Source organism: Marmota monax, unplaced genomic scaffold (genome assembly GCF_021218885.2).
Source record: "Marmota monax isolate L192 unplaced genomic scaffold, Marmota_monax_Labrador192_F-V1.1 WCK01_AAM20220418_F8-fsc00005, whole genome shotgun sequence".
Taxonomy (NCBI): domain Eukaryota; kingdom Metazoa; phylum Chordata; class Mammalia; order Rodentia; family Sciuridae; genus Marmota; species Marmota monax.
The window spans coordinates 11,746,301-12,221,814 of NW_026692254.1; the positions used below are offsets into that span (position 1 = coordinate 11,746,301).

The 475,514-nt window shown below is 39.3% G+C and overlaps 2 protein-coding genes, 1 long non-coding RNA gene and 2 pseudogenes across 5 annotated transcripts; 4 read left to right on the plus strand and 1 right to left on the minus strand.

The window, feature by feature from the left end:
- The first annotated feature begins 6,425 nt into the window (after positions 1–6,425).
- LOC124089107 (protein TFG-like) lies at positions 6,426–7,608 on the plus strand (annotated as a pseudogene).
- Positions 7,609–71,312: 63,704 nt separating this feature from the next.
- Otud7a (OTU deubiquitinase 7A) lies at positions 71,313–415,674 on the plus strand. 3 transcript variants are annotated; one of them, XM_058576628.1, is made up of 15 exons: positions 71,313–71,468; positions 163,420–163,595; positions 258,941–259,066; positions 276,826–276,917; positions 278,863–279,017; positions 325,673–325,855; positions 334,936–335,154; positions 378,058–378,159; positions 381,886–382,013; positions 382,761–382,873; positions 392,618–392,745; positions 394,556–394,705; positions 411,211–411,325; positions 411,496–411,580; positions 413,895–415,674. In XM_058576628.1, exons 5-15 carry the CDS (start codon positions 278,867–278,869, stop codon positions 415,344–415,346), a joined length of 2,826 nt encoding a protein of 941 aa, XP_058432611.1. In that variant the 5' UTR covers positions 71,313–71,468; positions 163,420–163,595; positions 258,941–259,066; positions 276,826–276,917; positions 278,863–278,866; the 3' UTR covers positions 415,347–415,674. The 3 variants fall into 3 exon arrangements, with proteins under 3 accessions (XP_058432611.1, XP_046291499.1, XP_058432613.1); XM_046435543.2 differs by lacking the exon at positions 163,420–163,595; XM_058576630.1 differs by lacking the exon at positions 163,420–163,595 and having other exon boundaries at positions 276,826–276,901.
- LOC124089537 (U6 spliceosomal RNA) lies at positions 228,368–228,467 on the plus strand (annotated as a pseudogene).
- On the plus strand, positions 319,769–321,561 carry LOC124086988 (cyclin-dependent kinase 20-like). Its single transcript, XM_046435558.2, is given in 2 exon segments — positions 319,769–320,057; positions 320,060–321,561. Coding segments are annotated over 2 exon segments (1,038 nt in total). The 5' UTR covers positions 319,769–319,783; the 3' UTR covers positions 320,824–321,561.
- A 23,180-nt stretch (positions 415,675–438,854) lies between the features above and the next one.
- On the minus strand, positions 438,855–441,053 carry LOC131423903 (uncharacterized). The gene is made up of 2 exons (XR_009226044.1): positions 440,915–441,053; positions 438,855–439,256 (listed from the first exon to the last, which is right to left on the minus strand). It is a non-coding gene; the product is annotated as an uncharacterized LOC131423903 (long non-coding RNA).
- Positions 441,054–475,514: the final 34,461 nt, after the last annotated feature.

A 475,514-nucleotide genomic window follows, 5' to 3' on the forward strand; every position in this document is an offset into this window, starting at 1 on the left:
GCTATACGTTACACTGAGAACATTTTTCAGTTAAACTATTCTTGGGATGAACCCTATATTTTCATATTGTGATTTCCCCCACATTACTACATTTAATTAAAATGAAATAGTCTATCTTTTGAAGGTTTTAGCATGAGGGTTTTATTAGCCTCACGACATCAGTTGAATACCTTTGCTTCTCTATGTATTCTATGAAACAATTTGATTAAAATGCTAATCTCTTTATTATTAGAAAGTGTTATAAGCCTTACATGAAACACTGTAAGTCTGATGCCATTTGATGAGTGAATGTAGGTGAGGTTCAGAATTTAATTCCTGTAACTTTAATTGGACTTCACTTTATATATATGCTCTAGAGCATAATGTATTTAATTTAATTTTTTATGACAAACTATATTGTCTCTTCTTTTATAACTTTTCATCTACTACTTGATCTGATGATATGGTCCTTCTAATATGATTTATTGGCACCTTCTTTCTTTTCTTTGATAAGTCTTGCTGATGTCTAGTAAATAACTAGTCCTTTTTAAGAAACTAGTTCTCAGCTTGGTTGACATCTTCACAACTTCTTTGCTTCATATTTCACTAATATCTGTTCGTATTTTATCTGCTTTTCTCTTTTTCATTGAGGTTCTTTTATCTTTTTTCTACACTTTGATTTGAAAAACTAGTTCAATAATGGTCAATCTTTCTTCTTTTCTAATGGATGCACTTGAAGTTTTAAATTTTCCTCTAATTATTATTTTAGCAACATCACTCAGGTATTGATATGTAGTCATTATTTATCATTCACTCATATATATTTCATGATTTCTATTGCTATTCCACAACCCCTTGAATTATTTAGCAGTGTGTGTTTTTCACTTCCAAAGGAATATGGCTTTTTAGCTATATTTTACCATTGATTTTTATCTTTAAATAGTTATTAAAGACTATCTTCTTATGTATATGAAATTGATTATTTGGTATTCTTTGAGATTGGCTTTGAGGTTTGGTACCTTATAACTTTGGGAAAAAATTATATGGTCTCTAATTGAGTGCAGTCATAGATATACTAATTATTGTATTTCACTGCATAATCATTGCAGATTTTATGCTACTTTTTTTTCAAAAAGTGGAATAGAATGATGGGAAGCTTTTTAAAAAATATGTGCTGGTATTACTTAAAATCATTTATTAATAATCTCTCTTTGGTGCAAGATTAGGATACACAAAATATTTGTTAATATAAGTTAACATGGTGGTGGCAATTATGCTATAGTGTGGTAATTCAAGCTTGTTAATTGTATTTTTCAAATGTTATTCACCCTTACTAATTTTTGGTCTGATTCACTTCATCATTACTTAATTTTCTGCAAACTGAAGGGCATATCAAGTTTTGTAGGGATTCTATACATTTTTACTTTAATAATGCTCAATTTGCATGGTTTAAATGAATATTTCAACATCATATCTATGTTTAAAACCCATTTATTTAGTCATATCTGTGACTCAACTATTATGTGTTTTGCATGTTTTAAAATTTGTTTGTTGATATTTTTCTCATTGATTTGAAAGCATTAAAAAAACTAATATGTTTTTCTGTCATATGAAATGCACATATGTTCCACAGTGTGTCATTTCTATTTTAGTTTGGCCATACTGAGCACATAAAGCATAGAATCAACTTGTCAAATTTCACAACATACCAAATTTGCTGAAATTTTAGTTGGGATAATGTTGCAATATTGTTTCCAATCTATGAACATAGTATATCTTTATATTTCTCATATGTAATGGAAAAATAAAGTTATAAAGAAAAAGTAGAAATTAATAGAAAGTAAACATAAAATATGGGAAATTAATTTTTTTAAATACCAATTTTTGATGAAGCTTTGTCAGAGTATTATCTATACTCCCCAGATAATTTTATGAGGCTATCAAAATTCCACCATTTGACCCAGCTATCAGGGTCTCTACCCAAAAGACTTAAAAACAGCATACTACAGGGACACAGCCACATCAATGTTTATAGCATCACAATTCACAATAGCTAAAACGTGGAGCCAACCTAGATGCCCTTCAGTGGATGAATGGATAAAAAAAAATATGGCATATATATACACAATGGAATTTTACTCAGCAATAAAAGAGAATAAAATCATTTGCAGGTAAATGGATGGCGTTGGAGAAGATAATGCTAAATGAAGTTAGCCAATCCCCAAAAAACAAATGTCTAATGTTTTCTCTGATATAAGGAGGCTGACTCATAATGGGGTAGAGAGGGGGAGCATGGGAGGATTAGATGAATTCTAGGGGGCAGGGGGTGGGAGGGAAAGGGAGGGGGCAGGGGATTAGCAAGTATGGTGGAATGTGATGGACATCATTATCCAAAGTACAGGTATGAAGACACAAATTGGTGTGAACATACTTTATATACAACCAGGGATATGAAAAGTTGTGCTGTATATGTGTAATAAGAATTGTAATGCATTCCACTATCATTATTTTTTAAAAAAATCAATAAAAATTCATATATCAAAACCTTTCAAGGTTAAAAATTGATAAGTCCTTGATAAAACTAATTGTAAATAAAATAGCAAAAAAAATCAGAACTAAAAAATTGCCAATTATCACACTTGAAATAGGCTAAGAAACTATGAAGAGCACTACAAACATTTAAATATAGATGAATTCACCTTCCAATAAAAACAATGCAGGCCTGATTTCTTAACCCTGGAAGTTATCAAACAGTTGTGGAAAAATAATACCAACATTTTTTTTCAGTTCTAAGGATTGAACCCAGGGCCTTGTGCATACTAGCCATTTTTTAAAAAAAATTTTATAGTGGTAGATGGACAGTATGCCTTTGTTTTATTTATTTTTTTGTATGCAGGGCTAAGGATTGAATCCAGTTTCTCACACATGCTAGGCAAGTGTTCTGCCACTGAACCACAGTCCCATCCCCCCAATGCCCTTTTTAAATATAATTTTTGAGATGGTGTCTCCCTACAATTGTCCATAGATGGCTGATTCCATTCCTCAGGATTCAAAGTAAGGCAGGACATCATGGCAGAAGAATGTGATAGAGCAAAGTGGCTCAGGATGTTGCATTAGGAAGCAGAGAGAGACTCCCTTTACCATGGACAAATATATACCACAAAGGCACACCCCAGATGATGCACCTCACCCTACCTGCCCACAGTTAATCCCTATCAGTGAATTAATGCACTGCTTAAGTTAAGATTCTCATAATCTAATAATTTCCCCTCTGAACTTTCTTGCATTATCTCACAATGAGCTTTTGGGAGACACTTCATATATAAACCATAACAGACAGAGTATTTTATATATATGTATATATTTAAAAATGTATATATACATATATATATATATATGTGTAAATAAAATTACAAAGAAAATGTAGAAAATTGTATATATAATAAACATATATATTTTATATTACATATAATATATGAATATATATATATATATCCATTCGCTACAAATAATGAGGCTAGCAAAATCCAGATACCAAAACCTTCCAAGGTTAAATTGAAAAAGATGATTCAAAGTCCATTTTCCTTATGTTAAGTAAAATATTCTTTAAAATATGGGAAATTTAGATCAATCAAATTTTTAAAAGTTTTATAAACCAAGTTGGTTTTAGCCCAGGATTGCAGTATTGATCTTATATGAAGAACCAAATAGCTTGGTGTGGTGGCAAACGCCAGTAATTCCAGTGACTTGGGAAGCTGATGCAAGTTCAAGGCCAGCCTCAACAACCTAACAAGACTCTTAGCAACTTAGCAAGACCCTGTCTCAAAATAAAAAGTAAAAATAAAACTACTGGGATGTAGCTCAGTGGTAAAGCACTCTGGGTTCAATACGCAGTGCCAAAACAAACAAACAAAAACTAGGAAGATAGAAAGGAAGTATCAGTAAACTTACTTATCAAAAGGTTGGGACTGTAGCTCAGTAGAGGCCCCGGGTTCAAATCACCAGCACTATAAAAATGACAAACCAAAAAGGAAACTTAATGAAGAAATATTGAAACCTTGCACTTTGATATCAGAAGTAAAGCAAGGATTTTTGCTTATACTAGCATATTTTATCCAGAAAAAAATAGAGTGATTAGAAAGTAACAGCTGCAACTGCCATTACCTGCAGATTATTATGTACATAGAAAATTCAAAAGGATCTAAAGATAAACTCTTACAGGGAATAAATTTATATTTATAATCATACAAATCTTAATTGTATTTTTGTTCACCCACCATAAAGAGTCATAAAATAAAATTTATATTAGCTTTCATATACACAAAAATAGCCAGCTAGATTATAAATAAAAGATAATATGCCTTTTGCAGTATAAAAATAAAATAAAGTACTAGGAGGTGCCTTAACTCAAAAACAGCAACACCTAGGTGAGGAAAACTATTTGGAAAACAAGAATCTTTAGACAGACACAAAATTTGACTTGAACAAATATAAACACATGTCAGGTTGTTAAATAGGAAAGCACAGAATCATAAAGATCTCACTTCACTTCTATGGTATTTTTTCCAATTTAATGTGAGACTATGTGTGGGGGGGTATGAATGAATTGGACAAGGTGATTATAAAGCTTACATTAAGAATATGCAAGGGGGGCTAGTGTTGTGGCTCAGCGGTAGAGCGCTTGCCTAGTATGTTCAATCCTCAGCACCACATAAAAGTAAATAAATAAAATAAAGGTATTGTGTTCAACTACAATTAAAAAATAAATATTAAAAAAATATTCGAGGAAGAATAGACAAGTTTGTCCTTAAAGAGTTGCAACAGACCCACGATGGTGATGGCCTGAGGCCTGGGTTTGACCACTAACTGGCCCCTGACAGGGAAGAGCGCTGGCAGAGACCCCACTTCCTTCCTCAGCTGGGCTTTTGCTTGGCTGTGTGGGACCCTGGTTGCCACCAGAGGGAGATCTTGATGCTATCCTGCCTAGGCTGAGCTGGCCCCACTCTACCACCACCCCCAGGTGCCCTGAGGTCCAAGGCAGCTGCTGCCTTCCCTAGCTCCTCATTCTGCTATTGGTGTCTCTTGATCTGAGGAGTGGGACTGGGACTAGGTCCCTCTCATTTTGTTGAGGTTTGGGTTTAGGAGGCTGAGAAGCTCTCCATTATGGTAAGAGAAAGCAAGGAGCCCTCATGTCCACCTGGACACCAGGACCACACTGGACACTTGAAGAGACCAGCTCTGATTGGCTGCAGAATTAATGCTTCAAGCTCCAGTTCCATCCAGAGGGTTTTGGGAGAGTTTAAGGAGCCTGTTGGTTCTGGTCTCATTACTTGCTTCTCATCCATCCTTGTTTCAATTCCATCTTAACAATTTTATTTGTTGAAGTGTTTGTTCAGTAAGGGGACTGGGGAGGGGGGCTCACTGCTTCCTGCCTACTAGTCACCCTGCTCACACTAATGTTTACAGCACATAGGTTTAGTGTAGCATCCAGGGCCTTGCCACTCCCTAGTGAACTGACAGTATCCATAGGCCTCAGGACCCTTCAGGATTGAAGGCTACATTCTCCCCACCAGCCCCTTTTTTCCCTCCCTCCTGCACTTGCTCACCACCCTGAAACCAACAGTCTGGTTGCTGGTTGGGTTTTCTGAAATAGGAGGTAGAATACTCTTCAGCAGAGGCCCCTTGCAAGAGAGGGGCATTGGGGACACAGTCTCCATGAGACTGGAAAAAGCTGCAATTAACCAAGTTGCCTTTTGCACTCTAGCTGAGCAGGGAGACTAGGTTGAAGGGCAGGAATGCCCCCTCTGGGTTGATCATGTGCTGTTCTCATCTTTGGACCCATTTGGGAAGGGAGTGCAGGAAAGGGCCAGACCAGAGTGCCAGGAGGGCTCAGGCCTGGCCCTTAGTAGTGGCTCAAGTAGTGACCACTACTAAGGGTTGTATTAACCCAAATGATACAAAGCTGGGGGAGCCTGTCTTCACTGGGATGCTCACCTGTGACACCAAGTCCCAACCTAGTCTTAGATTCCAGGCAGTATTCTTCCCCTACGCGGTCCTATGACCAAAGGCCCCTGCCAGATGTGGGCCGAAGCAGGTGTGTGAAAGCAATGGGGCAACCCACAGACTGCAGTGTGCTTATCCAGCTCACCCCCCTTCTCTTAGCTCAAACCCATCACTCGCACAGCCTCGCACAAACCACATTGCCTGGTGGGGCCCAGTGTACTTAAATAAAGTCGTTCCAATACCCATGTCAGAAAAAGGGGGGTGGGGCTAGCCTAGTTGGGTCTGTGCGATTGGCTGGGGCCCACGGCAGTCTGCAAGCTAGGTGCAGTGGCTGCGGAGGGCTTAAGGTGGTGGCCTCTCATCAGCCTGTCAACGGAGTCCGGAGCAAAGGCCTTGTAAGCCGTCTTTCTCTATAGTTATATAAAAATATCCTGGAGTCCACCATGAATGGACAGTTGGACCTAAGAGGGAAGATAATTATCAAAGCTCAACTTGGGGAGGATATGAATTCCCATTCATAATGAAGATATTACTTATGAAGATACGATGAATTAGTGCTAATGATGCATCAAGTTTCAGAGGAAAACTTCTAAGTAATGATGAAGTTACAATAAAGTATAAAGATGAAGATGGAGATCTTATAACAATTTTTGATAGTTCTGACCATTCCTTTGCTATTCAGTGAAGTAGGATACTGAAACTGACATTGTTTGTTAATGGCCAACCAAGACTCCTTGAATCAAGTCAGGTGAAATTTCTCCGTCAAGAACTGATAGAACTTAGGAATAAAGTGAATCTCTTATTGGATAGCTTGGAACAACCTGGAGAACCAGGACCTTCCACCAATATTCCTGAAAATGATACTGTGGATGGTAGGGAAGAAAAGCCTGCTGCTTCTGATTCTTTTGGAAAACAGTCTACTCAGGTTATGGCAGCAAGTATGTCAGCTTTTGATCCTTTGAAAAACTAAGATGAAATCAATAAAAATGTAATGTCAGCGTTTGATTTAACAGATGATCAGGTTTCAGGGCCACCCAGTGCTCCTACAGACGACCGTTCAGGAAGGCCCGACAGCATTGCTTCCTCCTCTTCAGCAGCTCACCCACCAGGAGTTCAGCTACAACAGCCTCCATATACAGGAGCCCAGACACAAGCAGGTCAGATTGAAGGTCAGATGTACCAACAATACCAGCCTCAAGCTGGCTATGGTGCCCAACAGCCTCAAGCTCACCTCAGCCACCTCAGAAGTATGGTATGCAGTATTCAGCTAGCTATAGTCAGCAGACTGGACCCCAACAACCTCAGCAGTTTCAGGGATATGGCCAGCAACCAACTTCCCAGGCACCAGCTCCTATATTTTCTGGTCAGCCTCAGCAACTGGCTGCTCAACCACCACAGCAGTACCAGGTGAGCCATTATCCTACCCAAATGTCTCAGCCTACTAATTATACTGTGGCCCCTGCCTCTCAGCCTGGAATGGCTCCAAACCAACCCAGGGCTTATTAACCAAGACCAAGTTTTACTACACCTTCTGGAAGTACCATGGCCCCTCCTCCAAATGGGCCTGACCCTTATGCATGTAACTTTGGTCAGGGCTATACCCAACCTGGACCTGGGTATCAATAAGGAGGCCAGCTGCACTGATGAATGTAGCTGCTAGCTATTACCTCGTAAAAGGCTCCAATGCTATATTTTAATTTGTATTGAAGTTAATAAATTCAAAAGACATAGCATTTTTTAATATCATTGTTGCTGTTAATTGAAAGTATAATTTGCTAGAACAAAAGACCAAAGTTAAAGTTGTTTTTCTTCCTCCCCTGCTTAAAAGTGTAGCAACTTTCTAGTTATTTTGGAACACTACATTTACATGTGTGTAAAGTGATTGGGTTTCTAGCTTCCCTTGTCCAGAGGATATTAAAATGCTAAGCTGAGATTTAGCCATCTTACTTGACTTTTTACTATTAACAATGATGTACTAAAGTAGAAAAAATGACTAGATATTATGTATAAAATGTAACATCGTTAGGTTAATAAAAGTGATTGAATCAAAAAAAAAGTTGCAACAGAGAAATTAGATGAATAGACTAGTCTGATTTGATAAAGAAATATACTATACATCTCATATTGAAAGAGCATGGTACATTAATAAACAGAGATGACAGACTAGAAAGATAAGAGAGTATTCATTAGGGAAATTGATTGTCACAATTATAAAGAATGAGACGTTATATGATAGGCAGTGTAAGCTGGAGAACTAGGGATGCAGTATGGCTTACTTCAAGGCAAAAAGCCTCAGAACTAGTGAAGACAAAGGTGTAACTCTAAGTTCTAGGTTGAAAGTCAGGAAACTGGGAGGGATTGGGGAACACTGCTCATGCAAATTCTTGAGTCTAAAGGATAGACATCCTGGAATTCTGATATCCAAGGGCATGAGAAGGGTATTCCGGTCCCAGGAGAGTGTATTTATCTGTCCTTTGCCTATTTATTGTATCCAGTTTCTCTGCGCACATTGGGAGAGTTTGGATCTTCCTCATTCAGCATAGAGACTTAAATGTCAATTTCTTCTGGAAGCCTCTTCACAGATATTCCCACAAAACAAAACAAAAGCCTTATCAACTACCCTAATTACCTAAGTTACCATCTATGATTACCTATAAAGAGTCTATCCTTTGTCAACTCCACATCATACACATCTCCTTAAACCATACTTAATTTAGAGATTTCTAAATAGAGCCGATAACTACATCATAGTCCCCCCTAGCATGATATGACTATCCTGTGTACAACTAAAACTGCACTAATCCCCTCCTCATAAAGGAGGTAAAGTCCTTGAGTAATGTTTATACTTCTCTTAATATTCCCTAACTTTAATACTATGATGTAAAATTAACAATACTTAAATACTGATATAAAGTTGTGTATCTTATGTTATCTTATGTTAATTGATAAAATGATGAGAGGAGATTAAAACATATATACATATGCAAATATATGCTTATACAGATCAATTAAGAATTTATTAGGCTTTATATCTATTTCAGCTTTGAAGAAAATCATGATTATCTTGCTGACGTTGCAGATTTACATGAGCAAGACTACTTACATTGTTGCTTTGTTCCTGCTGTCTATAACTGAAATTATACCCACTTTGTCTTTGGTGGTTAAGTGGCCCAATTATTTCCATTGTTTTTAAGTTTTCCATTTGAGTGATAGTGTTTCCCACAGAAGGTCTAGCAACCATGTAGCTCTTCAAGGATGCAAGGGATCCCTTCACAAACCTATTTCTCAAAGAAAGGTCCACCTTCTGGATCCTTCTAGTGTGGATGAGTAGGTTTGAAGTAGCAAATCCACTCTAGCATTCCAATCTATCTGTCTTTGAAGCTCTTCCTCTGTGTTAAACCAAGAAATATTGGAGATCTCTAATTCACTCACAGTGGGTCATGTTTTGATAAATGTTTCATTCAATCAAATAAACAGCCCTTTCTAACTCTCTGAGATACAACATTAAATGCAGAATCTCTGCTTAAATCTCTGCTTAGTGAACTCAGATATATAAATTTGGCCTGGTCCAACTTTATGTTCTTCCACCATTATCCCACATTCTTAACTTCCATTCCCACACCTGTTCCATAGATTTATGCTTGTAAACAAGAATCTAAATTATTGTTCTGGAGTGTAGCAGTCTTCCTCCCCAGTCACACTTTGCATCTCACCTTTAGGGACTTGCTGGGATATGAATCTAGTTATGGGTTTAGAAGCAAAGAAGGTTGTGGGAGCAGAGATATTGAGAAAAATGAGCATTGTCTTGCTTGACAACTGCCTTAGGAGAGGTCATTATAATTTCCTTAGGCAATGTAGGGTTAATCTCTTCAGGCAGAGGTGAAAAGGTGTTATCACTGTGAGAGGAGATGCCATTGCCCCTGGGATTTGGCACTCTACTTCTGTTGGCAACAAAGGACTCATCAAATTTGTGATTTTAACGTGCCTGGCTACAACAGGGTCTTCCCACATGTTCACATCCCAAATTACAGGATACCATCCCTTCCCAATCAATGCCTTCACCTTAATAGTATATACTCTGTGCCTCTGGGAGTTCAACTGGGCTCATAATAAGAAAACGCAAATTAAAGCTCCACTGGAATACCATTTCTCACCTATCAGAACGGTAAATTGCAAAAATCTAAAAATACATCCTGTTGGTGAAGCTGTGAAGAAATTGATACTCCCAGTCTCATAATGAGGGATTATATAACCTCCATTCTTATAGAGGAATATTCGAGAAAATCAGGAGAAATTCTGGATGTTTTTCCCAGGAATCCTATGTCTAGGAATCTATCCCCAAAACACATTGGAATGTATATGAAATAATATATGTACAACGTTATTTATTGTAGCACTATTTATGACAGATAGTAGACCACCTGAATGTCCATCAATAAGGACAAATGACTGTGGACAACTATGATTGTGTAGAAGTTGATGACAAAATCCTGCTGAAAAGATTTATTTCAAGTGACTCAAAACCACAATAAGTTAACTTCACATCCTTCACAAGATACATGTGCACAACTAAAGGAACTTTAAAATAATATTAAAAGGTAGCATAATTTTAGTATTAACAGTATTGTTTTAAAAGAAATTTATGTGACTATATAGTATAATGAAACAAATTATTATCAGAAACCAAAATCTCTCACATAAGTAAGAATTTAAAAATCCTATAGATCTAAATCTGAGTTGAAAATATTAGTAAAAACACCTGCCTTATGTCTCTCATTTTATAGAAGTATATGAATAACATAAAGCTGTGAACACCAGAGCAATGACTGTGCAGTAAAATTAAACATCTTTGCAATACAAATTGTCATTTGCCATCAAAAAAGAAGAACCAGAAACTTTGGATGATTACAGGGCTGGGACAAAAACTGTAAAAACAAACAAACAAAAACAAAAACAGAAATTCTGGGGCTTCTTTATGTTCCAGAAAGCAAGTAAGCTATTAGAGACTAACAGGATTATGCCAAAAGGACTTTGGATGCCAGGCACAGTGGCACATGCCTGTATTGCCAGTGAGGCAGGAGGATCGAAGTTCAAGGCCAGCTTTAGCAATATAGCGAGACCCTAAGCAACTTAATCATACCCTGCCTCAAAATAAAAAATAAAAAACTGGGGTTGTAGCTCAGTGGTAAAGCACCCCTGGGTTCAAGCCTCAGAACAACAACAACAACAAAAAAATATCGGAGCCAACCTGAGGCCTAAGAAGAATAACTGATTCACAGAAAGTAAAACAGCTCTTGATATAACTTTATCTATGTCTATATTCAAGATTTTATTATAACACTTAAGAATTTTAAAATAAAAGCATTTTAACACCCCCACACACACCAGTTACCATTAGAAATTACAAGGGTACCAACACTTTAGTATTAAAACTGACAACAAAATGAATCACACATTTAACTTGCCTTTCTTGTGTGAATTGTTTTTCAGACTAACTATGTAGATGATGAAAGAAAATTCTCCTTCACAGGAAAAAACAGAGAAGAAATGCAACAAACAAACAAACAACAACAACAAAAATTTCATAATTCACTATAAAATAATGGAACTGGGAAATGGTCAATCCTGAAAACACAACAACAACAACAAAAAAGGATTTTAGGTAAAAGATTGGCAGAGGACTTTATAATGGAGGGATCAGCTGAATAATCTCTAAAAGATCAATCTTAGCATTATCAAACATGGGACAACCCTCTGACATGACGTGACAGTACCCATGTGAAGTTCACAGTACCTGTGACATGTTCTTCCCCAAAAAGTTAAGCTAGTTTCTTAGTCCATTTTGTGTTGCTATAAAAATAAAAACACGGAGACTGCTGATTTATAAAGAAAAGAGATTAATTTGGCTCATAATTCTGGCAGCTGGAAGGCCCAAATAGCATGGTGCCAATGTCTGGAGCAAGCCCCCTGACTATGTCACAACATAACAAATAGCATCACATGGCAGAAGAGCATGGGAGGGAGTTCACATAGCAAGAAAGTGAACTAAGAAAGTTAAACTCACTTAATAACAACCCATTCTTACAAGACTTGACCCATTCTTGTGAAACAGCATAAGTTCCTTCATGAGTGTGGCATCCACATGACCAAATTAATTTCCGCTCTCCCCCACCTCTTAAAGTTTCCACCACCTTGACATTGCCACACTGGGATCCACACTTTCAGCAAGTGAAACTTTGGGTGAAAAAAAAAAAAAAAACATCTAAGCCATAGTAGCTGGAATCAAAATCAAGCCTGTTTACAGAAAATTAGGTAAAGGGGAGGAAGAAAGGCAAGGAATGACACAATAAAAATAGAAAAATGGCAGCATTAGATGATACCATAAGGAAACAATCAGCCACTTAAGAATGCAGTGTGTGTGTGTGTGTGTGTGTGTGTGTGTGTTTGTATTTATCTGATGAAGATGGCTTTGCAGAATGGTTGGAAGAGTATGGACTTCCTAATAAATGGTGCTGGGACAGGGAGATACGTATGCAGGGAAATGATATTGTATGTCTAATTCACAGTCCACTGAAAAGTCATCTTCCAGTGGATTATAAACCTAAGGTGAAAAGCAAAGCAATGAAATTTAAAGAGCAAGTATAGGAGATTAATATTATAACCATAAGGTAGTAAAGATTTCTTAAGTGATACCAGATAGTCAGAAATAAGAAAACAAATCTGCAGGGAGTTGAAATTTGTCCTGGGATTATATTCTGGTCCCTGTTGGTCTATAGCAGTGTCTTTCTAACTTTTTATGCATTGATCTAATGTACGTATATACAAATGCACGCACACACACACACACAAAAAAAACACCCACATATGCATGCACATTAATACAAAACAACTTTATCTGTGATGTGTTCAAATGTTTTGTTTTTACAATATATCATTCTGATCTATTTGTTAAAATACTCTTTGTTATCCATTAAAATAAATATGAGCAATTAAAGGAGGTATAACACTCTATTTGAAAAGCATTGACTTGGGCTGGGGCTGGGGCTCAGTGATAGAGCGCTTGCCTGGCATGTGCGAGGCCCTGGGTTTGATCCTCAGCATTACATAAAAATAAATAAATAAAATAAAGGTATTGTGTCCATATACAACTAAAAAAAATTTAAAAAAAGAAAATCATTGACCTAAAACAAGAATTTTAACATGCAACTCCAGAGCAGAAGAATAGAGGCAGCCTGCGTACAAGGCTGAGGGGGAGGCTGGATGGAAACCACCTCGTTGATGTGCACCAGAATGGGTGAAATGTGGCTCTCTCAAGCTCAGCTCAGGAGAGACTACCAAAAAAAGGAATCTCTACAAGTCCTTTCTGCAATAATATGCCCTGAATACAGGCCTAAAAATTCTCACAAATTACTAAATCTCTCAGGGCAAAAACTATTATGAATGCATATCAATAGAAACAATGAACTTCAGAATCAGATTCATGAAGCCTGAGATACTGGAATGATTCTGCAGAATATAAAATACATATTTAATATATGTAAAGACATAAAAGAGGGGTGGAAAGTAGGATAAAGGAAGATGAAACTGTAAAAATAGAGCCCATTTTAAAGTAACAAACGATTTCCTAGAAATGAAAATCTAATAATAGAAATTAGAAACCCTATGGATGACTTAAGCAACAGATTAAGCTCAGATGAAGTAAAAGCCAGAGAATTGGAAAAAATCTATAAATAGTCCAGATTGCAACATAGAGAGACAAAGACATACAAAATAAAAAAGAAATGGAAGAGGAAGAAGTGAAAAAGTCTTAACATATTTCAGAATTTGTTAGATAATCTGCTACCAAAATTACCAAAGGTAATTTTGAAAGTTAGGTATATCTCCAGAAGTTATTTTAACAAAAGAGAAGAAAGAAGTGATGTCCAGGGAAAACGTTTAAATTGAGGTGATAAAATATTAAGATATTCTAAAATATTAGACAATATTTGCAAACCACTAAGAAAGGAGATGATTGATTAGAGCTAAAGAATTCTAAGGTATTTTTGTTGTTCCACAATAGGATAAAGATAATGGTTAATTTTATACTTTGGTCGTTATATATTCATTTTTAAGACTTCTGAAGTATCTGCTTAACAGAAACAGATTCATATGAGGGAAATTTTGCAAGAGGGGAAATCTCAATTAACTTTAAAAATTGCAAGAAAGGAGGTGGGTAGAATAATGGGGAGGAAATAAATACTTCAAAATAATATTGTAGAAGTGAGTCCAATATAGATTGTATCAATCCAAATACAAAGAATCTTCCAGTTTTTAAAAAAGGATTTCAAGACTTGACTAAGAATCAAAATTCCAAAATATGTGTCAGTAGAGGATAAGTAAGAAACACTATATTAATAGTAGACAAATGAAACTAATTTGAAAGGCAGGAGTAGATATAATAATATTATATGTTATAGGGACAGTAATAAAATAGCTTTAGAATATTGAGTACAAAAATTAAGAATGGATGAAAAAGAAGAAAAATCAATCATCAAAGTAAAATATTTTGATATACCTCTGTCTGAAGGTAACAGAGCTTCTGAACAGTAAAACAAAAAAATATGAAACGAATAAAATAGTGATTAAAAATAAACTTCATCTAACCCACACATTAAGAAAGTGCTCCGTCCATCTACTTTTAAACACAGAGCATGTATCAACCTATGAAAGCAGTCTTATGTCAGCTCACAGAATTGTTATAATGAAGAACATTCCTCTTTTCTCAGTCACTTTAGTTAGACAGAAAAATAAATAAGAAGGAAGAGGAGGAGAACATTGTATGTTAGCCAATTTTCCAAAACTGCAACAAAATAACTGAGAATCTCAACTTTTAAGGAGGAAGTTTGATTTTGGCTTATGGTTTTGGGACCTGTAGTAAGACAGAACATCATGGCAGGGAGCACATAACAGAGCAAAACTGTCCACCTCATGGTGGTAAGGAAGCAGAGAGAGAAAGAGAGAGAGGTGGAGAGAGGAGGGTGGAGAGGAGCAGAGGTCCCAATGTGCCTTTCAACAACACACCCCTGATGACTAATTTCCTCCAACCAGGGCTCTCTACTTAAAAGTTTTTAACATCTCCCAATTGTGTCATCAATAGGGGACCAAGCTTCCAACACACAAGCTTTTGGGCGACTTTTAAGATCTAAACCACAGCCCAAAGTAATTTACTTCCTGATGTGAGACATATGGTGCAAACTGTGTCACTGGAGACTGAACAAAGCAACTGTATAAAAAAGTACAGTATATGTAGGAAAACAACATGGCCAGATAATATTGGGGGCCCATGATTCTCACAAAACTTGAAGGAGCAAAGAAAGGGGTGGTGTTGGAAGTGAGCGAAGAGAGTCTATGTAGACAGATGTAATGGATGTAGCTGGTGAAGACACTCGCACAGAAAAGGAAGTGGAAGTAAACTCCACTCCCACCCTTCATTTTGATTCCATTCCAGGACACCTGTGAGACATACTCAAGCAAAAGTCAGAGGATAATGGTGTCTTTGTTGAACTGAGCACACAGTGTGGATGGAAGCATGCAGCAAGCATAGTTCACCTCTTTTGCTTTTAACTCACAACTCACAGTAACCTAGTAATGATGAACATGAACTTCTTTATAGCTAATGAATTCAGAAGAAATGACAGTGTAGAATATTAACATTTTCACACCCCCTAATGGAACAATGAGTGCAGGTGATGGTCATCTTTGGCAGTTAAAACTATTAGTTTACAGAAAAATTTATAATGGATGGATCATTCTGATAAGACCTGATCCACATGTCATTATTAACATTATTAAAAAAGAGACAGACAATAGAGGACTCCTGTGTGTAATAAAAGGTATACCATAATATACATTCTGGCATTCTTGCCCAAAATACTGAAGCTGAATCTAACACAGACTAAATTTAGTCCACAAGGGTAGACTGTACTTAGGAAATACAAGGAACTGAGGGATATGCTAAATACCCAAGGGCTGCAATCAGAGAACTGCATACTATGGAAACTGTATAGGGAAAACAACCCAATTTCATTAGCAAATATATTGCAAGATATGAAAAAGATGGATGAGGAAAACTACTGATGGATTCAAGACAGAGCCACACCATGTTTGTCATGTTGGACCTTTCATGGATCCTAATTGCAACAAACTAACTATAAAATATATTTGAGGCAATTGTGGAAGTTTGAACAGTGACTGGATACTTAGTGATATTAAGGAATTTTATTCCTTTGGGCATATGATTGTACTATGTTTTTTTTCTTGAAAAAGAATCTATATATTTTAGTGATAACTATTGAATATTATGTATAATATCAATGAATTGACTAAAAATAACTCAGAAGTGGGTAGAGAAATGAATCAAACCAATAAAAACCATGCATTGTTGATTTTGAAACTGACTTAGTACATAGGAGTTTGTTATACTACTTTGAACGTCTTATGAATTGTCTATCACATAATCTCATGACCCACAATTGGCATTCAGAAGACATTGGGAGTTGGAGATGTCTACAGTAGAAGAAGGACACAGGCCTCATGTGCTCCAAATTCTGTGCAGGTTACAGGTTTCCAGTTTTTAGTGAGCTTTGACTCTGGAGAGAACATAGAATCCCCAGTGAGAGAATGAGAGTTGACTAGATGGAGCTTGTCTGTAAAATTGAGAGGCCATGGTTGGGAGAAAAAATATGAAAATGCCCATTGAGTCATTAAATCTGGCAACAGGATGGAAGGCAGAGGTGGAAAGTATATAACCTTAACAGGAGCCAAATACAGTCATTTTTTGGTGTCCTCAGGAGTTTGGTTTCCAGGAACCCCCACTACCAAAATTCATGGATGATCCAGTCCCTTATATAAAATGGTATATTATTTGCATAGAGCCTATGCACATCCTCCTATATACTTTAAATCATCTCCAGATTACTCATAATACCTAATACAACATTAATTCTGGGTGGATAAATTGTTGTTATAGTGAATTGTTTAGGGTATAATGACAAGAAAAATGTCTGTTTTCATCATAGGTCTAACTACGTAGTATATAGTATATGACTGAAACTCAGGGGAACAATATTCAAACAATGAGTGCTATTAAGAGACAGGATCCATGAAATGCTGGGGAGCTAACGCAGGGTTTGCCCACATAGTACTTCACTGGCATGGATTTAGCATTGTACCTGGTGTACACCAAATTCAAGTTTTGCCTTTTGAAACTTTCAGGATTACCTACCCCTTAAATATGCAGACGTGGAACCAACAGACATGGAGGATGACTATGTACTATTCATGGGCAAATAAAAGTTATTGGAAAGATGATCCAATGTATATGCTTTATAAAGTCATGTACTCTGGAAACTTTAATAAAGAATATTGTCCTATTTTTAGAACTATTTTGAAGTAGTACAAAAACTAAAGGAAAGAACTCTATCTACATGCATCACTTTGTGTACACCTTAGCAAGAAAATATTGAGTTTCAAAAGCAAGTTACAGGATACTACTTGCATGAAAGTTGTAAATATGCTAAAAAATGCACTATATCAGTGTCTCTCAAATTATTGGTTTTATAATTATTTTATAATTATTTAAGGCCCCAAAAGTTCTATTTCATTTGGATTATATTTATTGATATAAGAAATTAAAATTGAACACAAGAACATAAGTATTAAATCCCTTTGGGTATCAGCATAGTCCATTTTGAAATCTCTGGAAAACTGCACTTTACCTTCAAGAAAAAAATGAGGGTTAAAAAATAAAAATGTATTATTAAAATTGGTTTTGTCTTACTATCATCCCAAAAGGGTTATGGGTCCCCTCCAGGAGGTCCTTGGGTCATTCTTTTTTTTTTTTTTTTTTTTTGAGAGAGAGAGAGAGAGAGAATTTTTTAATATTTATTTTTTAGTTTTTGGCGGACACAACATCTTTGTTTGTATGTGGTGCTGAGGATTGAACCCGGGCCACATGCATGCCAGGCGAGCATGCTACCGCTTGAGCCATATCCCCAGCCCCCTTGGGTCATTCTTTAAAAATCAATGTATCATATAATTTAGATATGTATTTAGATGTAATAAATTTAGTAACATTATAAAAAGAAACATGTCCTGGAAGGAAAATCTGCATAAGGCTGAGATAAACCATGCTACAATAACAAACATCTCACAAACCCTGTAAGCTTACAGCCAAGCTTTACTTCCAACTGTGTTACACATTCATCAGCCACAGCACTACTGCCACATCCTCCTCCTATCTATCTGGAATGCAGACAGATAGAGGCAGACACTGGGATTTTTCCAGGCTCATGGCACATGAAAAAGGGAAAGTGAAGCCACCTCTGGCTTGTAAGAACATGGTCACTTATGCCCACATTTTTCCTGGCCAGAGCAACTTACACAGCCTCACCTGATGTCAGTGAGGTGGGGAAAAAGTAATCCAACCTGAGGAATGGCAGCAAATATATTTTTTCACAAAAAGTTTATCTTACCATATATCAATGTCAAGGTGGTTATTAGTTAATGATATAAAGGGAGATATAATGAGATAATGGTAATTTTTTTAGTAATAGGAATAACAAAGTCATCCCTGGTAGCTGCAGGAGCTTTATTCCAGGAACCTCTCAAATTCATGGATGCAGATCTCTTATATAAAAGGGCATAGTATTTGTATATGATCTAGGCATATCCTGTTATATTTTAACTCATCTTTAGATTACTTACACTAATACAATATAAATGCTGAGTAAATTTTTGCTATAATTGTTTTGTTTAGGGGATAATGAAAATAGTCTCTACGTGTTCTGAACAGATGCAATTATTTTTCAAATATTTTACAGACACACTTCGTTGGACCTGGAGATGTAGAACCCATACAGAGGGCTGATTGCAATAATCATAGTAGTAACAGCAATTGTTATCTAAACAGGTTTCTGAATTAAAGTGAATAAAATAAAGCACAGTAGAAACACAGTTCTCTTTGTGATTGATTTGACCTGACTGCATTCCTCAAAACAGTGTTAAATTAGGCATGATCATGTGGTCATGGACCTAATGGCAAAATGAAGAAGACTGTGTATGACCCAAAATAAAAGACTGTCTTAGACACTACACTTTCTGACTATATGACCTTACGCAAGTTTTTAAATGTATCTTCACCTTTAAATGGGCTTCATTATGGTACTTGCTTTATACAGTTGTTAAAAAGTAAGGTTTATACTCAAATAATCCACATATCTACAGTGCTCAGTGTAGCATCTTACCTAGAAGATGTGCTACACAACCAAAATTGGGAAGTAAGACACACCAGTTAACATTGTGATCTTATTCATGGATTGAGAAATGAGAATTTAGACAATACTTAAATGAAGTTCTAATATTATTTGGTATCATACTCCAGCCTTGAATACCTATAATTTCATGGTGTGAGTTGAAGATAAGAATCTTTTCCAAGAAGCAGCCCTTAGAAAGATAAGTGGGGTTAGTGACAAAATAATGGGGGATATGTGACATATTTTCCCAAACTTATTGAAAACCAAACTAGTACTTCCGAACTCCACTACTATGGGTGGCAGAGAAGTCACTGACTGCTGCTCCTGGTTCAATTGTAGTGGGACTTCTGCTGCTTGTTAGGAAATAAAAGGTTGTGAGAAGCTCTTGCTCACAGTATGATAATGAGGAAAACCTAGTTTATTCCAAAACCATCATTTGTGACACCTATTAGAAAGAAAATGCAAAGAAGTGTGAATGCACTACATTCCAGGTCAGGATGATCCCTTCCGAGTTAATAAGAGACCTGCAGCTGCTTTCATCTCTGGAGCACAGAGTAAAAAAGAAAAACCTTTCCAAAAGCAAGCAAGAATTGGCAGTGAAGCCAAGTAAGCCTGTAAGGATCCAAATCCAGAAAAGCCCCCAAAGCTGATTGATCTACACACCCTGCAAATTCTCTTCTCAGATATTTGATTTCAAGTACAGAGTGGGGCATGAAAGGCTGGGAACAGGATAAAAAGTGAAGAGAGAGAAACAGAGAAAGAGGGACAGAGATCCTTCTGGGCAGACAGCTAAGGGTAAGCAAAACAGAGTTCTCCCCAAGTCCTGGGAAGCTGGAGAATGAGCAAGAAAACTGAGAAATCTGAACCTCAGATCCCCATTTCTATTTAAAGGAGGGATCTTATTGCTACCATAAAATATACAAAAACCATGGTCAAAATGAGCCAGTTAATTCAGGAGACATGAATGTCTTCACAGGATACAGTAAATAATATACAAAAATTAATGCCTAGAGCTAGTAAGTGCAACAATGTTTCAGAACACAATATCAACACAATAATATCAATCATATTTCTCTATAGTAAATATGAATATGTAGAAACCAAAATTAAAAACACAATACCATTTATAATCACTCCAACCAGTTAGTGTTTGTAAGGATTAGTAATGCAAGATCAGCATGGGGAGGGTGGAACTGAGTAATATTTTTTTTAAAAAAGGGGAAAATGATGGAACTGGTTTGATTGAAGAGGTCAATCCATAAATCTACACATAAAAAGCTTAAACTTACAAAAATGAGTAGATATTAAAACTGATGATACTAAATAAGATCTGTGAATTATATCAATATCAATTTCTTGACTGTCATGTCATAGTAGTTTCCTCTTATCCACAAAGAATGCTGTTACAGTTTGGATCTGGAATGTCCTCCTAAAGCCCGTGTGTTGAAGACTTGGCCCCTAGCTTGGTGCCTTTGGTAGAACTTCTAAGAGCCTAGCGGAGGTCTTTAGGTCATTGGGGGTGTGCCCTCAAGGGGGATGTGAGATCTCAGCTACTTCTTCTTCCTCTTTTTTTTCTTCCTCACCATAGGAAACAAAGTAGGGTGGGGGTGGAAGCCACAGGAACCAAAGTTCTGCCAATCACACTGGCAATTCTTATTAGGACCTAAGTCAGAGCTCTGAAAACACAATGATAATTAATGGAATTCTAACCTGTGACTGCACAGAAAGAGGAGATATAGTAATGTAGCACTGATTATATGACAAACAGTGCTGTCCCTAGGGCAGGTCATAAAAGAGAAAGACTAGATCTACTCAGCCCAATTCCAAACCAGAACATTAGAAGGAAGGATGGAGAGATCTTCTCAAGGATTATATCAAAGAGGGAAAATTACACTGTTTGTGTCTTTATTCCAAAGAAGAATGTAAGGCAGGTGTAAGAATAAACTAGTTCATGCTCCTTTCGTTCCTGCAGCACACCCCCTCCCAAACTCACATGAGTGTGCACACACCCACACACACGCACATCAGTCTCTTCAAACTGCTGCATTTACTGGAATTTTTTACACCTCAGGTGGATCTATTTGTTTCCAGTAAACATACTTGGCATCTATTTTTGGATCTCATCAACCTAATGAAAGGATCACAGAATGCTTCACAGCCAATTACCATGTGCAAGATAAATGCATGTATTTATTCATTCTCTATAGTGATGATTAAGAGGGAGTTCATTTCACTATAGTCTTGCAGATGTTTAAAATATAAATGAACTGACTGCAAAGAGAAATACCCAGAGCCTACCTGAGGAAAATGCTATTCTAGATAATGCACTTCTGTTCAAACGTATTAGCATGAAACCACCCTTTTATTCCTTCAGATCTCACTAAGAGGATGAGGTAAAGCAAGTGCCAGATACATACCACTTAAAGAAAGGGACTGGCTCCCCTGTTTGCTTCCAAGAAGCCCAGACCCCTAACCTATTCTCCATCCTGGGTTTTCCTTTTCCCCCTTGTTTTGTTTCCTTAATGCAGTTTCATTAGGCTGAATTTGATACTTGTTTCTCCATAGCAGAAGGAAATCATTCATATGGGAAAGATTTCCCTAAATAAATCTTCTTTTGAAGTTCTCTACCAGGAGAAACTAAACATACATACAGCCTTGGAGTATTAGCATTTTGGGGGTGCAGGGCTTAAGCCTTTCTCAAGACAAGTGATACTGTTAGAACTCCTTGAGGTTTCACAGTTGGCTGTCTTCACAGTGTGTCCCTCTAGAGACCTTTATCTCATCCAGCCCCCAGAAGTTCTGTCTCTAAACTTGCTGTGTCCAAGCCTCACATTGCAGGAGAAAACTCTTGAGAGAAGAAATTGATAGAAAAGCAATTCATTTAGTACTTCACTCAAGTGCAAGACAATGTAGCAAATATATTTCCCAAATTTGGGGGAGGGGGGAAATACTTCTTTTTTGGCCACAGGTAGTGGTGCTTAGGAAAGCTTACCTTCCTTCTCTCCTTTCCCGCAACAGTGTGGTCCATGCATTTTGTAATCAACTCCACCAAGAAGAGAGTACAGGAGGGGATCTGGGACAGGTTGTGAATGTTAACTGGTGAATGCTATTTTTCATCTTTTGTTTTATGACTGCTTTATAAAATATCTATGAGCAAAATAAAATTTTCTTTTTTTGCTACTGGGGATTGAATTCAGGGGCACTTAACCACTGAGGCACATTCCCAGACCTTTTTTGTATTTTTATTTAGAGACAGGGTCTGACTGAATTGCTTAGGGCCTCACTGTTGCTGAGGCTGGCTTTGAACTCCCAATCCTCCTGTCTCAGCCTCCAAGCCAGTGGGATTATAGGCATGTGCCACTGTGCTGGCAAAATAAAATATTTTTGAATACTTAAAAAATTATGTACATGTATTTCCATGTGTGTTTATAGGCAAATATGTATTTACGTATAATATACTAAATAGCATTTATTTAAATTAGTTACTGCTTTTTTATTTAAACACAAAGTAGTAACATTGTAACACTAATTACATTCGACTAAGTAGCACCAATGAAAAGTAGCAGCTGTAGGTAGTGTCTGCAGCAGTTTTTGTTTGGTTAACTAACATGATCTGAATAGCTTACTCTGTTCCCCATCCTTGATAGGAAGTCCATAGGACTGGGCCTGGCATCTTCCATCTTTTACATTGGATCCCTTCTTCCTCTGCACCTCAACCCCACTTCATTCCCAACATTATTGTTTCCAAGCTTATTCAGCAGTTTCCATGTCCATCTATTCTCACACTGATGCTGCCTTTTCCTCCTTGCCTGACATCACTGTCCCTTGTGGTCTATTTACCTGTGACCTGCCAATCCAACAGGTCTCTCCCAGGGCTGCTCATCATCCCATTGCATATCCTGCAAACATTTTATTCAACTGTATAAAAATGCACTTTGGATGTGTAGTCACCCACGTGTTGCTATCATCAGACATCTAGCCCCGTGCCTGGTGCACAAAAGGTGATCTGTGGGTATTTTGTTACCCAACCTATGGATCCAGGGTGAGCCAGTCATGGTCAAACAGCTTCCACTTTCAGATCAGAATTCATCAGCTCTGAAAAATAGAGCCTTTTTTGCTGATCTTTGGGTATCTTCCCAGTTAAACTTTTCTTCAAGCTGACACAAAGTGGCTGCTGGGAAACAGAGATATCTTGTAAACTGTATAAACACTGTGAGCTCAATGTTCTTGTCCTGGCATAGAAACTGCAATTTCAGGACCAAAAGCAGCACAAGAAATGGATTTCCTCAGTGCATGTTCAATGCAGACCTCAATTACATTCATATCATAATTAAATAATGCAATAATGGCAACCTCTTATACATTTTTTTTAGCAATCTCCATTTTAGTAGCCCTTTAAATCTTATATTCTTCCTCTCCATTCTCTGTTGAAAGTTAATATATTTGGTGTCACTGTTGGCAAATAGATTTGGAGCACCTTTTGTTGAAACTTCCTCAGGGAAGAAGACATCCAGGCTTGGAAGCACTTGTCTGTGGTCTGTCAAAGAAATACCAATTCTTGCTGAAATACCCTCTCACTCTATTTTTTTTCCAGCCAATCTCTAGCTTCTGATTTGCACCCCATCCCCTCAAACTACTTTGGGTTACTCCCATCATTGTGCAATAAATATTTCCAGCAATACTTCATAGGAACATACAAATAAAACATAAATGAATTATAATTGTTTTATATGGGTCATGGGCTAGGTGAGATTTTCCCCCAATTTATATCAAGATGTACTTTTTCTTTATAGAAATTTTATGCTACCTGTTAGTCTTACCTGTAGGGATTCCTTTGCAATGAATGGAGCCATGCAGCGAGGGAACCCTGGCATTGTTACAACATTCACATCAGTACTCACTGGATAGGAAAACTATCATTATTGTGTGATGTGCATTTTATAGTTTGCAACCCCATGACACATCCATCACTGTCACCACTCCTCTTCTTTTTTAACTTTTTAGTACTAGGGATTGAACACAGGGGAGCTTAACCACAGAACCACATTCCCAGGCCTCCCCCTTTTTAATTTAATTTTTTTGAGACAGGGTCTTGCTAAGTTTCTAAAAGCCTTACTAAATTGCTGAGGCTGAACTTGCAATAATCCTGCCTCTGCCTCCCAAGCCACTGGGATTACAGGCCTGTGCCACCACGCCTGGCTACCACTGCTCTTTTTCACAAGAAGATAGATAATGTTCTCATTTTACAAACATAGAACAGGGTTCAGAAAGTCTCATAAAAGCTAAGTGTTTTGCTCAGCATCAACTGTATGCTCACCGTTAACTGTGACATTTGGGGACATAGAGTGTTTAAATATCCAAATACATGATTAATGTATATAAATTATATATAATTAATATTGTCATGTATTAGTACAATATGCATATTAGTTTATTTACATTTTCATATAAATTACTATTTCCTTGACAACAATAAAACCAAGTGAGAGGAGATAAAGAGACAATGTCCTCAGCATATGAAGTATAATACACGGGCCCAGTGTGATGTCATTCATATGTTTTCCTTCAATTTAGAGTCAATTTTTTTCTGGTAATGTCTGTATTATTTTCTATATTATTTTGAAATTTTTAAATGAAAATTTTATTATGGGCTGAATTATGCCCCTTCTTCCACTTATATATTAAAATCTTAAGACCTACTAACTCAGGAATGTCACTGTGTTTAGAGATATGGCCTTTAAAGAGGGAATTAAGTTAAAATGAAGTCATTAGGATGAGCTCTAAGCCAACATGATGTGCCCTAATAAAAAGAGGAGATTAAGACATGAGCACACTCAGAAGAAGACCATGTAAGGACACAGGAAAGACAGCCATCTTCAGGCAAAAGAGAGGTTGCCAAAGAAATCTACCCTGTGGACATCTTTAGCTCAGACTTTCTGTCTCCTGAGTTGTGAGACAGTAAGCTTCTGTTGTTTAAGGCATCCAATCTGTAGTCATGGCTGTCCTTGCAAACAAACACAATGACCATATTCAATTTAATGTCCTGTACCTTAGTAAAGCAGAAATTAGACTTCTATTTGGATAATATAGTACTTAGCAATAATTTGATGTTAATGATCATAATGATGATGTTAATCTGATATTAATTTTAGCAGTGGTTTCATCAGGTTCATAGCAGATCCTTTGATTAAATCCATACCAACAAAATGCAAAATAGTGACACAACATTCTGTCAGAAATAAGAAAACAAGCAAGTTCCAGATCTGCTAACAATTTACTTTGGACATTCCCTGGGGAATTTTCTATCCTGATCTTCAGTTCCCTTTGCAGAAAATGAGAGCATATGAGGACTGATGCTGGATATTTTATATCTCTGTTAAGTACTTGAAATGAAAAATGACCTTTGATTTTACTCAATGAAACTAGTCACTATTTTCATCTTAAACCCAAATGGAAAGGTCTTGAAGGCTTACATTCTGGCACTAATCTCCTCTTCCATATTGATCTGCTATTTGAATCTTTTATTGTGTAACCTGCATTATATCTTGTTTCATAAAGAAGAAAAAACTTATTTTAAAGGAAATGGTAGATCTTACAATTTTTTGCACCTCTTCATCTAGCACTGCTCTATGATCATTCTATGGATTTAAATAATACATATGTAATGAGTTACCATAGTTCCCCCTTAGGTACCTGAAACCACAAATAGTACAAAATCTTACATGTTCTGTTTTTTTCCTGTATGTATAAAATTACAAAGAAAAATCTTAATTTATAAATTAATCACAGTAAGATTATAAGAATAAATATTTGCTGCAATGAAATGTACTTAAACTTAAAGATTGTAGTTATTTCTGGAGTATTTCATTTAATATTTTGGGGCCACAGTTGACCTCAGAAAACCAAAAACCATAGAAAACAAAACCATAAATAAGAGGAGCTACTGTAGTAGGATGTGTTGTTAGTGAGCATGTGTGTGTGTGTGCACCTGAGCTTGCATTATAATAGCCTGGATTCTTGTGTGAAAAAAAATTGAGAGGAAACTAACTTGAGTCGAGAAAGGATATTGGTTATTAAATCTGAGAGATCCAGGAGTCAGGGCAGATCCAATTGTGATGGGAAAGCAGGGAGTTGAAACTCCAAACCTCTGTTCTTGTATTCTCATGAAAGAAGATTTAAAGTCAGACACAAAAAGCCAGGTAAGGGAACTTTATTACAGGTATAAGTAAAGTAAAAGCAAAATGAAGCTTAAGCAGAAAGCACTCACTCTCAAGAGAGAGAGGGTCTATCTCTGAGTAGAGAACAACAAAGGAGACAATGCTGTCTCCAAATTTATTACTTTACTGTTTATTAGTGCGGTGTTTACCAGGAGAACTGGGGACCACCTTCTGTACTCTTTGCCAATCAGGTGTTCAACTCTGGAACTCTCATGGTAGCATCCCATTTAGGGGGGCTTCCTCTACAAGTCAATCCTATGTTAATGAGGGCACTGGGGTCAATAGTTGGTCAGAAGTGACCATAGTACACTTGCACTACTATAGGAATCTTCCTTCCCAGACAAGTGGAAACACCTCTAGCCATAATTCCTAGCTTCACATCAACATCAATGGACCCTGTCAAGAGTTAGTCCCATTAATCCTTTTCTTTTGGCGTATTTTCCCATTATCTCCTTTGCTTCTGTTTATTTTCTATAAATTAACTACCACCCTTTGCTTTGTCTATTTTGAAATAGATTAAAGAAGACCCTAAAGTAATTTAAAGAACACTTGCGACCTTGCCTGCATTTCACTGCTCATTGCTAGCTACTATCTAGCACAATGGTGTTGTCAGGATTCCATCTTGTTCTCATCTCCTCTATGTTATCCTTACATTTTGGAAGGTCTCTCATAACTCCATGATGACTTGAGGCAGAGGAGATGGCCAGAGGAACCTAAAACTGGACATTTTCCTTCCTGATAATTCTGGTTCCCAGTGGGAGAAGGACTGATTTTCCTGATGGCTATAGGGAGAGCTGGCAATGATTCTTACTGCCTAATTTTGGTTATGTACCAATCCCTGGACCAGCTACCAAGGTAAGGGAAGCAGCTAATGCTGTGTTGTTGGTTTGTTTGTGTGTGGGGTTTTGTTTGTTTGTTTGATTGTTTTGGTACTGGAAATTGAACCCAGGGGCCCTTATCACTGAGCCACATCTCCAGCCCATTTTTTATGTTTTATTTAGAGACACGGTCTCACTGAGTTGCCCAGGGTCTTGTTAAATTGCTAAGGCTGGCTTTGAACTTCCAATCCTCGTGCCTCAGGATTCAGAGCTGTTGGGATTACAGGCATGCACCACTGCACCTGGCTTAATGCTGTGGTATTTGATGTGGCTTTAAGCATCCTGGCTAAGATGGCTCAAAATAATCAATACTATCCAAGAAGTTTTCACTTGCAATCAGGAGTGCCAATCCCTAAAAAACAAATGCCGAATGTCTTCTCTGACATAAGGCGGGGGGGTGACTCAAAATGGGATAGGGAGGAAGAGCATGAGAAGAAGATAGAATAGACATTATGATTGCTGTATGTATATAGGTGACTCTATGACCAGTGTGATTCTGCAATCTGTACAATTAGAAAAATGAGAAATTATACCCCAATGATTCAAATGTATGAATTGCCAAGATCATTGTAATGCCATATGTAGATAATAAAAAAATACAATTAAAAAAATCATTCTCATCTAAAATGTTGCAAATAGGTGACATATCTTGCCACCTCTCTTCCAAAACTGACATAACTGAATCTCTCTTTGTTATACTTGGTATCCAATTACAAATGAAAGAAAACACTATTTTGAAAGTTTCCTGTTAATAGTTTCCAGTTTTGTTTTCTTCTAGTACAAAAAAAAAATTATCGATAGTTTTAAACAAGAAAAGAAAAATCAAAAATTTTTGAGTACTAAAAATGGCAAATTAGTAAGATTTAGCAGTGTAACTTTCAAGCAAGGATTTCATTTTTTCCAAAGTATATCTTTAAAATTTCTTCATAGGTACTAGCTACCACAGTGTCTGCTGAGAAGCCATGTTCCTACCAGGGTTTCTCCATTTCATAAATTCTGGGAGAATACCTCCTCCCAAGTGACATGCAGAGGGCCAGGGAGCCCCATACTGACCTTCCTGGGCTCCCCAGTCCTCTGAGCTCACTGATCCAGACATTGTGGACCTCTTTGAATAGCTGATTGCATGCTTCATTCTGCCTCTGAGAAGTGCACAGTCTCCCTGGTATAGATGGTAAGGAAAGCTATACCATGTTAGGCAAAGAAATGTTCCAACCCATGTCCCAAAGAAACTCAGTACCTTGAATAGAGAGGTCAAGCCAAGGAAACAGAGAGATGACTTCTATTGAGAGAACAAATGAATGAAAGAAATAATAAATGCTTGAGGAGGTAGATATGATAATTACCCTGATTTAATCATAACACAATGTATACATATATTGAAATATCATATTGTAGCCCATAAATAAATAGAATTCTTATTGGTTAACTAAAAATAAACTTGCAAAAAGATAAGATGCCTAAATCACAATTTAAAAGATAAGAGACTTTAGAGCAGAGATGCAAGACACCTGGCATGAAATTAAATGTTTCCCAGGAAGAAAAAAAAAGAGAGAGAGAGAGAGATAATTTTAAAAATGAACTTTTTGAAAGTGAAAGACTCAATTCTTCAAATCAAAAGGTTTCACAAACAGATAGGATGAATGAAATAAAACAAAACAATTCCCAGATGCATTCTGGTTGAACTCCTGAATCCAAAGAATGAAAAGAAAACCAACCTTGTTGTGAAGAAGAAAGAACAGTTTTCTCAAGAGGAAAACAGAATTGGACAGAAATCTGATGTCTTATCTGCACCATCATGTGTAAAATGACCATGAAAAAAACTATTCAAAGATTATTGAGGGAAGAAATCACTAAGACACAAGATTCCCAGCTTCACAAGCAGAAAAAAAAAATTGCTTAGTGATGAAAGCCTCTTGCACCCTATCAGAGTAAAATATCTGAAAAAGAATTCTAAAGGAAGAAAACTTGAAATAAAATATATGTCTTAAGATAGGGGAAAATAACAAGGAAAAGATAGATGTGGATGTTGGGTGAGATCCCAGCCTCCATCAGCCTATACCCACTCTTGGAAGCTTTCAGGATCGGGCTTTCAAGAAATGTATCATTAGTGGTCCCCCTTCCAAGTCCAAGACCTCAGCACATGGGCAAACAGGAATGTTACACAATGTCAGTGTTTGGATTCAGGTAAACATCCTGAGCTGGAAAATTGGGGACTAGAAGTTCAGCCTCTCTGCCTTTTAGTTGTCTGGGAAATGATACTCACCGAGAAGGAATGGGTGCGGTGGGAACCCCTGTCAGAGGACATTACAAATTCACATGCTATCAGGAATTAAACCAGATTCTGATCAGCTTGAGCCAAATGATGTTGCTTACACACAGCCCTGGCCTCCCAACAGCCCAAGGCCCAGAGGAAAGGGGCCCCAGCTGGGGGCAAGCATCTGCTTTGGGGTTGCTGCAGGGTCAGTCAGATGCTGCCTGCATTTTGTGTGCAGAGAGCCACACCCTGCAGCTGCTCAGAGCAAGGAAAGAACTGTAAGAAGGAAACAGTGTAGCTGTAGCTCCCAAGCACAGGGGTCAGCAGGAGCCACTGGAGAAAGGATGGAGCAGGGATTTTACCAGCTGGGGAAGAAGAGCAACTAAGAAGAGTGCCCTGTGATTGGTGCTCAGGATGCTGCTCCTGTTTGTCCTCTTCCATCATCCTCCTGGCCACAGTCCCTGCTAGGGTTTGAAAGTGCCTCCCTAAATTTTCTGTGATGGAAACTTAATCCCCAAATTCATATGGTAGTTGGAGGTAATGGGCATTTGGGAGGTAATTAGGATTACATATGTCCCGAGGGTGAGGCCCCCATGATGATGTTAGTGCTTTAAAAGAAGAGGAAGAAAGATAGCTGTGTGTTCAGTTATAGCATCAGAAAATGGACCACATCAGTCATATTCTACTCTCAGTGTCTTACCCACATGGTGATGTTGGAGCATCAACATCGTACCCCTCTTGTCCCACCAAAGCCACCCCTTGTGGTCTCAAGCCTTCCCTTGCCTTCCCTATTTTTTTCTCTCTAGACACACCCAACCTATGGCCAGTCAGGATCCCCTTTGGTCCTCCATGCCTGCCACCCACACACCACAAAGCCAGTGCAAGAGGTCTGTGGCCCCTGGCTCCTGCTCTTGGACTACTAGCTCTCTGATCTCCTTTCTGTTGTCTTTCCTTCCCTATTCCCTAGATACATGGACTTCTACAGCTCTGCCACCACTCAACTCAGATAGCCTTGATGTTCATCCATCCCCAGTCCCCACCCCAAAGAGATTGGACATCTGATTCCTAGAATCCCACTGATTTGGATAGTTTTGTTTGTTTGTTTGTTTGGTTTTGTTCTTTGTAGTTCAAGGACAACACTCCTGAACACCAGAATCTTGCTGAGCACCAAGGGAGCCTCCCTGATGATGGTTACTACAGCTTTTCTCCTTGCGAAAGCAGATTTGACAGCCCCAGCGAACTCCCTTCTCTCACTATCCTTTCTGTCCCTGTCCCTGAAACATCCCTCCACCATGGCCAGAATTCAGGATAAGTGCCTCATCCACTAAATCATCTTCTAATCCTAAGGGGCATTGTCCTCCACTTAATCACTTCTGTAGATGAGAGCCCGCACACTGTTGTGTGTACTTCCTCTACCACCTCCTCTACTAGAGAGCTCAATCATTGAAGCACCTTTGTGTGCCCTTCAATGCCAAGAAAAATACCTGGCAAGTACTTTGGACATGAGTAAATATTTACCAAGCTGAGTCATGACCCATTCAATGCAAGCCTAAAAGAGAAACAACATGAGCCAGTGTGGCACTATAGGAGGTGACCCCAACATCCTGGGATATCCCTGTCATCTGAAAAACGCAGCCCCCCCCCCCACTCTATCTGAGGGTAGAACAAAAAAAAGTTTCCAGCCCAACCTGTAGCTCAGTCTCCAATCCCACTGTGATGAGGTCCCTATGGTCCAAACAACACTAGAGTGGGGCTTAGCACTGCCTGCTCATCCCTTTGCATTTTTTCTATCTCTAATTTCTGCAAATGAATTTTACCTCCACAATTAAAAGGTCTTCACCAAGAATAATCATAACTTATATTATCATGTCTGTATACCAAGACATTACAGACTCTAACTCCTGATGATTCAACTTTCTAATTTTCAGCTATAGGATGTTGTGATAGCAAAATGCATTGAATAGAAACCATATTTTGAATTTTGGATTCTGACCTTTTCCCTGGCTAGTATTGCAGTCCAGTTCTCTCTTGTGGTGCTGGGCAGCAGCAAGGTACATCTCCTCGTCAGCCATGAGGCCATGAGGGAAGACAGCTCACACTCCACAGGGCAGTGTATTGCTAACCTATGCTGTTCTGTAGATCAGGTATCTTATATGCATTTTTGACTTGAGATGTTTTCAACTTCTGATGAATACTTTGGATAATCCATTATAAGTCAAGGAGCTGTAATACTCAGTGACTCAGAACCTGATCAAGGGATGTCTGATGTTGTCTGTTTGCCACAGAGGCAGTCTGCTCATAAGGAAACTGAGGCATGGAGAGGCTAAATAACCTCAAAGTCACAGAGCTAGCAGGTGACTGAGCCAGTAGCAAGGCTCTCATCTACTCCTACATGTTCACTGCCCGGGTGATTAGCCAAGTTCTGGGTTCAGAGCTGCCACAGCAAACACAAGGCATCAGGAGGCTCCTTCCTGGCTCTTTGGAACATTCCCAACTTCCCCTGAAAAGGAGGGCTTAGGTGGAGTTCATAAATCTAATGTGCTCTTCACCATATGTAGAGAATTTTGTCCTCCCAGTTAGTGACCATCTAGGGAAAAATCTGAAATTCTGCTTATTGTGCTTGTTGAATTAAGTGTACCAAGAGGATGACTGAACAAAGATGAGAGCTGAGAGAGAGAAATTTCTTTTCCAGCTACTTGAAATCCTTATTGGAAAATGTGTGCAGACTATAGAGAGGTCCATGGAAAAACTAAGCATCTTCTGTGGTTTGAATGTGTTTGGCCTCTCCAAAATTTATATGTTGTAAATTTAATTTCTAATGCAACAGTGTTGGGAAGTGGAACCTAATGAAAGGATTAGTGCTGCTGTTAAAAAGGTTTTTGAGAGTAGTTTTTCATTCTTCTGCTCTTGTATTATGTAAGGACTTGCACTTCTTTTTCTCTTGCCCTTCAGCCTTCTGCCATGTGAGGACATGGTAAAAAGGCCCAGACCCAATGATAGTGCCTTGATATTGAACTACCCAGACTCCAGAACTATGAAAGAATAAATATACTATTTAGTCACAGGGATTCTATTATAGCAGCACAAAACAGAATAGGACAACTTCCTTCTAACAGTGGCTGCCTTGGATATGGACCCCCAGCTATATCCAGCCTCAATATGATGCAGCAATAGCTGACAGCCCCACTACAGCCCCACAGGAGCCCATGAGCTAGGGCTCCCAGCTAAGCCTCACCCAGATCCTGTCCCAGAGAAACTGAGATAATAAATGTAAATCATTCTATGCTTCTCAATTTTGGAGGGGGGTCATTGGTTACAACAAAGCAAATAATGATGATAAAATTATTTATTTGCATGTATTATCTACTATGTTAAGTTTTAGATTCCTTAAAATGATGATTCACATATATTATGTTGCATCTAGCATAGTGTCTAAAGTCTGATAGGTCCTCCAGAAATGTTCATTGCATACATGAATAAATAAATGAATTTCTGATAAACTTTAGAGCTGATTTTATTCATTGAACATTTATTAAGGACCTAATAGAAGTCAGGAATTGAGCCAGGCTCTGGGGACATGTGTGAGTTGGAGCTTCCTGAGGCCAGCTCTGAGATGAGGTTATGAACGTGCTCAGAGGATGGGGAGGCTGCGTTTTCACCCACTAACTCCCCTTCAGCTTTTCTGGTTGAGGGCTGCTTCTAGGTCCTCACATTCTGCCATTGCTGGCCTGTCCTGAGTGTGGGTCCAAATGCAGTTCCAACATCAGAACAGCAGTGCTCAGGCCAAGAGCCTCAGGTGTGTTCGTTCAGCCAGTAGCTTTGGCATAGGTGGGGACCACAGCATTTGCTGTGGGATGAGGCATAAAACCAATGCCCAACTCTTAAGGAAGTCAGAGTGCCATCGAAAAGGAATTACAATTATCATAAAAGTTTAAAGAAGAAGAACAAAGTAAGTTGTTAGACTCGATGATACTCTTACTGCCTACTGGACTGAGGAAGGTGAGAAGATTGGAATGGGTGCTTCAGAGTGACTGCTAAGAACACAACATGGAAGGACCAAGGCATACCAAAGCACAGAGGGTGCATGCACATGGCGTGTCAGGAAATGGGAAGTACCCACTTGTAACCACAGTCTCAGTCACATAGGAGATACAGGAGCCAGGGATAGATGGAAGCCTATAACTGGTACCTCTTTGGCTTTACAAGTATTTCCTAGTGGCAGAAGTGCTGCCTCTGATGGGAAATGTGAACCCTCTGTGAAAATTAGTTCACATTCTTGACACTCTCAACACTTCCAGCATTCCCAACACTCCCAATATCCCACACCCCCGTAACTCAGATGTTCCCAGCATCCCCACACTCCTAACACTCCTGACATTCCCAACACTCAACATTCCCAATGTTTCTAATGCTCCTAGCCCTCCCAAGAAGAAGCATGAGCCAGATGAGATTTTGGCCTCTAGAGTCAAATAACCTTCCCCAGCTGTGATAAGGGAGGATTGCAGTCTTTACTGTTTGCTTTGTGGCTGCTGAGCAACTGAAACCCTTTCCTACATTTGCAACTGTTACAGAGGAAACGGTTACTCTCTCCCTCCCCATATGAATTTACATGTTGATACTCTCATCCTTAATGTGATGGTCTTAGAAGGTGAGGCCTTTGGGCTGTAATCATGCATAATTGTTGTCATGAGAATATAGGGTATCCATGAGAGGATGTGTGATGTGTCCTTAAAAGACAAGATACCAGAAATATTTCTCTTATTCTCTCTCTGACATGCAAGAACACCTCAAGAAGATGACCATTTACAACCCAGAAGTGGGCCCTGATCCGAAGCCTGCCATGCTTACACCCTAATTTTAGACTCCCAACCTCCAAAACTTGGAGAAATAAATGCCCGCTTTTTAAGCAAACCAATCTATGGTACTCTGTTATGGCAGCCTGAGCAGAATGAGATAGACACTCTACCAGAGGTTAATTTTGGAGAGGCAAGGAATTTCATTTCAATGGCAGAAGCCAAGAGGGTTCAGACATCCCTGTTCTTACACGCAGATCCAAGCCACAGATAGTGACCCGGGCTATGTCAGTAGGGTGTGAGTTTGTATAAAATTTTAAGGTATCAGGGCAATGAAAATGACAGTGATCCCTGAGGATCTGAAGCATCACCATGCCCCACTGTGTGAAATCAGGAAACAAATGAGGCCTGATGCAGGCCTGCCCACAGGAGACATTGCAGGAGTAATGTGAAATACTCCTGGTACACCTCTGTCATTTAATTCATGTACTTACTGCATTTTCATTATTTGCTAGTGATATGTGGGCTTTCCAGAGAGATTCCTTCTTACATAAGGGTAGGTAGCTTTGATCTAACCCAGTTCTTATCTGAAAAGTTGGTTCGTCTCTGCTGACGTCCATGTGCAAAAGGTAACATCCCAGCATTCCTTCTGCTAGGGAGAGAGGAACTTTCTCTTTCCCATCCCCACTCATTTAAGGCTCCACATTAAGTGGGGTGAATTGTCATCACCTTCTTTCTACAGTTGAAATCATTTCTTACTTGGGGTTTTATAGGTGGAGCAGAAGAAAATCACTGTCAACATTATTATTGTGATTTGAAAGTCTAATGGATTTTTTACTTTCATTTATGTTTTTGCCATAGAAATAAAAAAACAACAACTTTGGCAATTTTATGTGCCTTTTTTACAGTTTCCATAGCAGTAAAATACCCACTCAATGATTTTTATAATTTTCTAACTACAGGTGGGATTATATCTGTTGACACTTTAAAGCACTGGCAATAAAGTTTATTCCCAATAACATCACTGCTTTTATGTGCTGAAAATTCACTCTTAAGAATAATTTTTAAAAAGTAGTAGGGCATGAATCTCAGTTTGTATGAAATATTCCTTCATGTTTATACAACACAAATTATTTTTAAGATCCCTTCCACTTATGGCAGAAAAGAAATTCCAGGCAATTGAGGTTTCCCTCTATCAACTGCCTCCTCCCATCTTTATCCCAGTTGTGGCTGTTCTGGATGGTTCCTTGGTGCCATATCCTTGGTAATGGGTGGATACAGGCTTTCATTCCCCATCACCTTCTGCCTGTCCTCCCTGTGGATGCAACATCCTGGGTGGCTGTCCATGGGCGGGGTGCTACCAGTCACTTCTCCTTTCTAACTGCAGGGCTCTTCCAGCCCAACAACCTCCCAGATATTTTGAGCTGTTCTTAGAAATCAGGAAGGAGCTCACTGACTGAAACCTGGGCTACAGGAAGCTTCAGGGCACTCAGATGTCTAGTCCTGGCAATGGGGAATTATTTTAGTGTTTCCTGATGGGAGGTAATTCAGTAATACTACTTATGTCCATCAGCCCAAGTGATTGGACAGCAAGTGATGTTTGGGGAAGGTACCTAGATAAGTCCCCTCCACTTGTGGTTCTGCCTGGCTTTTCTGGCCATTCCCATTTGTCTTCCCTACTGGTTTTGCAGCATGGTATAGAGAGCTCTGTGTCCCTCTCTTACTCTCTTAGCTCTCTGTCCTCTCCTTTCTCCTTGGACATTCTTTCACCTTTCTCCCAGTCCAAGAAAATTTCATCCATTTTTCAGGGACAGAAAATTAGACTCAAAATGAATGCATATTGTTTCTCAGGCCCTGACTTAAGAAATTCAAATGTTTTCATCTCACACTATTATTTCAGACTTAAATTTCAAAGTCTAGTGTTGAAATAGTAAAAGTAGATTTTGAATCATTAGTTCTCTTTTTTATTTTATTTTTTATTAGAGCTTTATAGTTACACATAATGAATGGATTCATCTGGATAAACTCACACATGCATGGAGATTGATTTTGGTTCATGATCCCCTGTCCTTTCCCTCTTGTTCTCCCTCTCCTCTCCCATTCTCCTTCTACTCCGCTAGACTTTCTTTTGCTGGTCTATTAGTTTATATTTGATCGGTTCTTTAGGTCATCCTATCCTTTCCTACCATTTTCCTTTATTTTACTCTAGTTTCCACATATGAGAGAAAACATTTGACCTTTGAGTTTCTGAATTTGGCTTATTTCATTTAGTATGATGATTTCATTCTTTTCTACTGCTGAATAGAATACACACATTTGTATGTATATATACACATATATATACACACCACACACACAATTTCTCAAATCATTCATCTATTGGTGGGCATCTGTGTTGATTCCATAATTTTGCTATTATGAATTGTATTGCTATAAACATTGAGGTGGCTTTATCACAGTACTACACCAATTTTAGATCCTTTGGGAAAATACTTTGAGATAGCTGGGTCATATGGTAGTCAAACCATTAACTCTCTCTTTACACTCTACTGGGCATGGTCCATATAACAGGTTCTAAGTCTATACTCTGTTGTGTGTCAGCCATACAACCAGCTCTGGCTGATGCCTCAGTGAGGGTAAAGTTAAGAGACAACCTGAAACACTGTTGCAAATGATCTATTTCTTCTGAGTATGTAAATATTATCCACTGTGATATAAACATTGCAATGCCATTGGTAAAGGGATTTTTGCCTCTGCCAGACACATCAACAACACTAATGGTGAACTGAATTTTGAATTACTGAAAATCATGGGAAAGGTTCCTCTATAGGATAGGTTTCTTGAAAAACTTTCAGAGACGCCTGTAGAATGCTCTCTGGAGGTGCCAGTCCTGGCTGCTTGACGGTGTTGGCAGCTGCCTATAGGGACTCAGTGCAAGGGGTCTGGGGGGTGAGGCTGGAGGAAAATGGAAGGATTTGGAAGAGTTCAGCATGAACTGTTATCAGCAGCCCTCCATAGCTTCAGGTTCTGTACCATACATAACCAGCCACCAGTCTAAATTTTCCTAAAACTTAGTGTGTCTGTACACAGATTTTGTTCTTGTCATCATTACCTAAATAATATACTATCACAGCAATTTACGGAACATTTACATCATGTTAGGTATTATAAGTCATTGAGAGATGATTTAAATTATGCAGGAGGATGTGTTTAGGTTATATGCAAATACTATACCATTTTATATAAGGGACTTGAGCATCTGCAGATTTTGGTATCTGCAAGAGGTCCAGGATCCAGTGGCTCACAGATTAAAAGGGATGACTGTATTCTTCACATGGTCTCCCTACAGAAGCACAATTGAGGGTGAAGGGCATGCCTCCAGTACTCCTTTTCTAGGACACTCCTCACACAGGGTTCCTAGAGACTGGTGTTGATATTGGGAACAGAAGATGGCTGGTCTACCTGCATCCAAGTCTTCTTAACTTCCTTACTCTGCCCACATACACAAAATCTCACAGCCCTCCACCCCCTTCAAATTTAGACTGAACTCAAAATTTTATCTCTTACTTCTTATTCCTTCTGAGTTAAACTGAGCATGTCTAAACTCCCAGGAAGAGTTCCATGCTGGGGTTGCAACTTAACTGAGGAAGATGTAGAGTCCCCTTGCCTCAACTAAATAATGAATTCAGCAGAGGGTGAGGGACATGGTGGGCTCTGTCTTCAAGCTATTCACCAAAGCTCCTTTATGTTCAGGTTGGCTCTGAATGGTGATAATTCCCAAGCTTTTCCTATAGGAGGCCATGAAATTTTCTGGGCATGGATGAGGGTGCTGATGAGCTAGGATAAAGGGCACCTAGGCTCACCAACCAACAATGGATAGAAAATATTTCTTAAATTTGCATCTGTGTTGAAGTCTTGCCCGCATTCTGGTGCAGGCTATGAAATTTGAGCTTCCTCTGCATGGAGAGTGCTGGCTGAGAAATACTGTGAAAAATCACACAACACAGTTCTGTTTAGTTCAGAGATCTGAATGGATGAGACAGTCAAACATCCTCCATGGACACAATGCTAGAATTTGGAAGGGAATGCAGTAACCTCTGACGCTGACATCTTCTTGGCTCCCATAACAAATTCCATAACACAATAGATGACTCACCCAACATAAATGTATTTGCTCACAGTTCTGGAGACTGGAAGCCCAAGATCGAGATCAAGATCATGTCAGCATGATTGGTTTCTCCTGAGTTCTCTTTGGCTTATAGATTGCCACCTTCTCAGTGTGTCCTTGTGGTTTCCTTCTGGGTCTGCCTGTGTCATAATCACCTCTTTTTATTAGGACACCAGTCATATTGGATCAGGTCCCACCCACCCTATAAACCTAATTTTGACTTGATTACTGCTTTTGAGGCAGTAAATCAGAAAACTGAGAGACTATGAGTTTGAAATTCAGTATATGAATGAATGAGCACAATTCAGTTCATGATAAAAACTCACTTCATTGTATCGTGATTTAGAGTAAGACAACATTTCACTGCCTATGAACTCAAAAAATAATAAAGTATGTGAATAGAATGGGTTAGATGTAATTGAGAAAATATTCAAGAAAGATATCAGATACCTCAAAGTAGAGGCCTAACTCTAACCCACCAGCTGCAACAAAGTAAGTCACTTCCCCTCCCTAACCCCCTATGTCTTCATTTGGGAAACAAGGAGAGAAACACATATTCTGCATTCCTGCAAGGATGGTAGTCTGTCAATCGTGTTTGCAAAGTGAGAAAGATGGCTACTCAGAGAAGGATGGCTACAGCTGGGTAGAGTATATGCTTAGCATGAGTGAGGCCCTGGGTTTAATCTTCAGCACCTAAATAAATTCATACATAAATAAATAATAAAATTAAATAAATAAGAAGAAAATTATGGCTGTTTGTGTGAATCATTGACCTTATACTGAATCTCCTTGGGATCCCAAGCCCGAGCGATGACCAAGGCCCCCTTTTCAGAAGCTTTTATCTGGTGTGTTGCTTGCTATACATCATGCAATGGGATCATGCAGCTCTGGATACAACACTTGGCATGACACCTGAACATAAGGCCAGACACAGGGGTTCTAATGCTGCCACCCCTGTGGGTATTTTCTGGGGGGATCCTGCATGAACATCTGATTTCCTATCGAGATACTGAGCTCACGCCCTGCACTTTGCCCATCTATTCCAGCATTCTGATACAAACCTCTTCATGTGTGCTCACCTGAAAAAGTCTCTTTCTATACCTTAAAGCGTGGGGAAAAAAGAATTGTAACTAATAGAAGTATATGAGGGAATTTCTCATGGTTGTAAACTAGAATGTGGTTTTCATGGCTGTACTTTGATATTCTCTTGCCTGGGGGAATGTCCTATGGGGATCTGGAGTCAGGGAAAGGAGGTCAAGTGGCAACAGGTAGAGAGGCAATGTGCTGCACCCATGACCATGGAATTCTTGATTTGGTGCCCACCTGTTGTGTGACAGCATCTCACAGCTCATGAGCTATAGGACCCCAGATCAAGAAGAGGTTAGATGTGGACAGGACCCCAGCAACCATTTTGATCTCTTCCAAAACACTCCCTTTACAAATGAGAATAGAGGCCTAAAGAAGACAAAGTTGCACAATCGATGTCAGTGCCAATGTTAAGGTTTAGGTCTATGATTTCTAGTTCGATAGTCTTTCTACCTTTAAAGTTAATTATAGATACTTTAAAGTTTTTAAATTTTTGCATATAAATATTCAGTCATCCCTTGGTATCCACGAGGAATTGGTTCTAGGAGTACCTAATAATATGGATATGAAAATATTAGAGTTCTAAAGTCTCTTACGTAAAATGATACCGTATTTTCACATAATCGACAACATCCTCCTATTTACTTTGAATCGTTTCTAGATGACTCCTAATACCGAACACAATGTAAACACTATGGAAAGAGTTTCACTGTATTGTGTGGCAATAAGGATGAAAAAGTCCACATTTGTTCAGTACAGATGAAATGTTTTCTTTCAAATATTTTCCATCTGTAGTTAGTTGAATCCATGGAAGCAGAACCTTCATATGGAGGGCTGACAGCTATCCCAGCACCATTTGTTGAAACACTATTTTTTGATATTCTTTTATAGTAGAACTCCAGCCTCTTTCATGGATACGAATGAGAATGAGAATGGAAGAGCAGAGTCAAAAGTTTCCTTTCCCCCCATGAACATCCTAGAGCCTAGGCTGCTGATCTCCTGAATATTTACTATTTAAAAAGTAAAACACTTTTATTTAAAAGACTATTTTGTTGATATTCCCTTACATGCATTTGAACCCATTTCATAACTGGTAGCAAACAGGACTTAGAATATAATTTAACATCCAGTAAGATGTTATTTGACTCACATGACCCTGGGTAGGTCATATAATTTCTTCAGTCTGTTTTCCTCATCTATAAAATTGATCGTCTAGTAGCCACTGAAAAGCTTGTGAAAATAAAGTCACATGAGAAAGTAACCAGCATAGGGTATAGCACATCACAGGGTTCAAAAAATACTTCCCAGTTTTCTCTCTAAATACAACCTCCATAAATTCCACTATCACATGAATCCATATCTGCAAGGAGTTAGGCAAGCTTGCACAGGTAAATGTTAGATCTGTGGGAAAGGTTATGTTCAGTTTTGTTCAGCCCCAATTGGAGTTCGCTGAGAACTCTGGATTTAGGATTCATCCTTCAGCCAGGTGCCATCATGCTCAGGCTCACTGTGGTGTGGGCAAGAAGATCAAGCCTGGCCTGATGGTACCAGGTACTGTGACCATCACTGGGTCCAGTCTGAGGCCTCTCATGACCATTGGAATGATTGTGATATGGTCTGAAGGATGAGATAGACCAGGTCTCCCCTGGTTAATGTTGATTGATCACTCCTCTAACAGTTTTGGAGAAGGTAAACATTCATGGTAGAAAGCTGCAAACTGGCAAGTTAGAGACAAAAACCAAGCTCAAAGAAACTTAATCACTAGATCAAAAATAAGAAGTGTTGGTTTGTACAACTTGAACTTCTGTGAGCACAGCCAGTCTCAGGTATCTGGTGTTATCACTTGGGTTTTGGCTCCTGTCCCTCTCAAATGCCCTGTCCGTGTTATGGCAGTCCCTGCTTCATATACACCTTTATAGCCCTAGGAGAATGTCTTTTTCATATATTTGTCAAAAGTAAATTTGGAATGGACCCTGGTAAATCCCAACCCATGTCTCATGCATGTCCTTGAAACAAGTTCCATAGCTAAGGTGGGAGCTGGTCCTTTACTGGCCAGGAAAACCCAGGACATGAAATCCCTACTGGAGGCAACTGTCTAATCCCTATGTATGGTTCAGCATGGCTTCAACATCAGAAGGCAAGAAGGGTTGATGGCAGATGGAAACAAGACATGTCTACTACAAGGGTCCCGGGAATATGAGGAGAGGAGTCAGCGTCCCTTTACTCTCAACCCTACTCATGTGTTTCTGAGATGTGGAGGCTATAGTTATACCACTCACAGGAGGTCATGAAGGAACTGGGAGAGAAGGGAGCCACCCTTTATTTATTTATTTTTTAATCGATTTTATTTTTTTAAATACATGACAGTGGAATGCATTACAATTCTTACTACACATATAGAGCACAATTTTTCATATCTTTGTATATAAAGTATGTTCACACCAATTCATGTCTTTATACATGTACTTTGTGGGGTTTTTTTTGCATTATAATCCTTATTATACATATATACCACAATTTTTCATATCTCTGTTTGTATATAAAGTATATTGACACCCAATTTGTGTCTTCATACATGTACTTTGGATAATGATGTCCATCACATTCCACCATCCTTGCTAATCCCCTTTCCCTCCCACCCCCCTGCTCTATCTAGAATTCATCTATTCCTCCCATGCTCCCCCTCCCTACGCCACTATGAGTCAGCCTCCTTATATCAGAGAAGACATTCGGCATGTGTTTTTTGGGGATTGGCTAACTTCACTGAGCATTATCTTCTCCAACGCCATCCACTTACCTGCAAATGCCATGATTTTACTCTTTTTTATTGCTGAGTAAAGTTCCATTGTGTATATATGCCACATTTTTTTTTACCTATTCATCTATTGAAGGGCATATAGGTTGGCTCCACAGTTTAGCTATTGTGAATTGTGCTGCTATAAACATTAATGTGGCTGTGTCCCTGTAGTATGCTGTTTTTAAGTCCTCTGAGTATAGATCTAGGAGAGGGATAGCTGGGTCAAATGGTAGTTCCATTTCCAGTTTTCCAAGGAATGTCCATACTGCTTTCCATATTGGCTGCACCAATTTTCAGTCTTCACATTCCTCTTTACCTTCCTCTTGGCTGTCTTACTTACAGCAAAGGTACTGATTAATCTTCAAAACATAAGGTCCCATTTCCCTCATCTTCCAGATGGAGATAATCCTAGTGCCTGTCTCTTGGGGGTTCGGGGATCAAATGAGATCATAGATGTCAAACACAGTGCAAAGCAATCATTCCACAAATGTGTAATGTCATCATTGCTATATCTTTTACTGTCCCTTAGCAAGTCATTTTGTCTTCCAGCTTGCTAAAGATACGCAACACAGTTGGAATTTTAAAGCAATTTGAGTTACAAGAATTTGAAATGAGTAAACATTTTCAATGTGGGAACTAAATTTGAGGCTCCTTGTCCCACTGAGCCAAATAACAGAAAAAGAGAATACTGTACTCAATGGCGTGATTAATCACAACTGCAAAGGAAGCCACACATGGGTCAGGGAGGTCATTATTTCTAGAAAGAAGATAGGCTGACTTCACCTTTCAGCTAAAATGGAGTAACAGGAAATAAATTTGCACTCATGCCTGAGATAATAAAGAAAAAAATACAGACCAAATATATGAAACAATGATTTTTAGGTTCCCAAATATTAGGTCACAATGAATACTCGACCAGTGAAATTCCACATCATGTACAACCACAATAATGGGATCTAATTAGAATAAATTATACTCTATGTATGTACAATGTGTCAAAATAGAATCTACTATCATGTATATCTAAAAAAGAACAAATTTTTAAAAATATGGTAATTGGGTTATTTTTTTACTTTTATTTTTTTGGTGTTCAGTTTTTTGAGTTCTTTGTATATCCTGGAGATTAGTGCTGTATCTGAGGTAGAGGTAGTAAAGGTTTTCTCCCATTCTGTAGGCTCTCGATTCATATAAATAACACAATCAATAAGTGGGCAAAGAAATTGAACAGGCACTTTACAGAAGAAGAAATACAAATGGTCAAAAGATACATAAAAGTTGTTCAACATCTCTAGCAATAGTGAAATAAAATTAAAACTACACTGGAATTCCATCTTGCTCCAGTCAGAATGGCAATTATCAAGAATACAAGGAAAATAAATGTTGGTGAGGATGTGTATAGAAAGGTTCACTCATTGTTGGCGGGACTGCAAATTGGTACAACCACTCTGGAAAGCAGAATAGAGATTTCTCAGAAAACTTAGAATTTAACCACAATTTGATCCAGCTATCCTTCCTTGGCTTATATCCCAAAGACTTAAAATCAATATACTACAGTGAGACAGTTACATCAATGTTTATAGTAGCTCAATTCACAATAGCCAAGCTATGAAAACAACCTAGATGCCCTTCAACAGATGATTGACTAAAGAAAATGTCACACACAAACACACACACACACACACACACAATAGAATATTACTCAGCCATGAAGAAATGAAATGAAATGGCATTTACTGGGAAATGGATACAACTGGAGAATATCATGCTAAGTGAAATAAGCCAGTCCCAAAAAACCAAAGGCTGGATATTTTTTCTGATGCTAACCCATAACAAGGGAGGGTATAGAGTAGAAGTATAGAAAATCACTGAATTAGATAAAAGGGAATGAAGGAAAGGTAGGGAGGATGGGAATAGGAAAGACAGCAGGATCAATCAGGTATCACTTTCCTGTGCTTATATATGAATACACAACCAGTGTAACTTCACATCATGTACAACCACAAGAATGGTATCCTAATTGGAATGGGCTGTGCTCCATGTATGTATAATATGTCAAAATATACCCTATTGTCAGGTATATCTGAAAACAACAAATAAAAGATAAATAAAAATAAAACAGGTAACCAGTGAAGGATTAAAAAAAAAAAAGATAGTGAGTGATACCTGAGACAAAGGGGAGAAACAAGTGAGCTCTAAATCCAGACAGTCTTCATACAAAGGCGGAGAGAAGCAGCACTGAGGGAGAACCCTAAAGAGTCCCTGAATCAGAGAGAGAGACCCCAGGATTCAAGTCAGATGGCGTGCAAAGGACAGAGTACCAGAGAGGAGAGAGCCCTGTAGAGAGATCAATAGCAAGTCTTCTTGAGTGTTCAGCTGTGTGCTGTTGGAGGCCTGCATGTAGATAAATCACTGGGAGGCTGAGTGTGATATTTAATTTTATATATGAATTGAATAGGCCAGGAATGCCCCGGATAAATGTTATTTCTGGGTTTGTCTGGGAGGGCATTTCTGGATGAGTAAGGATTTGAATTGTGGACTCGTGAAGTGGAGAGCCCTTCTCCATGGGGGTGGGCATCATCTAATCCAGTGAGGGCCTCAGTCGAGCAAAGGCAGAGGAGGGAAGAATCCATCTTTCTTCTCACCTTACTGACTGCACCAACATCTCATTTCATCTTTTCCAGCCTTCAAGTGAGAATCACACCATCACCTCCAGTTCTCAGGAGTTTAAACGTGCACTGAAACCTGCCACCAGATTTCCTGGGCCTCGGACTGTGGACGGCAGATGTTGGGACTTCTCAGCTTCCATGATTGCGTGAGCCAGTTGTTCATAATTAATAAATAAGTAAATATGTTCATTAATAATAATATATAGAAAATATTACATATTATATATTAATTACTATATACATTAAGGGATGAATTTAAAGGGATGAATGGATGAATACTCCTATAAAAGAAGGTGAACGAACCAAACTAGTTCCTTTTGCCATATGAGGATAGTATTCATCCCATCCATTCCTGCTGCCTTTTCTGCATAATGAGAACACACTCATCAATGCCTTGACCTGGGACTTTCTAGTCTCTAGAACTATGAGAAATAAACCCCTGTTCCTCATAAGTGGCACTGTCTAGGTTTGTGGCACCTGCACAGACTAAAACAGTAGAATACTAATAGGGCTGTCGCCTCAGAAGTGGGGAATAACTGGTGGTAGACTAAACACCACATCTTGTCTATAAATCTTAAAAGCAGGAAGAAAAAAGAACCAAACTCTTTCCATGTAACTTAATGACAAACAACACCCAAGAATACTTAGAGCTGGGCTGGGGAATGTAACCTAGGGGTAGTGTGCTCACCTAGCATCCGTGAGACCGTGGGTTCAATCCACAGCACCACACACACACACACAAATATGCATATTTATAGTGATACAAAAAATTCATCATTCAACAAGATAAATTCATAATCTTGTATAATCAATCAAAAATTATCAGGCATGAAAAGGGAGCAAGAAAATATCATCTATAATGAGGAGGGAAGTAACCAATTAAACCAAACTAGAACTGACACAAATGTTGAAGTTATTATACAAACTTATTTTACTTAACATAATACCCAATACTTCTATCCATTTTGCTACAAATCACAGGATTTCATTCTTTTTATGGCTTAATACTATTCCATTGTGTTGTGTTTTTATACCACATTGTCTTTATCCATTCATTTGTTGATAGGCACCAAAGCTGATTATATTTTTTTCCCTATAGGAAATAGTTCCACAATAAATATGGGTGTTCAGGGATCTCTTTGGTAAGCTGATTTCATCTTCTTTGGTTATATACCTAGGAGTGAGATAGCTGGATCATATGGTGGATTTATTTTTTAATTTTTTGAGGGAACTCCATGGTGTTCTCCAAAATGGTTGTACTAATTAAATGAAATAAAGAAGAAACAGAAAGACAAGTAGTGCATGTTGTGTCCTGTATGTGGATGTTTAAAAAGAAAAAACAGCCAAGCATGGTGGCACATACCTGTAATCCCAGCAACCAGTTGTGGCAGGAGGATCACAAGTTCAAAGCCAGCCTGAGCAAATTAGTGAGACCCTGTCTCAAAAATAATAAATAAAAAAAGGGCTGAGGATGTTGCTCAGTGGTTAAGTCTCCTGGGTTCAATCCTCAGTATCAAAAACAAGTAATCAAAATGGTTAACCCAAATGTGGAATGGGGGTTATTAGAAATAGGGAAATGGGGGTGGATAAGGGAGGCTGGATTTGATTAGTGCACATCGTACACATGTATTAAAATATTACACGGAACCCCATGTATATGTATAATTAATATATGCTATTCAAAATTAAAATAAAAAGGATTAGTAAATAACAACATTGAGATTTTTATTACAACATATATTATATATATTCAAAAAGTTAAGTAGAGACATAACCTAAACCAGACTTGATAGATAAAAACTCCAAGTCTGAGATGAAAATACAATACACTGGGTAGAATTAGGATTACATTAAACATTGTATAAAAATAAATTTGTGGACTTGAAGATATAGCAGCAGTATAAACTATCCAAGAAGAAATACATAGGAAAAAAATAGATACAAATGAAAAAAACAAGAGGTGAGCTATGTAACAAAATTGTGTAAGTTGTCTAAATGTGTGTAATTGTTATTAATAAAAGGGGCAGGTAGGAAAACGTCAGAAGAAAATACTCAAAATCTTGGGGCTGGGGCTATGGTTTCATGATAGAGCACTTGACAGGCATGCATGGGTCACTGGGTTCTATCCTCAGCACCACATAAAAATAAAATAAAGGTATTGTGTCCATCTACAACTAAAAGATATATATGTGTGTGTGTGTGTGTGTGTGTATACATCTATATATATATAAACTTTTTTTAAAAAAGAAAATACCCCAAATCTTTGCAAATTTTATGAAAATTTTTAATGCCCAAAATGAAGATCTTTAGCAAACTTAAAGTGTAAGACACTCAAAAAATTTTTCAAGGCACATCGTAATCAAATTTCTCAAAAACCCTAAGAGGAAAAAAAAAACTACCACCACCAACAATAACAAAAAAAAAAAAGCCAAAACCAGTATGTATAATATGTCAAAGTACGTTCTACTGCCATGTATATCTAAAAAGAACAAATAAATTTAAAAAAATGATTATTAAAAAGAGCCAAGGACAGCAAGTTTCTCCAAAAAAAAAAAAAAAAAAAAAAAAGAATCCAGGTAACTTGGAAGACAGTGGGACAGTGAAACATCTTTAGAGCACAGAAAGAAACCCTAGAGCCTTAAACCCAGGGAAACACATATTGCTGTATGTATATACGTGGCCTGTATAACCAATGTGATTCTGCAACCTGTACACTTGGAAAAATGAGAAATTATACCCCATTTGATTCAAATGTATGATATGTCAAGATCATTGTATTGTCATGAGCATCTAATAATACAAAATAAATTAAAAAAAAGACATCTGTGGACATACAAAGCCAAACAATTCATCAGCACGAGACCCATATAACAAGAGAAACTCTGGAAAGTTCATCTGGTAGAGGGAAAATGGAAACATAAATCCACCCAAAGGAATTAAGAGAACCAAAAATAGTAACTGCATTGGCTCTATATAAGGTTTTATAAGGTTATTTCTTAGTATTCAACTTAATGGGCTGCTTAAGCAACAGTTATTACAATGTAGGGTGGAGTTTATAAAATATGTAAAATCATATTGTAACAAGGACACCCAGAACTATAATGTTGCAAGGTCCTCACATTATACTTGAAATGGAGTAACCCTGAAGAAATCACTAAACGATAAAACAAAGCTTTTAAACTAATGATCCAACAAGTATTAATTTGAATAAAAAATAATAATCAGTTTACTTGAAAACAAGCAGGAAATAGGGGAAAGAGGGAGCAACATATGGGAAAAACAAGCAGAAAACAAGCAGCAAGAGAGCCAGCAGCCAGTAATCACAGAAATCTTTGAGCCTAAGCACGCTGTTCCCAAGTCAGGGATTGTCAACTAGGTGTGGTGGTGCACACCTATAATCTCAGTAGCTTGGGAGGCTGAAGCAGGAGGATTGAAAGTCCAAAGTCAGTCTCAGCAATTTAGTGAGACCTTGTCTCAAAATAAAAAATAAAATGTGTTAGGGTTACAGCTCAGTGTTTAAGTGTCCCTGGGTTCAATCCCTGGTACAAATAATAATAATAATAATAATAATAATAATAATAATAATAATAATAAAAAAAATAGTCAGGGATTGTCAGGTTGAGTCAACATTAAAGATATAACTCTATGCTGTCTATAAAAAATAGTATTTTAAATATAAAGATACAAAACACTTAAAAGGGAGCAGAAAATGATATCCCATACTAAAAATCAATCTAAAGAAAGCCCTCGTTACTAAATTAATGTCAGCATAGATAGATGGCAGACTGTAGAATGTTACCATCAACAATAAGGTTGGTTTATAATAATAAAGGAGGACATAAAAATCCTGAAAAATTAACAAAACTACAAAATAATCGAAGCAAACACTAATAGAACATTAATAAGAAATAACCAAATCCACAACTGTAAGCAAACATTTCAATGCACCTCCCCTAATAATTAGCAGAACAGGTAGTTGGAAAGTCAATAAGGATACAGAAGATTTTAAAATGGTCAAACAGCTTCACCTAAGTGACATTTACTGAGGACTGGGAGTGTGGATAAGTGGCATGCTTGCTTGTCATGCTTGAGGTCCAAACACCTCAGTGTGTGTGTGTGTGTGTGTGTGTGTGTGAGTGAAACAGGGCATTGATAATGATAGAAGATAATGCTTAAAACTCCAAAACAAATGTTAATAAACTTAAAAGGATTTTAATCAAACAAAATTTATTCTCTAGCCATAAAGCAATTAAACTAGAAATCAATAACAGAAAGATGTCCAGGACAATCACCAACCATTTGGAAATTAAGCAACACACTTCTAAACAACACTTAGATCAAAGAAAAATTCCAAAGAAAATTTAAAAGCATTATGAACTGAATGAAAACGCATCATGGCAAGTTCACAGGCTTCCACTACAATGAGATTATGAATTTGAGTCAAGTAATGGCCTCAAACTATACTTTAGGAAGTCAAGCTAAAAAATTGTTAAAAGCAAATGAAATGTAAAGACTACAAAAGAAATGAAATGAAATATAGCAGTAGAAATCGATGAAACAGAAAACCATACCATTAGAAAAAGTCTCAATGACATTAAAAAAAATGTTTCTGAGAAGTTCAGTGAAACTGATAAACCTCAGGTCAGGCTAATAAAGAAAAAAGCAAAACCACAAATTATCAGTATAAAAAATGAGGCATATGACATCATTACAGACCCACAAATATAAAATGTAATTATGAATTATTAGAACATTTTATAATAATAAACTTGACAAATTAGATGAAACGAATCATTCTTAAAATTTTTTTATTATTTTATTTTTGGTACCAGGGATTGAAGCCAGGGGCACTCAGCTACTGAGCCGTATCTTCAGATTTTTTATTTTTTATTTTGAGACAGGTTCTCGTTACATTGCTTAGGGCATTGCTGTGTCTCCCCTTAGGAGAAGAGAGACACATCATAAAGACAATATTAGGAAATCAAATATCACTTAGCTGATTTATAGATTCAATGCAATTCTAAAATTCTAGAATGCTTTGAAGAAATGAATTAGTTAACATTAACAAGAAGATACAATGGATCCTTATAAAAACAAACAATAGAAATAATGAAAATTTAGAAAACAAATTTGGAAGATTTACTCTACCTGCTTTCAGAGACTCACAGAGTACAAAGTAATCAGTACAGTGTGATATTGACATGAGACATACAGGTATACAGTATAGAAAACTTAGCTTCTGATACAGTATCAAAGCAATTCAATCTGGAATTCAACAAAAGGTGCTGTAACAATTGGAGAGCCATTTACAACAAAGTAGATATAAACTGCCACTTCAAACCATATATAACAAATTAACTCCAAATAGATCAGGCACCTGAATAACAATCTGAAACTCAAAACCTCTAGAAGAAGACATAGTAGAAAATCCCTGTGACCTTGGTGTAGGTAAAGGTTTCTGAGATGGACAAGAAAAATGCCAAAATATAAACAAACAACAAACATACCAGATTTCACCAAGATAAAATAACAATTGTTCTTCAAAGAAAAGCATTAAGGGAAATTTTAAAAAAATACAATGTGAGAGAAAAAATTTGCAATGAATATATCTGACCACATATTTGCAATCAGAAGGCAGAAAGAGTTCTTATAAAACAATAAAAAGAAAAACTCATACTGAAATGAGGAAAAGATTCGAATAGTAATTCACACAAAGGAAATATAAACAGTCAATAAGCACACAAAAATATTCTCAACAATATTAGTTTTCAGAGAAATGCAAACTAAAAATCACAAAAAGATATCACTCATGCACATTAGAATCATTAATTTAAAAAAATATACCTCACCAGATGTTAGCAAGAATATAAATGAATAGGCATTGTCTTTGAAAAACAATCTAATAGTTTCTTAAAGTCTAAATATACACCTATAATATGAGTCAATGTTCTACTTTTGGTTATCAAAAAGAAATAAAACATATGTCCACACATGACTAAAGTACATAGCAATCACTGGAAACAAGTCTAATGCCCATCAAAAAGCAAATGGATTTTAAAAATCATGGTATATCTATATAATGGAATACTACTTGACTACTTGTGAAATAACACAAATAAAACTCAGAAGAATTATTCTGGATAAAAATGCAAGGTAAAAATATAAATCAATTGATCACATTTACATGAATTTTAGAAAATGCAAACTAACCTACAGTGCCTGAATTAGAGTATAGTTTCCTGGGGACATCAGTGGTGGGAGAATTTTTGGAGCAATGGAAATGTTTGTTATCTTGTTTGTGATGGTTTTATAGGTAAATAAGCAAATCAAAAATGAGAAAATTACTCCCTAAAGTATAGGTACTTTATGTCAATTATTTCTCAGTAAGAAAATACTCATAAAATACAAGGAGCACCCAATGGCCAAAGCTGGAACAATTTGAATAACAAAGTAAATATGCCAGTTTGGGATCATAACCTAAAGTATAAATTAAAAATCCATGCACCCATATACATAAATTATTAAAACGATTAAATACATTTAATTATTGGAAAAGAGGAAATATCCTGTGTGGAAAAATGATTCCAAATGATTTATGTAGATATTCTACTCCCGAGGAGGTGGATCATGAGTATGGGCTGCACATAATAAATTTCTTCCAAAGAGAACTGTGAAAGTGACTTCTTTGGGTAAGAGTGTCTTTGTTGCTGAATTAAGTTACAGTTTTTGAGATAAAACTAAAATCTGGATTACCAGAATGGATCTCTAATTCAATGACCAGTGTCCTTTTAAGAGAAAAATATGGGAAGAGAAAATGCCATGTGAAGACGGAAGTGTAAATTGAAGTGCTACATCAAAGTGTATGACACAGATTTATGAGTTCTAGCGGCTGGAAGTTCAAAATCAAGGTGCCAGCACAGTCAGGTTCTGGTGAAGGGTCTCTTCCTGACTCACAGACAGCCACCTTCAACCTGTGTGTTTTACCTGTATGACCACATGGCCATTCTTTGGTGTGTGCATATGAAAAGAGAGAGAGGGATGGGGAGGAGGAAGTAGGGAAAAATGGGGGGAGGGAGGAAAGAGGAGAGGGAGAGGGTGAGGGAGAGAGAGAGAGAGAGAGAGAGAGATGGATCCAGCTTTCTGAATTCCCTTCTTATAAGAGCAGTGATCCAATCAGACCCAGGGCCCTTATCCTTATAACTTCATTACCTCCTAAGACCTTATCGCCAAATACTATCCTAATGGAGGTTAGGATTCAATATATGAAATTTGGAACACTATAATCATTTAGTTCTACCATCAAGGAATGCCATCAGAATAGAGAGGTATGAGACAGATTCTCCCTCAGAGCCACCAGAAGGAATTAACTCTGCTTACACCTTGATTTTTGACTTTTTGCTTAAGCAACTGTGAAAGCATATATTTTTGTGGCTTTAGGCTGCTCAGTTATGCTATTTGTTATGGTATCCCTAGAAAACTGGTATAATATTCATATAGAGTGTTAGCTAGTTTCAATTTTGTATTTCTTTAATGGTGTTCATTATTGATGCCTTAATTAAATTGTTCCCTACTCTACTTTCTACAATTGAACATATTTCATCAATATTAAATATCCCAAGACTTAACTGGTAGAACTTTAATTTTTAAGGGGGAGGATTTAAAAAATATTAACCCAAATGAACACATTCTGCATTCCACAAATATTTCTTAGGCACTTTTTTACTTTCTAAGCTTCAGAATTGTTGATGGAACTGGAGATATCAGTCAACAAAAACAGACATATTCCAGCTCTCAGGAAATTTACAGGTTGGAGGGCTTGACATACTGTAAACAAATCAAAAGAAGCATGCAATATTTCAGGTGGTTGTCAGTGCTTTACAAAAAGCTAGACCTCTACACAGAATGAAGGTAGGAAGGTTGTGTCACTCCAGGTAGGATGTCCAAAGAACTTGAACAAAAGATTTTAGCAGGGACTTGAAGTCAAAAGGAGCATGACTCATTCAGATAGCTGGGTTGAGAACAGGTACCAGCAAGGGTCAAGGCCCAGATGTAGGAATATGCATAATTAAGTTCAGGAATAGCATGGAAACTAGCAGAAGAAATAATCCCAAGTGAGTGAATTTGCCCTCTCAAAGCTGTCCCCAAGCAATACTGCATCGTAGTGAAATTGGTTGTAGCATTGACAGAGGCAGCAGAAGCCAGGGCATTAATCTGTGATGGGTATTAATACTTTCTCTGACTGGTGTAGTAAATCTCTATTGCTGTTTTTTTTTTTTGGTCTGTTCTTTCTTTCTTTTCCTCCCTCCCTCCCTTCCTTCCTCTGTATTCTTGCAGCATACTACCTGAATGGAGATGAAGCTTTGGGAAGTGTGTGGCAGAGTAGGGATATTCACATTTAATGCCTTTATCCATTGTCTCACTGGAAGACCCAGTAAGTGCAATTAAGAAGACAAATAAATACCACCAATGTTGGAGAGGAAGAAGAAATTTGTTCTTAGTCACCAAGCTTAAGATTACCTACATAGAAAATCCAGTGAAACACTCTCTCACACACAAAAAGCTTTTAGAACTAATTGAGTAAATAAGGTGGTAGGATATAAGGTTAACACATAAAAATCAATCACATTTATAAAACAAAACAGAGAGAAAAAAGTAAATATCATAAAAATACTTAAACAGAAATTCACAAAAGAAAATCTAAGGATGACAAATACACCTGTGAAAAGAGATTCATCACAAGCTATTAGGGAAATACATCTTAAAATCATAATGAGAGCAAAACTTCTGGTTTGTGCTCTAACATGGAAAGAACTTGAAAGTTGTCACAGTTCTCTTTACAATTAAATAAACTGTACAAATGAGAAAACAATGACTTTTCTTGGACTTATTGAGGTTACAGGACAAACTGCCACTTGGAAATGTAAAGGCACAGGTGAATCAAGGGAGACCCGGATAAGACTTGCTGACCTGGAGAATCTGCTGGAGTCATAAAATTGTAGTGACTCTTAAATTGTAATTCTGAAAGATTACTTGGAGCTAGGTGTGAATTAACTGGAGAGGGAGAAGCTCCAGAAAACTCACCAGGTCCTCACAATAAAGCTCCAAGGAAGATTTCCCCCTTGGCTCTGGCGAAGTGGGGAATGAATTCATGTGAAACATACAGAATGCTACAGTTTGAATTTGCTCTCAAAAACTTATGTGTTGAAAACTTAATCCTCCAACTCATAAACAATTTCCTGAAGGTAAGGCCTCCAGGAAATAATTAAGATCAGATGAGATCAGAAGAGTGGAGTCCCTGCTATGGCATTAGAGGTCTTGAAAGAAGAAGCACACTTGATATCTCCCCATGTGATACATTCTGCCATGTCAGATTCAGCAACAAGGCCCTCACCCGATGCTGGTATCTTACTCTTGGACTTCCCAGCTTCCAGAACCATGAGTCAAATAAACTTCTATTATTTATAAATTACCTGTTCTCAGGTATTTTGTTAAAGTAACTGAAAATGTACTAAGTCATAGAACATTCACCATAAAAAAGCATTATTTCCAAGGCGGAAAAGACTTTATCTGAGATTTATCCCAGAATCATGGAAAAGGACATTTCTCTCAATCAAGCTACCCCAGCTTACTTGTTTCTGTCTTATCTAAGTGTAAGAAGAAACAATTGTGAAAGTCACAAGCCCACAAAAAGACAGAGATTTAATTGCAAGGTTATACAACACTCCCTCTTTCCTTTAGTTTACCACCAACAGGTAAGGTATACCAACAGGGTCCCTGTATAACAACAGCTGATTACACCTAAAACAGCAGCACAAAAATGCAGACTGAGGAGGGGTATTTTGAGAGGACCTAATTCAAGTGATGAGACAAAAACAAAAACACTACAGACATTTAATTATACTAGGGAGCTATAGTAACAAAAACAGCATGGTATTGGCACCAAACAGACATGAAGACCAATGAAACAGAATAGAAGACACAGAGACAAACCCACATCAGTACAGTTATCTCATACTAGACAAAGACACCATCAACATACACTGGAGAAAAGATAGCCTCTTCAACAAATAGTACTGGGAAAACTGGAAATCCATATGTAGCAGAATGAAACTGAACCCATACCTCTCACCCTGCATAAAACTCCACTCAGTGTGAATCAAGAACCTAGATTTAGACTAGAGACCCTGTGCCTCCTAGAAGAAAATGTAGTCCCAACTCTGAGGAACCAACTTTCTCAACAAAACAAAAGTGCAAGAAGTAAAATCAAGAATCAATAAATGGGATGGTATCAAACTAAAAAGCCTTCTTCTCAGAAAAGGAAACAATCAAGAATGTGAAGTGAGAGACTACAGAATGGGAGAAAATCTTTGCAACCTGCACCTCAAATAGAGCATTGATCTTCAGGATATATACACAGAACTAAAAAAAAAAAAAAAAAAAGCACCAAAAACAAAACAAAATAAATAACCCAATTAATAAATGAGCAAAATAATTGAACAGACACTTCACAGAAGAAATATGAATGGTCAACAAATATATGAAAAAATGCTCAACAACTCTAGAAATTAGAGAAAAACAAATTAAAACTACACTGAGATTCCATATAACTCCAGTCAGAATGGCAATTATCAAAAATACAAGGAACAACAAATGTGGCGAGAATGTGGGGAAAAAGGTTTACCCATACATTGTTGGTAGGACTATAAATTTGTGCAACCACTCTGGAAAGCAGTGTGGAGATTCCTCGGAAAACTTGGAATGGAACCACCATTTGATCCATTTATTCTACTCCTCAATCTATAGCCAAAGGAGTTAAAATCAGCATACTATGTCGATAAAGCCACATTAATGTTTATAGCAGCTCAATTCACAATTGCTAAGCTATGGAAGCAAACTAAATACCCTTCAACAGATAAATGGATAAAGAAAATGTGGTATGGAGTATACTTAGTCATAAGGAATAAAATTATGGCAATTGCCAGTAAATGGATAGAACTAGAGACTATCATGCTAAGTGAAATAAGCCAGTTCCACAAAACTGAAGGCCAATGTTCTCTCTGATATGTAGATACTAACACACAGTAAGGATGGGAGTATAGAGGTTCATTGGATTAGACAAAGGGGAATGAAGGGAAGGGAGGGGGAATGGGAATAGGAAAGATAGTAGAATGAATAGTGCATAATCTTCCCATATTTATAGATGAATATAGGACCAGTGAAACTCCACATCATATACAGCCTCAAGAATGGGATCCTAATTAGAATAAGTCATATTGTATGTGTGTATAATATGTCAAAACACACTCTACTGTCATGTATATCTAAAGAGAACAAAAAATTTTTTAAAAAACACTACAGAAATGTGAAGCCTCTAGCTACTACAACCACAATAAATCTTACATAAAGGCCAAATCTTAGCAGAGATATTTACTACAATTTCTATTACCCAATACAATGTGCCTGAATTTCAACAAATATTTAGAAACATGATAAAAATGAGAAAAAGTGACATAAATCAAACAAAATTAAGTTCAAATGTGGCAGATATTGAAATTACCAAAGATGGAATTTAAAATAGCTATGAATAGCAGGGTACAGTGGTACATGATTGTAATTACATTGACTAGGAAACTAAGGCAGGTGGTTCACAAGTTCCAGGTCAATTTTGGCAACTTAGCAAGATTCTGTCTCAAAATTATAAAGAATAAAAAGGGCTGGTATGTGTCTCAGTGGTAGAGTACCCCTGGGCTCAATCCCCAGGACCGCAAAAAAAAAAAAAAATTAAATTGAGTAAAATAAAATAAAATTGCTATGATTTATATGTTAAGGGCTCTGTATGTTTCATGTGTCATCTAGGCTGTAGTGCAGGTTATTCAATCAAACACTAATATTAAATTTGCTGTGAACACTTTGTGTATGAGACTAGAACTTACTGGTTTTAAGTAAAGTATATTTTCCTTGATCATATGGGTGGGCCTCCTTTAATCAGGTGCCTTAAGAGCAAAACTGAAGTTTCACTGAGGATGAAGAAATTCTGCATTAAGAGTTTAGCATCAGTGCCTACCTGAGTTTCCACCTGGTAGCCTGTAGATTTCAGACTACCAGCCTCTAAAATGGCATAGGACAATTCTTTGAAATCTCATTCTTTCTTGTTCCCCTACCACTCCCTACACATATACACTCAACAAATAAAATGTGTGTATTTACACATACAGCTTTTTACTTCCCTGGTAAACACTGAGTAATATGGGCCTTATGGGAAAAAAAAGAGGATATCCTGTAAGAAGATGAGTTATGGGCTGGGGTTGTGGCTCAGTAATAGAGTGCTCACCTAGCATGCATGAGGCACTGGATATGATCCTCAGAACCACATAAATGTAAAATAAAGATAATGTGTCCACCTAAAACTAAAAAATAAATATTAAAGAAAAAAAACATGAGTTATGTAACCTGATGGAAATTTTAAGAAAAAATAGAAAATAACTGAAATTAAAAACACTGTAACAGGTATGAAGAATGTGTTTGAATTAAAAACATTGTAACAGGTATGAAGAATGTATCTGATGGTCTCTATGGTAAGTTTGACAAGGCTAAGGAAAAGAATCAGGGGACTGGCAGATAAGACACCGGAAACTTTAAAATTGAAATGCAAAATGAAAATCAAAAGAAAAACTAGTACAGATATCCAATAACTATGGAATAATTTCAGAATTAGTATATCACATATAATTGGAATAATTAGAAAAATGAGAGGATGGAGCAGAATAAATATATGAAGTAATAATATTAAGAACTTTGCTGGAAGAAGGATATGGGTGATGTAGCTTATCTATAGAGGAAAACGGATAAGGAATACAGTTAACTTCTCATCAGAAATCATTCAATCAATAAGAGAATAGAGTAACATATTTAAAGGTTTCAAGATTTTTTCCAGGCAGAATGAATATAATAAAGGTCAGAAATTTGGATTCATATAAAGAATGGAAGCATTGGAGAAGGAATAAATGGAGACAAAATAAGTCTTATCTTTCTTACTCTCAATTGCTCCAAAAGACAACTGTTTGTTTAAAGCAATGATTTTAACAGAGTATTTGGTGATTATACCATATGAATAAGTGAAATGAAAGGCAGCTATGTTGTAAAAAGTGAGAGTGGAAGATTGGAAACAGACTGTTATAAGATACCTGTACTACATGTGAAGCTGAATTTGAAACTGGACATAAATTAGTGAAAAATCTATAGTGTAAGCTCTATAATGACCATTAAAGTATCTTTTAAAAATATAAATGATACTCTAAGAGAGTAGATAAAATGGAATTATATAAAATGCCTAATTAAAATCAAAGAAGGCCAGAAAAGGAACCACTGGAAATCATTACTGACATGGCTAATATAAACCCATCTGTATCAATAAAAATGTTCAATGTGAGTAGTCTAAATACACTATAATTATAAGAAAGAGATTGAAAGAGTGGATACAAAAGATTAGACCCAACTATCTTTTGTTGATAAGAAGCCCTTATAGAGGAGAGATGATGGTGGAGTGGAACTAGATGTGTTAAGGTGCTATTTCCAAATAATTCTCCGGGTCCTTTGAAGGTAAAGACAAAAGATTTTTTCTGACCGGGGCCAAGTGGGCAGAGAACCAAGCAGTTCCACAACCCTCGACCTGGATTGAAGGTAGGAACACACTTATAAGGCCTAAAACCACAAAGGGCAGGGAAAAAGTAAGAAAAGTAATCATAATGTACATTTCATACAAATGGAAAGTTACAAAAAAGAGTCATATTCTCAGAAATTACATTTTCAGAAAAATAATCTTGCGTTAGTTCCATAGAGCAAGGATATTGTGGTCAGGGTGCAAGTAGGTGGGGGTGGAGGTATTAGCCTCTACTTGAGTGAAAAGGGGTCCAATTTTACACAGGGTGAGGTGTCTGAACAAAATGGGGTAAGTCTGGGCTAATTTTCAAATCAGCCCATAATAGGTGGATGTCCTCGTCCATAATTTGTGGCTGAAACCAGTGGGAGCTTGGAAACAGGTGACAGGGCATTCTTAGTCCTGGGCAACAGAGAGGAACGGTACCTGAGATTCACAACTGCAGCCAACAGGAGTTTGGACACAGGCTGCCTCTGGGTTAGCAGAGGTGAGTGGGACTCATGGTTCATAACCTTGAGCAGTGAGAGAACTGGCTGAATATATTTTCCAGTAGCAGGGACAGTGCTCTAGTGATCTTTTGGTCAAGGGGGATGCCCCTGCACTACAAACTGCCTTTGTAGAACCCACATCCACAGGTCCTATACTTGCAGACAGTCAGCTCTATGCCACTCTTAAGAGGCCCTGTGGAGGGAAGCAGGTATGGTGACCTGTGGCAGCCAGAGTGAAAACTGAGAGCCAGGAATCCTCAGCTCCTGCACACAATAGAAACAGCCAACCCACACAGCTCCACACCCTCTGAGCATACAGCCTCAGGCCCCTGAGCTGACAAATGATAACCAGCTGGTAGGAGGTACATAGCAACCCATCTCCATCTTCTAAAGGTCCCCAAATCCTGAAGAATCCAAACCAACACTCAATAAGAGTTTTCTTCACTTTGGCATGGTTTACTATAAATAATTCAGAATGTGTCAACTTTAATCATTCATATAAAATCATTTCATTCTGGTTTGATAGCTGTTATTCTTATATTTGATATTGTATCTTCAACCCATTTGATATTATTTTTTTAATGTTTTAAAGCATTAATGAGAATCATTCTCTATATCTTCATTTCCTAGCTTAGGTTTACACTTACTCTTCTTGCTTCCTTTTTTCCCCCCTCTTATATTACCTGCTACTGTGTCAAATCACCACCCCCATCTTGTTTTCTTTTTAACTTGGTGTGTTATTCTTTTTTATCTTATTTCCTTCTTTCATTTATCTTTTTCTCTCTTGTTTTGTCCAATTTTTCTCTCCTCCCATTCTCAGCCCCTATATAATGTTATAACAATTTTACTATATTTAATAACTAATTTTCAACCTATTCCAGAATCTTACTATATGCTTATACCTGGATTAGAAGAACTATGAAGACCACTATCAACAAGTTCTTCATTTCTCATAACTTTGAAATAGTATAGACTTTGGGTTCTAACCCAGTATAGTATAGACTTTGCTCTGAAGTGATTGTAATATAAGGATTTAGTGTTTTATCTCAAAGTGGTGTTAATGCTGGAAACAGCAAAGGGCGACACATTGAGTGAAAGTATCAATACCTGGATATTTGCATATTCCAGGGCTCTTAAGACAAAGAAGTCCACTAAATAGTCCTTGCACAAAAGAAGAAATGATAATAATCCCAATAGATGAGTACAAACAGTATGAAAACGCAAGGGAACAAACCACTCCAAACGACCCACTACACTTCAACAATTGACCCCCATGGATACCACAGTAAAGAAAGCATTTAGAAAGATGACAGTAAAAATATTCAACAAGCTTAAAATGATGTAAGGAATGAACTTAGAAAGTAAAGGAAGTGAAAGATCATTTCAATAAAAAGAGATACTGAAAATAAACCAAATAGAAATCCTGAAAACAAAAGACTCAATCAATAAAATTTAAAAATTCAGTTGGAAGCAGCACCAAGATATCAGAACACTTTGAAGATGTATTCTCAGGCAGGCCTTGAAGATAAAGTATATAATCTTAAAGATAAAGTCTAAATAAAGAAAAGATTTCAAGAGACTGTAACCAGATATTCAAGAAATCAGGGATAGATGAAGGCTCCTAAATATAAGCTAAAGGAATGAACAATATCTTTAATGAAATATTAGAAAACTTTCCAAAACTTAGAAATGAGATGGAAATACAAATACAAGATGCATATAAAACTCCAAATAAGCAAGATCAGAAAAGATCCTCGCCAAGTCACATTATAATGAAAATGCCTAACATCCAAAATAAGAATAGAATTTTAAAAGCTGCAAGAGAAAAATAGCAGATCACATTTAGAAGTAAGCCAATTTGTATTTAAACTTAGTTTTTTAACCCAGACCCTAAAAGCTAGAAATAATATATACCATGTTCTGAAAAAAAAATGTGTGCCAACAATCCACAGCCTCATCAATGTTTATAGCAGCTCAATTAATAATAGCTAAACTATGAAAACAACCTAGAGGCCCTCCAATAGATGAATAGAAAATATGGATAAAGATTACTACATTCAGCAAAATTATCCTTCAGAATTGAAGATAAAATAAAAGCTTTCCATGATAAGCAGAAACTTTTAGTTTCTTCAATTCATAACCATCCACTAAGCCTCAACTACAAAACATATGCAATGAAACATTTCATGCAGAAAAAATGAAAATTAAAAATGAAAACCAGCATAGGGATGAATTGAGCTAGAACAGTAAGTTAAAGGAGAATCAAGTCTAAAATAGTCAATTAAAGGAGAATCAAGACTGAAATAGAAGCAAATCAAAATGGCTGGAAATAAAAAATCATCTTTCTATTTTAACATTAAAATAAATAGTCTAAACTCTCAAATCAAAGACACAGATTGGCAGAATGACTTAAAAAAACAAAATCAATAAATGGGATGGATTCAAACTAAAAAGCTTCTTCTCAGCAAAGGAAACAATAATAACATGAAGAGAGAGCCTACAGACTAGGAGAAAGCCTTTGCCACATACATCTCAGTTAGAGCACTAATCTCCAGGACATATAAAGAACTCAAAAAACCAAATAAACAAATAACCCAATCAATAAATGGGGTAAGGAACTGAACAGACACTTCACAGAAGAAGAAATACAACTGATCAATAAACATATGAAAAAATGTTCATCATCTCCAGTGATTAGAGAAATACAAATCAAAACTATTCTAATATTTCATCTCACTCCAGTCAGATTGGCAATACATGTAATAATAAATGCGAGGAAAAAGGTACAGTCAGACATTGCTGGTGGGACTGAAAGTTTGTGCAACCACTCTGGAAAGTGGTATGAAATTCCTCAGAAAACTTGGAGTAAAACCACCATTTGACCCAGTTTATCCCACTCCTTGATATGTACCCAAAGGACTTAAAATCAGAATACTATAGTGACACAGCCATATCAATGTTTATAGCAGCTCCATTAATAATAGCTAAACTAAGAAACCAACCTAGAGCCTTTCCATAGACGAATGGATAAAGAAAATATAGTACACACACAATGGAATATTAATCAGCCTTAAAGAAGAATGAAAGTATGGCATTTGCAGGTAAATGGATGGAGCTGAAGCATATCATGCTTAGTGAAATAAACCAAACCTAGAAAACCAAAGGCCAGATGTTTTCTCTGATAAGCAGATGCTGACCCATAATGGAGAATGACGAATAAAGGGACTTTGGATTGTGCAGAGGGAAGTGCAGAGAGGGGAGAGGGAGTGGCAAGTACAGTGGAATGAGATGGACATTATTACCCTACATACATGTATGATTATACTACTGGTGTGACTCTGCACCATGTTCAGGCAGAGGAAGGAGAAGTTGTGCTCCATTTGTGTACAATGTGTCAAGATGCATTCTAATGTCATGTATAACTACTCGGAACAAATTTAAAAATTAAAAAAAATATATGAAAAAACAAGATCCCCTGGGCAAGGTAGTGTATGCTTATAATCCCAGTGACACAGGAGGCTGAAGCAGGATGATTGCAAGTTCAATGCCAGCCTCAGCAATTAGCCCTAAGCAATTATCGAGAAACGTTTACAAAATTAAAAATAACTCAGTGGAAATATGCCCCTGGGTTCATGGGTTCAATGCCCAGAAAAAAAGCAAGACCCAACCACACATTATTTACAAGACACATATCTTACAGGCAAAGACATCCACAGACTAGGGGTGAACGAATGGGAAAAGATATATCAGGCAAACGGAAACTGAGAGAAAGCAGGGGAAGCTATTTTTATATCAGACAAATTAGAATTCAAGCCAAAATTCATCAGAAAAGGCAAGTAAGTTCACTTCATTCTGGTTAAAGGAGTCATCTAAAAACAGGATATAATTACTATAAATATTTATGCCCCTCCCCTCCAAAAATGGTGTCTATGTGCACAAAACAAACCCTTCTCAAGTTAAAGAATCAAACAGACCATAATACAATAGTACTGGGTGATTTAAACACACCTCCCTAACCATTAGATAGGTCAGCCAGACATAAACAAAGTAAAGACACTTCAGGACTAAAAAATGCTATTAATTAAATGGATATATCAGAAAAATATAATATTTTATCTATTGACAACTGAATTCACTTTCTTCTCTGTGGCAGATGGCACATTTTCTAAAATAAATCATATATCAGGGCATAAAGCAAATGCAAAAATTAAAGATAATTCTGTACATGTTATAAGATCATAATGGAATGAAATTTGAAATCAATGGCAAGATAAAAAACAAAAACCAGCGTAACACCTGGAGATTACATAACTCACTCTTGAATGAGTATTAAATCACAAAAGGAATAAGGGAAGAAATAGAAAGATAATAAATAAATAACATAATGTTACCCTTCAAGGCCCTACAAAAAGAAGAATAACCTAATACCAAAATCAGTAGAAGACAAGAAATAATTAAAATCAGAGCAAAAATTAATGGCATTGATAATTTAAAAGCCGATACAAAAGATCAATGAAACAAAGAGTTGGTGCTTTGAAAAGATAAACTATATTGATAACCCATTAGACAAACTAACCAAAAGAAAGAAGGTCCAAATTAACAAAATTAGAGATGAAAAAGGAAATATCACTGTAGACACTACAGAAATCCAGAAGATCATTAGAAACTACTTTGAACATTTATAATACAATAAGCTAGAAAACTTCAAAGATATTGACATATTCTTAGAGATATATGATCTATACACTTTGAACCATGAGGATATAGAAAACTTACACTGACCAATATTAAGTAATGAAATTAAAGCAGTTATTAAAAACCTTCCAACAAAGAAAAGCCTAGAACCAGATGGATTCTCAGCTGAGTTTTACCAGACCTTTAAAGAAGAACTAATGTTAATCCTCCTCAAATTATTTCATGAAATTGAAAAGGAGGAAACAGCCAAATTAATTCTATGAATCCAGTATCACCCTAATACCAAAACCAGACAAAGACACATTGAGAAAAGAAATTTCAGACCAATATTCTTGATGAACATAGATGCAAAATTTTTTAATAAAATATTGGTAAAACACATTAAGAAGACTGTTCACCATGATCAAATTGGCTTCATCCCAGGATGCATGTTAGTTCAACATACGCAAATCGATAAATGTAATTCAACACATAAATAGACTTAAGGACAAGAATCTCATGATTATCTCAATAGATGCAGAAAAAAGCATTTGACAAAATCCAACACTCATTCATGTTTAAAACACTAGAAAAACTAGGGATAGAAGGAACTTTCCTCAACATTGTAAAGGTTACATATAACAAACTCAAGGACAATATCATACTGAATGAAGAAAAAACTGAAAGCATTAATTAATGCAGAATTCATATTGCCAAAATGGCCATACTACCTAAAGCAATATATAGATTTAAACAATATATGTCAAAATACCAATGACAATCTTCACACAACTAGAAAAAACAGTTCTAAAATGTATTTAGATGAATAAGAGACCTGGAACAGACAAAGCAATCCTGAGCAAGAAGAGTAATGCTGAAGGCATCACAATACTGGTCCTCAAATTATACTACAGAGTTTTTGTAACAAAAAGAGAATGGTACTGGCATTAAAACAGACATGAAGACCAATGAAATAGAACAGAACACACACACACAAATTCACATAGATGCAGTTATCTGATACTCAACAAAGGTACCAAATGGTGCTGGGAAAACTGAATATCCATATGTAGAAGAATGAAACTTGATCCCTATCTCTTACCCTATACAAAAGTCAAATTAAAGTAGATCAAAGACCTAGGAATTAGACCAGAAAATCTCAGCTAGAAGAAAATGTAGGCTCAACACTTCAACATATTTACAGAAGGAGGCATCCACTTCTTTAACAATACTCCTAAAGCATAAGAAATAAAACCAAGAATCAGCAAGTGGGATGGCATCAAATTAAAAAGCTCCTGCACAGAAAAGGAAACAATTAAGAAAATGAAGTGAGAGCCTAGAGAAGGGGAGAATATATTTTCCAGCTGCTTCTCAGATAGGGGATTAATATCCAGAATACATAAAGAACTCAAAAATTTAACATCAAGAAAAAAATAACTCAATTAATAAATGGGTAAAAGAACTAAATAGATACTTCCCAAAAGGAGAAATATAAATGGCCAATAAATACATGAAAAAGAGTTCAACATCTCTAGCAATCAGAGATATGTAAATCAAAAGTACATTGAGATTTCATCTCATTACATTGAGAATGGCAATTATTCAGAATACAAATAATAAGAAGCATTGGTGAGGATGTGGGGGAAAATGTACACTCACACATTTTTAGTGGGACTGAAAATTAGTATGCCCACTTTAGGAAATAGTATGGAAATTTCTCAAACACTAGGAATGGAGCCACCATATGACCCAACTATTCCACTCCTTGGTAAATATTCAAAAGATCTAAAATCAGTATACTATTGGGCTGCAGGAACATCAGTGCTTACAGCAGCACAACTCACAACAGCCAAGCTATGGAATGAACCTAGTGTCTGATAAAAGACAAATGGATAAAGAAAATGTAGTATTTATACAAAAGATAAATGGATAAAGAAAATGTAGTATTTATACACAATGGAGTATTATTCAGCCATAAAGAAGAGTGAAATTATAGTATTTGCTGTTAGTAGAAGAAACTGGAAAACATCATACTAAGTGAAATAAACCAGACTCAGAAAGTCAAGAATTGGATGTTTTCTCTCATATGCACAAGCTAGACCAAAATAAGGATAAAAGAATACCATGGGGAATACCATGGAAATAGAAGAGAGGTCAGTAAAGTAGAGGAAGGGGACTTAGGGGGAGTGAGGAGATACAAGAAAAGGGAAGAAGAGTTGAATGAATCTGATCAAACTTTCCTGTGTACATATATAAATATGCCTCGGTGAATTTCATCTTTGTGTATATCCATAGTGCACTAATTTGGAAAACTATAAATAAATAGAAGAAAAATCAGTAGAGGAACAACAAGGGGGAGTTGGGGGGAGGGAAAGGGGCAGTACTGGGGACTAAACTGGAGCAAACTATGTTCCAGGCTTATATAATTATGTCAAAATGAATCACAATACTATGAATATCTATAATGAACTAATAAAAAAGAATATATGCCAAAATGTTGGTAAGTGACCTTTAAAGGGATATTATTCTTTGACACAGAAAAAGAAGCTCATGTTAACATAAAATCTCTGATTGCTGAAAAGTTAAAGTATGAGAAAAGATATACCATGTTAACACAAAAAACAAAAAACAAACAAAACACCTCGTAGCCAAATCTATTTCAAACAAAACAGAATTGAGAGGAAGGTAATCTATCAGGGATAAGAGTGAGGAGTAATAAAGGGCCCATTCTTCAAGACACATTAATCCTAAATGTATATACACCTAATAAGATCTTCAAAACACATAAATCAAAACATTATAAACCTGAATTATAACCCTTAAAGAAGAAATTGACCAATCTACTATCAAAGTTGGATACTTGAACATTTCTCTATCAATAATTAGTATATCAAGTGGCAGAAAATCAGAAAGAATACAGTTCGCCTGAACAACACTAGCAATCAACATTTGTATCTCTAATTATACAATACACAGTCTTCCCAAGCTCACATGGAACATTCACCAACACTGACCACACTGTAGACTATATGCACACTGTATCAAATTAAAGAAAAATAGACATCACAAAGTATGCTCTCAGAGCACAGTGGAATTAATGTAGAAACGAAGAACAGAAAGATAACTAGAAAATCCCAAATTATTGGAAATCAAACAATACATTTCTGAGTAATAATAAGTCAAAGGATAAGCCTCAAAAATAAAATATATTGAACTAAATGAAAATGAAAATATAACTTATCAAAATTTGTGGTATGTAGCGAAAGCTTGAATGGAAACATTAGATTCAAATGTTGAAAAATAATAAAAGACAAAATCAAAAATCTAAGTTTTCACCTAGGATATTACAGGAAAAGGAGCAATTTAAATCTAAAACATGAAAAAGAAATTATTAAAATTACAAAAAATTTACAAACAGGAAAACAATAGAAAAAAATTAAAAGTTTATTCCTTGAAAAGATCATTCAATCTGATAAAAATGTATCCAGGCTAACAAAGAAAGACAGATAGTTTACCAATGTTAGAAATGAAAGTGGAGTTTACCCTATAGATTTTGTATACATTTAAAGAACAATGAAGCATTATTTTGAAAAAGTCTATATTTACACATTTGAATATTTAGTTGAAATTAACAATTGCATGAAAGACACAGCTACCAAAATCACATAAGAACAAACAGATAACTCTATTCCCAACTTAAAATTGAATCAATAGTTAATAACATTCTAAAAAAATCACAAGAGCCAGATGGTTTCATTAACAAATTGTACCAAATATGTAAGGAAGAAATGTTGTCATTTCTTAACAATTTCTTATAGAAAATAGAAATAGAGACCATTTTAATTCATTCTATGATGCCAGCATTATCTAGAAACGAGACAAGAAAAAATTACAAAAAAGGAGAACTACGAGACAAGAAAAAAATTACAAAAAAGGAGAACTATACAACATCTCTCATGACTAAAATAGCCCTTAGAATATTACCAAACTAAATGCAACAATGTATAAACCAGTTATAAATCACAAGTAGAATTTATGTACATAAATCTGATCATGCATTTGGAAAATAATGCAATCCATCACATCAGCAAAGTAAAAATCATATAATCATATCAATAGGTGCAGACAAAAACATGTGACAAAACCCCAAATTCATTAATGATAGAAACTCTCAGCAAAATAGAAACAAAGGAGAACTTCTTCAACTTGATCAAATAAATTACAAAAACCCTAGTGGTAAGAAATTGAATGCTCCCCCTAAAGTCAGGAAGAAGGTGAGACTGTCCTTACACCATTTCTGTTCTACATGATACCAGAAGTTCTAGTTAGTCCAGTAAAAGAAGAAAAAGAAATAAAATGGCCATTGATTGTAAAGGGAAAAAAGAAAACTGTCTCTATTAGAAGACAGCAAATATTATATGCTTTGTGGATAACCCACAAAAGCAATCCTGGAACTGATAAGCAAGTATAGCAAGGTCGTAAGATTCAAGATTAACAAAAAAAAAAAAAAAAAAAAAATCAATTGTGCTTCTACATTCCAGCAATGAAAAATTGAAACTTAAAATAAAGAATACCATTTACAACATTCAAATGCAAAAGTATGTATAGGAGTTATGTAGAAAACTATAAAACATTGCTGGAAAAATCAAGGATGATATAAATGAATGGTGATATATTTCATATTCATGGATAGGAGGACTCAATTGTTTAGATGTCAAATCTTTCAAACTCAATGTACAGATTCTACAGAATGAGAATCCAAATCCCAGAAAGCTATTTTGTAGAAATGTATAAACTCATACTAAAATTTAAGTGAAAAAGCAAAATACTAGAGCAGCCAATGCAATATTGAAGAGGAAGTACGAAGTTGGAAAGCTGTAAGACTTACTATACTATAGTAATCAAGGCACTGTGCTATAATAATCAAAGAATATGTACACTTACATAGAGAGAACTCAGAAATAGACTCCCCAAATATAGTTAACTGATCTTGGTCAAGGAGCAAGGGCAATTAAATAGACAAAGAGTGTTTTTTTTTTTAACTAACAATATTAAACTAACTGAACTTCTACATACCACATACAATAATGAAGAAAGGAGGAGGAGGAGGATAAAGAGAAAAAGAAGAGGAGAAGGAGGAGGAGATAGAAAGAAGGGAGGAGGAGGAGGAGGAGGAGGAGGAGGAGGAGACAGAGACCTTGTACTCTTTACAAAAACTAAGTGAAAATGGATCACAAATGTAAAACTACAGAACTCTAGAAGAAAACAGAACTAATTATATGTAGTCCTACTTTGGGTGATGTTTTTAGATACAAATACCAAAAGTATGATTCATGAAAGAAAAAAATCTTAAGTTAGACTTCATTAAAATTAAAGACTTCTGCTATGCAGAAGACACTTAAAAAATTAAAAGACAAACCTTACCTTGGCAGAAAATATTTCAAAGCACATATCAATACTTCTACATAAAATATATAAAGAACTCTTAAAATTCAACAATAAGAAAACAACAACCCAATTAAAAACAAGCAAAATACATGAACTTCACCCCAAAGATAAACAGATGGCAAATATACAATTGAAAAGATTCTCAACAAATCATAAAGGAAAATAATAATGTTATAGCACAAGTCTATGAGAATGCCATATACAGGATATTATATACATTTTATATACACACACATATGCTTACCCACACAGACAGTACATAACTTATGATTGTTCCACTTATTTTTTTTAATATTTTATTTATAATGGCACAAGGAATATGCATTCGGTAGGAATGGTACTTCGAATTTTGAATTTTTTCTTTGTAGAACTCTTCTCACAGTCCTGGTCCACAGAAGCCTCAGTTATCAAACAAATCACAAATGTAAACACCTGATACTTTGTAGTGCACTGTGGTACTAATCCATAAGGTGCAGTAGGTTAGGTGTATTAAATGCGTTTTGTGCTTATGAAATTTTCAATCTACAATGGGTTTATCTAGGTGTAACCCCGTCGTAAATCTTGGAGCCTCTATTTGTGCTTGTGTGTGTGTGTGCGAGCGAGCATACACATTAGTCCAATTAATTTGAAAACGTTTTTCTGTAAAAAACCCTGCGTGCAAATGTTTATAGAATATCTATTCACACTGGACAAAAACCGAGAACCAACCAAATATCCGTCAGTGGGTGACTAGATTAAATATGCTGCAAACAATCAGATAGTAAAAGAGAAATATTGACACATTCGACCAAATGAATCTCAAAGACATAATGGTGAGTGAAGAGTCCGTTTCCTGCCTGTCACATCTTGCATAATTCCATGAATATGAATTCTCACAAAGAGAAACACATAACCATGGAGAACATATCATAGGTTTCCAAAGCTTAGGGCTTGGGGAACAGTGTGGCTATTAAGGAACAGTACTAGTGTGTTCTTTGGGTGACGTATTCTGATTGTGCTGCTGATTACACCAATCCAAGCAACTGTTTAAAATCATAGGTTTTCAAACCAAAAAAGCCAATTTTTCCAAATTAATTTAGAAAGCCAAATTACTAAACATTATCAAACATAACGTTCAAAGTCAAGGTTAAAACCCTAAACTAGTAAAATAACGTTTCAAGAAATGCAACAGGATTGTATTAATTACCTGCAATATAATATCTTATTTGGAATAAGGGGGCGCAGTTACACCAAAATAGTTGATGAGAGAGCAGGCAGAGAGCAAAGTGCAGAACTTGGCATTAGTCAAGGTAACTAACTTAAGTAGTAGCATGAAAAAGTATTAAGAAGAAAAGAAATGGGAGAAAGGTCAGACAACCGGGTTCGGAGACAAAGGACTCTGCTCAGATTAGATTTGATAGTTTGGACCTGGAGCAGGCGGGGAAGTGGAGCAGAGACAGGATATATGGGAGAAAGTTTGGGATGCTTAGAAAAAGCGAATCAGTCCATAGGAATAGAGGGGTGGAAGCAAAGTCAAGAGGCCGATAGAAAAAGCAAGCTATGCTAGCAGCATTTCGCGCAGTTCAGGCTGTTAGGACGCCTAGAGGGTCAAGCGTGGGACCGTGGGAGCGTGGGCGCGGGTTGAAGGGGCGCTTGAATAATCTGGAGATTCAGAGCCCCTGCGCGTGTCGTGATAGCGAGCACGCGCACTCCAGGCCGGCTCCACGCGGCGGGGGCGGGGTGCGGCACAGCGCGCGCACTTTCGCGCTGGATGGGGGCGGGGCGCGGCTGCGACCGGTGACGTCAGGGGGAGGGCGCGCGCTGGGTGGCTGCGGGCGGAGCCGGGAGGCGGGCGCTGCGAGCGGCCTCGGGCGGAGCGGAGGGGCGCGAGGGGCGGAGCGGAGCGCGGGAGGAGGCGGGGGAGGAGAGGCCCCCGGGACCAGGAGCAGCAGCTGGGGAGGGGGCCGCGGAGCCGGAGCGCGAGCAAAACAGCTGATCTGGTTTTCCTTTAAAGCTAGAGAAAATGGAAGTCGGGTAGAGGCGACTGCGGCGCTGCGGGCTGGCCGAGCGGAGCAGCGCGGCGCGGCAGGTGAGACGGCGCTGGCCGCGGTGCTGCCGGCTGGCGGCGGGGCCGGGCCCGTAGACTAGGCAGGTGCGCTGTCCGCGCGCCGGCGCGGGATCCCTCCTGGGCTCCGCGGTGAGCCAGGTGGGTGCTGAGGCCGGTGGTCGCGGGGCCAGAGTGCGGGACGCTGGGGGCGCGGGCCCCGTGCTGGGTTTGCCAGCGCGTCTGCATTGCGGGCTCTGCTCCGGACCCCGTGGACGCCGTGGCCATCCGCTCCGGCCCGGCGCCGCGCGTGTCTCTCGGGCAGGGCGCGGCGCTCCCACTGGGTCGGGACTGTTCTCTTCTCCTGGCCCTTTCACCTTCTGCACTGGAACGTCCGTGTGGACGCGTCGGGGGTCCTGCGGCGCCGACCGACGCTCGGGCAGGGCCGGGCCAGAACAGCGCGCCAGGCCGTTAGACCGGCACCAGGGCTGTGGTTGCGTGGGCCACAGCTTACTCGCTGTCTTCTAGCTGGACAGCAGTCGAACCATTGATGCAGTTTGTCTGTGAACCCGGAGGCCTTCCCTAGTATCTCCTCACTGGAGGGGAAAAATTGCATCTGCTGTGCTTTAAGTGCTCCTTTAAATTTGGGAGATGTCAGTGATGTCATCATTAACTAAAACTTTCCTTCATTGGACACAACCGTTCAAGTGTACCCTCCTCCTGCCTGGTGCAAGCTATTGCAGCCCTTTGAGGATCTTTGCAATAAAGCAGATTTGCCTCTGTTCTGTTAACTCAAAACCTCACAGTTTTTATTTTTATCTATTGGCTTGAAAATTAATAGATAGATTTAGAATGGCTGAAGGGAAACTTGTTAGATTCCAACAGATCTGGGAATGACTTCCTCCACAGCACACAGATATAGGGGAAAGTCATGTATGACAGGACATGCTTGTGCTTGCCTTTATTTTTGTAAATGAACGTGAGCTGTGAGAGGAACAATTTTAAAAGCTATTCTGTTTAATGAAACAGATTATGTGTCCAGGTAAAGGTGGACATTGGGGCCTAAATTTTTGCAGGCCTTGATTCCTTGGGGAAAATCTGCAGATCTTCTCCATCCCTCCCTATCAGGGTGTGTCTGGAAAAGAGCTGCCCTGGGGCAAAGAGTGCCAGCCTCACTAGGGTCCTCCTAGCAGCTATGTGTTCCTGTGAGCGCCAAGACCTCTTCTACATCCAGAGAGGGTCGAGGGACTGCAGAGACTGGAGATCTGTATGGCACACCAAGTTCTGGGGAAAATTCCTCCCTAAATGTCAGCAATACACCATCATTTTATTGTGGAAGTTCCCAGGGAACAACTCCTATGGGAATAAAAGTAAGCAAGTTCCCAGGACAATCTAAACGTCTACTTAAGACAATTGTATCAAAAGGACATCCAATAAGGGACAAAAGTATTAACATTTTTGTATTTAATAATTAATGGCAGAACCTAATTGGTTAAAACGAGGATGGCTTAAATTATTAGTGTGCTCATATTGGTCTGCAAGGAATTAATACCATATGCCACTCATACACAAAAAAGTTTGAAGCTGATTACAAACATGAAGCTTTTGAACCCTGGCTTGGTGTGGTGGGGGCATTGAAAGCAGTGGTTTACTTTAGGCCCTACGTATTTGGGGTAACAGTGGGGGGGAATTTTTCCTTTCTTGCCAGATGCAGTCTCACCGAAGTCTGGATCCTGAGTAGCAGATGTTCCCTTAGTAATTCCTGAGGCCTTAGCCCTAGTAGAGGAAGAGAGGGGCACCTTCTTCTGAGTGAGCACCTTTGTTTATGCCTGGGTGAGGGTCTTGTAAGCCTTGTAGTAGAATTGGTTCCAAATGAACTGCTTTTCCACAGTTTTTCTCCTGCTGCACATAGTTGCTTTAGAACTTGAGCTCTTAAGACTGCATTTCTTCTGTAATTAAAGTGTCCTCAATTGTGAGAAGAGTGGTTTGTAGGACTCTGAACAGTGAACTCTTAGAAAATTGAGTCTGTGAAACCAGTGTGTCCCATCAATTCATTTTTTCCCACCTGTAAACCTGTGAAAATATTCACCACTGTAGTACTTGTGAAAATATAAATGTGTTTCTACTAAATCTTTAGTCACTTATTTCCTAAAACATTTTAAAAACAATAACTTGAAAGCCTCTTCATCTTACTTTTATGTGTAGGGTATCATGTCTTCCATTTCTAAGAAGCTAAGATTGTCTTGCCTTTTTTTTTTTTTTTTCCCTCCCATTCCTTCTGGATCTTAAGGTCATCTATCATGTCTTAGGCACACAGATTAAAGGCTGAGTCAGCTCCTGCCAGGCCAGCAGGGGGCATGCTAAACATGGTTTGGAGGGTCTTTACCCAGCTGCCTGGGGAGAGGATTGCCAAGTTGATGAGAGGGAGGTTCAGAGGTTCATGTGTGTGTACACATGTGTGCATTTTTGTGTATGTCTGTGTATACTGTACCCTTTCAACTTCCCCATCCCCTCCTGTCTGCTCAAGGGATGGACACTGAAGGGTGGGGCGGGGAGGCACATTCTTGAATGACCAGAGGTTGGGGCATCTGGAATGTGCGCCTACCTCTATCAGACAGGGAGATTGCTTTAATAATAATAGCAATCTCTTGTTCTTGGAGAGTGGCTATTGGTTCTTAGCCCAAGGTATGATAGTTCCCTTTTACACGTTGACCCTGTGAAGAATGTTAGGAGGAGAGAAAAAACTTTGGTTTAAGTAATACAATCAGACTGCGATAATCTGAGTCTGAGGATACAGTATCTTTTCATATTGTGAAGGCAAAAATGTTGTCTTGGAGAGGAGAGAGTTTTCCTTAGGGAACTGCAGGCCTGCATCCTGGTGAGCACACACCCGTGCCAACCAGAGTAATCCATGGAAATACCTCCCCCTTTAATGTTCACCCTTGGATTTTACTCCTAATTGACTTAAACCCTGGACCCTTGAGTTGTGGTACTTCCCAAGGAGCTCTACTCATCCTCCTTGACCTCAAGATTTCTCTGTTGGAAAAAAGCAAATGTTTAATTGATAAACATTTATTCCCCCCCAGAAAATGATAACAGAAGAACAGAGGCAACTGTGCTTTTCATTTGAATGTGCTTAATCTGACTGTAATTGTGTGTTGAGGCTTTTCTTTGCAGGGACTGAGCTCAGAAAGGCCAGCTCCTGCTTGAGGGTCACTTTAGCGAGCTGCTGTGGCCATCTCTCACAGCTTAGATGATTATCTCAGAGTCTGGTTGTATTACTAAGATCAAATACTCGCCTCTCCTCCTGAGGTTCTCCATGGAGCCCACATGTAAAAGGAAACTATCACATCTTGAGAGAAAAGAGGGCCTACTAGAGAACTATTCAGACTAGGCATTTCCTTATGCTTCTTATTCCTTTGAAAGTACCTGAAAAACCAAATTATTGATTTCAAGGGGCAATTGGCAGATACATATTTTTTAGCATTGTGCTGAACCAGCTTTATCACTTTGAATACTATAAATAGCTATGGGGGAAGTGCCACTAGATACAAAAACAGGTGTCACCAAATCCCTTTACTAGCTGTCCATCACTGAGGGTGATCACAGAATATCTTATTCAAAGTAAATCCTGAAGTCCATAGGTATTTAAGTGGAAATAAAACATGGATGTTCATTTTATGATATATTTAATTTGAAAATACCCTTGAACTTTGAAAAGAGAAAATTGCCCATTGGCAGACTGCTGCATCCCCTAGGTAGTTTGTGTGTCAGATCAAGAATAATATGGTCTTAACATGGATGTGACAGAACAGTGCAGAACAGAACTTTTACCACACTTTTGGGATGGAGTTCTTTATCATTCATGGTAACAGGAGCAGTGAGTTAAAAGGAAGTCTTTAAAATGCTGAAATCCAGGGAAGGGCTGGACACTGCCTTTTTACTTGCCTGTGCTATGGAGATATGTTTAGCTGGCTGACTTTCACGCAGAGTATTTGGACTGGCAAGCGTTAAACCTAGGATTGGGAGGTGTGAAGGCATTGCCTGGCCATACTACAGTTTCCTTGTAACAAGGGAAGAGAGTTAGCCCCCCATGTCTCCAAGGTCTTATCTGGTAAAATCCTGTAATTCCCCAAACACCAGTCCTTGATATTACATTTTTTCTGCTATATGCCAAAGACAAATAACATTAATGATTATGCAAGTTTTACATACATCTTTTTTAGTTTAAACAAATAAGTCTAAAGTAAACTCATCTTGTAGGTTTAAAGGATTTTGAGTTTTTCCTCCAAAGGATATATTTTCTGTTTAAGCATAGTTTGTTCTTACCTAGTTTTCCTTACAAATATGATGGAAATTTGATGTCTGAATTAATATACATGAGTGAGATGCTAGACTGAGTTATGAAATATAAAATTAGACCTTTGCAATTTGTTTCCTTGTCTGTTCAGCATTTCTTTCAATTGTATTAGCTTACTGAAGCATTTCATGTGGTGCTGGACCCCACGCCCAGCCCTTTGTGAGATCAGATTCAGTTTCTCAGTCACTGAAACAAGCATTTAGGAGCTTATTTGAGAGGAGGCGGCTGTGTAAACTGGGAACAGACATCTGTCCCTGGTGCTGTCCCTGCCAGTTTGAGCCTTGCTACCTCTGAGAAGACCCTGGTTCTGCTCTACCCAGAGCTGACATAATAATCCCAGAATAATTTGTCCACCTCATTTCTGTGCTTGGGTTTTAGGAATTGCCTACAGCAGACTCTGCTGGTTCTTGCAGCAAGCTCAGGGATGGCCTTGTATGTCTTGTGCAGAAGACACTGTACCATAGCATTGTCCCTGATGTGACATGCCCTTCTCCCCTAGTTTCTCCTACTTCCACCCCAGAAGCTGATGCAATACCTTTTTATTTTGGGGTTTCACGCAGTTAACCATGATTACAATCAGTTTCCCTATGATTCCTTTAATGATTTGAGACCTGAAGATAATATGTATTTTTGTCTTGGTTTGTTTTCTGTTGCTGTAATGAAATATCCAAATCTGGGCAATTTGTGTTTTTAAAAAAGGTTTATTTAGCTTACAGTTTGGGAGGATGAAAGCCCAAAATTGGGTGGATTCACCTGTTCAAGTTCTGTGGAGGGCCTCCATGGATGTATCACGAATATGACAGAAGGGAACAAATAAGTGGGGTAACCTCTCTTTATTAAAAATAACCCCACTCTTTCAAGAACTCACTCACTTCCTGAGATGCACATTAATCTCTTCTGAGGTAATACCCCCAGGGACCTGCTTACCTCTTACTTTGCACAAAGCCCCTCCTCTTAAAGGTTCTACCACTTCAGCACCATTATACTGAGAATGAAGCCTGTAGCATATGAATCCTTGGGGGACACATTTAAGCCAGTTCAAACCATAGCAATGTTATTGAAGTATGGGCAACACTATTGCATGTATAGTTTTTTCATGCCTTAAGAAATATAGTTCAACATCAACAATAAAATACATAGGCGACTTTTTTTTTAAATGTATGAACCCTGATATTTGTTTTACTTGTCTTTTAAGTAATATCATTTAATCTCTTGGAAGAATCATCACTGAACAGTACAAAGAAATGTGACAAGTTGTTAGTGGACTTGGACATGGTCTTAAGCTTAGTGACTTTGAGTGTGGTCCCAGGTGGCCTCAAGGTCAGAATATCTCTCTGGCCTTTGTGCAGGTTCTAGAGTGGAGCAGAAAGAATTTGCATATGCAGGGAATTCTTCAATTCTAAAGATTGATCGGTCATTCCAATAAAAGGAATTGGAGACAGGACAGAATATGTCTGTCCCACACTAGCCAAGTTCTTCTCCTTTGTCAGTTTATGTAGTTGCAGTGTGTACTTGTACCTCAAGACATGTTTGGATGAATTTGCTTTGACATTTTTTTTGTGTGTGTAGTGAAAGGAGGAGCCCTAGGTTAAAAAAAAAAAGACACAGAGAGAGGGTCTTCTATGGCTTAGCTATTCTTGTAGATAATTTAGAGTTGCTAGCTCTGTTAATGCTAAAAAATAGATGGTGAATGCCCTGAGATTCCAGCTGTGTCTCCTACATCTTGGATGCTGTGGGGCATGTGGATAGCAGGCCCCCAAATGGCTTATTGATTGAGATCATTATAGAACATACTTTCCTATCCTTAAAATTGATTCATGATTCGTTCTTTGCATGAAAAACTATGAGGTGTGTGAGAGGAGGAAAGAGAACTGCATTCCAAGAAAGAATGCATTCCTGGCAAGTCCTGCAAGGAGATACCAGGAGGGGAATCATGTTAATGGACAATAGTGATGTGAGATCCTGCCTGTGAGAGTGGTCTTAGCATTTTCCTCTGAGAGTGGTAAGTTGCCAGGCCAAGGTCTGTACCACTGCCCCCAACCTAAGCAAGTTCTTTTGCAGGGCCTGTTTTTATACCCAGAAGAAGTTTAGGGGCTTTGTTACCACATGGAATCTCTCATTATTGGCTTGACTGATGAAGAGCAGAGGTCTCTGTTCCATCTCTGGGATGGCATTGATCCACAAGGAAGGCTGTAGATCTTTTACAAGTGCTGTTGCTCATTAGGTTGAATTGAAGCTCTGTACTGTTTAACTTGACAGAGTGGGTCTGCAGTTAGGGGATGGGCAAATTGATAGGTCAAAGTGATCTCTTGAAAACACTTGTTTTGGAGTTACAGAATGAGTTGTAGTTTGTACCCATCCATATCTCTTGATTATTCCATTTGTAAAGTCTGACTTATATGAGGTGCTGTTTATGACCTTAGCTTTCAGGCCCATTTGGTTCTAAGTGCCCACTTGACTTGGGTTAACAAACCAGGCATAGTCTCTTGGCATGGGCAACCTCTCCAGGGTCATCTACCTGCAAGGTCAGCAGTTTCCTATGCTTGATTCTACCAAAGTTGACACACCATTTATGATCTGTTAGGTAGTCTGTTCATACATGCATTTTTACAAAGGGGGCTTAAGGCTTCAGGTGCTCAGGGGAAGAATGGATACAAGCAAGTCATCTCACAGCTTAGCATGTAGGCTTTATTGGAAAAATATCAGTGTGTTTTTGCATTTACGTTAAATTCCTTCCATGTCCATGAAATACTGAAAGACCTGGTGCTACCTAGAGGAAGACAGAGCTTCCCCTTAGAGGTAGGAAGTTTCCTTCTTCTGGTTAGAGGTTTGAATATATTCTCTAGGTCTCAATTTCACATGTCAAAAATGGAAAAAACAACTGCCTGCCTTCCAATATCTCATTCAATTCCACAATTCTGTACAAAATTAATTTCCTTATTCTCCAAAAATGCTGACTAAGCAAAGGGAAAGAATACCATATTCATTGTTAAAAGAGAACAAGTAGGAAAAACTAGGTGTATCTTAAAAAATATTTGTCTCCATGTCTGGGATTGAGGAGAATACCAAGCATTTGAACGAATATTTATAATTAGTAATGAATAGTGTGGACACTTTCATCCCTCTTGACTGTTAGACCCATGAAGAGAAGTTTGTGTATTAGCCCTTACTGCATCTCTGAGGCACCTTGTTCAGAGAAGCCTCTCTATTCATGTTTGTTAAATGCATTTAATAGGCCTAGGGGAATTAAAATTAGAAATTTAATTATTCTTTCTAGAATTGCTTAGCTCCCATGAGCTCAGAAGCATTATAATTGAGAATATTGCTAATATAAAATTAGAAACATTTAGGATTTTAGCTTCCAGTTCAGTAGCATGTCAAATTTTGTTTATTTGAGTTGTAAAGAGCAAACAAACAAAACCAGATTAGTAATTAACCAGGATGGGAGTTGTTCATTATATTGCAGAGTACACATTCTAAGAAAAGTTATGGTTTCATATTTTCCATTTAACATTTCACAAACATTTGTTGCTGTCTTAGGGAATATTAGCAACATCTGTTTGGACAAGACAAATGGTTTCTCTATAGATTTTTAAAAATAAGATAAATAAGTTGAACTACCTTGAAAATATTAGTTAGAAAAGAGACAATGAAAGGTCACATGAAAGAGTCATATGTGAAACAATTCTTGTGGGGAAGAAGAACATTCATAATGGAACAACACACAGACTTGTTGTAATTGATTGAAATAATTGATTACATTAACTTCTTTGTATGGGTTGAATATCCCTTATCAGAAATGCTTGGGACCAGATATATTTAGATTTTGACTTTTTCTTTCAGATTTTGGAATGTTTGGATGTACCTCATAAGCAATCTTGGGAATGCAAAACAAGTCAAAACACAAAATTCATTCAAGTTTCAGGTACATCTTATCTACACGGCTTACATTATACAATATTTTTAGTGCACCAGTGTTTTGCTGCCACCCACCCATCATGTGAGGTCATGTGTAGGATTTTCCATTTGTACTATCATGTCAGTGATCACATAGTTTCAGATTTTGGAGTAATTTGTGGTTTCAGATTAGAGATTCTCAACCTGCATTAAAAGATAATGTCAAACCCTAAAACTCAGAATCTCCCCATGGGGGAAGAGCCTGCTGCCAGGCCCATCTCCCCTTTGGGTACAGAGCTCAGAGCCAGCTGGCTGGATGGTTGGACATGACAGGAAGTTCATCTCCATAAAACAGAAAGTCGGAAGGCATTGGATGAGATGGTGTTTATTAGGAGAATTGATTCACAAGATTATGGAAGTTGAGAAGTCCCATGACAAGCTCTCTGCAAGCTGGGATCCTGGGATGCAGTTAGCATAGTTCAGTCCAAGTACAAAGACCTCAGCACCAAGGAAGTCAATGGTGTAACTCCCCGTGTGAAGCCAAAGGCCTGAGAATTGTGGGGAGGGAGAGCACTACTGGTGTAATTCCTGAAGTCCAAAGGCTAGAAAGCCTGGAGATTTTTATGTCCAAAGTGAGAGAAGAGGAGTGCATCCAAACACTCCCCTCCCCTCTGCACACACACATTTGCCTTTTCATCTTGTGAGATGCAAGCAGTATCATCTTGCCCTGAATTCCTGGAGACAGTCTATGAACCAACTGGAGAAAGATGTAAGAAAGCACTTCTGGTATATCTGGCTCCCATATCACCAGATGTCCACCAAGAGCCTCAAGCACTGACCTGGACCAAGCCCTGGTGACGCAGGAAAGCTGGGGCATGGCATAGGATTTGGGTATCTTCTGGGGTGGTGGGGAAGCCATACATGAAAACTCCACACGGGCAGAGCACAGAAAGGCAGGAGTGATATCTCCTGCTATGGTGGCCAACAAGGGGTCTCGGGTATACCCTCAAGAGATGGGGAGTCCTTTCAACCCTAGCTTCATTGTCTTCATCTGAACATTAAACTGTACTTTGTAAAGTGTGTAAACTGTACAAGTTCTAGAAACTTGTTTAGCATTGTCCCCATTTTTCCAGATAATTTTCAGAAGTAATAATCAAAATCTGGAGGGAATGTAGGATTTAGCAGAAGTCACTTGGCATGGAGATATTAGTTGACATCTCTCATTGGCTTCAGATGACTTAGAATGGTTCAGGGGCCTGGTGCTAGCTTTATGGGCCAATTCTAGGCAAGCATGAGTCTAATCAGGCCTGAGGGTCAATTCTGTGGAACCCAGTAGGCTTAAACCTACCCCTTCTTCCACTTCTTCTCTTTCTAACCATTTCCCAACAATCCCTAGGTGGGGACCCCTAAGGAGCTCTGTTTCTGATCTTTCTGCTCATCACTTTTAGGGAACAGATCAAAGAATTACTCAAACCTTTGTCCAAGGTGACTTTAATTTTTGCATAGATTATTGATAAATTTAGTTAATATGTGTGTGTGTACAGAGGTCGTTTGAGAAGGTGATTCTGAGCTCCACTTTGCTCTTGGTGTTTTCAATGTAACCATCTCTTTTAGACACAGTTTTTGGAAAACATTCCTTAAGAAATTCTGATATCTACAAAGTTAAAACTAATTCAGAAATGCCAACTACTATGTGTTTTGAAATTGGTAAAAACTTGCTTACGCTTTGAAAGAGAATTAAATTTGCAAGCCAATAATTCCTTTAGTTTCCCATCCATTTCCTCTATTTTGTTACTTATAATTTCTTATATTGCCAAGGTACATAATTTGTCTTGTCTCTTAGGTAACCTTAGTTTCTAGTTACTTGTTCTTAAAGCTGTTTTTATATATATTCTTGGATCATACATTTTATCAGTAGTTCTAGAAGATAGTTTCTTGGGGGTTGCCCCCACAAAATTGTTTTTCAATTGTCTGGAGTTCATTGTAGAGTTCATTTTTAATCCCCTGCTGTTTTGTTCTCTTCTGAAATGGCCCATGACACCCACTTGGAGAATTCTTGCAAGCTTGAAAATATCTCTTGCCTGATTATAAAGTGCTTGAGTCACACTATTTTCTTTAAAACTGTATTGAAATTTTTCTACTGTTTTTTGGCTCTGAATGTTATTGTGGAGAAGTTAAAAGCCACCCTGTTTGCTTTAATAGATGTTGTATGATTCTTTCAGTTTAGAAATCTTACTTCTGGAGACTGTTCGTTCTGTGTCACTTTCTTTTAAACTAAGCTGTACCTTTGCATTTTGTTTCAGAAGTTTTCTTGTATTATATCATTGACCTTTCTTCGGTTAACAATTAAAATATGTTAATTATGTGTACACTGTTGCTTCTGTCATAGTACCTGTCATATTTGCTAAATACTTCATATTTTATATTGTTTTCCATTTTATTCACTTGTATCTTTAGTTGATTGTCTTTTATTCTCTTATTTAATTGCTTCTAATGTGGTTTTCACTCCTTCACCACTTATTTTAACATCCATTTCTCTATTTCTTTCTCAAGTTCTGTTTCTCTTTCTCTTGATTTATATTTACTTTTTTATTTTCCCTGCAGGATTCTTTTTTAGGGAGAGTATGGTAGACAGGATCATAGTGCTTCAAAGATGTCAATATTACTAATCTCTAGAACCTGTGGTTTTATTGCCTTAAGTGACAGAAGAATTAGAATTGAAAAAATAAAGTCAAATATGAAATCAAGGTTGCTAACCAGCTGACTTTAAAATAGGGAGATTTTCCTGGATTATCCTTCTGCATTGGCTCAATGTAATCAGAAGTGTCTTTCATAAACATGGAAAAAGGGAGGCAGAAGAATGATAACCAGAAGGATGGCAACATCAGAAAGACTTGACCGTCATTGTTGAAGGTGGGGACCATAAGCAAAATCATGTGTTTGTCTCCAGAAGCTGGAAAAGTCAAGGAGGAAGGGTTACTCTATGATGGTCAGAATAACATTCTCCAAAGATTTCATGTCCTAATTCCAAGAACCTGAATATGTCATTTTCTGTTGCAAAGCAGGTTTTGCATATATGAGATGGGGAGATAATCCTGAACTCTCTAGGTGGGTCCCAAGTAGTCACAAGAGAGGTGAGAGGGGCAGGGTCAGAGAAGGAGATGTGACAGTGGAGCAGAGGTCATGTGATACAGTTCCTGAAAGGGGACCCTGAGCCAAAGGATGAGGACAGCCTCTGGGGATGTAAAAGACAAGCAGCAGATCTGCCCTGGAGCCCATAGGGGGAACACTGCCCTCCAAAATCTTAATTGTAGCCCAGGGAGACTCATTTTAGAAGAACACATTTCTGAGTTGTTTATGGTCAGGACATTGTTGAAGAATGGGGATGGGGTGATGCCAAGGCAGGATGCACATTTGAATTCCAGTTTGTGGTCTGAAATATACTTTCTCCAAATGAATTGCCACTTCCCAAGGCAGGCCATGTTTCCCAGATTTCAGTGTTTAAGCTGGGTGTTCCTCATGGCAGACTAATGTTTCTGTCTTGCATTTACTGCCTTCCTTTTCTTCTGAACAAGGTCAGGTCCACAGGCTCAGCAGCTGTGCTTCTACATCCACATGATCCATCATGACCAGCTGTGTTAGGGCTGGGGCACATCTCCAGAAGGACTTGTGTGCCCCCAGGCATCAGGAGGTAGGTTTTGGCTTGCTGTGTCTAACCTAACTGCACTGGTTCTGTTACACTCAGTGGTTTGTGGCTTGTGGTTGTGTCTGTCTCCTTGATTCATTGGGGGTGGAATATATTTCTTTCTAGTTCTCTCTTTCCCTTTCCTTTTTCATTGTTTTTAGGGCTTTCAAAGAAAGTGTGGAGGAGTAAACTGTTCACTGGAAACTGGGAAGCTGCTGTCTGGTAGATGATTGTGTGGATGTTGAAGGTTTTTGCTTATAATTTTGGGGGACACTTTGTGCTTTGAGAAAGAGAAGCAGGTCACCATTTTGCTCAGAGGCTGGGAGTTGTTTAGTAACTTTGGGAGTTTTTGTTTTACTTCCAAAGGCTTTTTCACAAAAGCCCTTCTGTTAGATTAGACAAGCTATTGTATTAGTGATTTGGCAGCCCCCAAAGCCACCCTGGCCCCTCCTTGCACAACAGTCTAGCGGGAAGGGAGGCAAACAGGTATCATACTGGACATCTGTCTCATTTCTTCTCTGCCTTTGAGGCTTTATCCTGCCCCCTGTGTGGTCCTGCAGGCTTTAGAATAATGGCCTCCATCTTAGAGATCCATATGACTTTCTGAATGTTAATAAGTAAAACCTTGTGAGAACATTACTGCTTTAATCATCTAATTAGATTGTTAATTTAATATTCATTAATTGCTTTAATTTTTAAGCACCGAGTGCCTAGTACTGATTGCCACATGGTTTACCTCTATTATTTAGTTTAAATTTCACAGCTACCCTGTTAGGCAGGTATCAGTATTAATCACTACTCCACAGAAGAGCCAACTAAGGTTGACAGAGTTTGTCAGTTGCCCATCTCATATAACACAAGCTGTCTTCATAAACATTCCACTTATGCAGAGGATTTAAAAATGAGAAATCCTAAATACCAAGAAATGATATTGGTGGGTATTCTTTCCCAGCCACACTTTAACCTGTTAACCCACACTTTAACCTGTTACCTCTGAGGCACTTGCCAGCCAAGTAAGAGGAAGGGAGAGAACAGCCTCTTTCACCATCTTCTGTAGCTGAGGGAAATCCATTATGCCCTTAAAAAACAACAGCAGCAACAAAAAAACCCTATAATTTATAAATATTTTTTTCCTTTCTCTACCTGTACCCAGTTTGTAGAGTCCAAAGGGGGTTGCTGATCATATGTTTGAGGAATTGGTGGACTGACTGTGGCTTTCAGAAAGCCAGAAGGGCTAAGCCTAATGTCTCTATGAAAGAGGATATCAGCAGAATGCAAGGAATCAGTCCAAATGATCAGCTCCATCACGGTGCTGTTGAGAAAGGGAAGAAAGAGCAGAACACAGCTGGTCTTTGTGAAAAACTCTACTCTATACCTGTACAACCAAGGTGTGTAGGGATCTAGAAAAAAATCTTCTTTGGAAACCTGAGAAAATAAGAGAATGAGGCATTTTTCTGTTGACTTTTCTGGGTTTCCCTAAGTAGGGGGCTTATGTCTAGTGTCAGTGCCATGACGTGGTAGCCATTGGCTCTTCACATTTCCCACTATCTCTTCTCTCTTTCCTTCCCCTCTGAACATAGTCATTTATGGGTCCTTTTAATTTTATCTTCCAATTGTAGTTATTTTCTTTCATTATCCCTTCTTCTAACTTATTATAGTATATTCTTGATATTTTCCTCAGTTATTTCCACTTTATATATATATATATATATATATATATATATATATATATATATATATATATATACCCTCTCTAATAATTCACATCAGATCCACTGTCAAAACCAGCCACTGGATCTTTGATTTCTGAAATTTTATTACTCATTTCTACAAATTCTCTTCATTTCCCATCTTCCTGGTCTTTATAATAGTGTCATACTAGTTACTTAGGGTTTTGGCCCCTTTTAAATATGGTTGAATCAATCAGTTACATAATTATTTTATAGTGTTTCTTTTGAGGGGGGAGTGCTGGGGTTTGAATTCAGGGGCATTCGACCACTGCCACATCCCCAGCCCTATGTTGATTTTATTTTGAGACAGGATCTCATTTGCTTAGCACCTCGCCATTGCTGAGGCTGTCTTTTAACTGGCGATGCTCCTGACTCCACCTCCTGAGCCACTGGGATTACAGGTGTGTGCCACCCTGCCTGGCTTATTTTATAGTCTTTGAGTAACCATTTGTTACCAGAACTTGGTAATGGGGTGAGGGGATGGTGGTGTTGCTTTGTCCCAGTGTTTACCTGGTATGCTGGTCTCTGCTCTAGAAGAATTGCTGCTGCTTGTGCTTTTTCATTTAATTGCTGTCTCATCTTCAGCTTGCCCTCTTATCTGGGCAGTGAGGTTGTATTTGTTTCTGTCAGGCTCCCAAGGGTCTGATTTGCGTATTAACTCCTCCACTTTGCATACACTCCTTTGGGTCACTGAGTGGCTCTCTGAGCTGAGGTCCCTCTGTGGCTGGACCTTTCATCAGTGTGTCTGTCATCCAGCCTACATAGAAATTTGTAGAAAGGCTTTTATGAGTCAGGGATGCAGTGGGTGTGGGCATCAGGATAGGACCAGCCACAAACCAAAGATCCTGTGGGCCTGCTGCTCTGAAGTTGGGAATCGCTTAGGAAGTGAAGGCATGGAATGACTGGGCAGTGACTGGTATGTTTGTGTACCACGACCTGAAAATGCCCAGTGAATGGTTTCTGGTCTTTAAGGGCAGAGCCATAGTTGGAGCTATGTTGATCCCATTGAGAAGCTCTGTCTGCCAGGCAGAGGCATAAGATTTACCAGTCCTTCAAAAACAGTGTTTTGTTTTCTAATAGTCTGTTTGTTTGCTGCTTTATATTGTATTGATGGGATTAAAAATGCAAAGCTCATGATAACTTAGGAGATGACTGCTGAGTCAGGGCAGCAAAAGGAGGGAGGCAATCCTTACAGTGAAGCCTGAAATATTCTGGAGATTGTTATGTGGATGATATCTATTTGAGGTTTCGTCTGCAAGCTCAATTATAGCAAACTTTAAAAAAAGCATAGAACATTTTAGAAGTTCAGAGTTAGTACTCCCACAGGAGATTGATCTGCATACTTCCCTCCTCATAATCATACCACAGCACATGGCTGCCTTGCCCCTCCCTGGATGCCCAACATTGCTTTCTCTTTAAGACCCTTCCTTCTGCCTGTCTCCTGACATCCACCTTCTCAGCTTCCCCCCAGAAAGCCTTTCCCTGTCTGTCCTTGCTCAGTACCTGGTGATGGTGCCATACTTGTAAGCCATGACTTCCCATCGCAGAATACCTGCTCTTGGGACACTCTGCATTTAGGGTCTTAGCTCCTGAAGGGCAGGTTACAGGTCTTCATGTCTTCTTGAGTCTCACCCACCAGACAATCCCTCGTGGTAATGGTGATTTTCATGTTGTGACATTGGATGGGCTTCTTAGATTTCTAAATAAACATACTTTTCTGTGTTCTGCCCTTAAACTTTCATTGCCCCCACAGAGCTTTACACTGTTCCACAATATCCCTTTTATGTATAGATTTTGGAGTCTGAAGTTATTTTATTGCCTCCTTGGAGTTGGGGATGAGTTACCACATCACTAAACCTGGGGTGTGCAAAAATAGCCTCCTTTTCCTGATAACAAAGGATAAAAGTGTCTCAAGTTGTCTTTAGTGGAAGAGAGCAGACATCTTGTTCTCTAATGTGTTATTGCACCCCTTTGTTCATTTCTGTTATATGCAGAGCATCAGGCAAATATGCAGTGGCCCCGCTCTGGGCACTGTTCTCATGTATGTTTGTCTTGGAAGCATATAGCACTAATGGTCTGTATTTGCTTCCGAAGGAGGTTTGAAGTGTCATAAATTTATGTAAAGAATCCTCTGCATTCTGTTCACGCCCTTTAACTACCCTTACGTACTGTACCAGCTTCCTTGTCAGCCTATCTACCATCAGAGTGTCCAGACAATAGCAGGACTTGTGGGGTATTATGCTTCTTTATAACCTGGGGGAAGGCAGAGGGTAGTCTTTCATTGCCCTGTCCAGCAGGAAGTCGCAAATCAGCTCTCATTTTTTTATTGCCTTTATTTCTACATTTAATCTGCTACTAAATTTGGTTGCCCTTGCTTTTTGTTACCCTTTCATTCATTCAACACTGTTGAAACATCTTCTCTATCATAAAAGTAGCAAATGCTCTTTTGAAAAATACTCTTTGGAGAAGAAATAAACAATCACATGTGCAAAGAATGTTTTATCCAATTTGTTTTTTCTCTTCACCTGGCATTATTTCTTGAGCCCTTCCCGTGTTATTAAATATCCTGCTTAAATCAAGGTTTCAGTGGCCACATGGCATTTCACTTAGTGAATGTGCTGTGGTTGGTGAACAGAATATTGATCAAGGACTCATGGGGGCCAGGAGCTGTGGCTTTGCTGTCGACGTGCTCTGGTCAAAGAGATGAATTGTTATTGTGCAGCCTGATAGGTCATCATGAGCCACAGTTCCTGCACATTCCTATTCTGTTGTCACACTTCTCCCTTTATTCCTCTACTTGAGATTTTCAGTATGCCCCCCTCACCTTTGCCCTCTGAACTCTGCAATGCTTGCTTATTCCAGAATTCTTAGATTAGTCCTTGGTAATATATCCCAAATATTTACAATTCCATATCTTTCCTGCATAAGCCTTTACCAAAAAGGGAGACAAAACAAAACAAGACTGACCAGTGGGCCAACTTACACATTGGTGAAAAGAGCTCAACCCACTGGGAAGGAGTCCTGTCGATCATATCCTGAAAGCAGGATTTGTTAGGAATTCAAATCGGGAAATGTAAAAGAGATGAGGCAACTGGAAATAAGATCAGAGTCCTGGAGGGAAGGAGGTGAACAGAGGCTGTAAGGACTAATGTGCAGTAAACAGCAGCAAGGGCGCAGAGTTGTGACGGAGGAGAGCCTGCCCAGGAGAGGGGCAAGTGAAACAGGAGGAATCTGGGATCCCACACTCTGGGGGCTGCAGTTCTGAGAGCTGCCTCTGATCAGACCCCAGTTCTGTGGGTTCACTTGTTTCTGGAGCCCTCAACCCTTCTCTCCCCTTCTTGGAGAGATTCTGGCCCCTAAGGGGTCTACGGAGTCAATGGCTATGCTTATATGTAGATGGGGCCAGGTTAGAACTCAGCCCCGGGAGCATCTATAGTGGGAATGAGAAGGGCAGGGAAGGAGGGGATGTTCCAGAGGCGATAGCAAGAGCCTGGGGAGGAAGAACACTGGATGTTGCAGACTCTCCAGAGAGGTTTATTCTATCTAGGTCTGCCACCAACAGAATGACTAAAGCATGCGAGACAGGGTCTGAATGTGTAGCCATCACTGATGTGATTTTCCCATCCAGAGCTGTCACTCCTGTTTGCAGAGAACACATCAAGCAGTCAGAACCAACATGCACCTGCCTTTACAGAGAATGGGAGCAGGACAGTGGGTGCATGTGAACATTAGGCTGCCCCTGCACTGTAACCAGATGGATTCTGATGTGCATGTGTGTTCACCCCACCTGTTTGAAACCTGAGGCAGAACAAGGACTGAGGAATAGAGATCCCTCTTTCATTTGAGCTACAGGGACAAATTATGTACTGAGTCATGGGGAAAAAGATTTATGACTTCTCATGAAAGTGAGAGGAGGCCTGATGTCTTTCCAGGTGGGGACAGCTGACATGGCAAAGAATCCTACATTTTATCATAGTTGTTTTAAAACAAGTATTAGGATAGGAACAAGAAAGTGGATGAGAAGAAATCAGCCTGTTTCTGAGCTTTCTCAGAACCCACCACAGGCTGTGAAGAGGGAAAGTCCCCATGCAGGAAGCTTTCTGCCTGCTGTGGAACAGTACAGCCCCTCCCTCCCAAATACACACACACACACACACACATACACACACACACACACCACACGGTGTCTCAGCTTTAATTCTCAAGAGATCTCTCAGTGAGAACCATCAGTGACAGCCATGTCTCAGCTCACAGGTGGGGAAACTGAGGCCATGGAATGGTCCCTAAGTCAGTAGGACCCTGAGTGACAGGAAGAAGGGTCAAGCACTGTTTCTAGCAGAGCAGGATGTTTCTTACTCAGTCTCCTTCTGTGGGACCCACCCCTGACTGCCTGGCATCAGGTCTTTTTCTTTATGGAAATTTGGGAATGTTTGCTTTGGTATTTGATGTTTTTACTTAGCAAAATTAACACTACAGGAACTCTCAACGTTGGGGGTGGGGTGGGGTGGGGTGGGCATTTTACTGGCTGTGGCATCAGGAGTTCTGTGAGTTGTGCATGAGGACCCAGGAGACACAGGCAGTTTCCTTTGTATCAGGTTGGCAGGAGGCCAAGGACAAATAGGCATCTCCAATGTCACCAGGAAGCACAGGCTTGTGGAACCAGTTTGTGACTCTGGATTTTCTTTTCTGCTGCATACTGTGCTCCTGTATGGGTACCTAGAATGGGAAGGTCAAAGGGAATAGGTGGTGAAGGAGCCAGGGAAGAAGGGAGCATGACAGGGTGGTCTTCCAGCCACAAGGTCCCAGTACATCATCTGGGGAATGGTAAAAGATATCTCCAAATGATTGGGATGGGGGCATGCTTAATGCTCACTCACCTCTGATTTTCAAATTTACCAGCAGTGAATATGTCCTTGGAACTTTGGGTGAGCTTTGCAGAAAGGATTAATAAAATCTAGTTTGAAAGTTCTGATGATACATATCCCTGTTTCCCTGAAGTCACAGCCCTCCTGGCCTGGCTGGGCAGTCCTCACAGGGGCTATGTGGCTTCGCTGGGAGTGAACATGGCCCTTCAGGATGCTGCAGGCTTTAGAGATTGCTTTGGTGCAGAGCATAGAACCCACCCAGACAGAACAGAGGTGTGCCTCTGGACATTTTACTATTTTGTGACACAGACGGGCCCCACCAGTTCTTGACCTGTTATGTTTGAGTCATAGGCAGAACAGAAAAAAAAGGGGGGTGGGTAGGAACCGACCAAAAACAATAACAGTGACCCAGCCAGAGTTTGTTCATTGTCACCAGGCTCAGTGAGGTCTCTGCCAAGCAAAGGCTCATCTCTAATGTTGTTACAGATGTTTACAGAAAGCATGGTCATTGCATTGCTTCTGGGCCTGAGCCTACGCAGCAGCTAGGATCACATTACATGGGACTCATCTTGCCTTTCATTTCAAAATTGCAAATTTTTAAAGAAAGAGCTAGAAAAATTGTGTAGGTGGGGAAAAAAAAAACCACTGTCAAAATATATTATTTTGTGGTGTTGGGGATAAATAAACCATATTAATTAAAGCTTGATAATAGTTGTTTTTGAGAAAAAAAGTTATAAAAAATTTATGCAATTTCCCTAGATGATGGTTGGTATATTGATTTCTCTGTGTCCAAGGGACTTCTCTAGGTATTTTCCCACCCTGGGTCATAAGGAGAGTGATCCAAAGGGAAATCATTCTGAATTCTTCACATTAGCTTTAAGGACACAGGAAGGGCAGCCAGGCTTGCTCCTCTTTCTCCATGTCTCTGTTGTTGAATGGGGGCTAAGGTCTGCATTGCAGTACAGTGGTGTGAGGTTGGATAGGTTGATGAGGGGAGTAGCACTTTTGGGGGACTCCTATATAGCAGTTTCTCACCCAGTCCCTCATCCCCTGAGCTTCCTGAAACAGACCATCATATGGTGCATGTTGCATTGACATTTAAGGTTTTCAGATCCATCAGCAAATGCAAACCCATCTTTGGGAATTCTGGGCCTAGCAATGAATTTGGGATTTTCTTCTGTTCTACTATTGCTTAAGTCATGAGAGACATGCTTTAAATAGGGAAGCAGCAATGTCACTTACAGGCACTTTCCCAGTCCTAAGTAGGTCAGGTTTTTGTCATAATTTTGAGAAGATCACAGTTGAGTCACAGTAAATTTGGAGAGAGTCACGAATCTCGTCAGAATCTGGAGTGCATTTATGATATTGTTAAATAGCATACCTTAATTACTGGCCCGCACAGTGTCTTCTCTGTCCCTCCTCTAGACCTTGCCACATACACATTTAGTACATAGTACAGTCTCTGCTGAAACCAGCCATCAAAGGGACTTGCCCTCACTCATGCTGTGAAAAGCTGTCCTCTTGCTGGCTTAACTGGTAGGAAAAGAAAAGTCCTAAGAGCAGGGTCTGAGTCACCCCCTCTTGCCAGCCTCTCTCTCAGCCATGGCTACACAGCTTTTATGGAAATATAATCTCATACAGAAAGGTGCATGTCTCAAGTTTGCAATTTGATAAATGTTCACAAACTGAACATGCAGTTCAAGACACAGAACATGTAGTACTTCAGGAGCCCCCACCTTACCCCTTATTAGCACTCCTCCCTTTGTGGTAAGACTTGTTTTACCTGTTTGGGACTTTATATATAAGGGACCAAACAATGTGTATGCTTTTTCTTCTGGCTCCTGTCACTTAACGTTATGCATGTGGGATTAGTGTAGGTCCTTGTGTGTATGCAGTAGTAGCTCATCAGTTCTCAGTGCTGTGCAAATATAAAATACACACTGTTGGTGGACATGTGGGTAGTTTCCACTATGACTGATCATTCTAGACCATGTCTTTTGGTAAACATTTGAATGCTTTTTTGTTGGGTAGATATCTGGAAGAAGAATTTCTGGAACATAGGTATTCACATCTTAAGACAGCTTAAGATGTGCTTTCTCTCTCTCCAAAAACTCACTATTGCCAATAGGTAGAGGCCAGAGTGAGGTTCTTCAGGTAGAGTGAGTAAGGTTATGATGATTATGGAGTATATTTTGGATTACAATTGTGTCAAGCAGGAATCCAAAGTCACTTTAGTAAACAATTATTGATCTTTATATAGGTTCTGCATTTAAATGAGGGCTTTTTATTCCAGTGGCTGTTTATACAGCTTATTTAACTCTTTCTTACTGTGCTCAGTCACTGTTCATCCACCAATGGAGCATGTCCTGCCCCTGACAAGCTGACACAGGTGGGTAATAGGGAACTGATTGTGATGCTGGGCAGAGGCAAAGTGGATCAACTGAATTGTCACTGTCCACTTGTGATGTATGCTCCAGAAGCTTTGTTGTGTACTAAGATATGTTTCTGAACACCTCTCAGAGTCTGAGGACACCCACTGCTCATGAGTCACATTTCCAAGGTAATTCACAGTTTGACCAGGTGTCCGTCTTTCATCAGCATCATTTCTCACACTCTGAGGAAGAAAGAAGCAGGGGCAATATTATCCTCGTGTTCCAGATGACACAGGTGAAGGTCAAGCTAAGTGTTTTCCCCAGGGAATGTGTGTGACTAAGAAAAGGAGGCTGGAGCGCAACCCAAGTCTGCTGACAACAGACCTCATGGGATTCTGCAGGTGACAGCTCTTCTTCTTTGTATCAAGTACATGTGTTAGAGCCGGATATTTTGCAGTGATTATGACAAGGTCTTCAAAAACAGTTTCCTTTAGTACTTGGCTGAGTTTGCTTTTATAACCTCTGTATGGCACAGGTGATAAAATTCTTTAGCAACCAAAGGTGATGTCAGTCAGCTCTATCATCATGAGATAAAGGCCACAATATAGGACTTTGGGCATTCCTTTGCTGTGGTAGTTAAAAGCCATTTTAGAAAATTCTGGTACAGCCTGGACATCCCTAATCTAAACATTCAAAATCTGAAATTCTATGAATTCTGAAACTTTCTGAGCACTGACATTATGCCACAAGTAAAAAATTCTATGCATGATTTCATGTAAAGTGTCACAGTGAAAATGCAGGTGCACTAAAAATGTTATGTAAAATTGCCTTCAGGCTATGTGTATAAGGTGCATATGAAACAGGAGTTAATTTTGTGTTTAGATTTGAGTCCCATCCTCAAGGTATCTCATTGTGCAAATGCAAATATTTCAAAAATCCAAAAAAATCTAGAAATCTAAAACACTGCCAATCCCAAACATTTTGGATAGGGTATTCTCACCCTAAAATGGAATGTTCTAGATCAAGTAATAGGAAACCTAAATCTTCAAGAATGCTTTGGCACTATTGTTTTTCATATTTTCTGTTCAGGTGTGTGTTTTTCTGAAACCTGAGAGTTAGCCTAAAAATTATATTTTCTATGGATACCAATGTCTGCTAAATGAAAAAAAAAATTAAAAACCAGTCTGGGTTCTTGGTATGTTTATCATTAAAATCAGATCAGTAACCTCTAGAAGGTTTAATGCTACCTCTGATGGTTCAAATAGAAAATACCACTATTATTTTTGACAGTGAACTTAAAGTTTTGAGTTTCTTAAGTGAAATATCATAGTAGGTCATTTTTATTTTAAGAAAATTTTAATTTCATGAATAAAATAGTTTAACACAAGTCTGACCAAGTGAAACTGCTAACAAAAGAAAACAATGAAAACCTAAGTTATTTTTAAAGTCAGTAATCCAACTTGCTAACTGTGTCATTTCTCTTTTGCATCTGTGTAAGTGAGCTCTCATCTCCCAGGAAAGTGGTTATAATATTGTTTTAACAATCCCAGCCTGAATGTAAAAATTTGAATACCAACTAAGTCCCAAGCAATTTTTTTTCTTTTTAGGTTTTGTGTGTGTTTGTTTCATGATAATCAATGCATTATTTGTACCTAAGAATCCTGATGTGGGCACACTTCTTAGAGCTTGTCTGAACCCCCTCACTCACAAGTTAGTTTCTCATTCAACTTTTTGATTTGGTGTAACTTGGGTGCCTCTGAATGTGGAACAATAGAACCTCATAGAAAGGAAAACCAAAGCTGTCATGCATGTCCAGGTGCATGTGCTGTGTGGAAGTCAGGGCAGACTTCAGCAGGTGGCATATCTTTGAAAGGATATGTCTGGCTCCATTGTTTGAAAGCCTCAAATTAGGTTATATTCCCTTTAGAGTATGAAATAAAATCACAGTAGGCTTTTATCCTGCTACTTACAGTAGGCCCACACTTTTTTCACCTAATCCAAAGACCCTCAAGTGCTTACCCTGCACAGTGGAGTCCATCTTTCTGGTGAGTGAGTAGAATAAACAGGACAGTTAACAAGCATCCTGCTCCCCAAAATGGCCACTCCTCATGGCTCTGTCACTGCACCAACACCTACCCACTGAGAGAAGGACCACAATACCAAAGCCAGATGGAGGATTCCCTTACCATAGAGTGGTAAAGAGAAGGGCACTCTGAGTCAGAGGGCCCAGGGCTTGCCTTGCCAGCTGCTCTGCTGGTTTTCCTGCCACCCATCCCATGCAGTGCCGTGGAACCAGGGGCTGGGAATGCACCTCACAGTGTCATGAACTCCCACCCAACACAACTATTTGGTTGAGTTGCCCTGAACCATCAGTTCTCTTCTTTTGTTCTTGGATCTCAAAGCATCAGAATCAGATAAGTATTTAGATGGTAGTGGACTATGAAGGGTGACGCTGAAGGTCACTTAGGACTAATGTAGGGGGAGTCCTCCAGATCAGTTAGGAGTAGGTAGGGGTCTTCAGGAGTAGTGGGAGTTTTTAATATCAGTCAGGAGTATTGGGGGAATTTTCAAGATCACTGAGCAATAGTTGGGGGATCCTCAAGATCATTAGAAATATTGGGAAGTCTTTGATATCAGTTAGGAGTAGTGGTTCTATAGGGTTTCAATGAGAGTTGGCAGGTTGGCCTGGTGGGTGTAGTTGGAAAGAGAGGCCTGGCAATGAGTCTTGATCCATGCAGGATTTAGAAGGATTGAATGTGAAGAAATAGATGGGGTTGTGGATGATGTCCCTAGGGGATAGCTGTGCTAATGGGTGATGTGAAGATGACTAAGCTTTGGCTCTCTGCTAAAGGATTTTCCACAGGGCAAAAGTTGTTACTGCTTTTTTTTGTTTTTGTTTTTAAAATTTTGATGAAGTACAATTTATTATTTTTTAGATATATTTTTAATGTCACATTCAAGAACTTTTCATATAACATTAGGTATTAAAGATTTTCTCCTATGATTTCTTCTAAAATTTTATACTTTTGCATTTTACATTAAATCTGTGATTCATTTTGGGATTTTAAAAAATATGTTATATGACGCATTAGTCAAAGTTTGATATTTTTGCCTATACATGCTCAATTGCTTCAGCACTATTTTTTTAAAAAATATTTAGTTATTTCTTTTAGTTGTAGTTGAACACAGTACCTTTATTTTATCTATTCATATGTGGTGTTGAGGATTGAAACAGGGCCTCGCATGTGCTAGGTGAATGCTCTACTGCTGAGCCACAACCCCAGCCCTGCTTCAGCACCATTTTTGAAAAGCTTACACTTCCTGAATTGAATTGCTTTTTAAGCTGTGTCAAGAATAGTTGACTACTATTATAAATGGGATTGTTTCCTAATTTCTTTTTCAAATAGTTGTTGTTAGCATATAGAAATGAAACAAATGTATTGATTTTATAACCTGAAAATTTACTGAATTTTTTGATCAGTTTTAACAATTTCTGGTAGAATCTTTAGGATTTTCCACATTTTGGATCATGTCATCAGCAAATAGAGACATTTTCATTTATTTCTTTTTTTCATGGATTTTTTTTTATTTTCTTTTATGAAAATTTGTCTGTTCAGGACTAAGATAAAATAATTAAAAGTGAATTTAACCAAAGAGGTGAAAGATTATTACACTAAAAACTGTAAAACATTGATGAAAACAACTGAAGAAGACACAAATAAATAGAAAGAAATTCCATGTTTATGAATTGGAATAATCATGTTTTAAAGAACTGCCAAAATGTCTACACTACCCAAAGCAATCTACAGATTCAATGCAATTTCTGTCAAAATTCCAATGTAATTATTCACAGAAATATAAAAAAACCCTAAGATTCATATAGAGTCAATAAAGACTCTAATTATTTGAAGCAGTCAGGAGCAAAAAGAACAAAGCTGGAGGTATTACATTCCCTGATTTCAGAATATCTTTTGAAGCTACTGTGATCAAAACAGCATGGTGACAGCTTAAAAACAGATACATTGACCAGTGAAATGATGTAAATCCCAGAAGTAAATCCAAGTATTTACTGTCAATTTATTTTCTACAAATTACTAAGAACACAAAATGGGAATGATACAGTAATACAGTCTTTTAAATGAATGGTGCTGGATAAAAGGAGTATCCACATGCATAATAATGAAGCTGTACCCTTATCTCGTGTGTGTGTGTGTGTGTGTGTGTGTGTGTGTGTGTGTGTGTGTGTAGGTTCAAAATAGAGTAAAAATTTAGAAATAAGATCTGGAACTGTGAAGGTACTAGAGAAAAAACATAGGGAAAAAGTTCTATGATATTGGGCTGGGCAGTGAATTCTGGATAGAACACTAGAAGCACAGAAAACAAAAGCCAAAATAGAAAATGAACTCTCTGCAAAGCAAAGAAAATGGAGTAATGAGACAATACACAGATTGGGGATTTTAAACCATAATCTGATGAAGGACTAATATCCAAGATATAGAAGACATTCAAACAAGTCAATAGCAAAAAGACAATAACTCAAGAGATGGGTTAAGAATCTGAACAGATATTTCCTAAAAGAAGAGATACAGATGGTCAATGGTCAATAGATACATTAAACGAAATGCAAGTTAAAATCACAATGAGTATTACCTAATACCAGTTAAATTACTATTATTGAAATGATGAATGATACCTAGTTTTGGCAAGAATATGGAGAAAAATAAACCCTTGTACACTGTTAGCATAGCCATTTTGGAAAATAGTGTGTAGTTTCCTCAAAGAATAGAATTACCCTGTGATCAAGAAATCCAACTTTGGGGAACAAAGGAATAGAAGCATAGGATGCTTAAAGATTCATTTAAGCATTATTTATAATAGTTAATATATGGAAACTTCAATCACTTTCATTTTTTAAATTATTTGTTCTTTTTAATTTTTTGTTTTAAGTAGTTATGCATGGCAGTAGAATACATTTATGTACTTTAATATATCATACATAGATGGGATATAGTTTCTCATTTTTCTGAGTGTACATGTTGTATAGTCACATATATACATAATGTAATAATGTCTGGTTCATTCTACTATCCTTCCTATCCCCACACCCTCTCCCCTCCCCTCCCTTCACTTCCCTCTACCTAATCTAAGGTAACTCTGTTCTTATCTAGTGTCCCCCCTTATTGTGAATTAACATCCACATATTAGAGAAAGCATTCAGCTTTGTTTTTGGGGGATTGGCTTATTTCGCTTAGCATGATACTCTCCAACTCCATCCATTTACTGACAAATGCCATAATTCCGTTCTTCTTTAAAAGAGTAATATTCCATTGAAAAAATATACACACACACACACACACACACACACACACACACCATGTTTTCTTTATCCATTCATCTATTGAAGGATACCAAGGTTGTTTCCATAGTTTAGCTATTGTGAATTGAGTTTCTATAAACACTGATGTGGCTGCATTAATGTAGCATGCTGATTTTAAGTCCTTTGGGTATAAACTGAGGAGTGGGATAGCTGAGTCAAATGGTGGTTCCATTCCAGTTTTTCTGAGGAATCTCCATACTGCTTTCGATAGTGGTTATACCAATTTGCAGTTCCACCAGCAAAGTATGCGTGAACTTTTTCTCCACATCCTCGCCAACATTATTGCTGCCTGTATTCTTGATGATTACTGTTATGACTTGAGTAAGATGAAATCTTAGTGTAGTTTTGATTTGCATTTCTCTAACTGCTAGAGATGTTGAACACTTTTTCATATATTTGCTGATATATTTCTTCTGTTTAGTGTCTGTTTAGTTCCTTAGCCCATTTGTTGATTGGGTTATTTGGTTTTTTCTATATTTATTTATTTATTCTAGTTTGTTATATATGACAGCAGAATGCATTTCAATTCATAGTACACATATAGAGCACACTTTTTCATGTCTCTGGTTGTACACAACATAGAGTCACACCATTCATGTCTTCATACGTGTACTTGGGGTAGTGATGTCCATCTCATTCCACTGTCTTTCCTACCAACCCCTGCTCCATTTCTTCTCCTCCCTCCCCTTTGTCCTATTTAAAGTTCCTCCATTCCTTCCATGTTCCTCCTCCCATCCCCATTATGGGTCAGCATGCTCATATCAGAGAAAACATTCAGTATTTGATTTTGGGGGATTGGCTTACTTCACCTAGCATAATATTCTCCAACTCCATTCATTTACCTTCTAATTCCATGATTTTATTCTCTTTTAATGCCGAGTAATATTCCATTGGGTATATATGCCACATTTTCTGTATCCATTCATCTATTGAAGGGTATCTAGGTTGGTTCTGAAATTTAGCTATTGTGAATTGTGCTGCTATAAATATTGATGTGGCTACATTACTACAGTATGCTGATTTTAAGTCCTTTGGGTATGAATCGAGGAGTGGGATATCAAGGTCAAATTCCAAGTTTTCCAAGGAATCTCCATACTGCTTTCCATATTGTTGCACCAATTTGCAGTCCCATCAGCAATGTATGAGTGTGCCTTTCTCTCCACATCCTCGCCAACACTTATTGTTGTTTTTTTATTCTTTTTAAAAATATCTTTATTTATTTTTATGTAATGCTGAGTATTGAACCCAGTGCCTCACATGTGCAAGACGGATGCTCTACCAATGAGCTACAGCCCCAGCCCTTGTAGTTTGTATTCTTAATAGCTGCCATTCTGACTGGAGTGAGATGAAATTTTAGAGTAATTTTGACTTGTATTCGTCTAATTGCTAGAGATGTTGAACATTTTTTCATATATTTGTTGATTGATTGTGTATCATCTTCTGTATCTGTTCAGTTCCTTAGCCCATTTATTGATTGGTTTATTTGGTTTTTTGGTGTTAAGATTTTTTTGAGTTCTTTATATATCCTGGAGATTAGTGCTCTGAAGGGTGTGTGGTAAAGATTTTCTCTCTCTTCATGTTATTGATTGTTTCCTTTGCTGAGAAGAAGCTTTTTAGTTTGAATCCATCCCATTTATTGACTTTGTTTTTTAAGTCATTCTGCCAATCTGTGTCTTTGATTTGAGAGTTTAGACCATTTATTTCAGTGTTAATATGGAAAGATGCTTTTTATTTCTAGCCATTTTGATTTGCTTCTATTTCAGATTCGATTCTCCTTTAATTGACTATTTCAGACTTGATTTTCCTTTAATTGGCTGTTCTAGCACAATTCATCCCTATGCTGGTTTTCATTTTTATTTTTCATTTTTTCTGCATGAAATGTTTCATTGCATATATTTTGTATTTGAGACTTAGTGGTTATGAATTGAAGAAACTAAAAGTTTCTGCTTATCATGTCTGGTATTATGATGCCTCCTGCTTCACTTTTCTTGCTAAGGACTGATTTGTCTATTCTGGGTCTTTTATTTTTCCAAATAAATTTAATCATTGCCTTTTCTATTTCTATAAAGAATGTCATTGGGATTTTAATAGGAATTGCATTAAATCTGTATAATGCTTTTGGTAGTATTAATTCTGTCTGTCCAGGAGCATGAAGATCTTTCCATCTTCTGAGGTTTTCTTCAATTTCTTTCTTTATTGTTCTGTAATTTTCATTGTAGAAGTCTTTCACCTCTTTTGTTAGATTGATTCCCATGTAGTTTACTTTTTTTTTTTTGAGGCTATTGTGAATGGGGTAGTTTTCCTAATTTCTCTTTCAGTGGATTCATCGCTGATGTATAGGAATGCATTTGATTTATGGGTGTTGACTTTATATCCTGCTACTTTGCTGAATTCATTTATTAGTTTTAGAAGTTTTCTGGTGGAATTTTTTGGATCTTCTAGATATAGAATCATGTCATTAGCAAATAGTGATAGTTTGAGTTCTTTACCTATTTGTATTGCTTTAATTTTTTTCTTCTTTCTAATTGCTCTGGCTACAGTTTCAAGGACGATGTTGAATAGAAGTGGTGAAAGAGGACATTCTTGTCTGTTTCCAGGTTTTAGAGGGACTGCTTTCAATTTTTCTCCATTTAGAATGATGTTGGTCTTGGGTTTAGCATATATACTTTTTATGATGTTGAGGTATGTCCCTACTATCCCTAGTTTTTCTAGTATTTTGAACATGAAGGTGTGCTGTATTTTGTCAGATGCTTTTTCTGTATATATTGAGATGATCATAGGATTCTTATTTTTAAGTCTATTTATGTGATGAATTAAGTTTATTGATTTCTATACATTGAACCAACTCTGCATCTATGGGATGAATGCCACATGATCATGGTAAACAATTTTTTTAAATGTTTTTGTATTTTTTGTTCTTTTTAGATGTTCACATTTTTATGTTCTCTATATTTTAGTGAAAGTACCATTTACTCTAATATAAATTATTGTATCTGAAAACCTTAACCTGTACATCTAGTTGAATATGATCTTGCTCCAATTTATGTTCGTATTCTCATTTTACTCTTTTCCCTCTTTACCAACTCCGATGTGACTGTCATGAACTTTTGGTCATGTACAGTCTTCTGTAGTCATGTTTTCAACATATCTATGGAAACAGATCTTTTTTCTTTTTTAAGATTCTTAACATTTTTAGTCAAAATGTTATACAAAGCAATAAAATGGCCTTAGCATTGTAAAGAAAAAGATATGAAGGCAACGTAAGCATTAATCAACAGATGAGTGAATAAAGAAAATATGATTTTATACACACACTGCAATACTATTCAGCCTTAAAAATAAGGAAGCTCTGTCATTTAGGACGACAGTAGACAGAACTGAAAGACATGAAGCTAACTGAGATAAGCAAGGCAGAGAAAGATAAATACTGTAGGATCTCACATATATGGAAAGTGAAAAGTCAATCTCATAGAAACATAATAGAAAAATGGTTGCCAGAGGCTGCAGAAATTGAGAGATGCGGGAAGGGAAGATGTTGATCAAAACATACAAAGTAGTAATTAGATTTGGGGAGTAAATTCTATTGACCTGCACTGCCTGGTGACCATACTGGATTATAAAATATATTTCAAAATTTCTAAAAGAATAGATTTTTATTATTTTCACCATAAAAATTATGAGTTGATGCAGTATAGATATTAGCTTGACTAAATGTTTCTAATGTATACATAGTTCAGAATATCACATCGCATCCCATGCATATATGCAATTATTATATGTCAGTTTAGAAACATCAATTAGGTTTAGTTATATGAATTTATTTCAATTTTTAATGTTTCTATCCCTCTACATATACCATAATGTCTTGATTACTGAAATGATATAGTAAGTGATAGGTGTAATGATTTATCTCTATTTTTCTTTTCCAAAATTGTTTTAGCTATTCCAGGTCCTTTGACTTTTCATAAAATATTTTATTTTAAGTTCATCTATGGTTACAGGGATACCTTGCTTGTATTTGGATAAGAAATTAGAGAAAATTGACATCATTACTTAGTTGAGTCTTCCAACTCACGAACACAATATGTCTTTCCATTTATTTAGATATTCTTTAATTCCTTTCATCATTATTTTGTAGTTTTTAATCTAGAAGTGTGATACATGTTCTTTTCAATTTAAATTTAAGTATATTATTTTATTTTGAATGATTGAAAGTCATATTGTATTGAAAGTGATATTTAATTTCAGTTTCTACACATGCATTTCTAGTATATAGAAATAGTTGATTTTGTATGTTTATGTCATATCTTGTGTCCTGCCTGAATTCACTCAGCTCTAGGAAATTTCGTATAGATTTCTTAGTGTTTTCTATGAAAAATATGTTTTGTATAAATATGGATAGTTTTATTTTCTTCTCTGTCTTTATGCCTTTTATTTCCTTTTTTATACCTTACTGCACTGTCTGAAACTTGTAGTACTGTTGAATCTGAACAGTGAGAGTGGGCATATATTTCTGATTCTTGATCCCAGGGGGAAAGCATCCAATCTTTGGGTATTAATTATGATGGTAGCTGTAGATTTTACATAGATACTGCTAATTATATTTCGGAAAATTCCATTCTATTCTGAGTTTTCTAAGTGTTTTTATCATGAATTGTTGGAATTTGCCAAATGTTTTTTCCTGAGAGAATTGGTATGGGTTGCTTGTTAAATAGATTATATTGCTTGATTTTTTAAAATGTCAGACTAACTTTGTATCCCTGGACTAAAGCACATTTGGTCATGATATATTATTTTTACTATGCATTGCTGGATTCTATATGCTAATATTTTGTGGAGGTTTGCTATGTCTTTTTTCATGAGGAATGTTTATACTTTTTTGTACCATTTTTAACTGGTTTTGATAACATGGTAATACTAACCTAAAAAAGAAAATGATCTAAAATGATCTAAGTTCATGAAAAGCATACAGAGAGAGAGAAAAAAAGAGAAAACTATTTCAGAAGAACTGAAAAGTAATTAAGTTATGTAGCCATTGTGGCTTTGGAGTCCTTCCCTTATCCACAATTTCACATTCTGTGGTTTCAGTTATCTGAGGTCAACTGTAGTTAAAAAATATTAAACGGAAAATTCCAGAAATAAACAATTTGTAAGTCTTAAGTAGCTTTATTTACAGAAGATTGTTATAATCATTCTATTTTATTATTAGTTATTGTTGTTAATTTCTTACAGTGCCTAAATTATTAATTAAACTTGATGTTAGGTATGTATACATAGAAAAACAAATATGTAGGGTTTGGTACTCTCTGTGGCCCTGGGCATCCACACAAGACCTTGGAATGTGTCCTCAGTGGATAAGGCAAGACCTACTTTATTTTAGATTCTTAAATCAGTCTGGAACAGAGATAATAGTGAAAGGATAATGGCTGTACCACAATTTGGTATTATACAGGAGATTTTTAAATGTTAGCACCAAATTTGAAAGAGACTTTAAAAAGTAAAGCATTAGAAAGAACATGTAGAGTTTGTCTCTTCCTCCCATGCTCCCCCTCCCTATCCCATTATGGATCAGTCAGCTTATATCAGAGAAAACATTTAGCATTGCAGAGGGGTGGGAGGGTAAGGGAGGGGGCAGGGGGTTAGCAATGATGGTGGAATGTGATGGACATCACTATCCAAAGTACATGTATGAAGACATGAATTGATGTGAACATACTTTATATACAGAGATATGAAAAACTGTGATCTATATGTGTAATAAGAATTGTAATGCATTCCACTGTCATGTATTTAAAAAACAAAATCAATAAAAGAAAGAAATTTAGAAATGTTAGCACCAAATATCACTTATGGAGTTTGTTTGAGATATGTGTCTTGAATCAGACACAAGTTATAAAACAATTCTGTATTTCATTAAAAAAAAACTTTGTTTTTTCAGTTGTGTGATCACATGGGATCTGCTTTAATATTGACTTGGTTAGCTACACTTACCTGTGTATGTATAAAATATTTAAACCTATGTCCAAAAGTAAGGCAGTTGGTAAAACAAAAAGGGAAATGTAATTTAAAAATTAATGACACAGGGTTTGGGAATGTGGCTCAAGTAGTAACATGCTTGCCTGGCATGCGAGGCACACGGGGTTCGATCCTCAGCACCACATAAAAATAAAGATGTTGTGTCCACCGAAAACTGAAAAATAACATTTAAAAAAATTAATAACACATAATAATTGCATTTCTTGTCAAAAATGACCAGTCCTGGCTGACTTGAGCTTCCTGTATACAGGTGAATATTTAGCAGTATTTTTGCTGAGTTCCACCTTGTTGTGGTGACTAGCAGAGAGGGTTTTAGGAAAGTCAAAGTTGTGTTTCCTTTAGAGTTGCCAGATGTACATAAACGCTGCAGTGGGTTGTCCCAGTAAGTCTAGATTTCAGATGAGTAACAAATGATATTCTAGTATAAGCTTGTCCCCTAAATTGCACGAGGCATACTTACACTAAAACACCCCTTGTTTACCTGAAATTCTAGTTTCACTGGATGTCTGTTATTTTATGTGACACCCCAATGTCCTTCCACATCTTTTTCTGTCTTTGAACCTTGCTTATTTTCATTCAAGATAAAAGCAAAAGAAGTTACAGAAGGTTCACTCTATAGCAATAGTTTTATTTATCAAAGTTACATAGCACTAGAATAAGTTGACTGTCTTTTTCTGGCAGGGGAACATCATGACAGACCTTGGAAATATTATTTTTTTTTGCTACCATGGGTTTCTATGCCAAGGTTGTTATCCCTGGGTGGGGTCACACCCTCCTGGTAATACTTTATGCCCTGCACATCCTTGCTCACTCACACTTTCTATTCACAGTGATCTCACTTCATTTGTCCTGCCAGCATCTAATTATTCAGAAAGATTCTTACTCATCCACACATCCTCCCCTCAGTCCTATTTTGCGTTTACCCTTTTAGGATGCTCCTAAATTAGTGTCCATACAATACAGATAGCAACATTAACATACTTCCTGGGCCAGACATGTGAGTAGGTACAGAGTTTAGGCTGTGCATGCTTTCCTTAAATTGCACACTTTGTGGGATTGTCCTGACATCATGTATAGTGCTTGTATTCAGTGATTGATCTGAAGAACAGATAGTAGAACTTCTCTGTCAACAGATACCACCAGCCAGGCTGGGGAAAACTTTAGCAGTCATGCTGCTGTCTTTCCTTACTGCACCACAAGATTCTAGAGCTCCTCATCCTGTTCCCTTATGCTCCCTTCTTTTCCAGGCAGCTGACAAAGCCCCATTGTGAATTTGAGCCATGTTGCAATGAACGAAATTTTTTTTTTTGTTTAAAATTTGTTTCAACCCAGAGGAAGGTAATGCTGTGGACTCTTGTTTGTGTTTTTGTTTAATTTTAGGGCACCTGGGAATTATAACTCTACCAAAAATAAAGCTAAAGATTGTTATTTCTTTCAGGACCAAATACATTTAATGTGTCATGTGTTATCATCCACATATCAGAGAGATCATTCTGCCTTTGGATTTTGGGGACTGGCTTATTTCTTTTTTATTTATTTATTTATTTATTTATTATTTTTTTTTATTGTTGGTTGTTCAAAACATTACATAGTTCTTGATATATCATCTTTCACACTTTGCTTCAAGTGGGTTATGAACTCCCATTTTTAGCCCATATACAGATTGCAGAATCACATCAATTACACATCCATTGATTTACATATTGCCAAACTAGTGACTGTCCTGTTCTGCTACCTTTCCTATCCTCTACTATCCCCCCTCCCCTCCCCTCCCCTCCCCTCTTCTCTCTCTACCCTCTCTACTGAACTTCATTTCTCCCCCTTGTATTATTTTTCCCTTTCCCCTCATTTCCTCTTGTGTGTTCTTTTGTACAACCCTGAGGGTCTCCTTCCATTTCCATGCAATTTCCCTTTTCTCTCCCTTTCCCTCCCACCTCTCATCTCTGTTTAATGTTAATCTTCTTCTCATGCTCTTCGTCCCTACTCTGTTCTTAGTTACTCTCCTTATATCAAAGAAGACATTTGGCATTTGTTTTTTAGGGATTGGCTAGCTTCACTTAGCATAATCTGCTCTAGTGCCATCCATTTCCCTGCAAATTCTATGATTTTGTCATTTTTTAATGCAGAGTAATACTCCATTGTGTATAAATGCCACATTTTTTTTAATCCATTCGTCTATTGAAGGGCATCTGGGTTGGTTCCACAGTCTTGCTATTGTGAATTGAGCTGCTATGAACATCGATGTAGCAGTGTCCCTGTAGCATGCTCTTTTTAGGTCTTTAGGGAATAGACCGAGAAGGGGAATAGCTGGGTCAAATGGTGGCTCCATTCCCAGCTTTCCAAGAAATCTCCATACTGCTTTCCAGATTGGCTGCACCAATTTGCAGTCCCACCAGCAATATACAAGTGTACCCTTTTCCCCACATCCTCGCCAGCACTTGTTGTTGTTTGACTTCATAATGGCTGCCAATCTTACTGGAGTGAGATGGTATCTTAGGGTGGTTTTGATTTGCATTTCTCTGACCGCTAGAGATGGTGAGCATTTTTTCATGTACTTGTTGATTGATTGTATGTCCTCCTCTGAGAAGTGTCTGTTCAGGTCCTTGGCCCATTTGTTGATTGGGTTGTTTGTTATCTTATTGTCTAATTTTTTGAGTTCTTTGTATACTCTGGATATTAGGGCTGTATCTGAAGTGTGAGGAGTAAAGATTTGTTCCCAGGATGTAGGCTCTCTATTTACCTCTCTTATTGTTTCTTTAGCTGAGAAAAAACTTTTTAGTTTGAGTAAGTCCCATTTGTTGATTCTAGTTATTAACTTTTGTGCTATGGGTGTCCTATTGAGGAATTTGGAGCCCGACCCCACAGTATGTAGATCGTAGCCAACTCCCAACGGCATTTCTTGTAGAAATAGAGAAAGCAATCATGAAGTTCATATGGAAAAATAAAAGACCCAGAATAGCAAAAACAATGCTAAGCAGGAAGTGTGAATCAGGCGGTATAGCGATACCAGACTTCAAACTATACTACAGAGCAATAGTAACAAAAACAGCATGGTACTGGTACCAAAACAGGCGGGTGGACCAATGGTACAGAATAGAGGACACAGAGACCAATCCACAAAACTACAACTATCTTATATTTGATAAAGGGGCTAAAAGCATGCAATGGAGGAAGGATAGCATCTTCAACAAATGGTGCTGGGAAAACTGGAAATCCATATGCAACAAAATGAAACTGAATCCCTTTCTCTCGCCATGCACAAAAGTTAATTCAAAATGGATCAAGGAGCTTGATATCAAATCAGAGACACGCCGTCTGATAGGGACTGGCTTATTTCACTTAGCATGATATTCTCCAGTTCTATCTATTTGCCAGCAAATGCCATAATTTCATTCCTCTTTATGGCTAATATTCCATTGTGTAAATATGCCACCTTTTCTTTATCCATTCATCTGTTGAAGGGCACCTGGATTGGTTCCATAGCTTGGCTATTGTGAATTGAGCTATTATAAACATTGATGTGGCTGCATCACTGTAGTATGTTGATTTTAAGTCCTTTGGATTTATACTAGGAGTGGGATAAGTAGATCAAATAGTGATTCCATTCAAAGTTTTCTGAGGAATTTCCATATTGCTTTCCAAAGTGGTTGCACCAATTTTCATTTCCACCACCAGTGCATGAAGGTAGTTTTTTTTTTTTTTTTACCATTTTCTTTCTAACATTTATTATTCCTTGTATTCTTCTTGATAATAGCTATTCTGACTGGAGTGATACGGAGCCTCAGTGTAGTTTAATTTGCATTTCTCTAATTACTATAGATGTTGAGCATTTTTTCACATATTTGTTGACCATTCGTATTTCTTCTTCTGTGAAGTACTGTTCACTTCCTTTGCCCATTTATTGATTGGGTTATTGTGGTTTTATTTTATTTATTTTTATTTGATTTTAAGTTTTTTGAGTTCTTTGTATATCACAGAGATTAATGCTCTGAGGTGCAAGTTGCAAAGATTTTCTCCCATTCTGTATGCTCTCTCTTCACGTTCTTGATTGTTTCCTTTGCTGTGAAGGAGCTTTTTAGTTTGATAACATCCCATTTTTATTGATTCTTGATTTTACTTCTTGCACTTTAGGAGTCTTGTTAAGGAGGTCAGTTCCTCAGCTGACATTATGAACAGTTGCCTATGTTTTCTTCTAGTAGGCACAGGGTCTTTGGTCTAATGCCTAGGTCCTTGATCCACTTTGAGTTGAGTTTTGTATGGGGCAAGAGATAGGAGTTAAATTTTATTCTGCTATATATGGGTTTCCAGTTTTCCCAGAATCATATGTTGAACAGGCTATCTTTTCTCCAGTGTATGTTTATGGCACCCATTCTTCAGTTTCTACCAATTCCAACTAAATTCACTTTGAATACAGGTTAAAATTTTCTTTGTGATGAGCTATTTTATTCAGTCAAATACCATGGTAAAATATTAGGTAATTGATAATATCTGTGGAATTCTGACAATTTTCAAATCTGTTCTGTTTCTGAAAGTGTTAACAAATTGTAAATACACCATAGTTAAATTGACTTAAATGTGTATTATTGGTTAAATTTCATTAATATATTTGCTAACAATTGGTCTTTTAGTACTTAGAATATTTTCCTACAGTTTTAATCTCTTAATAGGAAGTAAAAAATACTACTTGCTGCAATTCTGTTACCATTTATAGAAATGTTTCTGTAGCCCTTAAAAGTGAATGTAAATTTTTCCAAATGGAAGTGATTTATTTTGTAAATATTCCATTTTTTTACCTCTTATTCTCAAACATAAAGAAAGCTCTTTGGCCTTTAATAACCATCAATTATACACACACTTGTATCAAATGAGTGTTGCCCAAATCTCGTGGACAAACATGAAGGGAAATCACTTTGGTTGGGTACTGTGTGGAGACAGGGTCTTCATTTTTATTACCAGGGCCTTCTCTGACTCATTTTCCAATTGTGAAGCTCAGCCCTATGCTGGGAAATCATATTTGAAAATAATGCCCTCTTTATTTTTCCTTTGGGAAAGGATCATAGAAGTCTTTAATTTAAAACATATCAAGAGTGTCCCCTCTACCCTTTAGATTATCACCCTAAAAAAATCAGAAAATATGTGCTGGTGAGGATGTGGAGACATTAGAACCCTCGCCTCTGTGGTGGAAGTGTGAAGTGTAATCCCTGCTGTGGGAAACAGTCTAATGGTCCTCAGAAAATAAAACACAAAATTACTGTAAGAATTAGCAACACCACTTCTGGCACATACCCCAAAGAATTGAAAGTGGGATTCAAACAGGTATTTGTACAACCATTTCACAGCACCATTTACCATAGCCAAAAAGTGTGAGCAACCCATAGTCTCCCACTATGGATGAATGGATATGCAAAATGTCGTATATACATAAGTGAGATCTTATTCATCTCAAGAAGGAAGGAAATTCTGACACATACCACAATATGGATGAAACTTGAGCATATACACTAAGTGAAATAGGGCAGACCCAAAACAATAAATATTGTCATTCCACTCATGAGGAACCTACAGTAGTCAGTTTCATAGCAGCAGAAAGTAGATGGATGTTGCTGGGGTTGGCAGTTGGGGAGTGAGGAGTTGGTATTTAAAGGGTCCAGTTTCAATTTCAGATATTGGGAAAGAGTTCTGAATATGGATGATGGTGATAGCACAGTGTGAATATACTTAATGTCCCCTAAATGTACTCCTCAAATTTGTTAAGATGGTAAATTTTATGTTATGTGTATTCTACCACAATTTCAGATTCAGGTGTGTGTGTGTGCCTCTTTTGGAAATGGAAACCACTCATTTCTTCTTGTGCCCATATAGATTTTTCTGTGATAGGAGAGACCATATTCACTCTGCAGATTATATGTGACACCCTTGAGCACTTTGGGTTCTCTTTCATGTTAGTGTGTCTTGAACCCTCTGTAGGTTTTTCTCTGGCTCCCCATCACTCGACACTGGTGTAGTCAAGAGTGCCTTAGTAAATGGGGTTTATGCCTGAAGTACCTCTGGTTTAGATCAGAGGTAAGGATGTCTCCCCTGGCACTAGCCTAGATTTTCATTCTCCCAACCCAACTTTTTCTCTCTTCCTTTCTTTCTTAGTGAAAGTGAAATGCACACATTAGATGAGTCTTAACGGATGTAAACCAAATCCTTACTAAGATATAGAATGTTAACATTGCACCAGACAGTTCCCACATGCCCTGCTCAAACCCTTCTCCCAGGCAACTATCTTTCTGATTTCTTTATCATAGATTCCTCTTGTCTCTTCTAGAACTTCTTGGGATGGGGATAGGGCAGGAGGAACTCATCTTCCCAAAGCTTCCTGTTTTCATCACTGGTCCATGTTGTTGCTGTATTGAGGGCCTAGTCCTTTTCATCACTGTCTGTGTTCCATTGTCTCACTGTGCCAGGGACTGTTTAGCCACTCTCTTCTTGTTGGCCCAGTGTGGAGCTCTTATGAATAAGGCTGCTGTGAACGTTCTTATACAGGGCTTTTTGTGGCTGATGTTTTTGTTTCTCTTACATTAGTACCTAGGAGTGGAATTATTGGGTCATAGGACAGTTGACAAAAGATGGCTGGACTGTTCTACATTCCTTCCCACAAGGTCTGAGCGTTTTGGTGGTTCTGTATCCTTGCCAGCATTTGATATGAGCAGTTTTATGTCCTTTAAGGCATTCCAGTGGGTGCATGATAGTCCCTCATAATAATTTTAGTTTACATTTCCTGTTGACCAATAGTGTTGAACATTTTTATTGATCATTCTTATAATCTTCTTTTGTGAACTGCTATCCAACTCTTGTACTCATTTTTTACTAGGTGGTTGTCTTTTGATTGTTGAGCTATGGTTATGTCTTTTGATACAATAAGCAGAATTTTAAAATTTTTATAAAGTCTATTTTTCATTTATGGTTGTTATTTCTGTGTCTCAAGAAACCTTTGTCACCTTAATCCTTGAAGATATTTCTTTATATTTTTTTGAAGTTTAGCTTTTAATCGTAGTTTACAATTCATCTTCAATTACTTTTTGTGTGTTGTATGTGTAAGGATTGAGAATTTCTGTGTGGATATCTAATTTTTTTCAGGCACCATTTGTTGAATAGAAAATCCCATCCCTGATGAATTACAATGGTGTCTTATTAAAAATCAAATGGTCATAATTAAGGATCTATTTCTGGGCTCTTAGTTTCATGCATTGTTTTGTCTATCATTTTGCCAGTACTGCACTAGCTTGATTACTGCACCTCTGTGGTATCATCCCAAACCCTGACTTTGGCATTTCATGGTTTGCTCCATTGCCATAGAGTAGCTAATGCTAATATTGCTTGCTCATACTTACTTCCCGTATGCATAAAACAAGGATGATGTCACTGATGGTTGGTGATGATTAGGTGAATTCTGATGATGATATCGGTTAGTACACGCATAGGACATCTTCAGCAAATGTTTCTGTTCTTATTTGATTGTGGAGATCGACTCACATCTTTGGTGCAGTCACCACATTTCTGTGGTGTAGCTGAAAGGTCAATGTAGGAACAATTGTGTGAAACAATTTTAATGAAGATTTTTTTTCCCCTTGGGCAAAGAAAGAAAAAAACATAATAGCCATATATTTGGCTCCAGTGTTTACCTTTCCATTTTATTTTGCAGTATTCTCTAATCTTTTAAAGGTTTCCTGTGTAAGCCTCAGTGTTCACATACATAAAATGAAGAGAATACCCCTCAAGGTCATTGCCAGGCACAGATGCATTCAGGCATGTGAAAGCACTTTGTAGGATATAAAACATTATAACAGCATAATTTGTTATCTTAACCAGTAGCGATTCAGAAGTTGGGGCAGATTAGTTTTTTTTTCTTTTTTCATTTTTAAATATGATTCATATATGAAATTTCACATCATTGATTTGTTATTGATGGATGGCATATTTAAAATCATTTATTAGAAATGTTTACAGACTTTGTGAACCAGCTCTTGCCTTCTTGGAGGTTTTTATTTTAGCACAAACTGGGGCATGTTCAAACAAGAAATAGCAACTGTGGAATGCAGACATGTAGACTTAAGCAAGCATCATATGGTGGTGTTGAAACTAAGGAGCCAAGCATGGACTCTGCCTGCTTCTTGGGGTATGTTTGGAATACCTCAGATTCCCTTAACACAGAGGAAGGTGAGTGTCCCAGGCAATGGGCAAGGAAAGAGTGTGGAGAAGGAAGATAAGGGTAAGAAGTGGCCACCCCCAGTAAAGACAGGATTGTTGTGATCACTTTGAGGCCCAAGCAGTTACTTTGAGGACTGTTTGAATCCATTGACTGGATTAAGTGTGCCTAGGTCTCAGGTCACAGACAGAGGTGTTTCTCTTCTGTAGTCTGCTTAGATCCTGATTTTGAGCTTCCACTCTATGCAGGCTGCACCATAGTCACTGTGGGTGTTTTGTGTCTCCCTGAGTTGTCTGGAGGTTGGATCTTCAGAATTGAATGGGCGTTGCACCCACAGGGAATGGTCATCTTCAGGCAGGAGGCATTGGTCCACATAGATGAATGCTGTACTGTCCATGCCCCTGTGTACCTGGTACTTTCAAGAGTGTGCACCTGGCAAAGGTTGGAAACATTGAGCATCTTTATAGTAACAGTTCAAGTTCTAGAGTCCTTATATCATGCTATTGGTCTCTGCTGCGGAACTTTCACCCTGCAGTAGGAGGCAGAGCTTGTGGAATCAAGAGTGAAGGTGGTAGAAGAATTCTTTCATGGGCTCAGGGAGTGATTACAGAACAGAACTGGAGTGGACAAGGAAGAGTGTGGGGAATTCCCAGTATAGAAACTGCCCCTTAGTGTGTTGATAATGCCTGGCTAAGATTGAGCTGGAGAATTTGTTAGAGCTGTAAGAAATGCAGCACATTAGCAGGCTCTGTCCCAGGCCTACCACTGTCCTAGGAGGAGAGAGGGGTGTGTTCATGCCTCTGGACTTTATTGAGGGGCTCTCTTGTTGCTATCTCCCAGGGTGCATGTTAGCTATCCATTCCCAGATGTTGATCACTTTGGTGTTCATCTGGTTAATTAATACAATCACTCATTCTCTTGATTTATGAGGCATCTACTATTATTAGGGGCATCAAGAGCAGAAATAAACAAACACTATATCCCTTCAAAGATAGAGCCAGTTCAATGCCACTGGATGTTCAAAGGCATGGCAGTGAGAAAGGTCCAGGTCCTCTTCCATTAATAGTATACATGACCTGGCTTCTGGCTTAGGACCTGGCCACAGTGAAGCCAGAGAGAAAGAGGAATGGGGTGGAGGGGTACAGTAACCTTGGACAGAGGACCTGTGACAATAAATGCTTGGGATTTAACCAGCTTAACCCTTGATGGTTGAAAACTGAAGGAGGAAGATTCCCAGACCAAAAGAAAGTACAGATCAGTAAGGAACTATTTCAGACAAATTTTTCTCAAGGCCATACACTTTCTCATTTTACTCCCCTAGGTTACTCCATGTTATCTGTCAACAAATCCCATCAGGAATGACAAAAGAGTACAAAAGAATTACTGTGCAGCCAGGCATGATATGCACACCTGTAATCTCAGCTAAGGGATTAGGAGGCTAAAAGAGGAGGATTGTAGGTTCTAGGCCAGCCTGGCAACTTAGCAAGACCCTGTCTCAAAATAAAAATTTTAATAAAGGGCTGCAGATGTAATTCTTGCAGAGTGCTTGCCTAGCAGGCACAAGGCCCTGGGTTCAATCCTGACTCCCTGTACTTAACAAAGAGTTATCATGCTGCAGAGTAAGGTAACCATGGAAATAAAGAAAACAAAATACATAATTGAAAGACTGTGAAAGAATGTGGACAGTTCAGAGACCAACTCAGTAATTCAGGAAAGTATTTTCCATATTTTCAAAGAAAATTATGGCAATAGGATCTCTAGAATAAACAAGGAAAAACAAGGCCGAGATGGGGAAAATGTGGAAGAGAAAACAGAAAATGAAATCCTCGTAAAGATCAACTAAGTAGACACAAAATGGGCGACCTCCTTAAAATCAAAACACCATGAACAGGGGAGAGGAAACTACACAAGAGAAGCAAAGTGTCACCATAATTTTAATTCCCAACAAAGAGTTTTAGAAAAGAAGGGAGGGGGAAGTAAGTATATGAAAGAAGGAAACTATGTTAATGTATAGGCCAGACCTGATTTTTGTCATTCAAAAGGAGTGATGACATTTTGAGGTGAGCTTGAAGAGTGAATAATACTGACTTATGTCCTGGTGAATTTCCCCATTTCCATGGGGTTCTTCACCTGCCTTTAAGGTCAGAAAGGTAAAAAGGATTTTGGCAAACAGGATCATCTGGGTTAGTCTCTGCCCAGCAACACTTTGTAAAAGAATACTAAGGAAATGGTTTCTGGTAGATCCTAGAACAATGGAGGGCCCATTCATTTCTTGGCCAAATCCTCTTAAGTATACAGATGAGACAATGAACAGATACAAAGATGCCAGAAGTCAGAGAGCATAGCTGCTGTGAGCCTTTCTGAAAACTTTTAAATGTCAAATCCCAATTAAAATAGAAATAAATAAAAGTATAAAGCTTTGTATAAGATGGGTGGTGATGAACCTTGAATATGTTTAAATATAAGAATAATACAAATGACTGCACCAATTTGCAGAAAGGCAATGTATGAGTGTGCCTTTCTCCCCACATCCTCACCAATACTTATTGTTGTTTGTATTCTTACTAGCTGTCATTCTGACTGAAGTGAGATTAAATCTTAGAGTAGTTTTGGTATGCATTTCTCTAATTGCTAGAGATATTGAACTTTTTAAAAATATATTTGTTGATCAATTGTACATCTTCTTAGAAGTGTCTTTCAGTTCCTTGGCCCATTGATTGATTGGGTTATTTGTTTTTTTGGTGTTAAGATTTTTGAATTATTTATATGTCCTGGAGATTAGTGCTCTGATGTGCATGAGGTAAAAGTTTGCTCTTATTCTGTAGGCTCTCTATTCACCTCACTGATTGTTTCCTTTGCTGAGAAGAGGCTTTTTAGTTTGGATCCATCCCATTTATTGATTCTTGATTTTAATTCTTGTGCTATAGGAGTCTTATTAAGGAGGTTGTGGCCTAATCTGACATGATGGAGATTTGGGCCTACTTTTTCTTCTATTAGGTGCAGAGTCTCTGGTTTAATTCCTAAGTCCTTGATCTACTTTGAGTTGATTTTTGTACATGGTGAGAGATTGGGGCTTCATTTCATTTTGTTGCATATGGATTTCCAGCACTATTTGTTGAAGAGGCTATTGTTTCTCCAATATATGTTTTTTGATGCCTTTGTCTAATATAAGATAACTGTAATTATGTCAGTTTGTTTCTGTCTCCTCTATTCTGTACCATTAGTCTATAAGTCATTTTTGTTACTATTGCTCTGTAGTACAGTTTAAGGTCTGGTATAGTGATGCCACTTGCTTCACTCTTCCTGCTAAGGACTGCTTTAGCTATTCTGGGTCTCTAATTTTTCCAGATGAATTTCATGACTACTTTTTTTTTAAATACAGCACAATTCACAATAGCTAAATTGTAGAGCCAACCTAGATGCCCTTCAGTAGATGAATGGATAAAGAAAATGTGATATATACACAATGGAATATTACTCAGCATTAAAAAAGAATAAAATCATGGCATTTGCAGGTAAATGGATGGAGTTGGAGAATATAATGCTAAGTGAAGTAAAGCCAATCCCCCAAAACCAAATGCCAAATGTTTTCTCTGATATTAGGATGCTAATTCATAATGGGGATGAGGGGAGCATGGGAGGAATAAACGTAATTTAGATAAGGCAAAGGGGAGGGAAGGGAAGGGGAATGAGTGTAGGAAAGATGGTGGAATGAGATGGACATAATTAATCTAAGTACATGTATGAAAACACAAATGGCATGACTCTACTTTGTGTACAACCAGAGACATGAAAAATTGTGCTCTATATGTGTAATATGAATTGAATCACATTCTGCTGTCATTCATAACAAAATAGATTAAATAAAATAAAAAAGAAATCACCAAACTCCCAAATTAACAAGTGAATTACAACTCCAATAGAAATCACATGGAATACAGCCTTTGAATTACCTCTTTAAAAGTTCCCTGTTCTTACTGATGGGCAGAGTCACAGCCTTTGGGACAGGAGTCGCCTGTGTTTCTCCTTTGCTAGCAAAGCAATAAACCTTCTTTTTCCTTTTTCTAAACAAACAAACAAACAAAAAAGGAATAAGATAAATTGGCCATCTCTGTGAATCATTGTGGCAACTCATAGTTTAAATTATGTAAACTTTGCAAATTAGGAAAATTTCTGTCTCAGGGAAGGGAAGAGACACGCAAGTACAGTTGGCCTTCCATATTTGCAAGTTCCAGATCTGTCAATTCAACCAAGTTCACATAAAAAAAATTGCATCTGTAAAATACACATGCACTTTTTTCTTGTCATTATTCCCCAAGCAATACAATATAGCCACTATTAACCTAGCATTTATATTACGCTAGGTATTATAAATCACCTAGAGATGATTTAAAGCATACAGAAGGATATGCATAGATGATATGCAAATATTTTGCCATTTTATATAAGAGACTGGAACATCAATGAATTCTGATGTCTGCAAAGGGTCCCTTCATGGATACCAAAAGATGACTGTATATAATGTTCTCATCTTTCTTAGCCCAACAGTCAATGGTCTCTACATTGAAAATGCTATTTCCAATAATGAAGGCTATACCTTTAATGTTTTTCATGATTTTTTTAACCTTTAGAGCAGTTTTTTAGAGAATTGTCTCTTAAAGAAATGTTTCTATGAAATTTAGCAATACTTTCTGATTTTCTGTTACATCTTTTCTTTCATTATTCTTGTAGGGAAAATTATGACCTACCAAATGCTCAGTGTGCTGTGGTATTGTGAATACCTGGTGAGCTGGCATTCCTGAACAAAGCTTTATGGCAAGGTGATCGGTGTTGCTATGGAAATGAAGCAGGTGAAGTGATGGAGGGTTGTAGATGCTATGAGGCTCAGGAAGCTCTCTCTGAGGTGTTCAGACAAGGCCTGGATGCTGAATTAGATCCAGCATGGCTAAGAAAGCACGTTTTCAGGATCCTGAGCAGAAAGGAGCCTGTTCCACAAAGAGAGAACAAAGGCTTTTTTTTTTTTTTCTTCCAGTGTCCCCATTTTGCTAGTACTATATAGCAGGTAGTCTGCCTGCTGGGTAATGCAGTTTTCTACTATATACTTCATGCCTTGGACTGTATCTTAGAGTTTTTTTTTTTGTTGTTGTTAGATTTTGTTTTATTGTTTTGTTTTTTCCTATCTAACCAGCTTTTAGGACTATCTGGAAAGTACTCAATGAATATGTAAGTATGGATGCATGCATGGATGGATGAATGAATGAATAATTTGAGGGTATAAGGTTAATGACATTGTATTTCTGCCATGAAATACTTTGTATTTTATATTTAACATTTTAAAGTAAAATCAAACACATTTTACAACATGGAATTGAAGTTGCTAAATGATGGCTTGTGACCAAGCAGTTCAATAATCTGGCATTCTCTCATGAACCACCTAAATTGCTCTTATAAAAGATTTATGTTATAAGGTAAATATGCAATCAGAGAAATTAAAATCACAGCCAAGATCTGCATCTGTATTGATCTGAGAAGAAAATAAGTTGAGATATTTCCCATAAGGTTTAGGAGGCAGTGCCCTCCTGGAAGACTTGAGTGGAATGCTTTGGAGATTTTATACTTACCTATTCTGTGATGTGAGAATGTTTACATTGCAAATATGGTGGCTCCTGGAAGCAGGGTAATGAGTCATTGTAGCTCCTTTAAGGTAAATGAATCCCTTTGGTTGGCAAGATGTCTAGGTGGGAGCTTACATTTTGACAATCAAATATATGGATTTTTTATTTTGTATTAGGTGGCTGTGATTTACTGGTTTACATGTGGAATGCTTTTTAAGTCTGTATCCTACAGGATTGGAGCAAAGGTAATGTCTTCCCTAGCAACCTAGCTTAGGAAGACTGGTGGAAGGTCACTCATGGTCCTACCTCAAAAGAGGTGTCCAGGGGAGATGGCCAGGAGTAGGGCTCTTTGTATCCTGTATTCTTTATCTTTGAAACACAAGCCTCAAAGGGACTGCTGAAAGTTGTCAATGTATAACTGGTTCATCCTTTGAATGTTGTTTTTCAATCTCCGGAAACCTGTGACACATCAGCCAATATTTTTGTGTCCCATTGTGTTCTCTGTAGTTTGTACCAGGGAGCAGTAGCTCAGAGTTTTTGAATATGGAAAACTTTTAAGATTGAGGTTGTCGTTGCTGTTGTTCTTTTCCTTTAACCAATTATTTGGATCTGTGGAGATTTTGGAGGCTTCTGTTAGAGTACAAAGCCTTCCCCTCCACCATGAGATCAAGTCTGCACAAAGATATTTCCTGGAAACTTGTACTACTATGTGTTTTTCTGGTGATCTGCCCATGTGACCCCCATGGGCCTACCTGGATTTTAGGTGACATCCTTGCAGACTCTAGGATTACTGAACTCTCTTATATAAGAAGGTCCCCACAACTGACACTTGCAGTATGCTATTTAAAGGAGGTTTTCTGTGAATTCTTTGCAAGTGAAGGGAAGCTTGTCTGGGTTTGTGATGTTCCTTCTCTGCCCTCAGAGAGGTGAGGTTGCCACACTGGGGTATAGGCTGTGGTAGTCCCTTAATGGCACCTGCTTGTGACCAGAGCCTCCATTGTCTCATCTGTAAATGAGGTATACTGGTCAGAATTCTTGTTTTCTTTATTTTTTGCTTCTTTCTGCATTGTGCTGATGAACAGCAGGACCTAGATGGAATAGGGACTCTGGGCCATGGGATCCTGAGGAATCCCCTGAGGTTCAGCTGTATCTCTGGACATACTGGCTTCAGAGAGCAGTTCTCTAGGAAGCCCAGGCCTGTGTCTGTCCCATGTGGCTTTTTTTCTCACTGTGTGATTGTGTCATTTTCTCTCCCTGCTGCTAGCTCCTTCCTCAGTTTCCTCATGCTCATTGGGGCAGATGTCCACCAGCAACTTCCTAGCTGCAGAGAGCTACCACCTTATACAATACCAAAAATAGAGCAACGTCAGAAAAAACATATAGGTACATTGGACCACATCCAAATTAAGAATTTATGTGCTGCAAAAATAATGCCTTAGAAGAAGTGAAAAGACAATCCACAGAATAGGAGGAAATATCTGCAAATTATACCTGATAAGGGGGCTCATATCCAGAATACATAAAGAATTCTTATATCCTAGTAATAAGACAAATAACCCAATTAGAAATAGGGAAAACACTTGAATAGACATTTCGCCAAAAAAGATAAAAACAAGTATTCAGTAAGCACATGAGAAGATGCTCAATATCATCAGTCATTAGGGATATGCAAATCAGAACCACAATGAGACATCACTTCACACCCACTAGGATGTCTAGAATTAAAAAAAATAAAACAAAAAAATAGATGAGTGTTGGTGAGGAGGTGGAGAAATTGGAACTATCATACAATGCTTGTGAGAATATAAAATGGTGAGACTCTGAAAAAGTTTGGCAGTTCCTTAAAAAGCGAAACATAGAATTTACATATGACCTAGCAGTTCCACTCTTACGTACATACTGAAGAGAAATGAAAATCCATGTCCACCCAAAAACTTTTACATAAGTGTTCATAGTATCATTCTTAATAACTGAAAAGTAGAACCAATGTAAGTATCCATCTACTGATGAATGGATAAAAAAATGTAGTATATATTATAGCATATAGTGGCATATTATCTGTAATACAAAGAAATAAAGTACTGAAATGTGCTACAATCTTGTTGGTCCTTAAAAACAAGCTAAGTGGAATTCGCCAGTCACATTGTGTGGTTCTACTTACATGAAATGAAATAGACAAATTTAAAGAGTTAAAAAGTAGGTTAGTGTTTGCCTAGAGCAGGGGTCCTTGGAGGGAATAGTAAGTGACTACTAGAATAGTTCTAGAATTAGATTGTCATGATGGTTGTGCTGCTCTGCAAATATTTTAAAAACCATTGAATTGTACACATTAAATTGGTGAATTTTTTGGTTAAGTGAGTTATATGTTAATGAAGCTGGTTAATAAATAAAAAGAATCCAAGTTCCTGGGGGAATTAACCTGGCCCAGCATGAGTGGTGCCAATCATTGTATCCAGAGTGAAGTTCTGTTGTAAAAGTGTAGCTTCCAGACAGTGTGGAGCTGGGTCCCTAACTAGGTAGGAAGGCAGAGAGCTGAGTAAAACAGCAATAGGTGCATGAAGGTAACAATGGTGCCAACCTTGAAAGGTAGTATTAGGATGAAAATAAAGAAATTCCTGTGAATTACTTAACACAGTACTTGACACACCATACATATTGACTCTAAAGTCCACATCACCATTACTTTACCCTGGCAAAAATCCTAAGGTATAGCATACAAATTAAGGCTCAAAAAATAACCAAGTTTTGAACTCCACCTAAAGGAACCTGAAGAGAAACCCAATAATGAAAAGGTTATTTAACTCCAACTTGTCATTTCAAACTTCGAAGGCAAGGGGTGGGTGGTTGATTGCTTAAGTGGGATACATTTGTTCCTTGTATTTTTAAATCTATAGACTTGGAATCATCTTATATATAGATTCAGTCTCATTTAGTACCCAGGGATAATTTATGTTCACCATTGTATGCTTGCATGAGGATTTAGTGATTCCTACCTATATTTTATTGTCATTAAGTTTCCATTGTTGCTTCTTGTGATATGATATATTAAGTGGTTGCCAACAGAAGCAATAACAAGAATGTTTAAGGATAGAGTGGGACAGCAGTAGGCTTTCTGTAATTAACTTTGGTAAGCTGAAAGTAAGACCTTTATTTAACCTCTTGGGTTCCATCCTCTGCCATGTGAATGATACTACTTCACAGTACTGAGGTAGGGGTAAAAGGGGAATAGGTATTTAAAACTTCTATGTACTGAGGAGACAATCATAGTATCATAAGCACTGTGTTTATGACTTTAATGATCACAATATATGTAGTAAGCAGTATGTAATATATAGTATAAGCATATATTATGTTACTTAATATTTATAAGTACTTATATTTACACATTATATATAAATATGTAAGCAGATTGCTTATATAAAATTAAGTAGATATTGAATTAGGCACATAATTTTTGAGCACTTTAGAAAAAAGTAGTCTATGAAAATGAAGGAAAATAAATTGAAACTCAACGTTTTGTATTCTCCAACAACCACTGTTGGTATTGGCCCTTCCAGGATTTATTTATTTATTGCTCAACAAACATATAGATCAGGCTACTCTTACTCCACTTCCCTCTGAAAATTTACAAAACATCCTTGTGTACTAATAAACATGTACTTAAGCCTTAAAACCATTTTGAAGATAATTTTGTAGTCAACAAAAGATTTACAAAAATAGTGCTTACATACTTCTCTCTGGCATCTAACTTGCAGCCTTCTAGGACCAGCCATACTTCCACAAAAGTGCCTTACTCTTCGTTTTTTGGTTTTATAGTTTTTAGGTCTCATTCCCCACTCCCACCCACCAAACCAATTTGTTCAGCTTAGAAGAATTACTGGGCTTTTAATGCATTTACATTTTTAACCATAGGGTAAAGGTTCTATTTTTCATTAGATTCTTGCCTTTAAATTTTAAGTTTTAGGGCTGGGGATGTAGCTCTGTGGTAGATCACTTGCTTTCCATGGGCCAGGCCCTGGGTCCTATCCCAGCACTGCAAATAAATAAAAGTCTATCCTTTGTTTAATCTCTTACTCCTTGGAGATGAGAAGCTACTTCACTTTCTCTCTTGACAAGTCCCCAAATTTATGGACTGTCCATTCCCTTTCATTCCTGCTTCAAAATCAGCTAGTTCTTTTGTTGACTCATGTCCATCTTGTATTACCTTTCAAAACCCAACTGAAAGTTTTGCCTCTCCTCCCCACCACATATACACCATCCAGGACTGATGTTCTGCCCTCCTCCTCTTCTCATTCATTACAGGATCTTCCCACTAGCTGCTCATGGAAAATGATTTTAAATAAGTCTCTACCCAACCACTGGGACCAGGTATATATTAATAATAATAATAATAATAATAATAATAATAACAACAACAACAACTGATCATCATGATGATCATGATGATTTATGCTTTTGTGATTTATTATTGTTATAGCAATAGACCACTAGCAGACACTCATGTTTGTATCAATCACAATAACCTCTGCTATGCTTTAGTAATAAACAGTGTCAAAAATGTCAGTGGCTTACAAAAGTTTATTTCTTATTCGTATTCCTTATCTATCCTTGGTTAGCAGGGACCATTGAGATGTACCCCAAAGGAGCGTAGAACACTGCTTGTGGCCCAGGAAGAGAGGTGGCCTGGGAAGGTAGGCAGTGACTCTCAAGCTTACACACAGGAATGGCATATCACCTCTGCCTGCTCTTTATCAGCTAAAGCAGGGTTCATGGCTTCATGCCCCAGAGGTAGGGATGCCACTCTTCTCCTGGAAGGAGGAAAGTCAGACACACTCAGAAGCACCAGTGACCCCCCACAGTGCCCTTTTGTTGGAAATTTTAGTATTTTCCACTTTTCTTCTTATTAAAAAACAGACAGTGAATATCTTTTTTCCATAGCTCTTTTTGTCTCTTCTTATTTTCTAAGGACAAATTATAGATTTGGAATTATTGTGTTGAAGGTTTTGACATCAGGTCTCCTCCTAAGGACCGATTTTGGTACCTGTTATACCCTCCTTTTCCATGACACATTGTGTATATGTATGATTACCACACCATAGCTCATAAATGTGTATGATTATCAAATGTCAATTAAAAATCAAGGCTGCTATGAGCCTATGGGGGGCTGTCTTAGTCTGTTCCTGCTGCTATAAAATAATAGTATAGATAATTTATAAATCACAGAAATTTATTTCTCGCTGTCCTGGGGACTGAGAAGTTTGAGATCAAAGCATCACCAGGTTTGGTGGCTGCTCTCTTCTGCATAGATGGCATCTTGTTGTTGTGTCCTCACATGTTTAAAGACATAAAGGGACTAATACTATGTCCCACATGGTAGAAGAGATGAAGAGGAAGACATCTCTATGAAACCTCTTTTATGGGAGCCTGAGTCCCATTCATGAAGGTGAAGCCCTCATGACCTGAAGCCCTCACTTCCAGCAGGGTCCCCTTAATTCCATCCACTTGGGGTGTAACTTCCAGCATACAAAATTTAAAGGGACATGTGTATTTGAACTTCAGCAGTGCCTCTGTATGTATGACATAGAAAGAAGTAAGTTGGCAGCAGTTTGGTGTGAATGAGTAGGTAGTATGCCTCTTTATAGCCCAGGCCAGAGGTGTGATTTGGCAGGTGATGACCAGATTTGGGGTTCTGCTTTCCCCTCAGTTTGATAGGATAGGACAGTACACTATGTTTTTAGCTGTGGGCAGGACATACTAAACACACACACACACACACACACACACATATAAATGATAAATTGCAGGTTGCCTTCTGGAGTCAGTTTATGTTTTTCAAAACAGCTACCATGTCCTGACTTGCAGGACCCAAAGGAGATCAAAAAATACTTGGGTTTTTCAAAGATCAACAATTAGCATTTTAATCTTCTTCAACATTTATCATTTATGTTGGGAACTTTTAAACCCTTCTAGTTCTTTGTAAGATATATAATAAATTGTTTACACTGTAGTCACTACCATTTTGTACTAGAAATGATTCCTCTTATGAAACTGTGTTTTGTTACCTGTTTCCCAACCTCCCTCATCATAGTACATTGTGTATATGTATTTAAATTATCACACTGTAGCCCACAAATGTGTGCATTTATTATGTGTCAATTAAAACTCAGCAAAGACCCACAATAGAGATGCCCATTATATAGGATTCACTCTAATCTGCCAATTGCATTGAATTTCTGGATAGAGTGCAACAAAACGGGAAAAAATGTGAGTGCTATTAATCTCCTGGTGTCTGATTTCTCATTTTCAAAGGGGAGCTTCCTTCCTTAGAATGCAGTTGTTTTATCTGTCCTGACCATGGAACATTTCTCTGCATTTTCAGCCAAATCTTACTTACCAAGGAACTCTGAGTAACGTGGCAGTGAGCCAGGGTGGTATTAATAAATAGAGGAGAAAATGGATGTGAATAACTAGCTTAACATGGTGGACAAAGCTATGGATAACAAGCTAGGAGGTACCTTGAACTCCTTAGGCCTTGAAATCCCACCAAGAAGGGGATTCTGGTGATAGAAACCAGAATGTTCATAGCCTCAGTCTGGAAACAAAATCCATAGCTTTAGTAATTTCTTATGATTTGGGTTCTGAAAATATGATTGTGCAATTTTATTGTCATCTTGAGTAGAATTAATTGAGGGAGGCTCTTTAGGTTATTTGGTTATTAGCTTAAATGTGTGCTATGTAGGTCCCCTCTCTAGTACCCTTCTGCAGAGTGGCCTTCCTGTGGAGCGGGTAGACATCCATATATTTTAAAAACTTAAGGACATTATAAATCTGTATACATAAGTGAAATTCTGTAATCAATTTGTCTTCTAAAGAATTTACTAGGGGCTGGGATGTGGCTCAAGCCGTATCGCGCTCGCCTGGTGTGCGTGCGGCCTGGGTTCGATCCTCAGCACCACATACAAACAAAGATGTTGTGTCCGCCGAAAACTAATAAATAAGTATTAAAAAATTAAAAAAAAAAAGAATTTACTCTGGGAGTCTTTCAAGTACCAAACCTCTCAGTATACATTCAACACATGATTCTAAGTTTTAAGGTAACTTTTCTTGATGTAATAGGATCACTATTGACTACAGTAGTCCTCCCTTATCTTTTGTTTTGTTTTCCATAGTTTCAACAGCAGTCTGAAAATATTAAATGTAAAATTTCAGAAATAAATGATTCATGCATTTTAAATTGCTTGCCATGCCATTCTGAGTAGCATACTGAAATCTGATGCTGTCCCAGCTGGACATGAATCATCCCTTTGTCCAGCTTATCTATGTTGTATACACTGACCACCTGTGAGTCTCTTATGGATATATTGGTTATCTGGTTGACTGTTGAAGTATCACAGGGCTTGTTTTCAAGTAACCCTTATTTCACTTAATAATGGCCTCAAAGTTCAGGAGTAGTGATGCTGGCAAATCAGATATGCCAAAGAGGAGTCAAAAAGTGAAATGAAGAGATGAAAATATAAGATGTTTTGAGGGGGGGAGGGGAAGAGGGGGGGAGGGAGGGGAAGGGGGGTGGGCGGGAGGGGAAGGGAGGGGAGGGGGACAGTATATTCACATAACTTTTTTACATTATTATAATTGTTCTCTTTTATTATTAGTTTTTATTGTTAATTCTTACCGTGTCTTATTTGTAAATTAAGCTCTATTATAGGTATGTGTATATTGGAAAAGTATAGTATATTTGGGGTTTGGTATATCTTTGGTTTCAGATATTCACTGGGGGTCTTGAAACACATTCCACATGGAGAAGGCAGAACTACTGTGGTGCTTTACGTGGCTTTTTTTCTTTCTTCCCATTTCTTAATTTATAAGGAAGGAATAAAATATCTCTTTTGTATCTTCCTAGAGGGACATGCTAGGATTGCAGATCTTCAGCTGAGCCCTCTACACAAGGTTTGATGTTACTTTGGATTAATCTGATGAATAGCATTTCCAAGGCCTGCTGCTCTTCATCTTTGACATGAAGTGGCAAAGTAGCTGGAATATTCCAAGCCTTCCCTGCAGTGGGGCATGGAGCAGACAGAGCCTCTCTTGCTCAGGGGCATCTTCATGGAGGACAGGAGGGACTCCTCACACATCAGTGTCTCAAGCTGGGCACTTGCCACCCCTGATCAGTCACTGCTGCCAGGGCAAGGAGCTCAGTAAAGGGCATAAGCCACCACTTACCATGCTGACTGGAAACATAGGAGGGATCCTTCTCTTAGAAGACCTGTCCTGCTGGCAGAGACAATAAGCTACAGATAAAGTTCCATGTGAGAGAGCATGTCTCATATCTGGGGATGCATTCTGTTCATTATTTTTATAGAATACCTACGTTTGTGTGTCGTGATGCAACTTATAAAATAACCCCCTATGGAACTCAGGGGAGGGAATGCTGTGCCTGGATTTGATGAGATTATAGAGCATGGTGGGAGTGGACCTCATCCTGTTGTCTACAGCCTGCTCCCACCTCCTTATATCCTGGTGCTTTGTTTCTGTAATGAGCCAAACCACATTCCTTCTGATATGAAGAGACCTGGTCTGATGATTTTCTCGAAGTAAGCTCCCACAGAACTTTCTGGCCCCTCTCAGGCATTGGTGAAAGGATGATAATGACTCGGGGGAGGAGGGATGAGAGGCACACTGGATGCCAAGTGAACTTGAACATGAATTCTCCAAATGACCTTGAGTTTGTTTCTCACTGGATAGATGTTTGTTCATCTGTAAGATAGGATGATCATACATCATCTCATTCACCCTTGAGGGATGGCTGTGATGATTAGATGGGAGAACAGATAGGAAGGGTCACCCACATTTGGGACTGAAGAACTGACAGAGGCCCCTGGTTCCTGTAGCAGAGTCATTCTGCCAGAACTGTGATTCATAGCTCTCTGCTCGGGCATATTGTTTTCCCTGCTAAATCAGAAGCTGTAAATAATTGTTCCTTCTGCCACAGCATCACAAATGTCCAAGCAGGTAGTATTTGGAGGGAGGTTCACATATTCCATGGATTTGAACCATTGCAAACATAGATGTGGAGTCTTGGATGGGCTGGGGCAGGAATTAGAGGAAGGGCTGAGGAATTCTGTGTACCTTTGTTAAGGAACACGGAAGAAGTTCTGAGCCAAACTGACTTCCTCCTTTGCAGCTAGCCTGGGATTCACGAGTCAGGGCAGGTGGCACAGAAAATGTGTGTCTATAGGATGCTGATCTTGTGGCTGGGAGTCTACTCCAGCTTTGGCAAAGCAGGGTGTTCATCAAGAGCTGTTATATTCCAGACATTTGGACAATGTGTGCATGTATTCATATCCATAGAAAAATGAACTGCTCAGTAAATGTGGATAGAACTTGAGCATAATTTTTAAAATTCTATTCTCTTAAGTATTAAGGTCCTTCTTCATTTCTCAGGAATGCTGAAGTTAAGGTGTGTTACATGAACTGGGTGCAGCAAGTTTGTCCCCCTAAGGCCCCAATCAATGCCTCTGGCAATGCTCCAGCTTCTGCCTCTGTGGCACCCAGCAGGAATGACTCTGGGGCTTCTTGTGGTGGGGCAGGACCTGGGACTGATTCTGCCTGGAGAATTATGAAGGGGGTGATGTGCACTTCTAGGCTGTAGTGTTAAACTGGTAGCACATGATCCTAGGGCAAGCTCTTGTCCCCTGCATGGTGATGCCACATTTGGGGTATGCCTCATCAACCTGTGGCTTAAAGTGAGAAGTCACAGAGCATAGCCCAACGCTGATCATAATGACTGTTCAGCATGAGGGAGAAAAAAGCTGTTGTGGGTCTGAGCTACTAGGACGTTGGCTGGGCTGGTAGTTAGCCCAGGTGACCTAGGCTACCTAGGATTTATGCTGTCACTGCTTTTTACCCTCCTATATTTCTCTAAAGTTATTAGACGGAGAATTGAAGCATTATGGTTATTTACCAGAATTTACAGTTAAGAAATCTTTCTAAGATTTTAAGGTCTTTTTAAGATTCCTTAACTGGAAATTCTGGAAATTAACCTAAAAGGCATTCTCAGGTAAATCAAGTAAAGCCTCTTGACTTTTGTCCAGATGTCGCCACAATGGCAGGAATTAGACTTAGATTTTCCAGGAGATTCATATTTGCAGAGGCATTTTGAAAACTAGAAAGCTCTATAAAATGGTGAAACTGGAAATATCCCAAGTTACTTTTCATGATTCTAAAATATATTCTATTATAAAATAAAATTAGATTATTTGATCCAAGGAGCTTGGAAACTATCATATACTGTCATTTATTCTAGAAGGTATGTGATGCCCATTCATGTATCAAAGGCTCTAAGAAGGTACCCAACATGGAAACTGGTTACTCAAGTGGAAACTGGTTTGGCCAAAGTATGTCCTTTCTTACTCCTGACCCCTATATACATTTTTTAGACCCAGTGTTTATGGGAAGTCAGTATGTGAAGTGTGGGATTTGCTTAATCATTGTACAGTAGAATAATGCATCTTCAGGTCAAAAAGCTGTAGATGTATCACATGGGAACTCATTATGACATGGTACAAATAATTATAATTACTTCTTTTTCTAGACTTTTTTAAGCAACAATTTGTTGAGCTTCTAATACATGCTGGTAACTGAGCAGAACACTCTTGTTTGGTCATACAGGAAACCACATTGGTGTGGGGAGAGCATGCGTATATTCTACATGTCCCCAGCCTGCTGTGTCACCCTCAGAATGGAATTCTCTTGACATGGGGCTGGGGGATCTTCACTGAGCACATACCACACGTGGTTCTCATGTTTTCTTGTATTTGAAAATCGCTGTAAAGTTGCTTATTTCTACCTCATTTTCTGTTTTGGGTTGGGCTCTGGAAGTAGCTGGTGTGGTCCTGATCTCAAGGATCTGATCATGATGTCCTGAGAGAGCACACATGATGTGTTCGTGTTTATGTTTGGGTGGAGAAGCTTAGTGCCCTTGGAAATGATAGCTAAATTCTTGTATCTTAGATTTGTCATTTGCTTGTTAGAGCCAAGGGGGATGACAACCAAGGATCCCTGTGACCTAAGGCATGTGGCCCAGACTCTCTAAGCATGTTGTATGATTGATGGAACTCACCTGTATACTGCAGTCTTTTGGTCCATATGGTGACATTCAGGAGGGGAGTGCTTTATGTAGCTAATCCAGCTGTCCTACCTCTGAGATGCCTTTCATTTCAGCCATCAGTGAGAAGTCTGGACATAAGCATACACGGGCAGTTCTTCTGGAATTTGTCCAGGCACCAAAGAGTGAGACTGGGTAATTCTCCTGGTCCATGAAATGACTTCAGGGCTTTCATTTCCTTGGGAGTGGCTATTAACCATTACACAGAATTCCTCTCTGGGCTGTTTCTTCCATCATCCAGCAAGGGCAACTGTAAATGAGACAGAGTCATTTAAATTCTGTCCTTTTTGCATTCAAATTACCTCATGGTGGCTGGTAGCTGATGTGGCTGTTTGGAAGGTGTTGCCAAAGGGCACTTGATGCCATGACTGCCTGATTCCTGCAGGTCAGTGTGATGGGCTGGGGGCTTCCAAGGCCATGCTGAGGGCATGGGTGGGCCTCCCAGGGTCAGGGTCAGCTGGAATATTCTGGATTGGATGGGGCTCTGAGTTGGGGAATTGGGGGGAGACAAGGCTCATGTGCATGTGCAAATTGAGGCTTTAGCACTGTGGAAGCTGGGGTCCCTCCTCAGAGGGTCTTTGTTAATTCACTCTGAGAACATTAAGGACCAGCACAGAGGCTTCACTTGAGTCAGCATCTGCTCTGCTCCTAGAAATGCTGGGGAAAACAAGGCCGTAAGGACCCAGCATCCTCCTCTGGCTCTGCTCCTCTCTCAGTTCTTCTCATGAGTGGCCCTGCCCACACAGCCTCTGGCTAGAGTGAAGCTGACCCTCCTAATGGGTAGAATGAGTGAGTAGCTGAGTGAGTGAGTGAGTGAGTGAGTGAATGAATGAATGAATGCTAACTTATTGTGGGGAGTCCTGGGAAGCTGAGAGAAAAGCATGTTGTGTTACCCCAGGGAAATGTGGTATATGTGTGGGCCACCTGTCTGCGGGGAAATGTCCTACTCAGCTTGAAACCCTGGGCAGGCAGCAGCCCTTGATTTCTCTGTGTCCCATAAAAAGTGAGGACCATAAGGCAGTTGTTTTGAGGGTGAGAGGAAATCACCTTTGTAATGTCCTTTAGCCAGTGCCTAGAGCCCCAGGAGTATGGAGGACAGCTCCAGGAGGGTAGCACATTACTCCTGCTGCTTCTGTTTCCCTCCATGCCACACACATGCACAAACAATAACAATATGCAACATGTAAACATACACATGTGTCACACAATGAACAATGCATATACACACTCCATACCACACACATCCCCCACAAACACATACATATCCCATACCTCCACATGTGCCCATATATATATATATATATATATATATATATATATATACACACACACACACACATAAACACAGACACACACATATACACAGACATACCCACACTATAGACACATACCCACAGGCACCCATACCACATATCCACACACTACATCACACACACTCCTCACAGACACTTCACACACACACCCCCCTCACATTACTCAGACATACCCCAAACACACATGGGAGCGTGCATATACACCACACATACACATCATCCACCCCCAACACACACAGGTCAAATCAGTCAAAAGATCCCAGTACTTCATTCTCAAATATCTCTCACTCTGTCTGCTTCTTTGCATTTCTTTCCTGATTGCAGCATTTACTGAACTCTTTCTGTATGAACTTCTCAAAACTGGAGCTACAGATCTTGAATGTCAGCTCTCCAAACCTAAATAAGGAATTGGGGGCGTGTTTCTGCCTTTTATGCTGCAACTTTTGGACAAACTGGCATGCAATTTGGAGACATAGGGAAAAAAAAACTCTAAGAGCTTAATAATAATAATAAGTTAGAATTAAAAACAAACTTTAAGCACATTCATAAACTGATGTCTTGTAGTCACAGACATGGACAGTCACAAACCTATATAAGCCCTCCTCACAGATGCATGTGTTATATATGTGTGAGCATATGCACATGTGCATGTATATGCAGCACTTATGTTTCCCCATGACATTGCATCTTGGGAGAGAGCAGTGAGGAGCTTGGCATTCAGCTGTGGGGAGACCCACTTTGAAGCATAACAAACATGGGCAAATTAGCATCTTTGAGGTTCAATTTCACTTGCAGAGTGGAAATGATATTGTTGACCCTGCTGAGCTTATGTAGGGATTAAATAAGGCAATGTTTATTAAGATACATTCCTAGCATATAGAAACTGACAAATAAAGAAAAATTGAATTAAATTGGCCTGAAGTCTCAAGAGGACTACAAGTAAGAGAAGGGAAGGGATTGGGTAATACATGGGGCCAAAGGCCATCCCCATGCTCTCATTCCCGCGCTGATGGGAAATGGTGTTTAAGGCAGGGCAGCAACAGCACTCCACATACCCTGTTGCCCCAGGGTTCTAGATCATACATTCAGAGCTGGTTCCCCAGAGACACGAATAGGATGACATCAACATATTTCCAGTGAGAAACTCACCTCTCTCTGCTTAACCATTTACATTGGGCTGTAAAGTGCTCTGTAGTCATGTCTGTAATATCTTATTTTGATAAATTTTTTCTCTTTTTAACAATGGTCACTGGTTCCTGTACGAGATCTCAGGACAAGAGACTGAGGCTCTAGTACGGAGGAAGAGGCAGTGGCAAAAGAATGGAACTCTTAGCCTTGGAACTGAGGGCCCTGTAGTCTTTGTGAATGTTTCTTGGCTGAAAAATGACTCATTATGAGTTTCCTGTATGGAAGAACGGGTTTAAGTAAAAACTTTAGTAGGTCTTTTAACCCCAGAAGAATTGAATGCCTGGTTCAATATAATGAACAGACTACATTGAGCTTGACTTATTTTCCAGCAGGTGTAAGAGGTTGGCTAAGATAGCCTTTTTTAAATGTGTTGCTGGTAAAATTGATAGCCATACTGATTTATGAGAAAATCTCTCATTGGTGAAAATGTGCTTCTTTAGACAACTGAAAGGCACATAAATGAGACTCCAGGGAAATGTTTCTGTCCAGAGGTGCACCAATTACTGCAAGATGAGCCACATGTTTTTTTTTTTTTTTTTCCAGATTCAATGAGACCCAGAAAATTGTGTTAACACAAGCAAATATCTTACCCAAACTCTTTAAACTAGAAAATTGTCTTAGTTCTCTGGACTGACTAAACCTTAAGAAGTATAAGAATTGGAAACCAATAAGAGTTTACATAAAGAAACGTACAATTTTGATGCTATATGAGCATGGTAAATTAGTTGGAATGTAATTCCCTAAGCTTGTAGAAAATGTCCAAATCTCTATAAAACTTTTGTGTATACTTCTTTATAGAAATGTTCTTAAGACTTGTTAAAATAATATGACATCATGGGCAATTTTGCAAAACCAGAGAGAGCCTTGGAAACATTTATCTGGCTTTCTCCTCTCTTGCTCAATTGCTGAGAGTGTATTTTCATTGATTTGTTATTTGATTGTGTGTAGATATTTTTTGTTTCTATTGTTGGGTTTTGGAGGAGGGGGCATCTTGAGAAACCTCAAGCTGTTTCTTGGAGACAGAGAAGTGAGTGAGCTCAGGGAGGGGACAGGTAAGGAGGGAACTGGAGTTGGCTCTGAGCTCTCTGCCTTGAGCAGGGGAGTTGGGAACCCAGGCAGCTTCCTGATCTGAGAAGCACCTCCTGCTCCAGTAATTGACTTTACACTTACTCGTTTAGATTTAAGGAAAGACTCACAGAGTGTGATGTCATTGAGTCTTGGATTTTGCCAAATATAAATCTGTTCCTACATGTGCTTCTCTCCAGAGACAGGTGACCTTTTTATAAGTCATATGCCTTCTTTTAGAGGTGACATTATCATGTTTGGTCATCTGCCAATATGGACAGGGGAAGGGGAAGTTAGTGCCCACCTGGAAGAGATGGAAGAGAGAGGGCACACAGGTGTGGAGTACTGGCTGAACAAATGCCAACCCAATACACATTAGGTTCCTTCTGTATACAGGGCCCCGAAATGTAGATGGTGTCCCAAATGCTCAGTAAGTACCAGGGAGTGCTAGAAGAAGCCCAGTCCGTCCTGTGGCAAGCACATTTGTGGGATCCTGCCAGTGTAGGTCATTGCTAAGCTGTTTGTCTGCAAGGTTGCCTGCACCTCCATGGTTTCTTTCAGTTCATTATAAACTAGGTTTAGTATTCCTCTTTCTGTACATGGCAGTCTCTGGGCTGGTAGGGCCTCTGTGGAGCCATCCTGCAACCTTCAAACAGATCCTAGACCCCCTTGGGAAGCTGACTCAGCCTCCTGTTTCCTCCTCAGGGGCCATGTGTATGGGTGGGGGCAAGCAGAACAAGATCAAGCACGGCTCCTGCAGTGTTTTGGTTCCACATGTGCAGCTGGCTGGCTGAATAGCCTCTGCCCACAGCTGCCTTCTGACGCCTGTCTTCTTCCCTGGCCTCTTGACACAGTGGTTGGGACAATTATTATGTTTCATGCCTGTTATTTCATTAGCAATCACTTTTGTGCAAGTTGCAAGCAGTTCTCCTAGAGTTCAACAAAAATGGCTTGTCAGTGCTTAAACTGAAGTGGTCTGTACAAATGGGATTTCGCTTTTTCCCAGGTGAGTTGGGTTGAAACATTTTGTCCTTATTGCATGTCATGGACTCAGCAGCATACCTGGGGGGATATATTGGTGGAGCTCTCACAAAGACAACTCCTATAGATGAGGAAGGTTTCTCAGACATCCTCTGGCATGGCCTCCCTCTCCCCACCTCCACCCCAGCATGGGTGAGGTCTCAGTTTCTAAAATCTTTCCCAGTCCTGAGATGTGTTGTGAGGTAGAAGGGAGTGAGGCAGTGATGCCCAGATCCCTGTCATTGCTACAACCTGAGGTCATGTCCACAGGGTAGAAGAAGAAGAGTGGGTGAGCACAGAGAGGGTTCAGGTAAGGAGGGTGCTGGAGCTGGCTCTCAGCTTCAGGTGTGGGAGATTCTAATTCAGGTAGTCAGGGTGAAGCCCCAGTATTTTCAATAAACCTTAAAAACAGGATTCCTTTCAAAGTTATGGTTTGAAGATTACATCCAAGGAACTTTCCTCAGACATACTTTGGTAGTAACAAGGAAAAAAGGACTACCCCTCACCCTACTCTTCATTAAAATTAAGTTACTGTAACTGACTTCAAGCAAGACTGAAAGTGTTTTATTTCATGCCGCCATTATACTCTACTCCACTGTAGTTTAGGGAGACCATTATTTTCTACTCCACTGTAGTTTAGGGACGCTTCCAACTAACCTGCCAATAAGGGGGTTAAGCTTGTCATCTGGTATCATCCCCTTGATCAGCAACTATGTAGTTGCTGTAGCAACAAATTCTGTAGCAGACAAATTGCTTATTCTCGTGCATGCTTTATTTTTTAATTTAATTTTTAATTGACATGTATTTGTATATTTATGGGCTACAATATGATAATTTGCTACATGTATACAATGTATAATGATAAAATCAGTTAATTAGCATTCCATCTCCTTGAACATTTATCATTTCTATGTTTTGGGAATCTTCAGACTCTTCGGGTTATTTTTGCAAAATATGTCATAAATTGTGGTAGACTGTAGTCACCCTATTGTGCAATAGAACACTAGAACTAGTCCCTACTATCTTATAATATTTATACCCTTATTTATCCTTTATGTGTCTCCACTGACTTTCAACTAATCCTGGCCCCTCCACAATCAATGTGTCATGGGGATCACCTGCCTAAGAGCCTGGCTCCCAGATGGTCATAGTGGAGAGCACTTATATGACTCCCACAGCTGTGGAAACTCCTAAGAACAGGGTGACAGACTTCAGAAAGTCTTTCAAATTATAATTAAAAGGATGTGGCTTTATCAATAGGGTTTGGCAGAATGTATGGGAAAAAAAAAAAAAGGAGTCTTTGCTCCTTATGAAGCTCCTGCTAGCTGGTGGACAAGATGGCTGTTTCTAGAAAAGGGTACTGAACCAGATGTGGTGATGCACACCTGTATCCCAGCTATTCAGGCAGCTGAGGCTGGAGAATTATAAGTTCAAGGCCAGCCTGAGCAATTTAGTGAGACCTTGTCTTAGCCTAAAATCAAAAGGCTGGAGATATAGTTCAGTGGTAGAGCACTGACCCAGCATGCATCATAAGGCCCAGTACAGAATTAAAAAAAAAAAAAAAAGATGCTGGCTTCCTTCAGTGTCCTTAATGAGACATGAGTAGAGGCATCCCTGTCTTCCCAGGCAGTTTGGTCACTGTACAAAGAGAGTGATGTGTTAATGTATTTGCAGGGAAATCTGAGCCATCAGTTTCTTAGGGAAAATAAGTAATAATCCTCAAATGCAGTACATAATTTTTAAGGAATGTTTTGTGAATGGACAAAAATTGAAGGACAATGACATCTTAGCAAATGGTCTTTTATTTTTTCACAATTCCCTTGAAGATTTTGAAATGACAGACTGATATGGAAAGATGTCTTATCCCTGTGTCCAGAGCAGCAGGCAGAATGGAGTAGAGGACACTTCCTGGCTTAGAATAGAAAATGGTAGTTCTAGTCTGCTGTTTGCTGCTGGAAGACTGAGTAACAGAGGCCACTGTGAGTTTGTCTCCTTCTCTAGAATATGATCATTGATTATGTAGACTAGTGGCTTTCAACTGTGTTATTTTCACTTTTCTGAAAATGCTCTGCTTTAGTAAAGTCTTACCTGCAAAGTTAAACAGATCTGTCCATTGATCCTCTTCTCTGTCAGCCAAAAGGTCAGCAGGAAACACATAGAGGGCTGGGAGAGAGCCTCCTGATGGTGTGACTTCTGGGGATCTCTCTCAGCACCAGAACACTGTGGAGCCTGACAAACCCTTGTAGTGTTTGTACCAACTCCCAGTCAAAATGCAGGCCTGAAGAATTGGACCTGAACTAGTTCTTATAGTATTTTTTGTATCAAATAAATGGTAATTGCCTCTTAAAGACTGGGTAAAAAATGAAATAACTATGGCTTTATTTCTTAATTTTTCCATAAAATAAGCCAATCTGTTAAAAATATGTGATATATGAAATATAGCTCAAAGCATACTTAATCCCCACATATCAAATGTGCTACAGAAGGACCGAATTTTAATAATATCAAATTTACTTCTAATGTGAACATCTGCATGACTAAGTATAATGTGAGGTTGAACATTATTATACTTTTCTTTCTTGTGATTTTATGTAAGAGAGCAAAATGAAGAAATGTACACTGATAGTACTCAGAACTTATGTGATGCATATGTGTGTCACTTGTGTATAATGTATAGACACACACACTATGTATCCTCAACCTACACTGTGTGGATGATGACCCTGGGTTATATAATTTATTAGGAATATTGTTTTCATTATCATTTATTGTATTATAAATATATTTATTAACATAAAAACATCACATAAATGTCATAAGTTCAGGATTTAAAACCATCTTGGTTTCTTTTAGCTTTGAGTCAAGGATTGAAAGCAATTCAACAGCAAATCTCATATTTCTTATGCACCCATAGTCACAAACACACAGCAAATTATTCTCAGAAATCTTATCACTCACAAAGTAGATGATTTTTCCTGTAATTTGTTTAATTTTTTAAAATGATGCTTTAAAACATTACCATCACTCCAAAAAATGCAACTTTATGCCTTTTGAGAAAACATCTATGTATCAGTGACTGCATTCCCACTGCTGGCCCTGGATGGCAGTGGCTGAGAGCCAGCCCAGGGACTGTCCTCACATGGCCTCTGAGCCACTCAGTATCCAGAAGGCTGGCTCTGGTAAATTCTGTTTTCCCAGGTAGTCAGAGCTGGGGGCTGCTGGCTATTAGGCAAGGAGACCTTAGTCAGTTCCAGTCCTAGGTGCTTTGGCCCATCCTGTGGGAACAGAACACCTGTCCCTGCTGGGAGCCTCAGGGCTCTGTCCTTGCACCTGGCCTCCCTGCTGCCCAGGAGTGCCAGGGTGACTCAGCTCTGCTCGCTGCCCTGGCCCTGCACCATCCTGCTTTTATTTATTGGTGAATGCTCCAGTGATTGTTCATTAGGAGAACTAATTGCTGTGTGGAGTTTCTGGTGGTATCTGCTTTCCAGAACAAATTGTGGAAACCCAATTCTGTTCTTTTTAAATAACAAGTTTGCTGGGTAATTTTGTGCATTAAGGGTGTGTGTGTGTGTGTGTGTGTGTGTGTGTGTGTGTATATATATATACTTTCTTTGGTTGAAATTATTTCAAACTTAGCTTTATAGAGGCCCTGAGAGTACATCTTGGGGGCCTATGGCAGGTCTGTGGCATGTGCACATGTGGTGGGGTGGGCGGCCAGGGTACTTCAAGTAATTCGTAGGAGAGGTTGATCTGTTTGTAGGTATCATATCTCCTGTCAGCAGAAATCAACAAAAACCTCAGCAACCCATTTGTCAGGGGTCCTAGAATAAGTCAAATCCTCCCCTGGGCCTTATTTTTCTCAACTATGGGCTAGGTGTAGTATTACCTTTCCAGCTTTTCTCAGCTCAGAATTGAGAGAAACTTATGTGACCCAGAGGGACCCATGAATGGGAAGCTGGACTGAGAGCCAGGAGTGGCTTCAGGCAAACAGGGAGGGGGCCTCAGGTCTGCCCTTGGAAGGCCTAGTTTGCCACCAAAAACAACAGGAGATACCTACAAACTATAGTGACTAGCCGTGGAGGCCCAGGGGTGAATTGGCTGCCCTGTCTCTACTGGCTCCATTAGTGAACACATTTCTTGATGGTCTAATTTTCCTGATGATCCTGATGAATCCCAAGCTCCAGCAACACAGTGAGGTTGAGGCCCAGCATCCTTGATCTGCCTGGTCTGTGAGCACATGAGGGTGCTGAGACCATGGACCATCAAACCCTTGGATACAATTTTCAGCCTTTTCTCAGCTGGAACAAGGTACACTTATCTGACCAAGTCTCAGGTAAATTAGTGCAGGGCCAAGATTTCTGTTTGGGAGTAGACCAGCATTGAGCTTCCATGTAAACCTAGTCTAGGCTAACCGTTCTCTGGTTTTGTCCATGGCATTTCCAATCCTTGCCTGCCTTTCTACATCCACATTTGGAGATGCCAAGGCGCAGCTGACCAGAAATGGAGCTTTTTCAGGCAATACCTGTCCATCAGTCTCTCAGTTCAATCTTTCCTGAGGTCTGGAGCTAGGAGAGTGAGATATTCTGATCAACATAAAATATGGGTATCTGTCTACGTTGAGTTTCCATCAGGTTGGATGTGTGAACGACCAGTACCCTAGTGTGTAGAATGGCAATTGTGAGAAGAAAAGACAGAGACAACCTAGGCAATCTCAGAAGACTTTGTGCAGGAAGGGACCATTATTTCACGTGCAGAGGATGACTAGGTACTAATGAGGCAAAAAAAAAAAAAAAAAAGAGAGAGAAAAGAGCAGGAGCAGTCTGTGTAGAAGTTAGATGGCTAGAGTAGAACACATAAGAGAGGCCACATAAGGCTGGGGTTGGGGTAGGCTGCACTGGACATCACTGTGCATCTAGGTTTGGATCTAAACAATGGGAAACATTTATGGTCTTAGGTATGCATTCAAAGAATAGGATTCACTGAGTGTTCTGACATGTCTCCTCCTCTACAGGTCAAAAACTGCATGGCTTTGTCCATGAGTCATGCAGGCCTGTTCCCATCATCCTGGTGGGAGATGATGCTTGACTTAGACTTGTACCAGGACTTATTTCTTCTTCCACCCCCTCTTATGAACCTGTCTTTATACCTTAGATCCCATGAGCAATTCTGCAAGGCTCCTAAGATCTCATCTGATTTGTCTCTGGATTTGAGCCTTTGATATAACTATGAATATACCATGTGTTTCCTTGATGAGTTTCAAGTCCTTGAGGTAGGGATCTGAATTTCCCAAGCTCACTCATCTAAGCATACGGAGGGTGTGTAGTAGGAACAATGAATGGGTTAATGGATGGATGGATGAGTAGACGGATTGGTGAGTGGGTGTGTAATAGATGGGTGGTTGGATGGACAGGTGGGTGATAAATAGATATTCCCATGGGAGGTGGTGGACGTTGGACTTGGATTCAGGTTATTTTTCTATCATTTCTTCTCTGTTTTCCCTTGAGCAAATAACTTCATCACTCTCATTCTCAATTTATTCATCTGTAAAATGTGGTTAAGCATATCTGCCACTGAGTGTTATTTGAAGATGATGTGAGGGAAAGTACTGCAAACATATTGTGAAGTACCAATGTCACAGGAGTATGAACCCATGTTGTTAATGTTCCCAACAGACCCTACAAGTCCTTCCAGGAAGCAAAATCATTCAATCATTCTGCCTCAAGAAAAGAGTGGCCACTTTGGTCTGATACCTGAAGCTCCTATTTGGTAAACTGATTCCAGGAGACTTCTGTATTCATATGCCAGGGTGAGTTTTCAGTGTACACTGAGTGCCTTGTGTTATTAATAATCATCCGGCCACAAATGGGACGTTTGCTCCTGATATCACTGCCAGATCTCTGCCTGAATCACAACCTCGTGCCAGCCTACTCACTCCCTGTGGTTTCTGGTATAATAAACACCCTCCTTGCTTTAGTGAATAAGGTGTGGTTTTTATGATCAGAATATCATCACGGTGCTGTGGTTTGAATTGCATGTGAAGAGAACCTTGTTCCCCTGGTGATCCACCTGTATCTTCAGCCCTCTGACTTCCTCCATCCTATGACCCCTTGGCTGAAGGGAAGCCCCATGTCCTGAGTAAAGCAGCAGCTGGCTGTCCTGGCATTGGAAAAAAACAAGGTGTGAGCCAGAAAGATCTGGATTCCTGCCCTCCTTAGTGAGCTGGGGCTGCTATAACAGAATGCTACAAACTGGGTGGCTTAAACAAAAGACATTCGTCTCAGTTCTGGAGGCTGAGAGTTCAAGGTCAAGGTGTTTATGGATTCAGTATCTGGTGTGGGCCTCTCTTTCTGCCTCATCTTTGCTGCTTCCACCCCTTCCATGCTAGCTTGCTCTCTGTCCAAGGAACTACCCCAGCACCCCAACTCCCCCATCTCAGGGCCTGTGAATTTGTAGACTTGTTGCTCAAGCAGCTCTTTCTCTAGATTATTGTATGGGTGCCTCCTCACCATGTGATCCTCCACATTCTGTCCCTTCCTTGAAGGCCTCTTTATGGTCGCCTGACCTCAGACAGCCCCACCATTGGGCTTGTTGTATCCTGACACATTTACCTAAATGTATGCGACTATGGTCCTAACTATTCTTCCTGTCATGCCACTTCTCAGGGATCTTTATACAAGTGGTGATCTTGAGAGGTGAGATTATCTCTCTCTCCAGATATGGAGATGCCTGCTTTCAGTCCAGATTCCCTAATCACAGAGCTCTTCAGCTATGACAGTAACCCACTTGTGGCCTCCCTCTAGGCATCCCACTGACTCACACTGGTGAGTGAACAGCATGGTGATGCAGTATGTTCTGCTGGGGATGCAGAACCCTATGGCAGATGCCTTGCCATTCCCGTGCTGTCAGGAATCAGAGATCTGCTGGGTCCAGTAAGCTTTGCCATCTATGTTCAGCACTTAACAGGGTTGGAGCAAGTTTGCTTCTGGTCAACCTCAATGAGGTTTTAGTTCTGTACAGTGAGTAGGGGAAAATCAGTTTTCAGGCCCAGTTTCTTCTACCTCTGTCCTTCATACTGCTTAGTATTCTTCAGGATGCTCATTAGTGTTAGAGGCCATTTTGGGTTTTTTATGTGATGTTTTTGTTGTAGGTTTTTTTTTTTTTTTTTTTTTTGTGGCAGGTGCAGGGGATTGAACTCAGAGCTTTGTGTATATTGTTTACACACTCCACCATTGAGGCAGAGCTAATCACATTCTACTCCAGTGATTTCATATGTTTGTTCCTCCATGCCCCAGATTCATGAGCATGGGAATCTGCTCTGACTTGTCCAGGTCACATACTGGGCATCTGGACAGCAGGCATACAGTGGATATCAGTTAGTGCTCAGGAAAGCACTTGTTGAATGAAAAAAAAACAAACAAACTGTGGACAGGACACACAGGTACCAGAGTATCACTTTTACCTCAAAGACCTCGTCTGTAATATGGGGCCACCTCCGTCTCAGAATTGCTAGGAAGATCACATTTGTTATGGACTAATTGTGTTCCTACTAAAATACATATGTTGAAGTTCTCAATCCCTAATGCCCTAGAATGTGACTGTTTGGCCACAGTGCTTTTAAAGAGGTACATTCAGCCCTTCATATTCATGGGTTCCACGTCTTCGGGTTCAACCAATCACAAATCAGAAATATTTTAAAACTTGCATCTGTTGTGAGCATGTAAAGACTTTTTTTCTTGTTGTTATTCCCTAGCCAAGACAGTATAGCAACAATTTAAATAATATTTAAATAGTATTAGGTACTATATTTCATCTAGAGATGATTTAAAGTAAACATGAGGATCTGCGTAGGTTCTAAGCAAATACAATACCATTGTATATGAGAGACATGAGCATCCATGAATTTTGGTATCTACAGCAGGTCTTGGAATTAATCCCTGCAGATACAAAGGGATGTTGTAATAATGTTAAAAGGAGGCCATGGTAGTCCATAATCCTGTTTAAGTGGTGTCCTTATAAAAAGAGAGGCATACTAGGGATACACACACACAAAAGTATGGCCATGTAAAGATGTAGAAAGATGGCATTCGGGGGCTGTGGTTGTAGCTCTGTGGTAGAGCGCTTGCCTAGTATGTGTGAGGCACTGGGTTCGATCCTCAGTACCACATAAAAATAAATAAAGTATAAAAAATATAATAAAACAAACAAACAAACAAATGACGTCATTCATCTGTAAACCCAGGATAGAATCCTCAGGAGAAACCAACACTGCTGACACCTTGATCTTGGACTTTGGTCTGGAGAACTGAGAGAGATCAATGTCTGCTGTTTAGACCACCCAGTCTGGGGCATTTTTTTGTAGTAGCACTAGAAGACTGTATAGCATTTCATAGCAAATGTCCTGGAAGAAATATTATAACACAGGAAGGATCAAAACGTACATGGATTGACTGTTGCTTTGAATAGCACCACAGGAGTAAATCTTTGTTTTTGGAAGGATACTGATTAGGGACATGTCAGAGAGAAAGCAGGTAACTTTCTTTGAAGTATGAGTCATGTGGTTTGTAGGCATGACCCAAGAAATTAAGATATTTGTTGTACAGCCTGCATGGTAGAGGGGCTGGGCACACAGACCAGAAGAACAAGGGAAGATACTGATATCTTGGCTTGTTCAGTATCTGAGTATAACAGTCAGTATGTGAGTATCTGTGCAATTTTAAAAAATATTTTTGTTCTGTGATCTATCAAATGTGCAGGTGTGGAGGTGTGAATACAAAGGACCGATTGTACCTCCTTAAAGGACCTATGGCCAATAGTCACATTGTGGGATACTAGGGATTGAGCACTTCCCTTATCTTGGTAGGGAAGACAAAGAGGCTACAGGGAGAGGGCTGGAGAGCCCAGTGTGAGGTCAAGTGTCAGATACCTGAGCAAGGAAAACTTCCTTTGAGTCCCATGAAATGGAACCAGGATTATCAGATTCAAGTTCTTATAGGTAGCTTTCAAGACTAGCTTTGAAGAAAACCATCCTAGAAGTGCCTTGAGCCTAAGAAAAACAGTGCCAATGCTGTTCAGTCTTCTGTGATGCAGAGGATAGGACCTAACCTAAATGTCCAGGAACAGACTCTCCTTCCAACTGTGCAAACTCAGTCATGTGTCTCTGCCCAGTCATGTGGCCCACCTGGGCTCAGGTCCTCAATTTAAGGAAAGGGGTATGATCTGAGGTGTTCAAATCTGCTTGTCAGTCATGGAGCACTTTCCTCAGATTATCTCTGATGCTAAAGAATGTTGGATGAAAACTTTGATAAGTTGGAGAGTGAGGAGCAGGACATTTTGCTTTCAGGATCTAGCTTAAATATCCTTAATTATAAGTCCTTTGAGCATAAAAATTAATTGAAGGACTGTGAGATATATCAATAAATTGAACATGACTTTACAAATAGATGAACTTATAGATTATGACTTTCTGAAATGGGCCATTTTTGAGAGGAAAAGGGGCAGCATTGAAAACTTACTATCCCAGGAGAACTGAGCTGTGTGGTCAACCCTTGTATAAGGAATATAGCATTTATTTAAATAATGAAATGCCTGCTAAAATAAGTAGTTTGCCATCATATACAATAATAAGGCCATGTATTAGGTAAGTATGGATGATAACATTGCTTTTCTTAATGTTGTTTGATGCTTACTGGATGAGTTTCTGTGTGTGAATCATAGAGGACCCTCAACAACACTCATGGTTCATAAAATCATATGACCCTTTTTGGAGTTTTACATTCTGTGGAGAGAAAGATGCCTGAGTGAAGGTGTGGCCATGAGAAGGGCTCTGTGTCTGACAGGGCCTTCAGACTGGAACAAAACATGAGCAAGGGTGAAAGGCTGGGAGACTCAGGAGTACCGCAGGACTCTGGCCTCGGGGTTGGGAGCACGTTCTTTAATGGGGTGGCAGGGCCACCTTGGAAGTCTGCGGTAATACTAATGAAAACTCAGTGCCAAAATTCATTGATTCTAAGATTCACCTTCTTCCACATTTTATCATCCCTCAATTTATAATGGGTCACACAGTAGCCAAAGTCCAGGATGTGGTCACAACTGGTCAGTACAGCTGTGTGTATGTAAACTTGTCATGGTGTCATAACTTCACCTGTGTTGAGTTTGACTTGTGGGTATAAACATCTTCAGAAGGAATATACTTACACTGCATTCAAGAGAAGAGCCATGAGTGTGCAGAAAGATATAGACACATCCATGGCACTTAGATTTGATATTAATGAAGCAAGTATACATCAGTGAGAAGTGACCATGAATCTGCATTTCTAGTCACAATTAGCAGTTTTATGGAGCCCAAGGAAGGAAGGTCTCTACAAGAAAGCATATTCATGTTCCATTTTATAACAGAAATTAAAAAGATGACTACTCAACCTACCTTAAACAGGAAAATACCACTTGCTCAGCTTGTAGGAGAGGGTTTGAAGAATATCTTAATGGCAACTCAAGCAGCCTCCCCTGATCTATGCTCCATGCTCCTAAAGTCAAAGTACATGTTTGCCAGGGAGATGCAGTCATCCCTGAGGTAGCTTAGAATATTCTAGGAAGTCTTAACCAATTGATTTTGCTTAGATTCTTTTTTCCATGTTTGTGAAAAAATAATGTATAAAAGAAATATCTGTCTATATCTTGGCTCTAGCTCAGTGATAGATCACTTGCCTAGCATGTGAAAGACCCTGAGCCCAATCTCCAATCCCAACAAAAAGAAATTTCCCTAAATATAAGTATGAATATAAATTAGAAGTGGCAGATAAGTGTTAGGTCACAGTTGACTTGATGGCGTACCTTTTTTATTATTGCTCTGCTACTTAATGGCAAGTTTAACAATCATGGCTATTGTGAAGATTAAGTTTATGTATCTACTTACCTAGGCTATAATACCCAGGTATTTGGTCAAAAACATCTGAATGCTAGTGTGAAGATATTTTTCCCATGTTATTGACATTTAAATCAGTGGCTTTTGAGTAAAAGTGATTACCTTCCATTATGAGAGTGGGCCTTAGCCAATCAGGAAGGTTCTAAGAGAGAAAACTAAGGTCCCCCAAGGCAGAAGGAAATTTGTCAGCGTACTGCCTTTCCACTCAAACTGCAAAATCAACTCTTCTTTAGGGATTCAGTCTGCTGATATGCCCTGCAGAATTTGGACTTGCTTTTCCTCATAATTAGGTGAACGTTTTATTTCAAATAAATTTTTTGATGCATAGACAGACAAACTGCTGCTGCTGCTGCTACTACTGCTACTTTTGCTACTCCCTCCTCCTCCTCCTCCTCCTCCTCCTCCTCCTGTTCTTTCTCCTCCTCCTCCTGTTTCTTCCCCTTCTTCCTTCTTCTTCTTCTTCATTTCTTCTTTCTGTTTCTTAGAGGGCCCTCAATCTTATAGAGACTTAGGCTCAGTAAATTTGGTAGTGGTCCCTGCTCTGATCTTGTAGCATCTGGTGCAAGCTTACCATGCTCAACTGAGCCTTCTATGAGCAAGGATGCCACACCATCCTCACAGCCTTATCACGGGGTTTGGGGGAGACAAGACAGTCCAAAGCATTGACTCAGTGACCAGGCTTGGAGAAAGAGGTTGGACACCATGTTTGAAGAAGGGAACATGGTATAAGTGACTGCATTCTTTGCTGTTTGTGCCCTAGAAGGTTAGTCATGAACATGTTCCTTGTTTTACAAAGAGGAAACTGAGGCCCAAAGAGATCCAGCATACTTCATATCACCTAGCTGTACGGTGGCAGCCTGCCCCTCTTGGTTGCTGGGTTCTTAGCCCCTTTGGTAAAGGGAGAGAAAAGCTGGCATTCTGGGAACCTCCAGGTGAGGGGAAGTGGCTTGTGTGTGCCGCTGTACTTAACCTTACACTCCCAGAGTCTGCTCTCCATAGGGAGGTGTTTGGTTGGAGGGGGGCCTTCCCAGTGACACTGGCCACTGTTCTCACCTCTGAGAAATACTGAAGAGATCAGCCAGGCTATACTACTATCCACCCAGCTCTGATTTTCCTATCCTGTCCCCTAGTTATCCCCCAACCCAAGCCCCTAGGGAGGGTGGCAAATCTAACCCCTCTGGTCAGCTCTCTGCTACCTACAGTGGCTGTGACCAATGAGGATATCTGACCTTGGAGTTCTGGGACTGTTTCTGAGCCAACTAAAAGAGTAACCAGCCAGGTGCTCCTTAGTCCATTCAGCTTTCTCCAAGAGGAGGATGTAGTGGAATGAAAATAATCACCTTGTGATTACTCAGTGACTGGGAGAAGCCAGTCACAAAGCAGTCTCCAACGGAACAGGTGCATTTCCCTTGAGGGCCCTAAATGTTCATGAGTTGCTACTGTGTTAACCTTTCATCCTGTGATTAGAAAGAGCAGGCACATCTGAAATTGTCTGGATTCCTTTTAGAACCAGACTGCTTTCTTTAAAGGACAGTTTCATTTTCATTATTAAAAATATAATGAAAATAAGTAGATGTTATTATTCAGAAGATTCATAGCAGCAATAATTTTATCTTTATTTCTATAGCTCTTTAATCAACGTCAGAACAGTGACTACATTCTCTTTATTTCCTTTTAGTACATTGACTTTTAAACACATAAAATCTTGATTAAATTAACTCATGTATGAATTCATGATTTACTATAAACCTCAGGAAGAACAAACAACATTTATTTATTTTCAGGTTAAGATTGGCTCTCTTATTCTGAAATATTTATTCCAGGAAACAGAGGGGCTTTTACCTAAGACCCTGGTGGGAAAAGCATTCCCCAGACACTGGGCCGGGAAGGGGATATTATTAAGATGGCTTGCTGATTCCTATCACTAAAAACGTAAGTTTCACAAAGACAGAATTTTGTTGTTGTTGTTCATTACTCAATCTTCAGTCTCTATAACATGCCAGCCAACAAATATTAGGCATCTAATATACGTTTGTTGAATGAATGTCTCAATTATTCATTTACCAGCTTAACCCCATATTATACAAATGATAGTTGGTACTGAACAAAAACACGAAACAACAATTTTATATTTGAATATTGTCACATTGTTTTCTGATTGATAGAATAGTTGTTTTAAAAAAATCTCTTTAAAGAAATGGCTATTAGTGTAAAAAGAACTTACTTTACTAGATAGGGTGTACCACAAATCTAAAGTAGTTAAAAGTTGTGGTCTTGAGGTTAGTACAAACAAATAGGCCTGCATCTCAGAATAGGAAGATCTGAGACAGACTTTTGTATGGTAGGAGCTTAGTATACATTAAAGTGGAACCACAAATCAATAGGGAAAGTTTATGTAGGGGAAGTTTTTATAGAGAAATTTTTTAAATAAAGAAAAAACGAAAACCAAACTGAACCCAGACTACACACCGCACAGGAAAACTAAAAATAAATATTTAAATGTGAAAGATTAAACTATAAAGTTAATTGAAAAAGGGTTAAGTGTAGGAAGGATATCTTATGTAAAACCTCAAAAGTACAAATTATAGTGCAAAATTATGCATTTGATTATATCAAAATAAGGCTTTCTGATCAAGAAGGTCTACCTATCTTGGAGAGCATCTACAGTCAGATGATAGATGGGAAAAAAATACCTGCAGTATCAAGGAACAATATATAAGGAACTCTTCCAAGTCAATAGGACTCATGAAGAGCCCAAATAGAAAAATGGGCAAAGTATATGATCAGGCATTTTACAAAACATGAAAATTTCAAGGCTGAAAAGCAAAATAAAGATTGCTTACATCATTTTTAATCAAAGAAGTATGCATTAGACAGTACTTAAATAGCCTTTAATAAATGACAGGGGCATGAGGCATTTCCTTCCACTAAGCCTTATTACTAGTAGCTCTAGCCACAGGTGCAAGAGGAATGAAGAAAATAATACCTCCCTGCCCCTTCAAGAACTGTGATTTGTGGATAGCAGAGAATGAGAGGCAAACATCTCTAGGTTCAATTCTTAAAATCTGTGACATATTGTTACTTGATATTATAGATATTTTCCTCCAATCCGTGATCTGACTATTGATAGTCTCCAACATAGCATTCACTGATCAGAAATTCTTAATTTTGAAGGGAGGAAATGCACTATTTCTGCCTTATAACCCATGTTCTTGAAGTAGTAAGAAGAAGGTAAAAATGGATCATAGAGAAGAGGTGAGTAATATGAGCAGAATCCCCTGGGAAACCAGGTTGTGCCAGGAAATGCCCCTCTGGCCTTCCATGCAGGCTAAAGGGAAAGGAGAGGATGTTCCTGCTCACGGTATGGGGCTCTCTGCACCTCTCCTCCACCATTTCCAAAGCCCAGCTGCTCCCATGCCTCCTTTACCTCAAGTTGGGTAATCCAGACCAGCAAGAGCTACCACCAAACCAGAATCAGCTGAGAAGGTGAGACCTGAAAAGCCCTGAGACCCTGATGCTGAGGCACCAGAGCTGGGAAGGACAGGTCCTGACCCTGTCATCAAAAAGGGCATTCCTGTCACTTCAGGGAGATGTGAGTCAGTTTTGTGGTCATTTTCAGTATCCATGTGACTCTGCCATTTTATGTCCTATTCAATACTTGGAATGGTGGTAATCTGCATGACTAAGTGACAGGAGTTCACAGGGGTACTTACAATTCCCAGGGGTGCTGGGACAACCTTTACTACCTTGTATCCCCTCCTCTGCAGCGCCTGGGGATTAAACACAATTGCTCCCTAAGGCTCTCTGTCACTCCCCAGTTACGGAGGTTCCAATGACTGTTTACTGAGCTACACTGGGGTTTAGTCATCATTCTAGGCCCTGAGTCTGAAGAAGTGGACATAGAGATGAGGGCAGTCCTAAGAAGATTGTGGGGAAAAACAGGATAAATATATCAAGAGCAAAGAACATTATCTAGTAATTATAATCTCTATGCAGAGAACTAAAACAGGATGGTGTGATGGAGACTGAGGGTGCTTTAGCCTGAGGAGAAGCAAAGGTCTCAGAGAAAAAGATATTTGAGTGAGAATGGAATGAAGATAGGGAGCCAGAAAGAGGAACAGCAGATGTGAGGTTAGGAAAGTGTATGGCTTAGGCTAAGAACAACAAAAACCTGAGTAGGGGGAATATAAAGGTCCACCAATATTTGTTGGGGGATGGGGTGATTCAAGATGCCATGGAGAGGCAGGACCCCAGCAGGTGAAGAGGTGGAGATCTTGTGAACCTGGCCATGGAATTTGGGTTTGATCTCAAGTGCAATGGAAAGTAATTGTGAGGTTTGAAATTAGAGATGGGGACAACCAACAATAAAAAATTAAAAATAAAATAAAATACAAAAAAAAAAAAAAAGAAATTAGAGATGGGGGAATTGTTTCTGCTTAAAAATAACAACAACAACAACAAAAACAAAAACCCTTGCTACTGTATAGGGGTCAGTTGTTAGCAGACAATGTAGACATACAGATATCAGTAGACATTTTCAGTCACCCAGTTAACTGATGTCATCTAGTGGGTGAAGTGTTGGCAGGGAGATGATGAGAGATGGAGGGTACATGTTCTGGATTTTCTCCAGGTATTGCATATGAGAGCTGAGGAGAAGAGGGGAAGTCTTAGAAACTTGAGAAGCTGGATAGATGCTTGTGCCATTTATTAAGCTGAGAAGGAAGGAAGAGGAGCTATTTGGAGGGAGTGTGGAATAGGAAGTCAAGAGTCCTGGTTGGGCAACATTTGGTTTGAAATTAGTAGGAATGTCAAGCAGGAAATTGAATGTTGAAATCCAGGGTTCTAACAAGATATCAGAGCTGGGGGAAGGACTCTGGTCTTCCTCTGCATCATCCAGCTGCCATTTACAGTACATTAGGAGGGTGTAATTCCAGACAAGAGCAGCCCAGGCTGAGTTCTGCATCCTATGACATTTGTCAGTAGGGTTTGGGGAGCACTGAGCGAGAAAGGAGGAGCTCTTAAAGGAGTGTTTTCAGAGGAGTGAGAGGCCAGCTGGATGGACTGCTCTTGGAGTCTAAGTGATATAAACTTTGTGGCTGACTGCAGAAACCCACATCAGACCAGTCTACACAAAGCTGAATAGAAAGGCATTTAGATACCTGCATTGGCCTGGGACATTTGGCACCTTTACTCATTTGTCACATGTCTGTGTTACAAGTATCTGTTCCATTGACCTTTTCCTATTCTACCAACTAGAAGCAGAAATGTTATCATTTCTTGGACCTTCCTATTCAAAAAAGAGGGAGGTAGCAAGAAACCCAAAACCAAAGTAGAATGACAGAACAGAAAATGTGAAAAATTCCAGAAAAATCATCAACCCACTTCTTATATCTAATGCAATTCAATTTCCCAGGAACCAGGTGATTCACCTAAGTTGACAGGTGGTTAAAAGGTCGGGACTAGAACTCAACACCTCTGCCTCTCCTTCTGTTATTTTTACCATGAACTCCCTGGGAAGGTGTCTCAATTATCAAATTTTCATCCCAGTTCCATAGAGGGGATGGCCCCTCCTTCAGACTCTGGGGCCTGTCATGAGGCAGCATCTGTAGCTACCAAAGCCACTGTTAGTGGACTGAGCTCTGATGGGTTCACAGGGTCTGCAGGATCCAGGAATTGGTTACAATTCTAAGTTGCTGCTGTGACATTGGAGGAAGGCATCTTGCCTGTAGGTGCCAGAACTGAGACCATAGGCCAGTTTCAAGGCCAGAAACTTCTCATCCCATGTCAAACTCTGCCCTCCCCAGCAACCTCAGGCTTCAGGGAGATACTTTTGCTTTATTTTTCAATAACATTATCTATTTTATTTTTTCCTCCCTCCTCTCCTCCTTCTCTCTTCGTTCCTCCATCTCTTCCTTTTATCCTGTATTTCCTGTTTGGTTTATTTCTTCCTTTTTTAAAAATTTAACCTCTTGTTTTTTGAGTGAAGAAACCTGAGCCCCAGCTCATGGCCTCTCCTTTGAGGGCCTCAGTGTTCTTATCTGCAAAATAAAAACTTTGGGATACAGCAGTGGTTCTCAAAAGTGTGGTCCCTAGACTCAAAGCATCAGCGTTACCTGGGATCTTGCCAGAAGTGCATGTTCTTGGGGCCTCCCCAGAGCCCTATTGAATCAGGATCTCTGGAGATGAGCCCAGCCCCCCTGTTTTCCCAGGCCCTCCAGGGATTCTCTTGCCCACTATATGTGAAGGCCATGACACCAGAGGTCTCTGTTCATTATTGTTTGTTCATGCTTCCACCAGTACTGACTTCATAGGGCAACAGTGGCTACATTTCCACATGGCAGAATATTGAAGTCTGGGGATAGATTCAGCTTTGTGGAGTTTAAATTGTATCCTCGCCCTTTATCCCTGTTGTTGAGAATCCTGGGACTTGATGGGCACTGATTATTAAGTCTCTCTGCTCTGGCATCCTGTAGCTATAACTGCATAAGCAGTGACAAAGGAGACTGGTCAAAAGGGCCAGGTTGGTGGGTTAAAATGTAGCAATGTTTTCCATAGTTATACTTTTGCCTTTCTTTAAGATTGTTCATCTCTAATTGCTGATATAGTTGTGACAGGGATGAGAATAATAAGGATCAGTATTTTCTGCCCCTTTTCCCCATTGGTTCTCCCTAGCTACTGGCCTGTGCTGCTCTGTGCTAGAGAATAGTTGTGCCAGTCAGGGTGAGAGACAGATGAATCTCAGAAGTGGGAGAAAATAAGAGGCTCAGATAATTTTTACACTAGCCCCCTCCCCTTATTTGCAGTATTGTTTTCCTCTACTTGAGGTCAACCATGGTCTGAAAATATTAAATGGGGAATTCCATGTTTTGAGACCTCTTTCACATAGCTTTTATTGTAGTACTTCCATAATTGTTCCATTTTTATTATTAGTTATTGTTGATCTCTTGCTGTCCCTAATTTATAAATTAAAATTTCTTACAGGTATGTATGTAGAAGATAAGTCATAGTATTTGGAGAGTTTAGTACTACTGGCAGTTTCAGGCATCTACTGGGGGTCTTAAGAGAGAGGACTGGAGTCCAAGGAGTGTCCTGCTACTAGGGGCAAGCTGACTCAGATTGGGACTTTGAAGAGCTAGATAGCACTCAGGAGGCCACGCAGACTCACCATATCGTGTGGCATGGCTCTCCATTCTAAAAGGTCCTCAGTGAAAGTATAAACTGCAGTTTTTCTTGCAGAGACATGCCTGTTTCTTTTGAATGCATAGGTCCCTGTTGAGGTCAGAATTCAAGCATGAGCAAAGTTCATCTCAGACCAGTTAAAGGATGTTGAGTCTTGATGACACTGGACTATAAATGGAAAGAATCTGACTTTTAGGAAGCAAAATCATGGAGGAAGACAAATGTTTTGCCCTTCTCATTTTAGGCCATTTATGTTGAAATGATCTGCCTTCATTATTTTATTTATTTATTTATTTTGAGGTGCTGGGAATTGAACCCAGTGCTTTCTGTATGCGAGGCAAGCACTCTACCAACTGAGCTATATTCCCAGCCCCTTCATTCTTTTATTTTTAAAATTAGCATGTAGTATTCAAAATATATATGACATTAATGTTTTGGTGAGGATTACTCTCCAGTTTCTAGAAAATTATTATCTCTTTTGGGGAGCAACACAGCAGAGGAAGAAACAGATATTGTCACTGGATTCAGCATGAAGGCACATGTGACTCTATTCTGGCAGTTTCTTCTGGTTTCTCCTCTATCTGAAGAAGGTATGGGCTTGGAGGAGATATTCTCAGTTGTTTCAGTGAATGCTGGTAGACATTCTGTGCATCTGTCACTTAGTGTAATAGAGCGCATCCCTGAAAAGTATCACATCAACTTCTTCAAGACATTAATGATGCCAGAGATCTAACAGGGTGTAAGATTGTGGTAATTGTCTTATAACAATAGCCAGATAGACTGAAGGAAAAGTGGAATCTGGAGTCTGGGTCCTACATTTAGCAGTTCAACAGCCTTGGAAATCACTGTGTATCTTTAAGCCGCAGTCTATGCATGTGAAAAATTAACATTAAAAAGAAACTTACCATGAAGGATGAAGCAATTGAGGTAATATGAGTAAGCTCTTCATAAACTATGAGAGCTCTGCAAACTACAGTGTTTGCTAAGCACAGTGGATAACTTTAGGGCCACTTCAATATCATTCTTCTAGGCTGCCCTTTCCCACCTCCATTCACATTGATGCAGTGTTTGTAAAATCATCTCTGTAGTCCACTTCTCCTCTTGCCCCTATAGTTGATTGGTGAGTCAAGTTGAGTTCATTATAGTCCCCACATGTGACTGAGGGTGATTGGCTCTAGGAGGGGCACCTGAAGGGGGATGCATTCTTTGATGGAAATGTGAACATAGTTCCTCAAGACAGATCTGTCATCGAGTGGCTTAATCTGTACCATAGAACATAGGCTATTGCCTTTGCCAATCAAAGGTTTTGGATGGAAAATAATAAAAGAAATGAGAATCAAGAGAAGACCATGTGAGCAGCTCACAGCATTGTAGACTGTGATTTCTGCCCAATTGCAAAGTCTAGATCTATCCTGATTCTTGGAGCATCTGTCCTGCATTTGCTGAAGCTAACTCATGTGGGTGCCTATGGTTTGTAGCCCAAAGAGTCTTTTGGCGTGATCATACTCCAGGCACATTAGTGCAAAGTCTTATGCATATTTTTCAGTGTCTAAAAGCTTACTTTAATACATTCTTACAAGGAAGGAAAAACAGTATAAATATTAGAGAGAAACAAAATTATTACTCTTTGCAATCAATATGATAATTTACCTGGCAAATTCAAGAGAATCTATTCATTCATCCAGTTATTTGGAAATTAATTATATTCTTGAGTGTTATTCTGGATCTGGCATTGTGAAATGACTTAGAATTATGAAAGTATTCTATAAAGTATCCAATTACAAGATCATTATATAAAAGTAGGCTTTTCATGTTATATAAAGCACTTTTCAAATTCTTCAGTGTTCGTTTGGGCCAACAGGATTTGGGCCATGTCATAGCCCATTTTGCTCTCCTATAACAGAATACCCGAGATGGTAATTTATAATGAACAAAAATTCCTTACCTCACAATTTTGGAGACTGTGAGGTCCACTATCTGGGTGCTAGCATCTTTTGAAAGCCTTCTTGCTGTATTGTAGTGAGGGCAAGAAAGGGTGAGAGACAAGATTAAAGGGGGTCAAACCCCCTCTTTGATAACAAACCCACTCTCATGATAGAAGCATTATTCCATTACTCCATGTTCATGACCTAATTACTTCTCATTAGGCTCCACCTCCCCAAAACTATTTCATGGGGGCTATGTTTCCACTACATGTTTTTTGGGGAACATATTCAAACTATACAGGCCAGTACTGGAGGATGTCCCACATGAGATATATTCCTAAGGTCCTATGATAGTATGAGCTTCCCTATTTCTATTAAGTATCAAACAATATTTAAAATGTTCCCTAAATTCTACTCATTGAAGGGAGTTTCCACTGCTATGACTTCTCTAGGTGTGATATTTTCTGCTGTTTCTAAAAGCCTTCTTGCATTGTTATTAGTCAAAAGTATTCATATTATTTTGAATTTTTAGTGTACTTCAAGACCTGTGTTCAATGTAAAACTTCCCACATTTGTCACATTCAAAGTGTTTGTTAGCAGTGTATGTGCTTTCATGTTGATAAAGTTGTTGATGTTCACTGAAACCTTTCTCACAATAATAACATTCATTGGGTATAAATTCTCTTAGATATTCCAAGACTGCCACCTAGATTATAGAACTTCCATTTTCCTCAGTTATTGGATTTTCCTCCATTTGAAATTCCTAGGAGATTCATTTTTAAAAAATTAGGTAAACACTTTCCCATAGCTATTTAGTTCCTGACTTTGAATTTGGAGAACTTGTCATTTCTCTTAAAGACTCAGGTATTTTCTTGTCTTTTCCTTTAAGAACTCAATTTTTTTTTTTTTGCCTCTCAGTCATCAACATTCCTTTCTTTGCTCCAGTAAGATGATGACTTCTGACTTAAAATACCAGTGTCCAGAATTGAGACTGGACAGTTAGTTCCCCAGCATCACAGACTCATACAGCTTCCAGAAAGCCCTATCATGGCCACATCTCTGAGTAACATGTATCTTTCTATGCCATGGTTTTAGACTTAGGAGATTGGGCCAGTTCCCATGGGTGTCTGAACTGGAGAACCTGAAACATATTCAGAGTAGATGTGGACTTTTAGATGTTAAAAAAAATTCTATCTTCCTTGTGGTTCTTTTATTTTTTGAGAACAAAGCTCATATAAGTAAGATGGAACAGTAAGATGGAATGAGGAATGGGGCTAGAATCTGTCTGTGATATGACTACAAGGTTCCTGGTTAGAGCCCTGGGGAAACTATGATTCTGAGACACAGTTCTGCCTACTCAGAGCTTCAAAGGGAGGCTTACCTAGACCTACCCATCCCAGATCAAATTGACTGCACCTTCTTGCTGAAAATCTCCATACTACAACTCACTGCCTGGCTTCCTTCCTAGGGTCAAGTCTCTGCAACCACCCCATGTGACTATGAGGTGTAATGGCAGAGGAGCACCATGCTCTTGAAGTCATCACATAAACACCACCTATGGCTCCCACTGCACCCATATTCTATCAGATCACACTCAGTCAGTCTCTCCCCGTCCACGTACACATACCCCTCAGCCTGGCTTATAAGAAGAGATTCCAGTAAAAAGATATCCTGACCATACCTCAATATTCTTTGCCTGAAATGCCCAGGAAGATTTGGCAACATCCACTGTGGATGGAGATCTTGCTCTGATAGATAATAACATATAAACAATAAGTTAATATTGACTTAGTGCTTGTTACATATCCAGTCCTATTTCTTGTTCTTAACATGTATCACTTACTCCTATAACGAATCTTATTAGGAGAGTGAAACTCCCATTGTTTTAGATAAAGAAACTGAGGCATAATGTGAGTGTTTCATTTGTCCAAAGTCACATGGCTAATACATGGTTTACATAGGTCAGGCTTATAACTATTTTCCAAACAGGTCCAAGGAACAAGCCTCTTGCCTTGACTAAAATGCAACAGGCATATCAGTCTGGAGTAGATGCCCAAGGTTGCGGGCAGAGTTAAGCAGGACACAAACCTCTTAGGGGCATTGCCTCTGATGTCTTTTAAGGTGGCCAGGATGACCCACATTGCCCTTCCACTACAGTATGGGAAAAGGTCATGAAAGAAGATATGTGAGGTATTCCAGGGGTTGGGTCTAGAAATGGCACACACTTATTTTTTCTTTTCCTCTTTCATTAAAAAAAAAAAAGAGAGATTACTACAAACTTGGGGTGAGGGAAGTCATTTCTAAACAGAAAGGAAGGGGAAAAATTTCAAATGAAAAGATATATAGATTAGAATTTACAAAAATTTTCAAAGTGCCCCATAAGCTTACTAAAAATTTGGAAAGACTCAGCTAAAAAAAGGTGCACATACATACTTATAGGGATTAACTATTTCATACACACGTGATGTCTCTGTGCACTTACCTAAGAGATCAGTGCAGGTGAATGGAGTCTACCTTGTCCAAGCTGAAACTGCCTAATTCCTGCACACCCATCCTGACTCCACCTGCCTCCACTACCTTCTTTATGGAAACACAGAAGAATCATCTACAACTGCTGCTGCCATTTCTTTTCTTCCATGAAGATACCCCCACCCTTTAAAACCCTGATTCTTATGATTAAGTCAGAAAGATTTCAGACATGTCGCTCAGAGTTAACAGGCATAAGTTTACTGAAGGGATAAGAAAAGGGAAGAAATGGGCCTCTCAGAGAGGAGAGAGACAGTGTGTATCTTGGGTACTCCAGTTTTATTGGGGATCCCATAGAAGTTTCCAGAGAATCGGACCCAGGTCCACCTTGTCAATTTTGACTGATAGCAGGATGACATCAGACTTTCAAGTCCCCACTACCATGACAACTTTAGGTTCCTTTGACCCATACTTACTGGTTCTAACTGGATTCTTAATCATAAATTCTTACAGATTTCATGGTTAGGAGGAATTATCTTTATCTCCCTGAGTTTTGGGACCTGGTCTGTGAAAAGGGTCACAAAAGTCTCCCCCTCCAGGGTGACTTGGGTTCTTCTGATTAATATTATTTCAGGCCTGCTTCTCCTGCAGATAACAGGTAGTTTGCTGAGGAATGTGTCATATCCTGTACACTTAGGCCAGGTAGTACTGCAGGTAAATTGCTTCTTGGAAAAGAAAGTATGTGGGGGTCAGCTCAGTGAGCTCATTCTGTAGAATTATTCCCTTAACCTTGTTGTTCCCACCACTTGGATCTGTCTGTCCCCTATCAATATCTGTGTCTACATTCCATCAACATTGGTTGAGATATATTAGTTCAGTTGAAGAATGAGATGCATCTGACTCCACACAGGGATCTAGTTGGAAAAGGACTTTATAAAGTATTTCAACTGCCTTCTTAAAAATGTTTTATTTGTTTTAATTAGTTATACATGGCAGAAGAATACACTTGGATACATCATATATAATGGAGAATAATTTCTCTTTCTTCTGGTTATACATGATGTAGAACCCAACTGGATATATTTTATATATATACATAGAGTGATGTCTAATTAATTCTACTACCCTTCCTATCCCCATACCCCCTGCCTTCATTTCCCTCTACCTAATTGAAAGTAACTCTATTTCTTTTCAAATAATTTGTGGATACTCTTTAATGTTATACCTGAATTTGACAAGTGGTATTTTCTTAAAATTTAGTTGTCTGTGGAATCTGAAATATCAATGAGTTTTCCTGCTGTCTTACATTACAGTCCTAGAACCTTCCTTGTGCTTGCCTACATATGACTAGTAAGATGTTACACTGGTCATTGGTAAAATATTAGTTCACTGAGTTTTGTATTGTCATATTTCATTTTACACTGTCAGAAAATAATATCTTTAATATTACCAATCTTGTCAGAAAGGTCATTAGTACTCCCAGTAGTGCCTTCAAGAATTTTCAGTGGAAAGCTCAAATAAAATACTGTCAGAGTTCCTTTGAAGTGATATACTTACTCCATTCATTTTCAAGAGAATGCATGCCAAACACCTACATCAAATATCCATAGTTTGTCAGTCAGTTGATCATTCTTTCAGGTGACAATGGTGTTCCATAGAAATGCAGCTAATTCAGGATGCCTGACAGACAATCACAAGGATGCTCTGTCTCAAGACCTTCATCACTCTGGCAGACAGCAAAAATACAGTACAGACTGAATATCCATTATCCCATTTGTTTAGGACAAGAAATGTATCAAATTTTGAATTTGTTTTTTTTTTTATTTTAGAATATGTACACATACATAATAAGATATCTTGGGGATGGGACCTAAGTCTAAACATGAAATTCATTTATGTTTCATATACATCTTATATACACACCCTGGAGGTAATTTTATACAGGATCTTTAGTATGCCTGAATTTTGACTGCTATCCTTAACATGAGGTCAGGTGTGGAATTTTCCACTGGTGGCACTCTGTTGGTGTATAAGAAGTTTTGGGTTTTTGGATTAGAGATGCTCAACCTATACTTAGAAAATCAGGAATACTTGCTCCCAAGGTTTGTAGTTAATACAACCGACACTTTTTACTGTTTCCTCAAGGATGTTCATAAGTTAAACTGCTTTCTGTTTTTTAGTTTGAGCTTTTGTAACTCTTGAGTGTCTGGTGGTGAAGAATATGAAGACTACAGGTAGAATTTGACACCACCTTGGTTTCTGTGAAGGCATTGGCACTTATAACTACCATTGTTTTCACGTTAGTGGCAACACAGTGGAAAGGCAAAAAAAAAAAAATCTATTTTAGAATAGTTGTGGAAATAGTCCTGATCTTATGTATGGAATCTATGCTTTAGAATTCTTGCATAGCATTAAAATTTATTTCCTTAAGTGGTGGGGACATCATCCCCTTATACTCCTCTAGGAGCAAGAATTAGTGTTAAGCTTGTGTCTCCTTCTCTGGTTTATGGTAGCTGGGGAATTCTGCCCTTGTGTTCCTCATCTTTAAGCATTATTCTCCCTTGTTTTCCAGAGTGTCATAGCTTTTAAGTTTCTGCCCAGCTCAATAACCATCCCTTTCCCATCTATCTTCCTGGTTCTTAGTATTTCCTTCTCCACCTAATCTTTAAATGTTAGTGTTCTTGAAAGCTCAACCCTGAGAAATATTCCTTTTTAAGTCAGCTCTTGTAGGGTGGGTGGTCTCAATTCCCATAACTTTAAGTCCCAGTTAAAAACTCTGTTCAGGTCCCAGAGTTACCTCTCCAGCTCAGAACTTTCTTCTGGGTCCCAGGTTATTCTGCCAATTGCTGGTGTGACATATCCTCATGACCCAAAGGGAGCTGATTATATCAGCCATGGCTCTCTTCCTGCTCCCCCTTCCTGGAAATACCTTCTTCAATAAAGAGATGTTCAGAGATTGTGGAGTCATGTTTAACATCTTACTTTCTCTTCACGGCCTATGGGTCATGAAGTCATGAGGAGTCATTTCCAAAATTTCCTTTTTTTCTGTCATCACCACCAGTCTACCACTCCCTCCTCCAGACCCTCAAGCCTCCTGCCAGGATATTGTCATCACCTTCCACCTGACCTGCACTGGAAGCCACCCTGGCCCAGTCCCCACATTATTTCTCAGTACACCTAGGTAGGCCCTCCCCGTCCCTGCTCAATACCTTTTGAGCCTCCCACTGCCCTGTAAATTCTAGCATCTACATGTGACCACAGGGCCTTGCCCAGTTTGGCTTGTCCCTGAATTTGTGAACTTACTTTGTGCCTGAGGTCCAAGCACATTGACCTAGTCTAGTGTATTCTGGGATCACACCCAGTCTTTTGCCAGTTCTAGGTTATGCCCATTTTTTGATGTTCCTTTAGTTCTCAGTTCAGCAATAGCCATCCACTTCTTTGATGTTCTTCTACATACACTGCAGATCACTGTATCATAGCACCCCTTAGCACTACTGATGTTTGTGGTTATCACCAACCCTGCCAGACCACAGGATCTGGCAGGGTTGGTGATAACAACTGTTGGTTGTTGTTGGTGATAACAACAACTGTACCAGCAGCCAGAATGGCCCTTCATGGAGTGGGCTTGGTGATAACAACTGTTGGTTGTTGTTGGTGACAACAACAACTGTACCAGCAGCCAGCATGGCCCTTCATAGAGTGGGCTTGGTGATAAGAACTGTTGGTTGTTGTTGGTGATAACAACAACATGTACCAGCAGCCAGCATGGCCCTTCATAGAGTGGGCTCATCCCCTATGTGTGACGCCCAACAGCATTGCTAAAACATACTTTCTGACCTGTAAGAAAACTTCATATCCTGAAGTGTCCAAGGAACTGGGCAAACTTAAAAATAAATGTGACCAAAGATATTCAAATATCTTTAGAAAAGATATGGGCATCTTTAGAAAATACAGTTTTTTACAGGGATATTAAGTAATTTTAACCAACCAAACAAGAGTCTAGATGTATAACCCTATGGTCTAAGAGCCCTTTGTGTTGCTATAACAAATACTTGAGACTGTGTGCTTCATAAGGAAAAGAGATTTATTTATCTCACAGTTCTAGAGGTCCAAGAACATGGTGCTGGCATCTGTTTGGCTTCTGGTGAGGACCTCATGGTGGATGACATAACAATGGTGGGAGCACGTTAGAGAGTGACAAATAGACACATGCAGATGAGATAAAACACCAGGGGTAACCTTGCTTTTTAACAACTGTGCTCACAGTAATTAATCCAATCCCACGAGACTCAATTCACTCCTCAAGACCTAATCCAATCTCAAGAGGTCTAACCTAGTCTCTCAAGAAAGACATTAGAAAGACATTAATACATTTATGAGGAGGAAGTCCCCATGATCTAATGATCTCTTAAAAGTCCCACCATCTCCCAACACCATTACATTGGAAACCAAATTTCAAAATGCATTTTGGTGAAGACAAACCATAGTGCCTACTTTTTAAATTTACCCTGAAAATTACTTTCAGGTATTTCACTATTAGATCTAGAATATTTGTGCCTATAGTCAATGCATTCTTTCTCTGTGGGAAGTTTGCTGATGGTGATGAATTTTTAGATCATGGGAATGCAAGGAATTTAATGGCAGTACCAGCATCCAATGCCAGTCCATTTTTTTTTCTGTAGACATGTGCTTGGCAAATAAGCTTGAGGGAATACTCACAGAAGCTCCTTTGCATTGTTCCCAGTATATGGAAGGCACTTTGAAGAGCTCTTTCTTGATGTTTGACTCTCATAACAAAGACCCCACTTAATAACTTTTAACTCACAATTTCTCCCCACAAGATGTACTTCAGAGAATGACTTTCTGTGGGAAGTTCCTTACTGGTTCCTTTGCTGGGGAAGGTGGGTGCTTCTAGGATAACTGAGAGCTCTGGCTCTGGAGTCTATAGACCTGGTTCGGATCGTCACCCTCACACAAGACCTGAGGGCTCCTGCCACAACCTCCTAAGTACTGGTCAGAAATTGCCTTTAAATAATACTTGATTTAGTTTTCTTTTACCTATACACACACAAACTAGTTTGAATGTTAAGTGCTAATCATGTGCATTAGCTTTCTGTCACTGTGACAAAATACCTGAGATAAAAACTGAAAAGGTGAAACTTTGTTTTTGCTCAGTTTCAGAGGTCAGTCTGTGTTTGGTGGACTGAATTGTTTGGGGATCTGTGGTGAGGTACAACATCATGGTAGGGAATACGTGGTGGAGCAAACCTTCTCATTTTATGGCAGCCAGGAAGCAAAGAAAGAGAGGGGAGGGAGCTGGGGTCCCATTATTCCTTTTCAGGGACACACCCCCAGGGACCTCACTTTCTTCCATTAGGCTTATGGATTCCTCCACCTCCTAGTAGTGCCATAGACTAGGGACAAAGCCTTTAACAGAGAAGCCTTTGGAGGACATTTAAGATTTAAGTCATATGTTTCTAGAGGTGAAGAAAGCAGTGGATATCTTGTGAGGCAAACAAAATCAATGCATGGCTGCTTTATGTTTAAGTGGTTTTATAAACCAAAGGGGTAAATATTTCAGAAAGAGCCTTTTAATTCCAAATGTCATGGCCCATTTGCTTCTGCCACCTTATTCTTTATTCATGCCAGGCATTCTTTTTCCTGTGGAAGGGTAACACACCATCTCTGAGGAGGGACAGATTCCAACCCCCATGCTGCTCTGTTCTGGGCTGGGGTATGGAGGTTTCTTGGGCACCCCAAGGATATTCAAAGCAGGAAGGAGATGAGATTCTGAATCTCAGGTCGAAGTTGGTAAGAATCTTGGAGAGCATGAAATCTAGACTCTTATCTTACTTCTGACAGATCTAGGGTGATCAAGCCCTTTCTCTGCCATGCTGTGGTCTCCTACCATCCACCTTTCCTTTTGAACCTCCAGAATGGCCCAGGAAGAGACTGCTGGTCAGGGCTTGACAGTAACAGCCTGGGCTGATGTTCAGGAAGTCTCACTGGGAGCCCAGAGCTGTGTTTAAAAGGTGTGACAATATATTGAGGTCCTCTTCTAGGCTTTCAAACCCAATCAGAAAACTTATTAGTGTATGGAGGCAAAGGAATAAAGACCTCTTCTTCCAGTTTCTTTACTATATACTGCCTATACAAAGGAATAGTATACTTTTTTTAAACAAGTAGTCCTTCCTTTTCTTCAGGGAACATATCCCAGTACCCCCAGTAGATGCCTGAAACCATGGATAATATCAAACTCTTTATAAATTGTTTTTTCCTATACGTACACACTTATGATGAAGTTTACCTTATAACATTCAGCAAGAGATTAACAACAATAACTAATGATAAAATAAAGATATTCTAATAATATAGTATAAAAGTTACTTGAATGTGGTCTCTCTCTTTCAAAATATGTATTGTACTTTATTTTTTCACTTAAAATATTTTATGGATTCTCTTTCTTTTGTCTGATTTGTTGGCATCCCTACTTTTGAGCTTTGGGGCCATTATTAAGTAAAATAAACATTTCTTAAACAAAAGCACTGTGATATCTTGAAGACTCATCAGATAACTGAGATGATTACTAAGTGCCTAATGGGTAAGTAGTGTATACATTGTGGATACATTGGGCAAAGAAATGGCTCATATCCAAGGAAGTACAGAGGAGGATTTCATCATGTTAATCAAAATAGCACACAATTTAAGACTTATAAATTGTGTCTCTTTCTAAAGTTGTTCATTTAATATTTTCAGACTATGGTTGACTATGGGTAGCTGAAACCACGGATAGCAGAACTGCAGATAATGGGGGAGTACTGTAAGGCAAATGCTATTTATATAAGATGATCTGCTTTATGACACCAGTAAGACAGTTCTAAGAACTTTACTTTTTGAAAAGCAAATATTTCCTGTACAGCCACCAACAAATGTGGATAAAATACATATGTTGCCTGGCTGCCTTGACTAAAAGTTTAAATCAGTGAAATGTACTTTTCAAATTGTATTAGTATTAGTGAGACTCTTCCTGGGTGGAGTTTCATTTCAGAATTCTGGGGACAGTGTTTTGTTTGGGGTAATGTATCACAAAGAAAATGGATCTCAGAGACCCCAGGGCAGGACATGCACCTGACCTTTGTGTGAAGCAATCCTGGATTAAGGAGTATTCTTCAGCCTTGAATGAATTTTGGGAGAATATTACAAAGGGAGAATGGTCTCTTAAAAACGATCCAAATCTTTCTTTGGAAATTAAATGTTTAGATATATTAAAAATTCCTAAAATCACATTTTATTTTCCCCAAGTAGAGTTTATCCTTTCAAGATATATTGTCCCCCCCCCCCAGGTATCTGATTTCCATTTGCAGTGCTGAAATATTGCATGTTTACTCCAAAAATACAAGTCCACATTTGATACACATTTCATTGGTCATGTGTAAATTGTAAAACCAAATGGTGAAGGAGTTATTCTTGATTCTAGGGGTGGGGTTAGGGAGAGAAAGAGCAGAGAAAGAAAGGAACGCCCTGCCCCATGTACGTGTGCATGTGTGCCATTTATACATATATCTTGAACTTATTTGATCTTTCCCTAGTGCCCAAATGGCTAAAGAGAAGTTTTCCTTTGCAGCCAGGAATCCCATTAATCCACGCTAACAATTTGGCCTGGAGAAAAGCACTTGTGGCGTCCGGGTGGGCTATCCAAATACCAGAGCTGCCTCTCGTGAACAGCACCCTGCTCCAGGGCAGTATGTACATTGTGTGTGTGGATCATGGCATTCTTCAACTAGAATATGTTCTTATTAGGTAAGCAAAAGAGTTTTGCCATCCTTCTTTTCAAAATATTATTTGCTCTATGGCAAATTTGATATTTCTGGTCTGTTATGATTTGGGTGGGGTTGTCCTCACCAAAATTCATATTGAAATTTAATTGACATTGTGATGGTGTTGGAAGGTGGGGTGATTGAGTTGTTAAGAGCAATCAATGCTACTCTCATAGAACCGGATTAATTCTTAAGGGAGGGAGGAGAGAGGCAGTTTTTACACCCTTGGTAGTAGATTAGTTATGGAGAGATATGATTGTTAAAGAGCAAGGAGGCCTTCCTCTTTTGTCTCTTCCTAATGTGCCTGGTTGCCCTTCTTCTTTCCACCATGCATTGAAGCAGCACAAAGTCCTCACCAGCACCATAATCTTCAATTTCTCAGCTTGTATAACTGCAAGCCAAATAGATCTCTTTCTTTTATAAATTATATAGTCTCAGGAATTTTGTTATAACAACAGAAAATAGACTATGACATATTCCTTTTATTACTTTGAGGAATCCAGTTAAAATCACACATCCCCATCCTAGAGCATACTTCTCACCAGTTGTCACTTTGTGGTTTCATCTGTGAACATCATTGTTACAAAGCACTTCCTGCTCACACCTTCCTGCAGAGCAGCCTTGCAAAAGAGGGACCCTGAGTTCCTTGGAGGTGGCACTCATAATCAGGCAGTCTCTTCTCATCCCTCTGTTTCTCAATCTCTCCATCTTTTTCTTTCTTTCTCTCCCCTTACACTCCCTTTCTCTACTTTTCCCTGTCTCTCTCTCTACTATATTCTTTGTTTCTTGTGCTGATACTTATTTTCGGCACAATCTCCCTACAGCCCAGGCCTCTTCCCATATATGAGACCCCTAGATCTCCCTGTTCCACTTGTGGCCACAAAAACAAAACAAAACAAAAAAACCTTCCTGTTCTTCCCCATAAGCTTCTCTTGGGGGGGGGGGGTTCTCCATGTATAAAGCCCCCTGGGAGTTCTTCCCTCTCTTTAAGAATTGGATCTGGAGACTGGGGAGGGGTCTTGCATTTCTCATCCCCTCCCACCATTCCATCTATTCACTTCACTTCCTTGGGTTGCCTTCCCCTTCTCTGCTACCACTTTAGGTTAGGATGTTTTGCTCTTAATTCTGCAACCCATCTCCCTAATGGGCTTCTGCCTTCAACTTCTGCACAGAACTTGCAGAGAGTAATCCAGAATTCCTCTGCTTGGTACTTTTAGGCAGAACCCTAACAACTAAATTGAGAAATCAGGGGGTCCCTGAAGTGTGTTTTGGCTATTGTGCAATCCTAGGCTCAGCCAGTTCAAAATTTGGACTTCCCTTGAGAACTTACATTATTCTCTTTCTAGCCACTGCCCCTGCTGCCTTGCCCGTTTCTTCTCTTTCTTCCTTTTTTTTAAAAGACAAATTAACATAGGCACTTTTATTTTTTAATATTATTTAAATATTTTAACTTCACACATTTATTGCTTTTCTAAGTAGGTTAATCTGCATCTCACCAGAGTGACTTTAGTGTCCTGATTCCTATTTGAAATAATATTTCTGAAGGGATCCATGAGCAAGCCATATGCCCTGATTCACAAGCTCATTCATTAGCACTGAGTTAGAAGAATGGTATCTTTCTTCTATGGGGAAATGAAAATCTCATCTTATTGCTTAAAAGATCAGTTTTGAAAGAATATTTTCCTCCTAGACATCTGCATAGTTGATCCTATCATCATCTTCCAGTGCTTGCACAAATGTCTTCTTTTCCATGAGCCTCTTTAATTGTAGTCTGCTTTCCCCACCCTTTCCTATTTGGCAGCCAGATCCTCTATTTAAATTATGTCACTTACGGACTCATAGATTATTGCTTACTTATATTTTATGCCAATTGTTTGTTATTTGCCAGTTATCACTTACTAGAATAGAAACCCCACCAGGGCAGGGAATTTTTTGTGTTCACTAATGTGTGCTGAGCACCTAATACAATCTCTGTTGCATGAACAAATGATTGAATGAATGAATGACTATAGACTAGTGATTTGAAATGAATTTACACTATCAATTTTAAAAGTGTACATGGGTCTATGCATTTGGACATTTTTGTTCTCAAACAAAGGAGGCTTTAAGAAAGCAAATAAGTATGATGATTAGTGTACTCAAACCCATTAGAACTTTGGGATGGCTAATTTTAAGATAGGAAAGGAGTGTGCGTATATGTGTGCATACATGCACACATGAGCATGTGTGGGGCAGAGAGGAGAGCTGTATTTAGGTATGTGTTGTGTCTTTCTTTCCAGTAATATTACCATTTTAAACTCTTGATTTCAATCAAAATTGTCCCACTTAGAAGGCACCTAGGCCAACTTCACCTGATGAAATGTCCTGTTTCCCACAAGGAGATTGACAGTAGCCTCAGATCTCTTGTTATGAAAGAAAAGTGTTAATGACTTTTCCAATTTCAGTACAATGTCTCTTCTCTCCTAAATTAATTTATGAGGCTGACAATCTCCTAGACAACTGGAATCACTTTTGAAACTTAAGATAAAAATGAGCTGAATAATCTTTGGATGCCACATGGAACTGTGGCATCTAGCCACAGCAGCTAGCAGGGCTGAGGATGTGAGGTTTACCCTCAGAAGCTATACCAGTTACTTTTATGTGCCATATATTCTCATGTCCTTTTTGGAAGACATGCACTGGATCTTGAGACTTATTTTGGAGTGGCAGGTTTTGGTCAAAATGTTTCATTGCATGCATATGGCCATTCACTTTTCTTCTGGGCTGGATTGTCCTAGTTCTCTTTTTGTCCCTGGAGGAGGATAGTATTTTTCAAGGTATCAGGATGACTTGGGGATTAAAAAGGTCTATAGCAGTCATGAAGAGCCAGTGAGTACATGAACCAGCTGTTCGTCTTTTGATTTTATAACCAAAGGAAATGAAATCAGCATACCAAAGACATACTGCAAGCCCATGTTTATTGAAGCACTGTTCACAATAGCTAAGATATGGAATCAGCCTAGGTGCCCATAAACAGATGAGTAAATAGAGAAAGCATACATAATGGAATATTATTTGGCCTTAAAGAAGAATGGTTTTTCTTTTTGTTTGCAGCAAAATGAGTGGAACTGGAGGGCATACATTAGGTGAAATAAGCCAGACACAGAAAGACAAGAACCACATAGATGTTCTCTCTTGTCTGTGGAAGTTAAACAAAGTCTACCTGAGTGTAAAATAGTGATAGTGCCAAGAGCATGGCAGAATGGATAAAGGCAGGTTAGATTTGATTAGTACACACTATATGCAAGTTTTGGAAGATTAGACTAAACCCCACCAATTAATATGTACAACTAGTACATATTAAGCAAAAATAAAATGAAATATTTAAATTGGGGGAAAAGCCAGTACAGAGGCTCCTGGATTGAGTCATGTAGGCCAAGGTTAGGGTGACTGCAGGGTTGGCTACAGTGCTGTCCCTGAGAATGGTTGTGACCCAATAAGCAGTGGTTAGCCTGCTTCACCTTCTTTTTGGAGTACCTTGCTCATCGGAACTTGCTATTGACTGGTTTTGTGGCATGACCCAGGAAGCCAGTGAGCTTCCTGTAGACTCCACCACCTATTTTCAACTGCTGTCTTCAGAATTCATTTCCATGGAGCACCCGTCAGAGGGCTTTGGGGAAGAAAGGAAGCCACTCACAGTATTCCTTCATAACATATGGCTGGTGGATGCCCTTGGCTCATCTTCAGATAGCCTGTTTTTGTTGTTGTTGTTGTTGTTAATGCACTGTGCTATTAGTTTTATTTCAATAAGATCAACACAAAGTTTTCTTCTTGACAATTAAACCGTATGGTTAATGATAATCAGTTCTTTTTGTTGTTGATGTTAATAGGTCTGGTCAACAGATTGTGACATGATTCTAAATTGCCTCTGCAGCCTCCCACCACCATATTTCCTGTTTTATGGTACTGTGAATATGTTGTGGGGAGTGAAGAATTAATTTACATGAGTGTCTGTTGATTGATTAGAAACATGTATCAATCAGACAGTATAATTTTATGTTTCATGTGATATAATCCTATCAAAAACTACAACACCCAACTTGCTGTTCTACATTTCAGATAAAAAATTGAAACATAAAGGTTAACAAAGTCACCTAAATTTATACAAATGGTAAATAACGGAGATACCAGGATTGAAGTGATGTGACAAATCAGATATTTGTGTCCTCCCAAAGTTCATATGTTGAATCCTCACCCCTAATATGATAGGACTGGGAGATGGACTCTTTAGGAGGTCAGTTAGTTATGAGAGTGGAGTCCTCATGAATGGGGTTAGTACCCTTATAAAGAAGACCCCAAACACTCCTTTGTATCTTCCACCATATGAGGATTCAGGGAGCCATATTATAAGAGCCATTTGAATTTCATACATGTGTGACAGCCATTCTGATTTAATAGAAACAAGGGAGAAGTCATCAAGTATGAACCTGAAAATTGGCCCTCACCAGATACTGAGTGTTCCAGTGCCTTGATCTTGGATTTCTAGCATCCAAAACTATGAGAAATAAATGTCTATTGTTTAAGCCATCAAATCAATGGTATTTTGTTATAGCAACCAGAATTAGCCAAGACAGCTGAATTGGGCATGGAACATATTGTTTCAGCTGACAATAACTTCTGTAAACAAATGCATCACTCATCTTAGTAGACCATTAAAATATATGTTATATAAACATAAACTCGATATTCAACTTCCTGCATTCTGTAATATTGAGCAGAGTACCTACCTGCCAAATAATTGTTGTGGAATTAAATGTTTGTGGAATTCATATTTATAATTAATATATGTCTATCTATAGATATCTATCTATATAGATACACATATATATAATGTATCCATTTAGATATCTAAAGACATCTCTATATATGTATCTATATAATCTATAATTATATTAGCCAAGTTATAGCAATAGTAATCAATTAAATCACCTAAATATTGAAAATAGCACAGAGAAACACCACTGTTAACATTGGCAATATTGAAACAAGTGTTTATATGGCATCACTGGATATTATATACAGACTTCTTTAATGTATCGCATATTAACAAATAAAAGTGATTGTACATATCAGTAACAGAATTTAACAGTACATCTTAGTGTACTTGGGCTCATAAAGTCATTATAAGACTCATTTGAATTTCTTACATGTGTGACAGCCATTCTGATCTAATAGAAACAAGATTTAATCTGCATATTGGGATTTTAAAAATTCTGTTTAATAATTCTAATGTGTAGCAAATCTTGGGAATCCCCAGTATATGAATTACATGAAGAATCATCTAATTTAGTCTCTGAGTATACCTCAAAACTCATCAAGACTGGATGTAGATCAGTGGTGGATGCTTGTCTAGTAGAGTAGTGTGCATTGGGCCCTGGCTTCAAGCTTCAGTTTCTCTCTTTCTCTGATCAATTTATTGATTTATGATGTATTTACTATGCATATGCATCCATAAACACCAACTATCTGCCGGGTCTTGTGCAGACACTGAGCACATAGGGGTGAGTGAAGAAGGCATAGCACTGCCCTCCCTCCTGAAATTTTGTCTAGTAGGAAAGACTGATAGTACACAGGTAAATAAATCAACACATTAAAATCTTTTTTAAAGATTGTGGAAACTGAAAAGAAGGTCATGAACAAGGTGTTACAGAGACTCACTGTCATTCTAGGCCACAAGTCAGCATGCATGAATAGAACATTGCAGGGCAGGAAAAAGTTTGGCAGATTCTGAGACCAAACAGGAGGCTAAAGTGTCCCACAGGAAAGGCTGATGAGGAGGTTGAAGAGAGGCATCTGGTGCAGGATCTTCTAAGCCTCGCCAGTGACTTGAACCTGGAATATTATGAAGCTATTGGTTATAGTAAGCAAGGGGTTTGGGATGAGGTTGGCACAAAGCTCCAGTTAGCCATTTAAAAAAATTACTGTGGAGACTATTGCATTTGGTCAAATAATAGATGATTGTGTATTGGGGAAGAGTGATTTCGCAGTAGAGATGGATTCGTGACAGATTTGGAGATAGAATCCACTGGAATCATTGATGAATTGAATGTGATGTGAAGAAAAGGAATTAGAGATAATGCCAAGTGATTGACCTGAGCAGTTTGTTGAATATTCATGCCATTCGGTGGAAAGGGAGATGGTTTGTGGGCAGGTGGGAATAGATTTAGATTTGGGGATAAAATTCAGTAATTATATTTGATGAATCAAGTTTGAGATGTCTATCAGACATCTGAATGGAACTGACAAATGGGCAGTTGAATAACCCAGTAACTAGAATACAAAACAACATTCTCAGCCCACCAGAAATGCCCTTGTTCACCCCTCAGTAACTATTCTCTTGCTATCTTGTTAAATTCATGTATTATTTTTCTGCCAATTTATTAGATTTTTCTACATATAGACTCATGTTATTTGCAAAAAAAAAAGTCCTTTTAGATTTACTTTTTGCTAATCTGAATGAATGCTTTTAGTTTGCTGTCATTGTTGTTCTTAGTTTATTGGCTAGGACTTCCAATATGATGTGGACTTCAGGGGATAAGAATGGGACACACTCTCTTTGTTCCTGATCTTGAGTGCAAAGCATTTACACTGTCATAATTAGATATGATGCTAGAGGTAGGGTGTATAAGTATGCCTTTTGTCAGATTGAGGAAGTCCCCTTAAAGTCTCATATTGTTGACAGTTTTTATCAAGAATAAACATTGAATTTTGTCAAAAGCTTTTCATGAATTTCATGTATTTGTTGAGATTGTTATGTGGGTTTTAGGCATTTATTGTATCAATATGCTTCTAATGCCATATTAATTGATTTTCAATGTTAAAACAGCCTTACATTGCTAGAACAAATCCAAATTCGTCACAGCATATAATTTTTTATTATGTTGTTGAATTTGGTCAGCTCAGATTTTGTTAAAGCTTTTTACATCTACTGTTCAGTAGTTTCTTTTCTTGTGATGTCCTTGATTTTGATATTAGGGTAGTACTAACTTTATAGAATAACTTGAACACTGTTCCTTCCTCCTGTATTTTATGTAAGTATTTTTAAACAATTGATATTATTTCTTTCAATGCTTGGTAGAATGTACCAGTGAAAACATTTTGGCTTGGGCTTTGCTTTGTGGGAAGAATTACTATTTCTGATTCAAATTCTTTGCCTGTTAATTGTCCAGTCACATTTTTTATTTTCTTCTTGAATAATCTGTGATAATTTCTGTATTTTTAAGATTTTGTCCATCTCATGTGAGTCATCTGAGTTTGTTTGAATAAAGTCATTCATAATATTCCCATATAATACTTTTGATGTCAGTGGATTGGGAGGTGGTAACTCCTCTTTTATGATTTTTTAAATTTATGCCCTCTCTTGAATCCTTGATCTGTCTTACTAATGGTTTGTCAATTCTGTTAATATTTTTCAAAGAACAAAATTTTGATCTTTTTTTCCATTTCATTGACTTCCAGTTATCTTCATTTCTAGCAGAACCATAGAAATGATGGTGTGTTCTTGTTTTCTAGTTTCTTCATTCTTGAAATTGAAGCCTTTCTTACCTAATACAGTTAAATTTTGTTTTGTTTTGTTTTTTTAAATTATCATACCATGCAATTGACTTTTTTGGAGTAGTTCTGAGTTTAGCACATGTTGTATATTCATTTAACCTCCATGAAATCAGTTTGCAAAACAATTTCATCACTCCACAGAACTCCCTCCAGCCGCCCCTTTATCAACCCTCCTTTACTCTTACCCTTGGAACCACTGATGTGATCTGTGTGGTGTATTAAGACTGGCTTCTTTCACTCAGCATAACACATCCCAGCTTTATCCTTGTTGTATGAATCAGCAATTCATTTCTGCTGCAGTTTGGATGTTGAATATTGCTCAAACATCCAGGTGATAAAGGATTGGTACCTAGCATGGCAGAGTGGGAGTTCATAGAACCTTTAAGAAATGGGGCCTAATAGGAGGTGTTTAGGTCCTTTGGGGTGTGTTCTTAAAAGGGAATATAGAATCCTGGCCTCTTCCTCTCTCTTTTTTTTGCTTCCCAGCCACCATGAAAGGAGTTGTTTTGCTCTGCCACATGCTCCCACCATGGACATGTTGTCTCACTACAGGCACTAGGTCCAACTGATAATGGACTAGTACCTTTAAAACCGAGTAAAACAAACCGTTTTTCTTTATAGGTTGATTTATCTCAGATGTTTGTTATAGTGAATGAAAGATGACTAAATCCTTTTTATTGCTGACTAGTATGCCATGATAGGGATACACCAGTTTGTTTATTCATTCACCCTTTGAAAGACATTTGAGAAAACTGTTTTGAGCTACCACAAGTAAATGATTGTGAACATTCACATACAGTTTTTTTTGAAAACCAAATCTTCATTTCTCTAGAACAGATACCTAGAAATGGGATCACAGGGCCATATGTAACTTTATGGTCAATTTTATAAGAAACTGTCACACTATATTCCAAAGGTTTTTTTCCTCATAAATTTTGAAGCTCTCTCCTTAGATGCATACCCATTGAGATTGTTATGTATTTTTGGTGAATTGACTCTTTTTATTAGTACATATTATCTTTCTCAACCCCTGGTTATTTCCCTTTCTCTAAAGTCTACTGTGTCTCATGTCAATATGCCTTATTTTTTTAATATATATATTTTTAGTTGTCAATGGACCTTTATTTTATTAATTTATATGTGGTACTGAGTATTGAACCCAGGGACTCACACATGCTAGGCAAGCACTCTACCACCAAGCCACAACCTCAGCCCCAGTATGTCTTGTCTTAATGTAGTGAAGCCAGCTTTCTTTCCATTCATGTTTTAATTTTTAAAATTTTCCCATATTCTAACTGGTACACTAAAATTATATATAATGGTGGGATTCATTGTTACATATTTATACATGCACATGAGATAAAAAAAACATAATCTAGCAACTATCGTGTTTTTATGGTACATCGTTGTCTATCATTTACTTTTGATTTGCCTATTTCATTATATTTAATGTGGATTTCATGGAGAGAGCATGTCATTCTTATCTTTTTTAATCTACTCAAACAATCTATATCTCTTAATTGGTCTAGTCCAATCATTTGCATTTAATAGTTATTGATGTGTTTGGATTCAGATGGGCAATTTTATTATTTTCTTATTATTTGTTTCTTCTTTGTTTCTGTTTCCCCTTTTCTGTATTCCTAAGCAATACTTAAATTTAGCACTTAATCCTAACTTATCTATTTTTTCCCTAGCTCTTTGTATACATTTTAGTAATTACTCAAGAGAATACAAGTGTTTTTATACTTAACTTTTCACAGTCCATGTAGAATTAATATTTTACCACTTAACATGGAATTCATAAAACTTAATAAAAGTCTCCTCGATTTGCCTTCTTTATGGGGTAGGTGTCTTGTATGTCACAGCTTTAGTATCTCCCCTTTATCCACAGAGATATTCCAAACACCCAGTGGGTACCTGAAACTGGATAGTATTAAAGCCTATGTATATGAGAGTATATAGCTTTTTTCTACACATGCATACCTATCATAAAGTTTGTTATAAAATAAGCACAGCAATAATAATATAGGACATTTATAAAAATATGCTATAATTAATGTTATGTGAACATGTGCTGTCTCTCTATTTCTCAAAATATCTTATTTTCCTGTACTTACCTTTCATCCCATGATGAGGTGAACAGATACAGTGCCTACCTGATGAGGTGCACTGAGATTGGTAACATAGGCCTTACAACATAGTGTCAGGCTGCTACATAGGGGTTTTGGAACACAGGCATTACCATAGTGCACCCGTCAATCTGATAACCTAGACACCTACTCAGTGAGACTAATGGGCAGGTAGCATAAGCAGAGTGGATACACTGGACAAAGGGATGATTCACATTCCAGGTGGGATGGAGCTGTATTCAGAATAGCATATGGTTATTTTGGGGATGGCATTAAATTTACATATTTGTTTAACAAGGAATGACATCATTGTGATTTTAAATTTTCCCATCTGGGAACATGATATTTATTCCAGTTACTTATTTCATATGAATTTTCAAAATGCAGATCTATATAATCTTCATTAAAAGTATTCCTAGTATCATGTATTTTTGGTGCTAGTATGAACAGATTTTTTTTTCTAATACTGAATTTTTATTTCAGCATATTTTTCTTTTCTCTGGAATACTCCTCACTAAATATTTTTTCTCTTAATAGGTTTCAGTTATTTAAATGTACCCTTATATTGCCTGTAAATAATTATTTAGTTTCTTCTTTTAACAATATTTGTACAGTTTATTTTATTTACTTAAATGACTCACTAAAAATGCTAAATAGTATAGAATCATGATGACTGACTGCATCCTTGATTTGTGTTGTCTATTAAAGTGACATCTAGTGTTTCTTCATAGTATATAATGTTTCTGGTTTGGAGTTAAGTCTTTGGCACACTTACATAGTTTTCTTCTATTCTTGTTTATATTTTTACCTGGAATGACTGCTGATTTTTTTTGCCTTTTTATTGTTTTTTTTTTCTAGTTATATATAACATTGGGTTAATTTTAACAGATTCATAAGAGCATGGAATATAATTTGCTTTAATTCATTGCCCATTATTTCCCCTTCCCATCCCCTCATTTCTCCCCCCTGTTTTCTTCCCTCTACTCTATGAATTGTTTATTTCTGGAATTTTCCTTTAAATATTTTTGGTCCGCACTGAAAATGAAACTGCAGTTAAATGAGGAGCCAGGGGTACTGTAGAAAATCCCATAAGACTTTGTTACCACTTTTTCTTTGTATCATAGATATTTTATAGATATTACAAGAATAATCTGTTATATTGTCCAGAAGTGTAGCGTTTCTATTGATTTTCATTCCTGAAATTTCTGGTTTTCTTCCAATGTCATTCTCCTGTCTGAGGAACTTCCTTTAGCATTTTTTTAGAGCAATTCCAGTGACTAATTCTCTTGTTTCCTTCATCTAAGAATATCTGTATTTCTTCCTCACTCTTGAAGGTTATTTATACTGAATGTAGAAGTCTGGGTTAACAGTTCTCTCCTTTCATCCCTTTAAAAATGTTGTGCCTCTGGTTTCTGATGAGAAATCTGCAGCCATTCATGTGGTTGTTCCCCTATTTATAATGCAGTGCTTTTTCCTGGCTGCTTTCAGGATTTTACTGTGTTTAGTTTTCAGCTGTTTGATTATGATTTGTCTGGGAATAGGTTGTACTAAGGGGGTTCTCTGAATTTCCTGAATCTATAGGTTTGATTTTCACTAAATCTGTGGCTATTTCAGTCACTGTTTCTTCCCATATTTTTTTCTGAACCAGATTTTCACTGCTCTCTAGGAACTTTGATGACACAAATGATCAACCTTTTGGGAGTTTTTCCTCAGATCCCTGAGTTTCTTTTAATGTTTTTTTTAATCTCTTTTTTCCTCTTTCTCATGTTCAAATTAGATGATTTTCATTAATCTCCCAGCTCACAACCTCTTCTTCCATCACCATTGTGATACTTAACTCATCCAACAAGTATTTTTATTTTAGTTATTTTTTTTTTCATCTCTAAAACTTCAACTTGATTCTTCTTTATGTCTTCTGTTTCTTGGTTCAGACTTTCCCACTTTGCCTGTGTTTGTCTTTACTTCTTTGACCAAGGTTATAATAGCTGCTTTTGCTGGTAATGCCAAGGTTTTCTGTCATCTCAAGTTGGCATATGTTGGTTATATTTTTTCCTTGCAGGTGATGTTTTCCTGTATGTTTTTATACCAAGTAATTTGGATTGAATAAATAAAATTTTGAGTATCCATGGGGGATACATTCCAAGACCTCCATTGGGAGCCTGAAACTGCAGAAAATATAGAGCCCTATATTTACTGTGGGTTTTTCCCTGTACATACATACTGTGATAAAGTTTAATTCATAAACTAGGCACAGGAATATATTTGCAATAATAACTAAAAATAAGAACAATTATAACAACGTAGTGTACTATAAGTTATGTGAATGTAGTCTCACTCTCACACAGTATCATACTAGCCATCTCAATGACTAGATTAACTGTTGTTGTATCAGAGTGCTTATGATAAAGTAACCTGTAATTTAGTTAATAATGGCCTCAAAGGGCAATAGTAATGATTCTAGCAATTTGAATATGCCAGAAAGGAGCAATAAAATTCTTCCTTTAAATGAAAAGATGAAATTTCTTGACTTAGTAAGGAAATTTTTTAAAAATTTGCTGAAGTTGCTAAAATAGAGGATAAGAACCAATCCCCTATATATGACATGTGAAGAAGGAAAAAAAATCATGTGAATCATAGGTAACTGAAACTGGAAAACACAAAATTGGATACTGTGGGTCTATTGTATTACACAAAGAGAATCTGGATTTTTTTTAATTTTAAGGATAATTTTGATTTTGTTTCATTTCATTCCTACAATAACCCTATGAGGAATGTGCCATTTCCATCCTTATTTTCCAAAAGAGGAAGTTAAACAACTTGCTCAAGCCTTGGGGGAAGGAGAATTAGAGTCCTGATCATACGGGTTCCTTTGATCCCTGGAGATTCAGCACCTGGGACAGTGCCTGGAGCTGTGGATTCCTGTGATCCACTTCTGTCCTAATAGAAAGCAGGAGGTGGAGGGTGGGAGTGAATATGGTACCACAATGAGGTTGAGTTTACATGGACAGCTGAGGTGAACATCCTCCGCACAGTGTGCACCTATGATGTCACCCTTGCTCAGTTGTCCCGCATACTGATATTCCAGTGGCTCCTGGAGGCAAGCTGGACACTTCCAGCTTGGGGAAAAGGATGGTTTCCTGCCATCATTGCTCTGCAGTGGCACCTCTGTATCCAGCACACAATCTTTACTGCTCTCTTGTTCACACCCTTCTTTAAAAGTAATTGGAATGCTAAATAATTGTCTACAGAGCAGCTGCCATGGAAGTGAGACATTTTGTGAAAATTGCAAATCTGGTAAACTTAAAGCCAGTCTCATCTTATTCATTTATGTTTCATAGGATACCCCCATATTCTTTAGCTTAAGCTGATTCAGGATTAATTAAAAAATGAGTGTGAATCTTTGTTGGGTACAGTGACTTTTTGTGCATTTCTGTCCTCAGGGAGGACCTGGTAAATGACATGAGAGTGCAGCATTGTTTCTGTCACTCTGGTCAATGACAGCTCTCCAAGATGGAGTGTTGGAGGCTGCAGGTTGTTGTGTTAGTGAGGACAGTGACTTTGGGTGTCAGTGCTGACCTTACAACCTGTGGAACCACAGTGATGAGGCTTTTGTTAGGCATTTCACCTGGCGGAGGGGGGTGGTGGTGACTTATTTAAAGTTTAGCTTATCCTTTCAATTATTATTTGCACTGGAACTTTCTATTCCAACTTAATAGGTGAAAAGGGAAATGAACTAATGAATGAGAGCTTGTAAAAAAAAAACCCAAAAATCACACTACCAAAAAAAAAAAACTGCAGAAGAGTTTTTTCATTAAAAAAAATAATTAGGAACCCATGAGGCCCCTGATCAGAGGTGTGGTAGTTGAAAGCAGGTACCTCCTAAGTGTCACTTGTGCCTGGACACAGCCAGCTTCCTAACTAGTGGAACTAGATGGGGCAAGGAACAGCAGCTGAGTTTGCCCACACCATTGGAGTCCCCCCTGGAGATGAATCTTGGGTCCCTCTTGGCATTCTTGCTCTGTGACCAGCCTCAGTAGATAGTGCTTGTACCCATAACCCCCTTCCAATGGACAACAGGTCTCCATGCCTGGTAGGTAGCACCAGGTAAACAGTGCTGAACTTGTACATCCTTGTCTGCCCAGATGCCTGGCTGCCTGTCAGTTACCAATACACCTGTGGCCTAGGCCACTCTGAGGAGAAAACAAGACAATGAGCAGGACCAAAAATGAAGTAGATTAAGAAGCATCTCTACAGATGGGCCAAGGACCTGAACAGACACTTCTCAGAGGAGGACATACAGTCAATCAACAAGTACATGAAAAAATGCTCACCATCTCTAGCAGTCAGAGAAATGCAAATCAAAACCACCCTAAGATACCATCTCACTCCAGTAAGATTGGCAGCCATTATGAAGTCAAACAACAACAAGTGCTGGCAAGGATGTGGAGAAAAGGGTACACTTGTACATTGCTGGTGGGACTGCAAATTGGTGCAGCCAATTTGGAAAGCAGTATGGAGATTTCTTGGAAAGCTGGGAATGGAGCCACCATTTGACCCAGCTATTCCCCTTCTCGGTCTATTCCCTAAAGACCTAAAAAGAGCATGCTACAGGGACACTGCTACATCGATGTTCATAGCAGCACAATTCACAATAGCAAGACTGTGGAACCAACCTAGATGCCCTTCAATAGATGAATGGATAAAAAAAATGTGGCATTTATACACAATGGAGTATTACTCTGCATTAAAAAATGACAAAATCATAGAATTTGCAGGGGAATGGATGGCATTAGAGCAGATTATGCTAAGTGAAGCTAGCCAATCCCTAAAAAACAAATGCCAAATGTCTTCTTTGATATAAGGAGAGTAACTAAGAACAGAGTAGGGACGAAGAGCAGGAGAAGAAGATTAACATTAAACAGGGATGAGAGGTGGGAGGGAAAGGGAGAGAGAAGGGAAATTGCATGGAAATGGAAGGAGACCCTCAGAGTTATACAAAAGTACATACAAGAGGAAGTGAGGGGAAAGGGAAAAATAATACAAGGGGGAGAAATGAATGACAGTAGAGGGGGTAGAGAGAGAAGAGGGGAGGGGAGGGGAGGGGGGATAGTGAGGATAGGAAAGGCAGCAGAACACAACAGACACTAGTATGGCAATATGTAAATCAATGGATGTGTAACTGATGTGATTCTGCAATCTGTATATGGGGTAAAAATGGGAGTTCATAACCCACTTGAATCAAAGTGTGAAATATGATATATCAAGAAATATGTAATGTTTTGAACAACCAACAATAAAAAATTAAAAAAAAAGAAGCATCTCTATTAGAATGCCATTTTTTTAAATTGAAAATGTTCTTGGCCATGAAGATCAGCATTTTTGTTTAGAGACTTCAAGTTTTAAATTGTCCTTCATATTATGCCTCACACCTGATGCTAATTGAAAGGAAAGTCCCCATTGTAAGGTCTTGCCCTGTATCATTCTAATCCGTCTTTGAGCATAACAGAAAGGCTTCCTGTATTTTCAAACGCTTCCTGAACCATCAGCTAAAAGAAAACACACATATCCCATTATTACTTCCTGACGTCCTCTTCCTGCCATCATCCTTCTTTCCTCTCTCTTTTCCTTCTTCCTACATTCCTCTCTTTGATCTTCATTTATTTCCTTACTCTCTTCTACTTTCCATCCCTATCCTCCTTTAATATATCCCCCTCTGTCTCTCTCTCTCTCTCTCTCTCTCTCTCTCTCTCTCTCTCTCTCTCTCTCTCTCTCTCTCTCTCACACACACACACACACACACACACACACATACACACACACTACCTACTCCTTCTGTTATTATTCTCACATGAAAGACAGCCAAGTGTCCATCAGAAAACTAGTCATTTCAAGGATACATTCATAGCCCCATCCCAGCAGTTCTCAGAGTGTGGTCTTCAGAACCCTAGGGATCATTAAGAAACTTCCAGGGGGTTCACAAGATCAACATTATTTTCACAATACTAGTAAAAGTTACTTTTTCATTATTTTGACATGCATACTAATGTTACAAAAGCAGTCATGATCAAAGTTAACCTGAACCAAGCCAGTGGCATCAATCATAAAATATTGACCTTTGAATGTACATCATTTTAACATTCTGAGTACTTCTGCTATTATATTATGGTGGTCAAAACAAAACCCTGTGCAATTGTTTTGAGTTTCAGGCTAAATTACGCACTGTTTTCCCATGCAAGACCATTTTTATCTGAAGGAATGACTAAAAACCTATGCTTACTTAGACTTTGTTATTTGGCCAATACATTTTTTTCAAAAATCATGAATGAGATTCTTCTCCCTTCAAGAAAACACTAGTATTTGTTGCCATTAATCAAGTTGAGCTTTCAAGACAACATTAGAATTTTTTAACACATGATCTCAAGAGCTTAACAATATTTAATTTCTCTATTGATATTGATATTGATATTGATATTGATATATGGGCAGTGATATTAGTGAATGTACTACACGATCAGTGCATGATGAAATATGTCAATATTGAGAGGCTTCATTCTTAACAAATCATAACTTTCTAGATGACTAATATATGATGTCATAAAATGGTGCGCAGATAAAAGTTTCATTCAAAGTTTATGCTAGTCCAATGGATTTTGGAATAAGAGTTAAAGTGTTCCTTGATGTGGTCTCAGATTCCATATTGACACTAGCCTTTAAGTCATCACTTGTTAAGCTTGTTATAGTATAAAAAGAATATACTATATTTATTTGGAAAAAAACTACTAAAATACTCCTCTCTTATCCAACTACTGTGTGGGACTGGAATTTCTTTATACACTTCAACCAAAACAACAGACTGAATACAGAGGCAGATATGAGAAACCAGCTGTCTTCTCTGAAGCTCTACATTAAAAATATTTGCAAAAATGTAAACACTGCCACTCTTCTCACTGTTAATTTTTATTTCAAAAAATATGGTTATTATTCAGTAAAATGTAATTTATGTCCACATGTAATATGGTTATCTTTTCATTTCTAAGTACTATAAAAGTGTACGTTTAATTTTTCAATTTTAATTCATAGGAACAAAATTGTAATAGCCATGATTAATATGAACAAAAGCTTGATTTGGTCATCAGTTGCTTTTAGAATATAAAGGGTTCCTGAGACCAAAAAAGTTTTAGAATTGCTTTCCTATTCAGACATACCATCTCAGAGCCCCTTCCCCACCCATGTGCCCAATGCTGATCAGAATCCCCATTGCTGTTAAGGTAGCCCTCATCTTGACTTCTGTGGAAATGATTCCTGGATTTTTGTTGTAATTAAACCTTTTTAGTATGTCCCTTCATATCATACTTGAGTGTTACATGTTTTCAAATTTATATAATTGGAATCGTAAGTATTCTTCCATTAACTTTAAGTTTTCTTTTGTTCAACATATGCTTTGAGATTTATCTGCATTATTGTGAGGACATGGAGTTCTTTCCTTTTCATTATTTTATATTTCATTGTGTGAATATACCACTTTAAATGTGCACGCTACTGAATAAGACATTTAGATTCTTTAGAGTTTGGGCCATAAATGGCTGTGAACCCTCCTAGACTTGTCCTCTGGTATGCACATGCTAGAATTTATCTGGAGGAATTTAAAGATTGTGACATTGCTAACTCATAAGGTCTTTAATGATAATAGTTAATATCAAACTTTTCCAAAGTGGTGTGCCAATTAATACTTCCACCAGCAGTGATGGGAAATCTCTTTGCTCCAATCCTTACAAAAACTTGGTTTAAATTGATTTCAAAATTTGTGCTCATAGAGTAGAAATTTGAGTATCTTTTTTCCACATTAAGTAATAAATTAATACTATTTGTAGTAGCCCTATACTGAAAACATTCCAATGTCCTCCAATAATAGAATACATAAGTAAATTATGATATATTAATGCAAAGGAATACTATATTCTGATAATTTTCTATGGTTATTCCTGTACATATTTTTAAAAGACATTATCTGTGTATTTCCACTGAGTAACTACCTAAAAATGGAATTACTGGTTTATAAAGTATTTGTAAGTTTATCATTGGTAGATACTTCCAAGTGGTTTTCTGTGATAGTTTTAATAATTTATAGTCCATTACCACTGTTAATCTTTTCATAAATTTTATTTTTATATACTACCCCATGTATAAAAACATTTCATGAATCATATATATTTTACCCATATTAGCCAATTTGTATACATTCTTCCCTCATTTGTACTTCTTGTTCTGTGTGTGATATAATGCATGTGTGTATACATGTTTGTGTATACATGTGCAGGCACATGTGTATATATCAATATGTATATATGTATATCGATTGTTACTTTTTTTGAATCATTTGAGACTGTTAGAGACATTATATCCCTTTACTATGATAAACTTCTGTTTCCTGAAAGATAATCTCATACATAAGCACACTGCAATTACCAAAAATCACGAAATTTGACCCTGATAAAAGTCCTGTTATCTAATACACAGTCCATTTTTAATTTTATCGATTCTCCTTGAAGTGCCCTTCATAGCTATTATTTTCCTAATCCAGGGTTCAATCCTGGATCTTAGGTTCACTTGAATGCCATGCCTCTTAGTCAATTAATCTAGAACAGGTTTTATGTCTTAATTTTTTATGTTTTTTCAAAATTACAGAGCAGTTATCTTGTATAATGTCCCCTAATTTGAGTCTTCTGGGTGTCTTATTATTGCAGTCTGACTATGATTTCTTTTAGCTTTATAAAGACAAGAAGTTTATGTAGCTCACAATTTTGGAGGCTTTAAGCTCAAACAACATGGTGTAGGCTCTGGTAAGTGCCCCTCCTTAACTGAGTCACCTCATAACAGCTGGAAGTGGTGGAAGTATATGTTGCAGGAAGAAATCATATCACCAAACAGAAAGCCAGAGATAGGCTCAGGCGTCAAACTCAAGCTATTATAGCAGTTTGTTTGTTCTTGTAAGAGTTACCTGAATCCCTTCTGAAGGTAGTGTCCCTAGTGATCAAAGAACCTCTTGCTAAGCCCCACCTCTTAAAGGTTCCACATCCTTCCTATTACCACACTGGGGACCATGCTTTCAACATATAAATCTTTGTGGACCCTAAAGTTATATCTAAACCACAGTAAAGAGCTTTTGGAGAAAGGCATAAAACTACTGTTTCAAAAATAGCTTCTTAGGTAACTACTTAACTAACTGAAATAATTTTACAGACCAGTGAAAACCCCAGATATTTTTGTAATATTCTAGAGTCCCCTTTTTTTATAAAACTTTGTATTCCGTCATTGCATAAATAAGTTTTTGTTATATTTATTTTACTTCATTATAAAACGACTTGTGGAAACAATCTAATCAAATATTCAAGCAGTTAGAAAAAATAAAAATCACTCTTACTTATCACATAATTGTCCCTATATTTTAAAAAACAACGCCTCCTTTTTTGGAATCAGATTTATTTGAATATTCTTAGAGCTATATGATTATAGCATTCTAATTCTTAATTTAGTTTTGTATTCTTTTTTATTGTGATCAACTCCTCAATGATATTATCATTCAAGGTGTCATTCTTTTTAATAAAAGGAATAAAGCCTTCCTTCAATTCATTTTTTTTAAGTTTTGTGAATCATATGGCCTTTTTTAAATTGCAGCATTTTTATTTATTTTAAAATTGTTATTTGTTCTTATTTTGTTTAAATTTTTATTTTAATTAGGTATATATGTCAGCATTTTAATTCATTGTACATAATTTCAGCACAACTTTTCATTTCTCTGGTTGTATATGATGTAGCATCACACCATATGTGCAGTCATACATGTACCTAGGGTAATGATGTTCTTCTCATTCCAACATCTTTCCTGCCCCCATGCTCCCTCCCTACCTCTCCCTTCCCTTTGCCCCATCCAAGTTCCTCCATTTTTCCCATGGTCCCCAAATAAAATCAAGAATTAATAAATGGGATGGACTCAGTGCAGCCACATCAATGTTTATAACAGCTCAATTCATAGTAGCTAAACCATGGAACCAAACTAGATGCCCTTCAATAGATGAATGGATAAAAAACTGGTATATATGCACAACGGAATATTATTCAGCATTAACAAAGAATAAAATTATGGCATTTGTAGGTAAATGGATGGAGTTGGAGAATATCATGCTAAGTGAAGTAAACCAATTTCCAAAATACAAAGGTTGAATGTTCTGCTAAGTGGGTGACTGAATTTTTTTGACAATAATACCACAGAAGTGGTGTTATTTTTCTCCTAGTACATTATATCAAAAGCATGTGATATCGATTTGTCCCATTACTGGTGGTGTTAACTTTGATCAATTGGTTAAGGTAATGTTGGTAGTTTTCTTCCAGTAAAATTACATATTTTCCCTTTGTAACTAATAGGATTTTTCTCATCAAATTTTTATCTACTAGTTTTAGCATCCGTTGATGAATTTTTCTCTCACTCTTGTATATTGGCATTTTTCTGTATGTTCTCCACTTACTTATTCATCAACTTATATGGAACTGTGGAACTCATTTTAATCACTAGGTTGTATTCTGTTACTACCATTAATCCTTTTGATGCTCAGATTGCCCAGATTTGGCTGGCTGGGGAATCCCTTCAACATAGCTCTCTGTCCTGTGGGTTTATGCTCATCATTAACTCCTCCTTTCTTTGTGATTTTCTTAGATCACCTTCTATATCTTTGTCCCAGCTCTAAAATCAACCTTACCTTAGGAACTCTAATTACTTTTATTAAAAACTGTTATTTAGAAATCAAGATCTGAGGGTCAGCTATGCTTATTTCTTCTAGGCCCCATCATAGCTGGGAAATGTATGTATGTATCCATTTTCCTTTCAAAAGAAAGAATTTATATTGATCATTTCAACTCCAATCCATTCTAGCCTTTACATATTTGCAACTCCTTTTAAAAGAGGTAAGACACTTTGCATTCAATAGCTTTAATATATTTACTCAAATGCTCAAATCTATGCCCATAAAGTGGTATCAAAATTGCTTTTACACACCAATTTTTTAGAAAAACAACTATAGTTCAATATTTGTGTTTGAGTATTTTAAGTAAAATTCACACAAATGAAATACGCAATTTAAGTGTACAACTCAATAAATTCAGGAGAATATATATACTCATGTAGATGATACCCCTATCAAGATACAGAATTTTTTTCTTCATTCCAGCAACCTTCACTCTGCCCTGTTCTGGTCAACATCCTTCAGAGACGATGATTTTTCTAAAAAATTTACATATGTATTCAATTCACTACATCAAAATCTTTATGTAAAAGAAGCTATGCAGTTTGATTTTCTTGTTTCCAACTTGTGTGAGGATCATCTGTATGGCCAAATATATTCATACTGGGTTCCTTTTGGAACCCAGTGGAATAATAAGTATTCTATTGTATCAATTTATATCACAATCAGTTACCCATTCTTTTGTGGTTGAAGATTGGGTTGATCACAGTTTTTGTGCTACTGTGAAATCAAGCTGCTTTTATCATTTTGTATAAGTCTTTGTGTAGAAGCATTTGTGCATATCTACTGTATTAAAAACCTACAAGTGGAACTCCAGGGTCATATGGTTGGTATGCACTTTGTTTTATAGAAAACCATAATATTGTTTTCTAATGTGTTGTCATGTCAATCCTATCTACAAGAATATGAAAGTTTCAGCTGTTTCTCATACTTAACAGACTTTTTAATTTCAATCATTCTAGCTGGTATCAAGTGGTATCACTTTTACATCCATTCCAGCTTTTTTATGATCACTATTTGCTTGAATCTTAACATTTCAAGTGAGTCTGTTGTTGATGGTGTACAGTTAGTTGAGTCTTGCTTTTTCATGTAGATGACAGTCTCTGAATTTTAATTGAAGAATGATTTTTTGTGCAATTTGGGATGAATATTATGCAGTTTGCCCACAAACATTTAATTTGGTAATTTATGTTACCCATTTCCCAATAACTAATGATACTGAGCATTTTTCATGCATTTATTGGCCACTTATATACCTTCTTTGAAGTTGCTATTCCAAACTTTTTGCCCATTTTTAATGAATGATTTGTTTCTTATTATGTAATAAAACCTTTCTGTAGAATTAAAAAGTAAGGGATTTGTCAAATGTAGGTCTTGTGAATATTTTTCCTACTTTGTGATTTGTCTGTTTTCTAAAAGTGCTTTTTGGAAAGTGGAAGTTTTTATATTTTGTTACATCCTAGCATCTCATTCTTTTCTCTTAGGATCACTACTTTCTGTATTCTAAGAAATCTTGATCTAACCCCAGTTGCAAAGATAGAAAACTGTTTTATTCTAAAAAGTGTTATATTTTAGGTTTAATGTTTAGTTTTGTGATGTATCTCAAATTTATTTTTATGTGTGTTTTTAGAAAAGGGTTTGAGGAACATTTTTTCCATATAAAAATGCAACATTTCCCAGCAAATTTTGTTGAAGTCCTTCCTTCCAGTATTGTATTGCTTTAGCAAATGTATAGGTTCATTTCTGAAATCTTTTCTATTTTATCCCATTGATTTGTATCTTGTTCTTTCTTCCATGGAGATATATCTATATCTATATCTATATCTATCTATATATATATATATAGATAGATATAGATATATAGATAGATATTGATATTTATGCCCTTATCATACATTTTGATTATTGTAGCTTTATAATAACTCTTGAAGTTCTGTAAGACTTCCAGTTTTACACATTTTCATGATAATTTTGGCTGTTTTAGCTCAATTTTATTTTCACTTAACATTTAGAATAATTTTGTCAGTTTCTATAATAAATGCCTCTGAGGTTTTAAAAATTAAATTACAGGGCTGGGATTGTGGCTCAGCGATAGAACACTCGCCTAGCATGGGCGGGACCCGGGTTCGATTCTCAGCACCACATAAAAAATAAAAGGCATTGAGTTGTGTCCATCTACAAAAAAAAAAAAAAAAAAAAAAAAAGATTCTCTCTCTCTTTCTCCTTCTTTCCCTCTCTCTCTCTTTAAAAAAATTAAATTACACAATCCATAGATTAATTTTGGGAGAACTGACCACACTATTTATTTTTGAATCCATAAACATGATATACCCTCTTTTTAAAAAATATTTTTCATTGTAGATGGATACAATACCTTTATTTTATTTATTAATATGTGGTTCTGATGATCGAATCCAGTGCCTCACAAGTTCTAGGCAAGCAATCTACCACTGAGCCATAATCACAGTGCAGCATATCCTCTTTTTATTTGGTTCTTCTTTGATTTCCCTCAGCAAAGTTTTATAGTTTTTTGTAGAAAGTTTTGGCATCTTTGCTAAATTCATCCATAATAGCATATAGTATTTTTTCAAATCCATGATAAATTCATTTCTTTTAATTTCCTTTTTTCAGATGTTTGCTATATTTCTAATATGAAGAAATACAATTTATTTTTTGTATATTTACCTAATGACTTGCAGCCTTGCTAAATGAATTTATTAATTGTAGTGCTCTTAGAACTTTCTACACTAAGATTTATGTCATCTGCAAATAGAGAAACTATTATTATTTTTTCAATCTCTATCCCTCTTTTTAACCTTAGTGCACTGACTTGGATCTCACATACAAGCAGAAAGATTGGGTGTTCTTATTTTTTTCTTAATCTAAGGATAAAACAATTCACTATCTTGCTATAAAGTATGATGTTAGGTGTAGAATTTTTTAAATGTCCTCTACCCAGTAAGGAATTCCTTTTATTCCAATATTCCAGGATTTTTTAAATGAATATTAATTTTAGTCAGTTTTTTTTCTCTATTAATATGGTGAACTCTAATGTTAACCCAACTTTACATTCTTGGGATATACTCTACTTTGTCTTCATTCTTTTTTTGTTTCAACTAATATTGAATTATGAATAATTATGCATATGTTCATGATTGTTATTGGTCTACAAATTTCTTTCAGTATTCTCTGATTTTAATATCAGAAGTATGCTAGCTTCATAGAAAACTTGGGAAATGGACAAGTGCTTTCTTTTCTTCTGTTTTTAGAGTTTTTATAAGGTTTGGTATTATTTTTTTCCTTAAGTGTTGGCAGACTTCACCTGTGAAGTTATCTATGTCTTTTTTGTTTTTAAGGTAAGAATTTTCATATAAATATAATTTCCTAAACAGATGTAGATTCAGAATAAAATATGCTGTTCAGATCTTCTCTCCTTTCAGGGCTGAGGATATGATCCTTTTATTTTTAAGCTACCTATGTGTTTTTATATTTCAAGTGAGTCTCTTGTAGACATATAGCTGTGGCTTGCTTTTTTATATGATACTATAATCTCAGACTTTTGATTGAAATGAATGATCTAAGTGCAACTTGGAAGGATATTCTGCAGTTTGTCTATGAACATTTAATTGAGTTATTTATATGTTCAAATATAATTCTACTTTCTATGGTAGGAAGAGCTTTTGACATTTAAAACACCTGTGCAGTATGTTTTAAGGAACCATGTATTGAATTAAGGAAATTTTCTCTGATTTCTAGTTTAATGTCAGTAGAGGGGGCAGAGAGAGAAGAGGGGAGGGGAGGGGAGGGGAGGGGAGGGGAGGGGGAATAGTAGAGGATAGGAAAGGCAGCAGAATACAACAGACACTAGTATGGCAATATGTAAATCAATGGATGTGTAACTGATGTGATTCTGCAATCTGTATATGGGGTAAAAATGGGAGCTCATAACCCACTTGAATCAAATTGTGAAATATGATATATCAAGAACTATGTAATGTTTTGAACAGCCAACAATAAAAAATTAAAAACAAAACAAAACAAAACAAAACAGGGTCTTGATAAGTTGCCCAGGCTGGCCTTGAACTTGTGATCCTCCTGCTTCAGTCTCTTGAGTAGCTGCACCACCATGCCTGGCTATTTTCTCAGTTCTTTAGGAAAAGGCCCCTGAATTACTTAAAATCTCTTGCTATTACGAATGGTGGTATGATGGAACCCTATATATATATTCCAGTTTTATATTTGTAGGTATGTTTATAAGACATTATACAGCTATGTCCCAGAAGTGGGATTGTTGGACCAAGGCTAAGCATATTCGTAATTTGACTGCATTGCCAAATTGATCTCCACAGTGACATGTCATTTTTCACTTACGGGCACACTTATGAGCCTGCTTATGTCCCCATGACTTTCCAATCTGATATACTGTCACACTTTAGCCATTCTGAGAGGTGAAACATGTTTTCTCAGGGTACCTTGAACTTGGATTCCTCTTACAATGATTGGATTTGATGTGATTAAGCCATTTATATTCCTTCTTTCTTTTTTTTTTTTTTGGTGAATTGTGCATTTATGTCTTTTGCCTATTTTTGTTATTTTAAGCTTTTTTTTAAGTTCTAGAATGCTCAGAACATTCATTCATCAACAATTTATGGATCAACTATGTTGTACCAGTCTCCACAAAGGCATAGACTAGATGGAGACGGAAAGGGTTCTGTCCCTGCCTTCCAAAAGCTCACAGCCTAATGGGGAAGCCATACGTATGTATAAAGATGAAAAAAACCATCTCTGTCTATCTGTATTGGAGAGATATATCTACCCCACTGCAGCCAGGCGTTAGGGGAATGAAGGGCGTTGTGGGCCCAGTGAGGTGGTGAGGTTGGGAAGGGACTAGAAGTCTGAGGAGGCACTTTCTAGGCTGACAGGAAGAGAAGAGCAATCCAGGTCAAGGAAACTGAGAGGCTCTTTGTCCCCTCATTCCTTAATGCTTCTCTGGCCCTCATCTGCCCCTTTGGTGCCAGTCACTTTGAGTGCTAGATACATATTCCCTGAGCACAGTAACTGAAGCCGAGTCTGACGTAAGAGCCCTGCTAAGGTGTGAGAGGGTGGATGGTGTGGGGCAAGGTGGCCCTCCCAGTGTATCCTGTGGTGACATCCTGTTGGTTCTCAGTCCCTCTGCTCCCTGTCAGGGAATGCTGGAAACTTCTTTGACTTTACTTGATTTCAAGAAGCTGATCCTTCAAACCTGCTTTGAATGCTTTTCTCTTTTCCTCCTTCCCTTCTCTTCCCTTGGCATCGCCACCCATCCTCTGTCTCTCTCTTTTGTGGCAGGTATCTTGGTCCCCTTCCCAGGCCAATACCTTCTTTATACACGATTATCATATTTATATGAGATAATCTTGATAAGATTTGCCTGAAAGTTGTCTTGGCTTCTTCCCCCTTCCCTAAAAACATATGCATGCATGTACACACACACACACACACACACACACACACTTTCTCCAAACTCGGAAAGATGGGTGCTATATTAGTTTCCTAGTGAAACAAAGTACCACAAACTTGGTGGCTCAAAACAACAGAAATGTATTCTATCACTGTTCTGGAGGCTAGAAGTCCAAACCCAAGATATGAACAGGGATACCCTTTCATAAGAGCTCTGGGAAGATCCATCCTGGCCTCTCCCAGCTTCTGGCGATTGCTGGCTATCCTTGGTATTTCTTGGCTTATGGCAGCACAAATTCAGTTTCTTCTTCCATCTTCACATGGCCATCTTTTTTTGGTGTGGATCTGTACCCAAATTTCCCTGTCCTTACATGGATATCAGTCAAAGCTTGATTATACCTATGAAGATATACATCCAAATAAGGGTCACAATCCAATTAGTAACATGAGCCCTACAGTAGAATTTTTTTTTTTTTTTTACACACTGGGGATTGAACCCAGAGGCACTCTATGACTTAGGCCTTAGGCTATAGGCCTTTTTTTGTTGTTGTTGTTGTTGATTCTGGGGATTGAACTCAGGGCCTTGTGAATGTGAGGCAAGCATTCTACCAACTAAGCCCAGCCCAGCCTAGCCTTAGGCCTTTTAAACTATTTTTTTAAACTTTTAACTTTCTTTTGAGGCAGGGTCTCCCTACATTGCTGAGGTTGGCCTTGAAATTGTGATCCTTCTGCCTCTGCCTCCTGAGTAGCCGGGATTACAGGGGTGGGCCACTGTATCCATTTCTATGGGTTGGATATGAGATGTTCCAGGAAAAGATCATGGGGCAATGCAGGATTGTGCAGAGTGATGATTAGATTATGAAAGGTATAACATAATCAGTGGATTAATCCACTTGATGGATTAATAATTAGAATGGATTACTGGGTGATAACTGTAGGTAGGTGAGGCATGGCTGGAGGAAGTAAGTCACTAGGGGCATGGCTTTGGGATTATATCTTGTCCCTAGCTCCCTGTGCTTTCCCTCTTTCTCTCTCTCTCTCTCTGTTTCTATGTCTACCTCTATCTCTCTGCTTCCTTTCTGACATGAACTGAGCAATTTCCTCTGCTATACCCTTCTGCCATGATGTTCTGTCTCACTGAAACGCCCCCAAAATGGAGCTGGCCAACCATGACCTGAACCTTTGAAACCATGAGCCCCAAATAAACTTTTCCTTTTCTAAAAAAAAAAAAAAAAAGGCTTATAAAATCTTAAATAGTGTGAAGTTTTTAAAATGATTTTTTGGCATGAATGTATGGGAATATATTTGCTTTATTTTCCCCTTTAATTTTTTGATGTGGAAGAAATTATAAAGTTAAACCATCCTTGTCTTCCTGTGATAAACCCATAATTGTCATGATATATTATATAATAAAAGTATATAGCTGGGCATGGTGATGCACACCTGTAATCCCAGTGGCTTGGGAGACTGAGGCAAGAGGATCACAAGTTCAAGGCCAGCCTCAGCAACTTATCAAGACCCTAAGCAACTTAATGAGACCCTGTCTCTAGATAAAATGCAAAAATGGCTGGGGATGTGGCTCAGTGGTCAAGTGCACCTGGATTTAATCTCCAGTACCAAATAAATAAATAAATAAATAAATAAATAAATAAATAAATAAATAAATAAAACATAATAAAATATATAATCAATTTTTGTGAATTAGATTCCCCTGTAATGTTTTTATTTCACATTTTCACACCAGTATTATTGACTAGATTCATAACATGAGTTGAGGATATACCCTTTTATTCTGCATTCTAGATTAGATTATAAAAATGAATTATTTCTTCATTTATGAGGAAACCATCTGTTCTTGGAAATCTTTTTGTAGAAATAGAAAAATATCTATTGATTTAACAATTATGGAAATACTCAGGTTTTGTATTCTTTTAAGTCAGTTTTGGCAAATTTGGCCCATTTTATCCATATTTGCCAATCTATTTACTTACTATTATTAGAGGTTATCAGTAATATTATTTTTTTTTAATTTTTTATTGTTGGCTGTTCAAAACATTACATAGTTCTTGATATATCGTATTTCACAATTTGATTCAAGTGGGTTATGAGCTCCCATTTTTACCCCATATACAGATTGCAGAATCACATCAGTTACACATCCATTGATTTACATATTGCCATACTAGTGTCTGTTGTATTCTGCTGCCTTTCCTATCCTCTACTATCTCCCCTCCCCTCCCCTCCCCTCCCCTCCCCTCTTCTCTCTCTGCTCCCTCTACTGACTTTCGTTTGTCCCCCTTATATTATTTTTCCCCTTCCCCTCACTTCCTCTTGTATGTACTTTTGTATAACTCTGAGGGTCTCTTTCCATTTCCATGGATTTTCCCTTCTCTCTCCCTTTCCCTCCCACCTCTCATCCCTGTTTAATGTTAATCTTCTTCTCATGCTCTTCGACCCTACTCTGTTCTTAGTTACTCTCCTTATATCAAAGAAGACATTTGGCATTTGTTTTTTAGGGATTGGCTAGCTTCACTTAGCATAATCTGCTCTAATGCCATCCATTTCCCTGTAAATTCTATGATTTTGTCATTTTTTAATGCAGAGTAATACTCCATTGTGTATAAATGCCACATTTTTTTTATCCATTCATCCATTGAAGGGCATCTAGGTTGGTTCCACAGTCTAGCTATTGTGAATTGTGCTGCTATGAACATCGATGTAGCAGTGTCCCTGTAGCATGCTCTTTTTAGGTCTTTAGGGAATAGACCGAGAAGGGGAATAGCTGGGTCAAATGGTGGCTCCATTCCCAGCTTTCCAAGAAATCTCCATACTGCTTTCCAAATTGGCTGCACCAATTTGCAGTCCCACCAGCAATGTACAAGTGTACCCTTTTCCCCACATCCTCGCCAGCACTTGTTGTTGTTTGACTTCATAATGGCTGCCAATCTAACTGGAGTGAGATGGTATCTTAGGGTGGTTTTGATTTGCATTTCTCTGACTGCTAGAGATGGTGAGCATTTTTTCATGTACTTGTTGATTGATTGTATGTCCTCCTCTGAGAAGTGTCTGTTCAGGTCCTTGGCCCATTTGTTGATTGGGTTGTTTGTTCTCTTATTGTCTAATTTTTGAGTTCTTTGTATACTCTGGATATTAGGGCTCTATCTGAAGTGTGAGGAGTAAAGATTTGTTCCCAGGATGTAGGCTCTCTATTTACCTCTCTTATTGTATCTTTTGCTGAGAAAAAACTTTTTAGTTTGAGTAAGTCCCATTTGTTGATTCTAGTTATTAACTTTTGTGCTATGGGTGTCCTATTGAGGAATTTGGAGCCCGACCCCACAGTATGTAGATCGTAGCCAACTTTTTCTTCTATCAGACGGCGTGTCTCTGATTTGATATCAAGCTCCTTGATCCATTTTGAATTCACTTTTGTGCATGGCGAGAGAAAGGGATTCAGTTTCATTTTGTTGCATATGGATTTCCAGTTTTCCCAGCACCATTTGTTGAAGATGCTATCCTTCCTCCATTGCATGCTTTTAGCCCCTTTATCAAATATAAGGTAGTTGTAGTTTTGTGGATTGGTTTCTGTGTCCTCTATTCTGTACCATTGGTCCACCCGCCTGTTTTGGTACCAGTACCATGCTGTTTTTGTTACTATTGCTCTGTAGTATAGTTTGAAGTCTGGTATCGCTATACCGCCTGATTCACACTTCCTGCTTAGCATTGTTTTTGCTATTCTGGGTCTTTTGTTTTTCCATATGAATTTCATGATTGCTTTCTCTATTTCTACAAGAAATGCCGTTGGGATTTTGATTGGCATTGCATTAAACCTATAGAGAACTTTTGGTAATATCGCCATTTTGATGATGTTAGTTCTGCCTATCCATGAACAGGGTATATTTTTCCATCTTCTAAGATCTTCTTCTATTTCTCTCTTTAGGGTTCTGTAGTTTTCATTGTATAAGTCTTTCACCTCTTTTGTTAGGTTGATTCCCAAGTATTTTATATTTTTTTTGAAGATATTGTGAATGGAGTGGTTGTCCTCATTTCCATTTCAGAGGATTTGTCGCTGATATACAGGAATGCCTTTGATTTATGCGTGTTGATTTTATATCCTGCCACTTTGCTGAATTCATTTATTACCTCTAATAGTTTCTTTGTAGACCCTTTTGGGTCTGCTAGGTATAGAATCATGTCATCTGCAAATAGTGATAATTTAAGTTCTTCTTTTCCTATTTTGATGCCTTTAATTTCTTTTGTCTGTCTAATTGCTCTGGCCAGTGTTTCGAGAACTATGTTGAACAGAAGTGGTGAGAGAGGGCATCCCTGTCTTGTTCCAGATTTTAGAGGGAATGCCTTCAATGTTTTCTCCATTCAGAATGATGCTAGCCTGAGGCTTAGCATAGATTGCTTTTACAATATTGAGGTATGTTCCTGTTATCCCTAGTTTTTCTAGAGTTTTGAACATAAAGGGATGCTGTACTTTGTCGAATGCTTTTTCCGCATCTATCGAGATGATCATATGGTTCTTATTTTTAAGTCTATTGATGTGGTGAATAACATTTATTGATTTCCGTGTATTGATCCAGCCTTGCATCCCAGGGATGAATCCTACTTGATCATGGTGCACAATTTTTTTGATAAGTTTTTGTATCCGAGTGGCCAGAATTTTATTGAGGATTTTTGCATCTAGGTTCATTAGAGATATTGGTCTGTAGTTTTCTTTCTTTGAAGTGTCTTTGTCTGGTTTAGGTATCAGGGTGATGTTGGCCTCGTAGAATGAATTTGGAAGTTCTCCCTCTTTTTCTATTTCCCGAAGTAGCTTGAAAAGTATTGGTATTAGTTCCTCTTTAAAGGTTTTGTAAAACTCTGCTGTATACCCATCCGGTCCTGGGCTTTTCTTAGTTGGTAGTCTTTTGATGGTTTCTTCTATTTCCTCAATTGATGTTGGTCTGTTTAGGTTGTCTATATCCTCCTGACTCAATCTGGGCAGATCATATGACTTAAGAAATTTATCTATGCCTTCACTATCTTCTAATTTATTGGAGTATAAGGATTCAAAATAATTTTTGATAATCTTCTGTATTTCTGAAGTGTCTGTTGTGATATTTCCTCTTTCATCCCGTATGTTAGTAATTTGAGTTCTCTCTCTTCTTCTCTTCGCTAGCATGGCTAAGGGTCTGTCGATTTTGTTTATTTTTTCAAAGAACCAACTTTTAGTTTTGTCAATTTTTTCAATTGTTTCTTTTGTTTCGATTTCATTAATTTCAGCTCTGATTTTAATTATTTCTTGCCTTCTACTTCTTTTGCTGTTGTTTTGCTCTTCTTTTTCTAGGATTTTGAGATGAAGTATGAGATCATTTATTTGTTGGTTTTTTCTTTTTTTAAGGAATGAACTCCAAGCAATGAATTTTCCTCTTAGAACTGCTTTCAATGTGTCCCATAGATTCCGATATGTTGTGTCTGTGTTTTCATTAATCTCTAAGAATTTTTTAATTTCTTCCTTGATGTCTTCTATAACCCATTGATCATTCAGTAACCTATTGTTCATTCTCCAAGTGATGTATTCTTTTCCCTTCCTTCTTTTATCATTGATTTTCAGTTCCATTCCATTATGATCAGATAGGATGCATGGTATTATCTCTACTCCTTTATATTGTCTAAGAGTTTCCCTGTGACATAATATATGATCTATTTTTGAGAAGGATCCATGTGCTGCTGAGAAAAAAGTTTAACTGCTTGATGTTGGGTGGTATATTCTATATATGTCAATTAAGTCTAGGTTATTAATTGTGTTATTGAGTTCTATAGTTTCCTTAATCAACTTTTGTTTGGAAGATCTGTCCAGTGGTGTTAGAGGTGTGTTGAAGTCTCCCATGATTATTGTATGGTGGTCTATTAGACTCTTGAACTTGAGAAGAGTTTGTTTGATGAACATAGCTGCACCATTGTTTGGGGCATATATATTTATGATTGTTATGTCTTGTTGGTGTATGGTTCCCTTGAGCAGTATGTAGTGTCCCTCTTTATCCCTTTTGATTAACTTTGGCTTGAAATCTATTTTATTTGATATGAGTATGGATACTCCTGCTTGTTTCCGAAGTCCATATGAGTGATATGATTTTTCCCAACCTTTCACCTTCAGCCTATGTATGTCTTTTCCTATCAAATGCGTCTCCTGTAGGCAGCATATTGTTGGGTCTTGTTTTGTGATCCATTCTACTAGCCTGTGTCTCTTGATTGGTGAGTTTAAGCCATTAACATTTAGGGTTATTATTGAGATATGGGTTGTTCTTCCAGCCATATTTGTTTATTTATGTTACTAAACATGGTTTGTTTTCCTCTTTGATTATTTTCCCCCCTTTAGTGTCCTACCTCCCACTGTTGGTTTTCATTGTTATTTTCCATTTCCTCTTCCTGTAATGTTTTGCCAAGGATGTTTTGAAGAGATGGTTTTCTAGCTGCAAATTCTTTTAACTTTTGTTTATCGTGGAAGGTTTTAATTTCATCTTCCATCCTGAAGCTTAATTTCGCTGGAAACACAATTCTTGGTTGGAACCCATTTTCTTTCAGTGTTTGAAATATGTTATTCCAGGATCTTCTAGCTTTCAGAGTCTGTGTTGAAAGATCAGCTGTTATCCTGATTGGCTTACCCCTAAATGTGATCTGCTTCCTTTCTCTTGTAGCTTTTAAAATTCTCTCCTTATTCTGTATGTTGGGCATCTTCATTATAATGTGTCTAGGTGTGGGTCTCTTATGATTTTGCACATTCGGCATCCTGTAGGCTTCTAGGATTTGGGGTTCTGTCTCATTCTTCAAGTCTGGGAAGTTTTCTCGTATTATTTCATTGAATAGATTGCTCATTCCTTTGGTTTGAAACTCTGTCCCTTCCTGTATCCCAATGACTCTTAAATTTGGTCTCTTGATGTTATCCCATATTTCTTGGATGTTATGCTCATGGTTTCTTAACAGTCTTGCTGAGCTGTCTATGTTCTTTTCAAGTTGAAATACTTTATCTTCATTGTCTGATGTTCTGTCTTCTAAGTGTTCTACTCTGCTGGTAGTATTCTCAATTGAGTTTTTAAGTTGGCTTATTGCTTCCTGCATTTCTAGGATTTCTGTTTGTTTGTTTTTTATAACCTCTATTTCCCTGTATAGTTGATCTTTTGCTTCTTGGATTTGTTTATGTAATTCATTGTTGAAGTGATCTTTCATTGTCTGATTTTGCTGTCTGATGTCTTCCTTGAGACTCCAGATCATCTGAAGCATGTATATCCTGAATTCTTTATCTGACATTCCATCTGCTGCAGCTATTACCTCTTCTAACGTTGAGTTGACCTGCAATGCTTGTGGTCCTTTCTTTCCTTGTCTCTTCATACTGTTCGCGTTCCTTTCTACTTGGTGAAACTGTTGTGCTATTGAATTTTCCCCCTATATATTTATATTGGTCTTGTATAGTTGCAAAGTCTCCCTCGCAGGCGCGGGCGGCGGCTCTGTCCCTCTGCGGGCCACTAGGCTTGTTCTGTCCTTGGTCACAGTTCTGTCTACTTTGCAGGCGCAGGCAGCGGCACTGCCCCTCTGCAGGCCTCTGGGGCTGTACTGCCAGTGGGTCGCAGGTGCGCCTACCTTGCAGGCGCGGGGGGGGGGGGCGGCTCTACCCTTCCTCAGGCCACTGGGCCTGTTCTGTCTCTCGGTTGCAGGTCTGGCCTGTTCTGATGGTGGTCACAGTTCCGTCTACCTTGCAGGCGCTGGGGGGAGGGGGCGGCTCTGCCTCTCAGCAGGCCGCTGCTCCTCTTCTGCCGGTGGGTCGCAGGCCAGCCTGCCTTGCAGGAGTGATTGGAAGCTCTGTCCCGCCGCGGGTCACTGGGCCTTTTCTGTCCGTGGTCACAGTTCCACCTACCTGGCAGGCGCGGGGGGTGGGGGGCGGCTCTGCCCCTCAGCAGGCCGCTGCTCCTCTTCTGCCGGTGGGTCGCAGGCCCGCCTACCTTGCAGGAGTGATTGGAAGCTCTGTCCCACCGCGGGCCACTGGGCCTTTTCTGTCGGTGGTCACCTGGCAGGCGCGGGGGGTGGGGGGTGGCTCTGCCCCTCAGCAGGCCGCTGGGCCTGCTCTGTGCGTGGTCACAGTTCCCTCTACCTTGCCAGTGCAGGGGGAGGGGGCAGCTCTGCCTCTCAGCAGGTCGCTGCTCCTCTTCTGCCGGTGGGTCGCAGGCCCGCCTACCTTGCAGGAGTGATTGGAAGCTCTGTCCCACCGAGGGCCACTGGGCCTTTTCTGTCGGTGGTCACCTGGCAGGCGCAGGGGGTGGGGGGTGGCTCTGCCCCTCAGCAGGCCGCTGGGCCTGCTCTGTGCGTGGTCACAGTTCCCTCTATCTTGCCGGTGCAGGGGGAGGGGGCGGCTCTGCCTCTCAGCAGGCCGCTGCTCCTCTTCTGCTGGTGGGTCGCAGGCCCGCCTACCTTGCAGGAGTGATTGGAAGCTCTGTCCCGCCGCGGGCCACTGGGCCTTTTCTGACCGTGGTCACAGTTCCACCTACCTGGCAGGCGCGGGGGGTGGGGGGCGGCTCTGCCCCTCAGCAGGCCGCTGGGCCTGCTCTCAGTAATATTATTATTAAAGAACTCATGGTTGATTTTGTTGATCCTATCTACTACATTTGTTTTTTTATTTATTTTTGATCTTTATTATTTTTTTCAATTATCTTTATATTTATTTTGTGATTTTTTTCCTAACTTATTTAAATAGATAATTGGTTCAGAAACTTTTGGTTCTTTTTGTATATATGAAGCAATAAAACTTCTTCTACTGATTGCTTTTATTATGTCCTACAAGTTGTGATATGAAATATTGCATCATTTAGTTCAAAGTATTTTGTTATTTCAGTTATACTTCCTTATTTCACTCTTGAATTATTATTTATATTTTATTTTTCTTTGTGATTTTTCTGTTGATTTCATTTTACTTTCATATTTTTAATGCTCAGCTGTAGAAAATATTAAACATCAGCAAATATGTATGGAATCGTGTGATGAATCTCCATGTACGCATCACCCAGATTCTAGAATTATTGAGTTGTATACCCTGTACCCTTGCACTCACTTCCACCTCAACCTCTTTTGCTTTTGAGGTTATTTTATGGGTTATTTTACCATATGTGTTTAATCTTCTAACCATATGGAGATTTGCTGATATCTGTGTAATTTAATTATAGTATGATTAGAGAACATGGTCTATGTGATTTCATCATTTTATACTTTTGTGATGCACTTTGTATATAAATGGTACATGTATACTAAAAGTCCTTCATATTCTGCAGTTCTTGGGCATATAATTCTATCTGTCCTTTAAGTAAAGTTTGTTAATAGTATGTTCAAATCTTCCATGTCCTATTTTTGTCTGATTTTGTCATTTTGAAGTAATTATCCCACTACTAAATGCTTTTACCTCAAAGCCTACTTGTTCTGATATTAATATAGCTATACCAGTTTTCTGTTGGCTACAGTTTTTTACCTATTATATTTGTCACCTTCCCTTTTAATTTTATCCTTTATTTAATTGTATATTTTAGATGTCTTTTATAATCAGATCATAGTTGAATTTTGTATTCAGTCTGCCAATTTATTGCTTTTAACGGGAGCATCTGGTCTCTTTACATTTAATTAGTGGCATATTTGAGTTTGCATTTACCTATCTTGTGCTTTCTATTTGTTTCACATCATCTGATTTTTTTTCCTCCTCTTGTTTATTTCCTTCTTTTGGATTCTTTTTAAACTTTATTTTCCAAAGTGTATTGAGAATCCAACCACTTCTTGTCACCCCCACTGCTGCCATCCTCGCCAGACCATTCTCCTCCTCCCTCTGGATGAGGCAGTGGCCTCCTGACTCATCTCCTCGCTTCTCTCCTTCCTCCCACTTCCCACCCTCCCCCCGGCCATCTGCTCACTAAGCAGCATCCAAAGGGAGCCTCTGAGCATGTGAGCTCCATCATGTTATGCCTTAGCTGTAAAGCCTGCAGCCCCTCCTGGTTTTACCTAGGGAAAGCTATGAGCCCCCTTCCCCAGCCTCGGCTCTGATGGGTGCCCCACATACTTCACTCCACACAAACATGCCTGTCTGTAGTTCTCAACTTGCCACACCAAGCACCCATCTACCAGCTCACCTCCCCTATGTTCTTTTTCCAGGGTCACTTTCTCAGTGAGGCCTGCTCTGAATGTCCCATTTAATATGTCCTCAAACACAACCGTCCTTCTCCTGTCCTTTACCTTCTTTTGTTTTTCTGGTTTTCTTCTCATGCCTTATGCAGTGCACTAATAGTGGTATAATTTGGTGATTTGTCTGCCTTAGAAAAGAAGTCCTATGGAGGATTTCTGCCTCTTTTGGTCATATACTTCATGTGTCTCCAGTAAGGCTTAGCTCATAGAAAGTAGTCCAAAGATATTGATTTCCTTTTGTAATTGTTTGAAAGTTTCACGCTCTGTAATTTTAACATTACCAGAGAAATGACAACATTGCGTGCTTAATTAAAACTTAAAGTTAGCCAAAACTGCTATTTTCCTCCAGAACTTTACAACGATAAGCTGTGATGACTTTTAAGAAGCTCTATTTATTTATTTTTGACAAGGAAGATAGGCAACAGTGAAGCATTGCAGTTGTTTTATGAGAAACTGAATTCAGTATTTTGGCTGTTGCACTGGCTGACTTTGCATAACCGAAAGACATAAGACTTCAGGTTGTATTCTTTATGGAAATTGGCCAAGCTGCAGGTATTTATGAGTTCATATATTAACATATATACTCAGCAGGTGAGGGCCTTCAGTGGTTTCCAAAACCATTTAAACCAAGGCAAGTGGCATAAAAATACCTCAGGTACTTATAAAATTATATTCCCAGGCCCCATATCCAGAAATCCCCCTTTGATAAGTCAGGGCTGCTCCCCCAGATTGTGGGTTGTTGTTGTTCTTGATTTTACCGAAGCTCCTATGTAGTAGAATGCCAGCACCCTCATCAGTGGTCCTCAGCTCTCCCAGAGATTGCTGCACTCAGCCTCTGATCTGATGCAATTTGGCATCTGAGGGAGTCCTGGCATCCTTATGGGAATACCCTGCTTTAGGAGAGTCTGACAGGTATAAAGGAAAAGTCCTCCTCTGAGGAACAATTAAATAGTTGTAAAATTTGGAAGGCCTCCTCTAAGCTTTTCTGCATCCAGGCTGTTAGAGCAGAACGGAGGAGGTGCAGGATCTGCCCCAGCTCACAAGCATCTGCAGTTTCTCTGCATTTCTCTGAACCAGGTGAGGTGTGGTTTCCAGATCTTCCATAGGCAGGAAGCAAGCAGCATCTGTGTTCTGTCCTAAGAACATAATCTTTGAAGTATTATGGTTCTGGGGGACTGGATTTCAGGTCTCACAACAAGCTGCAGATCTTTCAAAAAACAAAAAACAAAACAAACAAACAAACAAACAAAAAAAAACCCAAGCCTGGCCAGCGGAGTCGCTGGTCCTTTCCTCAGAGGAAAGCTGTTGTAGCACACAATCCTTCTGGATTGTAGAAGTTAGCGATCATTGTCTTCCTCTATCAGAATGTCATCTAGCTCCGATGAGGATGCAGGAAGCAGGTCTCCCTGCCTGAACTGCCTTTGCTGATGAAATGGTAAGGGCCTTCCTTCCTCCTTCTACTCTGACTTGATAGTGCTCAGGTCTCTATTCTCAGCCAAATCTTCACCTTTCTTCTGTTCAATTAGGCTACTAGTTATAGAGCTAGAAGATAAACTCCAGAGGCCTCTGACCCTCAGGGACTCTTCATCATCTACCGTGACCTTCTTACTGGCCCTCCACTTCTTTCGGCACCTGTAGCCTGTTTCCTGGAAATCCAGATAGCCTGTTCACAAGTGTTCCGCGTCTTGGTTCTTTATAGCTCTAACTTAACTATCTCCTCCTTGAAATTATCCCTTCACTTCGTTTCTCTGGAGAACTGACACCTTTTACCAGAATGCTCTCAATTAAATTTATCACAAAGATCATGGAGATTCTTTTAGGTAGTGGAACAATGAAAAGAACTTTTAAAATGTTAATAGTGCCACTCCATGTATACCTCCCTGAACTGATAGACATTATACTCAAATGAGGAGCTATGCCTGTTGTTTTGTAACTGTGAATATAGATATGTGCTTGTTTTTGTAAACAAATTTCTCTGATTCTTTAAAGACACTCTATTTTTTTATTGGTTGTTCACTCTAAGCTTGACTTAGTAAATTCTTCATCATAGAGACCTTTCCAGATAAGCAAATCATGACTGATTTATTTAAATGCTGTAACAATCTCATATGAACACATTCAGTTTATCAGATTATTTTCCATTGTGAAGCATTCTGATTTTCTCTAGTTTATGTCACTTCAAAAAATTCTTCATTAAATATCATTGATGTTGGCCTGGGCTTAGCATAGTTAGCCTTTATGATGTTGAGATGTGTTCCTGTTATCCCTAATTTTTCTAGTGTTTTGAACATAAAGGGGTGCTGTATTTTGTTAAATGCTTTTTCTGCATCTATTGAGATGATCATATGATTCTTATCTTTAAGTCTATTGATGTGATGAATGATGTTTGTTGATTTCCGTTATGTTTAACCAACCTTGCATCTCTCGGATGAATCCCACTTGATTATGGTGCACAATCTTTTTGATATGTTTTTGTATTCGATTTGCCAGAATTTTATTGAGAATTTTTGCATCTATGTTCATTAAAGATATTGATCTGAAGTTTTTGGTTTTTTGGGGTTTTTTGATGTGTCTTTGCCTGGTTTTGAAATCAGGATGATATTAGCCTCATAAATGAGTTTGGCAGTGCTGCCTTTTTTTCTATTTCCTGAAATAAATTGGAGACTATTGGTATTAGTTCTTCTTTAAAGGTCTTGTAGAACTTGGCTGTGTGTCCATCCAGTCCTGGGCTTTTCTTGGTTGGTAGACTTTTGGTGGTGTTTCCTGTTTCATCACTGGAAATTGATCTGTTTAAATTGTATATATCATCCTGATTCAATTTGGGTAAATTGTATGACTCTAGAAATTTGTCGATGCCTTCAATATTTTCTATTTTATTGGAGTACAAGTTTTCAAACTAATTTCTAATTATCTTCTGTATTTCTGTAGTGTCTATTGTGAATTTCCTTTTTCATCAAGTATGTTAGTGATTTGAGTTTTCTCTCTCCTTCTGTTTGTTAGCATGGCTAAGGGTCTGCCAACTTTATTTATTTTTTCAAAGAACCAAGTTTTTGTTCTGTCAATTTTTTCAAATGTTTCTTTTGTTTCAATTTCATTGATTTCAGCTCTGATTTTAATCATTTCCCGACTTCTTCTGCTTTTGGTGTTGATTTGTTCTTCTTTTTCTAGGGCTTTGAGATGTAATGTTAAGTAATTTATTTGATGACTTTTTCTTCTTGTAAGGAATGAACTCCATGCAATAAACTTTCCTCTTAGAACTGCTTTCATAGTGTCCCAGAGATTTCAATATGTTGTATCTGTGAAAGGCTATCTATGCTAAGCCTCAGGCCAACATCACTCTAAGTGGAAAAAAATTGAAGGCATTCCCTCCAAAAACTGGAACAAGACAGGGATGCCTTCTTTCACCACTTCTATTTAACTTAGTTCTTGAAACACTGGCCAAAGCAATTAGACGAAAGAAATTAAGGGGATACACATAGGAAAAGAAGAACTTAAATTGGCACTATTTGCTGATGGCATGTTTCTATACCTGAAAGACTCTAAAAGTTCTACCAAAATACTTCTAGAATTAGTAAATGAATTCAGGAAAGTAGCAAGATATAAAATCAACACCCATAAATCAAAGGCATTTCTTTATATCAGTGACAAATCCTCAAAAAGGGAAACAAGGAAAACTACCCGATTTAAAATAGCCTCAAAAAAATAATTTGGGAATCAACTTAATGAAAGATGTGAAAAATCTATATGATGAAAATTACAGAACCCTAAGGGAAGAAGTCAAAGAAGAGGTGAAAAATGAAAGAGGTGAAAAATCTATATGATGAAAATTACAGAACCCTAAGGAAAGAAGTCAAAGAAGACCTTAGAAAATGGAAAGATCTACCTTGCTCTTGGATAGGCAGAATTAAGATTAACAAAATGACCATATTTCCAAAAGCACTATATGAATTTAATGCAATTCCAATCAAAATCCCAATGACATTCCTCCTAGAAATAGAAAAAGCAATCATAAAATTTATCTGGAAAAATAAGAGACCCAGAGTAGCTAAAGCAATGCTTAGCAGGAATAGTAAAGCAGGTGGCATCACTATATCAGACCTTAAACTATACTACAGAGCAATAGTAACAAAAACAGCATGGTATTGGCACCAAAACAGACAGATAGACCAGTGGTACAGAATAGAGGACACAGAGATTAACCCACAAAATTACAATTATCTTATATTAGGCAAAGGTGCCAAAAACATGCATTGGAGAAAAGATAGCCTCTTTAACAAATGGTGCTAGGAAAACTGGAAATCCATATGCAACAAAATGAAATTAAAGTCCTATCTCTCACCATGCACAAAACTCAACTCAAAATGAATCAAGGACTTAAGAATAAAACCAGAGACCCTGTGTCTAATAGAAGAAAAAGTAGGCCCTAATCTCCATCATGTGGGATTAGACCCCAGCTTCCTTAATAAGACTCCTATAGCACAAGAATTAAAATCAAGAACCAATAAATGGGATGGACTCAAACTAAAAAAGTTTCTTCTCAGCAAAAGAAACAATCTGTGAGATGGATAGAGAGACTACATCTTGGGAGCAAATCTTTACCCCTCACACATCAGATAGAGTACTAATCTCTAGGATGTATAAAGAACTCAAAAAGCTAAGCACCAAAAAAATAAAAAAAAAAATAACCCAATCAATAAACGGGCCAAGGAACTGAACAGACATTTCACAAAAGATGATATACAATAAATCAACAAATATATGAAAACATGTTCATTATCTCTAGCAATTAGAGAAATGCAAATTAAAACCACTCTAATATTTTATTTCACTCCAGTCAGAATGGCAGCTATTATGAAGACAAACAACAATAATGTTGGCAAGGATGTGGGGGAAAAGGTACACTTATACATTGCTGGTGGAATTGCAAATTGGTCCAGCCAATATGGAAAGCAGTATGGAGATTTCTTGGAAAATTGGGAATGGAACCACCATTAGACCCATCTATCCCTCTCCTCGGTTTATACTCAAAAGACTTAAATATAGCATACTACAGGGACACAGCCACATCAATGTTTATAGCAGCACAATTCACAATAGCTAAACTGTGGAACCAACCTAGATGCCCTTCAATGGATGAATGTATTAAAAAATGTGATATATGTATATATATATATATATATATATATATATATATATACACACACACACACACACACACATACATACATACATACATACATACAATGGAATATTACTCAGCAATAAAAGAGAATAAAATCATGGCAGTTGCAGGTAAATGGATGGAGTTAGAGAAGAAAATGCTAAGTGAAGTTAGCTAATCCCAAAAAACCAAATGCTGAATGTTTTCTTTGATGTAAGGAGGCTGATTCATAATGGGATAGGGACAGGGAGCATGGGAGGAATAGACGAACTCTAGATAGGGCAGAGTGGTTGGAGAGGAAGGGAGGGGGAATGGGGTTATAAATAATGGTGGAATGTGGTGATCATTATTATCCAAAGTACATGTATGAAGACATGAATTGGTGTGAGTATACTTTGTATACAACCAGAGATATGAAAAATTGTGCTCTATATGTGTAATAAGAATTGTAATGCATTCAGCTGTCATATATAAATTTTTTAAAAAATCATTGAACTTGTTCTAACATACTATTTCTTTTATTTCTATAAGTTTCTATATTTCCAAAATTGAGATTACTGAATCAATCAGTGCTTATATTTTGAATTTGAATGGTTGTTTTCTGATTATTTTTCAAAAAAAAAAACATAAAAATTCACATCCCCACCAAAACTCCAAAAGTATTCAGAGTTCACTACAGTGTCTCTGAGCCTGGATGTCATCCTCAGGTGAGGTTTTTTGTTTGTTTGTTTGTTTGTCATTTCTGTTTGAAAATAATATCACATTGACAATTGCATTACTTTTTCATGACTTCTCCGATTGAATATCTTTTTAGGTATTACCAGCCATCTGGATTTCCTTTTCTGTCAGCTCCCTTTTGTATCTTTTGCCTGAGTTTTTGTGTGGTCTTTTGTCTTCATCTTAATAGTTTAGAGCAGTTATTTGTTCATAGGGCTGTTAGAACTTTGCCTGCATATGTGTTGCAATTATTTTTCTAAGTCTGTTAATGTCTTTTTGTATTGTGTATTTATTTTGGCTGTATTAAAAAACGTTATCTGGTTACATGAACCTATAATTTTCTTTAGGATTTCTACGAATCTTGCATTGCTTAAGAAGGTTATCCTCATATTAAATTGTACAGATATTCAAATGAAGCTTCTTGTCATGTGTGTACAATTAATTTTTTAAATTTGTGTCTTGAATGTACTTCTGTGACTTGAGGGGAATAATAAAAAATTGTCTTCTTCCAGCTTCATTTGTTAAATGAACTACTCTTCCTTGGGGAAATAAAATGCTTTGGACATACATTTGTCTCATAGTGACTGATTGGCACAGCTTCGTGGTCAAGCACACTTTCCTTTCCCTTTCCTGTGCTTCTTCCACAGTTGTTTTTTTTTTTTTTTTTTTTGTCTGCTCTTAGAAGTGCCTTAGGAGAGTTAAAGAACTAAGGATGTGCCTCTTTTTGTTTTCTGTTGACGTTATTTTGCTTATATTTCTAAATATTTAACTATAAAAATATTAAACATCTACAGATGTATACAGAAGAATATACCAAATCCCATGTACCCATTACCAGCTTCTGTAATCACCAAGTTGTGACCAATCTTATCTTTGTTGTTTATTTGGGTATACTCATGCATGATCAGCACAACCAGAAACATAAAAATATTCACTGATTTTATTAATATTACTCAAGGCCTTTCTTCATACTTGAAAATTATTGTATCCAATGTCCAAAAGTACAACATTGGAACTCTGGTTGACATTGAATTCCAGTGTTATATTCTTTTTGAAAGAATTGACATTTATATGTTGAAACATGATCAGTGTCTCCATTTTGTTCTGTGTCCACACCCTGTGACTTTAAAGTGTCCTCTGAGCATTCTAGTCTGGGATGGTCAGCTTGTGTGTTCTCTTTTGATTTTGTTTCCTCCCCCTATAGCTGAGACCTGAATCCTGAATTTTTTTCCTGCCAGACTTGCTATTTGAGAGTACTCAGACAGCATTCTGTGTATAGTTAACTGCCAGGGTCATATTTCCAGCTGGGATATAATTTATTCAGCAGATATTTGTGGAGCCCTCGTCATGGCCCTGTGTCATAATGGGAGCTGGAGAGAAAGTGATAAACAGACAGATGTAGTCTCTGCTCTCTACTGGAACCAAAGGATGCATTGAGGACAGAGAGTAGGAGGGCTGACCTGGTCTAGGCAGCCAGGAGGGCTTCCTGTAGGAAGAAGTGTTTAGGTTGAACTCCCAACAGTCAATAGGAATGAGCCAGGCAGAGGTGAAGGATGTGAATATCAAAGGAAGGGGGATAGACAGTAGGAAAAGCATTTAGGCAGAAGCATCAGCTTCTGCACAAATCCTACAGGTACCCTGAAAATGAATGGCCCACAATGAACCTGGAGGGTAGGGGTCGGGGGTCACAAAGAGCTGGGATGGGCCCACTTGAAAGATTATGATAGCAGCTGTCCTTGTCATCACTGTCATCTGGTTAGACCTGCTCTGTATTAGGATCTGTTCTTAGCCCTTTGTGTTTATCTCAACTTCACCTTCACAATAATCCAGTAAGTTAGACATAAGGAAAGTGGAGCTCAGACAATTCATCAACTTGGCCAGGTTTACATACCTAGCCGGATTGTGAGTCAGGTTTGAAACTTGGATTCCAGAGCCTATTGTGGCAAGCTAAGACATTGCTGAGGAGTTTTGTGCAGGAGGCTTGTGGAGTTATGCTATTTGTGATCAGCTGCTGGGTGGAGGGGCAATTATATTTGAACCTCTGTATCTGCATGTTCTGTATCTGCCAATTCAACCATGCTCAGATGGAAAAACTTTTTAAAATCACCTTTATACTAGACATGTACAAAGGTTTTTCTTGTCATTATTTCATAAATAATACACTATGGCAAGTAGGTACATCATACACTGTGGTTAGAATTACAAGTAATCTAAAGAAGATTTAAAAGTATACAGTAGAGTGCGTCTAGAGTACATGCCATTGCCATAGTTTGAATCAGGAGTATCCTCCAAAGGTCCTAGGGTGGGACCTAGTAAAGTCCTTAGTGTGGGACTATTGGGAGATTATGGAGTCTCTAGCAGGTAGGAGCTAGTGGAAGAACTACAGACCATTGGGGATGTGGCCTTGAAGGGAATGATGGCACCCAGCCCCTTCTTTCTTTTGTTTCCTGGCCATGAGGTGAGAAGTATTGTTTCACCACTTGTTCCTGCAATGATATGCTGCCTTGCCCAAAGCAACAGAGCCAACTAATCATGGACTGAAAACTGAGCCAAAACAAACCTTCTCTCTTTATAAATCCATTATCTCAGGTCTTTATTATAATAGAGGAAAACTAACTAGCACAGTCATGTACCCACTACTGTATTTTCATAAAGAATAATTTCACAGTCCTCAAAGTCCTTAGCCCTTACCTGTTTATCCCTCCCTCCCTACTAATCTCTGGCAAGTCATTGATCTTTGTTTTGTTTGTTTATTTCCAGTTTGCCTTTTCCAGAATGTATATAGTTGAAATCTTATGGTATTTAACCCTTTCATATTGGCTTATTGGTGCCTTGAAGCTTCCTGTGTGTCTTTTCATGGCTCAATAATATCTCATTTCTTTTAAGGGCTAAATAATATTCCTTTGCTTAGACATGGCACAGATTATCCAGTACTACTGAAGTTAATTTTGATTGTTTCCAATTTTTGACTATGAATAATTGTGAATTGTGAACTGCTACAAATATCTGTGTGCTTATCTTTTTCTTTCAGAATGCAAAATCAGAAAATATCTTCTAACTCCTGAATATGGAAAAATTCTGTAGGAATGTAAAAAGGGGCCACCCTTTAGTATCCTCTCCAGTAACATTCAGTTCAGAGATAGCAGATGACCTTTTGCCCAGGTCTTCTCTGTCGAAGCCCATTCTGCACCACCCCTGCACAGGATCCAGTTTGACCTCATATGGTCTGTCATGCTTGCCATAATGAGTGTTCCAGCAAATAGGATTCCCTGACCAGACAATGAAGAATTAATTGAATTTGAGTTGAGAGGTTGGCTGGAAAGTAGACATTTCCAGAGCCAAACTCATACAGGGTATTTGAAATATTGGAAGTGAATAGATGAACTCTGTCAAGAAAGCCGTGACGGAGGTCCACAGCAAATCCATTAGAAAAGAAGAAGAATCAGCACTAAAGGAGGTACAAGAGAGTACCAGAAAGAAGGAAAGAAGAATAAAATAACATCATGAAAGGCAAGAATTTTTAGTACAGAGAATTGTCTTAGCCAGTTTGGGTTGCTGTAACAGAGACTAGATGCCTTAAACAGGTTTGTCTCTCACTGTTCTAGAGGCTGGCAAGTTCAAGATCACAGGGGCAGCATGGTGAGGTCTGGTAAGGACTCTTCCTGGTTTGTATGTAGCTGCTTTGTTGTTGCGTTTTCGCCTGGTGAGAGCAGACAGAGGAAGGAAGTTCTCTCATAACTCTTACAAGGACACTAATCCATTCTCGAGGGAGCCACCCTCCTGACCTCACTACCTCCCTGAGGCTTTATCTCTAAATAGGGTCACATTGGGAATTGGGTTTCAGCATATGAATTTTAGGAGGACACAACATTCAGTCCAGAGCAGGATCCTTAGTATACTGGGAGAGTGAAGGAAAAATAAGCACACATGAGACTCAATAGGAGAAATGAGGTTGGAAGACAGACTTAGTGACCAAGGGCTGGGGAACATGCAAAGGAGGGGGCATGATAGAGCAGATGTGGACAGTAACGCTGCAGAGTGGGGGCTATAACTGTGACCATGGTCTGGAGGAGGACTGTGGTCCAGGAGGGGGTAAGCTATGCTTATGGAAAGGTACAGGTGCCCTCAAGGGAGACACATAAGTGGGTTCCCACCAGGAATGTGGGCAAGATGGGATTAAGAGTACAGGAAGCAGAGGATTAGAGTCTGAAAGTGGAGGAGGAAAGTAACACCCAGTTTTAGCTGTACTTTCTTTTTCCCAGATCCACTTGAAATGTCCTTGAAGGTAAACTAGGTGTCAGAGCTGCTATGTTGTTTTAACTTTAAAAGGAAGAACACTTAAAGGGCCATACTCACTAACCACTTTCTATCATACTCTGAATTTAAGCTTTTAAGTTAATGTGACTGATTACAGCTACACCTAGTCTCCTGCCTTGTACTAGACACTGAATTTACTGAACTTTATCTCTTTTTTCTCATGAATTTAAGATCAGAATTATGATATGGCCCATCCCTACCGGGATTTCACAGTATAATGAAGGATAAAGATATTAATACACACATGTACAGAATTACAATTGACATGCCACACAATAAAGGGGAAATAGTAAGTTTTATGAAAAAAAATGCAGATGGGCTTTAATTCAGATCACTTAACCTGGGAAACTGTGAGCAAAGGACATAGACCCTGAGACCTGAAGGATAATGTGAATCCATAAAGGGAAGACTGCAGGCCGAGGAGACTGCAGACTATTGACAAATGGAGCTTTGACAGTGCCACTGTCTCTTCTAGCGTCCAGGTCTCCTCCAGTATCTGCTCCTGGCTGGTGGGGGCAGTGAATAATTGCAGCAATCAGAACCACCAGGGAAGTTGCCTGATGACTTTGTGGCCTCTATGAGCAGTGTTCTCAAGGGCACATTGCTTGAGGAATACATGTCTTACGAAAGGGATCTGGTTTAGATTCTGTCTCCTGCTTCTCAAATATGATATATTGAAAAACATCTCCAAGGAGGTAAAAGAGCATTCTCTTTTCAGTTCTTACATTTACTCTTTGATGTGATCCAGCTTGCATCTATGTTTCCTCTCTTTTTTTCTTCTTTTCCTTATTGTCATGCTGTTTAATTTTTTTTCTTTTTCTTCCCCCCCCCAAAAAAAAAATCAGACTTCCTCCTGACTTGCTTCCTAAGTGGGGAAAATGTGAATGCTTTTTTCACAAAGTGTGTGCCTGTGTTTTGTTGTTTTTGAGAATCCACCCAGCCCTGTAGGTAAAAGTGGTTGATTCAGTAGTGAGATTCAAGAGATCATATTCATATTCCATTTTGAAAGCCCAGAGTAATTAATATAGACACTATTCAAGAATAAAGTATGACTTACTAGAGAGGTGTTAGTTGGTACTAGAGTTTTAAATTTGGAAGATACTAGTGGCTCCATTGATAACCTGGGCCTGGTATGGGATAAGATTGCATCACTGAGGAGAAAAGTGAAAATGGAGAAGGAGTTCAAGAGTAAGCTGTGAACATTTAAACTTTCTACTTTTGAGAAGGAAAGCCAAAGCCAAAAATTTTTAAAAAATTAAAAAAAAAAAATATCCTGCTGCTTGGGGTTGAAGATGCAATTAGTTTAAGCTAGACAGAGTAACAAAGAACCACCAGATCTCAGTAGCTTAAACCATAAGTGGTTTTTCTTTCAACTCCTGGCACATGGGCAGCTAGGGCTTTCTGCAGGCCACTTTCATCCATGCTAATGGAGCAAAGTCACCAGTCTTGGTGTCAGAAGGAAGAAAAGAACTGGACATGTTGATCACAAACAAATGAAATATATCCACTCAAAATGACATATGTCACTTCTGTTTCACTGGACAAAGCAAGTTACATGTCCATATGTAGCTTCAGGAAGGCCACAAAGTGCAGTTCTTCTGAGTGCCCAGAAGCAAATGATAAGTGGATACTACTGGACAGTTTTAATGCCCATCCTAGTCCACCCTTCTTCTCACTGGGTATTTGATTCAGTCTTCTTCCTACACAAATAAAAATTTAATTGCTCCCCATGGGAAACATCCTCAACCTCAAAGTCAAGATTTTTGCATGATTCCCAGTGTCTTTACATGAGGATACTAATATAACTTCTCTTAATGTGGGACCTCTGTGGACCAAAAGGGCAAGTTACCTGATACCACACAACCATATGCGCGCATACACACACATACACACACACACACACACACACACACACACCATACAGTGCAGTGGGACAGGAACAGAATACTTGTAGTGAGCACTCCTGTTCAGAAAGGAGAATGGGAGATAGGAGGCATTACTGGCCACTAAAGTCCTAAAATTCCTCTGGATAGAGGCTATGAGGGACCCATACCCTTGATCATTCTGTTTCCCAATTCTCCCATCCACTGTTCTGATCTTGGATCCTTGCTCTTTGGAGAAAAGGGTATTGAAAACAATGACCTTCATAGTAGTTGGCAGCTTTCTCAGCCTGTTTCCTACCTATGGTAGGTTGGGGGACTCCAAAGTCATTTAAAGTCTGGAACAATTACAGGTCTCCACTACTTAAGGCCTATGCTTTCTCTGTCCTGCCCTCCAATAGGCTTTGGATCTGGTGGACCTCAGTGAATCACAGGTGCATGTTGCCATGCTCCATTCCTCTTGGAGACTTCTCAGAAAGGCTGCATGTCTTGGGTTTCCTGCTCCTACCTTGCCCCTCTCTCTTGACTTAATTGTAGGTGCTCAACAGTGAGACATACCCTTAAGTTCTTTTCCCTGAAACTTTGTGCCTAGTTTTTCAAATGTGTGTGGATCAGCCTTCAAACAACCATAATCCAAAGAACGCTCCTTCAGGTAAAAGTCATTGACTCCTTATCTATTCCACCTTAGTCTCTACCACTTTCTTGACTTCTTAGGATGGCACCAAAGGCTTACTTATTGTGTGATGAATGTGATACATATTATAAATCATCAGTGAAAAACTAGACCATTTATCTGTGTAGTAAAACTTGATTATCCATATGAATACTACTCACTAGCTAAATCTATTACTATACACAACATTTAATTCCACATATATTAAGGTGTGAACATTTTAGGAGAAAAATAACTACAATAGCTATATAAAGAAAATATCAGGGAATAATATTTATTTGGAGTTGGAGGAAGACTTGCTAAGCAAGCCACAAAATCCACAAGCCAAAGAAAAAGAGCACAGATTTTATTTCATTAAATTTTCAACTTCTACAAGTTAAAGTCAACACATAAAAATGAAAAGAAAAATAACTCATAATGAGAAATTAATTGAACATGTAATATACGTAATACACAAAGAAAGACTCAAATCAATAGGAAAAAATAAACAAGTAAAATTAATCAGGGGCTATACATAAGGAGCTCACAGAAGAAAAAAACATGCAGCTGGCCCATGTACATGTGAAAAGTTGATCAATTCCATGTGTAGTCATGGAATTGACTACAATTCCTCTCTCTTCTGGCTGTGCAAATTAAAAACAATCAAACTCTGACCACATTTTGTTCACCAAATTGGCAATAATTTACAAGATTAAAGATAACCATCCTTGATAAGTATGTGAGGAGTCCAACACTTGCATGATCAGGATGTATATATGATTCTTGAGGACAATATGGCAATTTCTATTCAAATTTAACATGTAATTCCATTTGGCCCAGCAACTCCACTTCTAGAATTTTTCCTGTTACAGTTTCTACCTGTGCAGGACAAGAAGCTATGTCAGGGTTCCCATTTCACTCTTATTTTAAAAAATAGGAGGAAAAAGTCCAAGAAAGAGAAATGGTTAGATTAATAATAGAGCATCTGTACAAGGTAAAGCTGTGTAGCTGGGGTAGAAAAGTGAATGAACTCTGAGACTGACATGGAAAAATATCTATGGTATATGAAAAAGAAATCACCAAGAGCATAGATTATGATCTTCATTATATCATTGAAAATATCGAGGGGACCTGTCTATGAAAAGGAAATGTTCAGAAGGATGCACAACTAGTGTGTCTTTCTCTCTGCAAGGCTGACCACTTTGCTGAAGTCCCATTCAAATGTCACAAGTGCAGGGTGGAGCATATTGCTGAAGGCAGCAAGTCACTTGTGCTGTGCCCTGAGTAACACTAAGTGCTAGTACCTCCATTAAGGGCCAGTTGTGCTGAAAGGCTGTTTCCCAGTGTGCAAGTGCGCATGCACACACAGACACACATACACACTTGCTACTTGAGTTTCTTCCTCAGTAGTCTTTATGAGTTCCTCAGACTCTGTGGTTCCTCCTCTCTCTCCTAGTTGTGCTCCTCAACCTTGCCTCCTATGCTGCCTGCTTTTGACTCCTGCAACCTTTGTCTTCCATTTCTGCTCCACCCTCCTGCTCTTACCCTCTACTGTCCTGCTTCCAGATGTGGTAGACACATAATAATTGCAATGAATGCTGCCTTGTCCTGAGAGGAGGGCCCAGCCTCCTCTTCAGCAGCATCTGAGGTCCTCCTGAGGGAGGCTGAACAGCTGCATCTTTGCTGTTTTTTTCTCATTCTTGTGTCTGTCAAGGGGCTCTGGATAGCTGCTCAATGTACCAGACAGCCAGGAGATCAGGGCTTGCCTGATTGACAGCCAGTTGGAAACCCTGGAGTCCTTGCATATGTCAGAATCCCTGGAATGTAATCTTATGTTGTCTAGGCCTTTGTTTGCCATCTGTAAGATCAAGGACTAGACCAGGTGGTGCTGGGCTCCTTTTAACCTGAATATCCTACGCAGCCCTAATATGGCTCCTTGGGCTGGCAGCTGTTGACTGGTCCCTGACAACCTCTTAGTTGATTTTTTCTGCCATAAGGAGTACAACCTGGTAAAGAGTTTTTGTTGCTTTTCTCCCCATATTTTATGACTTTATTTTTACACAGGTAACGTGACTTAATTTTTTTTAAAGTAACAAAGAATTCTGAAAAGATTAATTCTCTGAAGCAGAGTTGCAATCTCTGGTCTCCAGCCTAGTGGTGGCAGCTTGAAGGCTCTGGTCTCTCCATATAAACTCATCCATGGCACATGACGTGCCTTGCAGCTGGCAGTGCATCACAGAGCACATTCACACACCTGCTGTTTTCAGCCAGGGAAAGCTTATGTAGCCAGTTCATGAGCACCTATGTCCTATTCTATGAGGATCTTTCCATTTTCTGAGATGTCCAGGGATAGTTACCAAGAAGCCATTTGTAATAGCCACAAAGTACATCCTGTGGGGATCCTGGTCAACAAATTTTTATTGAATAAGGCCCCTGGTCAGCTGATTTTTTTTTTATTGCTTTCTATCTATGTGATAGAGGAACTTAAAAAAAACACAAATATCTATTTTGGCTCATGGTTTCTGAGGTTTTAGTTCATCGTCAGTGGACTCCATTGCTCTGGGGTGATGCAGAGCAACATGGAAGAGCAGGTGTGGTGGAGAAAGAGCTGCTTACCTCAGGGCAGACAGGAGGAAGAAAGAGAGAGCATGTACCAGGGGCCAGGGACAAGATATGTCTTCAAAGATACATTTCCAGTGACCCGTCTCTTTCAACTAGGCCCCACCCTCATTAAGTTTCTACCACTTCCCAGTAGCTAGAAACCAGGCCTTCAACATAGATTCCTTTGGGAGATATTCCAAATCCAAACCATAATAAGCACCTACTTTGAATCAGACACTGTACTATATGTAGGGAATTTGATTTTAAAAAAATGCATCCCCTGACACTTAGGGACCTTGGGTTCAACTTGAAGGCAGATATGCTAAGCTTTTGCCTTAAGTTGCATTACATAATCAAAGTGTGTATAGTAGGCATCACTTGGCTTCTCCATTGTATATATACTCAATTAAGTTCAATTCTCTCAATTAAGTTTTTAATTTTATGAGCAGAAAACAGAATCAAATAATGATACTGATTTAGAAATTCTTACATTATTTTGTAGTGAAGCTCTTTCTCAAGTGAAGCTAAAGAAAATGAATGGTGAGGGATTTTTTTACCTTGATTTTCAACTTTTATCCTTCCAAATGCTTTAAAAGGCTAACTATGGCTAAAGATTTTACTGTGAGGGAAGAGAGCACAAAAGACATATTGATGAAGGAAAACGCAGGATCACTGGAGTGGAAGGAATCCCCTGAGGCCACTTATTTTGATTGCACAGCTCACAGTGGTAACCCAGAGGCTCCAGGTTCTTACAAAGTGTACATTTAAAGCAGCAGCATCTTTGATTTCACCCAAACCTAATGATATTGTTGTAATACCTTTCCCCAACTGCGAAACCATCTGCTGAGTAGTACTGTAATATTGTACCCTAATTATCTCAAAGATATACCTGCATGCATATATACGCAAACACACACACATACATACATCACAAGTACGCACCTATACTTACATAGACACCCATAAGTGCATTCATAAACCACTGATACATAAACATACTGATTGTATAGAAATAAATAGCAACTGTGTTGGATGGGTCACAGATGGAGCTTACTTAAACAGTCTATAAAATGAGGGAAAAAAATCACTGGGCTCCCTTCTGTCTGTATCTTGAGAGCAATTTAAAAGCTTTCCACGATTTGTTCTTTGTTTTGAAGTGTTTCAGTTAACTTGCTATTAATAATACCATTTACATTTTATTGAGTTTTATAAAGAGAGCAACCACATTTATTAATTTCTGGATACATAATATATTAACCTATAAGCTTAAAAATAAAGAAAATGGAGACTCTGATTGTCTATAACATGATGCAATTGGATTTTCATTAATTACAGATGACCAGTATATTTACAGTTTTGCAAAATGTTTTTTAAGAGTAAGGAGCAGCCCAAGTCTACCTGCTTTACCTTTTATAGGAAAAATGCAGTATAGCTTTCCCATGAAATAGAGCACTTCTTAAGCTGGAAAATCTAGATAAGATATAAGAAATATCTTGTCTGGGCTGAGGATGTGGCTCAAGCGGTATCGTGCTCACCTGGCATGGGTGCGGCCCGGGTTCGATCCTCAGCACCACATACAAACAAAGATGTTATGTCCACCAAAAAAAAACTAAGAAATAAATATTAAGAAATTCATTCATTCTCTCTCTCTCTCTCTCTCTCTCTCTCTCTCTCTCTCTCTCTCTGTCTCTCTCTTAAAAAAAAAGAAATATCTTCTCAAATGTCAGACTCTGCATTTCAATTAATTTTAAGGTGTGTTGTGTACCTATTTTAAGCCAGATACTGCATTTTAATGAACAAACAGAACTCCTTGTCCTTATGGAAATTATATTTTAATGAGGGAGAATGGACAGTAAATACAAGATTTATGTATAATGTGCGGATTTATGTATAATGTGCAGATTGTTGATGAACAATAATGAACAACAACAAAAAAAAAACAGAGAAGGGAAATTTAAAGCATGGGGTAGCAGGGCAGGATGGACATTTAGACTAAAGAGTCTAGGGAGCCCTTACCAAGAGGTGTGGAAGATTGGGAGGCTTGAAGAACAGGAAATGGACCATCCCAAGAAGTGAAAGGATGGGAAAGGCCTGTAGCTGGCATGTGCTAACATTTTTTTGGAAATAGTTAGGGAGAGTGCTTAGTAAAGGAGGTGAGAGAAGGAGACGGGATCACAGTGGAACAGAGTGCCATGTTGTTTTGAGCATCCTAGGGTGTGGTAAGACTTTGGCATTTCCTCTGGGTAAGGATAGGACATCACTGAAGTGTCTTGGATAGAATAACTTGATCATAACTTAAGTTTAACAAAAGCACTGTGTGGAATACTATTCATTCATAAAAAATGAAACAATGTGTCTGAGCCTCGAGAACATTATGTCAAATGAATCATTATGTTAGTATTTGTCAGGCACAGACAAATACTGCATGATCTCACTCACATTTGGAACCTAAAAAAGTCAATCTTATGGAAGTTGGGAGTAGAATAGTGGTTACCAGAAGTTAAGGAGGAATGGTAGAGGGCAGGATAGGGAGAGGTTGATCAATGAATAGAAGTTACAGTTAAATAGGAAGAATAAATTCTGGTAGCTATGGTCAATAATAATGTATGCTATATTTAAGAATAGCAGAAGAGAAGATTTTGAAGGTTTCACCAATGAAAAAACAAAGGAGGTTATGGATATGCTAATGACCATAATGTCATCATTATGTAATGTTTACCTGTATCAGAAGATCACATTGTACTCCTTAAAGCTATGCAGTTGTTGTGTCAGTTAAAAATAAAACAATGAACCACCAAGTGGGGGAAAGATAATCATCGTGGCTGCAAGACAGGGAGACTAGCAAGGAATCAATTGCAATAATGCAGGAGAGAATGACAGTATTTGGATAAGGACAGTGGCAGGGAGCCATGAGAAGTGGGCAGTTCTATTTTCAAAACATTTTTAGAACCCCATCAGGACTTGATGATGGGCCAGATTTAGGATGCAAAACAAAAGTGTTAAAGTTGACTAACTACTATATCTTTGGCCTGGCCAAATGAGAGACTCGGATTACCCTGATCAAATATAAAGGATATTACAAAAGGATTTGATTTGCAAAGAAATATGAGGCTCCCTGGAGCTGAGTTTTGAGTTTTATTTAGTTCTATATATTACACATTCAACTTGTGAGGAAGTAAGGGAGTACCTGGGAGCCAAAAAATGAAAAGGGATTTAAAACGCAATGCCACAACTTTCAGCAATGAACAATAAGGAGAAATATGGAGAAACTGACAAATGGAAATTATAATAAGAGACTAGATGCCTTTCAAAGTAATTTAAAACAACAAGAATAAAATAGCAATATATAGAAAATCTCAACAACAAAATAATGGGATTCTAATATACGGAGTCTGTAAAATTGCAGATTATGTAAAATTACAAGGTTCCCACTAGGTATATTTGTTTTAATTCTATTCATCTGTTCACCAATCATTTATTGAGTTCCTCCTATTGACCAATTATATGCTTTACAGGATTACATGAGGAACAAAGAAATTTAAGTCATAGGCCCACTGCTTAAGCCTAAGCAACCAGGCATAGTGTAGAGTGTTAATAATGAGGAGGTATCATGGTGCTAGCAAATTTGGGAAGGGAAAATGATAAGAGAAAAGTTGAAGAAATGATTTAAATTGTCTTAAAAGCAGTAGGAATTATCCAGCAAAGTATAGGATGCTATAAGGAGAAGTGCAGAGAAGCATGGAATGTTTGCACAGCTTGAACTTTAGGGGGGGAAACAAGTGACCAGAGAGTAAAAAAGCATATCAGATGAATATTGGGACAATTTAAAACTCAAACTAATATAGTAATAGGTTGGTACTCATTAAATAGGTAATAATTCTTGGGGAAGAAAAATGTACCTGTCCGTGTTAATAGAAATAAATGAATTAACAGGGAAATAAAAAGGAAATAAGGATGTCTCTCTCTTTCATTGTGAAATATCAATCAATAAATTTAAGAAATTAAGGGATTAGAAATCCCCACTTGACAACCACCAAGTCCTAATTGTTGCAGATAAGTATTTTATTGAGTGCTAAGACCAGTGTGTATTGTGTGTGTGTGTGGGGGGGGTGGTCAATGAGAAATGGAATAGCCACACCCAGTATCTTTGCAAGATACATATTAATTACAAATGGGAACTTTTCTAATTTTTAGTGGAGGAGAATAATGGGCATCATCTTAACCAAGACACCAAAATTAGCATAATTTTAGTAATGGACCAAAAGGAGGTCATATGTCCTCTGATGTTCCCTGGGACATAGCATTATTTTCATGGTATTCGTGCCAGAAGTGCATAACAGAGTCTAATCATGAAGCATCACAGGACAGACCTGAAGTGAGGGACATTCTACGCCTAATGTGTCTCAGTCATGAAATGAAAGACTAAGAAATCTTTTAGTTTTTTTTTAAATACTAGATTATAGATATGAGAATGAAATACAATTCAGGATTCATTCAGAATCCTGAAAAAAACAACTGCCATGCTTCAGAGAACATTATTGGGACAATGGGTGTCTGGCTTTTATATGGTTTTAGTGTCCCCAAGATCCATGTGTTGAAGTTTGACCCCCATTGAGAGGTATTGAGAGAGTAGACACTTAATCCAACTATGATCCAACTAAGAAGAAGTAGGGCTCATTGGCTGAATCCTGGTAGCTTTATGAGAAGAGAGAGAGGGTCCAGAATGTATCCATGTTTCCCACACTGCACTGCTCAGGAACCTGACAGCAAGAAAGCCACTGACAGATTCAGCCCCTCTATCTTCCACCTTCAAATTTGCCAGCCAAAATAAACCTCTTTTCTGTATAACTCCCCTGGTCTGTGGCATTATGTTTTTAGCAACTGATAATAGACTAATACTATGGGTAAGATTTAAATTCAGTCTTTATATTCAATTCATATATAGAGAGAATGTAAAACAAATGTCGAACATTAACCTTTCTAGTTGTAAGATATGAGTTGTAATCTAGTTGTAAGATATATGGGAATTCCCTCATAGTATTTCTGTGACTTTTCTGTAGTCTAAAATTATTTCAGAATTTAAAAAAATGTAAATAAGAAAGACAAGGTCAAATAAAAAGTGGCCTTTTCCACTACATTATGGATTAGTCTATAAATAGGTAATACTTCTTAGTACTTTATCCAGTAGTCCTAGTGGTCACTAATTCTTGGTGACTTATCCAGCAGTCTTCATGGTTCATTCTGAAAAGTGTAGGTCTCTGGGCCGCTTCCAGCAGGGGAGTGACTCACTCAAACCCTATTGCTCCTGTGCACTGCTTCTGCATTAACACCGTCCCAAGGGAACATGCCTTTAAGGAAGTCTTCAAGTTTTCATAACTCCTCATCTGAAAAATATTCCCCTGCAGTTGTTAGGGCAAATTTCATCATAGCACTCCCCCATCAGGGCCTCACATTGCTTCCAGCATGTTCTGGGGATGCAATAATGAAGGTATTAGAACACATGCTGTCTTGCCCTGTAGCACATTCTCATAGGTGGCATTGCAGGCCCAGGTTTGTGCACAGTTGATGACTCTCACTTCTTTCTGCCACGTTGCTTTCTGTGGAGGCTGTGTCCACTCAGCTGTTGTATATGATTTTTTGCTCCACTGCTTTTGAATGCCTTTGTGTCCCAACAAAGTAATTTTGTACAACACAGAATAAAGGTATGAATACTAACTGAATTATTGAATAATTAAATATATATACACACATGTAATTATGTACTAAATGTATATTTTAATTAGTAGACTAGGAGAATTACCAATAACCTCTCTTTCTGGTTGTTTTGGGGGGTCTGATATATATTATATAAATTGTAAAAATTGTGAAAATGAAATGTATATAATATAAAAATGGATACATCATTTTTTACAATTGAATAGCCTCCTTATAAACCAGTCTAAGCCACAATAATCCATGTATGTCTCACTCCACTATGAAAATGTGGACATCATCCATGTCTTGTGCGCCCATTTAGTTATGTGGAAATAACAATGTACTCTTTAAGAAAGGGTCACTTTGGAGCTGAGGAGAGCAATGAGATGTTCAAATATGAAGCAGAGAAATGTGTTGAATGCTATTTTCCTTTGTGATGTTTATTATCTCTTCAATATGACTTTTCTGAGTAGCTAATTCATGCTATAAATTGTGCTAGGTCCCCAGATAGAGAAGACGAAACAGGCAAGTTCCAGAACTTAAAATTCTCCAGCAAAGGGATGGATGGATGGGTGGATGGGTGGATGGATGTGAAACATTATTACAGATAATGATGGTGCTGTATAAGAAGTAGTAGATTTTGCAGTTAAATAATGGGGATGGTAGTTCAAATGGGAGAGTCAAAGAAGGCCTACTAGGGGTAGTGAAATCGAGGCAGAAACTTGAAATCAAAGAAAGAGGATGGGAAGCACTTCCAGGAAAGTCAACCATAGTAAAAGGAAGAGTTAAAAAAGTAGCCAGTGTGTAAGGGTAGTTGGAAGTCTGAGCCTACATTGCTGGTTATACATAGGGGAAGCTGGTGACACAAGACAGCTGAGGTCTTGGCAAGAGGCTTAGATCTTATTTCAATAGAGTGGGAAGATATTAATGAGTTTCAAGCAAGGAATTTCGTAATATAATTTACATCTTTTAAAGATCTTTCTAGCTGTATTGAGAAGGGACTGGAGGAAAGGGCAGACTGTGGTTTGCTGATGTTAGTAAAAACATTGAAGCTGAATGAACAGATCAATAACGAACTATCAAATGTCCAACCAAATGATAGGAAAGGTATTTTTCAAAAATGTGTGTAGACAGAGTTGGATTGGAGAAGTTCTTCACCAGTCTACTTATTAGCTTTACGTAAATGCTCTTTTATGGGTCAATAGGTTTTTTATTGACCATCATTTTTATTGAAGAATAACATACATATAGAAAAACACATACATTAAAATGCACAGCTTCATGAGTCATAAAAATTTAAGTGTGCCTTTCTAATCACCACTCAGCTAAACAAATAGACCATTGTCTGCAACCATCCTGCTCCCTCCCAAATGCTTGCTCCCCAGCTCACCTCCTTTTTCTTCTGTCTCCTCTTTCTATAACCATGACTGTTAGCCTGTAGATTACTTTTGCCTGTTTTTTAACTTATTGTGATGAATGAAATCAAATACAAGTTGCGTATCCCATATTCAAAATGCTTGGGACCAGAAGTGTTTCAGATTTTTAATTTTTTTAAATTTGTGAATATTTGCATATACACAATGAGATATCCTAAGGATGAAACCCAAGTCTAAAGTTGAAATTTATCTATGTTTCATATACACTATGTACACATAGCCTTCAGGCAATTTGATGCAATGTTTTCAGTGCATTTGCATAAATAATGTTAGGTGTGAAATTCTTCATTTGTGGTACTATGTCTGTGTTCAAAAGATTCAAATTTTGGAGCATTTCATATTTTGGATTTTCAGATTAATGATGGTCAACCTGTAGCATGTTTTTTGTGTACCAGCAGATCATTCATTCATACTATACTATTAATATACTATGTGTTCATGTGTGGTTGTATTTCACAGTTTATCAATATGTGCCAATTATCCAGGTGTTCCACTGGTTATCATTTGGGTTGTGTCTAGTTTTTAGCTTAGTAATGCTACTATACCAATACTTTCCTTATCTTCTGATGTACATTTGGTTGTGTATTTATCAAGTGCTGTGATTACTAGGTCTTGGGTATGTGTAGGATGCGCTTTGGTAGATATTGCTGAGTAGTGTTTCCAAGTTGTCTTACCAGTTTCACTGTAGGAGGGCTTTGGTTGCTTTGCCAACACTTGGTATTTTCAGTGTTTGTAATTTTAGACATTCTGGTGGGTATGTAACTGTCATCTGAATTTAATTTCACTGATGATTAATTAAGTTGAGCAACTTTCCATTGATTCTTGGTCATTCAGTTGTCCTCTAGGGAAGTATCTGTTCAAATACCTTTTCACTTTCTTTTGGATTGTCGATTTCTTATTAACTTCTTCTGTATGGGTTCTGGATAATAACCCTTTCTTTACTCTATGGATCACAATAATCTTTTCTGAGAGTCTTACCTTTTCACCCTCTTTATGATGTTTTCAAGTGAAAAAAAAAGTTCTTAATGAGCCTGCTTTATCATTTTAATGATAATTTTGACAGGCTGTTTCAGAAATCTTTGCCCATCCCAAGTTCATGAATAGGTTCCTCTATTGAGGCTTTATTATTTTACTCTTCACATTCAGAAATACCAACTTGGACTTGATTTTTGTGCATGCTGTGAAGTAGGAATCAACACACATTTTCCCTTATGGCTGACCCATCAACTCATCACATTTATTGTGGAAATAAATCTTTCAGTCTGCAATGGCAATTTTGCCAAATATGATCTCTTTCATAAAGCTATATGTAAAAGCATGTCAAGTTCAAGTTTGACACAGGAACATAAGTATAGCATCACAAACATGAGGTGCAAGACCAGAAGATGTCAGTTAGGAATGAATGAGCAGGAATCACTTCCCTTATTGGACACCTCAGCTGATCAGGAAGATAAAGGAGATATCAGATGTTGGGGGATATGGGTATACAGTAATCTGGGAAGGCAAACTTTTGAAAAAAGCAGTTAGAATGCTATTGTCAGCTACTTCTGTCTGGTCATGGGGGGGTACCCCTTACCTAGAGACTCCAGTGGGAATATTGAAAATTAAGTTACCCACCCCCTGGTTGGAAACATCTGGACGTCTAGAGGATGAGAAATGGGACCAGACACATTCCTCAAAGTTTCAAAGCAGGGTATGTACCTAGATTCCAAGGACCTGAGACTAGCTGTAATTGTGTGGGGGCTGTCAGGGGCTCAGTAGCAATAAAGTAGCAAGAGAGCACTAGGTGGGCATCTGATTCCTAGGATGCTGAAATTGCTAAAAGTAAAGATTAAGAACAGGCATGTAGCCACATGGGGCAAGAAATCTGAAAGGGAGCAATAAAAAGCCACCATCCTGTGCAAAAGACAGAGTGTGGAATAGGACCCCCAGGTTAAACTTCCCCTCCTCCTGCCCCTGCACCACCATCCCCAGCCCCACTCAGAAGATGGGTGGCAAGCACAGGCCTTTTAATGCCAGGAGCATCCCTTCTGAATTCTTCCAGCTAAATGCAATTTAAAGAGGTCAGAGGAAGATAAGCTTTTTTTATTATTACATCCTCCAAGTCCTGCTCATTCAGTTTCCTTTTATTCAGGTAGATGACTTCTGACCTTCAACAGTGCCCCAAATAGAGTCATATATCACTCAGGACCTATCACACCTGTGGGAGAGAAAGCCTCCAGTAGTCCAGTGTCTCTTGCCCTGGAGCATATCTGTGTTTCCTTGCTGCTGCACATGTTTGTTCTCCAGAAATCTTTGCCAAAGTGAAGAAAAGTAGAAACACAATAACCATATGTTGAAGTAGGCAAGGAAAATCCTCCACCAGTCCACTGTCCTGGTATGATATGTGGCCTCCCAGCCACTGAAATTATACACAGAGGGAGTCACTTAAACAATGCAATGAAAGCATCTTTATCTGAGATGACAGGAACATAAAATACATTCCTCCTCCATTATTTCCAGTTGGGTTGAATATGCATTGTTCTATATTGTTTAAACCTCAGTGTGAACCAGGGAACCAGCTTTCAACCTTAAAACCAACAGAGTTGTGCGAAACATCTTGCTTTGAGAGATGTCAGAGAGGTAGAGTCTTTCTCATTCTTTGTCTGCATTTTTCATTTTTCAAGACTCTGTAGGTATTGCAGATATCATCATTCCATTTAGAATTTATTTTCCCTGGGGAATCAGGAGTCTTCAGGGTGATGCACAGCAAGTGAAGTTTGCAGAATCATGGAGACTGGTGATAAATAAGGTGAGACAAGAGAAAGGGAGAAAGAAAAGAAGGAAAACAACTTTGAGCAGAGAAGCTAAAACCAAGTAATTCTATTTAAGCCTAGGGAATAAATAAGATGTACCAAGAGGCATTGCCCAGTTTGCTTGTTGGAGTCAGCTCCTGGGAAACAGGCTGACACAGGAAGTATAACCAAATCAGGACATTGCCCTCCTCTGGGCTGCTCCCCAATGGTATAACTGAGAGCCTGCATCCCACATCACATTTGTGTACATGAAAGTCTTTTCCATCTCTCACACCTCTGTATAGGAAACTGTTTCCCATAACCAGTTTTGGAAATCAAGCTTTCTTCATCCACAAACTAGCCAGCTAACAAGATTTAATTTAAAGCTCCATTCACAGCTGCTCACTCTGATCCTTTTTTTTTTTTTTTTTGTCAAATCAATGCTCATATTTTGTGTGAGACCTCTGTGAACCATTAACAGACTATAAAAAAATAATAATCAGTATACCCAAACACTGATTTAGACTTACCACAACTACATGTGGCTTTTGATGTTGGGAGTCTTATGCTGCATACTGGGAGGTTTTCAGTCCTACTGTGCTTTATTCCCTAAGATGAGTAACTGATTTGCATTGCATGCTCTTGGAACTAACTTGGAGGAGTTAGTGCCATTTCTTTTTCAATATCCTACCTAAAGGATCTCTTTTTTTTATTATAAATTTTTTATTCTAAATTGTTATATGTGACATTATAATCCATAGTACACATATAGAGCACAATTTTTCATATCTCTTTTTGTATAAAAGTATATTCATACCATTTGTGTCTTCATACATGTACTTAGGGTAATGATTTGCCTCTTATTCCACCATCTTTTTTACACCCCTTGCCCCCTCCCTTCCCTTCCCTCCCCTTTGCCCTGTGCTAACTGAAGTTAGTCAATCCCCCAAAAAACAAATGCCAAATGTTTTCTCTGATATAAGGAGGCTGATTTATAGTGGGATTGGGAGGGGGAGCATGTAAGATTAGACGAACTCTAAAGGATCTCTTTTAACTTGGGATTTGATGATACAACCAAAGAGAGTCTTGTTGAAAAGAATGGAACCTTCCAAATGGAGGCCAAGAATGAGAAGTTTAGTATTATCTCAAAGGCACATTGATTTAAAATATAGTGTATTAAGAGAAAATCTGAGGTATAGTAATGCCTATAAATGAGGGGACTGATGGCTTTCATTGAAATTATAGTTGTTATTCATAGTTCCTAAGAGAAAGGGACATGCCATGTCATAGAAAGCCACAGAAAGAAACACCAGGATTGGTCAGGAGACAAAGAGCGAAAGCAGAACTGCGAGCAAGCATCCTGGTTGTATTGTTAAAGAAAGGAATGAGGAAAACAGGGTATGCAAACTTAGGATTGGCTGATTTGAATAATTGCTATGGGCTCTGGAGCATGTTGCTGTTTCAAGTTGTTTGGTACCTGGTCCTAAGGTGATTTGGGCAGATGGGTAGAAGCTTGGAATGTGAGACTCCAATGATTGGAGTTGGTTGAGGATATAGAGTCTGTATTGGTTTGTTTGCACATGAAAATTGCCTTGCCAGGAGAGTTGTTTACTATCCCTAGGAATAGGGATAGCTCTAGAAGGAGAGTGCCTCTAGATCAGCAAGACCTCAGATGTCTAAGCATTAGAATACAGGAAATATAAAGACATGGTTAATATACAACTACACCTGTAGCAAGGTGCTAGCTCATTTTGAGATGTGTAGAAGCATAGACCTGACCAGGCATGGTGTCCTGTCCAGCCTGAATAAGCCTCCTTCCCATTGCTCAATGGATTTCCACAAGCTATATGCTTGAGGGAGCTTCTCTGCCCTACTTCATGACATCCTTCAGAGCCAGGGTTTTGCTCACCCCTAGTCTCTTCTGTAGCTCACAACTGTCCATAGTTGTTCCTAGTAATTTTGACTCCTCTCACATATTAATCTACTAACCCCAGGTGTGCAAAAACACCCTTGCTGTGGGACACTCAGTGCACACCATGGAACCCAAGTTGGGTATTGCTTCACCTGAGGACTTGGGACTAACAAAGACAATCTGTCCTCTCCATGCAGCCATTCTGGAGAAAAGATATTGAAACACCAAAGAGGTCTCCATGTCAACCCCAGTTGGCTGTACTTGAGATTTAAGTACTTTGAGTAGGGAAAGGTAGCTTTTTCTGTCCCTATTGGTTAGTGCCCTGTTATAGTGGTGCTATAATATTAGATTGAATCTTTTTGCAATGTTCTGTAAAGTCTCACAATCTCCCTCCCAATTGTTCAGCAATTGGAAGGACAAGTTCATGGGTCCCCTCAACCTTGTTTCTTTGTTGACATCCCTCTCTGCAGTCTTTCCTGGGTTATACCCACAAACTTTCCCCTGATACAGGGTCTGGGGTATTGCTGATTCACTATTTCATGCCCCATTTACATTCTGGCTACAGTAGCAGTGATAGTGCTGAACATAAAAGCACTTATTTATATATACCTCTTAGAGGAACTGTCTTGTCTTTTGCCATGCTCTAATTGGATTGTTGGGTCTTTTAGTACTGGATTTTGAGAGTTCTTTATAAATTTTGAATATGATTTCTTTGTCAGCTATGTGGGTTACAGATATTTTATTTGGTTCCATGGCTTGTCTTTTCACTTCTTTAAAAAAAATCTTAATTGCCATGTAATAATTGCACATACATATGAGATACTCTGTGGTATTTTGTTATGTACAATGTATAATTTTTTGTATTTTTGTCACCTCAAACATTTATCACTTTTTTATTTTTATTTTTTAGGTATATATGATAGCAGAGCATTTTTTAAAAATATTTTTAATTTTCATTGGACCTTTATTTATTTATTTATATGTGATGCTGAGAATAGAACCCAGTGTCTCAAACATGTGAGGCAAGCATTTTACCACTGAGCCACAACTCTCACCCCAACAGTAGAGTATATTTTGGCATACAGTGAATCTTTAAAATTCTCTCCTCAAGCTATTTGAAATAGCTTTTCACTTCTTAGGGTCTTTCACAAAGCAGAAGATTTCAATTTTACTAAAGCCCACTTTCTCAATTTTGTTTTTGAAGTCATGAGGCCCTATATCCCAAATGTTTCCCTCTATGTTTTCTTCTAAAAGCCTTATAGGTTTGTGTTTTACATAGAAACCCATGATTCATCTTGACTGATTATTGTATAAAATGTGATATTTAGGTTAGGTTGTTTTATTGTGGTTTTGCTGATGGGCATCCAGTTTGCAAATGGATATCCGTCTGTGGAGGAGTCTATCCTTCCTCCATTCAACTGCTTTTGTACTTTTGTTAAAAATTATATGGCCATTTCTTGCTTTAGCAAACGTACTAAAAATGGAACAATACAGAGAAAACTATCATGGCCCCTATGCAAGGATGATGTGTAACTTTGTGAAGCATATTTTATTAATGCCACTGAATCATATACTTGAAATAATTTAAATGATACATTCCATGTTGCTTTTTATATACTTTTTTAAAACAGTAATTTAATATACCAACAATGATTGAATTATAATTCAATTATAATTCACTTCAAGTTGGCAAACTGTATGATATGTGAATTACATCTCAATAAAGTTTTTTAATGTAGCCAAAAGCAAATGATAATAATAAATCAATTGGCTGTAGTTGTGTAGGTATATTTCTTTGCTACAATTATAACTACACAAGTATAGTTATAATGCCTTTGTAGTTTTAATTTTGCTGTACTTGTATCTATGAACTTGTTAAGCTCACATATTAGTTCTAGGAATCTTTGTAGATTCTTTGGGATTTCCTACATAGAATATCATGGCATTTGCAAATGTAGATGCCATGGTATTTATTTATTTTTTCCTTTGCTACCTGTATGCCTTTTGTTTCCTTTTCTTACCTTTTCACTTATTGCTCTGTCTAGAATTTCCAGTATCCTGCAGAATAAAAGTGATGAGAACAGGTCAGGCATGGTGGTGCATGCCTGTAATCCCAGAGGCTAGGGAGGCTGGGACAGGAGGATCATGAGTTCAAAGCCAGCCTCAGCAACTTAGCAAGGCACTAAGCAACTCAGTGAGACCCTGTCTCTAAATAAAATACAAAATAAGGCTAGGGATGTGGCTCGTGGTTACTGTGTTCCTGAGTTCAATCCCTGGTACCTACCCACACCCAAAAATGTGATGAGAACAGATGTCTGTGCCTTTTCCCCAACCACAGGGGAAAAGAAGTCAGTTTTAATCATTAACTATACAGTTAGCTGTTGAATTTCTGGATTTCTGTATCAAGCTAAGGAATTTCCCTTGTGCCTCTAGTGTTCTGAATTATTTTTATGATATAGTCATGTGACTTCTATTCTTTAGCCAATTAATGAGGTAGGTTACACTGATAAATGTTTGAATATTGAACCAGACTTGCACATATATCACTAAGTTCTTTTGCTTAATTTTAATCAGATTTGTTTTGTTAATAGGTTGTATGTTTCTACATATTTCGAAGATTAACCTCTTGGCTTGAAAATATTTTCTCTGATTCTTTAATTGCCTTTTCTTTTATTTATTTATTTTTTTTAAATTTTTATTGTTGGTTGTTCAAAACATTACATAGTTCTTGATATATCATATTTCACACTTTGATTCAAGTGGGTTATGAACTCCCATTTTTACCCCGTATACAGATTGCAGAATCACATCAGTTGCACATCCATTGATTTACACATTGCCATACTAGTGTCTGTTGTGTTCTGCTGCCTTTCCTATCCTCTACTATCCCCCCTCCCCTCCCCTCCCCTCCCCTCTTCTCTCTCTACCCCCTCTACTGTCATTCATTTCTCCCCCTTGTATTATTTTTCCCTTTCCCCTCACTTCCTCTTGTATGTAATTTTGTATAACAATGAGGGTCTCCTTCCATTTCCATGCAGTTTCCCTTCTCTCTCCCTTTCCCTCCCACCTCTCATCCCTGTTTAATGTTAATCTTCTTCTCATGCTCTTCATCCCTACTCTGTTCTTAGTTACTCTCCTTATATCAAAGAAGACATTTGGCATTTGTTTTTTAGGGATTGGCTGGCTTCACTTAGCATAATCTGCTCTAATGCCATCCATTTCCCTGCAAATTCTATGATTTTGTCATTTTTTAATGCAGAGTAATACTCCATTGTGTATAAATGCCACATTTTTTTAATCCATTCGTCTATTGAAGGGCATCTAGGTTGGTTCCACAGTCTTGCTATTGTGAATTGTGCTGCTATGAACATCGATGTAGCAGTGTCCCTGTAGCATGCTCTTTTTAGGTCTTTAGGGAATAGACCGAGAAGGGGAATAGCTGGGTCAAATGGTGGTTCCATTCCCAGCTTTCCAAGAAATCTCCATACTGCTTTCCAAATTGGCTGCACCAATTTGCAGTCCCATCAGCAATGTACAAGTGTACCCTTTTCCCCACATCCTTGCCAGCACTTGTTGTTGTTTGACTTCATAATGGCTGCCAATCTTACTGGAGTGAGATGGTATCTTAGGGTGGTTTTGATTTGCATTTCTCTGACTGCTAGAGATGGTGAGCATTTTTTCATGTACTTGTTGATTGATTGTATGTCCTCCTCTGAGAAGTCCTCCTCTGAGAAGTGTCTGTTCAGGTCCTTGGCCCATTTGTTGATTGGGTTATTTGTTATCTTATTGTCTAATTTTTTGAGTTCTTTGTATACTCTGGATATTAGGGCTCTATCTGAAGTGTGAGGAGTAAAGATTTGTTCCCAGGATGTAGGCTCCCTATTTACCTCTCTTATTGTTTCTTTTGCTGAGAAAAAACTTTTTAGTTTGAGTAAGTCCCATTTGTTGATTCTAGTTATTAACTCTTGTGCTATGGGTGTCCTATTGAGGAATTTGGAGCCCGACCCCACAGTATGTAGATCGTAGCCAACTTTTTCTTCTATCAGACGCCGGGTCTCTGATTTGATATCAAGCTCCTTGATCCATTTTGAGTTAACTTTTGTTAAATTGCCTTTTCATTCTGTCATTTCCATTGTTGTCCAGAAGCTGTTTAGTCCAATGTAGTCCTGCTTCTCTATTTGTGCTTTCATTGTTTGTGTTTTGGGATCTCACTCAAGAAATCAAGAAGTTTTCTGCCTATGTTTCTTCTAGAAGTTTTACGGACTCAGGTCTTAAATTTAATTTTTTAATCCATTTTGAGTTGATTTTAGTGTATAGTGTAAGAACAATTTTTTCTTTTGCACGTGAATATCTAGTTTTCCCAACACTATTTGTTGAAAAGACTATATTTTCTCCGCCATGTATTCTTGGCACCCTTGTAGAGGATCAGTTGACTGTATATGTATTGCTTGCTTTCTGGGTTTCAATTCATTCCAATAGTCTGTGTGTGTGTGTGTGTTTTTTTTTTTTAAGTTGTAAATGGACACAATACCTTTATTTTTTTATTTATTTTTATGTGGTGCTGAGGATCGAACCCAGTGCCTCATATGGGTGATGCAAGTGCTCTTCCACTGAGCCACAGTCCCAGCCCTGTGTATGTCTGTTTTTATGCCAGCACCATATGATTTTGATTACTATGGCTTCATAATATATATTGAAATGAGAAAGTGTGATACTTCCAGCTTTATTCTTCTTGCTAAAAAATACCTCAGCTATATAGGATATTTTGTAATTCCATAGAAATTTTAGTATTCTTTTTATTTCTGTAAAAATGCCATAGTGATTTTGATATAGATGTATTGGATTTGTAGATTACTTTGAGAAGTATGGACATCTGAACACTAGTACTTCTTCCCATTCACGCTCACTAGGCATTTTATCATTCATAAAATTTCTGTTTTGTTGAAGGCCTTTGATTTCTTTCATCAGTGTTTTATAGTTTTCAGTGTTCAGGTCTTTTACCTTCTTGGTTAAGTTTACTTGTCAGTATTTTATTATATTTGATACTATTGTAAATTGGCTTGCTTTCTTTATTTCTTTTTTGGATAGTTCATTATTAGTGCATAGAAATGCAATGGACTTTTGTAGGTTGATTTTGCATCCTGCAGCTTTAGTAAGTTCATTATTATTTCCAATAGTTTTTTCTTTGCAGTTTTTCTACATATAGAAATCATGTCATCTGCAGAGATAATCCAGTAAAATTATCTGGATGCCTTCCATTATGCCTTCTTGCATAATTGCTCTGGCCAGGACTTCTAGTACTATGTTGAATGTTAAGTGGTGAAATTGATCCTCTTGTCTTGGCCTTGAACTTAGAGGAAATTTTCAGTTGTTTACTGTTAAGTTTGATGTTAGATGAAGGCTTTTCACAAATGGACTTTATTGTGTTGAGTCAATTCCTTCTAACCTTCCTTTCATTTATTTATGCTTTTATCTGAAAAGGTTACTGGAATTTTGGCAAGTGATATTTTTCTGTGTCTCTTGAGAAGAATATGTGATGTTTGTCCTTTATTCTGTTAATGTGTATCACATTGAATAGTTTGCATATATTAAGCCATCCTTGCCTCATAGAGATAAACCCCACTTGGTAATATTGTATGATTCTTTTGATGACTGTGTGGTTTGATATTATTTAGTTAGTGATATTTGCATCCATGATCATCTGGTACATTAGTTAGTAGTTTTCTTTTCATATTGTATTTTTGCCTGTTTTGGTATCAAGGTGATGGTGGCCTCTTACAATGAATTTGGAAGTGTTCCCCTTTTCTGTTTTGTTGAAGAGTTTAATTTGTCTTAAAATGTTTAGTAGAGGGCTGGGGATGTGGCTCAAGTGGTAACGTGCTTGCCTGGCATGCACAGGGCACTGGGTTCGATCCTCAGCACCACATAAAAATAAAATAAAGATGTTGTGTCCACCGAAAACTGAAAAATAAATATTAAAAAATTCTCTCTCTCTCTCTCTCTCTCTCTCTCTCTCTCTCTCTCTCTCTTTAAAAAAAAAAAACTTTAGTAGAGTTCACCATTGAAGCCATCTGATCCTAGGCTTTTTATTGTTGGGAGGTGTTTGATTTCTCAGTCTCCTTTATTTGTTATTGGTCTTCTCAGGTTTTTTATTTTTTCTTTAATCAGTCTCAGTAAGTTATGTTTCTAATTATTCTTTTCTAGGTTGTCCAATTTGTTGACATGTATCATTGTTCAAAATAGTCCCTTAACATTCTTTCTATTTCCATACCATTAGTTGTAATGTCTTCTTTTTCATTTCTAATTTTATTTATTTATGTCTTCTTTTTTCTTAGTCTAAGAATGTGTTAATTTTTTTATCCTCCAAAAACAAAAAAAACCCTTAGTTTCACCAGTTTTCTCTATTGTTTTCTATTCTCTAATTTATTTCTTCATTAATATTTATTGTTTCTTTCTTTCTGCTAACTTTGGGCTAATTTGTTCTTTTTAGGTCCTCGAGGTATAAAGATTGAGAGCTTTCTTCTTTTTTAATATAGATGCTTATTAGTATAAACTTTCCTCTGAGAGCTGCCTTTCTGTATCCCACAGGTTTTGGTATATTATATTTTCATTTCCATTTGTCTCAAGATATTTTCTAATTTCCCTTTGACATCTTCTTTGACAAAACAATTGTTCAAGAGTATGTTGTTTATATTCCACATATTTGTGAATTATCCCAGTTTCATTTCATTCTGGTTGAAAAAGCGTTTGATACAATTTCAGTTTTGTTAAATTGGTTAAGCTCATTTTGTGACCCAGCATATGATCTGCCCTGAAAAATGTACTATGTGGCTTAAAAATGTGTCTTCTGTTGCCATTGGTGGAATTTTCTATATATGTCTACTAGGTTCATTTCATCTATACTACTGTTCAAGTATGCTGTTTCCTTTCGTATTTTCTGTCTGGATAATCCATGCGTTATTGACAGTGGAATACTGAAATCTCCTACTATTATTGTATTGCTGTCTCTTTTTCCCTTCTCTGTCCATGGAAGCAGCCTCTGTAAATTTCTACAGCTTTACTTCCTGAGACAGCTAAGTACTTTACTTCCTGAGACAGCTAGGTACCTGAGCCACAAACTCACACAGGTCCTTTTCCTTCTTACCATCTAAGTGTTGACTGTCCTGAGTGCCTCCCTCCTGTCCCTGGTCCCTGAGGTCTTGCTCTTGCCCTGTGCACCTCTATGCAGCACTAAAGGTCACTGCAAGGATATGATGCGCAGTGAAGATGGGGAATCCTGCTCCGCTGTGGGCAGGAACCTCGTTCATGAGAACTTTCCAGGCTGTATCCACATGGAAGTGCACTGAACAAAATCTAGGTCCTGGTGGCCCAGTGTCAGGGGCTGATCTTGAGGACAAATACTTGTGGCACACACGCAGATATGGATCTTGTTTCCTGCTCATTCAGCTGGATTGATTGTGGCCTCGCTAGGAGGAAAAAGAAAAACACAAAAACTTTTCTGTGGTGAATGATTGGAATGTTTTAATGATACTGTTGTTTTTAATATAACAAAGATAGTATATGACTATTAGGGAAAGTTCAGAAAATACATAAAAGAGCAAAGATGAAATTAACAATTACTTAGAATCCTATTACTCAAAAGCTTGTGACTGATTGCATTTTTATTCCTTATTTTTATTATAAAAAATCATTACCTATGGGCTGGGGCTATAGCTTAGTAGTAGAGAGCTTGCTTAGCATGTGTGAGTCACTGGGTTTGATCCTCAGCACCACATAAAAATAAACAAATAAAACCAAGGCATTCTGTCCATCTACAACTATAAATTTTTTTAAAATCAATATATTCTCATGGGAACCAATGACTCTGGATGTGTAGTCTTGTTTTCCCCAGCTCAATTCCATCTCCCAAGATACATACTTAACCTTCCATACTTAAAAAAATATATATTTTTTAGTTGTCGTTGGACTGAATACCTTTATTTTATTTATTTTTATGTGGTGCTGAGGATTGAACCCAGGGCCTCAAACTCTACAACTGAGCCACAACCTCAGCCCTTCCATACCTTTTTTTAAAAAACTTATACAAATATAACTATTTATAGAGCTTTATTTTATTTCATTTTGCCTTATCAAGGGGTTAAGTAATATATCCCTCTGCAAATTGCTTCTTTCAGTTAACAATAAATTGTGGACATATTCCAAATATACATACATAGTTTTATGTGTGTATGTACATATCATATATACATACATGTGCACATACAGACATATATGTACATACCCACACATATATGCATACCCACATATATGTATATACACAAAACCCACATTGTTTTTAAAAAAATATTTTTCAGTTGTCAATGGACCTTTATTTTATTTATATGCTGTGCTGAGAATTGAACCCAGTGCCTCACATGTACTAGGCAAGCACTCTCCCACTGAGCCACAACCCTAGACCCATAAAACCCACATTTTTTAGGTAGCTGCATAGTATTTCATGGGCAGCAGGCTACATATACAAACATTGTGCACAGATATGCAATGCCATGGAGGTTTGTCTTTCTGTGATTGATATGTCTTCCTATGCTCTTTCTCTCTTCTCAGAGTGGGAAGGACAGAGAGGTTTCAACTTCAGTCTTCGAATCAGTGCTGTCCTGCACTCTGTGGCTACAGATCCTTCTTTGGAAAATTCTCAGTCTTCCCAAGCCCCTGCCTCCTCTTGGCATCCTGGCCACATAACTGTTGGACAAATACAATACTTTGGGAGCAAAGAAGGCACTTTTAATAATGAGTCTAGTTGTATCCAGGAATCTTACAGCTATTCTTGTGCTAGTCTCTACGCTAGGTGCCCATATGCATCCTATTGGAGTACAGGCTGCTGCACACAGAGCAACATGGGGTATATCCAAGCCCAGTCTTCTGCTGACACTTCTGTCCGCATCTGGCAGAATTCCTGTTCTCTCCTAGGACATGTTCATGCCTGAGAATGGGTGAAGGGAATCAACTCTCTGTCTCTGAGTCTTGGGTGCTTCATCCTGTGGTCCTTAATAACCCTTCCCTCAACAGGCATAGCTGGAAGGTGTGCCTAATGACCTCTCTGCAGAAGCACACTGAAACTTCTGGATCCTTGCTCTTCATGGGCACAGTTTAGCATGACCTGTGCCTTCCCACTCCCTCTCAGCTTTCTGCCCCTCTTCTTCCCTTTCCTGAATATCTTTTGGCACTACCCCCTCATATTCCTGCATTCTGCTTAGATTCTTTCCAGTCTTCTCCCACAATCCCAAAAAGAATCCAATGTAATCCATCCTTTTATTTTCTCTGTCATCCTCTCTGACATTCCTCTTCATGAGGCTTTTGGCCCAGGAAGTGCATAGGACATCCATATCTATCCTTGTCTCCTTTCCCTGCCAAGTCCCTTGAAGCAGTAGGCTTTTCATTTCTTACCATCAACTCTTGAGGTTCCCCTGTTCCTGGCAGATAGTCACATTTTATGATCTAGTCTGATCTAGGTCTCCCTCAAAAGGCCCTTGAGATGCTAATGGAACTGTTGGAATTTTAAAAATTGCTTACTTGCTTTTTTATCTCCACTAATCCTGGATTTCTAGACTATGTTCTTGCTAAGGAGATTAAGAAAGGTCAGCATAGCACTGAGACTCAGAGCTGATCAGTGGTCTCTTTGATTCTAAGTGTAAGTCAGCTTTAAAGGGGAAAGCTGCAAAAGCAACATGATTTAAGGAGGAAATGTGTGAATGTTCAAAATGGTATTATCATTACAGTGGAGTATGGTTGGATAAGAATTTTTCCCACCACTTTCCTATGGGTGATGTTCAGACTTTTGCTATATACAAAAATTGCTGAGGCGGGGAAACCTTTTATAAATGTATTTTTCTTTACTAGAACTACTAATTTCTTTTTTTTTTAATTTCTATAGAATAAACTCCTCAAAGCGTGATTCAAGGGCTGTGCAATTTAATTTTTAGTATCTGCTGGGACATCCTTTTTCAATTCACACCCCCACCATTAATGTATGAGGGGCTTATTCACATACATCTTCCCCACCACTGGTCTCATTCAGTAAAAAACAAAACTATCATTGCATTCCACACTTCTCTTACAACCTTATGAGATAGTAAATGATGTATTTTTTCATTCCATAATCAGCTATCTATATTCCCTCTTTTACAAGAATAGCTTTTGTCCATTATCCTCAAAGGCTACTGTTTTATTTATTTAGCAGCACTGTGAATTGAACCCAGGGCCTTGTACATGCTAAATAGTTGCTGTAATTACATTGAGCTATACCCCCAGCCCTTTTTACTTTTTATTTTGAGACAGGGTCTCACTAAGTAGCCAAAGTCTAGAACTTTTTAGCCTCTTGACTTATCCTTGCAAATTGCTGGGACTACTGGCACGAATCTGACTCTATTGTTCTTTTTAATTATCAATTGTGTACTTTCTTCATATGCCAGTAAGTCTAAATTTAGTCAAATTTGATGGAAATTTCTCCCAATGTCTTTTTTTTACTTTATTTACACACTTACATAAATATATATAAAATGAGAAGTGTGAGTTTTTACTAAAGGACTTTAAAAGCTAAATGAATAGATAATTATACCATGCTTTTAGTCTATTTTCTGTTGTAGCAACAGAATATCTAAGACCGGGTAATATATAAAGAAAAGAACTGTATTTATTTTCCAGCCCTAGAGGTACAAGAGAATGGTGCTGGCTTCTCTTTGGCTCTAGTGAGGACCTTCTGGCTGCATCACAACCTGACAAATGGCATCATGGCAGGAGCCTGTTAGGGAGTGGTTGCATGGCAAAACAGGAAGCAAGAGATTCAGGCACTGGGCTTACTAGTTTTATAACAATTCACTCTTTTGGCAACTAACTAGGATCCCATGAGAACAACATTGATCTCTTCCAACAACAATGCTTGCAATGACCTACCCATCTTCACTAGGCCCTTGTTACCATTTGGATCCGGAATGTCCCCCAAAAGCTCCTATGTTGAAGGCTTGGTCCCCAGTGCAGCGAGTATCAGAGTTGGGTGGGGGAAAGTGATTTCATCATCAAAGTTCTTTCCTCATCAATAAATTAATTTATTAATGAATTTATAATTGAATGTGCCTCGGGGGGATAGTGGAAACTGTAGGACGTGGGACCTAATTGAAGAGTGCTCTTGGGGTGTGCTCTTGGAGACTTTGGATATGAGTTGTTCCCCAAAAAACCTTTTGTTAATGCAGGAATATGCAGAGGTGAAGTTATTAGACTATGAGAGTATTACCCTATTACCCTAGTCAGTGGAGTAATCCATTTGATGCATTAATAATTTAAATAAACTTACTGGGTGGTAACTATAGCCAAGTGGGGTATGGCTGAAAGAATAAGGTCACTGGGGGTGTGTGCCTTTCAGGTTTATATTTTGTCCTGGTGTCTGGCTGTCTTTGTTTCCTGTTTGTCTTAGCAGCATTCTTTCACCATGTCTTCCACCATGATATTCTGCCTCACCTTGTGCCCAGAGCAATGAATTCAGCTGATCATGGACTAAAACCTCTGAAACCATGAACTTAAAATAAACTTTTCTTCCTCTAGATTAGTCTGATCAGACATTTTGATCACAGTGACAAAAACCTAACTAATATAGGGACTATTCCTTGTCCCTGGCCCTTCCTCCCCATCTGCCTTTCTCTCTTTCTCTTCTCTCTTCTCTTCTCTTCTCTTCTCTTCTCTTCTCTTCTCTCTCTCCTTCCTCCCCCCCTCCCCCCCCCTCTCTCCTTCCCTGCCTCCATGAGGTGAGCAACTCTGTTCCACCATGCTTTCTCTCTACCCTGATGTTCTGACTTATCACAGGCCCATAGCAATAGAGCCAGCCAATCGTGGACTGAAACTATGAGCCAAAATGAATTTTTCTCCTTTAAGTTGATGTTCTCAGATATTTTGTCATAGTGACAAAAAGCTGACTGGCATAGACCAAACTCTTGAAGGTTCCATCATCATTCAACATCACTACTTTGGGACCAATCTTCCAACATGTGATCTGATCTGGAATCTAGGTCTCTCTCAGAATGCCTCTGAGGTGCTAATGGAGCTGTTGGGATTTAGAAAATTGCTTTCTTGCTTTCTCTGTCTCTGTTAAGACTGGATTTCTGGATGATATTCTTGCTAAGGATAGTAAGAAAGGTCAGCCCTAAGAAGCTTGGGGGGTACGTTCAAACCATATTCATACAATAAACAGATGGGAAACTAAATTTGAAGACATCGATACTTTTGAAATTAATAAATAAATGTAATGCAGTACCCTAGATTTTTTTTTAAACTGAGATCAAATTATCCTCAAATATAAGCAAGAAATGCTTGGAAAAGAATAGTAAGAATAGAATTGTATCATATACTGCAAATATCAGATAGCAATTCTAGTCAGAAGAGTATATGATATTGGCAGCAAAATGAAAAAAATAAAAAATAAAAATCACCAAAAAGAAAGTAGAGTTGAAGTATAGATGTATTTTAATTTACTGGGAAAAGACACATTCAATAAATGTCAACCATGTTGGAAGAAAATAAAATTGGATGACAATAATGTACCTATGTATGTGAATAAATTATAGATATAGGGTAAAAAGCCAAATTATAATAACAATTTAAAAATTTAGAATATTATCCCACATAATCTCAATTGAAGGAAGCCTTCTTAAGTGAGGCAGGAATCCCAGAATGATAAAGAAATAGATTAGCAGATTTGACAGTATGATAACATTTTAGCCTATTTTCTCTTGGTCTTTGATATATGCAGCTTTGCATTCTTGAGATTATTCCACATACCCAGTTTTTTTGTGTGTGTGCTTTTTCGCTTCCTAAGTGTTCCACTGTGGCCTATGAAACTTCAAAAATGTAATTTCATTGTCTCTATATACTCTAGTTTGTACAGGTGCTATCGTTTGTTTACATTTTTAAATAAAAGTCACAATTCTTTGTATTTCAAAAGTAGAAAGTACTTTCTATAACATCTTGAATAGAAATTTGAGGTGCAAGACACATGACATACCATGATACAGCTCTCAGGAGGAACAGTCCAGTGCCATATAGTAAATTAGACTTCATGTTCATGAGTGTCTTCCAGCGGGAAAACATTTAATAAATTATTAGCATTATTTAGTATAAATTGGGAAGAAATTGATTCAATCTTTTCCCTATACCATTTATTTGGATAAATAGAGGATGGACAGGAATGAGATCCCTCAGAATGCAAGTTATACATGTGGCAAAATTAATGTATAAAATCAACAATGTATCCAAAGGACTTTTTTCCCATCATGGTGATCCTTTTCTATTCAAATAGAAAATAGTCTTTATTCACCTATAATTAGCAATAATTACTTTTTAATTAAAATTTTAAGATTATCACATATTCCATGATAATAAAACAAACTGATGTCATAGTAAGTGACAGACTTTGCTAGCATCTTCTTTGTGTTATTACACAAATCAGTACTGGATGCAAAAAAACACACTGTATAATGATTTTATAGGTAAAATTTAGTACACAGGAAGTTACTTTGACCATTTTAAATTCAACTCCCTTCCATTATCTACAAGAATAAAACTACCCTGCAATTCTTTTTTAAAATTATTCATTTTAATTAGGTATATAGGACAGCAGAATGCATTTTGATTCATTGTACACAATTGCAGCACAACTTTTCATTTCTCTGATTGTATGCAATGTAGTCTTGCATCATATGTGCCATCATACATGTACCTAAGGTAAGAATGTCCATCACATTCCACCATCTCAAGGGACTTTTCTTTGCCAGCACACTTAGGACTTTGATAAGATGAATATTTTTAGGAGTCTTGGAAAGAGGACTAAAAATTTGGTTCTGCAAATTATGACAGTAATTCAATGTTACAAAATATTCTTGAAGAGATATCCAGAAGAAAAGAGGGCATCCTGTGGGCAGTCACAGCTTCAGGCAGTATTGGCTACACATCAGCCTAGGTTCTGACCTCATGTCTTTCAGGATAGTGTTTCCATAGAGGAATAACATTTGCATATTATTTGGCTTTTTTAAATTATTTTTTTAGTTATAGTTGGACACAATACCTTTATTTTATTTATTTATTTTTATGTGGTGCTGAGAATTGGACCCAGCACTTCACATATGCAAAGTATATTTTAATTAAACATTTAATTTTGAAATAATCATAAATTCATATGCAGTTATAAGAAACTAGTATAGAGTTCCAGTGTACCCTTTACCCAGTGATAGCACCTTGTAAAACTATGGTCCAGTATTAAAACCAGGGCATTTATATCAATGTAGTCAGTATATAAAACATTTCCATCCCTATGAGCATCCTTGATGTTGTTCTCTTATATCCACAGTGCCTTACCCAACCCCATCCTTAACCCCTGATAATCATGAATCTTTCTTTATTTCTATAATTTTTATATTTTAAGAATGTTATATGAATGGAGTCTTACAGTAAGTAATCATTAGAGTTGTTTTCTTTTTTCTTTTTTTAGTGGGTTATAACCTTTTTATATTTATATCAGAGCATTATAGTTGTACACAATGGCGGTATTTGTTGTTACATATTCATACATGCACAATAACAATAAAATTTTTTTTAATTTCACCAATATGTTGTTTTTACTCAACATGATTATCTGACTATCCATTCAGATTATTGGCACATCATGAGTTTCTTGCTTTTTCTTACTGAGGAGTATTCCATGATACAGATGTTCTATAGTTGGTTTCACCATTTACCCCTTAAAGTCTTTGGGTTGTTCTGGGCTATTATGAAGACTGCTATGAACAGTCCTATAAGGAGGGTTTACATGTTCATGTAAACATAAGACTTGATTTTTCTTGGGTAAATATCCAGGAATCCAATTGCTGAGTTGTAGTTACTTACATGTTTAGCTTTCTGAAAAATTGTAAAATTACTTTCAAGAGTGGCTGTATAATTTTACATCCCCACAAATAATGTATGAATAATCTGTTCCTCTATATTATTGCCAGCACTTATTGTTGTCACTATTTTTATGTTTGCCATTCTGATAAGTATTTAGTGATATCTCATTTTGTTTTCATTTTCATTTCCCTGATGCTACTGATATTGAAAATCTTTTTATGTCCTTGTTTGCCATCCACATATCCTTCAGTGAAATATCTCTTCATGTCTTTTTTGAATTGGAATTTGTTATTATGGAGTTTTGAGAATTCTTTATGTGTTCTCAATAGTAATTTTTTGTTAGATATGAGGTTTGCAAATATTTTCTCCCAGTCATTAACTGGTTTTTTATCCTTTTTGACAGAGAAAAATTTCTTAACTTTGATGGTTATTAATATTTACTTTTCTGGATAATGCTTTTGGTGTCAGGTTTAAGAAAGTGAGAAACATGCTTACCTGTCCAAACCCAAAGAGTGGACTAACAGACACAGCCTTGCAAGATCAGATGTCTGGTGGGGAGCAGACATACCCAGATTGGATAAAATCAGCATTTTCTCTCCTAGGGTAAAATGTCCCTCCCCCAATCCCTCATTAGCTGAGTACTATGGGATGCACAGTCTTCCCAAACTCCTGTGTTTTACTGTCTCCTATTGGGTTAATTAAAGAAATATACCTTTAGTTGTTTCCCCCCCACACTTGGGTCTCTTGTGGCTGGAAGTCCTTTCCGGAATTGAGTTCCTTTTGAAGTTGAAGTTGATTAAGCTCCTTTCCTCTTACCTCCTCTTTTATACTTTGGTGTTAACTTCTTGTAACTTTCCCTTCTTCTCTCCAGCTGTCTTTCTTACATCATGATTTTACATTTAAGGCTAAATTTTACATTCTGAAAATAGACCACAGGACTTTCTATTTCACACAAGTACAACTCCTTGCCTAACCCTCACAACACCTCCCCTGTATTAATGGTCTCTCATTAACTCTTAGAACCATACCGTTAAATAGGTACCATTGTCTCTGTTTTTAAAAAGGAGAACTGATGCTTTTAAAGGACACCTGAGTTGCAGGGAAGAAAGAGGAGGGAGTTGTCTTTGTGGGAGAGGGGGTCAAGCAAAAGATTCCTTTTAAGAAGAGGACCCCTGGACATGTTTGATACGAGCTGGGAGAAGTAAATGGTAGACAGAGCTTGTGGATTTGGGGTAGCAAAGGGATTATCATGGAAGATGGGTCTCTTGAGAAACAAGAACAAGTGAGCTCTTGAGACCACATGAGAGGAGAAAAAAAAATGGGAAGATTAGTAGAAGCCAATGCCCAAACCCTTAGTATCCTCTAACTGAGTGGTTTTCCAGTGGTATGGCTTGTGAGATCACAAAGTCCGGAGAAACCCTTGCCCTCCAGAATTTCTGATTCAGTAGATCTGGGTGGAACTTGAGAAACTGCATTTCTAACAAGTCTCACAGTGATGCTGAGGCTGAGGTCTAGGGGTTCTACTTTAAGAACCACTGCTCAGGAGGAGGGAAGATGGCGGCGAGGGGAGTGCATTACCCCCGTGTGCTGCTTCACTGTGTGGGAGTATGACAAGTCAGGACGGCTAAAGGATATCTTGTTAGGAATTTCCAGCAATAGTGGGGTGCGCCGGAACCTGGAGGAAGGATTTCCATCGCATGAGGATCGGCTACGGGGACTCAAACGCGAGAGGTTTGTCGCACGGAGGGTAACACTGCTTATTCAGCAAATCGCCCCGCGGCTAGAGTCTGCAAGGCGCGCTGGGATAGAGACGCAGGGTTACAGCGCTGCAGTTTCTGCCAGACGCGCAAGCACCGCACTCAGGGCTGAATTCTGGGTTCGAGACGGGGAAGGAAGCGGTCCATCTCGGTTCTCCACACCGGTCAGACCACAGAGGAGGCCAGCAGCCACCATGTTGGTAAACTGACGTCACCACACCTGTTTTTGACTGACCGCAGCTCATTCAGCCATAGAACAGGTAATTTCAGGCTGCAATTCGCCTGCGGCTTGCAGACAGATTGCTAGGGTTCAGCGCCTGGGGGCTTCTTAAAATCTGATCTTATCGGAGTGAACACGGAGCGCGGGGCGGCCAAGTCCCGGCTCCCGGAACCGTCCCGGAACCGCCCTGGCTCCGGGCCGCGGAGCCTGCGGAGGCTGCTTCTTGGACCCTGCTAATATCAGAGCAAACACGAAACACCAAGAAGCCGAATTCCAGCTCCCGGAACTGAGCCCGCGGGGACTGCTTCTTGGAGCTTACACTTATAGGAGCTTACACCGAGCACAGAGCGGCCGAGTTCCGGCTCCCGGAACCGTCCCGGAACCGCCCTGGCTCAGGGCTGCGGAGCCCGCGGAGGCTGCTTCTTGGACCCTGCTACTATCAGAGCATACACCAAACACTAAGCGGCCGAATTCCGGCTCCCGGAACTGAGCCCGCGGGGGCTGCTTCTTGGAGCCTACACTTATAGGAGCTTACACCGAGCACGGAGCGGCCGAGTTCCGGCTCCCGGAACTTCCCTGGACCGGGGCTAGGAGCCCGCGGAAACTGTGTCTCGGTCCGGGTCCTGCTGAGGGCAGGGCAGGACTCACCCATTGCTTGGGTTGCCTGGCAAGGGGAACGAAATGCTGCCATTCGCATAGGATACCAACATGGCAGAGATCTGATGTCAGCAGAAAGCGGTGGAGGAGAGATCTTCATCAATACCAGCGGTGACATAAGCAGTTGGTCTTCTGGTAAGGGGGGTGAGGCTCAGTCACCCGAGTCTCCTCAATTTGTCCTCGAGCCGGAGGGAAGGAGCCGGGCCGCCGCCAGCCCCCGGAGCAGGCCCAGCGGCTCGCCAGCGTGGTGACCGCGTGACCCCAATTGGAGAGGGGGCGGAGCGGAGCCGCCACCCACACCCGCCAGGTGGGCAGACCCACGACCCAGTAGTACATGGGCGTGGTAGGAGGGGCAGGGCAGAGCCGCCCTTCGCGCTTGCAAGGTAAACAGACCTGTGACAGCCTGGCGGGTCAGGCCCAGTGGCCTGCCAGTGTGGTACACACGTCACCCCAACTCGAGTAGGGGCAGAGCAGATCCTTATCCCACGCCCGGATCAGGCCCTGCCGGTGTGGTGGTCACGTGACCCCAATTGGAGTGGGGGTGGAGCGGAACCGCCACCCGTGCCCGCAGGGTGAGCAGACCAGTGATCAACCTGCAGATCAGGCCCAGGGGTCCGCAGGCGTGGTAGGAGGGGCAGAGCAGATCCGCCGCCCGCGCCTTCAAGGTAGGCAGACCTACAACAGACCGGCGGATCAGGCCCAGGAGCCTGCCGGCGGGGTACAAACACCACCCTCATTGGAGTAGTGACAGAGCAGAGTCGCCTCCCTTGCCAGGAACAGACCCAGCATCCTGCAGGCGGGGTAGTCACGACACCCCAATTGGAGTAGGGGCAAAGCAGAGCCTCCACTCGTGCCCGAAAGGTGGGCAGATCTGCGACCGACCAGCAGGACAGGCCCAGTGGCCTGCTGGTACGACAGACACGTCACCCCAATTGGAGTAGGGGCAGAACAGAGCCGCCACCAGCTCCCAGAACAGGCCCAGTGACCTGCCGGCGTGGTAGCCACGACACCCCAATTGGAATAAGGAGAGAGCAGAGCCGCCGCCCGCACCTGCAGGAAAGATACGCAAGCAGTATGAAAAGACAAGGAAAGAAAGGACCACAAGCAATGCAGGTCAACGCAACTTTAGAAGAGGTAACAGCTGCAGCAGATGGAATGTCAGATAAAGAATTCAGGATATACATGCTTCAGATGATCTGGAGTATCAAGGAAGACATTAAACAGCAAAATCAGACAATGAAAGATCACTTCGACAACGAATTACGCAAACAAATCCAGGAAGCAAAGGATCAACTATACAGGGAGATAGAGGTTATAAAAAACAAGCAATCAGAAATCCTAGAAATGCAGGAAGCAATAAACCAACTTAAAAACTCAATGGAGAATACTACCAACAGAGTAGAACACTTAGAAGATAGAACATCAGACAATGAAGACAAAGTATTTCAACTGGAAAAGAACATAGACAGCTCAGCAAGACTGTTAAGAAACCATGAGCAGAACATCCAAGAAATATGGGATAACATTAAGAGACCAAACTTAAGAGTCATTGGGATACAGGAAGGTACAGAGCTCCAAACCAAAGGAATGAGCAGTCTGTTCCATGAAATAATACAAGAAAACTTCCCAGACTTGAAGAATGAGGCAGAATCCCAAATCCTAGAAGCCTACAGGACGCCGAATGTGCAAAATCATAAGAGATCCACACCTAGACACATTATAATGAAGATGCCCAACATACAGAATAAGGAGAGAATTTTAAAAGCTACAAGAGAAAGGAAGCAGATTACATTTAGGGGCAAGCCAATCAGGATAACAGCTGATCTTTCAACACAGACTCTGAAAGCTAGAAGATCCTGGAATAACATATTTCAAACACTGAAAGATAATGGGTTCCAACCAAGAATTGTGTATCCAGCGAAATTAAGCTTCAGGATGGAGAATGAAATTAAAACCTTCCACGATAAACAAAAGTTTAAAGAATTCGCAGCTAGAAAACCATCTCTTCAAAACATCCTAGCCAAAGTATTACAGGAAGAGGAAATGGAAAATAACAATGAAAACCAACAGTGGGAGGTAGGACAGTAAAGGGGGGGGGAACAATCAAAGAGGAAAACAAACAATGTTTAGTAACAGAAATAAACAAATATGGCTGGAAGAACAACCCATATCTCAATAATAACCCTAAATGTTAATGGCTTAAACTCACCAATTAAGAGACACAGGCTAGTAGAATGGATCACAAAACAAGACCCAACAATATGCTGCCTACAGGAGACGCATTTGATAGGAAAAGACATACATAGGCTGAAGGTGAAAGGTTGGGAAAAATCATATCACTCATATGGACTTCGGAAACAAGCAGGCGTGTCCATACTCATATCAAATAAAATAGATTTCAAGCCAAAGTTAATCAAAAGAGATAAAGAGGGACACTACATACTGCTTAAGGGAACCATACACCAACAAGACATAACAATCATAAATATTTATGCCCCAAACAATGGTGCAGCTATGTTCGTCAAACAAACTCTTCTCAAGTTCAAGAGTCTAATAGACCACCACACCATAATCATGGGAGACTTCAACACACCTCTCTCGCCACTGGACAGATCTTCCAAACAAAAGTTGAATAAGGAAACTATAGAACTCAATAACACTATTAATAACCTAGACCTAATTGACATATATAGAGTATACCACCCAACATCAAGCAGTTACACTTTTTTCTCAGCAGCACATGGATCCTTCTCAAAAATAGATCATATATTATGTCACAGGGCAACTCTTAGACAATATAAAGGAGTAGAGATATTACCATGCATCTTATCTGATCATAATGGAATGAAACTGAAAATCAACGATAAAAGAAGGAAGGAAAAAGCATACATCAATTGGAGAATGAACAATAGGTTACTGAATGATCAATGGGTTATAGAAGACATCAAGGAGGAAATTAAAAAATTCTTAGAGATAAATGAAAACACAGACACAACATATCGGAATCTATGGGACACATTGAAAGCAGTTCTAAGAGGAAAATTCATTGCTTGGAGTTCATTCCTTAAAAAAAGAAAAAACCAACAAATAAATGATCTCATACTTCATCTCAAAATCCTTGAAAAAGAAGAGCAAAACAACAGCAAAAGAAGTAGAAGGCAAGAAATAATTAAAATCAGAGCTGAAATTAATGAAATCGAAACAAAAGAAACAATTGAAAAAATTGACAAAACTAAAAGTTGGTTCTTTGAAAAAATAAACAAAATCGACAGACCCTTAGCGATGCTAGTGAAGAGAAGAAGAGAGAGAACTCAAATTACTAGCATACGGGATGAAAAAGGCAATATCACAACAGACACTTCAGAAATACAGAAGATAATCAAAAACTATTTTGAATCCTTATACTCCAATAAATTAGAAGATAGTGAAGGCATAGATAAATTTCTTAAGTCATATGATCTGCCCAGATTGAGTCAGGAGGATATAGAAAACCTAAACAGACCAATATCAATTGAGGAGATAGAAGAAACCATCAAAAGACTACCAACTAAGAAAAGCCCAGGTCCCGATGGGTATACAGCAGAATTTTACAAAACCTTTAAAGAAGAACTAATACCAATACTTTTCAAGCTACTTCAGGAAATAGAAAAGGAGGGAGAACTTCCAAATTCATTCTATGAGGCCAACATCACCCTGATACCTAAACCAGACAAAGACACTTCAAAGAAAGAAAACTACAGACCAATATCTCTAATGAACCTAGATGCAAAAATCCTCAATAAAATTCTGGCGAATCGGATACAAAAACATATAAAAAAAATTGTACACCATGATCAAGTAGGATTCATCCCTGGGATGCAAGGCTGGTTCAATATACGGAAATCAATAAATGTTATTCACCACATCAATAGACTTAAAAATAAGAACCATATGATCATCTCGATAGATGCGGAAAAAGCATTTGACAAAGTACAGCATCCCTTTATGTTCAAAACTCTAGAAAAACTAGGGATAACAGGAACATACCTCAATATTGTAAAAGCAATCTATGCTAAGCCTCAGGCTAGCATTATTCTGAATGGAGAAAAACTGAAGGCATTCCCTCTAAAATCTGGAACAAGACAGGGATGCCCTCTCTCTCCACTTCTGTTCAACATAGTTCTCGAAACACTGGCCAGAGCAATTAGACAGACGAAAGAAATTAAAGGCATAAAAATAGGAAAAGAAGAAATTAAATTATCACTATTTGCAGATGATATGATTCTATATCTAGCAGACCCAAAAGGCTCTACAAAGAAACTATTAGAGCTAATAAATGAATTCAGCAAAGTGGCAGGATTTAAAATCAACACGCATAAATCAAAGGCATTCCTGTATATCAGCGACAAATCCTCTGAAATGGAAATGAGGACAACCACTCCATTCAAAATATCTTCAAAAAAAATAAAATACTTGGGAATCAACCTAACAAAAGAGGTGAAAGACTTATACAATGAAAACTACAGAACCCTAAAGAGAGAAATAGAAGAAGATCTTAGAAGATGGAAAAATATACCCTGTTCATGGATAGGCAGAACTAACATCATCAAAATGGCGATATTACCAAAAGTTCTCTATAGGTTTAATGCAATGCCAATCAAAATCCCAATGGCATTTCTTGTAGAAATAGAGAAAGCAATCATGAAATTCATATGGAAAAATAAAAGACCCAGAATAGCAAAAACAATGCTAAGCAAGAAGTGTGAATCAGGCGGTATAGCGATACCAGACTTCAAACTATACTACAGAGCAATAGTAACAAAAACAGCATGGTACTGGTACCAAAACAGGCGTGTGGACCAATGGTACAGAATAGAGGACACAGAAACCAATCCACAAAACTACAACTATCTTATATTTGATAAAGGGGCTAAAAGCATGCAATGGAGGAAGGATAGCATCTTCAACAAATGGTGCTGGGAAAACTGGAAATCCATATGCAACAAAATGAAACTGAATCCCTTTCTCTCGCCATGCACAAAAGTGAATTCAAAATGGATCAAGGAACTTGATATCAAATCAGAGACGCGCCGTCTGATAGAAGAAAAAGTTGGCTACGATCTACAGTCGGTGGGGTCGGGCTCCAAATTCCTCAATAGGACACCCATAGCACAAAAGTTAATAACTAGAATCAACAAATGGGACTTACTCAAACTAAGAAGTTTTTTCTCAGCAAAAGAAACAACAAGAGAGGTAAATAGGGAGCCTACATCCTGGGAACAAATCTTTACTCCTCACACTTCAGATAGAGCCCTAATATCCAGAGTATACAAAGAACTCAAAAAATTAGACAATAAGAGAACAAACAACCCAATCAACAAATGGGCCAAGGACCTGAACAGACACTTCACAGAGGAGGACATACAGTCAATCAACAAGTACATGAAAAAATGCTCAACATCTCTAGCTGTCAGAGAAATGCAAATCAAAACCACCCTAAGATACCATCTCACTCCAGTAAGATTGGCAGCCATTAGGAAGTCAAACAACAACAAGTGCTGGCGAGGATGTGGGGAAAAGGGTACACTTGTACATTGCTGGTGGGACTGCAGATTGGTGCAGCCAATTTGGAAAGCAGTATGGAGATTTCTTGGAAAGCTGGGAATGGAGCCACCATTTGACCCAGCTATTCCCCTTCTTGGTCTAGTCCCTAAAGACCTAAAAAGAGCATGCTACAGGGACACTGCTACATCGATGTTCATAGCAGCACAGTTCACAATAGCAAGACTGTGGAACCAACCTAGATGCCCTTCAATAGACGAATGGATAAAAAAAATGTGGCATTTATACACAATGGAGTATTACTCTGCATTAAAAAATGACAAAATCATAGAATTTACAGGGAAATGGATGGCATTAGAGCAGATTATGCTAAGTGAAGCTAGCCAATCCCTAAAAAACAAATGCCAAATGTCTTCTTTGATATAAGGAAAGTAACTAAGAACAGAGTAGGGACGAAGAACAGGAGAAGAAGATTAACATTTAACAGGGATGAGAGGTGGGAGGGAAAGGGAGAGAGAAGGTAAATTGCACGGTAATGGAAGGAGACCCTCAGGGTTATACAGTGGAGGGGGTAGAGAGAGAGGAGGGGAGGGGAGGGGAGAGGTGGGGAGGGGGGAGGGTGGATGATGGGAAAGGCAGCGGAGCACAACAGACACTAGTATGGCAATTTGAAAATCAATGGATGTGTAACTGATGTGAATCTGCAATCTGTGTATGGGGTGAAGGTGGGAGTTCATAACCCACTAGAATCAAAGTGTGGAATATGATATGTCAAGAAATTTGTAATGTTTTGAACAACCCACAATAAAAAATTAAAAAAAAAAAAAAAAAAAAAAAAAGAACCACTGCTCAAGATTTCCATTGCCACCCAGGGTAGGTCATCTGGAAGTAGTGAGCTGGGGGTGGTGAAAGGGGAGCCTGAAGGAGAGGCATGGCTAAGACAGTCACTGCAGGGTACTCCACCCCTTTTAACAATCTTCTTGAAACAACAAAAATGAAAGGTTCCAAAGTTCAATAAATGCCAAAATGTTAGAGTAGAATGTGTCAGGTTCTTAGCTCTGATATAAACTTTTCCAATTTAACACAGAAGCAGAGGATAATAGACCTTATCCGTTCCTAATGTGGGGAAAAATTCATCTTGAATAAGGTATAATGATTGCAGTATAATTTCAACCATTTTCAAATAGAAGATATCCTTATGGAAGAGGGCGAGGTAGGAAAGAATGTTCCTAGTTGCAGGAAGGAAGAACCATGGCTGCAGTTGTGGTTGAGAAGCAAGTGAAGCCATGTGTTGAGGAACAGTAGTAGGACTTCTGGAGCTTTAGGAATCATGGGATTAATGTGATCTATGCCTTCACAAAGCTGGGATATAGCATTGTTCACATCTCAGGATATTTAGAGAAATGGCATCCTGTCAAAGTAGGATTATTAGCTTTACTGTTCAGATTCTAAGTGACTTACTTGTTGTTTGGCCCTGAGCAGATTACTTAATTCCCCTGTGTCTAGGACAGGATTATTGTGAAAGTGTGAAGATAGATCATATAGAATGTGGCAAGTATACTCAGAAACATCCTTTGCTGAGTCAAGTTCAAACACAAGACTTCTGAGTTTTACCTGCTGGGCCCCAAGCAGTTCTAAGTCTGATTCTTCTCAAATCCATGTCATCTGTGGCTTCTAGAACCTAAAACCACAGTCCCTATGTCATTATAGTCCCCTGGAAATAAAGCTACTAGAAGACCATGGTCAGACCCTACATGGGATTCCAGCCTAGCGATGGTCTTGGCCACGTGAAAGTAAACAGATGAACAGGACAATTGCAGATTTTCCACAGAAAATAAGGACTAGTGATGGATGATAAGGGTTGGGTAACATTACAGAGGGGGTCAAAGGATGCCTTTCTGAGGAGGTAGCATCATCAAACCTGGAGGGTGAGAAGGGGCTGCCTTCAGAAGGAGGAGTTTTACTCTGAAATCCTGGCATCACCGGGACCTTCCACAGGGACCCAGGATTATTGAAGGTCAAATGCAATGTGATTATGCTCAGGCAATTGAAAACAAGTAGAAGATAAAAGAAAAAGGGATTATCTCTTTATGGGGGGACTGAAGAATGGGGTTGGGAAACATGGAAAGGCAGCTGGCACTGACTTCCTATTGGGAAATTTAAACATGATTTTAGGAATTGCAGTTTCCCAAAGAGGAATAAAGCAGAGTTCCCTCTGATAAACTCCTCTAAAGGATGGAGGAGCACCAGTTTCTCCCTGGACTTGCTTCCTGAGTATGAAGGATCCTTTTGCTAAGTTTTAAGATGCCTGCATTTCCATTCCTCCTTCCTGTTTGCCTGTTCTCACTATGCTCTTAAGGTCTGAAGTCACCTGGTACTAGGCCCTCCAAATTGGTGACTAACCCTTTTGATCCACAGAGGTTGCCACCTCTGGGATATCTTCTGTGTCTCTTGTTACACCTGGGTGACAGGCTCTCCTTGGACCAGTAGCTGTTAAGTGGTACCTCTCAAAAGGGCACACCCCGCTGAGCTACTCAAGCACACAGCCACAGCCCTTTGAGATAGCTTCTAGAGCTGTCTGACGGACTCTCCCATGGATATGTATCACACCTGAATGGAAAGACAGGTGTGAAATATGCTGGAAAGTGATACATTCAGGCTTGGTAGAGAGCAAGCAGGAGCTGGATACTGTTAAGAGGTGAAGAAGTGGACATGGAGGACCTAAAGCACCAGTGCAGAGATGCACACACAAGAAAATACAGTGAGACTCAGTTCTGCCCTAGAAAGGCATGAGAATGTCAGACCAGAGGGAAGCAGATGAGAGCTACAAAGTATCTCCTCCTCTGTTCCTGCAGAGAGCTCCACAGATTTAGGCCCTGACCCTTATTCACCTGGACTAGGCAGCCCCCAGCATGCAGCCAATGTGCACTTTCAAGATACTCTTCTGGTCTCAGACCTCACTGGTCTCAGAGCACCCATAGCTGCCCTCTCTGCAGAGGTGATCTCTCTATAAGGTGCTGCATTGGCACATTAATCCTGGTTTTCCATCCTCAGCCTCTTCTGTGCTCCTCCTGTGCTGCCCTCCTACTGCTCCCTCCCACCTGCAGAATCTACATCAGATCCTTTCTAGTCCCTGGATGCATAGTGACTCCTTCGTTTGCAGGCTACCAACTGTCCCACCCATGTCTTTGAACATGAGTTTCCTTCTGTGAATATTTCTCTTCCATGGGGTAGTGGATGGACAGGCCTATTGATCCCCTCAAGTGCCCTCTCCTCGGCTGTGATTGTGAGAGTGATGTGAGAACTTATGAACACCTGCCAAGCCCAGGGCATGATGCAGTACAGGCATCAACAAATGCCAATTCCCTCTGTTTTTCCTCTCTTTGGGGAATTCTGATTCAATGTTTAAGGGGCAAGAAAGTGCCTCCTTCTCTTTTTGAGATAATGACAAAAAAAGCTGAGGTAAATCCTGGACAGGGATTGCTCCCTGAAGGCACCTGTTTGGATGGCTATTGTAGAAAAGAACAAATATAACAAGTCTTGAGATGTGGAGAAAAAGGAATTCTTGTACACCATTGGTGGGAATGTAGATTAGTCACTATGAAAAACAGTATGGATGTTTTTCAAAAAAAAAATTAAAATAGAACTATATAATCCTACAATCCCACCACTTGTATATGTCCAAAATCAGTATATCAAAGAAACACCTGCACTCCCATGTTTATTGCAGCGATATTCACAGTAGCCATGATCTGGAATCAATATAAGTGTCCACCAATGCCTTAATGGATAAAGAAATTATAGTATATGCAGTAGAATGCTATTCAGTCTTGGAAAAGGAAAAAAAAGTCATTTGAGACAATATGAATGAACTGAGAGGACATTATGTTAAGTAAAATAAGCCAAGTTACAAAAAGGCAAATATCACATGATCTCACTCATATTTGGAATAAACAAAAGTCCAGTGGTTGCCTGGACTGCAAGAGTGGAGAAACACTGGTCAAGGAATACAAAATTTCAATTAGGCAGGAGGATTAAATTCAAGAGCTCTGTTTTACAACATGGTGACTGGGGTTAATAACAATGTATTGTACACTTGAAAACTGCTGAGAATAAATAAAGTAAGCCAGTTTTTAAAATTCTTGTTGGTGGAATGATCAGCAAAGATTTCCTGGGAGTGGTGGGTTTTGAGGACACCTTGGCTTATGAAGGGTCAAGTGTTAGGATAGAGGAGGGACCAGGTAGAAAAATGCAGCAAGCTTTAGGTAGGAAAAGGAGCAGAAGTCCAACGTCTGGGTGGTGCCCAGTGGGGTTGGAAGGAGGATAAAGAGGGCTTCTGTGCCTGTTGACCTGTGACACACCTGCTTTGTGCTTGCTGCTCCTGCTGCCTGTATGGTTATTGGGGTAGTGTCCCACCTTCTCTGAGTTTTACATGCAAGGTACTTGGTCACCTGCTGATGTTTTCCATCAGCCAGGCCTGCAAGCATGTCTGGTCTTGCTTCCAATGATTCTAGCACCACTCTGGACCTATATTCTTACTGTAAAATAATGTCAGCTTATAGAAGTGAGCTCCTTTGGGTTCCTAGAGCATTTTCAGAAGCCTGTCCCCCCTTTCATTTTCACCAGACCTTTAGAAGAACCCAAGTGTTTTGGTAATGAACAAATGGATAAAGCGGAGTTGAAGAAGCTTCTCAAGACCACACCAAGCAGGGGACAAGGCTGGTACCAATCCCAGGCCTGTGAATGCTCCCCTAGACTCTGTTGGTGAAGTGGAGGGACATGTGGGGAGGAGGCTTTAATGTTGGCATTGAGGATCTGATCTCTCCAGAACTTCCAAAAGGCACCTGTGTTCATAGCCATAAGCACATTCCCTGGGCCCACAATTAGTGTTGGGAATCACTGAAAAGGGCATCCCCAGTCTCCTAATGGGTGGTATCTGCAGGCATTAACCCACCCAATCCAGCCACAGTTGCCTTTCAGAGCCAGAATGCAGGGCTAAAGGGCTATTTCATTTTAGCAACTCCTGTCAGTCTCCAAGATTAAGGAGCCCACAAAGCATTGGTTCTTTCCTTAATGTTGGCTGATCACCTTTCCCCTCCCCCTTATTTTGTTCCTAATCTGAACTTGTTTTTAAATCAGTTGCAATTTTCTTGTATATCTCTCTAGGGGTAACTTGCATTTTGAGGAGGACTTCATGCCTTTCCAGATCTTTACATACATAATTCATTTCAGACATATACTGGACTTACAATATCTTATAGTACAAAGAGAATCTCATCTTTATTTCCAGAAGTGATTAGACTTTATCTGAATTTAAATTTCCTGAAAATTGAGCCAGGACACATTGCAAGTTTTGATTTCATTTGAGAACTGGAAATGAAACTGGGTACCAGCAGGCCCAAAGTCATGATGAACACCTGGCCTGAACACAACTGGCAAGCCTTCCTGGGCCAGTGGCAAACTGAGTGGTCAGATGTGAGTTAAGACCCATTTCCTAGGAATCTTCTTTTCTCTTAAAGCTGTTAGGATGACTCAGAAATAAAACCACTCACTATCTGCCTATCCTAATGCAAGTATATGAAGATTGTGAATGGGAGAGTTTCCTTCATTCTTTAGACAAGCTGGCTGAGGATCCATGGAGTTGGGCTACTTGGCAGGTGGGCCGGGTGCTAAGTCCAGCTTGGAAGATGCCAGGAGATGAAACTTTGCCTGGGCTGAAGGCTATTATAAGGAAAGTTTCATAAAGAACACAAATTTGAACTGAGTCTTGTGTAGAGCCAGAAGAGAAGCAGGCTTTTGAAAATCCTCAGGGATAAAATGTGAATAAAGAAAATTGATACCGGAAGTAGGAGAAGGGCAACAACTGGCCTCATAACACTGGCCTTAAACTATAAAATTCTGAACCCAGTCTCCACTGGCCACTGGTATTAGGCAAGTCACTCCTCAGGCTGGGAGATCTCACAGTGTTCTTGTCAGATTGAAAGAAATCATGTGGCGCATTCAGCCTGGTACCTGGGGTGTAATAAATGCTCAGTAAGTGAGACCCACAGTAAAAAGAAGTAATAATCCATATAACCACCTGCTATCACAAAACTGGATATTGAGCCTTGGGGAGAAACAGCCCCTGGTTCTATGTATGAGTATTCTCATGGGAGACTTTCACCCCACCCATTGCTAGGCCCATAATCACACTGTACAGTCTCCTGACTTGAGCACAGGTATCAGTCTCATCATGGGAAATGTACCTAATGGGCCTGCTTTGTGGATCCCTGTCGACTTCATTTGCACATCTTGTACAGGCTCATATGAGCCAAGGTGTCTTTCTCTGGGACTGAATTTAGTATATAGTTACTCCTTCTTTTGTCTTTAGGTTTAAGTGATATATTGAGAATCATAGTTATGTGTTCAGAATCTCTGGGGTGTCTTTTGTTGTTGTTGTTATTGTTCCGGGGATGGAACCTATGGCTTTGGGCATGTTAGGCATGCATTCTACCACTGAGCTACATCCCCAGTTCCCTGTGAGTTTTATATTGACAGGTTCATTTCCCTAAGCAATTTTTAATTGCTATAATTTCACTATTGATTATTATTTTATTTTTAAAATTTGATACAACTAGCCCTCTTTAACACCAGTTTGGCATTCCTTCCTAAGGAATTTTAGAAAGGGCTTATTAGCTATTTTTATATCTTGAATTTTATCTTGTGGAATATTAATAGTACTATAAATTTTCCTTATTTTAATAATATCGTAATATAGCTTATTTTGTCCTTTTAGTTTTTAAATTTTTTGGTTGTAAATGTACACAATATCTTTTTATATAATCATTTTTATGTGGTGCTGAGGATCACACCCAGTGCCTCACACGCGTGAGGCAAGCACTCTACCACTGAGCTACAGCCCCAGCCCTTGTCCTTTTATTTTTAACTTCATTTTTTTTAACTTAATAATCCAAATAAGTACTACTTTGTCTTTTTTTTAGGGGGTTGGTACTGGGGATTGAACTTGGGGCACTTAACCACCGAGCAGCATCCCCAGTCCTGTTTTGTATTTTATTTAGGACAGGGTCTCACTGAGCTGCTGAGCACCTAACTTTTGCTGAGGCTGGCTTTGAACTCATGATCCTCCTGCCTCAGCCTGTGGAGCCATTGGGATTATAGGCATACATCACTATGCCCAGCTACTTTATCATTTTTGATTCATTATAATGATTGTCTTCAATAATGATTCACCTTTTAATGTTGTATTTATTTTTTATTTGAGTATTTTCTGTATGAATATTTTTAGAGTCTAGGGATAAGGAACTTTCTGAGCCTGTTCACGTCTACATGTTCATTTCCCTTGAAAGAATTTCACTGTCCATACAATCTTAGATTCCAAATTATGCCTAACTCCTGTCCCCTGGCTTTTTTTCTTTTGGCTTTTGTTGTTGTTGATGATGATATTATTTGTTCTAATTAGTTACACACCATAATGGAATGTTTTCTGACATACATATATGGAGTATAATTTCTCATTCTTCAGGTTGTACATGATGTGTAACTAATTAGATGGACTGCCATTTGATGGACTATCTTTTCATTCTCTTAATAGTGTCCTTTGATGCATAAAAGCTTTTAATTTTGATGAACTCCTGTTTATCTATTTATTTTCTTCTGTTGCCCATTACAAAGCTGTGGTAATCAGAACAGTGTGTTATAGATCAAAGATACATTTAAAGACCACTGGTATAGAATAGGAAACCCAGAATTAAACCATCACATATATAGTCAAATGATTTTTGATAAGGATGCCAAGATCATCCAATGGGATTGGTGTCATATCTCAGAAATAACTGCCTAATCCCATGTTATGAAGCTTTCCCCTAATGTTTTCTACTAATACTTTCAAAGTTTTAGACCTCATATTTAGGTCTTTGGTCCATTTTGTATCTATTTGTGTATAAATAGTGTTAGTAAAGGGTCTAATTTCATTCTTTTTCATATGGATATCTACTTTTCCCTTCATCCTGTGGTAAAAAATCAAATCCACACAAACAAAAATCTGTCCTTTCCAATTGAATGGTCTTGGCACCTTTATCAAAAAATCTGGGATCCCTGTTCTATCCCTATTCTTTAAGTGTGTCTTTGTTCCTGTTCTGATTCCATAACTGTGTAATATATTTTGAAATCAGGAGCTGTGAGATTTCCAATTTTGTTCTTTGTCAGTATTGTTTGGCCATTGATTCTCATTGTCTTATGTTTAGATTTTTATTTAAGAATTCAAATTGATTACCTACAAAACAATTTTGAAAGGATTAGTCAAGGAATACTTCTAGTAAAATAAAAAAATAAGAGAAACAGGAGATAAAAATTATCCATGATCAATTAGCAAACCTTAAAACACAATAGCACGTTACAGTTATTAGTAATATCATCATGAAACTTGAAACAATTGTTAAGAACATAGAAACATGAAAAGTAAAAATAATTTGGAATTAATGATTAAATGATTTTGACAAAATATAGCAGTAGCATAGAAAGAGAAAGGGTTTTAGTTTTAACAAAGGTTCTCCATGGATTACAATGCCAGAGTTTCTCCAAGAAGTTCAGAAGTGAGGATTGAGTTCCTGAGCCCCTGTGGAAGGAATAGTCTACTTCTCCTGGAATGTCAGCTTCTCAGGGTTCTGACCCAAAGCTACTTCTCTTAAGTCTGTAGAAAGAAGACTTTTTAAAATGGTACAAGTATTCATTTAAAAATTAAAGGGTGGAATGGTGTGTTGAGAGTGGAATTCACCATCCACACCATTTCACATGGCACATTAGATACTTAAATTATTTTTGAGACATTCATATTTAATTTTTTAGTGTAAAAAATATTAAGTCTTGACATTGAAATTTTAAATTCTCACTTTTTGTGCCTCCTGAACATTCTCTAATCTCCTCTTTTCCAGAGCTCTCGGGCTGTGCTCTCATGCCTTCCACTGCAGCAACAATGGACCATTTTCAGCAGGGATGGTGCAGAGCTGACCCGAATGCCTGACTGCCACTGACCTCCAGAGAATCCAGGTGTCTGAAAAGTAAGTCCCTTGCTCATGGGGTCCTGGTGAGAGTGCAAGAGAGGTGGGTTCAGTAGATGTCTATAACAGAGTTTGTAGAGGTTCTGAGAGATCACCAGAAATCATGTCTAAACTCCAGTATAGTGGACCCACTAAAGTCCACTGATAAAGAATTCAGAGATGTAGTCACACTGCATTAGAATTTGAATTTAGAATAATAAACATTCTTAAAAAGAATGTGACTATAGTGATTGGCAAGTGACTTGATTTATACCAGTGAAAAATTTACTTTATAATTCTCTATTACCATCTGTTATAACTATGATTGATTTTAAAGTATTATAACAGTAATTTAAGCAAAAGGAAAACACTCTCATTATCTTAACACACTTAATTATTTTCATTTTTAATATTTCCTTTTAGTGCTTGTCCAAAAATATGATTTTTATCTACTTCATATGCTAACACACTTATCCTTTTGCCTTATGTATGTCCCCTGAAGCAAACACTTTCACTTTTTTGCATCCTTTTTTTATTATGAAAAACTTCAAATCTATGGAAAAGTTGAATAAATAGAATGAAAACTCATATATTCTTTTTTAAGGATATTTAAAATTTGTATTGTTCACTTAATCAAATATGATATTTTGTTTTATTGTGGCATATTCATACATGAACATACTTGGATCAGTTTCATTACCTAGTACCTCCCTTTGCCCTCCCTTGGTCCCTTTCCTCTATCCTAATAGTATCCCTTCTATTTTTATGAGATCCCCCTTCTTTCCCTTTCTTTTTCTCGCTAGCTTCCACATATGAGTGAAATCATATGGCACTTGTCTGAACTGGCTTATTTTGCTTAACATAACAGTTTCTAGAACTGTCCATTTTCCTAAATATTACATACTTTCATTCCTTTTTATGGTTAAATAAAACTCTATTATGTATGTATATCACATTTTCTTTAACTCTTCATGTATTGATGGACAACTAGTCTGGTTCCATAATTTGGCTAGGGTCAATTGTGCTCGTATAAAGATGGGAATACATGAATCTCTAAAGAATTTTGTCATTAATTCTTTTTAATGGATACTGAGCAATAGTTTAGTAGAATCATATGGTTGTTCCACTTTTAATTTTTTTTACAGCCTCTATACTGATTCCCATAAAGCTTGTACTAATTTATATAATTAAGGGTCCCCTTTTCTGCATCCTTGCTGGCATTTTTTATTTATATTATTGATGATGATTATTCTGACTGAAGTGAGATGGAATCACAGTTTAATTTTTTTTAAATGAGATTCTTTAAATATTGCTTTAGTTGTAGTTGGACACAATACTTTTATTTTATTTATTTATTTTTATGTGGTGCTGAGGATAGAACCCAGCACCTTGCACATGCTAGGCGAGCACTCTACTGCTGAGCCACAACCCCAGCCCCCTCAGTTTAGTTTTTATTTGCATTTCCTTGATGGCTAAAGATGTTGACATTTTATCATACACTTGTTGGCCATTTGTACCTCTTTATTTATTTTTTTTAGTAAAACTCATGTTTTTCCTCATATTTATCCTTTACTTACACCCACATACACACAGGGATTGTCAGTTTATATTTGTGAGTATATATGTGTGTGTTCAACTTTTAGTTCAAACATTTGAAGGTAAACCACATGCATCATGGCATTCTTTGGCATGGATCTAAGAATATAGCCATTTTCTACAAAACCAGAGTATCATTACCACTGTGGAATTTAAACTGATAAAGTAACATTATCCAATACATTATTCCTGTTCAGGTACTCTGGGTTGCCCCAAAAATATTCATCATGACTCTTCTGTCTAGCATTTAGTGTTATGCACTGGATTTCACTATATCTTTCTAAACCAAAACCCTGCTTTTGTTTGTAATTTTGTGATGATTATATTTTCCTTTTTGCTTGAAATAGAACCCAGGGCCATGATCATGCTAGGCAAGCTCGTTACACCCCAGATTCCAATATATATTATTGAGGAGCAATTTTAGGTTGTGTGTATGTATACATGTGTATGTGTGTATTGACGGGGTGCTCAGGAATGGAACCTAGGGTCTCTCATTAGCTAGGCAAGGGCTCTACCATTGATCTCCACCTACAGCCCCAACATATTGACACTTTTGAAGAATCTAAGCTAATTTTTTAAATAGAAAGTCTCACAAAATTGATTTGTCTGATAGTTTTCTCCTACTTAGATTTAGATAAATATTCTTTCTCTTTCTCCTCACATCACATCAGTCATTGAGCCCTGATCATCCCTGAAGGCACATTGTTTTTCAAGGATACATGAACATAGAAAGCTTTTAAATAATCAGCTTTCAAATTAAGACCATTTTCTATTGGAATCATTGTTCAGCACTTTACTGAATTCCCTCTATACAATATGGGCATTCCTAGAGCATACAAAAGCTCAATTCTTGACAAAATCATCTGTTAGCATGTGCCAAAGCTTTATTTCATTTACTCATTAATAAGGGAACCAACAAGAGATTTATAGTTAGTTGGAAAAGAAATATAGAAAAAAGATGCTAAGTTAAGCTAATTCTAAGAGCAAGAAAAAAATACCATATTTGGGGTTAACTTTGTTATTAGGTGGTAAAAATCATAGTAAATTGTCAATTTCTGTAGGTTAACCTCTAACTTTACAGGACGATAAACTCTGCATTTTTATCTACTGTGAATTATTAGGTAAATGTTGTATATGTTTCTCAAGAGCTTCAGAATAGGGTCAAGCAAGCTTATTTGTGTTCCATCAGGATATAATTTAAGAAATCACCGGTTTTCTCTTTTTCTAGTTTGAAATGAATTTTTCTATGAGAATTAGGTAAAAGAATGTGCCTGCTAAATTGTGAGTGATTGTGTAATAAGTCTTAAGATTCCACTTTTCTCAAGTTCATCCCACAATGAACTTGAGCCCTGGTGTAGATATTGGAAGGGCATCTCTGGCACGCAGCTACTGACATGCCTCCCAAACATTACTGCTTCCTGACAACCCATCATGTATAGCCCCTGCCCTTGCATGGGGGCTGTGCTTAGTGACTTGCTCCTGATGAACAGAATACAACATATGTGAAGGGCTGATGACAGATCGGTTCAGAAAGATCGGTCCAAGATCAGGTCACAAAGATTGCAACTTCCCTCTTAGTCATGCTCTCTCCGACTCTTCTCATATTGTCAATCTGATAAGGCAAGCAGTTATTTATGGTGTCCTCCATGATAATAACACCCACATGACAAAGAACTGAAGTTCTTAATTCAACAACCCTCAAAAACAGTCCTGCCAAGTTTATTCCTCAGTTGACCTTCAGATGTGATGCAGCCCCCTCCCCCCAGCCCCCGCCAACATTTTGATTACAGCCTTGTGAAAGACTCTGAACGACACCTGGCTAAACTGTACTCTTGAAATTTGCCCTCAGAAAACGAGATTGTAAATGTGTATTGTTTTAAGTTTCTAAATTTGGGGGTAATTGATTCAACATCAGTAGAAAGCTCACATAGCATTCATGAGATTTATGGTATTGATTGTACTTAGATGTATGCATCTCAGTACAGCGCTCATTCATCTTTTTCTCTGCTTCTTCAATCTTCCTTCCTCTTTCTTCCTTCCTCCTCCATTCTTCATTAATCTTTCTTGGTTCTTGTTCCCTTTGCGTTCGTCGTCTTTGCAGATCTGGTCACATCCTTGGTCATTGATTAGAGAGGTTGAAATCAGAGGCAGCTTATTTTCAGAGACCATGAGCAGTTCAGAAAGAAATAGTCCATTCTTGGCCAACAGCAAGAGACTTTTTTTTTTCTTTGTGGAAATCAGTTGCTTCAAACTTGCTGAAGCTATGTCCTCCAGGGCAGCAATGCTTCTTACTTGTCTTGAGTCAGTTCCCACTGATTGAATGGAATTGGTTTTCCCGTTCTTTCCTCAACAGAGTGTAGACAAATACACTTTCTACTTAAAAATGCAGTTTCTTTCTTGGATTTTCTATTCATCAGTTTTAGTACAGAAACAACATTTTAAGAAGTCTGAGTTCTTTTGATATGATATAAAAGTTACCAAAAATAAATCTTCTGAGGGAATAGAACTCCAGAGGGTTTTTGTTAGGTTTCCAAGTTTATTGGCTTGAGAACATATTTTCAAATAAATTCATAAATAATTATATCAGTGGCCCTGCCTGAACCTTTTGTCCATGCTCACTACCAGGCACTGTGCTGAGGGATCCTCACCTCAAGCACCACACCATGTTTCTTGCCATGTGTTAGCCCAATGAGATCAGCAAGTGGAGCCTGCTTCCCGTCATTGTTTGTGGACTCCCCCTTCTTTCATCCAGGAGGTTCATCATGTCCTGATGTCTCTGGCTCTCCCCAAGTCATTTATAATGAGCCAGCAAATAAGAGATAAGAGAAGCAGGGCATGGTGGTGCACACCAGCAGTCCCAGTGACTCAGGAGGCTGAGATAGGAGGATCACAAGTTCAAGACCAGCCTAGGCAACTTAGTTAGGCCCTAAGCATTTTAGCAAGACCTTGTCTCAAAAAATACCAAAGTCTGGGGATATGGCTCAGTGATTGAGTATTCCTGGGTTCAATCCTAGTACCAGAACTAAATAAATAAATAAATAGAGTGTGGGGGGAGTAAGGGAGGGAGGGGGGGAGAGAGAGAGAGAGAGAGAGAGAGAGAGAGAGATATCAGAGAGAAGTTGGGATGCAGGGGAAAGTTCAGGGCCAGGCCTCCAAATGGCCCAAATTACTTCTACATCACCTTCTTCTGACCAAGAACTTAGCCACATGGCCACAGCCAACTGCACAAGAGTCCAGGAAGTATAATCTAGAAATGTAAAAGAAAGGGCTATGAATCACATCAGGCAAGGCCTTCAGTGGGCTTTCTGATCTCCAGGTTGTAAACATGATCAACTATACTTTTCTCTTCTGACACACTTATAGTTTTACTTCTTATTTAATAGATAAGAAATTGTTTTATTTCTTATTTAATTTCTGTGGAATTTATTGGTTGGTGTTATATAGGGAATTCAACTTCATTTTTCCACATGGACTGCCAATTTATTTTATATTATACTCCTTTCCCCCATTGGATTCATATCAATTTGGGATTTTCCACATTTATCATTCTGTCAGTAAACAATGCTCTTGGCTTTGAGTGACAAAAGAGTGGAGCACCAGGGGCTTCAAGATAAGTTGAAGATAAGTTTATTTTTGCACAATGGTCTTGAGTCAGTGCTGTAGTTGAGCTTGCTGCTCAGTGGTATCAGGGCAGCATCTTTGATGTTCTCTTGATGTTGCCCTCATGGTCACAAGCTGTTGTAGCTTCTCATGTTGCATCACTTCAAGTAGAGACTGGGGAGAAATGGGAGGATTCTATGTATGCACCTTTTATTAGGAAAGCAAAAATATTTGCTAAAAGTAGCCTGGCAGATTTCCTCTTAAATTTTAGGGAATTGTGGAAGGAGAACTGGTCACATGGATACTTTTAGCTGTAAGAAAAACTGACAAAGCAGAGATCCAAAACATCTCAATTTACTTAGACCAATCAGTGGGGTGAATCAGAATCAGAGTCAGTCTCTCTCTCTCTCTCTCTCTCTCTCTCTCTCTCTCTCTCTCTCTCTCTCTCTCTCACACACACACACACACACACACACACACACACAGAATCTGTTTTCCCCTTCTCCCACATTGGTCTGACTTTCTTTCCCTGTACCACTGCTTTAATAACAGTGTTTTTGTGTCTGATGTGTGGAAGGATGACTTCTGCATCCATTTTGTTATTCATACAATCTTCTGGGCTGAGGATATACCTCAGTGGTAGAGCACTTGCCTAGCATGCACAGGATCCTAGGTTCAGTCTCCAATACTGAAAAAAAAAAAGCAAAACAAAAAACCTAAAATACAATCTTCCAACCCATATATTTAAATTGTCTTTTTAAATGAAGGTTGATCGTTTTCTGCAAAAGAACAAAATAAAAATGTCTTATTTTTTTGTTTTCCTTAGTTGGTTCATAGAATGAATACTATTTTGGTATTGGCTACTATAAAATGGATCATTTTCATTGTTTATTTAAAATGCTTCATTGGCTAATTGGTATATAGGAAAAGTATTCATTTTTGTATGTTGACCTGTTCTAGCCATTTAAAAATTTTCTTGTATTAGTACTTAGTATTAGTACTTAGTCATGTACCTGTTCTGCACTTCAATGGAAGTACTTCTAAAAATGGTCATTATTAGATCTGATCATTCCTCTTAGTTTGGAATCAATACCCTTTAGTAAATTAAAGAAAGTTCCCCCTATTCCAGGTTGAGTTGGTATAATATGCTAGGGTGGAGTTTTTTAGCATTTTTTAAGATCATCATGTGGTTTTTTCTATTTGCATTTAATATATAATATATATTATAGCAAATATATAATATATGTTAATATTATATGTTTCCATTAGAAATATGTTTGGCTGTTACAGAGAAAGGAAATAATAGAGGATTTAGTAAGAGGAAAATATATTTCTCTGTCATGAGAGTCTGAAGATAGGCATTCCAAAGTCGATTTTGCATCTCCAGAAATTCCCATGCACTCACCTTCTTCCACCTCACAGCCCCCTTTAATCAAGGGCTCAAGACAAGACAGTTCCAGGGCCCTTCTTTGTCTTTCTATGTTTTTTTCTCCAGTTTAGATGCAATTTCTCATCTTTTAAGTTTTACATCTGTGAAAAATGACGCTTGCCTTCAATTTTCTTTTCCTCTGTTGTTTCTTTTCTAGTTTTAGCCTCTGAATCATTCTTTTATCTATTCATTAGACATAATGTTTGACTTAATCAACTTGAACAAATAGATGTTTTTATGAAAACTGTAATAAAATTCCAAAGGTGGTTTGTCTAAGACTGACACACATGCTCAATGATACCCGCAGGGATGGTGTTTCTACTCCATCCAGCCTTTGGTGGGTTTTGCCCGATTGCTTCATAGCCCCAGTATAGTGAGTATACTTGCAGATATTATTCCCTTGCTTAAAACAGAAAAAAAGTGATAGAAAAGCAACATGGGAAAGAGCTATTCCAGTTAAGTGTTTCCCTTTCTATTAAGGAAGCAAATGCTTTCTCATAACCCAGACCCAGTTAACTGGGTAAGGTAAACTGGATCATTTAGCCCAGACATGTCCAGACAGGTGAATCGCAGGCCCAGGGAAATGAAACTACCACCATCCAGTTTTGACTGACATCCCAGGTGCCAGGAATACTGTCTGTCTTGTGTAGAATCCAGAGCCTCTACTGCCCCCTGATGAACAAGATTCTGTCAGCAGAAGGCTGTCAGGTGGAGGGTGGGAAACACTTAAAATTGTGGGTACCTTCTGGTATTTTTACATCTTCTGGGTAAATATTTCACACTATTACCAAGTTTTTGTATCTTTGTTCATTTTCCTAAAGCACCTGTCATTCATGTTTCTATCCTCAGAAACTCTCATTGCCTGTGATATGGTCAAGTCTACTCACTGTGACAGTCCAGATGGTTGACCCTAGTCTTTCTCCACAGCCTTCATAGCCTCTGGCTCTCCTGGATATATAAGGGTCTTTGTGCTGTTTGCTTCTGTGTTGTTTTTCAACCCAGAATATGCTTTTTTCAGACTACCTAAATCCTCAAAAACTCCTCTTGGGTCAAGGGTGTAGCTCAGTGGTGGATTTCCCTGACATACACAAGGCCTTGGAATTTATTCCCCAGCTCTGCAAAACTAAAAAAAAAAGAAAAAAACCCTCATCTTATCTTCATCCTTCTTTCATTCATTTTGCCAAGCAAAGGGAACTGTACTGTTCTTGAATTACGAATTTGCTTGTAAACAACATTATATTTATTCTGATCTGAGTTGAATTTTAAATTATGGTGATTTTCATATCTGTGCAACAGAATAAAGTTCAGCTTAAGGTTTTCATTTTCCTTTTGTTCATTCACTCAGCATTTGTGTTTAGCATCTGGTATATTTCAACGTGGTAACAAGACAAATATGTGAACTCCACCCTCCAAAGAAGCCCTCAGAGAGGGAAGGAGCAAGCAGGTTGAGGGCAGCAGCTCAGGGCTCAAGGTTCAAGGTGTCTTCCCTCACCCATCACAATGGCAATAGGAGGCTATGTATTTTTTCTTTGTACAGAATATTTCTTTACCCAGATAAAATGCTGAATGAAATGACTGAAATCAATATTAGAGGTATCAACCTTTTATTGAGTTGTTTGTAATTTTTAAACACTTGTTTAGGGCACATTAGTCTACATAGACACATATTTTATGCCAGTGTAACAGCTAGATTTATAAACCTGGAGAATAAAATCATAAATCTTTGAAATCAAGGGAATCTTACATGCATCCCATGCTGGAGGTTTAGCATTGTGCAAGGAAGCTCTACTGCAGATTTTCAAGCATGAGATAATGCCTCTGACACTCAGGTTCCCTTGGAACGTGATCATTTCAAGATGTGGACATGTACACAGTTGCAAAGTCATGTTTCTTCATGAGTCAGGAGGTGTCGCCATGTTTCCTGTCCTTACAAAATTCATTTCCAGATTTAAGTAATTCTTTAGAATTAAGATTATCATTCCTTATGTATTCTTTAAGAATTGTCTAGTCTTTATATGAGTTCAAGACAGGAAATGGTATAGAAAGAGTAGTCTTTAGATCTTTGGGGATCTGAGCTAATGACTGTATCCCAGCTCTACATCTGCTCTCATATTATGAACCCTTGAAGAATTTTATATATCATTGCTTAATATATCATTTCAGTGCATACAAGTGAAAACCTCAGTGGATCCTGCACTACTCCCAAAGATATAAATTTTAAGAGACATTCCCTCCACTTTTTCGTACTTAAGATAAAATCATGAAAGGTGTAATCAAGTGCCAACTAAGAAAATGTTTTGCTTCCCATCATGCATCTATGTATATGAGGTATTTCAAAGCATCGGATGCTTTTTGCTTCAAAATTTTGTGAAGATGCCCTGTTCCATTTATAATGAGTGGCATTGTGTGGATGGCAGAATGGTGACCTTTGGATCAAAATAGGACTAGGTAGGAATACTATCTCTGCCAATGGCATCTCTGGACTTCAGTTAAATGAATAAAACTGTGCACCTCTTGTCTGAATGACAGGTAACTTATTCATAAAACACTTAGCATGGTCAGTGTTATTGTGAATACTTTGCAAATAGTACTTGTTTTCCTCATTTCAACATAGAGAAGATTTAGGCCTATGGAAACATTTCATTATTTAACTCCATTCAAATAAAATTGAACACCAAGATAAAATGAATAAATCTCTAGGAAAATATAATCTAATAAATTTGAATCCTACGGAGATAGAAAATCTAAAAAGAGTAATTACCATAGGGGAAAAATAGAGAAAACTGTAAAAGAGATACCCACAAAAGAAGCACAAGAACAGATTGATTCACAGAGGAAATCTGTTAAACCTTCAAATAGCATATGACCCCAACGCTACTTAGAACACTGCAGAGTATTGAAAAGGAAAAAAAAATTGAATTTTATTTTAGATATATAATGTTGATTGTTGCACATAAAAATAAAAACCATTAATCAATCTAATTCATTATGTCAATGTAAAAATCTTATATAAAAATTAACAGACTGGGGCTGGGATTGTGGCTCAGTGGCAGAGCACTTGCCTAGCACATGTGAAGCACTGGGTTTGATCCTCAGCATCACATAAAAATAACAAACAAAATAAAGATTTTGTGTCCACCTATAATTAAAAAAAATAAAATAACAAATTGAATTTAAAAGCATATAAAAAGAAACACCAATGAATGATTTAAGGGTATTTATTCAAGAAATATGAATGAGGTGCAATAATAGGAATATCATTACTAGAATTCATCATATTAATAAATCTTAAGAGAAAAAAATTCCTGGGTGCAGTGGCATGTGCCTGTGATCCCAGCAGCTCAGGAAGCTGAGGTAGGAGAATCCTGTATTCAAAGCCAGCCTTAAGCGAGGTGCTAAGCAACTCAGTGAGACTCTGTCTCTAAATAAAATACAGAATAGGGCTGGGGATGTAGCTCAGTGGTCAAGTGCCCCTGAGTTCAACCTCTGGTGCCTCCCCCAAATAAAAAGAGAAAAAAGTATGAAAGATAGTATCCATCTATTATAAAACCACCCAAAAAAGAAATGTATGGATACTGTTTTGGGGGGGGCCAAAGGTGATACCAGGGATTGAACCCAGGGGTGCTTAACCACTGAGTACATCTCCAGGCCTTCTTACTTTTTATTTTAAGAGAGGGTCTCATTAAGTTGCTTAGAGCCTTGCTAAGTTGCTGAGGCTGGCTTTAGAACTTGTGATTCTCCTGCCTCAGACTCCTGAGTCACTGGGTTTACAGGCATGTGCCACTATGCCTGGCAACTTATGGATACCTTTTAAATGTGTGTATACACATGTGTGTAGATCAAAATCCAGCAGCCAGCTTCTTGTCACATTGATATTGAAACACTAAAGTTTTTCTCACTGAAGTTTGGAGCAAAGCAAAGATGCCCATTACCTCTAAAAATGTTTAAAATCATATTAAAGGAAGCATGAATCAATGAAATCAGAAACAAAAAAGTAGAGGCTGAAGAATTGAAGATGAAATGTTAACACAATCCCTATTTGCATTTGCTATGATGGTGTAACTCTGGAAAAACAAAACAAAACAAAACAAAACAAAAAAAAACCCTATGGAAAAAAATTGCTAAATATAGTAAGACTTTAGTAAAACAGCAGAATGTAAATTTAACAGAGAAATCAACAGCTTTGCTTGTAAATACAATAACAAGTTGACACACATAATAAGAAAAAAAATACCTTTTACAAATACCTTGTCATAAGCAAATACAGAAATAGACCAATTGCATATGCAAATGTATCATATAATGATGGAAGCATCTCAAATCAGTGAGGCTTACCCACTGATGTTCTTTTTCCTAAGTGGTGTTAGAATAGCTAGAGCAATATAGGGAAAATTATAAAATTAGATCCATTTCTCACATCATGCAACAGGATTAATTTCAACTGCATTAGAGCTTTAAGTGTTTTTAAAAAATGAAACCATTGAATTGGTAGAAGGAAATATGGGTACAACTCTCTATAACCTGACAATTGAGACAATTTTTTAAATTAAGACTCAAAATCCAGAACCATTAAGGAAAAAGATATATAACCATTTATAAGCTATCTTAATAGACATTTTATATTTAGAACAATTTTAGGTTCACAGCAAAATAGAGTAGAAAGAAGCGGGGGATGTAGCTCAATGGTAGAGCACTTGCCTAGCTTGTGCAAGGCCCTCTGTTCAACTCCCACTACTACAAAATTAAAAATTGACTGGAAGGTACATAGATTTTGCATGTATTCTGTAACTCCTCAAACTGCCACACTATCAACAACCCACATCAAAATGTTCATTTATTACAATTGATGAACCTACATTAACACATTATAATCACACAAAGTCCATTGTTTACATTGGCATTCACCCTTGGTATTGTATATTTTGCCAGTTTGAACAAATGTATAACCATTATATTATTATATAGAACAGTTCTACTTCCCTAAAAATCCTCAGTGTTCCATGTATTCATTCCTCCCCACTCAATATAATTTTATTTTTATTGGAAGGAAAAAGACACTGAAAGCAAAGGAAAATGACAAATGTCAAAATATAGAAACCTTTTTCAATGCATAGCAAAGAAGAATGATTTTTGTCTTTAATACATAATGAGCTAATTATGGTAGGAAAAAATAAAGACTAAAACCATATTCAAACAGAGGAAATGGACTCGAAGAAATGGATAGTTTACAGAAAATGTAATGATAGTGGATCTTAGCCGTGTGAGAAGATACTTGTTTTAAGATGTAGTAAGAGAAATGCAGATTTAAAAAAAAAAAACTCCAGTAAGATAATGGTTTCTAACCTCTGAGATTGCCAAAAATCCAGAAGATCAACAACACATTCTGTAGTTGAGGTTATGGCAAAACATAAGCTACATTTCCTACATTGCTGTTGGCGACAAAAACTGGTAAAGTCTCTATGGAGGACACTGCCAGAATTTAGCAAAATGACACTAGCATTACCTTTTCTGCCAGTCTTACTTTTAGGACTCTATGCCAAAGATACACTGAAAAAGTATGGAAAGCTTTTACGCAAGAAATCCTCATTTCACGGAGCTGTGATCAGTTCTCTGTTGATGAACATCTGTGTGGATTACAGCCTTTTGTTTAATAGAAGGTATAATGAGTACAGATGATCACTTGATACGGTACATACTGATCTAGAGGAAGTACTGTAAAGTAGCAAAGCAAGGTGGGAAAAAAGTGCTTATAGATGGTATCATTTATCCAAGCAGTGGAGGATGCTATGTGAAATTCTTAAATCCACTTAAAATTTAAAAAGGAGGTAAGTCATATAACTAAACATAAAAGGGAATAGAGCAGAAGGGACAGGCTAGAAGTCAGACTTCCTGAGTAAACCTTGATTTTGAGGTTTAAGTAGAAATCTATTTTACAAAGCTATAAAACAAAATCATTTTCAAAAGGCAGTCTTTTAAATAACAGTAAGATGAAGCAAGTGAATGTAAATGCATTTCCAGTTGGTGGTATAGCCACAGGGAGAGAATTACTCAAAGTGATTTTTTAAATGCAGCAGTTTGTTCATCCCTAATGGGATAGACCTAAGACCAAAAAAAAATAATGCTATGTTTATAGCAACAAACGAAACTGTTTGCAGAGACCTTTGTGCTGTTCTTAGTATTTCATTATTATTCTGAAATCCTGGTATGTTTATATAATATATATCTAGATAAAGATATAGATATATCATAGGATACAAATGAATGAGTAATTAGGTGATATTCCATCATTCTTGATGTTATTTCAAACTGGATTAGAAGTGGGGATAGGAGGTTCATATGAAATTTAAATGAGATTAAGTGAAAACTCTGAAGTCTTCCATTTGAATTGGAAATATTAGAATGAACCCAAGATGTATTTAGTATTAAAATAAAAATTTTATAACTCTGTCCACTAAAAAGTTCTAAAAATGATGACTAACCCAGTACCAATAGGTATACTGCTATGAGGTATTAAAAATTTTTTAAGTTAAAAAAAAAATCCTCTTAGTTCCATTGAAAGATATCATATTCCATATTTGGAGCAATAAATGAGCAAGAGGAACCTTAAAAAACTTGTCACCCCTTGTCAGCTATACCAGGGTCATAGGAGCCCAGAGACAACTTGAACAAGCTCTCAGTGACCAAAATTAGTAGAAATTGAGCATCAGATAATATCTGCATTTATGTTGATTGAAATGCATCAAATATGTTCAAATCCAAGAATGCAAAATGATTTTTTTGTTGTCATGATGTAGGTGCAAGAGATTAAACTAAGGACTTTGTATATGCTAAGCAAGTGCTCTGCAACTCAAAATTATATTTAAAATGGAAGATAAAGAATATCATAAGGAAACTAGCAAACCATATCATCTAATAAAAAGGGTTGAGAAGTGGTAAACAAAGCATTTATGTTACCTTTCTATTTGAAATCTATCACTAGTTGAACAAACAGTAGATTAATGGAACTTCTCTTTTATTTAAGAATTCCAAGTAACAATTGAAGAAGGAAAGAATGAATTTGACTGCCAGTACGTGCAACCATATTGAATTAATTACTGCTCTAGGCAATGATCATCAGTGGATGCTACCATTACAGAAAAAAATAGTCATTCAATTTTACCTGCTGAAAAGAGACAGCACCAAAATTTGCACAAAACTGAACCCAAATCTGATCAATTCTCTGTATTTGAGTACTAATTTGAATGAAGTACAGAGACCACAGGATGCAATTGGAATAATCAGTAAAAGTCAGATAGTGGAAAATGCTACAAGAAAAATGATCAGGTTTTTCAATAAATAGAAAAAAAATAAGGCAAAACTAACAGATTACAAAATACAATTATAATGTGTAGCTTTTATTTGAATTCTAGTTCAAACAGATGGAAAACAAAAATCATATGAATTTATGACATTTGAAATCATTGGAAATTTACCCACTGGATAATAATCGCATTGAATAATTATTATTAGTTTGTAAATGTGATAATGGTATTGTGGTTCTGTTTTAAAGAGCCATTTAGAGATATATCAAAATATTTATGGATGAAGTAATATGTTATCTGGGATTTGTTTCAGAATGTTGTGGGAGGAGGAAGTGGTTAGATGTAGAGAAGTAATAAGACTTAAAGTTAGTAATTGTCATACCTGAGTGATGTGTACATTGGCATTTATCCATATTTTTCAGTCTACTTTTATACATATTTTTTTCTATTGGAAAAAAATTTTAAATATATACCATTGCTACATTCTGCCTTCTCCTTGTCAGCCTAAAAAATCTAAGCTCAGGTGTGTAGGGCTTGGGGAATTGAGGTGGTATTTACAGTTTTTAATACTTACTTTCTCACGTAAATTAAACTATCCAGTGTCCCTGTATGCTTTGAGAGCCACACAGGGCCCAGCTGTGGCCCCTGGATTAGAAGACGCCTCACTCTATAGCATCTACTGTGCCAGAGGAGGAATGGATTCAGTGCCCACAAAGGGGCCTCCCTTTAAGCCTTGGCCTAAGTAGTGTGGCCTGGAGGTGCCCTCCATTGCTCCCAGAGCTTTCTCAGTACCTGAAAAAGACATGATACTAGGCATTTGAAGAACATCAAGTTCTTAGTCTTACCAAGAGGAAAACTAAAAAGCAAAGTGCTCCTGAAACAATGGGAAGATCTGTAATCTACACACCAGATACTTCTGTGGCCACGTTTGTTTTTCAGGCCAGCCCCTCTGTAGCGATCTTGCTAGCCCTCTCTTCTTAAGCCCTCTCAGGCTTTTTAGGCTGAATTTCCTGGTAAAATTGCTTTGTTGCAGCCAAAATTATTCTTGGACCTATCTTTAGCTTGTTGGCATCAACTAAAGTCATATATGTGAATACACCTTGAAAATGACTACATGTCCTGTGCATATGAATGCTTTGCAAAGCCAGACTCATGCCCTTCATAGAAATGCTCTCTTAATTTTCCTCTGAACCATGAAAATGTCCTATAAGATGCAGTTTGCTAATGTGATATCCACAAAAACCGATGTCGCTGCTTTGTCCAAAAGCTCAATGGTGGCTGACAAAGGATGGACCAAGCAGACTCCTGGAAAGAAAAATGATGATATCTTCTGGATCAGATGGTGCATACCTGTAATCCCAGCAATTTTAGAGGCTGAGGCAAGAGGTTTACAAGCTCAAGGCCAGCCTCAGAAACTTAGCAAGGCCCTGTCTCAAATAATAAGTAAAAAGGACTAGGGGGCTGGGGCTGGGGCTCAGTGGTAGCGCAATTGCCTGGCATGTGTGAGGCACTCGGTTTGATTCTCAGCATCACATAAAATAAATAAAGGACTATCAACAACTAAAAAACAAAATCAAAAAGGACTAGTGATATAGCTTAATGGGGATATAGCTCAGTGGTAAACCCTGGGTTCAATCCCCAGTACCAAGGAAGGAAAGAAGAACAGAAGGAAAGATAGATCTGAGTTGAGACCACCAGTTAATCCCACTGAGGGAGTCTGTACATCTGTCAATTCTTCACCAGGGTGGTCTTCATCACCAGGCAGGACAAGATCTAGGTATCTGTGACGCTTTTTCGCATTTTATCCTCCACATAGAGATGTATGCATACATGGAAGTAGAATGAAGATTCCCAATACCAGAATAATACATTAAATTATTTTAAATCTGTGTTAATAATAGTAATAATAGTGCATCCTCTTTTGATATAATTTTATTTCCTCCTTACAGCAATTTTGAGAGACAAGGGTGTTCTTACCCTCATTATTCAGATGAGGAAATCTAGGCTCCATGAAGTGACATGGACTTGCCCAGGTCATACAGCAAGGTTGCAGTAGCAGATTTGCACCCAGTCAGGACATTGACTCCTAATCCGGTGCTCAACCTCAGATCTATTCTCTCTGCTCTTTTGTATCTGTGTACTATAGGCTGCATCATCAGACAGACCTAGACGAGTTTCCTGCTCCCCACTTAACCTGTGCAACCCTGACCCAAAGTTGGCTCCCTCTGAACATCAGTCTTTGTAGCTATAATGTATGTTCCCTCAACCTGCCTCCCAAGCACCAGTCAGCAATTCTGAATGTGTGCCAATGCTAGCCAGACCTCCAGAGCCTGAGGCAAAAGGGAGAACTGTCTTGCAAATCATGCCTTCATTGAAAATGCTGATATTGTGTTCTTCAAGGATGTATTTGCCCTCATAAAAAAAAACAAAACAAAAAAAAACATTGCACTAAAATATTGTTGATCTTGGTTTCTGACTGGTTTTGCATCCCCTTGCACCTGTGGCAGGTACCTTGCTTGCCTCACCTTGATCCTGACCCTGCTGGGTGCCAGGCATTCTGAAACTTGGAGAATAGAAAAGAGAATAAAATAGCCCTTAGGCTCCTGGCCCTCTATCAGAAGAGATGTTACATACAAGATACAGTCTATCCCATCTTGCAGCTCTTGGGTAGCCCTAGGTAGGCACTCATCCCCATCCTAGCCTTCCTCTGTCTTCAGTGGTCAGACCACAAGCCTCTACTCCTAATCTCCAGTTTCAATCTCCACTCACCACAAGTTCGTACCTTCCAGACTCCAATTATAACATCTGCTGACAAAAATATTACAGGCATGTTTTACTTGGGTTCCACTGAAACAGAAGTTAATGGAAAATTAACTGAGGCAATTTTCATCTTTACCCTGATATACCTCTGTCCTTCAATTTTGCTCTCTTTGGTTAGAACAGCTCCTCTACTTGATAGTCTCCCAAATCTAACAGTCAGTCTCAGAGGCCTGTGCCTATGTGTGCACCTGTCTCTCTCTGCTTAGAAACTCCTGGGGAAGGCCCAAGGGACCATCACAGTCCCTATAACAGTGGCCTAAATAAAATAGCAGCTCAATAAGTTCTGGTTACTTATAAAATAAGAGCTCAGGTACCGAAAAGACTATGGTATTGAAGGCAAGAACCTCCATTCAGCATGGACACAATGATTTGGAGCCACAGTTAGAGGTGGGCCCCTTCTTTCTGCCTTAAGAAAGCTGGTAGCAGCAGTCCTGGCTCTCAATGGAGTTCTAGAATGGAGAGGGTGGTCCCAGAATCTCTGTTGAATAAGAGATAAGTAATAGTTCATGTTTATTGAGAATGTGCTCTGGGCCAATATATTTCGTGTTTACGTATTTTACCACTATAGCTAAGTTGAACTGTATTGATGTGGTATCATATCTTAATGGTATGATTAAGTAAGTATGACCTGCTGAGTAGGTCATAAGGCCCAGCAGTGCACTTTGAAGAGGCACAGCAGGGCAAGGGTGGCTGATGATCCTTATTGACCACTGTCCTCCCCTCTCTTCAAAGGGCATGAATTTGAAATCATGGCCATGGTGACGTTAGGTTTAAGAATTAAGTCTTAAAGCAGAAACATTGCCACACAAAAGCGTTCATCGTACGCCTACCCTTCACCTCTATTTTACATTAAGTATGAGATACAGAGGAGTAGATGTGGTAGATGTGGTCAGCAAGTGCATGTAGCACCTGGGAAGGCAGAGGACATGCCTCCAGCTGTTGGCCCCACCCCAGATGTAGCCTCCTGTGACAAGAAGCAAAGTTTTCCAGGGTAAGGAGAATAACATGCCCTTATTCTCTGATTTGTCCCACAGGTGGCACTGACAGAAAAAACTCTCCAGGCCGAGGCTCCGGTACATGGAGAGAAGGAAGAAGGAAATTTCCTAATTGGTACTATATACATCAGGTCAAACAATTTTATTCATTTTTAGCCATACCAATAAAAACTTACACCCAAGTATGAACCATGTACAAAGTGGTGAATAACAATGGATAGTTCCAGTTATAGACCTCCCTGCCTGAGACACTTAGTCCTCAAGAGTTTAAGCATAGATAACTTTATTTCTTCCATTCTGACTGAATCCCAGATGGGCCCAGAGCTCACCAATGACCATGTCACAGCTGATAAGGAACAGAACTGGGCTCAAACTAGGCCAGTGTGCTTGGCTTTAACACCCTAGCAACTGCCATAGAACCTGCCCCACTGAACAATGCCCATCCCTGTGGTCATCATGAAAGGAGGACAAAGCACATTCATTAATGCAGGGGATTTAAACTTATCACACAGTGTGTAAATTCAATTACATGTTTGCTAAGTATAAAATTTTCATCATATATACTGGGGTCAGTAAGTTCTGGTTACTTATAAAATAAAAGCAAATTTTTTTCTATAAAGGCTCAACTAGAAAATATTTTCAGTAATGTGGGCCTTATGGTCTCTATTTTAAATACCTTACTAAGCCATGAACAAAAACAGCCACAGACATTATATAAATCAATTAGTATGGCTGTGCCCCAATAAAACTTTACATATAAGAACAGGTGGAGGGTCACATTTGGTCTACAGGCCATAATGTACTGACCCCTTATCTATACAAATTTGGATGCATTTGTACTTATCAGTCATGACTGAGACCCATCAATGGCCCCTAAACTACTTCACTAATGAGAGTCACTTTCATATGCAGAGTAATGGCTGCTTTCTATCTGCTCCATCAGCCAGTGGTCAAGCTCCTAGATGACCACTGATTTCCTCTGACCAAGATGACTCTACTTAGGAAATCTGATTTCCTTTTGAATTTTGTTAGATTATCACTGTGAATCTAACAACTCTTAGAGGGTTGGCATATATTTTGGCATATGAAGGTAGTCATCTTCAGCAAGTTTGGTATTCTTGTCAACTGCCAACAAACACAGAGTGCCTCCTAGTAGCCAAGTGACGGGCAAGAGCTAAGGGAAGCGGGGCAGCACAATGATGGAAGACAGGGAAAAGAGGATCAGAAATCTAGTTATTCCAAATTAATCTCCCTACATGTACTTGGGCACTTGTTTTTTCTTTAAATAATCTAGTCTCTTTTTTCCCCATCAGTAATTATAATTGATAGGAATATAAGATTGGAGGCACTAGAGTTAATAATGACCCCTGGCTTTAATCTGTTCAGGCTGCTATAACAAAAATATCACAAACTAAAAGGCTTATATACAACATAAATTTTCTGGGCACAGTGGCATACATCTGCCATCCCAGTTACTCAGGATGCTGAGGCAAGAGGATCATAAGTTTGAAGCCAGCCTCAGCAACTTAATGAGACTCTTTCTTAAAACAAAATATTTTTAAAGGCTGGAGGTATATATCAGTGGTAGTTTAGTTATTGGGTTCAGTCCCCAGTGATGCAAAACAAAACAAAAACATAAATTTATTTCTCACAGTTTGGGAGGCTAGGAAGTCCAAGATCAAGGTACCCAGCACATCTGCTCTCCTGACCATCTTTACATGTGGAAGAGGCAATCGAGCCCTTTGAGACTTCTTTCTAAACAATAATCCCATCATCAAACTTCCATGCTCATGACCTAATCACCTCCAAAAGGCCCCACCCTCTAACATCATCAACTGCAGTTAGGTTTCAACATATGAACTGGGGGGACACAAATATCCAAACTCGCATACCTTCTCACATGGTATGTACAGAGGAATGATATCTCAGTTGACTTTTATGATATAATATCTAGCATGAAGAATAAGTGAGTTGGCTCAAACTAGTTCAAACCTCTACAGATGCCAGTGGCAGCATTTCATTCTTTCTGTTGGGTCTCCATGTGTGTGGTCACTCACATCTCCATTTCTTATACAGATGGATGGTTTCTAGCCTGCTTCCAAACCCCACCTCGGCTGAGTGTTGGGCAGCACTTCTACATGATCCTATGACGCTTGATATGGACGCAGTCCTGTCAGACTTTGTTCGGTCCACGGGGGCAGAACCTGGTCTGGCCAGAGACCTGCTGGAAGGTAAGCTGACCTTCTCCCACACACCATCCTCTGGGGCCTGACTACCTTCTAACCAGTGATAGAACATATGAAGATTGACATTATCTAACATATGAAGAGATGAAAATGTTTTAGTCAAAAGTTATTGGTGAAAAAAGCCACCTGGTAGCCAATTAAGTAGGTTGGAAATAATTCACAAGCAGGAAATTAAACTTTATCTTCAATGTTTTTTGTATCATTTGCTACATGAAAAAAAAATGTGTTATTCACATATATGATGCTTTCAGGTATTTATTCAGCAATAACTATAATAGACTGAAAATTAAAGTCTGTCTCTAAAATAGATTTACTTATTGTAGTTTTTTTTTTCTTTTTTTGGTATCATTACCTGACAAAGGTAACAATGATGGTGTTGGATCCAGGTAAAGTAGGAAGAGCCAGTTTTTGTTTCTCTAAATGGTCAGATTTGTGGGAGGAGGGAACTTTTTAGATTATTAGTCTTTGTTTCAGGTATATAAATTGCAACTTGAAGAGTTAGTAAATACTTAGTCAAGTATTGTAAATCCCAGTGATTCTTTCAGTCACTCACAGAAAAAAATGAATTGTTATACATTTGTAAAAATGGAGATAATCATTCAATCCTATTATAAATTAAGAACCTCCTCTTAGAAGATTGTGAGAAAATGACAATGGCAATATTATAGTTTTGAAATTTCTCTCAGGCTCTGATAATTTCAAACACACTCAGGGTTTGGGATGAAATAAGTGTAGAGAATCTTTGTGGATATATCTGAGTCAAAATGCGATTCTTACTTCCCACTCTTGATATTATATAATGAACCCCTGCAGGTTCCCACTGCTTCTGTTCATTTAAGTGAGTGGCAGCGTGAAGGAGCTTGGGAATGAGGTTAGCAATGAGAGCTTTGTCCAAGTCCAGATGCAGCCACTTGTCAGCTATGAGATGTAGGGAAAATCATTTTACTTCCCTTAACCTTAGTTTTATTTCTTTTCCCCTATAAGTTGAGCCTAATCTACCTTAAAGAGTGATTGTGCATATTAGAAGTTATGATGTAAAGTGCCTGGAGGAGTGAGCAGCAGGTAGGAAATGCTCAAAAAATAGTGGAGGTAGATCATACTTGTAGTTGCTGATGGCATAACGAGTACTAAATTGATATTAGTTTCTAGACAGCCTTAAATGAGATGCAAGAGTGATTATCTCCTTTTTCTTTATTTTTAAAATTGAGATACACAAAAACTGACTTCTTAGTGTTCATTTGTATGAATTTTAACATGCCTGGATTTGTGTGATTACTACAGCTGTCAGGACACCATACCCCTTCACCACCTCCACATTCTATGTCCTGTTATCTTTTATAGTAAGGCTCATCCTTATCCATTGGCAGCCACAGTACTGTATCCTATCACTAATTTTGTCTCTTTTCAAGAATGTCATATACATGGAATCACAGATCCTCATCTCTTGAAACCAGCGTCTTTTTACTCAGCATAACTCTTTGTTGGTTTTTATTAATGAAAGTGGTTCATTCTAGACATGAACCACAGTTGTTTATTCATTCATGTGTTGAGGGCATTTCAGTTGTTTCCTGTTGGGGGCAGATATGATTAGAGTGTCTATAAATATTTAAGAACAGGTTTCTTGCAAATATAATTTTAATTATCCTAGATTAAATTACATAGGGGTGGAATCACCAGTGCATATGGTAAGGGTATGTTTAACTTTATAGGAAACTGCCAAACTGTTTTCCAGAGTAGCTAAGCCATTTTGCATTTCCCACCAACAATGTACAAGAAGTCCAGTGTTCCACATATTCACCGGCATTTGATGTTTCTTTATTTTTGTTAATTTTGGCCATTTTAATTAGGTGTACAATGATATTTCTTCATGGCTTTAATTTTCATTTCCCTAATTGATTAATGATGTTGAAATTTTTTCAGGTAATTATCTTCATCTGTGAATTCTCTTTCAAAAAACATCTGTTCAAATTTTATGCCTGCTACTACATTGAGTTGTTTGTTTTCTCATACTTGAGTTTTGAGAGTTCTTTTTATATATTGAGTATACAGAGTATTTTTGTTTGTTTTGTGGGTAGTACCAGGGATTGAACTCCAGGGCACTCGACCACTGAGCCACATCCCTAGCCCTATTTTGTAGTTTATTTAGAGATAGGGTCTCACCGAGTTGCTTAGTGCCTTGCTTTTGCTGAGGCTGGCTTTGAACTTGCGATCCTCCTTCTTCAGCCTCCCGAGATGCTGGGATCACAGACGAACACCATCAGGCGCAGCCTAAATATTGAGTATAAATAATTAGTCAGATATGTGACTTGAAAACATTTTCTCTCAGTGTGTATTTGAGTTTTCATTCTTTTTATTTATTAATATAATTTCAGTACATTATAATTATACATAACAGGCTTTATTATTACATATTTGTACAGGCATGTAATTTGGTCAGCTACATTCCCCAGTACTTTGTCTTTTCATTATTTTAACAGTGCTTTTTTGCAGAGCAAAGGCTTTTAATTTTGGTGCAATCCAACTTACCAGTTCTATCTTTTATGAATCATGCTTTTGTGTGGCATGTCTAAGAACCTTTGCATAATTCCAGGTCATAAAGATTTTCTCCTTTGTGGTCTTTTGAAAGTTTTATGCTTTTATGTTTTACATTTAGATCTGTGACCTATTGTGAGTTGCTTTTTGTAGAATGCACAAGATTTAGGTCAAGATCCATTTTTACGCTTATGAATGTCCAGAAGTTTAAACACCATTTATTGAAAATATTATGCATCCTCCATTTAATTGTCTTTGCATATTTGTCAAAACCAACCAAGATTATAGAAATAGTAATAACCAAGAAATATATCTGTGAAAATCTATTTCTTGATACCAGTTGTATTCCATTGATCAATGTCATTTCTTTGCCAATAGAACACCATTTTGATGATTATAGCTTTGTAATGAGTCTTAAAATCAGGTAATGTGATTCTTCAAATTCAGTTTCTTTTTCAGACATGTTTTAAATATTCCTTTCCTTTGCCTTTCCATACATATTTTAGGAAGAGCTTACCCTATGAAATGCCCTACTGGAATTATGATTGGAATTATATTAAATCTGTAAGTCAATCCTAATTATCTCAATCCATGAGATATAGTGTTCTATTTATTTGGCCTTCTTTGAGTTCCTTGCTCAACATTTTATAGTTTTTAGCATTTAGAACCTAAATGTGTTTTGTTAGATTTATATATAGTCATCTTATTTATTGAGAAATTTGTGTAAGTTAAAAAGGTTTTAGCTTCAAATTTTTCCTTGCTAGTAAGTAAAATATAATTTATTTATTTTATTTGTTTTATTTTTCTGTTTCTGGGAATTGAACCCAGGGACCATTTACCTCTTAGCCACATCCCCTGCCCTTTTTATTTTGTTTTATTTTGAGACAGGGTCTTGCTAAGCTGCCTCAGATTTGAAATCCTGTGCCTCAGCCTCCTGGGTCATTGGAATTACAGGTGTGCACCACCACACCTAGCTGAAATATTGTTTATTTTTATGTGTTGATGCTGTATCCTAAAATCTTGCTAAAACCAAACTACTTAATTATTTGTTCTAAGAACTCTCCCCTGTCCTGCATATTCCTTGATATTTTCTTGACAATCACATCATCTCTAGATAAGGGGCGGTTTTATTTCTTCTTTTCCAATCACTATGCCTTTTTATTTTTCTAGACTTCATTTACTAACTAGGACTTCTAATAAAATGTTTAACAGAAATGGTGAAAAAGAACATCCTTGCTTCCTTCTTAATCTCAGGGGAAAGCATTCAATTTTCCATCATTAAGTAGAATGTGGCAATTTTGTACATGATCTTGGTAGGGAGGTTGAATTCCTCTCTATTTCTAGTTTACAGAGAGTTTTATCATGAAACGATGTTGAATTCTTTTGCATTTTCTGTATCAATTGATAGGGTCAAATGTTTTCCCCCCAAAACCTGTTAATATTCTAGCTGACAGTGATTGTCTTCTAATAATAAAGCAACCTTTCAGTCATTTCTTATCATGTTTTTCTGCTGTACACATTCTCCTCTCCTTCTGGACCCAGATGTTATAACAGACCTTTTCTTACTGTCCTACAGGTTCCTATGGCTCTAATCATTTCCTTTTCTGATCTTTTCTCTGTATATTGTTTAGATTGTTTCTATTTGTTTATTAATAAATTTATCAACTCTTTCCTCCCTTATCTCCATTATGTTATTGAACCCATCCAGTGATTTTTTTAATTGTTAAATGGTTTTATTTCTAACCTTTCCACTTGGCTCTTATTCATATCTGCTATTTCCTTGCTAAGACTTTATATACTGTTTCATCCCAGTATAGCCGTTGAGATTTCTCTGGTTGTTCTTTCGTGGGATTTTGTTTTGTTTTAGGATAGTAAAGAAATTTAAATTGTATTAGGGACATTTTGAAAATTATGTTTTGAGATTCTCATTGTTGTTAAGCTCTTACAGAAAATATTGTTATACTTGCTCTAGAATATAATCTCCCCAGGTCAGTTCTGTGGATTGTGGTTCCACCAGCAAGTCTTCAAGACATGCCATTTGGATCCATCTCACTTGTATGCCACCTAGTGGCCACTCAGGGACTTTGACATGTCTGTCAACATTCAAAGTCTGTTCAATCTGTTTAAGGCAGAACCATAGGTTACAGCTCTGGGACAGACCCAAGAGTTCATAAACAACTTTAGGGACTGGTCTTTCCCATCATAATCCTCTGACTCTGGCTCCATTTTCCAAGTCCTCCAGCCAGCTTGGATAACTGGGGCTTTACTTGCCTATTGCTTAGCATACTTGAATCGACTATTAACATGGTGAAGCCCAACAGCAAAAGCCAGAGAGGAAAAAAAAAACAAAAAACAGTGAGGCTCACCCACCCTCCAGTGACCACAGAGCCTCTGGTAGGAGAGAAAGCTCTCAAACAGAACCAGTTTTAGTATTTAGACAGCATTGCCCATTGCTGTCACAGAATTGCTTGAGTTCCAAGGTGCAGAGAACTGAGAAAAATGTAGAAGGAAAATTAAAAATAAATAAATGAGGGATTTCCATGCTTTTTTTGTTTTAATGGGACCCCTTTTTTGATACCTGAACCAGAGCTGGAAGGTTTCTCTTGCAATGAATGCTGACTTCTGGATTTGAGTCTACGTTTTGTCCATATAGAGAAGGGAAAAATGCAATAAATCACTATTAGTTTGATGGTACATTGAATGATGTTCTTCTTCCTCCATCTGCCTGGGTTAATCTTTTTTTTTCTTTTTATATTTATGTTTAAATTGACAGATAAAATTGAATGTATTTGTCATATACAACGTATTTTAAAATATTTATGTATACGCATAATAGAATGGCTAAGTCTAGCTAATTAGCATATGCATTATCTCATCACTTGGTGGCAAGAACATTTAACATTCACTCTCTTAGCACTTTTTAATACAATATATCACTATTAATTATAGTCACCATGCTATGCAGTAGATCTCTTAAAACTTATTCCTCCTAATTACAATTTTGTATTCTTTGACCAGTATCTCTATAACGTTCCCCCAGCCTCTAATGATCTCCATTCTACTTCTACATCCATGAGTTCCACTTTCCAAAATGCCACTTATGAAGTCACATGCTGTCTTTCTGTGCCTGGCTTGTTTCTCTTAACATAATAGACTCCAGGCTTAACCATGCTCTCAAACATAACAGTATTTCATCCTTTTTCAAGGATGAATAATATTCTGTTTTGTATATAGGTGATATCTTCTTTATCTCTTCATTGGTTGATAGACCCTTGGGTTAATTCCATATCTTGGCAATTGTGAATGGTGCTACAATAAACATGGTAGTGCATATCTCTTCAACATAATGATTTTATTTTCTTTGGATATATACCCAATAGTGGGATTGCTAGATCGCATCTATTTTTAATTCATTGAGGAATCTCCATACTGTTTTCCATAATTGCTGAACTAATTTACATTCCCACCAACAGTGAACAGTAGCTCCCTTTCCTTCACCTCCCCACCACACTTATCTTTTGACTTGCTGATAATGGTCATTCTAAAAGGAGTGAATTGATATCTATCTCATCATGGACTCATTTCCTGAGGGCCCCGTAGTGCATTCTGCACTCTGTCCACTGTTGTGACTGCATTCAGTAGGACAGAAGATGTAGTGTTCTTGCCCATCTTGCCTGGACTGAATCCTGTCTTCTGTTATGACAACCTAGAGGACTGTGGTCACAGCTGTATGGCAGGTTCTTTAAGGCATGATGTTATTTGGGTCAAGATTCCTCTGTAAGCCAGTGATGTAAATTATGAAATATTTTCATAAACAGGCCTCAAAAAGATGTGCTGGGAAGATAAAAAATAACGTAGGGATTTAGAATGCAGAGGTGTCTAAAAGGATTTAAAAAATTGCAGTGATGTTTAAAGCTGGATAAAAGGTACAGAGGCCTTCTTAGTATTACTTTGGTAATGTTTTTGAGTATTATTTATTTGTTTCAAGATAATAAAAACAAAAGATAATAAAAAATAAAAAACACCACAATGATGAGGATCACAGGGAAACAGATGAAGGCCATTGAGAAGAAAGAGTAGCGTGACTGATGAAAAATCTGGCAGAAAGAGACAGGATAGAAGAGCAAGTTTCAGAGATGAAGACAGAAAGTAAACACAGATCTGCTTCCAGTTGGAAGAAGGTGTTCCTGCCTATCTCCTGATTGCTTCATTGCCATGTGGTCCTGAGTCAAAATCAAAGCAGGTGGATTTGCTTCCCCAAAAGCCTATAAGTCTGTATTTTAGTACATTTTCTGTTGTTATAAGCAAATACCTGAGACCAGGTAATTTTAAAAGGAATAGAGGTTCACTTTGGCTCACAGTTCTGGAGTCAAGAAGTCCACTAGTAGGGCATCAATGTCTGCTTACCTTCTGGCGAGGGCTGTATGCTGTGTAGTCATATAAAGAAAAGTGGAAGGAGAATGGGTATATACAGAAGAGGCCAAACATAAGGGATAGTCTTGCTTCATAACCATCTGCTCTTGTGATAACTGATCCAGTACCCCTAGAACAAGAACTCTTCTTGCATGAAAGGCATTAATCCTTCTAGACAACCTACTCACCTCTTAAAGGCCCCACCTCCTGATACTGTCACAAACAGCAGTCAAATTGCAACATGATTTTAGAGGGAAAGACCATAATCAAACCATAGCAACCTTAATCACCCGCAGAATAAACTCCTCTACCTGCCAATTAAGTCTCTTCAGCATCTGGCCCTTTTCCATCTTTTCCACTTCAGCCCCCTCTGAGGCCCTTCATCCCTTCACCAGATTCGCCATCCCATTTACCTTGTGATTTTGCTTAAGCCCTTTGCTAGTGCCACTAACATCCCCCACACACACTCTTTCCCCTTTTGAAATTCATCTCTTCCTCCAAGTAGGACTGTGAGCTCCAAGACACAAGGGACTACACTATGTGCCAGCCAGCATGTGCTGGTCCCACAAAAGAGTGACCTAGCTGCTGGGAATACAGCAATGAGCAGCCAGACAAAACTCCTTTTCCGTGTATAGTGTCCTGCTGGTTGGAGCTACAGAGTAAACTGATTCAAGGGAAGAAGTAGAGAGTATGGGTATGAGTGCAATTTAAAATTAGGATTGTCAGGAAAGCACCTAAAAAAAGGAATCTGAGCAGAAAAAAAATGTTTGAGGAAGTAAGCGAGTGAGCCAGATATCTAGAAAGAGTTAGAGTTAATTGGTCATTACTTGTTATCTCTTTGAATTTTGTGGACTTCAATTGTACCATATATTTGGCTGTGCCTTCTTTTATAAGTAATTGCATGCTTATTTTCTTCATTAAATTAGAAGTTCTTAAAGCCAAGAACATAACACTGATAACAGTAGTTAGCCTTTATAAGAACTTTTATTAACCACTAATAATTGTACATATTAATGGGATAGAGTGAGAACTTTCAACACACGCATACAACAAGCACTGATCAAATCAGCGTGATTAGCATTCTTCTCTCCTTATCATTTCTTTGTATTTGGGTCCCTTGAGTTCGTCTCTCCAACCTCTTCATGAAATATATAATAGGGACATTATTAAATGTCAGAAACTAAGCCTTTTAAATGTAATGTCTCATTTAATCCTCACAATGAATAAGCAACCAACGTGTTAGACATCGCATTACACAAAATAGCTGAGACCCAGAAAAGTCCCTAATGTTGCATGGCCAGAATATAGCAAAATGCACTGCTGTAGGTTCAAAACCAGCATTTGAACTGACTCATGTCTCTAAAGGCCAAGTTCTTTCAGCAGAGCCATATCACCTCCCACTTGGCTTTGTATCCACTGCCGTTCTGGAACTTAACCATGCTTTGTATGCCTTATGAACTCAAAAGAGGTTTCACTAATCACCAAAGGTATAGTTTACTTAGCCTTTTTATAATGTGTCTAATTAACTTTTATTTTCAGATTAAATCATACTCCTATAGACTACAAAATGTATTCAGAAATTAGAACTAACAGCTACCATTCATGTGCCAGATACTGTCTGGCTACTTCCCACATATTAAAGGTAGTTAAGAAGATTTTTGAGTAGGAGCCAAACACAGGAGTTGTTTATAAAGTGTGAGTTCTCTACCTAAGGAAAAAGCAATGCTCACGCTTTCGTAATAACTGTGAAGTTTAGACCTTGCAGCTCTACCAAGATACCCTTCCAGCAAATCTATGACTCACTTATGTTGTTATCCATAGAAAAAAAATTCCTGAGTGAAACAGTAGATACCTATGTGGTGTCTACTCATGAGTCTGAGGCAGGAGGATTACTTAAGCCCAGGGGTTCAGGGCCAGCTTGTGCAACATAGTGAAAAACCCCATATGTTAAACTTTTTTAAAAATGGGAAGCCTATTCATGTATCTTAAGATGTATGTATGTTTACCAATTGAGATGACAATTTCAGAATAAAAATTCTCAGTGCTTTATGAGGAAGTATATCCCTTCTTTTCCAGTTCTGTATCCCCTGGGTTTGAAGAATGTGTGGTTTAGAAATTTGCATATAGTGTATTTTCTTGGATTAGCTCAACGCAGAGAGGCAACTCCCAATCACTTACCATTTTGATAGGTACTACTGCTAGCATTTACATTGGGCCATTGAAAACTTTCCACAATTTGGGGACAGCAGCTGCTGACTTGAATAATTCTAATAATGTTCCAAATGTTCATCTAAGAAATGAAAAAAGAGGTAAAGGCAACTAAGGGACAGACATATTTAGTTAAATTCTCACATTAGCCTAACAGCTGGTCATGGGATCCAGCTGCAACAAATCTGTGCATTTGTCCCATGGAGCACCTACCAGAGTAGGCAAAATGAAATCTGAAGGTAGAGCAGTGATCAGAGGAGCCTGGAGGGCCTTTGCCTAGAGAGCCACTGTCTACCACCACTGCCCCAGGTGCTTTGGCCCTACAAACCACACTAACTTAAACACAAACAAAAATAGACAGTGAATGCTCACTTTTTTCTAATTAAAATGAAAAAGAAATCCATCTCAAGGGTCACATATGCCATGTATATGTGACCTATGCAGTCTTTCTCTGTGATCAAGCTAGATCTGCCCACTTTTATGCACAGGATACTGTTTTACCAAATTCACTGTTCTAACTTTTCAAGTCTGTTTGATTAGAGACCTTCTTTTGCAAGCCTCTCTTTAATGAGTGGCCACAAAAAGGTGGTCTAGTGACTGAATCATAAGCAAAAGTTAGGAGAGAAACTTTGAGCTGGAGCTGGGACAACCTTGTCAGGTACAGAAATACCAAAAGGAAACCACTGACAGTTTTTCCAACTCTGCCGTCCCCACTGGGGAGAGCTCTGCCATAAGACTTTTTTTTTTTTTAATTTCAGGGATTTAAACCATGGCCTTTTACATTCAAAGCACATGTTCTACCAAGAGATATACATTCATCCCAGGACTGGACATTTTTGACATAAAATGGCAAAACAAAACAACAAGTGCCCCTTCATGATCAGAATTCTAAGATACCTCCTCTGGCCTGGTCCCCTCAAGAGACCACATTCTCTCTTTAGATAATTGAGTGGGTTTACTCTTGAAAACAAACTTAGACCCATGAACACATTTGTGGTGAGTTTCCCTTTGTCACCAAGATCAATTAAGTAGATCGTATTTCTCTCATTTGTTTTCTGTTAGAGAAAGCTGTAACCCAAGTACTGCCATTGGCCTAGTTTATTGGCTTTTCTCAGAAGTCTACCCCATCCTGCTTCTTGGAATTAAATGCTTCCTCCCTAGAGAGTCAGCCATATACCTCACAGAGTCTTGATGTCTATGCATAGGTAGAGTCTTCTCCACTACCTGTGTCCCCACTGTGTGTTCCCCCACTTTGCTTCACTAATGTGCTTATTCTTTCAAGGATCCTTGGTCATATCCAAGGAAGTATGTGCTGTTCCTTTTAATGTCACCCTGAGCATAGTCCCAGGAAATGACCTGCCCCAAGTGGGCACTGTATGCATGGACCACATTAAATGGTGTTGAAGAGGATGAGATCAAAAGAACAGCAGCCCTGGCCAAAGATTCTCTGTTATTGTGGCTCACACTCAGGTTCTTATATAGTTAAACACTTTTGAAGATAAAAAGCTGCTGTGCACACTGAAATCAGTTTGAGACATTTTTCTTTGACTAAGCAGGAAAGGGGATGTTGCTACCTATAAAGAACTGCTCCTTTAAGCAAAACCATCATGTTGTCAGTCAGCAGGCACATAGGGGGGTTCTCTGAGCTAGGTTTGAGAGATCCAGGAAGGAAGAAGAAAAACTTCTACCTTTAAGGTCCTTTCTGCCCAAGCAATTGTGTGCTAATAAAACTTTATTTACAATAACAGGCAGCCAGCCTATGAGCCATAGTTGGCCAAACCCCTGCTATAGATTTTTAAAAGACTGAAGAATTCTACCAAACGGTGATAATGTATGCATTTTGTTTGCTGATTTGCTCGAATTGTAAAAAGGGAAAATTTTTAAGATAGTCTGGAAAATTTGAACACTTAATAATCTCAGCAAGGTGTGGTAGTTCACACCTATAATCCCAGCTAATTGGCAGACTCAGGCAGAAGAATCATAAGTTTCATGGTAGTGCTAAGAAAAAGGTATATACTGAAATATTGATGGATGAAATGATGATGATCATGATACCATGCTAGGCATGGGGAAATTGGTGAGAGAAAAAATGAAACAGATTAGCTGTGAGTTGACTATTATTAAAACTAAGGAATAAGTGCACACAGATGCATTAAAATTATGTGTCTTCTGCTGCATATGTTAAAATATTTTTGAAATAAAAAGTTTCAAAAACAGCAACAGGAAATCTCTGCTTCTAGCCAAAATAGAGTGTCAGAAAGTGAGTTTTCCCTCCTGCCAAAAACAAAGAAGAAAAGGAAAAAAAATGAAATAGGGTAAACAAGACACTGAACATTAAATGAGAGACAGTAATTCCCTAAAGATTGGGGGCAAAAAAAAATCAAGTTGTCCCTGTGTTTGCTAGTTCACAGCATTGAGAGTTTCCAGGGTATGGTGTAAGGAGGAGGAACCTGCCACACTCTCATGTGAGGAGGCAGCTGAGAGTCCTGGGAGGCTGGAGTTCAGAGGCCAGAGCACAGGAGAGGAGAGAGCTGCACACACAGAGGTTCGCCTCTGCCAGTCAGTAGTGGTGATCAGAGCCCATGAGAGGAAGCTACAGGCAGCTGGGAGAGAGCCCCCTAAAAGGATTAGAGAGAACAATGTCTAGTGCTGACAGAGCCAAGAAAAGCACCAAACTAGAGACACACAGATATGATCTAGAAGGGTCTAGCCCCAGTCATGGGGAATAATCAACTCTAGGATGAAAACTGCTCTAATCACAACTAGCAAAACTTACAAGCAAGACCCAAACAATTCCCAGGTAATGTAGCTATATTCCAGAACAAAGCTCAGTATATTTATAGGAATATAAAACTTGTCTAGCACCAAATAATGTAAAATTCACAATGTCTCACACCCAATCAAAAGTTACCAGGAACACAAAGTAGCAGGAAATATGTTCCATAATGAGGAGAAGCTATTTGATGAGAACCAAATTAGAAGTGCATTGATGTTAGAATTATCAGATAAGGACATTAAAATTTATTACAGCTATATTCAGTACATTGAAAAATTTAAATAAAGGTATGGAAGATATTTTTAAAAGCCCAAATTGAATTTCCAGAGATGAAAACTACAACATCTGAAATGAAAATACATAAAATATAACTCAATAGAATTAACAGATATTATAGGAAAAGACTCATGAACATGAAGACACGGCAATAGAAAATATCCAAAATAAAATACAGAGAAAATAAAATTAAAGAAATTTAAAAGCATCAATGAGTAGGGGGAGTCATGATGCATGCCTGTAATACCAGCTACTCAAGAGGCTGAGGCAGGAGGATCAGAAGTTCAAAGCCTGCCTGGGCAAGTTAAGAGGAGACCCTCTCTCAAAATAAAAAATAAATAAAAAGGGCTAGGGATGTAGTACAGTGGGAGAGTACCCGAGAACTGCCAAAAAAAAAAAAAAATCATTGATCTCTGGAAAAAATACAAGAAGCTAAAAATAAGTAATTGGAGCCCCTGAAAAAGAGGCATGAGAAACAGAAAAATGTTCAAATAAAAGCTGTACCTTTGGGGAAATTTAGATCACTAAGCATCTTTATTAGAAAAGAAGCAAGGCCTCAGATCAATTACTTCAATTTCCATCCTGAAAACTATAAAAAAGAGCAAGTTAAACCTAATATAAATATGAGAAATGAAAGAATACAAATCAGAACAGAAATCAATTAAATAGAAAATAGAATAATAGAGAAACTCAGTGAAATCTTGAGTCTGAATTACATGTCCACTTACTGTATGGTTCTGATTGGGGTTTTTAGTTTTGTTTTGCTTTTATTGGTACATTATAGTTGTATATAATAGTCTTTTATTTTTGATGTTATAAATTATATATTTTCCCCTATTATTTGGGCAAGGGCTAGTTAATTTTATCAATCTCAAGGAACCTACTTATGGTTTCATTTAGTTCTTCACCAGTAAATTCTACTGTACACATAATAAAGAAATTATACCAGTTGTATACAAAGTCTTCTTGAAAATTGAAGAGGAGCTATACTTCTCAATTTATTCTGTAAAGTCAACATCCTCTAAGAAGGCCACAGACAAATATTCTTCATGAAAATCAATGTGAAAACTCTAATCAAAATTTAACAAATTAAATTCTGCAATATACAGAAAGGATAGCAGCATATCATGACCATGTGGGTTTTATCCCCAAGATTCAAAACTAGTTTAACTAGTAAAACCATAATTTAATGTGATTTGCCATATTAAATTTAAAAAACAGAAGATGTGATTATTTCAATAGATATAGAAAGTCTTTGACAAAATCCAACATTCATTTCTGATTTTAAAAAAATTCTCAATGCAGTTTAGAAAACTAGAAGGAAACTTCTCTAATCTGCTGTGGAGTGTTTTCAAAAACAAAAACAACAAAAACCAAAACCTACAGTTGACATGTCATTTATTGATGAAAGAAAGAATACTTTCCACCAAAGATTAGGAAGGAGACAAGGATGCCCATTTCCACCACTTCTACCAGCATTTTCCTGGAGATTCTAGCCAGAACAGTCAAGCAAACAAATATAATAAGAAAGCACCAGATTGGAAAGGAAGAGACAGACTATCTTTATTCATAGAAAACATGTCTTTGAAGAAGGTACAGTAGAATTTACAAAAAGCTATTGGAACTAATAAGTTTAATAATGTTGTATGATACAAGATCTCTATATACAAATGTTTACATATTTGCAATGAGTAGTTGGAAGTTGAGTTTTTAAAAATATCTTTTCAATAACATCAAAAAAGAAATAATCTGGCAGACACGTAAGATCCATACACTAAAACTACAAATCATTTTTTATAAAATTTAAGACATAAATATATGGTGAAATGTACCATGTCCATGATTCAGAAAACTCAATACTGCTCTTTTCAAATCAATCTTTAAATGCATTCCAGTCCAAATCAAAATTTTAGCAGATGTTTTAGCCTGCTTTTTTACTGCTGTGACTAAAGGATCAGACCAGAACAACCGTAAGAGGAAAAGTTTATTTGAGGGCTCAGGGTTTCAGAGGTCTTAATCCAAAGAAGGCCAGCTCTATTCCTCAGGGCTCAAGGTGAGGATGCACATCATGGAAGGAGAGTGTGGCAGAAGGAAGCAGCTCACATCAGGAAACAAAGAGAGAGACCCCAGCTCCAGATACAAAATACATAACCCTTAGCCACCCCCACTTCCTCCAGCCACACCCCACCTGCCTGTAGTTACCATTCAGTTAATCCCGTCAAGGATTAATTTTTCTCACAATCCAATCATTTCTCCTCCTAACTTTCTTGCATTATCTCAAATGAGCTTATGGGGGACACCTCATATCCTAACCATAATAGCAGATTTTTTCAGTGGCAACTGAGGAGCTGACTTCAACATGATACAAAAATTCAAGGACATAGAACAAATAAAACAACTTGGAAATATAGAATACAATTGGATGGCTAACAATACTTGATATTAAGTCTTATTATAAAAATACAATGTGATATTGACCTGGTGTACACATAAGAAGTCTAGATAATAATACTGCATTGTATACTGGAAACCTGCTGAAAGAGTAGATTTATGGGCTCCTACCACACATGGGTGCTCACACATGCATACACATATGCAGGGGTAACTGAAATTATGGATATGTTAATTTGCTTGATTTTAGTATGTATATCAAAACATCATGAATACCTTGAATATAAACATACAATAATTTTTAAAGGAGAGAAATAGGTCAATGAAACAGATTGGAAAAATCAAGAAATAGATCATATATCTTAACAACTGACAACTTTTTTTGTTTGTTTTGGTTTGGTTTTTTGGTACCAGGGATCAAACTCAGGGGCACTCAACCACTGAGCCACATCCTCAGCCCTATTTTGTATTTTATTTAGAGACAGGGTCTCACTGAGTTGCTTAGTGCCTCACTAATGCTGAGGCTGGCTTTGAACTCACAGTCCTCCTGCCTCAGCCTCCTGAGCCCCTAGGATTATAGGAGTTCACCACCATGCCCAGCTAACAACTGGTATTTAGTAAATATACAAAAGCAGTGTAGTTCAGGAAGAATATCTTTTCAACAAATGGTGGTGGAATAATTGGACATTTATATGCAAAAAAAATGAACTCTGATTCATATCTCACATATTATAAAATTATCTCAAAATTGATATAGAGGGCCGAGGAGTTTAACTCAGTGGTAGGGTGCTTGCCAGAATGTGTGAAACCCTGGGTTTCATCCCCCGAACCACATACACACATACACACACACACAAAAAAAAAAAAAAAACATGATGGTACAACTAAATATAAAACCTAAAACTATAAAAAGTCTTTTAGTAAAAGGCACAGCAGAAAATCTTTTTGACCTTGAGTTAGGCAACAATCTTTTAGATATGATACACAAGGTATAATACAGAAATGATAAGTTGGACTTCATAAAAATTGAAAACTGCTTTGAGGATAATATTAAGAATGGAAGAAGATATTTGTAAATCATTGTATCTGGTTTAAAAAAAAAAACTTACATAAAGAACTTTAAAAACTCAGTTATACAAGAAAGAAACTACCCAAATAAAAAATGTGCAAAAGATTTGCACATGACTGCACCTAGGAGTAAAATTGCTGAATATATGTTTAGTCTATGTTTAACTTTCAAGAATTAAGAAAACTTATTTTTGAAATGACTGTACCATTTGACTTTCTAAACCAGGAGTACTGAAAATACCAGTTATTTCACACCCTTGCTTAGATTTAATATGGTCATTCTCTTGGTTTTGGTCATTCTGATTGTATGTAGAAGTATTTTATTCTGGCTTTAATCTTATTTCCTTAATGATTAGTAATCTTCTTCTTTTCATGTACTCATTTACCATCCATATATCTTCTTTGCTGAAGTGTCTGTGCAAATCCTTTGTACATTTTTAATCTGGGTAGTTTTTTTTATAATCATGTTTTGTAAGTTCCTTATATTTTCTAGAATAAGTTCTTTGCATATAGACATAAATACTGACATAAATATAGATATAAATCAGTCTTGCCAGTGTTATTTATACTTTATAAGTGTTTTCAAAGAAAACATCTTCTGACTTTGTTGATGCTCTCCATTGTTTGTTACCTATTTCGCTAAGACCTGATCTTATATTTATGAATATTTAATACATTTGGTTATAGATCCATAAACTCAGATTTTGCATTTTGTTTTATTTGTCTTATCTACTCTTTGTTTCTTTTTTATTCCTATTTTATCTTTTGATTAAATATGCTATTTTAAGCTCTTTGAGATAAATATTTAGATCAGGGATTGACAACTTATCCCATAAAAGAACAAATAATAGGTACTTTTAGCTTTGCAAAACCACATATGGTCTCTGTCACATATATTTTTTGGCCATTTAAAAATATAGATGTGGGCTGAGTGTGTAGCTCAGGGGTAGACTGCACACTTAACATGAATGAGGTCCTGGATTCAAGCTCCTTCATGAATGAATGAATGAATGAATGTAGAATCAATTTTTATGCATTGTACAAAAATAAGGCCACAATTTTCAAACCCCCAATTTAGATTATTTAGGTCAGCCTTTTGTTTCTAATTTATATGGTGGAAGCTCTACATTTCAATTTAATTGCTAAGCATTATCTAATTATCTTTGTTATTGATTTTTGTCAAGCACACACCCAAGACAAGGTATTGGCAAGGCTTGCCTGTTTCAACCAAAGATACAAGTTACTTGTAGATTCAGTTTATTACTTACATGGCGAAAAGAAGAATAGCCAAAGATGCCAGTTTCTTGGTCCTTGTCCTACATACCAAGAAGGAAGACACTTCAGCAAAAGGGGACACATGATATTACATGGAGACCCTGTTTCTGAGGAGGTTATTCAATGCTCCAGTTAAGAGGTTTTATATTCTGCATATCTATCCCCATGTGAGTTGGGGTAAGAAACCCCCAAGGCTCATCAGAGCCTGAGAGGCCACGAGGTGCTAGCTCTTGAGAGCCTCCAAGGGGAGATAGGAAGGTGAGTGGGAGATGCCCTGGGAATCACTCTGCACAGATCTTCCACCTTCTTTTTTTCTGTGAGGATTCCAAGGCATTTTACCAAGACTAAGGCTACAGTTCAAACCTATGTCCATGGTGTCTTATGTTGTTATGCACAAGTCACCTGGGCAACAGGGGAGAGCCTGTCCCTACAGTTTCCTGTCTAATTCCACTTGTTCAAGAATAAGCTCCAAATTATTTCAGCATTTTGGAATTTGAGACTTGATTTATGTCTAATTACATCATCAATTTTGGTAAATATTCTGTGTTCACAGGGGAGCAGTGTTTTTGTTAATCTCAGTGCAATGATCTATATATGTTAACTAGATCATATTTATTACTCTATGATTTTAATCCATATTGATTACTTTTATCTGTTTGTTCTATCAGTTACTGAAAATTCTTTGTTTCAATTTTCAACTATGACCGCGGATTTGTATATTTCTCTTTTCTTTTCCATCAGTTTTTACTTTAATTTGAGGCTAAGAATGCTTAGTGTCATATCTTCCTGATGGACTGATTTCTTTATCATTATAAACATTTTTTTATTTATTTTACTTAAAATCTATTTGTCTGATATTAGTAATTCTATAGTAGCTTTTGGCTAGAGTTTGTGTGAATCACTTCTTCTTTTTTTACTTTCAACCTTTCTGACATTGTATTTCACATGCAGCTTTTCTAAGGAATATATACTTAGGGTTTTAATCCAATCTGATTATTTATCTTTAAGTTGGAGTATTTAGTCACCATTTTAGATATGATAACTGATATATACAGTTACTTATATTGAGATGAATATATCTAGTGAGATATCTAATACCTCTTTATGATTTTTGCTTCTCCTATCTGTTCTTTGTTATCTTTTTATCCTTCTTGCCTGCCTTTGTATAAGTCATTTTATTTTATTTTCTGTTAGTTTCTTGGTTATCCATTCTCTGACCATCTTCTGTTTACTAAAGAGATTATAACATTTTTCTTTAGAAACAGAATTTCCCTTAAATTAGTGCTTTAATCATACTATGGACAATTCAAGGAACTTAGAACTTTTCATTCTATTTATCCCCTCCAGCCTTTCACACTAATGTTGTCCTATAATCTTATCCCATTTTAAACTTCATAAAGACTGTTATTTTCCACAGAGTCAATGCTCATTTAGACATATAAAAGCTTTCCATTGTTCCTTATTCTTTCCTGCATCTCCATGCTTTAATCTGGGAGCATTTCCTTCTGCTTAAAGAACACCCTTTAAACCCAGGGGTAGGAGACAAGGAGGGAGAGGGGAAATGCAAGGGAGTGATATTGGCCAAATTATATTGTTATATTGTGTGCGTGTACAAATGTGTAACAACAAATCCCATCAATATGTACTACTATAATGCACTAATTTAAAAATGAGGAATTTTTTTAAAAGAACACCCTTTAGTGTTTTCTTTAGTGTGATCCCCTGGCTATAAACGTTCTCAGATTTTATTTCTCTGGAATTTATTTTTACCTGAACTTTTGACAGATAATTTTATAAGACATAGAAATCTAGGCCAGCATTTACTTTCTCTCAGCTCTCTGAAGACATCATTCCATTTTCCTCAGATCTTCATTATTTCCACTGAAAAGTCAACTGTCTTATCAGTCACTTGAAAGTAATATGTCTTTTTTATTTTTTTTTTTACTCTTCCTGAATCTAAAATGTTTTTCTTTGTTTTGAGTTTTCAGAAGCTTTATTATAATGTGCCAACTTATTTTGTTCTTTTATTTAATCTTAAGGTTCATACCACCTCTGAATCTGTGGCTTGATATCATTCATTTATACTAAAAACATTCTCATTGTCTTTTAAAATATTGCTTCTGTCTCATCCTCTCTATTCTTTCTTTCTAGAATTCAGTTACATATATATATATTTGATCTTATGTTCCTTTTATTTGTTTATATTTATGCTTGTATCTTATTCTACTACCCTGCACCTTGTTGTGTGTATCGAATTAGCTGTTTTTATTTAACCTTTATTTCAGATTAATTTTTCTCTTTTCCTGGATATCCAGTCAGCTTTTAAACATACCATGTATCTAGAAAGAGTTAGGATTCACTTATCATTTATCATCCTTGTTACCTCTCTGAATTTTGTGGACTTTAATTTTAGCATATATTTGGTTGTGCCTTCTTTTATAATTAATCACATGCTTATTTTCTTCATTATTTTAGAAATTCTTAAAGCCAAGAACATAACACTGATAATGGTAGTTAGCATTTATGAGAATTTTTATTAATCTATAAAATTATACATATTAATGGAGTAGAATGTGATCTTTCAATGCTGTGGTTGTATGTGTGAGTGTGTGTGTGTGTGTGTGTGTGTGTGTGTGTGTTTGGGTTGCTGTGGATTAAACCCAGAGACTCACACTGTATACCACACAGTGTACCACCCTCATTTCCCTCACTTCTTATTTTTAGTTACTCTGTTTCTTAGTTCTAAAGCTTCTACTTGACTTATTTTTAATATTTCCTAGAACTTTGCCAAAATTCTTTATCTTCTATGTATTAGTTATAATTAAAGTAGGTTTTATAACTTCATTGTCTAGAATGCCTTTTTTTGTTCTTGTTTCTACTGCCTGCTTTTATTTTTCTATCTTGTCTTGATTTATCATCATCCTGGTAATCTTAATTGGGTCCTGGATATTTTATATTAACATTTTGAAACAGAATTTTAGGCTTTGAATGATGAGTTTATCTTTTTCCAGGGAGGATTAGGTTTGCTTATTTCAGGCAGCAAGCATGGAGGCATTAGCAATCCAATACCACTTTAAGTGATTCAGTGATTTCAGTGATTTGCAGCTGGATATAGCTCCTTGCTATGACTTTCCTATTTTTTTAACTTATGCTGACTCTTGGGGGTTAGCCTTCAGGTTTCTAGCTGTAAGTCTGGAATATGTACCAAGGTCTGTTCTTTGAAGACCCTGAAGTCTATCAAGAGTCTTGACTTGTTGGGACCTCTGATGAATTTCTCAGCCACTGCCTTTGTCACTGCAATATTCCCAATGGGAAAAGTGACTGTAAATCCTAGCTTCAACTCTCTTGTCTCTGTTTTTGTCTCAGATTTTCACCTTAAGATTTCTCACTGCCTTTGAAATCATCAAAGAGCTTTCTTCCTTATCTTCTGCCATGAGTATTGTTCTTCAGTCTGCCATTGTCCGAAATCGAGCTCTCCTACACAGTTTGGATTTTTACTGTGATATCACTTCAATAGTGTAATAAGGTTATAACAGTTTTCTGTGTATTTTCTCAAAGAATCCCAATTGACTAATGTCAGCGTTATGTAACTAATATTGAAGTAAAATATAATTACTTAATTCACATACACGAAAGAGTGGTTGTAAATATTACCTGTTTAAAGTCCAGATGGTATCTATTTTTGCCAGTTGAACAAAGGACTGCTAACTTCCAAAACAGAAGTTGTGCATTAGACAGCTAATGTGACAGATGTTGACATTAGTTTTGTAGCTCTGTCATTGCAGTTTACACAGATGCATCTTGTAAAGATGTGTAATTCCATTACTGTCTGACTTAATATATTTTTTCAGCAAAGGGAATTTTTCAAAGCTATAAACACAGATTATCTACCATCGTTTACATTTTACTAGTCATGTTAGAAAACCCAATTAAATTTCTTATCCATCTACATCCTGATTGATTTGTTTTAAACAACCTCATATACCACCAGTACTAAGAATTAACTCTCCATCATGAGGGAAACCAAAGGCTTCTCTAGCTCTCTACCTCTATATGTGCTCCTATGTCTGTGCTCACAATCTGCTTCATTCTGTGCCCCCTTCGAGCGCAACCAAAGGAAACAACCCTCCCCTGAGGCAAACTTAAGCTTTTGCCAATGAATTTTGTAAAAGAGCCAATCAGAATTTCAGAATGACCCTGTATATATAGGAAGAGATGTTTCTGGGAAGCATGGATTGTTCTACATTTTTGCAGGCCATAACTTTCGAGCCAAGAGCAGCTCTGAGTGGGTTGTGAGGACATACCCAGATCACTATGCTCAAACCAGAGATTTGGGTTAAACATCATCTGGATTGAGGGAAGTAAGCTTTGTTCTAAATAATGTTCTTCTAATGGGACACCTAACAAGAGTGTACAGAGAGACATGTTGATGTTGATGCTGCTACTTGAGGCATTTTTAGTTTCCCCATGACTCCAGGACAGATAGTCCAATGCTGGAATATGAGTTCTGCCCTTTGTTATTCTCTATCTTAGGCAGCCTGACACAGTCCCCTTGTGCTGGAGAGAAGAGATTGGATGGGAGGAGACCCTTGCTCAGGAGCAGAGGTCAGCCAGATTCTTCTTCATAGCACTGTGGCATGTCCCTGGAAGGCAGATACCAGAATCCCTTAAATAATCAACAGAATATTTGGCCTGAGGCTTAGTCTAAGCCAGTTAAGAAACTGAGTATCATATTTACTCCTACCACCCATCCACCCTGCACATCAGTCACACACACTCACATCACCCATGACATGTATCTGACAACATATGCCACATGACATACAACATAGATACACAGCTTGCACAAAACACATTTACCATGCAAACACATGTGCACAATATAACACATTCACCATCACACACACATACCACACACACCACATACACACCATACACTAAATACATTCTGCATGCATACCTACACACATACCACATTCAACATAGCACTAGTCACATAATACATATTTCACAAACACAAATTGCAGATGCATATTCCTTGTATATATCTCACATTCATGTGTGCAGATACTTATATCCATATCATACCCAATGTGCATATACACTTCCTGAAACATACATATCACATACCACTCATATACCATGCATGTTGGGCAACACAACACACCACATATACCAACAGGCCATATACACCACACATACCAAACACCCATACTTACAACACCATACCACACACAATATGCATGCCATAGTCACCACAGAAACTTACAGAATCTGCATTCTGCATACATGCCCCATATGAATGCTATAACACAACATGCCACAGAGTATATACATGTCATACAAACTCACTACACTTGTGCACACCATAGACACACATCATACCCATACTAACCCCATAGTACATGCACAGAGCACATACACACTGCCTATCACAGGGCAATTGCAGCCCCTGCCTCTACATGCTCCTCAGATCCTGTGTCCCAGCCTCTTTCTGTCCTTTCTGATCATCCCTCAGGGCAACGTAGAAATGAGAGCAGCAGAAGGGGAGGCCTGATCTAAAAACATTATAGATATACACTCTGTGGTTTTTAAAAATATTATGTTTTTAAATAAAACACATAATGGTTGTGTTTATGTATTGTTTACTATTTGTAGAAATTGAGAATTCAAAACATTTCTTTTTATCATAGTGGCTGGTAATTTGTGACATACACAAAATATAAACTATCAAATCTGAATTTCATATGTGCATTAAACTAGTGTGAACTTGCTCCTAATCCTGGAACATTGGAATGATATTTGTCTTTCTTATCTGCTTCTCAAGCTTATGAATTGGTCAGCTCTATTCTGGAAGGCAGCATAAGGTGGAAGTTGAGAGAGTCAGTTCTGGCAGTTTAGATGTCCTAGGTCCAGGTGGGCTTTCATTCCCTGTACACGTATGAGCCAAGCAAGCTAGCTGATGTCTTTAAGTTATTTGATTTTTGTGCTAAAAAAGACACCATCATCATCATCCCATCCACACTAGCAGGATTGCCATGAGATTAAAGAAGATAACATATTTGTATAAATTATCACAACAGCTGGTTGGTTTGAGTAGGTACTCAAATATTAAATGAATGAATGAAGGAGAGAATGAGTTCCGCCTCCCAGCATATCTAAATTCTTTCCACAAAAAGCAAACCAAAATAAAACATAAAAGCAAAGAAGCAGATAAGTATAGAAGTCCCTATATTTTTCTGGCCTGATAATACATTCCAGCCCACTACATCCACAGGCAAGGCCTTAGCTCATCCCTGCATCTCTGCTGCAATGCTCTACTGATCACATCTGTTGCTCACAGAAGCTCCTGGTTACTGTGATGACTCACTAGGACCCAGAGTCTCAAGCAGGACCTGCCTCCTGATCCCACAAAGTGCAGAAGTGAGAGGTGCAGCTTTTCTAAAGGCTCTAGCACAGTTGCACATTTAGTTTGGCTTGACACCTCACCCAGCCCTGTGAATCCTTCGTGGATTCCAGCGAGGGAGCCACACGCTGTCCTCTGACCCACTTCTCTCTGGCCATGTTATGAGCCAAGTAATGAACTCAGTGCATTTAACACACTATTCTTGCTGTTATTTGAAATATTTTTGTGAAACACCTGAACATAATTTTCAGCCATGATTTTAGGAAACATTGAAAAGGTAGAGCTGCTCAGGCAACATGAGAACAAGGAACCCAGGCCTCTTCTAGGACGGCATCACCTCTGCAGAACCCCCAGATTCACCCACATAATAGTCATACCCCAGGGACACTGGGACAGGCACCTCTGGCACTCATGTGAACCCACAAGGGAACCACTCAGCCATCTCAGTGTTGGCGGTGGGAAGCAGGGAACACCCTGCTCTTCCTGTCTGAAAGCAGGGTGCTTCCACCACTTGTGCTTATACCCACAAGTAAGCTGTCAGGAAGTCCTTCAGAAATTCAGTCCCTGTGCTATAGGGCAACAGCCCAAGTACCCAGCCACTCTGTGTTTGTCCCACTAATATCTCCACTCTTCAGACAAGGACCTGAGTAAAATGTAAAATAGAAGTCATGTCCATGAAATTTTACAGTCAGCTTGTCCTAACAAGGAGCTGGGAAGGGAGTGCTGGAATTTGATTGGGATCACACTGACTCTGTGAAAACCTAGAAGACAATTTTGCAGAGGGAGAGAAGAGCTGGAAGGCTTACAGGACCTGATCTCAGGTGTAGTCATCAGAACCCTGTGATATTTGCATGGGATGAACCAGAGGTGTATCCTGGAACAAAAGAGAGTCCTGAAACAGACTCATACCAAATGGTAAGTTTACTTTTTAAAAGTCACCAAGAGATTTTCTCCTATTATGTAGGTTCTATTCACGTTCTGGATTGATTCCTTTGCTGTGAAGAAGCTTTTTTAGTTTGATTCCATCCTATTTGAAGATTCTTGATTTTACTTCTTGCACTTTAAGAGTCTTATTAAGGAAGTCAGTTCCTAAGCTGGCATGATGTAGATTTGGGCCTACTTTTTCTTCTATTAAGCACAAGGTCTTTGATCTAATATCTAAGTCTTTGATCTACTTTGAGTTTTGTGCAGGAGAGAGAGAGGGGTTTAATTTCGATTTGCTGCATATGGATTTCCAGTTTTCCCAGGACCATTTGTTAAAGAGGCTATATTTTCTCCAATGTGTATTTTTGATGCCTTTGTCTAGTATGAGGTAACTATATTTATCTATGTTTGTCTCTCTGTCTTCTATTCTATACCACACACACACACACACTACACACACAGGAATATTACTCAGCCATAAAGAAGAACAAAATTATGGCATTTTCTGGTAAATGGATGGAACTGGAGAGTATCATGCTAAGTGAAATAGGCCAATCCCCCCAAAAAAAGGCCGAATGTTTTCTCGAATATATAGCTCTAATTCACAATAAGGAGGGAAGTGTAGGGAAGAATAGAAGTACTTTGGATTAGACAAAGGTGTATGAAGGGAACGGGGGCAGGGGGATGGGAATAGGAAATATAGTAGAATGAAGCAGACATTACTATCCTGTGTGCACATATGATTATACAATCGATGTAATTCTACATTATGTACAACCAGAAGAATGATAAATTATACTCCATATTTTTATAATATGTCAAAGTACATTATCCTATAACTAATAAGAACAAATAAAAATATATTTAAAAATTTTAGTCACAAGAGAACGAAAATGTCTTTTTAATATAAGGATTGGAGCAACTGTAAAACAGAATTTATTTAAAAAGGAAGGAAGCAAAGGTGGAAGGAGAGAGCAAGGGAAAAGGGAAGAACAGAGGAAGGGAAGAAGGAAGGAAATGCAGAAGGAGAGGGAAGAAGTCAGGGAGGAAGGAGAGACTAACTTAGGCCCTGTCTTCTAACATACATGCAAGTTACTTTCTGGTAATTTGTTTATACACTTAAACACATAGTGGGTAGTTTTTCATTGGCAAATATGGAGAGGCCCAAAAATAAAAACGAAGGAAAAATAAAACTAAGAAACAAAAAATGAATGATAAATTGGACTTATTCAAAGCCAAGAATTTTTTTCATCAAATACCTGTGGTAAAAATAAAAAGGTAATTCAAAAAGTGGGAACTAATAGTAATAAAACATAACTAAAGAAGCACTTATAGCTAGAATATATAAATAAGAACTATAAGTCAATTATAAAAATATAAATCATATATATGTAAATATATATATTTACACACACACACACACACATACACGAATGACTAATGAGTCCATGAAAAGATGCTCAAATTAGTCATCAGGCAATAGAAATGAGAATTACAATGAGATATCACTGCACACCCACCAAAGTAACTGAAATCAAGAAGAATGACAACACCAAGAACTAGAAGGAGTTGAAATAAGTTGGACTCTCAGAAGTTACTGGTGGGAAAGCAAAATCGTACAGCCCTTATTGAGAAACAGTTGGATTGTTTTCTTATAAAATTAAAAATACACTTTCCCCTTGACCCAGCAATTCAGCTCTTGGATTTTTATGTATCAGTTTAAAAATATTTTTTAAAAGGAAGAAAAATGAAAACATGTATGTGCTAAAAAAGACTCATACTTGAATGTTTCTAACAGCTTTACTCATAATCAGCAAAATCTGGAAGCAACATAAATATCTGTCAGTGAGAAAGTGAATAAACACACTGTAGTTATCCCTGTAATGGAATACTACTCAGCAATAGAAAGAGATGAATTACTGATGCATGCTACAACATGGATGAACCCGAGAACTTATTCTGAGCCAGAATTCAGACACAATGCAGTACTTACTGCATGGGTCCATTTATACGAAGCTCGAGCACAAGGGCTGTGTGGTAGAAGAGATTCTAAAGATGTGTCTTAAGATTTCTGTTCCCCAGTGTTCAAACACTGATGTAGGTACAGCAGTTCCCCTTTACCCATGGTTTTTTTTTCCCATGGTTTCAGTTGCTGGCAGTCATTGGCAGCCCCAAAATATTAAATGGGAGATTTTAAAAAAAAATCATAAGGTTTAAATTGCATATATTGTGAGAAGCATTGTGAAATCTTGCATCTTCCTTCTTCATTCATCCTAGGACATAAATCATCCGTTAGTCTAGTGTATCCATGATGTATATATTACCCACCCATTAGTCACTTTGTAGCTCAGTATCATATTAACTGTCACCATATTGCAGTGCTTGTGTTCAGGTAACCCTTATTTTACTTAATAATGGTCTTGAAATGTAAGCGTAGTGAGTCTGATGATTCAGATATGCTAAAGAGAAACAATAAGTATTTCCTATAAGTGAAATGGTGAAAGTTCTTTACTTAATAAGGAAGTGGTGGGGGCCCGGGGGAATCACATGCTAAAGTTTCTAAGATCTACAGTGAGAACAAAACATAACATATACAGGGTTTGGTACTATCTATTGATTCAGCATCTATTGAGGGTCTTGGAATATATCCCCTACAAATAAAGGAGGACTACTGTATTGTTGCAAAGGGACTGCAGATGGAATTCAGGTTGCTGATCAGCTGATTATGAAACAGAGTAGTGATTATCTGGGTGGGTCCAAGGTAACATCAGGGGTCTTTGGAAGCAAAAGAACAAGACAGAAGAATGAGACATGAGGACAGTTAGGTCAGAGGATTTTGAAGTGTGAAGGTGACTTATTCCACTACTGTGAGCTTGAGGAGCCAACGGTTTAAGGATCCAATGGCCTCTGGAAACTGGCAATGACCTCTAGCTAGTAGCTTTCGAGGCAACAGAGACTCTGTACTCCAGCCACCAAACCTGAAGGAGCACAGAAGCTGATTCTTTTTCTAGAGCATCCAGGAAGGGGCACAGCCCTGCTGAAACCATTATTGTACCTTGTAAGAATTCAGAGAACACAAACCCACTAAGCACTGTGTACATCTGGCCTCCAAAACCATAAGATAATACATTGATGTTGCTTTAAGCCATTAAGTATGTGATAACATGTTAGGCAGCAGCAATGACAGAGGTGCCAACTGAGAAAGGACAAGACAGCCATGCTGATGGAAAGTACAGGGTCTAGATCTCAATTGTGCTGGTGGTTACAGTTCTGGGAATTCGTTCCACTGTCTACAAATTATACATGAACATTTTAAAAATTAAAGACATGTTGGAGTATTTCTCTCTGCAGCTAAGACCTCACCTCTTCCAAAATAAAACCCCATGTCCTTACCTCAGCCCTGCAAAGTCACTCCTCCAGGTTCACCTGTAGGTACTACAATTGCACAGACCCACAGCACAGTTAAACCTTGCTGTTCTAATGACTGAGAATGCTGTCCTCTGCTAAAGTCATCCTGTTAAGGAACTATTCAGTGTGTGAGTAGAATACTACAACAGCAGAGACAGGGTGCTCTCTGGATCTCTGCTGAGTGCATGAACATGTCTCCTGGGGAGACTCAGACTCCTGGATGATGCAGCCTCCTGAGTGGGCACAGCCTTCAGGGTAGGTGAACCTTCCTGAGAGGACATGGGCTCTCGTGAGGACACAGCTTTCTGAATAGATTCAGCCTCCTGGGTGGATGCAGCCCACTGTGTAGACACTGTCCCCTGGGGTAGATATGCCTCTGTGGGGGCATGGTCTGCTGGGTAAACATAACCTCCTAGGGAGATGCAGCCTCCTTGGTGGACCTCCTCCTGGGTAGATGCTGCTCCCAGATGGATGTAGCCTTCTGTGCAGAAGTACCTACAGGGAGGACATGGCCTCCTGGGTGGACACAGACTCCTCATGCTCAGGCCTTACCTAGACATGTTCTGTGGGTTCTTTTTATCTGTACCAACTCTCTCATTGCCCACACCTGCCTCTCTTGGCACTCTGCCTAGGGAACCTGGGAAGAGGAGGGTAGATACAGCTTGCCTGAATCCTGATCACTACATGGGTATGATTTCACTGTTTTGTCAATACAGACTCACAACAGTATTTCTTTTACTCTGAACAAGCAGAAAATGTGCTCAGAACCCAGCAGCCTTTCTGACTGTCATGTGTTGACTACCCATGTCTGAGCTGATGACTCCTTTGTGGGGGGCAAAGTCCTCTTAGTGTTCCTAGTCCCCCAGGTAAGGCACTAGCCTGGGTTTGTGAAGCCTGGACTCCAGTGGCTTATAGCAATCTCCATCATTATCCTTGTGATACACAGACACAGCGCAGTGGGTGAACTTCCTTGTAGAACTGGATGGAAAGAGCTAGAAGATTTTCTTTAGAAGTGAAAAATTAAGATTCCTCTTGGAGGCCAGGTTGGCAGACATCCAATATAAATGAAGTGATTTTTTTATTCTCAGAGCTTCAGGAGTTAATTTGATTTCAGTTTTAAAAATCTGCCTGAGGAATTTTAACAGAAATAATTTAACTGAAAGGAATAGTTTTCTTTCTTAAACACCATGCAGATCTGTAGTACAGGGTGCACAGCCAGATTGTCCCCTAGAAATGAGGGTTCCTGGTAAATCTCACCTCAGAAGGCTGCTGTCAATCTCAGCGGAGCACACTTTAATTTTCAACACAAAATTCATTTGACGGTTGACTTAGCTTTCTTAGACTTTATGAGAATCCATATTTGGATTCTTTGTAAAGCTATTTTAAGATTAAAGGCCAAGAGATCTTACTTGGTGTGTCAGTGAGTTTTCCATCACTATAATAAAATGCATGAGGTAATTAGTTTGTAAAGAGAAAAAATATGTTTTGGCTCACAGTTTTGGAGTCTCAGTCAATAATAGATTGTTCATTGTTTTGGGTCTGTGACAACATATCATGGTGAGAGTATGGGGTAGAGCAAAACCACTTGCCTCATCAGTCAGGAAGCAAAAGGAGAGCAGGGAAGGGGCCAGAGTTCCATAATCTCCTTTGAGAGCATATTCCCAGTGATCTGAAGACCTTCCATTAAGAGAAATTCCCACCACCTCAAGTAAACCCCTCCCCATGAGGACAGTCCTTTACCACAAGGACCTTTAGGAGACATTCAACATCCAGACTTTAGTACCTGAGTAAGTAATGCTGATGCTGATTTCAGTAAGTAGCTTTGGGATGGCTAAAAAGAGGATGATTCAATTCAAGAAGAAGAAAATCGAGCCATAAGCTAATTATGGCTTTCTACAATATGACAGTTTATTCCAATAAGTTTCCACATCCCTTGAGACAATTGGCTTAGACATCAGGGTGAAGGCAGAGTGTGACTGGGTGTGAGCTAGTTAAATGAATTCAATCATTTTTCTTTGAAACCAAATTATATTTTTTTCAAAAAGTCCATCTGAGACTTTGAAATCAAATTATATATTTTCTATAAATCCACCTGAGAGAATCATTTTTGTCCTGCTGACTTTGTTTCATATAAATGAGACCAAGACAGGCTGTCTGTGTTGGCTCCTAGCTCAGTTGTTCCTCCCCTGTAGGTTGGAACCCATTAACTTAAAATCCTGCCAGCCCCAAATTCAGATGTTTACATATCTTTTTATTTTTTTCAGTCCTTTAGATTGAACCCAGAGTTTTTGGCATGTGAGGCAAGCATTCTACCACTGAGCTATACCCCAGCACAAATGTTTTAAACATAGCTTTTTTAAAAAGCAGAGTTTTAACCATTTAGAGCCTTTCTGTTTTGCATAGCCTGCTAAGTCTTCCACAGCATCTTGCTTGTCATTGATAAGATAGAGCCTTGTGGTTATAAGACTACAAACCACTGCTGCCCTTTAGAGCTCTCTGACCTGGAGACTCCACTTTTGAGTGATGTCACCTGCTCACATGTGTTAACCTATGTTCTCAGCAATAGGAGATATCTATATGTGCACATACATACATACATGTATGTATATATTATGGAGAGGAAGATAGAGGGAGAAAGAGAGACTCATAAGAAATTGGTTCATGCATTTATGAAGATTTTCAAGTCCCGAGATCTGCAGTCAGTAAGCTGGAAAACCAGGAGACCTGATGGTATAAGTTATAATCTGAATCTGAAAGACAACTCTCATTGTCAGGCAGAAAGAGTGAATTTTCCCTTATTTATTCAAATATTTTGTTCTACTCAGACCTTCAATAAATTGGGTGAGACACACCCACACTGGGGAGGGCAATCTTCTTGACTCAATCTACAGATTCAAATGTTAATCTCCTTCAGAAACACCCTCACAGATACACCCAAAATCATGTTTAATCAAATATCTGGGCACCCTGTGGCCCAGTCAAGTTGACACAAAAAGTTAACCATCACATGTGAGCTCTCTCTCCAGTCTGTCTATCCCTGAAGAATTCCCATATCCTCCTCTCCTTCTAAGTTGCAAACTCCCTCCTCCACTGTCATCCCTGAACAGTCTCCTTCAATGAGTGGATTTCCAGCACTCAACCCTGTGGAAACATCCCCCATAAAGCTTGTGTGTTCTACTGCCATCTCATGGTCATATATTTTTTTCCTTGTTCATACCCAAATCTCCCCCAACCCCCGGCACCTCTCTGCAATTCACTGGTCAGATGGTGGTTTTGCAAGCCTCTTGTGTGTGCTTTCCCCCCACACTGCTCTTCTTCCTCCTCTTTTGGAAAGCCTCCTCCTCACTCACAAATAATGGGGTGTGTCATCCCCTTACAGACTCTTTGCACTCTGTACATACCTCTCAACCGTCCCAGTGCACAGCAGCTGTTTCCATGCCTGTCATAACTCTTTCTTTACCAGCCTCTAAAGAAGCACACACAGGTCTTTATTTATATTTATATCAGCAGCACTCAGGGATGCCTGCATGTGCTGGGAGCCTCATCAGTGTCTGCTGAGCAGGCCCATGGCCACTAAGCAGTTAGCCTTCCCTAAGGTGCAGTCTTGGAACACTTCCTTTCTTATAGATTTGGCTGTTCATTTTAGCTATTTCTTTATCTGCTGTGAAGTAATACTCCATATATTTTTCATCATCACTTAGATTAATTGCATTCTGAGCATGGAAAGCCCAAGCATCTAGAAATACCTAAGGTTACTGTGTTTATAATCTCAGAAGGTGTGTGATCCAAAAGTAGAGTTTCTCAGACTGTAAGTACATGTGTACTTATATAGTCATAGGACAGTAAGATAATTTCATTTGTGTAATAAGTCAATAATGAGTTAATATTTACCATGAATATATAATTATAATGTCTTTCTTTTATTCTATTGCTGTAGATGATCAGATCAAAAGTTTTTTCAAAATTATTTTTATCACAAAATACACTGATTTTATATATATATATATATATATATATATATATATTTCACATTATTATGAAATTGGTAGCTTTAATATTTACCTTGCAGAGTAACAGAACATAGTTCTCATTCAGTGCTAAAATTGACTATATTTATTTGCTAGTGTTTAAGCAGTTTTTTGAAATGTTTGAGTCCACAGTTTATTTTAGTTTTTGGATGTGTTCATATTCTCTAAAAACAAAACAAAAAGGAGCCAATTCATTAGCTAGACAAACAAATTACATCCATTCAGGTAAAATCAGGCCCTGAGAATACTTTAACATTAGTAGGAATTCAGTAAAGAAAATACAAACAAAATGAGAAAATGAAAGTCATTCAGGATCCAGTTCTTTAGACCAGGATCTCTTCTTTCAGTTCTTTGTGTACGTTTATGTACATACGTGTATAACACGTGTGTAGATATGTATTGTGTGTATGTGTGCTATACATATACATACATACATATATATGTTCCAGTGTTTGGGGTAGAAAAATCTTGCTGTTTATTGAAACCCATCCTTCCTTCTCCCTAAGCAGGCCGCTAGGCCTGATTGCCCAGGCCCAGTGTGGCCACTCAATAAATTCCCACAGTGAAATGACAGAGAGCAGCATGTACACTTTTGTGCATGACCTATCATCTCCTGTCTGAGGAGATGAGGTTTGGAAAGAGACTGAAGTAAAATAAGGGAGAAAAGAGTGTCCCCTTGGATTCTTCCTCCTTCTGGCTGAGCAAACTGTGGCTACCCAGGACAGCCTTGGAAGTCACATTTAGAAGACAGCACCTGGATCCCTGGATGACTATATGGAGTAGAGTCACCACTTCCCTGGACTCCCAACCTGAATTGCCATGAGTAAGAAGAAATCACCTTTTTTTCTTTATGCTGTTGATGAGGGGTGGAGAGTTCTACTGATACCTACAGCTTAACCTACCCTAGATCATGAATTTATTAAATACTGAGATGATACAAAATAATATTTATCAAAACTAATTATAAGCCAGGCGCAGTGGTACATGCCTGTAATCTCTGCATCTTGGGAGTCTGAGAAAGGAGGATTGTGAATTCAAAGCCCACCTCAGCAAAAGCGAGGCACTAAGCAACTCAATGAGACCCTATTTCTAAATAAAATACAAAATAGGGCTGGGGATGTTGCTCAGTGGTTGCGTGCCCCTGAGTTCAATCCCTAGTACTAAAAGAAGAGAAAAAAAACTAATTATAAAATATTGCAGGTTTTGTTTTCTACAGGGCTGAAGAGTGAACTCAAGGCCTCACATGTACAGGAAAGCACTCTACTACTGAACTATACCCTTAGCCTCTAATGTTGCAAATTTAAACCACCTTTAAAAGGGTGTGGGGAATATAATGATGGGCTTTTATCATTAACATTGAAATCCCTTCGTGTTTCTTCTGCCTCTCCCCTTGGAGGCTACCACTCCTGTGTTTACCTTTTCTTTTCCCTGGCTTTTCTTTAGTATTTAATCATATCTCTCTCTCTCTCTCTCTCTCTCTATCTCTCTCTCTCTCTCAATATATTTTATTTAGTATCACATGCTTTGAACTTTATGTAAATGGAACCATAGTGTATGAATCTCTAGGAACTTTCTTCTTTCTTCAGCGATGTTTCTGAAATTCATCTGTATTGTTGAATGAAGTTTAACTGCTTTTTCCTTGCTGCATAGTATCCAGTTGCTTGTAAAAACAAAAATGCATTTGTTCATTCTACTTTTGTTGAACCTTTGTCCTGTATCTCTTTTCTGCTGTTATGAACAGAGTTTCTCTATGCATTTTTAATAGGACTCTTTGCTCTTATGGCAAATGTACAGGCATTTTCTAGGTTTTGTACCCAGAGGTTGGGATTTATGAATATTTTAGATGGAGGGAGATTGGATTTAATTAGTGCATGCTGTATGCATGTTTGTGAATATCACATTGAACCCCATTTCTATGTGCAATTGATACATGTTAATAAATATCTTTTAATTTTTAGAAAAGCAGTAATGTGTCTCAGCTGTCAAGAGCATAGTTGGAGAAGGGAGTGATCAATGCTGAATATTCCATATGAGGGTTGGTAGAGTTCTGGTTATTGGTGCTAATTCTAAGGGTGATGTCACTGGAGTGTTAGAAATGAGGGAACAGGGTCAAAGGGGATAATAATGGAAGGGCTCAAGTTGCGACAGAGAGGGTAGATGAGTCCAGAATTCTGCCTGGTGATGCCCCTGCTCTTCCCAGGGTTACTCTGACAGCTCGGCCTCCCCATCCTTACCCAAGTCCTTTGACTCAGTGGCCATTGATAACACATAATGAAGAGTGTGGATTCAGCTTTTTGAGTCCAGGCCTACTCAAGACTAGGGTGCTTTCCTGGATCTTCTATTTTGTTTCCAATTGGGTCTCTGAAAAACAATAGAACCCTATATTATAAATTGTTTTTTATTGCTTTTATGATCTTAAGATTTAGAGTGCCCTTTATAGATGAATGTCTACCATGTTTCCTTTAAGTTGCTGAAACAGGGACCTAAACAAAAGATGAAAACTGAAATTGCCCAAGGTCACAAAGCAGCTCGAGGCTGGGCTGTGGCCAGGACCTACCTGCCCTCCTCACTCCCAGCCACCCTGCCTCTGATTCATAGGTGAATTTGCAGGGTACACTGACTCAATACATGTGTTACTCACAGCAAAAGGACTTTTACATGGAAAATCCTGCTCTCGGTCATTTTAGGACTTGCTGTTTGATACACCATAACCTTGTTTGGAACAGATAGGTATTTGAGCTGCTCACATTGTATGTATAGATTTGAGACTTTCATTTAAGTTTCAAGTCAATTCATTTAGAGAGATGTACTATAAAAGCTGAATCCCACCTTTTGTGTCTTCCCTTTCTGTATAGTTTTTGTCTTCTCCTTCCATCTCTATGCTTCTTTGGTCCTTCTATCATGGTGGGAAATAAATAATGGATCCACTCTTAGAGGGATAGATGGCAGACACATAATAGTAACAGGCAGGTGATCCTTATTCACAGACTAAACCAGCACATCCTTGCTCTTCAGAATTCATACTGAGTCCTACCCTAACCCTTTCTACCTTTTTCTGTTTTACATACATTCGCATATGTAATTTTGCATTAATTATTAACAAAATCATTTATTTCTAGAAAAAGTCTTCTCTTTTTCTGGGCTCATCCTGTCTTCTTGCCCATATCACTACCAGCTCTTGGAAGCCGATATTAATAACCTAGTATATACCCTCCCATGTTTTTATTCAAGCTCAAATATTCATCTATAGATACTTATGTGCACACACACAAATAGATTTAATGTTCAGTCAGCCTTCTGTACCCATGGTTTCTGCATCCATGGATTCAACCACCACAGGTAAAAAATATTTTCTAAATTTCCATCTGCACTGAATATATACACACTTTTTTTCTTGTCAATAAAATACAGTGTAACAACTGTTTGCAGAGCATTTACATTGTGTTAGGCATTATAAGACATCTATATATGATTTAAAGTATACAGGAGAATTGTGTAGATTGCATGCAAATATTACACCATTTTATATAAAGGAATTAACCATCCATAGAATTTAGTATCTGCAAAGGTCCTGGAGCCAATCCCCCATGGATACTGGGGGAGAGACAACTGTATACATGTAGATTCATATATGATCATAGCCAGGGTCCTGTTAAGAACCCAAAATACTTTAGGTTTGCAAATGAGAAGGGTTTCCATTTAGTCAGGAGCTTGTAGCACCACTGGGAGGTCTGGAGGAGTGAAGGTCAGGCAAGCCTGGAATAGAGGCAGCTGACTGACAAGTTGTACTCAACCTTGGGGAATCCAGAGAGGCCATGCTGCCACTGCTGGCCTTCTACTGAACCAAAGCTGCAAGGCAGGTAATTTGCAGGCACTCTACTGGAATCAACTGTGACTCACAATCAAAGCCACTGTCACCATCTCAGTTACCGAGAACAGGATCCCCTGAAGTTCATCTAGGAGCTGTTGCTTCTCCCTGCTAACCTCCGAGTATGGTGGCTTCTCTTGCTCTCTTCCAAATAGTGCACAAGCACTTTTCATTTAAAAACTGGAACTTATCAGGAAACCAATCTGGGAAGTGCCATTCCAGGCTTCTCCTGAATTACACAGAGGAGAATGGGGTAAGGGGAGGACACAGGAAGGACAGTGGTCCAGTTGGTAAGAGGCTCTCTAGCGCTACCCACACTTTTTGTCATGTTCTCATCCATCCATATCCTTGGACCCATATTTACACTAGCAAGCAAGAGCAATGACCTCATATCTCACTAACCCCCATAGATGCACCCACTTTTCACTAAAAAGGGAAGATACAGAGTCCCAAAAGTCACTAAATCCTTTTTGAGTTTTGTTCCTTCCTCACCTGGCTTGATCATAGCCCAACTCTGGTAAACTGTGACTTAAAGAGCTGTAAATTAACAACTCCATCCCTGCTTGTCTACCTTATGTCCTATGGCAAAGATGGGAAAGGGGCACAAGGGATTCATGTATACCCTAGATAAGTAACTAAGCAAGAAATAAATAAACTCTCATGATCTGGAACTCTGCCCTTTGAAGAATCTGGTGACAAGTGTGTAACATTTTCATCCACTGCATCTGCCACCCCCCCACCCCCTGCCAGCACCCAGAACTTTATATCTAAAGGGCTCAGCTTTAGTTTCTGCTGGTGCTATGCATGAAAAGTCCTGGTTTAACATTTGTAAATCTACTCCTATACATTTTTCATATTTTTACTGGAAAAAAAATTTGGTATTCTTTCAATGTGTCTGATATTTCCTGTCTTCCTAGTTATGGATCTGGTAACCAAAATATATATATACACTAGGTTTTAAGGTGACTTGATTATCTTCCCATCATACATCTGCTCGGATGTGGTCCTTACCAGGCCTTCAGACAAAGAGCAGACAAGGAGACGCTGGTCTTAGCAAGTGATGAGGGACTGTTCTGCTCATCCAGAGGGACTCAGGATGATAAGGATTTGAGGTCTTCAGGTTGCTCAGAACCAACCTAAACATTCTTGGGATCCCATCCAGCTGTCTTGATCACGGTCCTACTGTGTTCACAGGAGATCTAGACAGGCTTTGAGTTCAACTTGTATGATTCTGCAACTTGCAATATCAAAAATGTCAGCTTTTGGAATCAATGCCACCATAGCTGGAAGAGCTAAGCGGTTCCTTAAGGGAGGTCAAGGAAACTCTGGCTCCACAGCCAAGTCTGGAGCTCAGATAAAAGCCCATCTCACCCTTTTTCCTTTCCAGAAGGGCAAGTCCTATGCCATTCTTTCCATCATCAGGGATCTCATCTCATCTCTGTGTTTCTGAAACCATTTACAGAACCATGTTCTATATCCATCAGCATTTGTTCAAGGAAATAGAAGCTGCTCTAGGTCTTCCAAGGAGAAAGGGGAACTTGAGGTTTTCACAACCAGGGCAAATACAGGAATATGGAAAAGCCTTGCTACCAACAGAAAGTTCACTGGCATTCACTGGTAATTAAGGAATCCTTGGGAGTCCCAAGGGACACCTCTACCACCACTGTCTCAGTGGCTTAGATTCCCAAAGCAGATGTTTCACAGGAGTTTGCTGGAACCTACATCAAATCTCATATCTGCTCTTTGCCCAGGTATGTGCTTGCAACTGCTTCCATAGAAAAGCAGTCTGTCCTCTTCCACATTCCAGATCTTGCACTAGTATCCCTTGCTGGAGGGTGTCACTGGAAATAAATTGAGGGGCAGAGGATTCTGGGAAGAGTCAGCTGCCAGCAAGTAGAGATAGGGGATGGGGTTAGATAAATGCTTCAATTGTACAAAATTGACCATGGTAGGACATAGCATGGGTCAAACAGGACTGGGTTCACTTTGATTTGCTAGACTGGATTGCACTGAGCATATTTTGCAGCATACTACCCTTTTTACTCAGCAGTCCTTCCCTGAAATCTCCCCAAATCTATTACATATGTACACTAGTTCTTTTTAAATGATCAGGTAGATTTTGATGCATCTGAATGTGTGCATGTGTGTGTGCACGCACGTGCATATACATACATACATACATACATATTTCTTTTCTGACAATAAGAGAAGAGGTGACTACTGCCAGGAATTCATCCAGACTCTTATTCAGGTTTTTTATTTGTTTTCATTCAAACTGTTCTTGGCTAGTGGCCTAGCAGACCATGCTTGTTACTTCATGTTTACAAGATGGTTGCCACAGCTCCAGGTACCATGTCAACTTTCAAGGTAGTAACCATGGGGACGAACAGCACAAGTCAGCTGTTCTCCTCAATATGCATGCTTTTAAGTCAGACATTTAAAAAAAATGCTTTCAAATGCTTCCCAATAGAATCTGGTCCAGACCTGAGCTCTAAGGAATGACAACATCCAGAGGTGAAGGAGGAGGAGACACTATTAAATAGAAAGTACTAGAGCAGCCTTTTGACATAAGAGGATGATTAGGAGAGGGTACTGTCTTGGAATAAGTAAGAAGAGAGTGAATCAAAAAGGTAGTAGAAGTTAGCTATATTGAATGGCAGCCAAGACCTTGGATTTACTATATAGAAGTCTTGAAAATAACTGGTCAGTAGAGTGATGTGCACAAAATCTATATTATAGAGGGTCAAAGAGCAAACACGAATCTCTTGTCCTTCCACATATACTGCATACACTAACCACTAGATTTGGCCATGGAATACAGAATGACACCAATAATTTTTAAGTGTTCTCTATTAAAAATTCTTAAACAAAACATCAGTAACCTCATTTCAGTTCAGAATACACAAGCATGCAGTAGCCTAGGACCTACTGGAAGATTAGTTTGGGCAAACTTTGGGATAATTTCTTTTTCCATATTTCTATAAAAATAAGCTAATTAGTACTAACATTATCAATATCAGCTGATTTAGAGATCAATTATTTCAACTGGTTCTTTGTATTTCTGTCTGTATTTAACAGCTATAGAATCCAAAATTGTTGCTGAAAAAAATATATGGATGAAGTTTTTTTTTTTTTTTATTTCTGGCAATGTGACCAACTCAATATTATGAAAAAGTTCCCATTCTATTATACCTAATATACTTGGAATTTTAAACCTTCCTCATTTTTAAGTTTTAAAACTTTTTTTTTTACTATTGGTTTTAGATAGCTAATTCATTTAAATTGTTTCAAAATCAAAAGAAGACATTGAAAATACTGCCCTCTTTTTGTCCTGTGTGCCCACTGTTCTCTGACCCCTGGGTCACCACCTGTGTTGCTTTCTTATTTACTCTTCCAGCATTTGCATGTGCAAATATAAGTATCTATACATGTGTGTATATACATTTACAAATACAGATATTAACAAATATATATATACACATATACATATGCATGCACATGTATATTTATGTGTTGTGTGTGTATGTGTGTATAAAATGAATATGTACATATTTCTGTCTTTACTCCAAGGTAAGATTATAAATATTTTTACTCCTTAATGTAGGATAACTATCCTTCCATGCAGCTTCCTCATTCTTTCATACACTAGCATAACACTGTGTCAGGAAGCACATACTCCAGTGTACTTAAATATTCTTTCTGTAGATAGGCACTTGGCTTATTTCCATTATTTGCCATTATAAACAATGCTACAGTGACATTGCACATACTTCATTTTCATGTATACATATATACAGGTATTTCTGTAGGATAAATTCCAAGAAATGGAATTTCTGGGCCATGGATAAAAGCATCTGTATCTTTGATGAATACTAAGGATTTATAATGTGCACTGCCACCAGCAAGTGGATGCGCAAGCCTGTTTATCCAGACTGGTAACCAGGTGGGTTGCCAACTATTGCTTTTTGCCATTTAGATATCTGTAAAATGGTTTTTCCATGTATTTGTAATTTGCATATCTTTTAGTGGATGAAATTATAAGCATCTTTTCTGTGTTTAGGGGCCATTTGTTATTTTCCCATGAACTCTTTGTCTGTATTTAACAGATATAGAATCCAAAATTGTTGCCTGAAAAAAATATACAGATGAAGTTTTTGTACATAGATCAGGTATTGAGGCGGCAGAGTGAGCTTCAGTGTCTGGGAGCGTCCATCTCCTCTCTTTGCTCTGGCAATGTGTCCAACTCAATATTATGAAAAAGTTCCCATTCTATTATGCCTAATATACTTAGGATCTTAACCTTATTCTTAAGTTTTAAAACTTTTTTTAACTATTGATTTTAGATAGCTAATTCATTCAAATTATTTCAAAATCAAAGATTTTGTTAATTTTTATTTGTTTGTTTCTGGACAAAACACACACATACACACTCACAAAAGCAGGGATTGTAATGTTTTCTCCAGAGCTCAGATCCCTCATTGAGGAACCCAGGCCTCCCAGCCTGAGTTGGGAGAGGTGTTGCTGATGGCTCACAGTTCAGTCCCTCATCAGCATTTTCCCCCAAAGAAGTCACCTGGCCCAAGGTTCTCCCTGGGATTATACCCATCTCAGATACTGTTTCTCATCTGGTGTAAATGCTGGAAACTCATGTCTCTGTGTGGACCCAGGTGAGGAGCCATCCCTGCTCTGCACTGCCCATAAACTTGGCAGAGGCTCTGCATGTCCCTGTGGGTCAGCAGCCATTGCCAACTTCACCTCCCACGAGCTTCCTGTCTGTGAATTTCCTCCATAGATTTTTCTGGGAACTGACCTACTTCAGAAATAAGCCTCTTGTATGTGATATGAGTTACAAATATTTGTCCCCATCAGCGTTTGTCTTTTGACATTCTGCATGTAATTGAGTCTCTGGGGCTCTTCAGTAGCTCCCTTATGTCCGATCCTGAGGGATAGACCAGGTACTGAGGCTGCAGAGTGAGCTTCAATGTCTGGGAGCGTCCATCTCCTCTCTTTGCTCTTCTTTTTCAAACATTACCTGATTATTTTCGCTTATTTTTCCAAATGAACATTAAAATCAGCATGTCTGATTCTAAAGAAAAATACTATTTATGTTGGAATCATATTAAATATATGTTAGCTCAAGAAGAGGTTATGATATTGAGGCTTAAAAACTAAGGGCTGATGGACCAGTACTACATCCTGGGCCGCATCGGGGAGGGCTCCCACGGCGTCATCTTCAAGGCCAAGCACATAGAGACTGGCGAGATCGTTCCCCTCAAGAAGGTGGCCCTGCGGCGGCTAGAGGATGGCATCCCCAACCAGGCCCTGCGGGAGATCAAGGCTTTGCAGGAAATTGAGGATAATCAGTATGTGGTGCAGCTGAAGGCCGTGTTCCCGCATGGTGCAGGCTTTGTACTGGCCTTCGAGTTCATGCTGTCAGACCTGGAAGAGGTGGTGTGCATGCCCAGAGGCTGCTGGCTCCAGCACAGGTCAAGAGCTACCTGCAAATGCTACTCAAGGGTGTGGCCTTCTGCCATGCCAACAACATTGTGCATCGGGATCTGAAAACTGCCAATCTGCTCATCAATGCTTCAGGCCAGTTCAAGATAGCAGACTTTGGTCTGGCCTGGATCTTTTCTCCTGATGGCAGCCGCCTCTACACACACCAGGTGGCTACCAGGTGGTACCGAGCCCCTGAGCTCCTGTATGGTGCCCGCCAATATGACCAGGGCGTTGACCTATGGGCTGTGGGCTGCATCATGGGGGAGTTATTGAATAGGTCCCCTCTTTTCCCCGGAGAGAACGACATTGAACAGCTTTGCTGTGTGCTTCGCATCTTGGGCACCCCTAGCCCTCAAGTCTGGCCAGAGATCACAGAGCTGCCAGACTACAACAAGATCTCCTTTAAGGAACAGGCGCCAGTGCCCCTGGAGGAGGTCCTGTCAGACGCCTCTCTTCAGGCCTTGGACCTGCTGGGTCAGTTCCTCCTCTACCCTCCTTTCCAGCACATTGCAGCCTCCCAGGCTCTCCTGCATCAATACTTCTTCACAGCTCCCCTTCCTGTCCACCCATTTGAGCTGCCAATTCCCCAGCACCCAGGGGGGCCTGCTCCTAAGGCCCACCTGGGACCTCCTCATGTCCATGACTTCCATGTTGACCGGCCTCTTGAGGAGTCGCTGTTGGATCCAGAACTGATTCAGCCCTTTATCCCAGAGGGGTGAGACGCTGGCACAAGTCCTGCCTATCCCCCAGAAGTACCTGGGCTGCTTGTTTGTCCGCCTTCTGCCTGATTCCACCTTCCCGGGCCTTCCCAGGGCCACACTGGACACTCTCCACACTAGCCTTTCTCCCACTGTGGCCTGCTCCTTAACCTCCATGACGGGGGTTCCGGGGTTCCAAGGAGGCAAAGGTCACGTTTCAGCCAAGGCAATGAGGATGTCTAGCCAAGCAGAGGAGGAGACCATGGCCTCCATTATGCTGCATACTGTCCAGGAGCCACCCATGCAGTGGCACTGCCTCCTCCAGGACATTCCTATTAGAAGCATCTGGGAAGTGCAGAGAGAAAGGTATCTTCATGTTAGGAACCTGAGTGGGCAGGTAGGTTTGTTTTGGTTCTCAGAGACAGTGAGCATTCTTAATTCAGGATTTAAGATTTACATAAAAGCCCCAAATGACTTTGCCTATGTCTCAACCTCCTCTGTTTCTACTAAGGGAGATGGTAGAAGTGACAGTGTCTCCTGGCCCTCACCTGAAAGGTGACTGCAAGCACAGCTGCTTTTGCCCTGAGGGCTTCCTGTGGCTTCATGTGACTGAGTGCTTATTTGGAAATGAGGTAGAGGGAAGTCTAGGTCCAGGGATGGGCAGGTTGGGGATTCAGCAGCAAAGTCTTCGCCTGTTAGGATGTTACTAAGGATGAGGGTGAACCAAAGCAGCAGTGCAAGTAAGGAAACCTGGCAGACCTGGAATTCATTATTCAATAAATCCTAGTACAAACCCCCCACCCCCCCCCAAAAAAAAAAAAAAAAAAAAAAAAACTAAGGACACAGCACATGCAGTTTTACTTTTCTGCCTTTCAGAAGTATTATAAGTGTCCCCATATGTGTTTTATACATTTAAATGTATTCTTCAATGTTTTATCTTTGCCACTATGAACGAACTATTCTCTTCAATTATGTTGATATATTAAGGCCTTTTTATTCAAATATATTAATTTTATATCCAATGTATTTATCATCAGTACTGTTCATAGACTGTCCTACTCTCTGACTACCCCTTATGGGCACATGGAAGGACATCCTTCCTGGCCCCCAGGGTTAGATAGGACCCTGTGATGAGTTCTAGTCATGGATTATTAGAGAAGTGATGTCACTTCTGGACAAGAGTGTTCCTATTGGTAAGATATGTTCTCTGGCTTTTTGTCCCTCTTCCAAAAAGATAGGCCATAGTGAAGAATGGTCACCCTATCACCCTGAATCCTGAAGTGAGAAGGTGGCACAGAGCTAGGCCAGTGCATGGTAAATGGGTAGCACAAGAAAAGATGAATCCTTTGTCGTTTTGCCCCCAGGTTTTGGAGGTTGATTGTGACTGCATTGGAATCTATCCTGCACCCTGGGGGTGTAACTCAGTGGTAGACCACTTGCCTAATGTGTGCAAGGCCCTGGGTTCCATACCCAGCACTGAAAAAAAAAAAATCTGTCCTGCTATCTATGACATTCTCTCTGTAACAGGTATATGTCAATGTGTTTATCTCAGAGTCTTCTGGTAATTTTTACTTCTTAATATAGTAAGCAGATATCTATACCTCACATGTCTTCTGTTTGCATATATACCTGAAATTTGTTTTAATTAGATATGCAGATACTGAAGTAAGTATCATAAAGGAAGTTTTCCCTAGAAGCAGGAGGCACAGCATATCATGCAGGGCCACACAGGGAAGCACCAGGGTCTGTCAGGAGGAAGAGGGAGTAAGAATAAAACATAGACAAAACCATTTTAATGGTTTCTGTGGGGAGGAATGGGCAAGGCAGGATACACAGTTTAGAATCAGCTAGTCTAATAATTTCAGCAGGCTCCAAAGGTAGAACTGTTCAGGTTGTTGGTACCTGGCCCTTGGGTGATTAGAGCCAGGGAATATTGGACAAGAATGGAACAGACCAATAAAGGAGCCCAATTAGGGATTGTGGGCTTTGGATTGATTGTTGTCTATAAAAAGTTCACAGGCCTGCAGAGGAGTCTCTTTCTGTCTTTAGGAATTAACTGACCCTGGAGGGGACATTCTCCCTGTCAACAAGACTCCAAGATGTAAAAGCATTATAAAGTTCAGAAAATAAAAGACATGACTAACACATCTTTATTGTAAATTGAACCTTAAGCCTTATAAAATTGCTTTCTCCATTTTCATTAATGCTTTGGGAACTGAATCCTCCAATGTTGGTACAAGAGGATGCTCTCTCCGGTGGTGTTTTTGTCTCTGTCTGGTAGATCTGATAAACCAATGAGCATCACTTTTGAATGTCACCTTTCTAAGTCACTTTGCTCTAGATGTGTCTCTTATATGTAGCAAAAGCTAGTCTTTCCTTCCTGAGATTATGTGAACATCTTTTTCCTTGAATAGTTATGTTAAGCCTACTTTAATTTATTGCTATTTGTCTAGTTGTATTATATTCTCTATTTCTATATATAAATATTTCAAAAAAAAAAAAAGGTGGTAGGGGAAGGATCTCTTGAAAATAGAAGGGAGAATGATAGAGTAGAAGAAGGGGACCAGAAGAGAGGAGTAAGAATAGGAAAGGGAGATATTAGGGAATGAAATTAACCAAATTATATTGTTATATTGTGTGCATGTACAAATAGGTAGGAACAAATCCCGCTATTGTTTGTAATTATAGTGCACCAATAAAAATATTTCAAATGTCTTTCATGTTCTCTTAGCTTTTTATGTAAAAATATTTTTCTGCTATTTAGAAAAATTGTTTATTAATAACGTTTACTTTCTAAAAGTCTACATAATATACTATTTCCTTTTTTTAGACATATTAATTCATTCTCTATGATATTCTTCAATGAAATGGGTTTGTGTCTTCTTTCTATATCCTCCTCACTCTCTCTCTCCTCCAATCCCTTCTTAAATCAGTAGAATATCTTTTCTCCATTTTACTGTTGGCTTTGTACCATTAAACACGCTTTCATGTATATTTGCTATGTCAACTTTAAACGTTGTCTTTGTATTCCCATGTATTACAGCTGAGACAACTGCAAATGATTCTACTTTCCACCTTTTACCATTTTTATAGACACTGTGAAGTGTCAATGCAGCACCTGGTGGGCAGGGACTGTGATTTGTGAGCCTGTGCACTAAACTGGACATCTCTCCCCACACACAGCCTGTGACTAAGGCTGTTAAGATCGGAATATCTCCCAAGCTGCTGCTTTTCCCATGTTAAGGTTAAAATTAATAATAATAATAATAATAGAAAAAAACAAAGAAACTTTGGAATTCTGTTTCTTTTTATTTTCTTTTTTACTTTATGCTTTATTCCTCCCAACTAAGAGAAAATCAAGGTAGTTAATTAAGAGTGAGGGGAATGGGAAAATAAACAAGGAGAGATATGAATTACAGTGGATGGGGTAGAGAGAGAAGATGGGAGGGGAGGGAGGGGGGATGGTAGAGGATAGGAAAGGTAGCAGAATACAACAGTTACTAATAGGGCATTATGTAAAAATGTGGATGTGTAACCGATGTGATTCTGCAATCTGTATTTGGGGTAAAATTGGGAGTTCATAACCAACTTGAATCTAATGTATGAAATATGATATGTCAAGAGCTTTACAATGTTTTGAACAACCAATAAAAAAAATTAAAAAAAATAAATAAATAAACTATACTACAGAGTACTAGTAACAAAAACAGCATGATATTGGCACCAAAATAGACTGGTAGATCAGTGGTACAGATTAGAGGACACAGAGACCTACTCACATAACTACAGTTATCTTATATTAGACAAGGCACCAAAAACATATAGTGGAGAAAAGAGCCTCTTCAACAAATGGTGCTAGGAAAACTGGAAATCCATGTGCAACAAAATGAAATTAAATCCTATCTCTCACTATGCACAAAACTTAACTCAAAGTGGATCAAGGACCTAAGAGTTAAACTAGAGACACTGTGTCTATTAGAAGAAAAAGTAGGCCCAAATCTCTATCATGTCAGATTATGCCCCAACTCCCTTTATAAGACTCCTCTAGCACAAGAATTAATATCAAGAATCAATTGGGATGGATTCAAACTAAAAAGCTTCTCAGCAAAAAAACAATCAGAGAATTTAACAGAGAGCATACAGCTTGGGAGCAAAAAAAAAAAAAAAAAAAGAAAAATTACATTTATTTGGGGTTTATTAGGGTTGCAATGGGAGACACCAAATTTGTAGCCTTCAAAATATGCTCCAAGGTTTTAGAATATTGGAGCTCCTTTTATAACTTAGAATGCAAAATGGGGCATTAATTACCTCACTTTGTCAGGAATCATGACTGGTGTGAAAAGAGTTTTTAAGAGAAGGATAGGACAGGATCTCAGCCTCTGGCAGGGTGGTGGAGAGTTCACAACTATTACAAAGGCTAGTGAACTTCCTTCCAGAGTCCTGGTCCAGCACAGCCCCCAAGGTCAGCATCTATCTGTGTGGGTATGTGCCTAGTATGTGGCTTAACAAGTCCTCCAGATTACATTGTAAGTGTCTCAAATCAACGCCATGCCACTTTGATGTTCTGCCTTGCCATTTTCAAAGGGGGATAGGATAGGATAATTAGGCACATAATGTGTGTGTGGGGGGGGGGAGATGAGACTAGAGACTAGAAATTCACATATTTCAGGTCATTATTTGTGGGTAAAAAATTCTACTTTCAAAGACTGCAGAAGACAATTACCCCCTTGAAAAATGAGAACTACTGGTGAGAAGGTCATTAGTTAATGCACCAATGGGCACCCTTTCTTGCCATGGTTCTTTTCTTCAATGATATCATTATTCATGCATTAATAGGCTTAATAATAATTCTTGTCATTCTAATCCATAGGCAAAAACTGGGACCTGACAGCTGCTCTAAGCGACTATGAGCAACTCCGACAGGTGCACACAGCCAACCTGCCACATGTGTTCAATGAAGGGAGGTGCCCCAAGCAGCCTGAGCGGGAGCTGCCCCAGCCTGGGCACAAGGTGGAGCGGCCCTGCCTGCAGAGGCAGGACGACATTGCCCAAGGTACAGCTGCCTGGAGTGGTGCACCATGGTTTGCAGGTAGATTGGGGTTCCAAAGAATAGCCAGATCATCAGTTCCCTGCTGCAAATAAATTGGACCCTCAGTACATCCTTCCTCACGGTAGGCTGAAATGTCTTCACAGCATACATCCACAGCTGTTACCTCTGCCTCCAAAAGCAGGAATGTGAATCCAATTCCTTTCCTTTGAAAAACAAGTCTTTTAAGAGATTGAAGACTAGCATTCCTCCTAGAGTCCTGATTTTTCCAGACCAAACATCTGTAGTTCTTTCAATTATATCCCAAGCAGCTTGGTCTTCAACTCTGTTCAACATCATGTTCCTTGTTCCCTGTGCTTCAACTTCTCTATTATTCTTTTTTTTTTTTTTTTCATTACAACAGTAAGATATGCTTATTGTAACAAAGGAAGAATATGGCAATATAAAAGGAAATTTTTTCTTCTCCTAATTCCCAAATCTTACCAGAGTAATAACTACTGATCATCCAGGTCTGCTAGGTATGTTCAAAAGGCAAACACATCAGAGTAAAATGCATATCGTATACTGCGAAGTGATTATTTCCTGAGCAATAAGTCGTGAACATATTCTTTTAATAGCTAAATTTCACTCTGTAGTATAATTTTTAGACCTATAAAATGGTTATCCAGGTTTTCATTTGGGTTTTTTGTTGTTGTTGTCATCCATTTTCACCTCTATAAGCAATGTGTAAATAACTAGCTTTATACCTGTAAATCTTATATGCTGGTAAGCTTTTGTGTGTGTGTGGTGGTGGTGCTGCTGGGGATTGAACGCAGGGCCTGTGTGCTAGGCAAGCACTCTACCAACCGAGCTATCTCCTCAGTCCATGCTGATGTTTTTCTATCTGTAGGTTAGCATTCCAGTGTGGGCAGGCATACAAACATATGTATGTTTTTAGCTTAATAATATTAGGATTTCTTTCTAAAAACATTTAGGCTTGCTGTGTGTGAATTTGAGTGTCTCCCTCATGCTAGCCAGCACTGGAAGTTATTGCTATGGTTTTACCTGTGTTTCTGTTCTCAAGGGTGAAAAGTGGTGTCTTATTTTAAGCTTAATCTCAAAATTTGTCTGTTAGGCAGTTTGGTTTTCCATTATGCATCCTACCTGTTTGCATATGTAGTCCATTTTTCCTTTGATTGGTTTGCTTTTCCTTATCAACTTGTAGCTTTCTCTTCAATGAAGCCTGCAACACATATGTATTTATATGTGTGTGTCCCACAGGATCACTTGCCTTATGACTTTGTTTACAGAACTCTTTGGCATTCAGAATGTTTACATTATTATATATTCATGGATAGAGAGCTCCTCTCTTGCTTTAGAAAGTCTCCTGGAATATAAAGTCACCACAACGTTGTCCAATAATGTTTGTTTTCAAATTTCATTCTTCAGGTCTTTTCATCAGTTTGAAATTTCTATAAATAATAGCAGAGGATTTTGTTCTGATTTCTTCTGGAATGAGATTGAATTTTTCAAGCATCTTTATTGAACAAAGCATCCTTTATCCACTGAACTGAAATGACAACTATTCCATATATTAAATTACCAAATATACCAGAATCTGTTTCAGGACTCTGTCCTGTTCACCCATGTGTCTTGCCCAGCTTGTTACCTCTAACTTATAGTTTTATATAGTATCACTCTATGCTAAAGCAAACCTATTTATTGATTTTTCAAAATTTTTCACTATTTTTGCATGTGTTTTCTGCCATATAAACCTTGAATTTGCAAGTGTGATTGAAATTGAATTTGTTTGTTAGGCAGTTTGGTTTTTAAAATAAAATTTTATTTTATTTTAACCCTTAAGTCCCAAGCTTTTAATTCTACTAACATTGTAACAAAATGATACAGGTGCATTAAAATAACTTACAAATAATAAGCTAGAGCTTACCTTCAGTATTATATTAGTTAATATTATTATATCATAAATAATATATAATTTTATTCTTTTGAGTGATTATATATCATATATATTTAGATTTTAATAGATATATTGCACCTGAGACAATGGGACAAAATGGATTAAGAATAATTGGCATTTGTGATATTTTTCTCCCATTCCAGAACATTATTATACTTCTTCATGTACTCATTTACTGTTAAGACTAGGTATAGAAAAAGCAACTCATTTTTTACTTATCTTTTATTCAGTCACCTATGTAAATTCTCTTAATATTAACAGCGAGTTCCAGGGGATGAATTGGGTTTTCTAGATATATAAAAATCATATCATCTAAAATTATTTTGAATTCTTCTTTAATATTTACCTAATTGGTTCAGTTTTGTCCTCTCATGTTAAGGGAGACCCTCCAAAATTATTGTAAATGTTGTCTTCATTTCTGTAGTTCAGCTTCATTATCTAAGCTATCTTAGATTGTTCTTTTGTCTGCTTACCCTGTTGTCTAAAAAAAAAAAAAACCACAATTGAGTTAGAAATTATAATATGCATTATCTTTTTTCTCCCTTAATCTTATCCTTTTTTCTGTATTTCTCTTGAGGTTATATGGATAGATGCATATGTTTTTATAAGTGTTAGATCATCTTGCTCTAGCGTTCTTATTTTACCAGTATATAAGTTGACACTTTGTCTCATGTAAAGATTTTATCCTTTAATCGGTTCTTGTTGATATTACACTATTACCCTTGCTTTCCGTTGGTTCATATTTGCCTAGAATGTCATTTTCTAAGTTATTTTCAAACTTTTCTTATCTTTTCATAGTAAATGTAGTTCTTGAAGATTATTTATCATCATATTTTTTGTATTATTCAAGAGTCTTTGTCTTTCAAGTATGGAATTTAATTCACTTAGTTTACCATTAGTTTATTTAGTTTTCAATTTCTTCATATCTGTATTTCTTTACGTTTTATGTTTTATTTGACAAGCTTTTTCATGTGCTTTTCTCTTTTCTATCTTTTGTTTCTTTCTAATTTTTTCTACTTCTCAAAAGTATGCATTCTATTTTTACTTGGGTGAACATTACCTCTAATCTACTAAAACCTGTATTTAGGTTTTCTTTTTATGATTTTAAAAAACTTGTTGACGACTATATTTTACCCTGAAAAATACATGTGTATCCATGTGTTCTTACCTTCCCTCTTTCTACCTCCACTTGGCCTTAATCATATTTAGGTTCTTTTTGTTGCCTTTGTATATTTTGTAAAGAAGTAATTAACTTCTTCATTTGCTCATATTTGCAGTCACATGTCACAAACTGATATTTCGGCGACGACAATCTACACCTACAATGGTGGTCCCATAGTTTATCATGGAGCTGAGAATTTCTCGTCAGTCACCTTTGATGTCACAGCCAATGTAATAATAATACAGTGTAGCACATCATTCATGTGTTTGTGGTGATGCTGGTGTAAGCAGAGCTATTTCACTGCCAGTCATATAAAAGTATGATGCATTAATTATCATTACCAAGTATTGATATTTGATATTAAATTACATGTTACTTGATAAGGAAGGATAATATGATGGGCTAGGTATGTGGCTCAGCAGTAGAGCATTTGCCTAGCATGGGCAAAACCCATGTTCAATCCCCAGCACTGCCAAAAAAAAAGAAAAGCATAAAGAATAACAGGTGACTGTTAATGTGTGTTACTGGTTTTCGCTATAGTATCCTTTTTGTCATTATTTTAGAGTGTGATCCTACTTATAAAAATATAGTTTAGTGTGAAACAGTGTGCCGAGTTACACTAGCAACAGCATTACACTTGTAGTGTTGACCATGTCTCTTGATTGCAGGCGGCCACATCAAGAGACTGTCTTATATCATCTGTGTCTCTTATAAGCACACTCTGTAAAATTTACCCTATGATGCATTCCTCAGAATATATCCTTGTCCTCAAGAGACACATGTCTATTTTCATTTCTCTGTTGCTGAAAGAATATTTCCTCAAAGACTACTTCCAGAGTGTTTTGGCCTAGTGAATCTCCTAAGGCCTTAAGTGCCTGTATACATTTACTTGATAGACTTACATTTTTGTTTAGTGGAATAAAAATTCTGAGTTCAAATTATTTTCCTTGAACTCTTTGCAACCCTTCTTCCATTGTCTTCTTATTTCATATCTGCTAAGAGCTTTGCTTGACCCTGATATCCTGACCTCCTGATTCATTTTCTACATGCATCCACTTTGAGTCAACATTTGCATTTTTCATTACAAATTAGTTCTTTGTCATTAGTAGCATTTCATACTCGAATATTCTCTTTATCTCATTGAACATGTTTATGAGGTTCATTTTTAAATTTGGTCCATTTGTGGACTTCCCTTAACCATGCTTGCACTCATCAGATGTTTCCCACATTTCCTTGTGAGCTCCTAGTGCCTGTGGTTATCAGCCATATCAGCCCACAGCATACTTCAGGCAAAGGCATTGGGCTCTGGACTAGTCTTCCTCTGAAAGAGACTGTGAAAGAAAAGCACTGAAGTGAAAAAGCCTCAATTTTTTCTTTTATTTTAAATTGACATATAATATTCATATGTATTAATGGGGTATGGAGGGTATCTCAATATACATATACAATGTATTATGATCAAATCAGGGTAATTAGCATTTCCATCATCTCAAACATTTGTCATTTCTTTGTGTTATAAACATTCAAAATCCTTTCTTCTAGCTATTTTTGAAATACACAATACATTATTATTAACTACAGTAATCCTTTTTTGCCGTGGAACCCTAGAATTTATTACCCAATCTTGCTGTAATTTTGTAGCCAATCACCAACCTCAGTTTATCTTTCTTTCAGCCCCCAACCCCTAGCCTCTGATAACCACTATTTTACTCTCTACTTCTTTAAGATCAGTTGTTTTTGCTTCTACACCTGAGTGAGATATTGTGGAATTTGCCTTTCTGTGTCTGACTTAGTTCACTTAATGATCTCTAGTTCATCCATGTTGTCACAAATGACAGAATTTCATTCTTTTATGGCTGTATGGTATTCTGTTGCATATATGCACTAGATTTTCTCTATCTATTCATCCACTGGTGGACACTTAGGTTGTTCCATTTCTTGACTGTTATGCTGCAGTGTTCATGGGAATGCAATGTCTTAACATACTCACTTCCTTTCCTTCGGATATATACCCACTCTTGGGATTGCTGAGCCTTGAATGTTTTAATTCAGGCTCTAAACTTTCCCCACTTGCTGTCTTCCCCATAGTTGGCTTTTCTCCTCAGGGAACCTCCCAGCATCACTGTTCAAGAAATGGCTTGTTTCCAGGGGCTGTCTACTCTCTGGTAACTGCCAGGCTGTCAGGGTGTGTCAGGGTATGTGTGCTCACTGTTTTTGGTGCCTCTTCCTGGCAGTATCCTTCAGCAGGCATTGGCTCGAGCAGCTCTTCACCAACACTGCAGTGACAATGGGGGAGGCAGTGACCTGCCAGGGCTCTGCTGGGGAGACCAAAGGCACAACCAGAATGCCCTCCCCAGCCCCAGCCTGTGGAGCCTCACCCATTCCCACCCCTCTGCTCCTATGCATCCCTGGAGAAGGTTTAGGGGGAAGAATGCTGAGGCTTGTGCACTGTCTTGTGCTTCTTGTTATATTGTTCTCAAGGTCTGCTTCCTTTCTGCCATTAGATCTGGTTCAGGAGGGACTACTTTGACAGGTGTGTTCTTCCATTCTCCCCGAGGGCCTCCAGACTGTCCATGCCTTCAGACTCACAGAGTTAAGCTCTTAGTCCCTCTCAGGAAGCAATAGTTCCAGGCAGGTGCCAATACGGAAGTTCCTGCTCAAACATATGTTTGCGGGCAGCAAACATCCTTGCCATTATCTTATCCTCCTGTGAGAATACTAGAAGGACCTGCTTCTCGGCTTCTAGAGCAATTGACAGAATCATGGCCTAATAAGTGTCACTGGCACCTGCTCTGTTGAAATTTTACCAGATATTATTTTCAAGAAATAAAAAGAATCTATCATAGTAAAATAAGTCTACAAGACAGATATATTGGTTTTTAATAAAACAAATTAAATAGTTTCTGAATCAAGTTTATGTCTCTCCTAGTTGAGGTCTTTCAGAAATCGAAGTGTGATAAAAAAAATAAAATAAAGCATTCCACAGTCTAAATCATAGGTAAGCGAATGATGGCCCTAAAGCAAAATCTGGCTGCTGCCTGTTTTCTAAATAATTTTTTTTATTGGAACACCCTCATGCCCATTCACATATGTATTGTTTATGCCTGTTTTAATGCTATTGAGTATTCAATACTAAGTCTGTGTGGCCTACAGAGTCTAAAATATTTGTATCTGTCTCTCAATGAAAGTTTTGTCCACCTGCTTTAAAATGTACCCAGGATTATTTTAATCAAGTATTGTAAGACACACAAACACAGAAAGGATGGAGGAAAGAAGGTTTTCCTCACAATTGCCTGGAAACTGCATTCCATGTGGAGGCACACAGGGTGGGTCAGGAAGCAGGGTTGGGAGGGGAGCATGGGTGAGATCTCTTATTATGTGTTCTGTGGAAAGGCAAGCAGATCTTGGACTGGCTAGTTGCCATCATTTCAGTGGGCTCTGAGGCATGAGGCCTGTCTTTGATTGTCTGGTACCTGGACCCAAGGGTGATTAAAGAAACGAAATATTGGGTCCTGGGTCCCCAGAGCCAGACAGAAGACCTGGTTCAAACTCTGGATTACTTGGTTTGCGTATGAAACATTCACTCCTTAGAGTCTTCCTCTAAGACTTGCTTGGCCTTGGGTGGGGCATCTTCTCCCCAGTCAGCTAGGCCCCAGATGCCTGAGCTTTAGAAACACACACACACGAAAAAAAAACAAAAAAAAAAAACAGAAATACAGTCATGTACCTCCCCTGGCCTAAATCATCAATGTTGGAGTTGGCTTTATCAGCAGGTGGGAAATTCTATACGTGCTCCCACTATGATTTTATTTTTTATCTTCCTGTTTCATGAGGCACAACTGTGAACATGGTAATTCTTATAAAATGTTTTATTCATTTATACCTCTAAAAGAAGAATCACTGGGTTCACGTTTAAAGAATCAGGGCTGAGAGTGTGACTGAGTGCACTTGCCTAGCACGTAGAAGGCACTGGGTTCCATCCTCAGCACTGAAAAATAAAAGTCAGTATGTGAGTATGTGTGGTTACTGTGCAGTCGTGGAGGTGATGATAGGGACAGAGAGGTGTCAGAATTAGAAACATATATTTGTAATTATATGATCTTCAATTTATCTGTTTTAGTTAAAAAATGCTTTTTCTTGAGACTAATTCCAAATATTTCATGTTTAAATTTTCTTAATCACTTTTTACCTCTAATCACAATGTGTGTAAGATCCTAATTGCATCTTATAAATTGATAAATTGTTACCGATTGTTAAATGCAGAAGGAGAATGGTTGCCCCTGGTTAAAAAATTCCCACTGTTTTGCAGCAGCCTTGTGGGCTGACTGGGGAGAAGATGCCCAACCCAAGACCAACAGATTATGGGTGTGCATGGCCCCTCGATTCTCTAACATCTGATGTCCATTTCCATTACACCCCAAAGATGGGGCAGTTCCAGGCAGTTTCTTCTTTCTCAGACTCAAAAACAAATTCTATGAAAAATACGTGAGCTCAGCATGGTATGCAAGAGGCAGATCTACTTGGGGTCTCCTTGGCTCCTGCTCTTAAAGATCTGGAACAAGTGAGGAAACAATGGTCATCAACACATGACAGGTCCAAGTGTTCCAGTTTTCTTCTTTTTAAAGGCCTGTGATTTTACATCTCTTTTTGCTTTTTCTCAAAATTTAAAACAATTTAGTCCTGTTGTCTCAGAATGAAATTGTGGGCAAATCAAAACCATCTATTCTGAAATATATTCTGTGTCTTTGACTTTCCATTCATTTAAGTGGGCAAATACATGAGACTTCTATGAATTAATTTTGAATTTAAAAACTAACACAGGATCAAAAGCCTCTGCCTATTAGTCTGTTCTAGCCAAATTCTATTAACATCATTTCTCTCTGCTAATCCTATAAATGAGCATGTAGGAAGCTCCTGCTCTGGAGGAAGGTGCAGGCTGGGATTTTCTGTGTGTCCATAGTATGTCCGCTAGCAGTGCACCTCCAGGGGGCATCCTTACCAGTGAGCAGGCTCATCTGAAATAAAATGGGGGTCTTTATAAATCAAGGGAATATACTTAGGAATTCACCACAGGGTTTATAAAATAATCAAGGCCAAACACTGGTGATCCTCCTTTCCTGAGGAAAATAAGAGAACTGTTGTTAAAAGTTACAAATACTCACTGTAACAAAGAAAAATTATTTCCCACATCATATGTTTAAGAATTCCTGTTTAAGTTAAATGTAGCCATCAAACACAGGGCTTTAAAAAGTAAAAATGCTTTTCTGCATTAAGAGAACAAAGATGCATACTTTTTAGGTGATTCTACACTGCATTACTATTCATTGGTTAGAAAGCCTAGACTAGAACAAGACCAGAGTGGACCATCATATCTGATAATGCTGTGACATAAGTATTTACAGGTGGAAAAGAAACACAGGTAAAGATTCATGTTTATATCCCAAGGATGTTCATGTGGGAGGTGTTTATCAGAGGAACGTTAGTAAAAATCTTAGAAACAGGGAAAAAAGCTTGAGTAGGTCACTTATTTCTTTAAATACGTAAATGGAAAAAATAATAATAATAAGGAGCCACCCTTGTGCCATTCAATGCTAGGAGAGGACAGCTCTGATGAATTGAGTTAAATGTAACTACAGACCCAAAAGCAAGCCTGGTGCCCTGTGACAATTTTAATGTGCACTTGTGCAGTGGAGTTGCAGCTCACCTCTGAGCGCTTCTGTGCTAGGCATGAGGAAGTGACACACTGGGTGGTGGAAATTTTAGTTGCACAGCAGAAAGGCCTGCAGGGTAGAAATATGCTTGTGTATATCTGTGTGCCTATGTATAAATTTGTGTGTGGTGTGTGCATACACATGTGTTTGGGTGTCATGTGTGCATGCATGAGGACTTTTGTGTGTTCTCATGTATTTGCATGTACACAGAGCCACACTTAGACTTACTCTGGCTGTCTTTCCTTCTTCCCTGCAGAAAAGCGACTTTCCCGGGGGATTTCTCACGCCAGCTCAGCCATTGTCTCCTTGGCCCGGTCACACGTAGCAAATGAATGCAACAATGAACAGTTCCCTCTGGAGATGCCAATCTACACATTCCAGTTGCCAGATCTGAGTGTGTACAGTGAGGACTTCAGGAGCTTCATCGAGCGGGACTTGATAGAGCAAGCAACGATGGTAGCTTTGGAGCAGGCAGGTGAGTTGCTTCTGCCATCAGGCTCACTTTCCTTAGGTTCAGTGACTGAGCAAGCTGGCCTAACCCACTCAGTGAGCAAGAGGGAGATGCATGTTCTGAGGTTCCCAGCAGTGATCCATCAGGACTCTCAGTGCTGGTACCAAACCTTCTGTAAAGACTGAATGTGATCCCACCTGGGCTGGCAGGATGTAGGGCATATGAGCAGGTTATGCTTTGCTGATATTTTCTGAGTTGTTTCCTTTGTTCCTAAATCCCAGCCACTCCTCCAAGAGAACTCCATGCTTCTCTGCCTTGCTTCTCTCTTTTACCCATCTTGCTCCTCCATGGATGATGAACAAAAGATAAGAAAGATCCTGAGCTTAAAAGAAAAATAGGAGACTCTTGTCTATTCCCATGTACATGAGCAAGCTGTGTAACCTCTCTGGGCCTCAGCTGTCCATCTGCAAAGGTGAGAACACAGCTGGCCTGGTGAAGCTCTCTGAGTACTCAGTGGCACATGCCTCATGTAGCTGTCAGTCCCTTGCCCTCTCAGCCTTTCTGGCCTCTGGGTTGAGGAAGCAAAGCCTAAGTTCAGTCTCCTTCTCCTGAACATTTCCTCCTCACCCTAACATTCCAACAAGGAAGACACTCAGGGATCAACACAAATGTCTCTTCTTTGAAGTCCCTCTGGAAAAAAGTAAGTAGTTCAAACCCAATGTCTGCAACAGAAAAAGGTTCTTCTTGAGGCAAAGCTATATACCTATCCACTCTTGATCATTTGCAGTACAAATTATAGCAAAACTACATTCATAACTTTACAAACATAATATAGAAGACTCTGTGCCCTTCTTCCCAAGCCACGCACCTCATGGTGAGGTCCTTACCTGCCAGCATGCACTGGCAGTGGACATAGAGTGAGTTCTCAATCCGTGGGAACCATTTCTGCTGGAGATGGGAAGCACAGCCTTCTCATTCTGATTGGCCTTCAGCCAGTTCTTTCTGTCTGCTGGGGAGTGGCCTCACTTCCAGATCCCTGGCCCTTGAAGATGTACCCCATTGTGACATTCCAGACAAACAGGAAAGCAGAGCTGGCTAGAGGAGAGAGTGTTCTGCTGAGGACTGCAGCCAACAATGCACTCTTAGAGAATGGAGCTACTTTTATCTCTTGGCCAAAACCCAATGAAAATTGCTAAGCACCTTTGAGTGTTTCAGAAAAATCCAGTAATGAAGGATCTACAGGTTATACATTGGTGGGTGGACTAGTCAGGACCCTAGTAGGAAAGAAAGATGACCCACAATACCTAATGAGATGAAGGGATTCTGTAAAGGGACTGTTTGCTGAGGAATGGGCAGGGTTTGTGGATACCAGTGATCGACAGTGCCATGCCAGGCAGTAGCCCTGGAGAGGCCATTGCCACCCTTGTGCAGATCAGAGAGGCGAGGGGTGAGAGTAGCTGTATGGAGAGAGCTGTGGCTTCGGAGAGAGAGAAAATGATGGAGAAATAAGACTCCAACCACATTCTTCTTCCACCATGCAAGCTCTGACCAGTGCCGTTCACTAGTAGGATAGATGGCAGAGATTTCATTGATGTGGTCCATGTCACCTTCTGGGTGGAGAATGGCATGCAGAAGGGTAGAGTGTAGATCTTCAGGGCAAATGGGAAACATCCAAAAAGTAATGTGTTGGGTGTTTTGACCAGCTTGGAGCTTCTGTGTATTCTTGGTTTTAAGCCATTGCTTGTCAGAATAATACTCATCCATCTGCTGCAAGAGAGAGGTGCAGGATGCACCTACACTGAGAAAGGGATGATGATTCATGGGACTTTTTTGTGTTGGGCACATTTGCAGTCATATCTCAGTCATAAGACCTGGGGAGCCTCACTAACAGTGTGCTTGATTTTTAGAACAGTGTCTGTCTCCCCAGTCACTGTATTGGAACTCACATTGTGACTGTGGACAAATTATTATCTCAGCTTCTGCACAGCCATCAAAAACACCTCAGTGATTGGCACCCACATCCCTGCTCTGTCTCACCTCCACAGCAATGACTGATCCACAAGCATGAAACAATTCATAGGGGTTGACAGTAATTTGAACCACCTGCTGTGGAAGCTGGCTATTTCAATGATGCTTCCATGTGACTAATTGAGATATGGTATTCTAAACAAGTTTCATTCTTCATAGAGAAGAAAACAAGTTTTATGCATTACTCTCAATTAAATGCAGCAGCAGCTCAGACCTGTATGGAGTTCAACCCCAGAGATTGCTGGTATCAGAGTAATTGCAGCAGTTGCCCTAACACACTGCTTCATTTGAAGCTCAGAGTCCTGTTTAAGGTGCATATATAGAGTCTACTACATTGGCTTTCTCCTTTCAGACCTATCATGCTTAACAAAAGCTGGTTCTTCTCTTGGTTGTTTTTCCTGTATTTTTTGGCCATATGCAGCAGCTTCCTACCTTACTGGCAGTTTTACTTTCCCACATTTCAGTTACTCATGATCAAACATGTTCTGAAAATATTAAATGGAAAAATTCCAGAAATGATGAATTTGTAAGCTTAAATAACTTTGATTACAATGTATTGTTACAGTTATTCTATTTTATTATTAGTTATTATCATCAATCTCTTACCTTGCCTAATTTATAAATTAAGCTTTATCACAGGTGTATATGTATAGAAAAACAATCTTTGTTGGAATCCAGCACTATTCACTGGGGGTCTTGGAACACATACCCTTGCTGATAAGGGGAGACTACAGTATCATATATTGATTTATATTTTGTCTGATTGGAATTTCAATCATCCAGTCTTGGTAAACACCTCTTTAAAACCCAAACTTACCAAATTAATGTGTTAAATTCTCAAACAGCTCATTGCTTACATTGTATACTGAGAATGGAGAAGAATGGGAGCAGAGATCTAGGCCCCAGCCTGGTCTATGCTAGCAAGAGACTGAGGAGACACCACCAGCCCATACCTCAGGAGGCTGTCAAAGGTACTTATAGAGGAATGAGGTTGAAGGTCAGGGTTCTGCTTCGAAAAGGCAGCCTATGACAAAACATGTCTCCACACTCCCCACATGGGAAACAAGGGAGGTACACGGGCAAATGTGTATGTGTATGTCTCTCTGCAGAGTAAGGCCATCTCTAGGCTGGTGGGAACACAAACCCAGCACACTATCCATCTGACCTGTCTGAACTTTCCTTTTTCTCTACCCTTAAGCAAGGGTTTAGTCTAAGCCCTTGCTTAAGGGTCAAATTCTGGTGGGGATCCCCAGCCCCACAACCCATCTGGCAGCAGCTTCTTGCTCCCCTCACACCCCATGGGCTGTGTTCCTGGGGCCTCAACTGTCACTGTCCATGGGGAAAACAAAAAACTCTACCAAATATCTGTGATCTGATATTTATGCCCAGTACTACTGGGTAGGAGGTATAAATTCTTCTTTCTAGTAGTTTAGTGCTTAAAAGAGTTGTGAATAAACTATTTATATGCAATATTATTTCCTGTACACATGTAAGATTGAAAAATAGATAGGAAAAAAATATTTAGTGAAAAAAGTCCACTTGCTTCAAGTACAGTTAAATCCGTTGTGGTGGACAGGAAATAGCATTTTTTTTCCAAAAGGCCTCAAGTGGGGAAACTTCCCCTTCCTTGGCTACATAATAACCCAGGGATTACATGGTCCAAAAACTTGGCAAAATATGGGCTTTGCTCAGTTAGTGTTACCTATCCTCCAGCTAGTCCATCCTGGGGACTTGACTCTACTTTCTCAGTATCCTCTTTCCAGTGTTCAGGTGTCTGCCCAGTTTCCCCAGTCACGGGACAGGCAGCCCCCATGTATCTCTGAGGGCTCCATATTCAGTGGAGTGCCAGCCTTGAATACTCAAATATACCATAGATCAGGGAACCAGTTTTCCCTTAAATTACAACCCCAGAGGGCATAGTGACACCCAACCCACGACAGTTCTGGGCACATTAGAAGGGTCCACCCTTCAGCAACTCAAACTGATTGACCTTCAGAGATAGAGAAGAAACCAGTTTTCATTCTTTAATGACTAGCCAGCCAGAGCATCCATGGGCCTATCCATTTCTCCATTGGGTGGCCCTGCTGTATTCAAAAGTAAGAAGACTCAGAGACCAGAGGTCTCTAGGTTTAGGAAGTGACATCCATTACCTCATTTGGAAACTAACAGCATGTGGGTAAGACTGTGGGAGGCACGGCAGTATGTTCATGAGCCAAAGGACAGAAGCATGTCTGTATAACGCAGTAGTTATTGCATACACAGGACATTGGAATATAGATGTCCAAAAACATTTAGGACACCTTAATCATGGCATTGAATTGTTTCCATGCAAGGATAATTGTACTGGAGGGAATCTGCTAGAAAAGTCCTAAATGTGGAGGTCTGTAGGCCTCAGAGGCATCTCAACCCTGGCTTCAGTCCCAGTCAGCTGGGAGAGCTTGACCAAGTTGCTTGGCTTGCTTGAGCTGCATTCTCTTCCATCCAGAAGTCAGAGATGCATAGCAGCTACCAAACTGAGATAGAGTCCCCCAGTGAACACCTTTGCTATGCTCCCACAGAATGACCTGTTGAGGTCAAGGGCTTCCTCACAAACCAAACAGATACAAATCTTTGCCCTGGAGGAGGTGAAATTCCACAGAGAATGAAAGTCCATAAACAAGTAAACTATAAATATTAAATGAGGCAATGCTGGCTGCTGTGAAGAAGTCAAAAGCAAGGTAAGGAAGCCCAAGGTGAAGGGAGGGGGCTAAGTAAACCACAGGAGGGCAGGGAGTGATGGCACCAGCCGGGACATCAACATTCCTGGCATAGGGGGCACAGCATCACAGACTGGGTGTACTTAACAGAAGCAGTGTCATGTGTGCAGGTGGAGCAAGGGCTGGAGAAGCCAGGAAGGAAGGCAGGGGGACTGGAGCCCAGGCCTAGGGCACCTTCAGGAGTCCTTTGGGTATTACTTTAGGGAGGATATGCCACCTTCAGAGGGTTTGAGAAGATGAGTGACACATTTAAATTTACATCTGACAGATTCTAGTTTCTCTATCAAGAATGGATGACAGAGTTATAAAGAGAAGCAGCAAGAAGAATAGGCAGGAGGCAGCTGCTGTAGTCCAGGAGAAAGGAAGTGGTCAGGGCTGTGGGGTAGCAATGGGAGTGACAAGAAGCTGGTAGATATCGAAGCAGGACATGTTTTGATGGTAGACCTCCAGGCCTTAATGAGGGATTGGATGGGGCTGTGGCAGACAGAAGAGTGAACGTGACCCCAAGAATGTTGCGCCTAACACGTGGGTAGATAATGTTACCATGTCAGGTGGGCTGGGGGAGAGGAAGAAGCCAGCATTGTCAGGAAAAGCCTGAGATTTTTGTAAAGTTGCTGTCTAGTTGAACATGTGAATCTGGAGTTACAGAGGTCAGGGCTACGGATGCAAATGTGGGCGCTCACACAATATATGGTGAAATCTGTAGGGTGGAGTGAGCTCCTTGGAGGACCCTCCCACCATGCCCTTGAAACAGCTCTCTGCAATGATGAGCATTGGTTAGAGGCATTATTCTGGAGCAGGGACAGAAAAAGAGAAGCCATGCTAGGACTCCAGCTGTGGTGCTCCAGTACTGAGGGCTTGCAAGCAGCAGGGGCAGCATCCTCTGCAGGAGGAGACAGAGGGGCATCCTGCAGAGGAGACAGAGAACACATGGACTGGGAAACAGAAAAAGCCAGCCAGGGATGACAGGAGCCTGAAGCCCAGTAAGAAGTTGTACCTGGTACCAAATGTGCCTCTGAGCACAAGGAATTGATGAGTGGATTTGGCTGCTGAGACCCAGGTTTTCAGGGAAACAAAGAACTAGAAGCAACACTATGCTTGGGGGCAGAGAAAGTTAGGAAGTGTCTTCCCACCCAATAGTTCTCAGGGGCTGCTGCATTCATCTCTTTCTTCCAGTTTAGACTCTGAGTTAGTCAGCTTTGTGTTACTATAACAGAATTCCTGAGATAATCAACTTAATAAGTGAAAGATTTATTTTGGCTTATTGTTTCAGAGATTTCAGTCTATGGTTGCTTGGCCCTGTTTCTTTGGGCCTGTGGTGGCACAATATAATCAGGGTAGGAGGCATGTTGGGGGAGGTCTGTTTACCTCATGGCAGTCAGGAAGCAGAGAGAAAGAAAGAGAAGGGGTCCTAGTGATCCCTTCAAAGGCATGCCCCCAGTCACCTAAATTCCTCCCACTACATCCCACCTCCTACAGGTCCCATCACCTCCATTAGCATCACAACTGGGGACCAAGACTTGTGCCTTTGAGGGACACTCAAGATCCAGACAATTGCATGCCCCCCCTTCCCTCTGTGTCATGGGGTTTCCATTGGCCTCCCATTTAATGGGACCATTCCTTGCCCCTAAAAATACTTCCACATGTTTCCTAACTCCAGATTTGTCTTCTGACAGGTGGTGCTTGGAGCACCCTCCACCCATCATTCACAGCAGAGGCCTCTGGTGGGCAGGCCTGGAGGTGCCATGTTCCTCTGTGGGCCTGGCACATGTTAAGCACAGAACTTGCACCAAGTTTCAGAGGTACAGAGATCAGGGTTCATGTCTTAGCACCATACTGGTTGTAGCATGAACCTCATCAGGCCACCATCATAGGGCTTCATATTCTTATCTGTTACCAGGCCATGAGTTAGCCTTTCTTGTAGGGCCACTACGAAAAATAACCAAGTGATATTTGCACAGTGCTCAAGAAATACCAAATATTGAACAATGGCTGGCTTTAGTAGTATTTTATTTTATTTGCATAGAGTGATAGATATTTCTTTTTTAAGAATTTGACCAAAAGGATAAATCGTTTTCACCAGCATTATGATTGTCCATTCATTTAGAAAACATTTATTGAACAACTATTGTAGAACAAACACTATTGTTGGTATCAAGAACTACTAAGACAAGAAACACAAGGTTCCTATCCCAAAGGAGCTCCAAAGACACAAGAAAGACAGACTGGGAGCCAAGCATCACAGTCCTAGGGAGGCAACTCTCACAGAAGCACTTACAAGGTACAGAAATCCCCAGAAAGAGAGGATCCGGTAGTTCTAGGGAGAGGTGTGCACTTCAGTGATATTAAAATAAATCATAGGGTCACACTTAGGGCAAGAATCCCTCATCTTTCTCATGAAGAATTGTCACATTTTGTTTTTTTTTTTTTTTTTTCATGGAAGTGTCTCATTGGGGATGAGCAAACTGGCATCTTATTTTAAACTGTGTGGTAACCATCTGTTACAACATTCAAGTTAATCGGTCCCATTATCATGTATGAATCGAAGGAATGCTACTCCAAAGTCAGAACAAGTGACTAATAGCTCCTCACCCACGAGACCATCAGCCTCACTTGATGGTGTTGGCTTGTGATTTTTTTTTCTTTTGTTTTGTTACAGGAGCTCAGGTTTTAAGATATTCACAATGCCAACTCCTATAATTTTTTTCATGTTTTTAAGTGATATCATAGGAAGATGTAAATAACCACTCTGTCAAAGCCAGGAAGAGGAACTTTGAACTGTGAACCCTCTTTGAACCTTCGCAGTGCATTCTATATACGAAGAATGCCATCCTCTTGGGCATCCCACTCTGGATTTTGGCTGGAAATGCTGGAATACTGTGTAGCCATTTTTTATTCTCCTGAAGTTGGGAAGTGCTGGCATTTGACACGATGGGGTTATCTTCCCAGAGTTATCATGTCCAATGTATAGCCCCAGGAATGCTCTCAGCTGGGTAAGGGTCTTGGCTTCTGGAAGCCAGCATAAGTCAATCCACTAAGCCTTGTCATCCACCCACTAGCCTCTCTGGCAGGCTATAGCCTGCCTGTCTGTCCTCTCCTGATTGTGCAAGTTATCACTAGCCTGGGCCACAGTGTTCTTAGCACAGCTCCCAGAAACTGTTCATTTGACTTTGTGGGTTCAGATGTTTCATCCTGCATAACTCCCCTTAACTTCAAGGACACAGGGAAGCATCCTAGACATCACCTAAACACTCCTGGGATAGGAATGTGAAATGATGAACAGAATTCCATTTAAATGCCCTTTGGCTAAAGGACACAGTACTGCATAACAAATTACCAGACACTTAGCAGCTTAAAACAGCACAAATTTATCATCTCACAGTTTCTGTGAGTTGGCAGTTTGGAATGTTTTTAGCCAAGTCTGAGATTCTGCTTAGAGTGCCTCAGGCTGAAATTAAAGTGTCAGCTGGCTGTGTCCTCATCTGGAGTCTTATCTAAGTTCTCTCAGATTGAAGGTTCCTTGCGGCTGAATGACTGACATCCCATTTTCTTGCTAGCTGTTGGCCACAGATGCTCTTAGCTCCTAGAGCCTGCTCAGAAGACCTAGGTGTGAAGCAGGTTCACTGTGTGATATTACTTGCCCTATTCTGGTGAGACAGAGCACTCACATACCTAAGAAGTTACATGGCAGAGGTTTATTACAGCCAGGCACTAAGAGACAACAAAAACCTAAGATTCATGGCAAACCACAAGAGAGCCACCCAAGGCAGAGAGTCTCATCTACATATACCTACTTGAGGGACCCTGGAAAGCAGCTTGATATCCCAGGGGAAACACATATCACTAGGCTAAGGCATTGAAGGACTTGCTCTTCTAGGAGGAAACAACACAGAGCCAAGGCTATTCTGAACAGGTCGCTCCTTATCTCAGGATGTTGCATATCCAGCACATTCTGCAGTTATTCTTGAGAATTACACACAAGGAAAGGAGACCAACGGGGGCTATCCAAGGCCACCTGGAGAATTGTCCTGCACTGGGTCCTTGCTATGTAGCTCTCTTCACAACGTGACAGCTTACTTCCTCAAGGCCACTCTCTCCTCTTCCCTCTACATTCTGTAATGCCAGATTCGTGGGACCCCAATAGACCTCCAGGAGCCGAATCCGATGCAATCACACAAGAGTCTTTATTTCAAGCTCAAGCCTGGACTCATAACCGTTCCCGACGCAGCGGTCCCAGGGAGTGAGTCCCAGTCCTTTGTTCAGTGAGATTTTATAGGTTTTGGGGGATACTCTGTGCATCACAACATCACACAGCAAATCATGCCATACGGTGGGAAAGTCAAACAACAGCTCTTAACATTGATTAGCACATTCAATGGCGGGAACAAGTTGGGTAGGGGTGATTGGCTAGTACAAGAGGGGGGTTCCTTTGAACTGATTGGTTTAGGCCACGAGGGATGTACGTGCTAAACTACATGGTTTCCCAACATGTTATCAACCACCATAAACTACTGGGTGGTCATCTGGCATCCCAGGTATTTTCCCTGTCTCATGCTGATTGGAGGTTGCTAGGGGGGTTGCTATGGGTCCTCACCTAGCCTGAGTCAGGGACACCTGGGGGCTGCCGCAGACCTCTCCAGTTAGTTACAGACAAACAACTCAGCAGGGTGGGTATGTGCCTAGGAGTGCTCTGTGGGTTTTTCCAAGGACAAGGGTCACACCCCCTTCCTTGGACAGGCTTTGCTCTGAGGTAGAGGCTGGTTTCTCAAAAATGGAGTCACATTAGTTTCTCAATTCTACCCTTTACCCATTCTCTCCAAATCACTCTGACCGCTAAACTCTCTTTTAAAGAGCTCTCCCAGTTAGGTCCAGCCAACCAGAAATAATTTGCCCTTCGATTAACCCTGAGTCAGCTACTTAAATCCACAAAATACCTTCACGTCACCCTGTATTGTAACCTGATCATGAGAGAAACATCCCATCACAGGAGCAGGTCCCATCCACACTCAAGGGGAGGGAATTATGCAGGGGTGGACCCCAGGAGGTCGGAATCTTGGGATCACCTAGAAATATCTGGTGCAGATATAGCAGTATTATTTACAGGATGACAATTCTGTTATGCTAAAAGATACACAATGAGAGACTAAATCATGTTGGATATATGGTAACCAAGGAAATCTTCCCAATTTCCTAATGTGCCACTTCTAACCATTGCACCTGAATTTGTGTATTATAATATGCTGTGGTTAGAGGCAGAGCATGCATCTGCTGAATTCTACTCTTAATGATTTCAAATTTCAAACAGCAGGTCTCTTAGAGCTCTAAGGAAACTACTTTTACTGGGCTCTCTTGACAATCAGAGCCATGGATATGGTCATCTTGGGTGGGGTGAAACGGGCACTATGATAACTGTATTATGGACAGTTATACAGTGTAACTGTATAATGTATTGAGGGCCCACCATATCTCAAGTGAATTAATTGTGCCATTAATTACTTTCAAATCTCACATAATCTGCATGTGATTACTGATATGAAAAAAAATAGAGTCCCAGAGAAGAAAAACAGTCCATCCCTGCCTCTCCAGTCTGTAAAATGGCAGAGGCAAGTCAGAGCCCAGCTCTGCAGTCTCCTGTCCCTGACCATGGCACAGTACCTCTTTGGTCCAGCTTAGAACCTTTCGAACTGTCACCCTCACCCTCAGGAAACTTATTGCCAAATACCACCTTCCATATATGAGTGGCACAATTCTTCATTTTCTTTAAAAAAGTAAAAAGTAAGTCACCAATGCTGGAGAAAATCTCTAAAGGAACTTCTTTGAGAGGCCAAATATGAAGTAACAGTGAAGTCACACATGTATAGAAGGACACATTGCACAGAATCCCAAGCAGGAGCATCTGACACAGATGCAGAGTGAAGTGGTCCTGGCCCAGAGGTCCCACAGATTATAGCCGTCCTCAATCTTCACACTTAATACTCCTCCTCCTAATGCATGGTGACTGATTCCAAAATCTTGTCAATAAAATCAGATCATGTAAGAAAAACTTTAAAATTTATGCATACACAAACCAAAGATTTGAACAGAGAATGGACAGAAATAGCAGTTGTGGCACAATTAATAAAGCATAGGAGAGGAAGTCTCAGGACCTTTTTTGTGATTTGTTACACATTCTTTTTAGAGCAAGGAGAGCTAGTTAAACTGAATTGTTCATGGCTGATTGGCTTCATTTTATTTAATCATGCTGACAAAGAAGTATTGCTTACATTTTGTGTTTCCTTCATGATGAGACCTAAATCAGGGTGACTTAAGTTTTGGCTATGTGGTTATGGACTGTTGGCCTTGGGGTAGACCTAAACTGTAGCCTTTTAAAAAATTTTTCTTTAACAGTCCCATAATGTATGGTGGCTAAACAGATTTCACAAGATGAAAAAATATTCATTAAGTCACTATTCAGTTATCACTGTGTTCTAATTTTTATTTTTGTGTAAAGGGGGAACACTAAAAAGGTGCTCATTTAATTTAGGTGTTAGACATGAACAGAAAGTTGGTTGGTAGGGGTTGCTAAGAAAGCAGAACTTTTAAACTTCAAAAGTGTTGAAATAAAATTAAAGTGGCTCTGATCTATGAAAAAAACAGCCTATCAACAATTCTAGGTGAAAATAAGGAAAAAATGTGGTATTAAATTGAACTATAGTGACAATATATATTAAGAGTTTTATGACTTAGCCTTGGGTTTTATAGGCTCAGTAAACATCTAGAGTGCCCCTTAAATATTTCAGAAATACTTCTTTACATTTTATTGGAGAAAATAATATAGGGTGGAAATATTTGCAAGTTGGAGTTTTCTGAAGGTTTTTCTTCCAGCAAATGCACCACCTGGATCTTTTCTTTGGCCTCCAGAATGGCTTCTCAGATGGAAGCTTCCATCTTGATTATCATCCATTATGATAATCTCCAGAGCTAGACCCCTTACCTTGTCATTTTTTAACTCTTTCTGAAACATAATACACAGAAAACTACGGAACAGATCTTAAGTATAGAACCAAATGCATTTTATAGCAAAGACTCAGATCAAGGAAAGTGACTATTGACAGCATAGATTTATTTCATCTGTTTTTGAATTTTATGTAAATGGTATAGTGAATGGGTTAAGTTCTGGATTCTTTTACCTAGCATTAAGTTTATGCAATTCATCCATAGTTAAATGTAATTATAGTTTATTTATTCTTAGAGCTGTAATGTACTGCAGTGTGTGCATTTACTACAAATCATTTATCCAATATATTGTTGATTGACATTTGGTGTCTGTGGTTTGGGTGTGTCTCCCGAAGCATCTTGTGTTGGAATTTAATCTGCACTGTGAAGTATTAAGAAGGTGGAAACTTAATCCCACTATTGTTTTCAGAGCTGGGACCTTTGGGAGGTGATCTGGATTGGATAAGGTCATAAGGGCCAGTCCCCTGAACAAATCCTGGTGGCTTTATAAGAAGAAAGAGAAGCCAGAACACACATACACATGTGTACACAAGTACACACGCACACGCATGCACAGACATCTTCCTTTCTCTTGCCATGCCAGGCCCTGAATTGCCTTGGGATGGTGCCAGCAAGAAGGCCAACACCAGGTGCAGGGCCTCACCCTTGGACCTCCAGAACTGTGAGCCAAAATAAACCTCTTTTCATGCAAACTTACCCAATCTGTGGTATTATTTTATTGGCAATAGAAAATGAACTAATTCAGCATCTTAGCTGAAGCTGAAATAACAAAATACCATAGAGTAACAGAAGTTTATTTTCTAACAGTTCTGGAGGCTGTAAGTCCTAGATCAAGCTGCTGGTCAATTTAGTTCTTGTTGAGGGCTGTCTTTCTGGCTTGTAGACAGCTTCCTTCTAGCCATGTTCTCATGATTTTTCCTCAGTGTGTGCATGAGCTGGGTAGGGAAATTGAGGGTGAGAGCACTCTTGTCTCTCAAAAGGACATGCACCCTATTCAATCAAGGTCCCACCCTTATGATCTTATTTAATAACTTCCTTAGAGAACCCCTCCCCAAATATAGCCACATTGGGGGTTAAACATTCAGTCTATAAATTTGGAGGGGACACATTTGATTCATAATATCTGGGCCCTTTCCATTTGTTGGTGATTATGAGTAGTACTACTATGAAGAATCTTATATATGTTTTCAGTGAATACATGAACACATTTCTAGAATATATACATATGAGTTGTTTAGTCAGCTTTTTCATCACTGTAACCAAAAGACCAATTTAGAGGAGGAAAAGTTTATTTGGCTCATGGTTTCAGAGGTTCAGCCCATGGTCTGCCAACTGTATAGCTCTGGGCCAGATGGCAGAGGAAGTGGTAGAGGGGAGAAGCTCAGGATATGGCAACCAGGAAGCAGAGAGAGAGTTCCTCTCACTGGGGACAAAATATAAACCCCTAAGTCACACCCTCACTGACCGACTTCCTCCAACCACACCCTACCTACCTACAGTTACTGCCCATTAATCTGTATGAGTGGTCCTTGGGTTACAACTCTCATAATCTAATCATTTCATGTCTGAACATTCTTGCATTGTCTCACACACAAGCTTTTGGGGTGACACCTCACATCTAAACCATAACAGGAGTGATATTGGGAATCAGAGGATTTATATAAATTCAGCTATATCGTAGTTTTCCAAATATTTCCCAAAGTGGATGCATGAATTTGCCTGTCCACTTTTTAAAGTTCTGATTGCTTTGTATACTTTTTCTTCTATGATAAATATTATATGTAAATATGTTACATAAAAATATAAATATTATATATGACAGTAGAATGCATTTGACAAATTGTACACAGATGGAGCCCAACTTCTCCCTCCTCTGGCTGAACATAGTACAGAGTCACACCGGTAGTATAATCATACTTGTATATAGGGTGATAATGTCCATCTCATTCCACCATCCTTCCCATCCCCATACCTCCTCCTTTCCCCTCACTCCCCTCTGCACAATCCAAAGTTCCTTCATTCTTCCCTACCCATCCCCTATTATGGATTAGCATTCGCTTATCAGAGAAAACATTCAGCCTTTGGTTTTGGGGGCTTGGCTTTTTTCTGTGCCTGGCTTATTTCACTTAACATAATGATCTCCATTTCTATCCATGTTGTTACAAATGATAGGGTTTCATTATTTTTTGTGATAAGTAGCATTCTATTGTGTATATGTGCCATTTACTCATTCATAAATTGATGGACACTTGGCTGATTGTGTGTCATGGTTAGTTTGAATTATGCTACAATAAACATGGGAGTGAAAATATATACATAAATATTATATGTAATGATTACATGTATATATCTTCACTGATGCTATTATCTACCTTTGTATTCTGACTGATAAACTCTAATGAACAGAAGATCATAGTTAAAATATTTAATATACCTTTGTCCCCCCATAGTTTAAGAGCTTCTGTTTGTTTTTCAGAAATGACCTGGAGATATTCTCCTGCATTTGACATTTAAATCTGTAATCCACCTAAAACAATCTTAATATGTAGTGTAATATGTGATGATAGTCTTTTTTCCCATACCTGATCTGGTTCCATTTGTGAAAAAAATATCTTTTTCTTCTTACACTGCAGAGTAATCTTTGAGATAAAGGAATTGACCATGTACAGAAGGTTTCTGATTCTTTTCTCTGTTCTATTTTCTTGGTTTGTCTATCCTTGGAACAAAATAGTCTTAGTTTTATAAGTCTCATACTGTGTAGTTCTGCACTTTTGTTGTTTTTAATAAAATTTGTCTTTGCAAATCTTAGTTTTTTTCATTTCCATATAAATTAACTTATCTGGAATCTATTAAATTCCACATAAATTAAAACCAATAGGAGCAATATTTTCATTTATTTATTATTTATTTAGCTTTAATATTTAGAATATTAAATCTTCTATCCATGCACATAGTATGTTCCTTAATTCCTCTTAAGAATATATGATAATTTTCAAAGTAAAGGCCTTAGACGTAATTCACTGGACTTAATCATTTGATTTTATAATATAAAAATATTTTTTAAATGCAAGTAACAACTGAGACGTACAAATAACAATTGATTTTTATTGCTTCATCTTGTATTCTGGAATCATTCTAAGTTTACTTAAAAATTTGCTTCATTTGCATCTTATTTTAGGCTTTCTAGGTTCTTAGTCTACAAAGTGCAGAGTGGCAGTTTATTTTTCTTTTCCAGTCCTCATGGCTGCTTATTATTATTATATCTTTTCTTTGCCTTGTTGTATTAGCTAGGCCTTCTAGTAAAATTTTGAACTAAAAAGGTAACAGCTGATATCCTTGACTAGTTTCCAATCTCAGAGGGAAACTTTTACCACTTCAACATTAAATATGATGTTAACCATAGATTTTTATTTATACTTTATGTCAGATTAATGCAATAGTCTTCTAACCCTAGTGTGCTGAGTTTTTATTTCTATGAATTGGCTTAAAGATTATAAAATTCTTTTGCTCCATCTCCTTTATTTCCTATTCATTACTGAATTTACATTGATTTTCAAATTATTGTGAATACTTGCATCCCTGGAATAAATCCCATTTAGTTATGGTATTATCCTTTTATGTATTTCTAAGTTTGTTTGCTAATGTTTTTATTAGGATTTTGATATCTATGTTTATGAGAAAAATTGGTTTCTAATTTTCATTTCCAGTAATGTCCATGGTAGGTTTTGGTATCAAAATTATTCTAACCTGACAAAAGCTATAAAGTTTTTCCTCTATTTCTATTCAATGGAAGAGTTTCTATAAGACTGGTGTTATATCTTCCTTAAACAATTGGGAAGACTCACTATGAAGCTATGTGTTCATGGGTTCTGTTTTAAGCATTTAAAAATAACAGATTCCAGGGCTAGAATCTACTATTGAGGTGTACCTCAATAATAGATCTTCCTGGCATGTGTGAGGCCCTGGTTTCAATCTGCAGTTCCACAAAAAATTTTTTTGGCAAAATAACAGATTCGATTTTTTAACTGTTTAGAAGTTTTATTTCTTCTTATGTTATTTTTAAATGTTTTCAATGAATTTTCGTCTCCTATCTAAATTTCCAAATTTACTGATGTTAACAATAATGGTTTTATTGTCTGTAGGATTTGTAGTAATGACTCCTTTTTATTTCCATTGTTGGTACTCTATAATTTCCTTTGTGTTCATTTGTTAATACTGTTGACAGGGGCTTATGAATTATATTATTCTATTCAAAGAACTATTTTGTTCTTTGTTGCCTTTTTTCATTGTATATTTATTTCCTATTTCATAACTGTTGCTCTTAAATTTAATTTTTGTCTTTATCTTTTGGATTAGATATACTATTCTGTTTTCTGGGTTCAGAGTCTGAGAGCTTATCTTCTTCAGCTGTATGCTTCTATAAGGTCATGAACTTCTTTCTATTCAGTGTTTTAGTTAAATCCTACAGTTTTAAATGTAAGTCTTTATTTTTAATTTAAGACCTTTCCTAATTTCTCCTGTATTTTTTATTCTAGTTTGTTTTGAAGTGTATTGCTTAATGTCCAAGAAAATTGGATTTTTTCTAGTTTTTTTTTCCCCCTACCGCAATTTATCTAAGATCACAGTATATACATTGGATGATTTGGGACATTTAAAATTTGTTGATATTTGTTTTATAACCTATCATATAATGAATTTTGTTAAAGATTCCATGTCCACTGGAAAAAAAGCTGAAGTTACGTCCTTCTCATATATAATATTTATATGTTAATTTTATCAAGTTTGTTAATTTTCTCATTCGGATTTTCTCTATCCTTAACTGAGTATCTGTCCACTTGTTCTACCAGCTATTGAAAAAAGAACATAAAAGTTCCCTAATTTAATTGTGGGTTTTTTAAAATTTCTCCTTTAATTCTATGAACTTTTGTTTTATGTATGTTGAAGCTATGCTCTCAGGTAGATAGGCATTTGGAATTGATATACCATCCAAATAAGTAAAAACTTCAGTTCTATTTTTAGGTGCAGAGACCTTGTGGTCCTAAACTCTCTGGTTTTTGATGTTCTGAAAATGCCATTATTTTTCTTAAGTACTCAAGTGCTATATCTAGAATTTACAGGTCACACAGTGTCTCCATGACATACTTATTCTCTCTCCCACAGACTTCATATACTTCTTCCAAGCCAAAATTTGCTGAATTCATATCTATATTATTTTCTTCTTTCTGCTTCAAACTTATTTACTGTTCTTTTCTTTTTTTTTTTTTTAATTTTTTTTATTGGTTGTTCAAAACATTATAAAGCTCTTGACATATCATATTTCATACATTAGATTCAAGTTGGTTATGAACTCCCAATTTTACCCCAAATACAGATTGCAGAATCACATCAGTTACACATCCACATTTTTACATAATGCCCTATTAGTAACTGTTGTATTCTGCTACCTTTCCTATCCTCTACCATCCCCCCCTCCCCTCCCATCTTCTCTCTCTACCCCATCCACTGTAATTCATATCTCTCCTTGTTTATTTTCCCATTCCCTTCACAACCTCTTATATGTAATTTTGTATAACAATGAGGGTCTCCCTCCATTACCATGCAATTTCCCTTTTCTCTCCCTTTCCATCCCACCTCATGTATCTGTTTAATGTTAATCTTTTCTTCCTGCTCTTCCTCCCTGCTCTGTTCTTAGTTGCTCTCATTATATCAAAGAAGACATTTGGTATTTGTTTTTTAGGGATTGGCTAGCTTCACTAAGCATAATCTGCTCTAGTGCCATCCATTTCCCTGCAAATTCTATGATTTTGTCATTTTTTAGTGCTGCGTAATACTCCATGGTGTATAAATGCCACATTTTTTTTTATCCATTCATCTATTGAAGGGCATCTGGGTTGGTTCCACAGTCTAGCAATTGTGAATTGTGCTGCTATGAACATCGATGTAGCAGTATCCCTGTAGTACGCTCTTTTTAGGTATTCAGGGAAAAGTCCAAGAAGGGCAATAGCTGGGTCAAATGGTGGTTCCATTCCCAGCTTTCCCAGGAATCTCCATACTGCTTTCCAGATTGGCTACACCAGTTTGCAGTCCTACCAGCAATGTACAAGAGTACCCTTTTCCCCACATCCTCTCCAGCACTTGTTGTTGTTTGACTTCATAATGGCTGCCAATCTTATTGGAGTGAGATGGTATCTTAGGGTGGTTTTGATTTGCATTTCTCTGACTGCTAGAGATGGTGAGCATTTTTTCATGTACTTGTTGATTGATTGTATGTCCTCCTCTGAGAAGTGTCTGTTCAGGTCTTTGGCCCATTTGTTGATTGGGTTATTTGTTTTCTTATTGTTTAATTTTTTGAGTTCTTTGTATACTCTGGATATTAGGGCTCTATCTGAAGTGTGAGGAGTAAAAATTTGTTCCCATGATGTAGGCTCCCTATTTACCTCTTTTATTGTTTCTCTTGCTGAGAGAAAACTTTTCAGTTTAAGTAAGTCCCATTTGTTGATTTTTGTTATCAACTTTTGTGCTATGGGTGTCCTATTAAGGAATTTGGAGCCCGACCCTACAATATGTAGATCGGAGCCAACTTTTTCTTCTATCAGACGCAGAGTCTCTGATTTGATATCTAGCTCCTTGATCCACTTTGAGTTAACTTTTGTGCATGGCGAGAGGAGGGGATTCAGTTTCATTTTGTTGCATATGGATTTCCAGTTTTCCCAGCACCATTTGTTGAAGATGCTATCCTCCCTCCATTGCATGCTTTTAGCTCCTTTATCAAATATAAGATAGTTGTAGCTTTGTGGATTAGTCTCTGTGTCCTCTATTCTGTACCATTGGTCCACCCTCCTGTTTTGGTACCAGTACCATGCTGTTTTTGTTACTATTGCTCTGTAATATAGTTTTAAGTCTGGTATCGCTATACCGCCTGATTCGCACTTCCTGCTTAGAATTGCTTTTGCTATTCTGGGTCTTTTATTTTTCCATATGAATTTCATGATTGCTTTATCCATTTCTACAAGAAATGCCGTTGGCATTTTGGTTGGCATTGCATTAAACCCATAGAGAACTTTTGGTAATATCGCCATTTTGATGATGTTAGTTCTGCCTATCCATGAACAGGGTATATTTTTCCATCTTCTAAGATCTTCTTCTACTTCTCTTTTTAGGGTTTTGTAGTTTTCATTATATAAATCTTTCACCTCTTTTGTTAGGTTGATTCCCAAGTATTTTATTTTTTTTGAGGATATTGTGAATGGAGTGTTTTTCCTCATTTCCGTTTCAGAAGTTTTGTCGCTGATATACAGAAATGCCTTTGATTTATGCGTGTTGATTTTATATCCTGCCACTTTGCTGAATTCATTTATTAGTTCTAGTAGTTTTTTTGTAGACCCTTTTGGGTCTTCTAGGTATAGAATCATGTCATCTGCAAATAGTGATAATTTAAGTTCTTCCTTTCCTATTTTTATGCCTTTAATTTCTTTCGTCTGTCTAATTGCTCTGGCCAGTGTTTCGAGAACTATATTGAATAGAAGTGGTGATAGAGGGCATCCCTGTCTTGTTCCAGATTTTAGGGGGAATGCCTTCAATTTTTCTCCATTGAGAATGATGCTAGCCTGAGGCTTAGCATAGATAGCTTTTACAATGTCGAGGTAAGTTCCTGTTATCCCTAGTTTTTCTAATGTTTTGAACATAAAGGGATGCTGTACTTTGTCGAATGCTTTTTCTGCGTCTATTGAGATGATCATATGGTTCTTATTTTTAAGTCTATTGATGTGGTGAATAACATTTATTGATTTCCGTATATTGAACCATCCTTGCATCCCAGGGATGAATCCTACTTGATCATGGTGCACAATTTTTTTGATGTGCCTTTGTATCCGATTCGCCAGAATTTTATTGAGGATTTTTGCGTCTATGTTCATCAGAGATATTGGTCTGTAGTTTTCTTTCTTTGAGGTGTCTTTGTCTGGTTTCGGAATCAGGGTGATGTTGGCCTCATAGAGTGAATTTGGCAGAGCTCCTTCTTTTTCTGTTTCCTGAAATAACTTGAAAAGTATTGGTATTAATTCTTCCTTAAAGGTTTTGTAAAACTCCGCTGTATACCCATCCGGTCCTGGGCTTTTCTTGGTTGGAAGTCTTTTGATTGCTTCTTCTATTTCATCTATTGTTATTGGTCTGTTTAAGTTGTGAGTATCCTCCTGACTCAGTCTGGGCAAATCATATGACTTAAGGAATTTATCAATGTCTTCACTATCTTCTATTTTATTGGAATATAGGTTTTCAAAATAATTTCTAATTGTCTTCTGTATTTCTGTAGTGTCTGTTGTGATATTGCCTTTTTCATCCTGTATGTTAGTGATTTGAGTTCTCTCTCTTCTTCTCTTCGTTAGCATGGCTAAGGGTCTGTCGATCTTATTTATTTTTTCAAAGAACCAACTTTTAGTTTTGTTAATTTTTTCAATAGTTTCTTTTGTTTCAATTTCATTGATTTCCGCTCTGATTTTAATTATTTCTTGCCTTCTGCTACATTTGCTGTTGTTTTGCTCTTCCTTTTCTAGGGCTTTGAGATGAAGTGTGAGCTCATTTATTTGTTGGTTTTTCCTTTTTTTGAGGAATGACCTCCAAGCGATGAATTTCCCTCTTAAAACTGCTTTCATTGTGTCCCATAGATTCCGATATGTTGTGTCTGTATTTTCATTTATCTCTAAGAATTTTTTGATTTCTTCCTTTATGTCTTCTGTAACCCATTGATCATTCAGTAACATATTGTTCATTTTCCATGTGATGTAGGATTTTTCCTTCCGTCTTTTATCATTGATTTCCAGTTTCATTCCATTATGATCAGATAAAATGCATGGTATTATCTCCACCCCTGTATATTTACTGAGGGTTGCCCTATGGCATAATATATGGTCTATTTTTGAGGAGGATCCATGTGCTGCTGAGAAAAAAGTATATCCACTTGATGATGGTTGATATATTCTATATATGTCAGTTAAGTCTAGGTTGTTGATTGTGATATTGAGTTCTATAGTTTCTTTATTCAGCTTTTGTTTGGAGGATCTGTCCAATTGTGAGAGAGGTGTGTTGAAGTCACCCATAATTATTGTGTTGTGGTCTATTTGATTCTTGAACTTGAGGAGAATTTGTTTTATGAACGTCGCAGCACCATTATTTGGTGCATAAATATTGATAATTGTTATGTCTTGTTGGTGAATGGTTCCTTTTAACAGTATATAATGTCCTTCCTTATCCCTTTTGATTAATTTAGTCTTGAAGTCAATTTTATTCGATATGAGGATGGCCACCCCTGCTTGCTTACGAGGACCGTGTGCATGGTATATTTTTTCCCAACCTTTCACCTTCAGCCTGTGTATGTCTTTTCCAATCAGATGTGTCTCCTGGAGGCAGCATATTGTTGGATTTGTTTTTTTAATCCATGTTACCAGCCTATGTCGCTTTATTGGAGAGTTTAAGCCATTAATGTTTAGAGTTACTATTGATATATGGTTTGTACTTCCAGCCATGTTTGATTATTTATCTTCTTTTTTTTTTTTTAATTTAGTTTGTTTCTCCATGGTTAGCTTTCCCCCCGCCCTCTGTCTTTATAGAGGCACTTCCCACTGATGGTTTTGGTTATTGTTTTTCATTTCTTCCTCGTGTAGTGTTTTGCTCAAGATGCTTTGCAATGCTGGTTTTCTGGCTGCAAATTCTTTTAGCTTTTGTTTATCATGAAAGATTTTTATTTCGTTATCGTACCTAAAGCTTAATTTTGCTGGATACAGAATTCTTGGTTGGCATCCATTGTCTTTCAGTGTTTGAAATACGTTGTTCCAGGATCTTCTCGCTTTCAGCATCTGTGATGAAAAATCCGTTGTTAACCTTATTGGTTTACCCCTGAATGTAATCTGCCTCCTTTCTCTTGCAGCTTTTAGTATTTTCTCTTTGTTCTGTATATTGGATATCTTCATAACAATGTGTCTTGGCGTTGGTCTACTGTGATTTTGTGTGCTCGGTGTCCTGTATGCATCTACAATTTGTATATCCGTTTCCTTTTTTATTTCTGGAAAGTTTTCTGTAATTATTTCTTTCAGCAGGTTACTCATTCCCTTGGTTTGAATCTCTGTACCTTCTTCTATCCCGATGACTCGTAGGTTTGGTTTCTTTATGTTATCCCATATCTCTTGGATGTTTTTCTCGTGGTTTTTAACCAGCCTTTCTGAGTTGGCTAGGCTCTTTTCAAGATGATATATTTTGTCTTCATTATCTGATGTTCTGGCTTCTACTTGCTCCACTCTGTTAGTGATACTCTCAATTGAGTTTTTAATTTGGTTTATCATTTCCTTCATTTCTAGAATTATTGTTTGGTTTTTTTTTATAATCTCAATCTCCTGATAAAGATGCTTAACTTCTTCTTTTATCTGTCTATGTAATTCATTTTCAAAGTGTTCTTTCACTGTTTGGATTTGCTGTCTCGTATCTTCTTTAAGGTTCCATTCCATCTGTCTAAGGTATTCCTTGAGTTCTTTATATGACCATTTTTCTGCTGACTCTAGGTCCTCCTGAATATTTAGGCTGTCCTTCATTGTTTGTACTCCTTTTCTTCCTTGCTTTTTTATGCTGCTCATGTTACTTCTTGTTCTGTTTGACTGCTGAGTTACTGTTTACTCTTATAGATTTATTTGATGCTTGAGAGGAAAGATATTAGAAGGGAAGGGAAGAAGTCACTAAAGAGAATGAGAGTAGGCAGGTAGAATTCAAGGAAGGGGGAATAAGAAGATTGAAAAGAAATGAAAAGACAAAAGAAACAAGAATAACAAAGATTAGATAATAAAGAAAGAAAGAAAAGACGAAAAAAAAATTTTAACAAAAATAATAGTGATAATAAAAAATGAAAATGAAAATTAAAAAAAATAATAATAATAAAATAAAATTAAATTAAAAAAATAGAAACATTGAAAAAAAATTAAAGAACAACAACAAATAAAAATTGAAAATGAAAGAAAAAGAAGAAAAAAAAGAAAAAAAAAGAAAAAGAAAAGAAAAAAATGATAATAATAATAATAATAAATGCAGTCCTAGAGTTCTATTAACTTCTCTTCCAGTAGGTGGAGCTGTGCCCACTGGGCCAAGCTTCTCCTCTCAATAGGTGGGAACCATTCACTGTGCAGCAGCTCTTTCTCCTAGACTGGGCGGGTCTCCAATCCTGAGTGTCTAGGGCCTTGTCTTGTGTTTCCTCAAGCCAGGCCGTGCTCACCTGTGGCGCTCACCACAATACTGGCTACACGCCAGGTCTGCTGCTCCTGGGAGCCCTGTTTTCATGAACACCTGGGCTCACTCTCCCTGTTTGCCTCCCTCAGACCCTAAGTTTGTAGAGCTTGGGGCTGAGATCCCCCAGCGAATTTGCTTGCCCTCCTGTAGCCACGCCCCCGGTAGCTGGTGCAAGAGACCTCAGTTGTCAGCACTGGTGGGAGCGGTAGCCGGGAGTTCCGCGCCGCGAGTCCCGCGCCACTCCTGATTCCCTCGGTCTGGTTATTGCGTTCACAGGAGAGCTGGGAGTGGCCCTTAAGGTTTCCCCGCTGTGTGGAGAGAGATGGCTAGGGGATTACACACCTGTCGCGCTGGTTTCAATGCAGTTATCTCCTCCGCCCGTGACGCCATTTCTCTGCCATGGTGATATCCCATGCAAATGGTGACCGTTTGTTCCCTTTGCCGGATGACCAATGCAACGGGTGGGTCCTGACTGTCTCTCCCAATCCCCGTTTCAGTCCTGTGGCCACTGCCTATGAAGGCTCGGTTGGCTTTTACCTCTGTAAGTTCCTAAGGGCCGGCCAATTATTTCAGCGGGATCGTTAGTGCTGAGTCACACGAAGCAGGCGAACCGGAGCTTAATTGCCTCCGATTCGGGCTCTGTGTGTGTGTTCTGAGGGGCCCAGCCTGTACACCCCAGATCCACGTCAGCTCAGCATTGCCTAGTGATCCTGAGCAAACAGCATTTAGACAGTTTACGGCTCCCTATGCCCGCGCAGTTGAAGATGTCAGAGACTTGATCTCTCTGCGCCTGCCACCATGTTACATCTCCTCAGTGATATTCATGTTGCCCTTACAGCTTCCTGGTATAAGCAAGTTCTTGGGATTATACAAACTGCTGCTTCTGTTTCCAGTCCAGATTTCTAGAAATGAAACTCTGGGCCGCGCTGACGAGCGTCCGCGCTTGTCTGCGACCGTAGCAGAGCCGCCCTGGCCTCCGCAGCTCTTCAGCCCGGTGCCAGGCCCCAGGGGCCCAAGCGGCTGCCGCCGCGGCTCTCCGTCCCCCTCCTCCGGAGCACAGGTCCCCTGGCAGGGGGGTGCAGAACGACCCCAGAGCAGGCTCTGCCCGAAGGTGCAGCGGCGAACAGGCCACAGAGACGCTCGAGGCTGCAGTCCAGCCTTCGGAGGACAGGGCTCGGCACGCAGCCCAGCTCCAACCTCTAGGTGCGGCTGCCGGACAGTGTATACAGAGCCATCAAGACAGCAAGCAGAAAGCAAATGGCGGCTCCCGCGGAGTGGATTTTCGGCACAGAAACCACAGCCCCGCCAGCAATCCCAATCCACAAACTCTCCCTGTATAAAAAATATTCAAAAAAAAAAGGCGGGGCGCACTGAGCTTTCTTTGCCTCGGGTACTTACAATCCACTGCTGATTACACATTCAGCTTCTCCGCCCGGAGCGAAGCGAAAGAGGAAGCAGATGGGAGCAAAGCGCCCGCGGCTCTGAGCAGCCAAGCCTCCCGGAGCCAAGCGTCTCTTTTTCGATTTCTTTGTTCTTCCCGCTCCTTGGCAAAGTGGTCCACTACAGATTAACGGTGAAAGGAGCTTTAACAGACTGTGCGAAATCTCTATTAAAGCCGCTGCTTTGCGCACCACGCTCAGCACTTCAGCAACCGCCGTACGCAGCGGCCATCTTCCAGCTTTACTGTTCTTTTCTAACATCTTTGGATAGTTGGCTTAATTCATTAATTCTTAGTTCTTTCTTTTCTTTTATTATAAACATCTAGGGTTATTAATTTTCCTCTCATTACTATTTTAGTTACATCCTACAAGTTTTGAAATATATTATTTTGGTTATTATACAGTTCAGAATATTTTCTGATTTTTATTTAGATTTATTCTTTGACTCATGAATGATTTGGAATTACTTTTTCTGTTTTCTTTCCTTTTAAAATATTTTTTTATTTGTAGATACACACAATATCTTTATTTATTTATTTTTATGTGGTGCTGAGGATTGAACCCAGTGCCTCACACGTGCAAGGCAGGCACTCTATCACTGAGCTACAGCCCTAGCCCGTTCTGTTTTCAAATATATGAAATATTTCTAGTTAAGGTTTTCTTATCAATATCTAGTTTAATTGCATTGTGGTCAGAGAACATGATCTGTATGATTTAAAATTTGTTGAGACTTCTATATAGTCCATAATATTAATCTTTTTTTAATGTTTCATACATGCTTAAAAAGCATGTATAGTATTCTATTTTAACTGTACTGATTTATATGTGTCCATTTGGTCATATTATGTTTTTCATATCTGTATATTTATTAAGTTTTCTGCTTGTACTCTCATACTGAAAGAGTTACATTAAAATCTCCTGTTATGATTGTACACTTGTCTACATCTTCTTTTTATTTCTATCAATTTTTAAGTGCATGTGTAAATATGAGGCAGTATTATCAGATGCCACAAATAAACTTTTACCTTTCTCATGGAGTGAGATGCTGAACATAATAAGAGTGCTTATTTAACTCTAGCAATGCTTTTTTGCCTTTCAGGGGTTTTTTAATATGCTGTTGTTACATCTATACTAACTTTATACAGGTTAAAATTTGCCTGATACCCCATTTCCCATCCTACAAACTTTTACCTTCAGCAGATTTATATTCCTATATCTTAGATGTGTCTCTTGTAAATTGATCTCATACTCAGTTTGATGCCATTTGTCTTTAATGTGTGCATATGTTAAAGGTAACTTTTATTTGTCTCTACTTTATGTGGGTTTTTTCTCTCTTTACAAACTTTGTTTTAATTCAGTTAAATATTTTTTAATTATTTCACTTTTTTCTTCTACTAGTTTTCAAAGTGTACACTCTTTATATTATTGAGAGGTTACCCTAAATCATACAACATTCATATGAATTACATCTCAAATTACACAGTTAATACAGGGCCCTTAGAGTAATTTAATTTTATTCATCCCTTCACCTTGTAACTTGATATACAGTTATTGTCATTTGTTTTAGTTTTCTATTTCGTTTGTTTGTTTTCAGTGCTGGGGATGGAACAGAGGGCCTTACATATGCTAGGCACTCTACCACTGAGCTACACCCCCAACCCCTAATTTATGTTACTTTTTTTTTTTTACCCTGTACTTAATCTCATTGGTCATTATTATTGTTTAATAGAGTCAGTGTTCACCTAATATACTATTTTCTCTTCACTTCTTGCACATCAGATCTTTCTTTTGTTTGAAGTTCATCCTTTAGAATTTCCTTGGAGTCTGCTGATTTTACTCTCCATTTTTATTAGTCTTAAAATACTTTTGTTTCACCCTCATTTTTTTAAATGAAGAAGTTAAATGTTTTGTTTCTAATTTTGCTACAAAACTGTTGATTCACTGTATTAAAAATAGCACCAGAAAATGCAGCATATTATAAAATTAAGGTAGATTGTCCTTCATCTGGCACTGTACAACTAACAAACACTTTCCTGCTCTCCCAGTTATTTCCAAACAGAAGATTATTAAGTATTTTAATCCAAATCCAGACATGGATGTAGGCAAATTAAAATATTATATAAGGCTTATGTTAACAATGTTAATTTAAATGACATGCTTTTATAACTAGCTTTTACCATAGATAATTTCATGAATTCTGAACATCAGAGTCTGCAGCCTACTCTAAAAACCATTGTATAAAATATGCATATTGGGCTGGGGATGTGGCTCAAGCGTTAACGCACTCGCCTGGCATGCACAGGGCGCTGGGTTCGATCCTCAACACCACATAAAATAAAATAAAGATGTTGTGTCCACCAAAAACTGAAAAATAAATATTTAAAAAATATGCATATTGTGTTTACCTGTCATCATTAGGAAGTAACAGTGTTGAGTAGTTTCTTTTCCAGTGGTCTCTCTAAAAGTTGTTACATCAAGTCTTCCATCCACCTGTAATTTAGGACAACTATACTGGAGTAACTTATTTTACACTAGTTTTTTTAGGGGTACCATTTTCACTGTATATATATATATATATATATATATATATATATATATATATATTTGTATTTCACATGCTTCTTTTCTCATTAGGTCATCTAGTTCTGAAGTTACTCAGTGTCAGCTTTACCAGCCAACAAATTTCATAGCAAGATTTGTTAACAATTCCTGGATTTTCTGCAAATTCTTCATTAACTGCACTGCTTTCTGTGATAGAGGCGAATACAGTTCACTGGAGCTTTCACACTTTTCCAAAGCACCAACCTTATCTAATTCTTTCAATTTTGTCCCAACTTGAGACATACTACAGTACACAACATCTCCCAGAGCTTTCTGTACAAAATTGCTGATTGCCACTGCTCCAGTACCATCTTCTGCTGTTATCCATTCATGTTTCTCTGTGAATTTACACACGGAGAGCAGAACCATCCTGTGTACTGTCTCCTGATGCCACCAGTCCTCTCCCACCAGGGCCACTAGCAGTACCATGTTCACAGGCCACCTTACCCTCATTTTTGAAATGCATTTTTTGCTGGGTAAAGTAACCTAGGTTTCCAGTTCCTTTCATTCTGCACACTGAAAATAACTTTCTTTTGGTTTTCATTGGTTTTCCATTGTTTCTTTGGAGAGTGAGCTGTCAGACTACCACTTATTTGAAGATATCTTTTATCTGTAATTGCTTTAGGATCTCTTCCTATTCTTTTGTATTCTACAGTTCACTTGGATATGCTGAAGATTAAACCTATTCTGTTTTTCTTTCTGGGACTGTCTTAGACTTATTGAATCTGTGAATTTATTTTTATATATTTCTTATGGAAAATCCTCAGTCATTATCTCTTTAATATTTCCTTTTTTGTTCCTCTATGAATTTTAATGACACAATTGTTAGACCTTTATGGTTCCTTCTTATGTCTCTAACTTCTCTCTCATATTTTCTCTTCCCTTTTAGTTTCTTTCTCAGTCATTTCATCAGACTAATCTTCAAGTGTACTGTATAATTTTCTTCAATGATGTCTAGTCTAATATTAAATTGAATTTTAATTATTATGTTTTTCATTTTTAAATTCAATTTTTATTTTCTACATCTACCTCCTATTCTCTGGTCATGCTTTGTTTCATTCTTTTATGTCTTTTAAACATTTTAAACATACTTGTTTATAGACTCTATCTGACAATTTTTAAACTCAAGCTGGTATTTATCTGATAACTTCCTGTCTATAGATTTTTCTTGTTTCTTGCTGTGTCTGTCATTTGAGGTTGTGAGCAGGACCTTATCTGTGGGAATCTGAATGGCCTGTCTTGGAGTGTGCTCTTCTGCAGAGAGAGGTTTGTTTAGTTTACTCCGGTCTCCTAGGGAAAATTACCCATGGTAATTAGAATCAGTTTTATATCCATTTCTTGACTTTAGGGTTCCAACAAAAATCGATTTTAGCTCAAATTTTCATTAGAAAATTAGTCGTTACGTTTCCAAGGGAAGTTTTTGGGGTTTGTTGGTGCCAGGGTCTCTTTCTTTCTTCTGCTAAACTCAGTCTAGAAGAGATAAATTTTCTTTTCAAGGAAATTTGTAGTAGGAAAATTGCTTCTAATTCTTGCCCTCCAAATAGGTTTGTAGAGCCCTACATTTATGTGAGAAGAAAGGGTTATCCCCAGTCCCCACATCCCAGGGTCTCAGGCCTTCCTGGTTCTTGCAAAGTGACTGAACAAGCAAATGTCTCCACACATAAGCAGTTGCAGGGTTGGTATGTATTTTTATCTAATTTCCTTTTTCTTCCCCTTTTTGTCATTGGGGATTTACCGCACTTTCTTCCAAGCATAGATATGCATTTCAAAGGGTTGTTTAAAGGAGTGTTTTTATTTTCTCTGACCTCCTTTGCTCTTTAAATCTTTCCCTTCCCACTCATCTTGGGGAGGGTGACTTCTCTCTTCAAAAGACTGGGAACAAAGTCTTCAGCTCCCACTCTTTCTGTAATTCTGTGCTCATGCAAGAAAAAAATGTTATTTTTAATTATTTTTCATGAAGTATTACAGAGGAATCAAGAATTTAGAAAATATAGAATAACAAAAGTAAAAGTCAATGCGAGGTTGTAAAAATACAAGAAATATTTTCAGGGCACAGTGGTAGAGCACTTGCTTTGCATGTGCAAGGCCCTGGTCCAATCCCCACCACCACAAAAATAAATAAATAAAAAGAAAAAAAAATTTTTTAACTGTTTCAAAGAGTTGTTTTCTTTGACTAATTAGGCCATTAGGTTTGACTCCTATCTTGGTCCATATTCTCTTACTATAATGAAATATTTGGGAGAAGGTAATTGATAAAGAATAGAATTTTATATGGTTCATGAATCCAGTTAGTCTAGCTTCAAAATCCCTGTACTCAACATAATGCTGGTGCCTTCTACTTGTGGAGACTGGGAAGGCTATGAGCATTATGCTGGCATCTGATGAGGCTCCAGGGTGCCTCATAACATGTAGAGGACATCACAATAGAGCAAGCATGCTAGCCCTGGTCTCTCTTCTTACAAAGCCACCAATGCCATCCTGAGGGCCCACAGCCTCCTAACCTATTCTAATCCTAATTACTACCCAAAGGCTACTCCAATACCATAAGCATTACTATCTCCCTTACCATAAGCATTTGAATTTGGGCATAAATTTCCAATATATGAAATTGCAGGAGACACATTCAGACCATAAAAGCACCTATAAGGCCAGGTCTTTCTCGTGTTCCTAAGATGGTCCATTTTCCCTCAGACCTACTTGATTTTGCTCTTTAAAGACTCTTTCCCCTAATACTCTAACTTAGACAATCAATGTAGGCAAACAATTTAATATGCTATGTTTAGATGCCTCCTCCATTCAGGAGTATAATTTAGATCTCTCAGCAGTGTTTCACAAGCTATTTATACTGAGGGACCATTTTTTTTTTCAAAATTCCAACCCATGGACAATCTATACATTAATAAATTCAATAAAAAACATTGCAGCTATGCCCATTGCTTTCCAAGCTCCTGAGCGCTTCCTCCCACTTCTGTACTTGCTTCATCCTGCGTCAGCACACCTCGCTTGGAGCAATACCAGGCACTCAATGCCATGAGAACAACTTCCTTTGGGTCTTTCCTCCATGAATATAAAAGCAATTGTACCTACCCTAGAAAGGACCTTGGTGGGTGAGGGCACTTTTTAAAACAGAAAGTTTTGGGCCATTTGTTCATCCACTGGCATATTCTTAAATTTAACCCAGAATTTAGGACCTATTTTAACAAAAACAAATATATAGCGCTTTCTCTTTGCCAAGCCCTGTTTTAATGTTTTCCATATATCAAATAAAATAATGTTCATTAAAACTCTATTAGGTCAATACTACTGTTATCCTGTTTTCAGAATCAAGGACTGAGATGTGGACAGGTAAAGTAACTTGCCCAAGGTCACACTGCTAAGAAGTGGTGAAACTGAGATTTGAATCCAGTTAGTCTAGCTTCAAAATCCCTGTGCTCAATCTACTGCTGTTGCCTTATACTTAACTATCATAGAAACTCTGTTCACAGATTCTGCAAGGATAGGTTTTCCAAAGCCCACTTAATGGGTAATAATTCATTCTGTCCTCATTGTCAACTTGAAACAACTAGTCATTATTGCCTAGAGCTCTGAGTTGAGAAGAATAATCAGGTCTTCTACCTCTTTTGTGGAAAGAGTAAATGATTAATTAGCATGTCTGCCATGGAAAGTTTTATGATTTATTAATTCTGTCTTCCATGAGTGCCAGGGGAATAGATAGGAGACAAATAGGAGAAATCATCTGTACATTTCAGGATTTTATGCCTGAAGAATTTGAACATTGTAACCAACATGGAAAAATTCCAACTTAATCTATAGAAAAGCAAAAAAATCCCTCAAATTAGTAACTGCATCCATTAGATTCCCCCAAAGTGTATTTAACAAAATTGATCCAATCTTTTTAAACTTAATCAAGACAAATGAGTTAATTTACACAGAAATTGTCTTTGGCACCAGAATAGAATGTCTCCATTTTCTAAAACTGTAGAGTAAACCCAGTTGGTGTTCTTTTTGTTGTACACTTTGAAATTTACAGGAAAGTTGAGAGATTAGTACCTATGTGTTTTGCATCAAGAGTCACTGGTTTTCATTGTCACTTTTTTATCTCTTTATATGTATGATGATATAGGTATATAGAGATAGATATGTGTATGTGTGAGTCACTGGTTTTTATTGTCACTTTTTTTAATCTCTTTATATGTATGATGATATAGGTATATAGAGATAGATATGTGTATGTGTGAGTCACTGGTTTTTATTGTCACTTTTTTTAATCTCTTTATATGTATGATGATATAGGTATATAGAGATAGATATGTATATGTGTATTCATCAGTCTTTATATATGCACTCATACAATTCTGAACCATTTGACTGTGTATTACAGACACTTTACCCCTTGAAGCATGTATCATCTAAACCTAAAGACATTCTTTCTTATGACCAAAAGAATATTATCCCTCTTAAGACAAATACCACCAACTCAATAATGATAACTAACATAGAATCCATATGTAACTGACCTCAAAAGCACCTTTACAATTTTGGTATGCACAACAGAAAAGAATTTCAGCACATGCCAGAGACACAGATTTATTTAGTAAAGCAGATACACATTCAAGGGACAATGTGAGCCATCTCGAGAGGGACAGTAAATAAGGGAAGCTCATGGCAGGGCTGGCAGCTCCAGGACCCACACACACCAAACCCCATCTTCTGTTGCAAAGGAGGAGACCCATCTGCCTGTGGAGCCAAAGTGGCTGCAGGGATTCATGGCCTCTGGCTCTTGTGATCCCACAGGAAGAATTTCAAACAGGTCACACAGAATAACAAGAGTGAGAAGTGAGGATGACATACAGTATAGAGACTACATAGATCACCTCTGGAAAGAACGGCGTAGTTCTTTCTTTTTGAAGTCCCTTTATTCTTGACCCATTCTATAATACACCCTTACACAGTTTATACCCCCAGAAATTAGCCCTAAGCACATTTTCTCTCTGTGAGAGTTGTGGTGACCTAGTCAAAAGGGGTAGGTGTGACTTGGTTTTGGTGTTGGCCTGTTCGCAAGGGATGAGTGTGACGTGATCTTGAAATGATAGTTCCCTTAAGGGGTTTTAATTAACTATGATTGGGCCAGGTTTGGCAATCCAGTGCCCATTTTCCAGGTGTTTGGCTGTTTTGATAAGGTTCCCTGCCTATAACCTATGCAGCCTCTTTGATGTATATTCTGATGTCCTCCCTATAAGGCACCACCCTTTGTTGTCCTTCCCTCACCCATTGTTCATGGCTGACTAGCTACCTAACATTCCCTCCCCAGCAGCTCAGTATTAGCTCCTCTGGGGATACAGTGTGGCTTTACTGCTTCCGGCAACATCTCCTCTCACCTGACAAGGTCCTTTTGAAGAATGAACAACATTTTCCAGGTAGCTGTCCCCCACAGATTCTCTTACATCTACTGGGCCAGTAAAAGCATATGGCCATGCCAACACCAGTCCCCAAGAAGGGAATGACATTGCATGAGTTTTCCCAGACCTATCAGTCAGTCCCCTTGGGACAGGGAAGACTCAGGTTCTGTGAGCAAGGATGGAAGGGGAAAGCTATGGCTTTGGACAAAGTGTACTGCCACATCAATGCAACACTTGCCTGGCTAGCATATCCCTTTTCTGCCTCCCCCACTCACTCCCCACAAGCACACTCTATTGCATGGAGCCAGTAGCAGCTTAGATCCAATTCAAAGAATGAATGAGGACAGCCTACTTTAATATTAAACATGTCAGGCTTGCAGATATTTCAGACACCATGTTGAGTTTTATGCCTTTGTAAGCAAGAATCTTGTCATTTTTCTTTTACTTTGTGGCAATGCAGTTTTAATATCTCTCAGCCTGGATTTATAAAAAGACTTCTTAAAGTCAGGTGAGACAGCTTGCTATTTCACAGCCTAGAGAAAAAGAAGTTACTAAGTGATTGAATGTTTTTTTCCAATTATGTTTCCAACAGGCCATCCGGTGATACTGTTAATTACTCTTAATTGCATTTCTCATTTAGCTTTAATAAGATGATTTGCAGGTGGTAAGAATATACCAATTGTTAGCATAAGCATTAGTATCTTCATGTAATTGATACTTGCCTATTTAATTTTGTAGTGTTAGTTTTAGGACTTAGTTTTAGAATTAATTTAGAATTAATTTAATTCTTTAGTTTTAGAATTAAAGCCATGGTTTCTTTAATATCAATAAAGCCACTTATCATTAAAATGGAATTACTGAATCTTAACCACAGAGCACTAGAGACCAAATAGGGATTCAGTTTAAACAAAGTACTGACAAAGTTTATTACATTAAACTTGATTAACGTGATGATATATTAGGTAATATCTCACTAACTCTAAACTAAATGTGCTTTTGAGAACCTTAATTTTCAAGTGCTACTTGCCATCTTTATCTTTCATTATTTCTGTTTTGAAAGCAATAACACCTTTTATTAAAAATTAATTCTTAGGCCAGAGATTTGCCTAGTATGCACCAGGCCCTGGGTTCAATTCCCAACAGTGCCAATAAAATAAAATCCAACAGCAACAACAATACTCTTAGCAATGACATTTGAAATGAAGGGATGTAAATAATATCCCTTCAATTGTTTGTATCATATCATTCTTACTATCTTTTAAAAAAATAATTTTCACAACTTCTTAGAAATGTCTACAGTTAAAATTCTCAATTGACCGAAATTCACAAAAAATTAAAGGTCTTAAGAAGTAGACAGATATTTTCACCCCTTAAGTAAAAACAAAACAAACAACAACAAATGTGTGTGTATGTCATTAGTAGTTTCAGGTAATATTAGAAACTTGATACATAAACTTGATTCATATGTAAACATAATAAATATAGAGCAAACACACAAACATATATATATAAACACACATAAACTTGATCCACAAACTTAAACAATCTTAATAGTAACCCAGAAACAACATGTCAAATGATGTTTATGTCACGCAGTACATGTGACACCATCATCAGATAAACCAGATAGTCTTTTGAAAAGCAGTTAAGAGCACAAACACCCCTGTCATCAGGTAGAATGTTGTCTCCCACAGCATCATCCTGGAGACTGCTTTTCCCTCACTCCTCCTGCGTGGTCCACTCCATGCCCCTCCTATTTCTTGTGTTCCCCTGCTTTTGGTTTCCATCCTAAGAACTTTCTGAGAAAGAGTGAATGACATGATGATGACTTGGCCCAGAATCTCAGGGACATAGAGCCTGACATCTATTAATGCTATTTATTTCCAAGATGCATCCCAGATTTATTAGTAAATGGTTTAATAGAGAAATAAGACTGCTATTAATATTCTTGTACAATTCCTATGCTTTCCCTTATTTTGAGTAAAGAAGTATGGAATTTCCAGGTCATATTGATGCTATGATCTAGATATGTTTCAATTATTCCTCCAAGAGTTCATACGTTAGAAACTTGGTCCCCTGTGTAGTCATGTGTGAAGTTGTGGATGAGAGGTGGGGCCTAGTGGAAGATAGTAAGGTCATTGCTACTGTCGGAAGGAATTAGCATAGTTATCATGGGACCTTGGTTAGTTCCCATGAGAGTAAGTAAGTTGTTGTAAAAGAGCAAACCTGACCCCTGATCTCTCTGGCTTCCAGTATCACCATGTGACTTCTCTCTCACACTCTCATGAGCTTCCACCATGATGCAATCCAACTGTGAGGCCCTCACCAGAGACTAAACAGATACAGCTACCTGATCTTGGACTTTTAGCCTCAAAACTTGTGCGCTATATAAACCTCTTTTGTTTATAAAGTTCAGGTATTTTGTTATTACCTATGGGAAACAGACTAATACAGATTCACTAGAAAACAGAGCCTAAGATCACTATTAAGTGCAAGTTATTTTGGAGCTACAATCTCAGACTTGGTAACAATTGACTTTGTTGAAAACTAAGGCTACTGTGAATGTTCATGTCCAAATCTTTTTTAATTTCATATCTCTTGGGGAATATCCAAGATTGGAATTTCTGGATCATGGTTTGTGTATGGTTAACTTTGCTAGAAATTTTCAAAAGCTTTTCCAAAATCATTGTGCCATTTTACATTTGCAACAGCAAAATATGAAAGTTCTAGTTGCTCTAGGTCACTGACATTTGCTGTTTTTAGTATTGTTACTATTACTGCTCCAATGGAGCATAAAGTGATGACTTCTTGCAGTTTTAGTTTGTTTTACCTTGATATGAATATTAATGTATAACATCTTTTTGTCTTTTTTTGCTTTTTTTATTCCTTTATAGTGAAATGTCTTTCTTAAGTCTTTTGCACATTTTTATTAAGTTGGTTGTCTAGTTCTTACTGATTTTGTGGGACTTTCTAATATATCCAGTAAAATGTGCTAATAATTTTTCTTTGCCTATCCCAATAATATTCTCTTCCTTTTTTCTGAGACACTTTAGAGTTTTAGCTTTCATATGGAGGTCTGTAAATCTTTGTAAGGTTAATTTTTAAACATGTGTCTAGAATCCAAATCAAGTTAATTTATGTTTATGGTGCAAAAAAGATATTGAAGGTTTTTCCATGTATCCAGTAATTCTATTGCTGAAAAATAGTTTCTATTCTATTGTTGAAAAATAGTTTCATTTCCCTTTTCCAGGCTTCATTTTCCATGGAAAATCACTTGACCATTAAACTGTATGTGTCTTTTCCAGTCTCGATTTTTTCTACTGATCTGTTTGTCTTTTCTATACCAGTACTATAAAATCTTGATTACTATAGCATTATAAGAAATTATTAAAACAGAAATTATAAGTGCTCCAACTTGGTTTTTCTTTAAGATTATATGGGCCAATTACTTTTTTTTTCATAATCATATAAATTCAGAATCAACTTGTCACTTTCTGAAAATTTAGACTTCTAAGATTTTGAGTAGGGCTTACATTGTCTATATATGAATTTTAGGGGAAGTTGGTATCTTATTGACAAGAAGTCTAATCTATGCATAAGTCTAATCTATGACTCTTATAGTCTTGATATTCTTACAGAAATGTCTTATAGCTTTCAGTCCAGATATCACTTGTGTTTCATTAAGTGTATGTTTAAGTATTTATATTTTTAATGTTATTCTATTATTTTTTATTAGTATATAAATATAAATATGTGTTTACCTTGGAAAATTTGAATTCATTTATTAGATCAAGGAGTTTTTGGTAGGTTGTTAAGTATTTTCTACATAAAATTATTCCATCTACCAGTAAATACAGTTTCACTTATTGATGTACCATATTTTTGCCTTTAATTTTTTTCTTCTTATATAATTGCCCTGACTTAGTCCTTTATCAGTATTAAATACTGTTTACTTTCTTGGTTGGAAGCATGCAGTATCTTGCCATTAAGTATCATGTTAGCTACAGGTTTTCATAGATGACCTGTATTAAATTGAGAATTTTTTTTATTTGCCTAGCAATTTCATTTTTGAAGGTTTATTTTTCTGGAAAAGACTCTAATCTAGAGTGGAGGTTATTTTCATTCATCACTTCAATGCTCTCATTGCATTGTATGAGAATTCTATTTTATTGTTCCCTTTGTAACATTTTTCTCTACTTTTAAGAGTTTATGTTTAATTTCCAACAGTTTTACCGCATGTCTTGTCATGGTTTTCTTTGTATTAATTCTTCAGAGGGTTTCAAGATGTCCTATAATCTGTCTTTCACCAAATTTGGAAAATACTTGAACATTATTTGTTCAAATATGGCTTCTGGTCCATTTTCTCTGTTTTCTTGAAAATATTAATCCAAGTTACTTCCAAATCCCTATCAAAGTAATCTTAAAATCTGGATCATCCATGTGTCTTGTTTTTTTAGCCCATTTTTATTTCATCCATATAATTCCAGATGGGTATTTGTTTATTTATATGCCTAGTAATTTTTTATCTGCTTTCAGACATTATGCACATAAAATTGTAGACTCTACATGGTATTACACTTCTCTAGAGAGGGTCTGCCCTTCCCTCTGGTGTCCGATTACCTTACTATAGTCGGGGACTATAGGACTGAGGCTGTTTTTCAGTCCTGATAGGGCTCCATCTACTTCAAATTCATGCCTGATTATCTAATATATTCAACTCATCCTGTTATATTTTGTGAGACCTCCCTCTCCGCATGGATAGTACACTCTATATCTCATGAACCATCTGAAAAAAAATCTGCTTTATGACAAAAACTGTGAAATGTCTGAGATTTTTACTCTGCTTGCAAGCTAAAATAAACTAGTCTTCCATGGTTTCATGGTGGCTGACAGAAGACCCGAAACTCCTGAATCAGAGGAGGACACTGTTTTACTTAAGGCACATGCAACAGTTTTGGAGATCTACCCCAGGGCACATTTCTTCATGCAGAATTCTCCAGGGTTAGTTCTAGAAAACAAACATTGTCACTGTATCCCATCTGCCCCTATATTTTCTAGGGTATTAAGATCTTCTCCCCTCATGTGCTGGGGTTGGTTGTTGCTCCTCTACCCCTCACAAAATTGATGTGTATAACCATATTACCAAAACTAACTCATCCTTCAAATAAAAATCATCTCCTGATCACAACTATCTCTCATCCATGAAGGTAAGCAACAAGAGGAACAAAAGCTCTTCATAAAATTAAACCATAATTTGGTCTGAATTTTCTAGGTTTCCTTTTGGCTGGACTGACACTCAAATATGCCAAACAGCTAGGGGTGACCAGAAGGAAAATGAGCTATTCAAAATGATCAGAGATGCTCAGGTGGAATCTGGATTTTCAAAAATAGGCCTATGCAACTCCTATCCTGTTCATCCTGATCACTAACCAGGAAATAGCTGAAAGGAGATGATACCTTTTTGTAACAAACTCATACAGTGAACAAACTGCCTTACTAAGGCAGTCACATCCCCCAAAATTGCATATGTTGGAGCCTGAAACCCCAATGTTATTGTATTAGGAAATAGAGCCTTTGTAAGGAAATTAGGTTTCAATGAGGTCATGAGGATGGCCACCATGATGAGATCCGTGTCCTTGTAAGAAGAAAAGACACCAGAGTTCACTTACTCGCTCATGTGAGGACATGATAAGAAGGTGGCCATGTACAAGCCAGGAAGAGAGCCTTTTTCAGGAACCATATCAGCCGACAACTTGATCTGGGAACGGTAATAAATGTCTCTCATTTAAGCCACTTGGTCTACAGCAGCTACAGCTAGAAATCCCAGAAGCTGCCTGAGACAAGTACACATCAGAAGAAAGGCAGGGAGAGAGGGTCAGTGTTTTAGTCTGTTCAGGCTGCTAGAACAAAATGCCTTACACTGGTTAATTCAGAAACAACAGAATTCTATTGCTTACAGTTCTAGAGGCTAAGAATCCCAAGATTAAGGTGCTAGCAGATTTGGTATCTGGTGAGGGTTCATTCTTTGCACAGGGTTTCTTCTATATGTCCTCGCATGATAGAAGGGACCAACAGGCTCTCTCAGACCTCTTTTATAAGAGTACTAATATCATTCATGAGGGAAGAGCTCTTCCAAATGAATCCCTGCCTAGATGCCCCAGCTCTCAACACCACTGGCCTGGGGATTAAGTTTCAATGAATGAACTGTTGAGGGACACAAACATTCAGACCATTACAACCAGAAATATTTTTGAGGCTACTTATTAGAAGGCCACCCCATGCTCCATCATATCAGGTACCTTTGGATGGTAGAGAACATGGAAACCCCATTGAAGATGTCCACTATCAGCCTTTTGTTGATAGCTTTTTAATAAAAGGCACATGATTGTCAGGCTGAAAGCCAACAGCAGACATACATTAGTCTTAAAGGTGATAATAGTGTGGTCAGAGTTGACTCACCAGACCAAAGCTACAAACTGACAGACCAGAGCTGCAGCTCTCTTACCTGAGAACGTGTCGGCAGCAGTGAGGCAGTGCCAGCCCTGAAAGTCAGTCTTCCAGGAGCAGGCAGGAGCAGCATCTCAAGCAACACATCCTCCTTGTCCATGAGACAGTGAGTTGAGGATACATACAGTGGCAACCTCTGCATCCGAATATAAAATCCTTCACTTCTACCCCTCTGTGATGGTGAGAGTGTGGCTGTGTGTGGCTGGTAAGGGCTCAGGCAGCCATTGTCAGTCTAGGAGGTGCAGGCTCCACAGGTCATCTCATCAGAGGACAAAGCTCACTATGTACATTGATGTGAGTGGCCAAGATATTTGGATCAGCAGTTTCAATTTGCTATCCCGTTTTGTGGTCCCAAAGAAGGATGACTTTAATCTACCAGTCTGTAGTTTCCCAAAAGGCAGACCAAATTGCCAGGTGATTGACAATATCCCAAGAATCAGTAAAAATATAATAACCTTCATCAATGAATGTTGGCTAGATCTATGAGTACAGCCTCAAGTCCTGCCCAGTGAACAGATGGCCAGCTCTGCTTCCAGTCCTGCATAGCTGGTGCTGGAGCGAATGGCTGCTCAACCCAGTGAACGCCACCAGATTACAGCTTAGTAGAGGCATCAGTAATCCAGGTCTAGGGATTTAGGGGACTCTGTGTATCAAGAGCCCCACAGGGTCAGCAGTTTTACTTTGGGCAGCAGTGTAGGGGATAGTTTCCTTCAAAGGGATTTGTTGTCACTTTTTCATGTAATCCCAAAATGCCACTGGGACCAAGCCAGCTCTATTCTTGGATGCCATTTCCATTTGACAAGTGATAGACCCATGAGTCTCTCATGAACAATCATAACAACTATAAACAAAAAAAAATAGCAGATTTAACCCATCAATACATTATAACAAAGTTGGATTTATTCCAGGAATGTGAGTTGGATTGATATTCAAAAAAATAATCCATTGACCATCTCCTGCTTCCAGGAGCAATGGAATAGCTAATGATAAACCTGCCTGTTTGCCTGCCACAATGAAAAAAAGAGAGAGAAATGTAGAACTTCCTTTAGAAGAGCATCTGAAAGCTGCTACAGCACTTAGAATTAAAAGGGGTAAGAAACTGGAGACAGGAAAACCTGAGAAGTAAGCCCGAAGATGTAATTGCTTTTACTCTGAGAGTTGTTGCAAAATGGGGTGGAGGGAAAGATTTTGGTGACTCTCAGGAATTTTAGGCATATATCAGCCTTGCCTGTAAATGACTTTTTTGAAAGATTTTCCCTGAGGTCCTTTGCTGAACAGAGCTGAAGTGACTAAAAACCTGATCAGAAAGCCTTAGAAATGAAGCAGAATTTGGAACCACTATAGGGAGATTACAAAGTATAATAATTCTTATTTGAAAATAGAGATAATGTCTCTCTGTGGCAGAGGACAGGTGTGTTCACTGTTCACCAAAATAAAGATAATGTCTCCCTCCAGAACAAAGTTTGGAAAGGTTTGCTTGCAGTCTATTGTAAAAGTGTAGCATTCATTAAGCTTGAGGTTCCCCAACAGTAACACAAACTCACTAAGTGTACCATGTCCACCTGTGCCTGCTTCTGAACCACCCCTGTGAGATTTGGGGATGCCAGGATCTGACATAAATATGAGGCTCATGCTTTGCTGTGCTGTAATGATGTACATTGTGAGATGATTACCCCCATTAGGTTGATTGGCACATCCATCACCTCACACAGTTACCATTTTTGGTGTGTGAGAACATTTAATATCTATGCCTTAGCAAATTTCAACTATACAATATGGCATTAACAACTGTGGTCTACAATAGACCTACAGAACTTATTCATTCTGTACAAATGAGACTCTGTATTTTGGAATATCTAGATCATTCATATTTAATGATTTAGTTCATTCATATTTAAATACTGATATGTTAATTTAAATCTATTATCTTGGTTTAAATCTAAATGTTATCTTGCTATTTATTTGTTCCTTTTTTAACTCTTTCTTGTACTCTCTTGAATTATTTAAGAATATTTACTATTCTCTTTTCTCCTCTGTTAGCTTGTTGGTTTGGGGGTGGGTATCCCACAGGTTATAAAATGCATCTTTGAATTATTAGAATTTACTTAGGAATAGATCTTAGTACTTTTACCACTTCCTGGCCAATGTATGGACCATAAGATTTATGTCATTTATTACACATTGTCGTATTTTGTGCTACTGCTGTCATTTGTTTTAATTCTACGTGTGACTTAATTCCCAAAAGACATTGCTGGTGTCACTTTAAGCAGTCAGTATCTATTTACATTTACCAACATATTTGCCCTTTCAAATCTTTTATTCCTTTTGTATAATCCTGCTTTCATCCAGGATCATTTTCCTTCTACCTTTTATATTTTTACTGTAGGTCCAGTGGTAATAAATTCTGTGTTTATCTGAAATACAAAATTCTAGATGGTAATAATTTCCTTTCTACAAGAAACCTTGCTAAGATTTTGATAGGAATTGCTATTAACCTAGAGTCAATTTGGATCGAACTCACATCTTTACTATGTTGAGTGTTTTCTAATTCATAAACAGTATGTATTTCCATTTGTTTTAGATCTTCTTTGATTTCTTTCATGAGAATTTTATAGTTTTTAGCATATAAGTACTGATACTTGTGTTAGATCTATACCTAAGTCATTTTTGAGTGATTATAAATGGTATTATAATCTTAGAATTCCCATGTATTCATTGCTAGTGTATAGAAATACAATTGATCTGTATGTATTGATCTCATATCCTGAGACCTTGACAAAATAACTAATTTTAGGAGTTCTTTTTTAAGTTTCCATCTGATTTTCTACATAAACCCTGGCATTTGTCAATAAGAATAGTGTTATATCTTCCTTTCTAATCTGTAACTAAAGGTTCTACTTTATTTTCATTCTTTTTTATTTATTTTTTTTTACTTGCTTCACTGGCTATGACTTCTGGTACTATGTTGAATAGCAATTGTGAGAGTGGATATCCTCACCTTTTCCCCACACTTAGAAGTAAAGCATTCAATCTCCCTCCACTAAGTAAGATGTTAGCTATATGGTTTGGTATATGTTGTTTATCAAGTTAAGGAAGCTTCCTTCTTTTCCTCATTTTATGAAAGTTTTAATCATGAATGAGAATTTAATTTTATATCAAATGCTTTTTCTCCATTCATGCTATGACTATGTGGTTCTTTTTTTTCTGTAGTTTGTTACTATGGTATATTAATTGATTAATTTTAAAATATTAATCCAGCCTTGCATCCCTAGAATAATTGGTCATATTGTACAAACCTTTGTATATATTGCTAAGTGCTATTTTGTTACAATTCTTTGTATATATTGCTAAGTTTATATTTTGTTAACAATTTTCCAGCATGTCCAGGAAAAATATTATTCTACACTTTTCTCTTTTTGTACTTTCTTCATTGGATTTTGGTGTCAGGGTAATACTGGCTGTTTTCTAGAATAAATTGTATGGGGTTGGGTTTTGAGGGTAACTCTAATAGCGGTTGATTGGTGGTAGTTCTAACTATTACATATATACATATATACCTTATCAAAGATTACTGGAGTTGACATTTAACCACATTTAGTGAAACCTATAACTCTTTCCTGCCTTTTTGTTTCTTCATCCTCCACCCTTCATAATATGATTGTCTTAAATATGAACTGGGTATATATTGAGACATACAATGTTATAATTTTTGTTTCTACCATTAAATATAATTTAGAAAACTCTTGTTTTCTAAACTCATATTTGCTCCTATTTTTGCTCTTTTTTTATTTGAGAAAAGGTGGCCACAATGCTCTATCTTCCCACTGAGATTCTTTAGAAAATCTTTCACTGATGTTTTGTGATTGCTTAGCAAACACACTTCTGGTGATCCCTGCCTTTTCTAGGCTTCTGTTCTAAGGTGAACTTCTGTTCCAGGTCGCCTGAACTGGTGGTCCACCGTGTGCACGAGCTGTAAACGGCTTCTTCCTTTGGCCACGACAGGGGATGGGAACTGCCTTTTACATGCCGCCTCACTGGGTAAGCTCTGCAGCACAGACAGAGTGGCAGGGCTCCAGGCCTTCTCAATGCATGGTTAAAGCACAGACATATGCTAAGTAGAGCCAACCATGTCACTATCATCTGGAAGAGTTCCCATGAGATGGAGTCAATAATACTGGCCCTTCTGGTCAAGTAACTCACTGGGTTGATGGACAGATGAAACACATGTTAGAAAAGACCTGTCATAATAAAAGAGGCCTTGAGTAGAACTTCAGGTATGAGAATTAGAGACCCTGGCCTAAAATAATCCAAGAGGATTTCCTAGAAGAGTCAAGATCTTTACTGAAACTTGAAGAACCAAAAAGAGTAGAAAAGAGGACATTCCAGGCAGGGAGACCAGAGAAATAAAGTACAAAGGCAGGAATTAAAAGGGTGTTTAGAGGCAGAACACAAGGTGGGGTTCTAGCAGGAGGACTGGGAGGCAGTACACGAGGTTGGGTAATGGTGGGACCACCATATTGACAGCAATCTATAACGAATCTGAACTGATAAGAAGATAGGCATAGGTATTGCTTAGGGGAATTACCATGGTCAGAATATACAGCAGACATATCAGCAAGCTTCCCCAATAGGAAACAAATATTTGCAGGTACATGCGTATGGGTGGCAATATTTGGCAATATTGGGATAATTGAGAGTCATAATGGACTTTCTCGAAGTTCAGTCATTCTCTTGAGGTCCTGCTTACATGCACAAGGCCAAATTCATTTTAAAAAGCAAGTCTGAATTTGCACCAGTGGCCTCACTATCAGGCCAGTTATTTCTCTTCAGTCCTGGAGAACATAATCTCTGTCCAGGCAATGGGGCTCTCGAACAAGAATGTGGTCTTTGGTGGGCAAAACCACCTTCCCAGGTGAATGTGGCCTTAACAGGTACTGTGACCCAGAGCAATGGCTAGGCCCCAGACCCATCTAGACTTCAGTAAGAGGTGGATGAAGATCAGATTGAACAGGGTTTTAAGGTAAATGCATCAGGGTCTGAGAAGGATGTAGGGAGGCCCAGTGGAGTATGGCAACTGAGAGTAAGAGGAACATTTCATGGACTTGATGATGCTGAAGTCAAAGGCATCCACCTGCCTCCTCCCTTTCCATGAAAACTATTATATCTGATTTGTTTTGTTTGGTTGGCATTGAAATGCATTCTACACTTACCATGGTAAGAAAATAAAAATCAATAACCCCACCACTCATTGTTGACCTCTTTTAATATTTTAGTATCTTGTCTTCTCATCTTTTATCTATTCTTAAAGTAAAATTATAATCTCACTAGTTTACAGCTTGGAATTTGTTATTTTCCATTTATATTTTTTTAAATATGCCTTTTACTTTAACATAAATTAATCATCATATAATAATTGTACATATTTATGAGGTATAGTAATCTTAAATTTTTTGGAGAATTTTCCATGCTATTCTGCAAAAAATGTGATTTAGTATTTGGGTCATATTTCATTACAATATTTAATACTAACTATTCTACTTTTATTGTATGCATTTTACTTTGTTTTCTATAAAACCTGGAGAAATAATATAAGAGAAAAAATCTCTCATCTATGTCAAACAGAGGCCTTGTTGCAATGGCTTTATTCTTCAGATACTGCAGTATACAGAGTCACTATCCCCATCAGCACCACAAGTGGGAAGGCCACATGCCACTGTGGAGTCTTCTGATGGCACTTACCCCATGAGCACAAAGGGACTGCTAGGCCTGCCTGGGAAGAGCAGTCTTCCCCTGGGCCTTGCTCTATCTGTGGGAGGACTAAGCCATGACTGACCAGGGTTGCAAGGCTCTCCTCTGAGAATCCCCCACAATACAGTGAGCTCAGACCTAAAAGGCAGCTGGCCCTTTTTCCCAGTATGGGTTAAAGCATTCCAAATCTCAAAATCCAAATTGTCCCCAAATCTGGGAATTTTATTTAGAACCAAGATGACACAAGTGGAAAATTCCACACTATGAAACATTGTTCCATGTTCAAAAATATTAAAAGTATTATATAAATCACCTTCAGGTATGTGTATAAAGAATATATGGAACATATTTTAAAATCTGAACAAATCCAAAATCTAAAACATTTCTGATCCCAAGAATTTCAGATAAGGGATATTCAACCTTTACTTTGTTTTCATTTTTGTGCTTGCATAGCTAAACTCCACAGAACCAGGACTGCCAAAAGGCCATGTGACATCCACCAGCAATGCCTGTTGAACAGCTGAGGGGGCCTAATGTTACACTGGGATTATTGGGCACACATAAAAATGACAGTGATCCTGGAGTCAGGCCTGGAGGCAACCTTGTATGGGACAAGGAGACCCTCTGTGTGAGAGAGACTGCACTAAGATCCATGGGAGCTGAGAATGCTCAGAGCCCCAGAAGACAGCTAAAACAGTCAGAGAATGAGTAAGGAGCAATGAAGGCCGTGTCCTCTGTCTGTCCTGTAGAGAAAGATAAAAGCCTGCCTACTAGAAAGCCCACAGCAGTCTCTGATTATTGCTTACCCAAGGATCAAAGCCAGCCTGAGCCTTTACAAACAGCAATCAGTTAAGGTCAAACTCTCCAGAGGCTCCAGCTCACTTGAAAGCCTGCCTGTTTCCTTGTTGCCATGTCCCCTTCATCCTAGCACCAGCCACCTTTCCCTCTTGCCTTTTCTCAAGGGCACCATATGGACCACTCATTTGGCAGAGGGGCCATCCCTAGCCTTTCCCTCCACCTGGGATAGCATCTCAGCTCCTTCCTTCACTCTTTTGAACCTTTGCTCTGATGTCTCCATCCATTCACACCATAACAAATGCACCTGCCACTCTGTCTTCTTCATCTGCTTTATCATTCCTTCTTGTGTTGACATTGTACATTATGCAGTGATTTAATGATTGCCTTACTTACTACTTTCCTACAATGTGTGCTGTCAGGTTTTAGGATCTTCATGTGTCTTAGTCCCTGCTAAACACATTCCTAGCACCTTGGATGGATGGATGGATGGATGGATGGATGGATGGATGGATGGAAGAATTTACCCAGTTTTTCCCCTATAGCTAGGGCTGTACACCTCTTCAGTGCTTATCCCATTGGTTGGGTTTCTTGACCACATCTGAGCTGCCCAGAGCATGTACTCAGAGATGGCTGGCATATCTTTATAGCTCCTCAGCACCCACTACAGGTGAGAGACCTTCTCCTGGGGAGGCAGGTGCCCTTTCCTGGCTCAGATGCATGCAGTGGCATCCACTGACAGTCTTCTTATGAAGTTGAGATGCCCTTGAACATCAAATCTGGAAGAACCTTGGAGAAGCCAGAATGATATTGCTCATCCCAGCATGGGGCCCTCGGTGAGGACATATCATCAACTTGTCTTCAAAGGCAGTCCCTCACCCAAACACAAGACCTAGACAGTGAACACTTGGTCTCTTAAAGCAAACCTGCAGGATTGGGGGTGGACAGCCAAAGAGAGTCAGTAGTCACTTTTCACCCACTATTGTTTCACTAAGAAGTATTTGCACTACTTCCTTCACCCATTTGAGCTTAGGGAAGCATTGGCAAAAGGAGAGGAACTCTGAATGATGACAACTAAACAGCTAACTGACATGTTATTACCTTTGTCTGTGCAGACACAGGAGTCCATCCTGGTAGGTAGGAGAATTTGAGTTTCTTCTAGCTTTCACCTTCCTTATGTCCTTTCTCTCTTCTTTGCTCCTTATGGTCCCCTGGATGCAGGAATGTGGGGGTTTCATGATCGGGACCTGGTTTTACGAAAAGCTCTCTACACCATGATGAGGACGGGTGCTGAGCGGGAAGCCCTGAAGCGGAGGTGGAGGTGGCAACAGACACAGCAGAACAAGGAGGTTGGTATCTGAGGACCTGGTTGGAGTCCAGGATCCATACCAGAGGCAGCCTTGAGCCATACTGGAGTCCAAAGTTGGCCTCAAGTCCAAGTCCATCTTGTAAGGCCAGGAATAGACAGCTTCTGGGATTAATGAGATTCCCCCACTCAACCTCATGGCAGAGGAGCCTCATTACAACAGCACAGCCTTGTGGATGCAGCAATATGCTCATGGCTTGCCAATTAGGAAAGCCACCACCTTCACTCTCAAGTGTCCCAACATTGATGATGAATTATGTGGTCACCTACTAGCAGGTACAGACTATGGATTTCCAGTCCCTGTGTGTGAGCTCAATCCAGAGAGATTACCAAGTGTCCCTTACCACGGGGAACATTAGCACTTTGCTCTTTTCGAAGAATCTGCCTTCTTTCTGATTAAAGTTGGCCTACTGACTCTTCAAAAAACTGAATGGTCAGCCCCCGGCCAAGCATATGTGTAGGCTAATGTTTCCTCATTCCCATCCTTAGGAATGACCCTTGCTAGTGGTAGACTCTTATTAGCTCTAAAATTAGAGACTATGGCTTCTGAAAATATATAGTCCAAACAAAAGGTGACCATTAGAGGACATTAATAGCTGTTCAGCTGGGTGACTCAGTGTGGCTTTGACCAAGCCCATTGATCAGGTGTGGCTGCAAGTGTGGAGAGGGGAGATGAGGGCATTGCTGCTATGGCCTTCCCAACTCCTGAACCGGCTTCCATTTGTGCTAGTCAGGGCTGGTGTACACAGAGGAGGAGTGGGAGCGAGAGTGGACGGAGCTGCTGAAGCTGGCCTCCAGCGAGCCACGTACACATTTCAGCAAGAATGGTGGCACAGGTGGAGGGTAAGTGCTGTCCTCTCTATTCTCTGAGGGTTATCTTGAGCTCCCAGCCACCTTAGGGCTTCACACAGCATGGGAGTGGTAAAGACACAGTGTGGTACCCAAAAGCTGTGGAAGAAAGAAAGGTTGCAATTTTCAAATATTAAATTTTGAATGAGGCTGCATGGGAGGTTGTAGGGGACAGCTGGATCCTGCCGGATACTGGGAGGTGTACCAACCTCCATACGTATTTTGCAAGCAGAGACTCAAGCTGACATAAGCGTCTCAGTCCCATTTCCTCAAACCTCATTATGTAGAGCAGGCACTGTCAGGGAGGGGACTGAGGGCATAAGCAGCCCCTGGAGGGAGCCTATAACAGTGGTCATTTCCACACACTGCCACTGCATGAATCAGGTTCTGAATGCACTCGCTGCTGGGTCTGGGTTTTATTTCCTAACTAAATATCTATGTAATCTTTGGTTTCAAGTCACACAGAAAGCCAAAATATCATTTAATTTACCTAGCATTTCTCAGCTAGGCTCTGTGGATATTATATATGTTTCTAGCAAAAGGCTTTACATGTTCAATGTGCATTTAGGAGTAGCATGTTCCTGAAGGCTCTGCTCAAATGTTCCAGTGTGGAAATGAAGAGCTGGCCTGAAAAACAGGGTAGACGTAATGTTCCAAAGGGTGTGTGTTTTGGTTCATGCTGTTTTGAACCTGATGGCAAGTGTTGCCCCCAGGAAAGGTCTCAGAAAAACAACGGAAAGTGTAAGCATTGACACTAAAGAGACCTGCAAAAGGATCAGAGAGTATGTGTAGCTCATGGCCAGCCTCAGACTCACAGGCCTAGAAAAAGCTGTCTGGGTCCTCACACACCCGCCACAGTGGAGCCTGGTGCCTCCTGGGCTCACCCCTCATTTGAGTCTCCCAGCTATCAAACAGGTTCCAATGGGGCCCACAACAGTAGCAGCAGCAGCTTAGACTGTGTTCCAAGATTAGATACTTTAGATACGGAACTCCACAAACACAGTTTCTACAGAATTGTTTGTCACTTTTTTAAATGATGTGACATGTCAGTATCAACAATCCATCTTATAGAGGGGCGAGCATGTTTGAATGTTTGGAGACAGGCATCCTGAAGACTTAGTTCCAAAGCACATAATTCTTTTCTTCTTCACATCTCCCAGGTCCCACCCTGATGGGTTTCAGGCATTCCTCAGCATCTGTTTCACTGTGCTGCATCTGCCACAGGGAAGTTATCTGATAAATTCTGGAGAATTGAATTTAGTCCAAATATTTCTACCAGGATACAGGAGTGGTTGGGAAAAATAGCAGCAATAATAACAATAATAATAAGTATATTAGTCTGTTTTCCATTGCTATAACAAAATACCTGAAGCTAGGTACTTAGGAAGAAACGTGATTTATTTAGCTCATAATTTTGGAGGTTGAAAGTCCAAAGAGCATAGCAATGGCTCTGGTGAGGGACTCCCTGACTATTTGATCATAGTGGATGATGCCATGGTGGGAGGGCATACACAAAGGAGAAACCACATGACAAGAGAGGAACCCAGAGCTCAGGAAGGAGCCAGACTTGCTCTTTTTTATAACAGCCCTCTAGAGAGAACTAACTCAAGGTCCCATGAGAACTGCCTTGATTCTCCTTCAGTGACCTAACAACCTCCCACTAGCCCTCTCCCCTTAAAAAAGGTTCCACCATCTTCCATAATAGCCACATTGAGGACCAAGCTTCTTACACATGAACCCTTGGAGGACACACTTAAGCGATCTGTAAACCATAGCAATGAGTAACTATCACCACATATATGTGCCTCCTGAGACCCCCATTCAGGAGGGTTTGCCCATAGCCCCATGGCTGGTCCAGCCCATCCAACTTCTAAGCCACAGCCTCAGTTTCTGCTGCCTGCTTTCTGGAACTTAGAGGATTCTGATGGGAATGGAGGTAGAAGGAGTACTGGAATTGAGCTCCACCCCTCCTTTAGAAGCAGAACAGACAGCAGCAGAGAAGGCCTCCTCAGTGATGGACAGCAGCTCTTGTTCTCTATTGGTTCTACTCTTTCTTCCACCCTGACAATGAGTGGGGAGTGAGGGCACTTAGGCCAGGTGACTGCTCTCCTGCCTTCAGGAAGGCTGTTTTGGTGTTCCTGAAACCTGCTCTGATCCTGTTAGTCAAGCAGGAGTTGTCATGTGCCTCTACGGGCCTCCCCCTCCTCTTAGGACTCCTGAAGATTTTGTTGGACCACTGGCATCCCCTTCACCAGTTCAGTTTCTATTGTAATGATTAAAATGTTCCTGGTCAGGAGCAATGAATGACAGATGAAGGATGTTGTTTTTCCCAGGGTAGTTCCTGGTCTTTTGAGTCTCCCACTCTACTGTTACAGGGACCAACAGGTTTGGGAAACAGCAAGACTGAAGACACTGCTGCCTTCTTCCATCAGGTAGAATAAGGACAAGGAGAGAGACAGTACCAGCCAGCGTAGCCACTAGGGCTGCAGGAACCCTCCTGCCTCTGTCCATCTTCCCAGACCAGGGCAAGGAGACGCTGTCCAGCATGTGCCTAAAAGCCCTTGTGGCTAGTTTCACCTGGGTTTTCAGTGGCTCCTAAGGCTCAAATCCATCCCCCAACTGCATGGCCTTCTCATGCAGGGCTCAGGTTGTCAGGCCCAATGTCTGCAGCCTACACTGGATAGTGACCCAGACTCACAGCAGTTAGTAAGTCCCAGCAGCGACACAGAGCCAGGGCCATCCACAGTGGTGCCCTGGCACTCTTGAGACACACCTCTTAAATCACCACTCTCATTAGACAATCTCACTTTTTGTTCTTTACACTTCTGTACTTTTTTTTTCTTTTGACAATGAATGTGAATCACTTCCATAACCTAAAATTACCAATACAAGTACCTGTTCTTAAAACATTAAATGGTAGGGTCTGAGTACTCAATCACAACCTAACAAAAGGATTTAGGTGCCTTTATGAATCTCTAAGATGACCCAGGCATTGTCCATGTTTGTACGAAAATGTCCCCATGCCTGGGATTCACAGTTCTGGTTACACCTCACAGGAAAGAATGAAGAATCTGTAGAAAATTCATAGAGAAGAAACCAGCAATCAAGGGTGGGATGTGTATGTTCTTATTTAAAGAATGAAACTCTAGGTTCTATTGAGGGACAGAGATAGAAAGTATGGTTGATATTGAGGGTCTGAAGGAAGTGGGTGAGACCCAGGAGCATGGGCTGGCAGCAGAGACCATGGCTCCATACCCCTCCCATCAAACCCTGTCCTGCAAACCTGGGCACCCCTTTCATAGACTAGAAAACTGAGCCTCAGTGGGATGGAATGACCTTTCCAAGATCACAAAAATGATAATTGGAGGCGCCAAGAAGTAGGAATTTGGTCTATTGTTAAGTGTCCTTTTTGGAGTGTGTCCCACAACCCAACAAAATCTCTTAAATACAACACAGTTTATAAAAACTTAGATGATGGATCATCCTGAAAACAAAGCCACCCCTCGGGGTTGGGGCAACAGGAGCAAGGACACAATCACTCCAGTCCCCATATCTGAACGCTCAATTTAGAATCCTGAGCCAGTGATGTAGGGCTACTTCTAGGGAGTTAGTAATAGGTTTACTTTCCAGTGGAGAAAGAAAAATACCAAAAAAAAAATTATATCACTATGGGGCATACTACAAATGCTTCTAAGTTGTTGGTGCTCCTAGACAGAGTTGGAATCTTCACATTCCCGTAAAGCCATACTTCAAGTCCAGGTGTTCTGCTCCCAGGTGTCTTTTTCTCTGTAGCTCATAAATCTTTATCTCTATGAGTCCCAAAAAACTGGAGTCTTGCTCCTCTCTGACATTGAGTTCTGTGAATGACGAAATAATGCCACCTTCTTTTCTGGTCCAGTCTTCCACGATGATTATGCTCAAGCTCTCTAAAGTTTGGTGTCCTCTTTTATAATCTCACCAAAAACATGGAAGCTCCAGAATATCTTTATGATTCAAGATTTTGGAAGTCATAACTCTAGAAAACATGAATTTTAGGTGCTTCTGTTTTTATTCTATTTACTTGCATGTCAAGAACAGGATGGTGCCAGGTGCAGTAGCACCTATAATCCCAGCAGCTTGGGAAGCAGAGACAGGAGGATTGCAAGTTCAAAGCCAACCTCAGCAAAAAGTGAGGCATGAAGCAACTCAGTGAAACCCTGTCTCTAAATAAAATACAAATTAGGGTTGGGGATGTGGCTCAGTGGTTTGATGCTGACACCCCCCACCCCTCCAAGAAAAGAAAGTTCTTGTGTAGGAAGTGACCCATGGGATAAGAAAACAAGGGACATGTCTGCAAGTCACTCAAAGGTTGATTTTACAAGAGATACATTTATTTAATGTATATATTCAAACTCTTCAATAACATGGATTTAATCTGTGATGCACATCTTGGGGGCTGGGGCAGACTTTACCTCTGCATTATTTCTTTCAGGTTCCACTTGTTGGTTTGTTTCTTGTCCAGAGAGATGTTTCCCTGAAGTACACATAGCCCCGTTCTGAGCATCAGCTCTTTTGAGATTTCATTATATTTTATTTTGTCTGCCCGTTCAGACTGCAGCATCCTCATGGTGCAGTCCAACCAAACCCTTTCTTTTGATTCTCTTTAAAACCCTAGCTCAATGCTAGGGACGTAGTCCTGTAAGTACATAAAAGAGTTAGAACCAGGGCCAGGAGGCATGGTGCTGACCACTCTCCTCAAGCCACACACACCATCACTCAGATCCAATACATGAGGAGACAGGGAGCAAAGCTTAGCCCCCACTGATGGGTGCTCATCCATTTCCCTGCACAGACTTTGTCTGAGAGTCAGAGTAGGGAGGGCTGGCTCTCTCAGGGAGCCAGGATTCCCCAGAGATTGGAGAAGGTTTAGTGTGGTTAGATAGGAATTAGAACAGTACCACATACTGAGCTCCAATTGCATGTCAGGTAGGTGTTTGAAGCTGTTATTATCATTGCCAAGAACTGAGAAAGAATCATAGATTCAAAATGTTAAGTTATATATTAGTATTCTCCAGAGAAATAGAAAAAAATATATACATATATCTTATTGTAGGGGTGTATGTGTGTGTATGTGTATATGTGTGTGTAAGACCTTTCTGTCACCTTCAGGGTCACTGAGCAGTTTCTCTTTTGCTGAGATGGCACCTGTGTTCAACAGCTGCTGCCCATGTCCAGCCACAAGCCTGCATGCTAGGCATGACCCAGCTCCATGCCCTAGCCCTGTTATAGCACTGGGATGGGCAGGGAGTGGGTGGATGAGCAGATGAATGGATGAGTGGACAGTTGGTGAATGTATAGATGGATGGATAAATGAGTGGATAGATGCCTGTGACATGAGGTCTAGTTAACCTGAAGGCCTTTACAGTGCCTTTCATAGCTCCAACACATATTAAATGTTCAATGAACATTTGCTGTTTTTTCAGTTTGAAACACAATGACTTACTTCAAATTTTGCATGAGAAGAATGCCATGCCAGTACAGTGGTGCCTAGTACTTAGCCCTTTTGCTGTTGTTACAGTGGGGTCCCTCTGCATAGCCATTCAGATGCCAGAGTGTTCCATCATGGAGCGGCCTTCCTTCTTTCAGCTCAATATCTGACTCATGAACAGCTCATCTGTTTTCGATGGTGACCTTTCTATTCATTGAATTAGGGAAGGAGCAGTACTCCACATTTCTAATCAGAGAATTTTTTTCCCTAAGTGTGCTGGTTGTTACTCCATGTTCTCTCCTCTCTGTGCTGCTTGTTGTCTTGTTCACCCATCCACTTGCCTGGTACTTACTCAATGAGTACTTACTGTGTGACAGAGATGAACAAGCAACCTACTGAAGTACTTGACCCTGAACACCTGCATATTGGCTCTAAGGTTCAGATGGGCAAGGATAATCACCTGAGGTGCTGAAAATGCACACCCAGGAGCATTGTGCTTAGACTTGGCATACACGCACACACACACACACACACACACACACACATATATATATACATACACACACACACATATATACATATAAATATTATAAATGTGTATGTAAGTATGTGTATATATATGTGTGTATATATTATGTGTGTGTATTTATAGTACATACACATATAAAAATTTTGTTCATGTTCCCGTGTATCTGCAGGGAGTTAGTTCCAGAACCCCCAAGGATATCAAAACCACAGATTCTTAAGTTCTTTAGATAAAATGATGAAATATTTGCATAGAACTCATGAATATAATCCCATAAACTTATAATACATAATATAATGTGAATGCTATGTAAGTAGTTGTTATACTGAATAGTTAATGATAAGAAAATAAGTACATACAATTGTTTTGTATTATTTTTCATCTGCAGTGGGTTGAATATGCAGATGCAAAACCCACAGATACAGAGGACTGATGATATATATTTTTTAAATCAATACATATTTAAAACATGCCTTTTCCTCTTTCCATCACTTCCTAAGATATTCTGCCTTTAAGCCATTAAGTGGGGCAAAACAGGGTGGGTATCTGCAGAGAATGTGAGATGGGAGAATCAAAATATGATCATGGTCAGACCTAAAGAGGGTGAAGAGGACTATTTCAGGTGGGAGAAAGGAGATTCCAGCATAGATGGGAGATTGCTCACAAATAAGGAGACTGATCAAATGAATGCATAATAATAATAATATTAATAGAAATAAGGCTTTTGGAGAAGAAAGTCACAAGTAGAATGAACTTTGTGGTATTGGGCAAGAATTGGAGGTATCAGTGAACTCATGTTTCCTGTAAACATTGAAGTAGATCATAGAGAGAAAGAGACATGAAACTAAAGATGCAAATTACATTTGTATGTATGAACTTCAACCACCTATGCCAAGGATCAAGAAACTGCTCCAAAACTTGATAGGAGGATACTCTAAGGATGTAGAACTACTAAAATAAGTCACAATGACAAAATCAAAGAATATTTGAGCGTTAAAATACCACAAATGTATTATAAACCATTGAATAAAAGAGAAAACCAGAAATCCATAGTGTTGTTAGTAAGTGTATAAAGGTTCAGTGAGGTATGGAGTATTTGCATATATCCCCCCACACAATGCTTGCTAATTCCATAGAGGAAATAAGCTGCTCTGCAGGAGTGAGCCCTGGCAGATGAAGAGTGACCAAGTCCCCATCTCCCACAGTGGGACAACCTGCCTGCCATTCCACACCACCTGAGATAAGAAAACCACAAGGACTCAGTGTGACCCAATTTATTAATGAGGAAACATAGAAACCCAAATTAAGCTCATTCTATGAAAGGCCTGACTTATAATCTTCAAGGTCATGCAAGTGTCAAGGTCATAGAAGTCAAGGAAATCCTAAGAAACATTCCAAGCTGAAAGAATCTAATGTTTAGGCATCACAGCTAAGAGCAGCTCAGGATCCTGAGCCAGAGCCTTTGTTCTAAAGGGCATTATTGAGACAACTGGCACACCACCATGAATGGGGTCTGGTGACTTGATGTATCCTTGTTAATTTCAGATTTTGTGTTCTGGTTGTGTAGAAGATTGTCCTGCTCATAGCAATACACACTAAACTTCTCCAGAGTAACTGGGCATCAGATTAAAGATTTATTTCCAAATAGCCAAGGTGGGGGACTACTTCCAAACATTTTGAACTATTAAAATAAGGTAAATTGAATTAGGAAAAGAAAAGAAAAAATATAGGCATTATAATATAAATATTTTTATAATTTATAAAAATATTTATATTTTATAATATAAATAATCTTATAATTTTCCTAGATGTTTTAGTCAACTTTTTCACTGCTATGACTAAACAGACCTGACAAGAAAAATTAGAACAGAAAAAGGTTATTTTGGGGCTCCTGGTTTCAGAGCTCTCAGTCCATAAACAGTTCCATTCCTTGGGGTAAAATATCCTGGCAGAAAAGTGTGCTGGAGGAAGGTAGCTCAGGAAGCAGAGAAAGAGGTCTGTTCAACAAGGACAAAGTACATACCCCAAAGGCACAACCCCAGGGACCCAGTTACCTCCACATTAATCCCTATCAGGGGATTAGCTTAAACCTCCTATAACCCAATCATTTCATCTAAACTTTTTTACATTGTCTCACAAATGAGCTTTTGAGGGACGCCTAATATCAAAACCATAACACCAGAAATCACAGCATTTGTTCTGGAAATAATTGAATCAGTTGGCTGAGAGATATGAACATGGAGCTATTGCCTCAGGCCTGTGCCAACCCATGCAGTATCGGCACGGGACTTGTTCCAGCCTCACTGCCCAAGTCCAAGGATGCTGAAGTCCCTTCCGTAAAATGGCCTAGTACTTACATATAGCCTAGCATGTCCTTCCATGTACTTTAAATCCTCCCTAGATTACTAGTAATACCTAAAACAAGATATGCCTACGCATCACTCCATTCATGTGATATAGTATAGTGCTTGGAGCACAGCAAATTCAACTTTTTCCTTTAGGAAATTTCTGGAATATTTTATTTGTTCACTTATTTTCGTATTGGGGATTGAATTCAGAGGCACTTTACCACTGAACTATGTTCCCAGTCCTTTTTGTTTTGTTTTGTTTTTACTTTGAGATAGGGTCTCACTAAGTTGCTTAGAGCCTCACTAAATTACTGAGGCTGGATCTTCCTGCCTCCACCTTCACAGTCACTGGGATTACAGATGTGTGTTTTCACACCTGGCTGGAATTTTTTTAGATATATTTTCAACCCTTGTATGTAGAACCCACTGATGCAAATAGTGACTATATTCTCAAAGAAGCTTGCATTTGCTGGCTATGGCCCCACCTGTCTAATCTTCAGAGATCTCCCTCGCTTACTTTGGGGCATCCCCAGGGTGCTCAGTAGCAAACCCCAGAATTTCCATGTGGTCTTTGCTGGACACTGCCACCTGGCTGGCACTGTGGGTATAGCTGATACTCCCATCACATTGTAAGCTCTCCTTTCTATGTGCTCTTCCCTTTGAAGGTGGCCCTGTTATTGGGGGACATCAAGGCTCCAGTCTTCTGCCCAAACATCTGAGAGTTTGAGTGAAAGCAGTTCTTGGCACCCACTCTTTCCTTAAGCCTCAGGCAGGAGCAAGGGGCATGAGCTAAGGAAGGTCCCCCCGGTAGACAGGTTGCACATTCACAATGACTCCCTCCCTCCCACTCTCAGGGTTGAAATGCAGGCAGCCTTCTCCCTGACCTCTTCCATCAGAGTTTTGCTTAGAAGGTTTTTCAGATGTTGGCAGCAATGAACCCCAATAATTTGGAGTCTTATGTTCCCTGGGCGTTCCTGGAGACTCTGAGGCATGAGGCTTCAGCCTAAGCTTCTGTATGTAGAAATGAACAGAAGAGGAGGCTCCATCTTCCAGCCTCCACTGCATCCTTGTTAAACATCCCAGAGAACAAGCTGCCCGGTTGCCACAGGCTCTGGTGGGCTACCTGTACCTGCAGAGAGACCAGCAGCCCTCACCTTCAGATTCTCTCTGACTTGTCCCCTGAGACCACACAACCCAGGGTGGGAGTGGGAAGCTGGGACCTGTGCATCTGCCCTTGGTGGATGGCATGGAAGGTATCCTTAGATGGCACAGCTGGCCAGGACTCTGAAGATAGGATCCAGAGAGGGAATGCTCAGTCCCTACAGAGTCCCTTCCATTTTCTCCTTCCTCCATTCCAATCTAGTCTAATGACAAGCTTACTTTATTTTGTTCCCTAGTGTGGACAACTCTGAGGACCCTGTGTACGAGAGCCTGGAGGAGTTCCACGTTTTTGTCTTAGCCCATATACTAAGAAGACCGATTGTCGTCGTGGCAGATACAATGCTGAGAGACTCAGGTGGAGAGGGTGAGTGCCTCAAGGAGATGTATTTCATCATGGCCCAGAAAGCTTCAACGTCCCCCTAGAAGAACAGACAGCCACCTTCTTCTGTTCATTATGTTCTTTCTGGGAGTTTTTAGGCTCCCAGAAGGCCACCAAGCCTCCCTCTGCCCAAAGATCACATTATTCCCTGTAGTTCTTCCTCCCTGGAGGCAGCAGATGGCAGCAGGCACTGCTCTTGCCCATCTTCTTGCAAGTCAACATCAGGTAGCCTTGAGAAATCTGGCTGTTGGACTGCTAGGAGCCCCCATCATACGTCCAGAGCACAGCAGACAGCCTATTCTCTCCAAAAGCTCCAGGCCTTGTCTCCCTGGGTGCTCGGCCACTTAAGTCCCCTCCTGTTCCTATGCAGAGTACACAACTGTCAAAGAGAAAAGAAAGGAAGATAGAAAGTGTGAAGTCACAATAGTCCCTACTTTACTGATAGGAAACTGAAGGCCAGAGAGGAGTGTTGCACCATATGCCCTCCCTCAAACCTACAGCCTCCCAGAGTTGCTAGAGTCATGGCAGGGTGCCCCATGGAGCCCACAGGGCCTGCCATACTCTCTGAAGAGGCGAGAAGGAGGAAGAGCCAGATGGTGGGATGCGTGACACCCTCTGGTCCCCCATGCACCTGCCTCACCTCTCAACCCCTCCTCTAGACAATTTTCACTCTCTTCACTCCCATAACCATTATGAACCTATTTCCAGCTAGGCAATTCCAGACAGTGAGTAGCCCAGCAGCATGATCCTCCAACCCCACTTAAATTTAAACCTGCACCTTAACAATCTTCCAGGGAATCTACAAATTAGGCTGTGGTTCTTCATGATAAATCACTGAGAAAGTCCGATCTGGCCATGAATGTTACATGGGCAGGAGGCTAGTAGAACACAGGGTCCTGCCTCTTGCCATCACTTTCTCTGTGAGGCCCAGGGACCCAAGCCTGCTGAGGGCTGCAGCTTTCAAGAGCAGTGACAGTACTCATTTGGGGCCCTGTCATGCAAGCCCAGGACCCAGCTCCCAATGCCCACAGACCCACTTCCTTCCATTCTTCCTGCAGCCTCTTGCAAGTGGATCCTCGCCTCTTGCAGGATTCTCCCTTGCACTGACCAATATAGATAGAGCAAGGGTAGGGAAGGAACCCAAGAAGTCAACAAAGACAGCACTGAAGGTGACTCTTCCTGCATTCTGCTCAGAGGAATGCCATGCATTCCTGACTGGGGCCAAATGCAAGTTTTTACAATCAAAATATTGATGCTGTTTTAGGGAAGATATTTCCAGAAGTGAGTCTGTTTCAGCAAAGATTTTGGGTTTTACTTCTCTCTTTTTTATAATTAAGGAAACACAAGATTGTGTCTCATCACCCAAGAATTGGACCCTGTTTCTTATTTCCTGGCTGACTTTCAGCTTAGTGTTAGAGCTCTCTGGTTCCTTCCTTCAGATTCAACAGAAGAGGCTCTCAAAATAAAGAACAAACACACTCTAAAGATGTGAAGATATTGTTTTATATGCAAACATTTTAATGGACACTAGGAAAGGGAGAGATACATCCAGAAAACACATGGCTTTCCAAGTGGACTGAAGAGCATGTTATTCTGACCATCTTGGTTTCATCCCTGACCACAGGGCTCTTGATCACCCGTGCAAGTCTTAGGGCATCCAGCCATCCAGGATGAGAACAGATCACCATAGAAACCTGTCAGCCCTGGCCCTCAGTATTGTTTGTGTCACCCTTTCCTCCCCTCCTGGTTCAGAACCTCCTGCTCCTCAAGCCTCCCCCCCTGTTTTTGTCTGTAGCCTTTGCACCCATCCCATTCGGAGGAATTTACCTGCCTTTGGAGGTACCTCCCAACAGATGTCACTGCTCACCTCTGGTTCTAGCCTACGATCAAGCGCATTTCTCAGCTCTCGTGTCCATGGAACAGAGAGACCAGCAAAGAGAACAAGGTATGCCTAGCCCCTGAGAGACAGGGCGCACAGGGGTCGGGGAGGGCAAAGCCATGGAAAGGGACAGCCTCGGTGGGCAGAAGAGATGCAAGAGGTGGAATGTGGACAACTCTCTTTAGAAGCACACCTGTGCACACACAGCAGGGATGGTTTCTACATAAAACTACTGTACGTGTGTGCAAATGTTTCCACTAAAAATAACAATGTCAAAGACAATGTTTCCTTTAAAAAATTGAACAAAAATAATAATTCCACCAGGCTTAAATGGCCTTTCCTAGTTGTTCCTTTTTCACATGTATGCATATATATTTTTAATTTAAATTTTATTTTAACTGATACATAAGATCATAAAATTATGCATTTATGGGATACCATGTGATGTTTTGATACATGTACACACTGCATAATCTTCAAATCAGGGTAAACATATACCTATCTCTTTAAACACTTTTTTTCTCTCTCCAAACATTTATCAGTGCTTTATGTCGAAAGCTTTCAAAATCTTCTAGATTTTTGAAAGACGATGTCCCTATTTTAAAGGGGTTTCTAAAAATTACATCTAAGACCAATTATTGTTAATATAGTACATGCACATTTATATAGCTATAATTCATCTGAGTAATAATTTTAAAAAGAAAGTCCATCTAAAGCAGGGATTAGAATACTATGGCCCACCACCTATTTTTACACATAAACTTTTGTTGGAATAGACACATTCATTATCTGTGACTGCTTTTGCATTACTATAGCAGAGTTGAGAGTAGCCACATAGTCTGGGTAGCCTACTAACTACTGCTGTACAGGAAATGTTTACCCATCCTGCTCTACAGTAAGCTTCTGAATCAAGTGGTTGATATTTCCCTTCATTACAGCCAAGTTTCCACAAGTAACCATATCAGTACTTTTGTGGTCACTGGGCTGTCCCACAGGCTATACAGGCTGCACACTGTACAGTTCCAGCCACCTGCCCTAGGCACATGTAGGACTTGTTCTCAGTCAATACAATGTCTTTGCTGGGGAACTTGGGTGTTTTTTTGTTTTTGGTTTTGTTTTAAGTTTGCTGTTTTCTCGTGTTAGCCCTGATAGCTGTGTGATTAGCTGAGTTGGGAGAGGAATCTCTTATCATTCTTGTTTTCACTATAGGCAGATTATGTCCTAGAAGACTGAAGGGTAGGCAGGCTAGGCTAGTTTCAGGGTCCCTGCGTTTGAGTATAGTCCCAAGAATTCCAAGGGCTTTGTCCAGGCCTCCCACAGGGGAGGAAGCTCAGGGTGTTCAATTCTAACCTTTTACACTGAGTATGTAGCCTGGGAAGTAAATACAGTGCTAAAATTGCGTCATCAGGGCTTCCGAAGGCTACCCCTTCCTGAAGATAGCTGGCGCGGAAGGGATGCACATGATATATCGAGAGAACTCTGCCTCCTTCAGCTCATCAATGTGTTTGCCTCTTGGCCTGCTCCTCAGGAGTAAAGGAGTGAGGAGCTGTTCCCCTTCCCAACAGCTGAGGGAGACTCAGAAAAATCACACATTTGGTGCAGGTGGGGATGTAAGGATTGAAAAGGAGACAGAGACTGGAACCAGCTGTAATAGGAGTATCTTCTTTATAATTTATAGACCTCTTCATACTGCCACAGAAAGAAATATTGAATCACTAAAACCTGGGAGGTTTTTTACCTTTTTTGTTGTTGTTTCTTTGCTTTGTGTCCAGTGGCACCTACACCTCCTTCCTGAATTTTCATTTTTCCTTTTTGGAGGCAGGATCTCTCTATCTTGCCCAAATTGGTCTCAAACTCCTGGGCCAAGTGATCCTCCTGCCTCAGCCTCCCAGTAGCTGGAACTACAGGCAGTGCCAGTGTGCCCAGCCTTCCCTGGGTTTTTAGCTCTTCTCAGGACTTGCTACAGCTCTTGCAAGGTGAGAAGGCCTTGCTCAGGATCTGGAACTCAGGCTGGGGACTTGGCCTCCCTTTTCAGTGCCCTGGAAAGTTTCTGTGGCCACAGAAGAATGATAATCCCAGGGTTGACATCTCCCATAGCTGAGCAAGGGGTTCAGATGCCCAAGGCCTCCTCACAGAGGCACTGAGCTATCTTTTAGGCCCTCTAGATTCTGCTTTTGGGTGTTTCTCCAATGAGTATTAAGGTATCCTTCAATAAAAGGACAGCTGTGGAGGATGCTACTGCCTGGCCCTTCTCAGGAGTGTTGCAGAGGTGTGGGTGGTTTTGCTCCTAAGGACCTGTTTTGGGTTTTTTTTTTTTTTTCCTGACAATGGGCTCTGGCCAGAGTTTACTATACAAGCAGCCACAGTGGGGCAGCCAGGGCTCCCACTCAGCTGTGAACAGCCTGCTAGACCAGTCCTCTGAGCCATTGCTCAGCTCTGCACATTCACCCACCCAGTACTCTCGACCTGCAGAAGGGCAGATGCTGCTCTGCTGCCTTCACACAAGCCTGCAGAGGCAGAGAACATAGGAGCAGCTCCCACACCCTGGGTAGCTTCTGATCAGTGCCAGGTCCTTGAAAGGACAAAAGGGCTCTGCACACTGGGAGCCTTTAAGTACAAAAAATAGCTCCCCAGTATCCCCTAGAGAGACACTTTCAAGACACCCCTCAGGGATGCTGGAAACCATAAATGATACCTTCCTTCTGGGCCTGTGACAGGCTGCAGGAAATTGGTGAATACCAGACCCTAGCAATTCAATCTCTATTGCACAGGGGTTGAGGGTGATGAGGAGAAACAGAAAAGACATAAGAACCCCAACCAGGAAACAGACTCAGCCTCTCTTCACAGCCTTTGTGGTAGAAAGGAAGCAGTGCAGAAAGTCATTGATCTAAGCCCCTTAATGAAGATATGTCCAGAATAGCATTAGGCTGCAAGGGACTGAAACAGGAACAGCTGTTGTTGCTTCTGTAACAGAGATGCCTGAGGATGCAGAAACTCTAGATATTCTCCAGAACTCAGGCCCCCAGCCTCTCCCTGATCCATCCTTATTTTGTGATCTCAGCCTCATGGTCATATGGTGAGTGCTACAGCTCCAGGTATTACATTCACATTCTAGGCTGGGCCAAATGCCTCTCTTTCTAAAATGTTTGTCTTCCATGTGGAAAGAAAGCCTCCCCACTTCATGTACCCATAGCTGAACTCCCCACTTGCAGTTTCCTGGCTGCAGAGCAACCTGAAAAGTGCACTGGGGGAAGGAGGAAGCAAGCCAAGTCTGAATTGGCATAAGAGACAGTATGATGTTTTCCAGGCATTTCCATCTGGACAGTCCCCTTACACAAAAGTGTATAAATAAATAAATTCTTTTATCAACTGGACCCTTGTCTGGAAATAAACCACGATTGGCTGATAGGTTTTCAATCAGGATGGATGTACCCATTCCCCTCCAATAGCATGGTGCCTAAGGCTGTCAGTACTTTCTTTCTTTGAATGTTCAGAGATAAGCAGACTTGTTGTCCCCCAGTACCACTCAATTCCCTTTGCATCTCAAGAGTCAAGAGTGCATGTACACTTGTGGCCCTAGCAGTGGCTCCAGACATGGCAGCAGATAGCTGATTCAGTGATGTGCTCCCATGCCTCCCACATCTAATACCACTTGGTAGTTTCATGTTGAGGCAGCCTCTCTCTCCTTGAACCCTGGGCTTCTGCCAGGAGTCTCCGAAGCAGCAACAGAGCTCTTAAGATGGCTTCTGAGCTGAGAACCTGGCTGGCACAGGGCATTCTGCTCCCCGCTTAAAGTCTCTAGCTCCATGCCTCTGGGCCATGTTCAACTGCGCCCCAGAAAGCCGCCCCAGCCTTTGTTGAAACAGGAAGCTTCTTGCAGATACTTGTCATCTCTCAAAGATGAGGTCACCATCCCCACTGGCATCCTCATCCCAGAGGATGGGCAACTATAGAAAAAGAAAGTGGGAAAACAGTCTTCACTCATTCCTGGCCAGTCTCCTGGGTGCCGGTTAGATACCTTCAGCTTCCAGAAGTGGAAAGTCAACTCCAAGTGGCCTTCATAGAAGATGTGAGGGGAAACACCTATTTCCTGTGACAGACAGAAGTGTGCTTCTGCCAACCCTAGTGGTTTTCAGTCCCCAGAAGACCAGGAAGAAAGATGTGGCTTGGGTCCCCTGCCATCCCAGTCTCCCACTATCCCCCTTCTCCTTTATCATCCCCCCGCAGACAAGACCCAGGGTTTAGGAGCAAGGAAGTTCCTGCTCACATCACATGTGGCTGCTCAGCAGGGGCCAGCCTGAGCCAGAGGCATGCAGCAAGGAGTGTGTGTAGTCACTGGAGATGCTCCTTCTGACCAAGAGAATTCAGGCAATTAGGAAAGAGAGCTGATAGTGCTATCCAGACCCAAGTAGGGAACCCAGCACAGCCTCACAGGCAAGGATAGGTACATGCTGAACCCTGGCTATGGGGAGAGGCCCAGGAGTTCAAGACCAAGGAGAAACCGACATGGCTCTGGGAGCTTAAGGATGAATGAGAAAGTATTGCTGAATGGAGAGGGAAGAGATAGGCATCTCATACACGTGGAACCCAAGGGTCCATTCAAAAGGCAGAACTTCTAGATATCTAGGGATTTGTGAATCAATTTGTCATCATAAAACTCTCTTGACCAATGGACGTGCATGCAGATCCCTTTACAGCTTACTCAGTGGGTATGCCCCCTGGCTCCTCAGCCACCAAATCTAATCCTGGGACCTATTATACCTGGTGGTAAATTATTTATCAAAGTCATATTCTGTAGATCCAAGCCCCTAGCAGATATTTGGAATGTGGCTAATTTCCATACCTACTCTCCAGTGAAAGTGGGGATGTCCCTCTGGGTGGCACTGCAGAGCAAAAGAGTCACATGGGCAAGGGATTCAAAAGCCTAATCTAGTGCCAGGTACTCTAAAAGCAGGGTCTGAGTCTGGGCAACAATCAGCTAGCCCATGCTCAGCAGGACAGGTCACAGGTGGGCTCTCATACTCTATGAACACCGTGCGGGGGCCTGGAAAGTACCTACCTCCCTGTGAAGTTGGTAGCAAGGATATCTCGTCAACAAATATTCACTGCAAATGTATTTATGTGACAGGCACAATTTCAGGTGCTTGTAACTATGACAGTTACATGGGGTGACAGGTGTGATGTCTAGCACAGTGAGTGCCTGGGTCTAGGTTCCCCGACTCATGGGGGAAGGCCTCCTAGGATGGCCTGGCCTCATGCATGGGCCCAGCAAAGCTGACCTGGATTCTAGCAGAAACATCTCAGATGTGGCCATTGTGAACTCCAGTGCCAGGTACTTCAAACTCAAGGAAGGTGACCCCCAATCTGGAGGCCTCTGAAAGGAGAGCCTGCTGTGGGCAGTGATTGGGCTCTTTGTCACCTGTTAGACCATCACACCTGCAGCCCTCCCTCTGTGGCTTAAAGAACACTGTAACTAGTCATGCTGCAGTCCCCAGGATACAGCAGGCATCCTTCAAAACATGAGAGACTCTCAGAACACGATGGAGCTCAGAGTCAAGCCTGTGGGAGTGAGCTACTCAGTCTGCAAAGTCACCGAGATCCTGAGCCAAGTAGGAGGCAGGGAATGTGACACTTAGGAACATGGAACCCCAGGATACCCACTGATCCCTACTGGACCATGCACTGCTGTCCTGTAGCCACAGTGGTGCCATGCCCCACACAAAGGGCACCTGTAGGAGGCATCCCCTGATGGAAGCAAATAAATACAGTAATCACAGGACCCAGAAGGAGCAAGCATCTTGTCCTTGCATCTGAGGGATGACTTGAGAACCTCAAAATGAGATTAAAAAATGTATTCTAGGCTGTAAGATGAGACTCCCTCCCCTATCCTCCTTTCACTTGGCCCATCATATCTCATCTTCACGTGCCTGAGCTCCGGAAGATTTAAAAACACATGTGACTTTCTTCAAACTTCTCATCCAAATGCTTTCTCTGAGTTGAAACAATTTTCTGAAAGAACCCACTTCCCTCTTAAAGCTCCTATTGCCACAGCCAGCCACTGCTGATGCCACCACTGTCCCCCTTCAAGTCCAAGATTCTGCTGGGGCCAGGTGTGCATGTGGGGAGGAGGAAAGATTGTGGTAAAAGATTAGGATCTGAGGGAATAGGTTCGCTGCTGGCACGATGAATGGGCAAAGCTTTGCCAATTCATTTTTAGGATGTGTTAAATGAAACTTAGGCATACTTTCCTTGTAACTTCCACAAATGATGGCCACTGATTTCTCCAGGGAAGAATATTAGTCCCTTGCCTTCCATGATACTCTGGGCCCTGGCTCTTCAGCCTGTTTCAGGAAGCAGTTCCCAAAGGCAAAGCCCTAGGTGGCCCTCTACCACCAAGTCCTCAAATGGCCTGGGAGCACTCTGAAAGCTCAGATCCAGGCACTGTCTCAGAACCTCGCTCAGGGAAGTTCATTCTGACCACTGAGCGATTGTGAGAGTTATGAAAACACAAAGTCAGCTTTCTGTCACTATGATGAAATCCCTAAGATAAGTAACTTAGAAAAGGGTTACTTGATTCACATTTTGGAAGTCCTAGTCTATAACCAATTGGCCCCATTTCTTTGGGTCTGTGGCACTTCAGTCTGTAAGTGCTCCAGCACAGCCATACCAAAAGACTTAATGAAGAAGTCAGAGGCTATTATCTAAATGTGGCATCTCCATGCATAATAGCGCCTCAATTACATAGCAGAGGGAGACCCATGTGCTGAGCCTCTGCAGTTGGTGGCAAGATTTTCCAAAAGGACAATTAACTCTGATAAAGTTCCAAACAAGTTAAGCACAGCCTTGTCCTGTCTCCCTTTGACCTTCTGTGGATATAGAATGTGCAGGTATCCTTCATGCACATGTGCTGACTCTAAGCTGGGTATGTGGGAGCTCTGGCTGGATCTGCACCCCGTATGGTCACATTAATATATTTTTTGTGTTTCTGTTGCACAGGTGTGACTCTAGGTCCTTTTCAGGGGGAACTATTTAATCCTTCCTGATTTCTATCCCCACTTTGTAGAGGAGGAAAGTGAGGAATGAGGAAGCATCCCCAGGGAATAGTCATAGCCATGAAGTGTTGTTAGGACAAGCTGGTAGGGTAGATGGTGGAGCTTCCAAAAGGGACACTTGGCCAAAGAGGGTAGTGATATAAGACATGCAAGAGGGTGTTCAGGAAGTATGACCCCAAGTCAAAGCTTGCTTTAATAAAATAGCATCTCCCTCCTGGTAAAATGCAGAAATCTTCAGGGTTGTAGAAGGTAGGGGTTGAGCAGGCTTTGCTTCATGGTAGGCATTAATACCATCTATTTCTATTCTTTGTGAAAAAGACAAGCTATTAGGTAACTGTTGAATTAGTGTTTCCTCCTAAATGCAAATAGCCTGTGAGCCACTGGGGCCTACCCAGGTACCGTTTCCCTGGTACCGTCCCTCAGAAGTCCTGTTCAGTGAGCTCAGAGAGGGTAGGCTTGCAGCCCTTAGAGAACCCACTGGTTAGAGAGTGCTGGGGAGAGGCTGGGGTGAACAAGGAGTCATCAAAAAGCTTCATACTGCTAGGATGGAGGCTCACAGAGATCACACCATGGTTTACTATTCTCTGATTGGAAAGACTCAATACAACCAAAATGTAGTATTTGGGGGCGGGGGGGGGGGGTGGAGTTTTACGAAGAACAGCTAGCAACCTTACAGAAACAATGTATTAACAACATTTATAAAATGAGTCAAGGAGCCAATAGAATCATTCTACATAGCAGGTCAGGAAAGCAGATTTTCATTTGTATTTGATGTGTAACTTGTAATTAAATCAAATACTAATCTGTGTTTTAATGTTCCCTAATCAAATAAATTATCACATCTTTTTTGCTTTTTTGCTTTTTTTTTTTTTTTTTGAGGTACTGGGGATGGAACCCAGGGCCTCAGACATGTGAGGGAAATGCTCTATCACTGAGCTACATCCCCGGTCATGGTTATAATATCATTTCCAATATATTTGACAACATCCTATACTTTGTCCTATAGGGCTAGTTTATAGTAAACAGAACCAATCTCTTTTTAGTAGGAATTTGTCTTCACATGTTATGAATATTATTAAAAATTCTACTTAAATAATTTTTATAACATAACTTTGTTAATATAGTGATCTAAAAACAAAATGACTTTTATTCAGAAACACTTTTTTATCATTTTAAAATCAAATTGACCCATCTGTGTACCTATCTGGAAACAATAATGAAGGAAATATGTAATAACACCTATGAAGGGACATTATGGTAAGAATCACATGAGTTTGTGGTCAAAAAAAAAAAAGGCGTAAGAAACCAGAAAGTGCCTAAAAATGTGAATTACCTTCATTTTCTGTGTGGTTAGCCTCCCTTCTCTTCAGCTAATTTCTAAGTTTGCCAGTTGCCAGGAAAGGTTTGCCAGCATGGAAGGATAGAGTGCAGCTTTTCCTGCCCTGGGGAGGGGGGTGGAGGCTGTAGCCAGCTTCAGTGAGCCACTTTCCTCTGCTGCTCCTCTTAGGAACTGCAGAGCATGAGCCTCTGAGGAGCCATTAAGTTCTGCTCACAGCTCCCAGCTGCCTCCTGGCCCTTTGCAAGTTTCTTGATTTGCAAGTCAAATCAACCAAAAATAAAAAAGGCCCAATCATGTCAAAGGAGACAGCCTTGGAATGCACAGACCTGGATGCCCCATCCTACCTCCTCTTCCTCAGCTTACAGAGGGTGCAGCTCTAGAGAGCTGACTAGTGCTCTAGAGAGCTGACTAAATGCACAAGAGATGCCTTATCCACCAGACATCTGCCCATTGCTTCATACCCCGCCCTAAGGATCATTGGCTGAGGAGCTCAAAGCACAGGTGCGCCAGGATGCCAGCAAAAGTTTAGAAAGAACTGGCTAAGGGTCTTTAACTGGTGCCTGAAGGCTTGAAGAGATGTGAACACAGGAGTTAGCCCAGATGCCAGCCTCCTGCATGAGTCCTGTCCCCGCACCCTCCTGAGCTACACAGCAGGCACAGACACTCGCCTCCCAAAGTGTCCCTGCCCACAGAAGGAGTGCCATCTCAGGAATACCAGCTGCTGTCACCATCCCCCCCAATCAGCTTTACCCTGATCTCTGAGTGATGTGCAGTCTGTCTATCAGGTGGCTCCTGGACACCCACATGCCACCCATGTGTAGTGCTGGAGTAAAAGCATGCTCTCCACCAAATCCCCCTTTAGTGGAGGGAAAGGCAACAGTGTTGACCACCTGTCCTGCTTGCTGGACAGAAGCAGCCAGAACTCACTGCCCTGAATATAGAGAATGAGTCTGGGTCTCCTGGTGTGTCACCTAGTGGTGCTTTCTGAGAATTCCTCTCATTGTCAGTGTTTCCCAGGGCTACATCTGATGCATGTACTGAGAACACTCACTGGGGGATGAGGAAATCACCACCCACATTTGGCATGAGGCAGGAGCTTAAGGATAGTCTTAGAGGTTGATTGCTCCCTTAGCCTAAAAATATCTTCAGCAGCATGGTTGTCTTAATTGTGCTTCATGTATTTTCCAGTGTCATCAGTTTAAGTGACTACAACAGGATGCCATAGACTGTGTGGCTCACTAACAACAAAAGTATATTTCTCACAGTTCTGAAGGCTGGAAGTACAAGACCAAGATGCTGGCAGATTTGATGTCTGGTGAGGGCTCACTTCTTAGACTGCAGCCAGCCACCTTCTCACTGTGTCCTCACATTGTGGAGAGTGAGCAGTCTCTCGTGTTTCCTGTTAAAAGGACACCAGTTCCATCATGTACTCTGTGCCCTCATAACCTAATCACCTCTCAAAGGTTCCATTTCCTAACACCATCACATGGGGAATGGACCTCAACGTGAATTTGAAGGGGCTCCAATATTCAGTCTATAGCAAGTTTATTCCATAGACTGATAACTGAGCCAAGGATCTACATATAAACTTTAAGTGAATTTGTTTCTGTCACCCGTGGCCTTGATACTCTCCCCTTATTAGTTTCTCCCTTTTCTATCAATTACTGAGAGAAAATGATACCACTGGTTACTGGATACCTCGACGGGTCCTGCTTCCTCAAATGTTGAATTATAACACCAGAGAAGCACACTGAGGCAAGTGTAGAGTACAAAGTAAGAAGCTTTATTAAAGGATAGTAAAACAGACTTCTCCCTGGTGGAAGAAGGGAACCCAAAAGCAGAATCCTTGGGATAAGGATGTCCTGTCCCTTTTATACATCTACAATTTCCCTTGTTCTCCTGCATTCTTCTCCCTTATCTTGTTAATTTCACCTCAACCTGCCTAGTGACTGGGGGACATAGGTAGAAGGGCCAGGGAGTGAGCAGGTGGGCTGGAAGGGCTTAGGTGGAGCGCTAGGCAGCAGGAAGGGAGTGGCAGCCCTGGAGCTATTGATTTGCAGCTCCCTGTCTGCTCAGCAGTTAATTAACAACCTTTTGGGGAGGGATTCCAATCTCCCAGGGGGCAGTTTCCAGTTTCCCCCTTCTGACCCAATTTACTACACTGACTACCTGTCTTTAAAAATCTGGCTTCAAAAAGTGGTGAAGTCTCCCACTATACTGCATTTGTCAAGTTCTCTGTTCTTTTGCTAGCACAGTAGTACCTCCCTTTTCCCCTGGTTTTGGTTTCCATGGTTTCAAGTTACCAGTGGTAGGCTAACATCTAAAATATTAAATGGGAAATTTCAGAAAACAGAGAGACCACATTTACATGAATGCTATTACAGTGCAGTTGTTCTATTGTTATTAATCTCTTACTGTGCCCAATTTATAAATCAAACTTTATCATAGGTATATTTCTATAAGGGGAAAATATAATATCCCTGTGGTTCACTACTATTCCAGATTTCAGGCATCCACAGGGGTCTTGGAATATAGATAAGGAAGAGCTAGAGTGTTTGCTTTGTGTACTTTGAAATAATGTTGTTCAGAGCATGCGTACATATAGAGTTGTTATATCTTCTTGAGAATTGACCCCTTTATCATTATGTAATGTTCTTCTTTTCCTTTGGTAACAATCCTTGTTATGTATTTTGTTGGATATTAGTATGGCTCTTTCTAGTTGTCTTTTCATTGTGAATATCTTTTAACCTATCTATGTTTTAGATTTATAGTGGGGTTCTTATAAACAGTATATACTTGCATTTTGTTTTTTTTTAAATCCAATATGACAGTTTTATAATTTTGTATTTTTTGTTTTGTTTTGTTTTGGTACCAGGGATCGAACCCAGGGGTGCTTAAACACTGAGACATATCTGCAACCCTTTTTTATTTTTTATTTTGGTCCAGGATCTCACTAAATTATTTAGGACCTCACTAAGTTACTGAGACTGGCTTTAAGTTTGTGATCCTCCGGCATCAGCCTCACAGCCCCTGGGATACAGATGTATACCACCACGCCCGGCCAATTTTATCTTTTTGTTGATAGTTTTGACAATTTCCATTTGATTGCATGAATTATATGTATGGGTTAAAAGATACCATCCTGTTAACTCTTTTCTATTTGTTCCATCTGTTCTTTGTTCTTTTTATTTATTTTTTTTACTGTCATATTTTGGATGGATTGAACTTTTTAATGGTTCTGTTTATCCCCTTTATTAATCTATTATTATACCTCTAGTTTTAATTATTAATAGTTTCCCTAGGTTCTACAAAAAACATCTTTAATTAATGATATTCTATTTGCAAGTAATATTTCCACTTCCTCTGTTGTATACTGCTTCTTTACTTTAGACAGTTGCCTAATCTCAGAGCAATTAAATGAAAGGAAAAAATTTCATGTTCATTTATTCCATTCCATTACTCTTAATTATGTAAATCCAAGTTTCCTCTGGTACCCTATTCCTACTGCCTGAAATTTTTTCTTTACTGTTTCCTCTAATGCAGGTCTACAGGTAATAAATTTACTCATTTTTATCTGAGAAAGCCTTTATGTGTCCTTTGTTTCAGAGATACCTTTGCTGGGTATAGAATTCTAGATTAGCAGTGTTTTTTTTCTTTCAGGCCTTTGAGATGCTCCTCCATTATCTTCTGCCTTACCTGTTTTATTACAAAGAGCTGTTGTAATTATTCTCTTTGTTTCTCTGCATTTACTGTATCTTTTTCTTTACCTGTCTTAATCATTTTCTATTTTGGTTTCCAAAAGTTTTATACATAGAAATTTTTTTTATTATGGTTATTTTTCTTGTTTGGTGTTCTCTTAGCTTCTTGGAGCTAAGGTGGGTTTAGTTGTTAATTTTGGAAAATTGTCAGCCGCTTTTTCTTTAAATATTTCTACTGTCTTATTCTCTCTGGCTTTTTCTGGGAATACATCTATACAGATCTTGCACTGTTGTTATTGTCTCACAGTTCTCGGCTGTTCTGTCCTGTTAACTACCCCTGCCCCCATTTTCTTTTGTTATTCCAGTTTGGGAAATTTTAGCTGACCGATCCTGAGATTCAGATTCTTTCTCAGTTGTGTAAAGTCAACCAATCAGCTCCTTAAAGCCATTCTTAATCTATATTAGTGTATGTGTGTGTTCATTTCTAGTAATTCCCTTTATTCTTTCTTAGAGATTCCATCTCTCTGCTAAAATCAACCATCAAATATTACAGCATCCACAACACAATATCCATCTCTAAGTTACCAATCAGTTATTTTAAATTCCATACTTGATAGTTTCAACACCTATGTCTCCTTTGAGTCTTATACTGTCAACTGCTTTGTTTCTTGTCAATGTGGATATTTCTATTTGATTCCTTATAGTTTTATTGTTGAAAGACAGTCACTTGATAAGACAGTGAAGATTGAGATAAATCGCTTTTATTCCTAAAAACAGGCACGCCTTTCCTTTTTTTAAATATTTTTTTAGTTGTTGATGGACCTTTATTTTATTTATTTGTATATGGTGCTGAGAATCGAACCCAGGGCATCATGCATGCTAGGCAAGCGCACTACCACTGAGCCACAACCCCAGCCCCTGTGCCTTTCCTTTTTTTGGATCAGTCTAATCAGGACACTAAGGGAGGTCACCCCTTACTGGGGAACAGGTACAGTGCCTAAGACAGAAGTGCTTGATCAGAACAGAACATTATTCTCAATGCAGCTAGATTTTGTGACCCTGTAATTTAAGCTTTCACTGCTTAGTAGAGATAGGAACCAAAGCTCTCTAAAGGACACTTTCATAGAATTTACACCAGTCTTTTCTGTGAGCACCAAGTTAGGTCCTGTACATATATATTTCCTTCATACCTTCACCCTCCCAGGGTGTATATTATTTCTCTAGACTATACTCTCCTTTTACGATTTTAGCCATTTTCACTGAATTATTATTACTAGGATCTAGCTGAGTCAGCCTCTCTTAAGCTCATGTTCATCTCTCCTTGAAATCTCTGTCTTTCTTTACATTTTTGGTTCATTGGATCTCCCATGACTTCAGCTCTCCAGGGCTTTAAAGACAAGCTGTGAATCTTCAGTTTGTCTGACTTAGCATTGTAATGGTGAGCGGCTTTTTATGCCTCAAACAGAAATATACATTCTTTTTTGAAAAATAAGTATTCCAAATATGTCCATGCTAGTTTGAGATGGTGCCTATGTGTTTCCAAGCTGAAAGACAGAATAGAATCCCCCAAAACTGGGATGGTATGTAGCTCAGTTGTAGAACACTTGCCTATTGTGTGTGAAGCCCTTGGTTCCATCCCCAGGTCTGGGGGGAAAAGTTATTTTTAAAACAAAACTTTGCAGGCTTATTTTGGAAAGCATTTGCTATTCTCAACATCTGCCACTAGGGGGCAACTGGCCACATGACTACACCTCTTATTAGGTTAGGCCAGGTTTCCAAAAGGGAAATTTCATTGTGCACTGTGAAAGGCAGATGCACGCAAAGCAACTGATGTTCAGAAAGAGAGCCTGTTTTCTGAGTTCTCAGGACATTGAGACCCCAGTCCTTCCAACAGGCCACAGCTTACCTTCTGTAGAGATCAGATAGCTTCCTTTATTCTCTGGTTGTTTTTAATTGTGAGCACGCATATTCCCAGCGCCTCACTCAGTACCTAACCTTTGCTCCATCAAGACCTGAGAGGCTGCCTGAACCTTCGAAGTGGGCAGGAAGTAGCACCTTCAGGTATATCTGTCTGTCTGCTCAGTAGTGGGCAGGCCAGGGAGTTGGTTCCAGCCCAACTTTGAGGATAGGAATTCCCCCATAATAGGGAGGTAAGAGCCACAGGGGTATGGAGCTGTCCTAGTTTAAATGGTTTATCTGGGAGAGTGGTGAGAAAGCCAAAATCATAGTGGTATAACATAATGGAAGTAGGGGTCTCGTGCAAAGAAAGTCTAAACTGTGCTCTGATTGGCAGGCAGTTCTTCCCTAAGTGAGGAGTCGAGAGTCCATGGCTGCCATCATGTAGTACCACCATCTCCTGCAGGAAGCATGGATAAAGAAGGGAAGAGGAGGAGAGAGCCCCCCCACACACACACACACATACACTCTCCTAGTCACATCCCCCAGCACTTCCCATGTTGCTTTTCTCATAGCCCATGGGTACAGCAAGGCACCTGTTTCCTCCCAAATGCTGGGGGCCTGGGGACTGAGGAATGTAGTTGTGGCTGGATGGGTATTTCCAATGGCAACTCTACCCTCAGGAAAGGGGAGAACAGCCAGACCTGAAATGCCCAAGTTGTAACCATAGGAACTGCTTTGAACACATTATTGTCTGAAACAATATTTTCCCAAATTGTCTGATTTCACGAACAGGGGATGTTTATTTAAAATGTAGTTCTTGAATACCCTCCCCAAACTGGCCATCTATGCCTGAGGCCTGGAACTCCAGGAAGCCATGCTGCTCTAGCCATTCTAAAAACTGTATTGATAGACAGAGCCTCTGCCACCCACCCCCAGCCCTATGGGTGGGAAAACCAGGCCAAACCCTCTCTGTTTGTGTGATGACTCATGGAACCATGGGACAGGCTTCTGGACATCACCCAAAGGAGGCCTGTTTCTGAGCCAGCCCTTTAGTCCTCCCTGGGTGTCTCCACCCAGAAGCTCAGCCCTGCAGCAGAGGCAGGCTGAGCCACCCCGATCTCCCAAACCAGACATTTCACTGCCAAATTAAATGAAAACCCCTGAGCGGGTTCTTGGTCAGCAAACCTGCTTTCCCCTTATTTGGGGTGGGGATGAGGAAGGAGGGAAGAGAATATTTGTGCTCACATTTTCTCTTTAGCAACACTAGAGGACAGCATTGAGTCAAATTTCCAATTTCTAAACAGAAAAGCTACTATTCATAGTTCAGTCTTAGATTTTATGTATTTATTTGCCTTTTTGCTCTTGCCATGGCACCCTTAGCATGAATCATGGACTCTGGCAAAAGAACAAAGCAGATGGCCAGAGGCCCTGGGCTGAATTTCTCTGCTATGACTCCCAGGAATGGGGCTTACAGGAAAACTAAGTGAAGCCTCCACAGGAGGATGCTGTCACTCAGTTGGAATACAGAATTGGGAAAGCTGTCTCCCCACTCCTTCCTGCTTCTCATCTATGACAATACTCTTGTGTAATTGGTTGTATCATTAGGATTTCACTGGATAGAACAGCAGCTCAGGATCTCCTAGCAAATTCCAAATATAATTATAGACATCACCCCTCTCCTAGCCCTCCTGATTTTCCACATTTGGAGCTCTTTATTCAAGATGGTGTGTGAAGAATCAACCCCTCTGAGAAATGACAAACCAGTTACTCCTTACTGCAGTCCCCCTATACATGTGACTTCCTCAAAGTTTCCCTCACTATGCCCTGCAAAGGCTTCACCATCACTGCCTTCTGCCTGTTGGTTAGGCTTCTTTCCCAGACTCATCACCACCTGATATTTTGAAGTGAGGTGTTCGTTAACCTGCTTATCTGTGTCCTGCATGGGTGAGTTCCCTATGAGCAGGTCCCAGTGGATCCCTGAGACTCAGGTACTGATACAGTCCTATTGCATGAAATTGCAAATGAGCAGAGGTCAGCAGTGTCCACTCTCTTCTAATTCGCACTCTCCATCTCTAGTATGAGATGGAGGTGAGGAGCAGGCCATCTGCAAAGTGTCCTTACACAGTATACCTCACCTTCCTCAGAAATAACAAGCAAAAATCAATTTTTTTCCCACCCTGATGCTTAATGGAGGACATGCCATTTGACAAGCCCAAGGAGACCCAGAGTTCAGTGTTTTTTTAAAAATATATTTATTTTTTGGTTGCAGTTGGATACAATGCCATTTATTTACTTATTTATTTATATGTGGTGCTGAGGATTGAACCCAGGGCCTTGTCCGTGCTAGGCAAGCACTCTACTGCTGAGCCACAACCCGAGCCCCAACACTATCAGTTTTGAAACCTATAGTCTTAACTATCCTACTGGCATGATGGTCTGTGTGTATCTCCATTGGGTTCACTTACAACAAGGACACCTGGCACTGGAATTCCCTTTTTGCCCTCCCTGGATATTGCTGGAGGCTTCCAGTCTTCTGGCCCACCAGTGGGCTGCCTGGCACCCGGTCTCTCTCTTCTGTTCCAGCTGTGATCCCCCTGACAGATTCTGAGCACAAGCTCCTACCCCTGCACTTCGCGGTGGACCCAGGGAAGGACTGGGAGTGGGGGAAAGACGACAATGATAACGCCCGGCTAGCCCAGTAAGACTGTCCCCTGACCTGACTCCCCTGGCACCCCAAAGGGAGGGCTGTCACTAAGGAGGTTTTCCCAGGGCAGGGTTGGACTGCCCCTGTGCCTCCTAGCTTGGGGGCAGAAGGGTGGGGTGCAAGACTGGACCAGCTGTGTTCACTCAGTGTTCTTGTCTTGTCAGCCTCATCCTGTCGCTAGAAGCCAAGCTGAACCTTCTCCACAGCTATATGAATGTGACATGGATCCGGATCCCTTCAGAGACCCGGGTGAGCCTCATGTACTCCTGGTAAAGAGGCGGTGGCCGCTTTGTGCCATCCTGGCCAATGGGCATCCTTCCAAATGCTACCAAAAGCTCATCCATGTGCCATCCAGCTGCCCACACCAAGCCCCACCGGCCCTGCCCCCAGCTCCCTCTGTCCCAGCTGTACTCCGCCAAAGGCACCCTGGCTCTGGCTCCAGACAACTCCTGTTGGATCAGGGGTATAGGTATATGTGTGTAGGTGGGTGTATGTGTGCATGCAAACATGCGTTCCGATTAGGGGATTTTTGTCCCCTTATTTTCTATGGGAGAGGTATAAACATGCCTCAGAAAACAAACTCTAGGCAAGTCACAACACAAAACTATCTCTGTTGAGATCAGAACACAATGTGCTGCAGGGGAGTGGAATTAATTATAAACTGTGTGTGGGTCCTTGGAAGAGCCAGGGAACCGAGGGTGCGCGTCCTCAGTGGCCCCTCCTCTTCCTTCTCTCTGGAGGCAGCACATCACCCTCAAAGCTGCCAGCCCTGGGGTTTGCCGCCCCTGCTTGCAGATGCTGAGATTCATGTTAAGTATCTGACTAATTTCTTTTTTTTTTTTTTTAATCTTAGTAGGGAACTCCCAGGGGAAAGGATTAAAAAAAAAATAACTTGCAAATCATTGGTCCTCTCTAGACATCAGATTACTTAGGCATCAAGTGGGGCTTATCAGTAATGTTAAAGGAGTGGGATGAGGAAAGCAAGTAGACTGGAAGAGCCAGTTCTTGGGGTGCTGGCACTGCTCAGTGCTCTCACAGTTCCTTACTTCATAGGGATCCCCAGGCAGCTGCTGATATTCCATTTTATTAATGGCACAAGTGACAGCCAGTTGGTAGCAGTCTGAGTCCTGCCTCTGAACTGCCTGGAGGATGCCAGTGTTGCTGCAGATATTCTTGGAGCACTCACGTTCTGGTATGATGGCAGCAATCCTAGATCCAGAATCAGGACTCTGTCCAGGCATATCTCTGCCCTGCAATGAGAAGGGCCCTTGGCTAGGATTTGGTGGCCATCATATCAAACACAGAGTTCTCAGTAGAAAATTCTAATAATGGCCCTGCCAGCCCCAGGACATGACAGCCTAAATTCCTTCTTGTACTTCCCACAAGCAGTCCTGGGACAAAGCATCTCTCCCTTTCCTGGTTCTAGGCCCTGAACTTCCACACTTTAGTGTCTATGGAAAACTGGCTTGAGACATGGGAAGTGGTGAAGCCAGTTCTTCCAGCCCTTGCTTTTGGGAGACCTGACCAAAGGACAGTGACCCCTCTCTTCAACCTACTTAGGGGGAAAGAAAAAAAACTAAATGGGGAGCAATGAGCCTTCTCTTGGGCTCCTTTGGAGGCCAGGAAGCCCATCGAGGTATATGCCAGTTCTGCCACACCCAGCTGCTGGCATGAGGGGCCTTGCCATTCCAGTGACATTGGGTCAGAATTCTCTCTCCTCACCTGGGGAGGTCCCTCTGCAAAGCAGCAGTAGGAGCTACCTCTCCTCCACCGTCCTCTCAGCTCCTTCTCAGGTTCCTCACCTGCCCCAGAGATTGGTCTTAACCATGTTTCCACAGTGGGTGTCATCCAAGGTGTTCACAAAGATGCTCCTTCCCTAGTGTTCCCCCACCCAACTTCACACCCCCATAGAAGACCTTTTCTGGGAACTGGGAACATCTTTTCTGCTGAGCCCAGACCTATTTCAGAATACTTCTCAAATTAGCATTCCACATTTCCAAACTGGGAAAGGAACCCCCAAAGTGATTTGTCATCACCAAATTAAGGGAGTGTTTTTTCCAAGATGCAAAGACAGGTTCTTAGAGCAAGATAGTCTGGCCAGGGATAGAAAGCCAAAGTCTGGGCTTGTTAACCCTAACTATGACTCTAAAGCTCTAAGCCAGGTAGGTTATATGTACCCTGCCTGCATTCCCCCACTCCCACCTGACTCAGGATTCTAAACTATTAGGTCTCTGAATTCAGAAAGAAAATGAGGGCAGTCCAGCCTCACTGGCCAGATGGCATCCTCAGATAAAAGACCCCTACCACAGCTTTCTGAAAACACCTATCTTTTCATTATTGCAGAAAACCAAGGCCCATTCCTCTGGGCTTCTTTCCCTTAAGCACATCCCATCCCACTTTTGTAGCACTGGAGGGGTAGTCTGGACTGGACCTAAGTGCCAGATCCCCAGCTTCAGCAACCCATGAGCAAGCAACACATGGGCAGGGTCTGTCTTCATGGACTGCAGTGAGGACAGCTCTTCTCCAACCACCTTCCTTCCCCACTTTTCTTCTCTGCCTGTAGGCTCCCCTGGCGCAGCCAGAGTCCCCAACCGCATCAGCTGGGGAGGACGTGCAGTCCCTGGCCGATTCCCTTGACTCAGATCGTGACTCCGTGTGCAGCAATTCCAACAGCAATAATGGCAAGAATGGCAAAGACAAAGACAAGGAGAAACAGCGCAAAGAGAAGGACAAGACCCGAGCGGACTCGGTGGCCAACAAGTTAGGCAGCTTCAGCAAAACCCTGGGCATCAAGCTAAAGAAAAACATGGGTGGCCTGGGAGGCCTGGTACACGGTAAGATGGGCCGTGCCAACTCCTCAAATGGCAAGAACGGAGACACAGCCGAGCGCACCAAGGAGAAGAAGACCAAGTCTCGCAAGGGCAGCAAAGAGGAATCCGGTGCATCAGCAAGCACATCGCCGTCAGAGAAGACCACGCCATCGCCCACGGACAAAGCGGCAGGCTCATCCCCGGCTGAGAAGGGAGGCGGGACAAGGGGTGACGCCTGGAAGTATAGCACTGACGTGAAGCTGAGCCTCAACATTCTGCGCGCTGCCATGCAAGGCGAGCGCAAGTTTATCTTTGCCGGTCTGCTGCTCACCAGCCACCGGCACCAGTTCCACGAGGAAATGATTGGCTACTACTTGACCAGCGCGCAGGAGCGTTTCAGTGCGGAGCAGGAGCAGCGGCGCCGCGACGCCGCGGCCAATGCAGCCGCCGCCGCCGCTGCCACCTCCACAACCAAAAGGCCGCAGCGCAGGCCAGAGGCCGAGGGCACTCCGGGAACTGAGCGTGCCTCTCCGGGCCCGCCGGCCGGGCAGCCCACGCAGCTGGTGCTTAAGCTCAAAGAGCGCCCGAGTCCAGGGTCCGCAGGGGGCTCGCGGGCGGCAAGGGTGGCAGCGGGCGGCACCGCCTCTCCTAGCAGCGGCGGCACCCGGCGTGCAGGCGCCAGCGGACAGACCCCTGGCCGAAGCCCGCCGGCGCCAGCGCGCCAGAGCGTCATCCACGTGCAGGCAGCGGGCGCCCGGGACGAGGCCTGCGCACCGACAGTGGGCGCATTGAGGCCATGCGCCACGTACCCGCAGCAGAACCGCTCGCTGTCTTCGCAGAGCTACAGCCCGGCGCGGGCCGCTGCCCTGCGTACGGTCAATACGGTTGAGTCGCTGGCGCGCGCTGTGCCCAACACCCTCCCCGGCGTCACAGGAGCCACAGCAGCAGCCGAGCACAAATCGCAGACCTATACAAATGGCTTTGGCGCTACTCGCGATGGCCTGGAGTTCGCAGACGCCGACCCGCCAGCCGCACGCTCGAGCTCGAACGGTGAGTGCGGTCGCAGCGGTCCTGGGCCGGCGCAGCGGCGTTGCCAGCGCGAGAACTGTGCGTTCTATGGGCGCGCCGAGACGGAGCACTACTGCTCGTACTGCTACCGCGAGGAGCTGCGGCGGCGGCGCGAGGCACGCGGGCCACGGCCCTGAGCGCGTGGTGTGCGGGCGGCGAGGTTTCCCCCAAAAGGATTTCTTTTCCATTCTGTCGGTGTCTTTTTTACATGCTCTGGTCAACCGAAAGGCCGGCGCCTCCTCTGTCAGTGCCGTGTACGTGTTTGGTCAAACGTTCCTAATGGTGCCTGAACCTACACTGACGCCACTCAGGTAGTAGACGGATAGGAAACAAGTCATACTGTTGGAAGTGGGTGTGCTAGCCTAGCATCTGCCTCGTACCTGTGGAAACTCAATAGCCATTGCAAGAGTATTTTTGTTCCTCTATAAGAGAAATAAAGAAATTCGCAGCCCTTTGTTTTTAGAAGGGAGTGTTTTACATGCTTTTTTTTCCCCCCCATATCATCTTTTCCTAACCTAGCGACTGACCTCTTCCAGGTAGCGGTCACTTGCGTGCGGTTGGTAGCACCCAGGGTTTAGGAGCAAATGCGCAGTCCCGGACTGGGGTGGAGGCTCCTCTGCGGCTCCCACCTGCTTTCCATCCCACCCAGGTTCTTGGAGAAAGCAGGGACCTTGCCGCCCGCTGACGCTGTAGTGGTCACTATGGCCCTTTAGGAATACACGGCTCCATTTCATAAGCAAAACCTACTCCCACAACCCTCGTCTTAAGCAACATTCACACTGCCATCCAAGCCGCGGGGGACTGTAGAGTGGGCACCAGAAAACCTACCTCGCAGGGCGTGGTGAGGTGTAGTTAATCTATCCCGGTGCCAGGCAGCTCAGGTGCCAGGAGTTTTCCAAAGACACCTTGGGTCCATAAAACAAGGTTCTGAACTCACAAGTTGGATTGGCCTAAATAAGAGCAAACATGACAGCCTGCTCACATTTCTCCTTTGAAGACACTTCCACAGTGGACTGTCGGAGGGCCTCTTATAAGGTGATAGCACTTCTGTGACCCAGAAGAGAGACAAAGAACTGTGTAAGCCCCCACTAGGCTGCTTTGAAACCCGGCCTGGCCCTCTTTCCAAAGAGAAGGGGCTGAAGGATGCCCGCTCCTGGTAAGGAAGCAAATCCACCCCACACCTCACTTGCATCTGTCTGGGTTCAGCCAGGTAATGGGGCTCACTGTGATTGGGGCCCATCCACAGGGCAGGAATGGTCCTGCCTCTGGCTTCATAACACATTGAGGGAACAGCCCGATATCCGAGCCGTCTTTTTTGGTGCCTCCTACATTTCTTGAGGAAATTAAAAAAAAAAAAAAAATGTGTCCTTAGCTACCCTGTTTTGAGCAGCAATATGCAGCCTTTTCCTTCCAAGATTACCTCTGGAGACTACCATTCTTGGCCAAGGACACTGAGGAGCTAAACCTGCCTCACTAAGAAAAGAGCTTGTTTCCAGGAAATAAGGATAAGATGGGTAAAATCCTCACTAAGAAACTAATACTTCCAAACCTGTGAGAGCTTTAGAATAGTCTCTGATGATCCTAAAGAAAGAAAGGAGAAAGCACCTGGCTTCCAGTCAGCTTATCCTCAGAAAATTCAGGAGCAATGGGGTGGGGGTGGGGGGTCATCTCTTCATTGGGGCCAGCTTCTTCTCCTGAAAGGATGCTTTTTCCCTGTGATATAAAGAGCAGCAAAAGCAAAAAAAACGAAATAAATAAATAAAAATTTTAAAAAGATGGGGAGGGAATTTTTTTTACTTGTTTGAAAAAATTATAATAAAATAACTGAGTATATCTCCTGTGAGTAATTATTTTTTTGTTTTTAATTATCCCACAGCCCGTAGAGTTTTCAGTAATTTATTGAAGTTTTGCAGAAGTGGTTCCTTAGATCAGATTATTTATTAAATAGAATCTTTAAGACTTTTTTCAAAGTTTTACTTTTCATGCTAATGAAAATACTTTCAATGTGAGATAATTACTAGCATCCACCTCCCTAATATAGTACTGGGTTTCTTTTATTATTCAGAAAAAAAAAGTAGTTTAAAAAAAAATCTCTCATTGAGAGGGTCTGTGGCAGCTTTTTTGGACTGGTTCTTTTCATCACATCACTCTGAACAGCTACTTCACCTTCCAAAGCTGTGGGTCACAGAAAGTATTGCTCCCAGTGTATATAGCACCTGCTTATGCTCCTCATCCTTAGAAGGTTAAGATAGCCAACCTTAAAAATGCTTAAATGTGCATTCAGCAACCAAACTCATGCACAAGAAGTTAAGGAATATAAATACTCAGATTTTTTTTTTCAATTTTTTAGTGTTAAGACAGCCAACTAGAAATTTCCAAAACTGGCTATGCAAATCTCATCTTTTTCATGTTCTCATCCATATTTCAAACAAAAAGACAAACTGAAACTAAAAGTAGTTAATTGTAATAAAGGAAAACTTTCTAAACAGGCGGAGTAGTATATATGTATTATCAAAAAAATGAAGAAGTGTTCTATGTGCTTGCATTGCCAAGTTATCTCCACCCCACCTCCATTTGATGACAGATGTGCCATAATTAAGAGCCTGGGATATAGCCTCTGACTGTGACTTTGGCTTCTCTGGCCATGTGAAAGGCCTCTAGTCACTCTGCTTGGTCACAGGGTGAGCTAGATAAGCCTAGGCACCTATTGGTGCCTGCTCCATGCTGCCACCTTACAACTCAGTCCACACAATTTAAGAATACCATTTTCTTTTTTGAGAGATCCATCCTTTAAACAGAGTTTAAAAATACAAAAGTGAAAGAGTGGATTGTAATATGAAATGTTCTAGACCTGAGCACCCACATCATGCTCCAAGTTGTTCACAAGAGCTCTTTAGACTTGGTCTCTGGCCAAAGGCCCTCTTAGTTCTGGCTTGGGGCAGGAACTATTAAAAGCTGTGTTAACTATATGTGGTACATGAAATTCTCTAATATTCTTCTATGATTTGTGGGCCCTTTGTAGATTAGGAAAAGGGAAGAAGGCAAGTGCCACCTGTGCCATGGCAGACTCTGACCATGAGCTGCCTACCCATCTGATCTGGCCAAACTTCCCTTTCTGGGAAGGATGGATGGATGTCTCTGAGCAACAGCATGTTTCCAGAAGGATCCCAGATACTTCTAAGCTCCTGTGGAGGTTATTTCAGAAATTTACTTCACATTTCCTGTACATGTTTTACCCAGGTAAACAGTTTTTTAAAAAATATTCTTAAGGGAAGGTGTTTTTCAGTGTATTCTGTTTGTGGATTTCGTGGAATGTTACATTGAAATTTTACAAGTCAAGTTTAAACTGTACTATAGAGATTATTTTTATATTATTTTCAGAACATGCCACAGAGCAATATTTTGCACCATTATTGTCACAGGGTTGTCCCTTAGAAGGGTAACTTGCTGTGGGAAGGGACACCACTCTGGACTCTTGGGATTTAAGTGCTTTTTGCTGTTTGTGCAAATACCCTCTGAAAGCAGAAATGTATAAATGTCTTTTCTTTTTTAATTGAGAGCTTGATTTTCTTTTTCCTGTTCATAGGTTTTTCGTACTGCACCTTTCCTGAATATTTTATATTCACTAAGTTACTCTAGACCTTTTCTTAGCTATTACCACACAGTGTCATTTGAATCCCTTACTTTACAAATTTAATGTTTTCCAAAATAATTTATTAATTCTACTGGTTTACTATCAGAAATTTGGTGGCATGAGATAAAAAGACTCTCCGCATCCCCAGGTGCACACCTCAGGATGTCAAAATCCTCCATGTGCCACCCACCCATGTCTTGTGGGGGGAGGGAAGGGATGGTGGGTGCCTCACTGTCCCCTGCTTATTATCCAAATACAAACTTTATCTAGCAAATATATGTCATATTAGTTTTTAAAAAAAGGGCTGTACCTTTGAATTTGTGCAAAGAAAGAAATTTGTGCAAAGAAAAAAGACTTCCAAACCAGTGTGTGTAAGTTCCATTTAATGAGTCTTTTTTGTTTACTGAGACATGTTGAAGGCATCAACTGGATGTTTGAGACTCCCCACCTAGTGGGGACTTCACAAATTAAGTTCCTCCAGCATTCTGTTCATTTCTTCCAATACTTTTAATAAATAAAAATTAGATGTGTTTCTGTGGCTGAGCCACAGTCAAGCTGTGGCCTTGGCCCCATTGGGCTATAGAGGTGGCACCTGCTCTGACTGAGAGTCTGATTCTTCTGTTACTTCAAGATAGGCATATACAAAGGGCCCAAAGGTGGCCGGTGCTCCTGGCTCCAGAGAGCAGGCAGCCCCTTCCAAAAAGCTTTAAAGTGTTGGCTCTCTGGAGACCTCTTCCCACTTCCCTGTTACTCCTGACTCTGACCTCTCTTTTCTAATATAATGGCCATTCTGGTGTGGCTCTTCAGGGCAGGGACCTCAACTTCATTCTTGCTTAAATCCAATCCACCCCACTGCCCTTGTCCATTCTGCAGCACTGATCCTGTTGGCCCAGAAGGTGGTTGTGTAGTATCACCTAGTTATCAGGGAGGTGGGGCCAGGGTAGTTCATCCTAGAGAGACCAACACACACCCAGACTCTGCCCCATACTTCCAATGCGGAGGGCCCCCACATGCACCCCAGAGGCCCAGGGCATACTGTTTTATGAGATTTTCATGACAGCTATAAGCAGTGTGCAAGATGGTCTATTAGCAGGTATGCAGGTAACTTTCCCAAGTCCCATTCTTCCGTCCTACTCCAACCCCAACAGAGAAGAGAGAAGATGCCCTACAGGGACACCCCCTCCCCCAGGAGCAGCCAGCATGCATCTAATCAGTGCAGAGAATTTCAGGCTGAGCCGAAAACATACTCACAGGAACAGCACAGAAGCCATTATCTACAGATACACTAGAAATGTGACTTTGTATTTATCTTCCGAAATAATTTTTTGAAATTTGCATTTTTAGTATTTTAGACTTGCAAAAAATAAATAAATAAGTAAATAAACTGGGTCCTGCCAACCCTAACTATGTATATACCAAATGATGCATATTGCTTCTATTTTATTCCTCCCGAAGAGCATCTCAAAGAGATACATATATACACATACCAACTATTAATTTGACACCAGATGAGGAGTACCAGTTGGTTTGAAGGGTAAATATAGGCAGAATCTGCCCAAGACCAAAGCAATCTGTTAATGTAATAAGGACAAGTAGCTATTTCAGAATGTATCTCCAAATACTGAAGAACTACTTTAAATGAAGAACTAGCTTCCCATCACAGAACAAAAACCAAGACCTTACAAAGATTACTCCCACCCCTGTACGACTTTGCCCAGAGACTGAGGCCATCTTTAACCACCAGTCACCTTCCTGCCTCAGGGCCTTCACATGTGCTATCTCTTCTACCTGGGACAGTCTCTTTGCAGAGAGCCCATTACTCACACCTCACTACCTGTCAGTCTTTGCTCCAATGCACCCCTCAACAAGGTTTTCTTTGCTTTCTTGATTTAAAAACATAACACATCCCACCCACTGTACCCATTTCCCCATGCATCTTCCTCTTGTGCACTTGTCTGAGCACTGCATGTGTGAATTATTCATTGATCCATTTATTACATCCACCAAGCTTCCATAGAATGTAAGCTCCATTTGGGCAGGACTTCATGTATGTCTTACTCACTGCTGTATGCTGGCACCTATAACAGTGCCTGATACCTATTAGACACTGGATAAATATACATTGAAGAAAGGAAATGCTATCAGTAATTTGATAGCTATTAAGAGGCCAAAAATAAATGTCAATTTTGGCCATCATCAAATCCAAATTCTTGGACCTGGGGATATAGCTCAGTTGATAGAGTGCTTGCCTCACATGCATAAGGCCCTGGGTTCAATCCCCAGCACCACCAAAAAAAAAAAAAAAAAAGAAGTCCAAATTCTTCTGCTGTCCCTACTTACAGAGACGGTTAGCTGATTGAATGTCTTGGTTCCTTCTCCTGCATACAAGTACAAGAGGGCTAGATATGGTAGTGAGCTTATCCACCTAGTGGCAGCAGTAGCCTGTCTCTGACTCTGAACATCTGCTCTGTGGTCAGGAACTTTGGAACAAATGGAGGTAAAAACTGTTTCCTCCTGGTTAGTTCTTATAATCAGATGCATTGTGAGGGGCACCCATCATGCCCTTCCTTGATGTAATTGTAGACCTGGACCATTCTACAGAAGCTTTTATAAGCAGTCCTTAGGTATCTCTTAATTCTTTCTAACCCAAACATAGTGGCAATGGATAGTCCAGCCAAGCAAAGGGATCCTGACAACTAGAAAACCCATTCTTCAGTCACCAAAAAGCAGGCAACAAAGGAAAAGGAACTTGTCACACAGAATAACTGGCACAGGGGTGGGTAGCTATGTTGACAAATGTGGAAACAGCAGAGAGCTAAGAGAGCCAAGTTCCCCAAGACTCAGTCACTGCTGGGTGTGCAGTGGAGTGTCGGAGCCTTCACACCACAGAGCCAAACAACATACACCTCCTTGGGCCCAGGCCCCAGAGCGGTGGTCCTCAAGCTCTGGCAGGCGACTTCACCCACAGCAGGGGAGGGATGATCCCCCTCTGAGCTGCCTCCCTCTGCCAGATGATTTTCACAACTACCTAATAGTGATTGGTGTTTACTTCCAGATCCTTTGGCCAAATATGTTTTCCTCTAAGAGTTTTTGGCAAAATACTGTTACCAGCTGCTTATAGAACCTTTGTCCTGCTGTGTCCTGGTTAAAAGGCTTCGTCCTTCTCTTTACTCCTTTTCCATGGTTTTTGCTTTCATTTCTCTGGATGCCATCTTTTGGGGTCTCTCAGGGGATTGGTTCTCTTTGTAACACCCTCTGTGCAGCTGTCCAGCAGGGAGTGGGCACATGTGTGTGTCCCTGCATTTAAATTGCCAAATAAACCACGTCCCTTTTGTTACTGCCCAAACAGCCTGGGGTATGCTCCTGCCAGGACCCAGAGAGAGGAAGTGTGCTTTCCAAAGGCCCGTGTCCTTGGCCCACACAGAGCTGTCTCTGTAGCAGGTACCCACAGAGGTCTCCCAAGCCCTGTGGGCTGTCTGGCTCTTTGCATATATCCTTCCTGATTTGAAGCACCTATTTTAGTATTATGAGTTGGCAAATGGGATTGGAGCAGCTTGTGTCTACTCACTTAAGTTCAAAACAAGTAAAATCACCACGAGCACGTGTTAGATATCAGCCATGTCTTAGGCCCTGGTCCACACAGAAGCAAACGCCCTCTGCCAGAGCCAGTCTCCATTCAGTAGGAGCTTGCCCCTCCCACACACCCAGGTGAGAAATGCTGAGCTCTCAGTCATACAAATAAAGGAACACTTAGGAGCAGGGCATTGGTTCACCTGAGTCCAAGAAGGGACAAATCTCCTCAGTGACCACCCACTGCCTCATCTGCAGAGCCTGAAATCCACTCAACATCATTTCTGATGAACTGTTCGGTCTCATTCATTGTAATTGAGGCTCATCAAAGTCATTTATAACAAAGGACCTCTTTGTATTTTCTTTATTCCTTTAAACATGCATTTGACCTAAGGAAGTCAGTAGAAATATTGTTCCCATTTTCCTTTATCTTTTTTTTTTTTTGGGGGGGGGGTGTTGTTAATAATTGACTGATTCCTGGAAGAAATAAGTTGCTTTGCCTTATTTATTTGATTACAATGGATAAAGGAAAACATTTGAGGCAAAAAATGGGTCATAAATCACATTACTTTGACCAAGCTGTTCAGAACCCTTTTCTACCTATGAGTGTTAATCCTGATTCAATGCAAATATTATTTTCCATCTGGTTCATTCTTGGAGAAGAAACCCATTGTAAGAGCTGTCTTTGGTGGTTGGGTTGTTACTTTGTAAAGTATTAAAGCACTAAACCAATTTTTGCAATATATAGTAAATCTTGCTTTCATTTTGGAAAACTTCCAGTAATGACTACTGCACTTTTTATAGAAGAACTGTATTTAATTTCTTTCTTTTATGAAAGATTATTTCAAGTAAAAATAGCTCTGTAATCCGTGTGACACGGCTTCTCCATTACTTGACACAGAGAGAAGCTTTGATGCCTACCCAATAAAATTAACATGTTTGTAAAGCATTGGTTGGTCCAATTATTTGCCCACTCACACCTGTGTTCTTGGTAAAATACCATCAAAGTCAAGCTTTATGGCCAAAGAGGAAGAGGCATCTGTCTATAGGCATCCCCAACACCAGTGGAGGGGAGAAGTGTTTTTCTAGTCAGAAGAGATATAAATTCCATTATCACAGTTTTGCTCATACAAGAGGAATAATGGTTCTCTCCTTAAAATGCACATGACACTTTCCACCAGAATGAAAAATGAGTAGAATTTTCCTTAACATATAATCACCAGATGTTGCAGCAAGAAGCAAAAGGACAACAGCTAGAAGCACAGAAGATGAGATGCAATTTATCATGAATTGGTATTTGTGCACACTTTTCTGTGAAGAAGAGGCACCAAGGGCAAGGCTTCCTGGAAAGGCTGGGGATGGGCTCCAGGGCCACAGGCCTGTGTCAGGTGGGTGTGATGAGCCTAGGACCCAAACACAACCACAGATCAAGAGCCCGCTGTGTGCCCTGCACCATGTTCAGTGCTGGGACAGGGACAGATGTGGTGATGACAGTGCCTCATGCACTGAATGGCCAATGTGGGGTGTGGCACATTCTGTGTGTGGTAGAATTCACTCCATGCAGCAGCCATGTCAGTTCAAAATCAAACTCCCATCTTGTAGATGAGAAGAGTAAGTTTGGCAAGGTAAGTCATGAAGCAAAAATTCTGGCTCAGGTTTGCCTGACTTGAGAACCTGTGCTCCCAGCTACAGAACACACTGCGGTATTCTGCCACCTGGAGATGGGGCAAGGCCCCTGCTAGCAGGAGCTCACAGTCTAGGGAAGTTGACACATATGTTTTCATCTCATTTCCAAGAAGTAGAGGGAGGGTGAATTAGCACAGCTGAAGGAAGGACCAGAAAGATGCTCAGCTGGCCTGTGGCATTCACTGAAGCAATGACTCTACACATTCCTAGGATCATGTTAAGACCCATAAAACACCATCTATTTCTGGCTCTGATGTTCTTTAACACTAAGAAACATGAGACTATTCTTAGTTCTGTGAGACAGGCAGAGAACCCCACATTAAAAGCCTGTTATTCCATTTGAAGTTTGGAAAGGTGCTTAAGAGACTGCAGAATAATGGTAGGGGTGCTGGATTGGGAGACAGAAAGTCTGGCTGTGAAACTGACCTTGAGAAAGGTGTCTCTCACCTCCTAGCTTCTGATTTCTATTCTATAAAATGAGGGATTCAAAGTTCTTCTCCACTACATCAAGGAATCTGTGTGTCATTTAGGAAAACAGAAGTCACCTGAGTTATTTTAACACAGAGAATTTATGGAGAACTGGCCTAAGCAGGTATCAGGGGAGCAAAACACAAAAAAAGGAAATAGAGTTCACATGGAGAAAAAACCTGCAGAGGCAGCTTTATCTCAGAGCAGGGGCAGAGCAAAGTCTAGTAGTTAAAAGCTTCAAGCAGGATCTGGGGATGCAGCTCAGGGATAGAGCACTTGCCTAGCATGTGTGCAGCCTGAGGGTTCAATCCCCAGAACTGAACAAAAAGAGAGAGATCTGTGAGCAGAGAGGAGGGGACTCCACAGAATGGGACTTAGACCTGTGAAGAAGGAGCCCTGCTAGCTGGAACTCTTGCCTGAAGAGCACAGGGGACATGGCTCACAGAGCTGAACTCAGATCTCTGAGGAGGAGTTGTAAGGGTTGCTGGTATCTCTGAGGGGGGCATGATGTGGCAAATTCTTCTATGTGGGAAAAAAACAAAATGGGATCAAACTGTAGCTAGCAAGGGAAGGACTGTTGCTAGGAAAACATTGGCAATGGATTCAAAAAGAAATAGCAGTTGCCCTGTGTGTGTGACTGTACACACACACACACACACACACACATTTGCACATATGTATGTTTGTATGCACAGCTGTCCCTCAGACTGGTTCCAGGATCCCCCACAAATACTGAAACCTGAGAATGCTCAAGTCACTTATATAAAATGGCATAGAATTTGAATATAACGTTCACATCTCCTGCTGTCTATTTTATTTTTTATAGGTGACTTATTTATTAGATTGAGATATCAGTCCACATTGTATGTAGATTCAGAACATCACATTGTATCTCATAAATGCATGCAATTGTTATTTGTCAATTAAAATAAAACTTTAAAGGGAAGAAGAAGAAAAATAGTAGCAGCAACAGTGATTGTAGCACAGTCTTTTTTTTTATTAGTTGCTCATGACAATACAGTCTGCTGTCTATTTTAAATCATCTCTGGAAGACTTAGATACATTGTACAATGTAAATGCTGTGTAGGTAGTTGTTACACTGTATTGTCTAGGGAATAATGACAAGAAAAAGAGTTTGCCCATACATGTTCAGTACAGATGTTTTTCTCCCCCTGGAGGGTTTATTTGTTTTCTTGTGGTGCTGGGCATGGAACCCAGGACTTTGTGCATGCTAGGCAAGTGCTCCACCAACAGAGCTACATCCCCTTCCAGGAACATTTTTGATTTACAGTTATCTTGAAGCCACAGATGTGGAAGCCACAGATATGGAGGGCTAACTGCACACGTAAGTATGTATGGACACACATACTGAAAAGAAAGGTGAATATGCCTGTCTGCCACAGACCCCACAGAACTGGAACAGGAGAAGCTGACCATGGCCCATTGTTGATGTCCACAACTTACTTCTTCCATGGCCATTCTGTGTTTCCTTTGTACCCTTCTGGGATCTTTATCTTGCTGGAATCTTTAAATTATCCAAATTTTCATTCCTAAAGGGGCTGAGTCCTCAAAAAATCTTTTTTTTTTTAATGTTATAGTTTACAGTGAACTTTGATTTGGGGACATGGATATAATTAAAGGCACCCCCAAAGTCCCCTGGATTTCACACATCTTCCCCTCAGCCTCCATTGTGTAGCAACAAATCAATTTTTTCTTCACAATAGGTTCAATAACCCAGCCAATAGAGTAGTGACCTTATTTGTATTAATTCAGTGGCTTGCAAAGCCCCAGATCACCAGATCTCACCTTCCAGTTTGGTGAAATCACTGTGCCACCTGTTGGAAGCATCCTTCCTTGGGAACTAAGAACTACAGAAAAGGCCTCAGGTGTGGGGAGAGAAAGCACAGGTTCTTGTTATAAGATGCAATGGTGTGTGCGGCCCGGGTTAGATCCTCAGCAACACATACAAACAAAGATGTTGTGTCCACCAAGAATTAAAAAATAAATATTAAAAAAAAAAGACATAATGGTGACACACCCACCTCTTATTTCCCAGATTGTGTTCTGGTCATGAAATAAACATCACCATAGGGCAGCAGCTGATTCAAACCATCAACTGCATCTGGAAGATAGAACTCTTACCTTTCAGAGAGTTGTCTCCCTTCTAGCATCCTAGCTAAATCTTCAGTGGACAGGTCCTAAGCTGTGTCAGGCCAGCTGCTTCTGAGGCAATATGTAGTAAGTAAATTCTATGTGCATGATCCCTTTGCTGTAAAATTGAAATTCTTAGTCAGAATCAACACAGCATAAAACCCAGAATGATGAGCAAGCTGCTCTTTAAATCCATGATGGCAGTTTTTTGGCAGGAACATGGCATGCAGGAAAGGGCATAGCTAATTATTTTTCATTTGTGTTAGTCATCCTTCTGTGACTGTAACAAATACATGAGATAATCAACTTATAAAGAGGAAAGGTTTGTTTTGGCTTACAGTTTTGGAGGTTTCCATCCAGGATAGGTTGGCCCAGTTACTTTGGGCCTATGGCAAACCAGGCAGCACATCATAGCAGGAAACATGTGGAGGAGTAGAGTTATTCACCTTATGGCTGGATACAAACAAGAGATGAAGAGGAAGAAACAGGAGTCCCATAAGTCCCTTTGAGAGCACAGGCCCAGTGATCGGAAACCTTCCACTAAGCCCACCTGTTAAGGTTTCCAATAGTGCCAAACTGGAGACCAGACCTTTAACACATGGACTTTTGTGGGGCATTCAAGGTCCAAACTGTACCTATTGATATGGGTCCAGTGTAATCAGCAAGACACAACAGAGGTCTCTTTTGTCAGAAGGTCACATGGGCATAGCAGTGGCAGCTTTTTGGGATGGCCTTGGAGTGAGGAAATCTGTGTTTCTCCCCCTTCCACACCTCATGCAACCATGGGCCTTTGTATGTAGGTCATTGAATAATATCAAGATAAACTGCTAAAGGGTTAACTAGAATCACAGCACAGTCCATCTTGCCCACCTGAAACTCAATAGTCTCCTTCACACAGGATTCTTTTGATGAGCAAAAACATGGCATCCAACATCTCCCCACTCTTCCTACACTCTGACAAATCCGTCCTCAGACATCTTCCATATACGTACATCTGTTGCCATACATCTTGTCAAGCTTTGAACCCTGTTTCTTCCAAGTTCCTGACCATCTAAATTATTTGCACCTGCCCGTAAATCAGTATAGATCAGGGTCTCCTAATAGTAGGTAGCACCATTGACATTTGGGACCAGATATTTTTATTGTTAAGAGACTGTCCTGTGTACATTGTAAAATGTTTAGCAGAATCCCTGTTAGTTGTTTAATTTTATGTGTCTACTTGATTGTGTTAAGAGATACCCAGATAAATAGTGAACCATTATTTCTAGGTGTTATCTCTGAAGTGTTTCAGGAAAAGATTAGCATTTGAATAGGTAGACTGGATAAAGATATGCCCGCACCAATGTGAGTGGGCATCATCCAATGTGTTAAAGACACAAAACCAGCAAACCTCTGTTTTCTGAGGAACAGAAAAGCAGAAGAAGGGCAAATCTACTCTTTTTACTTGAGCTGAGCCACCTGTCTTCTCCTGCCCTCCTACTGGTTTTCAGGAGACATCAGAGCTCCTGGCTCTCAGGCCTTCATGTTAGCGCTAGACCTACCACTGGTTTTCCTGGGCCTTCAGTTTGCAGATGGCAGATCATGTGAGTTCTCAAATTCCACAATTATGTAAGCTCTCTCTCATAATAAATTTCTTTATACATATATATATATAGATAGATATAGATATAGATATATAGATATAGATACATAGACATAGCTTACGTTTCTCTGGAGAGCCCTCATACAATGACATCTTCTCACTAGATGACAGGAGCACCCCCTACATAGTTGTGACAATCAAAAATGTCTGACATCATCAAATATTCTTGAAGTTTCGGGGACAGAAGATGAACCCTGTTGAAAATCACTGAGGTAGGTGTTAATTCTTCTGTTTTCCAGTCCAGAAAAGTGATAATTATTTGTTCTGTTCAAGCCCCATCTACTGGGAGAATTTCCCTTCCCCAGTATCTTTCAAGGACACTCCATATTGGAGTTGTAATGTACCACAGCCCATGCTTGGCTGGTACCAACAGATCACAGAGAACCATCTGAAGGCAGGCCTCCTCAGCCATCTCATCCTAAGGAACTTCCCAGGCAGCTGGAGGTGTAGATTGAGGGAGAGGAGACAACATAGGCAGAGATATCTGTCACAGGTCTGAGCCATTTGCTCACACACTAACAAGTCATTCAGAGCCTCTCGTTTACTCTACTTGATGATAGATTGCAGTTTCTTTGGCCAACCATTTGGTTGGGCAGGTCAGAGAGTACTCAATCCATGATAGCTAGCTCAGGATTTCAGAGTCAGTTGATGTCCCCTGTCCAGTTTATTCAATCTCTAAGAGGATGCCAGGAGCTATTTATTAGGAAGAATAGTTATGTGCAGAAGGCATAATTCTTCTTCAGAACCTGGAGTTCTGTCCTAAGATTCTCCTATTGGGACTCTTCACATTGCTATTGGCCATAAACACTTGAACACTATTGTATTCTTAGGTGATGAGGCCCAGGTGTCCTCACTCATGGTTGCTGCCCTTAGAGTCTCCTTGATAAATGTACTGGGATATGAGATAGCACACTAAATAGCATATGATAACTCCAAAATGCAAAAAGTCTTAACAAGCATTGTGCTCCATTTTGGAGGGTAGCAACTTATCCTTCAGTTTGTTATAGTGTTGAAATGTATAGGACCCCAAGCAACTTCCCTAAGTTGAATATTATGGAATTTGCTTTTTATTTTTGTAACTTACCAAGTCTCCTATGTACTTGCTACTCCCTGCCCATCAGGTCCACTCTGCATGATTTCAAGGGTGTGATCCAGTGGGGTGTGCTGTGGCTTCTCTGCAAACACTATCATGGCAGAGAGCAGGAAAACTGGCATACCCCAAGGTAAGATGGGAAGGTGTGCTGTTGAGACACCTTGATGTGAGCAAACTATTGTGCTTGCAAATTGACACAGAGAACAAGAGCCAACCATCTGTCCTGTCCCCACCTTCCATGGGCTGCATTACAGTTGCAGTAAAGAGCATTCACACAGAACAATAGGTATAATAGGAGTCATCAGCAGGGTATGTTTGCTGTGACCCACTCTCTTTCTCCAAGATGCATCTATCTTCTATAGTCAGTGATGTGGGGACATAATAGGAACTTCTACCCTTAAATCTCTCAAGTTTTTGATAACAGTAGTCATCTTGATAATTACCCCAGGATGTGGAATTCCTTACCTTCGATTTACCATTATGGTAGTAACACTGCTGCTTGACTGCCAAGTGGCATGGTGGGCCTGCTGGTCCTTGCCCAGAAGTGGCAGCAGAGCAGTGAAGAGGTGGAGCAGCATAGTGGCAGCCACGTAGGTCGCAGGACAGGTGGACAAGCAAGGCCCACGGCCACGTGGAGCCTGTCATGCAGTCACTGCAAGCCAGCACAGAGGTGAGCCAAGGAGTGCTGACCCGTCACCCTGTGGCAGAGGGGCCTGCACACAGTGGGGTTAACCACAGCAGAAGCACACTCCATGAGGTGCTGCAGCCCCATCCCATGACCTCAACCTCTGGTTTCCTGACCTGCCTGGAGAAAACAGAAGTGGGGCAGACTTGAAGGAAAGTTGGGACTCAGGAATTGACCAATAGCATCAGTATTTTCCCAAACTCGAATTAGTACAAATTTGGATCAATACCATTGGTACTTCTTCCAAATCCTAATTAGCATAAGTTTGTACCTTTAGCAGTGAACCAAGTGCAATCCAAACCACTAAACCAGCACACTCTGATGGAAAATACCTGCTATCGGGTCCCCTCTTGCAGTATAAGAGTTCTGTTCCTGTTTCTACTCTTCAATAAATCCTATTCTTATAAAACTCACTCATCCTGGTCTGTGGATTTCATTCTTCAAATTCACAGAGTCAAGAACCCTGAAAGAGGAAGTCATTGACAGTGAGCTGCCGGGGTCCACTGCAACATTGCAGGGCACAGCCTGCCATTGAGAGCTGAGACACTTTTCGGCTACAGATGCCTGCAGCTTGTGCAGACCCCACCTGCCAGCAGAAACAGTGAGTTGAGTTTCATCTCACATGGCTCATGGTAGAGCGCTTGTGTTGCATGGGTAAAGCACTGGGTTCGATGCTCAGCACCAAATAAAAATAAATAAATAAACAAAGATATTATGTCCATCTACAACTAAAAAAAAAAAAAACTCTCCGGTGTCTGCAGGGAGGCAAATTCCAGGGCTTTCACTTTCTTTTCACTTGCTATTTACTTGTTACCAATATAGCACGAGCTCCATAGAAAGATAGCCGTGGGGGCTTTGCTGGCTGAGGAGGATAATGAGTCCCACTGTGCATTCAGAAACTGAGAAGTGACCAACAGGACCAACAGGGAGCCCGCACACACATCAGCTTGTGGAAATTCACACTTGAGACAAAAATATTTTTTATACTCAAACCTCCATACTCCTCACTTTTATGCTGGGTCACAATGGTGTTTTTAATTCCCTCCAAATTAATGACATCTCAAAGGCAGTCCCAAGAAATCCCGGAATGATCAGGATATTCCTTCCCCCTAATGTTTACAGGAAGAACACATTTGTCAGGACAGTCACCCTAAAGACAGGCTCCAGGCCACCTCTAGGAGACTTGGACTATTATTTCAGTCTTTTCTCAAGGGGCCCTGCCTCATATTTAATGAAGGGGTTCCATTCCTGTCAAGTGGCTCAGATCTAGAAACTTGATGAGTGACTCTGCATTATGACTACTGAAGTAAGGAATTTTGACTCCAAACCTACTATTGTTTGGAAATTGACTGTCTCCCAAAGACTCACATGTTAAAGGTTTGGTCACCAGGGTAGCACTATTGGGAAGTGGCAGAACTTTTAAAAGATAGAGCCTAGTGGAGGTCTTTAGGTTACCAGGGGCGTGCCCTCAAAGGAACTTATAGGACCTTGACCTCTTCTTTCTCTATTTTTTTTTTCCTTCCTGATGATGAGGTGAAAGTTTTGCAGTGCCACATGCTATTTCCATAAAAGCTCTAGGGCCAACCAATCATAGACTGGAAACTCCAAAATTATGAACCAAAGTAAATCTTTTTTCTATATAAGTTTATTATCTCAGTAATTTTGTTGTAGTAATAGAAAGCTAATACAAATCTGATTTTTTTAAAATAAAATTTTATTGAGGCTTATTTTCTACACAGTAAAATGCTCAAATATCAAAAATTGATGAGTTGTGACAAAAGAATACCACCTTGTTATTACTATAAGCAAGATACAGAGACCCTCTGCCCAACCTCCACTGCACTTCCATTCCCAGAAGCAGCAATTGTGCAGGTTTCCATCGCTTTGGATATTTTCTGTCCTCAAACGTCATACAAATGGAATCATAATATTACTGTTTTGTAACAGTTTTCACTTGCTCAACATGATGTTTTTAAGATTCATTCACATTACTGTGAGCATCAGTCATTTCTAACTTTTTAATTACTGTATTATATACATTGTATGATGATACCACCCTACTAATGTTTTCCTACTAATGGGCATTTGAGTTGTTCCAGTTTGGGAATTAAGCTCCTCTGAATACTTACAAACATCTGGAAGATATAGGCTTTTGTTTCTTCTGGATAAATACAAAGAATGAAATTGCTGGATTATATGTTGAGTGTACATTAAACTTTATCAGAAATACCCCATATTCCAAACCAATTGTATGGTTTGACATCCACCAGCAAATGGCTTCAGAGACAGAAACATACCTTGTCTGTTCTTTCTGGTGCCCATGCAGTAGCCTCTACAGCCTTCTAACAATCCCCCCTTACCTGGAACAGCCCAAGTGGATATCTGTTCTTGCACACAAGGTTTGACACACCTGAGTCAGGGACATGTGTAGAAGCACAAGATCTCTTCATAGCCCATAGTTTTTGCACAGACCTGGATCATGTACCCATCTTCCAGCAAACCTACTTATCCCATGCCTCCCTTCTACTCCCTTCTTCTTGGAGGCTGAGCTCACATTTTGCCCTATGTACTAGTAACCTTGGGTGTGCCTCATCTCCTTTAAGAGTGTGGTTCCTGAGTGTCAGGATATTTGTCTGGTTTACCTTGTGGCCCACAAAGGCCCAGCATCTTTTTCATCTGTGCAAAAGAGAAGCCCTCCTGTGTGCATCTAGGTGAGCCAGGAATACAACATTCACCCAAGGAATGCCCCTCACCGAAAGACATGAAGATGACTGTCTGCTCTGTAATCCCCAGGAAACAGCTGGGAGTACCCCAGAGGATGTTCTACCCCATGCAGTGCTCGGCTATACCCAGGGTAGAAACTGCCTCGTAAGGAAGAATTCTCAGGGGAGGTGAGTGTGGCACAGGGTCTCAATCTCATCAGACAGAGCAGGAGACAAAGGGACATTCCAGCAAGCAGAACATATACTCCTTCCACAAACACTGACTGTAGACTGCTTTGTGTTGGGCTTGCTAAATATTGGTAAATCACCTAGGAATAAGAGATGAACTTTCTCACCTGGTGGGAGGAAAGACAGGAAGGAGGCAGCTACCAGGTAGCAGAGAAGTTGCTACAATGAGAAAGCATAGGAACCCTGGGGTCCAGCCACTACCCTCTGGGACCAAGGGATGAGGAAGACTTCAGGGAGCACCTACTATGGGCAATGGGCCTGGGGATGTATCTCACGGCCCAAATAAGGAGGGTCATCATCACGGTTTTATGGCCCAAGAAACTAAGATCACACATCATCTCCCCAAGGCCATACAGCAAGAAAGGAACCAGCCATGCTACAGGGAAGCTGGGTCTGACCCCCTAAGTCTGTGCATATGTGGGACTTGCCTTCAGAGGGACAGGAAGATCAGAGTTATCAGGAAAATGGGAGTGCCCACAGGCATCCCTAGAGGTCATCGAGAGGGTGCAAAGAAGACCATCCCCTTGGGCCCCTTCATCTCTGGCCTGTCAATCACACAAACAATGCAAGGGCCACAAAGGGAAGTGGAAAATGACCACTTCCTCCTTCCCAGCTCCCTTTGTCCTGGCAGAGCCATGGGGCCTGCCTCCCTCCTGAGTCCCTCTGTCCTAAGGGAATCCCCATTCTTCAGATTCAGGTCCAAGTTTGAGGTATGAATTTTTGTTTGTTTGTTTTTCTGAAATAATGAGGACTGAACCCAAGGCCTTGCCTATGTTAGACAAGTATTCTACCACTGAGCTATACTTCCAGGCCCTGTGGTCTGCATTATTTAATTTCCAGATATTGATAGCAGCATCTCAACCACTAAAATGAGAACTTACTGTAGGAACTAGATCAGGAGTGTATGAGTCATGTGTCCTCTACTCTGACCAGCTGGACAGCCCTTTATTGAGCAGTTAAGAAGAATGACAGAAGGAGGAGCCTGGAAAGAGAAATGGTAAAAGCCATGCCTGCCAGCTATGGGCCTCCCAAGACCACTGTGAGCACCTCAGAGGAAAGTTTGTGGTTGTGAGCAAGTGTTAATGGTTCTGTCAGTCCAAGATCCATTGCCATGGAAGCTCCTATGTTCTGGAAAAACAGTTGGCCCTGATCAGTAATGTGAAAGCTAAAAATCCTACCTGATGACCACCATGGAATAGAAGACCCCCATGGGTCAGAGCATTTGCCAAATATGTGCTGCAGGAGATGGATTTAGACCCCTACAGTTTCATTCCACTAATGGAGCAGACCAGATACCTTTGGAGAGCCATGGGCAGAAATGAAGAATGTGAATAACAGAGGAAATGGTGACAGGAATGGTGGGACTTGACTTGGCTGGAAAGCTGGGCACACCCGAGTGGAGACTCTAGAGACCGGCCAGAGGGCACACTGATCAACACAAGCTCCAAAGGGTTTTGGATTCATGAGGAAGAAGAAGTTGTGGAGTTGGGCCCTGATAAGTGAAAGGCTCAGGAGAGAAAAAGAGATGGTAGGTGAGGAAGCTGAGTGGACAGCAATCTGTCACTGGGGCCATGGCGCTGCAGGCACTCCTCAATTCCACTGTTCCCCCTCCTCCACCAGGAACCACTGTCCACGGTGTTAGGCATGACACTCACCCAGTCATTGCATCTGCTCTGTGACACTGGTGAGATGGGGCCACTAGAACTGTTACAAACTGGGCATCAAATCTAGAGGGGCCCAGATCTTCTGGATGCAATCAGTATTAACTTCAAGGAAAGTGCATTTGGGCCCTTGTTCCCAGTTGGTCTGGTTGTGTAGTGGTCAGCCCCATCTGCTGAGGAGGAAAGGCTTGGTGCTTTCAGAGGACATTCAGTGGCTTTGTTCTCACTTAGAGTCTCTGAAGCTGCACTTAAGTTATAAGAAGAAAGACATAAAGAAAAAAAAGACCCATAAGATGATATGAAAATGCACAGTAAAGTTTTTTTCTTAGATTGAGCCTGGGAGAGCTTTTAATTGCCTTTGTATTCTATATATTTTAAGCCAGTAAAGAAAGGATGTGAAAAGTCAAGTAAGGGGCAAATTAAAACCCTCTTAGATGATTGAGTTGGGGGCTATTCTTTTGGGCTTGGTACCAATTGTAAACCTGTGAGTTAATAATCTTACATTTCTATAGTAATAAATATATTAATTCTTCCCTTCATCATAACCCAGTTTTGTGATGTGTGTGTTTGCCCTCTGGGTAGAGGAAAAAATCCAACCAGCTGCCTCCCAGTGCACAGATGGCTGACTTCATTGGAGCAAATCCCCAGTCAGGCTATCATACTGGATCTGACGTGTCGGGGCAGTGTGGGACGGGGGTCTTTGAAGCTTTCCTCATCTTAGATGTCAGGAAAGCCAGAAAATTTACAACAGGATTATTCAATGTTTTGCTTTGTTTGTTTGTTACACATAGGAGATAAACTCAATAAGTTGCTTTTGACTAACCAATGATTTACTACTCCTTTCAAAACTACTATCTTGACTGAATACTTCGTTCTGTAGTTCTAGATTTTTTGCCAAGGGTTGTGATCTGTAATCTGAAATTCAAAACCTACTGCGACACACTCAACAATAATAAATGATAAAGTTGAGTTTAGCACTTTTTCATCACATCAAGCTTAGCAGGTTCTAAGGGGTTGTGAGTCCAACCCCTAATTGCTCTCTGGATTTCTGTTCTGAGATGTGTTCTCTTCTTCCCATACTCACTTTCACCACTGTGACCCAATTGTTCCCTCCCCAGAGGCTGAACCAATCTGATCTTGGACTTTGAAACTCCAGAAACGTGAGCCAAGTAAACCTCTTTACTGCATATAGTTAACCTAACTTGTATAATTTTTATAGCCGTAAAAAATTGGCCTAACAGAAAGATGGCCTGAAAGAGGTACAGGAATCTCCACTTGTACTAAGGGTGAACCAAGTAATGTGAACCAACAGACCTAGCCCACTCATCTATCAACCCATCCAACCACTAGAGACTCTGCTGAAAATATAAGGAACATTTGTTAAACATATCTGTCAAAGGTCCCTTAAGACTCACCTTAATCCCTTCCAAGGGAATTTCCCCCAGTGACCTAAGGACCTCCCAGTATTCTCCACCTCTTAAAGATTCCACATTCTCTCTCAACACCATCACCCTGGGGTCCAATTTTCAGTACATTTGGGGCTATTTTTTATCTGAAGGGTACTACTAATGCTAGGAAAGTGGTAAAAAAAAAAAAAGAAGGGGACAAAAAGAAGAATTCAGGACCCTTCAAGAGTAGAAGCCCTAAAGGGTGGGAATCTTTGGGGGCTAGGATATCAAAGGATAGTCATCTAAGGGAAAAACAAGAAAATTAACCCTTACAGAGACTGCACCCTGACTTCAGTTTTCAGGTTGGCTCAGGAGACCTTGATTCATGATCTGGACTGAGGAAAATTTGTATGCCATTAAGTTGCCAGAAGCAATTGAGAATTTTCTTTAAAAACAAGCGAACAAAAGCAGTAACCTATGCTTCAAAGTATTTCTAAAAACAATTGTGCATATACAAAATACAACATACAATAAAATATAACCAGGCATTCAAGAAGACAAATCAACACAAATGAAAACTAGCAGAAACATTGAGCAATGGAAATAAGCTCATGCAAGTCCTAGAGAGTAAAATATCACATATACATTTTTAACTAATGTGAACCAAAAAAAAAAAAAATTAACTAGCTGTGCTTGCTACTTTCAAGGAGGAATGAGCAAAAGATTGGGAATTTTGGTGAACTTGAAAGTGATCTTGTTTGTTTTCGTGTGTGTGTGTGTGTGTGTTTAATGGCACAGCATAAATGAAAGACAGACTGAAAAGCTCTATGCTGCATGACTGCATTCATATGATAGCCTGCAAAAGGCAAAACCATACAGACAGAAAACACACTGAAAGTTGTAAGATTTGGGGGGTTGGGGACGAGTTGACTATGTAGGGGATGGCATGGCGCAATTATAGGAATCTCTACATTTTTCAAAACCCATAGATAGAACTGTACTCACAGAGAGTATGCTGTAATAGATGAAAATGTTTAAAAATCATGCAGGAGGCTGGCGTATCCCAGGACGGAACTCAGAATGTGACAAGAGACTCTCACTGCATACAAATGGTCACATGGCCTTTGTGCAGGGATGGGGAAAGCAACTGGTCTGAGCAACAGGGAAAATGGTATTTTGATGGGAACCCTTAAGAGTTCAGATAGAAGGAACTGCACTCCAGTTAGAAAATTTATTTCAAGTAAGAGTAGGTCAGCAATTTTGAAATTGTCTTACATCTATTCTGGGGTTGAACACAGAGATGAGGGCACTTTGGGTGGTAGCAGCTGGTATCTTGCATCTTACTGGGAGTGGAGGGGTACAGGTCTAAAAGGTGGAGGTGAGAATGTGACCCATAGCCTGGCCACAAGTCTGAGACAGGAGACCTTGGTGTGGATTCATGCTTGGCTCAATATGCAGATAGAAGGGCAGAGTGAAATCAAGAAAAAAAACAAACTGATTTCCAAATGGGTAAATGTACACACACGTACTTCCTAGCTCTGTCCATTGAGACTGGCTGGAAACAGCCACACCCCAAGTCTCAAGGAGCACACCCCACTCCCAGATCTTTGTTTTAGATACTGTTTTCCAACAAGGAAACAGGACTCCTCAGAGAACTGCTAATTCTGGGGCATAGCAGCTGGGGCAGTAGCCCTGGGCTTTGGCTTCTCTAAGGTAATGGAAAGCAGGCAAGGGAAGAGAGAGAGGCTGAGGAACATCTTTGCTCCCCTACAGCCTGAGTTAGGGGAGGCTGGGTGGTGTGGATGTTTGCACAGATGTCTGTCACCTCAGAAGGGGAATCCTTCTGACCCCCAGATCATGAAGTCTCTTCATTCACCAGAAGCACAAGGTTATTGTAATCAGGCTGGATAATGCAGAGAAAACATCATCCTATACCATGTTTCTATGAATGAAATTGTGCATACATCCCCAAAATAGGAAGACAGAAGACAGAGTGGTCAAAAATACATATTTTTAATGTGGATATTAGTGAACAAAAATCTTTGTTCTTCCTGGCATACTCTCTCTACTAACAGTGAGTTTGTAATCATTGTGACAGTAAGAGATAGGATTTCTCCAACGTGGGAAGAAGGCTGCAAAATGTTAGTGCATAAGCACCTCAGGAAAGCTGAAAGGTTTTGCTTTTAAAAAATAATATTGATGAATGCATGACTATAGCACAAATTTCCAATTGTTAAAAAGAATTTCTATTAAAGATCACTAGTGATATATCCAGGATGGAGCCGAAGACTTGAATTAATATTGTCACCATTTATAATTAGATGCTCTCTTTTGACCTCTTTCTCATAAGTTCTACATAAACAAAGTGCTAGCCTTTGCCTGAAAGCTGCAAAAATGATTATTTCCATAATTAAAAATAAACTGCATGTTATGTTTTGGATCTGGACTATCCCCCAAAAGTTTATGTCCACTGTGCAGCAACATCCAGAGGTAGGGTTTGGGGAAGTGATTAGATCATGAGGGTTCTGACCTCATCAGTAAATTAATGCATTTGATGAATTGATAGTTTGAATGGACCACCAGGACGTGGTGGAAACTGTAGACAGATGGTGTATGATTGGAGAAAGTAGTCCTCAAGGGCCTTAAGGACTTGAGGACTATATCATATCCCTGGTTCTACATGTACTTGCTCTCATGTTTGTGTTCTCATTCTCTCTCTCTCTCTCTCTCTCTCTCTCTCTCTCTCTCTCTCTCTCTCTCCTTCATGGTTACCAAATGCTGAGCAGCTTTCCTCTGTCAGGTTTCTGCTTTGACACCATCCAACCGTGGACTAAAATTATGAGCCAAAATAAATCACATAATTTGGTCACAATGATGAAAGGCTGATTAACAGGCTGTGTAACATTTTTATTTTTCTTTTCCTTTTTTTTTCCAGTACAGGGGTGCTTGCTCAACCACTGAACAACATCCCCAGCCCGTTTTATTTTTCATTTTGAGACAGGGTCTTGCTAAGTTGCTTAAGGCCTCAATAAGTTGCCAAGGCTGGCTTTGAACTTGTGATCCTCCTGCTGCAGCTTCCCAGATTGCTGGAATTATAGGCATATTCCACCACGCCTGGCTGGTTACAATTTTTAATAAGAAGAAAAGTTAATACCATTGATTCATCCTGTTTACTTTCTCATTACTTCCTTATAGAGTAAAATCTTATAAAGCTATGACATTTTTCTTATAGTGCATTGTCTCAAGACATTGCATACCTAGGTAGGTACAAAGGAAGAAGAAGACATTCAGAGATTTACTATCAGTGTTACCTTCCCACATTGAATGTTATTCCCTTCTTGTTCCAGTATAAAAAAATACAAATCAAATGCACAGATATTCAATTTCCAGTGTTTTAAAATGTAATGCTGGAGCTGAGTGGTAGAGCACCTTCCTCACAGGTGTGAAGCACTGGGTTTGATCCTCAGCACCAAATAAAAACAAATAAATAAAGATATAGTATCCATCTACAACTAAAAAATTTTTTAAATGTAATGCTGCTTATGAAAATTATTTTGTATAAGGTTGTATGTGCATTATATATACAAGGCAAGCTGAGGTTTCTCCTTGGCTGCCAGTACACTTAAATCCCTTTGGTCAGTCCTGCTAGGAGAAACTCAACAATAACCCTTCCCCCAAGTGGTCCCTGGAAAACTCTTATTCTCTCTCCCTCTGCATAGCCACTCCTATATCCACTCCAACCATAGGGACATGCTCCTTCACAAAATCCCCCAAGGTTGCCTTAGGCCTAGCTAAAGCTTCAACTTGGATCCATCCCATAAAAGCCAGTGACAGAATGCAACTGTGCTGGCATCATGGAGACTTTGACAAGATGGGACCACAGCTTTCCTGACCTAGTAAACTACTCCTTCTACTTTTACCACAGTTTGCAAGATCCAAAAGTTGTCAATGCCTGATCTGCATGTATCACCAGGCCACCTTGCAGGCCAAAGATTTGCATAAAGTGCCATTGGGGTCTCATATTGACTTGAACTACCTTCTTCCAGGGCTACCTTCCAAAAGCCACAGGATGATGACATCCACAGGACCATAAGGTGGGGGCACACTCAAAGGGCTTTGGAAACAAATAGCCCTGGATTCAATCCCAGCCTTGTCAGCTGCACAGGTGGCCAATTGTGGCTTTAAAATGACCACTTGGGCAAAAGAGAAAGGCCAAAAGAAATGCTGCTTACCAGCTGGCTTGATCCTAGGGATCTGCAGCCTCAGAGCCTGCTGTGGTACTGAGCTGCCCTCTCCCAACATCAGCTCAGAGTGAAGCTCCAGGAAAGCTGGCATTTCTGCAGAGCTTCTGTGACCTCATCTGACCAGGCACAGTACCCTGTGCACTGATTGCAGACCCATGAAAGTCACAGTGGGGCCCAGCCTCTACACAAGCATGAAGAGTCCCTAAGAGCAGGGCTAGATCTATTTTCCCTCCATTCATCTCCTATCTATGTTGCAGCTGGAAGTGAACATTTGTTGATGGAAGAAAAACAGGGAGGGGAGCAAGAGATGAAGCAGGGCCCATGCTCAGTGAGCTCATAGTATAGTGAGGGAGACTCAGCCAGGGGTAGAATGAACATGTGCATCAGACATGTTTCATGGGCACTACAGAGGCAAATCCAAAGGGATAGAATGAAAGACACTACTACTGGGGGACATATTGTGCACTCTAAGCAAAATCTGATACTAGAAAGTGGCACTAGAGAGAGAGCACACTAGGAGATATTTCCTTACCAAGGTTGAGGTCCTGGAGGAAGCAAGCACATATGTCTCCATCCCAAGCTTGGAAGCTGCCTAGACTCCCCCAGCTCAGCTACTTCATGGAAGAAAATCATCCTCAGAGGTATGGATCTGCATAGGTGACCTGATTCTGAAAACAACAACAACAACAAAAAAAAAAAAAAACGAATGCTCAATTAAATTTGAATTTCTGATAAATAGTGAATACAATTGTTAGTATAAATATGTTCCAGGCAATATCTCAATGATATTTTGGCATTTTTATCTGAAATCCAGATAACTGAACATCCACTATTTTCTCTGGCTACCCCAGCCTAGGTGACTCCTGAATGGCTGGTGTTCTCACCAACTATCTGGGCACAACGGTAGAAGATGGGCCCTCCCTGCTTATGTTGGTATTAAGTCATTTTGAAAACTTCATCCTAAGAATTCATGACCCAGTGTCTTCAAATGGGCCTTCTCATGAGAGGGCAAGCAAGACCGGATAAAGGGAAAGGACTTCAGAGAACACCTTCGCTGCATGAGAGGCCTGAGCTGCCCTGACAGGCCTGCTGGGGAGGGGGCTTTGCAGGGTTGGAGGTGAGAGGAAGCAGTAAGCACGACTGCAACAGTGTGGGTGACCACACATGCATTACTAGGGTGCCCAGTGGCACTGAGCTCAGAAGGGCTATGTACTTGTCAGAGCCCCTCGGAGCCCCCACAGCCTTGGAGCACTGAGGCCCCCTCCCCTCTGGCATGGAAAATGACTCATATCTGAAGAATGGGCTGATCAGTGGAGAATTTACCTTTCCAATAGTATCTGAGACAGGGTACATAGGCAGGGAGAAGCCCACCTTCACACCTGCCCGAGGTGTGAAGTGCCTTAGGGCCCGAATCCCAGGCAAGACAGCCAAGTACCAGGCTCTCAGACAGCCTCCACAGGAAGAATAAAGAAGTTTAATGCCCTGGGGGGCTGAGGATTTAGCTAAGTGATAGAATACTTGCCTACCATGTGCAAGGCCCTGGGTTCAATTCCCAGCAATGCAAAAAAATTAATTAATTAATTAATTAAATGCCCTGGAAGCTCTTGCTGAGCACAGAGGTGTATGTGTGTGCCTTTGTCTGTCTCTTTCAGTGTCACCATGTGTGATTATCTCTGTGTGTGTGTGTGTGTGTGTGCCTGTCTCCACATGTCTGCATCTGCCAGCATGTCTGCATCTGTGTGTTGGTGGGTGCACACATGCTTGTGCCCCTGCATACAGCATGTTTTCTTCCTCCATAGCTGCCCCTGGAATCTTTGTCTTTGATGCTCTAGGAGGAAAAAGAGGCCAATTCCACATATCTTGTAGTTGTAGGCAGAAATCCTGACAGCTCTCCTCTCTAACCAAAAGATAGATTATGGGAATTCCCTTCAGTCTTGAGATGCAGATGCTTGTGACCCTGCAGCAGGCAGGGGCAAGTTGGGGAGAGTAGGTTCAAGGTGAGTCACACTCTTAGCCATAGCCCAGACAGCTCCTTGGGCCAAAGCTGGGGCTCATTGGGCTGTGAGATGCAGGAGTTTGGGTTTGTCTGGAACCCACAGTAAATAAACAGGAAATTCCTAAGTGGCTCATGAAAATGACTTGCCAAAGTCTGGGTGAAAATGGATCATTTAAGGAAAAACAGAACTCATAATTCACACTTTCTTTCCAGGCTCACTTTTTTTCCAAAGAAATGTTTTCATAGAGTTATGAATGGTTTTAAAACATGTATAATAGAAGGATGTGAAAAGTCAGCTTCAAAGGAATGGCATGTGATTTAGCTAAGAAAACAGGCTGATGCAGGGAGGTGGGGTCTGGACACCCACACTCAAGGCAGTTGCAGACTGTGGTGCTCTGTCTTTCTGGCTGCCTAGGTGTGTATGAGCAGGTGTGAGGATATTTATGGAGGGTTTTCATACAGATAGGAGCATACTGTGCACATATCAGAATATCCTGATCTGCTCCATTCTGTTTTCTGGAACAGACACTCGAGACTGGGAAAATGAAGGATACTCTACTGAAGTTGTCCCTATTTGGTGGGCACCAAGTATTTCCTAACTTTTGTCACAAGCACTGCTGTCATGAACAACTTATCATTTGTCTTGACTCAATTATGAGATCATCTGCAGGATGAAACCCTACAGAAGGAATCACTGTGCCATGTGTGTGCAAGCACATTTGAGTGACATTCCTGGTGCCATGAGGAATGGAGGTGAGCAGTCACCAAGAAGTCCATCCTGAGCAGACACCAGCCATGAGGCTACTGACCTCAATTGCATGCTCCACTGAGAGCAGAGAATCAGGGCCAGCATGCCCTAGGAAGTGACATGTGGACACCTATACCCAGCATTTTCTTAGAGAGGATTAGGAGAGGAGAGCTGGGACAAAACTCAGTCATCCAGTGAGGCTATGTTGGTTCCTATGAGGCTTTGCTCGTTTGAAATCTGACCAAGAGGAACAGAGAGGAGCACCAAGTCCAATCTCCCTATTGACCCTTCAGCACAAGGGGCAAGTTGTGGCTGGTGAGGACCAACTATTCCAAGAATGAGAGTGGGAAGAAGCTGCATTCCCTGCACCTAAGAGAAGAACAGAGTAACCCAGCTTAAGCATGACTTCTCCACCCTTGTGCTATGATTTGAATATAATTCGTCCCTTCTGAAACTCATGTTGAAATTTGCTACTGTGGTGATTTGGGAAGGTGGGGACTTTTCAGAGGCGAGTAGTTCATTAAGAGGGAGTAATACAGTTCTTGCAGGACTGGGTTAGCTGGCACAAGAGCAGGTTGTGACACAGAAAGGCCAGTCTTTGTGTTTCGTCTCTTTTGCACCCATCTGCTTGCCCTTCTGCTTCTGTGCCATGAGTTGAAGCCACGCAAGGCCCTTACCAGAAGCTAAGCACTTGCTGGCACCATACCTTTGGACTTCCCTGCCTCCAGAACCATCAGCCAAAATAAACCTCTATTCTTTATAAATCACTTAGTCTCACACATTATATTATAGCAACTAAAAATAGACTAAGACATTCATTCTCTTACTCCTCAAGCTCTGATTTATCCCATTCAAAGTTGGCCACAGAAACTGAGCCTATCTTCTGTTTATTCCACATCCTTGTCAAGGGCCAAGCTACTCTAGGACAAGGTCTGCTGTGGACAGAATTTGTGGTCATAATGGGTAACTATAGGCTCCAGCAAGAAACCTGGGTACCTTCTGCTTCTTTAGAAGCCTGTGCTGGATGCCTCCAAATACTCATGAATACTCCCATATTCATGCTTAGTGCCCAAAGCTGAGCAAGCTGTAGTCTGGCAAACTGTAACAGTAGAGTGGCCTTATTCTGAGACTGATGGGACTTTGGCTCTACATGGATAACCAGACGCATGGTCTGGGCCCCATCACTCATGGTTTTGTCTTCATCCAGGGTGGTCTGGAAACTCTTAAGAAACACAGTGATGGCTCTTGCTTCCCACCTTCTGCTTCTAGAACTTCCTCCTACAGAACATGTGTCTATTGTACATCTGAATAGTGAGAGAGTTGGTGAGATGAACTATCTCCTCTTTAGAAATCTATTTTTAAAATTTTGAATACAATAATAAAGCGTACATTCTCAAACCAAAATGGAATCAAAGTAGAATCAATGCCAAAACACAATAGGAAGATCTATAAATACTGAAAGCTAAACAATATCAGTCTAAATAGTTCATGTTTTGAAGAGGAAATCTCAAAGAAAATTTTAAAGGATATGCAAACAATCAAAAATTAGGAAGATTAACGGTACATGTCAACTTGCCTGGGTCACAGGATGCCCAGATAGGTAATTAGACATTATTTCTGGGTGTGTCCATGAGATTGTTTCTGGAAGAAGGTAGCATTTGAATTGTTAGATGCTTGACACAGGTAACTCTCTCAATGTGGGGGGCATCATTCAATCCAGTGAGGACCTGAATAGAAAAAAAAGTTAGAGGAAGGTTGGATCAACTTTGCGTGAGTGCTTGAGCTAGATAGGTCTTCTCCTACCCTTAGTGCTCCTGATTCTCAAGCCTTCAGACCTGTACTGGAATCTGCACCATCACCTCTCCAGCTCTCAGGCATTTGAGCGACACCACTGGCTCTCTGACCCCCATCTTATGGTTGGTGTATTTGGAGACTTCTCAGTCTCCATAACCATGTGAGCTAATACTCATAATATTACCATAATGATATTACATCTACATATGTAATATTTTTATATGGAGAGAGAGAGAGAGAGAGAGAGAGAGAGAGAGAGAGAGAGAGATTCCATTGGTTTTGTTTCTCTGCAGAACCCTGAGCAGTAAAAAATGAAAACACAGCACATCAAATAAGCTAAATGCAGCTAAAGCAGTGCTGAGTGGGAAATTTACAGCATTAAAAGTTTACAGTAGGAAAAAGGAGAGGGACTTCAGGCATGACAGCATGAGTTGCTCCTTAGACCCACACCAGTTGTGTTGGTCAGCTTCCCATGGTTGTAATGAAAAACCTGAGAAGATAGTTAACTTATAAAGAGACAAGGTTGACTTTAGCTTGAAGTTTTAGAGGCACCAGTCTATTAGCACCATTGCTTGAAGTCAATAGTAACAGAGCACATCAAGAAAGGAGCATGTGGCAGAGAAAAACCACTAACATCACAAGACAGGGAGCCAAAAGACAGAAAGAAGAAGACACCAAGGTCCTGAAGTTTCCTTCAAGGGAATGTCCCCAGTGACCTAAGACCCCACCCCTAGGCCTCTCCTCAAGGTCCTGCCACCTCCCAAAAGCACCACCCTGGGGACCAAGCCTTTAACACAATGCTTAACACTCAAGCTCCAAACTATAACAACAATGAAACTGGTGAAAAAAAGACTCCTTAGAGCATCTAGTAATGGTTCTAAAATATACAGCAAAAAAATTAATCATTTATTCACTCATATCTAAAACTTATTGTAACTCAGTGCAAAAGCAAGAGTCTGGTACTTGAACTAAGATCTGCTACCTCTCTCCTTGATCCCAACTTTACCAGATTGAAACTCCATTTCAGATTAAAACAACCAAGAACACAAGATTCCCTTGCTCCTGGGCTCCCAGTTGGAGAGCTACAGCAAGTTCCTAGCATCTCTTATCCTGCCTCCAGCTGCCTGAGGCTCAAGGTGAGTGTAACTAGGAGGCGGGGCTCCCTTGCCACCATTCATGGGATGAAGGCTGTATCTTGGGCAGAATGTCATTGGTGAGAATCAACAGAGGCAGGATGAGAAAACCTGAAGCTACTTCCCACCCCTACCCACCAAGTTCCCAGCTCCTAAAGTGGGGTGTCACCTGGTGTTACCCAACAGCCCTACTTCCAACTGAACAGTTATGGCTCAGAGATTATTTGGGAAGGAAAAGCAGGGAACCTGATAAAGAGATACCGGGGTCAGAGCAAATATCAAAACTGATCCCCAGAGTCATTCATGAGGAGCTCAAATTGGATTGAATTAACCTGTAGAGCAATTAGCCCAAAGACATTGTTAAGAGCATCACAGCAACCGGCCAGCAATTAATGAAGCTTAATAGCCAGGTGAGCTCATGGAGAGAAGAAGGGACTGCCCAAAGCACTGTCCTCACAGTGACTGTGTGTAAACCTCAGGCCATTCCTGCCTTAAGGAGCAACAGCAAATGTTGGGGTGGGGAGGAATGAACAGATTTCACTAAAACAATCCAGCCATTCACTATACAAATAAACAAGAAAATAACAAGCCCTTTGTGGGAGTTGGGACTAGTACCCAGAATTGCTCCAATATACTATCTAAAGTATTCCAGCAAAATAATAATGAAACATGAAAAGAAGCAGGAAAGCAAAATCCATACACCAGCAAAAATGCAAAAGACCGTCTGTGAGGGACTCAGTGTCAGATTTTGCAGACTTCAAAGTAGCCTTTAGAATACGTTCAAAGAATAAAAGAAAGCCATGACTGAAGAAGCAAAGAATGATGGAGAAAATTAATACTACCAGGAATTAAAGAAAAATTATTTTACATATCCAACTGATATTAGAAGTATAATAAGAGAATATTAGGAATAAATTTATGAAAATAAACTTAGTAAATTAAAGAAAACCCCCAGATACACAATTTTTCTTTTTGTGGTACTGAGAAATGAACCCACAAGTGCTTTACTACTGACCTACATCTTCACCCTTTTTGTTTTTATTTTGTTTTTGTTTTACTGAGTCAAGGTCTTGCTAAGTTGCTCAGCTGGTGTCAACTTGCCATCATCCTGCGCCAGCCTCCTGAGTCTCTGGGATTACAGGCCAGCACCACTGTGCCCAGCTAATATGCAAATTTCAGTGATATTTCTGTATACTAGGAGCAAACAAATGGAAATGAAATAAAATTATTTACAAGAAAAGAAATAAAATGTACTGTAAGAATATTACATCAAATAGAGACTATCAACATAAAGTGAGACTTTTTAAATCAAACGCAAATCCTGGAATTTGAGAGTACAATAAGGAAAATAAAGTTTTGCTAAATGGGTTGGACAGTACATTTGAACTATCAGAAGAAAGAATTAGCTAACTTGAAGATAAATCAACAGAGAGTATGCAAGCCAAAGAACAAAAAGGAAATAAATGAAGAAAAGTTATCAGAGCCTGAGAGATATGTGGGACACCATAAGCACACTGACATTCACAGAATGAAAATGACAGGAGAGGAGAGAGAATGGAGAAGGAAAAATACTTGAAGAAATGATTAGTAAATTGGTTGAAAAACATTACACACTCAGGAAGCTCAACAAGCTCCAAGCCTGATAAATGCAAAGAGAGCCACAAACCCAAATATATACAATAGTACAAACAGTAAATATGCTGAAAGCCAAAGACCAACAGAAAATCTTGATAACACCAAGAGGAAAACAACTTGTAACTTACAAAGAAGCTCCAGTGTTCCCAGTAGCTGAATTTCCATCAGAAAGAATGATGGCCAAAAGGCAATGGGATGATATTCCAAGTGCTCAAAGAAAAAAACACTTAACCAAGAGTCTTACATCCAGCAAAGCTACCAGTATATTTCAAATATTAAGGTCAAATAAAGCTTCCCACAAAAACTGACAGATTTTGTTGCTAACAGATTCTACTCTCTCCCTAACAGGAAGTTGTTCAGGCTGAAACAAGTAACCTTAGAGGGTAATTAGAACACACACCCAGCTGGGCATGGTGGCGCATGCCTATAATCTCACCAGCTCGGAGGCTGAGGCAGGAGTTTGTGAGCTCAATGCTAGCCTCAGCAACTTAGCAAGGCCCTAAGCAACTTAGTGAGGTCCTGTCTCAAAATGAAATGTAAAAAGGGGATGGGGATTTGGCTCAGAGGTTAAGGGCCCCTGAGTTCAGTTCCTGCTACACACCCACACAAAAGAAAAAGAGCATACACACACACACACACACACCTCCAGTATAGGTAATTACGTAACCATATTGCATAACTGTAAAAGACACTACAAAATGCATACTTTTTCTCTTCTAATTCAAAAAACAGTTATAGAAGACAATATGTATATAACATATAGCTGGGCATATAAACATAGAAATGTAAAATATTTTCCAATAACTACACAGAAAAGGTGAGTGGCAGCAAAACTGAATTGGGATAAGAAAATGATTCCAGATGTGTTTTAGTCAGGTTTTTTGTTGCTGTGACCAAAACACCTGACAAAAACAATTTTAGAGGAGGAAAGTTTATTTGTCACTCAGGGTTTAGCGGTCTCAGTCCAATTCCATTGCTCTGGGATGGAGGTGAGGCAGAATATCATGGTGGAAAGGGGTGGGGAAATAAAGCAGCATAGGACCTGGCTCCTGGAAGCAGAGTTACCAGGGACAAAATGCAGGCCCCAAAGGCAGCGCCTAGTGACCCGCCTCCTCAAGCCACATGCTACCTGCCAGTTAAAATACTCAAGTAGATTAATCCAGTGCTTATGTAAAAGCTCTCATAATGCAATCATTCCACTTTTAAACTTTGTTGCCTTGTCTTACACATGAGCTTTTGGGGAGCACCTCATGTCTAAACCATAACAAGATGGTAACTTGAATACGTGGGAACAAATGTAGAGAGACAGAAATGATAAACAGGACAGTTAATGTAACAGATGCTACAAATATATTCCTGCTTTCTTCTCTTCAATTAATTAAAGACATAAAATTACAGTCCTGTACTGTACAATGACATTCACTCAATGGTGAGCTGCATATATGACAGTGGTGCCATAAGATTATAATGAAGCTAAAAAATTCTTAACACCTACAGATAGCCTAGCTGTTGTAATGTCATAATGCTATGTAATACTCATGGGTACGTGTGGTGCTGCTGCCCCGTCACATAATAGGATAGCACACTCAAATATGGGCAGGACATAACACTTGATAATGATATCAAATGACTATGTTACTGGTTTATGTATTTACAATACTATATTTGTCATTATTTTAGCATATACTACTTCTACTCATTAAAAACAAATTAATTGGGACTGGGGATATAGCTCAGTTGGTAGAGTGCCTTCCTTGTATGCACAAGTCCCTGGGTTCAATCCCCAGCACCATGGGGAAAAAAAAAAAAAGTTAGTTGTAAAGCCATCTCAGGCAGGCCCTTTCAGGGGGTGTTCTAAAAAGTGGTATTGTTATCATAGGAGATGGCAGTTCCATGTTTTTCATCTCCCCAGGAGACCTTCCAGTGGGACAGGATGTGGAGTGGAAGACAGAGGCGTTGATGAACCTGACACTTGCAGGCCTAGGCTACTGGGTGTGTTTGTGTCTTACTTCTTAACATAAAAGTTTCAAAAAGTAAAAAGAAATAAAAGATAAATTTAAAAATAGAAAAAGCTTATAGAATAAGGATAGAAAGAAAGAAAATATTTTGTATGGTTGTACAAAAGGTTTAATGTGTTTGTTTCAAGTTGTTGCAAAAAAGTTTTTAAAATTTTAAGTTTATAATTAAAAATTCAAAAAGTTCCAGTATGCTAAGGAAAACTATTAATGAAAAAAAAATGCTTAAGTAAATTTAGTGTAGTATAAGTGCATGTCATCTATAAAGCCATCTATAAAGCTAGGTACAGTGGTGTCCTAATTCTCCACATTGACTCGGAGAACTCACTGACTCACTCAGAACAATTTCCAGTTCTGCCCACCCCAATCATGGGAAATGCCTGGTACAGGTGTACTGTTTTAAATCTTTTATTTTCTTTTTTTGTACCAAGGATTGAACCCAGGGGCATTTAACCACTGAGCTACATTCCAGTCCTTTTTTATTTTTTCATTTGAGTCAGGTTCTTGCTAAGTTGCTAAGGCTGGCTATGAACTTGTGATCTTCCTGCCACAGCCTCCTGGGTGTGGGATTACAGGCATGCGCTACCACACCCAGCCATTTTTATTTTTATATGGTATTTTTATATACCTTTTCTATGTTTAGATTCACCAATATTTACCATTGTGTCAAAATTGCCTATCATATTCAGCAGAGTAATGTGCTATCCAGATTTGTAAGCTAGGCACAATGGACTATGCCATAGAACCTAGGTGTGCTATATCATCTAGGTTTGTGTAAGCATACTCTCTGATCACCTAATGATGCATTCTCAGAATTGTCCCTATCATTAAGTGAAGCATGATCATATACAAATTATGACAATGTATCTTTGGGCTTCTAACAATAATATGATATTGTTATGGTTTGGATCTGGAATTTCCTCCAAAATCTCATATGTTGAAAGCATGGTCCCCAGTGCTTTTAGACAAAATTGGACCAAGAGAGCACTGACCTCATCAGTTGATAATTCACCAAATGGATGAATCCTTTGATAGCTAAATGGATTACTGGGAGTTGGAACCCAGTTAGAAGGAGTAGGCCACTGGGGTGTGCCCTGGAAGGAATTTATTTTCTCTCACTTCTCTCTCTCTCTCTCCACCCCCCCCCCACCGCCCCGCCCCACCATGGTATGCTGCCTTGACATAGGCCCAAAGTGACAGGGCCAAGGGATCACGGACAGAAACCTCTGAAACTGTGACTCAAAATAAATCTTTCATCTGTATAAGTTGTTTATCTCAGGTATTTTGTCATAGTGACAGGAAGCTGAAACAGTATATCAAAAATCAATAGGAGTCAGACATGGTGGTGTTTGCCTATAATCCCAGCTGCTCAGGAGGCTGAGGCAGGAGGACTGCAAGTTCAAAGCCAGCCTGAGAAACTTAACAAGAGATCCTGTCTCAAAATTTTAAAAAATAAAATAAAAGGCAGAGGAGATTGGAGATATGACTCAGTGGTAAAGTGCGCCAGGTTCAAACTCCAGAACCAAAACCCAAAACCACAACAGGAACATACAGACCTTAAATAACATAATCAATACTGCTGATTCAATATGCACTGTGATAAATTTCTAGTCATGAAGTGATAGTCTGAGGTCACCCCTAATTATGGAAGGGAAAGTCTTAGAAACCAACCTGGGATGCTCTGCTTGATCCAGGTGACAAAGTGTGGCTTTGAACTGGTTTTATGCCTTGCTAGGGACAGTGGTGCATGCTTGTGATCCCAGAGACTCAGGAGTCTGAGGCAGGAGGATCGCGAGTTCCAGGCCAACCTAATTAACTTAGTGAGACACTGTCTCAAAATGAAAAATAAAAAGAGCTGGGGATGTAGCTCCATGGTAGAACACCCCTAGATTCAATCCTCAATAACCAAACAAAACAACAGCAACAACAACAAAACAAAAACTGACTATATGCACTTGAGTCTGTCCATTGCTACAGGGCCATGCACTATATTCCCTGAAAGACTGTGCCCTTGGCAATGGGTGGGGAGAGGGAGCTCATCATGCCTTCATTGTTTTATTATAACAAGAACATGCATGTTATTTTGTGGTCAAGGCTTGTAGCCTGTGAACCACATCTACATCAAATTTAATATCAAACTTGACTGTTTTCTAGCACTTAAGCAATATTCATACAATTGATTATATATTGACTACCTAGAGAAAACCTCAATAAACATCCCAAAGCAGAAAGCATGTTGAGATATTAAAATCTCAGTACAATAAATCTACAAGTCAGTAACTAGGAAAATTTTTTAAATGTACCAATTTTTCAAGTCTAACCTCTTGAAGTTTAAAATCACTCTCCTTAAGAAATGTCCACTCACAGAGAAAATAAAAACTGCAATCACATAGACAGAAATGATGATGAAACTGCTGAGCAAAATATACAGGACATAACACCAGCCTGTTTTTATTACTAAGAAAAAAGGAAAGACTATAAATAAGATGAGTGCTCAACATAAGAAGCTAGGAAAACAGAAATGAGATGAGAGGAATGTGTTTTAAAAGAAACACATGCATTAGGATAAAAACAAAATTCAGTGAATTGATGAGAATAAAAATACTCAGGCTGAGGGTGTAGCACATGCTAAGCATGTGCCAGACCCTGGATCCCCATCACCACAAAGGAAAAAAAAAATTAAATAAATAAAGCAAAGGCCTATTCTCATCACCCTGTAGGCCAAAGGGTGGGGCATCTAGGATCCCCTCTCAGATTCCCTCTCAGCTGTAGATATCTAGCTGGACCTTTCCAAATGTCTTTCTCCATCTGCTGGGGCCAGCAGGGTTTGTTGGAGGCTGAGTGTAAATCAGGTCATGGACTGGCGGTATCCATGAGCCAGGGCACTGGGCTTCAGGCTTCCTGGAGTTTGTGAAGAAATAATATTGTGAAGAAAGGCTAGATTACCAATTCACCACACTCTTAAGTCCACCCTTCTCCTGTCTAGTTTAACTGCTTAGTGATTTTGGAGAACTTGAGCAGGGCCATTTGTTCCTGACCCTGACTCCCTCCAGCATCAGGGTGCAGAATTACCCACTGCTGAGTAGCTCTGCAGATCCTGGCAGCCAGCACAACTGCCCCTACCCCATCATCAACTCCCAAACTTCCAAATAGGCTTCAGTGATCCAGGGCAGAGAAAGACTGAAGTACTCCTGAGAGCAAGTGGGGACTTTAAGACAGCTCCCCCAGCCAAGTCCCATACAATTTGCAGATTTGTGAGCAAAATAAATGTTGGCATTGTTAAGTTAGCTTGGGAACCGTTTACTAAAGTAAATGCAATCTGAGGCTGAGAGGAGGTAAATGCTTTAGAGTGCTGCACGTGTTCCTCAATTTAGAAAGATTGTTGGGATAATAATATATGCCCTTGGTACTGTGCCATTGTCGTCGTCGTCATCATCATCATCATCACCACCACCACCACCACCAGCCCCTTTTCAGTACCCACAAGAGTTCAGCCAGTAGTGTTACATGTGAATTAGCTGCTCTGTCCCATAGCTATATAAAAAACATCAAAGGTTTTCTGTGGCCAACTCACCCTACACTAATACTCCTTACTTTTTCTTTCATTGGTAGACCTCCTTTTTAAAATTCAAGGTCCTCTAGCCAGCTTCCAAGTTTAAAAAAGTCCTGGGTAAAGTTGAGGCTGGGTGTTGCAGGAAGAGCGTGCTTTGGAGGGTGGAGCAGTAAGCAGTGCAGTGGCTCGGGTGGACCCGCACTGGGCGACTCCTGGGTTGGTCTGCAGTCACCGCCCGGCCCCCACCCTCAGCCTCCCTCTCTGGCAGGTCACCATGACCTTGACTCGCGTTTTCCGCTGGCTCCACGGGGCGGAGCTGTTGCTGGGAACTGCGAAAGGCTGCCTCGGTCTCCGCAGACTATTTGTACCCAAGCGCTGTAGGCTCCTCCCCTACCCCAAAGATTGGGGCGGGGCACCGTCTTCCACCGTGACTTTTCTGATAGATTAAAGCCTGCCCGGTTCTCCTAAAGTGGGCTCAGTGGGCAAATGAAGAGTCCATAGGTATGTGTGGGTTTGGGGGAAGAGGCTGGACTCCCAGCTTTCTCACCTACCCTCCGGGAGCCCCCAGTCTATAGGGAGGAAGACAAGCTCAGATGCCAAGCCAAGATGAATCGGGTCTGGAAGCTGGGAGAGTGGTTCAGGAGCACTTTAAAGGATTGGTGTGGTCCACACCAGTGCAAATAAGGAGCAAAGCCCTATGCAGGTGACAGGACAGGACAGGTCCAGGGGAGGAATCCTCAGAGAAAGCTCAGTTTGGTTATGATTTAAGGATAAGAGAATGTTTGGTGGGAAATAAGGCTACCTGATGGCTAAACAAGATTAACCCAGGTCACCTGGTAAAACATCAGGACGGTTGGGGTAGAGGATGTAGAGGGATGAGAGATGCTGGCCAAAGGATACAAAAATTCAGTTACTGAGGGGGAATAAGTTCAGGATAACTACTGCAACATGGTAACCATAGTTGATAACAATGTATTACATACTTGCAAACTACTAAAAGAGTACATTTTAAGGGTTTTTGCTCTTACTCAAACACATTCCAAAAAAGATGAATAAGGTAATAGATATATCAAAAAGCTTGATTTAACCTTTCCACAATATATGTATGTATGTGTATGTATGTATGTGTGTGTGTATATATACACACACATATATATGCATACATAAACACATTATATATATGTCATGTTGTATATCTAAATATATACAATTTTTGTTTGATTTACAAAATAAGTTATCCCCCCCCCAAAAAAAATCTCAAATTAGCATCTCCAACAGGCAACCCAGATATATCTAACAAAGAAGGACAGTAGGGGCACAGATCATAAGGAACTGAGAGGATGAGTAGACTGCGACCATCACAGGGCCAGGAAATGCTTCAAATTGGTTAAGAGACTGTGAAGGTGTTAGCAAGGCCACAGAAGTTGCAGCCACAAACAACACCAAATCTGAGCTTAACTATGTGTATCTTCCCCCTGCACACAGTGCTCTTCAGATCTGACCAACTCAGGAAAACAGCTGTCCTCGTGGCAGACAGCTTTCTCGGTTGTATGCCCCACATCTATCTTCTGTGTCCCCACAGAAGATCTCCTATATGGTCACCCTGGCAGGGAGGTAGGAGAAGGCCTGGAGAACCAGGATAGCAAGAAAATGCCTCCCTCTGGAAGTGACAGGAGGTCCAGTCAACACTGCCAGAATCTGTCACCTGACCATACTGTGAGGATTCTAGGAGTGTCATCTCCCAGGGCCTGGAAGAAGAGGAGAACCAGATGGGCTCAGTGCTGGAAGTCTCCATTACCAACAGACTGGTGGCAGGAGGTTGGCTGCCTGAGGCTTTGCCCATGTCATCTGTCAGCTGCATAATTGCACAGCCTTCCAATTCGCTTTTTAAAAGTCACAATAGTGTGTGCTCCTTGAGGTGATATGGAGAAGAAGATTTCTGTGAAGTATTAAGATTAACTGAAGTCACCCTCAAATAAACCATCTTTCCTCCCTGTGAGGCCCCAAATAGAAATTCATGCATCACTGAGGCAAGCAGAGAATTTCATATGGGGGTACACTGCAGAGGCCAGGGGCTGTCTGACCAACTTCCCTTTTCCTCCTTGGTATATACACCTCCTTCGTGCACAGCAGTAGGCACAGGACCCAGGCCTAGCCAGAGCTCTGCTACACAGCCACAGGAATCAGTTCAGGGTAGGGCCCAAAGGGAACCAATTCAAGGAGACCCCAAGGACTTTCTTTTAAGCATTGTGCTCTGGAATCTCTAGTTTTCCTAAACTTGGAGCTGTTGATAGTCTTCTTGCCAACATATGGGGGAGCTGGCCTCAGGAAAAAGCCAAGAAGTGGGATAAACAGAATTGTAGAGAAATGAGAGGGAGGGAGGAAGCGGGGGAGGGGGAGGAAGGGAAGGAGGGAGGGAGGGAGGGAGGGAGAGAGAGAGAGAGAGAGAGAGAGAGAGAGAGAGAGAGAGAGAGAGAGAGAGAAATAAGTATGCAACTTGAGCTCCTGGATCCAATGGTGCCTGAAGGTGTGACCCAGTTACACCACCAATGCATTTTCTCTTTCTGTTTAGATGAATTCAAAGTATATTGTCAAATAATTACAAATGAAAAAATCCTGAGTAATACAATTACCAAATGCCCTTTGGCTGCAAAACCTAGTGAAGAATTAAGCCTTCATTTAGTGAAGGCTAGAATTCAAGGAAGCACCCTTTCCTCTAAAACAACCTTTTAGTTAAAAAAAAAAAGTAGAAAATGACTTGGTCTTGGTGTGGGAGAAAAAAGACACAGGCTCTTCTGTTGGGGGAGGGGGCTACCCCTGAACATTCCTCTAGTATCCAATCTTTTTCCCCTTTCATCTCATATCCTGTGGGTCCGGGGCTTAGGACATGCATAAATGAGGTGCCCCCAGGACTACTATAGGGCCCCCTTCTCTGATACGGAGTGACCTAGAGGTCAACTAATTGAGCCCTCTCTGCAGCCCTGTGAAAGAATAACTTGTGACCCATGTCCCACTGCAGGCTAGGGAAATAGAGATCCTGTCAAGTAAACTTGGGTGGAGAAGGATTTCTTCAGCCACAGGAGACCACAGCCCACCATGTGAGGGCTCATGGGTCCCTGGGAACACATGTAGCTTCTCTGTCCTGGGCCTCCAGGGTCTGGCTCCTCCAGTGGGTTCTGCCCACAAGCACTCTCTGCATACCATCTCTGCTGTCTAGGGAACAGCCCTGGCTAGCCCAGGCCAGCAGCCTCAGCTCACAGTCAATGCAGACTTCAGGTTCAGAGGCTCAACCACAGAGCCCAAGGTCTAGAAGGCAGAGCTGCCAGGTAAAATGTGGATGGGCTTACCACATCACTGTGTTAGATGGCCACCAAAGCAAACCCCAGCATGAGGCATGACAAAAAAAAAAAGAGGCACCTAGCTGTCCTACTGCATTGCCCATCCTAGACAACTTGGATAACTGGCACTTTGAGACCCTGTCCCCTGGCAGGTAGCTGCTCCCAGAAATGGCCATGTGAAACCTCACAGCAGTTTTGTGGAGTATTAAACAGCTGGGGTCATCTCTAATGTGGTCCAGGGAGTATCTTTCCATGGAAAGATGATAAATGTCTACTCTCTCTCACTTTTGGCTACACTCCATGAAAGTGCCGAGGGGGAAATGAATCCATCTCAGAGGACCCTGAGGGACAGGGCTGGTGGCTCACACACACCTGGGGAAGGTGAACACCTGAGCAGCCTGTACTTTGCAGCCACTCCCACAGTGGTTGCCTAAGGGACCTGGGGACTCAGCCTTATGGTGGCACTTGAAGCTGTGATTGAATGGGGCAGCCAAGTCCCTGCAGCTTGGTGGCCCAAGCTCCAGGAGGGTGGTGGGCTGGATATTACTTCCTTTCCTACCCACTGTGACCGCCTGCCAGGATAGTGACTATGAAAAAGGGCTCACTTGTTGGGCCCCAGATGGGTAACCTTCCCACATAACATGGAGTAAAGAGGCCTCAGAGCCACAGGAAGCAAGCCCCAGCACTCCTGTTTGAACAACCTCTTAGTCTGGAAACCCCCCTGGGGCAACCTGAGTAGTGCGTAGAGCTCCTTGGTCCCCGCCTTCTGCTACTCCTGCCACCTGCACCCACTCATGCTGAGCTGTGAGAGTAAGAACCTCAAGGTCAAATATGAATTAGGAGCACATCCACCCTAGACACCTCCTGCCACACAAAGAGTCAAGATGTGAATGGAGCCTCCAACTGTACATGGGTTATTATCATTATCCCCTATGTTTAGAGAAAACAGGGGTTCAGGGAGCTCAGAGAAACTCAATAAGATGCAATATGCTGCCACACCAACTCACATCCTTGGAGAGGCAAACTCTCATCATACCTGGGTCCCCCAAAACCTTTCATCCCCTAAGAAACCTTAGTGACAGAAGTGCTCCTTTCTTCCTCCAGGAACACATGCATGCATGTGCTGGACTAGGTGGAACAGTGGTGTCCAGGCCAAATGCCAGGACTCTTGGGGAACCCCAGACAAAATTTCTTCCTGTTCAGTGTTTTCCAGGCTTCAGATTGTGACCCACTAAGGTCTGGGAAGACTATCAATGGGTAGAAATGGGAGTGTATCACACACAGAGTGTAACACCATCAGTGGGTGTGGTTTAATGAAAATGGTATGGTTTATGAATACACATTTATATGTATGTATAGATGCTCCTCAATTTGCAATGGGGTTACATCCTCATAAAACCATTGTGAGTCAAAAAGGGTCATAAATGGAAAGTGCATTGAACACACCTAAACTACAGAACATCCTTGTTTAGTAACACAGCCTGCTGAAGCGTTGGTTGTTTCCCTGGTGATCTCATGACTGAGAACTGTGGTTTGCTGTCACTATTCCAGCCTCAGCGAGAGAGAATCATACTACATATCACCAGCCTGGGAAAAGAACCAAATCAAAATCCAAAACTCAGAGTATGGTCTCTACTGAATGCATATCACTTTCACACAATTATGAAGTTAAAAAATCATAAGTCAAGTAAGTTGGAGACTGTATATATGTACAGACATCTATATAGACACACATACATACAAACACCTACAGTACCTGAAGGATGGATTTGTCACACGTAAGAGTAAGTATTCTGTTATGAAAATGATATCAGTTATAGATACATACTCATGATTATATACACACATCCAGACATGCATGTGCTTATACACATATACGCACATGTGTATGGGGTGGCCATGTCGCTTGTATCATTTCCTGTGAGTCACAGTCGAAGAAGTTTGTACAGCTCTCTTACTCTGTTTACTTCAAGAGAAAGAAAAAGTAGCAGCCAAAAGTCCCTTGGCTTGTCAGGAAATAGGCTGGTAGACATTTTTAGCACAGGGTAAAAAGATCTCTAGCAGAGAGTGCCCTCGCCTGCCACAGACACTGGGGGGCGTGTTGACATTGTCTGCAGGAAAGGACTCAGGCTCCTGAGGCAGAAAACCTTGGCCAGCTCTCAAGCCTCCCTGATCCTTAAAAGTCTTACCTATAAAGGAACCTGAGCCACCTCTTCAGGTTGTGTTGAGATAAAACACATCATCACATGGGAAAGGTCCTAACAGTGCTGAGAACCCTTCCTCCTTCTGATCTGCACAAAGATTTTTATCTTGCAGACAAAGCCTGAGCCATATCCAGGATCCTGCACAGTGACAAACTCTTCTCAGAAGTAATCCCGCCCTCATAGCCTGCAACTCACCAAAGCAACAAAACATAGACAAAAACTTAAAAGAAACAAAAACATACACACTGAGCCTGCCCCGTCCTAGCGTGCGTAAGATACACACAGGAAGGAAGCGGCTGGGTGATTCAAGGAGGCAGAACTGCAATGTCTCAAGGAAGGAATATTTTCCGACAAGCCCGCCCTGACTGTGGTTTTGAAGAAGATTTCAGATGTAGTTCTGGCCAGTCACCCTGCCCCCCACTGTGTCCCTTCCTGCTCCCTCCCACCCAGCACTAGTTGTGTTTGTTGTCTAGACACAGCAGTGAGGGTGGACGCCTGCTCAGGAAGGACGCAGGGGGCTGCTGCTCAGTCGAGTGGGGTGGGAACCAGGCAGGCTGAGAAAAAACCACAGTTGGTCAGCATGGCAGGGGTTGTGGCAGGGGGCAGGGAGGAGTGGGCAGCTGCCCAGTGTGCAGGGCTGAGAGAAGAAGTGGACCTCCAAAAGTCTGTTCTCACTGTGTACTCCTAGTGACTGACTCAATAACAAACCTGTTTTTGATTTGCAAAGGTCCAGCCCTTTGGAACCAGGGTAGCTCCAAGCATGATACTTTCTAACTCAGAAGTCCTTCCATGCCTCTGAGACACTGAGGGATTAACTGCATGACCCAGTTGTAAGCCTATCTCACTCCACCCTCCTCTACGCAGCCTCCCCTGCTTTCCAAGCACTTGCTCCATCTGAGGCAAGCATGCTTATTCATACCTCCCTTTGTCTGCACTGTTGATTCTCTGTCCTTCTTCCCTGTCTTCTGTCCAAGTCCTCCCTGTCCCCTGGGCCCAGCTCAATGACACCTCCTCTGTGCACCTACCCAGTCTACCCAGCCAGAAAGTCCCTCTTCTCTCACTGTCACTGATCTAGCATCTTACCATGTCCGCAGTTACATGTCCAGCAATGTGAGCTAAGTAAGTCACTTCAGCTCTTTAAGCACATTCTCCATCTGTAGAATGAGTATATTGAGCTGCCAGTGGAGATGAGGCAAAGCATGCAAAGCCATGAGCCCAGCACACAGGACCCTCCCATCATCAATGTTGCCTGAATGATTACTTCAATGGTGAGGATGATGATGAGTCTTTATCCTCCTCCAGATGGTAATCTCTGGAGTAGCACCTGCCCATTCTCCCTCCAGCTTCCCTTAGTGCCTACATAATCTTGCCTGCATATGAAAGTGAAAGAGTTGTGAAAAGTGATATACCCTGGTGGTCTGGGGCTAGGAGACTCCAAATGATAGAGGTCAGTCAAAAGCCAGAGTGAGGCATACAGAACCTTCCACAGGAGAAGCAAGAGTGGCTGGAGGTTGGCTTTGGCTGCCAGGGACTGGCCTGGGACCTACTTCCACGGCACAGAGGCTGGAGATGCCAGCTAATGCTGGTCCACACAGGGGTGGGACTGCATCCAAACAAAGGCTCGGGAAGAGCTCTCAGGGCTGAGCTCTCAGTGTGGGTGTGTCCACAGGGCCCATAAAGATGCTGCAGTCTAAGCCTGCAGGTGGACAGATATCCTCATTAGAGACCTTCAGTAGAACAGAGTCGAGCATGGACTGCCCATAGAGGCCAGGGAACTGACCCTGGGACTGGTTTGTTAAAGACCCATCACCCATGCTGCTTTTGCCTCTGGGAATAGACAAGAAGAAGGAGATGAATCTGGACACTCCTCCTGTCCCCTTCCAAAGGCCAGTGATGGAGGAAAAAAGAAAGACTAATGTTCTTGGGTCCGGTGTTGTGCTCCAACAGAGAAGGACCCCCAGAGAATGGCTGTCTTGGTCCATCACAGATTGACTGGACCTCCTTTGTGATCTAAAAAGACGGGTCATGAAGACACATTTGTCCAGGGAGAGGAGGAACTGGGAGTTGAGCTTGCCTCTGTCCTGTGTCTTGTAGAAACACTGAGCCTCAACCAGTCAGTGAGGCCAGATATCCATGTGGGGCTGCCCTCTGGCTTCTACACAGACAGCCCCACAGTGTACTGAGAGGCTGGAGGACTGTGTGGAAGGGAGAAGGCAGGGAGCCTGAGCTGTCCACTTGAATATGCTGCGGGCAGCATTGTTGCCAAGGTCACTTGGATTTTCTAGACAGAGGCTCTTGTTCCTCAGTCGAAACAGATACATTGTTCTTGAGGATTTCAGGACAGAGGCTTGTTGAGTGTTTCTGGCTTTTCCCAAACAAAAGGGCAGTTCTCAGGCCTGTTTTAAAGAAAGAGGGCTGTAGAACCAAGGCTGTGGAGATGCCAGGCCCTGAGAAGGCCAGCAAGCCTGGTTGGATAGATTTGCATGGAACTGAGCACATTTGAAAATGAGTGTTATGAAGGTGACTTCAGTTGGGTGGATCCAGGGGACCCCATTTCTTTGGCAGTTATAAGGCAGGACTTGAGAATCCTACCTAGACACGTGCAGCTGCCTCAGGCCAGAAATAGACCAGTATGAACTGGGCTCACGCCCAGCCCTCCTGGCATGGGGCCACAAGCTTTCCATGGGCATCATGAAGGATTCCCCAGTCAACTAACTCTGTACTCACAGAGAAATTTCAAGACCTCTGCCTGCCCCTGTCTGTGGCCAAAGGCTTCTTTCCTGAGAACCAGTGGTCCTGCCCCCTGTCACTGCTCTCCCCAATCCTGCCTTTGCCTCTGTCAAGGACATGACTTGTGTGTTCTCCTTCCTCTCTTTTGCACTATCAATTTTTCATTCTTACCAGAGTGCTCCCATGAATGGACCATGTCATCATGACTCCCACATTTAAACCAATCTTCTCCTTACTTCCACTAAGATGGAGTAGCAAGGACCAGATTTTCCTTTCCTACCTCTGAAGCAAGCAACACAACCAGCCACGATAAGTGAACAATAGATTATCAAAACAAGAAGGACGGTGGTCCTGGGAGATGGGAAATGGACAGAGTGAGCCCCACCAGGGCTCTGGCCCTCTGCCCTCACAGAGCATGAACAGGCTACAGAGTGAAGGAGGAGGTTCTGAAGAATAAGTGGACTCCCTGGGTAGACATAACAGGACTGAGAGTCCAGGGAGACCAATGTGACTAGAGTTTTCAAGACAGAAGCAGAACTGGCAAGAGTCATCCCTGGAGATCTGTAGAGGTCCCTGAGTATTCAGTGCCACTTGCATAGAAAGAAACAGCCTGAGGTCAGGGCAAAACCACCCTAGGGAATAAAGGACAATGGCTGGTTCAGATGCCTTTGTAAGCTCCCTCATGCCAGACTGGACACTTCCTGCTTCACCGGGTATTAGCCCAACACTCATTGGGCAGCCTGGACTTAGCCCAAGGCTGAGCACTCCTCCAAAACCTCCTAACATATTAACATGACCAAAGAGTTTCTAAGTAAATTCACTGCATCTCACAAGAAAGATAAAGAATCTTTATAAGAATTCAAAAAAAAAAAAATATCTAGCATCCAACAAGGTAACATGCACAATATCCAGCAACCAATGAAAGCAAGCAGGCACACAAAGAAGTAGGAAAGCATGCCCTATAATGAGAAGCATTAGATCTGACTCAGTTGACTGGTTCAGAGCCTTCCGTGTAGGGCAGAGGCCCTGTCTGGCTGCAAAAGCAGAAAAAGGGGACACATGGTGAGGAAGGGCCCTCTCCTTTCCCTGCACAAGCTCCTAAATAAGAATTTGGGGTCAAGGGTGTTAGGGACAGAGAAAGATGTTATTAAATACATGAAAGAACCAGGAGGGAACCCCTCATCTCCACTTCCCCCTCTAGCAACCTTCCTTTTTCAGCAAAATGACACAAAAGGGTTTTTACAGTTGCTCTGACCTCTATGCTCAAATATAAACATTTAGCCTAGCAAGTTATCACAAAGCAAGCACCTGTATAGCCACCACGCAGCTTCATCCAAATCATACCTCATCCCTTGCAGTTCCTTTTCCCCCATCTCCACCAGCTGGCAGTCCCAGTCAGCACTTCCTTAAGCTGCTGTATAGTTCACCACACAAGCAAGGATCCTTTCACCATAAGGGCATGTCTGCAGGTTGGTGCCATGTTCAGAAATGGAATCATGCTGTTGAACACATGGCTTTAGATCTGGCTTTTTTCTTTCAATTTCATGGTACTAAGATTTAACTGTGTTGCTGTATGCATCTGTAATTCCTGGGCAATATAAAATCTATTGTCTGAATATGCAATTTTTAGTCCATCCCACAATTGATGGATGCTTTGGTTTTTTTGTGTTGTTGTTTTTTTTTTTTTTTTTTTTTTTTTATTTCAAGGCTTTCTTAGTTGGTTTGAGTTTTTATAACAAAATAACCATAGACTAGGGGGCTCAAATCACAATCACTTATTTTTCACAGTTCTGGAGGCTGGATGTCTGAGATCCGGGTGCCAGCATAGTTGGTTCCTGGTGAACCAACTATGTTCCAAGTTGCAAATGGCTGCCTTCTCACTGTGTCCTCACAAGGAGGAAAGAGAGGAAAAGGAAGCAAGTTTTAGTGTGTCTCTTCTTATAAAGTCATTAATCCCACATGAGGTCTCCATCTTCATGACCTACTCACCTTCCAAATGCCCCATTTCCAAATACTACCACCTGGAGAATTAGAATTTCAGCATAGGAATTTTGGAGGGATACATATCTTTAGCTCCTAGCGGACCTATCAGGAACTTAGCATAGTTTGGATTTTGAGTGTCCCCTGAAAGCCCATGTATTAAAGACTTAGAACTCCACTTGGGATTATTGGGAAGTGGTGGAACTTAGTGAAAGTCTTCCAGTCATTGGGGATGTGCCCCTCAAAAGAGATAGTAGGACTCTGCCCCTTCCTCTGTTCTCTTTCATCCCAAGCCAGGAGGTAAAAGGTTTCCTTTGTCACCCATTTCTGCCATAAGCCATAGACCCCAAAGGCCTATGATTTAAATATGGATTAAAACTGCCAAAACAAACCTTTCATATTTATCAGTTGATTATCTCAGGTATTTAATACAGTAACAGAATATTAATATAAACTTGTTGACAAAAATATTTGTAGGTATATATATTTGACCAACACACACACACACACATACACACACACACACGAGGAAGTTTGTACCTACTAGTGGAATTGAAGGCTCCTAGCATGTGTATCTTCAGCTTTAATAGATACTACATCATTTTCCTAAGTGATTATACCATCAGCAGTTTTTGTGACTTCTAAGACTTTCATCACTTGGTACTGTTAGTCTCGTAGTGCATGGAGCTATCTGGTGGTGTAATAGTTCACTTTTTTACCACAGTGACCAAAAGACCAGACAAGAACAATTTTAGAGGAGGAAAAGTTAATCGGGGCTCACAATTTCAGAGGCCTCAGTTCATAGATGGGTAACTCTGTTGCTCTGGGCCCAGGATGAGGCAGAACACCATGATGGAATGGTATGGAGGAGGAAAGCAGCTCAGGATACGGGAAGCAGAGAACTCTAGAAGCATTAGATCTGACTCAGTTGACTGGTTCAGAGCCTTCTGTGTAGGGACAAAATATATACCCCACAGGTTCACCCTCAATAACCTCCTCCAGCCACACCCTACCTGCCTACAGTTACCATTCAGTTAATCCATTCAAGTGGGTTAATGTACTGATTAGATTAAGGTTCTCATAACCCTGTGATTTAGCCTCCAAAAATTCTTACATTGACTCACACGTGAGCTTTTGGGGGACACCTCCTGTCTAAACCATAACAGATCATGATTTAAATTTGTAAGTTGCAAATGGTTAAGGAACATTTACATGTTTACTGGCTATTTGGATATCTTCTCTTCTGAGGTACCTGTTCAAACATTTTGTCCATTGTTTCGGTTTGAATGTGTCCCTGCAAAAAGCATGTGTTGGAAACTTAATCCCCAATGCAACAGTGTTGAGAGATGGGACTCCCTGAGAGGAGAGAAGGCCAGGAGGGCAGAGTCAATGAATTAATTCTCTTATTGCAGGAGTGGGTTCATTAAAAAGGGGTGGAGGGAGTTTGGCCCCTCTTGCTCTCTCTCTCTTTTACCTCCTCTTTGCTCTTCTGCTATGTGATGTCTTCCACCATGTCCATAACGTAGCAAGAAGCCTCCTGCCAGATGCTGGCACATTGATCTTAGACTTCCCAGTCTCTTGAACTATGGGAAAATAAATTTCTATTCTTATAAATTATCTAGTCCATGGTGTTTCGTTACAGCAACACAAAATTGATCGACAGCCATTTTTCTATTTTACTCACTGTTCTATCTTATTGATTTTTAGGTGTGCTTTATATATTCTGGACATGAGCCCTTTGCCATTACATGCCCGGCAAACATCCCACTCTGTGACTTAACTTTTCACTCTTTTGATAAGTCATTTAATGAAGAAGTGTTTCTTAATTCTAATGAATCAAGATTATCACACATCTCACTGTTAGTCCTTTTTGGATATTTTAAAGATATCTTTGATGATACTAAGATTATAAAGCTATTTTTCTTTATTCTGCAGCTATATTTTTTTGCTTTTCATCTTTTTAAAAACTGTGGTAAAAGTTACTAACATAAAATTTACCATTTAGCCATTTTCAAGGGTACAATTCAGTGGCATTAAGTTTATTCAAATTGCCATGCATCCTTCACCACTATCCATTTCCAGCACTTTCTAAATTGGAATTCTGTACTCATTAAACACTAATTCCCTATTTCTCCCTCTTCCCCGCTATTGGCAACCACCATTCTTCTTTCTATTTCTAGGAGTTTCTAGGCATCTTGGTGTCATGTATAACAGGAATGTATAACAGGTATAACAAGGAATCATATCATATTTTCCCTTTTGCATCTGTTTTATTTCTAGCAATGGCTCTCCAAGGTTCATTTACGTTGCAACAAGCGTCTCAGTTTCCTTCCTTTTTAAGGAATTTTCCTGTTTTTAAGTCTATCATTTCTTTACTTGGACAACTACGTGTCCTCTTACCATCGATTATAAAGACTATCCTACCCTATTGTTCTGTGGTGTGAGTTTTTGTCATATATCTAATGAGTCTGTGCTTTGGGGACCGTTTCTGGGCTCCCTGTTCTGATTCATTAGTTTGTTTCTACATTTCAAGACAATGTTTGAACCAATAACCCTGGCCAAATTCACAACCACATGAAATGCAGAGCCACGTAGGACCCCATGCTCACAAGGGCCTTGTCTTCAATGTTCCTCTGTTGATCTTTTTAATAATTTTTGAGCAAGGAGCACTGCATTTCCATTTTGCATGGGTCTTGCAAATTATGTAGATTGTCTTCCAATGACCGATTGTGTGGATGATTACAGTTTTAGAATAAGTTTAAAAACTGGTAGAACAAGTCTTACCACTTTCTTCCAATATGTCCTCAAGAACATCTTGGGGGCTGGGGTTGTGGCTCAGTGGTAGAGCACTCACCTAGCATGTGCAAGGCCCTGGGTTCGATTCTTATCACCACATAAAAATAAATAAATTAAAGATATTGTGTCCAACTACAACTAAAAAAAAAAAGAACATCTTGGCTATTTTTGGTCTTGGAATTTGCTGTGTTTTGAATGTGTCTCCCCAAGTTTGTGTGTTGGGAACAATTTCTAAGGCAGCACTGTTGAGAAGTAGGACCTTGGAGAGGCCATCGGGTCATGAGGGCTCTGTCCATTATCAGAGGAGTGGGTTAGTTATTGCTGATATAGGTTCCTGATAAAAGGATGAGTTTGCCCCTTCCCTGTCTCTCTCCCCTAGGTGATGACTTCTGCCGTAGTGTGACTCAGCAAGAAGACCCTCACCAAACGTGTCTCTCCTCAGTCTTAGAGTTCCCAGCCACTAGAACTATTAGCCAAATAAATTTCTGCTCATTATAAATTAGTCAGTCTGTGGTTTCTGTTGTAGCAGCATTGGGGACTAAAACAGCATTTCCATATACAATTTAGAGTGAGTTTCTTAAGTTTCACGAAAAAGGGGAAAAAAGTGCTGAAACTGTTATATGAAATCTATGGATCAAAATTTGGAGATATACGGAGGCTTCCGATCCATAATTAATTCCCCTAGATATATAGGTCTCTTAGTATTTTTTAAATTGTATTTTCATCCTTTCCCATGTTGCACAAATATCCCAGGGACTTGATTTTTTAAATTGTGATAAAAACAACATCAAATTTCCCATTTTATCTGTTTGGTTCTATACTATAAATTATATGCAAGTTGCCGTAGAACAGGTCTCTAGAACATTTCATCTTGCAACTGAAACTCTGGACCCACTGAACAGCAATCTCCACCCCACGCTCCATCCCTGCCATCCTACTTCCTGTCTCTAAGGGCTTGACTACACATGTAAGTGGAAGCATGTAGTATTGGTCTTTTTGTAACTAGCTTATTTCACTTATCATACTGCGCTCAAGATTTAAGCATGTTGTAGCATAAGAAAAGGTTTCCTTTTTTTTTTGTCAGGAAGGGATAATATTTCATTTCTCTATATGCCACATTTTGCTTATCAATTTGTCCATCCAAGGACATATAGGTTGTGTCCACTTCTTGTCTATGTAAATAATGCTGCAATAAAACATGAGTGTGCAAAAAAATCTCGTCAAGATTCTGTTTTCAGAACTTTTGGATTTGTACCCACACATGAGATTGCTAGATCTTAATATAATTCTATTTTTAATTTTTTGAGTAATGTCCATATTATCCTCCATAGCAGCTTCAACATTTTACATTCCTACCAACAGCACACAGGGGTTTCAGCTTCCCCATATTCTCAATAACTTTTGCTATTTGCTGTGCTTTTTCTTTTAATTGCAGCCCTCCTAGGGGTTCTGAGGTAGTATTTCATGGTGGTTTTGATTTGAATCTCCCTGATGATTGGTGATGCTGAGCATCCATCTGTGGGCTTTTGTTGTTGTTGTTGTTGTTTGTGTGTGTGTGTGTTTTGGCCATTTATATGTATCTTCTTTGAAGAAATATCTGTTCAAGCTCTTTATTGTTTTGTTTTGTTTTGTTTTTTAAATCAAATGTTTTACTTGGAATGGAACCACCATTTGACCCAGTTATCCCACTCCTTGGTATATACCCAAAGGACTTAAAATCAACACAGCCACATCAATGTTTTACAGCAGCTCAATTCACAATAGCTAAACTATGGAACTAACCTAGGTGCCCTTCAACAGATGAATGGATTAAGAAAATGTGGTATATATACACAATGAGATATTACTCAGCCATAAAGAATGAAATTATTGCATTTGCCAGTTCTGAATGGAACTGGAGACTACCACGCTAAGTGAAATAAGCCAATCCCCCCAAAAAATCAAAGGCCAAATGTTTTCTTTGATATGTGAATGCTGACACAAAATAAGGGGGTGGGGAAGGAAGAATAGGAGTTCATTGGATTAAACAAAGGGGAATGAAGGAAAGGGCTGGGATGGGAATAGGAAAGAGTAAAATGAATCAGACATAACTTTCCTATGTACATATATGAACACACAACCAGTGACATTCCACATCATACACAACTGCAAAAATGGAATCCTAACTAGAATAATTTATACTCCATGTATGTATAAAATGTCAAAATACACTCTTCTGTCATATATATAGCTGAAAAGAACAAATAAAAATTAAAAGAAAAATAAATAAATCAGGTGTTGTTTTGTTATTGTTGAATCGTAGGTCTTTATGTATTATGGATATTAACTCTTCATCAGATATGTGATTTTCAAATATTGTCTCCCATTGATCTAGTCCCATTTGTCTATTTTTACCCTTATTACATATGCCTTTTGTATCATATCCAGGAAACTATTGCCAAATCTGATCCATTTTAACTGCTCAAAAGTCTATTGTTTAATTTCTTCACATATTTGTGATTTTCCAGTTTTCCTTTTGCTATCCCTTCTAGTTTCAATCCACTATGGTCAGAAAAGATGATTGGTTTGATTTCAGTATTCTTAAAGTTTTTAAGACTTTGTGGCCGGACATATGATTTATTCTAAAGAATGTTCCACATGAGCTTGAGAAGAATTTGTATTTTTCTAGAGTTGAATAGAGTGTTCTGTATTTGTGTGTTGGGTCTAACTAGTATGGACCCAACTTTAACATAACTGCCAACTTTACTTAGTAAAGTAATTACTAATAGGAAAGACTTACTAATGCCATTTTGTTTATGGTCTTGTGTTTAGTTACTTGTTCCCGCTCTCTCATGTGGTATTCCTTTCTGCTTCATTAATTTTTTGTAGTAACATATTTTGATTCCTTTCTTGTTTCTCATGTGATTCTTATACAGATATTTTTTAGTTACCACAGTCATTAAATAAAACATAATTATAACAACCTATTTTAAATTAATAAAAACTTAATTTCAATTGCCTGCCAAAATTTTACCTACTACTTACACCCCCTCACTTTGTTATTGGTGTTACAAACTACATGCTTTTATATTTTGTATCCATCAACATAGTTTTATAGTTATAGCTATTTTTATGTTATTATATCTTATATTTTATGCCAGAATTAAAAATTATTTATATACTACCATTATAGTATTACAGGATTCTGTATTTTCTACATCTTTACCAGAGAGTTTCATGTTTTTGTATGCTTTTGTGTTGTTACTGTCTAGCTTTTCCCTTTAACAATATTTATGAGACAGGTTTAGTGTTGATAACTCCTACAGCTTTTCTTTATTTAGGAAGACTTTTATTCTTGATTTTTGAAATATAATTTTCCTGACTTAGTATTCCTTACTGGCTGATTTTTTTTTTCTTTTGACAGTTTAAATATAATATCCTAGTCTTTTCTGGCATATAATGTTTCTTTTCAGAAATCATAGATAATCTTTTGGGAGCTACCTTGTATCTTACAAGTTGCTTTTTCTTGCTGTTTTTTTGTCTTTGATTTTTACGGTTGCTTATAATGTGTCTTGGTGTAGGCCTCTTTGGTTTTATTCTAACTGGAATCCTTTGAGCTTCTTGAATTTGAATATATTGCCACTTCAAACTTGGGGAGTTTTCAGTCATTATTTCTTCAAATAGTCTCTCTACCCCTTTCTTTTCTTCTTCTAAAACATCTATAATATGTATATTCATTTTCCTGATCATATCCCACAAATCTCTTGGTTTCTTTTCACTTTTCTTTATTCCTTTTGTTCTTCTTACTCAATAACCTCAAATGACCTATCTTCAACATCACTGATTTTTTAAAATATTTTTTTAGTTGTAGGTGGAAACAATACCTTTATTTATTTTTATGTGGTGCTGGGGATCAAACCCAGTGCCTCCTCACATATGCAAGGTGCGTGCTCTACCACTGAGCCACAACCCCAGCCCCAGCATCACTGATTCTTCTGCTTGACCAAGTCAGTTTTTGAACGTTTATAGTAAATTTTATAATTCAATTATTATATTATATAGTTCTAAAATTCCTATTTAGTTCTTGCTTATAGTTTGTAGTTCTTTGATGTTTTTCTCAATTTGTTCGTACATCATTTTGACTTTGTTTAGTTGTTTTTCTGTGTTCTTTGTGAATTTGTTTAGTTGTTTTTCTGTGTTCTTTTATAACACAGTGAACTTCTTTCAGATTATTATTATTTTAGGTCATTCGTGATATCTTTATTTAAGGGTCAGTTTCTGGAGAACATTTTATTCCTTTTATTGGGCCATGTTTCCCTGTTTTTTATTTATTTTATTTTTTTTTATATGCCTTGTTATTCCTTTTTCCTCAGGTTTATACGCTTGAAAAAACAGCCAACTCTCTAGTGTTCATGAATGGACTTATACTGAAAGATCTTTACCAAAAAGCCCAACTAGTAATTTCAGGAGCCTGTTACACCTTTTCTGGTGATACACCTTTTCTGGGCTTGTGTGTACAATTCCCAGGGAGACAGATTTTGTGGTTTTTCACAGCCTTGTAATTTTTTGCTCCCTCTAGTATGTGTGATCAGTACTGCAGGTCCTCTGGCATTGCAGTAAGCACTGAGCTTGTTTTCAATTGCCCCCAGATATGCCAGTTCCTTCAGAAGTTAGCAGTCAGATTAAACAGAAAATAATTTCTCTGGCAGTTTCCTCCAAAGCTGAAAATTTGTCAGTGTGTTCCACACTTCTGTTTTTCTCTGAAAGGAGAAGCCATGGGTTGGTTGTTCATTTTGTATTGGTTGCCCCAGGAGAAAATTGGATTACTAGCTTGAAGGAACAACCATCACCCATGAAAAAGTTTTACACACCTGCTGTGTTTAGTTTTGAGCTTGCCTGGGGTGCTGTGAATGTTCGGGGAGTTCTCATACAGGCAGTGTGGATTGAATATTGTTCAGTTGGTATCTTTGTAAGGGAATTTGATATGGGCTTTCTATTTGAAACCTTTCTGATGATACTACCTTCATTTTTTATGCTTTTTATATTTGTATCTTTAAAAAATTCTCTATATATTATCATAAAATTTTATTCTTATATATTTAAGTTGATTTTTGCCTATTGACTACTTAAAATCAAGCTCAATGAACAATTTTACTTATTTTTATAATTTACCTATAGTTTTTTGTGTAGGCAAGCACATGATCTGTGTCATCATTGTCTCATCTTAGTTCCCAAAGTAGCATTTGTCTCTTTTTACCACTAAATATATTGACCAGAGTTCTTTTATAGATACTCTTTATTAGATTAAGGATGTTCTCCTTGATTCCTAGTGTGATAAAATGCTTTTTCATAAAGGGATATTAAATTTTTTTCAAATGCTTATTCTGCATCACTTAAAATAATTTTTATTATTTTTTAAAAATTTTATGTACTATGTAATAATGCTATGTAATCTTAAATAATTTAATGTTAATATAACAAAGTACATTAATTTATAGTGTTAATCCTTACATTCCTGGTATAAACTCAAATTGATAATGACATATTATGCCTTTATTATATATTGCTGAATTTTATTTTGACTTTTACATTTATGTTCATGGGTATAATTGACCTATAAATTGTAATTTTCAAATTGCTTCTGTCATATTTTTATACCAATTCTATTCTGGACCCACAAAATGCTATGATAAGTATACCCTGAACAATTTGTACAAGATTGGCCATTATTTTTTTTCCTTAAATATATGATAGAACCTGCCAAGAAAGCCATTATAGCTTTGTGTTTCTTCATGGAAAGATTTTTGCTTACTGATAAAATTTCTTTAAGACTCTTTCTTATTGTGTATACTTTGGTAATTAGTATTTTTTCCCAGTCATTTCCCTAATTACTATGATGTCGAGTCTCTTTACACTTGTTCGTTGGCCATTTGGATATCTTCCTTGAAGACTCCTCTATTCATATCCTTTTTCCATTTTAAATAGTGTTATTTCCCTTTTTATTACTAAGTTACAAATGTTCTTTTTGTATTCTAGATGCCAAGTCCTTATCAAATATATCATTTTCTCTCATATGTTCTCATATTAGAGAGCAAATATTTTCTTTCATTCTGTGTGTTATCTTTTGTTGTCTCAGTGGTGTTCTTTGAAGCCCAATAGTTTTATTTTTATTTTAAAAACATGCAATTTTTCTACTTTTTCTTTTCTTTCTCGTGTTTTTTTTTGTGTCACATCTCAGAATCCTTGGACAAATAAGGGTCTTGAAATATTACTGTTATGTTTTTTTTTAAAAAAATAGTTCTTAAGTTTTAGCTCTAAATTTAGATTTAGGTCCTTGATCTCACTTGGAGTTAACTTTTGCATATAATGTGAAGCACATTATATACAAAATACATAATGTAAGGTGAATAATTTGAAGTCTAACATCATTTTTTGTATGTGACTAGCCAATCTTCACAGCATCATTTGTTCAAAAGACTATTCTTCCTCTATTGGATGGTCTCAATACCCTTTTAGAAACATCAAATAAAGGGATATTTAATTGATTGTATAGGTTTATTCTTGGTCTCTCAGTTCTATTACATTGATCTGTTTATGTCTAAACTTTTTACTAACATTACACTTTCTTGATTACTTTGCTTTATAGTAAGTTTGACACTGAGAAGTATAAATTGTCCTACTTAAACTTTCAGGATTGTTCTGACTACTCTGGATACCTCTTAATTCCATGTGAATATTAGACTCAGTTTGTCAATTTCTATAAAGAAATCAGTTGCTGTTGGGGCTTGAGTTGTGTCTGTAGATCAATTTGGGAAATATTTCATCTTAACAATGACAAGTTTCTTGGTAAGTAAAACATGGGATGTTTTTCCATTTACTTATGTCTTTTTAAATTTTCACTGAAGAATATTTTATAACTTTCAGAATGCAAGTTTTGCATTGCTTTTGTTAAGCTTACTCCTAAGTATTTATTCTCTGAGAATTTTGATGATTAAATTGTTTTATTAATTTCATTGTTGGATTATTCATTAAAAGTATACAGAAATATAATTTATTTTTGAGCATCTTTCAACATTACTAAACTCATTTATTAGTGCTAATAAAATTTTAGTGGAGCTAATAAAATTTTAGTGGATTCCTTGGGGTTATGCACATATAATTTCTTATAACTTGCAAATAGAGATTTTTTTTTCTTCTTTCTTTATAATTTGACATTCTTTGGATTCTCTTTCTATGTGACCATGTCCAGCTACTATACTCCATTGATTGATGGATTATTGTTCTATTGTTTCAAAAAAATCCCCTGGGGTATTGATGTCTCTGCAAACAAGTCCAATTAAATTGTAATTCCTTTGAAGGGCTAGTTTCTAAGATCCATGTTTGATTTTTTTTTCCTGAGCTCATATTTGATTAAAAAAATTTTTTAATTGTAGATAGACACAATATCTTTATTTATTTATATGTGGTGTTGAGGATCAAACCCAGTGCCTCACATGTGCAAGGCAAGTGCTCTACCACTGAGACACAACCCCAGCTCTTGATGTTTTCTTTGTTTTTATTCCTCAGTTCTCTATACAAATCAGCCATCTTACAGTATAGGCTTTATGTTCATTAAATTCATGAATCTCTTCTTCACTTCCTCTCTCCCACAACCTCCACTATTCTTGAGTGTGTCCTTAGGTTTGAACTTCTCCATATTTCATTTTTGCAAGTGAAATAAGTTTCTTTGAGAAGAGATTGGGAGATGTCTGTTTTAGAACTCGCTTCTCATACAAGATGAAATTTTGAACAGGGCTCTAGAGCTGCAGGTGTGGGACATAATGTCTTTCTAGACTTTAGCAGACTGGAATGGAGACTCCAGAAAGCAGAAAATGGATGAAATCTTGTCTCAAATATCATAGGCTCTTGCCCTTATCACCAAAAGTCCAAAATTTTGGGATAGATGGATCTGTGTTTGGTGTTTGTCATTATGATCACTTCCACTTTTGATAATTTTTTTTGAATAATTTTCATTTTCATTGAGGTGTGGGCCAGTGGAGCTCCTCAGGCAGTTTGCTAGAAGCCAAGCTGGTAATCTCAATTTGTTCTTTGATGAGTCATAATTTTATTGTCATGTGTAGGAAATCTTTGGCTAACCCAAGATAATAAAGATCTATCCCTGCACTTTCTTCTGTAAGGTTCAAAGTTTTTTGTTTCACATTTAAGTCTGTGGTCCTTTCAGGGTTAATTTTCTTTTGTAAGGTAAAATCTATGGATCAAAGTGCATTTTTTCATATGAGGAGTGAATTGTTCAAACACCATTTGTTTCGAGAACTATCCTTTCTCCACTGAACATCCCTGTTAACTTTGTCAGATAACAATTGATCATATATGTATGGGCCTACTTTTGGACAATCTATTCTCTAAAATCGATCTACTTTCTATCTTTATTCTAATGCTGTACTATCTTAATCACTGTGGCATTTAAAGTCTTAAGTTCATGAAATGTAAATTCTCTAATCTTGCTTGTATTTCACAAAGTTGTTTACTAATAAAGTAACTTTACATGTACATTCAATTGTAGAATCAGTTTGTCAATATCTATATAATAAAATGTGCTGAATATTTGATTGGTATTTCGTTCAACCTATAATTAAATTTGTAGAGAATTGTAAGCCTAACATTATTAGGTCTTCCGATCAATGTATATTGTTCAAAACTCTATTTAGGTCTTCATTTATTATTTCACTTATTTTTATAGCTTTTAGGGTTCAAATGATGTATGTATTTGGGTAGATTTAGATCTAAGTACCTTTTTTCTCTTTTAAATAATAATTTAAAAATCCTAAATTCTAATTGTCCATTGCTGGTGTACAGAAAGTAAACAAAATTGATTTTGTATATTGAACTTGTATTTTGTACTCTAGATAAATACTTTATCAATAATGCTCAATTCTAGAATTTTTTCATAGATACTTTGGACTTTTCTACATATATAAATATATCATCTGAAAATAGGGACAAATTCTTTTTTAAAAAACTATATTTCTTAGCCAGGTGTGGTGGTGCATGTCTGTAATCCCAGCTGATATATATAGAGAGTACATTCTAATAAAAATTTGGAGAATATTTTAAAAATCAATGTAGAATTGTGATCAGCAGAGGTTAGGAAAGGTTGGGGAGAGAGGTCAGTTAATGGGTACCAATATACAATCACATGGGAGGAACGAGTCCCAGTATTCTACAACACAG

Bases quoted from the DNA above. Each gene is read 5' to 3' on its own strand.
- Otud7a (XM_058576628.1), top strand. From the start codon at position 278,867: ATGGTTTCTAGCCTGCTTCCAAACCCCACCTCGGCTGAGTGTTGGGCA. The intron at 279,018-325,672 runs GTAAGCTGACCT...TCTAATCCATAG, and splicing joins GGCCAGAGACCTGCTGGAAG to GCAAAAACTGGGACCTGACA. The intron at 394,706-411,210 runs GTATGCCTAGCC...CTTCTGTTCCAG, and splicing joins AGACCAGCAAAGAGAACAAG to CTGTGATCCCCCTGACAGAT.